This window comes from Phasianus colchicus, chromosome 9, assembly GCF_987193195.1.
Source record: "Phasianus colchicus chromosome 9, bPhaCol1.hap1.1, whole genome shotgun sequence".
NCBI classification, from domain to species: Eukaryota; Metazoa; Chordata; class Aves; order Galliformes; family Phasianidae; genus Phasianus; species Phasianus colchicus.
In genome coordinates, this window is record NC_143444.1 from 31,439,315 (window position 1) to 31,903,786 (window position 464,472).

General features: G+C 45.7%; 11 protein-coding genes and 1 pseudogene across 27 annotated transcripts; 4 read left to right on the forward strand and 8 right to left on the reverse strand.

Annotated features, from left to right (window-relative positions):
- Positions 1-5,853: 5,853 nt before the first annotated feature.
- On the reverse strand, positions 5,854-30,038 carry WLS (Wnt ligand secretion mediator). The gene is made up of 12 exons (XM_031604146.2): positions 29,855-30,038; positions 21,243-21,515; positions 15,009-15,133; positions 13,756-13,917; positions 13,184-13,320; positions 12,659-12,827; positions 12,399-12,496; positions 11,968-12,031; positions 11,442-11,585; positions 9,744-9,827; positions 8,096-8,249; positions 5,854-7,486 (listed from the first exon to the last, which is right to left on the reverse strand). Exons 1-12 carry the CDS (start codon positions 29,958-29,960, stop codon positions 7,377-7,379), a joined length of 1,626 nt encoding a protein of 541 aa, XP_031460006.1. The 5' UTR covers positions 29,961-30,038; the 3' UTR covers positions 5,854-7,376.
- A 16,956-nt stretch (positions 30,039-46,994) lies between these two features.
- On the forward strand, positions 46,995-59,931 carry LOC116235803 (uncharacterized). 3 transcript variants are annotated; one of them, XR_004168418.2, is made up of 14 exons: positions 46,996-47,622; positions 49,182-49,378; positions 50,210-50,388; positions 51,284-51,364; positions 51,778-51,956; positions 52,371-52,563; positions 53,575-53,666; positions 54,540-54,696; positions 55,443-55,565; positions 56,558-56,703; positions 57,155-57,236; positions 58,768-58,912; positions 59,159-59,348; positions 59,848-59,931. XR_004168418.2 is itself a non-coding variant. In XM_031604206.2 (12 exons), exons 1-12 carry the CDS (start codon positions 47,321-47,323, stop codon positions 58,849-58,851), a joined length of 1,815 nt encoding a protein of 604 aa, XP_031460066.1. In that variant the 5' UTR covers positions 46,996-47,320; the 3' UTR covers positions 58,852-58,972. The 3 variants fall into 3 exon arrangements, 2 of the variants coding, with proteins under 2 accessions (XP_031460077.1, XP_031460066.1); XM_031604206.2 differs by lacking the exons at positions 59,159-59,348; positions 59,848-59,931 and having other exon boundaries at positions 58,768-58,972; XM_031604217.2 differs by lacking the exons at positions 53,575-53,666; positions 54,540-54,696; positions 59,159-59,348; positions 59,848-59,931 and having other exon boundaries at positions 46,995-47,622; positions 58,768-58,972.
- RPE65 (retinoid isomerohydrolase RPE65) lies at positions 59,661-64,427 on the reverse strand. The gene is made up of 12 exons (XM_090146854.1): positions 64,365-64,427; positions 63,754-63,861; positions 63,537-63,678; positions 63,258-63,405; positions 62,727-62,808; positions 62,307-62,439; positions 62,075-62,214; positions 61,639-61,768; positions 60,997-61,111; positions 60,811-60,905; positions 60,599-60,710; positions 59,661-60,006 (listed from the first exon to the last, which is right to left on the reverse strand). Exons 2-12 carry the CDS (start codon positions 63,828-63,830, stop codon positions 59,855-59,857), a joined length of 1,326 nt encoding a protein of 441 aa, XP_090002980.1. The 5' UTR covers positions 63,831-63,861; positions 64,365-64,427; the 3' UTR covers positions 59,661-59,854.
- A 2,881-nt stretch (positions 64,428-67,308) lies between these two features.
- Positions 67,309-78,514, reverse strand: DEPDC1 (DEP domain containing 1). Of its 5 annotated transcripts, none has more exons than XM_031604183.2 (12): positions 78,403-78,514; positions 77,963-78,186; positions 77,004-77,148; positions 75,700-75,815; positions 75,137-75,267; positions 74,793-74,840; positions 74,200-74,340; positions 72,841-73,704; positions 72,046-72,218; positions 70,905-71,081; positions 70,442-70,627; positions 67,309-68,461 (listed from the first exon to the last, which is right to left on the reverse strand). In XM_031604183.2, the coding sequence occupies exons 1-12, from the start codon at positions 78,448-78,450 to the stop codon at positions 68,321-68,323; spliced, it is 2,394 nt and encodes a 797-aa protein (XP_031460043.2). In that variant the 5' UTR covers positions 78,451-78,514; the 3' UTR covers positions 67,309-68,320. The 5 variants fall into 5 exon arrangements, with proteins under 5 accessions (XP_031460043.2, XP_031460035.2, XP_031460026.2 ...); XM_031604175.2 differs by having other exon boundaries at positions 74,793-74,837; positions 77,921-78,186; XM_031604166.2 differs by having other exon boundaries at positions 77,921-78,186.
- Positions 78,515-78,560: 46 nt separating this feature from the next.
- LRRC7 (leucine rich repeat containing 7) lies at positions 78,561-277,540 on the forward strand. 8 transcript variants are annotated; one of them, XM_090146844.1, is made up of 31 exons: positions 78,561-78,681; positions 80,217-80,299; positions 81,089-82,515; positions 89,088-89,182; positions 176,915-176,986; positions 185,681-185,876; positions 198,017-198,219; positions 201,761-201,878; positions 202,710-202,788; positions 203,505-203,594; positions 206,241-206,297; positions 232,081-232,144; positions 232,746-232,820; positions 233,879-234,023; positions 235,819-235,891; positions 238,479-238,608; positions 238,988-239,103; positions 247,214-247,283; positions 248,893-248,992; positions 249,682-249,806; positions 253,967-254,167; positions 258,943-259,041; positions 260,896-261,007; positions 261,236-261,416; positions 262,401-264,081; positions 265,578-265,727; positions 269,277-269,396; positions 273,332-273,550; positions 274,699-274,791; positions 276,642-276,716; positions 277,078-277,540. In XM_090146844.1, coding segments are annotated over exons 6-31 (4,485 nt in total). In that variant the 5' UTR covers positions 78,561-78,681; positions 80,217-80,299; positions 81,089-82,515; positions 89,088-89,182; positions 176,915-176,986; positions 185,681-185,875; the 3' UTR covers positions 277,186-277,540. The 8 variants fall into 8 exon arrangements, with proteins under 8 accessions (XP_090002970.1, XP_090002971.1, XP_031460135.2 ...); XM_090146845.1 differs by lacking the exons at positions 81,089-82,515; positions 89,088-89,182 and adding an exon at positions 176,218-176,378; XM_031604275.2 differs by lacking the exons at positions 81,089-82,515; positions 89,088-89,182.
- On the reverse strand, positions 216,958-218,413 carry LOC149916924 (uncharacterized; annotated as a pseudogene).
- A 3,904-nt stretch (positions 277,541-281,444) lies between the features above and the next one.
- LRRC40 (leucine rich repeat containing 40) lies at positions 281,445-303,095 on the reverse strand. Of its 3 annotated transcripts, XR_016469399.1 has the most exons (17): positions 300,937-301,124; positions 300,385-300,566; positions 299,068-299,141; positions 298,085-298,214; positions 297,561-297,684; positions 296,598-296,740; positions 295,684-295,856; positions 295,304-295,394; positions 293,687-293,732; positions 291,213-291,321; positions 290,297-290,404; positions 288,623-288,733; positions 287,654-287,731; positions 286,874-287,059; positions 285,074-285,261; positions 283,777-283,907; positions 281,445-281,576 (listed from the first exon to the last, which is right to left on the reverse strand). XR_016469399.1 is itself a non-coding variant. In XM_090146852.1 (15 exons), exons 1-15 carry the CDS (start codon positions 302,956-302,958, stop codon positions 285,156-285,158), a joined length of 1,713 nt encoding a protein of 570 aa, XP_090002978.1. In that variant the 5' UTR covers positions 302,959-303,095; the 3' UTR covers positions 284,569-285,155. The 3 variants fall into 3 exon arrangements, 2 of the variants coding, with proteins under 2 accessions (XP_090002978.1, XP_090002979.1); XM_090146852.1 differs by lacking the exons at positions 281,445-281,576; positions 283,777-283,907; positions 300,937-301,124 and adding an exon at positions 302,907-303,095 and having other exon boundaries at positions 284,569-285,261; XM_090146853.1 differs by lacking the exons at positions 281,445-281,576; positions 283,777-283,907 and having other exon boundaries at positions 284,569-285,261; positions 300,937-301,120.
- A 341-nt stretch (positions 303,096-303,436) lies between these two features.
- On the forward strand, positions 303,437-321,284 carry SRSF11 (serine and arginine rich splicing factor 11). 2 transcript variants are annotated; one of them, XM_031604301.2, is made up of 13 exons: positions 303,437-303,530; positions 303,674-303,811; positions 308,238-308,371; positions 312,355-312,464; positions 313,318-313,410; positions 314,635-314,684; positions 315,278-315,405; positions 316,082-316,163; positions 317,149-317,280; positions 317,787-317,876; positions 318,212-318,307; positions 318,922-319,060; positions 319,168-321,284. In XM_031604301.2, the coding sequence occupies exons 2-13, from the start codon at positions 303,684-303,686 to the stop codon at positions 319,363-319,365; spliced, it is 1,380 nt and encodes a 459-aa protein (XP_031460161.2). In that variant the 5' UTR covers positions 303,437-303,530; positions 303,674-303,683; the 3' UTR covers positions 319,366-321,284. The 2 variants fall into 2 exon arrangements, with proteins under 2 accessions (XP_031460161.2, XP_031460169.1); XM_031604309.2 differs by having other exon boundaries at positions 319,171-321,284.
- Positions 321,285-323,097: 1,813 nt separating this feature from the next.
- Positions 323,098-347,226, reverse strand: ANKRD13C (ankyrin repeat domain 13C). The gene is made up of 13 exons (XM_031604322.2): positions 346,633-347,226; positions 340,632-340,673; positions 337,627-337,731; positions 337,216-337,301; positions 336,282-336,327; positions 335,089-335,155; positions 333,470-333,614; positions 332,591-332,722; positions 331,517-331,678; positions 330,737-330,816; positions 329,186-329,284; positions 328,473-328,573; positions 323,098-327,206 (listed from the first exon to the last, which is right to left on the reverse strand). The coding sequence occupies exons 1-13, from the start codon at positions 346,991-346,993 to the stop codon at positions 327,076-327,078; spliced, it is 1,557 nt and encodes a 518-aa protein (XP_031460182.2). The 5' UTR covers positions 346,994-347,226; the 3' UTR covers positions 323,098-327,075.
- Positions 347,227-351,539: 4,313 nt separating this feature from the next.
- Positions 351,540-367,325, forward strand: CTH (cystathionine gamma-lyase). The gene is made up of 12 exons (XM_031604331.2): positions 351,540-351,787; positions 354,721-354,802; positions 355,298-355,393; positions 357,344-357,453; positions 358,936-359,067; positions 360,793-360,850; positions 361,770-361,847; positions 362,515-362,667; positions 362,901-363,022; positions 364,036-364,088; positions 365,903-366,041; positions 366,607-367,325. The coding sequence occupies exons 1-12, from the start codon at positions 351,638-351,640 to the stop codon at positions 366,631-366,633; spliced, it is 1,200 nt and encodes a 399-aa protein (XP_031460191.2). The 5' UTR covers positions 351,540-351,637; the 3' UTR covers positions 366,634-367,325.
- Positions 367,326-396,712: 29,387 nt separating this feature from the next.
- Positions 396,713-407,551, reverse strand: PTGER3 (prostaglandin E receptor 3). The gene is made up of 2 exons (XM_031604342.2): positions 406,281-407,551; positions 396,713-399,831 (listed from the first exon to the last, which is right to left on the reverse strand). Exons 1-2 carry the CDS (start codon positions 407,103-407,105, stop codon positions 399,544-399,546), a joined length of 1,113 nt encoding a protein of 370 aa, XP_031460202.1. The 5' UTR covers positions 407,106-407,551; the 3' UTR covers positions 396,713-399,543.
- A 472-nt stretch (positions 407,552-408,023) lies between these two features.
- Positions 408,024-420,788, reverse strand: ZRANB2 (zinc finger RANBP2-type containing 2). Its single transcript, XM_031604351.2, has 10 exons — positions 420,633-420,788; positions 420,466-420,518; positions 420,238-420,346; positions 417,388-417,470; positions 416,140-416,216; positions 415,435-415,572; positions 414,846-415,018; positions 412,384-412,470; positions 410,361-410,525; positions 408,024-409,820 (listed from the first exon to the last, which is right to left on the reverse strand). The coding sequence occupies exons 1-10, from the start codon at positions 420,686-420,688 to the stop codon at positions 409,757-409,759; spliced, it is 1,005 nt and encodes a 334-aa protein (XP_031460211.1). The 5' UTR covers positions 420,689-420,788; the 3' UTR covers positions 408,024-409,756.
- Between the last annotated feature and the right edge of the window lie 43,684 nt (positions 420,789-464,472).

Consider the following 464,472-nt stretch of genomic DNA (forward strand, 5'->3'; position numbering starts at 1 on the left):
TGATGCAAAGTCGTTCAGTTGAGCCCTCAGTTTCTGAGCACACACTAACACTGTTTTACTGCAGGACAACACCTGCAGCGCGTGGTGGGCACGACAGCAGGGGCTGCCTGAGCACATCCACACCCTCTGCAGGAGCATCGCTTCCTGACCCCAGGCTGACAGCAGGAGCGAGCAACCATGCAGCAAAGGGGAGAGTTTATTTTCCCCTGAAAGCTGCAATTATTGGGCAGACTTGAGAAACACATCTAGGCAGATTTTTAAATGCTGCTTTTGGCGTTATTTCCAATTTTCTGACCAGTTCCCCTCTTTCCTGCATTCCGCCTTTGCCCATAGCACCCTTTGGTGGGGATTCAAGAAAAGGAAGTTGTTTTTCCCTCCCCTCTCCCCATAAAGCTGAAGACAGGGAGCGAGGAACATGGCTGGACTGTAAATCAGTGCAACGCGGGCAGCATGTTAACGCCATGCCTGGGCTGTGCCTGGGGCTCCCAAGCGCTGCCTCTACTCACAGATTTCTGGTGCTGCATTTCCTGCTGGTGTTGGGGGGAAGCCTCGCACCCGCCAGGTACAGACGTGCCCCAGCAGTGAGGTTAGCCCTACAGCTGCTCTTGGAGGATGAACATTCCCTCCTGATTTTTCTGGAGCAAAACCTGCTGTTCCAAGAGCAAAGCACTTCACAGAAAAGCTGCAGATCCGCCTGGCCTGGAGGAGCAGCCAGAAAGAATTCATCCTGTCGTTCCTATGTTACAGGTGGCATGAGCTCGTGCCAGTGTACTGCTGCTTGGGTCTGCTCCCCAGGGCCTGCTACAGCCAAGGTGCTCAGCAAAGGATGGGGGTAATGGGAGTATCACAGAATCATAGAATCGCCTGGGTTGGAAGGGACCTCAAGGATGATGAATCTCCAACCCCCTGCCACATGCAGGGCCAGCAACCTCCACATTTCACACCAGCCCAGGCTGCCCAGGGCCCCATCCAACCTGGCCTTGAACACCTCCAGGGATGGACGGGGCATCCACAGCCTCTGGGCAGCTGTTCCAGCACCTCACCGCTCTCACAGCAAACAACTTCCCCCTGGCATCCAACCTCAATCTAGCAGGTGGCTCAGGACAAAGCACACTGAGAGCAGTGACCATAGCAGTGCAGCACTGATGCCTGTAGCTTTGCCCTCCTTTCCTCATTCCTCCTGCTCTTCATTATTAGATGCAACCTCAGAAGTAAAAACATCAGAAGACGGGGTGTAGCAGTGCTAGTGCAGTGCCCAGCAATACCCATTAAGCAGGAGGTTGCTATGCTGCCACTCATTTCCATCTGTCTTCAGCATTTTCATTAGCTCCTCGCTGCTTCGGGCATGCTTTGTTGACTCGCACTACAAAGCACAGACAATGGCAGAATGCAGAGATGTGCTTTTACTCTCGGGGAGCGCTCCGAGCACCGTGCAGTGACAGACCACACATGTACAACAACACTGCTTCTTACCAGAGCTGTTTGTTACGTCAATCGGGCACCTGCTTGGCTCTGGGAAGAGGAAGTAGAACGCATCACTAACCGGGCTGCTTGTTGCTGCCATACACGTGCAGGTGGGCACTCCTGTGCTGCCCACGTTTTCCTCTTGCAGAAGGGCTGTCCAATTCTCTGCCCCATACGTACTCCTGGCATCAATCCACGGGCCAAGTCCAGATGCAGGAAGAAAGCAGCCCCAAGCCAGCAACAAATGCTGCGTGGAAATAATAAGCATCACTGGTTGAGCAGCACTCGGGCTTCTGGGTGGCAGGGAGGAAGCCACGCAGCAGCTCTAAGAGGAACACTGTCAGAATCATTTTTTTCTCCAGCATAGCAGCAGGGGAAGTCTGCAGGGCTTCTCTCTGTCCATTAAACACTTCTGATTCAACACCTCCTAATCTGAATGTTGCTTAACAGGTCCTCAGCAATTAACCACAATGCTGCTGTCAGCATTTCTGAGAATTAAAAGAACTCTAGAGTACAAAAAGGAAAAAAAAAACAAAAAAAAAACCCGGAGATTAAGAATAAGATTTGGGCTATGCTTTAAACAAGCTCGAGACGCTGAGCTACTGCTCTAAGGAAAACCCACATTAATGCTCCATTGCCCCGTGTCACCTCCAGCTCCCAGCACAGCCCAGGACTTGGGCATCACATCACACCGGTTGTTTTCCAGCACCCCTGCTGCCAGCCTGGTTTTAAAGGCAAAACCCAGAGCAGTCCACTTGCTCTGGATGGAAAGGCACCTGCTGGCTCTGCACTGCTCCCCTGGGGGAGCAGCAGCTACCAGTGCTGCTCAGTTCCACACCACCAGTTTTAGTGACCTGAAACATTCTGATACGAAGAGTGTCCCCAAGTTGCAGAACTTATAGGTGTGTGTTACACCAAGGATGGATGTAGCAGAACTGTACCATCAGTCCCCAGAACAATGGCTCTCAGCCATCCAGCTCACAGCAGCCAACACCCCCCAGCCCAGCTGAGGCTGCAGCCTTTCATAAATGCAGGCACAAAGCAGCAGATCTGTAGCGTGCAATGAAAAAAGAAATCAAGAAAATAAGTATTCAATCACTTCCTGCAGAAGTGAAGTTTATCATATGTGTCTCTTGGTAACAAGAGCCGACACAGCACAAGATGTAAGAGCTAAGTTCACTTCTGTCCTTGCATCTGTTGGAAGTGTCTGCCAGAAGTTCACTTTAAATGTGCAGCTTCCAAGCCCAGATGTTTCCTCCCAAAGCAGTGTTACCTAAACCAGCCCAACAGCAGTTTCAAGCAACACCTGGGGAACTTGGATGAAACAAAGAGGGGGGAAAGTACTCAAGGGAACTGTAGGACAACTGCCTAAGCAGCTCCAGTCTTATGCAAAGCCAGCTGACAGCGAAGAAAAGAAAGGTTCACCCTGTACTTGCTGCTCTCCGGAAGTACAAAGACAGAACTTGCTCATCTTCAGACCTCTCACAAGTGCAGCTTAAGAGTGTTTTAGAAGCGTATGGCATTACTGCAGTTCTTCAGGCTCACGTGTGAAAGGAGAAATGAACTGCCTCTTCCCACCTGCTGGCCAGGCCATGAGCAGAGCTGAGCTCATCAGGCTGCACGTCTGCTCTTCTCCCACTCAGACCTGGAGGTGCTGCAGGTGATCAGTGCTGGACTGAGGGACGGGGTGAGCAAAACAGGTATCACAGTGTGCATAGATGTGATTGCAAGGAGCAGAAAAAGCCTGATAACACACAGGCATGGCTCTAATCACTGCAGAAGTCTCAGGAGCTGCAGAGCACAGGGGAAAACTTAACCTTCTCCAGTGAAAAACAATGTGTGGGAGGCAAGCAGCTGTGCTGCCAGGAAGGTAAGCACCTGGAGCCACAGACACGGGCAGTGCTGCTCCCCCACGTTGTAGGGATCCGCTCTGCTCAGGCTCCAGAAAACAATTTCTGAGGCACTCACTTTATAGATAATGCGTGATTTCTTTCAAGCACAGCCTGGAAAAGATTAAAAAGCAGTACGTGCCCACAGAAACAGAGATAAAGGATTTTAAATGACATTTACAGGTCTGTCAGTTGCTGTCAGTCCAGCCCTGATTTCCTAAGCTGCCCCCAGACATGCCTGCATTATGCCCACTCAGCAGATGGAGGACTTCTAACTGCTCTGGCTCTCATTAGATGTGATGCTGGCTGCAGGTACCTGAGCATCATCTCACAAATCCTCTTTGCCCAAATCCCATCATTAACGGGGCTTCCAGAGATGATTTCTCAACCACCGTTCCTGGTGTTTACGAGGTACTTATTAGCCACAAGGACACACTAAGCAGCAATTCCTAGCTGACCCACTCCTTCAGCTATAGGCTGCTGCTCAGAGTGCCCTTTTCAAACAGCCCTTTCTCAGGGCAGTGTGATTTGGGGTGGCTGCTGCTCCCCATCCGATCCCAATCAGCCGGCCCTGCCTGGGCTCCCCAGCTCTCACAGCAACCACATTTTCCATTCTAAATGGAAACCAGCTGTTTGCCAGAGCTCCTACTGCAAGCAGGACACAGGGAGAGGCACTGAGCAGCGCTGCACCAGGAAACCTCCAGGAGGATCCCAGCCCTGCAGCAGAAAGCATTCCAGAGCCTCATCTGTTCTGGAGCCCCAGCGCCCACCCTTGTGTGAGCCCAGGCTGTGCGTGGAGCAAAGCCCTTCTCCTGGAAGCCCTGGGGGGCTTTGGGCACAACAAACAAGGATGGAGAGAGCAGAGGAGAATGCTGATGCCTGCTCATGGAGTTTCCTTGACTTGAGGTCATGAAATGGCTGTGGAGAAGATGGTTTTTAAACTCCTGGTGTGGGGGCTCAGGAAGGCTTGCCCTGAGCAATCCTCACAGCTGGCACAGATGGGAGGCAGGAGGAGACTGCAACTGCAGCCAAGACAGAATCTCTTACTTCTGGATGTGAAGCCTGAAGTTGCTGTTGATTTCCTATAGCACTTAGTCTCTAAATGGGGAAACTCAAGAAGCTACCACCTCCTGCAGAGGGTAACATCGGGTGATGAGTAGGAAAGCAGCCCCTGACACACTAGAGCAAAATCCTTCCAGAAGTAAATCTGTTGGCAACAGGCAGAGAAAGCAAAGTGCCCACATTCATCCTCAGGGGGTTGGCAAAGGCTGAGCACAAAGAACTGCTCCGGTGGCCCAGAGCTGGAGGAAATTCGTACAGGGAGGAGCCCTCCCTGTGCCTCCCCAGTGCTTGTGTCCCTGCCAGCAGCACAGAACGAGGCTCTGGGGGCACCTCTGAACCCGAGCAGCACTTGGAGGTAAAAAGAACTTCTACAGATACACAGATTTCCCATATTTTTAGGGCTTTCTTTTTTTTCCCCCCCTCATTAAGCCCAATTAACACAACGCTGTCAGCAGAGGGCAGCAGAGGACCCCGCTGGAGCCCAATGCCGGGAGCGAGGAGGGAGCTGCGATGTGGGAGGGTGCTGGAGGCTTTACGGTTATTTAAAATTCATGAATTTGCTCTTTTGCAATCCAGCAGGGCCTGGAAGCACTGCCCTCCCTTCAGCTCCTCCCTGAGCCTCGGAGCAGTGCTCAGCAGGGAGCTCCCCTGCAAGCTGCTGTGTTGAGGGGCAGCTCCTGCTGCAGTGGTTCTGGTTTTGAACTCAAATCTGTTCTCACCAAATTCTCCATTGTTTCCCAAGCATAACCCCTGGGAAACTTTTATTTCTTGAAGGCAGTAATCACTTAATTTAGTCAGTGCAGCATCCCTCAGTTGCTCCGTGGCCGTTCTGAACACAATTTGCCTCCTGTGGGAAGGCTGTGCTGCTTGTACCAACCACATACCTGCTGGAGGCACCTGGAGCAAGCCAAAAGGCACTGCTTTGAGCATCCACACTCAGTTGTTGCCAGAAGTGGTGGAGTTTTACCCCATGCCCTGGGGTGCAGGGAACAGTCCTGAGCAGCGGGCACTTGGAATTTGGAATACAGCAGCAATGGAGGCGAGCACACAGACCTTGAGGCAGTGGTGGAGCCTGAGGGAAAACCATACAGTGGTGCAGACATGCTCCCATCCCATCTGTGTCCTCTCCAGCCCCAGGGCTGTATCCTCTGCAGCAGGAACTCGGCAGGCCCTACAGAAACCAAGGAGAATCAGTGCTGCCAATGACTGCTCCTAAAGCAGAGAGCTGCAGGACAAAAAGCCACTGGCATCGCAGCCCAAAGTGTCTGCAAAACGATGCGAGAGAATCATTCAAGTGAGTCACAGAATCATAGAACGGTTTGGTTGGAAGGGCCAAATGTTTTCCCAGCACCACGCTGCACAGCTGCTGCCTGTAGTGAGAGACAATGCAAGGAGCAACCCCAGTGGGAAGGCTGCAGCCATTGACCAGGCCTGCAAAAACCACAATATTGTATATTTTATTTAAATTAACAAATCTACATGTTTTCCAGGTTGCTTAAAAGCATTCTGTAAAAAGTGAACTCAACCTAAACAAAAAAAGGATATACTTTAATAAGATCCAGGGACTATTTCTGAGACATACAAGTAGGGCTTAGGAAGTAAGAAATAAAAAAGGAGACACACACACACACACACACACACACACAAAGCTCACACATACACACGCCCCGTAAACAAGTTGTTAGTGTTTGACACAGAATTTGGTTTTTAAAGCTGCAATGCCCCATTTGTAAAGAGCCTTTACAAAAATGCAATGCTATACTACGCTGTAAAAGAAACCATGGACACATCTATGGGAACAACATAAATATCACATAAGAACCCAGCCTAAGAAGAACATTAAAGTTGCAAAGTCGAGCGCTCAGCCGAGGGAAATGCAGGAGCTGGGGCTGTGTGCGTACATTAACTCACTTTGTGTGCCAGATCTGCTGCCATACATCCTGCTTGCTCTGCCTAGCACTCGTTTCCTTCAGCACATGGCTCATGAGCTTCACTCTGCCACCCGTGCTGAAGGCCCCAGCACTTGCAATAGGAGTACAGGAGCACCAGCATCCCACCTCACAATAACACAAACTTAACAAAAATCGTTAGTGTTCCAGTTCAAGTATCCAAACCCATCCAAAGGGACTTCTGTAAGTAGCATTCAGCACTTCTGTGCTGCAGTGATTTCAGTCATTCAGACACAGCAGCAGATGAGTGCCTTCACATGGAGCGGGGCATCCAGCACCGCCCGCAGCTCAGATCAATGAGGACTGGGGCAGGAGCACACACTGCTCCTGCAATCTGGTTTTCACATTTCCCTGAATTTAACAAACAGCTGGAAAGCCAACTGACGGAGCATGGAGGTTCTTCTTCTAGGACTTAAACATCATAGCCTACGCTGCCCCAGCTGTGTCTCATCCAAGTGGCAGAGGATTGCTGTGGAGCTGCATGGAGAAACACAGACCTGAAACACGGTTCAGTATGACTGCAGATGGCTGAAAAAGGCAGCCTCTTTTTTTTTTTTAATGTTTTACTGGGCACGGTGGTCGATGGTTGGACCTGATGAGTTTTTCCAACCTTAACAATTCTATGAAAAATGAGGCCAGCCCGAGCCCTAGTCTGAAGTCACACACAAGGAGAAGAGCAGAAGTGCTCACCAACTCACCATCAGCACCAGCTTTGTGCTGCCCAACAAAAACTTGAGGTCAGGTCTGCCACCTCCTAACATCTGAATGTGCGACTTTGCGACATTAATGCTTTTCTAGCAGATATTTATGTGCTTGAGAGTAACACAATATACACAGCCCTCCCCCCAGAAATAACTACACCATATTAAAGTTTACAAATGTTCTGCTTGGTGTCACTGCTCTGTGGAAATACACAAGCTGTGGTGCTCAAAAGGCAAGGTACATCAGACACGGCCCCTGCAGGAGGGCATTGCGTCGTCCTGTGCCCGCCGCTGCACCCGACGTCTCGCTGTCACTCCTGAGCCTCCTTGCGAGCCAGCTTATAAACCTCTGTGGGGCCATCCACGTGGGTGATGGTGGTGGTGAGCTGGAGCTCCTCCCCGCTGCTCACCCCCAGGTCACCTGCAAAACACAGCCATGCCATCAGAAGGTCCTCGCAATGCACCACTGCGCAGTTCCAAGGCAAAAGATTTGTTTTACTCACTCTGGGCTCTCAGAAATTACCTGAGCTATGGGCTCTTCTACAAATGCTGTGTCAGGGGACTGGAACTAGGTGATCTTTAAGGCCTCTTCCAATCCCTGCCATTCTGTGCTAGTGTGAACACTGTTATCTGAGGCCATTATAATGCCAGCGTGTTGGCAGATGAAGATGTCAGTGCTACTGTAGCTCACTCAAAGGCAAACAAGAGCACTGCCACTCTCCACTTGCCCAAGTTTCTGTTCCCTTTATTTTGGAGCTATGTGGTTACAACTGGGCAACACCAAAAAGTACAAAAAACCAAGCTACAAGGTTTTAGACAGCTATGGCTGAATACTCAAACCTATCTAACCTAGTCAATAATTAAGACGTCTGCTAAAACAACAGTGCTCTGAAGAACAAGCCGTCATTTGCACAACATTTCAGTGTGCTGAACGTGCAACTCTGGCAATAAAGATGCACAAAAAGCATCACCCACTTTACATCTTTCTTCCAGTGTAACGTTTGCAAGCAGACCACTCAGAGCCACTCACCATTCGACTGATCCTCCCCGTAGTTCTTGTGCGACGGTGCATACAGGAACATGAGTGCAAAGACATAAAGGTTCCACATCCCGTAGATGCCGGTGAAGAAGGCACTGTTCACCTGTATCGTGATGTCCCCCCACTTCCAGTGGCCTTCTGTCACCTGCCCATGAGAAAGCAGTCAGCTGAGCTCTGAATTCATCCTGTTAAAATGCAGCTGTGACTGCTACAGCTCCAACTTGGAGAAAAGCAATGAGAAAAGCATCAGTTCCATGAGAGCAGGGCTCTAGAGACATAGCAGTGCGGCTAGGCTAGAATTCTCTGCCTCAGTCCCAGTCTGCAAGGAAAAAACACTGCTTACAACGGGACTGCATCAGGCTTTCTTTAGTTTATCACTCTTAAATGTGATCAAATCCCTCGTGTTCTGCAATACGTGGCTGCCACAGCTGATGTGTTCAGCAAAGGCCGCCACAAAAAGGGCAGTACCTCAGAGACAACCACTTACATCTGAGAACAGGGGACTTCTATAAATAGGCCTTCTATACAAGGGGAAGTGGCATGAATAATGCCAAGAGCTGATGGCGGGGTGCCTTCTTGCTGCCTCTCTTTTCTGAGGCCAGGCTGACTGCAGCAGCCCTCAACACACAGGGATTTGTCAGGATTTACCCAACCAACACCAGTGCTAATATTACGTGGACCGTTCACACTGAAATGCTGTCTTTCCATTAAAGAAAATGACATGTGACAGTAGCATGCCTTCTCCTGATATGAAAATGACAGGACATTCTGCTCCAAAGAGAAGCCACAGCAGCACAACCTTGCCTTCAGGGGAAGACAAAAGCTCACCTTGAAAAGAGCTGCTGGACAAGAGCCTTTGTGTTATACCTAAAGTCACTGATACTCAGCGATGAACCAAATCACCAACTGGCACTGGTAAAGACTGCTTCAGCCTAGCAGGTTTTTAAGAACAAAATCCTTTGCTACTGTGTTTTCCACTGGGACCCACCACGTACCCCACAGCATAAGCAGTGCAGTGAAAGAGAACCTACTCCTACAGGGATAATTCCGTTGTATTGGATTTGCAAGGCTGTACACCACTGTTCTCCTGAAGCTACAAGCTGCTTATGCTTAGGAACAGCCATAAATGGCAGCTTTGAAACAGATGCAATCTTAACTAAAAACTGTTACTTGAAGTAAACCATCAAAGTATATTTAAACAGCTATATAAGCTCATGCATACAGAGAGACTGCATCATAGCTCAGAATAAGTAGGTATATATCCTGCTAGAAACAACAGGGTTGTAAAGTCAGAGCCCGGAAAGACCAAATTCTGGCATGTCTTTGTGGGTATAGAAAGCCACCAGATTCTTTTAATGTGAACAGAACAATTTTGCTCTTGCTGAGTTCTCAGAAACGGCTGATATTTCAAAAAACACAGACCCTGCGAGCCAAAGGCCTCGGGGGAAGTTTCAGCTGAAGCAATTTCATGGCAGTGTTTCAAATACGTGAAAATAATTTCTTAAAAAGCGACTTATTTCCAAACGTGCCTATGGGATGCACACCTGGTCTCTCTGAGCCTCAAGTGACTCCAGCTCGTCAGCCACTGCAGAAACGGGGGGTGATATTCCCCAGTGCAGCTGGGTTTTGTCACACTCACCTGGCTCACGATGAAGAAAATGACTGTCATAGCTGCACAAGCCAGGGTGATGAGCATCAGGAACTTGAACCGAAAGATCAGCCCCTATTTGGAGAGAAATGTCACCGGTCACATTAACAGAATCCACAAAAACACGCTCTTGTTTTTAGCGTGTAAAGGACACGAGGATAAAAAAAAAAAAAGGAAGAAAGAAAGAAAAAAGAAAAAAAAGGGTCCAACCCACGAAACCCCAAACCAAAACAACCTCCACCCACTCCACTGCGCTACATTCATGACAGCCAATATTCTCCGCTCCCCACACGTCTGCATTCCTCCCCAATGCTCCGAGCGGGCTGTGCGTGTCCGGACAGCTCTTGCTTTCCATTACAGCTGCTTTTGGGACCGATTGACCAAGAGTTAACGTGGGAGAGGAGGCAGGGCAGGCTGAGCTATGGGTTCCATCCACTGGACAGCCTACCTGAGGGCTCCCAGTTTTTGTTAAGCAAAGACTGCACGGTATTCAGGTTTTAGCGAGACAACAGGACACTGAACTGCGATGGCAGGGGTGTGCATGGGCTCATTCCCACCCCAGAGCCTGCAGGAAGCTGCAGCAGTGCTGAACGCTTGCCAGAATTACAATTTACATTCTTCTGCAATGCAAAAAGTAAGATGAACTATTTAAGGCTCTCAGCTGGGAATCCTACCGTATTCTGTATTTGCTTTTGCCAGTTAAGTTTTTGCTTTAAAAAATATTCGTATTTTTTAAACAACTTCTGGAAATTTGATGGTAATGTCTGTGTGTACATAATTACTGGGCTATAGAGCAACAATAAATGACCATTAGTTTTACTTTCCCAGACCAGGCTCGTGCTTGCCAGATGGTTCTACTTACAGCACGGCCGCAACAGCTCTGTAACAAAAGCTAACATCCTCTGCCTCTTGCTAAAGGGAAAGATGGAAAAAATGCTAAATGTCTCGTGCAAATTCTTTCAAGTGCCACTTCCTATTTTTCACACGCATTCCTGATGAGTGATAACCAACCTGCTGAAAGCTGACCATACTGTACAGAATGATGCTGGTCACAGATGTTTACAGAGCCGTGAAAACAACAGGCTCTCTCAGCTCAAGCACCTGAAGTGAGCTGCTCATGCTGTGCAGCAGGTAAAGAGCTAGGACAGAAACAACATTCAGGGACTACAAAGGGGGGTAAAATGAGCTGAATACATCTGATTTTGACCCTAGTGTGACAGTTTCCCTCCTGCACTTTGGTTAGGAAAAGACAACCCCATAAACCTGAATTCATGCCATTAAGAAAACAGGGTGGTGTTGGTAATATTTTCCATTAAACATAATAATTAATGTTAGACAAGGAGAAACCAGGGAGCCCCTTCATCACTTTAAATGGGAGTATGGGCAATTTTATTCTATCCCCCAACAGAGTTCAGCAAGCTGAGAGGTAACCACCACTGAAAAACCAAGAGTTGGTTTACGTACCCTCCTGAGAGATTAAAACAATCACAGCCAGAGACCCCAAGAAAGAAAAAGATGTGATGGCAGTCAAAGGGAACAAAAAGGCAGCTGGGAGATTTGAGCAGATAAGAAAACCAATGAGGATCAAACCTCCCAGCTCAGGCCTGCAGTAACAGTGAAGGTTTCATTAGAGCCTCAGGTGAAAAGACGTTTTAGAAACAAAGGCTCCATGCAGCAAGGAGTGAGTACCTCGTAATGCAGGCGGCGGGCCTTGCTCATTGCTGGCAGGCTGGACTGCTTTCCACTGATGTTTCTGAACACTTGGAAGACCATAAAACACAGGAAGAGAAAATAGAGGCACAAGCAGATTCCTGCGACTATAATAAAGGCCATCTGAGTGGCAGAGTCAAAAGAAAATGGCATGGAATAATAGAAAAGATTATTTGGGTGATTCACTTCTTCTAACATGATCCCATTAGTCATTATTAACCTCCTGGTGGGAAGTCTGTGTTAACACCAGGACCTGGATCCCCTGTGCTGCCTCACAGATCTCCATGTCCCCAAGCACAACACCAGTCCCAGCATCTGGCACCAAACCTCCCACTACAGCTTCAATGTCCACCAATTGACCCCGCAGTCCCCAGCCCTGGCCAGCCAGGAGGAAGAAGGCCTCCTATGGCTGCAGCTATTAGGCAGCAGCATCCACAGGGCAAGCCCACCTCCCTCAGCCACCAACAATGTGTGCTGGGCCTGCCTGGACCAGGTAGAAGGATACAGCCAGCTCTGTGCCAACCTCGGTGGTCCAGATGCTGTAGAAGGGATTTTTCAGCTGCACTCCCCTGCAAAGAGAAGACAGAGCTGTCATAGAAGCCAAGAAGCTCACAGAGAACCCCACATCTGCTCTGTGGCTTGCAGAGAGCTGCCCCTGCTGCTTGTCCCTGTGGGGGAGGAGGACAGAGAGGAGGGAGGCATGTCCTTCTGGCCCTACAGGACAAGATGCACAGATGTGAGGTGCCTAAAAGCCTCAGCATCTTCACCAGAGTCTACTCCCTCCTCATGAGATAGGGCTGCACATCCATCCACGTGGGTCAAGCTCCTTGCTCCCCAAGGCACCGTAAACACATGTGCTTGAAGTCAGCCACCAGCCCCTGCCCAGTGCTCAGGGAAGGCTCCTGGGGCACGTGGCTGGAGGGCAGTGACACCTACCTCTCACACATGTCAAAGATGAAGAGGCAGAAGGAGCCAACAGCTATGGGTCCAACCTGCTTCCAGTACCCCGAGAGGCGATTCCGCTCGTTCTGATCCTAATGGAAGGATGGGGAGGAGAAGAAGTGAGAAAGAACAAGTTAGCCTGCAGTCCTCTCACCTGGAACAAGTCCCCAGAGCTCCGTTTGCAATGCCCACCTAGGGATTCTGGTATTGCTACAAGGGGGCATGGCAACCGCCTTCTGTCCTGTCATACCCACCATCATGTGCTCTCCACAGAAGATGATCCAAAACGACAGCAGCATGGCATAGAAAATGCCTTGTCGAATGTCTCCAAAGAGCAACATCCAAGTCCAGTCAAATCCGATGGAAAACCACTCCACTGGGATGTTAATGAATGTCATGGAAATTCCCAGAGCAAAGATGACCCTGCAGAGACAGAAACACCATCTCTTGCCAGTTTGCAAGGAGGGGACCCGGAGCCACAGAAGTCAGAGCTGTTCCCAGCAAGTGACAAGAAAACCACACACTGGGCAGCAGCAGCAGATTTTCAAGGAGGGACTCAGCTCCTCTGGGCAAATGCAGCTATTCCTTTTCTGGGGGGTTTATGTAACAGAAGAAAGATGCTACTGGTGGAGGGAGTGGACAGGAGGGAGAAGAGACGGTTCCTGATTCTCAGCTGTTTGCCCTGCCTGGCACACTGACTGGCACGGTCAGGACCTGCTCAGCATGGATCTCCTTTGCCTCAGGGCCACCTTTCCCAGCCCAGCAGTGCCCTCACTCACTTCTCCAGCAGAACAGGAGCGCGCGTCATCAGCGTGATCCGCCTCCAGTACCAGACCATGATGATCAAAATGCTGGGGGTGAGGAAGGTCTTCATGGCAAACCACACTTTTGTAAAGCCTCCGTTTTGGTGGATACCCTGAGGAGAAACAAGGTGCAGTGTGACACCCGTATGAGTTTTGATATCATGATATTATGCTTACAGGAGCTGGCAGGAGAGGCATGAATTTATTGTGCAAGCACACGGAGATGCAAGCACCCTTTGAAAGACGTGGTCTGGCCAAGGCAGGAAGGGAGCAGCTGCCTGCTTAGCACCCAGACCATCCGGGGAGGCCTCAGAAGTCCCGGAAACAAAAGCCAAAACCCACAGCTTCCATCATGAGGCAGAAAGCGGTCAGAGAGGCACTTCTGACACAGCGTGGAAAAAAACGGACAGAGCTGCTCTCAGACAAGTAACAAGATACTCATGGAGCTAAGTCACCACGGGTGGGAAAAGCAGAGGCCAAATTAATGCAGCTCTCCAGACACAAGTCCTCCCACCGCTGTCTGCAGCCACCACCAGCGGCCGGCTCACCACCAGGCGGATGTCCTTGATTTCCCCGATGCCCACATTAATGCCCTTCCTCTCGTTCACGGGCAGGCGGATGTTGATGAGGTAGTACTTGTGAGCCACGCTGCCGATCTCCATGAAGGGAAGGAAGTCGCAGTCGTAGTGACGGCCCTCAGACTCCAGGGTCTAAAGAAAGGGAGGTGGGAGCACAGTCAGCTGCGCCCTGCACGGCACGCGGCCACGCGAGCCCCAGCACTGAACTGAGCATCACTGGCACTGGGATCACCTGCTCATTCCCACCTTATCCTAAGGCCTGGGGAGAACCTGGGGACACAGCAGTTTGAGCACACAGGGATCTTTTTCCTTTTTGTTATTTTGGGTCATTGAGTCGACAGCATTCAAACTCAAACAGGTTCACATTTCAGGCTTCTAAACCCAGCTTCAAGTAAGTGCAGCCTTTCAAGATGAAAGATTACTTTGGGATCCAAAGTCTCTCCACCAGCAAATACAGCTTGAGCCAAAACAAATCTGCAACCTCTCCCACACGTTTAAATCTGGAGTGTCTGCAGTCCTGTTTTACCAGCAGTATTCTCCTCCACACCTTATACATATTTACTGTGCACGTATGGCTCTATGGAAGAGTAAAGGTGTTACTGGAGGTAGAGGTGATCTTCTGAGAGGGACTATGAGAACAAGGCATAGGGCTGAAAAGCATGCTGAAGACACCAGACTGATTTCAGCACAGGAATTACAGTCTGCAGCATGAAAAGAAATGCATATTCAAACAAGATGCTCTGTTCTCACTGCTCGTTGTGCTCGTAACTCATAAGCTTTGTAGCTTTTATGCATAAGCTTTGTAGCTTGAAGCATTAAGAAGTTATTTTAAGAAACTCCCACTCTGCCACATTCTGTGAGTGCTGCAGTATGTTTCTTTGCCACTCCTGGATAACAAGGTTTTGTGCATCACAGAAGCACGAGACAGAAAGGTCGAAATGCTTTAGAGCAGTGTGGGGGACACAGATCCTAAAGCCTCCGACTCTGCCTATAGCTGGATCTGTGCACTGACCTCACACCTCTCTTACCTACTTCATCTCTTATATCACCAAACAGAACCAGATTGCATGTGGAGCTCATTCTATTTTTAAAGAGCCAAGAATGGCAACAAGCTTGAAAGCTACAGGTGAACAATTCTAAGAAACACCAGAAAGAAAAGCAAGAGAACAATTCCCACTGCTTTCCCACACCTCCCCACCTCCAGCACCACCAGAACACCTTACTTTTGGGGAGCCAAAGGTGCATTTCAGCTTCCTGATCTCTATTGCATGTGCTATTTCTTCCCAGTCATTAAACATGTCATCACGATACGCTAAGGACACATCCAGGGTAATTTCTGCATTTTCTTCTGCAAGAGAGAGGAAACATGGAGATTCTTAGGAGTGGCACAGAACACCACAAAGGTAGGAGAGCCTCTGCATATTGAAAGGACCTATGAGAGGCACACAGTTACAAAGGACGGAAATTTCTGCATTCCAAATGTCCCAGTTCAAATGATCTCTACCAAAATATTTATCACTTCTACAGTAAAGAAGAAAGAACCTGATTTTTACCAGTCACGAAGCTCCGGCATCTTGCTGACATACCATGACATAGCTGTGCTATGGTTGTGGGTGAAGAGCATTACTTATTCATGCAGCATTAGGAGCAATAATCTGGAATCCAGACGGTTGCAGAGACAGACAGGCAGCCAGCCAGCCATCAGCAGCCCTCACTGCGGGCTGGCAGGGGGACAGGAGGCTGGGCTGGCACAGACTGCTGCTGCAGGTAGCACAGGGGTACACAGCAGCTCCTTCCACATCAGGACGTGCCAGACTGCATCACAGCATTTACTTCCAGTCGACACTGAAGCAGCATTTGCTTACAGAAAGCCACCAAATAAGATGAACCATACAATGGTATGTGCTGTACGTGGTTAGGTGAACTGTATAAAGGAGAAACTATGCAACTAGTGGTACACTTTGTTCATTTGGATGTGATAGCATTAGTCATCCATCAATGTAATGCTGGGTTTCTGCTGGATGCAGATCACCTGCCATAAATATCAAGGCCCAACACCTGAAATAAAAAGGCCTGGAATACACTCCTTAACACAGGAGTTTTCTGCCAGAGATCTTAAATGGAAGAATAAAAGGGTTGCAGTGACCCTCGGGTGGGGAGGGGGACATGGAGACACTGCTGGAGAGTCACAATGCACCACAGGCACAAATCACGTAAAACTGCCCATAACTGCTCTCAGAAGGTAAATCAGGGTTCTTGAAATGATACGAAAACATCACCCCAGGTACATTAAAAAAAAGAATAAGGAAAAAAGAGAAAAATTGCAACATAGCTATGTTGTTTTTGTGGGAAAAGGCTGCAACCTCAGAAGTGACTCCTACACATACCATGCAAACGAAGCCTTTCTACATCAGGATTTTGAGGTGCCCCCCACCCCAGCACTGACTGCTTTCTTCCCCCACAGAGGCACCAGCCTGCACATCAAACACACACAGAGCTGATGCATCCAGCTGCAGAACCACACAACACGTTCATACTCTCCCACACCTGGAGGGAAAACTAGAGGGGCAAATAATGAATTAGGAGGGGAGGGTTCCTGGGTTTCACGTCTCTCCTGCACCTCTTCCTAGGAAGAATATTGGGAATATGGGGCACACCTGCCTTTAAGAATGCTCTTGCTAGTGTCTTGCTGTAAGGAAGAAATAAGGCTACAAGCCTTACTGAGGGACTCCAAGCGAGCCAGCTCACGAGACTGAAAGAGTTACAGCTGAAGTCTGCCAAGCAGCAACACAAACAGCTTAAAATCCCAAGGCAAGCCTGTACCAGCTCCACCAGATGTAAAATCCTCCTCTTTACCAGGCACAGCTCCAAGGGCAAGCTCTGAAAGAGGCACGCGTTCTGCAGCATGTGTGTGCTACAACCTAGCTTCTTCCATCCATCAGCAGCCCCTCAGAGAGCTGCTGGAGCTTCACGTGCACTGCTGCTCGCTGTGCCAGGGCCCAAACGCTGCTCTTGCTGCAAGCTGCTCACGCTCTCACTGCTGCTAATTGCTCACACTCGCAGGTCCCTGGAAACATGCAGCAGCACGCCTGTGGCTCCAGGCCAGCAGCCTGTGGGTGAGCTGACACACACAGACACACACACACACACCTCCCATTGCCCCGTGCAAGGGGATGAGGAAGATGTGCAAAGCTGTGGGCACCAACCAGAGCTTCCTGAATACGAGCTGTGCACAGGAATGGCTGCAACGAAACACGAGCACTTGGTGAGCTTTGAAGTACAGCACGGAATGCTCTGCTGCTCCAAAAAAATCTGGCCATCATCATGCTGCAGGAGACCCTCTCGTGTCCACAGAGAACTGCGTGTATGGGATATGCACATCCCATATATTTGTTATCTTTTGCAGTCATCTTTGTGTGGGGACTACGTGGTGGCACACTCATCCAAAATGATGGGAAGGGCCGTGGATGGGATCGGTGGTTTCAGCTTGCTATTTATACAGCGTTTGGAGGTGGTTCTGTGAGGCCTTAATGTGGATGCAACTAGATTTTTCTGAGCTTTTTTTTTTTTGCACACATGTGATCTATACCATCTTGACTGATATCGAGCTCCTTCCCACAGGCACTGGTTAGGTTTCCATGAAACATGCATTTGCCATCTCAGATCCGCTATTTAGAAGACCAGTGAAAACAGATAAATGGGAACATAAGGTTGAACTTGGCCCAATTAAAAAGAACTGCTAACTCCATTTCAGAAGCCATGAAACCAACTGGAATGCTTGGGACTAAATCCAACAAAAGCAGCTTTCGTTATTTCATCTCTGTAATCCAAGTGTTGCTGCTGCCACTGAGGATGAAAACCAGACAGCAGAAAATATATACCAGCATATGTTTGTGAAATAATGAATTATCATCCACGCCTGAATTTCCATCATTCTCTACATCAGGGTAACATCTCCCCTCAGATTAGAATTTGGTGTGAATACCCTCCAGGGGGATCAACACAGGGTACAAACATCTCTGTAGGGGAACAACCAAGGACCACGACTGCTAGCTGAAACTGAATGAGGAAGAGTTCCTATTGCTGTACTCCACTATTCCATGGAGGTGCCCACCTCCAGGCACCTCTGGCATCTTCATCCCCATCACACAAGCCCAAATGGGACAGTTCTGGGACCAGAAAGCATGAGAGCAGCCACATCCCAAGAGATCTCTGGCCAGCGGTAAGGAGAAAGCATTACCACCTTCCCCATAGATGAACAAACAATTTGTTATTTTGCTTTAAAAGAAAAAAAAAAAAAAGAAAAAAAAAGTGAATTCAGGCTGAGAACAGACTCAGAAAAGCAGGGACAGAGTGCAGTGTTTTAATTATTCAAGGCTGAGGCACAGCAGGAGGGGAAGAACAGCAGAAGGAAGGAGGAGGACAAGCTGGCAGTCACCTACCCTCTGCCTTTTAGATGCTAAGGCATTCAAGGAAAGTCATTGCTTGGTTCCTCCATGCATGCCAAACAAGATCCTCCAGAAATTCCCAAAACAAAAGGTATGAATATGCAGACAAATCTGCCTTATCCAGCACCAGAAGCCAGAGCTGTGCACGTCAGGCCTGGTGCAGTGCAAAGCCTCAGCAATCCTGGCCAGCACAGAGCATGGAGACAGTGCCTGGGTCATCCACAGCATGGCAAACCTGCTCTGGTGTTGGAAGCAGAGTGACACTTTCATCAGCATCACAGGTTTATCTGAAAACACTTCCCAAGCTTGTCTGTGTTCATTTCATGATGTGTTTGGTTGGTCTTGCTCTCTGTGTGTTCCACAGATGACCAACCATGAGAAGATGCCATCCTGCTGGGGCTCCCAGCCCAGAGATCTGACACCCCATCACGGGACTGCTAGGAAACAGCTCTTCTCCAATGAATGCTCAGCACTGACAGCCACCCAGGTGCGAGGGGAATCACTGCCTCTGGGTGTTGCAGAGCTGTGGGGATGTGGCACTGAGGGACGTGGGGGGTGGGCTGGGCATCTTTGAGGTGTGAGTGGTTCTGTACACAGGCATGCGGCTGCTCTGCGCCTCTCGTGCTCTCAGCACTGCCAGTTTTGGTGCATTTTACTGCTGACTGTTCAGCACCCAAAACTCCTCCAGGATTCACTCTAGCACAGTACTCACTCAGGGCATCTTCCCTCCCATTACAATAGTCTAAAAATACAGAAGTCGTTTGGGAGACAGCAGTGTGCTAATCCAGCTGTCTGGGAAGAAGCTCATGAAAGCAAACAGAAGAAACTTTACAATCATTTGCATTATGCTTCCACATTTCACTAACTCAAAAATTACAAAACCTACCAAAGACCCAAAACACACAGATGTGCACAGCTGCATGCTCCTGTTCACAATTTCGTTCCAAAGCAAAGCAGCCAGAAGTCTCTCACTTATTAATATTTTAAATTCACTGGATATAAAAAGAGAGGTAAACATTTTTCTGGAGACAGAAAACTTTATACATACCGTAGTGTTCTGCCCTCTGATAAATACAGGTGTCTGTAGCTAACACCCAGCTCTGAGCAGGGCTGCTGCTCCCTGTTAAGTGCAAACAGCCCAAACCAGTGGCTGTGCAGGTCAGAAAAATGAGTCAAAAATAAATCTCCCATGTGCACAGGGGCACCATTCTGTGTCACTGGGAAAGAAGAGGTAAGGTGATCCCACCTGCTCTTCAAGCCAGTTGCAACTGTGCATTAAATGAAGCTCTTGACGCTAAGTTAGCAGCAAGATTCAGACACGTAATTATTTTAGGTTAAGAAGTTCCTTTCTTTCTTTTTAAATCTGTTACAGCACAACTTAGCAAGCAAGAAGTGTTATTCGCTTGTTTTGTAGACCTCACACTTCATTTGCATCTAACTTCAGCTTGACAAAAAGGGGAGGAAAGCAGCATTTCTAAGCTTTCTTCAGCCAATGAAAGGAAACGTTCAGGATGTGCCAGTAAGCTCACACAATGCAGAGCACTGGCATGCCTCTCTCCAAACCCTTCTCACAACCTGGGGGCACCAGCAGCTCCAACTGAGCCCCCAGCCCTGGGGAATGGGACAGCCCATCCCCAAAACTTCTACTGACCAGACACGCTGTTCTGCTTTTAATCTCAGTTCCCAGCCTTGGAGGAGTCGGTCACCCAGCTGCTTAAGTAAGAAGAGGAAGGAAAGGCTCTGAAATTGCAGGAGAAATGACTGTCAAAAAGCTCATTTAGCATTTTAAGAGCCTGCCCCAGGTGCTCGGCCAGGTGCTTATTCCAGCTCAGTGCTTCCAGCCTGAGAACAGTGATGGCTCTGTGCAGCAGCCTGGTGAAGCCTGGGAAGTGAGGAAGGCACAAAGCTTCTCTGTATGTCAGAGATGATTATAGGGTTAAGAGTATCTGCAAGCTTTAGAAAGCCCAGTTTTTAACTTCTCTTAGTGACCATAAGCTACATGGCTGCTCCAGCAAAACAGCTGCCTAGGCCCCAGTTCAGACCAGTTTGAGAGGCAAATTGTTTGCTTGCTGTCGGGCTGTAGTTGTTAACAGAGGGATTTTCCACAACTTCAGAACACACAGACACACCTACAGCTGTCTTTTGGTAAGGGGCAGAGCAGACTGCCTGTGCTGTTCCTCACTTCTCTGCAGATTTTCAGCTTCTTCCACGGTTCCCATACTGGTGTGGTTTGGTCATTTCGTTTTGACCACTGCAGCTTCAAGGTGAACTATTTTGCATCCACATTTCTCAAATCCAACCCAAGCACAAACACATCTCAGCACCTGACAGAACCTGTTTTGTGTTCATGAAACACTTAGAAGTTGTACAAAGGGCCATGGTTTAGTGGGGAAATACTGGTGGTAGGTGGATGGTTGGAGTGGATGATCTCAGAGGTATTCTCCAACCTGAGTGATGCTATGACTATATGACTGGAGGCAAAAATTGCCCTCACAGGGACTTGATCTACTGCAAACTAATGCTGGGCACTCCACAACTTGAACTACCTGGGAAAAAAAAACAAAAAAAAACGAAAACAAACAAAAAAAAAAACAAACCAAGAGTGCACACTATGAAAGCAAATTGCTGAATTTAAACCAGGGTAGGTCTTAATTTTAACAGTCTGAGAGCAATAAGGTAAGGGGGAATGGTTTTAAACTAAAAGAAGGGGGGTTGCATTAGATATTACTGGAAAGTTCTTCCCTCAGAAGGCAGTGAGGCCCCAGCACTGCTGCCCAGAGCTGTGGGTGCCCCATCCCTGGAGGTACCCAAGTCATGGATGGGGCCCTGAGCACCTGGGTTATGGAAGAGCCCACACCATAACATCTCATTGCTAGCCTCCACCTTTCTGCATCATCTCCCTGCATTTAGGCACTCAGCAATTAGCATACGGTACTGCATAAAGGGAACATGAAACTGATGCTGGAAAACCTATGCACAGTAAGTAATAAAGGGCAGGGTGCAACTTACTCAGGTCATTGTCCATCTTGAAGGCGATGTCCAGCTGCATGATGAAGAGCATGAACTGGAACCAGGGGCTCATCTCCTTGTTGGGGAGAGGGATATGCACAGCAAAGACAATGTCATTGGCCTCGATCTGCCTGCTGACCGCCTCATCAAAGTCCTTGAGCTTCTCGCAGGGGTTGGATCCCCAGGGCATCAGCCACTTGGTCTTGTGGTGGTTTTTTCTTACATCAATGCACTTCACCGACATGTAAGGAACAGCTGTAGTGGGGCTGGGAGCTGCAAGTGAAAGAATCGTGCTTTTAGAATCCTTAAGCATCTCGTGCAGTGGTTTCCCCACCAAAACAAGCAGCTCCCTTTTCAGCTATTTGAAGGCAACTCAAAACAAATGCATCAAGTGATCCTCCTTCACAGCTCCTTGATCCTGCAGTTAATTATAGTGTCTGCATACAGATCACTGACTTTGTACTGTTATCAAACCAGAATTTAGCCAAATCATTGGGAATCCTCCGAGACCACTCCTAGGGGTGCCCTGCCCCACCAGCAGGGGAGCAGGCACCCAGCCACCTCGTGTCAGGGAGATGTGGGCAATCAGCCTGCTCTGGCTTTGCACCCAGGAGGAAATGGCTGGAAATGCAGAGTGCAAACAGGGATAAAAGCAGAAGAGAAATGCATTTAGCCTTCAACCAGTCCTCCACTACTGAATGCCAGCACAAACACCTTCACATCTCCTTAAGAAAAGGCTTTTGAAGACTGAAATGTGTTTTCTAACACAGTTCTGCCCCTCAGAGCCTTTATGTGAAGGCAGTTCAGCCTTGCTTCTGTCGCCCTTTGGTAAATCAGCATTTCAGTGCTACCTGCATGCACTGCAGAACTGGTGAGCTCTGACTGCAGCCGCTGCGACTTGGAGGTGCCAGCAGTCAGAGCCCAGTGACAGTTCTCCCCCTCACAGCCCTTGGTCACAAGAAGCAGCACAAGTGTGCACAACATGCAATGCATTCTGCTGCCACCGAAACAGGGCTGTCTTGTTTTCCAAAGTATTATTCATGAAGCATCATGACATGCTCTCATTAACTTCTTCCAGGTTCACAGGCTTTGGAAAGCAGAAAGAACAGGTAAGCTCTTCTTATGCTGTTAAAGGGTTTTATTTATTTCTTTGAACTTCTGAGTCCGACCAAACCTGTTCTATTCTTTTTTAAAGGAAAACAGAGAGAAGTTAGAAAGTGGAGTGCAAATTCAATGATGTGAGAGTGCTCCAATGAAGAGTGAGGAGCACTGAAACATTTCTACACCACGAATTAAAGCAGGAGGAGCACGCAGAGCAACAGACAACTGGATGTCAACACCTGCAGGGAAGAAGGGAGCCAGGGAGGCCAGGAATGGTCTGCAATCAGCCAGCCAGCCCATGGGCTCCTACACAGCTATTTCCATGCTGTGACCATCACCCCTCTGACACACAGCCCAGGACTTCTGGGCAGATCCCAGCCCACCAAAAACACCCCCACCAGGTAACAGCACCCAATGGACCGACTCAAGCCCTTCAATGAGACAAATGGAACAAGCCAATGCACCAGCACCCTTCAGATGCCAGAATGAAGCAGTAAAAGAAAATATATTGAGCATTCAAAAAAAAAAAAAAAAAAAACTTCACTGCAAGCCCAGGGTTACAGAATGTACTCAAGGTGGACCAACAGTGCATTGAACACAAAACTCGTGGCACAATACTCTTCTACCATCACTCCATACAGAACCTGGTCGCGGTGCCTAAAAGTGCAGCTGTGAGCAAGTATGAAGAATGCTGCTGAGAAATAAGCCAGATAGTCAGGCCAAACCCTCTCAGAGCTTCTTAACCTCGTAAGATCTATGTGATTTAGAAGTAGGCATTTCTGAATTAAGAGATACAGTTACTTCTGCAGGAAAGGCTCGTGTTTCCCACTTTGATGCAGCTCATTACAGCCATAAATACACATGTTTTCATCACAGGCTGATTACGATTTTAAAGCCCTGGCATGCTAACATCAGTATCCCCCTGCCAAAGTTACAGCTTTGAGGAGCAAGAGACAATTCCTATACATTCTTCTTGTCGGGAGCCACGCACCAAACAAACGTCGGCACTTGGCTTGGGTTACTTGTCTGGCTCCATTCCCATTCAATTCAAGCAAGTGTTGAACCCAGTGGAAAAAAAAAAAAAAACGCTTCGGGAAACTGCAGCCAAGTCAACTAACAGCATTACAAAGTGCTATGCAAAACAAAGCGAGCATCAAGGGATTGCAGCCGGCAGCGGTGCCAAGCAGGCTGCCTTCGGCCGCTCCATCCGTGGGCTGCGAGGTGGGGTGGCTCTGACTGACGTATTATGTGATATATGCCTGCCCAGAAATAGTGCCGTGGCACTTTTTGCTCAACAGTAGATAAGCCCCAGCCGTGCTCCCGCTGTGCTGGCTGGGATGAGAAGTCAGGCCCTTCCCCAGCCGCGAGGCAGGAGGCAGCCTCCGCCCTCTGGGGCTGCTGGGACCCAGGGAGCCCCAAGGACATCCCTGCTCCGAGGGCTGGGGCCGTTCCGTGGGTGCTGAGGAACCCTCCAAGCCATTCTCTATGAGAAAATCTGTATGCTCGAGCTGGCGTAACTCTGTCCGCAGGACAAAGCAGCCACCAAAAAGGACACAGAAATCAGAAGCCGAATCGCTTTCAGCTTTGAATGATCCCAATCTGCTGAGCCTTGTGTTGAATCATGAGCTGTGATTCATCTGAGACTCAGAAGATGGCAAGGTTACACAAATGCTCCAAAGAAGAGGAGCTGAAGGAGGCATCTCAGCAGACTTCACATCTACTGACAGCAGTGGTCAGAGAAGCCAGAGATCCTGCGAGCTGATTCAGCACAGCGTTTCATCAGCGCTGGCCGCCATCCCATTGCCAAACACTGAGGATTTTTCTCCTCCATCTCAAGTGGAATCAAAATTCTTCCACTTCCCATAGACTACACAGAGCAGGAGGGAGCACCCATCGCACGGCTGGGACCTCTCAGCTCACCAGCCCTGCATCCAGCCCTGCCTTCTGCTTCCACCCCTGCACTGCTTGGCTGAGCTCTGCAGACATGGAGCATCCCATCCCACGCACCCAGGGGAGCAGTGACAGCCACGTCCCCAGCAGGGACAGGGGCAGGTGGGCTGCAGGTGCCTCGCATTGCTCAGCCCAGGGCAGATTCAATGAAACAAACAGGTCTTTTCCATTTGTTCTGCAGAAGTTTTAGTTCAGAGCCATCCCAGCTTGGCTGCTTAAAAAGGCGAGTGCCCATTCCCCAGCCAACACGAGCACAGTTAATTAACGACAAAATCTACCCACAATTCTCTTTTTTTTTTTTTTGTCTACAAATGTACTTACCAAAGCTTCACGTTACAGAACTGTGCTTCCTTGGCCAGCCTGCTAAAGATGAATGCAATGAATTCTTAAACAAATCTTTCCTTCCTCCCTGGCCCTGGGAACGGGGCGCTCAGCCCACGCACCACAGCAGCATCCTCCTCTCCCACGCATGTCCTTACCTTGGGATTTATATTTCGCACCTTCTCATCTAGAACACCTACAGCATTTCCAATTAACTACTGACCCTTGCTCTCACACCATAAACAAACCCTTTACAAAATCTCAATTGCATTGTGTCTACATTGATTAAAGCTTGAATCCCACTGACCTCATGCAGTGTTAACTTCTCCCATGCACCGGGAGCATTCTGCTTTTCTACTCAATTACCCCCTTCTGTGCAGAGCCATCACTACCCAATGAGCACACACAATGGCCTTCTGCTTCATTACACTAACCAACAGCAGGATAGGAATAAACAAGCTAATTTATCATCCAACAGACTGAGGTTTTCCAGCTAGAGCGGTGAGAACCTGAATAACGCTATATTTACTTATAAATACATGTTTATTACAGCACAGAAGTTTTCTGCCTCCCTCTTTGCTAACCTTACTGCTACCAATTCAGAGTGAATGACTGACCACTACAGAAATCCTTCCTTTCCTCTTGTTTAATGCTAGTTACTGTTTTTACAAGCCTACATAAAAGCCATTTTTTCTTAAGGCTGATGGCAGATTCTGCACACAGAATTGCTGTCTATTTAAATAATGGAATGGATCTCTAAAACAAAACAAAGGGAATCTCAATACTGCTGTCCCAAAATTGGGTTCTTAGTTCCCCACTGATTTACCTCGAATTCCTAATTCACTATTGCTTTACAGCATCCGTTAAGCTACCATGCTATCCAAGATGCCCCCTGCCCTTGTAAAAAGTAAATCCTTTTTGTGATATTTCATCTTTTACTCCACTTCTCCTGGAGCTGGAACTGCTGCTTCTGTCAAATGCAGTACAGGTAAGGCTCACAGTAGGAAAATCCCTTCCAGTCCTGGTCAAGAGGGAGGGGGTGTTTGCAGAAGGGCACCAGCTCTGCACATGGTTACAGTGGAGTTGCTGGGGCAGACGAGCACTGCTGGCTCTGCCTTCCCCAGCACATCTCCCACTCCTGGGCTGTAGGAATGAACCTGCACAAGCAAACACAGCCCGGCTGTGAGATTCCCAGCCCACATCTGCACGCTGCATCCAAGATTTCTGCACTTCCCTGCAGCAAGAAGCTGTGGGTGCCCCTTTGGAGCAGGAGGAGCCATGAGCTGATCGTCACAGAGCTGCAGCCGCCCAGATGCCAGGAGTGCCATCGGTGTCAGACACACAATCCCCACGGTGACACCGCAGGGCTGGAGCTGGCACAGAGGTGCCGTGCACACCCCTTCCTCCTTCCAGGGCACTCTGCAGGGCTGGCACCTCGACTTCAAAGGCCGGGGCTGTTACCTGCTGCAGAGCAGACTTCCTGCTGAGCAGTTCTCCCTGCAGGGCAGCCTGCCCACATCTGATAAAGCCAAGTGCAGGCAGCACCAAGCAGAGGTGCGGGAGCAGCTCCTGCTGCACATCAGCTGTGAGGGACAGCATTTCGTTGACGCAGCTCTCCCCAAAGAGCTCTAGTTTGAACCTGATGCAACTGTGAGAAGAGCAGGAAAAAAGAAATAAAGAAAAAAAGATTACCCCAAAGGATTTACAGCCCTGATGGCCCGCTCCTCCAAGCCCCCAGCACGGCCCTCTGCCTGGGAACTGCCAACTCCTGGCACATTTGCCCATTCTGTTACAGTTACAGCTCTTACAAAGAGGAATCGGGCAGCGATGACCTTTCACATCCGCTCTCCACCGCTCCCAGAGCTCTGCCAAGGCTGCAAAGCATTGGCATTCATGGCCATGGAGCAGCGCTGGGCCAGGGGAGCTGAAGGCTGGTGGGGAGGCTGGAGGCTGCCACAGAATCACAGAACGGCCTGGGTTGCAAAGGAGCACAGTGCTCACCCAGTTCCAACCCCCTCCTGTGTGCAGGTCCCCAACCAGCAGCCCAGGCTGCCCAGAGCCACATCCAGCCTGGCCTTGGATGCCTGCAGGGATGGGGCATCCACAGCCTCCTTGGGCAACCTGTTCCAGTGCCTCACCACCCTCTGTGTGAAAAACTTCCTCCTCATATCCAACCTAAACCTCCCCTGTCTCAGTTTAAAGCCATTCCCCTTGTCCTCTCACTATCCACCCTCACAAACAGCCGTTCCCCTCCTGTTCATACGCTCCCTACACTCCCTGCCATGGCAGGCCTGGGGTGGGCCCTGCCGCCTCCTCCCCCCACCTCAGCCCAAGGAAGGTAATGAAATCCCAGGAAAGGAAATTAAATCCTGGAAACGCACTGCTTGGGAGCCAAACCCGACATGTAGATAATGAGCCGGGATTGTTGATAGCTGCTCAGCCATTTGCACTCATGACTCATTATCTCTCTGGGCAAGACACACGAGCAGCAGTTTTATTGGCTCCAGTCAAAACAACTCCGTTTTTTTCCCCCTCAGTCTTAAAGCAAGAGAAGGAAGCAGCAGAGCCGCTCGCTCCCAAATGCACCCCTTCATCCCAGCGAGGAAATAAACGCCTTCACTTCTCCAGCCAGTTATATTTGCAGAATGTAGGGTCAGCTGCAGGACTGCTGTATCCACTACTGAGTGCTGCTACACAAAGCCAGCTCTGGAGCAGGAAAGAGGGAATCCTGTCCGTCCTGAGGCAATCTGCAGTGCTGGAGGAACCGCCTCCAAGCGTGTTACTGAGCAGCTGCCCAAGGAGGGCTTTAGGGGCAGCTTCTTCCCCGGAAAGCAGCAAAGAAACAGCCCCATAAAATCACCCCTTCCGGCACTTCTCATGCCTCAGCTTTGCTGAGCTCCCATAGATGCTGCAGAAGCTCTGCTCTGTAAGCTGTGACTCCGTATGCCTTCATCCCAAGTTTTGCCAGTGCACATGCCTAAGCAAAGACCCACGGGGATGCTGATTGAAGTTCTGCATCTGAACAAAAGTGCCAACAGAAGTATGTTTGAGTTTAATAAAGCTCGCATAAATAGTTTGTTGTTCACAAACTCCATCAAGGACCAGCACTGGCAGAAGACACATTTCCAGAGGAACGAAGCTTTCTGGCCGTATCAGGTACCAATGTGTTGCATTTGTGTATTTTCTACTTGCAAAATAATCTGTTAAAATAGAGCACTTAGTCATTGTTTTGAAACATGACCTGACTCCCTGCGAGAGGAACGGCGGAGCTCGCTTTGTAGCTGCACTCCCGTTGTGTACATATTTTGGTTTGTCTAGACCTGAACAAACTAAAATAACCGGATTCTTGTTGTCTGTTTGGCGTGCTGGATCAAACCAGACCGGGTCACTATTTCAGTGGCACCTCAGCTCTCATCCCCCCATGCACTGCAGGAGCAGCATTACTCACAGCCCTGCCCTGAGGCTGCCAGCAGCTGTCCCAGCACCATCCTGGAGGGCTCTGCACTTTGCAGAACAGCCACCGACCCACCACCCAGCCTGGGTGAGGCATTAACACAGTTTGACCTGCCCAAAGACTCGAAGCGGGGTTTTCCAGCGATGGAAGGTGTGCCCCTAACAACCCCCCAGGACCTGCCAGCAGGCAGAAGGCACCCCTGTATGATCAACACAAAGTCACCCTAGGTCTAAAGGAGGCACTGAGCCCTGAGCCACTGCCACACTGCCTGCAGCTCCCAGAGCCCGGCACTGGGCTGGGCCCTAATGCAAGAGGCATGTATGGTGCATGCATGGCAGATCCAAGCTCCGTTCGGGTTCAAAGGAATTCCGAGATGAAAGGAAGAGGTCTGTTTAGCCCATGCAATCCTAAACACAAATACATCTGTTTATCACACCTGTTCCCAGATGAAGACAGACACAGATCCTCCAATAGGTTTGCTCTGTACACACAGCTCGTGCTTTATGAACTTGGAGAGCTCTGCTGCAAAACCCTTCTAGGAACAAAGACACCCTTATGACCACGGAGCACAGCTTCTCTGCACAACATGGGCCAAGGAACCGTGTCCAATGAATCAGCATCGGATTCAGTAACCTGCATCTGAACCAGCTCCATCCAAACCAGCTCCTTCCGAAGAAACGGGCAGAAAACCCAGTCCTGGTGTTGTTCAGAGCGGGTTTGGGCCCACAGGAGCAGAGAACTCGGGTTCCAGCCCGATGTTGCCAGGGGCTGCTTTGTGATTGAGCAAGAGAAGGATGAAAGCAAAGTTTTGTGAATTACACTTAGCAGAATTTCTCCAGCTCCTACAGAGCAGCAGTTCGCAGGGATAGGAACGCAGAACAATGGACCTGCCCTCGGAACGCCGGCCGCAGCTCTTCCTTCAGCGCCTCTGAAATAAAGATCGCTGCAAGAACGTTCCAGCCGCGCTCCCCTCAACAAAAAGGGCGACGCGTCTCAGCCGCGGAGCGCACAGAGGCGGCCGGGCTGCCCGACCCCGCGGACCGCAGCGCTGGGGGGAGCCGGGCCGAGGGAACCCCGAGAGCGAGCCGCGGGGGGGCGGCGCCATCCCCGCCCGGAGCCGAGCCGCTCCATCCCATCCCATCCCCGCCGCTGTGCCCTCCAGTAGCACCGCCAGCCCCGGCTCTGCCCCCCGCCCGCCCTCCTCCATCTTTCTCCCTCCATTCCCCAGCGTTATCCGACGCCGCGCTGCGCGCTCCAGCTCCGGGTTCGGTGCTCAGCTCCGGGACAGGCGGTCCCCCCCCAGATACCCCCCCCCCCCCCCCCCTCGGCTTCCTTATGACTGCTAGCATCGCTTTACGCCTGGTGAGCGCTGCCGCAGGCAGGAAGGCTCCCTCCTCCCGCGGCCCGGAGATGGGGAGGCGGTAAGGAAAGAGGAAAAGCAGAATTAACAATTAAAAAAAAAAAAAGAAAAGAAAGAGGATGAAAAAAAAAAAAATAAAGAGGAAAAAAAAAAAAAAAAAGAAGCGATGGTACGTTCAGCTCCAGGGCCCCGCGGCACCGGTCGCCATGCTGACGGCTCCCCTGCCTTTCTTCGGCGCACGCCGCGAGCAGGCCGGGCAAACTTTTCTCTGCCCCTTCTGCAGCCCGGCACGCACAAAGGGGCCCGCGGAGCTCTGTTTGCTTAACGACAAAGCCGCGCTAATGAGCTCATGGAGGCGCGGCGCTGACACCGGAACGAGCACCGGCACCGCGGCGGGGGGAGAAAGTTCGCCCCGGCGGCACTCACCGATCAGACCTCCCACCAGAAAGGCGATCACTTGGAACACCAGCAGGATCCCGCCGACGATGCACAGCTTTCGGGTGCTCATGTTCTCGATGATGGCCCCGGCCATGGTGGCGGCGGGGCCGGGCCGGGCGCGGCACTGATTGCCGGCGGGGCCGTGCGGCCGTGATTGTGGCGGGGCGGGCGCGGCGGGCGGCTTTAAGGAGCGGGGAAGCGCATCACGTGGCGCCGCCCCCCCGCCCCTCCCCGGCCCCGCACCGCCGCCCCGCCCGGCCCGGCCCCGCGCCGCTCGTGCTGGGGGTGCGGCGGCCCCGGGGCGGCCGAGGACCGCGTGGCTTCCGGAGTGCCCCGCAGACTCGAACGGTTCCGTGACGCTCTGAAACGCGGCACCGTGCCGGGGAGCGTAACCCACACCGGCCGGACGCGGTCACCGCACCCCGCTCTGCGCTCCGGTGTCCCTCCGGTGCTGCTTTGTCCTCCTCGCACCGGCAGCCCCTCCCAGCCCCGCTGCCCTCCGAAGCTCAGCGCGGGGCCGTGGGCACGCGGGGATGTGGTGCTGCTCTGCCCCCCGGCCAGGCGCGTCCCCGTGCGCGCCCCGTAAGAACGAGCTCGTTCCACTGCCGTCATCTGCTTTGCAGCACTGGTGCCTTGCGGCTACTGATGGGGCACCGCAAGGGTCCGCGCCGTGCTGCTGTAGGATTTAGGGTGAAGAACGTCGCCTCAGACAGAGCGTTTGGATTTTAGGTGGTCCCACGTGGAGCCAGGATGGCCCTCGTGGGTCCTTTCCGAAGAGTCTTGTGGCTCTGTGTAGGACGGGTGCAATGGGGAGTGGCTGAAAACGCTCCTCGAGGACAAGTATGCCACAAAGGGATACAATGACTGACAAACAATGGACGGGAATCATAACACCATTTAGGCTGGAGAAGCTCTGAGATCCCCAACCCATCCTGCCGTGCCCACTGACCGTGTGCCTCAGTGCCACACCTACACAGCAATGAAGGACAGGTCAAATATTTAGGGGGTACAACAAATAATAACCTGAAGCAAACAGTCAATAACAAGAAAAAAAAACAAAACTGGAAGAAACACATCGGAAAAAAACCCCAAAGCAACAATCTTCACAGTTGCAGTGCTGGCAGTGCAATGCTGCTGCTTTCCACCCAACCCCGGGCTCCCAGCACCATGCCCACATGTGGAATGCAGACCTCTGGGTGCTTATCCACACTGCACAGCACCACTCTGTGCACCACAGGAGGCAGGGCACAGTGGCAGCAACCACTTCTGGTCGTAGCGTTGCATGGTAGAGAAGCAGAGTGCAAGCTCTGCCTCGAAAGGAAAGGCTGCAGCAACCCATGCCTGACCCTTGCCCAACCACTGCATGGATGCAGTGCTGGAGGCCAACCATGCAGCATTTTGGGTGATGTCATGGAATTGACACTGCCAAGCCCAAAATCCAATTGAAGAGGACAGCAGAAGCCATCCCCCATGGCTATGCTGGCTTTCCAGCACCATGGCTCTGGCTCCCAGCATTGACCTTGGACCACCAAATGCCATCATGCTACTGCTGCTCATTTCTACTTCTGCAATCTCTTCCCGATTTGCAGAGCTAACCAGTTCTTGTCCCCCTCCGTGGCGCTAATGATCCCATCAGGGTGCAGGCATTAGGAATCAGTTCAGGCATTCTGTGACAGTGGGACGGTTCAATCTTCTCAAACACCACAAGTTGAACTGTTTCAGCTTTGTTTTGGCTTTACTTTTACATTACAGTTATGACTTCACTGTTTAAAAATAGCTTTTAATGCACACGTGCTTTGTGCCCGTTATAAGGCAGTGGGATCGCTGACACAGATGTGCTTTCAGGACCAAAGGCTGTCAGTGGATATTGGCCAAGGCAATGGCCTTGCTTCTCATAACTGCTCCTGTGGGTGATGTGTTCTTGGTCTCTTACAGTGGTAGCATGAAACATTTTCTCAGTGAACGGGAAAAGGGCGTTTTGTGTTATTTCCAGTTCACGGATGGGAAGGGAAATGTTATCTTTGTAAGAAAACCCTATTCTATGGCTGGTAATGCAGCACCCATCTAAAAAGGAAGTGTTGGTAGGGAGGGCTCATACCAACGAGCTGGCAGAGATCCACGGCCTGCAACTGCCCACTGCTCAGGGATCGAGGCAAACCAACAGCTGTGCACCACTCCATCCCAAGCCCTGCCTGGGCTATAAATATCCAGCAGAATTCCCAGCCCACAGGGTAGGTCTGTGCTAAGCCTGCACCCGCTTGTAGGAACAGCAATCAGCATCTCAGGAACAGCGAGAGGTGATGGCCTCACAGTGGCAGGGAGGTCAGGCTGGATTTTGGGGGAAATTTCTTCTTGCAAAGAACACCGGCACAGAGTGACCAGGGGTGGGGGGTCAGCATCCCTGGGGGTGTTCAGAGCAGTGGGGATGTGGCACTCAGGGATGTGGGTGGTGGGCTGGGGGTGGGTTGGGGAGCTCAGAGGGCTTTTCCAACCTCAGCGATTCCATGGTTTCTCTGACCCACACCCCAGGTTTGCACAAACGGGGCAGCTGTGCCACAGCGGCTGTGCTGCACTCCCTGCTGGCAGCCCTTGTGTCAGCTGAGCAGGAGGAATGCTGCTGGTTAATTAATTCCTGTACATGAGCACCGGGCACGGGTTCCTGGTGCAGCTGCTCTGATGCCAACAGAGCAGGAAACTGAACAGAACACAACCTTAGGAAAGGAATCACCTCCCCATTGTTACAACCTGCAAGCAACCACAGCTGCTTGAGAAGAAATGCAGGGCACTGCATGGGCAGCAATGGGCGCTGGCAGCATCCCCACCACAGCTCTCACTGCTCAGCATCCCTGCCCTCCATGCCCTCACTTGCCCTCCTGTCCCCATGAGCAGCTGCACAAGCAGAGCCATGGGTGTGAACCCACTCATGGGTGTGCACCAGAACTTGGGAACTGCTCAGAAGGCAGTGTCTGAGATCACTCTCCTGATGGCCTTTCTCTGATACGCTCTCAAAGCCTTCCCTGCATCACACAGTGCCTGAAATGCACCAGGACGGAGCTCCAGTAGGGCAGTGAGGTTTCCACTCTTCAGAGAAGACAAAATGGAGCTCACCATTTGACAGAGAGCACATCTTAGCTTGTCAGGCCGAAAGTGCAGACTTGTGACATCCTGAAGGAGGGGCCAATAACAGCGTATTAAAATAATTTATATTTTATTAAAGATCGCTTAAACTGGATTTTTAAATTTTATTTATAGTCTTTACAATTACTGTGTGGTTTGAAGGCACAAGCCATCAAAAGCAAAACTGCGGAAAGCCCAAATTTTCAGCATTTTTCTGTGCCTGCCAAACCAGCTCTTTTGAGCGTTATTCCAATCAGCAGAGCTGCTGCAGCAGGACCTGTGAGCAAGGCTGGGGCAGATCCACCACTGCCTCTCCAAGTTCCTCCTTCCAAACCTCTCCCCTGACCTTGAGCTCATCTGGCAGCAAGCGTGGCTCTGCTCAAACCCTTCTATCTGCTTGAGTGATGATGCAGAGACTCCCAAAGTTTTGCTCATGCAAAGCAGCCCTAAGCTTCCCCATCTCCACACTGCCACCCTTACAGGGTTACAGAGAATCAAGCTTGCAGCAAGACTTCTGCAAACCAGATGTGCATGCTTTGCTCTCTCCCCTGCCCGCTTGGTCTACCAGTGCGCAGACCAGACAGCCCCTGTCAGATTTGGTTTATTATCTTATTGTATTGACATGTTAAGAGCTGCAGGGATGTGGTGCTGAGGGACGTGGGCAGTGAGCACGCTGTGGTGGCATGGGGTGGGCTTAGGGGCCTCGGAGAGCTTTTCCAGCCTGAATGATTCTATGTTTCTATGAAAACCAGCTGTCAGACTGCATGTTTCACCTTTCTTCACAACTACTGCAGCCTGGCACTTCCCTATGCAGGTGCCTGTGTTTTCTTTCTGCCCAGCCATGGGCATCACTGATGTATGACCAAAGAGGTGCAGGGCAGGCAGATGTCAGAAGGGCTGCAGGTGTGCTGCCAGACCAGGGGGCCTTTCCCAGGTTTGTGTCCTCCTCAAAAGCAAGCAAAGAATGTTATTTTTGTACTAGATACGGACACTTGAGTATTACAGAGTGATGCTCAGTTTGTTACTATAGGACAATAAGCTTAATGTTATCCAGTTCCTTCTACCAGCTGAACCACACAGTTGTTCGTACTCAAGTTTTCATGCTGCCATCACTTCCACCAGAACACAAAGAACAGAACACACTGCAGAGGTTTTTTCAACCTCCTCTGGCCATTAAACCCTTATGTTCCCATACATCCAACCCATTCCATTCAGCAGTGAAGACCAAATGAGCAGACACAACATAATTAAAACTGAAGCCAGCTTTCCTAGCCCCATGAGAAGTGAACAAATGTGCCCACATGGGGACGTGCTGCAGTACCTGCTTTGGAGATACAGCACCAAGGATCACACTCCGATTCAGAGTCAGTAGAAGCTGATGGCATTTGTTAATTAGCAAGATGGAATCAGGAGAAGATCTACTGGAACGAATCAAATTCTGGTTGGTAACAGCTCTGTAATGCTGACTGAAAACAGTGACAAACATGGATCAGCTTTACTGCTCTATTCCTCTGCTAAGCAAGTGATGGAGCTCGCCTGTATCAGTTATTGGGAAAACAAACATGCAGGTTCCCAGCATCTGACTGACTGCATTCTGTGCATAGAGATCTATCAGTTGATGCAACTGGAAGACATGGAAGACCTGAGAAGTTGGAAGGTTATATTAAAGCAATATATTCAGCCAGCTGTGTGCTGGTGAGGCGTTCTCAAAGCACCATCTGAAAGCAAAGACAAAGCACGGGTTGGTTCTGGAGATCTCCTAGAAAGAGACATCTGTTTTGGGAGCACCACAAAGGGCCATCGCCAGAACTATCCCGTAATAGTTATGAGCTGTAATTTGACGTTTTAGATACACATTCCTCTTGCCAAATCATCTCATATTTTTGCTCTTGGCAGAGAAAAGAAAGAGAATCATATATCCAAGATGAGTAATTTAGTACGATGTAATCAAGGCAAGCTGCTCCAGACGAGGGACGGCCTTTGAGTAAGAGAGGGTTTTTGTTCCCTTAAAATACAAGTGTGTGTCCATTTCACAGGGAAATACTTAGAAAGAAAAACGGTCCTCTTTCTAATTTCACTTTCCATGCGGTGCCAGGCGCAGGCTCTGCACGGAGATGGGCAGAGGTGGCTGCAGCAGAGCTGCTGGCTGTGCTCCTGCAGCATTGCCCCGCAGTCACACATCTCCTGCTCCACATCCCCTCCTGCTCTGCAGCCCCCCAGGGCTTGGCAGCACCTCTCACCCACTGCCCTCCATACCAGCACCCCACATTGCAGCTGGGACTGGTGGGGGAACACGGAGCCAAGGAGGGGAGCCTGGCACAGGGTACACAGCAGCCAGCAAGCCACCTGCCTTGTTGGCACAATTAACCCACATTTAATTGCCTCCGTGTCCCAGGGCACTGAACTGCCTTGTACCTGGAGCTGTAAATTGTGGTCTGCGCCATCGACTGCCCCAGCAGCATTCAGCTCAGCTAAGAAACAAAACATTTGTTGTGTCTATAGGAAAAAGGGTCATGGGAATTTGCAAGGCTGGACCTTGCTATCCTTATTTTACACAGACTCTAAAACAGGTGATGAAAGACAGAGCTGACAAGGAAAAAAATTACAGCTCTGAGTTCTCCAGTCATCATGCAGGGGTTCACATCCATACACAGCACTGTGAATTACCAGCCAGCCCAATGCCTGCTCTGCATCCTGCTCCCAGACACCAAGGCAGCAGAATGGCAGTGTTGGTGTTGGGACTGCTGCAAACCCAACAGGTCAGCTGTAGGGCACAGCTCAGGTTTGGGACTGCTGCAACCCCCCCAGGTCAGCTGTGAGGCCGCAGTGTGTTACAGTGCAGCACACAGAGCAGCCAGGGCTGTCTGTCAGCATTCCTGGAGCTCTCTGCTCCAGCTGCAAGATGTGATGACCCAGGTACTTTTTAGTATTGATCTCTCATGCACTCATTTCACCTGGAAAAAATCCATTTGGTTATATATTGTATTGCTGCCAGTGCACAATTCTGTCTGTGAGCGTTTACCCATTCAAGTGGGGGAAAAGAATGAGATGAAAGCTGAGCAAATAACTCAGTTCCTTAACTCCAGTGTTGCTCATGAGTTTAGAGAATGAATGAACTCACGGAGAGATCTCTGCTGCAGCAACAGCCATGTCAAGAATGGAAGTGCATGGAGAGAGCTGAAAGAACACATTCTGCTCCAGTCTACCTATAAAGGCAGTGTATTTTCAGGATGTCTGCAACTGAAGAATAACCCAAACCAGGTGTGATGTGTCACTCTGGGCCGTGTTTCCCCTTAAGGCAAAAGAGAAACCTGAAATCACTGCCCTGCACTGAAACCTCAGAAACGAGTTCCAGAAATATTCATGAATATTAAGGAACCTTGTTGGGGGAGCACTGTTTAGCTGTTACCTGCCATGGATGTGCTCCCCTCTAAGCTCCAGAGGTGCTGGGCACCCAGCTGGGGGTGGGGCCGGGTCTGTGGGTCCCTTCCAACACATCCATGATGGGATTCTGTGGCAGAGGAGAACGCCAAAGGCAAACGCACAGAGGGACAGCAGCTCAGTGCCACCTCTTCCCACCACTTCTCTAAGTGTGTCTCACACCACGGGGCTGCGTGCCTCGGGTCCAGCCGGGGGAGTTCCCCTGCGTGAGTCCGTGCTATTTAGGGAGGTTTAAGGCCACGGAACCTCGCAGCAACTTTGCATTAAGTGCTGGAACAAAGCGCTAAAGAGGCCGCTGTTGAAATGTTTATGCTTTTTGCAGAGACATAAATATTTGGAGAATAACAAAAAGGCACTGTTTGGAGTAGGGAGAAAGAAAGCTCTGTACCTGCCCACCTCCCCCTGTGTCCAGCCGGCGGGGCTTCGGCTCACGCGGCCCCTGAGCTCCCAGCCGTGCTCACACATCCCTGCTCCCATCGGCAGAGCACCCCGCAGCCACACCGAGACTTAAAGATCGCTGCAGAGAAAGGAAGAAATCAAAAATCGTGGGGGAGAGAAAATTGCTGCCCGGTGTGGCCCCGGGCTGTTCCGCATTCATTGGCCGGGCTGTGGCAGTGCGGCTCTCCCTTCGCCCTGTCGGTGCGCAGCTTCTCCTTCGGCTCCGCGTGGGACGGCCGAGGAGCTGATCCGGCCGCAGGCTGATCTTTGTGTCGGGATGGGGGTGTAGATGTGTTTTTGCAGCTGTTTCGCTTTCCCATCTGGTTCAGCCAGAGGCTGCGCCAATTCCTGCACGAGCGTTCTGTGGGGTGGACAGGATGAGGAATCCATCCGCGTTACAGACAAAGAAGGGGAGGACGAGCTGTGATGTTTTAGTGCTTCCAACCTAATTCGCAGCGCAACGACACAAAGCAGCCGCGAGCAAGAGCCGCAGGGCTGCCTCTCCGTCCCCGCTCCGAGGCAGCGCCCGTCCTGCGCGGCCCGGGCTGCAGAACAGCCGCACGCCAGGCCCTGCAGAGCCGCCCTTCCATCTCTGGGTGCTTTCTTAACCGGGCAGCTCCTGCAAGTCCCGCAGCTCTCCTTCCCAGGAGACGCCGCCAGCCCCGGCGCTCAGCGCTCAGCCACGGCGCTGCGTGTGATCCGCCGGGATTTGAGCCTTGGCCGCCTCGGGGGTTTCTGAGGGCTTGATGCCGGGGGAGTGGGAGGGGGATGAGAGGGGGGTGAGAGGATGGAGTGAGAATTGCTGCTCCCCTCCCAAAGCCGGTGCCAAGCGCTTTCATAGCCCGAGTTCCTCCTCTGGTGCGGCAGCAGTCATGGCGTGGAACCACAGAACCACAGATCATCCAGGTCGGAAAAGCCCTCTGAGATCGCCAAGCCCACCCCGTGCCCACTGCCCACGTCCCTCAGTGCCACATCCCCACGGTTCTGAACACCCCCAGGGATGCTGACCCCCCACCCCTGGGCACCCTGTGCGGTGCTAAGCGCTCTTTGGAGCAGAGATGTCGCCCAGCACCCAACCTGCCCCTGCCCTGCACAGCGTGAGGCCGTCACCAGTCATCCCACGGCTGTTCCAGAGCAGACCCCAACCTCTCCCCATCCTCCCGCTGCCCACCAGCCCGCTCTGTGCCCGGATCCCGCAGCGGGTTGTGCGGGCAGCAGGGGGCAGCACGGCGGGCGGACCCGGACCCGACGCCGCGTTCCGGAGCTCCGCAGCTGTTATCGCTGCGCAAGCCGCACGTTTTGTGCAACACGTACACAGGCAGTTTCCCCTGTTTTTAATCTGCTGATTTATAATTGCATAAACGCAAGTGCTCTTGGAATGAAAATTGCCTCATAAGGCAAAAGCGGAGTTAAAGGTCATTTCCTTCGAGCGAGTGAAGGACACCACTGTGCAATCTGCGGGCTGGGAGCTTCTGTGCTGCTGCTCCTCGCCGAGTTCAGTGACTTCACATCTTCTCTGTTTGGAAAGCAGATCCAGCGGGAACTTTGCAGAACGATGGGAGCACAGGACGCACTCCCATGGCACAGCACTCCGCAATGGTACCTTCACACAGATAATGACTGCCGGTCTCATGGGACATGTGTCATGATCTGAAAGTCTGCCGGTTTTGTAGGTGTGGCAGCTTATTCTGGATTCACTCCGTCTGACACAGAGCTGGGAACGTGGCAGAAATGCAGTCCTTTTGCAGAGCTGCCTCTCGTGAAAGTTGCCCTCCCATCCAGTTGTGCGCGCTTTGCTGATGCTGTGTGAGCCAGCGTGCCTGCTGTGCTGAGCTCATCAGCTCTGCTCACATCAAACTTAGCGCTCACTTTTAGCCCATCATTGTATGCCATCATTTTATGTGTGCAAAAGAAATAGGAAAATAGAAATGGGAAAGAAATAGAGGTGACCTGCTGTAGAGAACTGCTTTAGAAGGGGTTTGGGCTCAATGACCTCTTGAGGTCCCCTCCAGCCCCTGAGATTCTGTGATTTCTGACCATTTAGGGACTGAAGGCTTTCTCTTCTGAGACTGTTATCAATTCCTATCTCAGCAAAAGGCAAGGATGAAATGGAATTTTTAAAGTAGATATTCATCATCTTTAAAGCTGAGCTGCTGCTCTGAAGGAGCCCTGCCAAAATCCCTGAAATTTAATGGATGCACGACATATTTCAGTATTTAAAGGGGAGCTGGAAGAAAGAGGGGGAAAGATTCTTTAGCAGAGTCTGTGGTGCGAGAATGAGGGGAAATGGTTTCAGACTTAAAGAGGGGAGATTTAGGCTGGATACAAGGAAATATATACAGAAAGGGTGCTGAGGACATAGAGTTCCCAGAGGGGTAGTGGTGCCCCATCCCTGCAGACACCCAAAGCTTGTGGAGCTGTGGGTGTCCCTGTTCATTGCAGGGAGTGGGACCAGCTGGCCTTCAAAGGACCCTTCTGACTCTAAGGATTCTATGATTCTGCAATATTATTCATGGAACTTAAACAAGGAAATACACAGAACAAGCCAAGAGAGGGCTGTTAGGGAAGAAAGAGAATTCTCCTGGTATCAGCAGCTGAGATTCTCACCCTGCCAGCCTCTGGCTCTGGCAGCCTGTTCCCTTGTCACCAGCCAGCTGACCGACCATTCCAGTGGGGCACATGGTGGGAAGTTCAGGGTGAAGTTGTGGGAGATGTGAGCTGACCTGATGGTACCTCAAGGGGAGGAACCACTCCTTCCTCCAGCCATGTGTTCCTGGGGGTGCTGCTGCTATGTGATGGCCACAGAACGGCATGGGGCTGGGTGGGAGGTCGAGGCACACCCCAAACCCTGTGCCGGGCAGCAGCAATGCTCTGTGCAGTCAGACATGGAGGGGAAAGGAGCACAGCTCCCAGAGTTCGTGCCCGGGGTGACAGCAGGGCGACCTCACACCCCTGCAGCAAAACCCCTCCGCCTGCATCCCGCTCTGCACTTTTCTCCGTTTCTTATCAGAATAATAGTGATGAGCACAGGGAAGATCTTACAAAACAGAACAGTCTGCTACTGCCAGGGGATGGTGGCCGCTAACATTTGTTTTTCCACAATTATAGTCGGGGCTGTTGGCCTGTCCTTTCGAGACAGAGCAGATGAAGGAGCGGCGCACGCCGTCCCTGTCCCGGGATAGATCCGGGCAGGCTCCATGACTCACTTGTGACTCACTGCTCGTCCGTTCCTTCCAGACTCTTGGGGGCGTTCGCATGCATTGCCGGTCTGTACCTGCAGGAAGCCGTTATCCCCAGCTCGATGGGAGGCATCGGGTGCTGCTCTGGGTGCCACGCAGAGACCCGCGGCCGTGGCAGCCCCCGCAGGGACGGCAGGGGGAAGGAGACAAGAGGGGAGTTATTTTTTCTTCCTGGCATGAGACGTTGTCCCTGCGGATTATTTGGATCGAGGTCATTCCCACTAATTCCAAAAACCCCAATTGCTAAACTAAGATTAACCTTTTGGAGAGTTATTTCAAAGAACGAGGATAAAATAAGGCGGTATGACTCAAATCAAGGGGAGGAAAGAGTTGATCACAGTTAATCACAGTTAAGCCACATGAGTTGCTTTCCCTGTCAGAATCAGGTGTTCTGAAAACACCAGGAATGATTAACCATCATTTCTCTTTGGCAGGGCGGGTCGAGGAGCTCCAGCAGAGCCTCAGCAGTGCTCCTCCACCTCCAGCAGCACGACTGGCAGCGGAGCAGGCATCGCATCAGAAAGGAGAACAAATCACTGAAAGGAGAGGTTTTTATACCTGTGTGTATGAGAGAAGTGTATGCAGAGAATCACAGAAAAGCAAGAAAAGCCACTGAATAGCACAGGGTTCATTGCATCCAAAGGTCGGAGGCCTGAGGACACAGTGGTTCCAGCAGGAAGGCACACAGATAGGCACACGCACCTGGACCCAGCACTGCAGGGCTCTCAGCTGTGTTCTTCAGGACGCAGCCAGCCCACATCCACTCCTGGGCCATGCACTGTCCATCCCACCAGCTGCTGCACTGGTGAGCCAGCAGCAGTACAAAGGCAGAGCACCATCGAAGCAGTAAGGCTGAAAATGACCTCCAAGCCCTCCCCAGCCCACCCCCAATGCCCACTGCCCACAGTGATCATCCAGTTCCAACCCCCTGCTATGTGTAGGGTCACCAACCAGCAGACCAGGCTGCCTAGAGTCACATCCAGCCTGGCCTTGAATGCCTCCAGGGATGAGGCATCCACAACCTCCTTTTCATCACACTTCTTGGTAGCAATGTTTCCCAGCAGCCCCCTGCCTTACTGCTCCCCATGCTCACTACTGTCCATGAGATGCTGCTGCTGGCCCAGCACAGCTCTGACGTGGGCAGCACAGCAGGAGATCCCTGTGCACTGCTGTGCCTGGAACACGGAAGGATCAGAGGCAGCACTGCTGCAGAGCCCAGTCAGGAGCCATAGCAGGGAGGCTGCTGGGCATTGCCTCTTCTCCTGCCGCTCTGCATTCATTTCTGAGCACTGTTCACTGCTGGATTTCAGTAGAGCACTTTTGTGACAAATATGCCACAATAAAAATCTCCTAGCAGCATGGCTTCTACCCGGTGTCTTCTGTACGTGATGGCAGCACAGCTAGATAATAGTGGGCAAGACTGTGGGCTGGAGAAAAGAAAAAGATTAATACAAATAGTGGGATTCTATGAAGAAAGAAAAGGAAAAATCAGCTTTATCCATTGGTATTTTACCGCTATGACAATAAGTTGTAGCCAAACAATGACATCCTATAGAAAACAATTTCCCATAAAAAGCTCCTTAAGAATAGCTTTCCTGTTATGTCACGGGAACCTCATTTAGGGAATTTAAGAGCAGAAAGAGAATACCTCTGTGGTGCTGAGCAGATGGGCTGTGAACAAACCGCCCCACCTCCAGCCCCTGCGATGCTGCGCTCCAACCTTCAGAAACGCATCCATTTTAATTTGTCTTAGGGAATCTGGAAACCCCTAAAAGTAGATTGAGAACTGGAACATAGAGGTGTACTTGAATTTGGATTCCTCCTGAGTATCATCTGGCAGAAGGAAACAGCACCAGAGTTACCAAATGAGGCCAATTCATGCCCTGGAATGCGGCCGCCCAAGTAACGATGATGGATAGTGACAGCACGGCTTTCATGTGGCAAGATCCCCGCCACCAGCTGTGCCAGGGGAAGAAAGAGCGTGCTGGAATTCACAGCATTCCCCCTCGGATTAATCCCCGGCCTTCCTGCTGCGCCTGAATGAATTGTGAGAGGTATTCGTGGCTCTGCTGGGGGAGATTTGCTGATTTCTTTGGGCCTCCTGGGGGGCAGTGATATAGAGAGCAAATAACCAGCATGCAGCGCTGAAGTGATGTAATGGGCAGGGAAACTGCTCTGCTGTGCCCACGGCTGCTGTTCTGCTCTCTACACGCTATGGGCACGGGCATAAACTGCACACATTGTGCAGCTGGGCTGGTGATCTGCAAAGCACACTGCGGCTCATCCAGCTGGGAATGCTCATCAGTCCAAGTATGGGAAAATGCACAAATAATGTGCAGGCTGATCTCAGGAGCACAAAGATGAGCTGGCTGCAACCTGAACCGTAGGGTCACAGAAGTCAAAGAAGTCATTAAGGAGGTATCCACATCTGCCACAAACATTTTGTACATCAGCCGTTCCTACAGCATCAATACCGGATTTACTTCATGATTCATCTTCTTCCTCTGCATGTTGATCTAACTCCCCTGACCACATCCAGTCACTGATTACTAGCTATTACAGCCTTACAAACTGCCTTCAGGGGACAGTAAACATCCAGCATGGTCTGAGGCTTTGGTGTCACCACTCAGCAGCAAACACTCATGGCGTAATAAATCCATCAGCAATTTCCTAGAATATAGGCCCAGCAATAAACCCAGCTGCTTGGAACTGACATCTCCTCCAAACAATAAAGAGCTTTCAGATGACTTTCGAAGACTCCTGGTTCCACCACTAAAATGGGAGAAGCAGTAGACCTTCTCATAGTTGCTGTATGCTGAATCTATCAGACGGTTTTTCAGGAGCCACCCCTTAATTTTAGATGAAAGTGTTTTGCCAGCTCTGCCATTCCAACCCAAACCACGAAAGTGGCATTTGTTCTTCCTCTGCTTTGGCTGTCACACCAACCACCTGGAGCCTCGGAACAGAATCCTTTCCTCACCAGTTCGTGTTGGTGCAGCTCAGGACAAACTGTGACCTTGCAGCTGGGAATTGTACACGCTGCTAGAGATATAATTCTACTCCTTTAGTTCTCTGCATTTTATGAGGATCAGACAAATCAGTGTCTAACATCTCACAGCAACATGGCAAGTGTAGACACTCCTGGTCATTTCTATATGAGTTATGTTTTCATAATTATAATTATTATGTCATTATTCACAGTTTTGTAAGTTCTTTGTGGCAAGAGACAAACACATGATCCAACTGCTGTGGACCTGATTGCCACTGTCACATCTCCTCCTCATCCCAGGCATCTCCACCTGCAGGTCAGTTTCCCAGCACATACAGGAGGGGCAGAGACTGAGGCAGAGGAGCTTCCAGGCATGAACTGAGTTGCACAGGACTTCATTCTTTCAGGTGTTTCTCTTTTACTATACTTGCAACACATATGTAGGCCTACCTGCTGTCCTTTAGCTCGAAAGATAAATGATGAAGTCCCAAAATCTCTCATTTGCAGAGCCTTCTATCTTCCTCCTCCAACAGAGTTAACACTTTGCCACAGGACGTTCCAGTAACAGCAGATGTGGGGTTTAAAGGACCAAGAACAAGAAGCTAAATAGGATAGGAGCAGCCACATATCTACCTGATGTGTCCTGTGGAACCAGAGGGACTGGTTAGGAGACAGATGTCTCCTAACTTCTCTACCTTCAGTTCATTTAATTTGTGCTCTTGCTTCTCTTCCAGCAACCGAAGTGAGGCCTATCACATCTCCTATCAATTCCAGGCACTACGCCCAGCATACCTGCAACTTCACAGCTGTCCCACTTGTATACATACAAATACTTTGAGTGGCCAAAGAAAAAGACTTTTTGCCATATTTATTTTGAATCAACAGAACCTATTTCAGGATTATGCAAGCCCTAAAAAATGCTGTGGGACTGCCCTAAGTCTGTCGGTAGTTTTAAGTAAATAAACAAGACCCGCTTTAATTCAGACAAATTTCCAGGCCACAGCTGTCAGAACGCCACTACAAGCTTTTCGGTATTAAGAAACAAAACCTAAATAAGAAACAGAAGCTGCATCAGGAGCAGGGCCCTGTGGGAACCTTCCTGCCTTTGGTCTGACAATCTAAGAAGTGTGTTCTGGTTTCCCCCGGCATCCGGTGCACTCCAGCAAGTTTCTAAATAAAGTGGAGTAAAAACTTCACTCAGAGCTTTAGTGTTCCTTAAATGGCACGTTCCTTCCTTGGCACAGCTGCAGTTCATCTTAAAGCAGGCAACCACGCTAACATTTTTCCTAAATGCTGCTCTATATATTCTGAATTCTCAGCACTTAAAAGTCTCCAAAATAAGCGCTTAAAGTAACGACTGCAAACACTTGCACAAGGCTGCACCCATCCAGAACAGCTAATTTAACCGCCTCACTCCATTTACCTTCGGTGTCCATTAAACAAAGGATGCTCCACGTGAGGACCAAAGATAAATTAGTATCTCATTACAGGATTTGCCATCACACCAGGCTGCCTCCCACTACAATAAAAGAGTGACCGGTGCCGAATCTTCCTGATAAACTTACACTCAAACACACACCAAGGCTGAAATGCAACAAGGAGAAAGGTTTGCTTTATCAAGCAGTGTTCAGCCTGCGTGAGAATGTTCAGTTCCCTCCCATATCTGAGTAAAGCAACCCGTATTACATACAGCATCTTCTGACTGTGAACACAGATTCTGGGAAATCTGTATCACAAGATAACTCATTGCAACTGCAAAAGGCATTCTTAAAAAAAAAAAAAAAAATATATATATATATATATATATATATATATATCCCCAAATTAAAATGAAATTGCTGGCATTTCAGAGATAAGGGATCTCATGAAAGTCTAACAGCTATGGAAAATGAAATAAGAAGCAAGAAGATTATAATTGAATAGTAGTCTCTCTAATGCATTCACAGAACAGAATACTGAAAATACGCAGGGAAATTATATATGGGTCAACTCAAGAAAAAAAAGAACCCTACATCTCACATTAAATGCATATTTGAGCATTTCATCGCATTTCATCAGCACTCCTTTCTTCAGAAAGCTGAGCCCCATCACTGCCACTGCCATCCACACATCTCAGCAGCTCTGACCTCTGCTGTATTTCCTGCTTTACACACATTTCTGTCACCACTTTCTTTCCCTGTCTCCACCTGCTCCACAAAGAGCTCCAGCATTCACAGAAAGTGCCCCAGGACATACAAAGGAACCACAGAAAGCTGCCAAGTGCCTTCTGCCTCCCATCTTCAGCTCTCTACAAGTTGCTCGAATCAGTGGGAGAGGTTGCACCATAGAAGTAGAGACTGAATGAACTGGAATAATCAATTCCAGTTCCAATTCTAAACCCCAGAACAAGGAATGCCCCGTATCAGCCTGGATGGTGTAACAGGCTGCTGATGTCCTTCACGGGCTGTGCCAGGAATCCCCCTGTGGCTGCACCAGTGCTTGCAGCATACTTTCTGAGTGGGATTATTCACTCACCGGTTTCATTGGCACAGCTGCCCAGGGAGTGAGGGGGTCACTGTCCCTGGGCAGTGGCAAAGGATCAGCTTCTACATCTCTGCTTAGGTGAATGAGTGCAATAGGGAAAATTAGGGGCTGACGACATGCATGTTGATGGGAAACAGGGAATATTTCACAGAATCACAGAATCATAGGAGTTGGAAGGGGGTTGGGGGTGTTCAGAGCTGTGGGGATGTGGCACTGATGGACCTGGGCAGTGGGAACAGGGGGGTGGGCTGGGGCTGGGTTGGGGATCCTTCCTGAATGCTTCTGTGATTCCATGAGCATCAGTAACGTACACCCACTGCTAACCTCATTTTGTCTGGTCCGGAATTAATGAGAATTTTAGGAAAGTGCAAACAAGATCTGCATCCCCAGTTTAGGCACCACCTCTCCTTGCTGTGCAGTGCCCACAAGTGCCTGCAGCCCCACACAGCCTCATGCAGCCCCATGCAGCCCCATGCAGCCCCATGCAGCCCCATGCAGCCATTCCAGGCTGCAGAGGGCACCCCACCAGATGGATCCACTGGAACCTCGCCTGCTGAGCTGCAGCCCCTCAGGCCAGCAACCCCATTCTCAGCACAAAGGGAAAAGACATCAAAGGTGACCTGTTTTGTGCATAAGAGAAAAAAAAAATAGAATATTTTAAACTATTATAACGCATTGAGTCTTGATTGTTATCACCAAGATAGGGAACCTGCTTTGGCAGGGGGGTTGGACTCGATGATCTCTGGAGGTCCTTTCCAACCCCTACAACTCTGTGATTCTGTGATTTTTTAATAACATATCCAATGTATCTACCTGCAAAATCTCTCTCATGTTTATGCTGGATACTTGCGTTCGCTGCTGCGTTAGTCATTGCTTAATTACCTCTGCGGAGCCTAATTAACAAGGACGGTGGAGGAGCTCTGGCGGCAGCACATGTTAACAAGGCTGCCGATAGCAGCGAGCTGCAAGCTCCAGGTTACGGCAGGACGGCAGGACGGCAGGACGGCAGTCAGAGCGCAGGGACAGCGCGGGGCGTGGAAGGGAAGCAAATTCCTGGGGTGTTTCTGTGACACAGGGTGCTGTGCTGTGCTGTGCTGCTGCAATGAAAGGAGCTCCCGCAGTTTGACCCGGGCCTTCGTGCGGGCGTGCGGGGCCGTGAGGGGGAACACGGAGCAGGGCCGCAGGGGGCAGCGGGCCCGCAAGGGCCTTCGGGCCGCGCGAGGCCTGCGGCGGAGGCGGGCCGGGCAGAGGCCTCGGGGCGCAGAGGCGGCCGTGCGGGCAGCGGAGCCGCCCTCGGGGCGGGCCCGGAGCGGGCGGCGCGGCGTTGGCTGCCAGTAAGGCTGGTGGGGCGCTGGGTGCGGAGCGGGGGGAGGCGGGCGTGCGGGGCCCGGGCCTATCCGCGATCCGCGGCCCGCAGCGCGGCGCCGGGCCGGCCGGGCCTCGCTCGCCCCCAGGCACCCCGGTGTCCCCGGGCCCTGCGGCTGGCTGTGCGCCCCGCTGGGCGGAAGGCCCGGTGATGCCGGGTTAGAACGAAGCTTGGGGCCTCTGTCGTGTGCACGGCGTTAGGTGGGAAATTCAGACGTTTGTGTTTTCACAACGCATCGTTTAGTTTGTGCTTCTTAATTTTTGGCTTTTTTTTTTTTTTTTTTTTTTTTTTTTCTGGTGTGGGGGATCTGAGCGGTGTCCCCATGCTGGAAGTGAGCAGCCATGTGGAACAAGGTCGCCTTGCGCTCCGTCTGCAAGCACTGCCCTCAGCCAGCGTCACTGCTGCCGCCGAGACTCCCACCCCTAAGCCGTGCCTTCAGGAGGACGTGTTTGGGCCCCAGCAGCGATAGGCAGCGGGCACAGGCAGCACAGAACGGCGCAGGAGCGCTGCCCGGCTGCCTGCCCAGCAAAGCCAGACGCAGGCGCTGTGCTCAGATGTACCCGGTGCTGGATGGACGCGTCCCGCCTGCGTACCGACACGTGTTTGAGGAGAATTTCAGGAACAGTGAGGCTGTTATTAAAAGGTAACAGTAGTTTTTGTGGTGTTTTCAGTATATTGATACCTGTGAGGTGATGGGAGAGTTAGGTACTAGGGTGCTTTTAGGAGCTTTTAACCTAGATTGCGAATTGAAAGCTGAAGCTACAAACAACCTGTTGGTAGTTTTTCTCCTGCCTGCTTTGAAGCCCTGGCTGTTTTTCTTCCTGCTGCTTCCTGGGTAGTTCCTGTTGACTGCAGTGCCCAAACCTGGGTTCACGTTGTATCTCAGTATTACCCTATGACATTGTTCTGCATGTATTGCTCAGAATTAGTTTTCTGGGCCTTCATGAAACAAGTTTCACAGTTGATTTTGAATGAAAACAGAGAAATGATAACCCAATCATTTAAAGACTTGTGATTTGCTGGCAAAATGGGAAAATATGTATTCTTATGGATCCAGTGGCAGAATTCAAAGGCCTTTGTTCAGTGCTTGAGCGGGAAGCAAAGCTATGGGAAACACACTGTGCCCTCCTGCGGTGGCATTTGCAACATTGCTAAAAACCCTTACCCTTTTTTTTCTGAGGTTTTTCAACCTCTGCAGGCTGCAGGAACCCTTAGTAAGGTACTGCAGTCATACACAGAGTGGTTTGTAAGTAGTCGTGTCAGGAGGTATTTTTATTTGCAGATGATGCACCTTGGTGAAAAAGAATGTTTTGCTTAAAATAAATACACAACCTGGTTTGTTTCAGATCAAAGTGACTTGAGGTACCATGTTTGTTTCCAGTCTTATTCCATTCATTGTCTGCAATATATGCTGTTCAAGAATGACTGGTAATGAGTTTCTCTATCTGATGATCCTAGTGACACTGCAATATTCAGTGTTATTAAAGTCCATCCTCTGTGCTGCTGAGCGTTCATTAGGCCTGCCAGGTAAACTTTCAGCACTTGCTGAGGGGGAGCAGCAGAGGAAATCCTTGGCTGGATTTTGCCCTGGAGTAGTTGGAACCTGGGGTAAATGTCTGTGCTGAATTAGGACTGGCACACTGTGGTAGCTTTATTCTTATCTGCAGGCTTAGGGACTAAAGTTGCTGCTGTAAGGCAGTATCTCTCAAAGTGTGCTTTGTTGGCTGGTGTCAGCCCCTTCACTGTGCTCCGTTCATGGGTTTGCTGGTAGGGACTGAGTATGGTCATGTATATTGTGAAATACCATGTTGGAGGCATATAGGCAACTCCTGGGAGGGGTGTGGACTTAATGATGTCTACTAGGTGATCAAGCACTCCAAATAGAATATTTATATTGCTTCACTTTTTTGGGGGTGGGTTGTTGCTAGGCTTGGACAGGTGACTTCTGAAAAATGAAAGTGAAATACTTGCTTGAAATAACATCTCTCTGCTTTTTGTTATGCTTTGCAAGAAAACATATGCCTTTGAATAGTGTGGTCTGTTAGCCAGTTCTGCACTGTCGTTATCAAGAGTGTGAGTTCATCTTCGTTCCCGTGTCACTGGGATGAAATCTGTGCAATACGTTGAAGTACTGTGCAAAACCTATGGATGGTTAACGTGTAAGGGAAGGTTTCATTCACTGAAACTTTCTTTTCAAATCAGATACTCAGAGTTGCTACAGGTGGTCAGTAAAGGAGGGGGAGACAACGCCGTCCTGCGTCACACTCAGAGAAACAAGAAGCTGTTTGTTCGGGAGCGCCTGAAGCTGCTTCTCGATGAGGAGCCTTTCCTCGAGCTGTCTCCCCTCGCAGGCCTCAGTATGCCATATGGTGACGTCCCTGCTGCTGGATGCCTCACTGGTAATTGCTAGGAAATGTAATGGGGAATTCCTGAAGTTTATTTGCTTAATTGCTCGAATCTTTAAGTATGTTTTGTATTAGATCTCAAGATGTGCAAGGGTTGAGGGTATTTTGGATAAGCCCATGCTGGAGATGCAGCTTGGAAAGGAGGAAGGTTTTGAGCCAAAATAATTTGCGAGGTGATGTTCGAATGTGTTGTCAGTGGCTGTAGGCAGTGTACAATGGTTGTAGTTTGTGTGCAGGCTGAAAAATTGTCTAAGAGATTTGGAATGATGCGTCACATACACTGATGTCTGTGCCATGAAAGATGACCAAGTTAGTGCATGGCACAGCCCCTGTGGCATTTATTTTGTAGTGTTTTTCAAATTGTAGAATTTCTCAAGTTCATTGCTCTTTGAGGAGCAGTTCCAGTTTAAAAAGTGACTAGAAGAATGGATTGTGAAATCCTGTCTTTCCTTAGCCACAGGCTTATGTTCTTCAGTTTTATATCAGTAATTTTTAATTCCCTTCCCTGTTAACTCAGTCCAAGAGCTGGAAGTCAAACTGTTTTTTTTTCCTCTTATATTGTCACCAGGTGTAAGCTGTATTTTAAGTTCTGTCCTGTGTAATTTAGATGTATTTGTTTGTTTGTTGTCTGTATGTGTGTCATTATCTTTCAGCTTCTTATTCCAGAGAAGAGCTATAGATTTCTTCTACGTTTGGTATTTGCAAGTTAATTTGCAGCTTACTGAAACAGTGTTAACAAAAGAATGCCCTAGTTATAATTTGGCTTCCTTGTTTCATTTATTGTGTCTCAGAGAGTCTGATACATTTCTGTGTTGCCTCTTGTAGGAATTGGAAAGATCTGTGGGATTTGGTGTGTCTTCGTAGCAAATGATGCAACTGTAAAAGGAGGAACTATTTATCCAATAGGAGTGAAGAAACAGCTAAGAGCTCAGGAAATAGCCATGCAGAACAGGCTGGTGTCTGTGTACCTTGTTGACAGCGGGGGAGCATTCCTACCACTACAGGTAATACCACAGCCACTTTGAAAGAAATATTCTCACTTCTTGTATCAATCATACTGATTTTGTAGAAATCTCAGATTTCTGTTTGGTTTTCTTGGTGGGCTGGCTTGCACTGTGTTGAGTTTTGTCTGAAAATCTGAGTCCAGGAGGTGATTTCAAGATACATAACAGCAGTGATGGCTTTGGCTAATTTTGTATCTAGTATCAAAATGTGGCAGCTTTAATATCAGTGTTGGGACTAATTGGTACCCAAGCAGGTAGCATGGGTACTTCTCAGTGCAAAAAAATGCTGTGATGCCCTTAATGAATCAGAAACATTGCTTGAATACCTGTTTTCAACTTCAGAATCTTTAAAGTTACTGCATTTTATTATAAAGTCTGTGATAGTAATGTATAAACCTCCATAGCTTCTGAAAATAGAATTTTTAAAATTCTTGCTATAGTGGCAGACTTGAACAGGTTGCTTTCCCATGCACAGAGGCCATGTTATCACAGAGACTGGTTGTTCTCTCTCCAGACTGAAAGCAAATGGGTAGAAAAAGATTTTGTCTGAACTGAACCAAAAACTATGTAAAAAGGGAAATTCTCCTGAAGTCATTTCACACCTTAGATGTGAACATGAGGTTACCCCTCCCCATGGTTACAGTTGAAGCTTGTGTGGAATAAATTGGTTTCACAAAACACAAGAAACTTTCCTGTGCTTTTGAAACACAGTGGCCAGGGGTATTTTTGTGGAACTGCACAACATGTAAGGACAACAAATGCAGCAGAGAATGCTGTGCATGAAACTTTCAGGTGTGACCTTCTCAAAACTCTTACAATGCTTTTGTGAATGAATGGAGAGGAAGTGTTATCTTTTGTAGCTGATACTGAAACTCACTGTTCTCTCTAATGTCAGTCAGAGCTGTTCCCTGACAAGCTGCATGGTGGAAGAATTTTCTACAATGAAGCAATAATATCTGCTATGAAAATCCCTCAGGTATGGTGTCATTTTGAATGCAAGTATGTGTAGTAAAATTCTCTTTTAATACGACTAATAGGAGCAGCTCTAAAACTTGCAATACGTTTTTGAAAGCTCACCTTTTCTATTTGTGGGGCAGAGTGATGCAAATAGTATCTCATGTAATAGAAGACTTCAGCATTAAGAATCTTCTGTTTGCTTACTGACTGATTTGTATGGGAAGCATCAAATCATCAGGTGGTTTCAGGGTAAACATTGAGCTCTGTGTTGCCAAGAACAGCCATGTCCATGCTGGTGTTTGTACCTTTAGTTCATGGCTCTGCAGGCTGTGGTTTAGTCTCTTGAACATTTCTGATATAAAGGTAATGACTTGGCCTTTCCATTCTGCTCTCTTTAGCATGTTGGTTTGGTTTTGGTTCTGTATCCCTCAGGTGGCAGTGGTGTGTGGCTCCTGTGTAGCAGGAGGTGCCTATGTCCCAACCATGGCAGAAGAAACTGTGATTGTAGATAAAATTGGAACACTGTTCCTTGCTGGCCCACCTCTGGTGAGAGCTGCTACTGGAGAATATGTGTCTCCAGAGGACCTAGGAGGAGCTACACTTCACTCTAGGTATGCAAAACAATTCGTGAAAATTGTAGAGAGCTGAGCACACTTAGCTTTAAGGAAGTACCATTCTATCCTAAATTAACATGACTGAAGCTGTCTCTAGTGACTGAATGTGCTGTGGTTCTCAAGGACTTGAAAACATGCTGTGAAAAAGATGTTAGAAATGATAGGTGAATTATTACAAAAGTTAGTGATATTCAGTTGTACATGCAGGAAAGTAATTTGATTTTTGGGTTGGTTTGCACAGAAATCCCACTGACTTTAATGTTTTGAGCTCATTCATATAGGAGCAAAAATGCACAGTGTTGTCAGAGATGTCAAATATTCACGGTAGAGATGAAGGTTTTTCCTTTAGTTTGGGTTTTCTATCAGAATTCAGATTTCATTACTACTAATTAATATTGCTTTCTCTCTTAGAGTCAGTGGCTGCAGTGACCATTTTGCATCTTCAGAAAAGGAAGCCTATGAGTGTGTTCGAAATATTATCTCAACGTTGAATTATGAGCCTGTGCCAGAAGAGCTCATGGAGCATGACCATCCTCTCTATAGCTCAGATGAGCTTTTGGGGCTGGCACCACGAGATTATAGCTGTACTCTTCCTGTAAAATTGGTAAGCTGGCAGATCCTGTATTCCTTCATTCTTTTGGTCTGCTCTAGCTGTTATCTTCAGACTAATAGGCAGTAAGGTGTTCTTCCCCCATAGGGAAATCATGAAGTACCTGAGAAGTTTCATAGGGTTGCCTAATCAGTTGCTAACCAGTCTTGAGTCTGCTGCAAAACAGAATGGCACTGATTCTGTAGAGCTGTTGAAAATATTTAAACAGAAAGCCTACTAGAGACAAGATAATTACAGATCACACCAGCTGATGCCCATCTGTTTCTGTGCACTGTTAGAGATGCTTTTACATCAGTGTATCTTGTACTGTGTTGGCTGCTTTAGAACATGTATCCTTTTAGAAAGGGGCTTGTGTCCTGCTTCCTCCCATCTCCGTGCTGGTTTTGTTGTTTTTTTTAAGGGGTCTAGGCTCTATGTTGTAAATCAAATGCCTAATGAAAAATGCAAAAAGAAAGAAATTCAAACTAGCTTTGTTTGAGGTTGGGCCAGACATCTCTGCAGAGACTCAGTATTGTTACTGTGCGATTCTAGGTGAGGTTTGGTCTCTCTGAGGATGTGAGCCTCTTATCTTTACCAGTGGTAAGCTCCTGGAGTAAAGGGGATTGGTAATCAGCAGTGTAGCTTTGACTAGCAGCTTTTAAATCTGCATTCAAAAAAAAGTGTGAGCAGTGTGCTGCTGGGTGTTCTTAGGTACACAACTGTATGTGCTGCTGTTTTAATAAGGCTCTTATGCACAGGAGCAGCTGTGGTCTGTAACTTTGAAATAATTGCGGGGTTGAACTGTGTCTCAGGAGATTTGGTTGGTAATCAAACAAAAACACAGATTTGATGCTTTGTGCGTATTGAGCATTTATTGGAGCATAAGACATAAAAGAACCACTGTGATCATTTAGTTTGACTTGTGTAATAGAGGTCTCTCCACTGTTTGAACAGAGCATATCTTTCACCAGGACTAGTTTGTTTTCACCTAGATTTCTATAGGCAAGGCTCTGTATTTCTTTGCAGGTTCTGAGCCGCCTGCTGGATGGAAGCAGGTTCCAGGAGTTCAAGGCTGAGTATGGAACAACATTAGTAACAGGATTTGGCCACGTGGAAGGGTAGGGCTATAAGATTCACCATCACTATGCTTGGGTGTGTATGTCTGAATGGCTTTTGAATCACTATCAGGATCTACAATATTCCCAATTTTTAAGGAGTTCTGACTCAGTGAGGAATTGATGATAAGCATTTCCAGAAAGCCTTATTCTTTATCTTTGGGCCCCACATTCATTGTGTCTCAGGCTGATTGCAGCAGAGTGATTACAAATGAATCATTTCATGTTTATTTGGGCACTTAAGTCACTGGACAGTTGGAACTTTGAAATTTCAGCAGATTCTCTGAGAAGTAAAAAATAGCATCTGTAAGTGTTCTTTCCCAGACTGAGTCCAAAGTTATCCCAGCTCCTGCAGGATGGAGATGGAATAGTGTCTGTACTATAGAACCTAGCATAGTTGAGGGCAGGCTTAGTCTTACTAGCACACTCATAAAGCATACAACATTCCAGCCAAATCTTTAATTAAAAAAAAAAAAATAGTAAAATGTACTTTAGAGAGATTTTTGGCAAAAAATATAAACTTTTCATTTTGACTGTTGTGTTGTATGTTAGAGGAAACGGAGGGCACCCAGAATCCTGGCACCTAGTTTGCTATCTTGCAGTGTGAACTGCAGGCAGGTCACCTGTACCCTTACCTGCCTTCTGAGTGTTAATGCTTCTGTGCTTTATACATACAGAGTGATATAAAATGTCTGGTTTGTTAGGGGTAGAAGGCTCCACAAATGAAATGATGCATGTCATTGCATCCTTTTAGAGTCTGGATTTTTGCAAAAGGGCAGATCCACGCCATCCATTTATGTTTCCATCTCTCAGCAGAATGCTGCATGCTACCTTTTCTTCGTTTCTGGGGAAAACATTCATGTGTCTGTTTTGTAGGCACTTGGTGGGAGTAGTGGCTAACAATGGGGAGCTTTCTCATGATGCTGCTCTCAAAGGCAGCCATTTTGTACAGCTGTGCAGTCACCGGGGCATTCCCATCCTCTTTTTCCAAAATACTGCTCCACATGCAGCAGAGCCAACAAGCATCTCTCAGGTATGGCGTGTTAATCTGCCCTGCTTCGTTCAGGCAATACCTGGCTCTTGTTTTAACTAACATACATTTTGAAAACTATTAATTACTAGGAAAACTAATTTTTAATCCACTTTTGATGGTCAAATCAAGAAGTTTCATAATTAACTTTCTTAAATCTTCCCTTTGCATTCTCACTTGATTTTGATTTTAGGCAGGCCTGTATGCATGGCTGCAGTCCAGCTGGTAACACAGGCTGTGACATTCAGAGTTTGTAGTGCTTTTCCCTTTGAGATACAGCCTGTTGGTTCTTCTGCTACCACTGTGATCCACAGAAAGTAAATATTTCCCTTTTCTAAAGTGAAGGCATTGAAGTACAGTATGTTGTGTCCTGGGCTTTGGAAAGCCTCCTTGTAGAGCCTATGTTAAGAGACTTTTGCAGCTCCATCCCCCCAGCTGTCACCAGCACTTAAGACAAAGCCTGCTGCAATTGTGTTGTATCTGAGCTCTGCTGATGCCTGGGAGACCCCGAGTTTCTCTGTATCGCAGCTTTCTGCACACTGGTTGTAACTGTTCTGCTGATTTATACTGTAAAATAAGTAGCATCATGGGCTATGGTGATTAGTTTATTGATCCCACCTTGCTGTTTTGGAAGAAACAATCGTATAGAATTGTAAAGAAAGAATTGTTTTAAGAATAGGTTGCAAGTTTGGGGGAAGTGGAAGGAATCTAAAAAAAATGCAGAACTAAAATGTTTCTTTTCATTTCAGGCAGAGGCTCAGGCCAACAGATTGAAAGCCCAGGCCTCCATGATGGCTGCTGTCGCTTGTGCAGCTGTTCCCAAAATAACCATAGTGATTGGTGGCTGTTTTGGGAGCGAAAGCTATGCTATGGTAAGGATATCACAGAAGTCAGTGGGGCTGGTAATCCACTTAACGCTTTGCCCAGCACTCATGGCACTTTCATTTTTTCAGCATTGTTAGCTGCTGTACAGACATTGAACTTGATTTGTGATCCCAACTAATTTTAAATAAGAACTGCATCACATGGTGTGATTACAGCAGATTTGATCTGCAATGAACTTAGAGTGGGTTCTGAAAATCGGATTGTCTGAAAATGTCACTACTGAGGATTCAACACCACTGTTTGTTCAGCACACATTTGTTTTCAGTGGTCCAGGACTACATCTTTTTCAGTTGTGTTGCTATGTGTGCTATGTATGCCACTAGGAGGTGCACTGGTCTCTTTGCTCACTTGGGATTAGAGACAGTGACAAAAATACCAATATTGAATGCAGTGGGACTGTGGTGGTTACTTCTGCAGGGGATCTGGAGAAGAGAAGGCTGTGAGGTGACCTGATGGCGGCCTGCCAGTTTCTAAGGGAGAGTGACAGGAAAAAAGGGGACAAATTCTTTGGTGGGGTCTGTGATGACAGGACAAGGGGAAATGGCTTCAAGCTCTGAGAGATTAGATTTAGGTTAGATATAAGGAAAAAATCTTCTTCAGTGAGGGTGGTGAGGCACTGGAACAGGTTGCCCAGAGATGTGGTTGATGCCCCGTCCCTGGAAGACTTTCAAAGCCAGGTTGGATCAGGCCCTGGGCACCCTGACCTAGCTGTGGTGTGCCTGTGCACTGCAGGGCAGTTGGACTTGATGGCCCTCAGAGGTCCCTTCCAGCTCTAAGGATTCTAGGATTCTGTGATCTGTAGTGATAGAGAAGCTGTAGTTGTAATGGGAAAGGATCTGCATCACTATTGCTTTACAAATTTAACTGTTACATTTTGTCTCTAACTTGATAGTGGCATTGTAGGCCACTATCTTTTTTTTTTTTGTGATTAAATTCAGTGAATTTCTACGTATTTTTTTGTACTGTCTTATTTTTGCAGTGTGGGAGATCGTTCAGTCCAAACTTTCTGTTCTTATGGCCTAATGCAAGAGTTGCTCTTGTGGATTCAAGACATTTGTCCATGGTCCCACAAGCTGGAGACAGTGATTGCACAGATGAATCCGAGCTAAAACATTTGAAACAAAAGTAAGGACATCAAGCAGTAAAATCCTGCAGTTATGCTGACATTTATACCTACTTATGCTTGTATTTCAGGTCAACACATCCCAAACAACTGAAACAAACCTGAATTTGATGAAAACTATGTTAGAATTCTGTATGATTCCATGTCTACTCTTAGGATCTTCACATGGAAATGCAAAATTTTTATTTAGAAAATCTGGAAGTCACAAAACAAGTCAGTGCTGTAAATTAACCAGTAGTGATCTTCTGAATGCAGAGGATCATCTTTGAACTACAGAGGGATCGGATCTGTTATGTATTTGCTGGATCCTAGTGGATTTTAACACTAGAACAGCACATTCACTTGAAATAGAAACGTATGCCTTTTTTATCTTTAACTTTGTTTTACCAGCCTGGTGCTTTTTTTGTTAAACTTTTCTGCTTCTAAGCGTGTTTCATGTTCTCTCTTCTCCAGGCTGGAGGAAGAGAGCAGCGCGTTTTACTCTTCTGCCAGACTCTGGGATGATGGTGTAATTCTCCCCCAGAATACCAGAAAGGTGGGTGGCTTTGTTTTTTCCCAGTATATGTTCTATAATACATTTTTATCCCCAGATCTCATCTTATGATGAATGTGCGAGCCTCTGGTTCGTTCACTTGTGGTCAGCTAGCATGCTGATTCCCAGAACCAGATCTCTGAGTTCCTGTTCTGTTTTTCTTGGTATTTAGCTTTGAATCTCATCTGTTCTCTACCCTATCTGAAGACGTAGACCTATTTGGTCTATCTAAAAAGTTTCTGTTGAACTCTGGTTGCATTCTGACTACAGGATTTCCTCAGTGAACCTCAACTGACTTTCCAGTTTGGTTCAGTCTCCCACTCCTTTCTTTTTATGATCTTGCACATGACCCATGTTTGCTCTCTTAAGTTTCCTCTTCACTGCTTGCATTCTTTTCATTCTTTCGTTGTAGGATGTTTCATTTTTCTAAGCTGGTAGGCATCTTCTCCAAGACGTTCTTTCTAAAAGCCACCACGGCTGTTTTGCAGTGTTTCATTGTTTGTTAGCAGTGTGGAGGTGTTCTTTGCATTTCTGAAGGCTTTCTTTAAAAAAACAAACAAACAAACAAAAAACCTAAACGATCACAAATACATCCTGATACCAATTATTATTTCTAACTAGGGCACACATTTATGATGCAACCCATGTTAAATATTTTCTGGAGTGTATATAGGGACTTTGATAATGGAATTGCCCTGAGAAGCATTTTCTAGTGCTTGAGACCCTACCTTTCTCTAGGAACCACTTGAGTGAAGAAAACACCTGACAGTTGGACTGAATCATTGTGATTCTCTTCAGGCAGTACAGGTTTCACCAAGATGCCACAATTCATGTTCACATATCTAGTTGTTTAGTTATTTATTTAACACCGTGGTTTTGCTATTTTATCCTGGCTCTTGCTCCTAGAGGAGAGTTTCAGTTTAGCTTTGTCTGAACTGACAGCATGTGCCTGTATTTAGCATACCTTTAAAAAATAATAATTTTTTTCAGGACAATGCATGCTGCTGTGCTGGCAGTCAAATACACACAGTGAAATTGGGAAAATCCTTATCCCAACTCTTAAATTTTCAGCAAAAAGCTTTTCCAGAGAAAAGATTTTGGCAAAGCCCACTACTGCGTGTGCCAGATGATAAAAGTTAAAATGCTCTATGATTTTGTTCAAAGCCCAAAACCAGTTCTGTATATTCTTTCCCTGTTCTCACGAGGCACCAAGAAGTATCACCTATTAGAAGATGGACACTTAAGCAGAAGAGCAGAACATCTTGATATGCTATTGGAAATCTTAGGCGTGTAGCTGTGAAATAACTGAAAGAAACTTTCAGACATCTTTTTTCTTTGCATTTCCCATGACCCAGTGACACATTTCACTGATGTATGTTTCTGCTAACTGCAGGTGTACATTTTAAATGCGCTCTGTTTTGCAGAAATAAGAACAAATGCATTATTGAATAACTGCTTAACCAGTAATCTTTACTGACTTTTTGATTCAGAGGCTCATTGCTTGTGGTTGTCTTTGTTTTTGTTTTTTAATCAGGTAATTGCACAGTGCTTGCAGATTATAGAGCAGCAGAAGTACCAGGTGCTACCTCCTTACCAGTATCCTGTGATGAGAATGTAACTGCAGCCCTTCTCAAGTAATCACCCTTTGAAGATAGCACCTTATATTGGAAAGCTTTAATGTAAATGATTTTCTAATTCTTTGATACCATGAATAAAAATGTTAAACCATTGCAAACAAACAATCCTGGATTTCAAGTCAATACAAATAAGTTTGTATTTTGAAACATGGTCTGTTAGTACTACACAGTCATTTTGTGGAAAGAAAGGATTAAGTTTTTGTTCTGTAGCACTCTAACAAAGCAAATTCACCCTAAGATGTAACAATTGCTTGATTTTTTTTATTTTTTATTTTTTTTCATATTAAGAATATGCAGAACTCAAACAGCACTTTGAGCAAAGAAATGAAAAAGAGAAGACACACGACTGAAAACTAGACAAGTAATGCGTGTAAGATTTAGCAAAGCACAGAATGCTGCCTGCAAAGTCAGATTGCCAGAGCACCATGGAAGGGCTCCCCTCAGCTTGCTCTGAGGATACTGGTGCAATGAGCAGGAGGTGAGTTCAATCCAAAACACCCCCATAGGATAAAAATTACCTCTTCTCAAAGGATGCAACAGCATATTGTCTTCTACATAATGTTACCATGTGCAGAGGGACTGAGGTTACACTTTGCTATTTCATGCATCTTTCTCTCTGTTGCATCTACAAAATTTAATTTTGTAAAAGAAACTGTATGGTTTATTGTACTATACATCTTGAAATTAGGCCCTGGAGTACGTTTGAGAAATATCTGGGTAAGTATTCTGAGAAATAAGCAACAAAACTGAAATTTTCAGTCTTAATTGGGGCAGTGAGGCACCTGTAGGTACCCAAGGCAGGGGTTTGGAACTGGAAGGACTGTAATGTCCCCTCCAACCTAAACCATTCCATAGTTCTGCGAACTAAGTACTCACAAATAAATGACCTAAATTCCTTCAGTGTCACTTTCTGTGTGCTTGCAAATGGAGACTGCATCTTTTTGAAGCTGGAAGAAGCCTAACACGGTCTGTTGCAGGCAGCACTCATGCTCTTTTGAAGAGTCCATGGAAAGTCACAGGGATGTTCACCTCCACTTCAGCCCTGGCCACTTCGCTCATGTCCTTGGCGTTCAGGATCAGGAGGTAGGCAGGCTTTGGCCCTGAGCCGGGGCTGATCACAATGCTCAGCACCACCCCTGGGAGGTGACAAAAACAGGCACTCAGCACAGCCCAGGGTTCTCCTGGCTTCACGTGTTCCCGCTCAGGGATGAAGAATTCAGGGAATGAATAGATGCCCTTTAAAACTAGTGCTACCACCTTCAAAAATAGGTACAGGGCTGGCAATGTGTGAATAAATGTGTGCAGTGCTTAGCATGAACGCAGCTCTGTGTCCTCCACAGCCAAAGACTGAATTTGCCCCCCTTCTACATGGGGAGGAGGGCTTTAGAAATAAAAACATCCTTGGTTTAAGACAGGTTAAATTTCACAAAGCTTGGCCATCTGGAATTCTTTAAGTGTAGTTCCTGATGGAAAAAGGCTGGGAAATGAGCACAGATGATCTGAACCTACAGATTTTTTCCTATGGTTTCATTCAATTCTGACTTTTCCATGTTCTCAGAAACTCGCCTGCAGTGTTAGAGCAGGGCACACATATCTCACCCTGCAGGTCCCCTGGCTCCTGCATGCCCCTGGTGCACCATGGAAGTAGGTCTTAGCACCAGCACACCTGGGGCCAGTGGACACAGACTGCAAACAACTCCAATTAACAAGCCAAAAATCATTAATTACCATCATCCTCCTCCAGAGCATCTGGATGGGAAACGAAGATTGGCTCTGATGGGTACGAATCTGGCTCCTGCCACACCCAGGTCTCCTTTGTTTTAACATTCAGCTTGCAAAGCTAAGTGGAGTAAATAAAACCACATCTCAAAAATGCCCTTATATGCCCGTAAGCAAAAGCTCATCAAAAAGATGCGCCTCACCCCTTTCCCGATAGTTACCCTGTCTGGAACAAAGTGATTCAGTCCAAGCCCATATGTGTATGTATATGGCTTCCCACCATATTTCTTGTAATTGATCTGTGGAAATTCAAAGGCTACAAAAACAGATATGTGCATGAAGATTAGCAGGACACGGATAGCTGATGGGACTCATGCTGCCTCTGTGGCTCAGAGCTGTCACCTTACCATGGCGTGGCCCTGAGAAAATAACTTCTGGCTCCAGCCAGATGGTCTCATCGCTGCGCAGCGTCGCAGTGGCTGTTGTGTAGGGCAGGGTGACCAGGTTCTTGCCTGTGTCGGCCTGGGACAAAGAACAACACCCAAGACAAATGGAGAAACAAAGTTCTGAGTGTACCTGCATGGAAGCTAGCAATGTGCAGCAAAGCCTTGTGAAGCTGCAGAATAGAAACATATGCAGAAATGGTTGATTCTTTTGTTTTCTTAGTCAACTTTTAGTGTAATAAGAATGCCTATCAATCAGGCTAAATCCTGTATTTCTGCCCTCAGCATGCTTATTAGGTGAACACACATGAAACTTTTCCCTCTCGATAGGACAGTTGGAGGCCTGTTATGGGCTGCATGGTTTGCTTGAGCAGCAGTGCAGGATGGAATACAGCTCAGACTCATCCAGTGAGGAGGAGGACCACAGCAGGGGGAGCTGGAAATCGCACAGCTCTGCACCAAGCTGACTACTGCTGTAAGGATTAAACCTTTTAATGGGAAGGAAAAGTTTGAATTAAGCGTGACCAGGCAAAACAGTGGGAGTACTTGGCCACAGAGTGCAGGAGCTGTGCAGGCAGCAGTGCTGGCAGCAGGGCTGGGTGGTACCTTGTCGAAGCGGAGGGGCAGCACGTATCTGCGGGCTTCGGGCTGGGGGGCTTTCTCTGCCTGCTTCTTCACCTCATCCCAGTTTGCTCGGAGGTTGGCTAAGTAGAGGTAATTGTAAACAAACTCAAATCTGCACAGAAACGGGATCAGAGACAGCAAAGAAGTCATTGCCAGGAACGAGTTCCAAAACAGCTATTTTTTCCCCCTAGAATTCAATTAAGTGACATGAGCCCTGTTCTGCTCCACTGAAGGTCACAGGGCCAGACCAGCTCAGCTGTTTCCATCTTGATGTGGGGCCTTGATATAGAAGCATTGGCACACACTGCCCAGGGGGTGTTACAGAACTGTGGCGATGTGGTATTGTGGGCAGTGGGCATGGGGGGTCAGGCTGGGGGTCTCAGAGGAGTGATTCTATGAAGGCAGTGTTGGCACCCACCCCTTCCATGTGCAGAGGTCGACAATGAGGAAGCCGTTATCCTCGAAGGTGTTGATGTGATGGAAGAGGTTGAAGGCTGAGGTCCGGTACTTGATGTTGAGGAGCCGCCCTTTCTTTTTCTCTGCCACATGAAGCCAGACCTGAAAGGCAAGCAGCAGGCCAGTCTCACTGGTGAGTGGGCATGGTGTGGTGGGCACAGGCCCTGTGTGACCCATGGTCTCATTGGACTTGCCCCCATGGTCTCGTTGGACTCAAAGCAGTCCATGTAGTTGGCTCCCCAGAGGCTCCAGGAGGAGAGGAACTTGAGGAGGTTGATCTTCACCGGGGTTTCGACAAATACGATGTAGTTTGGGGTCAGGCCAAAGCTGTGGGAACACACACAGAGGAGGCTCTGTGCACAGAGCAGGAGCACGGGACACAGTGCAGAGCTTCATGCTACAGGGATACAGGCACCCTGACATCGGTACCAGCCCTTGCTTTAGTTGCTCATTACAAGCAAAACCAAGTCCTGCTGCCACTTCTAGAAGTGAGCTCTGTCGGGGAAGACTCATTTGCCAAAGCAGCTGGTTTGAGATGGCGAGCATGCTGCCTGCAACAAGGAGCCAGAGCTCAATGGATCTGCAGTCAGCCAGCTGAGCCTGGCAGGAGTTACCTGTGCACATAGGAGGGCTTAAATCTGTCACTGCAAGGGAACTGCACCACCACCTCTGACTTGTTCATTGGGTCCTCCTTGTCTGCAACGACAGCCACATGGTTACAGGGGAGCTTCCAGCCACGCGCTGCCTGTGTTAGCAGTGCTTGCCCTGCAAGGCCTCTGTCTCTAGCACAAAGGAAGGTTGTGAGCTAGAACATGTGCTTGCTAATTTTATGGTTTTGGTGCCTTCTTTTCTTTTAATGCTTTAATAGAAAAAAAAAAAAAATTATTTACATACATTAACTATATTATGATTTATGTGTAGCCCAACAGTTCCTCTTTGCTCAGTTTGGCCCGTGCAGGCCAAAAGGTTGGACACTCATAGTCTAGAATCATGTTAATAATTGTGTTAAAGATAACATTCCTACTGCTGAAAAAAAAGAAGGAAGGCCAAACAAAGAAATCTGATGACAAAATGCATTTGAATAATAAGAAGTAATTTACAGAACAAGATTTTCACGAGCTCATTTGGAGGCATGTTGAACTGACCTGCTTGGAGTGGAGGAATCCGTATGATGTTGTAGGCCAGTGAGAAATTTTTCCCAAAGCAATTGCCAATGTTGTAAACTGTGCCATCGTTCTCCACGTGGGGGTGAGCTGTGGCCCCATTCACAGAGACGTATTTGCAGAGATCCACCTGGGGATGGAGTGTGGGGAGGTGTGGGCTGCACGGGCAGCCCTGGGCATTGTCCATCTGTGATGAGGGTGAGCGATGTGGGAAAAGAGGTGAGGCTGCCCATGTGTTAGGAGCTGATTGCCAAAACCTACCTGCTTAATTGTCTCTAGAGTGTCTGGGTTAATTTTGGTTATAAAGTTGGTCTCCGTACAGGCGTAGTAGTCCTCGCCAACGGGGTAGACATTAACGAGGGCATTATCAGTGACCTCCACCCCTTTAAAGTAGGAGAAAAACCTGTGTGGAAGAAGGCAGCAGGGTCAGCAGAGGCCCCATGGCACGAAGCTGCAGTGCTTGGCAGAGCCCTGATACCTGGAGAAAATGTTCTTGCATGGGTCTGGGTAGGCATAGGTACCAAATTCAGTTATCACAATCCTCTTCTCTGTCATGGCTCGCACATAAGCATCTGTCCTAACAAACCTAAGGGGGTGAAGCACATTACAGGCAGTCACACTAACACAACAAGCAATGCTATTAAAATAAACACAATTAGTTTTTGTGATGAGGCTCATGAGAGCTCAGTCCAGCCCCTGGCAGTGACCGGAGTTGTGTTGCAGCATGTGAAGTGCTGGAGCCCTGCACATGGTGGGCAGCTGCAACCCCCAAGAGTACGTTGTCACTGCAGCTGCAGGCAGCCCTTGCTGCCCTCATCTTCACAGAACATTTCTGAACTGTAGAAAAGCTGCATTTTTTGCCTTGTGTGCTGTTGTTCACAGAACTGTAGAATGTCTGGGTTAGAGGGACCTTCCATCCCATCCAGTTCCAACCCAGTGCCATGGGCTGCTCAAGGTTCCATCCACCCTGGCCTCGCACCTCTCCCCACTTCTCTGCCCCAGTGCCTCACTTTGGGAGAGCTCCCTGCTGGAGCTCCCCCAATGAACACAGACCCCAGAAGAACAGCAGTCCTTGGCTGCGTCCCACACCTGCGGTGGTAGGTGACGTGTCCCTCCTTGAAGTCAAACTTGTGCAGCAGTGCCTGGCCATCGAAGAGGTGGTAGAACGGCTCTGCCCCGACCTCAAAGAGTCCAGGCCCACATCGCAGCAGGCTGCCTCTGAGCCAGGTGGGAATCCTGCCTGCAGGAGATGTAGAAGAATAGTCAAAATATTTTGTCTTCTATTTTTTTTATCCTGTGTTTATTCATATTAAAAAGTTACTATTATTTAAGGACAAGATCATGGATGCTTTTGTGGAATCACAGAATCATCCAGGTTGGAAAAGCCCTCTGAGATCCCTAAGCCCAACCACTGCCCACGTCCCTCAGTGCCACATCCCCACGGCTCTGAACACCCCCAGGGATGCTGACCCCCCACCCCTGGGCAGCTGTGCAGTGCTGACTGTTCTTTGGAGCAGAGATGTCTGCCAGCACCCAGCCTGCCGCTGCCCTGCACAGCGTGAGGCCGTCAGCTCTCATCCCATCACTGTTCCCTGGCAGCAGAAGTCGATCCCGTCTCACCCCAACCTCCTGCCAGGAGCTGTGGGGAGCAATGAGGTCTCCCTCGAGCCTTCTCTACTCCAGAAAGAAGCCTTTTATGAGCCTTTAGGACTATGATTTCTTCTTACCCTACAGAGCCATAGGACAAGGATCCTTGGAATGCCAAAGATCACTGAACTGCTCTGTCCTTCCTCTGCTCCCAGTACATCAACTCAGCCACGTCCCAAACATGTGAACTTCCTTGATCTCATTTATCCCTGTGTCCCAGGACCTGCAAGTCCCCCAGACCTGACTTCTGTGGCTCCGGTGCTCCCAAGAACAGCGTGGGGCTCACAGGGAAGGAGGTGGTGAGGGCACACAAACCTGTGACGTGGGCAGTGACGGGGGAAGACAGCTCCTCCACTGTCTCAAAGAGCTTCTTGTAGCCTCCTGCGGGATGCTCCACCCTGCAAGGGACATCAGACCTACATTGGCAGCTTCCAAGTGGTGCTGGGAGGACAAAGCTGTGGCTTGCAAAAACCAATGAGGAGAGCAGGCAGAAACAACAGGAGATCTTGGGGGTACAGAGGGGGAACCAGCAGCAGGACAGCAGACCCCTCATCCCCAACAAGTGGTATATGATTGGCACAAGGGACAAACCCAGGACATCTGATGCATCAGGAAGCAGGACACCTTTCAGTAACAAACATCCACCTTACCTCTCCCAAGTCTTGAATAATTTTTGTATTTTTAAGCAAAGTGTTTGGCAATACGCAGCTGAGAATTATTTGCTAAGCTCCAATTCCTACCTATAGCAAAGCACAGTTTGCATGGCACTTGGTCCTTGCCTCTAACACAGACCAGCACTTCAGTGCCCCAAAACCCCACACGATCCCAACCTCACCGCCCCAAGGAGCAACAACCCCCCCCAGCCCATATAGAGGAGAGCCCCGGCAGCACTCACTGGCTGTACATTGTCTCAGTGCAGGATTTGAGGCTCCTGGAGCTACATGTGGGTTTTTATGGGAGTGCAGGAAGGAGTGCTGGGAGCTGAGTGCAGCCAATGGGCTCAGTGCTGGAACAGAGGTGGCTTTCAGGCCAAAATCCTCCCAACGCCTTGCGAGGCTTTGTCTTGCTGTTCACACACAAAGCAGCTTTGAGGGTTTTTTTAGAGACCTAAATTCTTCCCGAGCAGAAGAGATTACAAAGGGAAAAAAAACCAACAACAAAGAGGAACTGGAGCTGCACTTCATCCCAGCTCTGCACTGCAGTCACTGAGCCCCCATCCTGTGCCATGCTGAGAAACCAGGTGACACCAGTGATGGCAGGGGAGAGGTGTCACTGCCCAGCATCACCAGACACTGCTGCTCCTCTCTCCTACAACCACAGAATCACTGAGGTTGGAAAAGCTCTCCAAGCTCCCCAGCCCACCCCCCCCAGTGCCCACCACGCCAGGATGGTGATCCCCACCCCAGGCAGCTGTGCAGTGCTGAGCACTCTTAGGAGAAAAAGCATCTCCAACTATCCAACCCAAGTTATCAAAGGGATCTGACCAGTGTTGGAAGTGACATTTCAGCTTAACATGTTTTTCAAGTAAATCTACTCCAAGTGAACCACAACGCTCAAACCCAATTGAGGGCTTTAAAAAAAAAACAGACTAAACATGTTTATAGGAGTTTAATTCTCGCATGAAAACAAGTTAAAAAGCCACAGTGTGCATACAGGAACACGTGGACTTTTCTAAGTGTGGAATGGAACCTGAGAAGCAGCCCTGAGCCCTTGGCTCTCACCAGCCTCCCCTCTCAGAGCAAAGGGGAACAAAGCAGAACCAAACCTTTGCTCAGCTGTGCAGCACTGAGCTCTCATTAGCAGTGCGTGTTTGTGTGTGTGCCAGTACAGCCACACCAAAGCATTTTTTCTTTCCCTGTGAATGCAAGACAGCCATGAATCCTTCCTCCTGTCCCTGTTCTTAGATCAAAGCTATACTCCAAGCAACAGATAATCCTGTTATACCACATTGATAGGTTACAGCCTGTGATTTCCTGTGCCTGGTGAGCTGCTCCCCAAATAGAATTACAGATATGCAAAAGAAAAAAAATGGTTAAAAGCTCTGTCAAGACAAAATGATAGATTTCTAATGTAAGCCTTTCTTACCTATTTCCGTCTGAGGAAATGTCCCACTGCTGGTCAGTTTCTGTTTATTATCTAAGTTTTTCAAAACCTCAGAAGGGAACATTAAATAATTAAACAACATTAAATAATGTGGATCAAGGACTGAATAATGAGGGCAAGCTGCTGAGAGGCAAGTCCTAAGAAATGTGAGCCTAGTAAGTTGCTTAATTAGAACACAACTAACTAACACGTTTATGAAACACTTAACAGCCCAAGGAGCAGAAGCAAGTTCGTGCAGGTACAGGATGCTAAAGTTGTCCACAGGCATTACAAACCATGCATGTCCATCAGCTATGTAAGCACCAGGGTACCCACAGGACATTGAAGTGGGACCAATAGTGGCTGAAATCTGGTGTTCCTTGGCTTACAAAGTGTTCACCCTTAAAGGACAAAAACCACATAGTAATGATGTACAATGTAGAAGTGACAATAAGAGAGCTTTATGAATAACACTAAAGTGTGTGTGTGTGTGTGTGTGTGTGTGTGTGTGTGTATAAATACAAATGTTAAGTTAGAGCCTTGTTTATGAAAACACTTTAAGCTGCTCTCTCACAGGAACACCAACACAGATCCACTTCTTACTTCTGGAAGCAAAATAGGGAAACAGCGCGTTAGTATTCTGTTCAATGTCCCATCACATTACCCAGTGCTGTTTGAGAAGTATATCACTACATCCAAAATAAGCATTCCAGGAAAACATCAGAGATATACAGAACGCTTTTAATATAAATAAATATTCTAAAAAGTGTTTCAAATGAGAGGAAACAAGTATTTTAAGGAGTCAGATAATTCCTTTCTGGTGAATTTCTGGCCCCCTTTGTAGAAATAACAAAAACAAGTTTTAATTTACTTCCAAACTCAACTTTGCTTTCTCAAAATGTTTGTCTTTAAACAAAACAATGCAGGCACTTATTCACACCAAGCAAACAATTAGGAGTGCACACAAACTATAATTCATGGCACCAATTCCTGAATAGACATTAAAAACATTACAATATGCATATCATTAGTTTCCCAAATTAAAACCATATATAAATTTTTGGTAATTAGTAGCTTCATCTCCACACTTATTTTGCTGAGCACAATATATTGATTAACTTGTAAACAGTTCAATAACTTCTAGGAAAACAATAAATATAAGTTCCAAAAAAACAAAGTTATTTTGGCACTTCTCTGCATAGTGTTCATGTAAACATTTCTTCCTTCCACGTGCACAGCCACTGCAGATCTCCATTCCAAGCAGGCCTTGGTCAGCCATTCACACACACAGACTCACAGGAAACGTGCAGCTGACATTAATATCTCAGGCTGCGAAATTTGGGTTTTCTTAGGCTGAGCATGGGTTGTTTAATGGTAGGTTTGTTCTCAAACAGCATGGCTTCGTTTTCTGTGGTTGGAAATCTGTTCTGGTAGATCAGAGGATATTCCTTCTGGAACTAGAAGATACACAAGAAAACATTACATCAGACTCCACAAAAAAAAAAGGCAACAAAAACACACAGCAATGACAGAAGCATGACTGACTGCATACAGACACATGTCAGCAGGAAGTGCAAGGCTATCAGTCTGTAAAGTACTTCTGCTGTGACACCTGACCAAAGCTGCAGCCCTTTGTGCTTACGAGCTCAACTGATAAACAATGAATGAAGTTCTGACACCTTCTGTTGAAGTGAGAGAAGTCATTTTATTCTCATGGTTTTCAGCTGTTGCAACCAGCACAGCCCTTCCAACAGACACCACAACTTTCCATCTCCAACCAGTGACCACCTGCCCTCATCTCCATTTGAAATGGCAGTTATTTGCAGTGATGTTGAACAACTGAATAAAAGTTAACACAGCTTATTGCTTCTGTCACCAACCATTTCATTCTGAACAGTATGACCAGTTTTTACCCTATAAGTAAGACTTGTAGTCACCATTTGAAGACATGCTGTCAACACGGGTATTTATTTTGCTTATGCTTGGACAACTGTCTTTCAAAGAAAAAAAAGAATCACAATGATGAATGTTTCACCAAAAAGAAGTTAGGATTCAGAAGATTTCTGAAGGCATTCTCTCAAGAGAGATAACTACTTCACCAGAGTTGTTGTTTTCCAGTTCCTGCAGAGACAGGGATGGACAGAAACTTCTAGCTTCAGAGATATTTTGGTTGTATCCTTTGTTTTCTTTTGAAAGGCTGATTAGGAGTCTTAAGCAGAATTCACAGCCTACTGAAAATTATCACATCATTTGTAATTTTGACGTTGATGAAAATTGGATGTAACCCCCTAGGAAGTGGCACGCATTTGGCTTTTCCTAATTCAAAGCACCAAAACTGTATAATCACTGCAAAGAGTTGAGATTTATCACACTGCTCACTATCCCAGCACAGCTAGCATGACCACAATAGAGCTATCCTACTGTTTGATACAAACCCTGCTAATACGTGGCCCATACAGTATAAGCTGCTTTTGGTGAGAGCTCACAAAAATGTAAGCATATACTTCAAGTTTTATATTAGACTATTTTAGTTTATTTCCTTCCTTCCTGCTTCACCTGCTCTATGTGCTGCCGTGCATCACTTCTTACTGCTTGCTCACTCAGAAGTTTAGGTTTAAGTCAACTGTAATTAACTACTCTTCTCTACATGCAGGAAGTTTCCATGAACTTGAACAGGCCAGGCTTCTGAAGTTTGGTCCTGGAAAAACGAAGCTCCCAGAACACACATGGAAGTCACTGTTGCAGAGGCTGGCAGTGGAAAGGGCATCAGAACAAACATGCTTGCTTTGGAAAGCTGCTTTTTCAAATTTGAGTCACAAGACTTGCTTAAGAGATTCTAGGACAAGTACAATACTATTCAATTGGTCAGAAACACTTGCCAAAAGTTTTCTTAAAAAGAAAAAAAAACTCCAGTATTAAATCCTGCCAGAATTGCTGCACTTCAGCTTTAGTATTAGGCAACATGTTAGTAGGCCATAGAAATGCCAGATAATCTTGAGCAATATACATGTTACAAAACAAAGCTAATGCCACAGAAAAGAATGCTTCAGAGTTGTGCATAGATTGAGTTCAACCTTTTAAAGGAAGAAAAAAGCCACCATTTGCGTCCTCTTAAGTTTCTGTCCATTTACATCATTTTAATGACAATCTGTGTAGTCAGTAAAACATCTTATTTAATAAAGAACATCTTAAAAAAGTTTTCTACTATTTTGAATCACTGAACATCACTGTTACTAGACAGTATCAAATGCTATTTTAGACATTGTTCTTAAGATAGAATCATCCCATACAACCCCCAAACCAAACAGCACTTAGTGCTCCTTGTAAAACAGGCATTTTCTCTATAGTCTGCTCATGCTCTGATAGCAGTGCCTCATGACTGAGCTCTTCTCACATGAAGTGTTTTCAGAATTGCTTAAAGCCAATAAGTTCCTCACCTGTTTTAACTTTTTCTTTTTCTCTTTCACAGATAAGTTCTTATCTTTGATGATGTTCTCTAGCAGCTCTGCCACAGCAGCTTGAGAAGTAGAAACCTTTTGTTCCTCAAACTCCTGAGGGGTTATTTGTTCACAGTACGAATAGGTTGGTAATATGGCACAAATCTCTTCCCCTGGATATTTGCACTGAAATAAAAATCAAAGAAAGGATTTTTCTAAAGTCAAATGATGTCCCATTTTGATAAGAAGCTACCATATTTAACATCCAAGCATATTAATTTACAGCCACATCACAAGTTGCAAGGGATTATAAAGTGGCTGATGTCTATGATTGCACCAATAGCTTAATACAAGTTTGCATTTATTATACTGTGGCTTTATTTGCAGTTCTCATCCACCCCATATAAGTAATAAATACTCTGCAGTCAGCAAAGGTACTTAAAACTTCTGTTATACCACCAACCTGAGCCATCTTCATGTATTCTATGTGATCTTGCACTGCAACCTGCAGGTAAGTTGGTACTTTAAATATTTCCTGTTGATGGTCCATTAGAAATGAAACTAATCGTGTAGAAAGCAGCTCATCAAGATCCACTTCTTCTGCACAGCACAACACACATCGAGAAAAAGTCTGTATCATCTACAAGTATTTAGCAGATCATTAGTATGTGCAATTGAGGGATTTGTCTTCCATTCCACACACTGGCACAATGAATTCTCCAATAACAGCTTTCATTGCAATCTCTCTTGCCCATGCTTACTGGTCAAGAGAGGAGGAAAACTGATTATTTCAGATGAGGAAACAAGAAACCCACAAAACATTGTTCAATACAGAAGCGTACAAGTCCTACAGTAATATTTTTAAGAAATATATTTTAAAGATGGTAATAAGTCTTCCCTCCAATAGAAAAGTGTACCTATTCTACTAGTTGTCTTGAGCCACTGGGGTGGCAGAAGGTAGGCTGACTCTAAAGGTGTTCAAAGTGTAATGCATATCAACGATCAGTTTGAAATAACTTTTAAGAACATTTTTACAGTTTTCTTATTTCCTTGCTTTCAGTAGCCTTACTTAGCATGTGCAGATAACATTCTTTAATCTTATTTGGTACAAGCATTACTAGCAACTTGAATCATTCCAGTAAAAGCTTACTTTCAGACCTAGAAACTAGCCTATAAGCTCGCTAGGCAAAGTCTTCCTTTTTCTCTAGGATGGATTATGTCATAACTTCAACTACACAAATATTTAGCCCAAGAAAGGTCATCCACAAACACTGCTGCCAACAGTTTTTAATCTGAGATGACAGTGGATTGAGAAATCAGACTGAACAATCATACCCTTTTTTTTTTTGAGGAGTTATTTCCCTTCTTCTCACAAAAACAAGCAAAAACAACATCAGTATTTACAGCATATTAGTATGGGACAAGGAAACGCTTGCCTCAAGTTAGATTTTTGTAAATGCTTTAGAAATCAAAGATCTGTCCATTAATCACCATTTAATTACAATAAGCCAGTGTCACTTAAGTCCTGATTACTTCTAGTATCCTCAGCATTCCTTTAGCAGTATTTTTAGAGCACAGATACACAGCAGTCACAATTCTCTTACCAAAGAACGTGTGCCCATGGCATCGTGCAGTCGTGGCATGTCAACGTTCTCACTGATCCGAGAGATCATTCTCATCAGGAGCTGCATCTTCCTGCGGTTTGGTGGTGGAAGCAGCAAGCAGCAGATCTGTAGTGCTTCTACAGCAATCCTTTCTAAGTGAGGCTGAAGGAGACCTACAAGTTGATTGTAGTACAGTTGTCATTAAGACTTGAACAAGCATTCCAGATTTTTATTCAGTAAAATAATTTCCTCCCTCTAATGAAGACAATCTGTTTGTTTCATGATCCACGTTTCACTTTCATGGCAATCAATCAGCTGTAACACTGTAGATCAATGTTACATGTTTTTTTTTTGTGTGGGGGGGGGGGTCCCCAAATCACTTCATTATTATGAACTGCTTGTGCAATTAGTGCCATAATACAGTTGAGATAATACCCTAATGCTATTTCTGAGAGCATTCCCAGAAAGCACGTTTCAAAGGTTCTAAAAAGATATCTCCAAAGGGCAGGTCTGTGTGAGTTCTCCTCCAGATGACGTTGAGGTCAGAAGCATCACTGCTTACCTGGACAGGAAGGTTCTGACAGATCCAATTTGAGAAGCCAAAGGTAACACTACTATTTGTTGACAGAGCTATGAAAACAGTTTTAAATGCTACAACTTCACAACTCTTTCAAACCCCCTTGTATTATGTAGATATAAAAAACCACTAGTGACCATGTCAAAGAAAGTAAGGAAGCAGAGATTAGTTAGTCAACACAATAAGCCAATACAACATGCTTTGTAAAGCCATCTTACTTTGCGTGCCAGTCAACATATAAGAGTGAGTGAAAGAGCATTCTGAAAGTTCTACGGTACTCCTGCAGAGTCTCTTACTGATGGTTATATCAGAAACCTCAGTCCTGATGCCCACTGATGTAGCCACTGAAGTATTTGGTCTTCCTTGCCCACAGCGCTGAGACCTCGGCTTTACTGTGATTTCAGCAACTGGGACATTGATGCTAGTGCAACTTCTGGAGTTCCTGCTCCCAAGTAAACTCTGAGACCTGCATATTTGCTTTGATTTAAGCTTTTCTTTAAATTGCTCTCTATCCAGAAGAATTGAGGCAGACGCTCTCTTGGAACCATCAGTTTGTTTTTGGCATGTGTTTTCAAAACCAAACTCCAACACAGACTCAGTCTTAGACACACATGGTAGCCATTGTTCCTCATTTCTTGTGCTCAAGACATTAGTTTTCCTGAGGGAATCAGATTTTCCTTTATCATGCACTCTTGAGGCAGTGTTTCCAATTCTTTCCAAAGAGTAACATCTTGTCCTAAGTTTTAGAGATTGATCTTGTTCATTCCTGAAACCTGAAAGATTCTGACAGCTTCCTCCTATGAGATTGTCAGCACGGCCTTGTTTACTTGTCAGCTTACACTGCTGCAATTTCTTTGCACGTTGTGTCTGAACAGCTAACTCTTCTGAAGAGGATTTCCAGGAAGCTTCACACTCCTCCTTTTTTTCCTTTGGCTCCTTGCAAAGTAGGCTTAGAAGAAGACATTCAGTTGACTTGAAAGAGTTCAAGTGAAGAATTTTTGAAGGCTGTGGGTCACAGGTCTCATCTCGGACTGAATGTTTTCCATTGCATATATTTGGAATTGTGATGAAGCCACACATAACTATCAGAAAATGAAATATAAATTAAGATGCAAGTGGTATGAAAGCAAACAAATTCAGAAAGAAATGTAGTCACTAACTGAACAGAAGACAAATAAGACATTAAGTAGTTAGTAAAATAAGGAAAAAAAAAAAATTGAGCTCAGTCTCCAAGCAATCGATTGCAACCAACATGCAAGAATAATGCCAACAGACTGCAAAAGCGAGGGACAAAGATGAGCATGTGTTTTTAAATTGTTACTGAGCATTTAGAAAGTTATCTCAGATGGTAATTTGCACAGAATGAGATACAATTGCATTTCAATTAATGATGCAGTACAGAATGACAGCATTGAAGACAAGCCCCAGATTCAAGCTGCCATACAGACTAATGGGGGTCATGGTTCACTCTGAGTTACAGATATAGTCTTCCCCCCAGGTGATATAAACTTTTGATATATTGATATAAACAGTTGATATATTATAGCTTGCCCTGTTATTTCTAAATTTATACATACCCAAAACATTAACAAAAAGTTCATAATATTCAAAAGTAAGCAATGGTTCAGGAAGATTGACAAAATAATCAGCAACTGTTCTGAAGACATCCCGTTCAAACCCACTGTAAGTTGGCTGGCTCATATCGTTATTTCTAGGCCCTAAAGAGAGGTGAAGAAAGGAAATTCAGTATTTATTCAAAAAAGAAAGCCACAGTGTAAATAGAATTGTGAAAGCTTTTTCCTGTAGGAATAACTGTTTCACAAGAGAAGAATCATGCCAGCAATATGCATGTAAATTGTTTAGTTCAGCACTGTATCATTTGTAAGCGGAAGTAGCGTAAAATATTTTCTGTATCCACTGAGGAGTTCTGCTCATTTTCAACAGGCTGTTCTGCCCCACTACAGTAAGGGAGAACTTATGCCCTTTATATATTCCTCATCAAAACAGTCACAAACGCTTAACATTTTCCTTCATCTCTGAACTACAATAATGCTGATCTTCCTACAGAGTTTGAAGACAAAATTCACAATTGATCTTAACATGCTGGAATATTTCACTTTTAACTCCCACAATAAGTTTCTGGAACTTAAAGAGCTCTTCCATTACTTACAGTAGGCGAGGCACTTCATAGCTGACAACACCCAGTGAGGGAGGTCTTCTAAAATAAATAAGTGCATTTGTTATACAAAATACTAAAGACTCGATGCAAACAATAACATGCAGGTTTTAAATACAGTAACCATATTAGTTTGAAATTGAGTCTACTTATAAATATTACTATGCATATGTACTTCCTTACAAATTAATGTAATACATCTACAAAAGCAAAGCAAACTTCTCATTTAGAGAAGGAAATGTAAAAGCCTCACTATGAAATATATTACCATAGTCAATTCCTACCTTTGTTGTAATTACACAGCCCAGAAACTTTAAACAAAGCTAGGAAAATCTTACCTGATTTGTTCTGCAAAATTACAACACCATGTTTGCTTGTGTGTGTCATATTGTATATGACATACTCAGGAACTATCTGTGTTGGCTGCAAAACTCCTTCCAAGGATGGGAGGCCTAAGATGGTTTGCAAACTGCAGAGAGGAAGAAAACAAATGCTGTTTAAGAAGTCTGTTATAGAAAAAAAAAACAACAAATCAATATCTTCACATCTATTCAAACAAGAGTTGTTTGGTAAGTTGATTTGCAGTTTAGTGGAATCTCTCTTACAGAAGAAGAACTTGAGGGCACGCTTGTTCTTGAGACAAGCACCAAAGAACAATGAACAGGGAGAAGAAAGAACAGCTGATGGGTTAAAATATAACTCAACACAAGCAATAAGCTTCTTAAGTACAAAGCCTAGCATTAGAAAATACATTGGAAAGCATATATAAATAATAGTAAATTGTCACCTTTATTCTTTAAAAGTTCAAAAAGAGTTTGCAAGTCAAACCCTTCATTGGGCCATTATAAAGAGAATGCATACACACAGGAAGGGAAGGGACTTTTTGCAGTTCCTTACTTACTGTATTAGAATGATATTCCTCCAAGTTTCTTGCACGTATTCTTGGCTTACTTCCTTCCTGCACTGCGCATCCTCTTCATTTTCTGTTTTATCCAGCTTTGTTTTCTCCACATTTTCCTGAAAGTGAGTGGTTTATGCATGTTATACTTAAAGAAAAGAAGCCCCTAAGAGAAATACACATTGGTCTTTGTGAAGAATTAAATTCCAAAATAGGATTCAGCAAATAACCTTAGTCATGTCAGCACTGAAATGCAAGCATATGCATTTAGAAAGCCAAAACCAACACTGTGCATAAAGACCTTGTGTGCAAGCCCTTCAGAAGACAGTAATTTAAATTTGATGTGTTTCTATCCTTTAAGTATATTAGTCAGCAAGGAGTCTGTCTTTAGGACCACAAAGTATGTGCACTAAATAACCTGAAAAAAAAAAAAAAAAAGGCCAAATACATTCAATCTTTTCTCAAAAAGCAGGCACAACAGTTAGCAAATTTGTGCCTTTTATTTGTCCTAAATGAAAAAACAAATCTAAAGTTCCATTGAGAACATACTGTGCTGCTCATTTCTAGAGCTTCGCATTCCAGCGTTCCCAATGCTTTAAAATATTATAAGCAGGGATAATTCTGCACTGAACAAGCCAAAGTGGAGAATCAATAAGAAAACAAAAAGTTTCCCATATTGATGGGATTAGATGCTTTAGTGCTTGAACATTACAAACTGAAACTCCACTTAATGCCAGATCATTCAACAACAGTTCCAAGACTGCGACTTGTGGGGTGGAGGGCAAGTCATCTTTCTTTGCATTTAGATTACGTGCCAGCATGAAGAACACTCTCCTCACATTTTCCTGCCAACAAAGCTAGTGCCATTAAGCTGGGGAAAAGACAGCTTCATGAAAGGAGTATTTTTTCTGTCAAAAGCACAATCCCATTTACTTGTATCCCGCATTTCAGAAATGCTGTGTTACAGTCATGCCTACTTTACATACCTTACATTTCTGCATGTTTTACATATAGGAATTTCACTTGAATGTTTACCGTTTAACACAATCTTTTTGTACATGCAAGAAAAAAGGCACACATAATCAAACACTGCATTACAAAACAGAACTGCATCTTTCTATCAAACCTATACCAATGTTCTATTCTGCTATCCAGAAGAACCTACACTATTCCTGCACTTACATGGGAATGAGACACAGCCGCGTGCCTAGAGGATGGCTGCTACTAACAGCGTGGGCTTCTTGTTTTGTTTTAAAAGACAAAGGAAATATGTGGTAACTAAGGTTAGGTAAGAAATGTGTTACTACCAGAGGTGTCAGCAACTCGTGTTTTTTTGGAATTCTCCTTGATAAATGTGGCAGTTTAAGAAGTCTATCTCTAGAGAAGGTTCCTAAGTTTTCATTTTGGCGACGTGAAGCTGGTAGAGGTTTAACTGGAGAGGTTGAAGGAAACCTGGAATTAATAGGAAAGATATTAACTGCATTTAGAATACATTAAAAAAATATAAGCCATCATTTACCTGAAGCCATACTTTACCCGCATGATTTCATAAGATTCTGAGAAGATTCAGGGAATTAAAATTGCTGAGTTAAAATTGAGGGGATTCTTTTTTTTTTTTCCTTAGAACATTAACATAATATGCACATATTCATAATCATATGATTATGGTTAACATAATCAGTGTACTTCGGCCTATTCTTAATTCCAAAGTCAAGTTGGAGATGGCTGAGCCACTTATCCAGCGCTAAGATCAGACTCAGAGAAGTGAGGGCCATCAGTACTGCAGCACAGAGCTACTAGAATAAATTTGCTTTGGGTTCCCTCTGAAGCCCTAACCCATGTCAAGGAAAAAAACTGGACAGACAGAAGCACGACCCAGCTTTCAGTAAGCAGGGTATATATTCAACAAGAACAGGAAATTTCTGTTAATAATTGCTTTTGACTCAACTGGTCAAAACCTGAAGTGGGGTTTGTTTGGTTTTTTTTTTTTAATAATTCTGAACATTGAATAAAATTCAATGGAGGCTTTATTTTGAATAAAATTCAAAAGGAGGCTGTGGATGCCCCATCCCTGCAGGCATTCAAGGCCAGGCTGGATGTGGCTCTGGGCAGCCTGGGCTGCTGGTTGGCGACCTGCACACAGCAGGGGGTTGGAAATAAATGAGCACTGTGCTCCTTTGCAACCCAGGCCGTTCTGTGATTCCACCGATTTTCATTTCGGTACCTGTATAGCGCACCATTGTCTTCTAGGCTTTCTGACCCCCACCTTCCTTTAATATCTTCAATTACGTGATTCTTGAGGAACTTCCTTAGCAGCTGGACGGTCTGCTGCCTGCTCACTTCAGGCCCGAAGTTGCTGTTGCTCCTCAGCGCTTCGTGCAGCCAATCCGCAGCTTCGGAGGCGGTGAAACAGCTGCCGTGCTTTCTGAAGTGCTGCCTGTGCGTCCTCAGCGGCATGGCAGCTCGGAAATACCTGGTGATCTCATTCCACTGCGCGGGAGACAAAACGACGGGGGACAGAAGGTTAAAGCCGAAAGTTGGTAACAACAAACAGCAATAAGACAGGAATGACCATAGGAGCGAATTGAGGTTAATGCGTCGCCACCAATGCTGCACGCCCCTCCCGCACAGCCGTGACAGAGGCTCACAGGCAGCCCGGAGCTCGGAGCCCAGCCGGCCGCCCCCTCCCCGTCCCGCCGCCCTCACCAGCTCAGTGGCGCGGTAGGGTCCCGGCGCTGCCGGGCGGCGCTCCATCACCGACCCGAGGGCGCCCGCCCGCCCAGACGCAGCCTAACCGTCGCAAGGTTTGAATTTGCTGCGCGGCCGCTGATTGGACGAGCGGGGCGGGCGCGTGCCGAGGGCGGGCTGCAGCGCCGCCTCAAGGCGGAGGCGGGAGCGGCACCTCCCCTCAGAGGGCGGGCGGAGGGGCTGAGGACGGAGCCGGGCGGCGATTTGCTCCTTGTTGTTCGTGGGGCGATAGTTCAGGTAGTTTCAGAATATCAGAACTCTCCCGTTCGCCCCCACACTCAGCGAGAAGCTGAAGGAAGAAAAAGTTCTGAGCCAGCAAATGCTGCAACTGCGCAGTTTTCACCGCGCGGAGCGAGCGATTACATATAGCCGCCTTTAGAGGCGCTTTTCACAGAATCACAGAATGGCCAGGGTTGGAAGGGACCTCAAGGATCACGAAATCTCCAACCCCCTGCCACATGCAGGGCCACCAACCTCCACATTTAATGCTAGACCAGGCTGCCCAGGGCCCCATCCAACCTGGCCTTGAACACTTCTAAGGATGGGGCATCCACAGCCAATCTGGGCAGCTGTTCCAGCACCTCACCACTGTCTCTGTAAAGAATTTTCCCGTGATGTCCAACCTAAATCTGCCCTCCCTCAACTTAAAACCATTTCCCCTCATCCTGCAGTTGTCTACCCTTTCAAAGAGTTGATTCCCCTTTTCACCATTTCCATGTTTTAATGACTGAACGCCTGCTTGCCTAACAAAATCACCTGATGAGCGCTGCTCAGAAAGTGGCATTGGCTTTTGCAGTGACCCGGGCTGTAAAGCTGCTCGAGCGTACAAATCAATGTATTGATCATCTGGGGGAACCTCCATGAGTAAACCTGCAGGAGGTGATGAGCGCAGCCCTTCCAATGCTGATTGCTCCCATATTCCCTCTTTTAGCTCATTTTGAAACATACCGCGCTTGACGTATTTGCGTTCAAGCTGCTGCAGTGGATGCAGTGCGTTTTGTGAAACTTAGATTGAGTTGACCTCATTGCAGCCTTTCAATACCTAAAGGGAGCCTACAAACAGGAGGGGAATCAACTCCTTGAAAGGGTAGATAACTGCAGGACGAGGGGAAATGGTTTGAAGTTAAGGGAGGGCAGATTGAGGTTGGATGTCGGGGGAAGTTCTTTGCTGTGAGAGTGGTGAGGTGCTGGAACAGCTGCCCAGAGAGGCTGTGGATGCCCCGTCCATCCCTGGAGGTGTTCAAGGCCAGGTTGGATGGGGCCCTGGGCAGCCTGGGCTACTATTTGATATGGAGGTTGGTGGCCCTGCATATGGCAGGGGGTTGGAGCTTCATCATCCTTGAGGTCCCTTCCAACCCTGGCCATTCTGTGGTTGTGATTCTGTAAAGAGACTTGGGATTCACCTCTGGAAAATACAGCGAGGGGGATGGCTGGGAAACATTGCAGTCCTTCACACCGCTGTGAGCAGTGCTGTGCTGAATTCCCTCAGAGATGAAAACTGGAGTTCTTCCTGCTTTTACAATTCAATTTCAAGCCTGCTGCTGCCTGTAGGTTTCCCTGCTTGGAGAAAAATGTCTGCACAGAGGCAGATACGCTGTGTTTCCGTCACTGCATGGTCTTAAAGTGATGAGCTTGCTGGGAAATACGAGCAGTCTTTTAGAATGACAGAACAGTACTTCTGGGTCACTAAAATTATTCTTAAAGCCAGTTTTACGAGTTCACAGTGAGATTTCCTTATGTTTCAGATGTTTTTATGTCTTTTTTCTCATTAGAGAGGTGTACAAATACCGGCCCAGCTGAGCTGGAGGAGGGCATCAGGGCAATGCTCCACACGTGAAGCTCTGCAAAACATGAGGTAAAGAAATGGGAAAAGAGAGCACTATTCCCTTTCCCCTCAGCCTCCTTCATAACTGTTTGATGTTGGTATTGTCTGCCACTGGTTACAGTAGAAAGTAAAACAGAAATGAGTGGAGTTCATTTAAAATGTCAAGGTTGTGGCTGTCCCTCTGGCTCATTTGTTACTGTGTGTTACAGCACACAAGAGGTCTGTGCTGTAAGTCTTTGTTTTACTGGTTTTAAACATAGGAATGAAGCTAATTAGAAACTCTTATTATTGATCTGCTGATGTTTAGTGGAGCTGAATTAATATCCCTGCCCGCGAGTTCAAATAGAAGGTGATTTTAAAACATGAAGGAATAGATGGTGGAGACTGCTAGTGATAAAGAAAGCTTTCAGCATTTGTCTCTAAGGAGTACAGATACGTAATACACGTGGATTGTGGGGACAAGGCAGTAAATGAATCCAATTTCAAGTTTTAATTTGCATCTCTGCCCCTCTACTAACAGCACCTTCTAACTGCAAAGGCTAGCCCCCATTTAATTGCTCTTTTGTTATCATGTGTAGAAGCAGTAGAGCCTGAAAAGCCCATAGTAGTGCCTAAACTGTCAGTGAGCTGTGTGTGTATTTACTTGATCAAGCCTATCTTTAACTGTTACTTAGAACAAAATGCTCCAGGAGAAAATATATTACCCTTGGTTTTTCCTTCCTTCCCTCAAAGCATTTGCTTTTATTCAATTTGGAAATGGATACTGGGTGCGCGTATATTTTATTTTATATAAATGCTTATATATATACACAATTTTAGGTAGAATCACAGAATTGTGTAGTTTGGAGACGACACCTTCCAAAGGTCACCCAGTCTGGACTTCTGCTCAGTGAATTGATGAGGACCTTGGCCAGTCAAGTTTTGAATATCCCGGAGATGGAGGTCCCACAGACATTCTGGGCTCCTGCTTCCGTTTGACCACCCTCCTGGGAGAGGTGTTCACACAGACTCAGAACTGGTGCTGCTTGTCCTTCCATTGTGCACTTCTGACAAGAGTTGGTTCCCATGAGATGGCTGCAGACAGCAGCACAGCAAACCCATTGTCTCAGCTTCTCATATGTCATTGTCTGGTCCTTTCACAATAGTTTTAAATTATTTGTTCCTAAAGCAAGGGATTACACAATAGAGCTATGTGGTATGGAAAAAAAGTGCATTTTCAACCTACTCAATTGAACTAAAGTCTTGTTCATGTCTTGTGAGACATGCAGAAGAGATCTGATTTCTCCAAAGCATTTGCTGCCTACCCCACTTTTGTCACTTCTGCTTTGTCATTGTAAGTCATGCAAAGTAAGCTAGACTGAACTTTTTCTCCATACAATTTTTCCCATGCCTTCATTCATTTCTATTCCTCTTTTCTACGCTCTGATCCAATGTGCTGAATGACAAAGACAATACTCAGTTATTCCAGACTAAATTGAATCACTGTTTTGGGTGAGTTTTCAGAACATGCTGAATTCCTTTGTATTATTCCTTACCCGAGTCTCTGCACGTTCAGTGCTATATTAGCTACTCTGCTATGTGCTGAGCAAAAGAGTCCTTGACGATGGATGTATCCACATAGATAGCACAGTACTAAGAATGATGAAGATCTCTCATATTATCTATGAATGTTCTTCTTTCAACTCAAGTTAAATTCTTGGGTTAAAAATAGGTGAGAAGTACAGCTTTTCAAGATCTGTCAGAATGAGCTGCTGTACGTGAGGACTCAGAAGAAGAGCAGAGCAAGGAAAGGAAGGCCTGAGGGGCTGCTCCTGCTCTGCAGGAGGCTGGGAGGGAACAGCTGGAATAACTCCTGGTTCTGGGTTCTGGGTTTTCATGCACATCTGTTCAAATTTTGAGTGTAAGGGGACAGTCTCTGTGCTTACAGTATACAAAGCAAACCTGCCTAATATTTAGTAAAATGAAACAAAAAGCATAAAGATGCTTAATGCTTGAAAGATGCATGCTCTCCGAGTTGCTCAGCTGTTCTCTGTACACGATTTGGGTCCCAGCTGCAGCATGTTCTCTGTGATAAGGGTGGGGTCACTCCCAGGTGTGTTGGTTAGCAGAAGTAAGTAATAAAGACCATAAAGCTTAGTATCTGCTCCCATTCCTGGTTCTTGCTGGTAGTTGCTGAGGTTGTTGCAGCACATAATGTCTATTAGAGGACATTAACCACCAAGGCTGTAAACCTTCTCTTTGACCAGGTAGGATAAGCATTGTTCAGTTCCTTCTCTTATCTGGGTGCTATTTCTCCTGGATGTGCTTTAAGTAACTATTCTCCCTGAATTACAAGAATACAGCTTCTACAAGAATGTAGAAGCTGTAAAGAGGAGTCATGAAGTCTTCATTAATGTTAGTTTTTATGGTTATGCAATCTCTTAGCTTGTAGGAGTTTCATTTCTCTCCTGTTATAAAGATGTAAGCTCTTCTTAGAGCTGGCTCAAATAAAGTTGTTAACAAAATGCTCTTGGTGCACTTTTGGAACTGAAACAACAATCAAGGAGCACTTCCTTATTAATATTAACTTTAATTGCTATAAAAGACAGAAAAATCTTTCAAGTGGATGGGAGAATTGTGCTTAACAGGATGTGAGCATCTGTGCCATATGTAGTCATAAAATAAATGTTATTCTTCTACAGGGTGATGTGTGCTAAGAGTCTTTGCAAGCATGTTGCACTAAATATGTGCAAACAATTAAAGAGGGTATGAAGTTGTGTGATCTCTGGATTTCCAGCTCCACTGAGCTCAGAGCTCAGCTTACTGGGGTTAGTTCCAAGCATGATTTCAAAGTCTTGTAGAAATGTTTAATCTATAATTAACAACTGGTGCTTGCAACCATCTTAGGGGAAGGCTGCAAGTTTAGTGAAAACCTATTTTATTTTTAATAGGCTTCAGAGGTACCATAAATGACATATTGCTATCTATTTCAGCTACTATGCTTGAGATGATTAAATACTGATACTGTGTGCATCTGAAGTTCTAGCTGTAAATAAAGTCTTTGCAAGTGTAGGCATGAAATGTTTTGGATTCAAGCAATTAATACAGATAGTCTAAGGCCCGAGGTATTTTTGAAGTAATCCTAAATGAGGACCCTCTTGCTTTGCCTTTCATATATCATTTATATAACCTCCTGCCAAAGGTTCTTTATAGACTGGATCATAATATATTAATAAACTCGTGTGCTTTTTCCCTAGTTGTTTGGCTGAAGACTTAATTAAATGGTGCTGCTAAGTGTAGTTCAGTGAAGGCAGTCAGCTGGGCGTGCTTCTTGTTAGCTCAGCTCCACAGGAGGAGCGCAGAGCTGCTTGCTTGCTTTGCTCTGCAGTGGGTGTGTGCTTGGTTGGGGTCCAGCCTGCCTTGCTGAAGCACAGAAGTACCTAAATGTCAGGTGCCTATTGCAGCTGTGTGCTGTCCTTCTGGAGTAACCACATGCAGCCTGTACAGGGAGCAGAAATTACAGAGAAAAGGGCTGTAAGAGAATGGTGACATCTCCAGCTGGAGCTCCCTGAGGTGCTGGTGGCTGGCTGGCTGGGGAGCGTGGTTCCTCCCCACAGGGCTCTGTGCCTCGTGCACCTGATGCCTGTGTGCAAGGCAGGCATGCACACGTTTTCCTCTTGGGCTTCTCAGCTGGGATAAGAGTAATCGTGGCCAGATGTAGTTGCAGGCACTTCAAACTAATGTGCAGACTTGTCAATTTTTCTAAACTGCAGTGTTCTCTTTTCTTTTTGCAACATTTAAATGTAAAAAAATATTTCAGTGTTGATACATCTCTTAAATGTTCTTTGGTTTATGCAATCCACAAACCAAGTTTTCCAGAAGGACTGAGATGCATGGAGGAGTTTCAAAATTCTCAGTCATCTGGGGTAGAAGAGCTGGATTTTGTGTTTTTCTTCTTGGTGTGTGTAGTGCTTATGGCTTGCTACATAGATCCCAAAAGCATTGTGGAATCTAACACTCCTGTGTGAGTATCTACTGTTTTGAAAATATGAATTAAATACACTTTTCAAGGGATAAAAGCTGTTCTACATTGTTTCATTATCAGAATTTGCTTGAGTATAGGAACTGCTGAGTCACAGCCTGAACCACTGATTGAGCACCTGGGGGAAAAGATCTGCTCAGCCTGGGAGCACAAGTGAAGCGGTTCACTGATGTGAGTGAAAGGGGTGGAGCCTGGCTGCACCTCTCCATTGAAGGGCTGATTGCCACTGGGGAAGGATTTCTAGTTGCAGATCCCTCCTTGGTAGAGTTTTCCCTGTGAACCTATGAAATCGTTAGCTGCCTGCACTGATGTGATTACTTTTCCTGTGGAGGGGCTGTGAAAGAGTTGTTAGATACTACAGCACAGGAAGACTCGGCTAGTACAAGGCATGCTAGTCCTGCCTGATGTGATTGCATGTCCAATGGACTGAGCAGTTGCTCTTCAGTTTCTCGTAGTGAGATTTGAATAGCTTGAGGCTATTGAAAATTCTCCTATGACTTGCTGAGAGCCACAGTTTCTGCACCAGCAAAATGCAAAGTGAAAACTTGGGGAGGATAAATAGGCAGAGGAAGAAGGAGAGATCTGAGCCTTGGAAGCAGGCTACCTCTGCTGTAATATGTGAAATCGATAGCTTTTCTTGTGCAAAATCATTCTTTTTCATGCTGTCAGCTGTGCTATGTGGGCTGCTGTATTACTGTGTACTGCAGCAGGTTATTAGTGAAGTAATTCTGCTGAAGTATGTTCTAAGAATAAATTATAACGTTATCTCTGTCCTGTAGAGCATTATTGCTCTGCCTACAGCTTGCTAGCAGATGTACAAAGGTAAGGTGATGTTTCTGGTTGTTGTGATGGATTTTGTATCTGAACACTTTTTTTTTTTTACTCTGAAAAGCATTTCTCAAATCGTTTATGTTACTGCTACAATAAAAATAATAAAGCCTATAAAACTTGGCTGTTTTATGGAAGTGTCAATGTATTTTGCTGTTCTTGCTTATGCTGATCTCTGAATTCTTTGAAAATTCTTTGTGAAATGAAACATGAGCAGTGCAGCAAATTAGCAATCAGCTCCCATGAAGGCTGGATGCCCTTCTGCTTTTGAAGTACCCCCTTCTGATGGAAAACCACCTAACTAGATGTTTTTCTTTTTTTTCCAGGGAGGGAATATGGATGAGCAGAGAATCATTGATATTATAAAGTGAAGGGAAGGAAACACGTGCAAGTGCTGTGCTGGAAGAGGCTGTCAGCACAGTGTGGGGCTGGGGGCTCAGTGAGCTGGGGGTCCTGGTGGGCATGGGCTGCAACCTGCCTCTATGGCAATAGGCCTGTGCTGTAGTGTGTTAATTAGCAAGAGCACCAACAACTCAAGGTGTGTGGCTAATTGCTTCTGCTTGGGACCTGGGGACAATGGCTGGGGTTCTGTACTTAGTTTTGGCCCTTGTTTGTGCGGCAATCTGCAGTGAGGAGTTACACTGTGGGATAACAACTGGTGCTGTTTCCATCCAGTAAGAGCACTTTTTGTGGTGCCTTTTTTGAACTGGTGGTATAACTTCTATTAACCCAATGTTATGTGCATTTATCTTTGGCCATTTTTGGTTTAAATGTAGCTCCAAAATGATTAAACTGCTCTTCTTGCTCTGATCTTTTTAAGAATTATCAGCAGAATAGCATTGTTTGTCAATGAATCTAAAATAAGCCATCAGTATATGCTTCCATAATGGCTCTGTGCAAGTTCTGAGACTCCTGAGTTGTGTGACATCCTGTCAAGGTAATTTTTAGAAGAGAAGGTGTAGATGATAGCTTCCTTTTGGGTAAGAGTGAAAGAAAAGTTCATCTGATAATTCATTGTTTTTACTTGGTATGCTAGGAGTTTTCTTCTGTGGTGTTCTGGACAAAAAGCAGACCTTCCTTCAATATGTCTACTACATGTCCATACAGCTTTTGCTGAACTCCTTTGATGGCCCCTGTATTGGGAAAGAAGAGTGACTATCTGAGCCTGCTGCAGACCTTTAAATAGCAGATGCTTCAGATATAGGTGCATTGCCTCCTGGTTCCCTCAGCCACCAAATAACTGAAGCAAAACCTGACAAAAACCAGACATGCAGATTTGGTGAGGTTGGTCTGAAAAACAATCCTTTATGTAGTTGCTTATTTGTTGCTTTTCATTTGTGAACTGCATTGCAGCTGTGCCCAGTTCTCTCACAAAGTAGTTCATCAGATCTATTATTCTACAAATGTGTAGCAGCTGTTGCTCAAATCCAGCCTGATTGCAGGTGCCCTCTGCAGTTTTACTCAATTGGTTTAATCCAAACATTTTGTTACTAAATCATTCATTTGCTTGTAACCATCCATACAAAGTATACATTAAAATGCTTCTTGTGCAGCACTTTAAAAGGCAGTTACTGAAAAGATCAAAGGATGGGATCGTTCGTAGGGTACGGTTCTCTTATTGTGCATATTCACGCCTCCCGGCTGTTGGTGAGAGGCGGAGGCTCGCGTCCAGAAGGGGAAATGCTCAGATCAGAGGCGGTGAAGTTACCATTTTTCATCTTGCCGTTATCTGGGAGCAGCCGGGAAGCAGTAGGCGTGGATGCTGGACCTGCTTTCAGGCATTCGTCTCAACGGGCCCTGGTGCTTCCTCGTTCTCCGCGAGCCTCTGAAGGGCAGATGTTCCTCGGGGGGGGGAGGGGGGGGTGGCAGGCATGGTAGCAGAAGGGAGATGCTGGGAGGAGCCGGGAGGGAGCGTCCTGTCACTAGAAATAACAAGATTTTCTTAGATCTTCTGTAGCATCTGCAGGACTCTCCAGCAAAGTGAGTGGCGTTTGTGTGCACGTGGTGTTACGGAGGCTGGTGCTGGTGTTAATCCTGCTGCCTTTACCGGCTGAGGCTGCACTATTTTAATTCTTAATTTGGAGTTCAGTTGTCTCTTGAACTGTTAAAGTGAATTGGAAGATCCAAGCAGCTTGAAAAAAGTGAAGAATGTATTAAGAAAACACAAAGCAGTTTTTTTTCACTGCGAGTTGTCTATAGTCTTCTCAAATGCTACAGATTTTGCAGAGATTACTAGAAAACTTGAAAATAGACTTGTGCCTGGCTGCTTGGTGGGGTGTGTCAATGCTAGCACTGACTGCTGAGCTGTTGGACTGGAGTCCAAGCCCCGAGGGTCTGTAAGTCTAAGGGTGCAGGCATACTTTCTGTATCTATAGTCTTGTGTCTATTAATGCCTGAAAAATCCAATAGGCACTGGGGGTGACTCTTCTAGAAAGTCAAAGCGCACAAGTGCTCAGAGTTCAAAGCACGATGTCCTGCGCTGCAGTGAGCAGTAGAATCAGAAGTACACCGTGAGTGCTTCTCGGTACTTCTATCAGTGAGTTCAGGAGCCTGCTCGAGGGTGTCTGATTGCTTTCGGAGGAGGTGGAGCAAGCCCTTGCTTTTCTGGATTCACGTCCTTCCTTGGCGTGATCGATTTCTGCCACATGGTGGTGGTAGTGCTTTTTTCTAACCCTAAAAAGTTGTTTTTAGGATCAGCTGCTTTATTTGTTTAATGCAACTTAATAACAGCATGTTGATTTAGTAAAGGTTTCGTGCAATTCTCATGCTGCTTTTGCAACCAGTGTGTTACAGGACTGTGTCAGCTTTATATAACAGATCTGTTGTGCTGTTGCAAGGCTGCTATTGCCAGCTTCCTCTGCACTTGATATTTTTCATTGCACTTGATCTATGACTGCTTTGTTCTGTTGGAAAAAAAGTGAGCTTTTCCTTTTCAAATAACCTGCAGACAATTTATTTTGAGTCATTAAACATGAGTTTATATAAGCTTTTTTTCTTTGTAGAAGTGTGATTTAGGTGTTGTATCATGGAAATGTATTAGTTCAAGTTTGTATTAACACAAACTGAAATCTGCAGATACCCTGCTTGTCAGCCTGGGAGCCATCTTGTTCAGGGACAGTGATTTGTGTGCTGTTGCTCAGCAGCAGAGGCAGCAGCATGTGCATGTGTGAGCTCCTGAGGTCATCTGATACTGTTCAGGTCTCCTTGACCAAGTATTTTAGTGGATCTGTAAAGATACGAAAGTCTGGGAAGCAGCTTGGTGAGATGGTGGAGAAAGGTAATTGAAAAGGTGTGCATATCCAGCAGTCCTTAGCTGGCTGTCTGCAGGCTGGGATTTGGAGCAGGAACTAAGGTAGGATTTCAGATAAGCTTGATTCTAGTCACTGAAGAAAGTATAAAAGTGCCGTGGCCCTCTTTCATTCATCCCTTGTTAGTCTTGCTCTGAACTTTCCTCGTGTGCTGTAGCTTAGTGGTAAGGACAGGTGATGCTTATCTTTCCAGTGGACACTGTGAAACTAGAACTGGTTCTCTGGTTTTGCCCTAATTGCAAGCAGAGGATTTCCTCAGACAAAAGGATGAATCCGTGGAAGCAGTAGGCTCAGAGCAAGCCTTTGCTTCTCTCCTGTCCCCTCCCTCGTTACTGAGCCTCCTGGCAAAGGGTGGGCAGGCCTGGACCACGAGGAGGGAGTCTGTGTCAGTAGCTGCCTGGGCTGGCAGTGCTGGCAAGAGCAGAGGCACAACACAAAGTTTCTATTCTGCTGCGACCAGCTTACTCCATCTTCTGTGTGATTTTTTGGATCATCTTATTTCTACAATTCTCCCTAATCTATGGGTGATGTGTATGCAGAAAACGTTTAGAAGATAGACCTTTAAGCGAGCATTTTTCTCAGAGGACTAATTCAGGGGAGAAGAAAAGGAAATTTTTCAAGTAGAAGGGAAACCACTTGAAAATCACTATGATTTGATTAGAAGCAACACTTGAAGAAAAATCCTGGATGGAAGACAGAGGAGCAAATTGGCCATGTGAAACAAGGACAGGAGGAACTGAGGAGGTGAGAGGCTTGGTAAGCATTCTCTCAGTTAACATTCAGGTACTGCTGATTCTGGTGGGATAGGGCCATTGTTGAAGTTTTTGTTGTCTTCTCTCTGTTGCACCCTAAGGAAGCCATACACTTACATTTTAATTACATATGCTATGCACGTCAGAACATCACTTGTGTGCTGGTTCCTGTAAAGATGAAATGCACTGAGCAGTTGACAGTGCTGCTTGATGTGGGTACTTCAGTCTCCTCTTTTTCATTAAGTTCAGTATAATTTGACAAAGAAGGCACATTTGTAACTGAGGTCAGGGATGTTGTTATCCTCACTTGCAGCTCTGGCAGTACAGTGCACTGACAGAACATGAAGAACATTCAGTCAACACAGCTCTTGCATACCTGCTATAGACTCATGATAATACTGCAATATGATCTGTAGTGAGTAGGATTTGAGTTGTGCAGAGTTAAATATTTTTTCAAATTTCTGTACCTAACTTGTAAGCTATGGACAAAAATGTCCGTCTCAAATATTTTTCTAGGTCACAGTGCACTATTATCAACTGGTATCCTTTATAGCAGATTACAACTATTCAATTTCTAGCCAACAGTTTTTTAAAAAACCAAATATTCTCTGACTCAGACAAGGTACTATTCTAAAATTGTTAGAGCTTGTTGTTAAAAATGACCTTCATGCAGTAGTAGGTTATTTTGTTTAAATAGAAGGCTAAAAATAAGTTTTTCATTTCAGCAGAGCAGATTTTGATAGACCAAAAGAATTGTTGGGCTCTTAACTGTGTGGAGAAACTTGAACCTGAAGAAATTCCAGAACTTCTCTAGATTTGGTGGCAGCTGTTGGAGCAATTAAGAAAGACTCGATCCTCTCTGTGGTGCTTGGTTAGAAAGAATCTTGTGAATGACTACTGAACCTAGAAAGGCTGGAAAGAGAAGGCCAGATTATGAACGAACCAATGTGATAAAGCTGGGAACTTCTAGTAGTTTTGTTTCATGTTGGACTCTGTCTGATGGTGTGTTCTAATGGACGGAAACCTTTGTGTCCAGTTCTGAAGTCTGGCTCCTCTCACCTTAGGCATGCCTCAAATTCATCTTCCCTTCAAAATCCAGCTGTTCCCATCTTTGTGCAGCCAGTCTGAGGTATTCATGCCCTAGCTTCTTTTCAGCTGCTTCTGATGAATATTTATGCGCAGTAGAGCAGTCTAACAGGAATGCCCTTCATCCTGTACAGAATAGATGGTGCCACGAGATTGTGGTAGATGGAGATTAAGACCTTGGTCCACCTTGGAGTTGTCACCTCTCTATCCCAAGAGTGCCTCAGCTCCAGTTTCAACACTGCTTTTGGAAAGTGGGTTTTCTTCCCTCTGGACTTGCATTTTAAAAACTATCAGTAATCTTTTTTTCCACCTGAACTGGGTAGAAACAGTAAGAAAATGAGTAAGTTTTTTTAATGAGTTCTGCTAAGGAAATGCAGTCTTAAGTCTTGAGCAATCTCAGTAACCGGAAACAACCAATCCCATCCACAATTAGTTCATTATTCTTTTCAGCCTGTTTTTCCCCTGATAACACATTTTCAACAACTCTAATTTTAGACTAGATACACAGGCACATTCAGCAATGCCAAAAGTGTTGTAGTAATGTGCTGATTGACTTGATTTCATGTTGAATGATGCTGATGAGAACGTGCCAGGCTACCCACGTATCTGCAGCCAAAGAGCAAACTGAAGGAGTCATGCTTTGCATTGCCAGTTACATTTTCAGCTCTCTGTGTGAGAACAACTATCTGCTTACCCACTGTTTGTTAAGCATGCATGTGGGTTAGTCACTGCACTGAGCTCTGTCTTTCACCCAAAACAGTTTCTGTTTGTCCATGAATTTTTCAGTAATGCTAATATCCTGCAAATAGTAATGTTAACATTGTGCACACAAGTTAGCAGATGTTCCTTAAGTCTGTCATCTGAATTCAGGCTGATTAGAAGCCACTCAGGGAGTGAATTGAGGTTGAACTCAAGGTGAAGGTGTGCAGTTCTTACATTCATTTCTACACTTCCAAAGTGATGGTGAAGTTTTTGCTTCACAGCTACTCTTGATTTCAGTGCAGTACTATGAATGTTTCTGTAAGTGTCAAGTTTGGGCAGTTCAGCTTCTGAAGCCTTTAGATTAGGACTCTGCTCTTGTAGATGAAGTTTCAATAAAATAGGAAACTTATTTTCTACAGAGACTTCAACCACTGAAAAGTGACAGTTCCTGGATGTTTCTACCTACAACCCTGTAAACACAGGAGAAATGATTGTGGCTTACCTTTAGAACTTGTTTGGTGATTAAAAAAAAAAAAGCAAAAAACAAAAAAACAGCTCTTCTTCTGTTTGGACCATAACTCATGGAAAATGAAATTTTTCTTGACAGATGAGCATTTTAAAGGTAGTTGAGTATGTTTTAAAATATAGATAATGGTCTCTTTTTCTTAACAGCTGTTGAGATACACAGATGTGCTCTGAGATGATCATGGCCTCATTTAGCTCTAGCTTTACTAGACTTTTCAAGCATAATTACTGTCTTGGTATTTTCAAAGGGAAGTGTGTAGGAACTGAGTGTGGGAAGACCAACATGCACCTCAGGCTGGAGAGCTTTGGTCAGGCAGCAGCCAAGCTGTGCTTGGTCCTTCTTCAAGAATGAAAGAGCTGATGTGTATTCACCTGTACATGCTTGTGAAGCTCCATGGAAATATAGCCTTTCAGGCTTCATGAAATGCCATCCTTCAATGGTAGCACAGATGAGTGCAGAGCAGATAGCTCAGACCTGGATTTGGAACACCTCAGGAGCGAAGATCTTGGTTAATTCTAGCCTTCACCGCTGCATATTTGAAAAGGGCATAGTGACAAAATCAGATCCAGATCCAAGTACAGAACTGGAATTCTACAACTTTTCATAGATGTCTCATTTGGAATCTGGAATTTGGCTCGGATCCATTTCATTTAAGACATCTCCAAACTAAAGGTTTTACCAGAAGTTTCTAATGGCATATTTTCTTAATGAAGATAAATGGCTTCAATACAACTTCCTTAAGCAGGGCTTCCTTGGGAGCTCTTGTAGGCAGTGGAGCAGGTGGACAATGGCACAGTGTGATCCCTGGCTCTCAGACCTTCCCTGTGCCACCTGTGCTCTCCTTCCCTGCTGCTGTGTGCACCGGGTGGGTTAAAACCTGTGGATCCCTTCCAGGCTGTCAGTCTGTCACCTACAGCAAAGTTCAGTTTCTCTGTATGTGATGTGCTCTCATTAAAGCCAGGAAAGAATTCTGAAAGTACTTCATAAGTTTGTGTTTAAAGTGCATATAGAAAAATTTTGAGGAGTGGTGGATCCTTGATGTAGCATTGGGGTTCAGGTTGTATCCAGACGTGGACTTAGATGGATGTTAGTTGGGGGTTTTGATCAGCCACAGGTTCAGCCATGTAACACTTTATACTCTGCTCTTATAAAATGGTAAAAACTGTAGCTAAATTTGTTGCTTGATCTCTCTTGTCTTAAGGGATATAATTTGTAGGTTATGCAAGATTTCATTGAATTAAAAAAAAAAAAAAAGCAAACCCAACTGTTCCTTCTTGTTCTGCTTGTGCTATAGACTTGTCCAACCAATCCTGGGCTGAACTCCAGCCCCCAGCTCAGCTGCAAAGGGCTGAAGCACACAAACTTCATTATCACACAATCATAGAACTGTAGGAACTGGAAGGGACCTCTGGAGAACATCCAGCCCAACCCCCTATCTCAGGTTATAATAAAGTGCTTCTATGTCTGAGTAGAGGTGTGCGGGGAGCATGCTGTCCCCACCTGCAGGCACACAGAGCAGGGCCATCAGCTGCCAGTACCAGCAGTGTCATCATTGTGCCATCCCAACAGGTTGTTGCTGTGCTTAGGTTTGGTACCTTGTCTCATCTCATTTGCACACTGTTGTTGTGTTTTGTAGCAGTAGGGATAATTCTGTGATTTGCTATCTAGCAAGCAGTTGTGATGTTGAGTAAATGCACGTGGAACACCTCAGCAGTGCCCATAAAGCAGGGCGAGTGATGCAAGAAAGGTGTGTGTCCAAAGCTTATATGGGCAGATAAAATATTTTCTCAAAGGTGATATTCATTCTGAACAATTACAGTATAGTGAATCATGCAGCACAAATTATATTTTAAAGAGTAGTCTGCAGAACTGCCCACTGTATAATAATGCTCAGAGATTTCTGGGACTTTGTCCTACAAGTTACTGAACAATTCTAATGCGAGAAATACAAAAAGTCAATTTATAACCAGCTATCTATACTTACTGTCAATAATAATGAGTAATAGTGCTTAACTAGTGTTTTGTTGACACTGTAGAACCAAGAGATTATTTAAAGAATTAGCCATACCATAAACATACAAATTAAGAGGAAAACAAACAATTTGTGAGTTTTTATTCACTCGAGAGATCTTTCTTTTCCTTAACTGAAATTCTCTCAAGATTCAGGGGTTCCCCTCTGAATTGTGGCCGTGGTAATTACATCCCATGTGTCACACAGATGCACTACCCACTGATATTGAAGTTCTCAGAAATTATAATGGACAAAGACAGATGTTGCCAGGTTTAAAAATAAAACTAAAACAACAGGAACAACGTAGTAGCTCATCAGAATTCATCAGCATCCAGGGTTTAATTCCACGGTGCTGTACTGTTATCTGTCAACCATTCATGCAATTAACAGAAAATATCTCCCAACGTTTCCATGGTGCTAAAGCACTCCAGGAGAACAGCCAGCCCACACAGGGCCTGGGAGCAATAAAATATTAATTCAGAACAAGCACATGTTCGATAATCTCAACATTTAATACAGGCGATAGTAATTCGGTCCTAGCAAATTATTCAGTTAAACAAAGCTGTGCCAGATAGTATACTACTTGGCAGTGGGTTTATTTGCAAAAAATAAAGCCTATTTATTGTGGGATTAGGACCACAGATATGGAAGCAGTGCCCTGTGAGCAAAGCAGATACTGTGGCTGCTGGCCTCGGACTGACTGGCTGCAGGGAAGGCACTGCTCTCGAGGTGTGCATCTCCAAAAGGAAGGGAGTTGGATGTGCTGCACCAAGGAGAGAATGATTCACCTGCTGCATGCTTTGGAGGTGACAAAGGGGGCTGGTTTCACGTCTGTTGCAAGAAGTTGCAAATGGAAATACAGTTTTGAGTTTTGGATGACCCTGTGTGTAGCTGGGGGTTGGACTTGATGATCCTTGTAGGTCCCTTCCAACTTGGGATGTTCTGGGAGATCCGGAGTGTATTTGGTGCTGATCTGTGCGTCCACTGTCAACACTGCTGCTCCTGCTGTCCATGCATTCCCCTGCAGCCAGCTGTGTACACCTTGCTGCTGAAGCACTTCCTGGCACTGTATGAGCTGTCTGATACAGCCAGGGTGAGGAGTAGCTGGAATGCTACATAGGCAGGGAGGCTGGATGGTCCCTTCTAAACTCAACCAGACTGTGACTCTGTGCTGCGAGCTTCACTAAAAGAATTTGGCTGTGCTAGAGTTGCCACCTTCTCTTGAAAATAAATCATGCCTGAGATGTCGGCTTTTCAAAATGCTTTCCTTAAGAAATTTCAAGAGTGGTGCAGCATCTCTACATCATGCATTTCATATCTTGATATAAGGAAAAGGGGTGGTTTATTTATGTATATTTTTAATAACAATGATATTGAGGTGCAGGCATAGGCTGCTTCCATCCCTGCAGACACTCAAAGTTAGGCTGGATGGGGCTCTGAGCACATGATGGGGCTGCGGGTATCCATGTTCACTGAGGGGAGATGAGACTAGATGGCCCTTAAAGGTCCCTTCCAGCTCAAATGATTCTATGATTGTGAGCTCCTGAAGCCCAAATCTGATCTGTGGCACCTGGGGCTCTGTGTGTTCACAGCACAGTGCTGTGTGCTCAGTGTGTGGTGCTCTGGGTAGAGGCAGGAGCTCTACTGGGGTTTTGGAGAGCTGCAGATGATGAAAGGGCCATCAGAAGCCCTTGGTTTCCTTTCATCTATTCTTCATAAGCTGATGTTTTTGTTCAGGTTGTTGCTAAAAAGGGAGAGCTGGAAAGCTGTTAGGGGAAAGACCCACAGTGAGTTCAGGATGCAACTATCCGATTAGCTGGGTAACTTGGCTTGTTACCAGTTGCCTTATAATAAAAAGGATAAGCTCACAGTTTGTCTGGTAACACTGTTTGTCAAGAGTTGGTGATGCATTTGCAACGTGAGTAATGTGCTTTGAGAATAGATATTTATAATGACAATTTGTGGAGAGTTTGCAACTTTTCTCATGTTTTTATAGCCTATAAATGCCTGGCAAATGGGGTTCTGCTGGCTCCCTTAATAAGCCAGGCCATGTCAGAAACCAGGCATTGCTGGCTGGGAAAAGGCTTTAAGGGGCTGAAAGGTGTTTTAAACTTCTTAAGTGTTTGATCTAAAAAAAAAATAAAAAAAAATCCCCCCCCCCCAAAATAAATCCCTGAAAAAATAAATGAGGATAGCTTCAGCAAGAAAGGATGTGAAAACTGCTTAAACGGGAAAGGTTGAGAGGAAAATATTGTGAATTTTTGCTTTTTTCCCTTAAAATTTTCCACTTCAGTGGCTAATTAACATTTCAGAGAAAGGAAGGTTTTGCTAAAAATCCAGTATTTCTGCTTAAGGCTTGGCTTAAAAGTATGTCCTTGGGATCTTCAAGAAATCTGTAGAAAAATAGGCTAATATTGGCATTCCTAATATTTTAAAGACAAAACAAAGAGCAAATACAGCAAAGCTATTGCAGACAGTCTTACAAGGCCATTCACAAGCAAATTCACACAAGTTGTTTTTTTTTTAAATACTTGGCAGCTCATCTTTAATGTGAGTTGCACTGCTCTTCCCATGTTTTTCTGAATAATGCATCCTGGGTATTCGGCCCCTTAAGATACTTTTAGACTTATTTCCACTTTGATGTTGAGCCAAGTTAGTATACACATTGGTTGTAGCTAAAATTAGTTCTTTTTTTTTTTTTTTTTTCTCAGTACATCAACTCTTAACAATTTTAGTTCAACCCTCTGAGCCTCATTTTTCCTGGGTCCCTCTGACAAAACCCAGCATAGGGCAATCCTGAGGTGGGAGAGCACAGGTCTCGAAGAGAAAGAGGAGGCAAGTAAATGGGGGGGGTCAGAATTGGAGCAGTCTGGGGGTTGGGAACATTTTATGACAACCTCCTATATCAGAGATTTGTCCTGCAAACTGAATTGTCAAAAAAGCTTTGTGCTTCTTGGAGCTGATTGAACAGAGTAGTTGGACAAACAGATCTAGAACCAGAACTACAATGCTTCTGAGGTCTGCATTATGTTACCTTGCATCTGTGGTTTTCACTTTGTCCAGAACAGATCAGCAATCCTGCTGCTTCTCCAGTGCACTCCACAGCATCACTCAGCACATACTGAGGTCTGTTGCCTGACTGTAGCTGCTCAGTGCTGTGGGTTGTGGCACTGCTGGTTTCTGCTAGCTGTGGTTAACTGCTGCAACCCATATTGGTGTGTGGGAGAATGCATAAAATCAGGTAAATGTTTCAGTACAGAAACAGAGCCAGTCTTTTGTTCTGCAGATTACCTTTATGCTGAATTTAGTTATAAGAAATCTTATTAGACAACTTATCCATCTTTGTCCCACTAGTGTGTTACACAAAGGAATAATTATTAATGTTAATGCATTGATGCAGCACTCCCATTTTCTCTTTTTTAGTAAGAACACTTCTTGTTAAGGTGAGAAATACAATCCGACGAAGAATTGTTTCTCCATCATGTCTTACTGCTACAACAAAACCCCAAATGCAAAAGCTTCCAAAAGATGAATGCAATATTCATTGGCATTCTCTGATGTGAGACTGACAGCACTGCAGAGAAATTGCAACCTTAAGCTTATTTATGTGAAACTTCTCAGAAGTCATTTATCACCAGTTATTTGCAGAATGTTTTTTTCTAATACAGTATTTCATCCTTAATGCTTTGTCAAACCTTCTGCTGTATGTTAATATGTCAGCTGTTTGTACACTTCTGACGTGGCACTAAATTGTGTTTGTGACAGCACAGTCATCAATAAGTGCTCTGGGTTTCCATCTTCTGGAGTTGCTCTCCTCTTCAGTGCTTTAGTTTGTGCTCTTGCTTCATTCTCCCTGGGGAAAATGGTTGCAAGAGCCCAAATTCACAGCTGTGGGCACTGCTCTGTCCCTGTAACTGTTGTAGCATTACTCGTCCTTCCTTATGCCAAAACAATATGTTTTTCCAACCTGTTGAAGAAAAAACATCCATTCTTCTGGGAGGTGGCTGTGATTGGAATATTGAGGATCTTATGCTAGATTGTTGGATGTTTCAGCTTTCTTCTAAGCACTTTCAGCCACTTTAGGCTGTATGGTTTCCTACCTACCTCCAAATCATGAGGTCTGTTGGTTTTGGACCTCCATTTCTTGCTTCCAGCTTTCTTTACGAAGACTTTTTGCCATAATTTTGCCATCTTTCTCTGAAGGGCAAACACTTTTTATTTTGGCTCCTGCTGAAGTTCAGTGCTGCTTAGCCCTCAATGCCCAGGGACGGGCCAGTGTGTGACAAGGCAGCTTCCTCCTCCTCCAGGCAGAGCTGAGAGGGTGTACAGATGAGGATTATGGCAAACACGGTTGCTGTGTGGAAGTCACTGATCCGTAAAGGACTTTAAATACAATGCTGTGTACAGTGGCTTAGCCGTGAGAACTCAGCTGTGGTCTTTGTGTTTTTGTTTTGATTTTTTCCTAACTAATCCAGTCCTAGGGCCAAGGCAAAGCCAGGAATCCTTTGGCTCTTTGTAGATTATGGCTGCGCTTCTGAAAGCAGCTCTGAGCTTGAGGATTGCTCCTCATGTGCTGCCCTCATTTAGTTGAAATACTCCGGATTTCAACTGTTCTGCCCCTCTCATGCTATATTTCTCCTTTGCTTTTGTTCCATCCGTCTCAGTTTTCTGCCTCATCGAGGAGGAACTATGGGTTGCAGCCAAATGCTTCCTGCTGTTTGTGTGCTGAAAGTTCTGTTGGGGCTTTTTGCCTCGAGTTTCTACAAAGATTTCAGTGTGGAGGCTGTGAAAACTGACCCATGTTACCTTGCTGAAGTTACCACACTTTTGGTTGAGCTCTGCAGGCCATGAAACCAAAAGAACGTCACTTGTCTTACAGCACAAGTTGCAGAGAGCAGCAGCCAGCTTTGTGTATCACTGGAAAGTGGGGCTTTTCTCCTCTTACTTACTACAGGTATCTGGGACTTAGCGTGTTTTTAGCTGGGAGTATCAGTACTACTGCACATTATTGGTGGTAATCCAGTTTTTTAGGTCCAATTCTCTCTAATGCTCATTCTAGCACCAAAGTAAGTAATGCTACTCATTGATGATATGGTGCTTAGAGCCACTGTTAGTGAGCATGGTGGGGATGGTTGGATCATAGGATGTCATGATCTTAGAGTTCTTTTCTGACCTTAATGATCATATGATCGTTTCCAGCAATGGATGCTGTGCAGGATTTTTGCAGTGCATGGGGGAGATGGCGGGGCAGCCATGTTCCAGTCCTTCCTCAGACCTTTTGCATCATACATCTCTGTGCTTGGTTCTGTCCTTACTGCTTCTGCTGTGCTGCAGCTCATCCATAAACATACCATGCTGCCTCTTAATTATGTGTATTAATTCTGTATTCATAGGTTGTTTGAGACTTGCTTGAATGCTTAAGATCACTTCATAACACTTAAAAGAATGTGAATAATGAAGATTTATTATTTGAAGGCCATGTGTTTCTCTTTCCTGCTGGACTAGGATATATTTTTGCTTGCACATGTAGGCCGTTGTTCCTCTGATTTTTATATCCTTTTCTGTATTGCTATCTGAAACATCGTATTTCAGCACTGTATATTATGGCATAAACACAACAAAGATTGTATTTTATGGGTTAAGTGAATGTGAGCCTGGCAGTCTGGAAACTTGCTGGTTTATGCGCACCCAGCCTGCCTCCTTGATTTAATTGAGGTAAATGGATTATCGGGCTCCTTTTAATTGCATTCTCACTGTAAAGACACTGAAACCTCTTCCATTGCTTTTCTTGCCCCCTTCCAGCTGGGTCTGAGCCTGCTGTGGACCTCTGTTCACCATGTGCTTGTTTGAGGTGCTTTTGCCTCCAACCTCCCTACAGCCCAGCCAGAGATCCACATTCTGTCTCTGATCTCACAAAGAATGAACTCTTAATCAGGACGTCTGCAAACCAAACCTTCTCTAGGGACTTTCAGAGAGGATGCTCCAAGCTCCAGCACAGCTGACCTCATGATACATCAGTTCTGAGCATGGCTCTTGCACCTCCTGAATGAGAGAGGACAACTGTGCAGCTCCTGTTTCCAGTGGGAATTATCCCTACTGAACTAACTGCTTTAAATGCTTGTTCAAAAAGCCCAGAAACTGTGAGAAGAGAAAACAAAGCGATGGCTGAGTTCTCACAGTTTTACTGGCAGAATGTCAACATCATATTTTATCAGTGCACATGCTGGTAAGGTACTGAGATAAGCAGGAAGTCTGAGATTTCCCTGCCTAACAGCTCTCTGATGCTCTTGATTTTGTAAATCTCTTTATTCTGTAGTATGTGATGGGAAAAGGCCACCTCAGTGATGAGAAAAGCCACTGTAGGGAATGACAATAATATGTGCTTATGTCCAGCTTTGGTTCTAAGCTCTTTTGTGCTTGGATTTGTAAAAGCTGCTTTTATTATTGTTGTTTTATCTCTTCAGCTGGTCTGGAGACAGTGTATTAGTCAGATGTGTGGGTAGCGAATTACCCATGATGTCAAACTATATGTTGTTAATTAAAAATACGTGCCTTTGACATATTAAGCATCCATTAAGAGCTCCGTTGTTTGTCTGGAATGGCACTGTGCATTGTGCTGGAGAATTGGATGAGCTGTGAGACCTGAGGGCTGGCTTCTGGAGAGTCCAACTGGGCAGATTAAATGTAAAGGACAGGTCTGTTGCTTTGGATTATACATTTGGTATTGCTTTTGCTTATCTAGCAAGGAATAAATCTCGAGGGCTTAGCTGGATGTCTGGGTGAGAACTAGCAGGTGAAGTACAGCCTTCTTTTACTGGTGGAATTGTTTTTCTGATTTGATCGGAATAGTGCAGCATGGTGCCTGTTGGTGATCGTATCCTTATAGCTGGGGGTTTTCAGGGAGATGAGAAATTGGATTTTTTGAACATTGATGTGACGCGCTGCTAATTCAAGCAATATTTATTTTCCCACAGGCAGTGTTTCCAGAGGTGTGTGCAAACAGATTTGCAGCACTATGGTATTGCCTTAAAACTGAGAGCTGGCTTTCTTTCTCTTAAGAAGCAGGCATATTAAGCATAAGGTATTAAGTGTACCTTTGTTCATGCAAAATGTGCCCAGCTGTTACTCCTCGGCACCAGATAGGCTGGCTAGCAACAGCTCTGGCCTCAGCTCAGGGCTGTGGTGTGTCCCCAGTGCCAGACATGGGTGCTGGGGCAGTGCCCCAGCCAGGGCAGATGCACCCAGTGGAGGCTTCTCTCTGCTTCTTCTCCAGGTCCGCAGCTGTGAGTTGGAGCCCTGGCAGTGGGTTGGGGTCCTGCTTCCTGCAGGCACAGCCCTGGCTGTGCTCCTGGAGGCAGCACTGAGGTGTCAGGGTGGGCATGGCTGACAGAGGCTTGAGTTTGTTTTGTCAGAGAAGAATCATGAAATAAAAGGCACTTTTTAATTAAAAAATCAGAATAATTGAATTGTAATTACCCAAGGATTGTTGTGTTGTCTTTGCTGTCAACCTGAGCACAAATTTTAATGGGCTTCACTGTTCCAAGCAGTTATTCCAAGGAAAATGGTGAAACTGCGAAAGTGTGTGTTACTGAAAGGCTGCAGCTTGGTAACAGGTGGGCTTTTCCTGGGAGTACTACGAGAAATTCAAACTTCTTTAATTTTGTAGCAATAGAAAATATCCAGTTGCTTATTAACGTGGCTAAATTTGAGTCACCTGTAACATCTGCTGTAGGACTGGTTTCATTTTAAGGGTGGCTGCTGAATCTGTAGTCATTTCCCAGCCTGTGAGGCAGTGCATGCTGATTGCCATCAGTGTGCAGCAAGGGCTGAGGTCTGCCTTGGTGACAGCCATCAAGCAGTGTGAGAGAAGAGCCTTCCCAAACAGGTGTGTGCTCTGCATTTGCCATTTGTGTTGGGAGACTGTACCTGCTGTTTCACCAAGGAGAGGGAGGCCCTACGTTATTTTGAGCTTCTCCCAATGATTCCAAACAAAACTTACTTAATTGACTTTGAATTTAAATTGATTAATTAATAAAATATGGTCTTTATGTGCGTAGCCCTCTTTTCAATTAAATCAGTTACGATTTTCCACTAAAAACATGCAATATTGTATGGCTATCAGTGTTGTTTTTTATAGTTAATGCTTGCTGTACTTGAAGTGGGGCTTCATTTGCAAAGCTGTTGCTTGAATGGATATGTATGTGGGACCTCAAAATAGGTTGCGCCTTGCTGTGTATGTGTAAGAATGAGGCAAACAGTTGCTTAAGCGTAAGGAAGGATGGTGCTACCAGAGCTGTACCAGGGCCACAGAGTGATCCCTTGTGACAGGACATGAAGAAATGGTTTCAAACTAAAAGAGGGGAGATTTAGATCAGGTATAAGGAAGAAGTTCTTTACACTAAGGGAGGTGAGGCACTGGCACGGGAATCCCAGAAAGGCAGTGGTGCCCCATCCCTGCAGACACCCAAGGTCACGGAATGGAATCTGAGCACCTATGGAGCTGTGAGTGGTCCCTGGAGTGGGACCCGATGGCTTTTAAAGGGTCCTTCCATCTCAAATGGTTCTGTGATCCTGTGCCTTCGAAGTGAGCTGCTGTGCTGCAGATGCCCAGGCTGTGAATTCTGGAGGAAACTGCTGAGCTGCATCCCAGCCCTGAGAGTGTTTTGTGATCTGTGGGCTGAGGCTGGGTGATAACTGCAGAGACCTCTGCAGAAGGGCCAGGTGGGGAAGTCTGTCTGTGCCAACACGTCACTCCTACAGAGAACTGATACTGCTACCAGAGTGATGTGACGTTTTTATTAGCATTTAAGAGAGGAAGTGGGAGCAATATTACACTTACTGATGCCTGGCATGAATAAGAGCCTGAGAGGGAAGAAGAGGGAAATTACACTTGGTGAGTGGTGTTGGGCAACACTGAGGGCTAACAGTGCTGATAAGGAGAGTGGCTCTGAAGTGCAATTCCGGACTAAGAAATTGCTTTGTGATAGCACAGAGTGTGAGGCTTGGGTGGTGTTTTCCTGACTGCTGTGTCTGAAGATACAGTCTGAGCCCCCAGAGCAGCTCCAGCCATTAATAAACTCTGTGGCAGCTCTGAATTTCAGGAGTGAGCACTGAGTGGTGACCTGTGGGGGTACAGCAGACCTCATTTCAGCCTTGGCTGTGCACAGACTGTAGAATTTGTGGAAATAAAAGTCAGAACTTATTTCTGTCCCTAATGTCAGCAGCTAGCACTGTGAATGCACATGGGGAGCTGACCTGCTGAGTCAGGTGGAGCCTTTCTGCAAAACCACTTTTGAGAGGGAAAAATGCTTTTTGATGAGATGTGAGAGTTCCGTGAAGATCCAAACCTCAGTGTGAGATTCAACTGGAAGAAAATATGCAGTAAAATGATGTATCTATATATAGATAAATGAAATATAACGGGACTCTCAGCGTGATTAGAGGCAATGTAGCAAGAGCTGGAGTGGTCTTGGATGGATTTCTGCAACAGAGGGGAGACCTGCTGCCTTACAAAGCACTGCATTAATCAACAGAAGCCCCTTTTGTATGTTATGTGAGAAATGCATGCTACTAAAAGTGTGTGTGGGTTTCATCCATTTTCCTATGGATGAATTTAGAGTGTAATGAATCAGAATCACAGAATGGCCAGGGTTGGAAGGGACCTCAAGGATCATGGATCTCCAACCCCCTGCCATATGCAGGGCCACCAACCTCCTCATTTAATGCTAGACCAGGCTGCCCAGGGCCCCATCCAACCCAGCCTTGAACACTTCCAGGGACGGGGCACCCACAGCCTCTCTGGGCAGCTGTTCCAGCACCTCACCACTCTCTCTGTAAAGAATTTCCCCCTGACATCCAACCTCAGTCTTCCCTCCCTCAACTTAAAACCATTTCCCCTCATCCTGCAGTTATCTACTTTCAAAGAGTTGATTCCCCTCCCCTCTGTAGGCTCCCTGAGTAATGAGTGAGAAGCTGATAAGGAAAGACAAAGTTTTTGAAGCTGCAGCTGTAAGGCACTCCAGACACTTGCCAAAACAATTGGCTTGGGGAGATTGCGGGTCATCTGGCTGGAAATTGGCTGTTTGTGGGTTTGATATCAAAGAAATTTTAGAACAGATTCAGGTTAAAGATGGCAAAGAGAGACAGGATGAAGGATGCCCAGATCAAATACTGCTTATGGCACTGTGGGAATGCTCTGTTCCCTGGAAGTAGCACAGCCCAGGGAATGACAGGTCTGTGCCCTCCTTGGTATGCAGGGGGCCCTGGGCTGATCTGCAACACTGTGAGCTGTTTCACATTTTGCTTTGTACCTGCAGGGTCATGTTCAGTACATGTTAATCCTTCTTGGCCTGAGTGGGCTCGACAAAATGCTGCAATGAGGAGAAAATGGGGGACCCTGAGGTGCTGGGGTGCAGCAGGCGAGCACGCAGTGCTAGGAGCTGAGTCTGTGCTGGAAGCAGGGTTGCTTAGCAATGCAGCGAGGCCGGTGTGAAGAAACAGAATAAATGAGGTTTGAATAGCAGTCACCTTAAGAATTTCCCCTCTGTGTGCTTTTGCTCCAGGTGAAGGCAGTGTGCTGCTCTTCCAGGTTGCGGAGGTTTTGCTGTGCTGGTGCTTGCAGCTGGGTTTCCGTGACTTCTCACTGAGTGCACAGAACAGCAGCACCACGAAGCCACTGCATGGGTGCTTGCACTCAATGGCATTTCCATGGGGCTCTGTAGCACCTGAAACTGGTTTGATGTGAGAATACCAACAATACTTCTGGCTGTACATCCAACCTACCATCACAGACTGCATGAGCTGTGTTTAGTAAATTGGGGCTTTGTAAACCATTCCATTTATATTTTTCAGACGTAAGTGTGGAGCTGCAAGCTTTGTTTTCTTGCATTGTAGCAGAGATCATAATGGTCCCCCGGTGTCTTCTGAACAGAAGAAATATCTAATTAAGGGAAAAATACTTTAGGCACATACAAGATTCACAGCAGAACTGCTTGATGCCTTTGAGGCTTTTCGTGGAATCACAGCATGGTGGAGTTGGAAGGGACCCTTCCAACTCAAATGGTTCAAAAAAAACCCCAAAAAAACCACCCAAAAAACAAACTTAAGTTTAAAGTTGAAGTTTAAACTCTGGGAGCTGGTTTTTGTAGCTAGTGAAGTTTAACGTAGATAAATGTAGGAGCACATAAGCATGGATTGAGGCAGGGGAGCAGTACGTCTCTTTGTATCAGTGAGCTGCTGAGCTCCAGCCAAGCTCACTGCTGGCCCCTGGGGTCTGTGTCCAGAGCAGCCCCAGGGACTGCAGTGCTTTCAGCTAAAGAATGTTCAGAAGAATTTAAGCCATGGCAAATGCTTGCCTTTAACCTATGACTTACTGTAAATGTATCTACAGGGATGTGGAGATTCCTCACCAGAGAGCCTGTTGGCACCTGCTGGTCCTGAAAGCTGCTACAGATGTGAGAGCTGTGATTTGTTCAGGGTGGCTCTTACTGTCTGGAGATGTATCGGTCTGTGTCACCCAGACCTGTAGGACCAGTTGTGCATAGGATGAAGAGCTCTTCTTAGGATGCTTGGCTGCATGCAAAAAGGACTGTTTTTCAGATTGCATATTAGGAGAAATCTCTTCTCCAAAGAGGTCAGCACCTGCACTGCCTACCCAGGGGGTGGGGGGGTGAGGGGGGGTCAGCAGCCCTGGGGGTGTTCCAGAGCTGTGGGGATGTGGCACTGAGGGACGTGGGTAGGGGTGGGCTTGCGGGGGATCCTAGAGGTCTTCCAACCTTAATGATTCAATGGTTCTGATTTTTTTCTTCTTCTTTTTTTTTTTTATAATGAAAGAATCTAGGGCTTTCAACTGCAGCTTGAGATTGAGCCTTTGTGCCCTGCGTGGCTCATTGGTAGAAGGCAGGAGGTGAGCCCACAGTCCCTGGCTCAGCTGGGGGCTGCCAGCTCAGGTTGGGTGAGAGTGAAACATGTATATAGTGGTAATTACAGGGAAATAAAGAACCTGAGGGGGCTGAGCTCTGGGATGAGCTGTGTTGCACGCGGGGTTTTGAAACAAGCTAAATCTAAGAATGAAATGTGAAGCTGAACTGGTGCTTATGTGGTGCTTTGAAGATAGCTTGGGCCTTGAGCAGTGCTGCGTCTGGAAAATGAACTCAGATGTTGTCTTTCTGTAAGCAGTCTCTGTGATTCAGTCTTTTTCTGTATAACACATCTCTTTGCTAATTCTGCTCCTTACAAGACAGCAATATTTTATAAATGAGGATTTTATTTTCCTAATTAGCCATGTAATTTTTGATTTTTTGTTTCCTGATTTTATTGATGCATTTGGAGGCATCTTACTGAAGTTTTGTTTCTGCCTCAGCTCTCTGTAATTTCCAGCATTGCAGCCAGTGGTTCACAGCTGATACCACATTTCACTGTTGAAGACTTTTTGATAAGGAGTCCAAGCCCAGCAGTGCAGCATCTGTATGGAACTGGTGGGCCAAACTGCAAGTGCTGGTATTGGGAGGGCTCTCAACAGATCTATGATACTGTCTCAGGAATATGATAATGCCTCAGGAACAGGTCAGACCATGAAGTGATCTCATCTTTAAACCTCATCATTCCTCCATTTGTGTCCTGGGGAGAGTCTCCCTCCAGGGCTCATTTGTGCTGGCAACCAATATTGTGCTGGAAAAAAAAAAAAAAAGCCTGTTAATTTATGGAAGAACCACAGACATTACAGTTACCAAGGGCTGCTTACTCCATCTATGCTTATGAGTTGACTGATCATCCTCAGGAGTCAGGTGAGCCCCATGTGTGTGTTATGCCCAGAAATGACTGGAAGTGTCCCATGCTTTCTCAGGAAAAAGCAGTGAATTGGAACCCAAAATCTTGAGCTGTGGGAAGTGCTGCTATTCATATGAAGCATCCCTGAGAAACCAGGAGATACAGCCTGCATCCTCAGACAGAATTTTCTTTTTGCCTTGAAAAAAAAATCTCATTAGAGCTTCGGTTTTGGAAATTAGCAGTGAGCTGGGCAGAGGCTACATGCAGGATAACCTGAGCAGGTTTACCTTGCTCAGCTGGTACATTGCTGGAGTTGGAGCAATTATGTTGTGAAATATGGCATTGTATGTATGCTCCTCAAATGGAGAAAATGTTGTAAAAGTCCTGAAGATCTGCTTGCAGATGGGCAGTGGTGGGGTGCTGCTTGTTCCTAACTGATGTGGACAGCCCTATGTGCTGGGACAACCATGGTATCATTAAGATTGAAAAAGCCCTCTCAGATCCCTATGCCCACTGCTTGTGTCCCTCAGTGCCACATCCCCTCGGCCCTGGAGCACATCCAGGGATGGTGGCCCCCCCCCCCCCCACCTTCTGGGCAGCCTTTGCCAGTGTCTGATTGCTCTCTTGGGGAATAAATAATTCATAATATCTTACCTCAAATGTGGGGACTCCAGGGCCGTGTGCTGGGACTGGTGCTTGGCAGCACCTTGAGGAAGAGTCTGGCATACTCAAAATAGTGTGGACTCAGAAGGACAGCAGGGTTTGAAGTGGCAAAGAAGCCAGGTGACAAGAAGGTCCATGCGATGTGTCAGCTGTTTGTTTGGTGCTTCAACCCAAACCAGCTTTGTTAGTCAAAGTGAAATACTGTGGGCGGTTAATCCTAAACCCACCAGGGATCCTGAGCAAAATGGCAGCACGAGGCAGACACAGCAGCGTGGGAGCATCTGTTGCCATGCCAACCTTTTAATTTAAATCTATAGCCGAGCAGATGCTATCACATCACAAATATAGGTTTACCTTGTAGTAATGATGCTGTTCTAGGCATTAGGTTTGCTTATGTGTAGGGATGCTTGGGACCTGAAGTATGCATAATAAATCACAGCTCTGTGATAGCAGTATTTATCTTCTGTGAAATAAGAATTAGGCTTTCTTGGACTCATTGCTTTGCATGGAAAATAGTGAGTTTCAGTTTTCTTCTACAAGACATCTTTGCACGTTTCTTGCCTGGAAGCACTGCTACCTAACATTCCCTTTGGCCATCCCACCACATACCCCATCCCCACAGCATCCTGCTCCATGCACCCCCATCTCCTCTGCCCCTCCCCTAGTGCTCAGGTCCATGGTAGCATTAATTGCGTTTACACTTTGGGAGATCTTCTGTAAGCCAAGCTTTTCTGTCAATATGCTTTTTTTGCTCTTGTGGTGAAGAGAGCAGCAGAGCAGTGCACACCTGTGTAGGCAGGGGGCTCCCCATTTTGTGCTGCTGTGTGTGTCAGGGATGGAGGTGCTGTGCTTCTTACCTGGGAGAAGGTGGGAATCTGCCTTAAATTTAGCAAGAAGAGATCAGCTATAGCATGTCTTTTCTGGGTAGGACAAAACAGAAATGCACAAATACCATACCCTGAGGCTGATGGGTGCTTAATGTTCCTGAGGTGTGGGCAAGAGGTGAAGTATTGCCAGTGCAGTGGATAGATCTGCTACAAGTCAGCTGGAAATGGTATAGCTAAGTGGACTGCCTGGCTTTCTGGGGGTTAAGGGTATATGTAGAAGTCACTGTGTGGCAAATAATGTGCCTGTTGTATCTGGAAACGATCAGGAAGTTGGATATATTCAGCTCAAAGCACTGTTTTCACCTTTACCTCAAATATGACCAAGAAACCATCGCTCAGCTCCCATATGCTTATGGCAAAGCAAGTGCAACGAGCTGCCAGAGGTGGGGCATGGAGAGAAGCTTCACCCTAAAGCTGAGGCAGCACTGCGTGCATTGACTCGCATGTGCTGCAGTTCAATGGAACAAGTGAATGCCATAAAGCTTTTGGAGTGTTAACTATTTCCCTTATGTGCTTGCATGAGAAACATATGAGCAAAAACAACTGCAGTGAAAATTCCTTCCTGTATTCCCTTTTCTGATCTCAATTTGAACAGATATGGCAAAAACTGATGTTTGGATGAGGTCCAAAAGGTCTTATTCAGAAAGAACTATTGGAACTGTGGATTTGTACCGTGTGGTACAAGAGCAGTGATATGGCTCAGGGGATGGGGCACACTGTACACTGATGCTCTGGGGAGTGCTTTGTTGCAGTCCAGTATTTCTTCATTAATAATCTGCCAACAACATGTTCTGGAAGCCCCAAGCCCCTGCAGAAACCCCATCTCACTGATGGATGCTGGAAGTCAGCAATTTCCACCGGAAACCTGCTGTTCTGTCTGTCACCATGAGATGTTCTGGGTTTTTGGGTAACTGGCATTTAAAAAAAAAACAAACTTAATGGAATGTTGAAGTACCAGAGAGTATTGTGCAAGAAATGGGAAGTTTGCTTTTTAAAATTCCAAGTTCTCTGTGGAGAGCAGCTCCTCTGCCAGCCGCAGCCACTCGCCTGTTTGATGAATCATTACAATTGGCACGGAATTAGCCACTTAGCAGGAAATTGCTGCTGCCTTTACAAACCTCGAAAACTGGTGTGTTTAAAAGAGGGGGACAAAAGGCACTCATTTTTAAGACCATATTGCATAGAAGGATGCTGGTCCCAGTGCCAGAGCAGCTCTCAGCACTTTGTCAGCTGAAACAGGTAAAAACACAAAACTATGGGACCCAAAGTGGCAAAATATGTGCATGTGCAAAAAGCCTGAAGAGGAGGGTGCAATGAAAGTAGCTGTCTTGATTTTTGACAAGGCCCAGCTCTGTGCTACCAGCCTGGATTCGCTCATAGGACCAGGTGTTTTAAACTATTTAATTCACTTTTTAATGGATTTGCTTCTGGATTGCACCTTTCTGCTGTATCTATGGAATTTTACTACTTAAACTTGTTTGGTGTTAGGAGAAAGGGGTAGAGAATGGCTGTGTCACCCTATGGCTGTTTTGCTTTGTATGGTTATTTTATGCTAGAGCAGAGGAGGCTCAGGGGAGACCTCATCACTCCTTACAGCTCCTGATGGGAGGCTGGGGGTGGGGTAGGGGAGGGAGGGTTGGCCACTGCTCCCAGGGAATGGGATTTGGATGAGAGGTGATGGCCTCGTGCTGTGCCAGGGCAGGGGCAGGCTGGGTGCTGCAGGAATTGCCTTCTCTGGAAGAGTGCCACTGGTACAGGCTGCCCAGGGAGCAGTGGGGTCACTATCCTTGGAGGTACTCCAGAACTGTGGGGATGTGGCACTGAGGGATGAGCATGAGATGGGGGTGGGGGCTGGGCTTGGAGAGCTTAGAGGTCTTTGTCAAACTCAATGATTCTGTGATTCTATTTATGCTGCTGTCTCCAGACTGACCATAGGCAGGCACCTCTGCAGGGCCATCACTCAGATGTGCTCTGGAATTTTTCTAGCACATTCAGACTTGTCCTGTAGTGAGATTGACCTCTAGTATAAACACCTAGAAAAGCTTAACACTGTTTCTCAAACTCAAAGCAGCATCTGTTCTGACCAAGGTGCACTAATGCTCTGCAGCGTGCCTTACGGCAGCACAATGGTCTATTTTATGAGCCAGTGCTTTTACCTTCCTTTAGCTCTGGTCCATCTAACATTTCTATTTTCACAGCTGCTTCCCCATTCTCATCCCCCACAAATTCCCTGCTACCCTGTTGCAGCCATTTAAAGCAATTTGTTCACTAAGTCTCTTCTAAGTAAGAGGAAATTCGTTAGCAAATAGCACGGGCTGTGTCAAGGCAACCCCACAGGGACTTTTTACCTCTTTGACTCAATGGACAGTGGCAATTTGATAGATCTCCATGCAGGCATGTCACTTGGCAGCTATTGCTCCTAGATGAAATATAATGTAGAAACAGCAAGCGAAAGACCAGAGAGAGGGGAATAACCCCCCCTTGCTCTTGTGGATGAGGCCAGGCACAATGGATACGTTCTCTTTTTAAGGCTGTCGCCATGCTACCCTTAGGTAGGGGAGAAGAGAGCGTTTAAGAATTCAGCTCATTTAGAGTGATTTTTCAATCTCTCTTCCCAATTATTTAATCACTGAAATAGCACTGAGGATGTGTCATAAATAATGCTGTGTCTCTGTTTCTTCAAGCTAGCTGCTCTCTTCTCAGCTGTGCACGCTGCAGCAAGACAGAGTTCCTTCATCTTTTATTCTGATTGATCTGAATCTTGTTACCCAGTAACATTAAAGCAATCTGGGAAGGAAACCAAAGGTAACTGTTTTCCCATGCGTTAACAAACACTACTGGTAGTCACCAGTATGTGGACAATAGTCACCTTGCACACCAGGTGTGCATGCACAGCCAGTGCCTCCAGTAGCACTGCTCACCTCCATACAGGCTGTTTGTTATAGCACTCCTGCTTTAAGCTGAGGAAGGAATCGCTTCACTGTTTGTGTAGCAGCTGCATGGGTGTGTGCTTGTGAGATGCCTTCTGCCTGCAGAGTACTTTCAGCTCCTTGTTGCTTATTGTCAATGTCCTTGGGAGATGAATGAGCCCTGGGGTTGGCCTCTTCCATAGTCAGCAAAATATGGGCATGATACTGTGCTCCTGCAGTGGGCTATGTGCCAGCACAGCCCTGGCATTGCATGGGTTGGGGTTTACTCTGTGCTCGTGCAAAAAATCCCTGCATGGAGTTCTGGAAATACATTCTTGAAAGTGCCATGGGCTGGTACTTCGCCACTCTTAAGATTGCTTCCTATCTGCTTTATTTTGCTTTTCTCATGTCCTCTGCTCACCCATGAAATTGAAGCATGCCTTGGAGTACTGCTTCCCGGGATCCTGGGCACTGTTGAGAGCTATGCCATGGCTGCTACCTCCTGTCCTGCTGGGTACAGGGACTGCAGCTCCAGGGAGCCCAACCACTGAGGGTGCAGCAGGAAAAACAAATCAAAGGAAGGAGTCATTGCAAACAGGAGATGCATGCAGGGGCTGTGCTGCATCCCACGCACAGCAGACAGCTCTTGCTTGTCATTATTCTTACCCTGAGAGCTCCTTTTGCTGCTGGCTCTCACATGTTGCAGCACCAACCAAATGTAGAAAATTGCGTTTCCACCATTGTAGTGGTGTTGCAGTGCAATCTTTGGCTCCAGGCTGGTGCCCAGCAGAGGCATTATCCAGTAGCCTGCACTTAAGGAAAAAACCATGGGCATGTCTCTGTCCCTCTGTACCTGTCCCTGAGCTCCTGGTGAGCAGCTTGAGTGAGCAGCTTCCTCCCTGCTGGCTGCTGTGCCACCCAGGTGTCTGCTTTCCAGGAATGCAATTCAGCTCAAAGAGGAGAGTGTGCCAGCTCAATGGAAAGCACCTGGCACCAGTCCAGTTTTTCTACAGTACATAATTCTCTGATAAAATGCAGCAGCCATCCCCAGTTAAGGGTGCACATTTATTTTGTCACTCCCAGCTGGATTTGTGCTGTGCTGCAGCTCCCATGCTGTAGGCCCAGCTCTGGGGAAAATTGTAGCATCACAGAATCATTAAGGTTGGAAAAGAGCTCTAGGATCATGAAGTCCAACTGCCAACCCATCCCCAGCATGCCAATCAAACCAAAAGGCACAGACTGCTGCAGGGAGCTGTCCTGCAAAACGGGGTGACTGCTTTGCTTTGTTAATCAGTTCCTCCTGAAAATCAATTAGCTGGCAGAGGCAGCCCAGCCAGTCTTGGTAACTATGGAGACAGACTGAGAAACCAGAGGGGAAAAAGCGTGGTTTATTCATGGAAACGCCCAAAATCTGTGTTCTAGTATTTTTAACCTTTTGGAGAAAGTAAGGAGCTGTTTTCATTAGGAAAGCTGATTGTCTGCTGTGCAGTGGTGCTGCTCGGATGAGGAGCTGGCCCCCTGGCAGGTCATCCAGCTGGGGAGAGCTGTGCTGGTTCCTGCTCTTGGAACCCAGCTGCTGCCATGAACCCCACAGATCCCACCCTTGGGAGGGGCTTTGGTTGCCATCGGTGCTGGTTGGGGCTGTGCTGTCCACCTGCCTCAGTGCCACTTTCAGGCTGGGATTTATGCAGAAATGTGCTGAGTACTTTCTGTTCCTATTAAAAGAACAATATTTTTGCACTGAAAACCAAATGAGAAAAGCTGATTATTTAAGCATGGAGCATGGTAATTAGTGCCAGGCTGGCAGTGTGCTTCGCATAGGTTCCTCAAGTCCTGCTCCAGCACATGGGTGTCTGCTGCTGCACTCCAAAGGGATCCAGCTGGGAATGTCTTGGGAGCTGGGGGAAGCCTAAAGATCCAGCTCCTGTCCATAAAATTCATGCCAGCACCCAACTGAGGCAGCAGCAAACAAGTGACAGCAAAGGTGACACCTCAGGGTCCTGTAATCATTCAGCCAGTGGTTTTTGTATCCAATCTGCCTGTTGTGCAAGGTAAAGCATATTTCTTCCAGCATCTTATCTCCTGCATTTTAACCTTGCTGTGAAAAATGAAGGTATCTTACTTGCCCTTATATTCACTAGCCAGTGCCATGCTAGAAGTCAGTGTCAGCTGTCTTGTGAAGGCAGGAGAGGAGCAGCATGGTGTTGGCTCTGCAGATCCCACTGCCCACGTCCCTCAGTGCCATGTCCCTGTGGCTCTGGAACAGCCCCAGGGATGGTGACCCCTCCACACCCTGGGCAGCTGTGCTGACTCTTCTTTGGAGGTGAGATTTCTCCTAACACCCCACCTGACTCTCTCCTGGCACAGTGTGAGGCCATCAACTCTCATCCTATCTCCAGTTACCAGGGCTTAAACTTGCAAGAAGCACCTTAGCACAGGGAAAAGCTTCCCTGGACATTTCCTAGAGGAAAAAGAAGTTCTTGGTTGGTATTTTTTTTTTTAAATTTTCTTTTTTAGGTGTCCTAACTTGAGTATTTTAGCTGCAGCTAAGTGCTTGTGCCCATTGCAGTAGTATTCTGGCCTATTGCCCCCCCAGGCCTTGGTGCTTCCCACTGCCAAAATCTGGGTGCTGCAGGGAAGAGAAGGGGAGAAGTTTGCTGAGCTTTGAATTGCAAAATCAAATGAATGAATAATTCTGTATAAGTAAACAAAATATTTATGATGGCTTGCAGTTGGAAGGTATGGTGGTGATTTAGATTAATGCTTTTGGCAGTCTCACGGTGCTTGTGGCCAGAAATAGTCCTGCTTTATGGGCAAGAGAGAGTGGATGAAAACAGCTTGGTACAATTTCGGAGAGAGTCCTAAAATGAATTATGTGCACCCCAGTGAAGATGACCCATTAGATGGTCGAGAGACTCCAGAAGGCAAGTAAAACATACCAGAGAGAGTTTATCAAGTCTTTATAGTTGCATTGTTTTTAGAGTTAAATATCACGCTTAACTTTTCTGAGCAACCCCATCTGGAGAACTGACCACACTGCAGCACAGCTGTGTGCTCCCTCCCTGCTGACCATGGGTTCCTCTTCCTGCTGGGTCAGAACATTTCAGCTCTGTGCAGCTGCAGTCAGGATGTGCAGGCAGTGAGACCGATGTGGTGACAGGGTGACAACACAGTGTGCCTCGGGACCTTTGGGGGCAGCAGAGGCTCAGGGGTTTTGTGCTGGGTTCGTAGGTTTGCAGCAGGGTCTGAGGATGTGTGCAGGGCTGGCGAGTGGCTGGGTCAGTAAGATATCACCTTACTTCTGCAGTGTATCAGAGGAGAACACTCTAAGTTAAGGAGTACTGCTTTAGCAGAACCACTCAAAATTTTTTCCTCCATAGCAGTCCAGAATTGGGGAATTGGTAATGTAAAAGCAATATATATGTTTTCTTCTCTTGCATTAGAAACATAGAATATCATAAGTTGGAAGGGATTCATAAGGATCACCGAGTTCAACTTGTGGCTCCACTCAACAGTGAAATGGAAATGGATCTGATAAACCAGAGATTGAAACCATGTGGAAGGAGTGAGTCCCAGTGGTGCTGGTGCTGTGCTGGGTGCAGCCTGAGTCCTGCGAGCCGGTCCCGGTGTGTGCTGGGAATGATGCTGGGAGAATCACGGAGATCCAATGTGCTCTGCTCTGTTCAGGCTGAGCCCAGGGGCAAGCTGCAGCAGAACTTCTTCCTTGTGTGTTGCATATCTTACCCAGCACTTTGGCTGTCACTGAGGTAAATTAGGAGGCCTCTTCCCAGGAGGATTTTTCAGGCTGACCATGCAGGCTTTGGGAAGCAGCAGCCAGGAGCCTGAGCTTCACTAAGTGGGTGGCATTGAGCAGGTTTTGGTCTTGTTTAAAATAATACAGTAAGATGCTGCCATGTATTGCTTTCAGGTGCAGCACTGCATTTGGGACACTCATTATATTCAGAAGAGAGACATGAACATGGCAGAGACTTCTTTCACTGCCACAAACTGAAAACCTTCACCATTGGCATTGAGGAACCCAAGAGTGACAGCAGCAGCCGTTCCCTGTGGGGACTGCAGTGCATTTCCCTGTAGAAAAATGTCTTTTTTCTCTGCTCTCTTTGCAGTGCAGCACCTGTAAAAGCTTTCAACAGCATCCCCTGATAGAGTGCTGCACAGAAAAACAAGGTCTGAGGCGCAGCCTGGTGCCTGAGGGTGTTTGGTCCCTCACCCCACACCTGTAAGGGAGCACGCAGCTATAATCAAAGCCTTTCTTTCCAAAGCTTTTTAATAAAACCTGGCAGTGGCACCAGGTTTTGTACAATGTACCTGCACGGAGGTGCAATGTTCTCCACTGTATTTTGAGTATTTTCTCCTGTGTTTTCATATAAAATGTGCCAAGTGACAAACTGTCAGTGATGCACATTTACAGAAGCACTGAGCTCAGTGCTGGGGTAGCAGAGATGTGTCCTGGGTGCTGCAACCAAGACTTCCTTTCAGCGAAGCATCTCTAGGAAGAAGTCACCTTGTTTAGTTTAACTGCAGCAACCCTGCCTCTAATTAAGAGACATTCCCGATGACATGCTAACAGGATCTGATGCCTTTGTTAATCTGAAGTGGCAAAGCAACTCTGTCTTTGCCAGTGTGTGATGTGTGACAAGGCTGGATGGTGGCTGTCCAGCTGTTGTGCCCACAGTGCTCCTTCCCCAAGTGCCTCGAACAGGGCTGGCTCCTGGTGCTCCTCTCCTTTGTACATCCTGGCAGGGAGCTGGTGTGGGTGGAGAGCTGTGTGCTAGCGGAGTGCCTCGCATTTGGATCAGCCTCTGGATGCTGGGGGAGAGATGCTGTGTCTTGCTCTCCTGTCCTGTGTCTGTTGGTCACCTCCAGACCCATCATCAAATTTTTGCTGCTGAAAGACATACCCAAAGGCAATCAGGGATCTGGGGCAATATTCTTCCAGTTCTATGGAAAGTGGTAGGCAGGGAAGAAACTTTTGACTTTTTGATGGAATTCTTCATTAGATGATTAGAAAAATATTTTGAATTGAAAGTTGTCATGTACAAGTATTAAATATTTGGAAGCTTTATGCTTTTGTTTTTCTTCACGCTCCTCTGGGCGTGCTGAAGGTTTGAGCCCTGCTATGGGTGAGGTCCTGCAGCTGAGCTGTTAAGTGACTCTATAAAGTCTTTACCTCTGTCAGGCTCAGGATTATAGAATGATAAAATCATTTGAGTTGGAAGGATCCTTTGAAAGCCATCTGGTCCCACTCCCCACAGTGACCAGGGACACCCACAGCTTCATCAGGTGCTCAGACTCCCTCCCCAACCTTGGGTGTCTGCAGGGATGGGGCACCACTGCCTCTCTGGGCACCCTGTGCCAATGCCTCTCCACCCTTATCACAAACAACTTCTTCCTTATATCCAATCTAAATCTCTCTCATGTCTCCACAGAGCTTTCTCTTCTCAGGCTGCACAGCCCCAGCTCTCAGCCTGTCGTTGTAACATCCAGCACATTGTCTCCTAGCATTTTTGGGAGCTGATAGAAACCACATCTTGCACACTGAGTACAGCTGAAGCTGATGGCTCTCAGACAATGCACTTCATTCAGAAGCTTTCTGGATGTCAAAATCACTCCCTATTCTCCAACTGCTGTCAGCATAATTATTCTTGTGTCATAACTAAATCCTGACATCTGCTTTTTGGGGGGCATTGGAAAGGATGCGGATGATAATTCCAGAAATTTATTGCCCCCTTCAGATTATGCCCACCCAGAAAGCACTCAGAGCTGCTGCCATAGCGAAGCTCCTGGGCCCTTCTTGTTCCTTAGGCCAGATGGAGGTGTTGTCTGTATTTGAGATTTCTTGCAGTTGTACAAAAACTTTTAATTCCCCTACAGGTTTATAAAATTACAAGTATATGGGTTTCTGGCTTGCTGGCAATAATTATCCATGCCCAGGACGCAGTTGCCCTTCCAGGCTGCAAGCACACACTGCTGGCTCATCTCCAGCATTTTGTTTACCAGGATCCCCAGGTCATTCTCCTTGGGTAGATCTAAAGGACTTCTCCCATTCTGTACACATAGTTGGGATTGCACAGATCCAGCTGCAACACCTTGCGCTTGGCTTTGTTGAGTTTACTTTGTTGAGCAACTTTTGAGTTTATCAAGGTTCCTCTGCATGGCATCCCTTCCTTCTCTTGTGTCAACTGCACCACTCTGCTTGGGATTGTCTGCAGACTGCTGAGGGTATGCTCCATCCTGCTGTCTGTGTTACTGATAAAGATGTTAGAGAGTCCCAGTCCCAAGGCAGGCTCCTAAGGGACGCTGCTCATCACCAGCTTCCACCTGGACATAGAGCCACTGACAGTGACCCTCTGTGTGTGCTGCATTTGCATGGAGCAGGATGGCATTGAGTCATGGGTGTGGTTATGTTAGCAGAGAAGATATCAGGCAGTATCTCCCACTCCTATAGCTGACTGTTTTGTAATTCCACTGCATCACAAATTTATAAGCAAATTGTATGTTGTTTGGGGTTTGGGAAACCCCAAGAAGAGGAGATCTGACAGTCTCCTGGGAAATGTTTTGCTAAGTCTGTGTAGTCCTGAAGCATCAGTGCTGAATGCTGTGAGGCTAGGCTCAGTATTGTAACCCAAGCAGATCTGGCTTACAACTCACAGGGATTTTACTGGTAAGCTTGAGTCTGGTAAGCTTTAAGTCTTCCCTCCTTGAGCAGGGGATATCTGCTTTGCAGTGGTCAGGTCCAGGGGCTGGCAGAGCCCCACGAGATGGAGCTGCCACCTGTGTGTCTGCTATGGAATGTCCTTTTTGTCCCTGGAGGTCTCTATCAGCTTCTGCTGCCCCAGTGAGGCTTTGCAGCCTGTTGTCATTTGACATTTGGATTTGATAATCTTAGTTGTCTTTTCCAACCTGAAGGATTCTATGATTTCGGCTGCCCTCCTACTTGGTCATGTATCAGGAAGTCCCCTGCTTTGTACCTGGAGGGAACTCTGATGGATGCACTGGTGCCTCTCACACCACACTTCCTCCAAAAACTGCTCACTACGGTCTGCTCTGGGTTATAGCAGCAGCAGGAAGAAAGCCAGCAGGAGCATTTCTGTCCTGGCTCTCAATGACTTTTTGGGGGAGATAGGGAGAAACCATTCTATTTATACACTGGTGCTCTGATGCAGGTTCTTTGGCTCTGCCACTTCCTGTCTTGTTCTTGCCTCGCTCTGAGGACGGTGCTGCTGGTCTATTAGTGCAGAAGGTGCATGTAGGTCTCTGCCTTCATGGAATCCCAGGCTGGTTTGGGTCAGAACGGATCCTAGAGATCATCTGCTTCCAACCCTGATTTCCCACTTCTGGGCCACATCTGCCCTCTGAGCACTGAATGTATGCTGTGCAAGGAGCAGCTTGGGCAGCCTGCACTGGGGAGGCTCCGAGGTGCTTGGGAAGATTAGGAGGATGATTAAAAATGGAGAGCAAACCCCAAGCTGGCAGCATTTTAGGAGGGATTTATTTGTAATTACAGAAAGAGGAAAATGAGGTCTCAGCCTGCAAAGCGGGAGTCGTGTTGTGGTCTGCATCCTGCTTCAGTTGGATTTCACCATCTGTAATTGAATATAATTTATCTGGGGAAGTGTCTGCCTGCTTATACTGCACTGGAGTATATGAGAATATGTTGTTAGCAAACCAACCTGGAGTGTCTGCGTTTCCTTATTTCTGATGACATGACAATTTTGATCTACTTGTGTTATGGTGATGCAATATCCCTGTCTCTCCATTCTGTGACTTACAGGCTGTCTGCTGTTTGTTCTGCTCATCTTCATATAAGAGTAGCATTTATTCTGGTGGGATTTGTTTTATTAATTTATTTATATATATATTTTAAGGATTCTCAAAGGAATAGTCAGGTAGCACATCCATGATTCTTCTTCCTGGTCTTTTGTCCCAAGGCACAGTCTTGTGTAAAGGAGAGCTCTGGGCACCTGACTGGGGAGGGATCGGTTGGGGAGAACACAGGTAAAGGTGAACTTGTACCCACTTTCCTCTTGCTGATATCCAGAAATCATGCAAAAGGCCTCAGAATTCCACTGACATGTACACTGTAGCTTGTCACAAGTGCTGTAGAACATCACTGAGTTGTCTGAATAGCATAAAATAACTGCAAAAAATTAGAGGCTGGACACATCTGGTATGCCTAGATGGGGAAAATGGATTAGGTTTGAAAACGTTAGCATTTCCGCAGAGTGACTCGTGACCAGTTAATGTATTTTTGAAAGTATCAAGTTGCATTTGCACTAGGAGAAAAATCATGTTTAAATTCCTATGAACAGAGGTGTTTCCAGGTGTGCCCCACTTCTCCTCATGGGGCACTGAGAAGAAATGTGAACGAGAGCATAGTGGGAAGTGCTTAAGGGGGATTCTTGGTTGCCCCCAGTGCATGCTTTGCCAACCAAGGTTAGCAGGGAGGTGTGGGCGTTCCCACCTGCATTTCTGTCCTCAAATCGTGGCAAGTACCTGTGCAGGTAGCATGGCATGGAAACAAAACTTGAGTTCTGTTATGAGAGAGAGGTTCTGCAAAGCTGATTACAGAAGTTGGCTGTTCTCAAGGCCTAGAGGAGGTTCCTGGCTGGGATTTTGCTGCCTTGCTCCATGGCTCTGGGACTCAGTGTGCACTTGGGCAGCCCCCAGTCCCTGTGTAGTTGTCTGCACAGAGAGAACCATGAGGGCTTGAGGGAAGGAGGGTTGTCCTGGCAGTGGCAAACCCACCATCTTCAGCTGAAGTCTTTTGTTTGTCTGATTTACACAAAATAGGAGAAAATCTGCAGGATGCAACAGAAAGGAGATGGCTCTTAAAAGCTCATGTTGAGCAGGCAGCTGTGTGGTAGGGGTTCACCCTCCTGAGGTGAGTGGGCGACTTGCTTGGGGCTGTACCAGGGCACCAAGTTGCCTGGTGGCTGCTGCCTGTCCCTGGGCAGCACTGGGACTTCTCTGCAGCAATGCAGACTGCTGGAGTGGGTTCCTCCCACACAAGGCTATAAATGTTGCCAGCAACCCGGCCTGCAAGAAAGACACCGACCCAGCTTGCTGCTGTCTCTCTGCAGCATGGACGCCTCTGCATCCTGCACAGGGCTGTGGCAGTGCTGCTGGCCTGTGTGGATCTCAGAGCTCTGGCATCACCACAGCCAGCTATTGACAAGCTATTTTGACAGGGATGGGCATTGGCTATGTGAGTGTTTGTTGTTCAGAGGGGACTCAGTGCAGCAGGTCCTCAGGCTGTTGAAAAATAAATAATTGTTCTTTCTTTTAGCTGAACAGACTGATCCCAAATTCTTCCTGTAAAGGATTTACTTAGAATCATAGAATTGCTCAGGTTGGAAAAGATGTTAAAAGTCATTGAGTCCAACCACAACCTAAGCATACTACCCTAACAACCCTCTGCTGAATCTTGCTACTTGACCCACTGTCTCCAGTTTTGGCAACTTACACCCCAGGGCTGTGACCTGGAGGTCACAGGCAGTACTGTGGTGTTGGGACTGGAGTGGGGGAGCACAGAGTGGAAGGTTGGGGCTGTGGGTGGGGATGAGCACTGCTGCTGGGTCGGGGTTGTCACAGCCCTGCCCAGCCTGCACCGCTGCTGGGTGCCGCACAAGGAAATGTCCGTGTGAGCCAAGGGTTTCAAACTTCTGCATGTGTCAAGTCTGTAAAATCCAATAACTATGGGTTTCATCTGCCTTTGCTGAAATACCATTTGCCTGAATTCCAGATATTTGATTAGGTTGAATTTGATTTCATTCTTCTTATACTTATCTCTCCGAGGCACTAACTTTGAAAGTCAGACTTAATGACCGTCACGAAAGGAAAACAAACACTTCTGTAAGATGAGCATTAACACATTCAGCAGACGCGGGTGAAGTCAGCGCCGTTCTCTTTTTAGCTCCTTTATCCCTCGTTCCGTGCTCTGACAGCGCTGTTCCTTCCGCTCAGCCCAGAATAGCTGAAAGCCTCCCGGGAGCAGCCTCACCACTGTGCGTCGTGGCTCTTAATAGGAAAAGTCAATGTTGCAGGAGGTTGTGCAGGGGAAAGCACCTCCAGCACACTGTCCTTGTGTGGTCCTCGCCCACCACGACTGGCTGTCTCACCTGTTCCTTTTAGGATCATAGAGTCATTTGAGTTGGAAAAGCCCTTTGGAGGCCATCTGGTCCCATTCCCTGCAATGAACAGGGACACCTACAGCTCCACCAGGTGCTCAGAGTCCCGTCCCTGACTTTGGGTGTCTGCAGAAATGGGGCATCACTGCCTCTCTGGGCACCCTGTGCCAATGCCTCGCTACCCTTAGCATAAAGAACTTTTTCTTTATACCAATCTCAATCTCCCCTCTTTTAGTTTGGAACCATTTCCCTTCTCCTATCACAGCAGACCCTGCACTGCATTGCTTGTGCAGCAGAGGTTAAACCAATCTCACAGTCTTTCTTCCCCCATCTTTACTTTGTCCCAGCTTGTGGTGATGCCATTGCAGACAACAGCGCAGGGCTGAGTGCTGCACAGCCCAGCCATGCTCCTTAGCACATAGTACCAGTACTTAGTACCAGCCATGGTGTGCCACTGGTTCTAAGTTAACATGGGTGCATGGCCATTTGCAATGGGAAACAACAGAACAGCAGCTATAAAGCCAACTTTCTGCCTCTGTGAGTATTTGTGAACCGAAGAGCAGAAAAGTCATTAATACTTTCTGCCAGTTTTTGGAGCTTAGAATTATGTCATTAAGCACTGGAGAGCTGAGCTCCCTGTATGAAAGTGAAGGTCTAAACTTGCAAATAATTGTAGAAAACAAGGTGGCCATGCTTAGTGCTTTGTAAAGTCTTTATTCACAGTACTTTTGTTTTGAAGACATCTTTTCACCCCAGCTGTTTTTCTTTTAACTTGTCCCATCCTTTGTCTTTTAGAATATCAGCTTTAGATGCAAATCTTTATGTGTTAATAGTTGCTTTTATGCCTCCAAGTGTGTCTGCTGCCTCTGAGCACTGCTGGGGCTCCTGCACCTCCCAGCATCTGTGCTGAGCTGCACCCAAAGGCACCACGTGCCCAGGTGTTGTGCATTTGTACTAGTCCTGAATCACTGTAGCTGGTGTAGTCTCCCTGTGGGTGTTGACAGAAGCCAGAAGGGACTGAAACCCAGTGGTGCAAGCAGGAAGCAGCTCAGCCTAACATGGCTGGTGCTGAGCTGTAGCATTTGGGGCAAGAAGACTGCTGGCGGGGACATCCCAATGAGTGTTCCTGCCCTTTGCAGATGGGAGTGTTGCAGGAGGGGGATTTTCCTCTGGCTTTGATCTGTCTCTAGCAGCAGCTCCACAAAGGCCCTGGGAGGTGAGGAGCAGGACACTGGAGGGGGGCCTGGGGACCTGCAGCTGCTGGCTTGCACCCGCCTTCACACTGCCTTGTTAGATCAGCAAGCACTTGACATAATTGGTTCCCAGCGCAGACCTGGAGTTTGTAGTGCTACTGCAGTGCAAATAAACATCTTCACTGCAGCTGTGGTGTTGTGAGACTGGAAAATGTGCTCAATGGGTGAGGCTGTGCACCAGCAAGGGATTTCTGCTGACACGGGGTCTGGAACCAGCCAACCTTCTGCACTGCTGATTTACGCCTTTTGTAGGTTCTCCCCCTCACCCCCATAATTCTTATCAGCAAGATGAGTCCAAGCTGGCTGGCATCAGCACAATGGCAGCGCTGTGGGGAGGAGGGCTGGCTTTGCTGCCAGTGACTGTGGCTGCCTGAAAGCTGGTGATGATGACAACACATGGCAGCCCTCAGGAGGAAGGAGGGGAGCTGGTTGGGGAGTGGTGGAGTGAAAGTGAAACACAGGAACAGTGGTTTGCCTGGAAAGACAGCGTTTCGGAGATGATGTTTTCTCTTCTTTATCTTGACACAGCTCTTTGAAGGTTACCTGGGAAGGAGATAAGTGGTTTTGCTGCAAGCAGGTTTTATTTTTTCATCGTGTCATCAAAGCATGTTATTGCAATTACCATTTCCCTAACAAACTCTTCAAATTTAATTAACACAAGTGGTGGCACTTTGGAGAGGAAAGGCTCATCCTGCTGCAAAAAAGGTTTGCACAGCTCGGACAGATTTCACCAGAGCCCTGGGCTGGCAAGCTGCTTGCTGGTCCCTCAGTGTCATTGAAATCATCATCATTAACATCATCAACGTTTTTGTTGTCATTGTCACTGTTCTGATTGCATGTGTGTGTCCGTATGCTGCTGCTGGTGCTCTATGACTAGTGGCACAAAGAAGCACCTATTGACCAGTACCCAAAAATACAAAGCATCAGCAACTGGACTGGGCAGAGGCTGTGGTGGGCTCTGGTCCCAGGGCTTTCCCATGCAGCCGCCTACCTGCAGCACGAGCAGTGCTATGAGTTTTGCAGACTCCTGCGCCCAGACGTGGCATGCTGTCTACTGGTAGAACTGTGCCAGGGGGCCAACATACAGAGTAGTTCAGTGTGTGACAAACATCCTCCACATCTGGCATATGGGAGCTGTTGAGTGTTTCTAGCTGGATTTTAAGCTTAGATTTGCAAGTTCTCAGGGCAGGATGGCCCAGCAGTGCTGCCAGCTCCAGCACCTGTGTTGTGTGGTAGGAGGAGTCTGGGAGCTCAGACTCAGCCCTTGCATTCCTGTCCTGCCCCTCACACCCAAACCCAAAAATGCATTTTTCAGCATTTTTGTCCTTGAAGTACTTTCTTCCTCAAAGTATTCCGAGGTTTACAGGAGGCTTTGCTGTGGTGGTGAAGTTTCTGTGATGCTGCATATTCAGAATAGCTGCTCTATAGCCAGCTCACTTCTTCCAAGCATTGTTATTTGCAACATTTCTCATGAGTGGATTTGAGTTGGTTAATTTTGCTAATAAAATACCACGCAGCAGAGCATATGTTGCTGCATAAGCAGCTGTGTCCCAAAGGTGCTGTGTGGCTTTGCATGCTCCTGCAGCCCTCAGTGCCATTGCAGAGCTGTTAGCTCTCCAGTGAGCAAATCTTGCTGGTTTTCTGTCAAACTGCTGTGTGGATACCACCATCCTGTGAGAGTCAGGAATTCGGTGCTGAGTGGGGCTGCAGCCCTGGCGGGTAGTTTTGAGGATGGGGGGGCTTCACTACTGTCCACAGCATTGCTGTAGCTTGGGGACAGCACTGTCCTAAATGCAGCTCAGAGCTGCTCATCCCCCTCCTTTCCCAATGGCACTGATGGCTGGACTCTTCTCTTTTGAACTGAATTACTATTGCTTGCGCCTCACCAGTCCCAATTTCTGCATCTGTTTAAGTTTCTGAATCACGTTTCCTTTCCTTAGCCTCTGTGGTGCCCTGCCCTGCCTCTTAGCTGCCAGCACACAGCAGAGCAGGAAACTGTTTCCAAACAGAAACTGGTAACAAGTGTGGCCAGAGCTGCGTGGTGAAAATGCAATTGTCTCTGCTCTGTACAGAATTAAATTCCCAGTTGAAGCGATTAGCAGTATTGCTAATAATTTACTGTGCTCAATTTCAAGATACTTGGAGGCTCCAGAAGTGCATTTGCTGAGTGAATTGACACCCAAGGGTTGGTTCTGTTGAGCTTGTGATGGTTTCAGGGCACGCCGCTGTCCCTCTGCGCCGTCTGCAGCTGTATGCACGGAAATAAGAGCAACTACTTGAAATGCTACAGATGGAAGCAGCAGGATGCTCACCCCTACAGACACCAATTTTTGATTTATTTATTTATTTATTTATTTTTACCTAGATGTTTGCCCTTCCACCATCCCTGCTGAAGGTGCCCAGAGGAGCCACCTTAAGCACAGTCACGAGCAGGCAGCAATACCCAGCTGTGATGTGCCTTACATCCAGCTTCTGGGAGCAGAGAAGCTTCGTTTTTGCCTAAAGCAGTGGCTCCCTTCAGGTTAGTGGGAACCACTTTGCATTTCACACTCCTGTTGTGATCTCAGTGGGTGGGAGTGACCTGCAGTGCAGTGCCCATTGCCCAGCTGGGGATGAGGAATTTAAGGTGTGTTGTAGTTCAGGTCATTGATATGTTTAGAGATACCTCAATGTAGTTATTAGGAATAATGCAGTTTTTAAGATGGATCTGTAATGTTTTTCACTCCAATCTCGTACATTCCATTTGATTTCAAGTAAAACCTGCAAAATTTGGTTTCCACATAATGAAGTTAGAAAGTCATACTGCAAATCAGTAAAATCATAGAACAGCCTGGGTTGAAGAGGACCACAATGCTCATCCAGTTCCAACCCCCTGCTGTGTGCAGGTCGCCAACCAGCAGCCCAGGCTGCCCAGAGCCACATGCAGCCTGGCCTTGAATGCCTGCAGGGATGGGGCATCCACAGCCTCCTTGGGCAACCTGTTCCAGTGCCTCACCACCTTCTGTGTGAAAAACTGTCTCCTAATATCCAACCTAAACCTCCCCTGTCTCAGTTTAAAACCATTCCCCCTTGTCCTATCACTATCTACCCTCATAAGCAGCTGTTCCCCCTCCTGTTTACATGCAAGTACTGGAAGACCGCAGCAAGGTCTCCCTGAAGCCTTCTCTTTTCCAAGCTAGAAGGTCCTTTTATTCTACTGTGGAGTTTATTGCGAAAAGGCAGCTGGGGTCTACCAAGCAGACTGCGGGTAATGAACCAGAACTTGCTTGCAGAGCACCTGCAGGAAAGGTAGAAGGAAGGACAGAGTGATATCCAGAAAGCTGGAAAGCAGATAGCAGAATGGACAGAAAGCATCCATCAGCTGAGGAGGGGCCGTGCCCAGGAACAGGGTGTGTGTGCTGGAGGTGCAGCAGTCCTCTCCCAGATCTTGTGCAAGCATTTAGAAATGAGGTCTGCTTTAAAATGCAATAGCTGCATTCTCCTCTTTATTTTTAGAGTGGTAGCTCAAAGTTGGTATGATTCTATTGTTCAGTGATCTTTCTGAAATCTGGCTACCAAGTCCCCAGCGTGCAGCTACATTTACAGGCTGCCAGGATCCATGGGCTTCTTCTGACTGCTTCTGTATTCAGACAGGGGAGGGAGACAGAAATATGTCTGTATAGATGTCATATAAGGCCTGCTTAATAGAATTAGCAGGATTGAGTTGGTGAAACTCCACTGAAATCAATTGAGTTGCTCCCACTTAATTGGTGAATTTGTCATCAAATACTTCATTTGTTCTATAGAGGGACAGAAATATGCTGTATACTCTGGAAGTTTTTTTTTTTTAAAGTGTTGGTTTTTCATTGTTGCTAATACAGCCCAAAGGCCTCATGTGCAGCCCTGGAGGGGGCACTCAGAAAGCGTTGGCAGTGGGTCAGGAGGTGCTGGGTGCTTTGTGTGCATACATGGCTACGTGGGATCTGCTGCTCTCTTGCTGTGCCACCAATGGGTCTTTCCAGCTCTTCCTTCCCCCTGCCTGCCCTGCACAGAGAGGCAGTGATGCTGTGGGTCGCTCTGTTGGCTGAGCCCAGCAGGGAGGCTGCAGGGAGGCACCACTAAGCACTGGCGGAGGAAATCAGGGCACCGAGTGGAGTCTTAATTAAACATTAGGAACTGGGCTCCAGAAAAGCAGATTAAGGTATTAGACAAGGCCAAAGCCACAGCAACCGCATGGCAGCACTTCATTTCCCCCCTGCAGAGGCTGAGTGCTGGCTGCTGGGCAGTGGGTTGGAGATTGCTGAGTTGGTGCAGGAGGTCTGCCAGCCTAGTGCCATCATCTCCCAGTAATTACGTTTTTACAAAATGAGACAGAATAAATATGTGCTTTTTTTTTGCAAGCATCAATATTTCCATGGGGTCAAATTGGCAGTTCCCTTGTTTTGAAGCACAGACGTCAATGTTTCTAAGGCTGATTTGTCTGCTTTCCCCTTGGCTGGATAATAATAGACTTATTGATTGTGACTCAGAAAAACAGAGTGAAGGAACTTCGCCTTTATTCTGGCAGCATGCACTCAGGCACTCCATCGCCCCAGGACCACTGGGTCTGAGAGCAGAAGGAGAGAGAACCTTGTGCTCCTCTTGTCCTCCTTTTCTCATCTCCGTGCTATGGAGCAAAAAAGATCACCATGAGCTTTTCTGGGTGCCTGTGCGTGTGGGTACAGATTTTCTAATTTTCTAAGTCATCTTAGAAATTACTTTTAGCCAGGTATAATAAGCAGAGCACGGCTTTCCTTACTTCATGAGACTGGGAGGGAGGGCATGCATTATAAAATTCCCCCCAAAGTGGATAAGCCTTTATCAAACCATGATGAACCCAGCACAACAAAGCCCTGTAATTCAGGGAAGTGGAGGGGTCACCATCCCTGGGGGTGTTCCAGAGCCATGGGGATGTAACACTGAGGGACATGGGCAGTGGGCACGGGGCGGGCTTGGGGATCTTGAAGGGCTTTTCCAGCCTGAATAGTTCTATGGTTTTATGATTCCATGAATTAGGGCAGCAGCCCGATGTTTGTTAACCATGTCCTCCAGCAGTTACTGCATCATGAATGAAAGAGATCCACACCAAATCCCCCTTTGGTTTTACTGCATCTTTGCCGTATTTCTATTTGCGGCTTTGATGCTTACACATCCTAGGCACCACTGGAGATGTGTTCCTGCAGCACGTGGGGACCTGAAGCAGCAGTCCGTGAGTTGGTGACCAAGTTCATTAAAGGGCACAGAGAAATCTGCTGTGCAGCATCTGCCATTTCTCACTTGCTTTGAACTGAATTAGCTGCAAAGACTTCCAGGCATATTTCCAGCCAGTGTGAATTGCTGCAACGTCTCTTATGTCAGTGGAGGTTTGTGATCTTATGACAACTGATAATTCGGCCTGTGGTCTTCAAAGCATTGGAGGCTTGTGTCCATGACAGGGAAAAGTCATTAGGAAGTGAAAATTGCTTGCTTCACTTTTTCTGTCTCTCCCCGTGATGGTAAACACCAGTACAGCAGAGCACTAGTGGGCCAGGAGAGTCCACTAGAAACAAATTGAAAATACTGAAAGCATGAGAACGAGGAACAACACAGCATAGTGCATAGGTGCAGAGCATCACAAGGCAGAAACAAGAGGTGTGACTCCAGCACGGACACCTGGCCTCCTGAAAGCAAGGGAAGCTGAGAGTTCAGGGCAGAGCCTGGCAGCAATGCAGGCATCGACGTCACAGCCAAAGCACTTGGACTCGACTGGGTTCAATGTCTGCCTGGCTCAGCTTAGGATTAATTGCATGTTGACTTTGCAGGCTCTGCTCAAAAGGCTCCAAGATGTTGCTTTTCGTTTATTTGGTTGGACTGGTCTGATCCTCTGTTTGCCCAGGGGTAGTTTCATGATGTTGCAAGCCGATAAGGAATGAGATCGCAATAAGTGGCTTCACTCCTGCTGCAACCTGTTTGTTGTTTCATCCCTGAGATACCAGTCAGCCCCAGCTCTGTGGTGGGAGCAGCCTTGGGCATGCAGACCCCAGCCCAGCTCCAAAATCCACTTTGGGCAGCGGAAAGAGCACGCACTGCTAACAGCTGGTGCTGGGATGGGTCAGTGATGGTGGCATAACTGGGAGTGGTGTCTCCAGGGGACTCGGTGTTGCTGAACACACATCACAGAGAGGAGGCAGAAAGAGAGGTTGCAGGCAGCTAATCCCTAGGATTTAGAATTCTCCAAGACATTCTGCATTTAGACACACAAGTGTTTCCACGAAGAATTAATATTTGGAGATAGTGTGTAAGAGACCGAGGTGGCATCGTGCTGAATTGTGCCCAGCTGAGCCCTGTGCTGTACGGGTGGCTGTGGGCAGGATGGTGGCACAGCCCCTGGGCTGCTGTGGGACTGGGGATCCAGAGCAGGAGTTTGTGCAGAAAATGTGGATCCTTTGCCCAATCTGGGCTCGTCTGTGAAACGGAAAAAGATGAGCTCAGCTGTGTTTGCTGCTTGAATTGGTTCAATTAGGCTGAGTGAGGCTTGGAGTCCTATGTTTCTTTCATGGATTGATTGTGTATGGGTTATGTATCTGATGCTAAATTTTCCTGAAACTCCGCCTGCTTTCATTAGGGGTGAATTGGTTGTGCTGTACTGCCATGCTGATTTCTGTGCTCTGATTGAATGAGCACAGTGCTTACAGGGCCTGACCCAAATCTTCTTTACTTCTCCTGCTCTTGGATTAAGACTGAGAGGAGCCTTGGAGAAATACTCCTCATTGATGTTTAACACGTTCAAGAAAATGAAGTGAGAACATGCTGGGAAGATTTAGCAACCATTGAACATTTCTGCGTCGCTTCAGAGTCCTAAATGGGAAAAAAAAAACCAAAAAACAAAAACCAAAAAAAAACAACACAAAGGAAAAGAGAAAACCCCCACTTATTTTGATGTCATCCTTACACCTATTTTACATTTTAATTAAATCTGGATAAGTAACAAGCAAAGCTCTGATTCTGTTGAGGCATCTTGGCATCCTCTATCCGATGGCACAGCACCTAAGGAGTTAATTTAAGCAGGCCATGAATAATTAGAAAAAAAAACAAAACACAAAAAAGACTTGAGAATAATTTAAAGAGATTATAATTACATAAATTTTGATAAATGCTTGCTTTAAAAAAAGTAAAGGGGGGAAATTGACTTGTGATAAAACTGTTGGCCATGTAGGTCGCAGGCTGGTAGCACAGGGGCCAGCAGCAGCTGGGTGGGCAGGAGAGATGCGTGCTGCTCTGTGTGACGGATGGAGCAGGCAGTGCTGGTGCTCCTGTGTGTGTCCTGGCGCTGGTGGTGGCCTATCAGCAGTCGTATTGGGATTGGAGAGCTGCCTTTCCATGTGCAGAATTCAGTGATTACTGCACAAAATTTCTTTTTTTCCTTAATCCTGCCGTGTGTGATTTACTCACGCTGTAACGGCACCTGCTTAGGGACCCTTTAAGGGCTCTCAGCATTGATTCTGAGACTTGTTTTCCTGCAATAACTGGTCTCTTTTGGTCTCCTGCCATTGCCCTTCGGCTGTTGTAGTGTTGTCTTTGGAATGGTCGTGCATTCTGGAATGAATGTATTGCTGTTTTATTCTTAGGCCAGTGCTGTGTAAAATAGCAACAACCAGCTCTTGTTGATGGTCCTACAATTGAAGAAGGAAAAAAGCCCAAGCTAGCACAGCTCCGAGTTCTGGTTAGAATCACAGAATCACAGTACCACTGAGGTTGGAGAAGCCCTCCAAGATCCCCAGCCCATCCCCACATCCACTGCTCACGTCCCTCAGTGCCACATCCCCACAGCTCTGAACACCCCCAGGAATGCTGACCCCCCACCCTAGGCAGATGTGCAGTGCTGGGCGTCCTCTGGGAGAGGAAAATAAATTGTTGCATGGTCTGGTGTTAACCACAATCATAGCTCACCTTAAGGGATTTCTTATTCTGTAGCATGGGTGTGGACATGGGCTCTGTCAGGTGAGCAGATGCTCAGCCAGGGTGAGCACAGGACTTCCAGAGCAGAGAGCTGAGACATCCCAGCTTTGGTGCTGGGCTGGAGCAGCTGTGCTGTGGGCAGTGTGGCTCTGTGGATGGGTTTCCAATTTGCACTTCTGTTTGCAAATTCACGAGCCCTTTCAAACTGAAAAAAAAAAAAAAAAAAAAAAATCCATCAAAGAGTGCTCCTTGGTAGTTTTTTAAATGGCAATATTTGCAGAAGGTTCAGCATTTCACATAAATTAAGGAAAATACAGCTTGGTTTGGAAATGCCATATAACATCCTAAAGATGGAGGCAGGGAAAAATACTGCCTAGTAAGTGATAATATATCAAGGTTTCTCCGCTCATTATCAGCACTGGAGACATAATATACATAAAATGTAGGTCATAGCATCCCATTTAGCCGCATTTATCCCTGGTGTGAGCGGCAGCTGTGTGACAGTGAAACAAGACCTGCTCCGGTACGGGATTTCAGAGGCAAGAGGGCTGCTTGCTTTTTGGCTCAGCACACGTGCTCTATGTGCTTTATTCCTCACAGATGCTGTTTCGCAGCATCCTTGCAAAATCCCTCCTTCTTCTCCCTCCCTACCCGGTGCAGGTGGGCAGTGCTGGGGGATGCTCCCAAGTGCAGCCATGGGGGAGCGGGGGAAGGTACAGAGCATCTCCAGGCAGCAGGGCAGCCTGGGCCAGCGATGGAAGGGGAGACAGGAGGAGAGGAGCAGCAGAAGATTGGTGGTGAAGGCTGATGTGAGAGAAATACGGTGACATTTAGGAGTCCTGGTGCTGTGCTGGGAATTGCAATTAGGTAAAAAAAAAAAAAAAAAAAAAAAGCAGTTGATAAAGTGCAGTGCAGGATGCTATAATAAAGCAAACTTTACCTTCTACAAATGCTCTCCCAAAGGATTTTCAAGCTGTTTGGTAACGTGACCTGGGAGCTGTGCCCACTGAGCTCCTCTTTGTGCAAGTGGAAAACCAGCTGGAACAGCTGCTTTGGAACTTCAGGGCAGCTACTGAATACCTGCACAGCTGTGGGCACTGCCAGCAAGATGTGAGCAGTGCCCAGTCTGTCCACTGGCATTTTGCAGGTGAACAGTGCTCTGTGTGAGAACAGGGAATTCAGCAGCAAGAGCTGCCACCACTGAACAGCTCCACAGTAATGAAGCAATACAGAGTAGTACAGTGGTGGTGAGTTGGCACAGGCCAGGTCAGCATCCCTGGGGGTGTTCAGAGCTGTGGGGATGTGGCACTGAGAGATGTGGGCAGCGGGCATAGGGGGGTGGGCTGGGAGTGGGCCTGGGGAGTTTGGAGGGCTTTTCCAACCTAAAGGGTTCAATGATTCTGTGAAGGTATGCATCAGCCTTACTTGGAATCAGTCATACAGATATAGGAATGAATTTTGAGTGGATGAAAGTTGCCTGAATCTTGGGGATGGGTGAGGCAGAGCTCAGGACTGGGACCCAGAGAAGGGCATGCAGCGAGGGGAGGGGCTATACTCATGTGGAAGGGGAGTTGGGTCACGGTAATGCTGGGAATAGCTTAAAATAATCCTGTAGCAGGCAACAAGGCTTGGGCTCGTGTAAAAGTCCCTCCAAAAATCAAAGAAAAACGAGAGGAGTAGCAAGATGGGGGTAGGAAGTCCTTAGGAATACTTGTACAAAATTAATGTATCAATGAGGTCAAGCACTCCAAACAAGCAAATATTTGCTTGTGCACAATGTGCAAGATGGGGCGGGAACAAAATCTTTCCTTTGAAAAAGCATCAGGAATGGCAGGGGTTGAGGAAAATGGTGGTGTGAAATAGAAAGCAGGGACGTGGATTGAAATGTGATGTAACAGACAGAAATAAACTGCTGTGGAAGCTGCAGAGCTGAGAGCTGTATACAGAGCTATCTATGGGTATGGAGACAGGGACGAGCTGAGGGGCCAGAGGCCACGATGTCTCCATCCCCAGGGAGCAGCAGGGACAGAGGCAGCGAGTGTTCACCATGAGCTGGGGGAGTTGGCTGAGTGTCAGGTGTGGGATGTTTGGGGAAGGGGCCGTGATGTGGGGCAGCACAGCCACACTGAGCCCCAGCTCCTCCCTTGCCCTGTGCAGAAAATAAGAAATGTTGACTGAGGTGACTAAGCCAAAATGCAGAATAGTGAATAAGGCAGAGCTAGATGTTTGCTTACTAGGTGTAAGGAATAGGTAATTGTGGAACTATGCTATTCTCAGAACGCTTTGCAGATGCTTCCTACAGCTTCAAAACCAGCTGTAAGAGTGAGACTTCAGGGTGTGCAGTGGGAGGTGAGGTGGGGAAGTCCAGTCTGACCTTAGCACTTCTGGGGTGGTGTAGCCCTGGCACTGCTGCCCAGGGCTGCGGATGCCCCATCCCTGGAGATGCCCAAGGCCATGGTTGGGCCCTGGGCAGTCTGAGCTCTGGGGGGCACCCAGCACATGGCAGGGGTTGGAACTGGGTGATCTTTAACATCCTTCCCAACCCGGCCATTCTGTGGTTCTGTGGGGCAACCACAATGCCTCTGGGCAACAGGAATGGGATCTGGGGGGATCTTAGTTCAGCCGTGTCACTCACTGCTGAATGGCATCCTGTGTTTCTGTTAGGGCAGACTAGCAGAAAAGCAAATAGATGTGCTCACATAAAAAATTAAGATTTGTTTTAATGAAATGTTTATTCATGGCGAGCTTCATATTAATGTTAAATTGATCTGTGGAATTTCTCCCTATCAAAAATTAATGTGCCACAGTCCTGGCTTTCCTGCCCTGGCAATGTCTCCCAGTTATCGAGCAGATGCACACTGTAAATCCAGCTTGCAGCACAGGCTTTCCCAGGACATTATTTTGTTTAATGTGCAACCTCTCTGTGAGTAATTAATTGTGATTTGTGGCAGGATCCAACTTCAGAGCCATCACTGGCATATCAGTTTTGTAGAGCAAGTACCAAATTTGGATTAAGAGGTGGCAAACAATGACAGTTAAGAATGCATAGGTAAGGGAGATAGTTACTGCACTTGCTACACGTATGTTAAAATCTGATGGCTGTGCAGAAGGGCAGAAGGACAGGTTGTGCTTTGCAACAGCCACCACAAACTTCGCTGAGGTCAGGCCAAAGTCACGCACGTGGGGCTGCGCTGCAGGGCATGCGGTGGCTGCTCCCTCCCGGCTGCAGCGCTCCGGTCCCGCCATGGTGGCGGCGTGGGATGGAGGAGCAGCAAGCACCTCGCTCTGCATCCAGCAAGCCCGGAGAAGCCTTGCCATGGCAACCGAGCAGCGCTGCACGCCTCCGAGCAGCGGCATCGCCAGGCAGCGGCTCCGGCGTGCTTCTTGCAGAGCTGATGCCAGCGGAGGAATGGTATGACTAAGTGTGAGGAGGAAGCAAAGCCTGCTCAGCGTGCTGGATAATCCCAGGGCTTATATTTAGGACAGTGTGAGGTGTCTGTAGCAATGCTGGCTCCTTACCCCATTCCCGTGCCTGCCTCGGGTGTCACTGCTGTGCAGAGGGGCTGAGGCCATGCTGCCCCCATGCCTTTCTGCTGCCTCTATGCCTTTCTCTTCCGTGGGACAGCAAAGTCTCACTGCTGAGCTCGGCAGCTTGGGAAGAAACACTGAGAGGCTCCTTCTTGAGGTTCCCTGCTCCATCAGCATCCTTCTGAATTTGGAGCGACACCCAAAAGTCCTGAGAAATAATGGATTGAATGTGAAAAACTTTGCCAAAATATGTCTTGTATACTTTTTGTTTTACACACATTTATTTAAATGTTCATGCACACAAAAATACCCCACTGAAATCAAGAAACCCTTTACATATTCAGCTCTGAAGATGTAAAAATGCTCTTGGAATGCGATGGGGAATGCTGTCGTGTGTGGAGGGCAGGAGGTTTCGAAGCATAATGGTGTCTCTGGCTGTGATGCTTCCCTGGAGCACTCTTGCTGCACCTTGAATCCAAGCTCGCATCTCCTGCTTTGCAGCAATGCCCAGTAAGTAGCAGCTGGGCTTTGTGGTGTTACCTTCAGCAGCTGAAGCTCTGAGTCCTGAGCGTGAGCAGCCCCTGGTTGGTGGGAGTCTCAGGGGGAGATTTGCCAAGCTTGTACATAAAAATAACAAATTAACTGTCAGTTGGGGACACTTGGAGCTTTTCAAACTTGCAGACAAGTGTAGGTGGAGGTGAGGGCAATATCCCCTGCTTGTCACATCTCTGTGCTCATAACCCTTAGGAACGCAGCACTGAGGCTGGTGTCAGCCTGTGAGGGTCCCAGCTCTGGTCCCACAGTGGTCACACTGTCCAATGCTGGGGTTGTGGGGCAGAGGGGCTCAGGTTGCTGTGTCCCTGCAGGTGAGGGGCAGGGGTTGCCAGGAGCTGGTGCTGGTGCTTGGCAGGGGGTGCCATGGGGACACAGGGACTGTGAGCCACGGGCACAAGATTTTGGCTTTGTGTATCAGCCCTTTGTGTCCACCTGTCCTCCTACTGTGGCTCTGCGTCCATCCCACACCACTTGGGTGAAGGAGATGCAATGGCTGCAGGTGCGGGGATGGAGCACAAACCCTGCATTCCTCACTACCATGCTCTGGGTACCACAGCCCCCAGCTGGGTTGGATCCCCAAGGGGAGCCCCAGCATCCGGCCCCACAGATCCAGGGCTGCTGAGGGGTCAAAATGCTGCTGGGAAGCCCCGTGGCATGGCAGAACCATCAGCTAGTGCAGGGGGAGCAGGAGCAGGACCACTGCTGGCACAAAACCACAGCAAATCCGGGAAATGCTGCAAATAAATAGCCCCACGTAGCAAACTGAGAAAGCGTTTTCCTTTGTTCTTTGTGTTTTAATGTTAATTTTAAATCAAGCATGAGCCCTATCTACTGGATTTTACCTTTCTAATGGTAATTAACAGAGACTGGAGCTCTCGGGGGTGTTGTCAGCTGCTCGTTCCTGTACGCTGGCTCATGTTAGGATCTGCCACGCGCTCCCGGCGGAAGGCAGGAGCGGCACCGGGCTTTCACAGCGCTCCCGCAGCGTTCCGGGCTGCTGCCCCGGGATGCCCGGCCGGGTGGCACCGAGGGGCTTCCGCTGAGGCTGGAGGCGAGCGGGTCTTTGCTGGCATGGGGATGCAGTGCCGCCTGCGGTAAGACAGCGATGGGGCCTCGGTGGGCACAGTTTTGCGGTGCCCTTGATGTGCTGTGGTTGTCACCCAGGTGTGTGGAGGCTGGGGATGTGAGAAGTGGGAGGAGCAGGTGGCTCCTCGCCCCGCTTTGGTAGTATGAGTGCAGAGCGTGTTTTGGGGGCTGGGACCTTCTTCTCAACTCCAAACCATCTCAAAGCTGGGAGAAAGGCTGACGGGGGGACGGGTGCCACGCCACAGTCCTGCCTGGGGTGGAAGGGCAGAAAGTGATGCAGGAGCTGTGCTGGATGGGCTTTCAGGACTTCGTTTTGGGGTTGCTTGGCAGCGTCGGGGATTCTCCCATGGTCTGAATGGTGATGATGCCGGTGCTTGGAGGTCGGCACTGCCCCTGCTGCTCCTGCAGCCCTGTGCTGTGTTGCTTCCCAGTGAATGACACGGAGCTTGTGAAAGCATCTGCCTCCCCAGAGGCTCTGAAGCAAAGCCAGAAGCAAACAGATTGAGATCTGCCTGAGCGGCGTATTTTTAAAACCTTCCTTTCTTGCTCAGAAATACAAGAAACTAGTACGAACCTAGCTTGAAAAAAGATGATGCATGGTGCTTCAGAATGCTTGCTGTGATCAAAGGGAGAGAGCAGGGAGTAACTGTGTGCTGCCCAGCACCGCCTTCCTCCAGCAGCACTTTGTGGGTTTGGTCACTCTCACACTGTTGCATCCCACATGAGATGCAAGGGAAGGGGCTGGCAGCTCCCAGAGCATCACAGAACATTACAGCTGCTCTTGGGTGCTGGTTGTGCACCACTGACAGCACGGGTATTTTGCAGTATTAGATACAGTAGATATTAATGCCATAAATACAGTCCATCACGATCTAATGTTTCATTGCCATTATCCTACCTTGGTTTCACTTCTCTGTGATGAGACCTTTCACAGTGCTGCTGCTCATCCAGGTCCCAGCAGCAGAAGGCACTTGATTAGTGCAGCTCTGTGGTGGTGTAACAAGAAAGCCCCCATTTGTCTCAGAGTGGCAGATGAAGTTTCACCTTACAGATACCAGCAAGAAAGCTATAAGGAGAAAGTGAGACAGTAGAGCAAAACACCTTGCTAGCTGTTGCACCTAGCTCATCTGAAGCCATAACAACGTGCATTAGGTCAGAGGATGCACTGGTGTGCATTGGTTGTGGCCAAGCCTTGCTGCTCGCTCTGCTTGCATGTGGGTCTTCATAGAGCCCTCAGAGTAGAATCTTGTATTGCCTTCCTGTCAAAGCACAAAGTGTGCATGATTGCCATGGGCTGGTTCTAGCCACAGGTGGCAGCCCAGCAGCAACACATCTTACTGGGATGGTCTGGTGAGGGTTTGTCCCATCAACCCTAGTGCTGCTGTGGGAGCAGAGCTGCTGGGGCTCCTGCAGGGTGCTCGTCATGGGCGAGGAGCTGGGCATGGGCACAGCTGGGGGAGAAAGAGGCTCCCCCCCATGGGCCTCCAGCTGGCACATGTGAGCTGCCCATCCCCATTGCCCGGAGCTGCAAATGTGGAACAGCTAATGCATGTGGAGGTCTCTTCTCATATTCGCTTGCTATTTTTTCCTGTAGAAAATAAATTTTTTAAGTCAAGTTTTTCACGGTGTCTGTCCTAGATCATGGATGAGAAAGGTTATCTGTGAATAATGCAGGAATGCCTCCCCCATTGAAGGGAAGGAAACTCGAGAAGTCTCATGAAGAGAAGTCCAGCAGAAATAATTAAACCAAAAAGAATGTTTTATTTTTGAGCATATTCTGAGCACTGCACTGGTGCCCATGAAGTTACTCAGAAACCAAGCACAGAATTCCTAAATAATTTGTTACCTAGAGGTGGTGAGGTGCTGGAACTGCTGCTCAGAACAGGGTGGGTGCTCCACTCCTGAAAGGGCCCATGGATGGGACCCTGGGCTATGGGAGGTGTCCCTGTGCCAAGGGTTGGGACTGAGTGGGCTTTAAGGTCCTTTCTAACCCAGCCATGCTGTGATTCTGTGACTCTGTGATGCTATGATGCCTTGGGGTTGTTGGGGTGTTGGAGCAACGTGTGGTGAGATGTCAAAACATGTCACACTCAGCTCACTCTTCTGTTGCCAGCTCTTTGGGATCTCTGCCTGACAGCAGTGTGTTTCATCACCCAGGTAAATCACAACTCTTGCAATTCCTTTAAGAAATACTGAAATTTGTTTGTCTCTAACCAGCTGATGATTTCCTCAGCCCAAAAGCTGCCTTTTAGCCCTGTGCCACACAGCATTAGGACATCCCAACAGCACAGCTCTGTTCTCCCAGGCAACTGTTGGGTTTTCCCATGGGAAGGTCCAGCAGAAGGAGCCTGTCCCTGCCTACCTGTGTCATGGCATTGTGGCAGGAGTCAGCCTCACCACTGGATTGGAAAGTAACAGACACACAGGGGAAAATGAGGAAAATCCCAACCTGCTGCTGGGCAGGGCTGGCTGCAGCTGATCCACCTGCATCATCCAGAGCTCTGGGAGCATCTCGTGCTTTGGGCTGGTTTTCAGATTCTTTCATTGCTCCATTTTCTGCTTGGATAGAAATTCCTCTGTGAGGTCTTGGTTCATTGAAAGTGTCAGTTCTTGTGCTGGGTGATATCTTCTCTTTCCTCTAACGTTGTCTGTGTCAGTGACTGCTGTGAGAAGGGTCTTGGGCATAAACCTGGTCCTTGGGACATCAAGCAACAGCATCAGCTGCCATAAATCAGGTGAGGGTTCAGGGCTTAAGCTTCATCTCTTACACATGATACTTAGTGGGAAAAGTACAGATGTTTCCCCAGTCTCTCTGGATCTTGTTTTCAGTTCCATGCATTCCCCATCTCTACTGGCACTGCCTTTGTCCTGAAGTGCTGTTCCCATGGCTGGGTTGGGAGAATGCAGAGCTCCCTGGGAGCATAAGATGCTCACTGCTGTTCAAGGATTTTAGGCAATGTTCACTTCATTCAGAAGCAGAAAATTAAGGCAGAAGAAAACAGGCAATTGGATTTGAGCAAGGACCCGCAAACCAGACTGGCCTGGAGAGTGACAGCTCTTGTCAAAGGAGGAAACCTCTGCCCTGGTGTCGTTCCTTTTCCCTGATTTCAGGCATAGCTCACTGTGTGTCCTGTCCAAGTCTGCTGCCTGTTCATCACCAGAGGTGGTGACAAAGCACAAGATAACATTCACGTGTTTTTATACGTGCTTTTGCTTACCTTTGTCTGACTGTCCTTGCCAATCTGACTTGCAAAGAGTGCACAAAGAAAAAAAAAGAGTAAGGAGGGGAAGTGAGCAGGGGGAGCTGGCAGCAGCCAGCCTGGGCTTGGTGCTGCACGTCGGTCATGGGATAGGGACCCTCCAAGTGAAGCACTGCCCAATGCTGGCACACAAGCACAGTATTCAGTGTTGTCTGAAATTCATCCCCAGGTGTGAGACCCAGCCCTGGTCTGCAGGCAGAGCAGTGAGACCAGGAGCTGCAGGGCAGGGACTGAGCTCCATCCCCTGCCTGTTCTCTCTGCCAGGCAGCTGGCTGGGACAGGCTGTGAGCACAGAGCACACAGTGGGAGATGGAAATGTTGTTGGAGACGTGGCTGAGGAGCTCAGCATTGTGCAGGTTGTCCCTGCAGCACGGCCTGGCTGCGTACATATCTTTATCACTACATACATCTTAACTTTTATATGATGATTATATTGTTGTCAATATTATATTATTGTAATTGCCATTTGACTATTATTAAATGTTACCTTTGTGACAAGGAGAGTGTAGGGAAGGGGCCTAGCACAGCTGGGGGTTGGTGTGGGATAACCATCTCACAGTGCAACCTGAATCTCCAATGCTGCAAGGAGGTACAGTCCTGGGTAATAGTTTATTGTGAAGCTGTTCACTGCACAGTTCTGCCTACCAGCCCTTGCCTGTCCTTACAGTTGCTGTTCCATACAGCTGGGCATGTTTTGCAGAGCAGACCCTCATTTTCTTCCCATCCTTTTTTTACTTGTGTTATTTGGAAATTCACCCCGATGCTTTGAATATGCTAACTCCCAAAGTGACCAGGCACAAAAATGACCTTTTTTTTATTGTTCTGCCAAGTGTAGTGGATAGAACTATGGAAAAGTATCTAGAAGTATTAGTCAGCAGCCTCTGACCACGAGCTGGTGGTGTGCCTGGGTGGGCAAATGGGCCAGTGGCATCCTGGCTGTCCCTGGAGGTGTTCAGAGCTGTGGGGATGTGGCACTGAGGGACGTGGGCAGTGGTGGGCTTGGGGATCTTGGAGGGCTTTTCCAACCTCAGTGATTCTATGACTCTACGAACATGCAGACTACAGTCAAGAACAAAGTGAGTGGCTTTTCTTCCCTTTGTGTTGCTCTCCATTAGCCCCACACCCCCTGGGCCCCATGTGTTATTGCTGCACTAACTCATATGCCATGATCCACGGGGCCAATAAGGGGCTGGTAGCAGCAGTGCAGCCACTAAGCTGTAAGCTGCACAGCTCTGTAGGGAAACATTGACTTTGAATATGTTGTGCTGTTTCAGCTCCAAATAGTAAAAATACTTAATATTTATTTCTCTTAAAACAAAAAATAAAAAATTAGTCATGGCATACTGTTTCCTGGCAATTAATGTCTTTAATATATGAAAACACAGCATTAAATTGTGCAGTTTTGACACTTAACTGAAGTAATTAGTGTATGCAGTAATGAATCTTACAAGTTTTCCCCACTGTAAGAAAATAATGTAACTGTAAACAGTTTGTTGGATCCTGGACATCTCAGTGAGCTCCCAATGCTTCCTTCAGCACTGTGGGAGCACAGCGAGCCCTGCCTGTGCCGTCACCCATCCCATCCCAATGGAGGGGTTCTGCTCCAGAGCCAGAACCTTCCTCAGCACCTCATGGAGTGCAACATCAACTCCCCTTAGCACTTATTTACAGTATGAAAGGGAAAGGGGAAAAGGCGGTTCCCCCTCAGCCTCTTTTTGGAGCAGTAGTTGGTTCCAGTCCCAGGACTGGTTGTGACACTGGGCAGCAACCAAACTGAAGAGGTGGCAGCAGACCCCTCCTGTGGCTGACTGTTTCTCAGGCATTGCCCTGGTCTCTCCCTGGGGTGGTTGAGGCATCAACCAAAGGGACATCTCACTCTTCCCCTGCTGAACCGTGTCTTGGGGCGTTGTCCAGGCTCGTCCCTTACATGGGGACACAGCGGGTGCTGCATGGTGGGGCTGCTCCTCACCTTCAGCAGCACAAAACTCCATGCTGCTACTGGCCATGGAAATGTCAGTTAAATAGAGTGAGAGCACATGGCTAAGTAGTGATACTGGGGTCTGAGTTGTGTGCTCTCCTGTTCTCTTTAGGAGCGTATTTTGAGGGGAGGTCATATTACATCCAGTGTAAATCTGGATATGGTGAATATCCTACCCTGATCTAGTGAAGTGGCAGCCCTGCTCAAAGCAGGGGCCTAGAACTGAATGGGCTTTAATGTCTCTTCCAACCCAATCATTCTGTGATTCCTGCTCCCACCTGCTATGACCCCAGAGTCTCTGCAGTAGAATCACAGACTTGTTTGAGTTGGAAGGAACCTTTGGAGGCCATCTGGTGCCACTCACCTGCAATGAACAGGGACACCCACAGCTCCAGCAGGTGCTGAGTCCCATCCCTGAACTTGGGTGTCTGCAAGGATGGGGCACCCACCACTTCCCCTTGTCCAATCGCACAGACCTGCTCAAGAGTCTGTCCCGATCATTCTTACAGCCCCTTTAGATACTGAAAGGCCACTTTCAGCTCTCCCTGGAGCCTTTTCTTTTCCAGCTGCACAGCCCCAGCTCTCAGCTTGTCTTCACAAGAGAGGTGTTCGATTCCTGGGAACGTTTCTGTCCTCTGGATGCGCTCCAGCAGCTCTATGTGTCTCCCGTACTGAGGACTCCACATCCAGACACAGTGCTCCAAGTGAGGTCTCACAGTGCAGAGCAGAGGGGCAGGATCACCTCCCTCACCCTGCTGACAACTCTGCTTCTGGTGCAGCCCAGAATACAGTTGGCTTTCTGGGCTGCGAGGGCACATAAGTGTAACATTCCACTTCTTTTTTGAAGATGTTAAGCTGTGTGGAAGGGCCTGGGAATCTGACCTGCAAAGCAAGGTGTTCAAAGCCAGAGCTAAAATAACCATCTTCTGATGGCTGCTGCCATTGTTCCATGGGGATAATGGGAACAGGGGCAGCTCGTGGTGGGGATGGTGAGCTCTGATTCATAATTTGTCAGCCCACGATGTTTACAGTACTTAGGGTGGGAAAAATACCTGTTCACAGAACTGATTCTCAGTAGGCTTTGCTTTCTACTTACTGCTATTGCTTAGTAACAGCTCTATTTTTAAATGCTAAGAGGGTATTAGACAAAAAAAAAAAAAAAAAGAAAAAAAGAATGTGCTGAAAGTTCCCTCCATCTCCAGCCTTGCTGGCGTTAAACACTGTGAGATGCAGGTGCTGAGCTGTGACTGCCCCACGGTCACACAACAGGGGCTGAGTCGGGGCAGAAATCAATAAAAAATCAGCAAAAGCTGTGCCCCCATCTCTGAGAGCTCACAGCACTATGACACAAATGGGTGGCACGGTTTTGCTTTCTTTTCTCACTTGCAACTCACTGACATCTTTAGAGGACATGAATGTGCAGGGCCAGCAAGATCCCAGGGCTGCTGAAGAGCTGGGATTTCTGCTAACAAGTCTCTAAAGACCTTTGCTATCATCACCTGTTGTTGTGGTTTTAGTAATTGCAATGTATTTGTGTATTCTCCTCATTTGTACAAGGGATGAGGCTCATGGTATTAAATATGTGCAACAAATCAATGGTTGGTTACATACCAAAGCAAGGCTGAGGGGTTTGGTAACTGCAAAGCCACTCTGCGTGTCTTTGTGAGCATCGCTGCTACTGCAGGATCGCTCCAGTAAAGCAGCATCAAAGCAGGGCAGCGTGGTTTTAATCACCAATTTGGGGTGCAAGTGTCTGGAGGGGCTGGAGGGCACGAGGCAGGGCACAAGTGACGAGTGTGTGCTGGTGCTGCAGTGCCTGCAGCATGCTCTGACACACACTGCTGCAGGAAGCAGCTGCTGCAGCACAGGAGGAGCCAGGCTCACTTCTCTGGCTCCGTGTGCTCCTATGGAGGCACAGTGGGGATGTGGCGGCCTCAGCTGTGCCCGTGGACGTGGTGTGCAGGTGGGAACCTCATGGAATGGCCGTGCTGCATTCCCTGCATTAGCAGCAGAGCTGGGAGTGACCTTCATCTGCTCCTCACATGGGTGGATTTGGCAGGGAAGGTCATACATGAATTGTGGTCAAATTGGATGAAAGGATGGATTGGAAAGTCAGCTGAAATGAGGTTTGAGGAAAATGTTTGAAGATTTTGTACTGGATCCACCTGTAGAGCTCAGCTCTCTCCAGGTGGGATTAGAGCAGGGCAGATGGGTACGGCTAGGATACCAGCACAGGCACAGGGAAGTGTGGGGAGGGGACAGCTCACATCTTGTCTCCAGCCCAGCCCCATGCATCCTACATGCAGCACAAGTTTGTTTTGTACCTTACCTATTAAAGTAATTTCTACTTTTTATTTTGTAAAATCATACAGTTGTTCGATTTGGAAGGGACATTTAAAAGTCCCTTTAGTCCAACTAGTCCAACTCTCTTATTGACCTATTTTGGTGAAATTTGACCTATTTTGGTGCAAATCAGCCCTACAGCATGGCACAGGGGTGCAGACACCCAACGTCGCTCCAGCCCAACACCCAACCAGGGCTTGGTCCCTCGGCACCCCTCACCCCTCTGTCATTTTGCCCAGTGTCATTTTCCAAGGACTAAGAGACCTCAGATGTCTCAGAGACTTTTCCTCCAAACTGTCAGAAAGCAGATAAACCCCGTCTGCCTGCTGGGTGCACTCGTGCACTGACGTGATGAGGGATGGTGGTGATGGTGGCAGTGATGGTAATGTTGGTGGTGGTGATAATGGTGATGATGGCAGTGGTGGATCAGTGGTGTTGATGATGGCAGTGGCGGTGTTGGTGGCAGTGATGGTGGCAGTGACATACTAATCTCTGGCCCAGGCAGGGCCACTTCTGCCCTGCCACACTCCCAGCTCTGTTGTTTCCCCAAGAATCCCCAGGATCTCTGCTGAGGACAGCTTCTGTGGCAGCAACTATTGGTGCTTTGTCAGAAACCACCCTCTGCCAGGTCTCTGCCACCTTGGCAGCACCACAGTCACCTCCCATAGCCCACTGGCCTCTGCCAGCCTTGCTTTGCTTCCAGGGTTACCTAAAATTCAGCCTCAATCCACACCACCATGGTATACAACTCACCTGCTCTTCTCAGTCCTAAAATTAAAACCTCTGGAAACGGAGACTGATGATTCTGGGAGCGTGGAAAAGGATGCTCAAGGGAACTTGGCACAGTCAGAGGGAAAAGTAGATTGGGAATTCTGCAGAGGAGGTTTGCAAAGCTATGCAGTGCTGTCATTTATTAAATGTAAGGAGTTGTGTCATAAGTAACTGCTGCTTCTCTATATATTTCAGGCTCTTTAGAAATGAGAAGAAATAATCTTATTTCAGTGTTATCAGTCTTAAGCCCATGGTGGTGACACTGGTGAACCCAGGTCTGCAGGATCTGCACAAGGAGCACATACACATTTCTTGTTAAATTTGCTGAAGGAATGCAATTTTAACACTTGTATTTGCCAGAATATGAATGAAAAGAAACATCAAAGGCTGCTTCTCTTCTTTGATATACTTCCATGGAAGGAATGTTTTATCCCACCTTCCTGCTCAGGGCTGGCAGCCCCAGGGTGCTGCAGGCAGGGTTCTGGCTGGTGTGCCCTCTGGCCAGCAGTGCTGGATGGGGAGATGCTAACAGTGGAGACTCCTCCCAGATCCCTGCTGAAGTCAAACCATTCCACACCCACTGCTAAAAGCAAGAGGTGCAGGCAGGCAGAGCTTTCCCAAATCAGATCTCACCGTGGTGGTTACATAGGTGTCAGGTTGTCCCCTCTGAAGGATTGTCCCCACGGCACAGACATGGGGCACTTGGTGCTGGGATGACCCCTGCGGTCCTCAACCGGCTCCTGCTGAACACAGCAAGGGAATGCGGCAGTGCTGGGAGGGCACAGAGTGAGGAGACGCTCTGCTGCCCAGGAGGGAGTCCTGCAGCACCCGCCTGACCCAGCACGGTACCAGTGGAGGTTCAGGTTGGATAATAGAGGAACTCTCTTCTTCCAAAGAGCAGCCAGCACCGCGCAGCTGCCCAGAGGGTGTTGGGGTCACTGTCCCTGGGGTGTTCAGAGCCGTGGGGATGCGGCACTGTAGGATGTGGTTAGTGAGCACGGTGGGATGGATTGGAATTGGGTTTGGGGATCTTAGAGCTCTTTTCCAACCGTGATGATTCTGTGGATCTTAGGGGATGGGGAGAGGCGGCTGGAGCGCGATGCACCAGGTGCCACCTCTGCCTGGGAAAATTCAGCACGTTTGAAGGACTGCTCGTTGGAACACCTGAGGAGCTGCAGGCAGCTCAGCGACTGATGGAGCAGCGTTCCAACCCACCCCAGCGGGCCGGCAGCGACGCGCGGCTCCGACACCCGCACGTTGTGCTGCGCTTCCGCGGGGACTCGGCTGCTCCCGGGGGCGGCGGACGCCCCGAGCCGCGGCAGGGCGCCCACGCAGGGTCTTTACATCACCCCCGCTATTTTAGCCCGTCGCGGCGCAGTCCGGCGGGGTGATGCTGAGCTACGTCGCCGCACCGCTCCGCATCCCCGCACCGTTCCGCGGGGTGGGCGCGGCCGCGCACGCCCCCGCCGCCAGAAGCCGCTCCGCCCCTTGCGCCGCCACCGCGGAGCGCAGCGCGGTCGCGCACCGGGACCCGCCCCAGCGCCGCCGCCTTTGTGCCCGGCGCCGCCCCACGGAGGAGGCGGATCCTGCGCGGCGGGGCCGGCGGGCGGCGAGCCCCGGGCGCGGGCAGCCCTCGGCGGCGCCCCCGCAGGCTCCGCGCCCCCGGACCGCGGCGTGGAACGCGCGCTCCCGGCTGCGGCTGTGAGTATCGGGGCGAGGAGCGGAGGGGATGCGGGCGGGAACGGGAGCGCGCGGCGAAGTCCCGCGGGAGGCGGTGAGCGGTGGGCGGTGGGCACGGCCCCGGCCCCGGCCCCGCCGCCTCTCGGACCCCGTCGCTTTGCGGTGCGGGTTTCGTAGCCGTCCCCCAGAGCTGCCGGCAACGAGCTTGGCACGGCTCCTGGAAAATTCCGTGCCCTTGGCAGCTGCTGCACCTCGCTCCTGAAGCGTCGGGAAGACGTGGCGAGGCGCAGCGGTGCCTCCGAGGCACCTTTCGGTACCGTTCCAGAAAGCGTTTCCCATTCCCGTGTGGCTCCGACGCGACCGTCCGTCCCCCCGCGCGATCCCGCTGTTGGTGGGAGGATGGCGGTGCTGGAAGTTCCAGCGGGGACCTCGGGACAATGGGAACGAGCTCGGAGCCGCTCCCGGCGGGTTCGGGGACCCTGCGGGCGCACAGCTGCGGGCACAGCGTGCTCCGGGGAACGCCGGGCTGGGGAAGGGTGATGGCGGTGATGGAAGCGCTGCTGGAAGTTCTCGATTGCCGGGAAATCAAGATGATGGGTGTCCGGGCATTTCAGAACGCTCTGACTCCGTCCAAGCCCCTTCGTTTTGCTTCCTGCGAAATTCCGGTTAAAACTGCGAATTTCGGCTAAACCCCAGCCACGTGCACCCTTGGTTTAACCTCGGGTGCTCTGAGTAAGGACCACGGTTAGGACTGGGTGAGATACGAAGCGTTTCGTTCCCCGGTGCCTTCGCCGTGCTCAGGGCGTGCAGGGATGCTCGCCATGGCAACCCGCGCATCGCTCCGGAGCGGGGCTGTTCGGCACGGCCTGCTGCATGGAGCGCTGCTGCTGCTTCGGTTCTGAGCTGTGCGCTCTGTGCTGGCATTTGTCTCTTCACGCAGTGCCAGTGGCCAAAGCTTTTCTCATTTTCCAGTAGTTTGTACTTTAAAAACTGCATTAATTCAGTAGTCTTGCGATGAAATATTTCAATGAGCTATGCTGGCTTGATGTCCTCATGAACCTGAACCCTTGCAGGTGATTGATGCGTCCTGCTGGTTTCAGTATTTTTTCTTTTTAGAGATGCTTTTCTGACTTTTTTTTTTTTTTTTTTTCCTCTCCAATGAATACTACAAAGAACAGTGGCTGTGTGTGCACCAGCCCCTGCAGCTCCTTTTGGCAGAGGTGTCCAAATGGCCACAGCCAGGGCTGCTGTGTGGCTGCTGTGCTGGCTATGGGTACGTGCATGGTATTGCAGGTGGATGCCAAGGAGGGATTGTGAGAGCTCCTGGGCAAAGGCCTGGACCCTCAGTCCTGTGGGAACTTAGAAATGCTCCTCAACCACTGAATTCAAAAATGGTTACCAGTGGTAGTTGCTTACCTAATGGGGTTTGAATGGAAGGTTGGCTGTTAAAGGATGAAAGTTGATGGCCTCATGCTGTGCCAGGGGTGGGTCAGCTTGGAATTATGGGGAAATCTCTTCTCCAAAGAGTGGTCAGCACTGCACAGCTGCCCAAGGATGGGGGTCACATCCCTGGGGGTGTTCAGAGCTGTGGGGATGTGGCACTGATGAGTGATGTGGGCATGGGGTGGGTTGGAATGGGCTTGGGGATCTTCGTGGGCTTTTCCATCCTCAGTGATTCCATGATTCTCTGGTTATACCTGGAGTATTTCATGCTATGTTAAAGTCACTAAGCTTCAGGTTAATGAGCGATGAGTACCCCCAAAGTATTTGCATCTGTGCAGAGCTGCACTGCTCTCAGACATACCAGCGAGGCACCATGCAGCAGAGGAGGGGACTTCCTCACAAACCCAGAGAATGGAGGATGAGGGCATTGCTGTGTGGGGCAGCCCCAGAGCTGCAGGGGTGGCAAAGCACCCAGCAATAAGGTGCAGGGCTGTGTCAGCTCCATCCGAGCATCCACACCAACAGCAGTGGAATGGGGACTGTCCCATGTGCAGCTTCATCAGTGGCCATGGGAGATGTGAGCTGAGCACCCAACTGCTGTACCAAGCCCTATTTAAGGATTTGCAAGAGCCACCATGTGTCTTTGGTTTTCATCTCAGCTCTCTCTAATTTTAGCATGGTTTCCGTAGGCTTTAATTTGCCGGCGCGGCAGATTGCATCAAATCCTAGCACAAGTCCTTCAGAACTGTGAGCTTCTTGTCAGAGCGTGCTTTTATTTATTTTATTTTTTTTCTTTTTCCCTGGGAATGCAGCAATTTGTTGATAGCAGATAAATCCTACATGTTCTGCTGTGCATCTTCATGGGCAGATACCTGCCTTGGAGCAGATCAAAAGCAATATTCAGCTGAGGGAGCTCTGGCTGAGTGGAGGGAAATGCTGTTTTCTTCCAATGTTTTGCTGGGGGAGAAGAAATGGAAATGAGAACTGGTGCAAAGAAATCCAAGAATGTGAATTTGTTGCTTGAACAGCATAGGAGATGGGGTGATGGGCAGAAAGAACCACACTGTGCGTTAGCTGGATGAGGTGCAGGTTATTCAGGTGCACTGTCTGGCTGCTCCTTCAGTGATGTGCTTGGGATGCAAAGATGTGCTCATGAAACCTTTCATACCTCCCTTATTGCTGAAGTTGGATGCTGGTGAGATACAGAATGCTCTATAAATAGAGCAGTCAATGGCAATAGGTTGCAGGTTCTTCCTCCCCTTTTCCTTCCTCCCCTTTTCACACAGGCTGCAGTATCCCTCGGGTCTCTCAGTCCCTCCTTGCTCCTCCCATGTCACTTTGTCCTCAAATATAAAAACCCCCATTCTGACGCCATCTGTTTTGTTCCCAGCACCAAGCTGCCATCTTCCCATTGCTGATCTCTGTGTGGTACCACCAGGGGCTGCCCTGTATCCCCGTGGGCTCTTGACGAGACACACAGGTACAGCCCAGCACCTTCCCCTTGGTGTCTCCGTGCCTCCAGTCTGCATGGTGACCAGCTCTTGGTGCCCTCAGCTTAGCTTTGCCTTGGCTGTGAGCTCTGCTGATCCATGGTGTGTGTGTCAGGCATCCCCACCTCCTGGCACACGGAAGCCTTAGCTGTTGTTACAATCAAAATTCTGAAATTTCGAAGCCTGAGTACTAAATTGGTAGCTTTCAGCAGTTCTCTAATTATGTGAGACATTTTTCGTGCTTAACAAATGGTTCTTATTCTTGCCAGCACTTCAACCTGGTGTTCTAGGACTTGTGGGTGTCAGGGAACAGAACATATTTCTGTGTCTGTGAATATGATCCCACACGTTGTCTTAAGTGGGAAAATGTTCACAGCCCTTATATGGTGAGGGATTTTTTTCTAAGCCCATCAATGCCTTCTCCTGCAACAGCAATGCAGTTCTGTCCTCAGTGCTGTGCAGGCTGGGTGCTGCTGGTGAACTTGAGATACCAAGTGCCCTGTCCTTCATAGAACCACAGAATGGCCTAGGTCCGACGAGGCCTTAAAGATTGTTCAGTTCCAACAAGCTGCCTTGGGCATTGGGCTGCCCAGGGCCCCATCCAGCCTGGTTTTGAACACCTCCAGGGATGGGGCAGTCCATTGGATCCCATGGTGTAACCTGCTCTGTGGTCTTGCAGCCCACACAGGATGTGTTGTTAGGGATGGTTGGTGCTTCCTGACCAACAGAGAAGGGCAGGAGGGTGCAGCACGTGTTCCCTTGGCACTGTGTGTCCCACTGTGCTCTTCCTGGTGCTGGGATGTTGGTGTGACAGCATGGTGATGCAAGTCTGGGGTGTGCCAGGGGGTCTGTTGCCTTGTGCCTATAAAATCAGTGGGCTACCCGAGTGCCATGGGATGTTCTGCATGGATGCTGCAGGCAGAATGGTGACAAACTCAAGAAAAAAAGAAGGGATGATGAGTTCTTCAGGAAGGTGGAAGAACGGAATTATCTTCAAAGGGATTTTGGGGGGAAATGCGCATCTTTGCTTTTTGCATTCCCACCGGGTGGTGAAACATCCCCCAAAATGCTTTTGAAATGAAGGGTTTGTGATGGCTGTGGCTATAGGGAGGAGCTGGCTTCAACACTGCTGGCTGCAGGGGGAGCTGGGGCTGGGTGAGAAGGAAGGGCATGGCCAACGTGGATCCATGGGGGTCTGCAGCTCCACGTCCTCACAGTGCCCTATGGACAGTCCATGGGACCACCCCTTCCAAAGGTCGGTTCTGTGGGTCTGGCTGCCGCAGACGTGCCATGGGTGATGGATGGATGGATGGAGGCATTTGTTGTCTCATGGATCAAAGCAGTTGTGATCCCGTGCACACTCGTTGCAGTACAGAGGTAGTTAGGGTCAATGTTAATAACGTTCCAAGGTTTAGCGGTTTCTTGACAGAGCTTCGTCAGAGCAAATGGCTTAGCAACACAAGCAAATGTTTTTGTGTTGAGGATGGGCTTTGTGTATCAAAATGAGTGGGTTGGGGATGCCATCAGTCTCCAGTTTCTGGTACTTTCTTGGTGTGACAGCTGGCAGGTCCACCTCCTGCCTTCTGATGGGAAGGAGCAGTGGGAATTTTGAGATGGAACTTAATGCTGATGTTTTCAAACAACTGTTTTTCCCACATGCGCTGCAATGGGCTGCCCAGGGAGGTGGTTGAGTCACCATCCCTGGATGTGTTTAAAAACTGTTTGGATGTGGTGCTCAGGGACATGATTTAGTGGAGGGCTGTTAGGGTAGGATGGTTGGGTTGTGGTTGATCCCGATGATCTTTAAGGTCTTTTCCAACCTGAGTGATTCTATGATTCTGTGATACTTTATAGAGTAACAATTTGTAGGAGAGGTGCAAGCAAATAGACACGTTGTATTTGTAGGCACATAGTGGTAGGGGTGAGCTACCTGCTGGGGTTCTGCTTTGTGAACCCAGTTCAGAACGTTTGCTCATATTCTCCTTGGAGGACAGAGTGACATTCACAACCTGCTGTGGACCTGACCCCGGGTGTGCTGCCCTGCTAAGAGCCGTGGAGCTGAGAGCAGCAAGCTCCAACGTGCAGCTCCTGTCCCCTCCCATCCCTGCTCCTCTCCAAACATGCATATATTTGCAAGAAGTTCCCTTAGTGCCTTAAAACGTGCTTTCCTTTATTCATTATTCCAGGGCTGCAGAAGCTGCTGCAGTATTTTTCAAAGTACTAGAGAATTTTTTGTCTAGGAAAGCCACATTTCAGGATTCCTGCAGAAGTGTGTGTGAAAGGCATGCTAAGAAATGAGCACTGAGATGTCTACCTGCACATCAGCTCACAAGTCCATGCACAGAAACCCATTCACAGTGGTTATTTCTGTGCACTTCACAGGGCTGACTGGTGTGAGAGCCTTCATCCTGCCTGGGAAAGGCACTCTTTGTAATGGCATGTCATTAACACTCTGCTGCTGAGTGATCATTTCCATCTATAATAGCAACGATATGTTAACTTTGACAAGTTAAGAATTAAGGCAGTAGAAGTGCCCATTGCAGCAAAGGGCTGCTGGCATTCCTCAGTCACTGCTGCTATTTTTCAGTGGGCAGACTTAGCACAAAGAGGTGCAGTGCAAAGTGTCGTGTCCCACTTAGCCCTCATCTGAGACGTCTTAGTTGTGGAGAGTCTCTCTTTGTATTTCTTGATTAATTATCCATGGAAGAATGGAAAAATGTTTGGATTTCTCCTTTGCTTCCACCCTGCTCCCTCCCCAGTCCCTCAGTTTAACTGCAAACAGCAAAGAAAAGGCTTCCAGCACAGGTGAGAGCCTGCCCTGCCTTGCAGCCTGCGCCATGCGGTAACTCAAAGCACTGCTGAATTTACGGCCAATGTGCAGCACGTGGAGCCAAATGGGATTGCACTGCTTGGAGCCAGGCTTGGCTCTGCTCCACTGCTGTCTTTAGGAACGCTGATGCCTTGTTCAGGGTATGGCAAGTTAGCATGCTCCTGGGGTTTCTTTGTTGTCTTATGTGGTGATGTTTTGGTAGGTTCTGTTGTTGTGCTGTTGTGTTTTGACCACTTCCAATACTGCAGGCTGTCTGTTACAGAAGGGCTCCTCTGTGGCCGTCCTTCCCACTGCTGCCAGCCTGGCCCTGTCTGGAGCTGCCTTACCTGGGGAATGGTGCGAGCAGGGCCTGGAGCTGTGCAGGACTCGCACCTTCTGTGTGAGCTGTGAGCCTCACCCCCGCCCTGTGGCTTTGGTAGATCTGCGCTGTGTTCCCTCCTTCTGCTGTGACCCACTTAGTTGCTCCTCACTTGGAAGTGATACTCTTGCCTGTCCTTTTAGCCCTATTTTGAGCATTTTCCTTATCTAGTATGTCGTTGCCTTTTACTTCAACGAGGGGATCATTTTTTATAACTTTAGAATAGCTCTGGGAAGCCTGAAAGAGAAATAAAGTGTGTCCTTGCTGAAATATTCTGCATATTTCTGGTCCATTAGTCTGAATGTTCCGACTTTGTCAGCATGGGGTGAGTGGCATGAAAAAAACATAGCTGGTATTAATAGAAATATCAGATTAAGGGAGTATGTTGAGTTTGTTCTTGGTAAGAAACGCACACCTGAGGTGTGGTGCCCTCTGAGAGGGAAGTTCCTAGCTGACAAGAAAGTAAAAGGAGGAACCATTGTCTTTCTAATGAGCTGATAAGTCTGAATGTTAAATCATCTCGAGGAGCCCGCTCAGCCTTCAGCCATGCCCTCCTCCCTCTGCCTTTTGTCAGGGTGCAGGAAAAATGCCTGAGCATTGAGTACAAAAGCCGTGCTTGGCCCTTGTCTCCAGCACACAGCCTGCGTGGATTTTCGTGTATAAATGCATACACGTATGCAGAATATAGAGTATATCCATAAACATTTGAATTCACCTTGACTGTAGAGATTGCTCCGCGATACCTTCCATTCCCACAACAGTACCTGGGCTCCTTTAAGCAGCAAGGAGAAGCAGAGCAGAGCAGCTGTTCTTCTTTCCAATACCTTCCAGCACGTGGCAGTGCCGGGGCTCCGTTTGCCCCTCCTCGGGGTGTCGCTTCCCTCTGACAGCATCGTGTTGAACAGACGGACCTGGGAGAGGGGCGGGCAGCTCGCAGCGAGCTGTTGGCGTGCGCTCAGCCACCTCGGGCTGCAGGCGGTGCGTGGAGTCCGTGCCACCACGAGGCGGTGCGGGACGAACAGCGCAGCAAAGGGAGCGGAGTGCTGCGCTCCTCCGGGGCGGCGGGGTGTTGGTGCTCATCGTCGCTTGTGAGAAGACATTAAGCAGCACGTGTGGGTCCTCCGGGGCTGCGTGCAGGCGTGTGTGGTTCTTTGGAAGGCTGCGTGGTGGTGATGAGTTGCTTTTTTTCTTCCCGGTTTAGTCACAATTTCTGTATTATCTGCATCATTTTTTTTAGAGGAAGTACAGCCCTGGAGGTAGGGAGGACATTTTTTCTCAGACCAGCTAGCACAAATGCATAAGCAGACCTTCTCTGGTCTTTTCCTGACCTGCTCTTTGGTTCTCTGGTCTCATGGAGAAGGTGGCACATCAGCCAAACATCAGGTCCTCGGCAGATTTTTTTCTGGATAGTAATTGCTCCTTGATAACTGTTCTCTTCTGGAGACCGCTAGGACAAAGTGGGAAGGAGCAGTTCTCTACCACTCATGTCTGCTGCTCTCCCATTTTGAAACCATGATGGCGTGGCCATCCCATCAGACTCGAGCTTTTTCCCACCCTCCTGAAAATCCAGGTGCTTTTGACTGAGATGTGTGAAAGGGTGCAGCCGGGGGGAACCCCATGGCCATGGGCAGGGGTGGGTGAGGGGCAGGCTTGGGACAGTATGGTTACAGCATGAGGGTTCCATAGGAGCACAGAGAGCACTACAGGGGTCTGGCTGGCTCAGAATATTAACATTAACACATTCTTTGAACAAGGATGAGGAAGCTGAGAGCTCTGTGCTTTTCCTTTGCTCTGGCTCCCATGCCTTCCCATGCTGTGTGTTGGTAGCTGAGAGCCAGCAGTGCCCATGCAGGTGCTGCACCCTGGTGCTGGGCACAGAGGGGCCTTTGGGGTGCAGGAGCCCGCTGTGTCCCACTGTGCTGTCCCAGGAGGGTGCTTGGAAGCCGTGTGCTGGGAAAGCTGTGGATGTTGGGGCAATTTCCCTTGTTTTCAGACGTGAACTGTGATTTAGTGTGATTACTTGTTTCCTAATAAATTGTGCGGAGCTCATCTTGGCATCAAAACACATTAAGCTTTTTGTTCTGATGTCCATTACGCAGACTAATTTAATTCATTTTAGGAAGGAGTTCATGACCAGATGCACGAGATGTGGCTCCGAGATATCATGGAGCTTGTTTTGCTCTCTGGATTTACTGAGAAGGTCAAATCCTGTTTGTTTCTTATCCTCAGTCCCCCCTGGGGGGTTGGACTCGATGAGGTTCCTTCCAACCCCGGCAATTCTGTGGTTCATCATTTAGCTGAAGGCAGCAGAGCTGCAGAGATATGAATGAAAGTAAACTCACGTGGTGTGAGAGCAATACGGGAGTGAAGGTGGGCGCACATGAGTGAACCTGGCTGACAAGGCCATCTGCCATGTGTGTCAGTCACAGAGTCACTGAGGCTGGAAAAGCCCTCCAAGATCCCCCAGCCCACCCCATGCCCACTGCCCACATCCCTCAGTGCCACATCCCCACAGCTCCGAACACCCCCAGGGATGCTGACCCCCCATCCCTGGGAAGCAGAGACCGACCCGCCCCCACCCCTCACCCCAACCTCCTGTCAGGAGCTGTAGGCAGTGATGAGGTTCCCCTGAGCCCCCTCTCCCACATGAACACTGCAGCCCCACAGCGCTGTGCTTCAGACCCCTCGCAGAGTCGCTGCCTTTCTTGCGCTCAGCCCCTTTCTGGCAGTGAGGGGCACAACCCCAACACGCTCACCTTACCAAAGCTTCCAATGTTTCTGCTGGAACAGCTGCTCGTTAGCTGATGGAAGTAGCTAAAACAGGAATTTTGAATTGAAATGGAATTAAAATACAGAGTGGTGCCTACTGACGCTGCTTAACCAGAGATAGAACAGGAATGCTTATTATTATTTAGTGAGTGAAAAAAGCCTATTAGCAGGCTTCATCATGATGCTGTTCTGGAGATGAGCGTGGTTCATTATTGAAGCTACTTTGAAAGCAAAGGTAGTCTGCAGCTAAACACAATTTAAGGTCATTTTCCCTCATTTTGTCCCTCCAGTTTTTGCTCTTCTTGCTTATTTTTCCACGCTGTGCTAGGACAAATGACAGATTTCCATGGCAACCCAGTGTTTGGTCAGCACTCACATGAGGGCCTGCATTGCTCTGCATGGGAGCCATGCTGTTCTCCTGCTGCTGCTGCCCTGTGGCAAGCCTGGCTTTATTTTGCATCTTTCTCCTTGCAGATTCCTGTGGATGTGCCATCCCTGCCCATTTAATTATTTTACAGTTATGATGACTTTACAATATCAGCAGTGATTTGTAATTGATGTCCTGGAGCAGTTTTATAACTTTGTGATATTTTAGCATCCTTTATACTTGTGATGTTGTGTTTGTCACCAAGAAGAGCAAAAGCTGTGCTTATTTGTAATCATTTTAAGAATCTGCCATGGATTGCAGGACTCAATGCAGGTTGCAAAATGCTGCGGATAGAAAGCCTGCTTCTGCTGTGGTCCATACAGCACAGCATCGATGGTATTGCATAGGGGGCTCAGTGAAGTTGCTGGAATTGCTTCTGCAGCCCCTGTATGGGCATACTGGTGAATATATCTTACTTTTATCATGCTGAGTGTTGCTGGATTCATTGCATTTAGGGCCTGCTGTCTCACTCATTTACTTTTCCCTTTCAGCAGTGTAAATCCAGTTATTTCTTGGGAGTTACTGCCTCCCTCGTGGCACATAGGGGTGCATGGAATTGCATCAGCCTGCAGGCAGCCCAGGAGTGCTGCACAGACCCTCAGAGCTGCTTGGTGGGCTCAGCAGTGTCCCAGCACACAGGGCATGGTGTGACCTACCTGGGCTGGTGCAGCTGGCAGGGTGCATGCAGAGCCCCAACAGACATTGATGCCACTGAGATAGCATGAATGGAATTCCTGAGTGGCTTTCGATGGCTGATTCCTCTGCTGTGTTTTTGCTCGCCCTGTGCAGTATGTTAATGTGAGAGAAATAATGCCTTTCATTTCATTACTGCTGTTTGTTGGGGTATGGCTTGTTTGTGCAAGTGTGTGTGATGTCTCCAATGGTGACAGTTGTGAGGGAAGTCCCAAATACCTTAATTCTCCTAAAACCACTGAGGGAAGACAGAGAATTATGAGTCCCTTCATGCTTTCAGAATCATCAACAAACAGGAACCCGATCCAAAAGTTCAGCAAGGTCACTGGCACCTGCATTGGCTTGCATGAGGTTTGCATCAGGCTGCCAGCGCTTGCTTATTTAGCACAGCTCTACCAGAAGCTGTATTCTGGGCAGAGCCAAATGCAGCTTTTCAACAAATGCAGCTTTTCAACAAAACCTATGTTTGTACGTGAGGTAGTGTTACAGTGTGATTGAAGCATAAAACAAGAGACCATTCAGAGATGCCTTTGACAGTTCCAAAAAACTATTCTGCACATAGTCATGCCTGCTTTCTCCTGATAATATTCCAGGTTTTGCTCTACGGTTTTGTTTGGAAGCATCAGTTAGGACTCAGTGCCTGTAAAACCCAGTGTTGCTTGGAACTGGTGTGTGGAGTAGGAAATAGTGTCTCCTTAACCCGTGTTCAGCTGGATTATATAGATCTTCAGCAAAAATGAGAGTAAAGGGGAGAAAAGAGCGCACTGTCTGAAGAGTTGAGGAAATCCGCCTGGAAAACAAGGCTCAGCTTAACATAGATGAATGCTGCTCATCCCTTTGGGTGACAAGTGCAGGTCCTCGGCGTGAGACAGCAGTTCTGGCTTGGTGGCTGTAAGCCTTTCTGCATAAGGTGACCTCTTTCCTCCTCGTTTCCCTTTTAACACCAATTATGAACCAGATTGCTCGCTGGCTGCTTGTGCCAGGCTCCTCCAGGCACAGTGACAGCTCGGAGGCAGCCCAGCTTCATCCTGCTCCTATTTGCAGCCTTGTTGCACTGGGACAGTGCTTGGCCCAACCCGAGCTTGGCTCCCAGGGCCTTGGGGGCCTACTGCAGAGCTGATAGATAGCTAATGGAATCATAAAATCATTCAGGTTGGAAAAGCAGGAGCCGTGAGCTCCTCTACATGGGTGTGAAGGGTGCTGTGAGATGACTCTTGGAGGCTGGTTGGTGCTGAGGATGGGGCCCTGCTCCGGGCTGGCAGCGTCTGTGATGAGCAGAGAGTGGAGAAAACAGCAATGAGGAGCTGGCCTGAGCTGCCAGCTCTCATGGCATGGAGCTGTGGTGGCTGGGTTGTCTCCTTGCCTGTGCCACTGTGCCCATTTGCCTGACTTACTCTCCCTACCTTCAGCAGCAGGAAAGCGCTTTGAGCCACGAGAAACCTAACAGTTGTGGGAAACCCTTGAAGCTCTGCCAGTACTTTTTAATAGATGATAGCTGGATCTTTTCAGTATTTTTAATGCCACGTTCATTTCTTGATGAGCAATTCAGGGCTGCATTCCGCTGTTCTGTCCTGACGCTCGGTGCACTACTTGCCTCACACTGGCACTCCTCTCCCAGTGGCAGTGCAGGGGAGCACTGAGGCTCTGCCAGCAGCGTGGTCCAGCTCTTGTGTCAGCCAGAGTGCATTCCAAGGCTCGAACACGATGACTAAATATTTTAGCAGTCTGAACCCACGTGTCTTCAGCACTAGTTTTTCTTCTTTGAATGTAAACTGCCGTCAGAAGACAGTGATATCTAAAAATATTTGGGATCCAGCAGCTGGACCCTTTGGGTTTGGTCAGAATGGCCTTTGTTGTTAGTTGAGGGTATGCTACATTGAGCTTGGTAGCTGAATGAGTGTTTTTTACATATTCTGAGCCCTTCCACCTGAAAATGACAGCTGTACCCCTGCAGCCCTGCCAGCCGTGGGGGGAGCAGCACGTGGTGCCCTGAGCCCCATGTATGGCATCAGGTGGGACAGGAGCTGGCATCCAGCTGAGCCACTGCTCTCCAGGTGCTCCCCTGGGCGGCAGCTTTGCCCTTTTCCTGCTCTCTGCCATTAAAAATAATTGTTTCTAATCTTGAAGAATTTACCCAAGGGACGTTTTACCCTGACGAGATTCTCGTGAAAGCTGAACTCAGTGCCTTTGGACTCAGTGGATGAGGGAGGGGGGAAGGGAACCAAAATTAACAGTGTGATATTTAATATTTAAGCACCTTTTAAATGTCATTTGGTGGACCAATATAATTATTATATATATATATTTAAATATAATTAATTACTATTGGAGTAAAGATACCTGCAGCGTTCTTCATAACGGACTTCTTCTGAACTTAACAATCTGTTATAGCATTTAAACAACTTTAGAAGTGATCTGCAGCCACTGTAATCGTCTCAGCAAGGCTTTATTGATTTTAACAGTTTACAATCATACTTCTAATTCAGCTGCTTTTAAAAATATTCTTCCCAGTTTTGGTGGAAGGAGACTTTCTCCTAGGAAGAGTGAAATTGCCATAAAAGCCATGTTATTAAGTCCTCTGAGTATTTAATTTCACTCATTGCACTTGTTAATTGCAGCCTTGCAAGACAATGGCACGTCCCACTCGTGTACAGGATTTGTTGTAGCTGATGGATGTCTAAGGAAGAGGCTGGAGATGTGTCAGTAATGTCTGTAGCTCTGTGAAGCTGACACACGTGGAGTTAAAAGGAGTTCCAGATAAGAGAGCATTGCTAAATGTCCTTCTGACTAACTTCTGACTTCATCCTTCCGGGCCAAAAGGAGGAAGGAGAACTCCAGTTCTGTGCTGCTCAGCCCAGGGATGGGATTCAGGATTCTTCCACTATTCCTGTTCGCTTTCCTCTCGAGCCAAATGGATGCATCTTATCTGCCATAAAGTCATGATTAATGAAAGACCTACAGCCCAGTTCAGCACATCTGAGCGTTTCTCACTGCTTTAATTGACTTACCCAGCATCCAGCGTGACATGCTGCACTTGGATGGGTTCCTTTAGTCCCCGCCCTTTGAACGGCTCTTTTTCTGCTAACATCTCACATTTGACGTTGAGTCTCTTGAAGCTTTATTAGGAAGAAATGAGCTTCCATGAGATCTGAGCCGAGCAGAATGGAGATTTGGATCTGATCCTAATTTGAGAGAGCGCTGTTGCGGCTCACGCTTGGAGACGCGGCTCTCATTAATCAACCCTGCGCAGCCTGGATCGCCAGAGCCTCCTCCTGCAGGACATCTATCAGCTGCAGGGCGTGCAGACAGAGCAGGCTGATGGCTTCATTCTGAGTTTCATCATCTATTTTTATTCCAAATGCTATAATACCCCAAACAAATGTTGCTGTCTGCTGCCCCAGAATCGTACTGCAGCACAGTGCCCAGACAGCAGCAGGGACTCCTCTCCTTTCTCTGCACCATGCAGTTCCCTCACTGCTCTTAAGTGTGCAGAGCAGTTCTGTGCAGATTGCAGCCCTTTCATGTAGCTTTATTGCCTCTGATACACACCTGAGCTGTTCTGAATGTGGCAGAGAGAGAATGCTGATCTGTCTGTGGACACTTCAGGTTCCACAGGTCTCTGGGATCACGACTTCCACCTCTAAATTCCCAGTTTCTGTAGTGTACTTCATTGCACAGTTTCAGTCTGTAACACTGGAGAGTCCTTTACCATTGATCACCTTTTCTCTGTTTTTATTGCATACAAACTTTGAGTCTCTGCAAAGATTTCTTGTTGATGAGATGAACAGCCTTTCCTACTAGAAAGTTCCTTTCTGGTGCTTGATTGGTCTCCTGTCCCTTCCCTGAACTTCATTTTTTTTTCCATGCTTTTCTTTAATTGTGGGCACGAAGCCCGGAGTTAATAGAACCTCTCTATTCCAATACAGTGTTGCCTTATTTACACTTCCAAGGGCTGCAGGAGTTCATTGCACCACATGATTGCACTGTGATTTCTGTAACCCCTGCCTGGTGAAGCTCGCTGCTTTCCATGCCAGATTCCTCTGCTGCCCTGGCTCTGCTTGCACTGCTTGTGCTTCTCGTGCACCAACAGGGCAGTGCTTGGGCACACTTTGCTTGTTCCTTCTTGTCCAACCAAGGACAGTCACCTGCTCCCCTTGTTATTTTCAGCTCAGCTATTTTTAATTCCCTTGCACATAACGATTTCATGCCTTATGTCATTGGAGCAGAGGTGAAGTAACAAAAGGCCGAAGTCTGGGGCTTGGATTCAAACCACACTCCTGTGCTGGCTCTCCATTGACAGCTGGGCTCCTGTTCTAAAGTTTTCTGTTGTCAGTTTCAAGTTCACTTGCTGTAATGTCCTGATTTTATAATGCTCCTCTTTCTCTTTCAAAGGCCCTCCGGCAGCAAATCCAGCGCTTGCTGGCTGTGTTGCATTTCCACTGGCACTGTTATTCCTGTACCTGTAATCCCAGCAGAAGAAATTTGCCTGGCTAACTCGATGCAGTGTTTTTAATTCACACGTGTACTGGCACTTAATTTGTTAAGCCTCTGTAATTCTTTATAAATAATGTTGCTCACTGCTTATTCCATCATGCCGTGCAGGATTGGTGTCAGGCTGACAGCCTGTAGCTGCTTTTTTCTCTATTACTCATTGGGTTCAGCAGCTGCTCAGTCCTAATTCTCAGCAAGGATCTGATGTATGTCGTAGGAGAGGTTATTGTAGTTTTGTCTGTAACCAGCTGGTTTGGAGCATGAGGACCAACGTCAAAGACTCCTGAAGACATTACCTTTTGAAAAGGAGTAGAAATGCACAGAGAAGGATGGCCTGTGCTTTCCTGATAGTTCTTTCTGAAATAAACCCTCAGGTTCTGGTCAATTCAGCCAATGTTGGACTGGCCTACAGAGGCAGCAATATACTCCGTGCTCCAATAAGCCATCAGTTTCTTTTACTTGTACATTAGTCCAAACAGCAGCAGTGAGCACCAGGACAGCTGTTTGGCTGAGTGCCTCGGAGCCAGCTCTGGGCAGTGAGCAGTTCTGCAGGGAGCTGCGCTGTGCCGCTGCCCCCGGCTGCTGCGTCTGCTGGGTCTGCAGAGTAAGAAAGCGCTGTTTTAAGAAAGAAAGAGAAATCCTCCCGGCTGCTCAGCGACTGAAAATACTCTGCAGTTCCTGCCGAGCTGTGCTGAGGTGTGCTTTGGTCACAGGACACCATTTTCCACGTTTCCCCAACGTTTGATGAAACTGAGAAGGAAACTAATGTGAGGCTGAAGCTCAGGGTTAGTCCACTGGAGTAACGCAGTGCTGGGCTCCTCTCCTACAGCGGCTGCTCTTGTTTGACACTGCCGTAGTGTGGGGAATGTGTTGCACAGAAATGGCTGTGAATTGCAGAGCTGTCATCTGCACACTGTCCCAAAGGAGGAGACATTGGAAACACGTTGCCCTGCGCCTGGGCTCACCACGTGTTTCTGCAGTGCTCTGAGCCTCGCCGTGCTGAGCAGAGTGAGAGCGTCATTCCAGCTGCAGAAAACTCTGCTAATTAGGAAATATGATAGAAACATAATCCCAGAGCAGTTCCAGGGAAAGGGAAATGTGTCCTTTTTAACTGAGCTGCTGAGAACAAGGGGAGTGGGAAAGAAGCTCCTTCTCAGGCATTTCGGCTGTTACTGCCACCATCCTTGCAAAAGAAAGTTCATTGCTGGCATTTCTGTGAGATAAAGAGGGCAGAGATTCCTACAGGAAGCAAAGTAAGAGAGAAAGGGAAGATTTCATTTTATCTTTTCCTGCGTCCAAAGGGAAGAGTAATCTCAGGACAATCAGTTTCCAGATCCCCAGAGATTAACTGGAATAATTAATGATAAATATTTTGGCTACATGGAATCTACATGGGTGTTTTGTCTGCGTTATTTTTATCTTTTTCTCCTTTGTCTCAAGCTTTGCTCTTCAGCTTTGTTTAAGCGTTGGTCGAGCTGTTGGTGTGAAGTCAGTTTAAAGCGGCGCTCTGGTTAACCAGCCAAGCCCAGGCTACTCCTGTCCTGCCTCCATGCCAGGCACTGCCCGTGCTGGGAGGTGGTGAGGGCCTTCCTGGAGTGCTCTGATGGGAGCCCCAAACTCTTACAAAAGTTGTTTTTCATTTGTTTGTTTTATATTAAAAAAAAAAAGGAATTGCTATATCCACGTGATAGCATTCATCTAAAAGATTAGATTTTTATTCTCAGTTTTTTAGTACCTCTGAAATTTGAGGAGAATGGGAGAAGAGGGGCAGGATTCTTCACCCCTGTCACGCCTGCATTTTGCTTTCTCTGAGTGCTGGTTCCTCCCCAGGAACAGCTCTGACTGCACCGGGTTCCTTTCTGGGTTGCAGCCTGTTTCACTTTCTGCCAGGTGGAGCATAAACCACAGACCTCAGGAGTCTCATGCCATCCTTGTCTGCGCTATACAGGTACTGGATAGCATGAGTTAGCTCACAGCGAACACATCTGTATTAAAAAAATACAATGTGGGACTGTCTGTACACAGCAGAGAGAGAGAGCCCGAAGTTGCATGGCAGCCGGGATGCTTTGCAGCTGCCTCAGGTCTGTGTGTGTGGGCAGCCCTGTGCTGGCTGCCCCAGGGCGCAGTGTTGGGCAGTGCTGGCATGGCAGTGCAGCTCCGCAGTGCCGGGCAGTGCTGGTTTGGAGGCACAGCTCTGCAGGGCCGCCTGGTGCTCTGGCACTGATGTACAGCAGCCCTGTGGCTGCGGGCAGCTCTCTAGGAACCGTGCTGGAGGCGGGCAGCCTGGCTGAGAGCTTTCCTAGAAGTCCTTCAGCCTGGCTGAGGGTGGGCAGCCCTCGGCAGGTCACCTCTCCCTTTCTCTGTCTCTTCTTCATGCCCTGTCCTCCTTACTTGCTAACAGGAGCATCCTTTACAGGTCCAGCTAGCCTTCAATTATTGCTGGCAGCCGTGAATGTTAAATAACATTAGAAAGCATCTGAGACAGCACAGAAATCCAAGTGGTGAAGTAATTCTCCTTTTGGATCTGACCCAGAACTTCTAGTCGGTGCCTTGTGATGTGTGTGAGGAGAATGTCAATCGGTTGGAGCAAATGGCTGGTGACAGATACACATGCACATCCACAGCCCCAAAGTGCTCAGAGTTATGGAGGGCTCTGAACCACTCGTGAATGGCTGCTTTTAGCCGGCCTGTGATGGAAACAAAATGGATCATTAATATTTAACGTAGAATCTGATCTTTTTTTTTTTTTTTTTTTTTTTTGACTGTGAGTTGGAATGGAAAAAAAGAGAAATGACAGGCTGGCCGGCGCTTTTGTGGGAGAGTTGAGATGTTTGCAGCTTTTCAGATTTGGGCAGTGTGGCGGGGCTGGGAGCGGAGCAGGGCAGCCCAGGAGCAGTGCTCTTGGAAGGGATGCGCTGCTGCTCTGCGCTGGCTGAGGCTGCTGAGCGGAGCAGCCGTGCAGACATGCATAGCCAAGGGCAGTTACTGATGTTTGGTGGGGGTTTTACATCAGTGGATAAAGATGGACTGTGCCAAGTGATAGAATAGTCTGTAATTTCCTTTAGAAATCTGGAGTGTGACACAGGATGCATCACATCTCTGCTGCTTGTGCTGGGGGGAGAAAATAGGAGCTGGCAGCTGAAGGGAGAGCTGGGGACGTGCTGCAGCATTGTGAGTCTGCTTATGGCTGTTGATCACGACATAGGTTTGTAATATAGTTTAAATTGATGACAAGTAAATTGCGTATTGAATTGGCTCTGTGGTGTCTCTCTGTGGTTTCCTGTGTGACAGGAAAAAGCCACGGTGGTTTACAGAAGTCCTTTGTGTGATCCATTGCAGTGCTGTTGAGCCCATCGTTCATTTTGCCTTGAGTGGGGCTGACACAGCGCAGTGCTGGGCCTCAGCACAGCCCTCAGCTGCACCCACACTGCCCCACGTACACCACTGCTGTGGGACCTCCAGCACCTGACCTCCATTGCCCTGCTTTCTGGAAATACAGGTCTCCTTCCTTCAGTGGGAGAGCTGCTCTCCTCAGGTGTCCCAGGGGCTGAAACCCACCAGCTCAGCCCAAAGGCTTGAGAGCTGCAAGGTTCCGCCTGTTCTGTAAGAGGGACCCATGTAATTCTCATTACTGTCACCTGCAGTTCTGCATAGACACAGGGAAAAAAAATCAAGAACTTGGATATTGTTAATGTCAGAATGAATATGAAGTTATTGATGTCTTTTAATTCTTAAGCAGCAGATATTGAGCACTGCTACGAAAATGATTTTTGTTTTCTCCAATGTCTCTCCAGTTACAATGGAACAAATCTTTATATAAAAATATGAATACCTTGAATACCTTGCTATTCATAACAAGAAGTAATAAATACGTACAATGTAAGTAATACATAAATATAAGTACAAACACAGAGATTTCATTCGATGGTGGGGTCACATCCCTGGGGCTGTTCTGGAGCTGTGGCAATGAGGGCAGTGGGCTGTGGGGTCTTAGAGGGCTTTTCCAACCTAAATGACTCTGTGTGATGTGGCAGTGTTCTAGCCATACTGATGGCCCTGGCTGTTAGTGAGGAGCATGCACTGAATTACAAGTCAGTTTTACTCTGTTTTTTAATTAAATGAAAGCTAAATATAAATTCTGACAATCGTTAATCAGCGGTTTGATGAAAAACTATTAACATCAGAAATCAATGTCAGGGGTAGTGGGAAGGTGTTGGGAGGTGTTTGCCAAGTGCTCCTCATTCAGCAGGAGGGGCCCTTGGGTTGGTGCTGGCAGTCCATCAGGGGTGTCTCTGGCATCTCTGGGCTCCCCGTGTTTCTGTCTCAGCACCTTGGTTGGTTTGTCAGTAATGTGGGGTTGTTCTGGGTGTCTGTGGGCACTGCTCGAGTGGTTTCAGTGAAGGAAATCCACTCCATGAAGCTGGAAACCCGCAGCGAGGCAGGCCTGCTCAGCAACCCGTGGCTGAGGCACAGCAGTGCAGCGAACCATGCTGCCCAGCAGTGCTGCTGGAGCTGATAGCCCCTGGTCCGCCAGGAGAGACGTCTGCACTCTGAGAACGTGTGGGTTGTGTCAGCCCGCTGTGTCCATCCTCTTCAGGCAGCGTGGGGAGCAGAGCAGCCCTCTGCCTGCAGGGGATGGGGCTGAGCGGGGCCACCGACAGCCCTGGTGCCATTACCAAACATGGGACAAACCAGTGTGCTTCCAAGTGCCACATACCATGCACACTTTGAAATAAATACCAGTTTAATTAATTAGTGGAAGAATTTCAATAGAGAAATTCAATCAGGGATGGAGCTGGCTGTGTGCTCACAGCTGTGTTTCCCTGATGTCAGCTAAAGGCTCCGGGATGGAAGCCCCTTGTTTTCATTTGACTCTCTGTGGTCAGACGGTCCCACAGCACAGAGCAGTACCTGCTGGTGGGGGGACCCTCTGTGAGTGATGGAGATGTGGGTGCTGGGGAGCACCTGCTGCACACTGCCATGTGCTGCAGGGCCAGGAATGGGTGCAGGTCTCCAGATCTCAGCCACGTGCCTTAGCTGTGAGGTAGCATTTCCCTCCTGCTCTGATTTAAGCTTTTCAGGCGTGCTTTGCTTCAATAAATAACCTCCTAATGTGAAAGGTTTGCTATTTTGTCAATGTGCCAGAGATGAACAGGGCACAGAGATGATTGTATACATGGAGTAAAAAAAAAAAAAAGGAAGGCTGTTGTGTGATCACAAAGTTAGGTGGCTGATTATTCTGCTAAAGATGCATTCTACTTGAGAGCCTCTGACGAAAGTGAAACTATGGACAGATTGTTTTAGTCATTCCACAGCAAAAATGTCATCTGACAGCTCTGTACTGCAAATTAGCTGTATTTTCCTGATCTGTGACCTTCTGACATGACTGTAGCAGCTGTCACAAGTCGAGCCCCCAGGGGCTGCGCTGGTCTTGGGGTGGCTGAGGGTGGGCGGCTGGAGGAAGGCCTTGTGTGAATTAGCCATACAGTGATGGCTGCTCCAACCTCTTTCCTCGTCTCCTCTGACCAGAGTGTGCTCAGATACACGTGTGCAATGCTATAAACACTGCAATCCCAGCAGCTGCGGTGGCCTTGGGATGGAGGTGCTGTGTGTGTGCACGAGGCAGTTCTGTGCGGGGTGCCCGTGGAGCCGCTGCATTTACTATTGAGTGAAGCCAGCAGGGAGGAACGCTGGCCTTTCTGGTGCAGAAAACATTGGAGTCAAAATCTAATGGGCTAAACTGGAGGAATAAATCTGTGCTTGGTTTGCTTCCAGCACAAGTTCCCACAGGGATTATCTGAATGTGTGAATATGGGTGCCTGAACGTGTCTGCTTCTGTGTCTGTTTTTGTTCTGGTTTGCTGTGTTTGAGGAGAGAAAGAGGCTGTGGTGCATCAGAAGGACAGTGGTGCTGTAAGCAGGGAGGCCCTGGCCGTGTGCTGGAGGGCTGAGCTGGCCCCTTCCTACATGAGTCCACAGGTTGTCCCCATGGTGGGGGCCTTGAGTTGCAGAGCCATGCTTGCATCTTGCTACAGACATGGCCAGTGGAATAGAAGTGCAAACACATTCCAGAGCCGTCATTAGGAAGTCACAAAAGTGCCATTTATTCATTGTTTTTCTGGGCAGCACCATACCAAATTTTGGGTTAAAATAGGACTCAAGTGATTTCATGTACCCAAAGCATGGCTGGTTTATCAGTCCTGTTCAACCTAGTTACCTTCATCTTTGGAGTACTCAAGAAAGGAAGATCTTATTAGATATCTTTTATCTTAGACTTCTCTCTATGCTTTTTAAACCTGAGCCGTTAGTTTTAGCTCGATACACGGGTGGTTTCATAAGGTTTCAATAGCACATAGGAGGGCTTGCTAGCAGAAGCAATGGAGCACTGTTAATCTCGAAGTGATATATTGCCTGTGTCAGAAGGAACATCTGCACAACGGGGGAAAAAAATGTATGCACTTTGGAAATGGGAGCTAATGAAGTGAAATTAGGAGACTAAAACATGAGCGATAGCCCAGAATTCCAGTGGGAGCCCCAGCCTTTGGCACGGGGATGAGTGCTGCCCTGCTGTGTGCTGCTTGTGGCTGCTGGCCTGGGCTGAGCATCATGGAGAGCTGCTGGCCTGGGAGCAGTGAGCAGGCTGCCCTCAGCAGAGGTGCTTTAGCTGTTAACACTTGGTTGCTTTCTAGCAAACAACAGTAGCAACAAAAGAGCAGAAAACAAGGGTAAAGGAGTAACTGTCTGGCTATGGCTTGAGCTCTGCATTTTTCTCTTTCTTTCACCTCAATGGTATTTGCCGTTATGGTTTTCTACAGACAGTACAACTGTGAAGGGTTTTTTAATGAAGGACCCCACCACAGAATAAACCCTTGAGAGCATCTGGAGGTGAAAACAAAATGTGGCATGCTGGTGGGCCAACAGAAAATACTTAAAATGCACGTACTGCAGTGACTTGGGGTTCTCATAGCACTGTAGGTACTTACTCTTTTTATTACCTCCCTGGGTGAAATAAAATCCTGCCTGGGTGGGGAACAACGAGGCCAGCTGCTCCCCTGCCCCACTGCTGCTCTCAGCTGCGTGCTGCAGGGGTTGTGCTTGGGCAGCACTCCTGAACCAGAGAGCATCCTGAGTGGAGTAAGTTCTTGGATTCCTGAGTAGAGCACGAAAGCTAAAGTCATGGCTGATGTATTCTATCTGCTGCTAAAACCTGAGAATTCCTTTGTGGCTCTGTTGTTAGTACAGTAAATATAGGAGTAGGCAGAATTCCTGCTAGTGGACTGCCAAGTGTTTATCTGTAGTTTCCCTGTATGTTACCATAAGCTTCAGAGGAACTTAATTATGGTTCCAAACCCATTTAGTCATCAGTTCCTTTCGTTCTCCTATTACTTCCTTTCCTTTATCTGTTTTTTTTTTTTTTTTTTTTTAATTAAAAAAAAGCATAGGATAAAGTGCACTCCTGTGCAATAAGTACTACCAACACAGTTACCTTCATACCTTGCTGCAGCAATCAGAACTCTAATTTATTTTACTTTAGAATTAAAGAAATGCGAAAACAACTCCCCAGATGTGCTGTTATTAATCTGAACATTGTGAAGCACAAAGCTGGAGCCAAATGCTGGGTAACAGATGTTGAAAAAGCTCAGACTGTGCCTTGTGTCAAGGCCTGGCCGTGTTCGAGTGTTGATGCTACTGATGGTGCTGATCCCTTCAGTGATCTGGGAAAATGGTGGCTAGGTGATGGAATTAGGGATTGGATTTTTGTTGTTGGAAGTGGATGTTACAATGCTTTGGGGCAGAACTTGTCAGAGTAAAACCCAAAGACTGAGGAAGATGTGTGACACGTGGAGGTGAAGCGGCGGCTCGCTGCTGTTGGTCGTGGTGGGATTTCTTCATTTAATTGGGAGTGGGTTTGGGAAGCTCTGTGGGCCTTCTGGGACGTCTCACCCGTGTCACAGTGCGGGCTGCTGACCCTCATTTCTTTAGCAGAAGTTTGGAAATGCAAGGCAGGCCGAGTGCTGCTTTATTATAGGAGCAGACATTTTTCAGGTTAACTTTGACGTACTCGCCGTTGCCACAGAAGCTTTATTTGGGGCACCTCTTACCCTTTAAAATAACCAGTCATCATTTCTTTGGTTTTACATCATCATCCTTACACATAACCCGCTGTCATGTAAAAGATTTCCACCTTATCTGCTTTTCAGGAAATATCCCAGTATAACTTTGTTTGATTTCCCACGTGTTCTAAAATTTGCCGGTGAAAGTTATGATGCCATAAAGGTGGCAAAATGGCTTTAAAAATCTTTTTGTCAATAATCATGGAATATATTTTCCTGGCTCCCATGCCCTGCCTTTAGCCACAGCTCAGATCCGCAGCCTGGATGTGCCTTTCATCCACACTTCTTTCCTTTCCTATGCCTTTCTTATCAGACTGTTAAGCACTCATCTCTCACCTAGAGAAAATGCTGACTAATTTCTCTCTATCCACTTTTCTCTCGTTCCTCTAATTTTCCATAAGCTTTCCTAGAGATACAGACAGCTTTTTCCTCATCATTTCTCCTCTACCATTTCAATGTGAATCACAGAACGGCCTGGGTTGCAAAGGAGCACAATGCTCATCAGTTCCAACCCCCTGCTGTGTGCAGGTCGCCAACCAGCAGCCCAGGCTGCCCAGAGCCACATCCAGCCTGGCCTTGGATGCCTGCAGGGATGGGGCATCCACAGCCTCCTTGGGCAACCTGTGAACAGTGCCTCACCACCCTCTGGATGAAGTGAATCAGAATAGGATAGAATCTCCTCCATCTCCACTTTTTGCACTAATTTTCCCTTACTTTAGAGTTGTGCTTAGCTGCTAATGTTTGGAGGAAGCTTTTTTTTCTTCATTTCCCTCCTGACTGCTGAAGAAAAATGCAGTGTTCCACTTTTCCTGTTTCTTGAGTCCCTTTCACTCTTTCTTCAATGTTTTCCATGAGTGATTTCCAACTCTTTTCAGGTCAAGTTGGGTCAATGGCTGCTGCCATTTCCTCCTCCCTGTGAGCTGATGGGAAGTGAAGCAGTGGAGAGCTTTGTCCAGTTTCATACAGCAGAAATCTCTGCCTGGCAGTAAAGATGTATGCATAGAGCTGGGCCTGCAGTGTCCTCTGCAAGAACTTTATTTCTCCTGGGCTGCTCTTATCTGCAGTCTCCATAATGCACTGCTCCCGGGGCAGCAGGAAGGGCTGCCTTCCCTTGTCCAAAGCAAAGAATGGAATGTGATGTAGCTTCTCTCTGCTCCCCAGGCACTGATCCATCTCTTCCTACTGTTGTTACTTTCATCTGTATGGTGGGCAGTTGTCCTGTTGTTGGTTAGCTGTTCTGTCTTTCATAGCATTGAGCTGTTCTGTCTTTCATAGCATTGTTTCTTAAGACCTTCTGTCTTTTTTTATCATCTTATGCATTTGGGAAGTATTTGCTCCCATTTCTGCTTGGATTCAGTGTCCCCTGGTCATTTGTTTTTGTCACTAGACACTTGCATGTAATCCCTACTCAAGTCTGTGCTGGCTCAGGCATGATTTTTCTTCCTTAAACTTCATTTGACCTTCTTTTGCCCCATCAGTGCTACAGACAACCTTCTAGCATAGTTCCATAACCTATTTAAATCTTCCTCTTAACATTTATTTTTCTACCCTCACTTGTAGTAATTATCTCTGTATTTTCTAATTTTTATTATTATTATTATCATTATCATTATTATTATTATTTAGCTGTAACATTTGAGGACCAAACATTATCTATGTTGTTTGTTCTTGGTTGACCTTTTTCCCTTACACGTCTCAATGATTTCATAAGCCCATTAATACTTTGGCTGCTACACCACTTTGTTACAAGGCTCTGAGGAAAAATTACTCCTCTTGATTTCTCTTTCATGCTGGCCTTGTGCACAGGGTACAATCAGGGTGTGACCCTTGTGTAGATTTTGACCAGCCATGCTGTGATTCTGCATGGGTTCTGTTCTGGGTGTTCTCTCCCTTGCACACACAGCTGCCTTCCTGCAGTGCTCTGCTCTGCCCGCAGTGCTGTGCCACGTCTCACTGCTTGGATCTGAGCTCTGTGTGCCCTTCCCCACCTTCTTAGCAGCTTGGTAGCTCCTGAATAGACAACAAAGGCCATATCTTCAAACTGGACTTTAACCTCAATCTATAAAACACACATTTACCTCTACTGAGAGACACTTTTATGTGCAAATTGGGTAATTAAAAATTTAATCACCCTTTCCCAAGTGAAAACAGTATTTTCTGCACAGAAACAGAAGGAAAGTTTAGAGGCTTCATTCCAGAGAATTATTTGCTTGCTCAATAGAGTCTGAAATGACTTGTTTGCCTTAAAAACAACAGAATGAAAAATCTTTAACAAATACACTTTCCAACAAGGAAAGGAGCCAAGCAAATCACTGACCCGCAGAGCTGACCTTGTTTTATCCACTGGCATACGGACCTGTCTAGCATTTGATGGGCATGTTCCAGCTGAGACATCTTTTATTTCTGCAGAAATTATGAGCTGCTTTTAAGCTCTCAGAATCAGAAATGGATGATTTGAATTGCTGGAAACATCACTGGTACAACCTCCCCGTTTACTGATCTGCTCATGAAAGATGTGCATGGATTTGGGGTGAAGGGGAATGATTCCAGGCCTGGGGCAATGGGCTGTGTCTCTGCTGGGGACTTGAGAGCAGCATAGCTGGACTCCAGCATCCTTTATGGGTCCCTTCCAAATCGAGATATTCTATGATTCCATGATTCTCTTGCATTTTGACAGCTCATGGCAATATGAATCAGCTGGACATACAGGTAAAACTGATCGGTGTTGAATCATCATTCATTAATTTGAAGCAATGGTATGATGAGCCTTCGAAGGTGTGAAAGTTTTGCCTGAACAGTGGCAGGACTGTTTTGTGCATAAGATTGCACGTAAAACTGAACTGACCTGACACTTGTGAAGGATCTTTCTGGATAAAGGCAGCTTCACCATATTGTCTCAAGTTGCAGAAATACATCCAGTGGATGAAGCCAGGCGTGGTGGCCTATGAAACAGCCAGTTTTCAATTATCCCACACGTTCCCTGCAGTTTCTGTGACCAACTGAGACGACAGCAGAAGCTTCATTTTCCTCTAAAATATATTTCAGCCTTGGGGTGAACAATATCTCCAATTTCTTGTGCTGTTGGCAGCATCCCCAGTCTCTGAATGTGTCACCGTGTTCACCCAACTGGTCCTAAGCTCAGCCTCCATTAAGGACAACAACTCCTACACTTGAGAAAGCCTTTATTCCTTTTTGTCACCACAGAGCTCGTTTTGGAAGCCAACTGAAAAAATGGAATGTGTATGGCTACAGGAGAAGTGTGCCCTGGAGGATTTTCCTACTGAGAAGAAAGGCTGCAAGGGCCCGTTGAGCTGGCTCTGCTGCTGATTTACAGCGTCGTGGATGACAGAATATAGCCCAGAATCTTGCATAGATCATCTGTTACATTCTTTTCTCGTCTTTTTTTATGAAACCACCTTCTATGGCTTCGGGAGATGATGGATGTTGCCATGTGCTTGTGTAATTCAGACGTGCGTGAAAATTAATTTAGAATCATGCTCTGACATTGTAGACCACCGTGCCATTACAAATGCTTGTGGTTGCTCTAACTTTGTTGGTGCCTGTGTGTGTCAGTGCACCACTGCCTGTTATTTGTCTTAATTGAGAAGGATCTCAAGTTTTATGGAATTTTACCTTTCTGGGTTGTTTTTTTTCAATAAGCACTCTTATTGCATAAGAAGATCTACCAAAAGCGTGGCACGGCAAGGGGTGTAAGAGCAGGAAAATGAGTACTGCTGTGCTTTTGTGATGCAGGAGGTGCCAGCCCAGTTCCTTCTCAAGGAGCAGAGCTCCTGGCAGCGGTGAATGGGCTGGGGAGAGGAGCTGGCTTCCTGTCCTCCATTTATGCCTGCGTTGGGCTTGTTTGCATTCGCTGACAATAAACTCATGCTGGTGTGATTCATGTGAAATATACGTGTGGATAGATTACTTGGGGTGATTCTGATTTCCCACTGCTAACTGCCATGAATTAGCCTCAGGAAGATAAGATTGTGCTGGAGGTTTCCGAGATCCGCCTCCAGTCGTGGGCTGACTGCTCTGAAGGTTCCCAGGAGGTTCCAGTCCAGCCGGCTATTGGCAGGCACTTCAGTACCTCGAGGTAAGGCCAAGTGCTCAGAAGGGCCTGCAGCCCCCAAGCTCTCTGCTGGGACCTCGGGATCACATCTGGGGACAGAAGGAAAGGAAGCTCTGCAGTGGCCTCACGGTGCCACTAAGGACAAGGGTTGCAAAGTAAAGCTATACAGGAGAGAAGCTCAAAGCAGAGTGACTGTATACGTGTCCCCATTGCAGAAAAAGCTTCTGTTGACCAACAGGACATTCAGCAAAAAGTGTGTTTCCATAGCAAAGCAGGCTTTGTTACCGCTCAGAGCCTCAATACTTATTTTCTGAATCTTAACCCATTGAAGAATGGGACAAAATGAGAAACATAGTTTCATTTGCTCATTTTACGTTTTCATTTTGTTTAGCAGCTTCTACTTGAAACCTTTTGAAAAGAATAGCTATTTTAAGACTTCTCTTTTTTTTCTTTTTTTTTCCTGTGACAATGAAAACTGTTCATCTGAAAAAAAGGGATTGGTTCTGCTCAACTGTGCAATTCCTTGATTGTTTTCAGATAAATTCCATTCTGTGTGTGATGTACTTAATTTCCAAACTCGTGTAAAAAACTGCAGGTGAACTTTCTGCTAACAGAAGGCAGCAGCTTCTGCTTTTAAGGGCTAAGCCAGATTTTTCTCTTAGGTTTGAGTCCTCATTAGGATCCTCCTTACGGATGCATCTGATTATTTTTTTTGTATTATATTAGATGGTATATTAAACAAATATTTTCTCTTGTACTCAGAAAGCAATGTTTGGTAGTGCTTCACACTGTGTTGTTTCTACGATCGTCTGAGATTGTAATGCTCTGCTTCAGTTCCTCACATTTTGATATCTGAAAGTGTGACATATTAATTTTGATAATGACTTCCCAACAGCTTGTATTTGGTTTGCTAGGAAAGCAGAGGCTAGCAGTGCTGTGCTGCTTTTCCATCCCCATTGTATTACATCACACACAGCGTTCTGTCTCCCGCTGAAAAGTGGCAATACCTAAAATAGAGCATTCATCTACTGGTGCTTACAGGAAGTGCCGTTCTCTAATGAGCTTGGCTGTCCTTGGGAAAGTTCTGTTCCTCAAACAGCAGTGAGGGAATTAAAAATGGCTTTGCTGCTTCCTAAAGCCCTATTCGAACTTTCTTACTTTCTGCAAATGTAAGACAAATAAATGGCTTTCTGCAAATGCGCTGACTGTAACGGTGCAGTGCGCTGATAAGAACAGAGGGCAGTTGTCACGAGGCTGGTTTCCCCTGCTTTGTGCCACTGCTCTGGGATTTGCCAGTTGTGAACAAACTGTGTCAAGAAGTGGCTAGAAGTCTTTCATGATCATTAGTAATCCACTTACATGTTGTAAGTAGTAGAGTATGTAAGAATGAGGCCCTGCCACATTGACAAAGCTGATCCAATTTATAATGCTCTCCAGTGGTAACCATCTATATTTATCACTTAATCCATAAGAGACGATTTATGGTATAAAACAAGTTGTCTGTGCATTGAAAACCTTTGTGCTGGCAGCAGCTGCCCTTATTGTACCCTGACTGGGAAGGGCGCAGCATCACAGGGAAATACATCTCACAGCCTGGTTCACTTTTCATTTTAAGGGCTGTAAATCAGTGCGGGGCATTAGAAAGCAAACAGTTCATCCTGGAGAAAGAATGGCTCTAAGTAGCTGCAGGGCTCGACCCTTTGGAGCAGCTTGCTGTGTGAGATACCTGTTTTTGTGAGAACCTGATTGCTGGGCACCGTGCTCCCAGGTGGAACCTGCCTCCAGGAATGGCTTGTTGTGAAGAGGAGAATAGAACACTGGGGTGATTTTCTCCATGTTCACATTTATCATATCCTGAGGACACTTCAGCTCTGCCTGAAGGTTTTGAATGAAGAGAGGCGAGGTGTCAGCCAGGGGCAGGCTCTGCTGGGCAGGAGCACTGGGAGCTGTGTGTGGGAAGGAATCCTGGTGTGTCTCAGGTACAGCTGTTGCTGGGGGTACAGATACCTGCTGAAGTATCATTGCCACTCACAGAAACGAGTTCTCAGTCATTTATCTCACTAAACCACTTCAGTAAACAGATGTATTAGACTTTTACTGTTTTCTTGTTTCCTGTTTAATCCTTTTCTTAATTAAAATTTAATGAAAAGTTAAATTTAAAAGAGAATGACTTTGTTCACTAGCTGTGTACAACGTGTTTGCTTTTTTGGGGACTGAATTTCCATGGGTAGACCTGTTGCTCTCTGGCTGATAGGCAGAACAGTATCAGTCCGTGTGAGGAAGGATGCTGAGACGTTCCCAGGTTGGCTGTGCAGTGTTAGTGGTGATGTGGGCCAGGCAGGCACTTACCTGAAACGTTCCATGCTTATTTTGTAGTCTTTTTTTTTTTGTCTCTTAATTTGTTTCATAACTATCAGAGCAGCATCTGAAGGTCAATGAGAAGTAGCTTATTTATGGCTAGATGCTGGTGGTGCTGGGTTGGTGTTGGACTTGGTGATCTCAGAGCTCTTTTCCATCCTCAGTGATTCCTAGTGGGGAAATACTGGTGGGCCACGGGCAGCTGGACTGCATGATCTCTGAGGTCTTTTCCAACCATGGTGATTCTATGATTCTATGGCTAAACATTACTATGATAGTTTAGAACATTCTGATGCTTTGGGAATCTTGTGCAGAAGGTAGAAATTTGGCAGTGACTCTGAAATGAACAATTTTCTTGCCGTGCTTAGAAAAAGCAATTAATGACTGCGTGGAGCTCCTGCACACTTGGTATCTGCAGCATGCTTCCTTACACACCGCTTTGATTGTCACAGGGCTTCTGCTTCAGGCCTAGGCCACAGTGACAATATCATACAATTAGAGACTGATCATTTTATATGCATGAAAAACAAGTGAAATTAAGGTGGTAAGGCCAACCTGTTTTAGGCATTTCTTATCTTCAAAGTATATGATTTTCCAGCTTATTTTTAAATAGTTTTTTTGCAGGGAACCTGATAGAAGGCCATTGTGCTGCACACAATGGGGAAATAACGAAGGAGGCTAGCCAAGAGCAATAGGCTGGTTTTCAAAGGCTTGCAAGTATTATTGTTACTGGGCCTATAAATATTGTTTAAAAGCCTTTTAGAAGACAGTTTTCCCCTAGGGGTGCTGTACAAAGCAACAGTGTTCTGTAGTAGAATGTCCTTAATACAAGGCTTTTAGATATTGGTACTTTCCTTAATGTCTTTATTCTAAAAATACTGAATAAGAACATTTCTGATGTGTCCTTTTCTCCCCTCTGAGATATCTTCTTGTCCTGGATCACGCCTAGCTGTGGGTGTGGGTGGCTGGTACTGGCTATCTGCGTGCCATGCAGCTGCCAAGGGATGAGATTAAATTGTGCTAGTCTGTAAATGAACAGGCTTCATTATTTAGTGAGTAGCTCCATTCATAGGGAGATTTATGTATTTTTCTCTAATTTCCACCTGCATTTACAATATCAGGTTGTCCAGACTTGGTTTGTGCTGCTTAGGACACCTTCTCCTTCCCACATGCATCCTTTTTTTCTGTGTGCTGAGCACCCTGTAACTCTCTGGGGAGCTGTGCTGGAGCCACAGCCTGCCTCGGGCATCCTCTTTACTGGAGGTTTGGTTGCCTGGAAACTGCAGCTGGGCAAATGGGGAATTTCAGTTCTGGAGGAAATTTTCTTTGGAACAAAGACTGTAGAATTTCTTCCAGAATCACTGGATTCTTTGGGTGAGAAGTGGACCTTTGAGAAGTGGTCAGTGGAGCCATTTCATTCTGATATAATCCAAATGCTTGCCTTTGAGTTTGTTAGGGGATATAGAATGTTTAAATGAGAAGTTATTTTGATATTCTATTCTAGAAAGTTTCAGTTGAATCTTCTTTAGTTTTTCAAAACACTTTTACAACTTGGAAAACAAATATCTTGTAAGAACAGGTTTGTATGACAAACATGCAGTTCCTCCTTCATGACTAGGCCAGCCCAGTGCGTTTTTAATTCTTGCCCATCATTTATCCAACTGAGCAGTATGGCTGTTTCTTTCCTCTTTCTTCAGCATCAGAAAAGTATGGAAGTGGCATCAGAAAAGTATGTCAGTGGGCATGGTGGGTGTGGGTTGCGTTGGCCTTGGGGATCTTAGAGGGCTTTTCCAAACTCTATTGAGCTCAAGGTGAATCTGGGTTAAGAGAGATTTTGTTTTTCCCTGAGCTTCTGATCTGCTTCTTTCATATCTGCTTACAGCGTTGAGTGAGGAGGAGTCACACAAAGCTTGGCAATGCTTTTGTATTCTGCTGGCACTGATATTAAATAGTGATGAAAAGTCTACTTGGAGTTTCTGAAAATTAATTTTGGAGAACTTTGCATAAGATGCAGAATGCCTCCTGGTCCCCTTACTGAGTCAGGTAGTTTCATTCTAAATTGTCTTATAGGCTCATTTGTTTATAGCAGTTTTGTTATTTTTCTATTTCTATTGCATTACTAGAAGGATGTCAATACAATTTATCTTTCAGGGTCAAATATCTATTGTAATAACTTCTATTCACTGTGATCCATGGTAAGTTTCAAGATATCAGAGCAGGCCTTGTGTAAGGACAAATTTGGTTTCACGAGATGATCAGCCTTTCATAAAAAGGCTGTGGCTGTGTGAGCTGGTCGGCAGCTGGAAGCTCCCAGTTTGGAGGCATGACTTTGCCCTTCTTCTTTTCATTTTTCAGTTACTTTCATTTCACTTCATGCATTTTGAAGTTAACTGGTTAGGCTGGGCTTATATTAAGTGTAGAAAGTGTAAATTAAAAGATAGGCAGCTTGGTGCATAAGCACTGCTGTAATGACTTCATTCAAAGCAGTGTTCTCAAAGGAAGCGCTGACCTACTTGCTTTAAACTGGGCCCTCTTTGACCATACTTAATTAAAGTTCACTCTTTCTCTTCCCATTTAAGGAATCTGCAATGTGAAAAACTGTTGTGAATCAAAATGGTCACCACCTAGAAGTCTGCAGCCACGGGTGACTGGTAAGTAGATGCTCAGTTTCTTCTCCTTGATAAATAGTAATGTTCTTGTGATCAGAGCTGTTTAATGGATGCACATGCATGGACTGATTCTGAAAGGGTGCCAAGCAGCAGTATCTAGATTTTCATCCCATTGCCTGAACAAAAAGGGGAAAAAGAGTCATTTGAATGGATTAACTGACAATATAGTGTGGAGAGAGCTAAATTGCAAGTTCTTTGACACTCCCCCATTCATTTTAAAACAAGTGTTGCTTTTAGTTATGTCAGCTGAAATCTGCTGAAACAAATGGTGCTGGTACAGATGTACACGAGTGCAGCTGAGGGCAGGTCCCAGCTCCACAGCCATCTGAGGGCCTGGATGGTGGGGCTTGCTCCTTCCACGAGACAGAAATCCAAGTGTCTTACAGTCAGAAGTGTACTGGAGCAGCTTCAAAATGTCAGTGCAATCTTACTTATCAATGAATTGTTCCCATCTTGGGAACAATGAAGTTGAACTTGAAGGTTTTGTCTCACTTAATAAGTTGTAAATCTACTTGAAAAGGTTATATTGCAATCAATTAAAATAAAAGCAAGCAATGATAGCAATATCGATGTTTCCGAAGGTTTGCTGTATTTTTGTTGTTAATGGCATTTTGAACAGAAGGAAAAGAGATTGTTTGCAAGGCAGGCACTCAAACAGAAGTGAATAAGTACAAAAGGAGGAGCGAGCAACATGCAGCACTATTGGGACAACCTCTCCATAGTCTCTATTGCTTCTTTCTACTAAGAGCAGCTTTTATATATATATATATATTACTTCTTTCTTCTAAAATGTGATCTATGCTAGGATTCTAAAATGTGATACTGCTAGGATTGTATCAGTGAAAAAGGTGATTGTATGCAAAAAAGTTAAAAGCTGTTGCAAACAAATACTTGCTCTGTGGCAGAATGAAGGGCTCCACTGTGTCGTGCTTTATCCAAATGGTGTCGTGGTATCAGTACATCTGCCAAGATGCTCTGGCTTGTAGGAGTTTTGATACAAATTATTACGTGATGTACACAGTTTGTACTATATATATTGTGTAATTGAAAACAAAACCAAATTGCAATAGCATATGTAGCAGAAATGCTAAGTCAGGGCTTGAAGCAGTGATGGAGCACCTGGTGGGAAGGCAGGGCCAGCCCAGGCAATACACCTGAATGACTGGAAGGGCTGGAGCCAGGATCCATCCCTTCCCAGCCCTCATTTAAGGGTTGGCAGTGGAGGTGAGGGTATCTCACTGGAGATCCCTGCATACCTGAGGCCTTCCAAGGGTAAGCACGTTCTTTTGTTTCTGTGTCTGCAGCTGCTGCATTTGAACATTCACTTGCTGCAACCTAGGACTTTGCTCCTATGCTGCCATTGCTGTGCTTTTCATCACGTTACAGTATATTAAATGTTTAACTATGTATCTGTGTTTACTTTTTGCATGGTTGCAGAATATATTTTGATTGGTTTCAGTTAACTCATTTAAAATTTGGAAAAGACAAATGGAAAAAAAATATATTGCGAGCTCCAAACAGCTACAGAACACCTGTCTCTGAGCCATGAGGGCTCCCTGCTACAAAATCTTTGTGTTGTAATTATGTAGAATGGGGACTGAATCTTGAGATCTTCAACTAGCTCTTACTCAGCTTTGATAATGCTGCTTAATTAGTACAAACCTTACTGAGGATGTATTTTTGTTTGCTTCTACCATGCTTCTATATCGGTTAACTTCCTACTGTTAAATTGTGGAGCCATTATCTAAAGTGAACTGAATTCCCAATAAATAAATATAGCAATGTCAATTTTGGCCAGCTGAGAGCTCAGTCTCTTTTATTGTGTAGACACCAATGGAAACAAGTGAAATTTCACCTGAATGTAGGAAAGCACTTTTACTGTGAGGCTCTAGGCTTTAAAGTTTCATTTTTGGAGTTACTCAGACAACAGGGCATGGCCTTGGAACAGAGGTCCCTCCAACCATGGCTGTTCACTGGCTCCAATGCCTGTCAGCTTTTCCCTCTTTTCATTTGGATATGAATTTAACTTTTCTGGATTAAAAATGCACAGGAAAGAAACCTGTAATGAGGAGGCATGAAACTGCTGAGGAATAAGACATTTTCTTGCAAAAGGTGCCAGTGGTAATTTAATCGGACAGCTTCTATCTGCTTGAAAGATGTTCTAAAGGTATTGCAGAGCTGATGCCATTCTTTAAGGCAGCCCTCTCCATTCACTGTATCTAACTTTCACTTCTCTGAATATCAAAAAAAAAACGGGGCAGTGTTCCTTTAAAAAATAGATCTGTGTTATTTAAGTTGCAGGCGACTAGTCAGAGATTCCATTTATATCTCTGATGTGGATTCATGTAGATTCTGTCTCCATGTTACTAATAATGCCTTTTAAATAATGGCGTTATCTGGCTAAGTGATTTTGAGATGTTTTCTGCATAAGCAACTCTCTCCCAGGAGCACTGAGCACTGTCTGCATCTCGTGCGCCACATGAGGAGGCCAACATCACAGAACTGTGCTATCTGTGCTGGAGAGCTGGAAAGTTGGTATTCATTGCTTTTCTCAAAGCTGGAGTATTTGGAATTGTTTCAGCAGTGGCTTTTAGCACTGCTAGCAGTCTGGGCAATCATTGTTGGGAAATCCGTAGTGAACGTGCCGTTATCACCAAACCATTCGTGTTGTTCATCCTCACAATGAAATAACGAGGTAAGCAGTGAGGGCAGAGGACCTCATCCTTGGGTACGTCGTGCTGAATATCTCAGTTCTGCTAAGGAGACCTGGTAGGTTCCAGCTGCTTTATTTTTGCTGTTGTAGAGACATGGGAGAGTCTTGCTAGGAGAAGGATTTGTCATCACAGAAATTAATGTGCAGATACTCAGGATTATGAAGGCTGTCAGTCAGGACTGTTTAAAAATACTCGTGTGCCTTTCTGGAATAACTGAAGTGATGTCAGTGCTCTGCCTTCAGATCAACATGCCCAAACTCCATCTCCTGAAGCATTAGTGAGAGCATTGCCACCTCATGAGAGTGAATTAATCAGACGCACTCGAGCTGCTGGCAGTTAGCGGTGCTTCCGTCCCTCCTCACCAGGGGAGCAGAGTTGTACACACGTCTTTGAGAAAATTCCTGGAGCTGTCAAAACTTGCAGTTGAACAGCTAATTCTGAAGTGCAAGGATCTCACCTAAATGATTCACAAAATGTCAGAATTTAATTAAATAATAAAAAAAAAAGCTTTGAGATGCTTTAATTTCTGCTTCAATTACTTGATTACTTGTCACTGAAAGTTCAAAATAACATTTTGATGTCATTTGAGATTATTTGACACAACATATGGATGTTTATATACACGAAAGTCAAAATATTGTCTTTGTTTCATTTTATTTTAACTTTAATCCAGTACAAATCAATACCATGCGCCTCATTTTCTTGCTCCAAATTTCTTCTGTTTGTGTTACAATGAAACATCTTGGCGGTTTAGATCAGGAAATATTGGGCACCTTGTGAGTGAATTGAGGAGCAGCTATTTTCAGTCATCTAGAAATGTTATCGCAGTCTAACACATGGGTGTTGAAAACAGCTGCTCCTCTAATTAGTTCACTGAGTATTTCATTTTTCTACATGACTGGTAATGATAAGACGTGCCACGCTGTGCACCGTTACGGCTGATACAGCAGGAAGTCACATGGAATGTACTAAGGACATCTCTGCACAAAGGTTTGGTTCTGAAGGTGGAACTCTGGAAATTCATTTTGAGACAGTGACCTCATCCAGTGCCTTCAAAGAAGTCAAACAAGACATTTCAAATGGGGATAAATCCAATGTTCTGTGCGCTGACTTTTGTGAAGCTCAGTGGCATCTGACACGTTAATTAATGCTGTCTCTGAATGTTTTGAGCACAGTGTTATGTGCATTACTTTTGTCTCTGTATGGGAATGCAGATACTTGAACGCCAGCGTTTCCTGTAATGTGCCAGACATTCTTAATACCAGTGCTGGAATTAATTTCAGACTGATTTTTTTGTTCTGTCATAGTAGTAAAAGATGAATCACATTTAACCAGAAAGCAGTGGTGGGCAGCTTTGTCTTTGACTCTTCTCCTTCTCCTATGAAAGAAACGCTTTAGGCTTTGTGCAACTTGTCACTTGTGTTTCTTTGAAGACAAGGGAGTTTCTGTGTGTCCTTACACCGGGAATTTGTGTGTCTCTTCTGCATGTTAACAGTATTATATATTTTACATGCAACCCAAGACAGTTCTACTTCACTTAACATGGCCCAGGTGAGCCAACAGGTCGGATACCCGTGATTTAAAAGTACAGTCAAAAATATATGTTTATGTACTTCTGAAGGGAAACGTTTACATGCAAAATTCAAACCTTGATTTCATCTGAGTGTTAAGAACTGAGATTTTGGTTGTGAGTCATCTTTAGTCATTGCAGAGTCTGACATTTCTGTTTGGAAAGGGCAATACTGTACACTTAGGCGGAGGAGTTTGGCTGATTTAAATGTTTCATTGACTGATGGCATGTTTTGGGAGTGGAGAAGAGGAGGAAGTGAACATCCTCTGTTTGCCTCCTCTGTTATCTTTGTTTAACATCGTGAACTTCTGGGGTGACACTCAGTGCCAGACTGGTGCATTCCTTCTAGAATCAGCTCCACTCGTAACACTGCGTGCAGATGGGCCACTTGGGAACAAATGCAGCAGCCTTAGAAGATCCCAGCACTGTGGGTTCAAATGTAGCTGCTGTCAATGTGTGTAGAATAGTTTAAATAGTAAAGTATCCCAAGCTGGAAGGGGCCCATAAGGATCAAAGAATCACGGATTCCAACTCCTGGCTCCCAGTACTGGGAGTTGTTTTCTTCATGAGAAGTTTGGGAGCCATGGCACATTCCTTATACCATATTTCAGAAGATCTCTCAACAAGCTTTTGAATTTCAGATGCATCTGTAAGCTGATGGTCCTTTTAAGGAAGATTCCCTGACAGAAAAAACGTAACTTGAGAAAATCTCAAGCAACAACTTGTTCTAAAGCAGCACGAGCTTCCTTCTCCATCAGACTGACATCTGTGATAACCATCTTCTAAATCCAGAAGACAGGTTCTTTGTCTGCTAAATAATATCTTTTTTCTGTCATAGGAAGTGACAAAATGAAACCATTTTGTTGTAGTTTGGAGTGTAAGAAATCAATGTTCACTAAAGGTGAACAAGTTCAGCACCTTCCAGCCTGGTCCCTGGAAGCTTTCAAGCTCTGCAGACCTCTCTGACGTGTGCATGCACAGGAGATCTCCTTCAGGGTGTTCCCAGCCTTCACTGACGTAGAGTCACCCATTGTTACACAGAACACGATCTACACATTGGGTTATAATACTGTTTTCATAACATTCTTTTTCTGTAAAATCCCTTTTAGTAATACAGTAAATATTAAATCAAGTGGTGCTTTTCTCACAGAATCACAGAATTGCCAGGGTTGGAAGGGACCTCAAGGATCATGAATCTCCAACCCCCTGCCACACGCAGAGCCACCAACCATCCCACCTAATGCTAGACCAGACTGCCCAGGGCCCCATCCAATCTGGCCTTGAACACCTCCAGGGATGGACAGGGCATCCACAGCCTCTCTGGGCAGCTGTTCCAGCACCTCACCACTCTCTCCATAAAGAATTTCCCCCTGACGTCCAACCTAAATCTCCCTTCCCTCAGCTTAAAACCATTTCCCCTTGTCCTGCAGTTATCTACCCTTTCAAAGAGTTGATTCCCCTCCTGTTTGTAGGCTCCCTTTATGTACTGAAAGGCTGCAATGAGGTCACCCCGCAGCCTTCTTTTCTCCAGGCTGAACAAGCCCAGCTCCCTCAGCCTGTCCTCATAGGGGAGGTGCTCCAGTCCCCTGATCATCTTTGTGGCCCTCCTCTGGACCCTCTCCAGCAGCTCCCTGTCTTTCTTGTACTGGGGGCTCCAGACTTGGACGCAGTATTCCAGATGGGGCCTCACAAGAGCAGAGCAGAGGGGAACAATCACCTCCCTGTCTCTGCTGGATAAAATTTTCTGGATAAAATTACTAAGTGGTTATTTTTCAGCCTCCCGTGCTGTTTGACTGACACCAGAACACGGATGGATACGTACTGGGCTGTAGACTTCAGCTAATGGGAGGAGATGTACCCACGTGTTACCTCGTGTCCCCAGCCCTGTCATTTGGGTTTTGTCTCTTTGCTTGCCTGGGCCATGAAATGAGGTTGCAGTGCTTCTGGGACAGGGACAGAGCTCCACAGTTCTGGACTGGCTTCATCTGTCTGAGAGCTCAGAGTGTCTCCCAGAGGGGCAGGGCAGGTGCAGTACATCCTGCAGTGTTTGAACACGGAGCCGCAGGGTGAGGAATGCCATTTCCTTGTCTCTGTTTTTATCACAAATTGAAGTCGCAGGTGCAGATGCTCTCCTGTTACTTTTGTTAGTTTTATAGATATCTCTAGCTAAAAAAAAAGACCACCTAATATTTTATGATAAAGAAATCAGCCCAGGTGTATGAACAGAAATGCCTCTCTTGTAGAATTTAGTGAACGCAGTTATACTTGCTCTTTCATTTATGCATGCCAGTTTGAAGTAACCTAAGGGACTTAATTGGAGCTGGTCCTTTGATACACTGAATGCTGAGATCTGGATGTGGTCAGTATATGAGAGAGAGAATAAGAGAGTTGCTGTTATCATTGGTCCCCTGCTTTATCACAGGACTTTCAGCCTGGGAACAGGACTAATTAGTGATCAGTGTCTGATTTGATAGGAGTGAAACAAATGGATAAATGTGTTAGAGATTACTTTGAGCAAAAAGGAGCAGGACTTTAATTAGAAGATACTGACAACTTTTCAGTTTTATTTAAATAGAGCTGACTTAATAGCTTTCATCAAAACATCTCAACTGATAAACACCAATGGTTTTGCTGAGAACAGAGCAGGAGTACATCTGAATACATTCAGGAAAGGTGAAGTAATTTAATGCTGAGGATGTCATTGAGTATTTCGGGGAGGCACAGATCTCACTTTCATATGTTCTTAATGAAACTTCTTAAACTGTAGAATATCAACCTTCTAAGTGAGTGTATTTCCTGTGTTCAGATTTTTAACATCGAGGAAGTTTTAAGTTAAAAGCAACTCTGGCTGGATTTTGGCAGCTGCCAGTAGCTAACAGTCTGAGTTCCAAAATGCTGTCATCTTACATAGTCAATAGCAGGCTGGAAGTTGTGCACAACAAAGCACAGAATTTTAGAAGTGGATGGAGGGACTAAATTTTATAGCATGGGAAGTTTTCTGGCATTGAACAGGCAACAAGCACATTTAGGAATATTGTATGTGTATTTAGTATTCTACAGGACACCACAACCACAGTGTCTTTCTAGGCCAGGTGAGCTCTCAGATCATAGAATCATAGAATTGTATGAGTTCAGATCATCTATTCCAACCCCCTGCTATAGACAAGGACACTTCCCACTAAACCAGGTTGCTCAAAGACCCATGACATATACAACTTCATTTTGGTGATAGAGAAGCCATTTCATGCATCTTTTTTTTAATAGCTGTATTTATGTTTTTATTAAGGCCAAAGAAAAATTGTTTGAATAACTGTGTTTTAGAATATTTAATTTATACCTCAGATAGACAGATATCAAAAAAAGATTCCACAAGGATGAACATTTTCAATGTCTTTATAAGCTTCTGTTGCTTCTTCTGAATGTCCTGTGTCTATTCTACCAAGTTCATAACTATAAAGAGCATTTCGGCAAAAGAATAAGTTGGCATAAACAGCCTCTGAATAATTTAAAAGCAGTTATTAACAGTAGTCTGAATCTTAGGAAAAGTTAAGCTTTTGGCGAACGCTTTGGTAGGATTTGCTAGAAGGGAGAAACCTGTTGACTGGAGATTGGGTAGAAGAGTTTGGGAGAGAAATTAAAGATGTGGTTTTAACCCAGAGCAGGTGTCACAGAGCACCAGCACAGCTCCTTCCCATCCTAGGCTCCTCAGCCTCTCTGTTTTTATTCTTTAGCAACAGTAGCATAGACTGTTAGGATGTTGTTCATCTTTTTGATACCATCTGTTTTCCTTGGTGGGAGGGAGAAATGGGATTCGTTCCAAGCTGTTCCAAATGTTTTTTTCCCTCATTCAGGCTGAGATTCAGATGTTCATGTTCAGTTTCTGATGCGGTTCAGTGGCACTTACAGCACTGTACTGTGGGCAGTCCTGATCCATATGTCATTTGACCCAGCAAAACTGTAATCACCTCTATAGAGATAGAAAGGTCTGTGGCACTTGCTATGAGATCAAAGTGCCGTGGTTTGTCAGCGGAGCTATCACTGCATCCCTCTGCAATTTACAATTTGCTCTTTCTTCTGTATTGACTCAATCCTTTCCCTCAGCCACATGCTCAGCTTTTGTTCCCCTTCCCTACAGCCATTAGCTGTTCTGCATGTCTTCTCTCTAATCATCTTGACTGCTGCTGATTGTTCATGAGTGTCCAGACGCTCTCATGTCCCACTCCAAATTCTCTTACTTTCTCTTGCATTAAAATAATGGGCACTATCTGGATCTTGCAACCATCATTGTGTCTGTCCTCATTTTCAACTCAATGTACCATTTTTTTTTTTTAACAACTAGCAACTGTCAATTGGAGCAGATTTATATTCTTGTTCCATGCTTTCTCTCTGCAGTTACGTGCCATCACATTGGTGAACCTCTCGAGAGGCTTAGAAGCTGGCGCTGAAGCTGAAGCCTGGGAAGTGCTCCTCGTTTTTTTTTGCTGGCTTGTGCAATGTCTGCTGCAGAAGAGTTTTCTGCAAGTCCCTCTCTTGCATGACAACACTGTGTGAAACTGTCATAACCAGTACAGCTGAGAGTTGGAAAACAGTGAGTATACTGAAAGACCTTGCAGCAATTACATTTAAATGCTGTTCTTCACGGGCATAGCCACTCAATCCATAAACAATACCAGCTCTGTTGGTGTTCCCCTATGTCTTGTGACAGTAGTTAAAAGATAACTTTTGCTTTCCAGTCAATAGGTAGAAACAGATACCTAGATTATTATGAAAATCATTTTGTTTCTCTAAAGCCAAGTCTCAAGAAGATGAATTTTGCCTTTTTTTTTTTTTAAGGCTATAGAGGGGATGAATATATTTTATTTTGGCACTAGGGAGTTAAATGAAAAAATGTACAAATGTACTTGATTGATCTTAGCAGATTTGCCTCTGAGTTAAAGAGTAAATTTAGTAAATTAGTGAATGTGTAATCTTCAATTTCTTTACGTGTGGTGGTGTTTGGTGATCAGCCAGCACTGAGGTCTGCGATGTGTATCATTCAGTGTACACTTCATAGAGATTTTTTTCTATGTGGGCATCCACATTCATACAGCAGCCCTTTTCCATTGCTTGCTATGAGTCACATGAAGGCAAGCCACATAGAGACTGAGAATGGGAAAGGAGTGTGCTTTAACAGTCCTACAAATAGTGGTATGAACTTCATGGCATAGCTGTTGTTCAGTCTGATGTGGGAATCTTGTTTCAGTTTTGATTGGCATTAGCAGAGTACCTGCTTCAGAGGACTTTTTGTCACGGGTTGTGGTTGTTCAGATGATTTTGATAGTTGGAGACATGCCTATTAAAATACCTTAGTGTTGCTAATTCAATTGGGGATGACAAATTCCATGTTTCACTTCTCTTTATCTTACAACGTCTTGCCTCTAGGTCATGTTTCTGCTCCTTTCTAGACTTACTGTCACCGGAGCAGATTGTACAATGGGGGCTGTGTGTCTGTTTATAAATTACTGTCAAAAGGCTATCACTTCTTATACAGCTAAGACTTACTTTGGAAAGTGGGTGGATGCCAACATTTTGCTTAGTGCTTCATCCATGTTTGTTTGTTTTTTTAACTCTTGTTTCAGGCTGTGAGAAATGTCTTTGGACTTCTAGCATTCCTTGTGCTTGCTCAGGGGAGGTATCTTAGCCCTCAAAGAACATCTGCTAACCTAACTGAGCTGAGGCAGAGACGACCTTGTGTTTTGTAAGTGAGCAGTTAGCAATTGAGCTGTGACCACCAGACAAAATAAGGGGAGAAGCTAAGTGAAAAACAAAGACGTTCATTGTTGTTGAGTGGAGAGAGTGTGCCCAAATACTTGAGTCTTCCAATGTTGATATGTTCACACCTGCAATTTCAGATGAAATCTGATGAACCCCTCCATAAAGAATCAAGCCCATGTATTTCTGAGTGGAACAACTTGGTACAGTTCTGGTTGATACTCCCAGTTTATGATGAAAGCAATAAAATTCTCTTCAGAATATTATTGCTAAGATTGCATAATTGGGTATTAAAGTTCTGATTATACTTTAACAAAGTCCTGGAGTTTGTAAAAACCTGACATTCCAATGTACCGAATTTCAGAGTTTGACAGCTCAGCTGTGAGAATTTTTTTTTAGAGAACATTTGTAGCATAAGAACAGCATGTTAATTGACTAAAAAAAAAACTGGGACAGATTAATCATGGGAGGGAGTACGATACCTAAAGGAGTGTAGTTCTAGAGCCCTCTGCTGATGGAAGCCCTTAGAAATGCAGGCTTATCCCAGTACCCTGCTTTGAACAGCCTGGGTTGTTATTCCCACGCGTTGGGGTGAAATACATTGCACACAAAGGTGGGTTCCCTCTGGCACTGCCCAGGAAGGGAGCCTGGAGGACTTGGTTGCTCCTGAGCCTGGATTTCCTCCTGGCTGAAGATGGGACAAGATGACAGCTTCTTCGTGCCAGTAGCTGTGCTTCCTGGCATAGTGCTAGCATGTGGGTTTTGCAATGATATCAAATTCAGCAGTGGCTGTGATGGCACTCTGCAAAAAAAAAAATTACCAAAAAATGGCTGAGTGCTATTGACTCATCTGTTGGAAGAGTAGAGAGAATAGACACAAGCTGGAAATTGAATGAATAGTATGTAAGCTAACAGTCTATAGCTGCCTCCAAATATTCCAGTTTGGTTTTACAGTGTTATTGTGGTTACACAGGAACCTTTCACAGCACAGCCTGCCCTACTGCCTGAAGTGAGTGTAGTGGTTGTACTACAGGAGGATGGAACAAACCAGACATCTTTGTTTTCCAGCATAACCCTAAATGCGGGATCACAGAACTGTAGAACCATTGAGTTTGGAAAAGCCCTCCAAGCCCATCCCTCCATGCCCACTGCCCACATCCCTCTGTTGCACATTCCCACGACTCTGGAACACCCCCAGGGGTGGTGGCCCCAGTGCCACTGCCTGATTGCTCTTTATGGACTGGCCTTTATCCCAGCTGTATGGCCACCCAGAATTTCCAGGTGGTCTGATGTCTAAAATAGGAATCTGAGTATTGTTGGCAGCATTTCAAGAGGGGCTGTTTTAAGCTGAGGATTCTGTTGTGCTGAGGGTCACTGCAGGGGAAGGGTCCCCCTTCTCCATAACAGGAGAGATCAGTTTGGAATGGCTGGGGGGCTTCTCTGAGCTAGGCTCAGGATGGTGGGGCAGCTGAGAGCTGCAAAACACTTAAACAACAAGCGGAGAAAACTGCAACACGTTTAAGTGTAAAAACCTGGCCTGTTGAAAGGGAGAATGTGCCACCCACCATCTTCCTTGGGGAAGTGAAAGCAAATAGTAAGTAAACACCAACAGGGAATGATTAATTCCATTTACTTGTGGTGGCCTTTCTTCAGCATTCTTTCTGTGTGCTCAATAACCTGTGAAATATCAGTAAATAAGTACGCACGTTTGCCATGGCATAATTAACTTCTTCCAGGAGCCTTTTTTGCATTGGCAGTTTTCCTTCTCCTGCAGTGCTTCTTGTTGCACCTTCCTTTAGTATCCCCACTTCTGTGTCCTTCCTGCCCAGGATTTGAATGTTGCAAGGTTCTGATGAGTGCAAGGTTGGTCAGAGTGCTATGAATCCACCTAAAGGAGCGTCCTATGAATCCACCTAAAGGAGCCATAGTTCTGTTGTTAAGTAACGCAGTCCTTCCTGAAACAAACATAGCTTTTGCTGGAGTATGAATGTATGGAGTATGAAAGTGACCGCCCTGAGTTCTGCAGGTATTTAATTGAGGATATTTTTGTTCGCTACGTCACAGCTCCAGGGTAATGCGGGGACTAATTGGCACTGAGGGGAGAGGGCACAGTGCAGATTTAATTACTCGATTCTGCCTAAAAATACACAAGAAAGAACTGTGGCAGCTATGTGCGCTGGAAACCAGAGGAGATGTAGTCAGGTGTTTGTAGGCAGTGCGGTATTTACGGAGATGAACGTCTGTGTGGATGGCACGTTGTATTCTTGTACTCAAGTAACTGATTTTCATGGGTACTTGTGAGAATTACGTTTTTAAGATTGCATTTGTGCTGTCATTTTGGCACGGCAGCTTTTGCGTTTTGGTAATCCGATTTGTGAACACACACGCAGGCATATTACAGCACAGATGTGCTGCGTTACTGATTATGGTGAGACAAATGGGGAGCAATTAAAAAAATCTGAATCCACGACTGCAAAGGATGGTAGAAGAATGGAACTCAAACTGATAGGCAGTGAAAGGTTTTATTTTCTTCGTGGCAAAACTTAACATGTGTAGAGAGAAGAGTGTAAGGAAGGGGGGAGAGCTTTTAGTTGCAATGAGCAGAGATAGAATGGTGTTTGGGAACCGATTTATGTTTGTGCAGTTAAGTTGGAGAATTGGAACACTCGTGTAGGAACTCCTAGAAAAGAGAATAACTATGCAGTAAAGAAAGTGTGATTGTTGGAAATGGTGGTTACTGTAGGGTAGAGCTTATAGAGGGATCTGGGGCACTGGGAGGAGAAGCTGGGGGGTGCAGGATGGGTTCAGAGGTCAGACCTGTGCTTGAGATTAATAGAGTAAAGGGGGATTTTTGAGGAAGAGGGAGTCGAGAACCACACTGAGATCAGAAGGGGAAAATGGGGCAGGTGAGAAGTTACAGCTGCTGGAGGAGTAGAAGACCCACGAAGGCTAAAGGTCTAAATAAGCTTGAGGAACTGATAATGTAAAATATAGAAGGTGTTTCTAGAAGAGAAGAACAGCAAGATGAGAGAAAAAGCAGCACTTATGGCACTGAGTCACTTGGAAAGTGGAGGAGGTGAACTGAGTGATGGTGAGGTGAAGTCCAAACACTGCCTGTACCAGGTGAGCGTGGTGGGGACCAACCAGCCCTGCGTGGGCTGCAGATGGCAGAAATATGGATGGTGGTGCAAAAGCAGGTTTCGTGGTGGTGCAGAGCTGGGGAATGGTCTGTGTCCTCAAGGTTACAGGCTGCAGATCAGGCCAAACCTGATGAGAATACAAGGAACGTCGGGAGCATTCCTGGGCAGTGGCTACGTAAGGAACAGAAGGTGGAGTTTTAGTGGTGGAGGAAGTTGGCAAAACTTGGAAATACATCATAACATCTATTTGTGGCGTATAGAAAATCAACGTAACCTCCTGTTTTGGGTGTGGTGGTACCTCCATGTGCTGTGGGAGGAGCAGAGGCCCCTGCCCAGCACCCCTCTGTGTGGGGTCTCAGATCAGCTTTCACAGAGCCACAGCTGTCCCTGTTAATTAAAACTTTTTTCTCTAACTGCAGTTTGGAGTTGCAGGTTATTATCTCTGGAACTTTCATTCTGCAAGCTCAGCAAAATGCGTACAGTTTTCCTGCAGTAAGCTCCTGCTAAGCAGATTAATATGTCACGAATAATGCAGACGGATTGGGATGTAAACCGCTGAGAAGTAATTGGGTATTCTGTGCGATCCCTTTCCTCTGTGAGGAAGAAAGCCAGACTTAATGAAAGTTATACAGCTCATATTTGAATAGTCATTTGTTTAGTTAATGTATTTAGCAGGTAAATTATGTTTTCTGTGCTGTTCCTTTGGATAGCAGTTCTGGCCTTCGTATGGGCAGCAAAATTTATTACTCCATAAGGCAAGAAATAAATCATAGTTCATAATAAATTTCACACCAGATCATCTTTAAACTAAAGGATTGCTTCAGATTAAAGCTGAAGCACATCAAAGATCTAAGCTTCAATGGAAATTTTCCAGATTCAAGAAAGCACGTTTTCTAAAGGCGGCTGGATCTCATCTTAGTTTGTTGGATTCTCTCCTCTGTAAAGATCTGTGCTGTGGACCATCAAGCTGATTGTAACTTCTGGCAACTAAAAGCATAATTATTTATTTTCAACACTTGCTACCAATGTGCAGTTATTGAAATTCGGTTGGTTCTTGTATAAAAACAAACAGAATAAAACCGGAGTTTTCCATAAGGCTACACAAAAACTATTTTTCAGGGGAACAGACTACAGAATAGGCTACAAAAACCAATTAACTGATCTTGCTTTCACTGAACTGTCTGTTCATGATGTTACAGACAAAGTCTTGAGAGTGGAGCTGTGCCCACAGGGATGCCCCTAACAGAGGTGAGTGGTGTATTTAAGCACTAGAAGCCAGAAGAAAAAAGCATGGCTTATGTATGCAGATATAAACTTTCTGCAGTGTTTAAGATATCTAAATTGTTCACAGTGCTGTTATTATAAATGAAAAGTTGTAGTGAAAATTAAGAGGACTCAGAGTGCTTTGAAGTTCCCTAATTATTTCAATGAACCAGATTGAGAATGGACACCATGTAAATCACCTACACAGAGCACTTAATTAAAGGAGAGGAGAGAAAATAGAAGTGGGTGTACGTTCAGTGTTAGGAGGATATTAGTATGGAAAAGGTTTTTGCCTGAAGGAAATGTGAGGGTGGGTTCTTCTTTCAATTCCAACCAATGCTCATCTTTGTTCCACTTCATAGTCCCAATAACAAATCAATTTCTGCAGAGAAACTGTCACGTGAAATCCTGAAATGAGTGGGAAATAGAATCACAGAATATCTGAAGTTGGAAGGGAGCCATAGGGATCATCGAGTCCAGTTCAACTCCAAATTCCCCAGCATTTCCCTGAGGTCAGGGGAGAAGTACATTCTGCACCTCCAACAGCTCTGAAATCACAAATTACACTGAATGCTTCTAGTTGTTCTATGGGATTTAAAGGAAAAGGGTGCTACCATCAGCTAGGTGCAGCTTAAAAAAGAATGTGAGATCAGGCAAAGAAAGAGGAGCTGAGGAGCCCAGTCTGCAGCCTGGCCATGAGATGAACTTCGAGATGGATCCTGCTGGGGAGCTGCTGGCTCTGCCTCTGCTGGGGAAGCCCAGGTGGGATGGGTGTGGGGGGGCTCTCACGGAGCTGCCCTCTGCCTCCCTCACCCCTGGGTGTGTTGGCCCTACGGGAGCTCGAAGGGGTGGTGGAGGAGTTGGTGTGTTTGTGATTTCTGAGCTTGGTATTATGGCTCGCTGCAAAGCCCCAACATATTAGCATATTAATGTTGTTGATTACGCTGATAATAAGGGAAAGAAAAGGAACAAAAAATCATCACTTATCTGGGATGTATTACAAAGAGCTCAGTGAAGCAAACTGTCTGCGGCTTTGAATATAATTAATATTTTCTGAGCCCTCTGGCAAATGTTACCATTATCGCTGATTTCAGCCTTGTAATGCTCTCATTCACACTTCTGTCCTTTATTCTCGGGGTCTCTCAGCCAATTTTTAGCACTAGCACGTTGATCGGACTGTGCAGTTTCTTGCAGAGTTTGCTGAATGAGGTGCCAGCAGTACAGGTAATCCCAGGGCTGATGCCATGTCAGAGAGCATGGGCCCTCCAGCAACATTGCCTGTTCTTTCTTTTTGGGTTTGGGCTCAGACTGGAGAGTGTGGGGCGCTGAGACCTCCCTGGGGTCAGGAATGCATCACGGGATTACAGCAAAAACTTGCTTGGTAGTCAAATTCATCATTAATCTGCATTGAGGGGGAAAAAAAAACAACTCAGAATCACAGAAACACGAGGGTTGGAAAAGACCTCCAAGATCATCCTCATGTAGTCGGGGATAATTCTGGAGTTCTTTACATTTTGGCTGCCTCTTTTTTTTCACGTGTTTTCTCAATGCTTTTGAAAACAATGACAAAAAGCTGTTGTTTGCTTCTACAAATTAAAACTATATATTCTTAATGGGGACTTCCGAAGAGCCCCTTCGTGTAGGGGAGGAGCTCTGCAGCTGCCTGCTTTGTGCAGGTGTGGGGATACAGCTTGTATCTGGAGGTTTGCAGGCCCCAGACTGGGGGAGCTGGCTTCATAATTCTAGGGAGATCTTACAAATACTGAATTTGGGGATTCTTTCTTTAAATGGACTGTCGACAAGAAATCTACTGGCTTCTGAAGGCAGTTTGAAGCTACTTTTTATAACTCCAAATTGCTTCCCCACTAAGCGAGAACTTTCTAGTTTTCATTAACATCACTAACAAAAAGTAAAACCCATTGAAGGTAACATTTTGCACCTCGTACAGTAAAACCGGTTGGGTAAAATATTCTCAGAGAGAGATGACTCTTTCTTCCCCATTTCCTGAAGTAAATTTTGACTTGCTTTCTGAGGGGCAAAAAGCCATCTGGCTCTGTGTGATGGTGCGTGCGCCCAGTGCGGTGCGCAGGGCTCCCGAGGTGAACAACAACCTGTAGGTATTTGTCTTCTGAACAAACTGCTGCCTCCGCTCTTCTTCACAGGCACCTCACATTTGTCAACTCGCATTTTCCATCTTTAAGTCAAAGCTCTGTGACCATACAGCAGTTTGCTTCTGTTTTCTGGATAGGTGAGGAAAACTCCCGTGATTATTGAGTAACAGGGATTAGTGTTTTTACTGCACAAAAGATGCATTAACTGGGAAGAGATTAGATTTTATCCCAATTAATTTAATAAAACTACTATTTTTCTTATTTTAGGGATTTGCTTTGTAAGAGAGTAAACTGTAGGTGATGATAATGGGATGTTTGCATGGAGCTGATAAGTAGCAGTTATGTTTGTGCCTCTTTCTTAAGTTTCTTTAACCTAATTCAAGAAAGGATATATATTTTTAAAAGCTTCTAGGAAGGAGGTCATAACATTTTTGAGCTTTTGTGGGGAAAGTATTCGTTTTTCATTTTATTATTCTGAACAATTGAGTAATTGTACATCACATTTTGGAGGCTGTGGATGCCCCATCCCTGCAGGCATCCAAGGCCAGGCTGGATGTGGCTCTGGGCAGCCTGGGCTGCTGGTTGGCGACCTGCACACAGCAGGGGGTTGGAACTGGATGAGCACTGTGCTCCTCTGCAACCCAGGCCGTTCTGTGATTCTATGACTGAAGTTGTTTAATTGTTAGTTACAAAGTCAAAACATTTCCTTAATCAGAATTGCAGAGAAGCTCCCAAGACCTACATTTCTTCCCAGTGCTTTTGCATGTGAAAACGGCCACGTGCTCCTGGCGCCTTGCAGAACAAACGTGTCATGGCTTCCCAGGTTGCTGTGAATTCTGTTGACTGGGTTCAGTAAGACTGAGCAGACAGCCTCATCCCTGACATTTCTTGATTTCTGAATGTCACTGGAATCTTTTATAGCACGTGGTACTCGCTGTATAGCACACAACTTGCTCTCAGCAGTGACCTCTAATACTCTGTTAAAGAGAAGCACACTTCTTTCCCTGCTTTAAATGGGAGTGGGCAGTAGGCATGGGTGCTCCTGTCAGGAAGAAGGCAGACCTTATTGCTTAGGGTGCCAAGCAATGTTCTGGAGCAGCAGTGACACTGACAGCCCCCGGCTGGCAGTCCGTCGGTCCTTCTTGCCTTCTCCCCAGCCATCTCAAGGAGCAGTCCTCACAGCAAGTGACTCTCAGAGCAAAAGGAAGGCTTTATGAGAAATACGAAGGAATAAAATGTAGGTAAGAAAAGTGTAATTACCGAAACTGGGATTAGTCCAGGGAAGGAATTAATAATACTGAAATTAATGAATGGTTTAATTACCATTAGTCCACAGGGCATGGAATTTTACTTCTTTCAATCGTATCACAGGTCCTTTAATTCCTTACTGGTGCTTTCTGAACGGATTGCAAAGAACAGTATGAACCCCAGGGGATGCGTAGCAGGCTTTTCCAGCATGATTGCTCATTCCTCTTTTAATTACAGAGGGTAAATAGAGGAGCAGACTATGGGCACATGCAAAATGCCCTCTCACTGAAATATGCTCAGCTCCGTGCTTTCCCGTGGCCGTACTGCCAGAAAGTGGAGTAAGGAGATGTAACACCGCTACAGGAACTTCACACTGATCCTCTTAGCAGCACACCTTAGTTCAGGGTCAGAAACCTTCCTCACTGCTGCATTAATTTTTTTCTTGAGTAGAGATTGCTGATCTATCCAAACAGTTTGTTTGTGTCTGAAGAGGACGGATCCAAATAATAACCAAATAATCTCAACAATTGACTTTAGTGACCATGACAACTGTATCTTATTGCTGCCTTTGGGAAAGACAGCATAATTCAATTACTTTTGTTTATCCTTCGCACTTTTCCTGTCTGATTTTTAAAACCAATCTTTTCTTGAAGAAGAAATTATGGACTGTGACAATGGAAGAACTTTAGTACAAGCAAAACCCCCTATTTTTAACCGTGCCTTTGCTGTTGTAATTGCTATTTTTAGTTCTGTTCTCTCACTGCGTCGCTGTTTGTACATTTTCTAGCTGTTCTGCTGTTATTGTTCTGGCTTTCTATTAAAATGGAATGTGAGGTTTGTTTTATGCATGTGCCTACAGTGGAGGAGAATAATGCAAAGCTAAGTGCTTTGTAATGCCTATGGGAAGGATGTTTTTCCAAGTAGTTTTTGAAGTACATGTCACTGCTCAATTGTTCATTACCTTCAAATGCCTTCAAAAGCTACAAATAATTTGATATTCCAAGGGCATCTATTTGTATTGTGTCATGCTCTGAAATATGCAGTTGCAAATGTTGCTTCCTCTGCTTGAATACAAAGAGGCAGCGCATTTTGGTAGCTGATTTCATTTTTCTTGTGAAAGGCTTATTCCATGACCCATGCTTTTACAGCCATCAGCTGTTCTGATCTTGTGCTCTCACGTGAGCTCATGGGATGGTTTCTGGGAGGAGATATAGAGACTTCATGCGACCAAATGGGCTGCCAGCATGGATTGTGGTGGGGAGTGAGAAGGTTCTGGAGGGAGCGGATCACGCAGGAGTGGGCAAAGACTCTGAGCTGCGGTAGAACTGGGACAAGGGAAAGCACAGGATTAGAAGTTACATAGAAATGGAAGATTCAGTTATAAATCAGCTTGAAAATGAATCTATTTCCATATCTCTATGTCTTCTATTCTGGTATTTTAAGAAGTTTATGTAAACTTTGTTACGAGGGTGCTTTCATTGCATTAGCTGCCTGTAATTAAGACAGCTTCAGTGTTGTATCTCCAACTTTGGCATCTGCTCAAAATTACGAGACTACTTTTATCTCTGTTTTAAGCTTACCCTTAAGTCAGAACCAGCCAATGTGCAGCTGGGGGCACTGCCACTGTGCTCCTCTCAGCATCTTGAGCCCATGAAAACCAGCGTTTGTTCTGACAGCATTTGTGTGTCTGTTTCCTTGGCGTTGCTGAGTGCCAGTAGAACGTTTGAGTCTTGTTTACCTCCCAGATAACAATGATACAAACAGCACAGAAAGTTCTGTACACAGGGCATTATCACACCAAGGAAATACTTTTTTTTTTAATGTTACATTTCACACAAATAATGCCTGCAGCATCATGAATGATCTATATTCATTCCTAGGCAGATCCTCTCAGCTCTGCACGGGGAGCTGTCTGAGAGGAAACTTGTTTCTCTTCAGTTACTGGGTTTCTTGTATTTCAGAAGCTTCTTTAAATGGGTGAGAAGACAAAGGAAAGCACAGACTGACACTGAATTCTACAGCTCATGCTATTTTTGGAAGATACTTTGCAGAACCTCACTGTCTTTCTCCACTGACATTTTGCATGAATGTATGGTTGCTTTTTCACTGTGAAAGAGGATCCTGATGTGCTTTGCTTTACTTGCTCTCATTAAGTGCATTCTTTCCATGAATGTTACAAAACTTTGTAAGTGCTTTACAAAATAGGAGGCAAAGATTTTGTTGTTGTTGGCTTTATGGTAATACATTTCAGAGCAGCCTGATTTATCTATAATCTGGTTAACATAACTTTGCAATGTCGGTATCTCTGAGATGTAGACTGCCTGACATATATCAAATCTGCTTACTGTTTGCTCATTTCGAAAGTAGTTGTTTAAATCATTCTTATTTTGCTGAAAAATATTAAAACACGCTTGTGTGAACGATTGCTCACATGAGGAGAGGTGTGTGTATGGATTGTGTATGCAAGGAAGGTCAGCAGAACCAACGTCTGGTCTAGAAGTTGGGGAACAGGCAGTGGGGAAATTTCCCAGTAGCTTATTCTGCTGCAGTAAAATTAATGGGATTTCTGCTAAGTCCTTTATCTGAGTTCCCACAGCCTGAGATAATACAAGAGAAGCTGGAATGACAGGTAAACAAACTGATGGCTTTCTGTTATTTTCTTATCAGGTGGTTTACGCGTTCTTTTCTTCGTTTGTGTGCTCAAAAAGACAATGAGTGCACCCCAGCAATAATTGTGGAAGGAAGTTTGTTGGTTCCAGGGAAATCAGATACGATGGAACCACGTGTTTGTCAGGGAGAACTGGAGTCCAAGTGGCTGTGACTGATTCACTTCACTGTCTCACAGCCCAAACCGAGCAGGGGGTGGAAGCACGGAGTGCACTTTAGCTGGAAAATGTTTTCATTTCTACCTGCAGGATTTGCATAGCTGGTTTTCATTGTTACAGAAAGCAAGAACTGAGGATGGCCTTGGCATGTTTTGTTCTGCCCCCATGTAGGGAACAGACAGTGTGTTGAGATTGCCTTTTGTGATCATTCTGGCGAGTCCCAGTTGGTTGTGCTTTGTCACAAAGCGGGTGAAAACCTGGAGAATGCAGACTACAGAAACCTGTTGGAAAAATCTACATCTTGAATGGGCTGCTATGTTTGTAATGATTCTGAAGAAATAGGCCCAAACATGCTGATAGTTTCAGAAAACTGTCTCCCATTTCTTTCAGTGCCCTGCTTGGAGATGACAACCAAAAGGAAGATTATTGGCCGCTTGGTGCCCTGCCGCTGCTTTCGCGGTGAGGAGGAGATCGTTTCAGTCCTGGATTACTCTCACTGCGGCCTACAGCAGGTGCCAAAGGAGGTCTTCAACTTCGAGCGCACATTGGAGGAGCTTTATCTGGATGCCAATCAAATCGAAGAGCTACCCAAGGTAACCTGTGTTCTTCGTGTCTTACAGTTGGCAAAGTTTTGAATGTGCACCGAAGATGTGCTGCAACTCTGAAATGTTGTTTGCTCATGGGCTGGTAAATGATTAATATGACATGGTGCTTTGAGAGACTGGGAGTACAGGGCCACATGGGGCAGGTGGTCTTGCATTTGGATCATCAGTTGCACTCCTTCAAAAAAAAACCAACAACAACAACAAAAAACCCCAAAAAAAGCCCTTGGTAGGGATGAGATGCTGATCCTTGCAGGAGAGAGGCTAGCACTGCCCAGGTGACATTTGTACAGCCTTAAATGAGGTCCTGCAACCAAGTTCTATAGCAGTGCTTCCTGTGTAAAACTTCTTTTACAGATTCTTTAGTCTTCTGCTGATTAATATTTACTGTAAGAAATTAAAAGTTAGTGTAACTTGAATGTTCTGGAAATGAAAGAGGGCAAGGTAGTGGAAAAAAACGATTAATAATAGGTACTAGCTACATAATGAAGCATGAAGTAATGTAATCCGTTCCTTAATTGAATTTTTCTCAACAATAATGAAAGATGCTTACAAGTCTTTTAATTAAACATTGTTCCACTGTAATCCATTTTTCATCATCTCCCAATATGTTCCTGACTTACACAACACAGAGGCTTCTATTTCCCAATGTAGAAAACGTACTTTTTTCATTACATGGAGTTCCCATATTCAGATATGAAGGTTCATTGCTGAAGATTACTCACTCAATCAAGAAGCTATTTACAGCTGATAAGGCAGGGTAGCTACAATCTTCAAGTGTCATGAAAAAATGATATAGAGAACTGCCTTATCTCTCCTCCTAAAAAGGACAGCAGAGAACCAGAGATTTTTTTGTCCCCATAAATATAAAGTGGTTTGGGTGTAGATCATTTCACTGTGAATGCAAGTACCTTCAGGACTGTGTCTATTTTAATAAAAATACATGGTCACATTGTATATTTAAATAATGCTACTGAAAAATCATACTGAAAAAAAAAAGTGTAGTTCTTTAATTGGCCACCAATTATCAATATATTTGTCTTTGGCCTCATGAAAGTAGGCATCATGATGGTATTTAGAGAAATGGCAGTGCTGAGTACAAGGCAAATGTATCGGGGCATAAGGTGAGGGCCGAGGGTAAAGGGTCCAAAATAATGAAACTCAAATGAAGGTGATAGTGTCAGTCAGAGTTGAGATGTGCACTGCACTGTGTTGTGGTATCATCTATCCATACATGTTATTTGTGAAATGCAACAGCAGATAAATGCATACTTTGGGGCAATTTAAATGAACAGGGCTCCATTTTTGCACCTCTTGCTTCATTTCTCTTTGTTCATAGGTAATAATTTGAAGCAAATACTATGTACTGAAAAAGTCCTTATGATGAGTCTTGAGGGTAAATGTAACATTTAACACAGTCTTGGTCTTGTGCAATTATGGGAAGAAAAATGGGAGCACTGGTTGGCTTTTTTAATACCATCTACACCTCTTTGTCTAAAGAGTTTATTAATCATTGCCATAAGTGAAACAGTCCAAATAATTTCTTTCTCAAATTTTCTGCTCCAAATAATTTTTGCCACATGTCGAACTCTGTCCTCTACTTCAATTAAGCTGTAGGTGACATAAAGTCATTTTTCCTTAAAATGGCACTGCATTTCCTCATGCTAAGCTTGTATTACATGCTGCGAACTCCTGCGAGCAGGACATCCTTTCTCTGGAAATGTGAAGTCCAATAACTGTTTCCAAAAAGAAATCTGTTTCGTCAGTGTTCTATTTTTGTTATTTACCAATATTACGTACCTCAGTGACTCAGTGGTCTATTAAAGCTTACTGTCATCAGAACACTTGCCATATTTTACAGTCTCATGAAGAAAAGCACAGGTAGAGATTCCATTACATCCTTATATACCAATGTTACCTGTTTCTCTAGAAACCAATACACTTTGTAGCCCTAAACTGATGTATCAAACTCATTTTGCCTATTGTATTTTTGAATTTTTATCTTTCTGCAACATATATATATTTTTTCTTTTAAGGATTTATGGTTTTGTTCTGCAATTCTTAGTCTCTATTTCCCCCTGACTTTAGACCAGACTTTTCTTTTCCTTGCTTTTGCTCTCGTTACCATGAGCTGCCACTGCAAATACGACCCTATGTGCATGAGTCAAGTGAATCAATGACATGAAAAAGGGAATTGATTTTGATGTAGGTGGAATCCCTGGCAATCTGTACAGAAAAACACAGTTGAGACGGAAACTCCTCCCAGTAACTGTCATCTATAAATAATTATAAAGCAAAATCTGTTTTGACTCGTACTGGGCAACATTAATAAAGATAAATCTAATGTGTTGGTAAAATAGGTATGAGGAGTTCTTAGTTATAGGCTACAACATTTCATTGTCTCATGGGGAAGCGGGGACGTGCAGAATAATGCCCGTTGTTGTCCCTCACACCTTGGCACTGTCAGCACAAGTGGGAGGGAAGCAGAAGTGGTACGTGGATGCAGTGTGATGGATAACCCTGTGAGGAGCTGTAGGGCTGCCATGAAGAGCTGTAGGCTGCCATGAGGGAGTGGTAGGGCTGCCATGGGGCCTCTCCTCTTCTCTGGGTTGAGCAAACCAGGGGACCTCAGCTGCTCCCAGCACATCTTCCCCTCCAGACCCCTCCTTTGTAGCCTTCCTTCGGACATTCCTTAATGGTTCTACATCCTTTTTATGCTGTGGTACCCAAAACTGCACACAGTGCTCAAGGTGAGGCCACACAGTGTTATCGCAGGACAGACTTGAAGCTCCATGTCTCCTTTGTCTTTTATGGTAATGCTTCAGTGCAACAGCTGGGGAAAGGCAGTGGAGTTGCATTTTGCAGCTCTAACAGCATGGTATGGTTTGGTTTGTATGCACACCAAAGCTCTGCCAGGCCTCTGTGCTTCACATTGCTATGGGCTGCAGCAACGGGGCTGGAAATCACAAAAGCAAACACTGGAGAGTGGTAGTCCACTTACTTTTCAGTCCTATCCAAAATGCTGTGCTTTAAGAAGAGGTCCTGCAAGTGAACAAATGCATTCCTTGTGAGAGGAGGTCTGCAGAGCAAAACTGCCAATACAAAGTGTTCTGAGAGGTGTTTCTCATTGAGAAGGCCTTCGGGTCTGGTGCCTGGTGGCTGCAGCTCAGGGCTCAGCATTATTTGTGTGGCTTCCTCGTGTGATCACCTCTTGGTCTTCTGAAAAGAGATTCACTTGAAGGAACAACAGGTTTCATTCTTTTTAAGGTGAGTATGCACTTTTAGCAGAGTTCCATGGTGCTTGGGCGTTTCTGCCACTCACCAGCTGCACTGATAATTCCTTCCAGCCACGTGTAAGCTGTGTCAATGTGCTGAGCAGTCTTTCAGACAGCTTCCCAAATTCTGGCTTCTCAAAATACTTTTGTACTTTTGAATTCTTCTGTAGTTCTGTAATATTTGTTGCTTCTATTTATAAAGGTGATTCCTAACTGATTTTTCCTGAAACGCCCTAAAATATCTTTTTATGTTACAGCAACTGTTCAACTGCCAGGCGCTACGCAAGCTGAGCATACCAGACAATGACCTCTCCAGTCTGCCAACCACCATTGCTAGCTTAGTTAATCTCAGAGAACTTGATATCAGTAAAAATGGTAAGAGATCAAAAGGATAAGTATCTTAAAGAATAAACGAACAGCAAGAAGGAAGCTTAAATTCTCACCAACTGTATTCTAGAAAACATACTCTTTTTTTTTTTCTACATTGTGCTCTGTTTTTTTCTTACCTGATGCTTTTAACAGGTGTGGGTGGATGTCCACCTCACTTGCTTTTCCCCCAGTGAAGTGAATGAATAAAACAGAGGCTTCTCTAGCATAATTCACCATGATAAGTTGTGACCAATAAGCATTACAAATAGAGGAGCAGGAACACGTTTTATTGCACTTATGAAGCATTCCCCTTTCCAAAGTGGCTCAGTACTTAGTGGTTGGCTCTTGTGGATCAGGTTTATTAATGTATTTAAGGATATAAGGCTACAGATCAACAGCTGCCAGGATTGATGTAGCCAGCAATGAATTTGCTGATGTGCATTTCCAAAATACATATTTACGTGCTTAAAAAACTTTGTGTATCTGAACCTGTGTATTTGTTTTGAAAATTAGGCTTAGCCTCTCTTGAAAATGTTATCAGTACAATTCTAGAGATGGGCAAAGAAGAAAAGGCTGGGCATTTGGGAAAGAAATGAAAGGCGCAAATATCAGTACAAGTTGTGTCACTCTAACTCTAGGAGATCTCAAGTATCAATGCAGAATTTGTACTGCAAGCCATATTGCCTGCTGTGGTCTATTTATTTACTGCTAAAGTACCTTCTGGACTGTAATACTGAAGTATGTATATCACTGTTATATCTAAAGAGAACTCATTTAGGATCAAAACAGGTTGAACAGTTTTCATGTGTGTATAATACTTCTTTCAATATTTTTCAGGAATTCAAGACTTTCCAGAGAATATTAAGTGCTGTAAATGTTTAACAATTATTGAAGCCAGTGTCAACCCAGTATCTAAGTGAGTATCGGGAGCCTTGTGTCTGTATTGCTGCTAGTGCAGAAAACGTATGCAAAGTTAAGTAAAGTCTGGAGGCCCAATGTCAAGTTTATTTACAGAATTAATGAAAATTGTTTTTCAGCTGTTTGAAATCCAAGATGGATGTATCTCTGCAGAGATATCTGCTCTGTGTGGAGCACGGTGTGTGTCCATGTGATAAGGAATGTGTTGGTGCAGCAGTGCGGGCGGCGCAGCCTGCAGGCTGCTAATGGATGTATTTGGGAGTAAGCTGTGCTGCATCCTCCAGTGCCATAATCTCCAGGCTGGGACTTCAGAAATCCTTACTCCTGCCAAAAACCTGCAGTCACCAAATGTCTTTGTTGTAATCCCGTGGTATATGAAATAGAGTGAAGGAAATGAAAGAATGGAACTTCAGTATCTCAGAGAGGCAGGGGGAGGAGGAATGCACCTTTGGCTTAAAAGCTTCAACTTGAAAGGGAGAAAAGGCCGATGCGACTGGGATGTGCCAAGGAGTTGAATTTCATGTGGTTATATCAATGTGGAAAAGATGAGAGCAGTCAAAAATATCCGTAAAAAGCTGCTCAGTAAATTCTTCTTGATAATTTGGGTAGAAAAAGAGGGTGAGAAAGAAAGTCATCTTTCTCTTTCTAAATATATATTGTTATTATTCCCATAGCAACTTCAGTGTGAGCATTAAGCTTTTAACTGTTTTTTAGGCTGCCAGATGGCTTCACACAACTTCTAAATTTGACCCAGCTCTATCTAAATGATGCCTTTTTGGAGTTTCTCCCAGCTAACTTTGGAAGGTAAGAATTAGTCATCAAAGCGCGTTGCTCTTTCATATGAACCCACTTCAGGTTTTAAAGGACCATTTTAAAACTGTAATCTATTTTTTTTAAACAACAACAACAGAAAGTACAGATTTTGTCTCTTCAGCCCTATTTTGATGAATTGTTACTGTTAGAGAGAATTTTATGTCAGCAAGAATTCTATGATAACGCGAAGCATTTTGCTTGTTTAGGGAAAAGGTGGCCAGGAATAAGAATTGGAGAAAAGAGGCCTGTCCTTAGTCAAATGTGTTATTATGTTGTGGCAAGTGCAGAAAATAGCAGTGTGGTGTATGCCTATCGAGGAATGAACAGAAAGAGAAACGTGGCGTGAGTCAGAAAGAAAGATAAGGAATGGCTGAGCGTGGTGGAGCAACAAAAGCAAAAATAGAAAAGCAAGAAGAGAGAAGGTTCAAAAGGCAGCAGAGCAGAAAGGAAGTAGGATGGCAGTACAAATAAATGCAGTAGAAGCTGAGCTAAAACGTGTTACGTAAGCATGAGTCAAAGGCAGAAAACCAAAATGAAGACAATTTGATGTGGCCATTGAAGAGTGCACCACAATACTTACATCTCTGCTGTGCTGCCAGCAGAAAGGTTGTGCAGCCCTTCTGCCTTCTGATTGCCCAGTGGGACAAATAGCTCAGAAGACAGAGGATTAAAGGAGGAAAAGGTGATGTTACAGAATTCATCTAGTATTAGTTTCTTTCCTGGTCCATCTAGCTACTCTTGTGTGTGTGTCACTGTTCCATTGGGAATATCACCTCAGCACTCCAAAACCAACGCTGGTGTGGCATAATTGGTGTTGGAGGTGGTGTTACTCAGGCACTGAGAAATAGAAAGTACAAGTTTGTTGGCATTTACTTGCTGAAACTGTCGCTGACCCTCAACTGAGGCTATGTGCATACTGCAGTAACTTTAAAAAATGCCCAGTTGAGAAAAGAGGAAGGGAACTTGTCATTGCTTGCAGTTGTTGAGTGTTTGGAACATCAGAATAAATCTGAAGATCGCTTTTGCAGTTCAGAATTCAGACAGCATGTACAAGAGTTAAGGAAAAACAGAGGCATGAAATACCCCTGCAGTTTATCAGATGTGTAGTTTTTCTGTCCGTGGAACAATTATATTCATTATGCTCTTCTGGAGCTCTGCTTGTACTTTGTCTACTGATCTTTGCCTCTTAAGGACATCTCCAGCATTCTACATCTCTTAGCAGAAAGCACTCAATTTTTTTTTAATCTACAAATGCAGAATTGTTATCTAGATGAAATGACATTGGTTCCAGTAGTGGTTGTTATTCTGTCATTACTATGCTGCTCCTGTCATCCCTTTGGTGTCCTGCACTTACAAATCCTTGTCATGCCTCTGAAGCTTCCAACATAAGTGCACAGAAATTGCACTGTTTTTCACTAACCACGCACAGCTCTCTAACTGGGTCTCTCTTATTGCCCTGCTCCAGATTTTAGTGCTTGCTTTGTCTCTTCTGCTACAGTAACGTTCAGTTAATCTGTTACAGTCTCATTTAGCCATCTGATCACAGTGGGGAATGGAGCCTACACCAGCATCATGTAAACATCTCTGCACTTCTCACTTAGAGGCGTTCCTTTTAGTCCTGGCTAAAGTGCAAGTGTAGGATTTACAGTGTTGTTGTTTTTTTTTTTTTTCCTTTTTTTCTTTTTTGGTAGGAAAAAGGGAAACTCATGGGTTTCTAGAATAACAAAGTACTGGAAAGTCTGAGGTTCTGTGAAACAGAAAATGGGTACTGTATTGCACAGAGAAGTATTTAGAGCTTTGCTGTATGGTTTCAGCTTTTCTCACAGACACATGCTTCCTCTTAGGGCACTAATGGGCCTTCACTATAGAGTAATATCAAGTGGAGTTCTTGAAACTCATCATAAAGTTCACCAATAAACTTTCTGAACATCTAAAAACAGAGCTATCCACCTAAAATCTTACACGGTATGGCTCTGATGTAACAGCTCTGTTTAGAAATAGCAGAGTTATGAGTGAATGATGCAGAATCACTCCATTTCACATGGCTTGAGTAATATTGCTGGTTAGAATTGGCACAGTCTTGGGGAATTGTGAAGTACTGTCGTATAGAGGTTCTAATTTGTGCCAGCACTTGAGCATATGTCCTACTTCTGCATAAAATACAGAAAATTTAATGGAGATTTGCTCTGTGATGCTAGTCTGTCGATGTGGAGCTGCAGAATATAAGGCTACAACTGGAAGAGAGAATTGCAAACTGCGTGGCTGCTTTTCATGTTTTCATAGATCCAGAAATATTTGAGAGAAATTAGCTTTTCCTTTGTTTGCTTTGTTGGAATTGTCAATAAAAGTAGTTTATCATTATTTGAGAAAACTGAGGTATGTCAGAAGTTTTCAGATGAGTTCAGATAAGGACATAAAAAGAGGATAGACTAAATACAAAGCTCTTTGGTTCTGAATGCATTTTATATGAAGTTCAGTCCCACAATTGCTGGACTTCTTGTTGTTTATATGTATATATATATATATATATACATACAAACTCACCTTACTGCAGCCTACTGAGCAGCTTCAAACCATTCCAATGGGTTTCTGAACTAATTCATAAGATGAACTAATTATTTTCTCTTGTATTCCTAGACTTGTCAAATTGAGAATATTGGAGTTAAGGGAAAATCACTTGAAAACTCTACCAAAGTAAGTGATGACTATTTATGTAATGCTCTTTGACCTGACATTTCCTGCAGTGCAAAATAATTTTACTGGTAGCATTCTGATGATGTTATTTCTGGTCAGATCTATTTTTTTTTCTCATGTTCGAAGACAACACACCAAAGATTTTTAGCAAAAAGCAAGTGTATGATGGAAGATGAGTGCTTGTAAGCTAGCTAACTACAGCTCAGTACCCCGAACCTGTAGTGTAACATTCTGAAATATGCAATGTAAACAGAATTGGGAAACAAAATATGAGGTAGCCCTGGTCATTGATTCAGTGACAGTCTGTTCTCATGAAGAACTGCTCTGAGTCATTGAAAATGTGTGCTGTGTAACCTCATTAGAACAACCTCCCAGTATGATTTGTGAGGAAGCAAAGTGCATTTGCTTGTTTACAATTTGGAAACTTGTATCATCAGAATACTGAGGAAATGTCCATCTTACTATTTCTTTGAAACAATGGTATTTATCTTGGTACTACTATCATTTGACCAACATTTAAGTGGTATTTTGAAACTGAAGCGGTAAATAAATGAAAGGTGAACATCTACACTTCCCATGCTGCATGTAGGGAGTCCCACTGCGTAAAGCAAGGAATACGCTTTTGAATTCAAACCAACATTGTGTGTTTTCTATGCAAGGATCTTTACCAATGAAAAGTTATCCACGGCTCTGGGAATCATTCCAAATGGAGGCTGTATGTCCTCGCTGTAAATGAGACTTACAGTGGTGATAGAAGACTCTACTTAGGAAACTTTATTAACACTGAATTGCATGTTATTTAGCACTCAGCTTAGCAATCTCACATTCACTAAAAGCTGATACTCAGGAATTTTCCCCATATGGGACCTGATGTTTTGGGTATTTCCCTAAAGGCCCAGAAAGACCCTTTTCAAAGAAAAGTCATGGTTTATGTTAAAGGATGTGTTTCTGAAACCAGAATAACACTTATTTTGTGTGTAAACATCCCATTTTCTCTGCTCTGAATCCGATTTGCACTTTTTGAGAAACAAAGCAGGCCCTTCAGTCCCCACTGATGTGCTGGGAGAGCAGGGCTGTGGCTTTGGGGTCGTTACTGTCTGCAGGCTGTGCGTGCACTGAGGCTTATGGCAGCAGGGCAGGAGTTGTGTCAGCCTTACTGATAAGAAGGCTCTCCTTTACTTCAGCAGCACACCGTGTCCAGTGCCATCCCTGCAGTGTCTGGAAGCCCCTCTTGGGTGAGGCACCTCTGGGTGCAGCACCACTGGTGGTGGCTGAGCTCAGTGCCTTCCTGCTGATGGCTCTGGCAGGATGGAAGCTCTGAGTGCTGTAACCAAGGGAGACGTTCCTTGTGGGCGGTCGGTCTCAGCTCTGCTGCAGCAGGAGGCTCTGCTGTGCTCTGCTGAGGCAGACTGGAAAGAAGGGCTTCTGCTTGTGCAAACGCTGCCCTTCAAAATGGTAGTAGGAGGCTCAGCTGTATTATGAAATAGAGAGAGAGGGGAGAAAGAATTGTTCTGAGTGCAGTGCTGGGCTGCGTCCAGGTGAGACATAGTGCAACACTGAGTGCTGTGCCTACAGCAGAACAACTTCAGTCAGGAAATACATACAGCCCTATAAGCCAGAGGGGTTTTACAGCCTGGTGCTGGGGCAGATGGGGCAGGTCTGCAGATGTGCACTGCAGAGCTTTCCTTCTTAACCTGCAGTTTGTTTGGTGTGCTGTGAACAGAGAAACCTAATGATGTTGGTAGTTTGTTTGGTGGTTCTGCTGTGAGAAGAAACGTGAAGAGGAAGGTGAATGCCTAATTTTAATGTTGTACTTCTGCTCTTAACGAGCCTGGAAGTGTACCATCAGACCTGTGGAAGTAGCATCTGCTCAGTGCTGTTACCATGTCAAATGCAACTTAAATCACATGGAATGAAAAATTACCCAAAAGCAGACGTCAGTCTGTCCTCTGTGCTGTCAGCTGCGTGTGCATGAAGACTCTCTAAGGGAAGCATTTAGCATCTTGGCATAAACAGCAATTAAATGTGCTTTGTGTTTACTGTAGCTCTATTTTTGCCACTCAGTCAACAAGTCAAGGTTGTTGTAAAACGTATCCATGGTAACTGAGTGCCAAGTGTTCAGATTTAGTTACAAAATCATCAGACAAAGTAAATACTAATAACTGCTGGTTGAAAGGAAGCTCCCTAACCAGAGCAGGGATCTCCAAAGTGATGTTCTTTAATCATAGAATGGCCTGGGTTGAAGAGGACCACAACGCTCATCCAGTTCCAACCCCCTGCTGTGTGCAGGTCGCCAACCAGCAGACCAGGCTGCCCAGAGCCACATCCAGCCTGGCCTTGGATGCCTGCAGGGATGGGGCATCCACAGCCTCCTTGGGCAACCTGTTCCAGTGCCTCACCACCTTCATACACCTTGCATTAAAAAACAAGAGCTCTCCATTGACTGTTGAGTTTGTCAACAATTTTTCTGCATGTAAAACAAGTCCAAACATATCAGTGCATTCCCTGATGCTTTGTGGTAGGAAATTGATGCAGTGTTGTTCATAAAACGTTTTGAAGAGTTTTCTCTGGGACAGACGTAGCAAACAGTGCAGTACTGCTGCAGTGCCGGGTGGTGGTGGGCTGGAGGAGTGTCCTGGTGTGCAGGAGCTCAGTGCAGGGCGTTCCTGTTCTCCATCAGCTGTACTTTCTCTTCAGAGGGCTTTGCTGCTGCTGTTTAAATGCTGAGAATATTTGTATGTTGACTCTACAGCTCTTCACAAAACTGCTTTCTAAAAACAATTCTTTCTTTTCTCTCTTACATGGTTATTAAACATACCTGTTTCCAAGAGCTTCAGGGCATTAAGAAATATCTGGAAATCTCTGGCCAATATTGCGAATATTTTCAAATACCTTATCAAAGCAGTAAATTTTGCAACAAAGACAGGAAACAATCTGTTGTTTTTTTTTTCTCTTCAATTCCTGTTAAAATTTCTGGAGCATTTGTGAGCTTCTGACGAGGTTCTGAGGTTTGAGCAATGTAACACCTCTGCAGGTGCTATCCATGGCTCAAAGACCCAGCCAGGATAATTCGTATTATTCTGTTTGGTAAAGGTGATCTTTTCTTGCTGTAATGACATGTAATATCACTGTGTAATGGCTCAGGGCAATGCTTAATAGAGCACAGCTCCCAGTAGCTCTGTAGCATTCTGCTCTGTAAATGCTACCCTGCTGAATATGTATGTGAAGCTGAAGGTGAGGCTTTCCAATTGCCACTGATGTTTTCAGGCATTTTGCACCCAAACTGAAGCAATTAAGCTCAGCGCAGAGATTTCTACTAGCTTCAGTGGGTTTTGAATGAGGCAATTTGTGCTTCAGTGTTTAATTATTCTGTGTTTGAGTTATTTCTCAGAGTGGAGGGCTGCAATTCCCAGCTTCTATCCTGCAGGATAGTGCTGTGCTCTAGCCTGGGTGGGAAGGCATGGGAGGGCAGGAGGCTGCCAAGGGAGGAGAGCCCCTTGGTGTGCTGCTGTTGGTGATTTGGGTCCCACAGGTCCCCCCCGCCCTCAGCCCTGCTTGTGGCAGTAATAACACCTCCTGGAAAGGCACAAATGGCTTTGTTTCTGAAAACCTCCTGTAGGTCAGCATCCTTTCCTGAGTCACTTACAAAGTCAGCAGCAGGAGCCTGGAGCTGTTGGCAGCTCCTCTTCCCACTCATAAAATTCCTGTTTCTTCCAATTTATGCATATGAAGACCCTCTCTCTTCACACAGGTGCTTATGTTAAGAACTCCCAGTGACAGACCTCCACACGTGCTTTTGGTAGACTTTACTGTCCAGATCTCTTATAGTCTTTTGATAGGCTCCAGGAGTTCCTGAGTCATCCCTTCTCATCACGGTGCTGAATTTCCCCAGCGTGTCATATTTCACGTATCCCTTCACGTTAGAAGAGCTTCTGTTAATTTGCCTGGTACGGATGGCAGTCACTGATACGTGGTCTCCTCAGTGAATCCTGGAGTGATGCAGAAGTTGTTGTGACGTTGCTAACAGGCTTCCCATCACCCAGCACTGAGGTCCCATGTGTGATGCATGCGCGCTGTCTGAGCTCGTAGCCTGAGTTCCATCTCTTCTCAGCAGTTCTGCTCTGTTCTGTTCCTTTTTTTTTTTCTGCTTTATTCTGACTTCTGCTTAAGACAAACCTCCAGCTGACTCTGTGGGTGAGCACTGCAGCATGGGAGCTGGCCCAAACTCTGAATACAAATTAATTTAGATTTTCTGCTGTGACCTTTCTTTCGGAGCATTCCTTTTATATCCTTTCCATGGACTCTGGCAGGTTTCCTGCTCCCGAGGTGCTTGAATAAAGATGTATTATTACTTTTCATGCCTTTTTTCAAACATTTCTGAAGATATTTTCTGTGCTTTTATAGATAATCATTCTGTTCTGTTTTCCTTATTTGGATGTGTGTGCACAGTGAGATGGCACGTGGCAAATGTACACCAAAGATAAATTGTCCTGAGGGCAAATTGAGAAGGTGGATGCACCAGAGTAAGGAGAGTGGATCATAGAACCAGAGAACCATTACAGCTGAAAAAGCACACTGAGCTCCCACTGCCCCCAACCCTCAGTGCCACATCCCCACATTCCCCTGGAACACCCCCAGGGACAGTGACTTCCTCCCCTTCCACCCCTGGGCAGCACCTGACTGCTCTTGTTAGGAAGAGAAATTTCTCCCAGTATCCAATCTGAACTTTCCCTTCTGCAAAGTGAATATGTCACCCCTCGTCTTAGAGATGCATCCTGGAGATGTGGAGGAGGTGGATACACACTATGAGGAAGGTGGGTGCACACAGTGAGCACCTCCACTTTTCCTTCCTGCTCCTCAGCATGCATAGTCTGCTTGTTTGTCAGCCATTCAGCACTGTAGGTTGTTTGTTCTGTGCAGCCTAAGGGATTTTCAGCAGCTGTCAATGGATGTGCCAGCAGCTCTGAGTTCAGTGTTATAAACACCTGTGAGTACATTTGCACTTTTTGTCAATTGCCTCTAGTGAAACAGAAAACACCCCACTTAATTTCTCTTAAATTTGCAAGAAATCATATATTTAAGTTACTTGCACAACTCTGTTCTATATTAGAGCATATATAGCTACATATGTACTCACATAAATGCATGCACACATGTGGATATGTGCCCATGAGTGGTTGGTGAGGGGGTACAGCCTTGTCCCTGCAGGCTGTGTCTGTGGTGGCACTGAGGTGGAGATGCTGCTGTCACCATCCTGATGTGTAGGAGCATGGAGGCTGTTGTTGGGAGGTAACAGATTGTGAAGCATAGTTTTCTGCTTTAAAATCAGTGGTGAACCAGGAGTTAACAAGCCTCCTGATTAGTGTCGTGCAGTGTGTGTGTGTGCTCCTGATGTGATGACTGTGCAATAGGTGCTCACAGTATTCTCAGCACTCCCACTTTGGTGCAGATACACAGCTTTCACACCACTCTAACCTTTTTTCCGTTTCCCACTCTTAATTGCAGCTCCAGCCTGTGTGGCTTTGTCTCACCTGTACAAATTGAAGTGCTGTTTTCCTGGATGAATGCACAATGAGGCCTTTTGTACCTAGTGGTTAATTATCAGGCCAGCGGCGTCTGTGTTGGTGTTTGGAAACCATTTACCAAATAAATGTTGTGTTGGGGTTGTGACCCTGTGCTGCATGATGGGGCTGTCGTGCACGGAGGGCTCTGAGTGCAGACACTCCAGCAGAGCCCCTCGGTGGGCTGGCAGTGACCCCCAGCTGTGGGGTTAACCCAACCCCTCCAGTGCCCAGAGTACTCAGTAATTTCCTTTGGATGTTGTGTAAATGACGTAAAGTCCTGCTATGTTTTCCCACTGTTTGATAAATGCTGAGTGCTTCTGTTTGTTAACGTGCATCGTTACACAAAGTACCTCCTCTTACCAATTAGTTGTTTCTAAGAAGTTACAGAAAATGATTTGAATGAAAATTCACAGTACTGAAGTCATGGCTGTGCTGCCTATGCTGTAGGGAACAACCTCTGTGTTGGGTGAGTCAGCCCTAAGTCGTGCAGCAGGAGCTGATCTGCACGGCTTGGAGCTGGACTGCTTCATTGCTGATGGCAGTTTGAGGCCTGGTGCCTATTTTCTGGCTGTTTAGTTTCAATAAATGTTCCATTAAGAGGGAAACCTTCCAAACACAGACTGATATTCTACCTGAAAGATTGAAAATCACGGACTTCTGTGTTCAAAATGAATGTGAATCCACAATATCGATGGTAACCAACTGCTACCAGTGGGCACCTGCTTATCCTATGATTACTTTCCCAGTTCTTTTTTTCTTGTAAGTATAAGGTAGATACATTAGACTGACTTCACAGTAGCACAGACAATATTTTTATGTGTGTTGACATTTTTTCCCAAGAGTTTGATTATTGCTTGAGTGGTGTATTATTATTAAGGGTTGTCATATATACCTTGAACCAAAGACCATTCAGTTGTGTTGGTGCTAAAGAAACCGGTACATCCAGGCCGATTAAAAACTCTCCTAAAACAGAAAAGGAAATTAGCAAAGCCTAAAATCCTCGATAATATCATTACACCAGCATGTGTAGAAAGCAGTGGTATGTAGAAGTTGTGTGCAACTGGCATTTGGTGTGTGTGTGCATGCATTTATGTTAGAGAAGGGATTGTAGTGAGACTCGAACTCAGCCGTTCATCAAGGAGCTTTATTAAATCAGACTCTGCTACAACAGCAGGGTCGGGTCACTTCTAACAAGTGTCCACAGACCCAACATACACACAGGGTATTTATACATTTTTTCAGGGGTGACTTCATAGCAAAAAGGGGGATAACAAAGTGCTGATCGTCTCTTTCAGCTCCTTCCATAACATATTGTCCTCGTTCGTCATGCCTCAGGTAATCTCAGTTCTTTTCCTTAATTCTCTGAAAGAACACGTGCACCTACTCTCATCTAATAGCCAAAATCTCTACTCAAGCATTTCAACACTGATTTCTCATCTATTCTTACCCTGACAATTCTAAGAACTTGATTTATTTGTTGATTAATTAACCTATTGACCCTACCATGGCCATGGGCAGGGCTATACAGGGGTAAATGAGCAGCTTCTGTTGCAAACTCAGTGTAAACCTTACAGTCTCTTCAATAGGTCCCCCATTTTCTATATACTACTTTCCCAAGTTAATAATGATAACCATTAGGTATCCTATTCAGCCTAGGAGCAGACGTTAGCATAAAGAGAAGTTAACAGAACTCTGTACGGACCTTCCCATCTAGGCTCCATCTTATTTTTCCTTTTAAAAACCTTCACTAACACCACATCTCCTACAGAAATGTTATGGACTTTAACATCTACTGGTAATCCTTGATACCAGTAAGCATACTGTTGGATACGGATAAAAGAATTTTGCATATATAACAAGTATTGGGTAAGGTTCTCCTCTCCTTCCAACAATGCAGTTTTTGCTGGTATATAAGATGATGGTACAGCTAAAACTCTCCCAAAAAGTACCTCAGCTGGACTAATTTTGAGTGGATTACGGGGGGTAGTTCTAATATCCCAAAGAACTAATGGCAGGGCATCTGGCCATTTGAGCCCTGTTTCTGCCGTTACCTTTGCTAATTTCTCTTTAATAATCCGATTCATTCTCTCTACTTTCCCTGACGACTGGGGTGATACGGAGTATGTAATGAGAGTGAAATGTTAAGGACTGCGAAAACACGTGCCAGAATTGCTGCAGAAAAATGAGTTCCTCTATCTGAGTCGATCTCTTCAGGCACTCCGTACCTAGGGATTAAATCCCTCAATAAAATTTTGACTACAGTCTTTGAATCATTTTTCTGTGTCGGAAACGCTTCCACCCATCCCGATAGATGATCCACAATCACAAGCATATATTTGAACCCTGCTGCTGCTGGCATATCGGCAAAGTCTATTTGTAATTTCTGAAAAGGATATTGTGAAGGGGGCCTCTTCCCTGACTCGACCTTTGGTTTTATGATTCCGTATCTTTGACAAAGCTCACATCCTGACATTATTCTCCTTGCAGCACTGAAAACTCCTGGTGCAACCCATAGTTGACTTATGCGATTAGCTACTGCTTCTGGGCCCCCATGAGATCGATCATGATGCCATCGGACCATTGTCATCAGGTGCTGTCTCGGCAATAAGGGCTTCTGATTCAGCATCCAGATCCCATCTCTTAATTCTGTTCCCATTTTCTTCCATACCTCCGTTTCCATGCTTGGAACATCCAGATACAGTTGCATAGGATCAGACAATATTGGTAAAGTTTGCATAGCCATAACAGGCACAGCAGCATTAGAGTGAACTGCAACAGTCCGTACAGCTGCATCTGCAAGGCGATTTCCCCTTGCTAGAGCATCTTGGCGTTTAGTGTGTGCTTGTATATATACTACAGCAATTTCTCTTGGTTCTTGAATTGCTAACAGTAGCTCATTTATTAATTGTCCGTGGGCAATTGTCTCCCCAGCGGAGGTCAAAAAGCCTCTTTCCTTCCATAGCGTTCCTACAGCATGACATATCCCGAAAGCGTATTTTGAATCGGTGTAAATATTAACTCACTTACCTCTGCCAAGTCGAGAAGCCTGAGTGAGAGCTATGAGCTCAGCTCCCTGAGCTCCCAGCCCTCCTGGCAATGCTTCAGCAACCAGCACGGTTGTTTCTGTTGTTACTGCATATCCAGTGTATCGTCGTCCGTCTATATAATAGCTGGAACCGTCCGTAAACAAATTAAGCTGTGGTTCAGTCAAAGGTTCATCTTTAAGATCTTGTCTAGGTCTTGAGACAGTCTGCAGAACTCGCACGCAGTCATGGTCGGGTACTTTCCCTTCTGAGTGGGGAAGTAACGTCGCTGGATTCAAAGGTTTCGATCTTTCAATCTTAATATTGTCCGCTAATAAGAGAATCAATTCATATCGTTGGGCTCGCTGGGGAGAGAGAGATTTCTCCGCAAACTGTTTCAGTAGAATTTCAACCTCATGTGGTACTTTCACAATGAGTGGATGTCCCAACACCAGTGTCCTTACTTTTTCAACCAATTCCGCAGCAGCAGCTACCGCCCTAATGCAATACGGTGTTCCCCTGATCACAGGGTCCAAAGAGAGGGAATAATATCCCACTGGTCAATCATAAGGTCCACGTTTTTGAGTCAATACTCCTTTTGCATGTCCTGACATCTCTGTGACATATAGATAGAATGGTTTTGAATAGTCCGGTAATCCTAAAGCTGGAGCGGACATGAGAGCTTGTTTCACTGAAGGAAATGCTGTTTGGAGTTCGTCAGTCCAAGGTATGGGCTCTACTGCCTGTTCTCTAGTAGTCTCTGTGAGGGGCTTAATTAGTTCACTATATCCTAGGATCCATGGTCGACAGAAGCCTGCTTGGCCTAAAAAGGCCCTCATCTGTTTCTTAGTAACTGCTCTTGCAATTGCAGCTACTCTGGATCTAACTTCCTTTCCCCTAATGACAATATGAATCCTAGATACTTAACTTCAGTCTTACAAAACTGCAATTTGGACAAGGAGACCTTATGCCCTTTTTCATGTAATTTCTGACACAAATATTGGGTATCCTTTACACATGCCTCCCGAGTTGCACTTGCAATTAATAAGTCATCTACATACTGTATTAAAGCGGATTTTTCTGGAAGTTCCACATCCTTTAAGTCATTTTTCAAAATTTGGGAAAACAGAGTAGGGGAACTAGTAAACCCCTGGGGTAATCAGGTCCAAGTCAACTGTTTTCCTTCCCAAGCAAAGGCAAATATTGCCTGACTGTTCTGAGCAATTGGAATACTAAAAAAGGCTCCAGTTAAATCCAATACTGTATACCATTGTGACCACGCAGGTATTTCCGTCAGAATTAAAGATGGATCAGGGACTACAGGATGGGGAGCTTCCACATACTCATTTATTGCTCTTAAATCCTGGACAAACCGATATTCAGGATCTCCATCTGCGTCTAGCCGATTCTTATGGGCAAGATATGGATTATTATATGGACTAACAACAAGTCTCAGTATTCCTTCATCCACAAACTTCTGAATTTGTTTTCTCAAACGTGGCAGAGCCTCTGTCAAATAGGATATTGTTTTACTGAAGGAGGGGGTCCCTCCTTAGTTTTTATCTCTACAGGCTTTGCTGACTTCAGGAATCCAATCTCCTGACTATTACGACTCCAGAATTCCTTGGGTATTTCCTTCAATTCCACAGGTATTTCCTGTTTCTGTTTGGGTTCTTTCTCAACCGCAAGAACGTTCCCCAAAAAATTTAATTTCATGGTTTTAGAGTTCAAGTCCAATTTAGTTCCCAATTCTCTTAATACATCTCTTCCCAACAGTGAAATTGGGGAAGTAGGGGAAATTACAAATTGTACCCAAGTCAAACGGTTAGATAATAGTATAGGTAAAGGTTTGGTCAAAACTTTTTCTTCCATTCCCAAAACTCCCTTAATCATCACTGTCTCCAGTGACTTCTCAGGTACATCAAAATTTAAAAGACTTAAAGTGGCCCCAGTATCTACAAGAAAGGTTCCAGGTTTTCCATTGACCTCAGCAGTTAAATGACCTTCAGGTGATAAGACCACTGCCATTTTACTGTGATTGCGATCTCCTCAGAGCAGGTGGTAAGGCTAAGTTCATTCGCTGTTGGTTCGGAAACTCGAGCGTGGGCTGACCTTGTGGGGAGAGAAAAGGTCGAGGTCTCAGTGGGCATTCTCGCTGCATGTGACCTAAATTTCCACAAAAATAACATTCTCTCTCCCTAGGTGGTATCCTATTTTGCTGATTCTGTGGGTATCCACGTCTTCTCCCCCTTATCAAACCTCTTCCTCTCACAGCCCTATGTTGATTTCCTTGCACTATCGCTGCAGCTAAAAAGGTCATATCTTCTCATTTCTCTTGTCTCTCCCTCCGCCTCTCTAGTTGTTTTTCTAATCTTTTCTTCTCTTCTTCCTTTTCCTTTTCTAGTTTTATTTTCTTCTCCTGATCTCGTCCATTATATACAAAACTAGCTACTGAAAGTATCTTCTGCAAATTTTCCCCTTGCCATCCTGGCATGTGTTTTTTAAAATACTTACTGATATCTGGAGCGGCTTGATTTACAAACACGCTGATTGCTAATGGTTCCTGAAAAGTCTGCTCTGTCATTCCTCCATACTGGATCAAGGTTGCTCGCAACCTCTGCCAGTAATCGCTCGGGTGCTCACCTAGTCTTTGCTGACACTCTTGTACTCTTGCCCAGTTAGTAACCCTCTCCTCGCATGCTCGGATGGCCTCTAACAGACCATTTGTGGCAGATTTCCAAGCCTCCATTCCATCGTGGGTATGTATTTCCCAGCTAGGGTCCTGTACTGGCCAGGTAGGTCTGCCCTGTTGATTATTAGACAATTCCCTATCTTTGGCCAAAATTCTTTCTCGCTCCTCAGTAGTAAACAATTCCTGCAATAGGGTTTGCATATCTTCCCAATTAGGTTTGTAATCTCGAATGATGCTTGACAGCATCTTCGCACATTTTTCAGCATTATCTCTCAATCTTGGGAACCTTTCTTGCCAAAGCAATAGATCCCCTGGTTTCCAAGGCTGATGAACCGATACAGCCACTAAAGGTGGCACGTCGGCTGCTGTATTAGGTCCTACCCGTGGATTGGAATGAAATTCCACAACCATTGGAAATTGCCCTGCTTCCTCACTAATACTTTAAGACTCTTCTTTAGTTATTTTCCCTTCTTCATGTTCCTTTATAATCTCGTCAAAGTATGCTAAGAGCTCTTGTTTATTTGCGACCTTTTGAATTTTTACTTTCTTCCTTTTATCTGCCCAATTAATCCATAAAAATAAATAGTCCATTTGGTAAGGATTTCTGTCTTGCAAGATTTTTCTAAGTGTAGTCAGCCTTTTTTCCTGAAACGAACCCTCTGCTGGCCATACTTCGTCAGGACCTGCCCCACGAACCCGGGTTAAGAATGGCCAGTCATCTTGACACAAAGTTACTGCGCGCTTTGGTGATAATCCTGCTGTACCTTCCAATTGTCCCCAGTTACTTAACAATTCTTCTAAGGGAGATCCCCTTGGTATCCAGGGAGTTCCTTCCATAACTATTCGCCAAGAAGATATAAAAGGTCCCAATAAGAGCAGCCTGAGGAGTATTCTTGAGGGACTCGAACCCTCTCTGTTTTCTCGGAAAGTAGGATTCGAACCTACGATCCACCACTCGTCAGTTCAGCTCTCCAGGGTACTCACCTAATCAGTGCTCCTGATGTCCCATCTGGGATGCCAAAACTGTTAGAGACGGGATTGTAGTGAGACTCGAACTCAGCTGTTCATCAAGGAGCTTTATTAAATCAGACTCTGCTACAACAGCAGGGTCGGGTCACTTCTAACAAGTGTCCACAGACCCAACATACACACAGGGTATTTATACACTTTTTCAGGGGTGACTTCATAGCAAAAAGGGGGATAACAAAGTGCTGATCGTCTCTTTCAGTTCCTTCCATAACATATTGTCCTCGTTCGTCACGCCTCAGGTAATCTCAGTTCTTTTCCTTAATTCTCTGAAAGAACACGTGCACCTACTCTTATCTAATAGCCAAAATCTCTACTCAAGCATTTCAACACTCATTTCTCATCTATTCTTACCCTAACAATTCTAAGAACTTGATTTATTTGTTGATTAATTAACCTATTGACCCTACCATGGCCATGGGCAGGGCTATACAGGGGTAAATGAGCAGCTTCTGTTGCAAACTCAGTGTAAACCTTACAGTCTCTTCAACAATTTATATAGCTATATCCACATACATATTTTATCTAAGTATGCATATATATATACATATACACTTACATATAATTTATGCTATATACACATACATGTGTGTGCTGTCTCACTTGTCATATGGCTAGCTGGGAGCTAACCTGGCAAAAACTAACCAAGAAGGAGCACTGATAGTACTGTGTTAGGAGCAGGAGAAAAAATGGTGAAAGTGCAGTGTCAGTAGGGAAGAAGGAGGTGAGGGTGGCATGAAGATTAAGGTTTAGAATCATAGAACTGCATAGGTTGGAATGAACCTTTAATGTTATCCATATTTTTCCAACCATCCTGCTATGGGCTGGTTGCCTCCCAGCAGCTCAGGCTGCCCAAAGTCACATCCAACTTGGCCTTAAATACCTACAAGGATAGGGGACCACAACTTCTTCTATTCCAGCGCTTCACCACTCTGAGTAGAAAGGTCTGAGGAGTTGCATATACCCTTAACTGATGGGTTTCCTGGTGTCCACGTGCCATGCCTGGCCTGTCCTAGGCAAACTGCACTCTCACTCCCTGCTCTTTAGAATTGGTCTAACCTAGCCTGGCTAGTCCACAGGTTGACCCAACCCCAAGTCTAAATACCTATTTTCCTTATTTATTTATTTTTTCCCCCTTCTCTTTCTGAGGGAAATGTTTAGGAGCGTGGCATGTAGCCAAACTCAGAGATGGTTCCTCTCTCCAGGGTTCATCACTCTGTTTGGTTGTATCAGGGCAGTGCAGTTATTGCACTAATTGAAGTAAAGCTCCATCCGTTCTTCAGCTGCTACCTGAATTTACAACTCAGATGGAGAGGGACATTCTGAGCACATTTCTGTAGCAATAAGAAAACATTTTAAGTTATTCAGTAGTCTGTTGAAGCTCTGTTGTAAATATTCCTTGCACTTCATAGGGACTTATGTATACCTCTCTGTCTCTCTCTTCCTCCTTTCTTGGTTTATGTTCAATGGCTAATGTTACTCAAATACATCCTAGTAGCTGGTCTCAGACAGTCCAGTGGCAGTGAGATGCAGTGAGTAATTAAGTTCTCCTCATTGATGAAGATGTTACCTCTCTTGGTTGACTCTTCCTTTGTCCAAGCGTGTTGACCAGTGGCACCAATTCACACTGCCATCCCAGTGGGAGAACAGTGATGACTCAAGTGCCACGTAGTGTAGATGTGGCATTTAGGGACTTGTTTAACGGGCATGGTGGTGGTGGGTTGATGGTTGGACTTGAGCTAGAGGATCTTTTCCAACCTTTATGATTCCTTAGCAGACATGTTACTCCTAAACTCAATGCTATGGGACATTTATATCCCTTTGGATTCCTGGGGGGAACCAAAGGTGCTTCCTGTCCTCAGAAAGAGCCTGAGACTGCATCTGTGCTGTTGCTCACACAAAGCAGCCAGGCAATCTGCCTGTATTTATTTTTTTTAAATGCCTTTGAGTAAATTGAAGTAGTTAGTGTGATCCTTGCTTTTAGAGCTGTTTGAGATGAGGAAAACACCTTTTCAGAGTTTTGTGGGTTTTCTTTCAGTAGAAATGGATGAAATTGAAAAATTGCAGAAACTGCATTTGTAAATGGTGAGTCACCAGTGTCTGAGAAACAGTAGGCGCTGGTAAGTGATGAGAAAATACTGGTGTTTCTTGTACTCCTCCGTGTGACTCACTGTTCCCACATGAAGCTGTGGCTTCTCATCTCTTTGATTTTCTTGACAGTAGGTGTTAGAGCTCTTCATTTGGGAATTATGTCTTTTTTGCAATGGCTTGCTTTTAGCAAATAATGTACAATGGAGATGTTACCCAGACGGGACCCTTAGCAGCTGGTTTGGAAAAAATGGAACTTCTCAGGAAGTTTGGAAGAATTGGAAGAACTATGGAATTCTGAATATGAGAAATTAAAACTGGATTACATTTAATAATGCAGGATGCAAGGTCATGTACTGAGGGATTAATGAGGAATTATGCTGTAAGTGAGGGGTTCTTCGGTCAGCATATTGGAGGAAAAAAACCACGAGCCTCTTGTTAGGATGTGAGATGTCTGAGTCATCCGTCTAATAGAGCCCTGACAAAGCTAGATGTTCTTTGTCAAAGTATTTCCACTAGAGATAAAGAAATGTTTGTGATATTGTATAAAAAATGAGACCTCATTCGAAAAAGTTCAAAATGAAGTAAGGCTCAGGAAGAGCTGAAGGTATAATAGAAAAATAGGAAAAAGAATGCATGCAGGACATATGCGTGCATTCCCGTATGAGAAGGCTCTAAAAATGCTGTGTTGCTTACACTAAGAAAACAGAAGTTGTTGGGGGGTGAGCACAGCTGGGATGGGCAGCTTGGAAGAGAACTCCTGCATGGATGGGGACACAGGTGTGCATGGTTGGCAGATAGGATAGGTTATTCCTATGATTCTATCACAGGAATCATTAAGGTTGGAGAAGCCCTCTCAGCTCTCACTGCCCACATCCCTCAGTGCCACATCCACACAGCTCTGAACACCCCCAGGGATGCTGACCCGCACCCCTGGGCAGCTGTGTGGTGCTGAGTGCTCTATGGAAAAGAGATTTCCCATAATACTCAACCTGATTCTCCCCTGGCATAACTTAAGGCCATCACTTCTCATCACAAACTCACTTTTCCACAAGAAAGTTATGGAAAGCTTAAATCAGATGGCGTGTGTTGCAGTCCTGATGGTTTGAACTTGGTGTGTTGCTACATGCAGTCTGTTTCCTATGTGAAGTCAATCCTGGGGATTATTCGCTGTGCTGGCTGAAATCAGCCCAAAGGGGTAAGGTTTTATCACAAGTGACCCACGTATGTTGTGAAGTTGTTCGTGTGGATCACAGTTTGATGTGCCTTTGGCAAAGTCAGTGTTCATTATTGTGTTGTTCTGAGTTAAAACAGCAACTAAAGAACATCTCTGAAAGATTTATTTTCTAAATCTCTCTGTCTCATCAGTTTTTGTGCAATCTGTGTGCACTTCATACCTATCAGCTCGAGGCAGGAATGTCACGACCAATGGACATGATGATGGTGGTAGGGTTCTTTCCTGTTGTTAAGGTGAACCTTTTTGTGCTCGTGTGATTTCAGTCTCAAAATGTAAGCTGATGTTTTTAGCCTTGATTGCACAGTTTCAGGTTCTGACTAGAATAAAACATAACTATACGGAAACACTGGTAATGTGTTTTAGACACATAGTTTTATTGGTGAGAACTGAGGCTGATGTGTTTTCTGCCAAAAATACTGTGAAACGATTCTTTGGAATTATTTCCTGTAGGCAATAATGTTGATAATCTTGTTTTGTTTTTCTTTACTAAGCATCTAAAGTTATGATTACAGTCTTTGTGTTTTGACTGCCCCTCTTTGGATTAAGCAATAATTCTGTGCATTGGTGAGCTGCAAAAGTAGTTCTTAAAAGTTCTATGAAAAATGGAAGTTTTGCATAATATTTTACTATCAGTAATTGGCATTCTTCTGTGACAAAAGCAGTGGGTATGTTTTCTTCCAGTAACTTGAAAGCTCAGGAGGTTGCTATTATCTAAAATTTTCCATGTAAGGTATTTCAAATGAAACGAGGAATGCCATCTATTAAATTTTTCGGTCTGAGTCACAAATGAAATTGTGAAGCCAATCATCCAATAGAGCATCAATAATGTAAGTCTCTGCTGTGGCTTCACAGTTAGCATTGTCCTGTTCCTGTTGTCATGACTATGAATACGTATCTATGGAAATCATTTTAAACCCATATTTATGTTGATCATATCTTAAATGCAGTGAAACTATGTATAAGGAAAGTCAAAGGATCAGGGTTTCTAAGCAGAATCTTAACAGATATACAAGAAATATGTAGTCACTTGTTTTTGAAGCAATATAAAGTCATGTAGATTAGATTCAGCTTTGGCAGAACACGTCAAAATTAACAGCAGGTATTTCACAGAAGTTAGGTTTGCAAATTGGAAGTATCTACCAATAGAGAACTAAAGATCTTATACTTTTATCTAGCTAAGACTTCATTTTGAATTGGAAAAAAAAAACAAAAAAAACACAAAAAATGTAGTTTAAACATTGTATGTATTGAATACTGGCATTCCTCTGTAAATATCATTTCAGTACAGAAAATGGCATGTATCACTAAGGAGCATCTTTGGCAATTTAAAGCATTGTTTGAAACGCTGTCAGATAAAGTCATTTTATTCTTGTTCCCTATTTCAATATTGCTCTGCTTTGCCTTTAAGATAAGTACAAACATTTGTCTTTTTTGATGTTGGAAGACTGCAGATATGGCCTCACTTGTTTCGGTGGTTTCATCTCAGCAGCGGTGAGCCAATAAAAGATTCAGAAAGATCTTCAGATATCTAAAACGTGGCAAAATCCATTCAGACTTTTCAGCTATTAAACCTTCTTTGTAAATCTGATAATTATTATTTCCATTAATCCTGAAAATGGAATTATACAAGTCATTCTTGTGACTTAAGAACGTTAGTCCCATTCATTTCAATAATATTTATAATGCTGAAATCCTTGCCACCTCCAGGCTGCTGTTTTAGGAAATCGATTTGCAAAACCACAGGTTGTGTGAAGTGTGTTGAAGTCAACGGAACTGAATTTATATCAGCTGAGAACATGTCCAGGAACATCTAAATATAGGTTTAAAAGCTTTGCTTTAGACTGCTATTTTTGAAAGGCTGTTCCACTTTTTTCCTAGTTTATTATAAAGATGTAAACTGTTTCTTGCACTTTGAGATTACAAATGTTTTCATCTTTCATGATGGCCTGTTTTCTTTAAATAGTAACTCTGGCTGAGTTTAATAAATCACATTCCAAAAGACTTAGTACTCTGGCAATACATTATTAAACCATTGCCAGTGTTTTAATAAGGCTCTACTACCGCATATCTTTGTTAGGCTGTTCTGAGCTGAAAGTACCTGCTGCTGAGGGAAGATGCGTCAAAATGCTTCGTGTGGCTTTCCTTTGTAGGAGCAGTTTGTGACCATGCCAGAAGAATGTCCCTAATTCTTATTGCCCAGAGGTAGCAGTGGCCATTTTTTGCTGTTTGTCCTGTGGGGAGGTGATACAGCCAGAACTTCTTGTAGCCCTCTGAAGGAGTGCTGGCACTTCTTCTGCCACCTGGGTAACCCTGACCACAGTTCAGCTTGGGAACCATGCTTAGTGGCTCTTTTTCAACCCATGCCGTTCTGTGATTCTATGGAAAACTTCCATTTAGCAGATCCGAATTTGATTTCTGTTTTATACCTGACTAGCAGGGTTAAATTCCAGATAGAGTCTTCACAGTGCCAAGTGATGGGTGGGGAGAGCGTTTACAACCATGAAGAATCACTCTGGTTCACCTTGCACTCATTTTGTTCTTAATTATACTGGAACCCTGAGCTCCTCCCAGAGCACTGTGGAGCTAAAGACACAGAGAGTTCTCTCTGACTGTTATTAATGAGATCTAATTAGCGTGCTCAGCTTTCTTGGGTACGGCTGTGTTACGGTACGCGAGGAAATTGCTCAGTATGCTCAGAGCACCATAAGTTGGTATTCTTTTAATTCTACTTGACTAAAAAACATCTGCAGAATGGAAACTCCTGCATACAGTCAAAACTGCAAGGGGAGTTTAGAGACATTTGTATTTGTTGCTGCATCAAGACGCAGAAGCTGTACCTGCAGATGTCTCTGCAAGGACAGCCTGAGCAGTGCCCTGCAGCACATCAGTCGTCCCCTGAAGGCCACCAGCCAAGCAGTGCCCAGCCCAAGCTCTGGTCTGTTGTGCTGAAGGTTGCCTTTGGCACCCCTTCCCTCCAGTGCTGGGAAATTCTCTGCGCCGTGAGATGTCTTATTTGTGTTACCCGAGAAATCAGAAGCGGTGGTGCAAAACTCGAAGGCTCTCAGCTGCGTATATTCTGACACTTAGGAGATATGATTGACTATTCTGAAAAACTGTGGAATACGTATGTGTGAATGGATTGCAGTGGTCTTTATTTTTATATCATAATTACTTCCATCCCTCTTCCTCAATTAGTACAAAGATCGTTCGTCAGTCACATCATTTTTCATCTTGGATTCATCCTTGCCTTTTCCTAGCTCATCTTCATTTCATTTCTGTGGCTTTACCTGCAGGAATGTTCCTGTTTTTTCTACATGTTGGTGATGTCTTTGGGCCACGTTTGAGTAGAATCAGGAATCAGACTGTCTGTGTTGAGGGCAACATCCTTTGGTTCTTGCTTTCAGGTTAGATTGTTCAGGTGATTTTACTCCTCAGGATTCATTAATGCCCATTGGACTTGGTTTATCCTGGCTGATATTGTGACCAAGTTGATATTTAGCTTGGGCCTTCTCCTTGCTATCTGGCAAATGAAAGGTTGGGGCAAAGTGGTATTTTCAGCCTTGAGTGTCAAAATGGCTCCCAGTGCCTTCGAAAGCCGTGTTGGGAAAGAAGTTGGTGTGCGATTGAGGGTCAGAGCTGTGATGATTTCACCTTTCTCTGTGATCAGCTGTGCAAACCTTGCCAGCTGCAGTGTGATTCATTGCCAGGTGCTGAGCCAAGAGGTTCATTTGGAGACCTGATCCCTTTCCACCACAAACAAAACCAGGTGGAATTTAGGTCTCTGTGCAGAAAGCCTTGCTTTAGCTCAGTGACATGTTTTTAACATCCTTACACTTAGCACACACAAGTTTTTTGCAGAATGACCTGCATGTTTTTGTTCTGACTGAGCCATGAATAGCTCTATTTCCAGTTTCTGTGTGGAGGATGTCTTTCTTGGTGGTGCTTTTTATTTTAAACCCTTGACATAGGATTAGGTAAAGTCTCCCAGTCTTCAGTGCTGTAGGACAATGGGCTGTGTTCAGACACCTTCTGCGCCAGCAGTTCCATCTTTTGGACATTGAGATTGGTTTTTCTAACCTTAGCACTGGAAGATGGAGAGTGTGCCCTCACCCATCAGCTGAGCGTGTTCAGTGGCACAAGCAGCAGTGGAGGTGAAGGCTGCAGGTCTTTGGGTGCCAGAAATGGCAGCATCAGGAGCACCAGCATGAGTTGGCTGTGTTGAGGTGGTTCTCCCAGGCTGTGCTGTGGAACCCAAACCACGCTGGTGTGCAAAGAGTAGTGCAGCCTGCCTCTCACTCCAGTAGTTTGATCCAGGTTAGCAGTGTGGCTGCATTTTGCAGTGATGTTCTGACAGCCGTGCAGGAGGTGGGCTGCCTGCTCCTGGCTGTAGTAATGATCAGGCCATAGAGAAATAGCAAAGCAACACGGAGTTAGTTTAGGCATCATCCCATGATCTTTGCTGTATCCTCTCATTTGTGGGTTGATATTTAAAGTAGCAATATATACGTTCTTAAATATAATTGAAGTTGAAATAAATGCTGTTTTGGTAGTTATTTCACGTATATGCATATGTTTCACTCCATGTATAACAATTTTTAGTATCCTCAGAATCAGTTTTTCGTTACACATATTCTGTTATTTTGAAGCCTAGGTAGGTTTGATTGTTTATGACAAATTAATTTATATGCATGGGTCTTTGCTTTCCAATATCTAGAATATATTTTACATTCTGGGCATGGGTCATGTTGTCCTGAGATTCACTGAAAGTCATCATAGAATCACAGAATGGCCTGTGTTGAAGAGGACCATGATGCTCATCCAGTTCCAACCCCCTGCTGTGTGCAGGTCACCAACCAGCAGACCAGGCTGCCCAGAGCCACATCCAGCCTGGCCTTGGATGCCTGCAGGGATGGGGCATCCACAGCCTCCTTGGGCAACCTGTTCCAGTGCCTCATCTTTGGGCAGAAGACATTCAAGACCAAGTTCACTTGAATATAAGGGAATCATAGAATGGGCTAAGTTGAAAAGGACCACGATGATCATCCAGTTTCGACCCCCTGCTATGTGCAGGGCAGCCAACCAGCAGACCAGGCTGCCCAGAGCCACATCCAGCCTGGCTCACTGCTGAGATTTCCATGTAGTCCATTAAGTGCAGCATAAGGAAACAGGTGATGCAATGTAATACTTCATCCCTGTTTAAAATTTAACTGTTCTGCAACATTTAACATAGGTGACTAACATTAAGTGCTGTTTTTACAATGCAACTCCTGAACTGATTAATTAATAAAGTTATATTGTAAGGTTTAAAGTACTAGAAATGGAAGAGTCTCCTGAATGTGATGTTTTTAATAACTTTAACAGAAAAATTACTACGTACAATAAAAGTGTGGGGAAACATTGTTTGAAATGAATACAGCAGTTAGGCCATTAGTGGGAGCACGTTTGCATTAGTTGCTTTTTATTTCTTTGGGAAATATTGGTATCTGTTTATCACAAACTCATACAAACATAACTGTAAGCTGCTGCTCAGGGAAATGCAGTGTGTAACTGTAATCGCTCTGCCAGGCCTGTCACTGGGAGAGTGGGGCACAGGAGGTGTGCATTTGTGTTTTTTTCCATGAGCTGTTAAAGCAAGGCATTTTCCTGGTGATTTAATGTATTTACAGCCTGTGGGTAAGTAACTTCTAAACAAGGTAATGAAAGCAAACATGCAAGAACATATGTTGGGCAGTGTCTGTAATCACGATGGCTTCTAACTGATACCACTGAATTTTGCAGTTTGTTACGTCTTATGTAGTGTGAATGTTATTCAAACTGGTGTGAGTAGTGCTGGTTTTTCTCCAAATATTCAACAATCTTTCTCTTTATGTTGATTCTTGCACACTTGTAGTTTCTCATGAGCTTATTACACTGCACACAGTGCCCCCCTCTGTGAGCTCTGCAATCTCCTCCATGCAACTCCTTGCCTGTGGATGGAGGAATGGATCCAAATGTGATCTGGATTAAGATTTATGTGAAAAATTTGGCTGCAAGTTTTATTATCACATTAATTAAATTACATTACGTCATTGAAGCAATGAATATTTAACTGAGCATTACTCATAACTGCACCTTCCCTGTTCCTCCGTCATAAAATGACCACGCATAAAGAAGTATAATGGATCTTTTTGGAAGAAAAATATAAGTAGTTGCATGAAAGAGACAAAAATATCGCAGAGTGGTGGGAAATGGGATGGGATGTTCATTCCTGTGGGTACCTTTGCAGTGTGCTTTGTCTTCTGGCAGAGTCCCATAGCGGATTGCTGAAATTCATTTGCCTCCATACAAATGCTGCTGTTTCTGAAACTACTTGTTTGTCTGTCATGAGAAACCGTGCCATCGTGTTTTGAAGTTGTAGTTTAAAGTTATTTTCTATAATCAATTTGCAGTGCTGTAAAACAGAGCTTTTAAAGCAAATGTTACATTCAGAGGTAGAATACAAATATGAAACACAGAAATGAGAGAGAAATACCTGTGAGTGTGCATACACCAGTGCTCTGATGGCAAAACCTTTAACGTCTGTGGGTGTAGGTAATGATGAAATTGCAGTGCTCACGTGCTGAGGTGCTCTCTCCAAAGCAGCAACCAGCCAGTGGTGGTTGAGTAATTGCAGTCGTTTGTCCTGCAAGCGCACTGCAAGGCGAAGTGTGCATTCATGGAAAGGATCCTCATAAAGTTAATGAGAATCTTAGTGGCAGTGAGGCAGTCTGTTGTCAAAAAGTGTTTGCAATCACTAGTGGAATCGCTTTCTCCATTGAGATGACTTAATTAAAAAAAAATTTGTATTCAATATTTGCATCTTGTATCTGAGCCTCAGAAATGTGAACTGGTCTAATAATAATTAAGGCACAATGGTGAAAGTTTCCAATGCGGCACGTGAGACCAGGTTGAAACATTTTCAGTGACTTAGAAGTTATTTAATGAGATATTGAGTGTAACTGATCTGACTTAAGTACGTTACAGCTTTGTTTAAAAAGTGCTTTTGTCTGGATTTGTAAAATTGCAGTCAGCTCTTGCATGATATTTCCAAAGAGAATTACAGTGGAGATAGAGGACCAGAGGGGTTAAAGACATCGTTAGCTAAAATTTTAATGGAGAGCATAATATCAAACAGAGCCCTTTGGGGAAACGAGTGGAAAATGTTCGTGTTTGCAGGTGACTTCATTATCCTTCTTCACTGTCATCATGTGCCGTGCCAGTGGGGCACTTACTGCCTTGCAATGGCTCCCAGTCTTCCAGACGCTCTTGCATACTTAAGAGATACTACTGAAAGATAAAATATTTTCATCATCTCTTTTGGTTTTATAGCAATAATATTTCAAAGTAATGAATACTATAGGAACAAAAATGCAGTAAGAAGCAGACTGGGAATTGGAGAGAATCAATCAAGAGTTATATTACTGACTTAGAAGGGGGGGTCACGGTATAGTGTATAAAAAGCCACTTTCTGTTTAATCATGTGCACTCAGTCTTGACTAATCATAGTTATATTGATAAGTATTGTTTCAGATTTAACCACTCCATGCTTTAGGCTTGAACTGCATCATCCTGGTTTGCACCTTGTCTTCCAAAAATAGGTGTTACTTTTCCACCGAAGAGGCCCAGATGTATTTTAATAACTCTTCCCTGCAGAACATTAATTTCTCTAAAGAACAGAAGCGCCTCCAGTGCTTGATCTTCCTTTGTGACCCTAACGTTCGTTCCTTGAAGTTGAGCTAAAAGATGGAGGAATGCAGGAGGTCAGTTGTGGAGGCTGTTTACTTAAAGAAAGTAATAAAATACATGATTTCTGCAGCTTAAGAGCCAAGTATTTGTTTATCTACATGATTTTTCATTTCAATAACCTATGCTTAGCAGAAAATGCCTTCTACTGAAGGATGATATTTGCATTTTTGTCAAACAATTGTTTTTTTTTTAAGTATTTTAGAAAACAAAACATGAAGTTTTCTCATAATATATATGCCTCATTGTTCTCTATCCAAGCCTATCACATCATTTTTCTGTATCTGAAATTTCAAAGCAAATCTCCATTGTTTGATCGTAGCATCCTTAACGATTGGCTTTACTTCTGATAGAGAATACAGAGAAAAAATGGTCCATAGCAGCGATCCCATCAGTAGAGACTGTAATAATTTTTGGATTAGGATCAACTCTGAGTACCTCAGAAGGCCTCTAAGTAGTAGAGTGGTTGTAGTTCATACTAAATTCTTTAATTATTTGTATCCTTTCATTTCTTTCTGTTTTTTTATCTATCACCACCGGAATGTAGTGCTGTGTTCAGAGCATGTTGGTCTACCAGCATTGAGCAAGAAGTTCTGCAGCAGCAGCGTTATGTCCGTGGAAACAAAGGCAGGATTTAGTTGATTGCATTTGAACTTTATCCGTAACAGGACAGCAGTGTTTTATGCCTTTTGGAAGGGATCAGTTTTAGGGACATGGCCAGGGGGCACGGTGGGGATGGGTTGGGCCTGGGGGTCTTGGAGCTCTTTTCCAATCTGAATGGTTCTGCGATCCCACGATCCTGGCCCAGGCTGTCCTCCAGATAATGCCAGGAAGTGCTGGCAGAGCCAAAGCTGGGTGAGGGACACTGGCTGGCACGTTGCACCACCTGCACAGCACATGCCCTGTCCCACGTGCCTTGTTTAGTGCAGCACTGGAGGAATATAAGCATTATTATTCCAGTTTTTCAAAATGATTACAATCTTTATGAAATATTTATAATGCTATTTGGTTTAAATTGAATAACCTCTTTTATAAAGTATTGACTGCTGTTCAAAATCACTTACTAACATCGAGTCACTCGTCACAAACCGTAGAGATCAATATATTCAAATGAAGATGCTATTTAAACTCAAGTGTTGTGGTAATTTTGAATGCAACTTCCCAGCCTTGGCTTTGTACAACCATAGGTTCTGACGCTGTAGTGTGTGTGAAGTGGCAGTAGTATGCATCCAGCAGGGATGTGAGCGGTGCTGTGTGCTGCACAAGAGCAGAACATCCTTCTCAGTAAGAGCAATCACACTACCTTCCATCCTTCAGCTGGTGTTACAGAGCTGCTCAGCAGTTTTCTTTCCATTTTGAATTTATCTTTGCTGTTTTGGGATTACTCCTTTGGGTCGATGCCTGTGGTATTCTGAGCGTAGTTTTTTAAACATCTGTGTGTTCTTAAAAGCTTGCCTGTATTCACACTGATGGATTCTAAGTGCTTTTCGCAGTTGGTGAGCATGGATGCCACGTGTGATTCTCACATGTGATTGAGAGAACCATTTTTTCTCACAATTTGGAGATAAACCAGGGAGATTTATCCCGTTCGCTTCCTTAAATCAAGAATCTCACCCAGTCATTTTTCACTTTTATGTCACTGTTTCAGTTACCTGTGCCCAAGCAACAAAAGTGCCTTTTTAGCCATTACATACACGGTGACCAGTTGCAGACATAAATCCAGATGATTCCTCATTTAAAGCCCTTTACTCCATAATGCACGTTTGAAATTAACTTTCTGTTTGCTTTCACATGCTGCCTTCCTATCCCACGCTCTCTGATAATGCTGGGCAGGAGGATAAGCTGCTGGGGCTGACATTGCATCGCTCCTCTCCAGCCCAGCCGTGCCCTGCAGCACAGGGCCTCGGGTCTCAAACAGATCCCTGAGTTAGAAATGAAACCTGTGTGCTGCTTTTCATCCATTTGCAACACCAGGTCAATGCTCTTCCAGCTTTGGGGAGGTAACAGCCACCCTTTGCATTTCTGCTACAAAAAGCTAGAATGCTTTTTAGAAGTTCATAAAGAAACCAATCATAAACTTGCAAATTAATTTAGTTATCACAGTTGATACAGTTTTCAGTTGCTTGCAAATGAGTCATTTTCCTTGAGAAAACATGCAGAAGCGTACCAAGATTTTGTTTATTTTTATATTTGTGTAACTGTTGCTAGTTTTCCAGTTCCAGAACTTTAGCTGATATCCAAAAGAAGTGCTTTGTTCTCATTTGCAGTTTCCACCTGATCTAACCCTTTTTACAACAGCAATATCACTTGAGCCTTATTCTTATCTAAGGAAAAGGTGATCAACTCTTTCCAAGGAAAAATTCCACCTTAGATATTTCCCTTTCTGTTGCAGGTCGATGCACAAGCTGACTCAGCTGGAGAGACTTGATTTGGGCAATAATGAATTCTCTGAACTGGTAAGAAATGCCCCTTTTCAACAGACACCCGTGGCATTTTGTGCTCTGGTTTGGCCATTGGGCTTCTGCTTGAAAGGCATTAAGGCATTGTGGCCACGTGCAGCTGTAGGAGCAGTCTGCTGCCTTTGGGAAAGTGTCTGCCTAATAAGAGGAACTGAGAAGAAAATTAAAGTTGAGGGGAGGAATTATGATCATCTATATTAACCTCAGTGAACACCGGAGGAAAAGAGAATCGTTAATCATCACAGGAACAAATAGCACAAAATGACCACTAATTAACTTAACCTGGAAATTAGAAGTTATTTTAACCATCAAAAAAGAAAAAGAAAATTCAATAGAATTAGCTCAGGCAAAATAAATTACCTTCCAATTATTGACTAATTGTTTTTTAATAGAAACACATTATGTGGCTGCACGTAGAATGGAGGGACTGAGCTGTGGGTGGGTGGGTTCCTTCCTGCCCAATGCACCGTGTGACTGGGCAACAGGAAGGGAACTTCTTATGAGAATTGCAGTATTCCAAGGAATTTAGACTACAGGAGATATTTAGACTGACACATTTGATGGAAGTGTCCATAACGTGATCTGTTCTTTTCCTCAGCCTGAGGTTCTCGAACAAATACAAAATCTGAAGGAATTATGGATGGACAATAATTCTCTGCAAATACTACCTGGGGTATGAACATTTACTTTATGTAATCTAATCTGTGGTACTGATGATGAACAGTTCACTGTGCAGTAAATGAGTGCATATGCGTTTCCTGAATAGGTGCATATTTTCAGTTAATTCTAATATCATTACCAAGAAATAAAATGCTCAAAATAGCCACGCAAATGAAGACTTTCCAAATGTTGTGCTGTTATGTGATAGTAATTAAATTGGAGTGTACCTGTTTTATCTGAGCCTTGTGCAATTTGCATTGTGAGGGAAGTTGCTTTCCACTGTCTTCTCCGCAGACCGTTGGTACATTTCAGTGTAAGGAAAGCAACAACATCAATTTTGCTGATTTTCTTGGTGAAACGTCATGTCTAGAACAAAGTGACCATCCTGGGATAATGGACCAAGAAGCAGATTGCTTCTGTTGGCTTCGAGCTCCACATGCCAACAGATTTTCAGAGAAATTTTGTCTAGTTGCTCGTTGATGTTGTAGCTGCACTGAATGTATTACGCAGTAACCTGTTGGGATTAACCTCTCATAACTGAACTATGAATATCTGAAACCTGATTTTAGACTTCACAAGATGTAGGCAGTCGATATGACACAGAAATGCACTGCTGCCATATGTCACCCCAGTGCTGCTGTGGGTGGGTGAGCTGAGTCGTGTCCCTGGGATCCAGGTCCAACCAAAGAAAGTAATAAGGCCATGTGGCACTGAGAACTCAAATTCCCCCTAGACTTAATGAATCCAGAACACCCGAATCAGTTTTGTGTTCACTGTTGATCTTGGTGCAGGTCATCTGCAGAATTATAGGCTGGTTTCATGGCAATGGGCAGCATTTTAATAGGCCTTAAATTATCACCTGGGCTCACAGAGCATCTGATTTTCAGCTCTGCCCCATGCCTTTCCTTCTGCAGCTTTCTGAAGAAATCCCAATACTGATTCAGTGAACCAAATAGAAAAGCATGCTGTGAAAACCAGTAGAAGTCTGTATTGCAGTTGTTTGTCTTTAAACTTGGAAATTGGCATGCCATGTCTGTCTGTTGAAGTAACGCTCTGTAACATGCTATTAAGTCTATAGGGAAGTTAAAACAGCTCGTGTACCTGGATATGTCAAAAAACAGGATAGAAACTGTTGATTTGGACATATCGGGATGTGAAGGACTTGAAGACCTCCTGTTGTCATCAAATATGTTGCAGCAACTGCCAGACTCCATAGGTGAGAAAAGCTCCTGTTTTTACACTAGACTTCGTGATAAAGCTGGAACGAGGGCTGCCATTAAACTCCAAAGGAATTAATTGGGCACATCTGGTATTGGGGCAGTCCATAAAGACTGCTTTGAACTTCAGAAAAAAATAAATAAATCCATGGTTAGGGGGCCTAGATTATTCTGATTTGTATTTTTCAAGAAACTAAACAAGGATACTGTTGACCTGGTCTAAATTAGGATGGAAATATAAAAGTGGTTATATTAACAGTATTAAACTCCTGAAGAAAATTAGTTACAGTAGTGCAATTCCAGTGATGGCATTAAAAGAAGAAACAGTTCAACCTATTCATTTTCTGTTTTGACTATATTGCATATGTAGAATTTCTGAATTATTTAGAACGCAGGATTTCTGGAAGGTAAGTGTCTGTAGGTACATGGCTCTGTACAACCGATCCCTTAGGTTTGTTCAGGAGCACTGCAGGTCCCTCCTCTCTTCTGTTGCTTCCAGCAGATGAGCCCCCAGGTACACATCATCGTGGAACTGTGGACCCTGCCCTGTTTTAATTAACAGAGTCAAGCCTCTAGACTGTATAGCTGCCTAATAAAACTCTACTACATGAACGTTACTGAGTGACTTTTACAGCTGTTTCCCATTTTGCTCTAATGTGATATCTCGCCATCAGCCTTGCAGTTTATTCTCAATGCAGTTTTCTGATGTGCATATGCAGATTGATTTTTCAAGGTTACATAACTCTGGTACAGGAGGATGCTGACATTGTGAATTGTGCACTCAGTGCTCATTTCCAAGTTCCTATTACTGAATCATAATAGGTGTAACTGAAGCAAAGCAGAAGGAATCATTTCAGTACTGCATTTTCAGGTGACAGCTTGCTGCAGTTCTGTGTGATAGAAATTTTTCCTCTTAAAAGGGAGTATTGTTGAAGCCTAGATGTTTGTTGGAACATGTTGGCTTTTCAACAGAAACGTAGTGTGGTAGAAGTGAGTAATGCTTCTGATATCCCTTTGAAGTGTACTTTTCATCTGCTTCAGCTTTCAGACTATGGTGCATTCCACTTAATAATTATCTCTGTGTAAGTAGTCAATTTATATTATACCCAATGCTAATTACAAATGTTTGTTTAAAAAAAAAAAAAAAGAAGCAGCTATTTTGGTGTTTTCACCAAACTCCTTCAGGGCAAAAGCAGACTTTGAAATGTCAGTAACTTCCAGAAGGTGGGAATCTTATTTTCTGACTGTATCAAGCTCAGTTTCAGCACTGTGATGCAGTGATTTTCCTATCCTTTCTGTCTTTACTGTTGTATTGATCTCCCTGTTTTAAGTGTAAAGCAGAAGTGTTGTTCCCTGGATAAATGTTACCCAGTAATGCATCTGCTGACACTTCAATATCTAGCAGTTCTCTTAACAAAAAGAATTAGCTGTGTGCACAAATGCCTTCGGGACTGATTCAGTTGTCTGTTCCTACGTATTGTGAAGCATTCTAAGTGTAGCATTTACTTTAGATAGTTTTGCTGGGGACCTTGTGGGACCTGAGCACCTTTTAATCAGGGCAACAGGATACTATTCCTTCTTATTCCTCTCCACATTCTGCACTTCAGAATACATTTAATATTGTACTCGTTGCAATTCAGCTCAACGTTTAATCTGTGCTGCATTGTAATGGGGAATATTTTCAATGGGACAAGAATGTGTTTGGTTATTGTTTAATTGAGAATACTGGAGATTACAGAAAGTAAAGATGAATGTGGAATATTTTTCTTCCCTCCTTCCTTTCCTGTTCTGCAGGGCTGCTGAAGAGGCTCACCACGTTAAAAGTTGATGACAATCAGCTCACCATTTTGCCCAATGCAATTGGAAAGTGAGTATCAAGAGAAATCTTTTCCCTTCAGCTTGCTTTTTTCCGAAATCAAAAGTAAGACAAAGAAGATGCACTGAATTACAGAATAATCCCAAAATACACAGCTTGTCACACGGACGTGTGGAGCAGCTTCTCTGGACTTCCACTGGCACAAGCGATAGGAAGGTGAAATGTACCATGTTTTTCAAGACAAAAGATGAAACGGTATTTTTGGTGTGAATCACTTGCAGTTTGGATGATTAGAGCAACAAAAGTAGAAGAAAGATAAGAACTGGGGGGGAATGGCAGTTTCCATAGCAACAGCTGGGACTGATGTTGGAAAGAAGATGGCTGTATACCGCATACGTATTAAGGTGCCTTAAAATATTGAAGGAGCATAAATGAAAAAGCCATGACAATTTCGTGGGTGTATAGATTAAAAAAATGTGCAAATAGCATAAAAGCACTGATTTGCTGAAATTTGATCAGATATTGCAGGATCTTTGGTGCAAAATTCCCTGTTGTGCTGCAGAGCTTCCTTCTGCTGCCTCGCTGTATTGCCTGCCTGAAAGCCACAGCTTACTGTAAAACTCAGAGCAGGACCAGGCCTGTCCCCAAAGCAGTACAAAGAACCAGCTGCCTTGCTTTGGAGTATGATTATTCTGCCATTCCTGGAAGCAGGTGCTTTGATTTGATTTACAGTTTCACACGACACACATCCCTTCCTAGCAGAGAATTGTACAGTGAGATCTCTAGAGTGGAAAATCTCCAGCCTCCATAGCCAGTGCTGTTCCAGTCCTGAACCCATTTTATAGGGTTTTCTCAGTGATAATTTTGTTGCTTATGTAGCATCGGAGAAAATTGTGGACACTGAAACCTGAGGTTTGGTTTCCTGTGACGTACTTCTTGCAGTGCTTTATATTGATGTGATATCAATGGTGTGCATTAAAAGTTGGCTGCATGAGTGATAAAATGGAAATCTGGTTGTGCAGCAATCGCTTGTGACAGTGAGAGCTCCTGAGTTGGGCACTGTGCAGGAAGGTTGATGCTGTGCCCATCGTTACCTTTAGCAATTTTGGGAGTCATTTTTAAAAGCTTTCTTATGGATTGAATTGTTGAGGTTGAAGGGAATTCCCTCTTTTTTTTTTTTTTTTTTTTTTTTTTTTTGCTTGATATCTGTTCAGTATTATTTGTCGAGGATCCACGGTTGTGTTGTAAGAGATGTGTACTGCTGCTCTAAAAGGTGTGACTGCAGAACAGCAGGTTAATCACCCAATATTAGCACTTTATTTTTAAACGTAGTACTTTTCCTCACTTAATGAGGACAGTGTCTCCCACATCAAAATGAACTTCCTTTCTCTGACTCACCGCTTGGATGGTTTCCTACTGGGCCTCTTTCTCCTAAATGATAGGCACGGTACCACTGCAGAGTGTATTATTCTCACACAAAGATTAGCAATGTGGAGGAGGGAATTCTCCCTCCAGGGACCAATTTCCTGATGAGCCACGGAGCATTTCAGCACTGCCTGAGTCAGCGTTGTTAGCAGTGAACTGCCACCCTCATTTTTGGCAGGCATGTTTGGAGCAGGAGTTGGACCTGCAAGATGCTCAGCAGACTCAGCTTAGTAAAACACTTAAGCGTATATTTATCTTTCCCTTGCTAGGTAGTATCAGAGGATTTACATAATGGTCTTTACGAATTGGACCTGGGGCAGGAGGCTGTATCCTCAGGACCTGATTGAGTGCTCCTGCTTCTGCTTTCTGGGTATAAAGGTTGCAGCCCATGCAACTGATTTTTGTCTGTTCTTCTGAATTCAGATCATTCTCTATAGATTTCAAGCCCAAGAAGACATTAAAGCTAATACATTAAAGCTAATGAAATTTCAGCTAAATTAGCATGATTGGAATTATAGCAGTTATTCTCAGCATAGCATTCGCCCACAAGCCATGGTGAATGGTAAATCACTTTCTGAACTAAATGCTTTGCAATGGTGGCTGCAGACACAGCACACTTTCGTGAAGACTTTGTTGATTTGTTGTGGCCATCTTCATTTGTCTACTGATGATGTCACCGGGAAGAACAGAAGCTGAGAACGTCTGTGCCAGACAATATCTTTCAAATAAAGTCAAGTCACTCTTTGCTGTCATGGGAACTTGCACCATTACAGTTCAGTAGATGAGAGCTTCCAGTTTCCATTAGAAACAGTTGTTCAAAATTAGCTTTTCAATTCTTGAGCTTTTCTGGTTGTGTTATCATCAGTAAAAGAAAGAACGTACGCATCTTTAATTGAACAAGCTTTCGAGTTGGACTTCCCTCTCTCATGCACGTATTTGGTATGAGCACCTGAGAGAAAAATCATAGCACGCATGGAGCAAAAAATAAAAAGGGCAGTGGAAGTGGGGAATGATGGTATTCTCAATGAGTCACAAAACTTTAATTGCATGATTTGAATGAGCAGCACAACATTAATGTTGTTATTGTAGACTTCTAGGGAAATCTGTAATAAATCCATCTTCAGGGCACAATGGCTGCAGAATTGGTTTTAGATGGCAAGTTTTTGTTACTTAACCCTCACACAGCATCTAACAAGTGCATTTACAATTTCAGTTTATCTTTATTAGAAGAATTTGACTGCAGCTGTAATGAGTTGGAGTCGTTACCTTCTACCATCGGTTACCTTCACAACCTGAGGACGTTGGCTGTGGATGAGAATTTCCTTCCTGAGCTGCCCAGAGAAGTGAGAAGCTGATTCTCTTTTCAAATGATATAAAAGTGTTTTGTGATAGGTCTCTGATTTCATCCCTGTTGAGTCCATAAAAGCAACTAATCTACTGCAAAAGCAGTAAAGTAGTAGAAATCAAATTAGTAATTTGATTTTTATGCAAAAGGGAGAGCATTGCTCAGAAGCAGCAGTGCAGGTAGCGTAGTGCATTTCCCTGATGTTTCTGGCAAAAGACAGTGTTTTCTGACTTTAGAGTCTGTGTTTTCTGTTCTTTGTTATTTATAGGGAAAAAAAAAAGATAATTTGGCCACCTTCTGATGTTAAGTGAGTGATAATAATGTTTTTCAAAGTGAGTATTATTATATCTTTGCTTTTTGTTTTTTCATTCTCACAGATTGGGAGTTGTAAAAATGTAACTGTGATGTCTCTGCGCTCCAACAAACTGGAATTCCTTCCAGATGAAATAGGTCAGATGCAGAAGCTGAGAGTGTTAAACCTGAGTGATAACAGGTATGGTTCAGATCACGTTCCTAACTCGCGTTGTAAGAATGTGTTTTAAAAAAATAGCTATTTCTTTTTAGGTATTTGTTAAATTATATTTATATAAGATATATAGAGGTATACAAAACATATAAAATTGTATTTATAAATACTCTAAATATTTAAGCTATAGGGATAAATATCTTGATTAATCTTCATGGTTTGGTTTTAATTCTACTGGCAACCAAAGCAAAGTTGGAATGGGGCAAGGATCTGAGTCTCAGTGCTCTATTGGAGATGAAATGCTGCTTGCTTATTTTGTCTGCTGCTGTTTCCATGTGAAAGTGAGATATTTGGCTTTAAAACTGGATACAGTTTTATAATTTAGTGTTGTGCCCTGATAAGAAAATTGTGACAAGCTGCTGTATGAGATCATTATATGCAAGCACATGAAATACCATCCCAACTCTACCGAAATCAAAAGAAAATGTTCTGCTTCCTTCAGTGGAGCAAGGGTCCTGTCAAAAACCAGCAGAACCCCACCAGGTTCTCTGTTCTCATGCACACGACTGTTCTGAGAAATGCAGTGCTTACTGTGAGACTTCCTTGGTCTCCATCCTGTGCTCCCACTGCTACCAGCAATGACTTTTCCATGGAGTTTCCAGGTACACGTGCTCCAAGAATATGTTAATAGTCAGTGTGTGAACGCTTTTCTGTTTCAACCAGTAAATATCTGGGGAAGCACTTTGTGCACCTGGTCTAATTTACTGTCAGCAATCTTGTTAAATTAAGGCTGACCAGAAAGTATAAAATCAAATAATGTTGAAATCCTTGTAATACGTCTATTCAAAATTGTTTACTTAATTCCATTAGATCATTTTCCTCACTGCAATTGTGTATCATAAAATACATTATGTACAGACCAGTAAGTAAAGCTAAACTGAACTCCAGGTTCATGGAAACTGCCTGAGTCCCAGAATCAGATCTTAGATCTTCTTGACCTTGGGTTTCAGGTCCCAGTGCTTTCCCAGGGACACGGGTGCACTGTCCCATCAGCACACTGCAGTGCTGGGGGTTTGTGCTCCTACCTGTGCTCCTGCAGCCTGAAGCTGTGTTTCAGGCACATTTTGAATTCTCTCTTTGCAGCATTCTTTCCAGCACAGCAGTCAGCTTCCCCACACTGTTCTGCATCCATCTGCCCTGTCCTGTCCTAGCTCAGTTTTGTCCAGGCAGTTGGGATTCCTGAATGCATAGGGACGCAGGTGAAAGCAACCTGTCAGAAACGTGCTGAGTTTTCAGGTGGGTGCTTCCAGTGGCAGCCCCACCTTACTCCACACAGCCAGCTGTAGGGGCACCAAGGCTGTGAGGGCACCTCAGTGTGCTCTGGAGATGCCAGGGAACTACAGCTGTAGTACCTTCCCTGGCACATCAAACCAGTCTAAGCAGGATCACTCGGGCCTTTTTTTCAGACCTGTTATTATGCCATGAATGTGCGTTGAGGAAGAAGAAAACTACTCTTTTTTTTTTTTTCCTTCTTTTCTTTGCTTCTTTCTTTCTTTTTTTTTTTTTGCTGAGTCAGCTGCAGATTTCAACCTATGACTACATCTGTAATTACTGCTTTCTGAGTGCTGTTACTGGGGTGACAGGGAGGGGGTGGCTTGCTGCTGGGAGAAGTCAGCGGAGGTGTAGGAGTATGCCAGGTTTCCTGAGCAAGCTAACCTGACAGCTGGCTGCCATGAAAGCAGCACTCCTGCCCACCTGCCTTTTTCTCTGGCTGCCCAGAGATAGGAAAGCAGTGGGATTTCCATTGTGAAGTAAACACTGAGACTAGCATCTCATGGTGTTCCTTAGGCTGGGACGTGGTGGTCACTGTCCTTCCCACTCCCCTTTCTTGCTGGCTAATAGCCCTGCATCTCCTTGTGCTTTCTCAGGGCTATTCAGAGAAGTGGCTGGGATGGCCTGACTCCCTAAAACTTCTAGAAGTGATCGATCTTGTTGTTGTGGTCACATTCTGGCTTTCCCCACATATTCAGTTTGCTCCCAGTGGCGTCTGGCAAACACCAAAGGCAGTTGAAGGTACACAGTGGCTGTGCACCAAGGCAGGAAGGAGGAGAGGGCAGGAGAAGACAGCCTTTCCTCGCTGGGGTTGGAAGTTGTTCTCTCAACTCAACCTGAAAAGCTATGCTGTGAGTTGCAGCCATCAAAGAGCTAGCTGGAGAGTGATCTAAACTAGAAGAGGTAGGAACGGTTGAATTATCTCACAGACTTCTCCTGAGGGGCCTGGGGGATTATTTTTCCTACTTTGTTGACATCAGTTCCATCTGAGGTTGATTGTTGCCCTGCTGAGACACTGTGACTATGCTGATTTCTTTTGGTTTTTTTTGTGGAACTTCCTACCTTAGTGAAACACATGTTTCAAAGTTTCAGCACCAAAGAGTTTGGACAGAGCTCAGATACAATCTTAATGCCGGATCCTTATTTATTTATTTGGTCTTCTCCATTTTCCCATTTTCATATGTATGTTAGCAGTAAGGCAGTATCCATTCCTTCTTTGAATGAGTCCACGTATACATGCTAATAAGGACTGTACTTGGGCTCTGCTTGTGTGGTTAGGAACTTTTCCGTGTTATCACAATACTTTTGCCCTTCTGCTCTTCCTTCTTCAGATATGACAGAGAAAGTAGAGAACATCAGCTCTTTCCCTTTGAGCCATCGGAAGGAGAGACACAGACGTGCAAGCAGAGCAGAAAGACAATTCTAGATCCAAGGTGCCTCTGCACTTGCTTCACACTATGGCATGGAGCTCCTGGGTCAGGGGTCAGGCTTCTCCCTGGCAGCCTGTTCTGAGACCTGCTGAGCCCTGGACTCTGCAGGCTCTGCTGCTAAGGAAGACCCATTCACACTAAATACTGCTCTGACAGAATTTTTTGCATGAGACATCTAATTTTTACCCAAACCTTCTGAGGATTGGCAGTCACTCCTTGTACTAACAATAAATGGGGATAGACTGTGCATATGATCATAGATTCTTTTAGAATTTGTCTGTCAGTGACTTTCTTTCTCCTGACACTAGAGAGGATTTCATGTCCGTTCTGTTAGGCTGCTCATGCAGCTTTGCATGTTAATTTCAGAGGGAACAGATTCTGTTGCTGAGACTGTCAGCCCATGCTGGATGTTTGAGGATTGTCACGGATATACAGTTTTACAAAGGGGATGCAATCTTTCACTGGGGGTCTGCCCACTGCAGATTCATCCTAGCGAATAGCTCAGAGCCATCTCCTCCTATCTTGTCACATGCCAAATTTTACCTACAGTGTCTACAGCAGCGGTTGAACTTGCATGTCCAGTTGCCTCTTAGCTCATTACCTTTATCCCAGTGACTTTCTCTGCTAGTAGCTGGACTACTTGAGTGTTTCTTGTGAGATGCCATTTTTCCACAAAAAGTGTTCTATCTGGATACATTCTTCATGACATGAGGAGTGCAGTCTGGCTCCAGGCATGCAGAATGCAGAGGTACTGGTGGCTTTGAACTTTCCAAAGTGCTTGGAACATTGACAGCCTGCTCTCCAAATGGTCATGCATACAAGGTATGATGGACAATTCAGCAGTGAAGTAGCACATGATGAGGAAAAAAGCTCCCCATCCTTTGCACTGCCTGGAGCTCGTCTGCTTATGAATATAAAATACCTTCACATTTCATGTGTAGGAGATTTTTCCATTAAGTTCTCATTGGATATCTTTCAGAAAAGAGGCAAACATGACAAACAATACACTTAGGCTAAAGTGAGCCTTAATTTTTTTGTGAGCTGATATATTTTGCTCAAAGGTGGATCAGTGTTTGGAGTCCCTCCCTAGCCTTTTTAATACTATGGTTTCAGCTACTACAGGTTTTCACTCTTGTTTAGTATTCTGAAGGCCCTCAGTGTTTTAAGATGGACCTTGCTCATTTTAATTGACCAGAAGCTATCTTTTAGATTCAGGATTTTCTACAGGTATTCATATTATAACTCAATTTCAACCAGATAATTACACTCCAGCTTTTCTTTCCCATGCCTTACACACTAAGACTCTATCTATCCTTCTCATCTCTGTAGCTGGGAGCCCTCTGTCCTTTTATCTTTACAGGTCCAAACCTTTTCATCCCTTTCACAGACTCTTCATCTCTGGGAAATGCAGCATTTTGTTGTTACTACACAATAAAAGGCAATGGTGGGCTGAACCCCAACTTGCTATCACATTGCTAAGGTGGAGTCTAATGAGGGTTAGTGTGCATCTGACTGAAGCATAGCTGGCTTCACCCTGAGCATTCAGGAGAGTTTTGATTCCAGTTACCTGCAGTGCAACTACCTGGGGATTCATCCTTGCCTTTGCCAGGCGTCTCTGGTGCTTCAAGAGCCAATGCAGCATCTGATAATGTAGTTGTGCAGTTACTGATGCATGAAAGATACAGAGACCTCCACCATGTAGCAAGTCCCTGGGGGGAGCTGCTTGGATTCACTCACTGCTAAGAGTGCACGTGGGATTCATTCAGAGAAAAAAAGATGTCTTACCAGTAACCGGTGTTCTTCACCATGTGTAGTCCACAGATACATTTGTCTTCCATCTGCTTCTCCTCTCTCCTCAGAGTCCTTCCAGGTATGAGTCCTGTGATTGAGAGGTAGAATTGTTAGAATGTACATTTGGGCTACACTTCTCAAAGAGCATCGGTTACTGGTAAGTAACCTTTCTTCTAGTTTTAGATTGTTCTTACAGAAGAGCTTAACCAGTCATCACCTTGCTGTATTTGCATTGTTTGTGCTTCTGTCCTGGAGTCAGAGCTTGACTGCTACTCTGAATCTCAGGAACAGAAGTTAGATGAAACCAGCATAAGATTGCAATGCGTTCCAAAATGTAGGACTGTTCCTTGGTGTATCTTTTTCTGTTCGGTTATTTGTACGACGTTGCTTATTGACAAAGAGTAATTGCTTCTGGCCATTAACATCTTCCAGTGTTTTTGTGAACAGCAAATGAAAGAGTTGATATGAATTATGTTCCTTTAAACTTTCACACTCTGAAAACCCTGTTGTTATCCATTTGCTGAGCATGACCATGGAGAGCTGTCCCTGTTTAACCAAACTGACCAGGCTACTCTGAATTACCGTGTCCTCGTTCCAGCATGCCATAACGCCCATACAGCACTTCCTTGAGGCTGGGGGTCACACGGTGCCAATAGCTTGGTGCTCAGGGCTGTCCCTTCAAAAAGTCACATTTTGCTTTAGTTTGTTTTTATTCACCTCGGGGACATCAAGGGAAAATTCTTTTTTCTCATAAGCAAATGTTATCTTTGTGAAAATTAAGCACTGTGAGAAGGACGTGTGCCTCTCGTGCTTTAGTGGCTGTTGAAGGTCGGAGTTGTTTTGCTGAAAAATCAGCTGGTGCTTCAGAGCTTAGCTTATAAGAAATATTTCTGCTAGTAACCTTTAAGCTTTAGCATGGTTTTATATGCATTTTAACCTAATATAAATACAAAAAATATCTGTAACACTGAGAGATTATTTTGTTATCACATCTAGCTCCTCCTACAATTCAGTTTAAAAGATTCCAAACTGAAGTTAATAGTGATTTAAAAATTGCAGAGAAACGAAACCTGTTTGTGGAAGAAAGTGTGTGCAGCGAGTGTTAGACCCAGTATGTGTGTTCCAAAGGGCTGGAGGTGTCTCTGCCTGCATCCCCTGGCTGCCCCCAGGCCGCCCCCAGCCCCAGCTGCTGCATGGTGGTTGCTCTGCCCCAGCAGCAGCTTCCAGCAGGGCGTTGTTTGCTCCATAGTAAGAAAAGATTCTTTTGGTACAGCGTAATTTGCTCCTTAATTGCAAGTTAATTAATTTGACCATCTTCTCAATGAATTATCTATGCACTCATTAAAGTTTAATCTAGAAATGTGGATATATTTTCTTGGATTTACAAAACTGACTGTGTGTGTAGTTTTCCATGCTATCTAGTGAGATCTTTCAGTATTTAGTACAAAAGAAAAGCTTTGTTGAGCAGCACAGTCGTAAACTTCCCATGTCTCTGTACTACTGTCTGATTGCAGCCACATGTTAGGTGCATGGAGCAAACCAATCACATTGTCTGTGCTACTGAAAGGCAGAGGAGAAAGCCAAATCTTTAACCGAGGTGGTGTGATTTGGTTCTTTGGAACCAGTGGAATTATGCTGATGCAGACCAAATAGGGTCTGGCCCACAATCTGGAAAGTAAACATAAGTAAATGTACAGTAAATGTAAAGCAGACAGAGCTACATCTGTGCATAACATTGGAGGTGCTTCGTAGCTGCGGTACGACCTCATTTTGGCTGATGAACAGTTATGTATTTACCTTTGGTGGTTAAACGAATCCAGTGTAAGCAGCAAGTACAGCAGGCCCTGTTCTGAAGTGTGTAAAATACAAAACCTCCTCTCTTGGTAATTCTGTTGTTTGTGAAAGTCAGAGAGATGCAGCCGTGTTGTTACTGCAGACGGAGGGGAAATGTTCATGAGCTTCACACAGTTCGAAAAGCAGTCATGAATTTAAATGTGGGAAAAAAAGTTGCAGTCAGAAAAAGAGGCTGGGTCTCATTTTGATGGCAGATTGTCAAAAATCAGCACTGATTTTGGGTGCCTCCATTCACTGATCTGTAATTTGACATCTTTTCTCATTAACGGCACCTGAGAATCAATCCTCTTCAGACACTTAAAGCCAGGTGTCGGGGCTTCTGGGCATCACAGACGAAGAGCTCTGGAAATGGAAAACCAGCCCGGGGACTTTCTTGCCACACATCATTTCTGCTAACCAGATGTGTTCTCCCTCTGATCCCCATCACTCAGCTGGAGTGAGCTGGGAGCAGCAGCAGTGATCTCTGCAGACACTGCATCCCGAAGGCAGAGCAATAAGGGTGTCACTTGAGAAGCCACTTCTTGTCTTTTTATATAGAAAAAAAGATCTGAGTAAAATGTCCAGGTAACCACGATTTAAGCACCGTTATGTTAACTATTAAAGCTTAATCTTGTCACTTCTGTGCATAAAGAACATCTCAGTCTGCGCTGTTCCAGAGAAGATGTATGCATTTTAAGATAACAAAAACCAAATCTCGGGAGGTTTAGAGGCTCTCATGATGTTAATTATTGGTTTAAACATGCAAGCACGTGTTAAAACACCCTGATCTACACAGGTATTTCATAGCACACTGAGTATATACATATTCATGTCAATTTATTTCACTTGTAGGTAAGTCGCCTTTAGGATAAGATATTCGTATTAAAATCACCGTCTTCATGACTGTAGGATATTTCTGGCTATTTGCTGGTAGAGGGGCAGAGGGTTCTGCTGGCGGTTACTCATCTTTGCTGGAAGTTTGTCACTCTTTCTCCCCGTGCTATCAGTTTGCCCACCTCTCAGGAAAGGGATTTTACACCTCCTTTTTGTGGTTTAATCACAAGAAATGTTTTGCAGTCCTTCCTTTGGGCAGTCTGTTTCTTTTGGCAGCCCTCTGTAACGCAGAGATGAGGAGCAGCAGTGTGTGACCAGGGCTGCTCTCTGCTTTGAGATGGGCTGCAAAGAGAAAATACCGTGTTCAGAACAAGGTGCTTCCTGTGAAAGCGTGGCTGGAGCTCCCACGACCATCTCATCACCTCTTCCCTGCTCCCACGTGCAGATTGGTTTAGGAAATGTATTCACATATATCATGAAAAGGCTTTTTTTTTTTTTTTTTTTTTTTTTTTACTGTTTTGTTTAATTTTGTCATTTAGGTTCACTGTGAATTTATCTTATTTTGATTTTATACCTGGCATTTCTGCAAAAATGAATTTCCCGTTATCCTCGAGTAATTTGTGTTCCAAAATGCAACTGGGAAGTCAGAGGGTTTATGTCACCTGAAAGCTGGTAGGACTTTGCTGTATGTCCTGCTGGGACCAAATCTTTTCTGTGTTATAGGGTACAAATATCTCTCCTAATGTGGAAGTACTTAAAGGGGAATCCCCTTAGTAAGATACTGTACTTTAATAAAATGTGAGAGAAAACAAAGATAAGAAATGATAGCACTTTTAGTCTGATCAAGCCAGTCATGCTGTGTATCGAAGGAATTATGTAGCAGTGAGGGACTCATGCTGTTCCCTTATCGTTTACAGGCTGAAGAACTTACCATTCACTTTTACTAAACTCAAAGAACTTGCAGCTCTGTGGCTTTCTGACAACCAGGTAACGGCTTCCAGTGTTCATAATTTCTTTAGTAAGGTACAGGGGCCATGAATGAGGTCTGTAGTGTCATAAGTCACTGCAGCACAGCTTTAGAAGAGGTTAGTCCCAGCCCAGCTGCTACTTTCCTACCAAGCTGTAGGCAGTCCTGGCTGACATTCATTATCTGGGTAAATTTGCCATTGCTGGGCTTATTGCTTGCTGCTAATTAGCCTTCTGTACCCCGACAAAAGTAGTAAGCAGTGATCAGAATTATCAAGAGAATATTCTGTAAACAGAAATCCGAGAGGCGAGGCTTTGTTCTCAGCCTTGCTCTTAGTTTGTCCCATTCCTTATTCTGTCTCTACCCCTCCATTTTTGTCTTCTGCCTTTTCCTGTCCGTGCTTCCCTTCCTGTATATTTCAAACTCCAGTGAAGCCAGTGGGAGTTTAAATATACTGAAGATGCACAAGAACTCTCAGTCTTGTTTTAGAGAAAATTCTCATTTAAGTTCCTCTTAATTTTAGGTATGCTTTCCTTCGTTCCAAGGAGCTCAGTTCACATGGCATTACCATATATTCCTTAGGTAACAGTTACCCAGCATCTGAGCACTAGAATAAGTCCCCATCAGTCCTTGCAGTATTGGTGGATAGGATAATTTTGCAGTTCCAGAATGTGATTAAGTGGAGACAAATTCAATTAGTAGAATGTTAGACAAAACCTGCTCGGTATATGAACTTAATAATTACAAGAAGTTCCCGTAGTGTCATCTTTCCCACCCTACAATAAAGCCCAACATCAACCATTACACCTCCCTAACTGAAGCTGAGGAGGATAATGATGCTGCTGGAAATGAGTCCCTCCCATATCTGTATGAGGCAGCCACAGGAGCCAGGGCAGTGCTGTGCTGCCTGGGGACAGACCTGCCTGCTGCTGCCTGCAGCGTGCCATCCACTGAGACAAAGCAAAGGGGCATCTGCATCAGTGCTTTGTTGCATTTCCCCTTCAATTTAGTTTTCACTTGTATGGCTAAGCAAAAGTCTTCAAGCTGAAGGGAGGGGAGACTGTCTGAGAGGGTTAATACACAGGGATGAATAAATTTGCAAGCACTAAATTAGGATTCTAACTCTTATTTCTATAAAAAATGCCCCTACCCATCCACGAAACATAGACTTCCTAATAAACAGTCAATGTTTTTTCAGCATTTTGACTTCAGTGATAAGGTTTAGATCACCTTCTAATCCATGAACTGTGATAGTGCTGGGTGCTACACTACAGCAAAGCAATAACAATAGCCAGTTGAGTAGAACTCAGTGGTGCCTCCATGCAGCTGGGCACCAGGAGCACCCTCAGAGTTACAGGACCCACTCCTTGTGGATCCTGGCTTAAAGCACACAGCCAGTATTTCTGGTGTTAGACTTCGTATGGTGATCCTGGTGGGAGTTACAGGCAGACTGAGGAATAGGAGAGGAAGAAGTGCCACCAAACACCGTTGGCTTTGTCCCATGGAGAGGGTTCTTTCCATTCAGAATTTTGGTTATTCCTGTATTTTCTGTTTGTTGCCTGCTAAAACTCCATCCTGGCTAACAGACGTGCTCAGTGACCAGCTCTTTGTTTTGCCTTTCCTACACAGTCCAAGGCTCTCATCCCCCTGCAAACTGAGGCTCACCCGGAAACGAAGCAGAGAGTTTTGACTAACTACATGTTTCCCCAGCAACCCCGCAGTGATGAAGGTAAAACACCATCAGCATTCCCCCCGGAGGCAGCAGCAGACTGTGGGGTCTGTGGGCTCAGCGTGGCTCTGTGCAGCAGAGTCTGTGCCTCCTGAAGCCAGCGGTGTGCACAGAGCAGCCCGTGTGCTGCCATGCACCAAAGGCTCCTGCTTCCAGTCCATTGCTCTCAGAGAGGAGTGGGGGCACCTCCTGGAGCCCAAGGGCATCCGACCTGCCAGCCTGCCTGTGCTGCACTGACAGAACAGGAATTGTCTTGGGCTGCTTATAAAATATCCAGTACCGTTAATGTTTATTAAAAATGATAAAAGAAGTAAAAAAGGAGCATAACAAAAGTGCAACACAGCGTAAGACGCATGTGAAGGGTCACAGGGAGCAGAGCTGTGAGCCTGACAAAAGCAGGGCTTGGCTCTGAAGCCTGTGCATCCCAGTAGAGAGCCTCCATGCTCCTCCTCCAGCTGTGCCCCAAAGCCCTCTTGCTCTCCACCGTTCTCTTTGTGATCTGAGCATTCACATTTATTTATTAATGGTGTTTTTAGTTATGACTTCCATTGCCCCCTCAACAGTTTTTGAGACAATGACCCAACGTTACAGGATCACCCAAGAGCTTCTCTTTTTGGATGATTTGCAGTCTTTTGCTGAGGGCATTAATCTCTTGTTCTGTTGCATTGCTGTTTGCAATTTAACTGTAGATTTCCAGTCAGACAGTGATAGTTTCAACCCTACTTTGTGGGAGGAGCAGAGACAGCAACGTATGACTGTTGCCTTTGAATTTGAAGAAAAAAAGGAAGAGGAGGAAAATCCAGGGAAAGTTAAGGTATGGGTTTTTTTGTTTTATTTTTGCATTCACATATTAGAGACAGAGTCCAATATACAGATGCTGAATTGAACTATTTCTCTGTTCTGAATAATGGGAAAATACTTGGCCACATTTCATAAGCATCCCTGTTCTCTCTGAGGTGCACAGAACTGGAAGCTTGTGGTTATTTTCCACACGGAATGACTGGGATGTCAGAAATCAGTCCAGACCCATAGGCTGAGTGTTGGGTACCTAATGGGGCACTCATTTCATCACTAAGACAAAATGAACACAGAACACTGGGGACTTGGGATTACTCTCCAGCCTCATAATTCTTTAGAACTGTTTAGATCCCGTGGGGATTCGGTATTCCTCTCAAGATGAAAGCTGATGAGAGCTGTTAATAATAAATATCTAATATCCCATTTAGATCTTCTTGGGAAAATTGATTTTTTGTTTAAATATTTTTCCTTATCAGGAGATTTTACTTAACCCTTGCAACCAAATATAATTGTTATATATACTACTGCTTTAGTATTTTAGCAAAAGAGAAAATGAATTAAAAAAGCAATCTGACTCACAATAAACAGATTAAACTGAAGCTTTACCCCCTATGAACTGCAGATTTATAGCTTATGTGTGGAAAGCAGAGTGTCTGGGAGTTTCACATTGTTCCACTCCTTCTTGTTATAACTTTGAGTGTGAGTAACATGTCCAGGTGTGCAAAAGTGTGAACAGAGAAATAGATAATTTCTAAGATTGTAGATGGATTTAATTGTATTACCTTTAATTTGCGAGCATTGTTTTTGGTATTGAAATGTAATATAAGAAATACATTGCGTAGCCATTTTGGTTTTAATATATTTCAGAACTCTGTGGATGACTGAAACAAATGCTTCCTTTGAGCAAGCTATTTCTGTAGACAAATGAAATCCCTCATTCAGCTTATGCTGTTCAGATAGTCGAGTTTGAGTGCTGCCATCTGCTGTATGGGAACTGGGGAGGCAAATGCCACTGAGCCCAGTGCCACATCTTGGGATGTCCCAGAAGCAGCCCTGGACACACAGCCCATCCTATGCCTAGGGCTGAGCTGAGGGCAGCCCGTCCTGTCCTGTCCTTCCTGCTGGGATGAGGGGCTTTGCCATGTGGGTGAGCCACAGCCTGCAGGGCTGCTGCTGTCCCTGATGTTTGGCTTGGCAGCTGAAGGCCAAGGCAGCATTTACCGTTTGGGTCACTGTAGGGGAAGAGCCCAACACTAAAATATATTTTCTGGAGTTCTTTCTTACCTGTTTTCACTCCCACCTGTGGAGAGAATGTAAACCAATGATCTGTGTGGGTCCTATTTCTGCACACGATTCCTCAATTTCCATATATAATCATAGAACCATAAAATTATAGAATGGTTTGGTTGGAAGGAACCTTAAAGACCACCCGAGTTCCAAGTAGGGAACATTTCCCAGCAGCTCAGGCTGCCCAGGGCCCACCCACAGCCTCGGGCACCCCCACGGATGGGGCACCCACAGCCCTGGGCAGCAGTGCTGGGGCTCCCTGCCCTCATGGGGAAGACTTTCCTCCAAATCTCCCCTCTTCCAGTTAAAAGCCATTACCCCCTGTCTTTAGCTAACATTCTCTGATGAGAGACCCCCAGCTTTCCTGCAGCCTCAGAGGCCCAGGCAGGCTGCAGTGGGGTCTCCCCGGAGCGTTCTCCTCTCAGCCCACCTCCCTCAGCCCTTCTCTGCAGGGCAGCTGCTCCAACCCAGTGCTCTCCTCCACAATGATCCTGGTATCTCTTCATCAGACCAAAACATCACGTTTTGGAGTTGACACCTTAGTTATTGCCTAAAGAAGAATTATTAAACGAAAAGCTAAGCAAGGAGTTAGGAGCTGATCAGGTATGTCCTTCCATCGGTGCATCCTGAAGAGAGCATTTCTCCTCTTTTCCATCTCTCTGTGTGTACACCAGACATCCATAACTACCAGGGACCTCTGTGGGATGAATTTGAAGGTTATCCCACATTAGCAGTGGGTGGTTACCACAAACATTGTTTGCACTTTATAAAAGCACGCGTAGTTTTCATGTTATATATTTCGTATTGAAAACTGACTTCCCATCCAAGCTATATAACACCGATCTGAAGACCTAAATTATTCAACAAATTCTTCTATAACGAATTTTGAACTTCGAAAATTCTCTGTTCGGGGTCACTCTATTTTGGTGTAGCATTAAAAGATACGAGAGTTGCATTGACAGTTTCCTCCGTAGCAATATTTCTAACTCAGCAATGAAATTATCTGCTTTCTAGTGCACAGCACCCAGCACAGCTGCCAGTATTTTTATGGTGTAATACGCCCAGCGATATCAGGCTCTTACTGAAATCCCTGTCTGACCTGCCTCTCACATGGAAGTCCTTTAGTTAATTTCTCTCTGGCTAGTGCTTACTGAGGATTTGCTCTGTGACTGCAGTTCTATGCTTGTCTGTAGCTTTTACATTGAAATCATGGCTCGGATTTTCTGAAAAAGCGATTGCCTAATTAGGCCACATCTGAATATGATTTCTTTCAACCGTAAATCAACCACAGCCTTAGTAAGGCTTTACAGACTTAATTTCTTTTTTTCTGTTGAAGTTCTTTATTAACATATGACATCATAGCCATACATTTTAACGTTTTATGTTAAAGTCATGTCAGAATCTATTATATGTAATGTTTATTCTACTGTGGCTCAGAATTATATGCTAGTATTTCATATAGCTTTATTTTCAAATCGATCGTGGTTTTGCTTCTAAAATATCCCCATTGACAGACCGTAATCATCTGAATCCAAAATTGCCCTTTTCCCACTTGTCACAGGTGTAAAATCCAATGACTGTATGGTGACCTATTAAAATCAAGCTCCCTTTGCTGACCTCATGTATGCAATTGGGTAAAACTTCTTTGCTGTAAAGGCTTCTGCTTACTTATCACACAGCAAACACGGACTAATTTCAAATTTCACAGCCTCGTAAACAGGATCAGTTATCCTGACACGCTCAGCTTGCTCTGGGTGCTGTCGCTTTCCTTCACCAAAGGAAATTCAATTCAAAGTTGTTGCGTTCCCACCCCAAGTTCAGCCCTGAGAGAGGGGCAGGTAGAACCAGCACCTGCTGCGTCCCAGGGGCTGTGCCTGGGGTCAGAGCTCCTGCCTATGGAAGGGCAGAGCAGGGGTGGGAAGCCTCCACCACGGGCAGCGTGCTGAGGTCAGGCTTTGTTTGATTCCTCAGCATTTCTCCTCGTGATGGGGCGTGACGTACAGCAGACAAAAGAGGTCTGTAACACGATGGGGAGGTGTAAGGAGAGGCCAGCATCGTGTAGGTCTCCTTTCCTGCTTGGATCACTCCTGGCCTGGTAACCTGCACCCTGTCCACTCTGAGCAGTTTGCTGACAGAGCTGTGTCGTGCCCCTCTTCTCCTGTTGCTCAACCCTGAGATTTTGCAGAGCTGTCTTCAAGCTGTGATTGATTTGGACTTGGATGACTACAATATTTCTTTACTTCTGAGTGACAAAAACAGAAAGCTCAAAGTGTTGATTGTTGTAGGAGATCTGTAGGTCTGTCAGTCAAAGTACTGTTCAGTGTGACACAGGTTGACTTTTCTGTAGTGGTTTAAGTCTGTTTTCCTGTATTTCTGTATACTTAGGAGCAGAATTCACGTACTTGAGTGTATGTATGTACATTACACATCTCAAAGAGCGAATAGATCCCAGCAGATCAGATTCTGTTCTCAGCTATTATAGATAATTCTGATTAATTCTGTACACTGAGCATAGCTAAATTAATTCTGCATTTGGCATCAGTATCATTTTGGAGAAGTGTGATATAATACGTTAGTACTCTCAGGCCAAGTGCAGAATTAAATTGCTATACTCTCCCAGGGTGAAAGATAGGCTTGCAGGGAAGCATGCCCATCCATTATTTTATGTCACTGAAATTCCATTATAGGTTGCCACAGTGTAACTGATGGCCAAGTTTGGTCCAAGACCTGAAGAATCCACGAGGGTTAGCTGTGTGTAGCAGGCTACCTCAAATAGACTAATAACAATTTGAGGAATTTGCACTTAGCCATAGTACTGTAACCATGGTTTTAGTTTGCATGCTGTTTTCATTTTGTATTTGTGCTTTAATTCTTTTTATGAATGTTCAGGTTGAAATAAATCTAAAACGTTATCCCACTCCATACCCGGAGGATTTAAAGAATATGGTAAAATCAGTTCAAAATCTGGTGGGCAAAACAAGCCATGGAGTACGGCCTGAGAACTCAGCACCAACCGCCAACACTGAACAAACTGTGAAAGAAAAGTATGAGCACAAGTGGCCCATGGCACCAAAGGAGATTTCAGTGGAGGTAATGTAAAAGGATCGTTGTTCCTCTCAAGAGTTCAAGACGGGGTTTTAGTATAACTCCCTCAAATGCTATGCTGCATCTGCTGTGAGCTTCTTGCCGAAAGTTTCTAGTTTAATTCTGCAAAGTAAGCCTAGTTTTATACTGAGTTGCTCTTTCCCCAGTACTACTAAGATTTTCAGCTGGAAGCTTTGATTTTAAATCTAGCTAGATCTGAATTTTTGTATTGATATATACCAGCTCTCTCCTAAACGTTAATGATATGGCCAACTTGCCTACTAGTGAGAAAATGGAACTGATTAAGAGTTACACCTCAGACTTAAATGTATCTCTGCAACAATATGTAAATGAAAAGTCAGTTTGTTCTGTTGACAGTGCTGTACCATAAGGTTCTGCTTCTTATAATCCCACTGCATGTAATACATAGCCAACAAGCCTTGTCAAAAGTTAATGAAGTCAACAGAAGCACCTCCTCACTGCAGGGAGCTATAGATCAGTGTGTTGCACAGTCCAGCCATGTATGTTGGCCAGAAGTGGGACGAGTTTTCTATTCTGACCTAAATATATTTAATGAAAGATAATTCCAAAATACTGCACATACTTGTGCAAAGCTGACATAAGCAGCTGCAGTTTGATCTTAGAGGACATCTGCTCATCGATGCCTTCATACAGATAGCTTACTTTATGTAGGTTCAGCTTACACATGGGGGAAATTTCTCACTCTGGCAGTATTTACTGATAGACTATAAGGTGCTTGGACAGGTCTACAAACTGTATTCTAACACAGAACACATGAACTATTTCCATCCTGTCAATGTAAATGTGCTTTTCATCTTCCTTTACTGCAATACTGGAGATGGTAGACCTTGCCTAGATGTTGGTTTCCATAATACTTTACAAGGACCAGCAGCAAAATAGCTCGTCAGCTACAGGAAAAAAGATAGTGTTCTTGTCATTCGGAGAGATAACATCACTGGGAAGCTTTCATGGCAGGAAAGCAAGATGGTGTATATGTGTTATTCTCTTTGGCATCCCGCGTAAAGATGAAGAAGAGGTGTAGAAAATGTGTGAATGATTTTTTGAATAATATTGGCATGATTTCAGTTGTAACATATTAAATAAAACATAATTAAGCTCCATTTGCTTTGCAGATAATTAGGAGACAGGATCTCAAGCCTCAAGTTAAAATACAGTTTGAAAATGCAGGTGTGTTCTGATAGATTTAGACTGAAGACAGTATCTTATAACAAGGTAATTTAATTTCAGGTGCAATGCTCACTTTTCATCCTCTGAAGCCAGATCAGCTGGTTTCTTTTCTGATCTCTCTTGGGTTTTCTTGCAATTAATTTACACGCGTGTCTTCACAAAATTGGTTCTAAATAATTAAAGGGAGCATCTGAAATGAATAACAAAGTACATTTCAATCCCCCTGCATCACCCTCCACCTTCAGTAATATTAAGCAATTTCTTAATTAATCATCACTTAAAATAAACTTGTTCATTGTCCCGTGTTTCATTGTGAAAGATGTGCCTTGTAGCCAAAAAGAAGGTTGGGATAACACCGTGTACCCCTTCCATGAGTGATAGTGAGGAATACCAAAAATTGGCAGCTAAGATCTTTACGGTTAATATTCTTGATATGAATGGACTGAGAAAATCACTGGAAAGAGTTCTGCATGACTCTCAGGTTTCTGTTTTTTTAAAAAAAAACTCTTTTCTAACCCAGCATGCAGCATTCCATCCCTTGTGTTAATTCCTAGCAGGTTTATTAGGACTGTGTAGAAAGAAGAGATGGTTTTCTTCTGGGTAATCTGCTGCAGATGCTGTGCTGGGTCTGCTGAGACTTTCATCTCACTTCAGTCAAAACAAGACCTCAATCCTTTTAACTTCCTTCTTCATTACTTGCTCAGCTTTGCGTTGTTTTAGGGGGATGGGAGTGGGAGAGAGAAGGGTGTTCTTTCTGTTTTGTTTTTAGTCAGATCTTCTAGAGAGTCTCTAAAACTCATCTTGCCTTTCCAGAAAGACTTTGCATGCTTTTATTTCCCCTGGGCTGCCTGGTTTCAGGTCATTCATTGATGTATCCGTCATGGGAGCTGTTTTCCCCTGAGATGCACAATGACAATCTCTCTTGACTGGGAGGGCAATTTATCCTGAAGGTTTTCAGTTTGTGTCTGCTTTTAGGCCGTGCCTTGATGGGCACTTTGCAACAAAATGACCTATATTTAACAAGGAGCCAGAAATAACTTCATTATTGAGTTCTGCCATATGGCTTCTCCATAGCACAGAGCATCTTTATTGAGGTTATGACCTTGGTGGCTTCCAGTCACAGAAGGAAGGTGATGGTGTTCTGTTCTGGAGGTCTGACTTGCAAGAGATGTTTCTCCAAATAGGATGTCAAATGTCTTAAAGTTAATTCTGAGTTACTTTGACTCCTGCCTGACCTTGTCTAAGAGTCTGGATGTTAGAGGCATTATTCAGGACTGTCTCCAAGGTAAAGCCTTCCTTCCAGAAATTCAGTCTGAGGCATGGGGGGACCCATCCTGCAGGAGGATTCTGGAGGAGCAGCATTGTGTCATGGCTCTCTGTGCCATCACGTGGGCCTGGTCTGTGCCTTGTGGACCATACATGGACTTCTTTCCAAGAGACTTGAGACTCTCTTTGTTGGCAGCAACCCCAGTGATATGCCTGCTGTTGGGTGCCTATCCGTGTGGACTAAGAGCTGGTTTCCTCCTGAGATGGGAGAACACAGGGAGTGCAATTCAGAGCCTGAGGTGCTGTAACTCGGGGCAGCACTGGGCCTTCTGTCCTCAGACTGAAGACCACGTACAGAACAGAACAGGACCGTGGTTTATAACTTAGGAAGATGCTACTAGGTCTGCCATCCTCTGCAGTTCATGACTAAGCACTGGCTGGATGGCACCTGCAGTTCTTCTTTCCAGAATTCCAGCCATGTCGGCAAACAGGCTCGGCCTTTTGAAGTAAAACATTTTCACAATACAAAGATCATTACAGAATTTGGTATCTTTGGCTGTAGGGAGTTCTGGTCAATGCTTGGATGCTGTACTTCTGATCACTGGAGCAGTCTGGGTGTTAGTGTGTGCATTCCTCCTGCTGCTGGCCAGTCCACGGGGCTGCAAAGCACAAACATAGAGCAGAAACAGCCCTACCTGCCCATGGTTTTTCAGGATCTGTTACGCCTCACTGCATAGTGCCCCCAAAACTCCCTGTTCCAGTCTGCTCCTCATGTACTTATGTCACCAAATCAGCAAGCTCGTGTCTTCGTATAGAGCTGTGCTGCATGGGAATGCCTGCTGGAGATGGCTGACGGTGTGCTGGCTGCTGTACCAGCTGAGATGTGTTTGAGGGTTTCTTCATTCCCCACCTTCAGATCCCAGTTCTGCATTCAATTTTCCTTCCACCAGTTCTGTCCCCTGGTGGGACTTGCATCTCATCGTTGCACTCTGCACGGGACAGCCCTCGGGTCTGTGGTCACCGAAATGGCCCTCCTGGGAGCTGCTGTTGTGGCAGGAGAGTGGCACAGATTTGGGAACGGATGGCAGAACCTCTGCTCTGCATTTCTGTGGGGTAATCCCACCTTCTGGGGAGTCTCTACGTTTCTAGATTGATGACTGCATTTTATTTTGGTCAGTCTGGTAATTGCTGTCAGCAAAATACTATGACTGGTTTTCACACACGGCTTCAGGCAGACTGTGTTTTGTGGTCTTGCCAGGAGAGGACTCGTTAGCCAGGCTTTGTAGCTCTCCACGTACAGGGCCAAGGGAGCCCAGACCTGCAGAGGGGTGACCTGGGTGAGGGGCACAGCAAGGCTTTGTCCCACCCCCACACAGCCGGGCCTGTGCCTGAGTTAGTCTCACTTCTGTTGAAGGGTATTCTGACGTCTCTCTGATTGCATTATCTGCGATCTTTATTCTTTCATTAAAACCTTAGTACAACCTGGACCAAGTAACCTTAGCCTGGATCTGGTAATTTGTTGCTGGTGTGGCATCTTTCAGATTGCCCCAGCTTTCAGCAGGTTGTTCCTCTATCCTTGTTCCTCTGGTCCAGTCCAGGCTATCGGCCCTGCGCCATGCCTCTGCCCTGTGTGTGCTGCATCTGCACCGAGACCCGGGCTGCTCTCTGCAGAGTCTTTCTGTTCTTTGCAAGCAGATGCTAAGAATGAGGTTATTTCGAAAATCACAGCTCTCTAGATTTTAACTTGATGTTTTTATGTTGTCAGCATGAATAGTTGCCAGTATTTCTCTTTCCCAATTATTTCGCTGGTTTCTGTCGTGCACTTTCTCTTGGGAAAGAGCTCGCCATATTTTTCTATCCTCTGCGTATATCCTTCTGTGTTTAGTCCTGGGGAATAAAACACAATTACGTTTATCTCCTTTCTTTGTCCTCGCAGCTGATCTATCTAATAATACCTTTTATTTTCCATTAGTGCCCTTTTTGTCCTTTTAAGCAAAGTAGTAGCAAATGGAATATGGTTGGGTTTTTCTTTTTACATCTTTCACTTCCATGGCATGTTCACAAATGCCAGACTAATTCTTTCCTAAGTGTACTGATTTTTGTTGCAACTGCCAGAGTGGAGGCTAAAATGATAGAAAAGAAAGAATATGGCATAGAAAACTTCATAAAGTCATACACCTAAAATAAAATCTGTGTTCATCGTTATGTCAAAAATGGAACTGCTGGTTCGTCCTGCCTTACAGCAAGTAGTTTTATTTTGAGCTTTTAACTTTTGAAAGTTTCATGGCACAATATTGGGATTCTAGGTGCAAGAATTCCATAAGAGTCACCTGTCTGATACAGACAACACTCATAAATCGACTCTGGACAGGAAGGAGAAAGAAGAGCATACAAAAAGCTCAGAGGTACAACAAGAAATAAGTTTGAAGCATGCGCCATGCTTCAAAAGTGAAAAATCTCACTCCCTGAATGTATGCACTTTGTTACTTTTCAAAAATCATTCTGCATGATAAGTTTGTTACACTGCAGTAGAAATGATTGTTCTGCACTGGAAAAAGGCTATTCACTATTGCTAGCTTTGAGTTGTATGTACACTGGTACTGTTACGTGAGAAATGACACGCACCACGAGGGAGCTCTGTACATCAAGGCAGTAAAATCCTGCAGTATCACAGCACATAATCAGTATGAAGCTGTATTTGCATAAACGTTAGCACTGATCGGGTTAAGTTAATGGGTTGTGAGGATGCCTTCCCTTTTCTATGTTGGTATGGTACTATCTCCAGTAGTACACCAAAAGCAGAAGGATTAACATACCTGTTTTTTAAATCTAATTACATTCATCAAGAATAAATCACTCAGCAAATGCTTCTACAAATCTTCGTTTCCACTGCTGTTACAAAAGTAGTTAATGGAGCTCAGTTTCCTCAAGGTTTTCTTATGGGTAAAATCAAGTAAAATTAAAAAAAAAAAAATACATTTTTTGTTGCATTTTTGTTTTTGGTACTCCATTTTAAATTGTTTCTCTAAATGTTACATCTCCTACCTTTATTGACTCCTCTCTAAAACTGTGTGACCTGTAATCACTGGAGTACCTTTACAGCTAAGGTCCGGGCACAGGGATCCCCATCGTGTCTCCACAAGAGAAAGCTCCCTCCCAGTTATGTTTCTTCTAACCATTTCCTTCCTCATTTTCTTTACTAATTTTTTGTTTTCTCCTGGTAGCTCTCTAAAATGTCTTCTTTCTCACTGGATATTTTCCTTCCCCAGCTTCCATCCTCTACAAAATCACGGCTCATCCTCCCACTTCCAAGACGATGCATGTTTCTCTTACTCCTTCCCACGAGGAGCCTCACTGGTGTTAGTTAGCACAGTCTTGCTATACCCATCTCCATCACTTCTCTCCCCATGACGTTCCCCTGATCCCACGCACTAACACCCAGTGTGGGTTTCCCATATTGTTTGTCTTCCTCCTTGGCGCAGGGTTACCTCTGCCATCCCTCCACTTAGCATCCTCTCCTCCCCTGTCTCCCCAGGTCACCTATCTTTGGGAATAGCACCTTTCTTACTTCTGAACTTTTCCCCAGTGCTGACATAAAAAATGCCCCCAAATTGCTTGTTTTCATCTTAATTTCCTGCTTCTGGCTATCCCATGAGCCTAATTTAAAAGCATTTGTTTAAAATACCTCCTACTAAGACCCCATCTCATTTTCTTTCCACTTTTTAACGTATGTTATTTTCACTATGTATCCTATTGCTGTCTGGAACTGTAGAACATTGTGCAGGGAAATCTTAGACAGTCAAGAACTGCTGAACTCCTGAGGAGTTTTTGAAACCCAAATTATTTAATTTAATGAAGTGTAGCGATATCATGATCTGAATCTATGGAAGGACTAGTGCCACAAATGAGTGAGGAACACTTACTCATGAAGTTAGAGGCAGATATGAATATTATTTTTTTATTTATTTCTACTGGCAGCTTGCATTTTTGTGCCTTCTGCTTCATCAAAAATGTTTACACGGCCTTGATGTATCCTACAAGTTCCATCTGTTTTGTCCACATTTTCAAAACGAATGCATCACCATAATTTTAGAAGTATTTCTGTAGGACTGATTGGAATTTTCAGCTGACAAATCATTGTGATTAGACTATTTCTGTCTGGTGGGGTGTCGGTGTGTTGTCACATTCATGAAAAGAAGGCTTTGAAATGATTGTTGACACTGTTTCCTATGTTTACTCTACATTATTGTATTCCTCAGGATGCCTTTGGACATCCTGCCAGTGAGATGAGGATAGGGGAACTTCGTCCTTCCCTGCCAGAGACTCCGTTGTACCCACCCAAACTTGTTCTTCTGGGTAAAGACAAGAAAGGTACTAACCTGACTTACAACCTTTTAGATGGGAGCGTACATAATCTGCATAGATAGAATCTAACATATTCTACACTTCACTGATTATAAAACGTATTTTGTATGTATTATGCACACAAACATAAATATATATATATATATCCATAGTATGCATTTGAAAATGTTTTTTTTTCTGGAGTTTAGCTTCCAAACATCACCTCCTGAAAATGTTTGCTGTGTTTTGTTTCAGAGTCGACAGATGAGTCTGAAGCAGATAAGATCCACTGTCTGAATAACAGCGTTTCCTCAGGCACTTACTCAGACTATTCCCCTTCCCAGGCTTCCTCAGGGTCCTCCAACGCGCATGTTAAAATGGGGTCCTTGCAGACAACGGCTAAAGAAGCAGTGAATAACTCTTTGTGGGGGAACAGGTGTGAGCCTCTTTCTTAACACAGCTTCTGATTGCCTTTTGTCTTCCCTGGTCACACACGTATGGAGTGATCGTGTGCTAGCTGTTAACACATTCAAATCAAAACAACAACACTTTACCCCAGGTTTCTTGGGGTGTACATGGCGATACGCAGCCCAGGCTGCAGAGTGTTGGCCATTCATTCCTGCTCTATAAACATCAATAATTCTGCAGCTGCTTTTCCAACCATGTACAATAGCCATGCCCTATAAACACCTAATAATTGAGCTGTAATTATTCCGCTCTGTGTGGTCCTAAGCTGCAGCTGGCTGTAGTTTAGTGTTGTTAACAGAGTGCGTGTGTCTCTCATTCATGCTGTCCTGAGCCTCACTCTGCCCTGGAACTCCAATTGCAGTGCAGCTGATTGGAAGCTGTAATCCACACTGGCCATCAGCAACTGGAAAGTGCTCTTGTTGCGTTCAAGGAACACTGTGCTCTGTCTGTCCCTGCCTCTGGTCACCCAAATGTAGCTTCATCGTATGAAATCCACAGGCCCTTTGCATTACACAGGGAGTCTGCTTACTGGAGATGTGTAGCATCTTGGTGGTGAGAAGATGCACAAACTCCATCTGGTAGTTTTGTTTTAAAAAAAAAGAAAAAGTTGCAAGCATAAAACATTTCCTCTGCACTCACAGAAGGTTATTTTTAAAGCAGGAAAATATGCTCAGCTGGATTTATGTGTGAGCTTGGCTTTGAGCCAGCCAGGAATTCTGACTTACTTCTTATTTTCTCAGTATACATACCTCCAGCATCTGTGCTCCAGAGCAACATACTGCCGCAGGCACATGCCAGATCCGTGACATAAGGCGCACATCTCACGATACGATCCCAAAGCCCGAGTACAGATGGGAGAACATTAAATCGCGTTATAAGTGCCTCTTTCTGCTGACTGCTTCTGTGCTCTAATGGAGGGCATTTTACCTTGTTTTGCTTTGTTTTATTTCAGCAGGCTGGTGCAGTCGTTTCCACAGCCCCTCGAAACAAAGCCATTACTGAGCCAACGGGAATCTGCTCCGGCAGGGAACGTGCCGCCGCGCACCGACCGGCGTCCTCTGAGTGAGACCTTCACCGACAGCTGGAATGACAGCTCACACTACGACAACACCGGCTTCGTGGCGGAGGAGAGTGTGGTGGAGAACCCCAGTGCTAACCCTCTGCTAAGCACCAAATCCAGAAGCACATCTGCGCACGGGCGCAGGCCGCTGATTAGGCAGGACAGGATAGTGGGCATTCCTCTGGAGCTGGAGCAGCCGACGCTCAGAAACACACACGAATCTGAAGTGCCTCCTCCCAACCCTTGGCAAAATTGGACCAGAACTCCTAGTCCTTTTGAAGACAGGACAGCTTTTCCTTCCAAACTGGAAAACACCCCCACCACCAGCCCTTTGCCCGAGCGGAAAGATCACGTCAAAGAGTCTCCTGAGATAACTAGCACTTTCGCTCCTGGAATAGCATGGGAATATCACGATTCAAATGCTAACAGAAGCCTCACAAATGTCTTTTCACATATCCACTGTCGCCCAGACCCTTCTAAAAGCGTTATTTCCATCAGCAAGAGTACAGAAAGGCTTTCTCCGATGATGAGGGATTTAAAAACAAACAAATTTAAGAAATCGCAAAGTATCGACGAGATAGACATCGGTACCTACAAGGTTTATAATATACCTTTAGAAAACTATGCATCTGGTAACGATACTGTAGGAGCCCACGAGAGGGTGGACAAGCTGCTGGGCCCGGAGCACGGCATGCTGAGCATGTCCCGCAGCCAGTCCGTGCCCATGCTGGACGACGAGCTGCTGACCTACGGCAGCGTCAAGGTGCAGCCGCAGCAGAAGTCGTCCGTGACGAAGAAGGTCTACCAGTTTGACCAAAGCTTCAACCCACAGGGAGCAGTGGAGGTCACGGCCGAGAAGAGGCTACCGCCGCCTTTCCAGCTCAACCCCGAGTACATTGCCCCGCAGAGCAAGAACCTGCCCCAGGAGCTGGTCAGCCCCAGGGCGTACCGCGGCTACCCGCCCGTGGAGCACATGTTCTCCTTCTCCCAGCCGTCGGTGAACGAGGATGCCATCAGCACACCCTTCACGAGCCAGGGCTCCAGGCCCGGCTTCTTGAGGAGGGCGGATTCTCTGGCCAGCTCCACCGAGATGTCCATGTTCCGCAGGGTGAGCGAGCCCCACGAGCTGCCCCCCGGCGACAGGTATGGCCGGGCTCCGTACCGCGGGGCCATGGAGCGCCAGGGCAGCATCTCGGTCTCCGAGTCCCAGTTCCTCAAGAGAAATGGCAGGTATGAAGACGAGCATCCTTCCTACCAAGAAGTGAAAGCCCAGACCGGCAGCTTTCCCGTTAAAAACCTCACCCAAAGGAGGCCCTTGTCCGCAAGAAGCTACAGTACAGAGAGTTATGGTACCTCTCAAACCAGGCCGGTCTCAGCGAGACCTACCATGGCGGCTCTGCTGGAAAAGATACCGTCAGACTATAACTTGGGTAACTATGGCGACAAGCCTTCCGATAACAGTGATATAAAGACAAGGCCCACCCCTGTGAAGGGAAATGAGAGCTGTGCTAAAATGCCTGCTGACTGGAGACAACAGCTACTTAGACATATAGAAGCTAGAAGGTTAGACAGGGTATGTTTGGCACTTCTCTGCAATTAATGCCTTTAGTCGTGTGTTTTGGTATTTCAAACTATTTGCACGTGCAGTGGTGACCGCCAGAGCTCCCAGTAATGACATCCCGCGTTGGCGTCGCGGGGGTCTTTGTGTGCAGAGCAGCAGGGAGAGCCCCCCGGGAGGAGCCCTGCTGCTGCCTGCCCAACCAAGCATCCCCTCCTCGCTGCAGGTGCGGGCGCTGCCGAAGGCCACCGCTCCCGTAATGATTCGAGAGCGCTGGGAGAGGCCGGATACATCTTTGCAGTGAAACAAAATGAGGAAAAATACCAACCAAAAAAAACAAAAAAAAACAAAAAAAAAAACCATAATAATTTTAGTTTTCACATTGCTGTTAGCAGAGGCACCTTAAAGCTCTCTCTTAGCATTGAAAAGCATTACTGGAAATACGCTGCCACTGCTGTTAACATGGAATGTGATCATTACTCCTCTTAGCAATAGGAGCTTGTGCCCATTTCTCTTCTATCCGAAACGTAACACAGTTAGGACAGTGCATGATTTCTTATAATGATGTCGACTATTTAATGGCCTACTTTATGAATCTGGGTTTACTTCATAACCTGCAGTGATTGTGAAAAGCTGCTGTGGTCTGATGCATAGGTTAGTAGCAAAATGTGTCTGCCTACGTATTTCATGCTAGATATCCACGAGTTTGGTGTGGATATGTTTATTATCCCTCCCTATTGCTCAGATGTGACAGATACTGAAATACCACTAAGGGTTAAGTGGGCAACCTTGCTGAACTGGCTCGAAGGCTGAAGCTCTTTCCTTCCTTCAGCTGGGTTCCCTGTGCTGCGTGAAACAGGTTGGAAAACACCTACCCCAGGCACAGTACAGCAGCCAGGTAGAGAAGGTTCTGGTAGCAATAAACACTTCCCAGATGCTTTAGAAGCATCTTTACTAGGAGCTTACAATGGGTATGTGCTTAAGAAATGCTCTGATTGGCGGAAAGCTGACATTGGTGATGTCACAGTTACGCCCCGCTCCCAGCGATGCTGCAGAGGCAGAGCTGGCCTCCAGCTGTCTGCAGCACCCAGCAGCTCGGGGCAGGCTGCCCGCAGGGATGCACGCCTGCAGGCTCATCCCACGGACGAGTTCCCACCGTTGTGCCAGACGTGTTTTCTGGCCCAGCTGGGGTGGTGCAGACATACCAAAATTTGGCCGTATTTTCAAAGTAGAGACTTGTGCCACGTTATATACCGCAGTTCTCAGAATATAGATAAGGACATATTTCATCTGCTGTCAGCGTTGAAGTCTTTTATGGTATCCATTTTATGTACAACTAGCAATGTATTTGCTTCCGTGTGACTCAGTGCATGCATCAAAAAGCTATTTACTTCTTGGTACTGTTTGTTTGCTTAAACTAAAACTTTGTGAAATTAACCATATATGTGTGATACTTAATTGAAGGAGCATGTGTGTTCATATCCTGTCACGTGGTTGTTTCCTCTACTCAGACCGCTGCTTACAAACACAACACAGTTAGCCTTGGCATGCTGCACTCTGGAGGGTTTTCAGCAATGCATGCCGGCAGAAGCATGACTTTAAACTTGCAGACTAAATCTAAATTTGAAAACCAAATGCTTCAAGAGCTACCTCTACCGAAAGTAAGTATGGGATAGCCAGCATATACCAGCATTACCAAATAAATTAATAATAATCCTTGCTTTCTCTTGGTTTAGCTTTTGCCTACTGTTCATGCTTATATTGTACACAATCCAAAAAGCAAAGATGATGGCAGTGGTGTTTTCCTGCTCGATGATCTTGCTTTTTGGATTAAGGAGCTCACATGGCTGTCATTACTGCTTTCTGCTCTTGTGTTAGATGATGCGATCATTATGTTTTCTAAACGACTTGATGTGTGCATAGAAATGAAGAACGTGCTTTGTTTCGTGACTGTTTAGTTCTTAAAAAGTTAATGTAAAGATGTTTGATATGCAATTGAATAGGCTCCAAGAGACAGGATTTGTAACATTTGAACATTAACGGGGCACTCTAATAGCTGATGCGTGCCATGATAAGTGGCTAGCACGCCTAACCTAACGTTTAATTGTTTTGAGTAATGCCCTTAGAAATATTTTTCATATTTTCATACTTTTCATATTTTTGCTAAGTATTTTGCAACTGTTAATGCTATATTGTTGATAAGTGCATACATACACAGCTCTACACACGCAGATGTTGGATGAGGAGAACAATGAGGGCCACTGCTGACCCGTCTCTGGGTGCCAGGGAGATGCTGAGCCCTGCTGCAGGCCATGTGTGGGGCCGTGTGGTGCCAGAAGGGGCGAGCATTGCTGCGTGCCTCACCTCGTTACAGCAGTAGCTGGTGCTGCAAACGAGCTGCATCTCTGCGAGTAATTAAGTGGTAGCAGAGCGCAGAGCCAGGCACTGGAACGCCATCATCTGCCCTGTTAATTGCTGGCCTGCCGCGGGCACGTGGCTGCAGCCAGCTGGTGCAGTGCCAGGGAGGGCAGGGTTGTGGGGTAGGGCTTACATCCAACCCCTGTGCCAGAGAACCGAGGGCAGCAGCGTGACCAGGCTGTGCTGGCCAAAGGGCTCCTAGCTAACGCCAGCACACAGCGAGGTTCTCAAGCAAAGCTGTGGTAGCCTAACAGCATGCACAGCACACACAGGTGGCTGTCAGGTTCCCCTGCTGTGACTCTCCGTACCACCACCACCATTCAGCTGTCCCAGGTTTGGGTGAGTCCCAGTGTGGGCGTGTGCCTCCTCGTTGTCCAGCTCAGGTCTCGGCTGTGGCTGTGTGTGCTGGGACATGGACAGCTGTTCGGTGTTGCTCGTGCTGTTTTTCCTGTCCAAGAGTTTGTCTGTCTGTTTGGGTGTGTGGTCCCCCTTGTCAGCAGTCCTTCACAGACACCCATCCATCCGCAGCAGCTCCGGACAGGGGGAGAGGTTTTGTACACAAAGTTCAGAGTAATATCACTTCCACAGTTTTGAGGTGTATATGAATATGGAAGTGAAAACCTGGACATCGGAGGAACTGGTCGGGGTGATGTGTTTGGGGCAGTGAATTATTCTGCTTTATATCCCACTGGCATTTCATTGCTATGTATCCATGTGACATGTGATGCTGAAAGGCATGAGGGGTGTGTTCTCTCACTGTACCATTTGGGAAAGGGGTAAGACTATTGTTGGAAAAAGAATAATTAACGTTTATTATTGTTTGATTTTGTTCCTTCATGCATTGTAAAGCATTTTGCACTTCTCAGTGAATCCAGGCCACAGCAGCTCCATCCTCTCCTCTCCTCTTCTCCTCCCTCTGTGCTGTGGCCGGATTCAGGAGAGCATAACGAGTGGGATCTGCTTGTCCAGTGGAAGATCAGGAAACCGTGTTTAGCACTTATGTATTCTGACGAGATTAATTACTGAGCCCTCTCCATGTATGAACTGCTGACCCCAGTTCTCCCTGACGTAGTGGTTAAGTGGTTTTTGCTGGTTTATGGTCTGTCCAAGCTCTGTGAATGAATAACATGCCAAGGAGGGGGATTCGTTTTGCTGCAGAAAATGGAGAGAGGAACTTTTATCATATTAGAATTTTCAGAATAGAATCTTCCTTTCTCTTCAGAAAGTACCCTCTGATTTTTGTTTTCCCTGTTGAGTGTTAACTCAGCACCGCACATCAGTTGGGCGCTTACGAGGAAGGCTGCGGTGCTGCTTTGAATGGTCAGTGCCTGCACCACGGTGCTTCTCATAGCTGTGCTTTGGGTTGCAGCAGGCGCAGCAGCCCTGCCAGCCATCAGCATATCGACTTGTGTTGCTCAGCAGGCAGAGCAGCAGCAGTGAGCTCCTGCCCGGCAGCACTGCGTCCATGGGGCCCTTTCTGCTCCATGGTTCCCTGCTGCTCCTCAGAACATGGCGTTCTGCACAGAGCACTTTTGTTGCAGAAGCAGTGTGCCGTCCGTGGTGGGGGCACAGAGGTGTGGAGGCAGAAGAGGGGCTGATCCCCATAGCAGGACCTGCATTCTGCCCGCAGGAATGGGGGAGCTCCCGGCTGTCATTTTCATGTGGGGAAATCACAGCTTTCCTGATTCTTCTGGAAGACTTCTTGAATGATGAGAGAATGGTGACAGTTTCCTTGGATTTGAAATAATTAAGGATGAATTTCCTTTACTCACCTCTGAGGAGTGCAGTTCTTAAAAGTTTAACTTTATTTATTCTTAAAGGATTTTTAAGCCTGCACTGTAGAGGAAAAGTTCCTAATTGACCACTAATCAGCTCTAATATTTCAGAGCTGCAGTCCCATGTGTTCTTCAGTCATCTGAAGAAGTGCTTTGCAATTGTTTCAAACTTAAATGGAAGATAGAATTGGTTGGGTGATGGAGAGAAACCACTGCACTGACCAAAGCTGAAGGAGGAGCTTCCCGCAGGAGGGCAGTGCTGGAGATTCTGGGGGTCTGGCACAGAGCGATGTACCCATGGCAGTGTGATTTCAGCTGTGGAAAGAAACACAGCAAGAGGAGAAAAGCTGGAGGAGGCAGGAAGGTGCGGGAAGGTGCAGGTGGCCTGAAGGGCACTGAGAACTGTGCAGTGAGGAAATGACCTGAGTCATGTCTGAAAGGAGAGAAAAGCAGAGAAAAAGTACCCCCAAAAGTGCCAGACTTATTTAGGAAATGATGCGTGTGTGATGTCTGTTCATATTCAGGAAAGCATTTACTCTGTGGTTACTGTTGTGCTTACGGTGCCTGGCTGCCTTGGAACGGAACCAGGAGAGCTGTGTGCTGAGCATCCCGTGGCTGCAGTGCCACTGCAGGGAACGTCCATCTGAGCAAAGAGAAGGGAGTCATCTGGCCTTCCTCTGCGCTCAGTGAAATGGTTTTGGTGGCCAGTAGGAAAGCTTTCATTCAAACAATCAATGCCCATTTAAATACGTGACTATGCCAAAATTTGTTGTTCTGAAAACAAGGATCAAGGGTAAACAAGTTTGCTCTTTTCTCTCATCATTCATCATGCTCGTTATTTCTCCTGTGTACTTAAGATCTCTAACTTGCAGAGTCCCACTGGCGTGTGATTGTGCGTTAACGAAATGCTGTAGCTATCTGCGAGATTTCCATTTTAGCAATAGTGTTGATTACTGAAATAAGGTTGGAGCAGAGTTGTTGCTGGTGACTAAAGGCTGCCCTACCGTTTGTGAACAGACCCCGTCGCAGCAGAGCAGTGTCCTGGACAACGGGCAGGACGAGGGGCCGGGGAGCGGCCAGTGGAACCCCTACCCGCTGGGGCGGCGGGATGTGCCCCCCGACACTGTCAGCAAGAAGGTGAGCAGCGCGGCCGGGGAGGAGGAGGGGCCTGGGGTGGGCCTGGGAGATGCTTGTTTTTATGGAACTTTGCAGTTGCTTGAGTTGGAAGGGACTTTTAAAGGTCCTCTGGTTTGGTCTCAGTGTTTTAAGCAGCGCTCACTAGGAATGAAGGGCCTTGTTTTGATGCTGCTGCCCATCTTTGTATTTATGCCAGTGCTGCAGCATATTGCAGTGTGAGAACGGGGCACTGTGCGTCCTTAGACGTATTCCTGCACATGGTGGGCACTGTAGAGGAAAAGTTCCTAATTGACCACCAATCGGCTCTAATATTTCAGAGCTGCAGTCCCATGTGTTCTTCAGTCATCTGAAGAAGTGCTTTGCAATTGTTTCAAACCTAAATGGAAGAAAGAATTGGTTGGGTGATGGAGAGAAACCACTGCACTGACCAAAGCTGAAGGAGGAGCTTCCCGCAGGAGGGCGGTGCTGGAGAGCTTTGGGCTCCTGGCCTTCAAATCCTTCACTCAAATTCCTCATTTCAATCACATCCATCGGTTTATGGCCAAAAGGAAATGTGCTGAGGTGGGGAGCAGCTCATGGGCTGCCGCTGCTGGGACACTGTGAGCCACCACCAGCTTCACAAGGGGAGCTGTGCCTGTGGCAGCAATTGCTGTCTGTGTGGAGATGGGTCCTGCTCCTGGATGAAGTTATAATGTGCCTATTGAAAACTTCAGCAGAGTAATTATCCATCAGCACTGATGAGATAAATATTCCCCGACTGGCTTCACATCTGTTTCTCCAAGACAGCAGCAACCCTTTCAAGAAGGTAGAGACAAGGAGTTTGCACTCAGGATACGAAAATAGCTTTGTATGTTAACTTACCCTTCATCCTTATCTTCACAAGCATTTTGGGATAAAACCTGCGCTGAGCCACTCAGGTGATTGGACACAAGTTTATGTCTCGCATCATCAGTGTTACTGTAGTAAGAAACTGCAGACTCTCGTTCATCCTGAATACTGGGGTGTCTCAGTGCTCCAAAGCAGTAAGCACAAATATTGCATAACTGTACTGAAATCTGCTGCACTCCGGGGAGCAGCCCTTTGTTGCACCCGCTGTGGGCTGCTTTAGTTGTGCTGTAAGCATCGGGCACTGAGCTAACAGTAATTAGCATTTGGGGTGATGCTGAATGAATACAGAATAGCAATGAGATCAGGGGAGGCGGTGGGCATGATGGAGACCTTTTTCTGAAGAACAAATAATCGCCATTTCTGAGAACAGGGTTTGTTTTCAGCTTACCCACCTCCAGCAGGAGCCACAAGGAGTGGTGATGTCATCTCTTCAAACAAAGTCTATTAACAGGAATGAGAAATGAATTCTGAAAACTGTTTACCCGTCCTCAGGAGGTGCTTTGCAGTGTGTTATGACTATGCTCATCTCATTTCCAATGTAAGTCACCTGCAGGGCCTTGGCTTCCAAAAATCTGCTATGGACAGGAAGTATGCCATAAGGAAGAATGACATGATGTAAATACAAATTGTAGTACCTGTTGTTGTTTCCCCATAGCAAAGTACCTGTAGTCACGGTGAGAAAGGGCTCCTGCAGAGCAGTCAGCCTGGGGCAGAGCTGCCCTTGGGAAATGGCTGGGAGAAAGCTGGGATGTGCTCTTTGGAGGGGAGGTGCCATCCACAGGCTGTGCTCAGGATGGTGGAGGATGTCTGTAGCCATCACAGCGCGTGCTCCTACACCAGCTGCACCCAGAGGGCTGCAGGTTGTGTCGTGATGGCACTTCTGTTCATTGGGGGTGGGAATGCTACACTGCATAACTGTATGGGATGTGAGGGCTAACTGCTGACCTCTTCACTGCTCACGCTACAGGTCAGACACCAGCTTTGTTTTAATCTAAGTATCATCATTTAAGTGATCAGCTCATAAGCTGTGGGATATTTATTTATTTATTGTACGGATAAGTTTTATGGTTAAGTTATTGTATATACAAGATATTGTATGGATAAGCTTTAAATTTACTAACCTTTAAATCAAGTCACCCACTGCCGTGTTAGAGAACTGCGGTGCCTATGCTTTTATGTCATGTCAGTTTGTTCTGAATTACCTGCTTTTCTGTAAGAAGGAAGGGGTAGAGGTGTGGGGGAGGAGAGCCCAAAGGCAGCCTGGAGTCACTGCTGATGGAAATGAGTGGCTGAAGAGTGAAAATGAAGATGAAAATGAACGGCTGCTGATTCCAGCAGCATGGGGGCTGGTTGGCTGCTGCAGCAGCTGTGGGTGGCGGTGGAACACACAACAGCTGAGGCTACATGAGCTCTTGGAGAGCCCTGCATGGGCTATCTGGGACTCAGCAGCTGTGCAAGGGGTGTTTGAGGAACTGGAGCAAGGCAGCTGCCTGGAAACAGGATGTACTAACATGGCTGAGTCTCCTCATCTTCCTCCTTCTGACTTACAGGTGTATCTGTTAGCCAGAACTGGGAAACTGGAGGTCCTTCTGTTTTATTTCCAGTGTCTGCTGCTCAGTCTGGAGCTCTTTTAGGCTGATGTGAAGATCTGAAGGTTTTCAGTTGAAGATGCACAGTGTTGTTTGCATTTGAAATAGGTGTCCTCCTTTGAGGTGGACGTTGTGCCTGATGCAGATGCTGTGGTGGATGAGCTGCATCATATCTGAGTCAAACAGTGGGATTTATGAGATTCCTCTCTTTTTGGATACTTCAGCAATGAGTGCCAAGCACATGAACACAGGACCTGCATAGCTCAGGGTGATGTGGGCACATGGCTTGATGTGCTGGGAGCTGATGAATTGCTCCAAGTCTGTGCTGGGCAATTCCCTTCTCATCTTGGAGGAACTGCAGATCTTCCTGACCCGCAAAGCAGGAAAATCAGTGCAGACTGACTTCCCCAGGCTCTTCCAGGAACAAGTTGGTCAGTGCCCATTAACACTGTCTGTCCATGTTCTCTTTAATAAGAGTTTGGGCACTAAACAGCAGGGTACAACAGTAGCAGAGTTCTGTGCCATCTCTCACTGAGACTACCCATCTCAAGTACTGAGACACAGACCTGCCAGACGTGTTCTGGCTGTGCTAGCTGGTCCTTCTGCTCAGATGCAGTCAGTAGAACACCAAGGCAGAGCAGTTTTTGCTTGCAGTCATTGTGCATCTTGCTGCATTCAGTACCTCGAGTCGCTCCAACAGCATCTAAATTAATGATGTATTCAGCAGGCAATTCTTGAAAATCCATCCCAGTGCATTTTAGCAGTGGCAGCGAGCAGTTAGTTCCAGTGCCTTGGTTGCTATCACTTGCAAGGTCAGATGAATGGCTGACAGGTACAAAACATCCTGATCTGTGGCTGTGTTAATGTTGATCATCTCTGAAATGCCATCCCCCCATTGCTGACTCTCTCAGCAGAGTCAGAAGGGCTCAGTCCTAGTGAAAATCAGAGCTTTGTAACGGGAAGGGATTGTGCCACTGTTGTTTTCACTTTGTCCACAGAAACTGGCAGATACTGAGATGTGCAGTTCTAATGCTCCTTCATGTTCACAGTCTTCAAATACAATGCTCAAATGCTTGTCCTTGGTGGGTGGCTGTAATCTGAAAACAATGCAGTGGAGTGATGGAGGATTCTCAGTGTCTTAGAGTATGCTGTGATGAATAATCCACTCCAGTTTAGTGTATTTTTTAATATATTCTGAGCTGAAGCACGTATTCATGTATCACAACACGAGGAAAAAACAACTTTCTGTTTATGAAACTGCATCTGGCTGATTTCCCTTAAACCTCTCTGGGTCGCCAAATGAGTGTATCCTCGCTGCTTTTCATCACAACTGTTCCTAACCGTGGTCAGAAGACAAACCTCTGATGGGATTTAAGAGGTTTGCTCATACTTGACTCTGTAAGTTGTAATAATTGCTTCTTTTCAGCTTTCTGGCCTAACGGGCTGCATTACCCACAGGCAGGTAGCCACATCCAGACCTTGATGGGGTCGCAAAGCCTGCAGCACCGCAGCCGTGAGCAGCAGTATGAGGGGAACATGAACAAGGTGACCATCCAGCAGTACCAGCCCCCGCTGCCCATCCAGATCCCCTCCTCGCAGAGCTCCCGGGCGCCGCAGACGGGGCGATGCCTCATCCAGACCAAGGGGCAGAGGAGTACGGACACCTACCAGGAGCAGGTGGGAGCATGTCTGCAGAAAGTAACGCTGTGAAAGATAGTCCTGTATCCCCCTCTTGCACACAGCAGTATGAGGGAGTCTGGGGCAGCGCTGCCATGTGCCTGGCAGAGCGTGGAGGTGGGTTGTGCTGCCCAGCACCAGGGAATGGCACTGATTTTCTTGGCTTGACCAGGGAATGCTGGCACTGAGGTTCCTGACCAGAGCTGACATCAGTGGTCATGCTGAACTTGTCAGCAGTTCCTCCCAGTTCGCAGCATCCTGGCTCCGTGCTGACAGTGCAGTGTTTGGCAGATCCTGCACCCTCACCTGGTGGGTGCTGGTGAGCTTCCCTGCGTGGTCCTGTCCCCGATCTATTTGGCCTTACCGATGTCAGTGACTGCTGGAGGCACCAACTCAAGGAACGAGGCTCAGATTCAACAGCAAAACTCTCTCCTGTGTGAAGTGCTGGCAGTCTGTGCGAGCAGCTGCCTGGTTTAAGTCTCTGGGCAGAGCACTGAGATTCAGAAGCCATTCCTTGTGCCTTGACGAGTGGTCATTAAGCTGCACAGATGTCATTTTTATTTTACACTAAATTAGCCAATGCCATTGAAATCCATCCTGACTGACAGATAAGATTCTGCACTATTTCTTGGAATTGTAAAACCATTGGTGCTCAGAACTACTGGGGCTGATACTGGCAAGATTCTGAAGATCTCTGAACTTCCCCTTGCTTGCAGCTGTTTGTCACCTGCACAGCACCCAGGGGTGTGACAGCTGGAGCAAAGGAAGTGCACAACATGGACTGTAGGGGCAGATTCTGTTCTTACTGACATAATTACCCGAGGTTCCAGTGAGAGGGAAAGACTGGGCTGACACTAACTGCTTTTTCACAAGTGTCTTTTATTTTTCTCCTTGAAAATAAAAATTTAAATATATGCAAAAATAGGCAGAGCTCTGTGAGTACTGTAGTATCACTGCAGCATGTTAAAACTATGAAAATCTTTCATTTTAAAACAACATTTCAACGGCTTTTACTGTGTTGTGCAATAGAGCTTTTGAGAGGGTGAATTCATCTTGTTGATGTGAGCTCAGCTGTACAAGAAGATGCCATTGTTTGGTCAGGCTTTGGTGCTGGCAGTGACTTACCTTGCTGTATCTTTTTAACCTAGTTTTGTGTGAGGATAGAGAAGAATCCTGGCCTTGGTTTTAGTATCAGTGGTGGAATAAGTGGACAAGGCAATCCATTCAAACCTTCTGATAAGGTAAGTCGTGCATTTCTCACTAAACGGGCTTTATTTTAGAGTGCCTGTAGTGGAGAGACAGACACAATAAATGAATGGCATCTTTATGAACTTCTGTTACAATAAATGGAAGAAGTTTTCCCACATGTGGCCTTGTTCTGCTATGGGAGAAATGTTTGGTTTTTGTTTGTTTGGTTAATGGAGACGAGAGACTTAAAACAGAAGTCACATGGGTGTCTGGTTTATAGTTCACACAGATAAATTGTCAGACTGTGTTGCAGAGCATCATCTCTCTCACTTTCTCCTTTTGAGAATCAGTATAGGCCCCAATTAATTTGTCACTCAGCATGATTAGAGGCACTGCTGAGGCAGGAGTAAGCATCACCAGGTAACTGAAATAGCAGTCTGTAGCAGGGGCATAAAATAAAGCAGTCCTGGTCCATGAACTGGTCTGGAGATGAGCCATAGCTTAGGAACACCAGGGCAAGCAATCTCCTGGTTTGTAATGCTAATTAAAGGCCTGGCCATTGTGGTGCATGATGGCCAAGGACAGCCAGTATTAGTTCTGGTTGTTCATGTTGGGTGTCCATTGGTATTGCAATATGGAACACTGTGTCCTCTTTTCAGTTTGATGGATGGGATTAGAATTAAGTTGTGCTTCCACTGTCTGTCACTTGTCTGAAATCCTTAAAGGAGAACCTGTGTCCCACTAGGAATGTACCTGCACGAGTTACTTACACGTGCAGTGCAGCAACAGCTGTAGATAGAATAGTACTAATGAAAACAATTCAAAATTGTGTGTAAAGGTGTGCTAGAACGGTTATATTGAAGGAAGGAACAGTTTAAAGCATTGGGGCTTTTGCAATTGCTTCCCAATGTTGTCCTCAGCAACTGCCTGTTGTCTGCAGACCTCTGAGCCAACACATGGCTCTGCTCTGCCCCTGAGATGCGAGCAGCAGCGATGGCAGGGAGCAGTGCTCTGAGCAGGGATGTGCCCCTGCCATGACACACTGATGGTGCTGGCATGAGAGGGAAGCAGTACAGAGCAGTAGTTCTGAATGGCAGATGTTTCAAACTTCAGTGGCACGTGGGGGACATGTAAGCACGATAGGTTCCATCCCTCTGCTCTGCAGGAGCTCAGGTTTCTGGAAGGGCAGCAGAAACACTGGGCAGAACCCTGCTCCAGAAGGCTGAGAAGTGCCCTGAGGGGACACAGGATTTACGTGATGGTGATGAGCAGGGAATGTCCCTGGTGTCTCAGAGCAGTGTGCCTGGTGAAATGCAGCCTGTGCTCAGCTCTGGGGCCAGTGTGAGGTGCTCCCTGCAGTGCTGTGTGAGAGCAGTGGGGAGGTGAGGCTGCAGGTGTGGAGGTCCAGGACCTCATGAGCTGTGTGGAAATATTGCACTCATCACTCAGGAGCTCCATCCCTAACTTGGGGGCTTATTAACATGTTTTACAGAAATTCTGAACACAAATCTCAAAATATTCTTCATTATTTAATTGCTCTGCAGACAGTGGATTCAGCGAGGATTCTAGAGACCATTGTTCTGCTTTAATTAATTAACTCCTGCTAATCCTGTTACTCCTGTCTGTTTCCAGAAACTCTTCCAATTGCATGTTATTTGTGAAGTGGAATCTTGCTTCAGATGACCCTGAGTTACATGGTGTCAGGAGCTAACAGGCTGCAGGTCACGAGCGCTGCTACAAGCTGCTGCCTCTGCTCGGCTCCTTGCACATTAAAACAGGGGGTTGGTGTTGAGAGCATTGCCAGAGAGCATAGATCCCCAGCCCAGCAGTTAGGGAAACACCTGTTTTTTTGGAACTAGTTCTTGGTAATAGCATCCTAACCTCTGTTACTTCTGACTTATAGGGTATCTTTGTTACTAGGGTTCAGCCTGACGGACCAGCATCCAGCCTGCTCCAGCCTGGCGACAAGATCCTCCAGGTAGGGATTTTCTGCTTTGTAACTGAGGTATAAGGCATGCCTTTGCATCTCACACTAATGTTGTTTTCAGTACAATTCTTGGCACTTCAGTGTTGATTTCTAACAGTGTTACTTGCAGTAGTCTTGAAATCTGGTCTCAGAAGGAATAAAGCTGTGTGAAACCACTAAGTGTATGTGGAAAAGAGGCCACAGAGCAGCTGTGGCAGCAGTGTTCCCTCTGAACTCCTGGTTACAGGAGATCACTGTGTGACTGCTGCTCATTTCTGGCTTTTTGTCCCTTCTGTATTATCCCTTTTCTCCCCCGAAATGAAGGTATTAAAGAGAACCTCACGTGATTTCCCTTCTTGTTTTTGCGTTGCAGGCAAACGGACACAGTTTTGTACATATGGAACACGAGAAAGCTGTATTACTACTGAAGAGTTTCCAGAACACAGTAGACCTAGTTATTCAACGTGAGCTTACTGTCTAAATATTTTTTTATAAATAGTAAATATGTCTAGCCAGATCTAATGTTCAAACAGATTTATACATAGGAAACCAATTTTTGCCAATTGCTGGACCAATGGCAAACAGTAGTGCCAAATGTATAATACTCTATGTTAGTACCAATCATCTTGAAAGAAATATATGAGCGATATAAATCTCTGGTTCCTGTGGCTATGTGTTAGTTCTAATCGTCAGCCTCCGGCTGTGCATTGGTGCGTTTTTTTAATCGAGTTACTTCTTAAAGTCAATTTCATATGATTTCAAAACACAGAAGCACATACCAATTCTTTAGGAATTCTGCTGTCCATCAGAAACACTGCCTCAAAGTTGTATATGCCTTTATAAAGATAAAATATATTAACCTGTACTTCCCATGAAATATTTCTATCATGTCACATACGAAAATATAGAGAAAAAATATTTTCATAAACACCTCAAAGAAAGTATATATTAAATTAAATTTAATAACGTTCATTTATTTTCAATGCAAAGATATTATATGCCTTATGAAAATACCTGTACATATGCAGTGTGTATAGCTGGCTCCATACTAATGAGTGAAACTGTCGCTGCACAGGGTGAGATTTGGATAGCCCCGGGATGGTGTAACCAACCGGCACGGAGACGGGCTCACGTCCTGCTGGTGGGCACTTTCAGTTGCTTCCATGTGAACGCACCAAGTGGACGAGCAGTGAGTTTAGACAGCTCTGGTTCCTAAACGGAGAGAAGTTTGTGATGGGTGGCAGTAAAACTTCTTTTGTTGCTGCTAATTTTATTATTCTATCTTTTCCATTTGAAGTGACAGGCCCTTCACCTGTGTTGCCCATTTCCCTGTGTTATGGTGTTCTGTCTTTTTGCTCTGGCCCGGGCTCGCTACGTCCATGATCAGTATGGCTCTAGCCTTTACACAACCCTTTATTTGAGTAACAGTCTCTAGAATGAATGGGGATTGATTGAGTATACATGAGAAATCGTAGAAGAGTGGCACTGACAGAGCATGGGAAGCTTTCCCACCGAAGTACCGAATCTGAAAACCCTTAAGGTAAAAATCCTCGTGCTGTTTTCAACAGAGACAGCACCAAATTCTGCCAAACTGCTGCTGCCTCAGTAATTCAGGTGTACGCCATGCTGACAGCAAGGAGGTGAGACACAAGGAACGCTCCCACGAGGTGCTGCCACTTGTGCTGCTGCCCACAGTCTGGTGCTGGGCTGCAGGCAGAGCCAGGAGCTGCTCACTGGGTGCTGCCCACAGGCACCTCCTGACTGCTAACCCTCAAACCTTTCATCTCTTCCCCTCAAGCACATGCTGACTGAAGTAATTCCAGTTAAACTGACAGGATGTCAAAAGGCAATGATGTCCCTTCTGTGTGATCTGTCTGTGCATGGGCCAGGTGCCTGCCACAGAGAAGCACCCCACAAAAAGGTAAGAGTAGGAACTGTCCCCCTGGGGTGTTATGAAGCACCAGGTCTTTAATTGTTTGCACTCTTCCTTATTTTTTTTTGGCTACTGGGAAGCACTGGAGAGGCTTGGGAGTGTGAGGCTTTTACGTTGGCATGTAAATTCTATATTCCATGGTTCTTTCCTTTTCTCTTTAAAGAACAAGAGTTATTGAGTTTATTAGTATAAATAATAATGAACCATAAATTCCTAACTGACATCAAACTAACTTTTACTTTACCCGTGCAAGTGCTCTTAGTGGAAGAGCTCCTGTGACCCCTGAGTGGCAACATGCTCCCAGATCCACTTGATATTACAAGCTGAAGCTGATCCAGGTTGGGGTTGTTCCCCTGTTTTTCAGCTTTCCATTTCTGTCACACAGATGCAATTTCAGAACATCCCCAAAACCCACACAGGCTCTGCAGAACCCATTTGAAGCTCTCCCATGAGTTGGCACATCAGAGGCCAACGTCCCCACCTTAAGTCCATTGCCCTTTAAGAGAAAATATCAACATTTATTCATCATCATGTTCAGAAAATTGTACCTCTGTAGTCTGTAGTTACGTTGAATGGAAATCAGGTATGTTAATAGGTATTTATGCACCTAAATCCTCTTTGGAGCTACTTTTTTCACACAGAAAAATCACTGTTGTGGATGTGAGCACACACAGTGTGCAGAGCACACGTGTACAGCTGCAGCTGTGCAGCCCACAGGCACCTTATGGCAGCACGGCCCCATGCTCAGAGCTTCCCTGTCATTTCTGCTGCCAGTAGGAAAGTGGAGTGCATTACTTCTGCAATTTTGCATCCTACTGTAACACTGTGCAACGTGGGCGTGCAGAACGCAGTGCACACATCCCTCCTTCCCTCAGCACTTCTGCACACAGCAGCTGCAGTGCACACAGTGCTTTGGTAGCATCAAAATGTAGCAGGGAGTTGCAGAGCTAAGGAGGCCTATTGCCAAGGTAGTGGAGATAGGTGAGAATGGGTGAACTCTGATCTTCAGAGCTTAATGCTACATTTTTTGCTTTGGTGGGTTTCTGCACGCTGAGTTTATGAGACTAAAGCACAGTGGCAGAATAAATCGAGGCTGTGTGCACAACTGTGTATCAAGATTGCTGAGAGCTTTCATCAATGGATTGTAATGAAAAGGAAATTACAACAAAATTGAATTCGTGGAGCACCACTGTACCTCAGCCACAACTCCCAGACTCCAGGAGGGATCTGGGATGAATTTGGCCTCCCAGCTGAAACGTGCAGTAGATAAGCTTTAATAGCAGCCACCACTGTCCAAATGCCCCAGCAGTTTCTTTTTAGCGTTGTTTGTATTCAAATTGATAGAAGTGGTGTTGAGATAGGAGCAACCAGTCTTCAGTGGGACTGCTCAGGGTTTCCACATTAACCCACTCAAATAACCTGCACCTTTTTCTTTCCCAGAACCTCACGTACACCACTGTGCATGGCCAGGTTTGCGAGCAGGGCAGCCAGCTACATGCAGGCTTTGCACATAAAAAGCCCATAAGTATAAATAGAGCTCTATAGCAAGAGCTGGTGGTAGAGGACAGCTCATCCAGAGGTGAGCTCCATGTGTGGTTCACTGTGTGTGTGTCAGGGAATTCTGATCAGGCAAGCGCAGGCTCAGAGCTGCAGATGGTTTCCTTTCTTTGGGCTACACAGCACTCCTGGGCACACCATATGTTCTCCCCTGTCAACTATACAGGCACTCCATACGCTGTTTTTTAAGCTCCTAGTGGAAGCATTAATCTCAACGGAACTGTGCTGGGTTCTTGTTTTTTACATTTTTCTTGCAATAAACAACAAATGATCCTCAGGGAAGGGCTGGATTGCAGAAGGAAATCTGCACTGGGGCTCTCTTACCCTCATTTTGCAGCAAGTGAGTTAAGGAACTCATGGTCAGTATTGGGGCTGATGTCCCTGCGCTGCCAGTGGCACCTGATAGGGCCGGATGTGTCCAAATCCCAGGGCCCAGCTGTTCTGCAGCCCTGTTACCAGTTGGCTATTAGGGAAAAGAAAGAAAAAAAAAAAAAAGGAAAAATTAAAGAAAAGAAAGCTGCTCACAAAATGCTTTTCTTATTTTGAGAAACATTTTTAAGAGAAGATCACAGGAAGCCTGTGGGGCCTTCTAGTCCTAACAGTTTAGTCACTGAGCATTAACAGTTTGTGTTGATCAGCTTGGATATTTACAAGCCAGTTGTTCTAAATAGCAGAATTCAGATCTGTTGCGATGCTTTCCAGAGCTAAGAGCAGGGTGAGAGCAGAGCCCTGCAGCTGCATGCAGTGCATCCACGGGACCACAAACACATTTTCCAAGCATTTATTTATTGGGAATGTTCTGCCTGAAAGACTACTGATGCTGTTACAAGGGGCCTTTTTCTGAACATGAATGAAAAGACCTTTGAAACATTGCTCTAACAGCCATATTTTTAGTTGATAGATGAATAGCTAGAAGTTAAACCACCAATGCTGTAGAACACCACTGATTTTCATGACCTGGAGGTTCAACTAAAAACTACAGGACAGAGTGTTCATGAAATTGGTTTGCTGTTGTTAGTAAGCACTTTGAATGTAAAGACTCTCCCATGGTGAATCCTCTCTTGCTTGTAATATAGCATTTAATTACCTTATGCAATGGGAAGTCTGCATATTTATAAATATGTGTATATATGTATATATCTGATAGAGATATATGCAACAGGAAATGCAAAGACAACTCTAAATGACAAACCTTTGAACCTGTTCACATGCAGGGTCTGGTCTCCAGCAAAGATGCAGGCACTGGTGCTGGGCCCAGGGTGGCACAGGGGCTGTTCCTGAGGAGCCAGCCAGCAGCAGGACATGGGCTGGAGTCTGTGCACTGCCTTGGGGGGGAGTTCAGCACATGGGGATCCGTGTTCCATCATGGTGCAACCCTTGTCCTGCACAGCCAGGCAAGCCACATCAAACAGAAATAAAATAGAACACTAATACCAATTTGCCCAAATCATAAACAAACACAGGGGATCATAAACCTCAGTGGGGTCACCACCTACCTTACCAGATTTTACATTTAGAATTTCCAATGAAGAACAAACCTTTACCTGAAGCTTGAGCTCCTTACCCACAAGCTATGGTACCGTACTCTCCATCCTGCCTCAGCCTCCCAGAGGCTTCCCAGCCTCCCCTCTTCTGCCTTCAGAATTTAATTAGTGCACAAAGATTTACAATGTTAATTTCGGCTAATCAATCAGATTTAAGGACTTATTTCATTTGTTTGTCTTGCTAGTATGAGTGGAATACAAAGTAGTGATACAACTTTCAGGCCAGTAGTTTGGATAGGATATGAATTAATTGGTGGTTTGGTTTTGTTTTGAACAAGTGTGGTTTGGGTACGCTGGAGCAGCAGCTCTGGCCACGTGTGCAGTGCAGCACAGCTGTGACAGCAGAGGCCAGGCAAGGTGATCCGTGCTCCTCCGGGGTGGGAGGAGCTGGGGGCAGCAAACGTGACTCTTCTCTGTAAAAGCCAATTTCTAAAGACACCATTTGTTTTCTCCTAGAACTTCAGTAGTTTCTCTTAGGAAAAAAAAAAAAAAAAAAAAGAGCCTTTGCAAATCCTCTTAGAGGACAATTCACACAAATATTCTAAAAGTGAATGACATCATTGCATTGCAGCCAGAATTTACACGGCCCTTGTAAGGCTTTTCCTGCAGCACCACCGACCGAGCCACAGCCCTGCAGCACAAGAGGCTTCATCTTTGTCAATTGGGGCCTTCTTTGTCTCTTTGCTAGCATATGTGGCTTTACCCTGAAACCCTGCTCAGAACAAACACTTATCGGTTAAGTTTTCTACTTGTGAGTACTGTATCCAGTTCAAAACCAACAGCTTACTTTATTAAAAATTTTACCATTTTATAAAAGACATGTTTAATTATGATGGAGATGGCTGTATTGTAATTAATATTTTGAGATAATTGTGATTTTGAGCTTAAATTATATACAGAAAATGGTCATTTTTGTATGTGTTAAAAGATTGCTATATTACAAATGACTAACTGTACTTTTCAGTTTAATTACAGTATTAATGTAAATAAAGCTGAATGAAAAAAAATATTTACTACTTTATTAACATAGATTGTGAATGTACTTAATGTTTTTTGCAGTATAAAGACTTACTGAACTTGAAAGCTGCTTCATTTTATGTGCAAAAAGGTACTTCAAAATTATATTTTAAATCTATTGATTCAGTGCAATCAATTATATTGTCAGTTAATTTGCACACGCAGGTTGTATCCTTCCAGTTTTCTTTCATGTATGACACTTACCCGTAAGGTGCATATTGTGTTTAGAATGCATTTTGCAGATGCTTCTGTACATAAAACAAATACAGGGACTAAAACAATGCTGTGCAGTGTATAGCAGAGCCATTTTTCGGCTTTGGTGTACCCAACTTTTTCAGTATTTAAAGAAGTGTTTTGAATAACATTAAAAAAAAGTCTCTTTATTGTATAAATAATAAAAATGTCACCTTATTGTAATTAACTTTTGTCATCTTTTACTATTGGAAAGGACCTGAGTTTTCCAAATCACTGTTCTATCAGTGATGGAAAACGAGATGGCTGTTCTCTCTGCATCTCTGTAACTGCTCCAGAGCTCCCCTACACCTCTAGCCTCAGTGATGTACCTTACAGCTTCAGCTGGACCTGCCAGCAAACACAGCAGTGTTTCAGGGCTGTTTCAGGGAAAGAGGCCCTTTAACTACAGGATACATCAGAGAAAGACCTGAAAACCGAGTGAGTGTACTTGTTCACACATTGCTGCTGCTGGGACACCACATATGGTCACGGAGCGACTGCATGTGGATGAAGAAGAGCCCAGCAGTGCTGCTGTTTGTGGACTTCTACAACTGCCTCACACAGGAGAAGGAACCAAACCGAGGCTCGCAGGACTGACATCAGCAGCAGTTCAGCCATCCCTGCCAGCACATGGATGCTCTCGATTTGTTCAACTCAAGAACGACTTTGGCCATGATCACCTTTTCTTCTGCACAAACATGCTCCCATGCATTTTAACAGAAATGCCACTCTCCCATTCCCTTCCCTCTGCCCCTCCTGGCACCAGTCACTCTCTCACCCTACATACCACCATTGGGTCCCCCTGGACGTGTGGGTCAGGCCTGCTTCTTTTCTACCAGGTCACAGCCCTGTGCTGCTGTGTGAGGTGCACCAGACGTCGTCACTTTTGCTGAAAGGTGCTCGTTAAGCTTGAAGACCCTGAGGATAAGGAAGAGTGGTTTTATGTTAATTCTGGGTCACACACACAACCTGTGGTGTTCAACTCTAAGCCATATTACGTTTTTCTGCATTACAGCAAGAACAGGCAGAGGAAATGAAAATGCTTTCATTGCATACATTTCACTTGATAAAAAACACACAGCAGACCTATTTGGTGTCAGCTTGCTTTCGTACACAGAATGGAAGAATGAGGTACAGTTCTGTTCCTAGATGCAAAGATGTCTTCTAGTTTAAAGCTTTTTTTTTTTTAATTTCATTTCAGATTGCAAAGTGAAGGGTTTGCAATTAGTTCTCATTCACAGAGACCCCAACTGCAGCACCTCCACAGTACCCACACAACAAAAGCACTCGGTGCAGTTTAAAAGAAGCCAAGAGACAAAAAAATCTTAGCAGTGGAAATCCGTGTGGTATCTGCTTCCATTCCTTGTCCATAGGCCTGTGAGAAGCAACGAATCATAGTCACAGAGTAACATCAAGTAACTCTTCCTTTTATATTGTTAATGTCCACCCTGCGTTACTCTTTTCATTGAGATCATTTTCATGATGTTGAAGTGCATTTAAATAAAAAAGCTGAATGTTCTGTATTGTTACTGGCTAAAAACTTCAATTACAACACAAAGATTTAGAAACGAAACACGTATCCAACAGCAAACATTTATTGTTTCAGTGCAGCCACCAACACCAGCCACGTTTTGCTCAGGTTCACACAGGACATGCACACAGTCTGCAGCACATTTCACACCGTGTTCATCACGTTTAAATGTTCAGGCATTTTCCATGTACAGACCAGCAACCAATGGTTTGAGGCAGCGGTGAAGAGAGATCAAGCACCCTACAGAAGATTATAAAACAGGTACACAAGAATCAAAAAGCTTATTTCCCCCTTTTGCTCAATTACTTTGGTGATTACAATCCTTAAAAAAAATGGCTTAACTGTAGAAAAACATTGTCTCTATTACCAAAGACAGCTTTCAGCTGCATTCTTTCTTGCAAAAAGTGTAAACGTAGATTGTGGTATTTCAAAATGCACTCCTGAGACATGCAGCCTTAAGAGGAAAATATTTTGTTGGTGAACCATTTCTTAACATGCAAACTAGGAATAGTATTATGAATGCTTTATGGCCCAGGTCAGACCAACAGCTTACAAACAACGAGGAAGGGATGTAATTGCATCAGACAGTGATGATACTCTGCTTTCCATTCAGAAGTGTACAGGGAAACATCCTATCAAGTAGGGATCCGGCTTCTGAGGTACTCCAGCACTGCAGCTGTTCCTTTTGCCAGAATGGCAGCTCGGGGAGTGCGGAATGGATTTCCTTCTAAAAGAAGTGTCCTAGAAAGACAGAGACGTGCAGTTATTTGTACGCAGGCTTTTCCTTCTTGCAGCACGTTCATACACTGCATCCAGGGGTAAGAATCTTTTGAAATTCTTAAGTCCTCTTTTGTTCTTCCAGAATACTTTTAATGTTGCTACCTTAATTCATACTAACATACTTCTTTAGAGACAGCTGAATTCTAATTTATGCTAATTGATTATTGGTGGTACACACATACCCCGCTTCTTAAGCAAGTCTTTGCCAAAATACAGAGTGAGAAAAAGAACTGCTGAAATACATAAATTGCACAGTAAGAGTGAAGAACAGTTACACTGCAGTCTCCACGTTCTAGCTTGGCTGCTAGCTCACTTTGCACTCTAAATTGCTGTGGAGGTTTTTTGCTTGTGTGTGCTCAGGGGGGGTTGTTTTATTCTGCATATTTAAAGACTAGCAAGAAACTATACTTTACAGGTGAAAACCACATCACCACATGATCTGTTATTTCTGATGAGCCAGGCCAGTTATGTTTAGCTGTCTTTGAGGTATGTCATGTAAGAATACTGACAGCCATGTCTCTTTAACAAGCATTATTATTTGCTCTTTTATAGCAGCCTCACACATGTAAGGAGCCAAACGTATTTACTGACACAGGGCTGTGGCTCACCTGGCCAGCAGGCTCTGCAGTGTGTAATACACACAGCCACCAGAATTGTCTTTGGCTTTAACATTAAACTACACCAACCAACACAACCTTCCAATTTCATTTTGCATACTTCTTTTAGAAATCCTAGCATTTTCCTTCATTCTTCTGCTTTCTCATCTATAGCCAGTAAGCAATGAGCATACAGAGCTGATGTTCCTACCTGGAGAGCTGAGTGGTCAAAGCTGCTGAGAACTCAGCAATTAGCACTAGGCATTTGATCTATTCTCCAAATGCAGACTGTCACAAGACATTACATACCATGCATCAAATTCTGCTAATAAATATGCCTGAATTTATTTTATTTTTTAAGATCCCTGATGACTTTTCGTGTCTTCATTAATGATAGCAATCTCCTCTTCAAATATTACCACTTCTGTTCTTAATTTTCTGCTGGGCCTTAAAATGGACACTTTAAGGGTAAAATCTTAAATAACTTTAGTAACTGAAGTTGCTAACCTTCTAGCAAATCAGTTTTGGCAGAGGGCAGAAAAATGCCCATGGGGGGGCAATCCTAATGCCAAGACAGCTCTTACTGCAAAGAGCAACCAGCCAACTAAGAAGCTGAGCTAGGAAACACATACCTTTCAGAAAATACAAAATTAAAGCTGGTCTCTACCAAATGTTGAGCCTTACAGTTAAATTCCACTTTCAGAAACACTGAAACGAGTTTTTGGGCATCTGGTTTTCCAGGTATGTTTCCATATTACTCTGTCATTTTAGGTTTAAATCCTGAAACAACCCCTCCAATTTTCTACAGTCCTGAGAAACGATGGAAGGAACTGCACTGTTTTACAGCTGGTAAGAGAGACCATTTTGTGCATTGAGACTTACAAGAAAATGACTGCCTTACCCTCTGACAAAACACGCTCTGAAGAAACCAGGCAGAACATGTTTTTCTAAAACAAGTCCCCACTTAAAATACGCACCTCAGAGTTTCACAGTTCCCGAGCTCTGGTGGCACCTGGAGAAGGTCATTATTCTGAAGGTCCAGTGTCCCGAGCTGCTCCATCTTCTTCAGCTGCAGAGGGTCTACAGAGCCCACCTGGTTGTTACTGAGCAGGATGGTCTCCAGTGTGAGGATGCGATAAAGGACACTGGGAAATACTTTAAATCTTCAGAAGGAAGAGATAAAAGTCAGAAATAGGGCGATCAATAAACCTTTAAAATGAGACAGTATTTTAGCATTGTTTGCTGAAAGTAAATATTTACATGTGCTGCTGTTTAAACTGATTATTTTGCACAAAGCCAAAAAGATGGAATTTGCACTGTGACAGCTCAGCACTTGTAACAGAACTGCAGCCAAGACACCCATTTTACAACTGTGAATAACAGCTCATGTCACACAGAAAGTGACTGCAGTGTGAGCAACTGCAGCACTGCTCAGGGACACCACTCCCCTGCTATTCTTCCCATCATCTGGAACTGATGTATTATGGGTGCAACAGGGCGGTCCTGCTGGCATCCACTTCTGTTACACTGCTCACAGGTCTGTTTAATCCCTTTTTAAACCAGCTTCTACTGTCTCTCTACAAAACTTGTGAGAGAAAATTCCAAAAATATACCACCCCTGTGTAAAGATGCACATTTCCTTCAACTGTTCTAAGCTCACAGTTAGCTGAAGCCCTTTCTCATTCTTACCTCACACTAAAATTACATACTAAAATAAATTCTTTTTATTATTTAAAAAAACTGAAATTGTTGCTCACCTATTAAAAGATAGATTTATTACTTGTAGTCTTGTCAGTGCCTCCATTTCCTCAGGTAAAGATGTCAAAACATTATTTCTGTGTATCAAATTAAGATAAAGAATAATGACCAACTTCTAAGAAGTTTTAGTTAAGAATACACTGAAAAAGAACACCCGTGCTTATTGGTGCTAACAAGTTCTTTCAGACCACTCATTTGCTTCATAAATGGATCAAGATGGCAAACCAAGTTTGTACCAGTAAGGAAACATGAACCCTGTTCTCTAAGGATTCCCAAACATTTCTAAGCACCTAACAATTCCAGAAACTTGCTTGGCAGTTCAGCTACTTGGGTCTCAGAGGGAAGTTTAGGAGATAGTCCCACATTGGTGCCAAGGTCAATTGCTGAGATAACTCTACATCTCTTGAAAATTCATTGAGCCTGAAATCCACTGGCTCCAACAAACTCATTTACAGCCACCGTTACTGCAGCACTTTCCACAACAGGAAGCCATTCAGAAGCTTCTTACATACAAAGAAGATGGGTTTGTAAGGACAAACGAGGTATCCCTTGAGTGTGACATAAAGAGTCATTACAGGAAAAGTATTCATTGGAAGATGCTCCAGTTCCAGGTAGAATACCAGCGTTGATACCTTCACTGTAATACTTCCCAGATTTATTCCCAGAATTGTTTTCTGCTTTGTTTCTAAATATCCTTTTAACATCTCTGAGAAGTTTTTAATGACTGACACAAGACCTTTCACCACGTCAAGTCTTAGAGCTTGCCCACTTTTCTGTGTGTTTCTCTTTAACTGATGCCTAAACCGAGGCCACTTGCTATTTCAGATCTGCCGGTCATTCAGCTGGCAGGGAGCCCTTTGGGAAATGAAACATTATTTCAGTACTGCTATTCCACTGCAACAGATGGCTGGTTTAAAGAGGCATGAAAACGAATCACTGGAAAAGGAAGTCCAACACTCATCACAAACCTGATATCCAAATGTGTCAATTTATGAAGCGTGCACAGCTCCAAGGAAACAGAAGAGATTTTATTGAAGCCAAAGTTGACATCACAAACTGAGTCTTTCAGCTCCACGATCCTGAAACCCAACATGAATATATTTTTACTATGGAAGCTCCTATGCATTCTAAGTTACTAAAAATTCTGTTTTATTCTAGAAGTCTACAGATGAAGGAGCTTCCTATGGCTCCTGACATTTCAGAAGCCATTTTGAGAGTGGAAACTTTACCTGTGAAAACTGCCTGTCCTGGAGACTTACACCTGATGTAAAAACAAAGCTCAAAATCACTTTACTAATGCTCATAGAAGGGTAAATTTTCTCTCACAGATTAGGAGAGTAAGTTTTGCTGTGAAGGCCTACTTTCTTGAGTGCAGTTAAGAAAGATTTCAGAAATTATGGCACAAATGACCATCACTGCCATCTCCTGTGAATGTCTCTTCTTCATCTTCTTCATGCAGTCAAACAGAAAGAGACTGCTTCTTTTATACCATCTTTTTTTTCTGTTCCACACTTCTGCTCTTACGAATTGCAGGAAACACAGCCTTCACTACCTCTTGTAAAAGGAATACTATATCAAGATGCTTTGATTTAAAAGCTCAAAAAATAAGTTGCTGAATCTCTGTAACAGAACCTGTGTTGTAACACTAGAAGCAAAAGGCAATTAAACAAACCAAATATCCACCTCTCCCATCTGGACTATTACTGCATTCCTTGGCACCCAGCAGTGCACACATACCTACACTTTCCTCCCTGCTGTGCAGAGGAGCCTCTAACAGAACAAGCAAGCATGGAAGGCCCAACATTCCTTCACTAAACTGTACCAACAAGAGACTTTCTTCTATCAGAGATAGCACCTCGTCAAGTTCTACGTGCTAAAGGCTAATTGTTCAGCACATTTGTGTCCAAGAATTAAAATGTCACCCGCAGAAACACAGTGGCATTTTTAAAAATGAGTGTTCATGATGTCCTTAGGGTTACAGAATGCAGTGAGCCTCCTCCCTGCACAACACCAGTATTTGTTACCATCGCTGTCAAGAGAAAGCTCTTCCTTGAGATAAGGCAACAAGTGCAAAAATGTCCACTGCTATGTGATGGGACAATACCTGTCAAGCAGAATGGCATGGAAATTGTTCAGGCTTCCTTAAAAAAAAAGAAAAGCTATCTGAAGAAAGTGAATCCTAAAAGGACCTGTTCTCTAATACAAAGCTATCATTTCATAGTTTACACATGTATTATCTTCAAATGAGAGGACCACTTTGTAGAGAAAACAATACTAGACTGCAGTTAAGTACACCACTTGATTATGATGAGAAGTCACACTGGAGTCTGCCCTTACTCATTTAGATAATGCTTAACAAAAGACAATGTACAATGAAAGCACTGCTCAATATAGCCAAGCTTCATTGTACTGAGATCTTCATGCAGATGAATGGACCCTCCTGCATGCCACTCACACTAGAAATGCCAGCATTATTCAGCATCCCTGCTATATTCTCTGAGCCTGTTTGTATACATACAGAAGAAAAGTGTAAATATCCTCAATTGGGAAAAAAAAAAAAACATACCAAAACCAACACAAGATGCCAAGGAACAAAACAGAAAAAAAGCAGCATGTAAAGAATGATCTCTCTGCAGAAGTACCTTGGAGGAATGGCAGTCAGCTGATTTTTGCTGAAGTTGACAGTGGTGACAGGATTGCTTCTGACCGCGTTGAACATGTCATCAGGGATCACAGCTGCCTGCTTCTCACTGCACAATGAAAAGCATTTAGCTAAGTAACAAGTTAATCATCTCTTTGAGAAAACGATGAATAGATACACAGGTATCTACAAACTGAAGTGCTCAAAGGCCTGTTAATGAGAAAGCTAACTCATCACTGCACCACCTGACGTCATCTTTGCAATAATGTCATTTCACCCTGCTAATCTCATCTGTTACCTGGCTTAAGAACATTCATTAAGAGCTGAATTAGGTCACTGCCTCAGCACACATGCCATATATTGGGCCAGACACTGCAGCAGATAGGTGTTTTACAGGTTTCCCCCTCAGTTCAGAAAAGGTTCCCCCCCAGTGATGTGTAGCTCATGTAAGCGCTGGATTTGGACCTTCTGAACGTTTACAGTGACTAAAGCCATCCCAACCCTTTCACTGCAGTCATGTCCTTTCTGCATTCCAGCTCTTTGCAGGACTTGCATTTTATCTGGCAGTTCTCAACAGGTATGGTTTTCTGACCCTTTCCTAACCTAACAGGTTAAATTGTTAGTTAATATCAGAACAAACTGATAATGTACCTCCTGTGAGATGCTTTGAGACTTATTGTTACTAACTAAGGAAGTGATAGGATTAAGGATTTCAGTGAATTAAAAGGAATGGTACTATGAAAAATTGTATTTAAAAAAAATCTGCTTACTCCTGAACACCCAAAGTTTAAGTGCAAAGTGCCTAAGTACATCAGAATCCGCAGACAGTCTGGTATCTATTGTTAAGTTAATTAAAAAAAAAAACCAGGAAAGCTTTCTTCCAGCTTTAGAAACAGGCAATATTTCAAACCACATACCTAAATTCCAGTAATTTGAGTGTAGTTATGGCATGCATGTTAATCCTGGACTCACTTGGGAGAGTCATGGCTGTCACAGGAGGCTCCTCGTTTGGGCTGGTTGTGTCATCTGGAAGGAACACAGAACAGTCACACACACTACAGGCTGCAGTCAGACATGCCCTGAACATCCCAGGTGGAGAGCTGCAGTGTCCCTCATTACCTGTGGTTGCTCATTTTGACTCTTCCTGCCTCCTAGATTGATTGCATATAATCAGATTAATATTATGTCAAGATCTTTCTAGCAAGGGGCTTTTGTAGTTCAGTTTCCTATTTGGATTGTTTGTGGGTTGGCTCTTTTTTGTTTCTTTGTTTTTTAATGGAGGCAGGGGGAAGAGCTGACGTGGATTGTGAAAAAAATAGGTCACACAACAACACAGCTGTCATGCTAGCTGTTATGTTAGGCAGCCACCTCCAAGGGGCAGGGAGCTAGAGACAGTGATAAACAGGTAAGACGGGCAAGAAGTGATCCAGCTCAGCTTTTCTATTCAACTATTTCCAGAACAGCTAAGCTGACCACAATTATAGTTAAATCATTAATATTTATAAAATCTTTCATAATGCCCTCCTTTGTAGAGCTCCTTCTGATTACTCACTCCAACACACATGAAAAACTCGTTGGCTGCTCTGAACAGCTCAGAAATGAAAAGCCTTGTTCTGCACACGCAGGCTGTGGCACTGCCCCTAGGAGCTCCTGAGCACTTCAGAATGGTGAAGCTTAGCCAGAAGCCCAAACATATGATAAATCTAACTGCCACTAAAAGAAGAATGCTACAAGAAATTCAGCAGCATTCATGAACTAAAGCCTACCAACTTGCACCTATGCCCAATTAGTAATTCTTTCATGAAGGCCAACAAGGTTAGAGGCACTTGTTCAATTTAAGCCTCTGCATGCATAGGTCTGTTGCTGCTCCTGGTTTAGCTCCCCCTTAAATGCTCAAAAAGGTACAATAAAACCACAAACACTAAAATCCATGCAAGACCTTAGCTTATTTTGTCATCCCCAAATATAAAACCTATCACAGGTTAGCAGATGAGCATCCAACTCATTTTTGCAAAGTTAATAATACGTCAGATTTGCATGGAATTGGGCACTTTGAAGCAATTTCACACACTGGAGTAATCCAATTAATGCTGCCATCCTCTGGCAGATGGAGAGAAAGCCCACTCACAAGGCACTCATACCATTCTCAATACAATTTTCCTATGTGCATCATCAGGACCCCCTCCAAATTAAAATGGTAAGCATTTTCTGCATTTAAATGCAGCATAATTATTTCCATGCTATATATTTAACATGTCCAGTGAACTCAGTCATCTTTCCTATTTCATGTCTTAAAATTTAAAAAAAAACAAGATTTCTAAAGGTAAAAGAAAATTCTTTTTGAAAAGATTTGCTCTCCTCCACATGCAAGTTGCTTAGACTTTGACAGTCAGTTTCTTATATAATCAAAAAATGGTGTCATCTGCAATACTTTAGAAAATATGGAATGAAGTGAAAAACAAAGAAAAAAAACACAAAAAAAACCCCACCCCAAACAACAGAAAAAGAACCAAATAACAAATTATCTCACTGAATGAGGGGACCAAGTAATGATCTGGAAAGCTGCACACCAGCAACCTCTGGACCCTTTTAGTAAAATGGATCCAGAAGTCCTGTATCAGTTAGAGAAACTGATACTCCACCAGCCAGCTGCTTTTTAAATCACCCAAGTTACATCTCAGAATCCAAAAGGGGATTCTGCAAAGATGTACAGCAGTTTGGTTCAGAGAATTAATCTTGAGATATTTCATCTGAATTTGTGCTTTGTGACTTTTTAATTATTTCCAGAGGGAATGGTGGGATCAAGACTTATACCACAGGGGGATGAACAGGCCAGGATTTGAATTCTGTTTAAAATAACCTCTTACTTTCTCACCCAAGATTTTTTATATTCTTAGTCAGCTACATGGTGGAGTTCATGGCACCACCATGGCCCTGAGGCTGCCTGTCTCGTGCTTAATTTCTGGGAACCACAGGACTGTACTGCCCATACTATAACATGAATGAATAATACATATTACCTTTGCAAAATCTCACTTCTACACTGTGACAAAGCCAACAGGCAGACAGCAAGGTGAAAATGAAGAATTTGCTGTGGAAATTTCCCATGATGTCCAAAGGAAACAAACAAACAAACAAACAACAACTTGAATTCTTCATTCAAAATACATAAAGGGACCAGGGAAAAATACTTAACATTGCTTTTCTAAGTGATGATGCCCCATAAAGAATGTTATATTATCCAAAAGAGTAAGAAAAAGAACAGCACAGAAATACAGAGCAAACTATTGAGTAAAGACACTTATCATTGCAGGGTAATTGGAGGAAACTGGCAGCATTTTAATTTCTTAGAAAGATTCTCTTTAAGATGCAACTCAGTAAAGCAACATACCTTGGATTCTGCTTCTCAGGTATTTCAGAAGTTCCTGGGTGCCTTTCTTTTAAAAAAAAAAGAAAGAACAAAAGGTCAATAAGCATTTACCAGCCAGTATTTACACAGCTGTTCTGACAATGAAGACCAACAATTTTGGTCACATAAATGGAGCTCATAGCACAGCTGGTTATAAAAACTACCCAACAATTCCAGTAGAAAAACCCTATTTGCAACAGCTTATGTCCTTGTTCTTTAGAATTTTGTGTATTTATTCCAGCTGTAAATTCCCAGCCCCATGTTACCACCTTGGGCTCCACGTTCTTAGCTGTTCATCTCAAGTTCTTTGGCCAGCTCCAAGAGCAAGGAAGAACCTTTCAAATGAACTCAGGCTTCTCTAAAAAGCTACAGCATAATTATGCTTGAAGAAGAAATTCACTATTTGACATGGAAATAGACAGTTCAGTGTTCTGGATTCTCCTAAAATTTTATTGGCAATCCTCTCACAGCAACTCCTACTGGTCAAACACAGTAACTGCATGATCTCCAAGTCATTACATATCATCTCATCCAGCCCATTTGTTTCAGGATAAAACTAGGATTTCCTTACAATACTGCATGTTTCTCTTTGATGTTTTAGAATAAGAACTGAACTAAAGCAGCAAATATGAACTTTTCTCATTCTAGCTGACATTTATACTATGTGAAGACTGATCTAAATGCAGAGGGGATGAAGAAAATGTGGAAGATGGGAGGGAAGGAACTCTCACAGGGAATCTGGTGAAACTGGACAAAAACTGAAGAAAGAAAATAGAAGATCAGCTGCAGTGCATACAGTGCTCACTTGATCAGACACACATTTTCTCCCTTATTTCCAACACATATTACAGAATTTCATTACAGTAGAGGACATTCAGTGCTATTTATTTTTAGAGAATTTGAGTGCTTTGTAAAGATTAATTTTATAGCACTGGCAAAAGAAAGAAAGAATGTATACCACCAGTGAGAAGGGCTTGCTGGGATAGAAATTAGAAAGAATTCTATAGCAGCAGTGATGCCTGTGAGCCAGCCTCCCTGCTGCCCCTGTGCTTGCTCCTCATGCGTAATTCCCACCTTCACTTCGTAGGTTATCCATTACAAAACACTGTACATGATACTGTCATTGCTCAAAACACATCTGTCAGCAAATACTCTTTGGAAACTGAATGTAAGATCTTTAATTCAGGCAAGTAGGAAATGAGAAAAAAAAATCCATGCTCATCTAGGAAAGCCTTCTCATCAAATACTTGCCTAGCACTGCAATGAGCTGTGACTTGCAGCAGGATTAGGCAGCAGACAGCTGCTCTATCCTTTCCCCAGATATCTGCTGCTTCATTTGTAATATATATTACAACATCTACAGCAAATCAGAAACAGGTTGTGTGAAGCAATGACTGCTTTATTCCACAGTTCTCATCATGTCACGCGTCGCATCAGAACCCCATGGGAACAGCAACAAAATCACACAAACAAAAGCGACGGATTGAAGCTGAAGCTACTTCAAATGGAGGTGTTTTCTAATAATGCTTTGCCTGCACCATTTGGAGAACGGATGTCTGCAACACCACCAGCTTTCATGTGCTATCTAAATGAGCTTACCTGCAGAAGGTCTCTTCGAATGGTTCTCAAAGGATTTCCTTCTAATGCCAGGAATTTCAACTGAGAAAGGTTCCCCAAGGTGTAAGGCAATCTGCAAATAGAAACAATCCATTTCAGATAAGAGCTGCTTCAGTACAATTCCTAAACATCAGCAATTGTTTGACAGAAGACCTGGTATTCTGAAGCTTGGATTCTAACAAAAAGATACATAATGCATCACATTTAAGAAAGGCACTGTAATATTTACAAAACAAAGAAACGGAGCCTTCATTTTACAGTCCAGACCTTTTTTAATGACTGAAATAAATCACCTGTAGAATCAGCCATCCATAGATGCCACAAGGAAGGCCTCATCACAGACACGTGCATTTTTTTATTACCTACTGATATCATTGTTGGCAAGGTCAAGTCTCTCCAACTTCTGGAGTAGAGTGATTTCATCAGGAACTGATTTTATCTTGTTGTCTCGAAGTTCCAACACAGACAGGGAATTCAGGTGCTTAAGATTTTCTGCATTTAGTATTTCAATCTGATTTTCACCAGCATGTAATTCCTATGGAGACAAAGATCGCTCACAGTTCCAAATGGTTCTTTAAACCAAGAAGAGACATTTGCTGCTGGATGTGCTATACAAATACAGAACCTCACATACCAGCAAGAATTGTGCTAGAAAATGCTGGAACAGCTTGGAACTTTAAGTGCAGAGTTCAGAGTTATGCTGAATTATGGTATCTGCATCCTGTGATGGATTTGGTATCGATTATATATCTGGTGACATAAACATTCAATTGGGCTAATCACATTGCTATTCAATGAGTAACACATTTGTGATGTTCTCAGACAGGCAAATTGCAATTACACAAGGAAAATTAAGGTTACAAAACATTTGAAGACTGTGATTCTTTTGAATGCATGCTTTCTCTGCAGTTACAAGAAAGAACAGGAGTGAACAAAGTAAGTGTAAATTGATTCATAAAATGTTCCCATAAAATGGAGATAAAACACAGCTGTTGCAGGCAATATCACATTTAATATTTGAGTCATTCTTCTCCTTAAATGCTTTTTTTTATCTTCCAAATCTGAATATTGCTGTTTGTCCTCCAAATGCTGTTCAGACAGATCAATGTGGGCAGCAAGACTAAATGCACGTGGATATGCATTAAAAAGAGTTCTACACACAGATTAATTAACTTCTGATCACAGCAATTCACGATAACTTGTATGTGAGCTAACAATCACTATTCTAGAAGCTCACTGCAAAGACATTTACAGCACCCAGCATTTCAAACCTTACCTTCAGTAATTTGCACGAAGGAAGTTCTGGCAAGGAACGCAGTTTATTTTTCCTCAGATACAGCTGCTCCAAAGATGCCATGCTTGCCAGTTCAGAAGGTACATTTTCCAGGTAGTTTTTCGTACAGTCCAGTTGTCTTAGGCCTACAGAATAACAAAAGAAAATAGAAATAGTTTTCTGCAGAAGTATTGATGCCCTATTTTTTTTTTTGGTTAAGGTAAGCATGAAAACATATTATCACATCCAAACTTCAGAAGAAATCAAATCAGCATCAGCACTTCTGAAAGCAACATACCTGCTTTTCATTTCTTCTTCACAAGACATTCTGGAATGTCTTCACTGACACTGCCAAACACTAGCTCTTGTTTGCAGTAAAGGACTGCAGGCAACATGCAGGTTAGGTCTAATGTCATAGGCCATCTCAGAAAGATCTGCAGATAATTTCTGTAGCACTGACAAAAGCTGGCAGTCTACGACCTGCTCCCACAGATCTGCCACAGCTATTAGAACACATGTTGGAATTGATGTGAATGTCAACATCAGCAAGCTTGGTATCACAATAACAAAATTCACTTCTATTGCTGACCAGTTCATGCTGTCCTGTCTTTACCAGTGAATCCAACTAGCTCTTATTTATGCTTTACTTTCCACTCAAAATACGCACTAAACACTCATCACAGTTTTCAGGCTAATAACTTCACAGCAGAGCAGTAATCCTGACACTTTTCTAATAGTTCCCTGGGCATTTGTCAAGTAATACGAACTACAGGAGGACGTAAGTTTGATACATGGGAGCTGCAGTAGCTTTTTTCTTTTTTTAAATAATTCTAAGCTAGTCCTCCTGAGAATACTTTAAATTCTTCAGAACCTACTTTCATAACCTGGAATATTACGTAATGTATTTCTGAACATAACTACAGAACTGGCTGTCTGACGTTTAACAATCCAGGGAAACTAACTTACTTTTCATTGCACTGATATCTGCAGGCAGGTTTCTGAGTTGATTACACGCCAAATTGAGTCGCACCAAGTTAATGAGCAAAGCAAAACTTGTTGGAATGTCTGTAAGATGATTGTTGGACAGATCCTGAAGAGTAAAAAAAAGAAAAAAAAAAAGAGAAAGAGGTTATAAATAGAGACATTTAAAATATCCCATGGGTACTGTTGTTGCAAAGTTAATTACTGGCAGAATATTCAAACTAGATTGCTGACGTCTCCAGGATTTCCCTGGTAGAAATGTGAATGGAAGAGATAAGTCTCCCATGATGGACAGATCACAAGGGACTTGATTTTTCTTAAAATATTTGGAAAATCCAAATCAAAACTTGGTTGCAAGCACATACACAAAAACACAATAGCTGATAAGCTCCATGAATTATTGAATATTCAGAAGGTTCTAAGATTTTTATGTTTTTTAATTAGCAGTAAAACACAGATAGATTGCTATTTCTGAACACATCAGTGTTTTTCAAGAAGTTGTAATTTACCAATTCTTCTAAACTGACGAGCTGCCCAAATCCATCTGGCAGGTGGCTCAGCTCGTTGTGTTGAAGAAGAAGGCTCTTCAAATGTGACAACTGCAGCAGTTCTTCTGGGATACTCGTCAGTTTGTTGTGGCTAGCATTACAGTGTGGAAAACAAAGCCAATTAACAACTGCTAAAAAGTTTTGTGACTACAACTACGTATAGAAACTTCTGCTACACACCATGCTGCCCCAACTAGGGTTACATCACACACACCATTTGAGATGCAAACTCTCCAGACCCCAGAGCAGGTAGGAAGCACACCCAGCATTAGATGCATCTGATGCTCTGTCGTTGGCACAGACCAACTGTTCATTACAGCCACGAAACATTTCCACATCACAGCCTGCATGCAGGTGTGCTGCACAGGACACCATCACCCCTAAGAAAATCTCCTTCTTACAACTATTACAGCCCTCTACAGTGGATTAGTTGCCTAAGAGAAAATAAATTTCTTTGTTAAAGAATACTTTTCAATCACATCTGAATCTACAATATTCCAGCTGCATTTAATGCTTGTTTATGGTGTAGTTCACAGACAAAAAAGAAACATACTCTCTCCTCGTGTACAAACTTACAGAACGATATGGAAGTTACAGCCTGAATGATATCTTCAGCTGTTTCCAATGTATATGATTCATGAAAAAAGCATTTTTATTCCTTTAAAACAAAACTTCTGTACTGAAGCAAATGAATGCTGATACTGCTTTTGTGTGAGTATTCAAAGCATCGGTATTCAGCTTCCAAGTAAGACTGTGACTTTTGAGTATTATTCAAAATTATCATCAGTTTTTATCTAAAACATATAATTCTCAATGCATTCATGTTCTCTATTAAAAAACAAAAACAAAACAACAGAAATTAACTTTCCTGAAAATAACATTTGTTTTACTACAATCTCCCATCCACACCTTGAAAATCAGTGCTGTAAGTTTGTAACAAGTACCTGACATCAAGTTTCTGAAGATTTTCTAATTGTCCTAAAGCAGAAGGCAGAGATGTCAGCTGATTATCATGTACCTGGAAAATAAAAGTTTTGGAATACTTACCGAGTTGCACCTTGTAGGTTTTCTTCCACCCACTCTGCAACAAACCAAGCTGAACTAATGCACAAAATGATTCTGTGCATTAGCAACACCTGAATACGTTCTTCAGTACAATTCAGTCCACTCTCAACACCTGTGTACATTGCTCTGTACCTTCCAGTCCACTACCAACACCTGTGTACGTTTGTTCCTCTGTGCAGTTTCCAACAGCAGCACTTTAACTGCTAATCTTGGAAGGTTCTACTTAATTGAGTGTAAGCACTGAGAAACCAAAATACTTGATATGAAGTGTGCAGAAGCTTATTAAAGGCGGCTGCATGCAGCAACAGCTCTTTCAGTGTTCATGATAGGACTCCTCGGACCTCTCTGCACAACATTACACCTGCCTGTGTAAAGCAATGTACCAACCGGGAGACAGGGAGCAGACCCTCGTCCTGAGAATACACCAGTGCTGCTTCTACACATCCACCACTGCAGGAATGGAAAACAAGGATCTAAAGTTGTGTCGTCCCATACAGAATCACAGAACCACAGAACTGCCAGGGTTGGGAGGGACCTCAAGGATGATGAAGCTCCAACCCCCTGCCACATGCAGGGCCACCAACCTCCTCATTTAATGCTAGACCAGGCTGCCCAGGGCCCCATCCAACCTGGCCTTGAACACCTCCAGGGATGGACTGGGCATCCACAGCCTCTCTGGGCAGCTGTTCCAGCACCTCACCACTCTCTCTGTAAAGAATTTCCCCCTGACATCCAACCTAAATCTCCCTCCCTCAACTTAAAACCATTTCCCCTCATCCTGCAGTTATCTACCCTTTCAAAGAATTGATTCCCCTCCTGTTTGTAGGCTCCTTTTAGGTACTGAAGGCTGCCATGAGGTCACCCCGCAGCCTTCTTTTCTCCAGGCTGAACAAGCCCAGCTCCCTCAGCCTGTCTTTGCAGGAAAGGTGCTCCAGTCCCCTGATCATCTTCGTGGCCCTCCTCTGGCCCCTCTCCAACAGCTCCCTGTCTTTTTTGTACTGGGGGCTCCAGACCTGGACGCAGTGCTGCAGATGGGGCCTCACAAGAGCAGAGGGGAACAATCACCTCCCTGTCCCTGCTGGCCACCCCTCTTCTGATGGAGCCCAGGATCCCATTTGCCTTCGGAGCCACAGGGGCACACTGCTGGCTCATGTTAAGTACAGCGAGACCGCGGTCTCACTGATCCCAATACGTACATCAAGAACGCTGAGCGCGGGCAGCAGCCTGACGTCCTCAGACAGGCACCGCAGCTGGTTGGAGGCCAGGATCAGCTTGGTCAGGTCCGTCTGCTCCCACCAGCGGTCCGCAGCGCCGAAGGACAGGTTGTGCTGGGCTTCCTCGGGGGTGTCCAGGTTGATCCGCCACACGTGCTGGGGCACTGCAAGCCAGAGCACAGGGCTCAGCCGAGCGCTCCGCGCACCGCTCAAACGCGCGGTGTCTCAGACACGCACACACCGCGACTTTCACAGAGACGCCTTCCCAAAGCTGGCGATTCTAAGCGCTGCTAAACAGCGGTTACGAGGTAGCGATCGGCCAGCGAGAGCAAAAAGGAAGCGGGCAGGGAATATTCATCGGTTTCTTTCTTTTTTTTTGCTGTTTATCAAGGAAGGCAGGAAGCACCGAGCCTGTGCGGCTACCGCCGAGCGCCCGCAGCCCGGCACGCAGGGCAGCCAGACACGGGCTGACCCGCGGCTCCCCAGCCCCGCCCGCAGCGCGCCGCCTCCACACGCCGGGCTCCCCGCGCTCACCCTCGCCGAGGCCGCGGCCCGCCAGGTTGAGCTGCCCGCTCTTCCGGGCGGCCCTGATCAGCCCCTGCGGCACGGCGGGGCTCTGCTCGTCCGCCGCCCGCCTGAAGCCGGCGCGAGGATCCCCCGCCCGCGCCCTCCGCGCCGCCGCCATCCCGCAGCGCCGCGCCCGGCCGCCACCGCAGCGCCGCGGGCAGAGCGGGCGGAGCTCCTCGGAGGGGCGGCGGCGCCGGCGGGGTGCTGGCGGGGCTCCGTGTGGGGCACGGCCCGCCCGCTGCCGCCATTTCCCGGCCGGAGCGGCCGCGCCGAAATGGTGTCACGGCGGCGGATGGGGAGCGGCGAGCCGGGGAGCAAAGCCGGCCTGGGGGAGCTGCAGAGCGGGAGGCTGGGGGACCTCATCGCTCTCAGAACTCCCTGAAAGGAGCGAATCCAGAAAAATCATAATATCACAGAACCATAGAATGGCTTGAGTTGGAAGGGACCTCAAGGATGATGAAGCTCCAACCCCCTGCCACACGCAGGGCCACCAACCTCCACATTTCATAACAGCCCAGGCTGCCCAGGGCCCCATCCAACCTGGCCTTGAACACCTCCAGGGATGGACGGGGCATCCACAGCCTCTCTGGGCAGCTGTTCCAGCACCTCACTGCTCTCACAGCAAACAACTTCCCCCTGGCATCCAACCTCAATCTGCCCTCATTGAGCTGAAGAGAAACATTTTAAACATATGCGTAAAGGATTCCAAATAAAAAGGCACTTTTACTTAATCTCACTATTTGTTTTTCCCTCTTCCCTTTAACCCAGAGTTTGAAAAATTTCTGTCTGCTCTCCAGCCCTGGCAGTTAGTGGAGCAGGCAGCCCAGGCAGTGCCCTCAGTCACCGAGCAGATCGCCCCTCACTGTGGATGCCCCTCACTGGAAGCACTCAAGGCCAGGCTGGATGGGGCTGTGAGCAGCCTGGGTTAGAGGAAGGTGTCCCTGCCGACAGCGGGGGATTGGAACTGGAGGATCTTAAAGGTCCCTTCCAACCCAAACCATTCTGCGATTCTCTCAGCCCGGTGCTATCAGCAGCGCCTTGAAGGAAGTGAGGACGGCCATGCTTCCTGGTCACGAAGGATGTAACCTTTAGTTCCAAGTTTTCAAACACAACCCTTTGGGGAAAAAAAAAAAAAAAAGTTTTCTCTAGTAAGTTCCATTGGACTTGTGAGCAGTGAGAATGGTGCTAAACACCAGCACGGGTCAATGAGCACACGACCTGAGAGCCCACCGCCCGTCAGGCACTCGCTTCTGATAGCAGATTTGGTCCTTTTAATTTTTAACCACTGCTCCTCAGTTCATTGGCATCCCCGGGCAATATTCCACAGGGAAGTGCTGAGCTTTCCCACCGCGTGTTTCCAAAAGCACCAAGTGTTCGAGTTATGTAGTTATGTTTATGTTTGTCCCTGTGACAGGAAGGTCTGAGGGAGCTGGGCTTGTTCAGCCTGCAGAAAAGAAGGCTGTGGGACCTCATTGCAGCCTTTCAGTACCTAAAGGGAGCCTACAGACGGGAGGGGAGTCAACTCTTTGAAAGGGTAGATAACTGCAGGACGAGGGGAAATGGTTTTAAGTTGAGGGAAGGGAGATTTAGGTTGGACATCGGGGAAATTTTTTACAGAGAGAGTGGTGAGGTGCTGGAACAGCTGCCCAGAGAGGCTGTGGATGCCCAGTCCATCCCTGGAGGTGTTCAAGGCCAGGTTGGATGGGGCCCTGGGCAGCCTGGTCTAGCATTAAATGAGGAGGTTGGTGGCCCTGCGTGTGGCAGGGGGTTGGAGATTCATGATCCTTGAGGTCCCTTCCAACCCTGGCCATTCTGTGCTTCTGTCTGTGGGCAGGAGCAAAGCTGGAGCCGACTGGCTCCGCAATCATGACAACAATTGGGAAAGGCCAAGCTCCTGAATTACTAACAATCTTTACCTACAGAGCACCTTCACGTACTTTGGGAAGTAACTGTGGGAAATACGCAACCACTCGCTGTGCAGCTGAGCATCAGACACTGCTCTCAGCACTCAGCACCCTCACGGCCGTGAGCGCACACAAAGGGCCGCCCATCCCTGCGGGACGGCGCCGATCCGCACAGCCTGCAGGCGGCCGACGGCCAGCAGCGCCGCTCCCACGGCAGCGCTCAGCGGGGGCCCCTACCGAGCTCCTTCAGCACGGCTCGCACGGGGCCCGCCCGCTCCTTCAGGGACGGAGCAGACCGCGGAGGCCGCGCGGGGCTCAGCGGCACCGCTGGAGCCTTCAGAGCCGCCGCTCCGCCCCGACACACGAACACGAGGCCGCCCGCCTCGCAGCCGCCGGCCCCGACCCCGCTCCGCGCATGCGTGGCGCGTCCCGCGCGCCCCAGAACGCCCAGCGCGCGTGCGCAGAGGCGGAGCGACGCTCTCCGCACGGCTGCGCAGGCGCCGTCCCCGCGCCTTCCCGGGCGGGGCAGGAGACGCGCGCATGCGCGGGCGCCGGCGCTCCGTGCCGTGCGGCTGCGTGGGTCGGCGGGGCGCGCGCGCTGCGCCTGCGCGGGGGCGGCGGCGGGGGATTGTGGGATACTGCGGCCCAGGCAGGCTGGTGAGGCGGCCGCGCTGCGCGGCGGAGCTTCTGCGCCAGGCCGCGGTCCGCGGGAGGCCCGCCCGGCCCGGAGGGCGCAGCCGGGGGCCGCTCGGGCCTTGACGCGCTCTTCTCCCTTCTCCCCCCCCCCGGTGTGTTTGTAGCTCCGGCGCGATGGCCTCGAGCAGCGGCACCGACGTGATCCAGGTCACCAACGTCTCCCCCAGCGCCAGCTCCGAGCAGATGCGGACGCTCTTCGGCTTCCTCGGAAAGATCGAGGAGCTGCGCCTCTTCCCCCCGGAGTGAGTCCGCCGCTCTCGCCGGCCCGCCCGCCTCCGCCCCCCTCCCTGCGCCCGCCTCCGTGGCCGCGGCCCGACGGCCGCTCCCGCCCCGCTCCGCCGCCCTCCTCGGAGCGCTGCCGGCCGCGCGGCTGCGGGGCGATGCCGTGTGTGCGGTGGGGCCGCGGTTCTGTAGGCTCCGCTCGTCGTGGGGCTGAGCTCTGGAGCTGAGTTCAGGAGGATGAGCCTGAAAGCGAGTGTTTCCCATACGGTCCTTGCTAAAAGTTCCGTGCGAGACCGGCGGCCGGTGTTGTTTAACCTTAGTGGGACAGTCTGCTGCGGAGCGGCCTCGTCTTCCATCGTTCGGTCTTCAGTCCCTGCATGCAGATCTGTCCGTCCTGCTGCACGGGTTTGGGTTGGCTGCTGGAAATTCGGTGCTGGAGGTGAAAACGTGGAAGGAAGTGCAGCGTGTAACTGAAGCAGAGGCAGCGGCGGCTGTGAGCACTGCTTTGTTAGCAGCCGGGTAGCTGTGTGCGATGCAGAGCCCCTGGTGCTCAGCACTGCCTTTAAACCGATGCGATCGCTGAGTGTGCTGCTTGGTATTTCCACGTGTTGGCTGTTTTTTCAGGAGAGGTTACTGTTGGCAGAGTCTGTTCCTGAAGCTTTGCACTGTTTTAGATACATATTAACTTCATATGTTAAAGGATCACTTCTGTTGTTCCAGAAGGGAACAAAGCTCAGTCCAGCAACTTTGTTACCATGGCTGAGGCAGTCAGCTGTGCTTGACTTGGCTCTGTTGCACAAACGTGTGAATTGCTGGCCCCGTAGGACCTTGCTCGGTGCAGCTGATGGATCTGCCCTGGATTGCATTGAAGAGAAGTCTTCCAGGCATATATCCGAGGATCGGGTTACAGGAGGGGTGAGGTTGCTTTAGAGAGCTCTGAATTGTATCCTCGTGTCTGTTTGATGCGTTGGATGCTGGAGGATAGCTAGTATGTTCAAGGCAACCTTTTGGCACATATCCTGGTGTAAGGTTATTTCTGCACGCTGAGCTCCTGCTCTTCCCAGCTCACTTCTGCCTCCTTTGTTCTGGCACTGGTATTGTGGCTCTCACAGCTGTGTCGGGGAGGGCTCTGTGCTGGTGGAGGAGGAGGCAATGTGGTGCGAATAACCTGAGATTCCAGATGTCTCGAAGCACTAAAGGTCACTGAGAACGTGTGGCCTACATTTCTTTTGTGTCTCAGATCTCTAAATGAAAGGGGATAATGCAGCATCATCCCTTAGGGTTGTTGTGAAGATCTTAGCCTTTGTGAAGAAGTTGTTACTATAGAAAAACCACTGAGGAGGTCAGTAGAGAGCAGGAAATGTAGCGTAACAAAATGGGTCTGGCACAGGAGATGCAGAAGATACTGAATAGCTGTTGGAGTGAACTGTGTTGTGTCTTAATGGAAAATTGGCTTTACTTAAAACTGTGTACGCTATTTAAATGAGCTAACGGTTGTGCAGTTGAAGTTGGAAAAGGCTTTTTTTTTCAGGCTGGGATTGCATTTTTAACTTGACGGTTATGAGGATTTTTCCTGTTGCTCCCTTTGTGCCTCTGTCGGTGCGGAGGTGCCGCGCTCTGTGCCAGGAGGTGTGGCCACACTGGGTGATGGATGGTGGGAGGGGTGTTGGGGTGTCCGGTTTCGTTTGGAGCCGAGGGCAGAGGAGTATTTGCCAACACCAGTGGGTTCTTTCCTCTGTGCTGAAGGCTTTTCTGTTCCTTCTCCTTTAAACCTGAGGTCCTGACTCTGAGATGGGCGTAAGTGAGATGGACTTCTGGGAGAGCTTACAAAATACACATGTACCATTTATAACAAAATCGTACAGGATGTATAATATCAAAAATTATATTGTATGCATCCACATAGAAATATTTTAAAAACACACACACATAGAAGATGATCTCAGCATGTCTTGTTTAACATGTGGAGACTGTCCTTCTATCAGAACGTACATTTCTGCTCTGAAATGTGGATGCAGAAACCAGTGTGGATTCTGGTCCTGTTGGTGGATGAGTGATCCAGTGCAACGAGCGGAGAAACTTATCAGGAAGAAAACGTATTTGCTGGAAGATTTAATTGACAGAGTTAAAGATTAATAAAAATAGGAGTGTATATTATGACTTTGTAAGTTGGATGTTGTGGTAATTGGCAGAATCTTTTGCCTTCTCTGTAATAATTGCAACTGACAGTTAGACAGCAACTCTCCTCAGAAGAGCAGCTTAGCTCGGTTGTCAATGCTGCGTAGTTGCTGTTCTGAGAGAAGAATGACAACTTCTGTTGCAAAGTGAGGAGCACGGGTGGGTGTTCCTGCTCTGGTTCTTCCCACCCTACTATGAATATGGTAATACTGAAAGACATCTCCTACTTGCACACTATTCATTACAGCCTGTCCTTGCTTGATGTTAGAGCAGCAGTAGTGTTGGTGTAAGCAGCAGGAATATCCCTTCAGAAATAAGATGTAATAATTTGAAATGCAGAGTGTGATATGGGGGAACTTGGAAGGAGGTATATGGGGGTTAGGAGGTGAGGGCTGGAATGCCCAGTTGTCCTGATGTGGTTCAGGATTGATACGTTGTTCAGACACAGTAAATGATTGTGTGTCTCAGCATTCCTTTGCTCGGTGGTGAAGGTTAGCAAGTTGTTGGCATTGGCTCTAGTGGAAAGAAGAAGTTGTCATTTTTATTTTATATCACTTTTCTTTCTCCTGAATTGTGATAATCCCTATTTTAAGTGATGAAAAACTTGGTCAGTTTTCCAAATAGAACAGTTTGGCAGTGGGATGCATTTTCAAAACTGTTTTGTTAATTGTTTCTGGACGCTGGTTAAGCAAAGGCAGGTCAGTGTGATGAAGACTCAGGGAGTATTCTTGAGAGCTGGCTCCTCTGGCTGATTGCTGTCTGAGAGCTGGGAGCAGCCTGGCCCAGGTTGGGAAACACAGCGTTAGGGATTTGATGCTTCCTGTGCCTGCTGTGAATCTTCTGTAGGCAGTCTTGACTCACCTGCTGTGCAGTTCTGTCTGCATAACATTTTCTTTTCCTGTCATGTAATTTGAATCACCAACTAAAGGAAAATTTGCAGTTTTCATACCGTATGGATTTCTGAAAATCTATTTTGGAACTTTAATGAGTTGATTTTGCCTTCATTCTTTCTGTTGTCGTTGTTTTCCCCCTGGGGCGCACAGCCTACCATGCTTTCTTATTCTTGTAAGAGATAGATGTTTCTAGTCTTTAAACAGACTTAAATTTTCCACATTCTCTTTTGAATTTTCCATACCTGGGGATTTTTGCACAGCCCTGTTGAGGTGCTCACTCTGAGCTGTGCATAGGCAGGGGCCTGTCTTGCCAAGAGGCTTATGGTTACAGGTTGTCTGTCCAGGAACTCTTTGCCCTTTTGTGTGATTTCAGCTGTAGCACTGCCTACGTGACAGTCCTGTATTTGGTTCTTTTCTGTTACTGTTGAATAACAGGCACGTTCTGAGCAGCGTGCCTCACTCTGAAGGGAGATGGGTGGTTCTGTGCATGTGTTTGGCCACAAGGAGAACCACAGTGAAGTTTGGGCTGTAAGCATTTATGAAACAGTGTTAAGAAGTGAAATCATATTTTAATCACAGAATCACAGAATTGCCAGGGTTGGAAGGGACCTCAAGGATCATGAATCAATCATTCATAATCATTACCTTCTTCATAGTTGACTGCAAAAATCTAATCTGGGTGCTAAAGCAGAGAGTACACAACTCCCATTTCTGAGGGCTTCTGTAGTATATGTGTAAGATAGCTCTGTTTTCCTTGAGTAAAGCGTTTCATAGAATCCTAGAATGGCCTGGGTTGAAAAGGAGCACAAAGCTCATTTATTTCCAACCCCCTGCTGTGTGCAGGTCACCAACCAGCAGCCCAGGCTGCCCAGAGCCACATCCAGCCTGGCCTTGAATGCCTGCAGGGATGGGGCATCCACAGCCTCCTTGGGCAACCTGTTCCAGTGCCTCACCACCCTCTGGCTGAAAAACTTCCTCCTGATATCCAACCTAAACCTCCCCTGTCTTAGTTTGAAACCATTCCCCCTTGTTCTATCACCATCCACCCTCACAAATGGTCGTTCTCCTCCTGTTTATACTCTCCAGAGACCTCATTGACATTTGTCTCCTTCCTTTCTTACAGATAAGTAATGAAAACTAACTTGCACTTAGGTGACTGGCCATAGATGTACCCTGCATGATGGAATTCATTTTCACTACAAACAAGGCAGTTGAATTATTTCTGTAATTTTATGAGAGAGTGTCTTCATTCCATGTAATTTCTTCTATAAACCTGCGTGACTTTCCAGTTCAGAGAAAGGCAAGAGAGGGTAGCATAATGTCTCATCACGTCCAATTTGGTTTTATCTCATTAATTTCTCTCCCTCTTTTTCAGTGACTCTCCTTTGCCCGTGTCATCCCGTGTGTGTTTTGTAAAGTTCCACGATCCCGACTCGGCGGTTGTGGCCCAGCACCTGACAAACACTGTGTTCGTTGACAGAGCGCTGATAGTCGTTCCATATGCAGAAGGTTTGTGAATTGTTTAATGGTCTATGAAGCCAGCATATGATGACATTTTATTCCAGTATAGTTCGCAAAAATGAGCGCTAGTAAAATGCCAAACGTATGACTATTAACATTTAAAAACCCTTGGTATATTGCAATTGGCTCCTGGGTTAAATACTGCTTTTATTTAGTGATGCTGAATGAAAATGGGAAGCTTGCCTCTTACTGGTTTTGTGTGTCTTAAGTTTAGAATATTAACAGTTTAGGTGGAATTACTTGCAAATTATGCTCCTTATTGATGTCAGTGAGACATTTTCCTAAATGGAGTTCTGCAAACAGGCCAACGCTTAAAGGAGATTTTGCCTTAAGTAGTGTTCACATCATTCACGTGTGCGTGAATCTCTTCATGAGAATGGTTTCTCCCTCCCCGAGAGTCCACGGGAGAGCAGGTTAACACCTCTTTGATATATGCTGCCTTGCACCCAGTGGGGAGCTTCCCTGAAAAGCCATTCATTCACTCTCATTGTGAACTCCAGTATACCAAGGGTTTCAATAGTTAGGATTTAATTTGAAAGTGAGACCTTCCAAGAGGTGCCAAATGGGCACTGGTACTAGTTTTTATTCCAAGTTTTCTTGTTCAGCCATGCTATATTTTAATAGAATTTCACTAAATAATAAACTCTTCTCTCTGTTATTTGTGTGTGTGATTTTTGTAGTGGAGAAGGCAAATGCAAAGCCCTTCCAGATGACTGAAAAACAGTGGGTCCTCTGCAGCTACAGGGGATTCTAGACATTAACTAAAGGCCAGCAAGCACTCAAGTCCCCAAGTGTTTTCCTGGTGTAACCACTTGTTAACTACATTTTCTCTTCTTCTTTTTATTTTTACATTTTAGGGTGTTACAGTAATTTGAAAGGCAATGAGCAGGGTTTTTGGAACTTAAAAACTGTGCTGAGAAGACACCTCTTCTTGCAGAAGTCTTATTAAACTCTTCTAGACTTGCTTTAGAAGTAATTGATTTCCATTGTACTGTTTTCTTGTAATGATTTACTTCTGAAATAATGGGTTTTCCCAAATGGCTTGAATGAAATACCACCTCTGCAGATTAAGTCGTACTACAGTAATTAATATGGTGTACGGTCTGGGTTCAGACCTTTTACCAAGACATTATAATGCTATAAGGATGTCTTTGGAGGTCTGGGGAACTGTCTTATCTTTGTATTCCTGCAATTTAAGAGAGATGGAAACTCAATTTCTGGAACGTAGGAATCTGCAGCGTGACCTTTGATTGAGACATGCTGCTTTGGGGAGTGCAGAGCACATTCAGAAATTGCTGTGGAGTTACTGCTTCTGCTTTCCCTACTCCAGGTATTACAGTGTAGTGGAAAGGCATCTTAATTCTCCTCTTTATATTAAAGCATGACATAGTAACAGTCCATCAGTCGGTACCAAAACGTTCTCCAAGGCCCATGCTGACAGATGTCAGTGTTTGGCTTTTCCAACAAGGATAAAAATGATATTCTTTGTCAGTCTGACTTGTCCATTGTGCTTGACGGTGGATGAAGCTGGCACATAAAAAACTCTGCCCAGTCGTTTCAGTTCAGATTGTTTAAAGATAACGAACGACTTCATTGTATTTTAATGGGCCTGTTTAAGTCACAGAGTTCCTCATGGGCTGTTTTTTATGGTATTACAGAGATTCAGAGTGTGAACGGTTCTGTCATAATGATGTGGCATATCCCCAGCGATGTGTTCAGCCAATAAAGTTCTGCCCCTCATTTTGTAACCATGTGCTTTTGTCCCTGTATGGGAGCATCGTTTTACCTCTAATTGCGTGCTGCCAGGGTCCCAATTCAACAAGTTACTTAAGCACCATACAGCAAGATTCTTAAAACCGCAGTGAAATTGCTCATGTGCTTAAAGTCAGGCAGATGCTTAACTACTGTGCTGAACTGGGCCCTCACATCTCTTATTTTCTGCTGTGATAATTCTGTTTTAATATTGCCTGTCGCTAAAGTAAATGTTTATTATCTGTCTAGTGCAATAATTATCCCATATATCACAAGCGCACTCCAGTTTTAGCACACACAGACATTTTGATGTTGGCTGTTGCTTTGTGTTATAGAGCTATACACAAAGTCTACGGTAAGGTTTAGTATTCATTGTAATTTTCACTGTGATATTCCTAGATTTGGAAGGAACTCTTAAGATTAAAGATGGCTGGGGGGGGTTTTAGGTTCTTTGGTTAATGTTTGTTTCTTTTGTCTGTTTCTTTTTCTTTCATTTCTACATATTCATACAGTATTTCATGGTTCTAACAAAGCAGCAGTAAAAAAAGCTCTTGAAGCATGAAAATTAACTGGTGAGGGGCCTCATTGCTTTTTTTAAATTGTAGTTTATTTATTTCTAAATACTTTTTTAAAAAACGAGTAGAGGATCAGATGCATGATTTTCTTTTTTTTTTAATGAATGCAGATCTTCTCTGAGGTGTCTGGAGATGAGTGAGGATTTGTGTTTAGCTGCCGGAAATGTTGTAGCTGCACTAATTTGAAATGTTTAGCTATAATTGATAAATATCCTCTGAGACATAATTTTGCATGCGAAATTACCCCATAATCTCTCTGTAGGTATGTTAATATATTTATGCGTTAATGCCCTTTATCTAAATGACCTTTTTCCCCTCCTCTCCCTCCATAACTTTTGGTATCTAAATTGATGGCAGCTCAATGACACGAGCAAGATAACAGTGCTGTGTGTTGTACATTTGTTTATATTATCGGCACTTCTCAGTATAGGTGGAAGGAACCATTACCTTTATTTAACAGTGGTTTTTCTTTTTTGTTGTTGTGTTTTACAGTTCTTTTCCCTGGTTCAGCCTGAACTATATACCAGGCCCTGCTGAAAATACCACCCAACAGTTTTCTTCTGCAGCTTATCCAGTTTCTCTTAAGTGCCCTGTACATATTGTATGTTTTATGATGAGATGCAGTTTCTTAATATGTATTACAGAAACACTACTGGTATTTGCAAATATTTAGTAAAATTGTTTTATTGAACTCTCATTTTGGGGGCTTGGGCACATTAACAAATTAATCCATCTGTATAGGGCTTTTGCTGTTGGCTAGAATATAAAACACCTACATAAGTACTTGTTTTGTGGTAGGACCCTTCAAATTATCCGTGCAGAGCAGGCAGTACAGTAAGACGCTTGTCTTAGTTGGCTGCAAGATTTGGGGCCAGAAGTTTCTTCCGTAGCAGCATTCTTGGTACAATAAGCATGGCACATAATGGAACATAAGCATTTTACTGCACAGGTAAGGAATGTGCCACGATGTACTGTACGTATGCACCCACAGACACACACACACAGCCTGTATTGGAAGATCTGCAGAGTCTGTCATTTTTATTTGACAAGTCAGCAAAAGCCCTACGCTTGATTCAGCAAAAAATATTTCCGTACCTTCTCTTTAAGTTTTACAAATTTGATATGGTAGGTGTAAAAGAAAACATAGTGAACTGTACCATATTATTAACCCCTAAATCAAACTTTTTTTGTCTTGTGTATCTTGATTTTTCTGTGTGCTTTGTAGTGAAGCAGCCGACACGAGTCGTTGTTCATAAAACAGCTTTTGAAAGTTGAGAGCACACCCCTGGAGAACCGACTGTGCTTGCTTACGTTTGGTTCATGACTTAAAAATCGAGTACAGGTGATGAAATCTTGGCAGTGTTAACAAAAAAGTAGTGTGTATTGTGCTATTTTTTTTTTGCTCTAGATACTTAACCATTTGTAGAGAAAAAGGAACAGTCAAATTTTCACGCATTGAAGTTTCATTCTGGCAAAAAAAAATTAATGATAAATATTAATAGCCATCAAGCTTTGTATTTTAGCAAACATAAGTACTTTCAACAAACTCAGGTGGTGTATCAGGGAGACATTTTCTTGGGTGTATTTGTGTATTTTCTGCTTTAGAAAAAGAATGCGTTCTAATGCCAGGCTATTTCTCTGCAGGAGTCATTCCTGATGAGACTAAGGCTTTGTCTCTCTTGGCACCAGCTAATGCTGTGGCAGGTCTGCTGCCTGGAGGTGGACTCCTGCCTACTCCCAACCCACTTTCTCAGGTAGGCTTTCTGGTTGGTTGGATGAAGGGAACCCATTGCTGGGTGCTCACTTGCTTCTTCCCGGTTGGTTGGTTTGTTTCCAGACAAACCCACTGGTGCTGATGTGGAGGCACAGTGTTGGACACCTTTATGGATAGTGTTGTTGCAGCACTCCGATACAGTTTTTGTCAGAAGGATGATGAGTTATTAGGAGTACTCCCGTTTCCCTGCTGTGCCACTGCAGGAGTCTCACGGCCTCTGTTTGCACCTCAGATCCCTTTTTTTTCCATTACACACTGACAGATCTGACAAGGAGCAGAGATCTTACGGATGGAGTTTAAATTCCTGAATTTCAAGAGAGTCATGTGCTGTGGAGAAATAACTTCCAGTAATAATACAGCTGAGGGAGGAAAAAGTTGCAGCGTGTGTTTGCTCTTTATATACACGAAAATTACGTGGAAGTTGAACAGTAAAAATATATATATATATATTACGGAATAAAAAGTTCAAAACACATCTTATTAGAGCACAGAATCAAAGTGCAGGAGGCAGATCAGTAAGAGTAAAAGGCTTCATTAGCTCTGCGTTTCTCAGATCTGCTTCTTCAGCTTGTGCTTTCTGCACTTCTGCGTGTGACTTCTCTTGTTTGTGAGTGTGAAAGATGAACTTGCACTGAGTTGTTGAGAAGCTCTAGAGCTGGGCTTTGAATCCTGGGGAAAGGTACAGAAGAATGAGGTCACTGGCTCAGAAACTTCGAGTGAATTTTCATGGTAACTCCTGACAGTTTCATTTTAGAATACTTATAGATCATGTGGAGACTTTAAGAGTTTTATCAGTTGAATGTTGCTCTGACTGATTGCTTTCTTTGTTACAGATTGGTGCTGTTCCTTTAGCTGCTCTCGGAGCTCCTGCTCTCGATCCTGCCCTTGCTGCTCTCGGGCTTCCTGGAGCAAACTTAAACTCTCAGGTGTGTCACACGTTGTGCAGTGTTCTCTTAGGTTTCACCACTGTATTAAATAACGAGCTGAAGATTTGGAATTTGGTTTTTTTGCTGCCCTCTTCTCCAATGAAAAGCAATTTTCAGTTCAGCAGCCACTGTCTGAAAATCCTATGATTGATTTTTCTGAGCACTCTTCAGAATTAATGGTATCTGTAGTACTTTTAAATTAAATGTCAGAAGAACCTACGAATAGTTTGAGACTAACAGTGAAATGCTTTGAATGCGTCATTACCATCCTATGAATCTGTCTTCTGACACATCAGCACTAAAAAATGATGGTTGGCTCCTTCATTCTGTTCTTGTAGGAAACACCAAGACTTGATTAGATTGTAGCTTTGTAAAAGTGGGGAAAAGAAAAAAAGATTTCAAGTGCTAAGAAATAGTGAGTAGAACACTGAGTTAATGTCTGAGGTATGAGAACCAGATACTGTATGGAGAGCATAATCTACAGATGAAAGAATCATTTCTTTATTGCAGTGCTAAGGAAATTCCTCATCTAGCATTCTATTTATGCAAGCCATGTGTTCTAACAAAAGCAAATAATGCTGTTATGGAAATGAAAGAAGGAAAAAATAAGCATTTTAAAATGCTTATCAGAAAAATATACGTTTGGAATGATGAATGGTTATTTCCTTTGTCCATTAAACCAGTCGGACTGCAAGACTGGGTTCTGCACATGGCTGCCTCTCTGTGCATGAGATTGCTGGAAACAAAAGGTTTTGCATTGTTAATGTACTGTTGGTTCAGGAAGTGGCCAGAGGTGGTAATATCTGCATTTACTGAAGAGCTGTAAAAAGAACTTAATGCAATTCATAGAGTGAAGAAACTTTTGTTTTTTAAGTTAACACTGAGAACTTCTGCTAGGCATGTGTCTAATTAGGACTCTGTTCTTGAAGTAACACTGAACTAATCTGTACACAGAATAAGTATGTTCATTTTCATTTGAAAGTGCTTTGATTCTGTCTGGGAAAGGCTGCTTGGCTCCTTGGGGAGGAAAAAGTGTCCTCAAAATGCAGTGGGCAGACACTCATCCCCACCCACAAGCTCTGAAACAGAGTGGTGTGTCTTTTTGTCTGTAACTTGTTGGGGGGCTGTTCGTTTACAGAGGCTGCTTTAGTCACTGCCAATGGTGCACTGACATCTTCAGCATGTGCTTCTTCCAACATGATTTTAACTTCTTCCCCCCCACAGTCTCTTGCAGCAGATCAACTACTCAAACTGATGAGCACAGTGGATCCAAAGTAAGTTTTGTTATTTACAAGTAGTTGTACTTGTGGGAAACACTCTCTTTTGGGAATGACATCTGTGATTCAGAATCCCATGTTTGTTCTACTGGATCTAATTAAGGTTGGAGAAATCTCATGTTGTGGGGGTCATTGCTGATTCTGTCTGCTCTGGTGGGAAGAAGAGGACAGGAAACTAAGATTATTCTGCCTTGAATTTATGAAATAACCATAATAATTATTGTATATATAAAATAACCAATGAATCTCTGCAATTTCATTTTGCTAGAGACAAAAAGTTTCACGTATGCAATTTTGGTCGCTCTTGTGCCTGTAATGTAATGGTGCAGCTTGCAGCCAGAGCCATTGAGAGCACTATGGCTGAGAATGAGCCAAGATGAGCAACAACTGTGTAAATGACTGCAGTAACAGTCATTATTATTATTTATAGCTTACTGAGAGCCATGTTTGCTGCTGTTTTGTATGGCTGTCTCCATCACAGACTTATTTCTCTGTTACCTGAATGATAGGCTGCAAACTGGCAGTGTGGGCTTGTGTGTTTTGGACATATAAATATACTGAATACATAAATTGCTGGTTTTATTTTCCAGGTTGAACCATGTAGCTGCAGGTCTTGTTTCACCAAGTCTGAAATCAGATACCTCCAGTAAAGAAATAGAAGAAGCTATGAAAAGAGTACGAGAAGCACAGTCGTTAATTTCTGCTGCTATAGAGCCAGGTGATTTTCAATTGTAAAATCCTTCATTCACGGTGCTGGTTTGACATAATATCTGTTTACTATTAGTTTAATGCTTTTATCTTCTAAGTGTGAACAAATTAATTGCTGTACACCGTCTGTGCTGCAGTTGTCCTGTAGATGCAGGGATACTTAACCTCAAGTTATGTTTGCTCTTGGCAATTATTTCCTTTCTTTTAACTCCTGATCTGTGGAATAATGCTTTTTTTTCCTTTTTTTTTTGTGTGTGTTTGATTTAGTTTTGCAGTTATGAATTGTAAGAGTGTTGCAGCAGTTTGTTCACAAATGTATCTAGTAAGCCTGAGAAGCAACTTGGAACAAATTGAAAGCAATCTGAGAGGTTCCTTAGCCCTCATGAACTAGCAGAAGAGATTTTAACAAAGCTTCTCATTGCTTTCCAGCTGTTATTCTCTAAGTGGCTACAATTAGAAATTTCCTGGATTTTGACTAATTCAGTTTTGCACATGAATTTGTGGATTTTTATTTCATACGTGTCTTTGTCGTCTGTTTGTTCTTTTGAGAAAAAGGAGAGCTACAGCTTAACTTCTTTGTTGTATTTATGTCTACAGTGTGAAGTCCAGCTTGGTTTTCTTTTATAAAATTTTCTTGGGTACTAAAATAAAACTAGTTTAAAGAAACTTTTCCTTTTTAACTCCAGACAAAAAAGATGAAAAAAGAAGGCATTCAAGGTCAAGATCGCGCTCAAGGAGGAGGAGGACACCTTCTTCATCTAGACACAGGTAGTTGCTGGATGTGCTTCTAAAAGCAAAACAACAGCACTGCTGGAATGATATGTTCAGAGTCACTTCTTTGGAGTGACACTTGGAGGCATGGAAGGGTTGTGAGGAAAGCTATGAGTGTGGTTTGCCTGAATGGCAGTGTGAGATGAAGACCTGCTCCTGTTTCTGTAGGAAGGGTTGGAGAGACCTTCAAAAATACTTTAAACTACAGCAGCAAGAACTTCAGGAGCAGTTGAGTAGCACATCTGCTCATATGGCTTCCTTGCCTATGTGAGTTTGGACTGGTTTTAAAAAACAGACTACTTATTTCAGAAAAGCAGCAGCTTAGCACAAGCCTTGATTTTATGTGGGTCTTACTGCTATCAACAATTTCAGTTGTTGCTTGTTCAGTCCATTTTACAATGTTTCCTTAAACTTCTCTTCTTTTTTCAATGTCTTTCCAATGTGCTTATATGGAAATGACAATTTGCCTTAAAACCAAGCACTGGGAGACTTGTGTGAGCACCAGTATTCGTGCTCAGAATCTGCTGTGCTGCTTGTTTCTTGTATGTGCAGCACATTCAGTTTGATCTGTTCACGTATCCTGATTAGGATGTTAACGCTGACCTGCCTAAGCAGAAGTATTTTTGGCTTATTTATATTGTCAGCTTGTCAACTCCCAGTTAGACAGTGTGTGCCAGCAGCCTTTGTGAAGTTGTTGTAGCTGACCTTCTCATTTGTACATCTTTGCTGTTCGCCAGTCATGTTTGTATTTGGTTTTGGTGTTTTAAACATTTCTTCAGGCTTCAGTAGTACTTGCCAGTTTTCCTTTCCAGCAGGAGCTGTTTTCCTGCAAGCAGGATGTTAAGAGAGCTGACTGAAAAACCACTCATCTTGTTTGGTTTTCTGTAGTCTTTTTTCTGTTTCCTCCATTGCAACACACAGTTAGCATGAATCTGATCAACATTTCATGTATTTAACTCTCACTGCAATGTACTTTTGGTAGACGGTCAAGAAGCAGATCAAGGAGAAGGTCCCATTCAAAATCAAGAAGCAGGAGGCGATCTAAAAGTCCAAGGCGAAGAAGATCTCATTCCAGAGAGAGAAGTAGAAGATCCAGGAGCACATCCAAAACCAGGTAATCCTTCACTAGACTATTTGCTAGTAACTGAGTAGTAAAATTCAGGTGTTTAATTTAAAAGAGGAACTCGTGGCTTTATAGTAATAGCAATCTCTTGTTATATCCTTGTAGAGCTTGCCCTACACATGTGCAGTCAGTTGTGTGAAAAATACATGCTGTGTTTTTCCTCAGAGCTGCCAGGCACTGTGGATTAGCTGAGTCCTGCATGGGCTGCCTTTGGGAAACAGGGAACGTGGGCATCTATGCTTACAGATCTTGTGCTGTTGTGTGCTATTTGCACACAATAGTTTTTATAACAAAACTGTTCTTATATTTATTAATAGATAATTGTCTTTTTGGTTTCTTTTCTATTAATATCAATGTGACTAGAAAAAAAAAGATAAAATATATGCTATCCAATGAAACTGTCATGTCTTCATTCATTTTTCTGTATAGCAGAAGTAGTGAATGCTACTTGAATAGCCTGCAAATGACTTAAGCATAAATTTCTGTTTTACTGAAAGGGATAAAAAGAAAGAAGAGAAAGAAAAGAAACGTTCTAAGACTCCCCCCAAAAGCTACAGCACAACGAGGAGATCCAGAAGCACAAGCAGGTATGGTAACTTGTGAAAAATGTGTTTGTTCTTTATTTCCAGCATACCTGGTCAACATCAATGGACATAATGTTCTTGTATTTAGTAGGATGATGGTTGCTGTTGGATATATTGGGGATGGGATATACAGGGCCAGTGATTTCTTCGTTAAGGTGGTGGTATAATAGGAAGTGGCTTATTCTGCTGATAAGCAGCTGCACAGGCTTTGCAGTACTGCTGATAGTAGATATCAACTTCCACCTATATTGTATACTTACTACATTTAGAGCTAATTCTGGAGCCACAGATGTATTTGGAGCTTAAAAAAAAAAGGCTTTAATTATTTTTTCCTGCAGAGAAAGACGGCGTAGAAGAAGCAGGAGTGGAACACGGTCACCTAAAAAACCCAGGTCACCTAAAAGGAAAATGTCACGGTCCCCATCTCCCAGAAGGTCAGTGAGCCTCTTGGCTGAAAAATGCATCCAGGGGAAAATGCCTAACATGAGCTAAAGCAAAGACCACAGTGGGGTTAGTCTGGAGTTGGTACGAATACGGCTTCTCTCTTCTCGATAGCCCATGAGCTGGTCCTTGAGAGGAGTGGATCTGCTGCTTCCTTTATCATAACTTAATCAGCTTCAGGAATGGAGCTTCTGTACAAAGCACCCAGGAGCTCCAAACCAGGGGCGTTCAGGGCTGAGGAGCAGCAGGCAGCCGGCACCTGGCACCTTTGGCTCTGTGCAGTGGTGCTCAGCTGACTTCTGGGTGGACGTTTGATCATCTTCTCTCCAGCAGCGTGGAAGTTGGGTTGTTCCTTAATAGAACACTGAGGTTTTGCCTTTGTTAACAAAAGCACAGCTGTCACTTTGTGGTGGTTGTGTTTGATCAGAGCTGAGAAAGGGGGATGTTTGGTTATTTTCTGAAAGCAAATGGCACCATTATTGCCCATAGTTTTTTCTGCCTTTGGATTTTTTATGAACTGTGGGTAACGGTCTGGATGTCATTTGGGTTCTGTTCATGGAATGGTGTGGTTGTGGTTTTCATTCTTCTACGTATTTTATCACTGTAGGCATAAAAAGGAAAAAAAGAAGGATAAAGACAAAGAGAGAAGTAGAGATGAGAGGGAACGGTCAACCAGCAAGAAAAAAAAAAGCAAAGACAAAGAGAAGGATCGGGAACGGAAATCTGAGAGTGATAAGGATGTGAAAGTATGTTTAAGGACCTGTTTATCTTCCCTGCCTTTGCTGTAGAGTTGGCCTTGTGCCCACAGGGGCTATGAAAGCAAGTTTTAATTTTTTTTTTTATCTCGGCAAAGCAGGTCACAAGGGATTATGATGAAGAGGAACAGGGATATGACAGCGAGAAGGAGAAAAAGGAAGAAAAGAAAATGTCAGATTCTTCTTCTCCTAAAGCAAAGGAGTCTGCAGCTGAGAAAGGAAGTGGAGAATCAGCAAGGGAGTCCAAAGTAAATGGGGATGATCACCACGAAGAGGATATGGATATGAGTGACTGAATTTTGCCTTTGCAGTGAACACGGCTGCAGACGTGCATCAGTGTCATTCCTGTGTGATTCTTTTATGCTGTACTTGTTAATCCTAAATCTAGATGTATACAGCTCCAAGCTATACATGGTTTGTAAGGCTCCTGATACTAACTCACATCAAAAGCTTTCTAGAAAGGTAACCATCCTTGTTATGGCCGAAAGGGATTGCGTAGCCAAGCAATTTTTACTAACTTGGTGATGCTTCAAGCAAAAGTAAAAAGCTGCATGCATCTACAGCAGGCATGGACTGTTTGTTGTATGATCTCCTGTAGTAAATCAGCTCACTTATGATAGTGTTTCTAGACTTTGATTCATTGCAGTAATAGAGCAGTTTAGGGAATGCACTGACTGCATGTTGATTGTGGCAGAAACATCCTAAATGTTCTAAAATCCTACAACATACAGTGGATCTACTTAAGGGTCTTAAGTGTGACTACACAGAAAAAAAATTGACAGTTCATCTGAAAAGAAGCATTCTGATATAGGTAGGGTTTGTTTTGTTCTAAGCCACGTGGCTGGGCTTCTGTTTTTGGGGTTTTTGTTTTGTCTTAGGTTTTTGTTCCCTTGTTTTTTTTCCCCCCGTGGGTTTTGTTTTGGCTTTGACAAAGTTAAAATGCACTGACCTTTTGGAGGGCTGACTTTCACCTGTTCCAGTCTTTCATCTGTTGGTTCACATCCACCCCAGGCAGCAAAAAGTGACGAGCAGTAAATGGTTCTGAGCTTTTGTGCTTCAGCTGTGGGAAGTGAAAATCCCTGCTTTTGATCAGTGCCCGGTGATTAAAAGTCGATAAGAATTGCAGTTCTCCCAATCAGGTTGTTCTATTTGTTCGTGAGCTGAACACGTGGGTACAAGGTAGTGCATTTTAAAATTGACCTTCGTATGCTTTTAAAAGCAAGTCTACTTGATAATGTACTTTCTACTTGATCTCAAGTTGTATAAACTAATTTGTGTTTACTGTCACTGCAGTAGTAATCTTATGCACACAGTGATTCCACGTTATATGCAAAGTAGTTAGGCAAGCAGTTTTCTTAGTTACAGAAGTTCAACAGCTTTTACTTTTGTGCAGGTAAAAAGACAAAAGTAGGCTACAGTCTGTGCCATGTTGATGTACAGTTTCTGAAATTGTTTTACAAAACTTTGATAATAAAACCCTTAAACTTATACTCCTGTTCCTATAAAACTGTACTGGTATTTATTTACACTGCTGAGCGTGTGAGACTTTACCTCGTTGTTTTCTTCACTTATCTATTTCAAAAAGTCCATAAGAGCTCCATCTTTTTCTATGATTTGTAAGAGCTGTGAGTGTAGTGACAAAGCTGCTCTGCCTGGCTGGGGGTGGGCAGAACAGGCCTGAATGGTAGGAAGGGGCAAATGCTTTTTAAAAGAAACATGGCTTTGTAAATCTTTTTGTATTTCCATTGATCTTTTATCTTTAGGATGCTAACGAAAGGCACAGCAGCAGGAAGCAGCAAGTGCTTTGTGTGAATACAGTACGTTTGGGAAGGAAACAAACTGTGAGTGGCACTTGAACTTCTTGAATCCGATGGGTCTGACCACCTGCTTTTTAATCTGTCCTTTTGCCATAGGAGAAGTGAATTTGCCATTTACAGATGCAGTGTCATTTTTTAGAATTTGTAGAAATGTAAATTTTTACCAACTGTTTTGAGTATTTTGTCAATACAGAGAGGTATATGTCACAAAACCAGTTCTAGCCTTTTATTTCTGACAGTGCAGAGAACATGATAGTTCTTGTAATAAAATACGGACACAGATGAGGTGCATGATGTCTTCATAGATGTGCCTTTTTAGTTGTCATCAGGATATTTATATGTGAAGTATAAGAACATGAAACAATTTATAGTAATAAAGTAAACCTCCTTGATCCTTAGACATTGGTGTTGTGAAAGTCATTAACGTGCCGTACATAACAAGCCAGATCTTTCGCTGAGCTGAAGGTGGGAAGTGCAGGGCTGACTTGCATTTAATTGTCTTATGGCTTCCAGCTCAGGCCAGGAGCAAAGCATCACCTCTCCACTGCATGCCTTAGGCTGCCTGAGCCCAGTGGTACCAACTGGAGAACCAAGGGGGTGCGTGCTGAGGATGTGCACATCGTTACATTTAATTGCCTCCCATGTAAGTGAGGCAGCTGCCTGCCTTTTACAGACGTGGGGCTGAGATGGGATGCCAAGTGCTGGAGGGCCAGCTTGTTGCAGTGCTGCCATCTCCTGCAGTGCTTGGGCCTCTGCTGCCCTTCTGTGCCCTGCAGCCGAGTGCCAGCCAAGTAATTTCATTTTAGTGATTTAAATGGAATAAATATCGCTGAAAATAAGATCTCCTGCCTCTAGAGATGAAGCTTTCCATGTGGTCTGATAGTCTCTGCATTACTTAATTAGTTCAACCCTTTCTGAGTAGCAGCTTCTGCTGCCCTGGCATTCCTCGAGGTGGCTTTAACTCACAGTAGGAAATTGCAGGAAATCCTTCCTTGCTTTTCTCCCATTTCTGTTTGCAGAGAAAAGCTTTATTTAGGGCAAACAATGTGCTTGGAAAACAACAGCTGGGAACCAAAGGTCAGAAGCACTGAGTAGCTGTGGTGGCTGGTTGTGGTTGCAGTTGTTAAATCCCGTGCTATATTAAATATTTAAGTAGCTATTATTGTAAGAACGCCAGTGGCAGAAATAGGTATTTTAGTACCAAAGGGGATTCATTGATGTTTGTGCAGCAGACTTACATTCGCTATTGCAGAATTTCAGCAGCCTTCTCCCATTCCTAGCGGCCTGGCTGTTCTGCTTGCATGCCATCACCAGGATGGCCTAAGGTAGGTCTGTGTTCTCTCTGACCTTGAGGAATGGGACTGACAGCTTTTTCCCTAAAATGAAACAAAGCACAAGTCATTATTTTGTTCCAATTGGGCTGTATGCTGACACTGTTATGTTACGCACTGCTATTGAGATGGAGAAAGTTTTGTCCTACTTCAGACCCCTTGTGTTTCCCTAGGCCAGACATTCTGCTTGAATATCTTCCATGCAAGGGCAGAACATGTTGCTCTGCCCTACGTTCACTGTTGCCAATTGTCTACCTGAAAGGTCAGGCCCGAGAGAACAGCGAGTGCTGCCACATCCATTTTAACCTGAGTGTACTTGGCTATAGCTGAAGTCAGGCTTGTAGGTACAACACAGCTTTTGTTGCTACAACACAACCACTAAGCCTACATGTGCACAGCTGACCAGAATCTATGATTTTACTGGGGTTCTCTAAACACGAGTTCCATTGACCTCTGATAAATGGGTGGTAGAAGTCAGCTGTCTCAGAACTGTGGGCCGCCAGGAGAGCCGTTGTCACATCTCACTGTGGATGTAGTCCTGGACTTAGGAGATAAAACTCATGTAATTACTGAACACCAATAAATGAAGTTGAAAGGTCCCCTCTCGCAGCTCCTTCACCCCCAGGAATGCTGGAAGCTTTGCTCCAGGTTCACCACCGCTGCTATTGCACTGCGCACAAGGCAGTCAGTAACATTTCAAACCTCCACAAATGGTGAAAAACAATCCTAGATGAAAAATGGAGGGTTTTATTTAAAATCTGACCGGTACGGGGCAAAATTCCTCCTCCCATCACCTCGTTGCTCTGAGCTGCCTGGCCCGCACGCACGCTGCCACGCAGGGAGAGTAAAAGGCCATGGCCACAGGTTGAGCAGTTCAGAATCAAACAGCATGTTTTGGTCTTTATTCTAACAAATGATACAACAAAAAAGTACTATTAGTGAAGGTAAGTTAAAAACATGGACCAGACAGCTAGTAAAAAGCAAAAAGAGTGACATTGTTTCCATGGTAATTACAAATTGTAAGGAAAATAAATGTGAAACTGCAGCATTACAGGAAATTTGTTAATACAGATTAAATAACGCAGTTATCCTCGCATGAATTACAAACCAAGAACAAACACGTGTAAAAAAAAATGGACAGTTGCTCTGAATATCAACCACGTGGGTTTCCAGCACAAATACATCCAGAGGGTTTTGTAACAAATCATTTCAATACATAAACCAAGAACTGCAGTAAAGTGAGTACAGTGATCTGAACAGCAGCTCCTCCAAAGGAAAAAGAAAACGCCACATTCCCTTTGCCACAAAGTAAAGCAATGTTTTGGAAGACCAGCAGAACGGTTTGGTTAAGAAACAACCCCTAGAATTCGTTTGCAACAATTTCTTGTTTCAGTTTACCAAAATCAGTGGCTGTCTTTGAAGATTTTCATAAAAACATCTCACAGCCATCATAAAAAAGCAGCGTTGAGATCAGAGAGAAGCAGGGCGAGGTGGAGCCCACAGCAGGGTGTGCAGAGCCTTCCCCTCTGCTCAGCACTCAGCAGCACGGGCTCAGCACTGCCCTGCTGAGGACCTCGGTGCAGCAGTGCTGGGGGTGCCGGGCTCTGTGCTGTGAAAGCAGCAGACCGCCTGGGATATGTATTCATCCTAAAGGGGACCACACCTTCCTTAATGCCCAACAGGGCCTTAAGGTGAAGGGAAACAAATGAAGCTCTGCTAAATCAATCCTGCTATAAAAGGTAATTTTCCAGAATTCCAAACAGGAGATGAGAAGCAGTCGCCCACAGCACAGCTGTGGACTGAGGCTCTGTGCAGACCAGAACCATTTCACCCCCAGCAGCGCCGGCCCAGCGGTGCAGAGCTCTGCAGTGCTGCTCACTGTGTCAGCACCCAGAGCCCTCCCGAGCAAAACACCAGCTTAGATAAAACGTTGGCATCAGTGTGGGTGCAGCCCCTGGTGGAGAAGTGCCCCAGCACTGCTGCACGCGCAGCACGGGGCTGTGCCTCAGTGCTGGGATGGAGCAGCATCCATAAGCCTCAGCTGTGCCCTGCAACTCACGGAGAGGAATGTCTTGGGTAGAAAACATCACCAAACGTTGGAAGGAAACGCACCGAGAAACAGTTCAGCAGTTCTTACTTAACGAGGATGACGCAGGAACCTAAAGGCAGTCACTGAGGTGGAAAAGAGAAGCGGACGGAGTCAGCTCCTTCAGCTTCAGGCTAACAAAAGCAGCCAGGTGCATTCACTGCAGTGACACAGAGGGACTTCCCTCAACAAAATCGGTGTCCAACCCACATCAGGGCAAACCCTAACACAGCCACCACTACAAACAGCTTCTGCAAACCTTAAGATATTGTATAATCACACAGGTTAAGAAACCAGAACTAGCAGATCTGCAGCCAGGGCTCAGGAAAGCACTGACACTGCCCAAAGCTCACCACGAGAAGTCAGCACTGCCTCCTCTATGCACAGAGATGTCCAGGACCTGCCTTCCCACACAAGGCTACTCTGAAAGTGTTTGTTTCTTTGTTCACATCTTGAATCCGCTGCAGCTGCTACATCACCTCAAACACCAACCCTGGGTATGAGGGCCCCTTCCTATGCCAGCAAGCTCTGCAGTACTCTGGAATAACTGGAGACACAAACTAACACAGAATACACAGTTCCTGCCCTGTGATACTGCAGAAAAAAAAAATAAGATTTTGACATTCACTTTTTATGTAGTAATATTTTTCTGCATCTGCTCAAATTTCTTAGCAACTCACGCTGCTGTGCAGCGCCCACAGCCACCCCAGCTCCACACCTGCCCCAAACCTGACCAGCAGCACCTCCCCCACAACCTGCTTGGCATTGGGTACCTGGAGGGCACAGCATAGTGTGGCCCCGCTGACACACATCCCTCCCTCCCACACAGGCTGTGGAATCGGCCCCTCCATACGTTCAGCCCGGCTCAGCAGGGTGGATCTCAGCTGAGGTGCTGTTGGTTTGTAGCACAGATGTAAAACACTGCAAGGAATTCATCATGACTTGGCAGAACAAGTCTTATCATTCCTACTGAATGTTCAACATCTACTACAAATACAGTACTGAATAACGACAATCATCCATTTCCCTTTTTCCCTCTTTTCCCTTGGATACTGAACCACTGCAGTGCCTCCGTCAGTCCGTAAGCACCACCCACCTGTCAGACCTGAAGGCTTACAGGATGCTGGATGAGGATCAGCCTCCATTCCCTATTTCCAGATGTCCCATGTGCTGCTGACAGTGCTTCACCCAGACTCCATTACAGGGCAGACTCTGCACCTCTCTGGAGCAGCCGTTGTGTTTGGACAGACAGATGCCAGCAGCTCTGAACGTCTCCTCCAGACACACCTCCACAGCCCTGACAAGTCAGCTCTTATTGCCTTGTGATGAGAGAACTCATTTATCACCTGCACGGTGAGTCAGGTCGGTACCTTTACTAAGCAGCCATGGGACTTTATGTAATAAATTTTCATACTTACCTCTATTGACTTCCAGAAAAAGTTTTAACTACAGTGCACAAAGAATATAATTTTCAAAATATTTACATTTTTGTACAATTACACCACAGCACTTTAATCTAAATCTCTTAATACAAACAAATAGCACCATTAGCCTTTTGCACAGATTCTTTCTAACAAACCAAAAGCTGGATTACTGTCAAATTAGGAGACTGGAACCACTTGGAATGAGAATAAGCTCAAGAAGGCAGAGCACTGGAACTCCCATCTATTAAAGCCACTAAGAGGAAGAAATTAATTTAGAAACATTTTAAGCATTTGCCAACAAAATCCTCCATTGAGCCCTACTCAATGTGCACCACAATTCAACTAACTCCCAGGAAAGCCTTTTCTCACACAAAGACTTGATGCTTGAGCTATTGCTCTAAGAGCTCTTCATACACATCCGTGCTTTCCAGTGGCTGCAGATGTTCGCCCGTTATGGAGCAAGTCTCCTCGGTGAGTGGGAAAGAAGGAGAAAAAACAAGGTGATACTTTCTAGCTCGTGAACTTCCAAGCATGCTAATCAACACAGCATCATGGACACGGGGAGGACTGCCAAGCCAGTTAAAGGGAACTTCTGTGCAGAGCCAACGGAAGGAAAATTAACCAACATGACAAAATTAATGCTTCGGAGAGACACGGATAGCACCAGAATGGGCTGCACTGAGGGGCTACAGGAGGTACCTCGTTCCCTGCAGAGCAAATGCTATTTCTGAAGTATATTGCAGTATGAAAATGCAATCGTTTAATGGTTACCATTTGGTTCATTCAGCTACAGAAAACGCATTCCTCCTAATTTACGCTCAACTAACATTCAAAGTACTGAACTATACAGAATGATACATAGTTTACACTTCTTGAAAACAAAGCTTGAAAGAATATAATATGGTCATCTTTAATTAGGGTGGGATGTTGGAAAGGACTAATATGCAGCTAAGACATTTCAACCTTTATGCTAATGGTCCAAGAGTGCTTTCTGTATCAACAAGAAATGTAAAAAAATTTAAAAACGAATGATAGTCCTCACAGCTGTTAAGTATCCTCAGGGCCACTGAGGTGTCAGACTACCACGCCTGCAGCACTGCATGTATAAAAGTGTGAAGGACACATCAGGAGACTTGCTGTCCATCAGGAACTAGGTTAGATGCCCATTACAGTGTCAGTAGATCAGTCATTTGATGCACGTTCCCTTTTCTTCTGGATTATTAAGTTCATCCCTTTCCCTTATCACCCACTTCTTTATCTATATCTGTGGGCTATTTGCATCCATTTGCTTTCACTGTGGTACGCTGGTATTGTTATTTTGTTATTCACCATTAACCTTCCAGTTTAATTAGAGATCAGGAAAACGGCTGGGGTCCTCCTTGTAGTCATCAGGAATAGTGAAGATGGATTCATCAAATTCATTGTAACGGAACTCCTGAAAAGTCACAGTGGCTGTGATGGTGGGAAACACAGGAATATCTGGATAGGAAGCATAACAGCACAGTAAAGATCAGAGAAATAAAGGCTTACCAATAATTACCAACAGTTATTTAATGATTTTTATGCTCAGGCCTGCTTATTATGTAGAAATCTAAGATTTTACACAGTGGCAATTCTAAGCTCCTTAAAAAAAAAAAACAAAAACACAGAGGTACTTCAGAAAAAAGTTATTTCAGAACATGCTCAAATACTCCGAGCAAGGAAACAACAGTTTTTCATTGAGTTGGGTAATGTAATCAATTCAAGGGCTTTCCTTTCACACTGCAGAATAACAACACGGAAATGAAGGTACTGCAAACACACAGACTGATCTCTTAGAATACAGGTGATGCAAGGTAAGATAACCTTGCAGTGCTGTTGTCTTTTAACCTGGCAGACAACTGAGCACAGCTGTCTGCTCACCACCACTGCAGTCAGAGGGGAGGAAGTGGAACAGAAAAGTGCAGGAACTCCTGGGTTGAGATAAGGACCGTTCAACATGAAAGTTGAGCAAACCCACACGTACAAGTGAGCATTTTAAAATGAAAAAGGCTATTTTAGAGCAAATGTTACACTGAGATTGAATATTTAAGAATTATCCTTACTAGAATGGGATTACCTTGAAACAACTTAAAGTAAAAATTCAAAGCTCAGGCTCTAAACAGAACTATGCTATTGCAATTGGATGTGGAATGTCATCTGCTCAGAATATTCAAGCTTAGACAGCTTACTGGCAGGCAAGAAGTCCTGTAACACTTACAAAATGTACTATTACTTTTTGATAGGTTATCCTAGGATAATAATAATAATCGATAGCCACAAGTAAGTTGTTTTATGTGTTTCCATTTGGCAGCAAAGGTAATGGCTTGGCTTCCATTCACCTCCAGTACATCACCAATAATATTTGAGGAAAACAAAATAATAAATGCTATCAAGTTCCTATCTCATGACTAATATAATCTTTTAATGGAAGGAAACTTCAGCTTATCTGCTCTTCTTAGAATGAAGCCCTTCCAGCATCAGGAAAACGTAAGTCACAGAGCTGGACTCCTGATAGCACTGTCCTCCTTTGAGCTTCAGATTGTCTCTTTCAAACCAAACATTCCTTGCAGGAACATAACCATGTTCCCCTGACATCTACAGCAACACGCTCTGTTATGTAAGAGTTCTTTTCCAGAACTCAGCAGGACTCCTGAGCACGCTGCATGAATAAGCACAGACATTTTCTGAAAACCAAAGCCACAAATGTTGTTAGAGCAACCTTACCTAATTTTACAGGAAAGCCTGGTGGAAGCTTCATTTGAACAAATTCTCTAAGTTTGTTAAAGTGCTTGAAGGGTGCAATTACTTCTAAAACATTCAATAATCTGAAAAGGAGAATTAACATCATAAATCATTTCACAAAATAACCCAGAGAGCAAAGTGATTAAAGAGATCTGAAAAACTACAGCATGTCTGCTGTGTGTCCCTAGAGCCCCAGTATCAGCACTGTCACTTTTAGATTGTAGTGACTCACATTGCATTGCTGTATGAGCACAAATGAACACCAAGCTATGGGTCTCTTGTCCTCATTCTACAAAAGACACTGAAGCACAAAGCCCCACAGCCTCTCCTCCAAAGATAAGGATTTTGATATGGTTGTGTATGGATTTAAAGAACATAAATTTGTGCTGAAACTTGTCAGGGGCAAGGTTTTAGTATTCTGCAGAATCAGACACATGAGTACTGTGACAAGTTAACACCACAGCTGATCACAGCTCAGGTCTCATCACATGAGACAATTACTTTGCCTTGCCAAGAGCAGGCACACGGCAGCAAGCTCTAACTGTCACAGTTAACTTCCTTAACAACACGACTTTGGTCACTATTTCCGAACTGCTGAAATCTCAGATCTGAACACTGCAGAACTCTGCAGCTCACAGGCAGGCTGCCACACTTGTTACATGAAGAAACACCCAGAGCCAACGAGTCAGACTTACGATTCGATTCCTAAGGGAAATTCCTGGCTCATCGCTATTGTTGCTTTAAAGGTTTTCTTGCTTTCTTTGCAGACCAGTTCTCTACCCAGATGAGGAGCTCTGGAAAGGGGAAGGGGGAAAGACAAAGTCAGGTTTCCCCCCCCCTCATTACAACTTCTGTTTTAAAGAAAAGAATTAAGACTCGGTTTTGAAAAACTCAGTAAAGAACCTCTACAATAAAACAGAGGCTGTGCATAGTAAACATGAGTTGGAAGCCATCTGAATTTAGATTACTGGGAGTTCTGCTAACCTTGGAGACAAGTCAGAATCAGGGAAAAGAAAATAATCTTCAAGTTACCCCATGTGAACATTTTATTAATAATCACTACAGAAAGACCTGACCATTACCTAGAAATACATAAACCAGTTGGTTTCAGGCATTAATTAAAATAGTCTATGTGTGAGCAAAGTATCAAACTGAACTAAAAAGCACAAAGTTTGTTTCACAGTTTAAGCTGGAAGCAATCTCTGAGGAAGCAGAGAAGTTACTCTTCTGTCCTCAGAGGACAATAATGGAAAACACAGAACAGAAAACAATTCTGTAACAGAATAGACAGAAGGTAACAAATCTTACTGTCCTCCAATTAAGAATATCTAGAAACCTACATTTTCCACTGAACACCCTTTTGGTAATTGATGACTAGATTTCTTTTTATTAAAACAGACACACACATCCTTCTGTGCTGTTCCAGCATACCCTACTGTTCCATACATACCCATAGTAATATGCTTGAACATTTATTCTATTTCAAATACATAAAATAGAAAACCAGTAAAAAGAATCCAAGTGCCTTTTTAGTAAGCCTGTACCGTAATGTTGTCTTCCCTGGTAACATCTGACTACAGGATAACCTATAGCATCTGTGGAGTCACAGCTCTTACCATTTTCTTCTGGGTCCTTCCACATGTAGCAAAGCTGGATAACATTCAAGTCTTGGCAGTAAACTCAACTGCTTGGATCTTTTTACAAACCAAGCTACTATAACTGAATTGAAAATATAACTGTCTGCTGCACCCCTAGAGAAGAGCACCTTGCACAAACCTGGCTAGACAAACCTGGCTAGTACAAGGAGTTCTGTATGCCACTGCATTCCAGAAGTGAGCATTTTTGCACACTGACTCTCATTAAGTCGTAAGCTTTTCTTTTAAATATGGAGAATTAGACTGTTTATTACATCATAAGAAAAGATCAGCAAATTACAGAAATGAACTTGACAGGAAATCTTTCTTAAAAACATCAGCTAAGAGGTCTGTATTTACAATAAGTCGAAATTCCAAGATGCAGGCACATGCCTACATGCATATTTTCATCTGCAGCTGATGGAATAATCTTGCTTACGTGTGCTGCTGTCAGTGTCTTCAGTCTACAGAAGAACGTTAAATATCTAGGCAATGAAAAGCAAGATCCCCCTGCTCCTTGACAGCTACAAACTAAAAAGAACTCATGAACTAGTGGACACTAAGTGTACCAATTAGCTAAGGCTGTCCATGGAAATAAAACAAACTACTTACTTTCCATTTTCAGCAGATATGTACTCTTCCCATGTAATGGTATTGGGTGATGGTGGAGTAAGGGATTGTCGTCTGACAGGCTGTTCAGAGAAACACATCTTAGCAGTTGATCTTTCCTGATGTTCTCTTACAGTTTTACTATTCAAAAGATGCACTCAGTTTGCAGCTGAAACTTCACATGGCTTTTCTCTCTCTCTTACTCCTCCCTTCCCAGACTCCATTTAGATATCAGGCCTCAAACAGTACTGTACCCAGAAGCTGGCTGGTGCAGCACACCAGCTCATCAGTTAATTCAAGTGCCTGAATGGCAAGTAATAAAGCACAAGCTCTTACAGAAATAAATCAGCCCTTCTTTAAAGGCTTGTCTGCGTGTTCCCAGATGATGTCTGGCTCATTCTGAATAGCTCTCAACTTCATGGTGATAATAACAGGCTTAATCCGTTTTAATGAAGCTAAATGAGAACGTAATTGAAAGAAGAACCAGGAAGGGCATTCAAGACAATAAATATTTGGTCTAACGAAATTAAAGTGATTTGCCACAGCTAAAAACATCTCCTGTATTAACAGACAAATTAAGACTGAAATATTCAAGAAAAGAAATGTCTCAATACAAGCACTAATCAGCACAATACACAAACAGATGAGCAGGAATACATTTACAAGTCATATTATTTTAAAATTATTACCATCAGAATGGAACAATAATATCATTTATTAATCTTGCTACATTTATTCTCTCTTGCAATGATTCACACAGTGAAAAGAATGATGTAAGTATACCTCAAAGTTTTGTTCCATCAAGTTGCCACCTTTACTCAGGCTCTCCATGATAGCTTTATTTCGAAGAATATCCTCTTCACTGAGATGTTCTCTTCTTTTTCTTGATTCTAATACAAGTCCATTAACCAGGTAGAAATCAGCCAAAAAGTTTCCTACTCTTTCCTAGAAGAAAGGAATTAGACATTGGAGAATCATAGAAGATTAAATAAAACCATTTGAATTCTTCTATATACAATTTAATTGCAGTATGGTAAGTTCAGGATTGAAATGTTTTAATGTAAATTCACACAACTAACCATATGAATTCTCATCACTCTCCCCCCAACCTACATATAGTACAGAGTAATCCCCCCAGTAACTGGTGTTTTATATCAATGGAAACTAAATGAGAGAAGAGTGCTTAAGAATCTGAGAGTGGCCAAGGGAAATCCCACTAAAAGCCCCTCCAGTACTTTGTGCTAAATGATAACTTACACACATAGTATTTTACACACTTTAGAATATAGATTTCTGATTTCACAAAAGGAAAGAGCTCTGAAAAACTAGCTCAGCAGAAAAGCTGTGGTGAATGACATTACCTGACATCCAAGTCAATACAAAGTCCTTCAGAACTATCTCAAAAAAGCAATTTCCTACATGAAAAGGCAGGTGTTTCAGTGTTTTCACACCTGAGAATTTGTGCCTCAGACTGACAACACCGGAAGGAATGTGCAAAGCAAACTGTAGCCAGAATGCTTTCATCCTTCACAGTCACAGGGACACACAGAATTCTTACGTAAATCCTGGGATGACTTTCCATTATCTACATAGTGCCATTTCCAGCAGTGTTTCTCCAGGCACACTTCAGCTGTAGTTGGCTACTTTTTTCCAAGCTACCATTCTCTTATGCAGGCAGCCCACAAGACACACAGTGTCAAACTAGTGACAACTGTGGGGACAGGGGAAGCCATTTTTCTACTCCATCCCGAACATCTGATCCTTTCACTCCTCCTTTCTTCCCAACCACATTATAACATGGCTGCCTAAACTATTTTGCCTTCAGCAATGCCAGTCTGACAACTTCCTTTGGCTTACTGTTTTGTCTTCTCGAAAAAGCCATCCCGTTTGGGCACGTGTGAAGGTGATTGATTTGGTTGATAACGTTGCTGAGTAAATATCACTGCTCATCAAAATGTCAACCTCTTCCTCTGTTTCCATCTCAGATTCCTGGAAAGAAGATTACCAAGCACAGCATAGAATTTAATGATCATGACCAATCTTTTTCTTTTTTAAAAATAATTTTAAGAAAATGAAAATCAATAAACACATTCCTTTGGCACTTTCCCCACAACTAGCACTTCTTGAGTTTCCAAACAGTTTTGTGGAAGCTCTGATGAGCTTGTTACCAAATAGCTTCAGCTTTAATGTTAATGGAAAGGACGTGGCCAAGTGTGGTTTACCCAGAGGCTCACCACCAGCCACACCCTTCATATAAACCCATCTGCTTAAGTGACTGGCAGATAGAGCTATAAACACAAGTCTGGCCAGACACAACAGGCCCACCCAGTAAGACCCTTGCACTGTTAACAACTGAACTGGCCACAGAGTGACTAAATGGGGGCAAAGCAATGGCAAGCAAGTTTGAAAATTCTACTTGAGGAGCCCTGAATTATGCCCACAGGAAATACCATAAGCAGTATGCTTCAAACTTTGAAATATATTTATCTGCCCAGAATGACACCGTATTTTCCAACAGATTTGAATTCTATTTCTCCCCGATTTCTTAGATCGCATTAAGAAGCAGTTTTTCAAAATAAAAGCTTATAAGCTTGTATCAGCTGAACAAAACTTCAGTGTGCATTTCTTTGGAGTTTGGGTCTTTCGGAGAGGTGCACCTTGTTCAGTAAATTCAGACTTCAGATGGAAAGTAAAGGGTTGAGGTGTTGCACAGCCTCTGCTCACACAGACCCTTACCTCATGATGTATTCGCTGGTAAACTTTTTGTTCATTGTCTAAAACTACAAAAGATTCAGAGGGTGCTGCATCACCATTAAAAATGAAGCTTAAATCCCCTCGTTGGCACTTCATGTCAGTAAAATCTATCAGAGTTGTGTCCAGCCTGTGAAAATGCACCAGAACATTAAAAGAAGTTACCCATAAACAGTTATACGTGTTGATTGATAAGCTCTGCTTTCAAGGAGAAGCTTTTGATTACTATTATGATTTATTTATTGGCACAAACAAGTTAAGGTTCAAGTCTTCATAGAATATTCCATTATTTAAGCCTGGATATAGAAATAAAAGTTGGGTAAGAAACACTCAATAGGTTTCACATTACGCTTACCATGAGCTGGATGGGGAGTTGGACTAGATGGCCCTCAGAGGCCTCTAAGGATTCTATGAAAATATGGCCTATTTTTATGCCAACTTCATAGAAGTGCCATCTATACCTTAATATTGTATTTTTAGCATCCGCTATATACACACAACGTTTTCTAAAGAAAAACAGCAGAAGGAAGTTACAGGAATTATGTAGCTAGTATGTGCTACACATTGAGAAACGTAACTACTCCCTGCAACAAACATCTGCAGCCCCAGAGCTGAGTAGCCCTGGTAAGATGTGATTGCAGTTGCAATGAGGACTAAGAAACAGCCTCAATCCCCATTTGAAACATCTCAGTTACTGTTGTTATTCTTTTCTCTCACCAACAGAAAAGAAATGTTCCTGCTGAGCTGGAAATGAAGAGCTGGAGCCAAGAACAAAGATCTCTCTAGCGACTAACACGTATTATTGCTAGAGTATTTCCTTCTTTGTAAAGTTGGTTAAAGAGCCTGAATTCAGAAGCCACTTCAGTTCTAAAGGGTGGTTGCTTAATACTCATCATGTATTGGCCTCTGAATTCATGAAAGAATCTGTAGTTACTTCCTTGGAGTGTCAGCCTCACAACTCCCCTCTGTACAAGCAGAAGAGAGAAATGAGAAGGAAAACAAATGGTCTCAATGGACTCAAGTCTAACCTACGTTCACCTATCTATGCTAAAAAGCTGTAGTAAGAAAACAAGATGTCTATAGTCTTCTGAATCATAACTTTATTTTCCCTCGTTAAAATTTAGGAACCAAAAGGGAAAAGACACCTGAGCCCAAAATCACAATCTAAGGCAGCTGAACAGCCAGGCTCAGCAGAAGTCCAGGAATCTGTGAATCCTTCACAGAGAGCATTTTACATAACCTGGAGCAGCAATATTTCTCCAGAAAATACTGAAAGCTCACTTATATTTGTAACACAGATTTTCAGATATGAAATTCCTGTTTTTCAATCAATCATTGCCAAACTGTGTAAAAGCCTCTATCTACCAGACAGAACTGGTTTTGCTTTATGTGAAGTGACTTGAGAATTAAAGCTAACTTCAAACTAATAGAGGAAAAGGACTGTAGATGAAAGCAGTTCCTGCCTCCAAGCACCTATGTACCACCACAATGGTGTTTCACAAGCATTTGCAAGCAATCACTTTCAGACCACAGTGAAACCAGCGTTTTCACCAACATGCAGACATTTGTGACTTAGTAAACTCAAATGGCAAATCAGTGCTTACCTGATATTTATACCTTGTTTGTGTATTTTACACGCATCAGAAGGCAGAATTCGGGAAAGTAAAGGCACTAGAAGTAGGCAGAGACATTGGACAATTAGAACAATGAAGTTTTCCTCAAAGTACCTTGCAGAGAAACTGCACCCCACCTTGAATTTCAATGTGCTGTAATATAAAAATACAGCATATCCATTTTCCATCATAATCTCAACACAACCACACTAACGTCACGCTTGTCTATTAACTAACTGCAGGACTGATACACACTTGTACACAATATCTTCAGCAAAATAAAACTTGAAGTCTCCTCATTTTAAATGAACTAAACCATTTATGAATTCTAATAACTTCTAACTGTCTGGAATTTTAATTCTGCAGTTGGATATTTTATTTGAATATTATGCCAGCTGAAAGCCCAGCTACAATTAAAGCAGAACATAGACAAGCAGAAGACAAATCCAAAGCACTAAGGTTTAAAACCTAAGGAAAGGTTAAACTACCAGAGGAACTGAGAGCCAGCTCAGTGTTACGAGCTGGATATGTGAGATATATATATTTAAAATAAGCTGTGCTTATTTTAAAAAGCACCATTTACTGCAATAAGAACAAACACAATGGCATTTCAGCTCCTTCTTCAAACAGCACCATGAAGAACTGAGACCACCTGCAGAACTGAGCTCGCTCAGAGCACCAATGATCAGCACCAACACACTGCCCAGGGCACCTTTCTCCCCTCAGGAGAGTACACAAACATGGGAATGATGCAGGCAGAGGAATGCCCTCCTGCATGGTGATACTCCTGGAGAAGACGACCACTAGGAGCTGGTGCCAAGCAATTAAATGCCACAAGTCCTGTCATTCAGCTGAACTGCTCAAAGCACTGCTCTGCAGTGACACCAAATGACCAGATTCAGGCATTATAATATTTTGTTTTTATAACCATACTCTTTAACAGCTTGTTTCCCTCCCCATCTCATATTGTGTGCCTAGATTACAGAATTAAACTAGAAAAAGTCATAAAAAAATAACTCAAAAAAAAAAAGTGTCTCTCCTTTATTTGCAACTTCAGTCTCCACAACACGATTATGAATTTTCCAAAACACAAACTGGAAACAAATCATCTCAGCTTGAGAGAACAGGTGTGTGGAGGCCTGATAATATTATCTCCCAATGAAAAGGGATATGCAGTCACTTACCCCAACTTTGAAAATCCCAGTGAAGCTCTAGATAGAAGTCACCTAGCTGAGATGAAAAGAATATATTAACATTTCGGTCAACTGAAAAATGTGCTGAAAGTTAAGCAAAGTTTGTGTTTTGCCAAAAAGATACCTTCTTCCCCCTCTGATGTAAGTAGTTGAACTTCAATTGAAATTCAACATTTCTGAAGCTTCACCAAAAGCAGAATCAGTAATGCTAAACATGTGCTTCATTTAAGCTACCAATCTTTAATGATTTTTTTTTTGGAAAAAAGTTATGAAGCAATTAAGCTGTGAACAAAAAAGAAATTGTAAATCCCAATTTTAAAAGCCTACAGAGCTCTTTGTTTGCTTTGACTGACCACACCTAACTCATTCTCTGTCTGAATCAATGGATCAGGTTTCGCCTACCAGTATCCACATACAAACTCCAATTTATACTCTAGAAATACACTCCCAATCGTCAATACTGACAATTGTTTGACTGTGCTTAAGAAAAACTGGCTGCTGCATGCAGATGGAGAACTAAATGTAAAAAAAAAAACTCCCTTTCTTTACCAAGCATTAAACAAAGAAACAAAAAATATCATTCGTGATTCGTGACAGGATGTAACAGCAACTTCTTCATCAAGCTGAGATTTAAGGAAGCCTTCTAAACCAATGAAATAAGCACAGATTGAAAACACATTCTTTGACTTTCAGGTTGAAAAGATGACAGAAAAGTCTCTCTTATCTAAAGCATTTTTCTGACTGAATTTCTAGAATTTGAGGGGGGAGCATCTTAGGAATGCGCATCGTTCTGTGAGACTTTGAAATGGACAAAAACCTTTTTTTCTTTTATCAGTTTGCTAAAGCATCCTTACTATATGAACAAAAGCTACCAGTTTCATCACAATCCATTTTTTGCCAACAAAGCTGCCTTCAATTTACCTACCTCTTTCAGGGCTTTTAATAATCGAGGTCGCTTTTCTTCAACACTTTCCCTGGACTGCTGTTTAAGCTTCCTTAGGAGTGCTGTAACTGAACAGAAGTTAAATATAAGGTAAAACTGTGCTACTTGGGTAACTGCAGCTTAGTGCTGTCATGCAACAGATTTTTAAAAAATGAGAAATAATTGCTGTTAATAAAGCATTTCATCACTTTGAAGTAATGCACTTCAAGTTACAGTAATTATAAATAACTCATGATCACAGTAGGAAGGAAATCTTCAGAAACGGCTTATAATATAAAGTATTTGATTACGTCAAGATATTTACTAATACATGTGTACATGTGTAAAAAGACACATGGGTATGCATATATATTGCTGAATGTGATATAGAAAATTCTTCAGCAATGATCTTACTCATTTGCCTGTCTCCATAGCTGATGGCTTCTGCAAGAGGGCTCCATCCCTGAGCATTTTTCACCTTTACTGGAGCATTGTGGGCTAAAAGCAAGTGGGCACATTCTGTAACAAAGCAGCAATAATTACTTTCAGTAAACATAATGGGTATTGCAATTACATAATTCATGATAGAGGAAACAGTAAAGGAAACAAGAATAAAACAACTAGTGGATATTCAATGTATTAAGCATCATCAAAACACATATCCAAATTATGAACTCAAGCTATAAATAATTTTTTAAAGCATTCTTGAAATTATTTATAGTATTTTCCTGTTAAATATGAGCACTGAAAACATCATTGGCAATCAACAACCAATAGCATTTCCACTGAAAAACATTTCCTTATGCTTTTTGTAAAGATGTACTGTTGTGTATACACACTCACTTCTCTATATAAAAAATACTTTAAAATGCTTGTTAAATCACCTCTATGTAATGTCTCTCTCTCTGAAGTGTTAGAAAACGTGCATTACATGCTGTGCAGCAAGCAAGAGTTATCCTAGGACTAACAGAGCGTATAGATAAAGCACAGCAGCACAGAGCTCCACTTGCCATGCACTACGTTGTTTGTCCATGCATCAATAAAGCATGTCTTGATGCTCTCCTGGCCTCTTGGCATGTGTGTGTTGTGCTAACAGAGCACACCAACATTCCATAAACACCACGCCAGTTCCTACCACAGTCTCAGCTCAACTTGCATTGCCTTCTCTATCTAAGGATAAAAGCTGATGATAGAATCAGGAGTAGCCCTTAGAATTCAGAAGAGAAGAAATGGTTCACTATTTCCACGTTTTGAATAAGCTGTCCTCATTTTAAATGGTCCTTCCATTTCTAACTATGGAAAGCTTCCTCACCACAACTCATTAAAATCTACCTGACCTATCTGCAGATGATACAGCAGCATGGAGCGGGAGCTGCAGGCTAAAGAAACATCTCATTATGAATAGGATGGGCAGGAACTGCAGATAGAGGGACTTCCTGATTCTTCGCCTACAGGTGTTACAGGAAACCTTACCAGTCACTCAAGATGCAAAAATCATGAGTCACTGGAAAACGTGGTGTTAGGAAAGGAAGAGATGCTTTACTGGTGAATACACTATCCTTTGTGGTAAACAAACAAAAGCCCTAAGTACTCTGTCCAGAAACATGCAGAGATATTTTCTGCAGTTGCTCAAACAGAGCCTAAAGCAATGACAACACTCACATGGAACAGGCATTTACCAGCCAGATCCCATTTCCAGTTAAACAAACAGGATGCCAGTTCACCCTGCAATTCACCAAAGTCTGGCTGCAATGCTGCTATGTGCACCCAAGCAGTCTACATGCATCATCCCCAGAAAAGCCGACCATCAGCATCAGTGAGACTGGCTAACATGGCAGCAAAGGTCCTGGGGTTCTGAGAGGATCAAAGACCAAGCAGGAGTGAAAGTCAAAACAGGAAAACCAGGTATTGTTCTTGACATCATATACCAATAGTCCTGCTCCAGCCAAGCTACATAAAGGCTTACCATAAATATCCCAAGTAATTAAGGGCTTTACACATGGGATGGCTGACAAAGAAGCCAAGAGGCAAACTACAAAGCAAGATCTCAAATACGCAGCCAAAGAAGAAAGAAGTAAAGGGAAGAACTGCTTCTCCTCTCCTTGCTATGCTATGTGCCACGATAATCAAGCAATCTGACAGCACTGAACAGTAAGGGCTTTTCATCCTAGAGCTGAAACATAAAATAACCACAGTTCAAGAGAAAAAGTATTCAAGTGTACCGAATTAAGGGCGATAAATTCTTTTCTATCACTTGGTATCAAAAGAAGCATCTTTGATCAAAATCATTTGTACTTCAGTGATATGATACCGCTGCAGTTAACAATAACCCAGCTACAGAGCCGTACCACACACCAGGTGCAGGACTCACACAGCTTGACAAAACCAAGGCATTCTTTCTCTTGTTTCAGTAGTGAAAAAGAATTCTACTGTCATGGAGACTTAATCATATTCCAAGTTGTTGTTTTTTCCCCCAGTCTTGAAATATGCCTACTTCAACGCTTTCTATTTCAAATAGAAATGTGAATCCTTTGCCTTGAAATGCTGCTGTAAAAAAAAAAAAAAAGTCCCCCAAGGATATCTGAAAGAGTGACAGCCATCAGGGATCAACAGGTAGCACAGCCTGGTAGGCTGTCCTGGATCCTGCAGAGAGCAGCCAGTCCTGGAACACAAAGAAGCAGACAGGCAGCGGGCAGAAATCTGGATCAGGTGAAGAAAGGAATGTGCAAAAGGCAGGAAAGTGATTACGTTTCCACTCGCAGAGTCACTTTATTCTAGAAAATATTTTCATTCATAATGGAGAAAAAGCCAACAGGGGTGGTTCAAGACCTCTAATGAGCAGATTGGTAACAACCACAGCAAAACTGTTAACCAGGAAAGCAACGAAGAAAAAGGGCACCATCACATGAACAGGAATAATAAGACTTCTGCTAATGGCATTAAAACAGAGATCTGCCTGGATGAAGACTCCTGCCTACCCAGACTGAATGTGTCCCACCCCTGTTTGGACACCACGAGGACACAGGCACGAATGTGCTTGCCTCCACTGCTCAAAGCTGTTTCTTGTTTCTCAATCTTCTATGATATTGCAAGTCCTTCTAACTCTGCAATAAGACAGAAGCTAGTTCTTGTTCCAGGCTCACGAAGGAGTCCAGCTGTCAGAACCCCTTCTCTGCCACTCTCTCCTTCCGACCCAGCCCTCCCCCTGCCTGGCTCCCTGATTTTGGCCTAACAGGCAGCCCTACCTTCCTGACAGACTTTTCTCTTTCACATCTGGGCAGCCTTTACTTTACTTACCTCAACTTTCAACAAGTTTCAAACACAAGATCACATTCAGAAAAATTGAACTGTATTTTTTTACTTTTGCCTCTACGTTCTCAGGACAACTTAAAAGTAACAAAACCAAAGGTTTTACCAACCTTTATGTCCCAACATCACAGCAAGATGCAAAGGAGTGTTTCCTAAAATAAAAAGGGGAAAAAAAAGAGATTAGGTCCAACGTTACAGAATTCATTGCAACTCCTTCAGGAGTCAGGACACACAGCTCCCATGCTGTGTATTAAGAAACTATACAGCCTAAGAAAGGAGCAGGTACACATACACCAGAGCAGTTTCTATGCAAGTCCAACATACAGGTTTTTGATTATACTTGTTAAAATAAATATAGCTGAAACATTCATGGATCAGCAGAGCTTCTTAATTATACCTTGAAATCTGCCAAAGTGGTACAATTATATCTTCAAGGAGGCAATAACCCAAACCTCTGTACTCATGGTCTGAGGAATATGATATTTTATAAAGAATGACATATCTAGGGTAAAAGCTACTCAAAGATATGACACTTATTAAAGTTTTAGGAGCATATTTTATTAATTTTTCAAAGACTGAGTATAAAATTTTTACTAATACAGCAATGGACATGTTGCAGAATAAAAATCATTTCCCTAAAGAAAACCCAACCATCCACCACCACCTTCTGGTTACTTCAATGCCATGTTTCCAAAGGAAGCTTCCAAGACTACTGGCAGATATTAAAAACATGAGTATTTTCCTGTCCATAGGTGACCCATTTTAGACTTCTGCTCTTAGATATGCACAGTAAGGTACAGAGAGCTGTTTTTCTGGATTATTGCTGCTAGCAGAATCCTGATACATTTTATTTTGGGGGCTCAAGGATATAGGAACCTTCCATTTAAATGTTTTCTTGCAAAGTTAAGAAATACTACTTGTAAACAAGTTTCTTTTGCAATTATATCAAACATAGTTGATTTTAGAAGTATTTTACAGCATCATGTTAGCAATAAGCACTTGCTGCACGCCAAGGATGATGCACATCTCAAAGATGCAATCCAAAGCATTCATAGATTGCTGTATGAAGCAATTACCAACACACCACAGTATCATGGAATCTCTGATCAAGATAGGCAAGCAGTCAAAGTCAGAGTTTGTGAGTGGTTTTCAATTAGCCTTCCAAAAAAAGAAACAAAAAACAATAGCAAAAGAAACCACACCTTTCAAACACTGCATAAGAAGAGCCAGACAGCTCCAATACCTACAACAGCTTGGCATATTGGGAAGAAACAACAAAATGAAAGTTAACCAAGTGTTTGGCAGCCTTCCTGAGAGATGTGGTGAACATTTCAGCTGATAAATGGGAAATGCAGTTGTGCAATATCACAGCATTTCAAAACCCCTCTGGACAAGGTTCTGAGCAACCTGAACCGACTTTGATGCTGTCTGTTTTGTGCAGGATGCTGCACTACATCACCTCCAAAATGCTCTTCCGGAACAGATTTTACTTTGATATTCAATCTTTACACCAAAAAGTATGCAACTCAAAAACTGAACAGGAAGCTTACAGACAAGGTGGGGAAGGAAAAGAAGGACGCAGAGCAACAGTCATTACAATAATTGAGAAAGCAAAGACATTAGAATCTATCAATTCCAGAATGAAAAATAAAAAGCAGTTTGTGAGGGAGATGAAAAGATGTAATATGCTTCTTGCTGGTCTTTAACCAGTGGGACTCTAACAAAGAGGAGTGTAAGGCTTTACCAACATCTCTGAGATAAAACAAGATGTTTGCTGTAGCACCAAGGGAGAGGTAAAGCCTCAGGGAAGGGAGGAGAAGGAAATTCAAGGCAAGCACAAAGGAGAGGGACATTGTGGCACCTGGAAACACTGCCATTCCTATAGCACTCTGCATCGCTCCAGCCTTTTATCACTGCCCAGGACAAGTCCTTGTCAGACACCACTGGATGCAGAACAGCCACAAAACCATGCACCTTTTCATTCCAGCACAAATCCATTGCTGCTTCACAAACAGCACTCCCATGGAGGTCAGGCACCCAAATATGTTTGTGGGCCTAGGCCTGGCAACAGAGTATTTGTCTCACTCTCAGATCCTCTCCCCAAATGGTTACCATCTCAGCAGGAACTGATAAACAAAGCCAGCTTTGGCACATTCAAAAAACAAACACAGAGCAGAATCTTCCTGTTCCATCACTAATCATCCTCCTTAACATCTGATAAATCTGTAGAGCTGCTGATGGTCTTTGAGGCAAACAAAATGACTTTTCCCAGTAGCAAAGTTAAGTCAGAGTTACCAAATAAGCCATTCAAACTATTCCAGGTTAGATGTCACAAAACAAAGAAATTATGCTGAGGAATTACTCAGTATACAGAATGCCTCTGTCCAATCTTCAGCATCTCTGCTCCAAGAGGAGGGAGGAGAAGAGCTGTCCAAAGAGAAAGGCTCCTTGTTTGTCTGACCACAGTCTTAAGTGCATTCATTCTGCATGGGAAAACTGAGGGAAGGCAAAGGTGTCAGGACAGATGTGTCCAGACTAGGCCATCCAGCCACTGTCACTCAACACCCCCAAGCAGAGGCAGCAGTGCTGATCTGGCTCAGAAGTGGGCAACAGCCAAAGTCTTCCCAGAGATCTCATCTCAGAAGCCTGGCTGGCCAGCAGGCACATTTCACTGCTCCTCCTTCAGGAAAGCTGGGGATCTAGAAGTGTATATGCGGCCCCAGCAGCTGCGAGGGCAGAGCCACACAATTACACTCCCTCTAGCACTCAAGACTCATGAATTAAGTAGCACCAGCATTTACAGGACTCAAGTGGAACCATCCCACTGGAATTCTATAATGCTACAACCTCCAGCTCCATCAACCCTAGAATATAAACCACAAATCATGTTTAGTTGCTTAAGCTTGGCGTCTGCCAGAACAAGCACGAGGGTAGGAGAGGGGAGTTCCACTTCTTACAGCTGCAAGGACAGCTGTAACAGCTCGAGGCGTTCGGTGAACTGCTGCATAATCACAACAGGAAGTGCCAGGAACACACGTGGCTCTGCAAGGGACAGCTTCTGCTAAGACAAAAGAGGGTGCAGCTTCACTGTGATATGTTTACCTGTGTGATAGAGCTGTAATTATTTACAGTACTCTTCTTATTAAGAGGCTGACGTACACTTCTGATGACTTCACTGCAATATAACAGTAACTTGATGTGATTGTTTCTAGACTTACTACAGGTGGATATCTGTAGGTACATGGATACACTTGAAAAGTTGCAACCAAATTTCTTCTCCTTTAGGTTTCTTTTTTGACAACAGCTTGATTCACCTTAGAAATAAATCTCACTTATCCCTTCCATCTACAGAAGGTTTTTTCAGTGTCCATAGCTTCAGAAACCAGCATTTACATTTCCCTGCCCAAGTTTAGGCTGAGTAGCCTACAAGGCCTTAACCTGAGATAGCAGTGATACAGCAGTGCCTGAAGTCCTGCAGGTCTCCAGCCAGGCCGTGCAACAAAAACCATCTGTACTTCCCTAATGAAAGGTTAAAAGTTATACACAGTCATGTAGACACCTGGCACACCTACGAGGCAGCTGAGTGTTTTTTGATAGTAATTCAGCAAAATTTATCTATTTCAGAAACAACTGTTTTCTTCTGAAAATATGTTTAAGCTTTTAAATGTGTGTTACAGCAAAAATAAAAGTAATCTAAAAACATAAACAAGCTCCTGCCTTTCAGAATAATGATACTGGTCTTACCAACGAGAAATACTTTTTTTGAGGTTAATTCAGAGTGCAGCCTGGCTAGCTCTCCCATTTATTAATACAGCCAGCATTTGTTTTATCAGAACACCACCAGTCTAACGTTCTATGGGACGTGGCTTTTCTACTTAACCGCTCACTAAAAATGGAAGTGAATTATAAATAGTAACTGTTACTAGAAGTTGTTCCTCTTCTCTGTCACTTCCTTATCATGCTCTAGGATTCTTCAGGCTTACTTCTGAGTGGAATTGTAAGCTGAAGTTATCTACCCCAAATAACTCACAATTCAAATATGTAAACAAGTGGCAGATGGATTCAGGCAGGAAGAAAACAATAACAAGGAAGTAGCAGTCAGGCCTTCGGTATGTCAAGGCACCAAGGGTTTGGTTTTGTTGCTGGTTTCTGGTTTTGTTTTGGATTGGTTGGCTTGGTTTTTTGTGGGTTTTTGGTTGGTTTGCCTTTTTTTTTTTTTAATTTAAGGACAAGAGAACAGTGAAAGTAGAACTTTGGAAGAAGATGGGACAGAAATCCACACTGTTCCTGTTGTAAACAGTAGTGAAAATGAAGAAAAGTTCATTAAAAAAATACATATATACTATTAAAAGTATATAAACATACATAAAAAGATGGTATCAACATTTGTGATAGACACTGAAGACTGCAGTTCAGCAAAGATGGGTCATCAGTGCCTTCAAAGTACAAACACTAAGCTACAGCAATGAGTCATTTGATAGGAACTGGAAGAGATGTAGGGAAGAAAGCAGCAGAAGGCATACAGGGAGAAGGTTTCTTTCCAAGCCTGTTGCTTTCATTCTACCAGACTTTGCTGCAACTCTTGGAATGAAGATGACAGGATAAATATATCTGTAGCTATATTTATAGCAGGCTACTTAGAAAAATGTTATGACAGTTGTAAGAAATGCTCCTTCCTATCTCAGTTGAGGAAACTGAGCCGTGAGCTACTCCAGCATTCATCAGTTTGTGGTTCAGAGTGCTTTATAATATCATGGAGATAGTTTTAAATTTCTAATTATATTATTTTTCCCATCGTATCAATCCTAAGATTGCCCTATATTACTGTTTGGTTTTCTTTTACACAGTACAATTAAGTAAAACAAAGGGAACACTTATCTCATCATCAGAAAAAGAGAGTAACTCTACCCTTTAATCACAACTTGCCCAGACACCACATGCAGGATGACTTACAGCCTCCTGCAGAAGCGTATCACCTTACTTTGGAAAAAGGCAGAAAACACACAGACAAAAGCTAACCATGAAACTTCAGCTGACTTGGCAGGCTAATTTATTTTACAACGTAAAACATCCCCCAAATTAAACATATCATTTTTAAACGCCCTATCAAGTCTTCGAATAGTTGCACATTTTAAAGTAACGCGAGGCTCATTTTTCTACCTCTGTTACTATTGCTTCTCTGTCCAAAGCAAGTAGGAAAAGCAGATTACATCTTCTGGGATTTGCTTCTTTCAAATCCCAAAGCTATATATATAAATATATATACACACACACACACATATATATAAAATTTTTGTTTAAGCTGGGGAAAACCTAAAGATAATTCCACACCAACAGTCAAAGCCACCACTCCCAAGTGTCCCCTAAGCCCCATCATCCCTAAAAGCAAACAGGTGACAGTTCACACACTTCAAAAAAGAAAAAGAAAAGGCGTTCTTGCACAAACACATCTTTGGGTCTGAAGCAAGACTTTGTAAGAGGAAGTTCTTCCAGGACAACACAAATAGCAGCATGCACTCGTTCCTATTAGTGAAATTCCAGGACACCCTGGTGATACGAGACACAGCCACACTGCTGTGCAGAAAGAGCTCATTGCAACTCCCAGCACAGCTAACCTCACTCAAACCTCAGGGAAGATAAATGCACAACAATTAAAAACAGAACCATCACGATTGGAGCCCCCCAATCCAGACCCCATGCCTACATTCCTCAGTGCCACATCCCCACGGCTCCAAACACCCCCAGGGCTGTGACCCCCACCCCCGTGCAGCGCAGCACCACAGCCTGTGCCTCACAACCTCCTGTAGCAGGAAGAGATGAGAGCTTGAGCTAAGCAGAAATGAGACAGCGAGGGCTGACGAAACTCTCCAAAAACATGACAGACGAAGGAAAAAGCAGCTCACACAAAGCAGAACGGACAACGTATGCATCAAGCGGTGCTGCTGGGCCCGGTGAGCACCGCGGGTCCGGCCCGGGCTCCTGAGGCAGTTCCACAGGGGGGCAGGCAGGCAGGAGGGCAGGCAGGCAGGAAAGCAGGCAGCACGAGGGCAGGCAGGCAGGCAGCACAGTCCACCCCCAGCAGCCCCGAGCACGGCCTCGCCCGCCGCTCACCGTGGCTGTCCTTCTGGCCGATGCCCTGCGTGCGGATGAGCGCCGACAGCCGCCTCACGTCCCCCTTGAAGACGCACTCGTGCACGGGGAAGTGCGCGGGGCTCCGCTCGGGCTCCGCGGCCGGGCCCGTCCCGCCGCCCGCCGGGCCGCCCTTCAGCGGCAGCCGCTGCTGGTGGTGGTGGTGGTTGCTGAAGATGCGGTGCCCCCCGGCCCGGCCGCCTTTGCCGCCGCTCCCGCGCCCCCCGGTGAAGACGGCTCCGGGCGCGGCGGCCGCCTCCTCCTCGCCGTGCCCCAGCAGGTCCCCGTCCTCCTTGCTGGGTTTGTGGTCCCTGCGCAGCGAGCGCAGCTTCTCGCCGGTCATCGCCGGCGGCGGCCCCGCGGGCGGGGAGGGGGGGGACCCCGCCGGGAGACTGGCCGCGGCCGGAGGGACGAGGCGCTCAGAGCCGCGGCGGCGAGTCCCGTCCCGTCGGCATCCCCCGCCTCAAACGGCCGCGGCGCTGAGGAGCTCGACGCCCGCCCACCTCCGTCTGATGCCTCCCGCCCGCGGGGGCCCGCTCAACGGCCCGGCGCCGCCGCCATCTTGGCCGGAAACTCCCGCGAGAGGCGCGGCGCGGGGCGAGACTTGGCGGCACCGCGAGACGGCGGCGGGACGCCGCCCCTGAGCGCCGTGTCAGCGCGGGCGGGCGGGCGCCCCGCAGCGGGCAGAGCTGGGCGCGGCTGCTGGCCGCCTTGGTGGGGTTACCTCACGGGTGTAGAATCATAGAGTGGTCACGGTTGGAGAAGCCCTCTGAGCTCACCAAGTCCAATCAAAGCCCACCTCACCGTGCCCACCGGCCGTGTCCCCTGGTGCCACACCAGTGCCACGGCACGGAGCCCCTCCAGGGGCGAGCAGCCCGTGCCACTCAGTGCCTGACCGCCAGCAGCGCCTGCCTGCAAACCCGCAAACCCACGTCCCAGCTGTCTGAAGTGCTGCATTTCCAAAGGAAGGAAGGCACGCGGGTTTGCTGAGGAGAAAACCACAGCCTGTAGTGCCATCGCAGCAACCCAGATTCTCAGTCCATGGCAAAAGTTTTCTCTGAAAGTAGGATCACACGATGCTTGGGTTAGAAGGAAGCCCAAAGCCCCCCATCCCACCCCTGCTCTGAGCTTTTCTCCCCCTCACCCAGCTCGGCTGCCCGCAGCCCATCCATGGCCTCTGCACCCCCAGGGATGGAGCACCCACAGCTCTGGGCAGCACTGCTGGGGCCTCACCGCCTCTGGGTGAACAACTTCCCCCTCACATCTGACCTAAATCTCCTCTTTTTCAGCTTAAAGCCATTCCCCCTTGTCCTGTCTACCCACGTACAAAGTCGTTCTCCTGTTTATCAGCTCTGCGCAAGTACCGAAGGCAGCAATGAGCTCCCTCTGGAGCCTTCTCTTCAAGCTCAGTAAGCCCAGCTCCCTCAGCTACAAACTGATTCCTTTCAGGTCCAGTTGTGAGGAGGCAAGCTGGCACAGCAATGGCTTGGTTAGAGGTTTAGTTACTCAGCTCTGGACAACAATGTCCACCCCTGCTGCATGCCAGGTGTGTACACAAACCATGCAATAAACCCAAGGAGTCCATTCACCTCCCTTGTAAAGAGCATGGGGTGACTACTGGTTACAAAAGGTCAAATGGCTTTGTTCATTCAACACCACCTCCTCAAATCACCATTCTTGCACGGTGGACAAATTGTCACCCTTAAAAGCAGAGTGATGGAAGACAGAGCAGTTGTCCTGTCCCTGTGTCAGTACTTGCAGATGCATTATTGTTTTATAAAGCAACTGCATCACAACAGATTGGTGTTTCCCAAAAGCTGCTTCTTCAGCATCAGTTCTGCAAGCACTTACAATAGTGCAATGAATCATTTAGAAAACGATGATGTGTCGAATTCCAGGAAGACTGCAATTTTTACCAGTGATTCCAGGGAAGACAATCTACAAGTTGTCAGAGAGGTTAGATCTGCAGCGATAAACAGCCTACCTTTCTGGATGCCCTCTTTCTTTACTCAGTTTGAATCATATTAAGTGACTCAGAATAATTCTAGAAGGAGATAAGAACTATGAAATGTGATTTCTGTACCTGCGTCGTCAGTGACAGCACAGCTGCTTCTGGCATGGCTATTTATAATTCTAACAAGGAATTTTACATAAGTAAACATATCACTTCATTCTATGGACCATTGTTCTTTCCTTAAGATTTGTCTGGCTTTCCTTACTCTTAGAGGAAATGAAAATCTGCTTACAGACAAGATTTGAGAGGCTGATGCTGTTGGTGCTGTTATGTGATTGCTGTTGGCAATTCTGACTTCTCTCCTCTACTCTCCAGTGCTGCACAAGGGGCTGTTTGCACATATAGTTGTTCTCGTGCTAGCTCAGCTTTTGGCTGGTGCTTCCTAAGCGTTGGAAGCTTCAGGATGCACTTCTAATTACCGAAGGCCAGCTAAGAGTAGGCAGAGGCATGAAGTCACTGTTTACCAGCTTATTATGGAGTCCCTTATTCAGTCCAGAAAAATAATGAATGCATTACTGATGGAAACTGCTCTCTGGAAAATGGAGTTGGTAGTGAATCCAGATGTCCTCCCTCACTGGGAATGTACTTAGGAACCCTTGAGAATGTTTGTTTGTTTAACAACTTGACTTTGGCTTGTTTATATCCTCTATCTTCCCAAATCACTTAATTTGCTCTCTTCCAAGCAAGCTAAATAAAAGTAGTAGGATCAGATATTGTGACTGCAGAACTGCATTTTCTACACTGTGACCTTATGGAACCTTCACTTATCCTCAAGAAGGATATAAATAACAGAGATGTAATTTCTCATGGCTGTGTCAATGTCAACTTGTGTAGTATATATAGAAACTGGTCAAAAAACAGGGAGGTGTAAAAGGCTAAGGCAACGTTTTTACAAAACCCAAAGGTAGGCAGCAAATGACAATGGCATATCGTAGGTGTCCACGTGCATTTCTTCTATCTGTAAGTCGAACAGTAACACTTGAACTTGTAAAGAGTGCTGAACAGAGTACTGAAAGCACCGAGGAGTGATCTCTCCTGGTGTTTTTTCCTTGTTTCCATGTGGCAACACAAAAATAAATGATGTCCAGGTGGGCAGCGAATGGAATTTGCCAGCTCAGTGAAATTAACCTGCTTTTCTGAGGCACTCGGAGTGACTGACTTGAGAGATGTGCTAGAGAGAAAGACATCTTTCAAAGTGACAAAGGCCACTGAATAAAACAAAACTTCACAGGAAAAAGTAGCTAAGAAACTTTAAGACATCGTAGCCTCCATGACTATCTCAGTGAAGGAGTAATTCTCTTTGCTGTTGGGCTGGTGCTGTCCTGAAGCACCTCAGAACTGCCTGCATCTTCCAGCTAAAAAGAAAGAAAAGCATGAGCACTTTTCTCATGCTTCCCAGGCTAATCTATAGGACTGATCCATCTGCAGAGGTCCTTTATGTATTTGCTCAGCAAAGTGCTTCAGCCGTCAATGGGGGATATGAGGATGAGGGTCTGTGAAAGCAAAACACCCAAGAGCTGTATGCCAGCAGCACAGCATGCTCTGACAACAGCCACAAAAGGCTCAATTTGCCTCAATTTAGATAAAAATTATTTTGAGTCCAGCTTGGAGTGTAAGAGAAGCTGTCTTTAACCAGAAGCACTGCGTTCTGGGCTGTGTGAGCTCAGCTGGGCACATCAGCCGATGCGCTGGGGCTGCACGGTGCTGCCATTCCCTGGTGGTCACTGGGCCCCTCAGCAGGGCTGTCCCTTATTACACACAGTGCTATGTGAGGAATGTGGGCAATGTTTTCATCCACATGCCTGTCATTTTCCATCCTCAGTCACAGAATGGCCCGGCTTGGAAGGACCTCAAGGATGATGAAGCTCCAACCCCCTGCCACACGCAGAGCCACCAACCTCCACATTTCATAGCAGCCCAAGACCCCATCCAACCTGGCCTTGAACACCTCCAGGGATGGACGGGGCATCCACAGCCTCTGGGCAGCTGTTCCAGCACCTCATCACTCTCATAGCAAACAACTTCCCCCTGACATCCAACCTCAATCTTCCCTCCCTCAACTTAAAACCATTTCCCCTCATCCTGCAGTTATCTCCCCTTTCAAAGAGTTGATTCCCCTCCTGCTTCAGTACCTAAATGCTCCCTTTAGGTACTGAAGGCTGCAATGAGGTCACCCCGCAGCCTTCTTTTCTCCAGGCTGAACAAGCCCAGCTCCCTCAGCCTGTCTTTGAGAAAGGAGATGCTGCAGCCCCCTGATCATCTTTGTGGCTCTCCTCTGGACCCTCTCCAACAGCTCCCTGTCTTTCTTGTACTGGGGGCTCCAGACCTGAACACAGTACTCAACATCCAAGCTGCTGTATTGGGCCCACAGAGCAGTAGTATTTTATGGTGGCACTTCTGAAACGGCTTTCTGGGTGACTTTCCTGTCACGCCGTGCACATGAGGCCGCGCAGGAGCTGGGTGCTGCTGGGTGCTGCTGGGTGCTGCTGGGTGCTGCTGGGTGCTGCTGGGTGCTGCTGGGTGCTGCTGGGTGCTGCTGGGTGCTGCTGGGTGCTGCTGGGTGCTGCTGGGTGCTGCTGGGTGCTGCTGGGTGGCCCTGCCACGTGCCCAGCGCGGCACACGGAGCGGGTCCAGCAGGGCGCTCAGGCTTCAGCTCGTTCCTCCCGGTCTGGCACAAACCGCGCTGGAAACAAAAGAGGAGCAGAGAAAACGCGCGGCTCGTTCTGCGTTTTAAGCGCACAGCCGCAGCTCGTGCCACCCGCTCCTCCCCGCCCCCCGACCCCGCGGCCAGCTCCGACCCGAGTCCGGCCCAACTCCGCCGTCCCGCCCTGCGGCGCGGGCGCTGCCCGACGGCTCGGAGCCAATGGGGGGCGGCGGCGATGCCCCTCCCGCGCCGTGCCCCCGGGCGGAGCCGCGGCCGTGAAGGTCTGGGCGGCTGCGCGGGGCCGGAGCGGCGGCAGTCGGATCGCGGCCATGGAGCGAGGTTACCTGCGGCCCTTCGCGCATTTCGGCACTCAGGCCATCCACGCCGGGCAGGAGCCCGAGCAGTGGCGTTCGGGAGCCATGGTGCCGCCGGTCTCGCTCTCCACCACGTTCAAGCAGCAGGCGCCCGGCGAGCACGCGGTGAGTGCGAGCGGGGCCGCGCGGGGTCGGAATGCGGCTCCGGGTTGATCCGCACCGCGCTCCCCTGCGGGATTCTGCGGGCGGAGAGCGCTGCGCTGGGCCCGGGGAGGGCGATTTCATCAGCCGTGCCGGGACGGACCGGCCGCCCCCTGCCGGGCTCGGCGCCGCGAGCTGCGGGGGGGGAGCCGGGAGCGGGGATCCGCTGCGCGCGGTCAGCGTGCGGCCGCCGTGCGCCCGCCTGCGGGTCCTGCGGCGTGAGGGACAGCTGGCTGAGCCCCTGTGTGTCACCGGGGGAGCCGCTGAGATAAAAGGTGCCGTGTTCTGCATCGTGCCACGTGCCTTTCGCACATCTCGGGGATGCTTTGAGCAGCTCTCTTGAACTCTGTGATATAACTTTGCCGTTAGATCCGGGCAGAGTACTTGCTCGTTTGCTCAGATTTTGTAAGAGGCCACTTCCGTTGACCTTCCAGATCAAGTAAATATTCCAGTGCATTTTATAAAGCACTGGGAGCGTTTACACTGAACGGTTGTACTTTCTGCAGTACTGTGTCCAGTTCTGGAGCCCCCAGTACAAGAAAGACAAGGAGCTGTTGGAGAGGGTCCAGAGGAGAGCCACGAAGATGATCAGGGGGCTGCAGCATCTCCTTTACAAAGACGTGCTGAGGGAGCTGGGCTTGTTCAGCTTGCAGAAAAGAAGGCTGCGGGGTGACCTCATTGCAGCCTTTCAGTACCTAAAGGGAGCCTACAGACAGGAGGGGAATCAACTCTTTGAAAGGGGAGATAACTGCAGGATGAGGGGAAATGGTTTTAAGTTGAGGGAGGGCAGATTGAGGTTGGATATCAGGGGGAAGTTGTTTGCTATGAGAGCGGTGAGGTGCTGGAACAGCTGCCCAGAGAGGCTGTGGATGCCCCGTCCATCCCTGGAGGTGTTCAAGGCCAGGTTGGATGGGGCCCTGGGCAGCCTGGGCTACTATTAGATATGGAGGTTGGTGGCCCTGCGTGTGGCAGGGGGTTGGAGCTTCATCATCCTTGAGGTCCCTTCCAACCATGACCATTCTGTGATTCTGTTGTGAGGTTTCTGATAGCCACAGTGTGTGTGTGTGGGAAGTAACACTGATGTGCAGCTCACAAAGCAGTGTTTGTTCCAGATCTCAGGTCAGGATGTCACACTTTGCTGCTTGGGCAGTTGGAATTTGCCTTGTGATCTCTGATGCTCTGTGGAATCACTCGGGCAGAGCAACACTTTGGGTAGATAAGAGTAGGTGCTGAAGGTCACGGGGAAGTCATGCAGTGCTGTGTGTTGATGCCACAGTGGTCCTGGAAGAAGCTCAGCGAGATTCCTGAATGTGATGAGATTGTCATTAAGCAGAATTCCTGTAAGCATGCAAATACCAAGATGGCCCTCCAGATTCCTGGGGCATTGCAGCACATGTGCATGTTCTAGTTGTTGATTTTTTGGTCATTATTCGTATAAAGTTGTTGTGCAGAAAGGTAAACCTTGGCATGATCACATGCCAAGGAAACATTTGAGCTTCTGAGAACTTTGTATGTGGTGCAGATAGGCACTTGTTGGTGCCCTGTTGCACACATTGTGGAGATAAGGTGTGCCACTCTGGTAGGAACCGTGTCCCAACAGGGCCTTCTCTCCAGAAGTGGCCAGAGGTGGGTATCTATGAAAAACAGGAGAACATGGATAGGCATGGGTCCTCCCTTGGTGCTCTTCTAGGAACCATCCTCAGGTGATGGATGTCCATCAGAGGCTTGGAAGACACTTTGGAGTCATTTCATTTCTGGTCTTGTGTACATAAGCACTTCTGGCAGCCGCTCAGGTGATCATGAGTTGTTGTTCCAGTGTTATTTCATGGGTATGTGATCAAGCTCAGACTACACAATTTTGGGTCTGACAGGGACGGGCTGCTTCCTGTGGAGTCACCGGAGTGGAGGGTGCTTGTCCTTGCATTGGGCTGGGCCCTAGGCATCCCAGTGCAGTTTGGGGTGAATAACTTGCTTTCAGGTTCATTAACTCAAAACAACATAATTAGCATCTGCTTGGATAATTGCTACAACAAGGCAGTTAATCAGAGAGCAGTGTTGCTGTTTAGAACAAAGGTTCTTCAAAGAATAGGGAATTTGTTCTTTACTCCTTGGGATACAGGCTGTGTTTTAGCCTATCAGCAGCGGCCTAGATTTTAATGAATTAAAGCTTTAGTTTAAGTTGTCCAATGCTTAAACGTGCTGTGGTCTCACAGCTCTGAGCTGTAAAGTGGGCTTTTTGCTCCAGGGTCACTTAGCACAAACTGTGTCAGTATCTTTTCAGTATCTCAAGGGGCTGTAAGAAGGAAGGGGACAGTCTCATGAGCAGGGTCTGTTGTGATAGGACAAGGGGCAGTGTTGCCCCACTAGAAGAGATTTAGATTGGATAGAAGGAAGAAGTTCTTTACGCTAAGGGCAATGAGGCACTGGCACAGGATGCCCAGAAAGGCAGTGGTGCCCCATCCCTGCAGACACCCGAGGTCAGGGGATGGAATCTGAGCACTTACGGAACTGTGTGTGTCCCTGTTTGTTGAGAGGGAGTGGGACCAGATGGCTTTTAAAGGATTGTTCCAACTCAAACAGTTCTGTGGTGCTGTGATTGTGTGAGAGTCTGTCTAAATTCACTGTCTAAATTCAGGTAAAGCTCAAGTAAATGTCTTGTCATGACTGTGGGGGTTTAACAGCAAGTAGAAACTCACAGGGTAGGAAGGATGGATCCCAGTGGATGTTGGGTGAACATCTTGGCCCAGCCAGAGAGGCAGCCCACTGGAAAAGGTGAGTGTGTGACCTCGGTGCCAAGAGTGACAGCCTGTTAAGAAACCCAGAAGTGCTACTGTCATCATCCAGAGCATTCTCACTGCTTCCTCTGGAGTTAAATTTGTTTCTTCCCTTCATGACAGGGTTATGATTACAGCCGGTGTGGAAACCCTACCCGAACCTGCCTGGAGAAGGCTGTGGCTGTGCTGGATGGAGCGAAATACTGTAAGCAATTCATGCTTTCCTTGAGCAGGTTGGCAGCATATGCATCTTATGATGGTGGTTGCAGCAGCTGTAACCTGGGGAGAAGAGGACAGTGGGCTGCCACCAGCAGTGGGGCAGCAAGGCTTGCACAGTGATGGCTAGCAACGGGCAGAGCTGCTCTGCACTTCTCCCCCAGGGCAGCCCAGCTCGATCTCTAGTCCTTGTACAAAGCCTTTGCTTCTTACTTTGTTTAGTGCCTAACACATCTCCTGTTATGAACTCATCCTTGTATTGCAGCACTGAATTTGGTGATGTGAGGGTGAGCTGGGCAGCAGCTGCTGCAATGCTCATGGAGGGTCACACCTTGTGTACTTCTAGTGAAGCTGCTTAGAGAGGGAGACAGCATAGGTGAGGGTGATACAACAGGTTCACTTCAGAAGTGAAGAAAGCAAAGGCAAGTTTGACAGGTTGTATCTTATTAAAATATGATCTCTCTGCCCCTCTCTTCTTTTTTAGCTTTGGCCTATGCTTCTGGCTTGGCTGCTAGTATGAATATTACTCACCTGTTAAAGGCAGGAGATACAATTATCTGTATGGATGATGTCTATGGAGGTAAGTAAGATGCAAGTGTGTTCTTGATCGTCATTCCTGATTAAATGTATCTATTGGCATTTCTCGTGAACTTTCTGGATTTAAATTACTTTTCTTCAAAACTCTTTCACTTCATGAGAAGACAGAATGCCCCTCTCCGAGTTTAGTGTTAGAAATTCAGACATTGAAAGACTGCTGCACAATGTGAATACTTCACTAGCTAGTAATGTTTGCTGTAGGGAGGGGAAAATAGTGATATCCTAGCTTTGCACAGACTTACTGGCAGTCCAGCACTGCACAGCTTTCCAGCTTGCTTTTTTATGCTGTTCCTTTCCTGGGCTTGACCCTTTACCAACCAGTGTTTGGGCTGGCCTGTTTCAGAAAACTGTACTGTTGTCTTCCCTGAACATACAGTTTGTATCTACCCTGGCTGTGTCTTCTGAATGCAGTCCAGTATTAGGCTGTGAACTTGCATAAGCTTTTTGCTCCAGGTACTTTCCCTGCTAGCTTTCCTTAATGTTGTAGCTCTAGTTTGGGCCTGAGTTTTGTAAGAATCCTTCTTGATTAGGATAGAAGTTCTGTGTGTGCTAAATCAACTGAGCTTGTAGTAATCAGGGTTGCAAGAAAAATGCTAAAAAAAAATATATCAAAGGGTTTGTGCGGTGCACTATTATTAAGAGTGTATAAGACTGCTGCAAAGCAACTTCTCTGTGGGTTGTGTTTGTGGAATTTGCAGCCTGTGTGACAATTTCCTATGTTTGAATAAGCCTCCAACAATATGAGAGAATATAGTGTATAGTTTATTGTAGAAATACAAATAGCTTATTGTAGAAATACAAGTACTTTCTGGAAAAACAAAATCACTCATGCAGTGTTTGGGTAGAATCAAATCCTGCAAATCCTGTGCTGTTGTGACAAGATGGCAGCTGCTGTCTTGTCATAAGTGAATAAATGTTAAATAACCTAGGCAGAAGACCCAGTGAATTAATTTTTAACCCAAGCAGTCAATATGTTGTATGTCTATTGTTTAATTTTCTGCCTGAGGGTGGGAATGTCATACAGAGGGATCTGGGCAGGCTGAGGGCAGAACTTGAGCTGCAACACCATCCAGTCTGCCCAGGGGGTGGAGGTGTGGGGTCAGCATCCCTGGGGTGTTCAGAGCCGTGGGGATGTGGAACTGAGGGATGTGGGCTGCTTTTCCCTGCCTTAAGCTTTCCGCGGAAGGGCTTTGAAGACAAGAAGGAGAAAACTTTGTATTCTGTTCCTTATTACATTGTTATTTAATGGAAATATGAGAAAACAGCAGCTGGCGTCTTTCCCTTGATTCTTCTCCAGTCTTTTGATTAGGCTTGTTAAATAGAAGGAAGACCTTGAAAGTGCAAGGTGGTAAAGATACTGTAACTGGGGTGGAGGAAAGGTGATATAAAGACTGGAACAGTGTGTAGCAAAGTGCTGGGAGAAAAGTGAGAAGCAGGCAAACTAAATGGGGCTGTAGGTCACAGTTATCTGCTGTATGTTTATGTGATTGAACTATGCATGCAGATCCATTGTTTGACGCAGCAGAAGAGGAGCAAAAGGCAGAAATACTGCGTACAGTGTGTCCTAGGGGAGTGAGGTTCAGTGGGAGGAGGCAGGGAGGCTCAGGGCTGACCATGGATGCACGTTTTGGGCTGCAGCCAAAGCTCTTCGTTTGTTTCATTTTCCAACTGAAAAAAAAGCAGCTGTTAAATGAAAATACTTCTTAATTTGTGTGATTCCACCTTCCACCATTATTACTTTCCTGTGATGTTTAAAAACACAGCAATCTTCAGAATTCTTAGAAGTAACAATGTACTGATCTGCCATTTGTAGTGTACAGCATGGAAGTGTGAAGTCCTGACTTCCATGGGTGCAAACAAGAAGCTGGAGATCAGTGAAGGGAACTTGATAAAGTTGTTTCACTCTGTGTCTCTGTCTTTTCCTTTTCTAAAGGTACAAACAGATACTTACGGCAAATAGTTGTGAAAATGGGTTTAAAAGTAATTTTTGTGGACTGTACAAAATTGAAATGCCTGGAAGCTGCAATTACACCTGAGACTAAGGTAGGGGAGAGAGAAATTGCTGAGCTTACCTGCTTAATGTCCTTAAATAACTTTATTGATGCTACTGCTGGATGGGGTGTATGTGGCAAGGTTTTGGTGTTGGAAAGGCTCAGGAATGATCTCTGTGGGAAGAGGTCAGGGCACAGCTGCAATGGGACCACCACAGTGCAAACCTGAGCCTGGCACTGAGGTCAGCAGTGCCTCTGAGGGCAAAGGCACTGGGGGGAGAGAGGAGGGGAAAAAGAGTAGGAAACAACAGAGGGAACACCAGGATCTGAGAAGAAGGATGGAGGAGGGGGAGCAGGTGCTCCATTGCACAAAGGAGAGAAGTTGCCCTTTGGATGGTGGGGTGGAAAGTTGTTTAATTGGTAATAACTTAAACTAGCTTTCCCGAGTTGCCCATGATAGCAGTTGGTGCTTGGTCTGCCTGTCTGTTGTGACCCACAAGCATTCTCATTTGAGCCTTGAGTGTCTGCCTGTTTCCTAGGCTGACAGTGCAGGGATTGTAACTGGCCCTAAGGTGGGCTTTTATTTACTGTATAAAATAAAACAAATGCAGTGCCTGGACTTTTACTTTCTGAAGTTTCCAGGACGCATTGAAAAATTGGACAATTTCCAAGTGCTTTAAGATTAGAAATAGGAGAACATCCCTAAGCAATTAGGGTTTGTTCAGAGAAATGTGTTGTCTTCTCCTGTTGAGGAGGAGAAAGAAGCCTTTTCTGATACCTGTATTACTGTTCAAAGTCTAGATAGCTTTTTTTCTTCTTCGGGGAGGGGGAGTAGTTAGTGACATTGTAAGCATGATATGAAAATGGATAAGCAGTGCTTTGGAACAGTAACAATTTATCTTGGGCTTAAAGGTTTTCTTCTGGTTGTGTCAGGAATTCTTCAGATGCAAAGCACTTACATTTCCAAACGGTTTGGTGCTCTTCTCATGTGTCAGTTGTCCTTGGGGAGAATGCTCTCAAGAAGTCCCACCTCTCTTAGAATCATAGAAAGGATCATCAAGATCATCAAGTCCAACCACAACCTAACCATGCTGCCCTAACTCTAACAACCCTCCACTAAATCATTAAGTCATAGAAAGGATCATCTTTAGTAATCACACCTAATTTTCACTCTGCAAACCTGCATCAGGAGCTGATACTCCACAAGATAACCTTTAAAAGCACTTACAACTTCTGAATTGCTTCTTAAAGTAAATACTTCTTAAAGTACATACTGATAGTATTTGTGATGGTGGAACTCATGGTAGTAAAATTGTCCCAAATGATACAGATGGTGATGTTAAATGATGATAACAGTACCTTGTGTTTATTTGTGAAGAGAGAAGCCTAGATATTCCTGCTTTAGTAGGTTTTTAGATGGGTAGGTACCTTTAAAAATACATAAAAGATGGGAAAGGTTTGCTTTTGGCACTGTGTAGTGCATGTCTTGTCACCAGCACTGTAGATGATGTTTTGTATTGTTGTATTACTACAGCTTGTTTGGATTGAAACACCCACAAACCCCACGCTGAAGGTCATTGATATTCAGGGCTGTGCTGATGTGGTCCATAAGCACAAAGATATTCTGCTGGCAGTAGACAACAGTTTTATGTCTGCATATTTCCAGGTAAGTGCTTGCTTTCTTTGTAGTTACTCCAGCATTTCAGTGTCTTCAAAAATGCCTTTTTGAAATGGAAACTGTGGTTTTGACATGTGTACTGTAAAATTGTCTCTAAGTACAAGCAAAGCACTACTTCTTTGTATTTAGCAGAGATGGCATGCAGAATATTTTATAACTAGCTGTATACCAGTATGACACCAACAGAAGCAACATAGCTCACAGGTTGAGTAAACGTGCTTATGCAATCGAGAAAGTAAGTTGAGCCATTGGGAGGAAGGCTTCTCTGTCATTCATATGTCTTGTGTTTTGTGGATCTAACTGATGGGAGCCCTAGTAGACCTGAAAAATGGCCTGCTTTCCATCTTTGCCTTTTTTCTACCAATTTTTTGCATATGCTGCTTGGGATCTGTTTTGAACCATTTGATATTCCAAAAAGGAAGTGGAGAGAAGAGTTAAAAGAAGAAGATTTTATCTGTGTCTTTCAGGTGTTAAAGTTAGTTTTTTCATCAATATTTTGATGAACAGATGGCTTAGGTTTGTGATTTTTTTTAATTTTTTTTTTTGCCTTGGACAACTTGTACAACTTTTCTGCTTTTATAACTAGAATACGAGAAGTAAAGGCAATTTTAAAACTCTAAAACTGCTTCTAAATACTGAAGTTCAAAATCTTGTTCATCTTAATATGGGCTAGAAGTATCCCCATGTATTTCCCTGGAGATCAAACAAATCCCTCATGTTTTAGGTCTACAGAGAACTTTTTGAGTGCAAGTAGGGACAGTGTCTTTATTTTTTATTAAGGACACTGAGATTATTATAAATTAAGAGAGTTCTACAGGAAGTGTTAATGCTTAGCTAGAGCAGGTCTTGAGTTTGTCTTGCATATACCAAAGATTTTTGTTTCTTTTCCTTTTATTTATTTTACTGTGAAAGATGTGTGTGAAAGGAGAAAAGTCAGCATCTGTGTATGTGAGCTAGTTAATGTATATTTTATTGGACTGGTCCTCAGAGAGAGTCAGTAATGATTAAGCCCAGTAAGCATAATAGGTAATGTCTTTAAACTCGCCCAGACTCCTGAGTGTACTAAGAAAATCATAATTTTAGAGTGATTTATATAGTAATATTGAGTATAAAAGGCACTGGTGTTTATGCTACTGTTCTCTTGGCTGTGCAATGGGAATGCACATTATCCATGTTCCTGCAGTAGACTTACGTGCTTAAGCTGACAGCAGCACTCTTTTATTCTAAATCTGTTTGCTTTGTCACCTTTTAATGTATTAGTACTCTCCAGTCTTTATAATCTGCTTATATTATACACATAAAGTCCTTTACTTAGGCACTAATGGAAAAAAAGAAAGTCACAACTTCTTGCCCAATGTAGTCTTGGTTTGCCTCTCGCCTGAACGAGGCTCCTGGGCAGAAAGCTGAGCACACCAGGAAAGGGAGACTTGGCAAACAACTCCTTTTGTGCTTTCCTCAGGTGTTCAGCAGTGCTTGCAGTGCAGTAGCAGCAATGTGGGTTTCTGGAGAACTGAGAAGATCTCTGCTAAGTGTGGACGCCTTCCTTTTCTAAGGAAATAGGCTTAAGGCAGCATTACTTAGCCCTGCCTCAGCTAAGCAACATAACTGATTTTTCTTTCATAAGTATGAACTTATGAACTTCATAAGTATGAACTTACGTATGAATACGTAAGGCACACTTGTTTCATTCAGGTTTGTCTCATTTCTTTTCAGCGTCCTTTGTCCCTGGGGGCTGACATCTGTATGTATTCTGCAACCAAGTACATGAACGGTGAGTGCTTGGGTTCAGCACAACTCAGGCTGTTATATAAAAGCCATTTAAAAGTTACTGGAGAGCCTTTCTGCTCTCAGCTCTTGAACCACTTCCATGTCTCATGGATGCTTTTAAACTCCCTTTTGCCATGGATAAATCCATAGGTTGTAGCTGTTGCTATTAGCACCAACAAGTGACGTTGTGCAAACGCAGTTTGCACGGTGATGGAGCCCAGATGGTTTGCTTTAATGAGAAGAACAAATCCAGAAGTTCAGAGTCTTTTTCAAATTTGGGCTCCTCCCAAGCTCAGCTGGTCTTACATTGTCCCAAATGGAACACTCTTGAGCAAGGAGAAGCCAAAAGTGGCTTTTGGAAATGCACCATGCACACGCAGTGAGCCATAAAACCCAAAGTGAGCCTTCAGTATGAGATAGCTGCTGGAAACGATACCAAAGTTCAAGGCAGGTTTCATGTGACAGTGCTGGAACCTGTTCAGAAGTACATTTGCTGTGTTATTTCCCAAACAATCCAGACTAAGAGGTAGCCCAGCTGTAACAGCTGTGCTGTGAGTACGTGTCTGCTTGTGGTGCAGATTGAAGTGGAAGTTTTCTGCTTGGCTGCTGCTCTGTGGGAGCTCACTGATGGCTGAATGAAGTCCTACTTCTTGGCAGCTCACTGCAGCACGTGGTGGGACCTGGGGTACGAGCACGGTGTGCATCAGAGCGTGTTGCTGACCCTCACTTCAGATCACGTGGAAATCTGCTTATGTTCCATGTGACAGCACAGCAATGGCAGCTGTAGCAGTGAGAAGGAATCCAGTGTATTGCCAAAATGGGACTATCTATCTTAGCACCAAGACTGAAAAAAGAGAGGGTTTGTGGAGAGCCCCAGGGTAGATAAAGTGGCTGACTTTCTTCTTCTATTCTTACATTTTTAGGGCACAGCGATGTTGTGATGGGGCTCGTTTCAGTAAATCGCGATGACCTGTATGAAAAGCTCAAATTCTTACAAGGCTGTAAGTAGTAAATATAGGAAATAACTTTAAATATATTGTATTCTGATGTACCAGCTCATGCTACAAAGCATATGGCATGCACACAAGTATGTGGCACATCCAGAAAGCATCAAATGCAGAGTAGCTCAAATGTGCAGTGCCTGCAGTTATATGGGGCATGGCTCTTTGCCAGGTCTCACTTCAGGTTAGGCTTAAGCCTATGGCAGAAAGAGCACAGGCTTTTCCTAGATTTACCTGACTTCACACACAAAAAGGTTTGCAAACCATAACATACTTAGTTAAGTTTATCTAATTCATGCTAATTGTATTTGATATTTTTAAATACTATCCTCTGATGTGAGTTTTAATGATTTTACTGCCTCTTAATTGTCATGAATAAATTTCCATGCAGTGTTCCTCTCTACAACAGAAGGAGTAAAGGTGCATTGTATCTAATAAATTCCATGCACAAGTCTTCAGTGTGTTATTTTATCTCACTAATTGGCTTCCCAAGTGTGTGGAACGAGAGTGGCAGATCACATCAGATGTCTTTCCTCATGTCTTGTTGTAACTTAAGAACTTTGGGAAATTCGGACTGTAGTTTCATTGAAAACAAATAAACAAACAAAAAACCAACAACAAAACCCCTATTTGTTTCATGTGTGGCTTTGTGTTTCAATTCCCACAGCTATTGGAGCCGTTCCATCTCCCTTTGACTGCTACCTGTGCAACCGGGGTTTGAAGACTCTGCAGCTGCGGATGAACCAACACTTCCGCAATGCTTTGGCTGTGGGTCGATTCCTTGAGTCAAATCCCCGAGTGGAGAAAGTCATTTACCCTGGTAGGTTGGCAGGGCTGCAGAGCAGGTCGTGTCCCGGAGCGAGGCAGGGTTTGGGTGCTGCACTGCTACGTGCCGCTTGTGCAGCCTTCACGTCTGATGACTCGTGGTTAGGTGTCTTAGCAATGGGCTTCACATTCCTTCCCATCAGAAGGATATTTGATGCAGTTCAGGGTGAGCTGCTGTACTCTTTGATGTGATAGTAATTAACTGACTGCAGCTCCTTCATATTTCAGGATTGCCTTCCCACCCTCAGCACGAGCTGGTCAAGCGGCAGTGCACTGGCTGTCCTGGGATGCTGTCGTTTTACATTAAAGGAAATCTCAAACATGCTACCACCTTTCTGAAGAGCATAAAGGTAAATGATGGTAAATACACTCTACCTTAAAGTGAACTGAATCTGTCCTTCTGAGCGTGATGATGGAAGCAAGGGTTTTTTCTTGGGGCAGGGAGAGTCTTCCTCTGTACTTTTAATGCTCCTAATTTATTTTGGGTGTAACCATCTCTGAATAATAGACACACATAAATTAGACACTAATGAGAGGGAAGAAAAGGATATTTCAGCTCATTTGAAGTGTCTGTTTACACAGTGTGGTGTAACATCTCCAGGTTAGCCCAGGCACCGCTTCTAACCAAGAGCTGGCCTTTTGTTATTGGCTCCAGTGTTTGAAGGCAGAGTGGCTGGTGCAATACTATTGTTATATTTCAAAGCACTTGTCAGGCTGTTTTTCAAAATGCTAAATGAACATTCAGACACAAGGAGTGAGTAGAAAAACCGGTGCAGCCCTATGGGAAGAATCTTAATTTTCATCCCTGCTCCCCACCATCAAATTTGCCACCTGGTGTTATATGTGAAAATAGATGTGTGATGCTGGTGGTGGAAGAAGAATATGTAAGGGCAGGTTATCATCACTTAAACCTTAACTGAAGTTTTTTGGATGTGTGTGGCTTTGTTGAGGCAGCCTGCTCTTTCCTTCCTTAGAACATAATGAAAGATCTTGGTGCCCAGGCAGGCTCTGTGCCCTGATGTTGTTTATTTTCTCTCCTGCTCTGCTGGCTGTGCTGTACCACAAGGGACTAATCCTGAGTTACGTTTGCTCAGCATGGGCATATTTCAGTTTTGCGTCTGCAGTTCTTCAGAGCTGTTTCAAAGTGAAGTCTGTTTCAAATCTTAATGGCTCTTAACTACTAAGAGTAATTTTCTTCTTCATTATAGCTAATACTTATTAAAATACAGAAATTACTGTCGAAAACCGTAGGGAAAAATGACAAGTACTAAAAATGGAAGCTCCTTTTACTTTCACTGTCTATTTTTAAGCATTCATAAACTTATGCTTTTTGTGTTAACTTCTGTTTACTGTTTCCCTGTAGGTGTTCACGCTGGCTGAGAGCCTGGGAGGATATGAAAGCTTAGCAGAGCTTCCGTAAGTCATTCTTCATCTTAGCAGTCCTAAAAAAGCTGTGGAGTAACAGAATTCCTGAACTATTTTTGTGGGAGTTCTAAAATGTTCTCGTATACAAAGCTAAGATAGATTGCATACAATTGTCATCCAGGAATAGCATGTTGTGTAACACAAAGAACAGTGACTTCTCCAGAAAGACTTCTGTGAAAAGAGGAAGGTAGACTCGTGTGAGCGGGGTGTGCAGACCTGTGGCTGTGCAGATATCTTCATTGCTGCAAGCACTGGGATTGAGGCCTGGAAGGTTCCTGCCCAGGCTCTGGATGTTGGTCACCCATCTGTCGGGTGCAGCTGCAGCTCTTTTCTGCTGTGAGATTCTTCCAGAATCACCTGTTACAAAAAATCTCAACAGCAAACGTGTCAGAAAGGGAAGAAAAAGTGCACGTGGTTTAAATAGTGTACATGTCTCTGTCCTGTCAAAGCTAAACTGTTCTGCACTTGTGGTCACTGCACCTATGCAAAATGGCTCTGCCTATTTGCATTCAGTAGGCTCTTCTGAATGCATTGTGGAGAGAGAAGAAGTGGGAGCAGCCCATGGAAGCTGCCCCAGGGCAGTGCTGGGGAGATGCAGTGACTGCAGAGATGGCTCCAAGTGTTGTGTTTGCATCTGTCTACTTGACTGGCTCTCCTGGCTCTAGCTGGACCTGCATTTTAAAAAAATATCCAAGCATATTCATCAACACTTGCTTTTCCATTTCCTCAGAATCACTCTAAGGTGCCACTGGCCATGGCTGGAATTTCCTACTAGCTCGTGGTTCTGCTGAGCAAATCATTCCAGGAGCACTGTGCTTTTAGCAACACCTTTACTCTGCTTTCAGCAATACTACTGCTGATACTTTCCTCATTTTGTGTTTTAGTTGGGAGACTTAGCCACCATTTGATATTATGGTAACAATTCCAAGCAGTCAGGGTGATTTAGAATAAGTAGAATTGAGTGGATTTGTCTACACTGCCATTCTAGCTGCTTACACAAGAGGGCACGTTCAGTACGCTGCACTGAATGAGCCTGTCTGCATGCCAAGCAGACTTGGAGGGGATTTTAGTAGTACGTAGGCACCACTGTCTGGGTTAAAGGGTTACTAGTAGGATTCTTCTGTAATTAGACTGTTTTCATGAAATCTGATTTGCTAGTCAAAAAAACGCATGGGAAGTTAGGACTAAAGATCTGTTAAATTATCTCAGTTTCTCATTTTAGAATAAGAGTGCATCTTTAAACACTTAAGCAGTCAAAAGGTAATTGCCAAGTAGTGGATATCAGTAGCTGAGCACATGGGAAAAGCAACTTCTTAGCTTCCTTCATAGCTGGGGAGAATATTCTTCCACTTGCATGGCACAGTGTGACAGGTTATCTGAGGAACCAGAAGTGAAAAACAAACACCAGGGGTTTCCATGCTAGAGGTAGTACATGTAAACCTTTCTCCACATGCTTAAAATAGACCTTTTAGTTACTGCTTACCAGAAATTTTAACATACGGCTGGAAGGAAGAGATAACATTTTTCTCAATTTCAGTTCCAGATTATTAAGTCTCCACTTCTTACTCACTGTTCTTTGGAAATACTGCCCTGACATCCTGGGAGATGGAAGCCATTGGCTTCACCACAGTTGACATAAAGTCAACTTATGACAAAATCTTTCGTTATCCAGCAGGTGGCATGTAAAAGGTGTAAAGTCTTCCTGGAACTACAGGGGATGCTGGCAGATGATCAATTTCCTTGATTTTTTCCAGTAAAAATAACGTGTCTTAGAAACAAATCTGCTTTTTTTCTTTTTCTTGCAGGGCTGTCATGACACATGCTTCAGTGCCTAAAGAAGATAGAGAAGCTCTTGGAATCAGTGATACATTAATTCGCCTGTCAGTTGGTTTGGAAGATGAAGAAGATTTACTGGAAGACCTGGATCAAGCTCTGAAAGCTGCAGTAAGTTGGTTGTGAACTTAGTGCCATCACTCTAAAAAGGATTTGGTCTCTAATCCTCTGCCTTTGTCACTAATCATGTGTGAACTCTTTTATCATATATCCCAAATCTCAGGAATAAGTTAATGAAGTGATGCAGCAACTGTCTCCTCATAATTCTTGTTTCACTTAACTTTTAAGTTACTCAGAAACGTACTTTATGGAGTGCATGTAAACCTTTGCAGCAGCTTGAGTCAGCCTGAATGGAGACTCATTAGTCATCAAAATGCTTGGCAGGAGTGCTTGCACTTCCAGTTTGTCATGTCATGTGCCAGAGAGCATGGTGGCACTGGGGGAGTAAAAAGTGAACGTGAGTTGTGCACCAGTTGTAGCAGATGTATAGCAGTTTGATGTACTGTACAGACAGGAAAGTATTGTTTTTCTCTAATTGGTGGTATGGAATGCCTGTAGCAATTAGCATCAGAAACTACATGTGTTTCTGTATGCCAGGAAAAAAAAAAAGAAAAGATTTACCTGGTCAATGTAGGTGCACAGCCTAATTATCTCACATTTCTTCTTCTCATTGTAGATCCCAGACCCTAAGGCTCTGAAATGACAACTGAAACCTGAAGTTGGAAGTTAGATGTTGAAACATCTAAAGAAGATGACACAGAAAATCAAATTGCTAGCATCTTTCTTTGCTATATCTTTGAGAACTGAAATCTATTCAATCAAATTCTGGATTCCTGGGGAGTTGTCACTTTGTAGTACCATGCTATTCTGGTTGTACACTGCTGTGCACTTTGATATGAATCCTGTGCTGTTCTGTGTGTCCATTTCTGCTGTGCTGTAATCCTCTGTCTTTGGAATTGGTGAGTCAGTAACTTGTGTTTGAGAGCAGCCATGAGACACACTCAGGAACAGTATTGTAATTCTCTCCAACGAGATGGATGTTTCTCATTTGCCTTACTAATGCTTTAGGGGTGTTAGCTCAGTAGGGTTTGTTTCTGCTCTTCGGGATACAAAATTATGTCCTTCTCATCTCTTCTAATCCAACAGTTTAACCTCAATTTTGCTGATAACATTTAGATTATTTTTTTTAATGAGCTTTTGAAATCTGGTTTAGTAGCTTTTCAGCTCACGAGATTGTGTGAAATACTGAAGCAAAATTCAATACCTGGTAAACAGTGGTAACTTTGTAAAGGTGATTCTCTGACTTAAAAAAAAAAAAAAAAATCCAATTGTGCTAATGATTTGGTTTTTAGAATTAGGATCGTTCTGATTAAAATACTCTTTGAATCTCTCTGATACATTGTTGTTGTGATATTTGGGTATGCTGCTTGCATTCTGGATCAGCTGATAAAGTGACCCTCGATATGTTTAAGTTCTTTTATAGGAAAATGACATCATTGATGGACACTGGAGCAGGTTGCCCAAGGAGGCTGTGGATGCCCCATCCCTGGAGGCACTCAGGGCCAGGTTGGATGTGGCTCTGGGCAGCCTGGGCTGCTGGTTGGCGACCTGCACACAGCAGGAGGTTAAACTAGATGAGCAGTGTGGTCCTTTTGTCAAGAAATAGGAATTCTGATTTGTAACAGCTTACCATGCTAACTGCAGTGTTCAGGCAAGCAAGGCTTTCCCTCGGACAGGAGAGTGACTCACAGAAGGGCACCTATTTGCAGATGAGGGCTGTGCTGCATGGAGCTGCTGCTGTGGCCTTTGGCAGCATCCATGCCAGGCTCAGGCCCGCCAGCTTTCTCAGCCAGGCCTGGGCTGTGCTTTTTCTTCTCTTTCATTTTCCTAATGGGAACTGATAGGAAATGCTGCTTGATGACTTCTCTCTCATCAGTTGTTCAAAAGCGAGAAGTTTAGATGAAACACATTCATTTGCAGCTTAGCCCTAGAAGTGTTAATTATGATTCATTCTCAGCTAACCTGTCTGGAAGGAGAGTGAGACATCACAGATAGCTGTTCATTGACTTTCGCAGGATAAACATTGCTGCTGAGCTGTCAGGATATAGTTGAACCTAAGCATAAAAGCATTATTTGACATTATGACATTAATTTCAAGGGAAGGACTTCAGCAAATAATTATTTTTATATGTAACTATGGGTACAGCTTTGTAAGTATTGATCTGCTTTGGTACCTGGAAGACAGAAGATACAGTTGTGGTGGATTATTCACTATTCCTTTTGCTCTATATTGTTGTGTTTTGGCAATGACAAGAGGAAAGCAAGCAGTCCCCTTCTTTGTTTCTTTTCATAACTTCATAACTGAAAAAGACATCAGGCTGGCTTGCACAGAAGTTGTTTTTGCTTCTTAAGAAGTGATCATGCTATGGAGACAACCGGGTTTCTTTGACTGTCTTTCATATGTATTTAATAAAGAAGTGTTGAGGTGGAGCCTGGCAGAGGGCAGCGGGTGCACTGGCTGTGCTCTGTGTGCCAATGTTCTCATGGCTGCAGTCTGCCAATGCCACTGGCCAGCCAGGGCCTTCGCCCAGCTCTCCTGCAAATGCCTCCATCATGGAATCTTTACCTCTTCTAATCTGCTTAAACTGGAGAACATAATTAGCTTCCCAACTGCCAGTTCTGAGGCCACTGAGGTGAGGACCGAGGAAACCATCACATGTATTTCACCATGGAAATTTCTGCAATGGGTTTGTCTCGGAATGAATTACTCTGTGATGTTGTAAATGACACAGAACCTGGTGCAAGTGGTGAGACCAGGTAAGTGACAAATGTGACAAAGGTGGGATGCTGTCAGCAAATGAGAATGCTTTGAAACAGGCAAAATAAGTGAGGGTGTCTAACAAATACTCCAGCAAGGCTCCCTCTGGATTTCAGCGGGTGAATCGTGGTCTGTCCAGTGTTTCACAGACATTCTCTCTGAAGGTAAAAGGGCGACTTTCATCCTCTGATTAGATTTTGGACATGTGGCTTCAGATTGCATTACACTTCAAGGGAAAGTTCTTCTTTTATGTTGGGTCCCAGGTTGCACTGCTATTGAAGAGAAATTACATTTGCTCCCCAGAAAATGATTGTATAGAGCTTGGCCCTAGGAACAAGGACAATTAGAGAAGCATCTGGGCAGAGGAGATGAGTGCTGCAGAGTGGCCTAATGGCATTAGGAACAAAGTGAGCCATAGGAGGTGAGGCAGCTCCAGGGGGACCTGTCCTGCCCTGCTGCCCGTGCTCCTGCACAGCATTCAGTGCTGGGGCAGTGAGAGGAGCCCACAGCTCCTGCACTGCTTCCCAGCCCCGGATTCCCCAAACTCGACCTCTTTTTGGTGCTTTTTGGCCGCTGTCACATTTTGCAGTGTTTTGATGGAGGGCTTTTTTGTTTTCCAGCCGCAGCGCGGCCAAGAGCTGCAGCACATTACTCAGAACAGTTCTTAGAAACTCCAAGCTTTTACTTACAGGAAAGTTGCCGTAATTGAAATCTGCTATTTGTCACAATTATGTAAACTAATATATGTAGAAAATGTCAAGTGCATACTTTCCATCTCGATGATGATGCTCAGTGAGTGCAGGCCCTGGCAGCCCCGCCGACCCCTCGCACGCAGTGCTGCCGTGCAGCATCCTCACTGCTGCCATGGGTGTTTGCTCCAGCAAGGCGACTGCAGTCCTGTGTTAGCACAGCTTGCTCACCGCTGCAGCCCTTTCTTTCAGGAACACTAGACTGAGTATGAGGCTGAGAAGCGCTTTGTAATTATTTTACCCTCTGTCATGCATGGCAGCTGACTTACCAGTGCCATTTTCACTTCTTTTTCTCAGCTCCCTTTGGGAAAACATCCTCCCGTGTCCTGCCCAAATGTTGTGCAGCATGAGATGGCAGCAGGAGGCTCCTGCTCAGCCACACCTCAGCAAACCCATAGCACAGGCATCAGCTGAGGGACCCTGAGCTCAGTGGGCTCAGGTGCTGCTCGGGGTGAGCTTGGGATTGGAGCTGTGACCCCATCCCATTGCGTGGAAGCCTGCAATGCTGTGGCAGTGCTTCAGAGTGGAAGGGATGTGTGAGGGATAGAGTACCTGATCTATCAGCAGTGAGCATTCATTTGCCTGCAGAAGTGTGGTCCTTGAGAGAGTGAATATGGATGAACTGGAACTGGAATAGGTTGCCCAAGGAGGCTGTGGATGCCCCATCCCTGCAGGCATTCAAGGCCAGGCTGGATGTGGCTCTGGGCAGCCTGGGCTGCTGGTTGGTGACCTGCACACAGCAGGGGGTTGGAACTGGATGAGCAGTGTGCTCCTCTGCAATCCAGGCCATTCTGTGAAGTGATGATCACGGATATTTACACCCTTCACAAATCAGAGAGGATTTTGCCATTTCCTCTCATTCTTTTGATAGGTTGGGCCGAGAGAAATACAGAAATGTAGGGTGAATGTGAAGCGATGAGCAAGCTGCTCTTAAAAAGTCTACAGTGGTGCATCTGCTTTGCTATCTACAATTACTGAAGAAGCAGAAGAGAAGGGTGTGGGTTGGGTTTCTCCTGGGCTGTGTCCCCGTAGCACTGTGGCTCCTTGGCTCGTGTCAGCAGTGAGCTAGTTTGTAAATTACTAGGCCTCCTGAATGAATGGAAAAATCTGCATCTTTCTCATGATTTGAGAAGACTACAGTTATTAAAACGATGGAAATTTTTTTTTAAAGTGTATTTCTGAACAATTTATTGGATCCCAAATCTGTAACTTTTTAAGGTGCACAAGAAAACGCAGATGAGAGGTTCTCTGAGACATGGGGCACCTTTGCTCCCTATGCCAGGCTGTAAATCCAGGTCAGAGCTGCGTTCTACCTGCTAAGAACTGTGATGTGCTTTTGGCAGCAGCAATATTTATTCAAGTCCCGGCACTACAACGTTCAGGCTGTCGTCTGCAGCCAGGACCGAATCCTGTCTGTCTCAGACGTGCTTTGCTGTTAACTGCTTCATGTAACTGCCCACAATCGATTTCTTTGGGTTTGCACAACCCTCACCCAGCTGCTGCAGCCTGCTCTGTGCAGCTGAGGCCTTTGTGCTGCACCAGTAAAGTCACTGCAGATTCATCTTCTGCAGAGGAGCTGGAAAGGATCCTCATGGCTCCCGTATAAGGAATAGGAACATTCCCATTGCTCACAGCCCCCTGCTCTGATTAAAAGCCTCATTTAATGAGCAGGTGAGGTCAGCCCCACCACACAACCTCAGCAGAGTTTCATCACATTGCTGTTGTTTCTGGACGTGCAATTTGTGTGTGAGAGCTTGGCGGGGTTTCCCTGTGATACGTGGGCAAAGCATCTCCTTGCAGCCCAGCCCCAAGGAATGGGAGCGCACTGGGGCTGGAGAGCTTCCCTCCTTGCTGGCTGGGAAGCTGTATAGTTAATGTTTGTGATATTTGCGTGTCTGCCCTTATTTCCAAGGCATCTGCTGAGTTCTCACCACGGCACCACGAGTGACACAGTAATTACTGCTTGAAGTTGGCTTTGAAAACTTCATACGTTTCACAAAAAGAATACTGGATTTCCAAAGAGTGGAACAAAATTCCATTTCACATGGGAGTATTTCCCAAGAGAGCATGTCACAGGCTCTGAGAATGAAGAAAATCTTTATATTTAGATTATATTAATCACTTCTCTCTTCTCCTCCTTTGAGCTTCCATGAGGACAGATGAACGTAAAAGGAATTCTTCCACTCGGATCCATGGAGAAGAGCAGAAACAGACCCGCAGAGGCACGGCAGTGCTGTCTGTTCCCAGGCTCCATGTCAGGATTTGTGTGCTTACTTCTGGAGAATGATTTCAGCCAGCAGCAAATTCACAGCTCGTCTCAGCAATGTGTCAAGATGGGAAATGGGAAGCTTAGAGATAAAATTTAGAAGGCTTGAGATATGAAAACAAACATTTGCCTGAAGTGTGAACTATCTTAGGAAGTCAAAGTGGGATGCTTCTGCTTGTAAGCAAAATAGAAAAGAGGGTGGTTATGGATGGAAGCAAGTTAGAGAATAACCTAAGGACACGCAAAAACAATCAAACATCCCAAATCTTAGAAGCTTTCCCAGATTCCCAGTATTTTGCTCACTGAACTTTAGCGTGCTGCCTTTCAGATGCGAGCTGCTCCCCTCAGACTGTGTCACCCCACAGGTTCAGGTTCTGAGGCAGCTGAGGTCTTCTGCAGGTTCAGCTCGGAGTGCTGATCTGCCCACAGCTCTCATGACACAGCAGCTGAATGATGATCAGTGCAAGGCGTTCTGCCTGGCCTGGCTCCACAGCTGCCTCTCTGCTTCCTTCTGCAGCCTCTGTGTCACCCATGTCTCACACGCTGCAACCTCACATGAAAAATGAAGCTACAGAGCTTTGTGACTTAACTCCGTTAAATCCCTTTTATTCTTTCATCTCTGAAATGCACATTGTGTTATTATTAAATGTCTGTGCTAAGCTGCTGAGCTTCCCTTATGCCAAGCACAAAGCAGCCGCATCTTTCTTTCAGCAGCAGAAGGTGCCATGCATGCTCTGTGGGTGTTCCCTCTGCTTATTGCTTCTGCTTAGCACCTTGAGCTCGCCTGTTTGCTTCCACAGAAACTCTCTCCTCTGCCCTTAAGCACTGCCTTCCCCAAAGAAATCCATTATTGTTTAAAGGGAGACAAAAGTTAACTTGGCATGCTGAAACCCGCAGGCAAAGCTGCCTCCTTTAATCTGTTCCTCCCTCCTTTCATCCAGGGCTGTCCGTACCAGGAGAACTCTGCTGCTGTCCTCCTTCACCCATGGCTGTTAGCTGATGGTGCTGCCTTTTCCAAAGGCTTGTTTTGATACAGGTTCCGTTCTTCATATCAAATCCTACATGCGGGATTCCACACCAAAAGCAATTTACTGAATTTCCTGGTGAAGTGACATCTCTGCAAGCAACAGCTGCAGCTCTCGTGAGCGGACTGCTCCCTCCACCCAGCTCCATTCTCTCCACCCAGCTCAGATTTCCCAGTGCCCACCCCTCACTGCAGCAGGAAGGCTGCAGCCTTTGGTGCTTGTTGGTGTTTTTGCCCAGGTCTGGGGGCACGGGGAGCCCACCCCCATGGCAGGCACTGCTGTCCCTGTCCCATGTCCCTGTGGCAGTGCCTCCGACGCTGCTCTCAGCAGGTGATCCATCATTTTCAGAAGGGAAAAGTCACTCCTCGTCCCTAACCCTGAAATGGTTTTTTTTTTTCTGTTTTTAATGAAAACCATTCTGAAGTCTATGTTTGGCTTTCTTTTTATCTTGGAGCATACTTCATGCCAGCTGGATATTGCCACTGGGCCCAATATAATTCGTGAAAAATCCCTGGGACTCAAACAAACAAATGCTTGCATTTGCAACAAAGGATGCATTCAATTTACTCCACATTAAATCCGTCCTTTGAGGCAAAAAAAAGCCCAAAGCCATCACAAGACTTGGAGCAGAGGAGGGCCAGTGCTGTGCAGCTCCCACATCCCACCCACAGCACAGAGGTGTGTGCCCACCCATGGCAGCAGCACAGCCCGGTCCCGCAGTGTTCGTGTGGCCGTGTCTGCTTCTTGTAAGCACAGTGTCACCACCCTGTCAGGAACACTGCCATCTGCTCCAGAGAGTGCTGTTTGCATCCATGTATGGATATGTTTGCTCTGGGATCCCGATAATGAAATATGGGGATGCAGAGGGGACGACAGGTATGGATTTTCATCAGTTGTCAGCATTGCTGTGGGCAGGCAGTCTGTTAAGTACCCAGTGAGAAGCGAGTTGCGGTGCTCCCATGTGTGAAGGGGGTGGTGTGCTCCATTGGGGGGCTGAGAAGCAGGGAATGGGGCAGCAGCTCAGTGATGGGGCAGCTGGAAGGGCCCTGGGACTGCGCCAGCCCTGCTCAGCTTTCAGAGAATTCACCGGATGTTCTGTTGGGTTTTGTTCTGAGAACAGCGTTCATAGCGCCAAGTTGTGGTAAAAGAGAAGTGGCTGCTGAGAGATGATTAGACTCCAGGAATTATAGAACCAAAGAACATCCTGACTTGGAAGGGATGCACATCAAGGCCAAACCCCAGCTCCGTGCACGACTTCCCCAAACCCAAACCCCATGGCAGAGAGCGGTGTCTCAGTGCTCCCTGAGCTCCAGCAGCTCGGGGCCATGCCTACCACCCTCACCCCCACCTGACCCTCCTCTGACACAGATCCACACTGTGCCCTCAGGCCCTGTTGCTGACACACAGAGCAGAGCCCAGCGCTGCCCTGCACTCCCTATAAGGCTGTAGGGCCGCCATGAGGAGTTGTAGGGCTGCAAAGAACTGTAGGGCTGCCACGAAGCCTCCCCTCACCATCCTCTTCTCTGGGCTGAATTATTTAATAAGCAGCTTATTAGGTCTCTGTAAAACTCATTTTGGGAATTTCCCACCTGGTGCAGCTTCCCTGCACACGACAAGCGAACATTGATGGCACAAAGAGGAATCCCATCCCTGGTGCTTTTTGCATAAAACCTCTCACCTGCGTTGGTTTAGCTATGAGCTAAGTGGGAGTGGTGAGCAGGAGATGGGCAGGAGGTGTCTTTTGTCGAATCTCACTGCCATTTTAAAACTCAGAAGTGCTATTCCTAGTCTTTGGATTTCCTTTGTACTAAATCCCAGTTAATGTTTCCTTTAAAAGGTTATGCTAAGACAAATAAAGAAACCCACAAGTCAGTTTGCAAATTTTGCTGTTGGCCCTTAATGATCTGCTAAAAATAATGTGGATGATTCATCTTCAAATCTATTGACACGGGAGTTGTTTGTTCTGGGCAGCTGTCCTTGGTCTGCAGCACTCGACACGAGACGATCGGTGTCAGCAGAGCAAGGAGCCCACAGTGATTCACTTCTGTTTCAGGGCAATGGAAATGTTCCTCAAAGTCCCGCTGGGCTCTCCAGGGCTGCAGCCCAGCTCTGTGTGCACTGCCCAGCCTGGTGGTCTGGGGATGGCTCTGGCCACGTCTAGATGTGGATGCCCCTTCCTCATAATGTCATCAGAAGCACTGAAACAGATGTATTTCAACATAGGTATTAAAACAGGTGTAGTTTTAGACAGAAATATTCAAACAGCATGTTGAAGGAGACCTTCAGTGCTTGATATTACCCAGTCTTCTACCCAGGGCTGTTGATGTCCTAATAACACAGTAAGGACTGCTGTAACAGCTGGTTTTTAACTGCCCTTGACTCATCAGTTGTGCAGGGGCTCTTCAGCTCTCCAGCCAAACCTCCTTCAGCTCCGCAGCATCCTTTGCCCAAGGAGGCTGTGGATGCCCCATCCCTGCAGGCATCCAAGGCCAGGCTGGATGTGGCTCTGGGCAGCCTGGGCTGCTGGTTGGTGACCTGCACATAGCAGGGGGTTGGAACTGGATGAGCACTGTGGGCCTTTGCAACCCAGGCCATTCTGTGATTCTATGATTCTACGATTAAAGTTTTCACATGGCTACACCTCCTCTGACCTCAGAGATGCAGTGGAAATGTGTGCAGGACTGTCCCAAGATGCAAACCCACATCTTCACCCTTATCCCAGCCACGTGCTTCACTGCTCAGTGCTAACGCTAGCTTCCCTGCTTTGTTGGAGCCGGCTGCTTTGCACACATGCGTTCATCTGTGCACATGTGCAAGCTGGAGGATTTCTTTGCCAAACAAGCATATAAAGATCTACATTAATACCTGATGGCAGTGATGTGCAAAGGTCTGAGGCTGTGACCAGAGCTGGCACAGTGCTGCTGGACAACGCCTGTTGAACTGTGAACTGGCACTTAACAGTTTGCAAGCATACATGAGGCTGAAATTTGTTTGCAAATCACTTTGCAGCTGCTGACTGAAAATAAATAGACTTTCTGAAATGTGCAGCAGTTTGTGAATATCTCCTTAATGTGGAAAAAGCCTGTTTCCTCAAGTAACCAATTTGCTGTTTGTAATTGGAGCGTGTCTGCTCATGTCGGGCTGCAGCACTTCCAGCCGGTGAGGGCAGGAGCCTGCAGCACCAGGGATGTGGAAAATGCAGAGCAAGAGTTGTCTTCTAGGTTGTCTTTTAACAAGCAGCAAGTTTTTAAAACAAAAGGTAACTGCATAAAGGGGTCTGGGATGGCACGGTGTGTTTTTGCACGTGTGTGCGATGAGCTGAGCAGGGGGATCTCACCTGCAGTGCTCCAATGAATGAAGGGAGGCGTGAAGCATGCAAACACAGCCCATCCGTCTGAAGCTGTGTTTATTTAAAACACGCTTTTTATCACCGAGCCGAGGAAGGATAAAATGTCTGTGTTTGACTGTGCAAGAAAAATATTTATGCAGCTGCACAACTTCCCCAGGTCACTGTGCCGGGTGCCAGGAGGCTCTCTGTGGGCTGAGCCCTTCTTCAGAGCCCAGCAGTGCCTGGGAGGGAGTCAGGGGCTGCATGTCACAGGGGGAGGGAAAGCAGAGCTGCCCCCCTTCTGCCTAGAAGCTGGGGAGATTTGGTAAGAAATAACAGCTATTTTAGGAGTGTGGTAGGAAATCGTTAACTGAGAGTGTTCCCAAAAGTCTGCACCGCAAATGGGCTTTATCCCTTAGACAGCTGCTGCAGTAAGGACCACAGCTCTACCCAGTAATCAGGGGTGCAACTCCTTATATAGCTCTTAATGTCTCATTGTGACAGCTGCATTTGGGAAACTTGGGATAGTTATTACCCCTGCACCTTGCTTTGCTGTCCTGAGCGCCGACAGAAGAGAACCCCACACTTCCTGCCTCGTTGATTAGCCAGCTCACAGGACTGCTCCCAGCCTTCCTGCTGGAGCAGAGGGTTGTTCAGGATGCCTGTTCAGGATTTGCACAGCAATCTGCCTTGGTTGCTTTTCCTGCTGTGTCCAATGCTCAGCCATGGGACTGGAGATGGCTGCTGGCACCTGGGAGCAGGCCGTGGGAAGATGTGCTGCATAATGGTGATCACTTGCTGAAATTTCTTTCTCCCCCATGGCTTTAAAGCACTAATGAAATAAGACTGCATGGAAATTCATTGCCCGGGGACTGGGGAGTTCAGGAACACTTTTGTTGTTAACCATACCCATTTGCCACCGACTGAAAATTGCATCCACTTTCCAAATGAGTATTAAATGCTCAGGAAATGAATTGCAAGCAGATGCAGCTTTTCTGCATCCCAGATGCTGGGTCTTCCCCGGTGCTACGTGGGCAGAACCAGTGCTGCTGGCTCTGCTGGGTTTGGGCACCCTTGAGAGTTCTCAAGGAGTCTTGTGTCTCCAAGGAGGGAAGGACACCCCAAAGCAAACCTTGTGCAGTGACAGGGTCACATTTGCATGAGTTCTCTAGACCTACTTGGGATGGATCCTCCATCACATCTCATTGCATCCCATCCCAGCACATCATGTCATCCCCTCACCTCCCATCCCATTCTATCCCCTCCCATTGCATCCCACCCCTTTCCATCCCATTCCATTCCGCCCCATCTCATCCTGTCCCAACCTACATCCCATCCCATCCCATCCCATCCTATCCCACCACACCAGGTTGTTGACATGAACATTTTGTTCCTGATTGTGTGCAAATGATGTGGTTACTACAGACTCACAGCATCACGGTACAGTTTGAGCTGGAGGAGGCCTTTCAGATCACCCAGTCCAGTGCCCTGGTTTTGTTTTCCTGTCATTTTCCAAGAAAACTCACCCAAAAGCCTGGGCAGACAGATCTTTGTGGCTCGCAGAGCATTTCCAATGTAGACAGACAGGAGCTGAGGGGCCAATGTAGCAAATATTGGGTTCACCAAGCTCCGTGTTGCAATTATGTGGTATGGATTCCTCTACTGGAAGAAAATATCATTCCTTCTTTCCAGACTTCATGATGAAAGGGAAGAAGTTCATTCCCAGCACAACTTGCAGAAAATATATTAAATATTGACAGTAATTAGATTAGCCTGGGTCGGTGCATTATTGATATTAATTTGATTAGATTGAATTGAAGAGGAAGCGATGTTTAACTTAATGCCTGTAATAAATGAGGAAGAAGGTAGCGGTGGAGCTTTCCTCCTCCATTAACAATAAACAGATCAGAAAACAACGTTAAGCTCTGCCGGTCCCTCGCCCACGGGCTGTGAGATGGAGCTGCCTCTAAGCAGGGTGAGGGCTGCTGCTGTGATCTCTGCTCACTGCACCCTCAGCATCACGGTGCAGCACATCCAGCCTGCGATGGGTGGCACATAGGAGGCACAGCCAGCAGCCATGTGCTCACGTCCATCAGCCCCACGGTGCCAGGGTGGCTGATGTACACAATGTACTCAGCAGCAGGGTAACAGCAGCACATCCAGCATGGACCTGGAGTCTAAAGGCACAACAGGGTGAGAGGTAATGGCCATACATTGTGCCAGGGCAGGGTCAGCTTGGATATCAGGAGAAATCTCTGCTCCAAAGAGTGCCCAGCATTGCACAGCTGCCCAGGGGTGGGGGGTCAGCATCCCTGGGGTGTGCAGAGCTGGGGGGATGTGGCACTGAGGGATGTGGGCAGTGGGTGTGGGGGTGGGCTGGGCTGGGATCTCAGAGAGCCTTTCCAACCTGAGTGATTCTGTGATGACTCTATGACAGCCTGTGGTTTGTGCCAAAGGCACATCGAGTTCTCCTCCCATCCTGCTCACAATGACTGATCTATTTTTATGATTTTACAGTGCTGCCAGTTCCATCTTCCAGCAGAGGTGGGCTATTTGTGGAGTTTATAAAGCCACTGGCACTTTTCAGAAGGAAACCAAGCTCTTCATTTCACATGGAAACTGGTTTGGGGTGTTTTTTTGAGATTAATTTGAGTTCTGTTGGTTGAGTAGAGAAATTTAATCCCACAAACAAACATGGATGACCACAACTAATGACTACTTCCTATTCTATGTCACCACCTCTTAATGCATCTCTTAATCCTTCTCCATGTGCAGATTTCCTATAATGGGCTGTGTCTTAACACTACTTTCCTCTCTCTGCTTCTCCAGAGCTGAATGGGAAGCTCAGCTGCCTTCCAGGAGAGGTCAGGCTGTTTATCCTGCCCTGTTGCTATGGCTGCGAGGTTTTCTCCCAGGGATGTTGGCCAGGAGGTATTCCAGCTGCAGGATGTGAGCTGTGCCCATGTCCTGCTGCCCACATCCTACAGCCCATGTCCTGCTGCCCATGTCCTACAGCCCATGTCCTGCTGCCCCTGTCCTCCTGCCCATGTCCTGCTGCCCATGTCTTACAGCCCATGTCCTACAGCCCATGTTCTGCAGCCAGTGCCCATCAGCTGGTGTCCTACAGCCAGCATCCTGCTGCCCATATGACTCTAAATTGACTTCTTACACTGTGAAGGGAGAACGATGAAACAGACAGAACAGAGAGAGAGACATTCTTCACATGCACGAGATAAATACCCTGAGCTTCAGATGTGCTGGATGCTCGCTTTTGTTAATGGCCATCCATATAATTCCAGAGACATTTATCACAGCTTTTAAGCAGTGATGTGTATTTATCTCCCTCCTGACTGACCTCACGCATTGAGTTCAGACATCTTAGTTAAATTTGGTGTGGCTTGTGCACCACAACCAGGGGAAGCACTGATGAATTCACTGCTTTTGCTGTGGCTTTGGAGCACAGCAGTTTTTCTAACATGCCTTTATATCACACGTAACTCAGGCCAAAAGGCAGATCGGAGAGCTGAGTGTTCAGCCACCAGCCTGCCCGGGTTCTGCTGGCACACACGTGGGCTTGTGGGGCTGTGCCAGGCACTGTGAGCCTGGGGCACTCTGGAAGTGGCACCCGAGGGCTCAACAGTGGGATGAGACAGCAGTGCTGGAGCAGTGCTGGGGGGCACTGATGCATTGATGAGTTTGGCTGTATTTTATGCAGTGCTCTCTCTTGCCTGAGTTGCATTCCTGATCACCACCTCCCTCTGACAGAAAAATCGTTCTTTTTTATTACAAATTCCTGTTAATTTGCACTCCTCCAAGGGGCTGTTTGTTCCCATGGCTTTAACAGAAGAGCGCTGCTGCAAAGCCACTGAAGTCTGCAGCCACAGAGAGCCCACAGCCCACCTCCAGGGACCAGTGTTTTGGGAGGAACGTCTCCATAACGTAATAGCAGAAGTACTTTCTGCTTTAAAATGTTTACTCTATCAGTCCCAAGCAGCTACTGGCTCCTCTTCAGCTGGAGCCATGGAGTAGCCTGGCTCAGCAGCCTGGCTACCCAATGCAGCCCCCCAGCTCCAGCAGGATGCGGCAGCCCTGGGCAGTGTGGCTCTGCAGCTCCATGGAGCGCTGAACAGGGCTGTTTGTCTTCTTCTCTGTTGTTTGGTTGTTTTTTTGTTTTTTGTTTGTTTTTTTCATTTCAGTGCTGGGCATCTGGACTCAGCTGTTAGAGATGTAATGCAATAACCTTCACTCGTGCTGGGAGGCAGCCGCGGTTCTGCAGGCAGGGTGTGAGCTGCCAGCTGTGGGAAGCAGGTGGGTGTGAGCCCTCCAGCTCTCAGCTCATGGCCACACACACAACATCAGTGCAATGACCATAATGGAGCTGCATGCTGGTGCCAAGTGGAGAATAAAGCACACAGCCACTCGGGGCCCATGGGCTGCGTTTTCGGGAAAGCAGGGCATGAGGCCAGGGCAAAGACTATGATATGAACCTTTTGGTAAAGCCTTTGCCCCAGGCTGTCTGCAGAGAGCTCAGAAAACTCGGGGCTGTCTGCGCTGCCCTCCATCACAGCCCTCCTCTGGCTGCTTCTGAGCTGGGTGCCTGGCTGCATGCTCCTGGTGGGCTGACTTGCTGCAGGGAGCACATACAGGACTGGGCAGATATCTGGCATGCAACTGAACCAGGAAAACTGAGCTTGTGAAAGGAGAGGATAAAAGCTATGCAGCAGCATGATGTGAGTGAGCTCAGTGCTGAGAGCTGCTGTCCCAGGCATGTAAACACTTCAGCCTGACCCGGGGGTGAGGATGTGGGATAAGGCGCATTGGTCAAATGATCCACAGTAAAGAGCTGGAACCTTATATTTGGCATTAAATAAGAGAGAAGCTCACTTCTTATGGTTTTAGTCAAGGTGCCGTTTAGAAAAATGAGTGCTTCTGAACAGCACAGCAGCACGCAGCAGCACGCCTCTGCCTCCCCTGCTGCCCTGGGAAGCCCTGAATGTGCCTCAGGGTTCCAGCCCAGCCTCGTGCTCAGCTCTCACCAGAGCTCTTCTCAAGTGCCTGAAGACATCGTCCCAAACAGCACTCTGTGCAGGCAAGGGGCTGCATGGGGAGTTGACTTTTCCAGCCTTAAGCACTGACTGGTTGCCCCACAGGTCTGAAATGGGCATCTCGCATGGACCCTCGGTTCTCAGCTCCCCAAATCCTCCTCTGACAGTACTTACACATTGCCTCTAAGGGCTCGGACTGGAAGAGAAACAGATGATTTGTTTAAAAAGTAAGAAATGTTCATAACTTTCATCCTCTCATAAAAGTCAAAGTTGTTATGAAAATTTTCTGCTATGAACACCAAATGCATCAAGTGTCACATCACCAAATTCCATCATCCTTCCTACCTGGAAAACTCATGAAATGTAATATTGGAAAACCATGTAACTGGATAAATAATTCTTGTCCAGACTGGGTAGGTGCTTTTTCCTTCGTCTTACCGGTGCTTTCTGAAGTGAGGAAATTACACGAATCTTTGCGCTCCCCTGGTGGCAGCAGAGCTGCAAGGCTGTGTGTGTGCTGCTGCAGGCAGGCAGTGGGCATGGGCAGGCGCTGCGTGTAGCTGGGCATGGGCAGCAGCTGAACAGAAGATGGGGTGCAGGCCGTGCTCACGCTATGTCTCGTGCCCATTCCTACCCACCTCCTTGCGTGACTTCTTTCTCCCCAGAAGCCTATCTTAAAAGCTTTGTAAAACTGTATTGATTGACATTAAGCATCAAACGCATACTGGCAACGCCGGCACGCCATGCTGACAGACGCACAGAAATCAATATTGGCTGGTAAAGATGGATGCGTTCGTGTACAAAATGCCCTTAAGCACATGTAAATTACCTTACAGCTATTTTCAGTCTTTGTTATTCGATTCTGAAGGCCAAATCACAGCAAAGCGGCAGAACTTGCTTGGCCTGATCTGCCCCCATGTCCACCCTCCCGCTGCTGTGCGATGCCTTCTGCTCAGGCAGGGATTGATTTTGCTTTTGCAGACCTTGAAGTTGCTCGTGGCCAGGTGCAGGAAGCTGCTGACAGCCCTCACCTCCTCCTCATTGTTTTGCATTCTGATAACTCACCAATTGGATTTGAGGCTACCAAATTGCAAACATGTAAGTAGGAATTTGTCACACTTCTGTTAGCTTGGAAAACAGCGCTGGGAGACAGCAAGTGCCAAAGTCTATATTTATTCCACACATGGCTGATTTTTAAACACTTTCACTAGAATTCTATTTAGGAGGATGTGACTTTGATCCCAGGGTGAGCACCGTGCTGCTGCCTTCCTCCTGCATGGGCGTTCCGGAGCCCCAGCACAGATCCACACCAAAGTTCTTGTTAAGGTTTATGGGGAGAAAGCACGTGCAAAGAGAGCAGGCAACTGCTTGCCTTAGACTCCTGCAGCTCCTCCTGCAAGCTGCAAGCTGAAGCTGTGGGACATGGGGGCAAATGGGGTGCTTGGGGTGCAGCCCCACACAGTTGGGCACGGCACATAGAAGCTGCAGTGCTTGTGCAAACCTTGCCCTCAGTTTGATCACTGAAGGGGAACGTTATTCTCCCTCAACACTTTTTTTTAAGCTGTTCTTTTTCTCCTCCTCTACAAAAAAAGCCCCATGCAGTTCATTGTGCCCAGCTGTCCATGCACGACACTTGGCACCCCCTGGAGATCCGAGGCCCTGCGGCTGAGCACGGCGGGGTGTTTGTAGTTTTGCTTGGCAGCTGTGGTGGGGAGGCTGGGGCTGATGAAATATGAGGGTCTGGTCCCATTGTGCAATCTCACGTGTCGCCTCTCGAAGTTTATGGTTGTTCTCAACTTGTCTCAATAGGAACAACATTTTGCTCAGATTTACTGTGTGTTTAAACAAGTGCTCATGCTGATAGTGCTCTGAAACATGTGCTGCACAGAGGGTATTGGAGATGGTTTCAGCAGAACATACCAGGGCTCAGCTGTTGGCATCTGTGTGAGGTTTCAGCAGGATGAGCGGATGAACCTCACCTGGCAGCCACCCACAGCTGCACAAATGCTGCCCCAGGGCCTGAGGCCAATTGCCAGCACCTGCTGTACCCATGCAGTAGTAGTAGTGCAGTCCTACCTCCAGTGATGTCCCATGGTGCTCCTGCTGGGCTCTCTGAGGCCAAGACTTGTCCTGCTGCTTGGCTCTCACTTCCCAGCTTATGTCAGGAGGGTCAGCATAGCTCATCTGGTGTATCTGTAGGTTTCTCTAAGCCCTGGTTAGCCCAGACTGAGCTGACCTCTGCCTGCTGCAGAAGTTGGGAGAGCAGTGAGCAAGTGGGGCTGCGGTAAGCAAGTGGAAAAATTGGCACCTTCAAAGAAAATGGGCATCTGGACTCCGGGCTGACCTCACTGAGCTTAACAGAACTATGAGGGTTTGTATGCCTTTGTTGTTTCTTTTGATATGTAAACATACCCCTTTCCTCAATGGTGAGTCCTGATTCTGAGCTCCTCTCTGCACTCCCACTGTCGTAATGAGTGTCTGATTTCAAAGTCAAAGGAAGATAGAGCAGGTTTGCACAGGAGTGTTTCTGAAACGCTGGGGTGAGTTTGGAGCAGCAGCCAATGGGGAATGTTGTGTCACCAATGGGTCTTGCTGTGTCCTTGCAGAGCCAGCATTGCCCATTCCTCCTCCACTCCAGATAAGACGAATATTTGTCTTGGGAATGGGGAATCAGCAAACTAAGAAGTGTGGGAATTTCTGACTTAGCTGTTCAATGTGCTACAACGCTGGGACAGATGCTCTGTCTGAGCTGGCTGCTGGTCCCTGGGGAGGGAGTGACCTGTGGGATGTTTGCTCTCAGCTGCCCTGCTTGTGCCATGTGTGTCTGCAGGAGCCTCAGTTTGCAGCAGCTGTTGCTGCTCTGATCCTGTTCTCCAGGGCTGCCAACCCAGCAGTGCTTGCCGTGCAGCAGCAGGACAGTCCTGCTGGAGCCCCAGCAGTGTATGCAAGGTGATGAAGCATAACCTGGGGAAACCCTGTCTGTGGACACCGGTGGTGGATGGGGGAATACCTGGAGCTCTGCTTCTTGTCTGTGAGCTGGGCAACCGCAGCAGTGTTTGCAGAGCTAAGCAAACAAACTGAAAGGACAAATGTGGCAGCAATCCCTTTGCTTTCCTCCTCAGCTGGTTGTGGTATCTGAGCTCCCCATCAGTGCTTGGAGGGCACCTGCAGGTGTGTGGGTCACCATCAAGTCCACGCAGGTGCTCTGAGTGTCTCACTAGCTCAGTGATGTGCTCAGGCTACAGCAGAACTGCAGATGGCCGTATCTCCCGAATTTCTGGAAGCTAAGACTATCATATATTGTATATCTTGGCAAGATACTTGAGAGAACATAACCTGGCTTGCTACCAGTGTGAACAACAACAAAAAAAACTTGAGATTTTTTTTAAACAAATTTCTCCACTGCTTTCCATCAGCAGTACTGTACACAGATCTTGGTGCACCAAATACTGTGCTGCTGTTTTATAACTTGATGAAAACAATCTACTAGTGCTTAAAAAAAAAAAGAGGTTGAACCTCAGCAGAGCACAGCTCTGGAGTATCTTTAAAACAATTCTTATGTCAACAGAGTCCTCACTTCCCCTCCTCCATCCTGTATCTTGTAAAATTAGAAGCAATGCTCTTCCAGTCTGGACTGAGAGGCGTGTTGACTCCCTCTGTCCAAATAAACTCTAAAGAATATCTTATGTCACTGAGTTTAAGTTAAATCATTTGTTAAAGGCTGGAGGTTAAAAGCTGTATGGAGGTCCTTCTGTGGGACACTGTTGGAGGTCAGTGCTGATGTGATCGTTCACGTGATGGTTTTTCAGTCTTCAGTAGAAAGGCAGGACAGATGTGTGCCAGCTTGCCGTTTCCATATGGCTGGGTGATCTGGAATGGCAGCCTTACATTTCCAAGCCCGCAGCTTTCCGTCCCTGAGGACTGCCTGGGCTGCACTGTGTGTGTGCTGTGCTGCACAGTGATCAGCTTCTGCTGCAAATGGAGTCAGAGCCAAAGCTGTGAGATGGCCTCAGAGGAGGTGAAATGGAGATGGCGATGGAGCTCACCTCGTGCTTGGGTTTTATTTGTTTGCTTGCTTCTTTATTTGACTTTCTGCCCATCCTCTGCATGATCCAGATGTCAGTTCAGCTCATCCAACATTCAGCTTTGACCAGAAACTGAGGAAAACGCAGACGTAGCCATCAGAAGTGCAAGATGGGCCGACTTAATCTTCACCAGATGCTGCAACTGATGTCTGTGCTGACAGATCTGAGCTCACCGTCCAAGAGAAGCATGCTGCTGTGTGTGTGTGCTGGTGAGCTGTGCATCAGCCCCCAAACCCATGTTCTGCCCTCATCCCTCCAGCTCTGTGTGTCAGTGAGGCTTTCAGGCTCCCAGCCCTGCTTTTCGGGCTGCTAGGAACGGCCTTTTTCCTGCTTTCCTCTTAACTTAAAAACAATGCAGAAGTCGCTTGAATTTCACATCCACCTCTAATTCAAATTCAAATCTTGAGTCTTTTTTTTGGTGTTTGTTTATTAACTTTAAGCTGATGGTACAGCCTATGGGAAGCTCTAAACCAGAGGGTGTAGCCACTTTGGTACCATTTGCAGCAGCCGTGTCTTAACCCAAGCACCAGCACTGTGATTTCTGGGGGTTTTGCTCTGTCTAGATGCTGTTAAGTGCTTCCAGCCCCATCCCAGCTCCTTTATCCCAGGCTGAGGGCAGCCCTGGGATGAGGCAGCACACCGAACCCTGCAGCCCAGCCCCAGTGTGGGTGCAGGTGAAAGGGGAAGTTGTAAAAAGCAAAGAGTGTCGTATAGGGAGAGACTGCGTCGTATGGGGGGAGAAACTAGAAGATGTTTTCTGAATGGAAAATTTTGAGCTGCTCTCCTCTAATTAGTATTTATGAACTATGGGGGAGAGCACTTGTTTAGTGGTGGATCGGTGGTGTTTGGTGTCATAGCAACCGGGTAACTGCCAAATAATCGATACCTCCGTGTGCAACATGGAGATGTGGGCAACGTGCTTCTGCTCGAGCTATCTTTTAAGACTTCAGTGCCTGGGTGCAAAGAGAGAAATAAAACTGCGTGAGACTCAGTATGCCTAATTAGTGTGACAGCTTGCTGTGGGCAGCAGCGTTGCCCTGGGGTGCACCAGGCCCTGCTCTGCCGGATGGGGGGATGGGTTGTCCTGTGCGGCTTCACCTCCAGCGCAGGATGTGGGTTGGGTGCCACCATGTCAGGGGGATGGGAAGCTGTCAGACAAGGTCTAAGGAAGGCTGTGGGGACGGAGAAGGGTCTGCAGGGCAGCAGGCGTGAGGAGCAGCTGAGAGCCCTCAGCTCAGAGAGGAGGCTGAGGGGAGGCCTGTTGGAGGTGATGCAACCCGTCATGGCGGCCGTGCATCTCCTCATGGTGACCCTACAGCCCCTCATGGCACTACAGCCTCTCACAGGTAGCAGAGGGGCAGTGCTGAGCTCTGATCAGTGACAGAAGGAGACAGCACTGCTCCCAGGGCAGCAGGACAGCCCTGAGCTGCTGAGCTCAGAGAGCGCTCTCAGCCATAGGGTTTAACTCTTGGGAGAGAGATCTGGAACCACAGGTGTGAAAGGAGTGGAAAAACAGGAGAGGACTGAAGTGCAATCAACCCAGTATTTACCAGTAGCAGTATTTGGATTCTTTGTTTTCCATGTGTGCTACGGTCACTCATTAACTTCAGGAGACTCGTCTGGAAGCTTTATGAGCACACGGTTGAGTTCTGCAGCAATAGCACAGGGCTGAGGCAGGCTGGGCTCTGTGGGAACAGAAATGTGCAACTATTCCCTAAAAGTCTTGTCAGGCATTCACAAAATTATCCCCGGGTTGCATTTTTTTAGTGGCAGAGCATCCCCTACCTTTGTTGATGGATGTAGTGCACTGCTCAGGCTTGGTCCCGTGCCTGAGTCTTGGTGTTCCTTAAAAAGGCAGGGTAATCCCGAGGAGACATTCCTCCATTCCTCGTGTCTCTGGAGCCCTCCATCCCATTAATCATCTCGGTGCTTATTTCCGGACCCTTTCATGTTTGTCCCATTGGAATACCATGTTAGCAGCCCAGGTCAGCATGTTCCTTGGTCTTTCGTGCAAGCAACATAAATTTTCAGTGTGTTCTCCATGTATTTCTAGCATATGGAAATAACTAAGCGCCACGTTAGCTGTCTCTTCAGAAATGCTCACTGCAGTGCCTGGTGATGCCCAGGTTCCTTTCTGCAGAGATCTCAATCTTTCTGGAGCCCTGTGCTGGGACCAGCACTGCTGCGCACATTGCTGCTGGGCCCCCAGCAATGACCCCCTCCTCCGGGCATGCTGGGCAGTGTCACTGCCATGTGTCTTCAGCACTCATTCACTGTCTATCTCCAAATCGGGGTTTTCTCATTGCCGCAAGCCTGCATTGCTCTCTCCTCCCCGAATCCCTCAATGTACTGTGGAAAGAGTGGAAAATTTGGCCAAAATCCATGTGGTGTGTGGTGCGGCCTGCGCTGGAGCCGGGGCTTTTGTCTACCCTGGTCAACTTCTTCCAACAAGGTTGGCGTGATTTTTAAGAGGTGCTTCATTTTATGTGACTCACTTAAGACACACCATGTTGTTCCAGTTATTACATGATGCCGTACCCCATCATTTTTCATTATCCTGCTCTCCAAACCACTGCTTTCACTATATTCCTCTGTTCATTCGTCAGAGGCTAATGGGCCAGATTTGCTCTCCTATTTATATCTTCATGGTGGTGAAGGGCAGCGTGCCTTTGGTCCATCGGCAAGCGTTGGTGCGCTGCATGGAGATGGATGTGCTCATTAAGGGCCACTGGCTGTCCGCCATCTCGTTACGAGTGCTGCTGCTCTGTGCACTTGTGTTTTGCTTGCACCAGGAGCATCGCTCACCCGGGATGAGGAAAGCAGAGTTATGAAATAGCTGCTGGAGCTGCGCGGCTGTGCTGCCCAGTGTTGCCTCAGAGCCACCTCCAGAGCTGCAGGAAGGGAGGATGGCATTCGCTCACACGTTTCAAGCCAGCAGGGCTGCCAGACCCCTCCTGGTGCACACTGCAAATGACAGAAGGAAAAAGTGAGCTTTGCTTTCATTTTTTGGGATGATTTTTGCACTTGCAGGGGAGATTCAGCTGCTGTGAATATCTGAAGTGCAGCGTTGTCCCAAATGACTGCACATGCTCCAATGTGATATGAGATATGAGACTGAGAGCATGCTTATAAAAATAGAAAGAGAAAAGGAATCTGGTAGTCGATCCGTTCTTGCCCTGATATTTAGACTTTATCTTTGTATATATGAAGGATGTTCCTTTCTGTTCTGCACAGGGAATGAATCAGCCCACCTCATTTCAGCTAATATTTACTGTAATGCTATATTTGAAAATGGAGATTAAAAGAAAATATTTTTTTAATCTTTCCTTGGTGCATTCAAGAGAGCTTTAATTTCAGTCTTCAAATAAACAGTAAAAGCAGCTTTTAGCTTTCTTTCTTTGGAATTACTAGTAGCTTTAAACAAGCGGGTGGGTAACTGTGTTCTCCTAAGCTGCAGAAATTGCCTGATAGAATAATAGCATTGCTGTGTTGGAATTTCCCTCTAAATGCATTTGGTCACTCAGTAAACATGCAGCTGCTCTGCTGTGAAAGCCCCCTGCAGCCCCCCTGGCTAAGGCAGTGTGAGGGGTGCTGCGAGTGGGAGGAGATGACCACGGGTGCACAGGAGGTGGGCGCTGGGCCAGCAGTAGAAGAGGTGGCTGTGGGTGCAGAGGAGGTTTGCTTGGAGATCTCTGAAGGCTTTTCCAACCTCTATGATCCCATAAAATCTCACCAAACCTTACCAGGCTTGCACATTGCTTCCATGGTAGCCCTATGGCAGGATGTTTCAGGAGTTTCCTCCGGTGCTTGCTGTCGTTCCATGTCCCTTTGGGCTCGCACAGCCCCTGGTATCTTGTGAGTCTGAGGGCTGCAGCAGCTGCCATCCCCATGCCAGAGCTGGGAGGCAGCTTGCAGCGTGGTCTTCCTGCACACAGCTCTGTGCTTTTGCAGGGGAGGGTTTGTTTCTGGCAGGTGAGCAGCAGAGATATGGAGATAACAAATTCCTTGTATGAAGCTTCCCAGAAAAGGAACAAATCATTGCTGTTGTGCTGGATTTGTGGGGCTGTCAGGCTTCTGAGATGTACCCTTCACAGCTAGTCCTGTCCTGTGCTGTGACAGCCCAGCTGCAGTGCCAAAGGGAGGAAGAAGGTGCTTGGAAGGACCATATGTTCTATGGCAGATCATTGTAGGGATAGAAAATGAAGCAGAAAACTGGGAAGAAGTCATTTCTCCTGGCTGAAATGGCTAGGATCAGGAAGGCCATAGGGACATCAGTTTATGTGGAGACTTTAGGAATGAGCAAGGAAATGAAGGTGGAAGATGCTGCCTGTTGGCATATGGTGTGGCTGTCCTATCAGACACTTGGGTCCTTTCCAAGGGTCCCACCTGGTGAGGGGCAGCTCAAGAGGTGCAGCTCATGAGGAAGAAATACATAACCACAGTGACCTCTGACAGAACAAGCAGAGCCTGCTTTAGTGCCTTCATCTTCAGTGCCTGGAGGTGACACAATTCTGCAATGGCTCTGCTGCCATATCAGCATCATTACTGTATGGTCACTGACGGGGTTGTGCATGGCCCGTGGTGTTTGCCAGCTACTAAAGTGGTTTGGGAAGCACTTACACCCTGGGAGAAGGTGGGGAGGAGCTGTGTGGTTACAAACTGATGGGGAAAAGGGGAGAGAGAAGCTGGAGCTCCGAGGTCACTGCAGTTCTGCAAAAAAACTGGCAGTCATAGCACCATAGTAGTGTTATGGTTGGAAAAGACCTTAGATCCCCAAGTCCAACCCCAACCCGCTCTGCCCACTGACCATGTCCCTCAGTGCAGCATTCCCACGGTTCTTGCCCATGTCCTTACCAAAATGCTGTGGTCATCATTACTTCATGCTGTTCTCACGCACGCAGCCTTTCTTCTGCTTTGGTTTCTGCCTCTCTGCTTCATCCCCACCACTCCCAAGGTACTGCTGATGAGGAGCTGCCGAACCCCAGCCAGAGGCTGTGTGTCTGCTCAGGGCTGTGCGCCCAAACAGCACTGCAGAGCCCACACAAGGTGGTATTGTAGTGTTGGCTGGGGGAAAGCAAATAGCCGTCCATTTCCATTTAGTGTAGCTCGGACTGGCCACACAGATTTTATTATATGCTCTGCAACAGCTCTTCAGACATTGTGAAAGATCTTTTCCTATTTATGCTTCTGTCATTGCTTTATTTTCCCTTCTACCATAAAGCACTGGTTTCTAGGAAGCAGGGATCTTCACAATGGGAAAAAATGGCATCACTGAGTCACACCTGCGGTTTTATAGCAAGGTGCCCCTTGCCTGGCTGAGCTCACTGCTCTGGGCACAGGAGCAGGGGGACATGGTGGGGACAATGCTAGGCATACAGTAGGGTCATGGTGGGGATGTGATGGAGACATGGTGAAGATGTGGTGGGGTGGTGATGGGAATGTGGTGGGGAAGCAGTGGGGACGGGCATTGTGCTGCTGGACATGGCTCATCTCACCTGGCCCCTCGGTCCTAAAGCCATGTGCTACCACTTACAGTGGAGCAGAGCTCTGCTGATCCCTCCCACAGATGTTGCATGGATGGTAATTAATAATCGCCCATCTCATTACACAACAGGCATTTGGCGGAGCTCGCCAGGCTCCGTTGTGAAATGTTTTCAGTGTTTCAGCAGAGATCCTTCTGAGCATTGCCAAAGTGACACTGTGTTCCAAAGGGAAAAGATTGCTGACAAACAAATGAAATTAGAAGCAAACCCCACCAGTGGCCAGAAGACATCAGTGGAAAATGTGCAGAGATCGTTCTTCTGACTGCAGTTTGTCTGCCCTTCCTGACCTTACAGACGCATCCAGACTTTCTCCTGTGTCACCTGTACCACCCGACCGACCTGCAAAAACAGCTTGTAGAGCATCTGAAAGTGCCCAGTGCCACTGATAAGGTTTCCAGGTGTGTTACAAGTGCACTCTGGATGCTGCGATGTGGGGCTGGTGCCAAGTGTGCTGGTGGGCTGTGCCTGGCACACAGCTGCCATCCCTCTCACACCCTTTGCCAGCACAGGGAGCTGAGCTGAGCAGCCCCTGGGCAGGGGGCTGGGGGATAGTGGGTCCTACGGCTGTGTGGTACAGTGACCATCCTGTTCTGGCAAACAGCCCTCATTCCCTGGGACATCACTTGTCAGGAAGAAGGAGGACAATGGGATGCCCCAGCGTGTCTGGGTGCTTAGCCAGCAGACAGCAGCTGGCTTCCAGGGGCTGTGCAACCACCCTGAGGCTGCTGGTGCAGGTGGGCTCTGGGCTATGACATGTCCCAGACACACCAGTGACTTTCCCCGTGCTGTTGGGCATTAGGCTGTGTGCTGGCTTGTGGGCAAAGCGACAGCAATGGCCTTTTGTTGTGCTAGGATGTTTGGGTTGGACATTAGGAAACATTTCTCCTCTAAAAGGGTGCTCAGCACTGCACAGTTGCACAGGGGTGGGGGTCACCATCCCTGGGGGTGTTCAGAGCTGTGGAGATTTGGCAGTGAGTGATGTGGGCAGTGGGCACAGGGAGGTGGGCTGGGGATCTTAGAGGGCTTTTCCAACTTCAATGGCTCTATGGTTCTGTGATTCAAAAAGCTGCCGATGTGCCTGGCTGCACAGAGCAGGGCTGCAGGAGGAACTTGTGCCTTGGTGGGCTCATCAGCAATCGTTACAAAACACCAAGGGCCTTGTGATGGCTGTGGGTCATTTCCCCTGAGCTCTTTGGCACCGGGTTGTCACAGCCATGCACGTGCTTTGCTTGCAAATAATGTCCACATAAAGCCAATCGATAGCTGCAAATGGGTCCAGTAAAATATCAGCTGAATTATTAACTTTTGCATTGTTACTGTAATCAAGCTAATTTATTGACATTGCCGCAATACTAATTCATTTCCAGGACATTAGATAAAGCTGCTGGGTCAATGAATGCACAGGATGGGGGCCAGAGCTGCCCTTGGTGCCTTTGCAGGTGGGTTTGAAAAGCATAAGAGGAGAAAAAGAGAGAAGAGGTTGTGCTCAGCCACTGGCACGGACTGCGCTGTGGGTTCTGCTGTCCCCAGACAGACAGGTGCCTGGCTGCCCAATAAGTGATGTCCCGCAGCCGGGTGGCACAGACACCCCTGCAGCCCACAGCCAGCACACGGGCACCAGGGGGCAATATTTGGGTCTGTTCCTTGAGCAATTATATGTTGACCTGGGAGATGCAGCTTGGGATTGAGCTCTTCAGACACTGGGTACAGATTCTGGGGATGGATTTGGCAGCAGCTGTGCCCATTACTGGTGGCAAAAGGACACTGCCATGGGCTGAGCCACTGAAATATATTGGTGTTATCAGACACCAAATGTGTGCTTTAATTATCCATATCAGGAAGAGATAGGGTAGGACTGTGCATTTATTCAATAAGAAAGATAATCAATAGCACTCAGTTTATTGAACTTCCTTAAGGTGACTCAGTGTTATCTCTTCTAAATTTCTGATCAGTTTATGAAGCTGTGGAATGGCTGTTTTTGAATTAGAAATACATTTTGCTGCAGAGTGAGACCTCCTTATGGATGAGGGTTCTGGTGGGTGACCACAGGATGAAGCCCCTGGGCCTGGGGAAGTGTGGCTGGAACATTCCCATCCCCTCGTGATGGGATGACACGTGTGTTAAGCTGACTGGGAATAACTTGAGTTTGGGTTGATCTTTTTCATTAACAGTTAGGAACATCTCCTTGAAGAATGCTTGAAGGAAACGTGTCCTTGCCATATGCAGTCTTTGCCTGATAGCCCCAGCCATGCCCAGCCAACCTTACGTTGCCATTCTTGTCCTACTGGGTTCCAGCACTCACAGCAGCACTCCCAGCACAGTGCCCATTGGGGGCCGTTGTGCAGAGCACCACGCAGGGCAGTGGGCAGTGCTGCTCCCAGCACAGTGACCTGTTGGGGCAGTTCAGAAGGGCAGCATGAAGGGCTGGGAAAGGATAAGCCCAATTGTTCTATGCTAAAGCTTTTGCTTCAGGAGTGTTGGCCATGGATGGTTCTTGTAAATGGCCAGCTGTGCCCCCAGCCATAGGTACCCAGCAGTAACACTCACTGAAGATAAAATCTGAAGCATTTTGGAGCTCACAAAGGGCTGTTGGAAGGAGGGCTGCCAGGGCCAGGCAAGCAAATCCAGCAGCAGAGTTTCAGCTTCCCTGGTGTGACCTGACGAGGAGCTGGGCCACAACTGGATAATGCCAAGAGATGGAGACTCCTCTGTGTCGTGTGGGTTTGTTTAAGGCTGTATTTACTGCTTCAAGCACACAGCACATTAACTGTAATCAGACACTGCCAGGCATCAGCCTTGAGCCACTGCGACTCATTGGGTTCAGCGAGGCGCCCTGCAGACAGCTGCATCTCCTCGCCTCCGTGGTACAAAAACATACAAGACACCAGGAGTTCAGAGGCTCCTTATAATGTAAAGACTTTAAATTTTGATAGTTAAAGATTTAGACTGACATCTGAGCTAAAAGATGCAGCTCTGAATGGATACACAGCCTGGCAAGCTGGAGCTGGAGCTGGAGCAGGGCAATGGGATGGAGCAGAGCAGTGGGATGGAGCAGGGCAGTGGGGTGCAGCAAGGCAGTGAGATGGAGCAGGGAATAGAATGGAGCAGAGCAGTGGGATGGAGCAGAGCAGTGGGATGGAGCAGGGAATAGGATGGAGCAGGGCAATGGGATGGAGAAGGGAATGGGATGGAGCAGGGCTATGGGATGGAGCAGAGCAGTGGGATGGAGCAGGGCAGTGGGATGGAGCAGGGCAGTGAGATGAGGCAGTATGAGCAATGACCTTCTCCTCACTTGACAGGATGGGAAAAAATGATGCCCAAAAGGGGACAAAGGGTTCCTGGGTGAGTTTTTGTCTCTGTTCTTTAAAGCCTCTTCACATCCAGAGCCAGTGAACTGCAAACACATTGGGCAAAACTCCAGCTGGCTTCAACCCGGCAGCATATAAATTGCAAAACTGCTGGGAATTGATGCTTCACACTATAAAGTCCCTCTGAGATGGGGTGTGTATTTCCTTTCATCCGCAGGGCCACGAGCCTTTATAAGCACTGGATTTATTTGTGTGTGTGGTGACTGCGGCTCCGCTCAGTGCAAACAGCGGCGTGCTGAAGGGCAGGCAAGGGCTGTGAGATGGCTGTGTTTAGAGAAAGTCATAATAACCGGGGCTCCTATCCTCTGCTACAATTTATTATCAAAACAAAGCTGCCCCAAGTATAAATACATTGTCTTTAATAAAATGCTTTTGAACATATCGAACATATTTATATTCAAAGTGGCCCTTTTATCTTCTGCAGTGGACCGAAGTGAGGGCTGAGTCCCTGTGCATCCCTGTGAGCATCGGGCTGGTGCCCAAAGAGCTGCCATGGTGCACTGGGGGCATGCAGTGGGAAGGGCTGGGAGGCTCAGAGCAAACCCAGTGGTGCACAGGGGATGCCTGCCCCTTCCAGCAGGAGCAGAAGCACCGTGTCAGTGCTGTGAGCAGCTGGGAGCAGGCCCAGCACCATGCACAGTTTTTAGACTGATGCTGTGTTGGGTGAATTTGGGCTTCCTCAGGCACCTGGCAGTGGTTTAGGCAGCCAGGAGTGGCACTGATGCAGTGCCAGAAGGCTCCGTTTGTGCTGGTGAAACCACCAAATGTGTCCAGTGGCTCATGAGGCTCCCACGCTTCCTGGGGGAGAAATGTGGTGAGGAATAAAAGCAGCATCTGTTAATTTATAACCACAGCTCTCAATGGGGCGGCAGCAGGTTGGGAATGCATGAGGAGCGTCACAAGGAGCGGGGCTGGGCTGCCCGCCTCCAGGCACGGGTCCTTGGAACATGAACCACAGAGAGCAGCTCCACAAATGCTGACCTCATAAAGCCAGCAACAACCCTCAGGGCTTTTGCAGTAAATACCTTTCTGGTGCCAGAGCTCTCCCAGCATTCTTCAGAAGAGATCCAAAGAATCTGAAGGGTTCAGATGGGGAACAGAGCAGCCTGGGGCCCTGCTGATTCCTGCTCCTTTCCAACCCAACAGTGCTGGGATTCTGTGATTCTATGGTCCCCAGAACAGCCCCAGGGATGCTGAAGTGTGGGCTGTGTGGCTCGGGGCTGCTGGCAGCTGGGGTGTGCTGATGGTGCTCGTGGGGATGGGTCTGAGGCTGCACTCACACAGGCATTTCCAAAATTTTGGGCTTTTATTGCTCTGGTGCAGTCTGCCAGCTGTCATCATCTTCACTGGTCCCCAGAGTACTTTCAAATGTTTATTCTAAATTAATATTATCTTATCTAAAAGCATCGCTCATTCAAGTGAATGGAAGAAACAGAATACAGCATTTTGGAGAAGCAGCGTCACAGACTGGAAGGGCTACAAGGACCTTCCAGCTCCGGCTGCCCGCAGCCCATCCATGGCCTCTGCACCCCTAGGGATGGAGCACCCACAGCTCTGGGCAGCACTGCTGGGGCCTCATCGCCTCTGGGTGAACAACTTCCCCCTCACATCTCACCCAAGTCTCCCCTTTTAGCTGAAAGCCATTCCCCCTTGTTCTATCGCTATCAGACCACGCCATCAGACTCTCCTTCTGTTTTTAAGTTCCCCTCAGGTACTGACAGCCACAGTGAGACAACCCCCAACCCCTCATCCTGGCCCCATAGCAGAACTGCTCTGTTCTCTGACCTCTCACTCTTGCTATTTGGGCGAGGATTCACATCTCACTGCTGATCACCACCCAGCTTCCTCCTGCCCCGTGCAGCTGCTCTCGCTGTCACTCTGTGCACAGTGCCTGTGCCTTCCTTCTGTGCTCCCTGCAGGTGGATATTCACCACTGCTCCCAGCACCCTGTGCCCCACTGCAGGGCTGCTTCCTCGGGAGGACCTCCAAATGGTGGCCAGGATGGCTGGTGGGAACAAACTATAGGGAAATGTGAGTGCTGCTGGGTGCATTATGCCTGCTAAGGGCCGCCAGGCATGCTCAGAGCCACGGTGTGGGGATCCCACATGGCAATCCCTGCGGAGTTATGGAGCATCAAAGGAAACAGGCAGGATGTTGGAAATTAGGGAAAATTGCATGTAATTAGTTGCTGTGTCTCTTCTGAAGGTTGCCTACTGCATGGCGGCCTTGTGGTGACTCACCAGAGCAGGATTTGGCTGCTGTGTGCCAGCAGGGCTTCCAACAGAGCACACGGCTTTGTGCTGCTCTCCTGCACAAAACTGCTTCAGAAACTCCAGAGGTCTGAGCTGAAGTTACAACATGTGACAAAATAAAAAGAAATAATGCAAATAACGTAGTCCTTCTATTTTAATAAGGCAACATTTACCTTATTCTGATTCTTTTCTTGGGGCAGGAAGTTGTATGGGAAGAACCCAGGGATGGTGAAGTGGCCGCACTCCAAGACAGCCCCATGGCCTCCTCTGGGCTCCAAAAGGAACCAGGCTCAGGACCAGGTATTCTACTGCACTTTTATTCTGAGAGATACAATGCACATTGAGTTGGCACACAAACAAGCTTGTTTTTAAGGCAAATGATCTCAAAATATTTTTCCCATTCACTTCTTTCCATAAAATCTGACAGAAGTACAACGTATTGAAATTGGCACTAGGAATGCTTCCATAGAGGAATTGAAATACATCACATGGAAAGGCACCTTTAAAGAAATGCAACAAAAACACACCTTCCCACTCAAAAAAAAAAAAAAAAACCTTCAATTTCTGCTCAAGCTTTTTGAATCCTTCTCCTGAAGTGTATTCCCCCACCATGCTGTGTTGTGTCCAGCATGGCTGGCAAATGGTGCTCCCACTCCTCGGCTGCAAACAAAGAAAGCAGACATCCTCTTCCATTTTCTGATACTTAAAGTAGCTTCTTCGTGTTAGCAGACACAGGGACCAAGAGAACGGCCTTAACCCACACCCAGAGGCGTCCTGCTTCACTATGGAAAGGCATGGAGCAACAGAGCTATGTTAAGGGAAAGGTGAAAACATCCAAGACTTGCTTATTCATAAGTCCACATGTATTTAACCACTGCCACACACTTTGCAGTCTATCAAAGGAAAGAACAGCATTTTCCTGTTGTGGCTGCAGAGGGGCTGATAGAGGAGGCTGTGAGTCACCCTTCTGCCAACCACGTGCAGCCCCAGCAGGCTCACACTCCGGCCCTGCAGTTCACCATTCAGCCCCATTCCTGGGGTTGTCCTGACACACTGTGCAGGCATTGGCCTCGCTGTGCACGCAGCCTGAGCAACAGCAATCCTCTGCACAGAAGATCAGGCTTGTAGATTACAACATAAATCTGAAAAATGTGTGATTGCTGTGAGGCATCTCCCAGAGCCCCAGGGCAACTCCTGCTTCCAGCTGTGCCCACTGCTATGCTCCCAGCTGCAAGGAGCATGCGAGCACCCACCAGCACTGAGCAGCACTGAGCAGCACTGAATAGCAGTGACCATCATCCTCCAGCAGCACTGAGCATCCTGCCCCCAGGGCAGCACTGCACCCAGGTGCCCAACGCAGCTGCAGGCTGACTCCTGGAGAAAAGCAGGGCTTCAGCTTCGAGCCGCAACCCAACGCCCACCCACACAAAAGCAGACTTCTGTAGATGGTGGTTGTGCCCTCAGATGAGATATTGCTGCCTGATGTGGCGATAGCAACTAGACAATATCGCAGCGGAACAGGAAAAGCGGTTTCTCTTTTGTGTACTTTTATAAGCAAAGGCAGAAAAAGCAAAAATCAAGGCTCTGCATCAGAGATTCCCAGCAGATGCAGGATTACACTTGCCATTAAGGCCCCTGTATTCAGTATTACGTGGCACATAGCACACGGTGGACGACTAGCTCATATACTGTAATTGCATGTAATTTTGCCTAAGAGGCCATTGAACAGGAGACATTATGGACCATCATCCACAACAAAGGCAAAGAAAATGGGGAGAAATGTAGTTCTTGTGGGGAGAAATGTAGTCCTTGCGACAATAAGCCTCGGTTCTAACAAAGGGTGAGGATTCAGTTTTCTAATAAAATCTGAACAATAGCTGGAGGAAAGGCGTGATAAATGCATGTTCTTCTCCCCATCTCTTCCAGTCTGCTTTATTTTTAAAAATTCCCAAAGCTGCCATATCCTTAACATTTGTCTTTATGGAGGAAAGAAGAGAGAAAGAATGAAGAGAGTTGCTCTCCTGTACCACCCTGTAGGGCATTTCAATAATGTAGAGGCTTCAGACTCGTTTGACATTCATTTTGTTCCTGGACGTGCAAATTTCCAAATAAAATCACCCATACAAAAGCTGTCTTTTTGCCTTTGTAAACCTCTGCCTCTAATCTACAGGAAGATGAACGCTTTCTGTCTCTTACAACCTGTTTATCACTCTCTCCATCTGTGCAAAGTAGTTTTATAGTGGGCTCTGCTATCAGCAACCTGTGTGACATATGGGTGCTTCACAGGCTGCTATAAAAAAGAAAGCAAAGCAGCACAGCTTCCCCACTGCTGCTGCCTGCCCAGCTCTGCACCCTGCCCTGCAGTGAGCTGACCCCAGCATCCACACGGAATGAGCATCCAGCAAGACAGTGCATGTCACCAGGTGCAGGCTTCCTTCATCTTCAAAAAGGAACGATCCACCATCACTGCTACAACTCAACCTTCTGTTCAAAGCTATGGAAATTCAAGTCAAAACTTCTAGTTTTATCTTAATGTATTGTCCGCCATTTTTTCTGCTTGTCCATCCAGAAAAACGAGGACAAAAGACTCTCTGAAGCCAATAATCTAAGCGTTAAGGTTACACATTGGAGTGGGTCTCTTCCATAATTAATCCGTTGAATCTGTTCCGAGTGTCCCCTGATGGGAAAATCACTTTTTCCGACCTTAACACAAGACCAAACAGCCCCTCCAAGCTCCACTTAGGCAGACAACAAGTTGTATTCTGCAGCTCCATTGGGAATCGCAGTAACAACAGAATTCAGCAACATCCAGGCTGGATGTGGCTCTGGGCAGCCTGGTCTGCTGGTTGTTGACCCTGCACACAGCAGGGGGTTGGAACTGGATGAGCATTGTGCTCCTTTGCAACCCAGGTCATTCAGTGATTCTATGATTCTATGAAAACCAATCCCTTTGTCTACACTGGAGAATTTTTGGCACATTGGATAAATACTTATTTGGCACCCTAAGGCTGCTCAGCCCGGCCGCTTTCCGCTGTTTACGCAGATGTGAACATGCGACAGATGCCCAATTCACAGTAAGACATAAAGCCACGTGTTGGCCAAAGCAGTCTCCATGCAAGCGGATCCGCGCTCCGTCACGCCGCCGTCCGTCGGATTTCATCTGACAGCGTGATGGATCTCTCCTTCCACTCGTTGTTGGAGCACTTGGAGACAGCGCTGGCCGCCTGGCAGAACTTCTGGAGCAGGATCTTTCGGAACAGCAGATAAACCCACGGGTCCAGGATCTGGTTCAGGGAGGCCAAGCGCACAGCTGTCAAGAAGAAATTGCACTCTTTGTAGAGTTCCGAGCTTTGGGTTTCTGCAGAGAACCCCTTGCATGATTCAAAAGATGTGCGGCTAAAGATCATCCTCAGCATCATTACCTAAGGAGAGTTGGAAGGGAAAAATGGCACCGTTAAGAGACCATCTCTGCATCACTACATGCAAATACCCCCAGGGACAAAATCCTGACAGAGTGTGGCAGAAGGGGGGGGGGGTCAGCCTCTACTCCCGGATAACAGCGATGGGATGAGAGGTGATGGCCTCATGCTGTGCAGGGCAGGGGCAGGTTGGGTGCTGGGGGACATCTCTGCTCCAAAGAACAGTCAGCACTGCACAGCTGCCCAGGGGTGGGGGGTCAGCATCCCTGGGGGTGTTCAGAGCCCTGGGGATGTGGCACTGAGGGACGTGGGCAGTGGGCATGGGGTGGGCTGGGGGTGGGCTTGGGGAGCTCGGAGGCCTTTTCCAACCAGAATGCTTCTATGGTTCTATGATTCTCTAAGGGATTTCTTCCTCGCTTGTCCAACTCAAACCATGACCACAGAAACTACGCACAAGCTCTGGGCAGGCAGCTCAGGCTGTGCATTTGTGTCCAAGGACCATGGCAGACACACTGCTGCGTTCCTGCTGCCAGGCAAACGCTTACAGGTCTTACACCAACACAAGGAAGCACGTGCTGCTTCCCTGCCCCAGATCCAGTCCTGGGCTGTAAAGGGAAAGCACTGACCTTGCAACACTGCCTTAAAGGGACTCATTTTCTCATTATCATATTATCTCAATTACAAGGAACAGCTGAATCCCGCCAGGATTCTTTCCTGTGCAACTGCTGTAGGGAACTGCTTTAGGTTGGCCATCACTGCACAAAGCCCCTCCCCTGATCCCTGCCCTTCTGATATCCATCAGCACCCATCAGATCCCTCTCAGCCTTCTCTTCTCCAGGTGAGCAGTGCTGGGGCTCCCAGTTTGTCCCCATCAGCTCTGCAGTGGGTGCTGGGATGCTCATACACCAATGTGTAACTCGGAGAAATGTGAATCATGCTTTGAAAGTTCTCAGACATATTTAATTTTCCATGGTGGTTGGTTGGTATGCCTCAAGTTTTCCCCTGACCTTTCTGTATCAACTGCAGTTGTTTTAAATACATTACTTTAGAGGCGTTTCGCTTCTCTGCAGATAAGCTACGTCACACTTTGTGCTGCAGCCTTCTCCAGGAGCCTATAAGCACGGGGATCCAAACCTGTTCTGAGCAGCCCCAGGGCTGCAGCTCGCTGCCAAATGACGCGTGTCGGCCGCGTGATGGGATGGAGCTGTGCTCCTGGCTGTGTGTGCAGCACGGCTCCTGATGCTCCAAGGTGTGATGGCAGAGGGGAAGCCAGAGCTGGGGAAAGCTCAGGGACAGCTCTCTGTGTTTGCAGGCCTGGTCCCTGCACCGTGGCAGCAAGCAGGCACCCAGCACTAGGGATGGGTGCCCAGAGGACTGGGCAGCTGAATGCGTGACCTTTCCTGGACAAGTCATTTTTTTGCATGCAAATCCTTTCCAGGCATGACTTGAAGGCCTTGGCTGTCTGGAAATTCAGTGGAACTGAATGCAGTGGGTCTGCCAATTGTGGGGTGGATGCCAGCAAGCAGTGCAGCATGTCCTTCGCACTAAGCACTGGACTAACCCTATCCAACTTCGCACTCACCCACCCATATAAGCCAAGATGCAGAAAAATTATCACCATGTGAACGTGGCTTCAAACCTCCAGGATCTGCCTGACTCTATATCCAATCCTACAGCTTTCTTGTGTCACTTCTGATCTGTTGTACGGAGGGCTCACCATGTCAGCAATGGTCAGTGGCACTGGGCACTGAGCAGCAGCCAGACCTGAGCATGCAGAAGCCGCTGGGGGTCAAGGTATGGCCACTTACTGACAGCCCTACATGAGCTCTCAGCATCAGCCTCTGGAAGGGGCCAGTGTAAGGCAGCACAGTGAGCCAAGCCAGGGCTCTGCACAGCACTGCCTTCGAGCAGCACTTCATGGCCAGCCCATGGCTGGGCTGCAGGGAATGGCTGCCCCAAGCAGGGACCAGGACTGCCTGCAGGGTGTTCTGCTTGAAGGGATCTTCTGGGTGTCAGATCAATGACCGTGGCCTTGGGAAAGGCTTGGAAGAGTGCACAGAATCACAGACTTGTAGGGGTTGGAAGGGACCTCTGGAGATCCCCCAGTCCAACCTTACAGCAGCTCCATGCAGCAGCTGCACAGGAAAGCATTCAGGTGGGTTTTGAATCTCCCTGGAGGAGACTCCCCCACCTCTCTGGGCTCTGTGCCAGGGCTCTGCCAACCTCAAAATCAACATGTTCTTCCCCACGTTCGCATGGAACTTCCACATGGCAGTCCAGACAGCAGGGCAGCTCCGACAGCAAAGTAGAATTGTTTTTGTTTCTTTAAATAGCAGCAGTTGAGGATTCCATCTGCTACATTCAACTCACTCAAAAAATGAAAAGCAACCACAGACAGGCAGAGGTTGTAGAATGTGGGTACAGATCCCAAGCGCCCCAAATGGCCGAAGGCACACTGAGCCCACACAACCCTGGCTCTGCACTCTGCCTCCCCAGCTGAGTGAGGGCCCTGGCACAATCCTGGTGCCCGCTGTGCCCACAGAGCAGCCCTGTATGTGTGCCCTCTGTGCCCCTGCTGTGGCTGGTGGGAACCAAGCCGTGCCCATCACTCCCAGCACTGCTCTCCCTCCATCAGCTCTTCTGGGCCGTCTTCTGGGAGCCCTGTGTAAGCTTTGCAGACCTCACTGTCTTGTTCTTTCACGAGTGAATCCATGGAGCTACAAAAATATTAGACTAATAAAATACGTTTCTCAAGCAGGCAACTGCTGCTTATTTTGGTCTTCATTACATAATGGAACAGTTGTTGGAGCATCAGTTGCCTCACTGGAAATTTTTTCTGATGTCCTTGGGGACTGTTTATCATGGCCTGTACTGGTCTTCTAAATTAATTAGGAGAGACTGCAAAAAGAAGAGGCACAACGTCAGGTGGAGCAAAGTCAGAAGAACCATACAATCCATGCCAACAAACCTTGGGCTGAGAATGCAGAGAGCAATATGATGGGCAAGTTAATCAATTAATTAGATAGCAGTCTATAGTTATCACTGAGTGCAGCTTTGCACAGCGCTCAACCTCCACTGCTGCAGCATTCACAGCCAACACGTGGACGTCCTGTGAAGTCTGTAGTTCACAAGAGAATTTTGGAGTAGTTCTGTGGGTTCCCAGCACACACAGTGCTGTGTTTCACATGGGCACTCCGTGCCAGGAACCAGTTTTGGATAACAGACCATCAGAAATTCTCTGCTATACAGAAGTTCCTCCTGCAGCACCTTGCAGGGCAGCACTCGTGGTTACGGTGTGTTCTTCTGTGTGCCCACAGCAGCCCATCCGCACCGCCTCTCTCCGGGGGCATTTTCTGGTCTGTGCGTGGCCACGCTGCTGCTATCCGCACTCAAAGATGGACAGCAAATGGCTGCTGTCTCAGAGGTGTGTATTTTTAGGCCACGCGAGGGCTGAGTGGCTGCTCTGGAATGTGGGGTAAGAATCAGATGTGAAATTCCTGGTCCCAAACTGCAGAATCTTCTCATGAGAGAGCTTCCAAAAATCCAAACGTGTTTTCCGCGCATCGCGAAGACGGGAAGATTTATCTGTTTACACTGCTTCTCCTCTCCCATTAGCCCTAATCTGCTGCTTCAGTAATTCTCTCCCACAAAGCAAAGAGAGCTGCAGAAGGAATACAGGACTCTCCAGATGAAATAAAGAGCGGCTGTAGTGGGCAAACCACAGCAAAGCCAGGATATGATTTTTCCTGATAGCATCTATTAATACTTACAGTCGTGTACCACCTTATCTTGAAGTCAGAATTGTCATTTTGCTCCAGTAAAGCACCTGCAGCCAGCATGCAAAGCAGAACTGCACACCTCTTATGCACTCTCCAGCCCTCAGCTCCAGTACTGCAGAGGGACCAGAAGGAAATCCTTCTGTTTCTGTGAAACGTGGCTGAAATCACCTGCAGTCCACCTGGAGACTGACAGGGAAGGCTGAGGATTTTAATGAGGTGAGCACGTTTGCAGGGGAGCAGTAACACAGGGAATCACACACTTGCAGCAAGTACGTGGTCTCACTTTTACCATCCAGATGTGCTCTTCTGTAGGACAAATATAGTGCAGCAAAATCCAGCGCCCTGGCTACAGGATGTCATAGAATCTTAGAGCCACAGAATGGCTTGGGTTGGAAGGGACCTCAAGGATGATGAAGCTCCAACCCCCTGCTGCAGGCAGGGCCACCAACCTCCACATTTCACAGCAGCCCAGGCTGCCCAGGGCCCCATCCAACCTGGCCTTGAACACCTCCAGGGATGGACGGGGCATCTACAGCCCCTCTGGGCCTTCCCTGCTGCACAGCCAGCTGCAGCACCCTGCGTGAAGGGCATGGAAGCGGGCGGCCTCCAGAGCTGCTCCATATGGGATGGGTGCCTCAGCAGTGACATCGCTGCCTCCCTTCTCTCAGTAAAGGTGCTTTCTGGAACTGTTTTGCACATTTAAAAGGAAAAGCAGCAGAATAGCTGAGTGTTTCAGCTTGAAAGTACCACGGCAGCGAGTAAGTTTGCACCCCGGAGCTGCTAAAGCATGGCTATGAGAATGAGAGTCTGGGTGCAGCTGTGCTTGTGAGCAAACAAGGAATGACGTCTCCGTCATACCAGGAGTGTCCCGCTCTGCTGCTGCTTTCCCTCAGTGGTTCCGTTCAGCTGCCAAGCACCAAAACAAGCACCAGGGCAGTGCACGCTGGAAGCCACTTACACTAAAGCAGTGCCTTATGGAAGTGGAGCACTTTTCAGGTTCTCCATGCTGAAGGCAAGGTCTTGACTGCATATCAAAAGACCTGGCGCCTGTACTATGAACACAGTTCCTCTCTTCCTCTAAACACAGCATAAATCAGAGACACGGAGGGCGGCAGAGCCCTGCACAGAGTGCAGAGAGGTGCTGGAGCACCTGCAATAGAAAACTGCTTATAGGGGTTGGACTGGGGGAGCTCCAGAGGCCCCTTCCAGCCCCCACGGTTCTGTGCTTCAGCTCTCTGAGCAATATCGCAGTTCTCTGAGCAATACTGCAGGAGGCAAAGCACCATGAGGAATCCCTGCACTGTCAGCAATTTGCTGAGCATCCACGTCCCAAAGGAGGACAACAGATACCTCCCAGCTCAGGCACCTTTGCTCTGTGCTGCAGAGCTGCTACCAGCCCACATGCAGCAGCTCTGCTGCAAACTGGGGGAGTGCAGAGCAGCGCCTGCATCCGGATGGGAAGAATATGAGAACAAGAACTGAGAGGGAAAAGCATTTCCTGCCTTTAATAACTCTCTTTTCATTTTTTTTATCCTTTTAATTACGGACGAGCATGCAGCAGCTAACTCCTGCAGCCTGAAATGCTGCTGGGGCTGCAGCACAGGGAGGGCAGCACAGCTCACTGCCAGCATTACCAGCTCTGACCCCCTGGTTTCCAGAAGTAGGATGAACTCGAGTTCTCACTCAACTTACAGCAGAGATCACATTTTACTTCTATCAGAAGCTCTTAATCGTCTCTAAACTTAATGCCTCTAAGTTCCTTTTGGGGCAGGGCTGTTTTGGAGATTCGATGGAATTTTACAAGGATAATATTCGTAAATTAATTTACTTTCTATTTTTTACCTCCACCATGTGAACTGCAGCTCTGCCAGCCTTTCCATCACAGAGCTCGAGCTCTCTGTGCACAGAAGGGAGAAAAATCCTCCCTGTGCCATCCTGCACCTATCACGGAAGTGAGCTTCTCCCCTCTCCTGCTGAAGGATTCCAAACAGTACAAACTGTTCCCAAACCACATTGCCCTCCGATGGCACAGTGAGGGGCTCTGGACTCTCGGGTGCTCCATCGTCCCATACAGCAGCAGCAGATGTGGACGCAGCCCCTTCTCCCATGGCACGGGGAGGGTCTGTGCCAGTGGGACAAAACGGGGCACGAGAGAGGGAGAGCAAGAGAAGGGCTCTTAAAAACAAGGAAAACGACACTAAATAAGGCAGAGGGAGCAACCTGCTGAGAACCAGAGGGCGCTTGCAAAGTCACACGCGGTACCTTTTCCCACAGAGCACGGAGGTCAGTTTCGCTACAGAGTGAGAGCAAATAAAAAGTACAGAACGACTCCTTCCCACCCCACGGGGCACGCAGGGAGGTTCTGCTTCCCTCATCGCTGTGCCTTCACCCCCCGCTCTGCTGCTCCTCGGCACAGCCGCCGGGCTGCACAGGGCGCTGCCCCCCCAGCTCCCCACACACCCGTCCATCTCCTGCACTGCCGAGCTCAGCACCACCTCCCAGCCCCGTCTCCTCACATTCAGCCCTTTCTTTACACCTCTCCCCCCCCAACTTCTCCTCCTCATCCTTCCCTCCTATCACAGGTTTCGCTCGTCTTTTTCCAAACTCTCTGCCCTCGGCCGCCCTCTGACCCCGCCGTCCCACCCGCACCGCCTTCCCTCGGACGGCACCTACCAGCAGCGGCGACCAGCACGCCGACAGGACGCACATGATCCCCAGCAGCTGGATCAGCGTCTCGGTGGCGATCCGTCCCCACTGCTTGCTGGAGCGAGAAGCGGCGGCCTTGCTCCGGCAGCGGGACACCAGAGCCTCGATGGTGGCCAGGTTGCACGCCACGGTCAGCAGCAGCGAGAAGAGCCCCAGCCCCGCGAAGGCGGAGGCGAAGAGTGCGCTGCCGGGGCGCTGCCCTTCGATGCTGATGAAGCACCACGTGCCGGGCCACTGCAGCGCGTAGCGGCCCAGCCCGGCCAGGGGCAGCAGGGCGAAGGCGGGCACGGCCAGCCAGATGCCCAGCAGCACGGCCTTGGTGACCCGCGTCTTCATGTGGCTGGCGTAGCAGTGCGGGGCGCGGATGGCCAGCGTCCGCTCCGCGGCCATGGCGCTGGCGATGAAGAGCGGGCAGAGGCCGAAGACGGTCATGCTGAAGCCGAAGAAGGCGCAGAGGCGGCCCGAGGGGTCGACGTTGGTCCAGGCGCGGTCGGACAGATACACGGCGATGACGATGGGGCTGGTGAGCAGCTGCCCGGTCAGGTCGGTGAGCGCCAACGAGCCGATGCACAGCAGGAAGGAGCGCTTGCGCCGGTTCTCCTTGGCGCGGTAGCTGCGGGACACCAGCAGCATGGCCAGCGCGTTGCCCACGATGCCCGTGATCATCATGGTCAGCGGGAACGCCACCGACACGGCGCCGCAGCCCTCCGCCGGCCGGCCCGTGCCGTTGCCCCGCGGCCGCATGGGCTCGGTGCCGTTGGGGCCGGGCTGGCACAGGGAGCGGCGGCTCATGGCGGCGGAGCGGAGCGGCTCCGGCCCATGGCAGCACCGAACAGCGGAGATCCGCCGCTATGAGGCTCCGCCGCTAAGAGGCGGACCGCCCCCGGGGAGGGGACAAGCGGCGCGGGGCACGGCGCGGCACCGGCACTGCACGGCACCGGCACGGCGCGGCTCCCCTCGCGGCGGAGCGGGGCCCGCAGTTCGTCCCCATGCAGCTCACGCCGGGACCCGTACCGCTCGCCGACACCGCGCTTCGCACCCCGCGCGCTCCTGGCTGAAAGCTACCGGCTGCGTGTAATAACGCACCGCTGCTGCTGAAAGCCCGCCGGCTGCACTTTTTGCTCGACGTCTCTAACGGCACTGCGCAGGTGTAGAAAAGTTTCACAAACACCTGCAGCATCGCAATGAGGCAGCAGCGCTGCGCCCGGCGCCGCACGGCCGTGCCGAACCGTCCCGCATCGCTCCGCTGCTACAGCGGGCACCGACAGGCGCTGCGAAGGATGCCGCGCCTGGCACAGAATCACAGAACGGCCGGGGGTGGAAGGGACCCCAAGGATCATCAAGTCCCAAACCCCCTCTCCTCTCCCGCTGCAGGCAGGGACACCACATTTCACATTTCACAGCAGCCCAGGCTGCCCAGGGCCCCATCCAACCTGGCCTTGAACACCTCCAGGGATGGACGGGGCATCCACAGCCTCTGTGGGCAGCTTTGCCAGCATCTTACTACAAAGCAGCCACGCAAACAGTTCAGACATTGCTTCCTCTGAAAGCCCTTCCAAAGTCAGGGAAGGTGTGCAAACTATCCTGAAGTAGTAGAAAAAGATGATTTATAAACACACTGGTGGACACACTGCCCTTCCTGCACTGCAGTAGAACAGCACCCAGTGGCTGCCAGGATGTGCCTGTGTTGGAGAGAAAGCACTCACCACGCAGATGACTCACAGCTTTTATTTACACTCGTCTACAGAATCATTTTGCCTTACATTTTATCTAAGCCAAACGAAACCATAATTTTCTTTTGTCTGTAGGCCACCACTCGCTAAATGTAAAAACTCTCATCTGGGTAAGTACAGCAACAATTGGAATACAGAGCACAAGAAAAAGAACCAAAGGTAACAACATAGCGTCTATTAGATCTGCTCTTTACACTTTAGTAGTTGGACTTGGAAGGTGCCAGAGGCACAGTTATGAGACTAACCTGCTCTTGTGTAACCTACAAACACTCAGCACGGAAATCAGATGGAAAGAAAGCATTGAAGAAGAAACTGCAGGTCGTTTTTTTCCCTGCTAAAAGATTAACAGAAATATTTCTACACCAAAACAATTTTGCTCACAGAACAGTCCGAAAGAAGCGTCTTGGAAAGGAAAACAATGTAGATTTCTGTTTTGCTCCATTTGTTTTGGTGTAGTTCATCTTAAAAATCAGCTGTGGACTATGGGTTTGAAATTGTACAGCGGAGATAACTGCAGAGATATTGCTGTTTGTTTGCTTAAAAAGACTTTTCCTCAACATACTTACCTTGCGATGGCACTGAAGACACTTAAATCTTTCTTAACCAAACGGAGCTCAAGAGAGACCAAGTTTCAATGTGATATTACTAGTGAAATAAATTCTGTACAGCATTTTAAGCCATAAATTGTATGTTTGGAGAAAAAAAAAAAGAATGATGAAGAACACACTTATGATACTAGGACTTTCTGCGGTTTATTTTGGTTTTTAAACATAAATAAAATTCAGATACCTGGAAAATTTGTCTGCCGAAAATGAATTTTACAGATGGGCTGCAGAAACTTCCCTTGATTCCAAGAAGCCATTTCCATCACTCCTCCACCTCAAGAGTAGCTCCCAAGCGATCCTTTCCAAAGAAAGGACTGCAAAGTCCAGGATCCACTCACGTGAAAATACTGCATCCAGCACCAACTGCAGAAAGTGCACTTTCTACAGCGACAGGACGGGCAGCTACAAGGCTTGAGCAATGGAGAGGGCAGTGCCCCACATCTCAGGCATCCCCACGTGCTCTCTGCAGAATCATACCGTGGGCTCCAGACTTAGCAGCATTTCTGCTCTGAGCGTAAAGAGAGAGAAGGGGGCAACCACCTACACTTCTACTTCAACACAGAAAAATAAAGAGACCCAGGAATTCACGACTTTGATCCAATGAGCAACAACAGCCCTACAGCTACACTAATCTTTGTGGTCCCACAAGAGCTACATGGAACAAGCTCCTGAGATGCAGAAAGCTCATGGGCTCCTCCGACATCCTCAGGTACCTTTTTTTGCCATTGCCACATGAGGAGCAGGGTGGTGTATGAACGTATCCAACCCACGTCTGCTCATAGGCAGGAAAGCCAGGAACTGAGTAACTGAGTCTTTAAAAAAATAAAAAAACAAAAAGCCCTCTTATTCCAAGAAAACAAAGCAAAAGACCTTCACACCTCCTCTGAGGAGTTTATGGCTTAAAATGCTATCTCACTTTTTGTTTCATGAATGAACAAAGCTGCAGTTTTCCAGAAAGCAAGGACAGACATGCACCTCTACTAGCAGATTTAGCACTTCTGACCAAGTAAGACACCAACTTCTTAAAAATGTCTCATGCACTGACTGGAAATTTCTTTTCTTTTCTTTTTTTTTTTTTTTTCCCCTACGTGTGAGCTTTAAGACATTATTTCTTTTTAGAACTTGTACGGGAACCAGAATGGGAAGATCCAGATGATGATCTGCGGCGTCTGCAAGATATAAAGGGAGAAAGCATGCAAAGAAATAAGTTGAAATCAATTTTAGCATCCACTTTGAGAAGTCTGCATCCTACAATAGCTGGAAGCCAAGTATATCTGATAGGGGCCTTATGAGAATATAAAAAACTTCAAACGACTTTAAGATAATGAATGTGGACTTTTAGAATTAAATTCACATTAAGTTTAATACTGAAAATAGAATGTAACTTCTAAATGCAGTATTTACTTATGAAAATAAATTAATAATGTACATATTAACAGTTCTGCACACTGCAGGAATGGTGACCCAAGTGTTTCTATGGAACATGCTCCTAGCAGGAGGAAACTTCATTGGAGGAGGAAAAACAACAAACAAAACCCAACAAAACAAATGAAGAGGTTTTAATAAGAATAGAATGGGGGAAGTGAGAAAACTACTTCTAATATCAGAACACAATTGCTTCCTAGTGAACCTCTGTCCTTCGAGGAGAAAAAAAATAAAAATAATCACACATTTCAATACAGCCATTCTTATTCTACATAAACCCAAACCTTTCGGGTGACCGTGATCTCGATCGTCTTTTTTTGCGATCACCAGATGAAGAAGATCTAGAGCGACTTCGCTTCTTGCTCCTCTCGGGGGACGAGGACGAACGAGAGCTGGAGTAAGATCTTTTCCTTGGGGTTGAAGACCCCCTGTAGGACCTGGAGCTGGATCTTTATCGATTAAGAAATAAATGAGATTTAATCCTGGTATAATAGAGAAAGAGCCAAGAAAGAACAAAACGAGACAGTTCTTGTCAGTACTCACTACTCTATTAAGTACATGTTTTATCAGAGGATTGGGGATCCTTAATACTTACTCTTGAGTTAACTGACAATAAAGACTGCTGTAGAAGCTCTATACATTTTGCTACATTGAGTTTCCAGATACGTAGACCACCAGTGGTTTGGAAACCTCTCTCCAGCCTTCACCAGTACTAAGTAACTGGACAAACAAGCAGTGGGACACCAGGACAGCAGGCTGCCCATATAACAACCCCCCAGTAGTTAAGTTCACAAAGCAAAGGAACTCAAAAACTACAGCTGTGATACAATTTAACAATGTTTCATTTCATAGTAAGGGATACTTTGTACTGAAACTTCAATTGTAATGTATTCTTCATCTTACTAGAACAGGAAAAACCCCTGGAGGGGTATTTGCAAAGGTCAAAATAAATCTGGGTAGATTGTAAGACCTTCTGAAACTGAAGCAATAATAACAGAAATATCACAGAATGGTCCGGGTTGGAAGGGACCTCAAGGATGATGAAGCTCCAACCCCCTGCCACACACAGGGCCACCAACCTCCACATTTCACAGCAGCCCAGGGCCCCATCCAACCTGGCCTTGAACACCTCCAGGGATGGACGGGGCATCCACAGCCTCCCTGGGCAGCTGTTCCAGCACCTCACTACTCTCATAGGAAGAACTTCCCCCTGACATCCAACCTAAATCTTCCCTTCTTCAAGTTAAAACCATTTCTCCTTGTCCTGCTGTTATCTACCCTTTCAAAGAGTTGATACAATATCTTACAGTATCAGTTACTCTGGTATTTCTTAAAAAAAAAAAATAAAATAAAAAAAGCATCCAGCTTCCCTTAAAAGCACTTAAAAATCTTGTCATCTAAAAAAAGAAATAAATGCACTTCTGGAAAGTATAGCAGCACTGGGAAGTCTTACACCATCAGTCCAGAATTATGTGAGAGCACCTAACAAGGCTTTTTTTTTTTCCAATAAGCTGAATGAAACATTTTCAAAGAAAACCACAGCGCACGTTGCTGGTAAAACGTTCTCAGGCTTCTCACTCTAAATAATAAAGCAGTTCTATCCCAAGCAAGCTACTACACCGTGGGCACTCAGCAGATGTGTGTAGCACAGGGCAATAACCTGCTCAGCTGACAAGCCCTTCAGCATCTGCTGCAGCCACACGTAGCCTTCTTGCTGCCTAAAAGCACGGCCCCATCTCACTCTGAACCTCACGTGGTCACCCACAGAATGTTACTGCCACCAAAGAGCAGTGGCACCATTTAGGATATTTCTTCTCAACGCCAGCTGTCTTTCCTTATTATTTCACAGTTTTAAGAGTCTCCACGATTTACTGCACATCAGTTTTAAGCATTCCCCACACACTATAAAGGCGATGGCAGCGCTATCTAGTGGAAATCATATTATCTCTAAACACAGAAATAGCAAAGCACACTTTCTACTGTTCTTCCACAACAAGTAGCCAAAGTGGAAACAGCAAAAAGTGCTGAAGCAAGAGAACGTGCGCTCAGATTCTTCTTCTTCCAAAGTGCAGATGTGTGGCGTCCGCTCGTCTAGCTTAGATCAGAATTAAACTCTTCAAACAAAACCTCGCATCTCAAGAAATACATCGGTAGTGGCAGCACTCTTGTGCAGAGACCCCAGGAATTCTGATTTCCAAGATAAAAATGAGTTAATGCTTTAGACCAGAATAATTTTACGGTGAAATAAACAAGTGGTTCTTCTGCCCTTTTTTCCTCTCTGCAAGGAGAGGGTGCTACCTCATTCACCTTGATTTCGACCCACGAGATCTAGAGTGTTCTCTGGAACTGGAACGAGATCTTGATCTGGAACTGGAAGAACTTCTTGAATGGGACCTGAAACAACATGGAAGATTTTTTCCAGTATTTGACTTGTACTTAGCAGAACTACTACTGTACACAGCAGAGACAAATATGCATCAAGACAACTGGGACTAGATTCACGACACGCGTGACAGCTTCCCCCTGCCTCCCACTATCAGCACATTATATTTGCCAAGAGCAACGTTAACATGCTAAGACGGTGCATTCAATAATTCACAAGTCAGCTTTTTATTACGTTTCCTGTAAGAAGGCACAGGAATTAAACAGGGTTGCAGCTGTTTTGCAAAATGAGTCAAACAACCGCACAACCATTATTTCATGAAATCAACGCCTGAGGTTTTTAATTTGTGCCTTAACTGGAAACCATTTTCTGTGAGAAGCAAATTAGGTAAGAGTATTAGGACTCAACCTCTAATTCAGCTCTCAGGCAATTTGTAAACAGTTCTCAGTTTTTGCACTAATTTCTCCATGATTTAAATATTAAGCAGTATTTTATTCTTGGCTAAAATGCAGACAGGTCTAACACTACTTGTAACTACTCAGATATCTTCTCAAGTTTGCCATGTTTATGGGGTTTCTTTGAAGCACAAATCACAAGAGATAAGCAAAAATGGCACTCGACTTGCAGTAACAGTTGTAAAAAGAAGGCACTGCAATCAAATTCTTAGCATCTTTTCAGACAGAACAAACATGCTTGTCCATCTCCCAGTTTGTACTGTTACCATGTCTTTTTCATTTTGCTTTGCCAAACAAAAGCACCATGAAAATCTGCTTTTAAACTACAGAAAATATATTTCGACTTCAAAACAACCACAACAAAAAAAAACAACCAACCCACTGCCATTGCCAATAAATTATTGGTAACTACAAATGTTGATCGACTGCTAACAAATTTTAGTTAAGTGAAACTACTTTTTACCTCACTGTAACATTTGTGAATTATGAAGATTACAGCCAAATGAAACACTTCTGCCTTCTTTGATCTTCCCATCTAAACCAAAGGACTGTGCTTGAGTGCAGCCCACACCAGCAGTGTAATGTAACTTCCCCACATAAGGGCAATACAGCCACTTCCTCAAAGAAGTGATGGGAACTTCCTACACACCTCACTTCATTTACAAAAATAGCTGACAGGCAGTCAGCTCAGTCAGTATTACTCAAAGTGCTGCTCCTTGCAGCCATATGGCAATTAGTCTCAAGAAGGCATTTGAGGGAGCCAGGAGGCTGAGACAGGTTTTTTTTTTCCTCCCCAAAACATTTCTCATAGAAGAGGCAGCACGAAAAAAAAAAGCATGATAACAACAGGGAGAAGGACAAAACAGAGAGAATGGCTCATATCTGGTTAGTATGAGGGGATGAAGAACTTGGGCAGTGATCAGAGTGGTTAGAACAGAGAGGTGCAGTTACGAAGCTACAAAGATTAAAAGAAACTTGAACTTTATGTATAAAATGTTTATATATAATTCTATGAGTTGGTAGCAATTTTAGCTCTTCAACCTATCAGTATTATCATTGTATTAATTATAAGGCAGCTGAGAAGCTAAACCAGGCTTTACATAATGTGATCACAAAACATTCATTGAATTGTTCATATGTTATTAAATTTAAAGTCAGCTCCTGAATCTAGCCAGTAGACACTGTTTCATGACTACACAATCAACATCATAAAACTGCAGAATGGCTCAGGTTGGATACAACCTTTAAAGATCCTCCAGTCCAACCTCCTGCTGGGGCAGAGCCACTTTCCAGCACAGCAGGCTGCCCAGATCCCATCCAACCCAGCACTGACTGCCTCCAGGGATGGGGCATCCTCAGCTTCTTTGGAAAACCTGCTCTACTGCCTTACCAGCTGCATCATAAAAAGAAAAAAAACCCTCTTCATAAATCTTTAGTATTATTCTGACTGCACTACCACTGTATTTAAAGTTCAAGTTTCTTGTTTTTGTTTCCAGGATAGCTTCTATTCCGTCCATCTACTGAATCTGCCTGGACTGCATCACTGCCCCCTTCTGCCTCCTTTAACAATCCCACTCTTCTATTTCTCTTTCAAAAACTCTACTCAGCATTATTAGAAAAAGCACATTCATTGAATCACTTATAGCTAATGAGTCTAAAATAAACTAAAAGATAAGCTTTTTTTCAGTAATTTATTTGAAGATCTTGATTAAAATATCAACTTAACTTAAACGAGCAGCAAGACATACAAGGCCTTCCTAATGAGAAACCACGGAAGGCCAGAACAGAACATTATCTACCTGTGCAAATTCTGTACATAAAATCGTCAACATTATTAAACTAAAACTGTAAGGCAATCAAGAAAATAAGTAAATAAAGAAGTTAGATACTGACATTTTGCCTGGCGTTACCCTTGACCTGTACCCGTTTACCTGGACCTAGACCTTGAGCTTGAGTGAGAGGATGAGCGTGATGAAGATCGTGAGTGGGAAGATCGAGACTTGGAACGACTGCGCCTATTGGGTTTCTTTTTCTTATTAGTGTCCTCTTCTTCACTGGCATCAAGATTATATTTTGAGAGGTCAGCATCATCTTCATCCTCATCCTGAAAAATGCCGATGTAAAACTCATTTTCTGCTACTTGATGATGTTCCATTTCATAGCTAAACCTGAGGTAATTCTAAAAGCCTCTAGGTTCAGGAACATTCCCTTTGGAAGGCTGTCATACTGAAAAGCTCCAATTTAAACCTCAAACTCTTGAATTCTGATCTCAGACAAACTTCAATGTTTTTTCTCATTTTAAAAAAAATCACTCATCCTTGATTGCAGCCATCAGAACAGCACAGATCTCACATGCAGATACTTCCCAGAAGCTGCAGGCAACGTTATTCTGATAGCTGCTCCTCTACACAACCTTAAGGCAGCTAAAAATATAAACCAAACTTCACCCACTACTAAACTACGCTATAGTAACCAAACAAAAAAAGAAACCCAACCAATCCACAAAATGAAACACAGTACCTCATCCAATTTGTATTTGGAAAGATCTCCATCCTCATCCTCCTCATCTTCCCCCTCAGATTCCTTATCTTCTACTTCCTTCAGGATAGATGCCGGACCAACTGGTTTTCCTCTGTATTTTTTCTTTTTGCGACCAAACTACGAAATTGCATTTCATTAGTATGTGATTTATGAAAAGTCATCCCCAGTGCTACCTTCTTCTTAAGATTTCTTTGTGAAAATAAATATGCATCCATTTAAATAAGGTATTGTTCAAACTGAGGGAGATGCACAAGGAAGTGTCAGTTAGGAGACTTCTCAGGGAGATGTTTGTCAGATAAAATTAGTGCTTTCAGACAAAATCATTGGAAACCCAAATTTAATAAAAGAATATTGTTACATTTATGTCTATGGAGTCTATTTACATAACAATGCAAAACATGTCTGAAAACATGCAGTATCTTGAAACCAATTAAGCACGTTGAAAGACACAGTTTGCACCAGTTTTATTTGAACTGATTCTAAGTTTTCAGCCCTCAAAATATAATACAGATGCATTTACTTTCAGTTCAAAGCTTTTGCACTTGAGCATCTGGCAGAGCTGCACCACAAGGTGTTTCTCAGTAGCACTTTTCCCCATCAGGGAACTAAATACAAGAAATATAGGTATCCCAAGCATAAGTCACACAGTATGTCTCTCCAAAGCAATACATTATCTCATCTTACCTCATCATACTCCCCATCTGATTCTTCACGTTCTATATATTCAACATTTTCTCGTTCATTAAATCCTCCTCCATATCCTTTAAAAAGTGGTAAAACAAAACAATCTTTTGGGATGTACCAAATTCAGCTACGTTAAGTACAAACTTTAGAACAAGCTTTCAGTTTCTAGAAGCCTTCAGTGGCAATACAAATACATGCCACGAGAACGTAGTATGATCTCAAGAAGATCACAGGTTATTCCTACACGTTTATTAAAAATAGCCCCTTAGATATCTAATTGAGAGAAGTGATTAGAACACATAAATGACACAGACAACGGAGCAGCCACATCAGGGAAGCAGTCAGTGGAAATGGCAGGGAAGGGAACGCTCCATAACTGCTCCCCAGCTGCTGTTTCTGAAACCCCTCTGCCATGTCCAGCCCCCACATGCACCAAACTCCCATTCTGGCTCCTTGGGCACAACAGTCTGCTCCCATATTGCAACTGTTCTGTGACATTAAATCGAGTACAGACCCTCAAGAAGCAAACACAAACAAGGCCATCCTGTAGCTGACTTAAGTGGCACAAGTGCCAAGAATCTTTCTATTCCTCTTCACAATGCGAGCAGAGAACTCAAACTGGATATCAGCTAACTTTGTAACTTCCTGCAGCTGTGTGCAACATGCTGTGCCCCACATGCAACTGCAAATTTACTCTGAAGGACACCAGAACTTGTAAGAAGTTCAGAAATACTCTTTTTTCTTTTTGAATAATAAGCTGTGCTCTTCTCTGCCTGCTTTTTATTTTTTAAATGAATCAGTGTTATGCCCACACTGTAAGGATATCTGCTGTTCTAGTTACAGTTGGGCTGTGTTGTTAGAGCAGAAGGAACCTAAAATCCATTACTCTGACCAAACCTTCACTGACAAATGGGCACTATATATACTATATATATATATATATATATATACTATATATATATATAATATATAAATATTAGTTTTTGGAGATCAAGAAAATGTAGCATTACTTCTTCCAAGCTTCTCAATATCAAAAATTGTGGTTTAAGCCAAACATGTGATGATTTTCCAAAGTTAACCACCACGTGCTTTACTTTCTATGCTACTGAAAATGTAAGAAGTGCAAGATCTACTCACATAAGAAAAATCAGTTATAACATAGTAGAAAAAAAAATATCAGATCATACTGCATTATAAAATGAAGTCTCTTGCAATGATTTCAATATTTTAAGACCATACACAACTCACCTGTCCGCTCCTCCAATTTAGCATACTTCGGAGTATTACACATATTACATTCTGACCTTCTGGCCCAGTTCACATTGCCACATCTTCAGAGGGGGGAAACAAAAAAAAAAGTGTAAATAAGAAACAATTTATTTCAGATTTCACAGTGTTGAGGTGACACTAAGAAGTCATAAAAGTGACAAGCTGCAGCAGTGATTTGCAGTCACTAACATGGCATAATTAAGACCAAGGCAGATGGTCACCAAGACACCAAGGAGTCTGTGAGTACACTGACAGCATGAAGATGATGGGATGTGGACCCCACTAAGCAAATCAAGGGAAAAGAAATAAGTTAACAGAAGACTGCCCAAAATGCATTAGCATACAATTAAAGTTATGTTTTACCTGAAGAAAAATTTAAGGGATATTTAAACAAAAAGATTCTGAAGCAGCTGAAGGCAAAGCAGTTGCAAGCACCCTTTATGGATACGATGATAAAGGAACCACTGCTGTTATCAGGTTCGCATTCCAGAATGCAAGGAAAAAGGGAAAACAAATACCATTGCCACTAAAAGGAAAAAGAAGGGAGAGAAGGCAAGTGCTCGTGTAGCTGCGTGGTGAGACACCACAGTCTTGGTTTACCATTTACTGAAAAATGAAATAACACAAATTTCTCATTACTATGTGGCATTCACTGTTCTGATGAGTTAATGAAGGTGATACAAGGAGAATGCTGTTGGTCAGCAAGCCTTGTCATCCTCTGCTGCACAGCTACAGTTTCCGCATTTCCTGTCCTGCTGCGTCCCAAAATGCCACTCACATTTACCCTACCCTTAAAACTGTCATCAGGGGCAGAGCAGATGATCAACAGGATCTGGTGTGGCCATGAACACACGATTGAGAGGATTCCTTCACACATATTGCTGCCTACAGGACTGAACAAAGCTGGGCCTGACCTGAGACAGCTGCTGCCTTCCCTGTTACTCTGCCTGTATGCACAGGATGCACTGTGAAGTGGTGCCTCCTAAACACTCAGCAATCCCAAAGCTGCCAAATGGACACACAGACGTTCGCCTCTCATATTTTCTCACTTTCAAAACGTCTGCTGCAACAGTATGTGTAAATACAAATGTGCTTGTTGCTGGCACTTTGTTTTACTGAGGAGGTATTTTGTTTGGGTCACAGCATATGCTAGCCAGGAAAAAGCACAGCCAGGTTTCACTTTTGATTTTAAACTTCACATTCTCAACTGATTGCCTGCAAAATCATCTATGTAGTCAACTACGTGTCCAGTCTTACTCACTAAAAACTCAGTGAATATTAAAAATAAGCTATCATACTGCAAAGAAGATGTAATTCCACTTATGTCTGTTCCAAAGTTGGAAAGCATCTTGATTTACCAAAGAAAAATCAGAGCTTTTTGTTTTGTTTTGTTTCTCCTCTGTTACATTTGTCCTGTTGTATTACTTAAGGACCTGCTGTCTGTCAAGCAGAAATGAATGTTGTCCTCACAGTAAAATATTTCTAATGGAATACCTGGGTGTTTTTTAGCACTCTTCCCATCAGTGTCAAGACACACAACCATGGAATGGCCAGAAAAGACCTTAAGAGTCACCTTGTTCCAACCCCTTGCCACAAGCAGGGTTGCCAGCCACTAGGTCAGGCTGCCCAGGGCCCACCCACAGCCTCAGCACCTCCAGCACTGGAGCACCCACAGCTGTGGCAGCAGTGCCATGGCCTCACTGCCTCCAAGTAAAGACCTTTCCCTCACCTCTGACCTACGTCTCCCATCTTTTCACTTAAAGCCATTCCCTTGTCCTTCACTACCTGCCTGTGTAACAGCTCGGCCCCCTCCTGCTCAATTGAATCATAGACTCACTCAGGTTGGAAAAGACCTTAAAGATCATTGAGTCCAACCATGACCATACCATCCTAACAACCCTCCACTAAATCATGTCCCCAAGCACCACATCCAAATGGTTTTTAAACACATCCAGGGATGGTGACTCAACCACCTCCCTGGGCAGCCCATTCCAGTGCTTAACAATCCTTTCAGTACAGAAGTTCTTCCTGATATCCAACCTAAACTTACCCTGGTGCAACTTGAGGCCATTTCCCCTCGTCCTGTCACCAGTGAGAAGAAACCAGCCCCGTTCTGCTGCAATCACCTTTCAGGTATTGGAAGAGAGCAATAAAGTCTCCCTTCAGCCTCCTCTTCCCCAGACTAAACAGCCCCAGTTCCTTCAGTCTCTCCTCATAGGCCATGTTCTCCAAGCCCTTCACAAGCCTTGTTGCCCTTCTTTGCACCTGCTCCAGCACCTCAGTGTCCTTTCTGTACTGAGGTGCCCAAAACTGAGCACAGTACTCGAGGTGAGGCCTCACCAGTGCCGAGTGCAGGGCAGGATGACTTCCCTAGTCCTGCTCACCATTCCTGATCCAAGCCTGGATGCCATTGGCCTTCTCAGCTACCTGGGCACACTGCTGGCTCATATTCAGCCCACTGTCCATCAGTACACCAAGGTCCCTTTCCATCAGGCAGCTTTCAGCCACTTCTCTCCAAGCCTGTAGGGTTGCCTGGGGTCGTTGTGACCAAAATGACCTGATTCTTGGCTCTACTGAAATCACTGAATGGCCCATCGATCCAGTCTATCCAGGTCCCTCTGCAGTGCCCTTCTCCCTCAGGCAGATCAACACTCCCTCCCAACTTGGTGTCGTCTGCAAACTTACTGAGGGTGCACTCAATGCCCTCATCAAGACGATTAATGAAGATGTTAAATAGAAGCGGCCCCAATAAGCTCCCTTTAAGCACCCTCGGATCGCATCCCCACAAGCCAGGCGCGGCCCTGCAGGCGCTGCCGTTCCGCTCCGTACGTTTTGCACTGCCAGTCGTTGGCGCTGAAGAGGCCGCGGCTCTTCTCTGCCAGGGTCTTCCCTATCTCCGTCCCTCCGGCTTTCATCATTTTGGCTTCGGTGGTTTTCTCTGGAAGCAAACACACCAACAGCTCACGTTTACGGCCGACTGCAAACTTTCAACGTTTTTCTCTTTCGGAAAAGCGCAAAAGCGCGAGGAGGGAACGGCGCCGGCCAGGCCAAGCTCACCTCTCCCACATCGGTTGCAGCTGGTCCTCCTGGCGAAGTTCACGTTCCCACACCTGCGGCAAGGACACGGACACACGGACACGCGTCAGCAGCGGCCGCCGACCGGGCCGGGCCCGCCCCGAGCCCCAGCCCAGCCCGGCCCGTGCCGCCCGCCCCCCGGCGCTCACTTCTTGTCGGGGCAGATCCAGTCCCCGTCGCTCACGCGGAAATTCTTGGTCGACATCTCGGACCCGCACAGCCCCGCCGAACGCCGCCGCCGCCGCCGCGCAGGAGGAAGAGGACCGGGGTCCTGAGCCGGCCGGGCTGCCCGCCGCGCCTGCGCCCTGCGGCCTCAGCGAGCCGTGCCCGCGCCGGGCGGGATTGCGATCAGGCAGCGCCTCGGCCGCCTCAGCCCGGCTGCGCGAGGAGGGCGCGGAGGACGGGGCGCCTCCAGCGGCGCGGAGGACTGCCTGCAGCTTCCGCCGTGCGCGCGGGGCCGCGGGTGGCGCCGTCAGCGGGAGAGCGCGATAGCCGGGTCGATAGCGCGATAGCCGGGCCGATAGCGCGATAGCCAGGCCGATAGCGCGATAGCCGCCCGGTGCCCGCGTGCGACCGCGCGGCCTCGATCGTGCCGGGAGCGGCTGTTGCTGTGAGCAGCGTAACGACGTCCCACACCGGGGACGGCTTGAGCTGCGAGTGCGTGAACGCGGTGCTAAAACTCCAAATAAAGGCTTTTTTTCCCACCGTTCTTCGTAATAAACCTTTAAGAGGCACTGCAAAGCTGCTGGCTGGGGCCGTGCGATCCCTCCGGCCGTCGCTCTGCAGTGGCACTGAGCGGCAGCCGGGTGCACGGCACAGGACGGTCCGTGGAGCATCGCCTTCCTGCACACACAGCAGGAAAAAAAACTAATCCACGTTAACCACCTTCGGTCTGAACCGCAGGCCTTCACAGCACCCGTCAGTCTGAGCTGAAAAGGAGGATCGGACTTAGTGCTGCGACGGAGGTGACAACACATCTTCTGCGGTCGCTTTGTCAGCGCGGATCCTTGAAACGAAGTAAATAAAAGTGAAGCGAAGTAAATACAAGTAAAACAAAGTAAATGAAAGTAAATGAAAGATGTGGAGAATTCGGTTACTGCCCGGAGTGCCTGGGGAGGGAGATGAGATGCACTGCCGCCATCGGATGCTGTACAGCAGGTGGCACTTCGGTAACGCGGATCGTTTTCCCAGCCACTGCTATTGAAAAAGAGAAGCCTGCTTCGTTATGGCATCGAGGGCAGAGAATTTAAATATTAATATATTGATAGAGCTCTTCCCCTCCCCTCTCCCCCCCCCCCCCCCAAAAAAAAAAAAAAAAAAAAAAAAACCAACAAAGAAACCAAAACAGCATCACTGTCACCCTGCGTGATCTGTGCTGGAAATTGAATGCAGGACTGTCTTTGCCTTGCACATGGTACAGAAGGTGAAGCTGTCAGGGTGTGCCTGGATCACACAGTGAGCCTCCATCCAGACCTGCAGGCAGGGCTCCATTCCTGACTCTGCAGGACGGGGAGAAGCCGAAAGCAGAGGCTGTGCAACGCTAATATGTTAGAAGAAAATCAGCATCCTGGCCTCGGGAAGAACTGGACAGAAGTTCAACATGCTTAGGAAAGACGCCGCTCTGGAATCCTGGTTTCCCACTGAGGTCGTTGCTCATGAGTCCATTGCAGTGCTCAGCTTTGGGGTCTCCCTGAAGGGCTGAAGGAGTGAAGGCAGAACCTGCTCAGGTTTCATCACCTCTGTGTGGCTCCCGGGCCTTGCAGGGATCAACTTCTGGCCAACAAAATTCAACATGAGCACGGAGAATACCGCTTTAACTTGAGCAGCAAAATCCTCGTGCTGTTCAGGTCATTAAAAAAGACCCCATGTGGATGACTTTAAGGACAGGAATTTGTTCCGTATCCCTGGATTTCTCCTAAGGGAAATCAAGACACGTAAATCTTGAATTTTACATCAAGAAATGAATCAGAAGAGGCACTTTCTGTTTTAAAAATAAGCATGGGCAAAATTGCAACTCACCTGGTAATAATTTGAGGCTTAAATGTTTTAAAACTTCCTAAAAAATAATGAGAAGAATATTTCAGTGGTATTTGCCTTCTTCTGAAGGAAGTTCCCCAGAGAAGCCTCTGGCCAGGCAGAGGTGGGATGCAGTCAGCCACATCCTGGAAATCAGACCTTTGCCTGAATATGCAGAGGGAATATTTCTATAACTTCTGTTTGTCCTGCCCATTTACTTCAAAGCTTGTATTAAAAACTGAAAAGCCAACTGGGGACTGAAAAAAACATGACTTATTTTTTAATCGATGAATAAATTTATTTAATTCATGAATAACTTAATTAATTTATGGAGCAAGACCCAAGTGGACCAGATCTGAAGTCCTGGAGGGCACTGTGACCAGGCAGCCAGCTCAGCTCAGTGACCATGCAGGGCACCCCCTGTTCTTAATAAACCAGTTAGCTTAAAGTTCATCTTCTTTTCCCATGTTTCTTATGCAAAGCGCCGTTAAAATACCTACTTCACATTTCAAGACACTTTGTGGACATTTGTATTGCATTCCTGTTTCTGTCATAATACATTTTGGCTTCAAGTATTCGTAAGGACTGCTAATAACGAGGTAAATGGGAAATACATCACCCTTCAATTTAACATAATGAAACTGAACAGTTGAGCATGAAAAAATGTATAGAAAACTATTTAATTGGCCTGTCCCTAAACAGCAGATTCCTACCAACAAGCACGGAATATCAGTTTTCTTGAAGAAAAGCTAAATGGTATGAAGGCCAGCTGAGATCAAAGCCAAGTAATTAAAGGAAGGTTGCCTGTGCTTCATTGCTCTTTCATTCTGTTTCTGTGGCCTCCAAGTGCAGTGTCTGCATGCCACACTTTATGAAGCAGTATGGGGCACCTAGGGTTTTAAGCATCACTTTAAAGCACTCAATACCTTATTGATGCTTTCCAAGACATAGCAGGAATAACAATTTCAAATTTATGAGTTAAATGCGAGCGATGTGCTTCCATCAGGTCAAATCCAACAACTGTGAAAATCTGTTTGTGTTGATGTAGTTGGACATACACCAAAGTGTACACAAATAGTGCTTGACTGTTTCTTTGTCAGAGAACATCATAACTTGACGGATGTTGTTTAGGCAGTGAAAATGCAGTCCCTGTGTTGAAAAGCACAACTGCTATCCTCTCTTCCAGACACTCACAGGTCTGTGATGTACAATGCAATACAAAGATCGCTGTGCTGGAAAGCAGCTTTAGGACATACCAAGCATTTGGGGAGTTTGCTTTCCAAAGTTTGTTTCAATTCTCGTGACTGATGGACATTTTGTAATAGGATTTTTCAGGCAAATGATGGGTACTGCCATGTCACTCAACTGATGTGCTGTTGGAGGAAAGATTTTCTTCAAATGTGACCTTTACTGAGGGTACAACATTGCTTGTCATTTAATAACTTAATAATTAAAGAGTATATCAAGCTCACCAGGAGTACGCAAAATCACAATATGAATGTTACAAGCAGTACTTGAGATGTTTGTTCTACTAGGGATGAAGCTGGCCAATGCTCATTCACACACACAAGGGTGTGACTACTGGGGACTTGGAGAGGTCCTTTTGCCCACTGCTGCTGCTGGGGGGTTCTGCTGATTGCAGACACTGCTCTGGCAGCTCTCAGCTCAACACACAGCCTGAGGTTCCCCAGCTGTGCCCTGTGGGCTGCCCTGCCACCCAGCCTCTCATTTGCAGCCAAGCAGCAAGTAGCAGTCACAAACGTTTCTTCGTTTTGTCTTTCCATCAGCTGATACATCCACCTCCCTGATTTCTGTTCTCTTTTACTGATGTTCTCTTGCATCTGGAAAGGAACCCTTCCTCTTTTCCATATTTAAAACAAGTATGTATTTTTAAACCTTTCCTGGTAGGCTGTGTTACTTCATTCTGTGCTTCCAGCTCCCCCACAGCAGGGTCTGCCTGTCTCATTGCTGCTGGCACCGTGCTGACACAGCTCAAATCCGTTCTGCTGTCCTGCAGTGCTCTCCATGTGCAGGTTACATGGAGGTATCTTCTTCCAGGAGAATCAGCACATCAGGAATTTGTGCTGTGTTTATGACTCAGCGTAGATCGGTGCTTTCTGCAGTGCAGTTGCTCTATGTTGTTCCAATTTAAGGCTTGCATATTTGATTTCTCCCTTTCACGTCTAATACTTCACACGTGGTCTGAGTTAAATTTCATTTTTATTAATTTGAGATCGATTCTCCAAATATGAAGGTAACTCTGAATACCTGCGTTGTCCTTCAGATTTCTTTTGGCTTGCTTTTTGATTGAAGCTGGACTGCATTTCCTTGATGGGTGCACAGGGATGTCACGCAGATGTGGTCATAGATGCTCCTCAGGTGCATGCAGATCATACCTGGGTATTTTCCTCCTGTGTGGTGGAGAAGCTGAATGGAATGAAATAAGCTTAACGTGACCATATCCACATGTTGTTAAACCTTGTATCCTCTTTGGAATTAGGTGTGTAACTATACGTGTCATTGTGACATATTGCATATTATTACATGTCATTGCTAAAGCAAAAATGGGAATATTTTGCCAAAACTGTGTGTGAAACCACCTCAGATTTAAAAGGAAAAATGTGCGTGGCCATTGCCTTGACACCTTGCATGTTGTGCCCTGGCTGCCCTGAGCCCCCACATCCACCATCAGCTTGTAATTCTGCAATAATGTGGAGTGTCAATGGACAAATGTGCAGGGATTATGAAAATGGATCGTATTTCATCATTACATTTTTGTTCAAACACAATAACAATATATTCTGTTACTGAGCTCTGGGTGGTGTTGACAACATCCTTTCCTGCACTCAGAGCTGTGATACAGATGCGTTATTTCCTCCAGCAAATTTTACCTGTCAGACAGTTGTTTTAGTTCTAGAGCTCCTTCTCAGAAATAAATAGGGACTCATGATGCACGTCACTCTTTTGACAGGAAAATCCAAACACATATTTGCCCACAATTGTGTTGACATTTGCAATACAGTTTAAGGGCTTTTTTAGAGCCACAGGAGACATAGTTGAGTTTCTAAACTTAATCTCCAAAGCAGATTTAAAATAAAGTATGATCTTACCATGTCACTTAGGAGAAGTAAGCCATCCAGCAAAGCTGCATTTCCTCCTGCGTGGAAGGGGACAGTTAAAGGTCCACGAACAGGAGCTGCACTGGTCCTGGTGCTGTATCTCCAAGCGTTGGAAGACTTTGTAGAACAGCAGCTGAATATTCTGCAGTTGGCTAGATCTGGCAAGTTGATGTCAGAACTGACATAACTGGGGATATGGAGTAGATTTTTTTTTCTTTCAGAACAACTAAGATAAATGTTCTTTAATTTAAAATTCATGCAATTTTCCCAAGTTGGTTTGTGTTTGTTTGTTTTTTGTTTGTTTGTTTGTTTGTTTTTTTAATTGGACCCAGTTTGGAAGAGCACCAGGTAGTGTTTTGGGCTAAAAGTGCAATCATAGCACGTGGTCCATTGTCATTGTCCCAGTCTATCTATTGAAACTCCACCGTTATTTCTAAACTACACACTGGTGGTGGATGCAAAGGATCTGTTGAACCAGAACGTAATATGCATATCTGCATATGTATTCAACGTATACATTTTTGGAGCAGTTCATGAGGAGATTGAAAGCCAGGATGGAGGCTGGCTATGCATTTTCAGACAGCGATCCTCACAGTTTGAACAGAACCAGCTCTCTGCTGGCTGGAGGCAAGAGCTCATCACACGAGTCAGACATCACCGGTGAGGCCTTCCTCCTCTGACAGGGGAGCTAACCAGCCCCGCTGAAAGTGTAGGTGATCTCGCTGTAGAAGCTCAGCATATTGGCAATAAAGGAAGGTCAGATGGCAGATGGCAGAGGACGTGAGCCAGGCGTGGTGCAGCAGGACGTGGCCACAGGCTGCCCTGTCAGACAACGTCAGGGAGCTCAGCAGTTCTAAGAGGGGCATTTTTAGGAGCAGGGGAAAGGAAAAGGTGCCCCTAAGAGCAAATACTATAAAGGTGAATATTAATTGCTGAAAGGTCCGGTGAAGCCAATAGATAGAGGAAATTAAATGTTGATGGGTGGAGATGAAAAGAACCTGCCATGCCCTAGCCAAGATGAGAACAGCAGTGGTGATTCCTTATTAATACATTCAGAGGTGGTAAATATAAATGAAGGATAAGGATTCTCTGAGTTAGAGGACAAATGACAGGAATCAAATAGTTATGAATTGATCATGAATACATTTTGATAGAAATTAGAAAAAGGCACCTAGCCATCCAAGAAATAAAGGCCTGTTACGATTTTTCAATTAAAATCAGGGGAAAAAGATTCTAAATAATTTAAGATGGAATTCGGGACGCTTACGGAAAGGTTGTTTTGGTTCAAGAAGGAACTTGCTGGAGAAAGGAAGCTGTGTCTGGTGCATAGTGGTGGTGAGACTGGGAAGGAGCAGGAAATGCTGCGGGGCTCAACCCCCCCCTGGGGTGCAGTGATGGGTGGTGGTCGGAGGGGTGGTGTGGGCAGGTCTGTGCCGTGTGTCCATGAAGGAACATCAGGATCCCAGCAAGAGGAGCAGAGCAAGCATCCTCAGCACCCACTGCTACGGGGAGGTGATGTTTGAGAAGCATGTACGTAAATAAGCCAATCTTTATAATGTTCAAAAGGTGTATTTGAGCATCGTGTAGGTGAGATGCAGAATAAATAACGCCCCTTATCCACATTGACAGCTATAATTACCGTGGTTCACAAAAGCTTATTTTCTATATGAGTGAGAGCATTTAATGGGCAAGTGCAGTCGGCTCAGAACGAAAGGTGAGGCACGCATAAGGAAGATCTAATACGTATTTTTTTAAAGCCAGGTTCATCCTTGAAGGAGTCACTGTCAAGCAAATAGGGTGTGATTAACCTTTCCCATGATGACCCTTCTCCACTCTGCTTGTGCTGCGTAGCATCATCACTAATTAGGGCGCCACGGAGCTCAGTGCTGCGGACGTTCAGCTGAATTTTGTTGCTTTGAAGGAGCACAGCAGTGCTTGGGGGTGCAGAGGTTTCCAGCCACTCCCAGCCATGCAGGGAATCCAGTCCATTGACACGTGTCATTTGGTGGGAACATGTCAGTGGTATATTTAAAGGGTCAGTTACAGAAGATGAAACCTCAAAGTTCTGCTACTAAGTTACAGTACTGCTGTTCTCAACTGTCCCTATATTAATGGACACTGAATTACACCAGTTTAGCGTTCTGAAAAGTCAGAATTAGGATTCCAACCCCTCCTGCAGTTTCAGAATAGCACTCTTACACTTACAGTTCATTTCTGTGGTTTTGCTTTTGCTTCTTACTGAAATGAAATACTTGGCTCCTTCTCCAGATTTTGTTTTGACAAAAGAAAACAACAAAGAATTAAACCTGGCTCAGGCCATGGTCTGAACCCCACACCCAGGGAACGGGCAGCAGCATCCTCCAGTATTTGCAGCTCATTTCTGAGAGGCACATTCACACAACCTGATCCTCACCATGCGCAAGGAGAATCACGGCTCTCCCTTTGCTATCAGAGAATTTGTGAATTCTCATACATCTCTGCTTACCAGCCAAATGCAAAAGCATTTTGGTGTCCTCATTTTTACAGTCAATTCTGGTACAGATTTGCACATTTCAGTCTCTTCAGAAGACAGTCTCCTTCCTTTTCCAGAACACTCAATTACAGTAACATCAGACACAGAAAATCATTTTGACAAGTGACCTGTTTAAAGAGAAATGAATAGCCACAAAGTAGAGGAATTCTTTTTTTTTTTTTTTTTTTCCCTTCCTTTCCTTTACTGGAGAAGAAAACTCCTGAATAAACTGCGTTTGTCCTTAAATTTCAATTACAAATAGAATAGGGAGTTAAAAAGGCATTTCCAGTTCACATCATGCTTCCAACCAACGTACCAACCAAACCAACCCAAGCCAAATGAATGCAAACTCACACCTGTGAGATGCTGGGTGTCCTGTCAGAAGCTGGGCACTTCCTTGTGCTGACTGCCAAACAAATCAATGCTCTGCACCTCTGCAAGCAAGAAGAGTTTTTTTCTTCCAAAAGCTTTCTGAGGTGTATCGATCCCACCTTCCCATCAGGTTGGGCCAGATACTGAATTCAAAGCTAACATCCTATCAGTGGGTGATGAAATGGAGCAAAGGTGTAACTCCAATGCTCCGAAATACATATATTTACGTGTACACACAAGGGGGTTCTGGAGGTGCTGTAGTGCTTTTTAGTGCTTTTGCAGATGTGGCCAAAGCTGCACTGCTGCCCAGCAGCTCCCACCCTGGCCTCATTGCTGTGCTGCCTGCAGCTCCAGCCCCAGCTTCAGCAGAAACAAAACGGGGGCTGTGCAACCCACCTGCTTCCACTTCATGCTGGTAGAAACTCACTTTGTCCTTATTGAGTTAGCACCTCTGCTTTTTTCTTAACAGTGGAGATTTTGAATGCTGTGCAAAAAGTCTGCGTTGCTATGGTTATAGCACAGCCGTTCTCAGAGTCTCCAGAAGTAGCCAGAAATGAGACGAATCCAAGGGATGGTATGAAAGTCGATCAGCATCCTCTCCAAGCAGCTCTGCCTTTCAGATGCTTCCCTGCTGTCAGCTGGGAAGTGAGGGTGGCAAACTAGGTTAATGGCATCACCTTCCTTCTGAGTAATATAAAATTCATCTGCAGCTGGAATCTTCAATTTAAATTATCTCCCAGGAGAAATCCAACCTAAAACTTTGGGACTAAGTGTGTGCAGCTCTTTTTTCCCCCACCAAGCTGAAGCTATACCTGTCTTCTCTTACCCCTCCCCTCTCCTTCATCAGCTCCTACCCTGCATGTCATAACCTCATCCGGTCCCTTCTGGGCTGTAAGCACAGAAGAAATATTTCCAGAATATCAGCCAGCAAGCCATTGGCAGAGCCCACACATGGGCTGTGAATGGCTCCAGGGTGAGGGGCTGCTCCTGGACCAGCAGGGACGCGGGGTCTTCTCCAGGCTCCCCAGGGCAGCACTCCCATAATTGCTGGTGCGAAGTAATGGTGACTGACAATTTCATCTTTAAGCTATTTATCAGTTGGTGCTCTGCATGTCAGGTGTCCCAGGAACATGACAACTCTTGTCAGTGAAACAAGAGCACCCAATGACAGGCTTTCAATTGAATTCCTTCACCCAGCACTCCCAGCATTAACTCTACGTTAAAACAACTCCATTCATTTATTCAGAAAAAGAAAAACAACAAAAAAAAAAACAACCAGTGAGATCCTGACAAAATATATAGCTTTTCTGAATCCTAAAATGCACCTGATTTTGCTTCCTCAGTGCCATCAGAATAACCTGTCTGGGTTCGTTAAGTGCCGCTTTATTTGTTGCTGGTGAACGAGCCAAGCGGGTCGTTGTGCCAACGCGTGGGAGTCACTCGTTTGCCATGAATGATTCATAACTCAGCCTGCTTTTTAATAAAAAGCCCCGGTTAAAATTCTACATAAGCTCAGAAAGGAGAAATCAAAATTCTGCTCTCTGTTTTCATTGGAATTTATAATAAATGACAACCAGAGACTTATTCTCCTGTACGCCTCTCCTTGCTGACACGCAGCCTTGTAGGCAGGCTCTGCTTGGCTGCCCGCTGTCCCTAAACCCGTTCTGTGATGTTGCTCTCGAACAAACATTTTGGAGAGACAGTTAAGCTTGACTTTCATCTCCTATTAAAATATACCGAACGAGAAGAAGAAAAAGGAAAGGCTCCAGGAGGTGGCATTGTTTGGGTGCCTCCTTTCCTAGCAATAGACCCAAGCAGCAGCCTCAGCAGTGCGTTCTCTGAGTTCCCCCCATGGAAAGAAGCCGTGCATCAGAACCAAGTCACTGTGGTTAGCAGCTTCACTGTATATTCAGGATGCTTTTTATAGCCTGGGAGCATCTGATTATTAAGCATAACACAGTGCTCTTCCAGGACCCAAGTGAAGCAGGAAAAACTACCCAAATGTACTGGGGAAAAGCTCTGTGACAAACCTAAGAAATGGAGCATTGGCAGTAGCAGCACTGAGAGGTGATGCATGACCCAGGAGTATTTGCTGCTGTGATGCTATAGATCTGCTCCCAGCCTTCAGCAGAGCTCCAGCTTTCCCCTCAGTGCGACATCCCCACAGCTCTGGAACACCCCCAGGGATGCTGACCCTCCACCCCATGGGCAGCTGTGCTGGTGCCTGACAGCCTTTTGGAGAGGAGATTTCCCCCAGCACCCAGCCTGATCCTGAGCACAACCTGAGCCAGATGGAAAGATGGAAGCTGCCCTTCCCTCTCCAGGTTCATTAGAGTTGCTGGTTGTACCTTCTTCCAGGGACCACCTTTATGCAGATTACATATTCTGCCTGGAACCAAGAGCCATAGATTATGATAGCAGTTCCCCAATGAATCCTCTGTGAAACAAAGCATACTGTGCTTGAACCTGTCCACTTAAAGTGCCAATTAACAGACTGTAACCGCTTCTCTTTCCGCAGCTGCTGCTGGTGTGGTGCAGATCCACGTGATGGCACTGAACAGCAGGGCTAAATGCACTGCAATTTGCCCTTTGATCCCAGCTCATTACAAAAAGGATTTACCAGAGAATTCACGTCCCTTTTCTCTGATATTTGTTTCTTGTAAGAATAATTTTTCTGGCAAACATTCTTCTCATGCAAACTTCAGCAGTCTGTCTTCTCCCGGATGCTGAATAGGTTTGATTTTATTGGTGACTGTTCCTAATCAGTGTTTCCTGCTAACACTCTTCTCCAGCCTTGTTGCTGGCCCCAAGGCTGTTCCAGCTGACACTCACAGACTTCTGCATTCCATCCAAATGCTTTCTTCAGGGGGTGCACTTATTTGTATGAGATGCACAGTTCTGACTTGCAGGCCTCTCTGGATGGAGAACGAGCCATCTCCTGCTCATCCGTTTCAATGTTTATTTTTTTGAAGGAGTGTGTACTGTCAGATATTTTCAAGGTACCGGACCTTTATTCTTTGTTTGCTGGATCCAAATATTTCAGAAAACCAATTTTTATTCCCAAAGATCCTGTCAATCTCTTTGGTTTCTGGAGCAGGGTGCTGTAACGTCAATAAAATAAGAATCAAGAGTACTCTTGAGATTTAATAGCCACCATAAGCAGTAGTCTAGCTTCACTGCCTTCAATAGCACCGCCAAGGAGATGCGACCCTAAAAGAAAGGTCAAGATGTTCTGGTTTGCGTGTTTAGAAGGAAGAGAACTAAATAGAATACAGGCAGATGGATGTGAGGTCATCCCAAACTCGTATCGAGTAACACAATGAAGTGAATTGGATGGAAGTTTCGTGGCAATCACGGCAAGGGAGCCGATGCCTCTCCAAGTTGCGTGGCAACACACTCAAGACAAAAATAAACCATCCATATGGCTTTGAAAGTCTTTGGATTTATTTCTGAGGTAGAATAAGATTTTTTTGTTTGTTTAAGGTTAAAGTCTTCAGAAGAAAATGAATAAGTCCACTGGCAATGGAAAAAGTTACCAAGTTCTGAATTTCTAAAGGATTCTGCTGTATGAATTGTGCATTTCCATTTCCACTTCCTCTTCCTCTGCTCTGCTCCTGACCATCTCCTTCTCCGCTTTGACATCGTGATGATTCCTTTTATAAGCTCTTTTTTCAACTTTCAACTTCTTTTTGTTCAGGAATTGTTTTAATTGCTGAAGAACAGCTCCTCAAATAATCCCTGTGAGGTGGAGAGCTCAGCACAACAGTCCCAGCTGTGTGCCAGAGCAGGGCCAGCCCACCCTGCGGCTCTGGGAGGCACGAGGAGCAGCCCCTCTGGAAGTGGGCTGATGGTGCTGCTGCAAAGAGCTCTGGTGCTGAGTTACTGTGCAGGCATACGAGCTGTGAGTCATCTTTGCTTACTGCTTGGAAGGGTCTTTGGGAAAACAAGGACAGAAGTGCAGGAGCAAGCCTTCTGCAGCTCGCTCCTCAGGCAGGAAGGCTGGGTGGCACTCAGCAGGGGCAGTGCCATGCAGGAGCCATCCCTGCCCTCCCCTTGGTGAGGGATGAGGTGTACGCTCCTATCGCTGCAGTCTGGGGGACCCCTCCTTATGGACACAGCTTCAGCAGCCTCCAAAGGGACCAAAATGTGCTGTGTGAGCACCAGAGGCTTTGAGCTACTCGTGCTCGTAGACGTCACAGGATGGATCTCCAACAGTGCCATTATTCTTTCCTTTCGTTATTCTCTTCCATTATTCTTCTCCTATTGTTTCAACGCCACTTTTTAATGACAGAAAGCCATCATCAAATTCAAAGACCGGTGGTCAACCTTGGCCCATCTGCAGGTGTCCCAGCAGCCACCATGCCAGCCAATGGCACAGCTCCAGGCCTGAGGGACCCCATCCATTCCCACTGGTGCATGGGCCCACTGGTGCATGGGGTCCTCAGCTTGGTGCAACATCCAAATTCCTGGGCTACGAGCAAAGGAATTGCTCGATACCAGGCCTGGCACCTTCATACCCATTGCATGGCACTGCTTCCAGCAGAGGCCCATTGCTGGCTGCTGCTCCCAGCAGGTGTCATGGCCATGCTGTGATGGCCCCCACCAGTGGGCCATCAGTATTCAGAGAGGCTGCACTGACATGTAAAGCAGCAGGTGCAGCAAATCTGTGGCGAGGACACGTTTAATGGGTGAAGGATTCAATGTTCTGTCTGCTGAGCAAACGACGCAAAAACTCCATCTGTAGCTTTGCATGTGTTGTTGTTTTTTCAAATTTTAAAAACACAACTTATTTAAAAAATACAGATTATCATGTTGTACACTTGCAGTAAACAATATTTATATTCATTTACATTTTACAGATCTGATGCAATCACCGGTGAAGTCAATGGATGCCTCGACTTCTCTCAGAAACTTGCATGCTGACCGGATCTTCCCCTCCTTCATTATATGATGGCTCAGATTTTATTAACAAACATGCTTTGATCAAAAGTTACTTGACAAAGCTAGTTTCATTGGCTGAAATAATGTCTGAAATAACTGTCTGAAATAATGGTATCTGTGGGGTCCCCATGGGGATGCGCTGTGCTGACCAGCCGCATGCTGGCTCAGGCTGTGCTCAGGGTCAGGCTGGGTGCTGGCGGAAATCTCTTCTCCAAAAGGCTGTCAGGCACCAGCACAGCTGCCCATGGGGTGGAGGGTCAGCATCCCTGGGGGTGTTCCAGAGCTGTGGGGATGTGGCAGTGAGGGACGTGGGCAGTAGGCATGGAGGAGGTGGGCTGGGGCTGCTTTGGGGATCTCAGATTGCTTTTCCAGCCTGAATTGTTCTATTGCCTTGAGCAGAGGAGTGCTGCAGAGCAGGTCTGTGGAAATGCTATGGCCCCTCCAGGCAGAGGAGTGTGCTGTGGGAATGGAGGCTCACCCAGCTGGGCAGCCCTCCCAGGACAGCCCCCCACCTCCCATTACTGCGGCTGTCCCTGTTTCCTTCTTTAGCCAAATGAGAAAAGGGCGAATCGATCAATCAGTCGTGCTTGTGAAGGCCCACACAAAGCAATGATACACTTGATTAAACCTTGTTATCAAACTAAAGTTAACAGAAGTTAATTAGAAAGCTTATAAAGAAAATCTTCTTGTGTCCTATCACAAGAACACTCTGGCTTGATAAGAGTGCATGGAATTGCTTAATCAGAATGAGGGTTGAGGCCACATGCCATGTCTTAGGCTTTGCCTCTGAATGTACTGCCTGTTGCACCCCAGGAGAGATGCTCCAGGAGCAGCAGTTTTGGAGGGATTCACTGATGCAGTGTGCATCAGCTGCCCCAAAGTTGTTCTCATGAATGCACCTCCTTACGGAGCTGCAGCAAGCACTGCAACAAAGTAGGGCCTTTTGTCCCATATAGATTTTGTAGGGTAAACCTGGCTTGTGGTGGGTCAGGGCAAACACAGAGCACAGCCATAGTTAATGGATGAACTCACTGTTGTTTATGTTCCCCTTCTGTTTTACGGGGAGGAAGGGGACTTGCATTCCTATTGTGTTACAGTCACTTTTTGCCAATAATGAAAATCCATTCCTCTTCTGCCCCCCAGGGAGCTCTGTGTTTTCTGGCATGTTTAAGGAAACGACGTGGACGTATCGGTAACGAAGCAATAATTGCTGCCAGCTCACTGCTGTTTGTGCAGAAGAAATGCCTCTGTTGTGTGCAGAGGTCTGTCGGGAGCGAGACACCACGTACATGGAGTGGATCACAGAGATGGTTCTGGTATGGCCGGAACAGAGCTGGGAAAATATCAGTCTCACTAAAAAGAAAATGCAGAAAGCGATACGGTGCTTTTGCAGAAGCAATAAAGATGCACCACAGCATTATCTGCAGTCGTTCCCAAAGATCATTTGATCACAGCAGCAGAGTGCTGTGAGGTGCTGCGTGGTGAAAGTGCACTGCCTTGATGTGACAGGAGCGACACAGACACATACAGCATAATGAACTATTTATATACGTACTAATGCATACTAATAATTAGTCACACTTTCAAATGGGATAATAATTAAAGCCTTGATTTAAAAGCACACACATTTCTCCATTTTCTCTGTAATCTGTGATATTTCAAACCAGGGAAATATTCCTGTCCCAGTAATTGGCTGCTGCTGCACTGCTAATCCGTTCATTACCAACCGTGGTTGGGGCAGTGGCAGCCTGGATCCTGACAAGCAGAAGATGCGAAAATCAGGTGGGCTGAACTTTGCCCATGCATCTGCATTTGCATTTGCTACTGCTAGTGTTAATGATGGAAAGCACGATATTGCTCACAGATTAATAGCAAATGAGAATAAATGTTGCTCCCAGACGTTCCTAAGAGTGGTGGGAACTGATGAATAAATGAGCTGTTTGTCTGAAAAACAGTGCAGGATGAGAAATAGCGGTGTGTGTGTGCGTGTGTGTTTGTGTGTGTTCTGTACAGAGCCATAATGCCACCTTCATATCCAAGTCTTTGTTTTTTAGGACTTAGCACGTTGGTTGTCCTCAGACCCTCCTTGCTACCGCAAACAGAATCCTCCAGCCTGCCTCCTTGAGCTGTGTGTGATACTTTAAATCCAAGCTCTCCTTCCATTGATGCACTCATGGGTATGGCTGCAGCTGAAGGCTGAGGTTTGGACCTCTGTGCCTAGCCAGGCCAGGCCAGGCACCTCTACAAGCAGCCATCACAGCCATCCGTCCTTTCCCAGGCACTGCACTGCTCTGGACTTCTGGAAAGACATCTTTAAATGTTCATTAATTTCCTTTGCTATGCATTAGATTTGTGTTGTTTTGTTTTAGCAGTACTTTTTTTTTTTTTTTTTAATTAAAATGTTAGTCATCTGCATATCCTTTGTTGCGGGATTAGCTCCTTTAGTTTGTTCTCCCAGCAGACTGATTGTTGGTTCAGCCACTGATGTGTTCCCATACAGCTGACGAGCATCTGCGGCCACGAAAAATGAATGCGTTTCAATGGAGCCCAAAGACTTCTGCTGGGGGTGGCAGTTAGCATTAGCATCATTTTCTGGAAGGTATTTGCGTGTTCTTCGCATGCAGTTTGACCAATTATTTAACTTAACGCTCATTTATCCCCAAGAAGCGGAAGGTATTATTATTATTTGTGGCTTGGTTAAAGCAAAAAATAACCCCAAACAAAACCCCAAGCCCTCTTCCCTTTGAGAAACCCTTATGTTTTAAGGTCTGTTCTCTCAGAATTCAGCTGATACTGATCTCAAAGTCGGAGACAAATAAGAAACAAAAAGTCCTCCTCAAAGACGCCATCCGTAATGCGCTGCGGAGCCCCGAGCCTGGGGAAGAGAGGGAAGGAGGAGAGTGGGAAAGGAGATTATTTTTAGTGTGTTTTGATTTTAGGAGCTTATGATTCAGTGCTCTGTATATTAAAGGCAGATACCTGGGGGTGATAGAGTCTGTGTGGATATTTCTAGAGATTAATATCCACATCAGACTAATGCAGGTAAAGAGAAGCCATTTCTTTTTACCTGGAAGAGATAGGGGTTGTATATAAATCTTGTGGGAAAGCAGCACATCACCTTTTTCTAAAGCTAAGGAAAATAAGTAGTTTTGCAGTGCAAGGTGAACGGAGTGACAAGGAGTGTTGGGGGCACGCACCTGATGGGCAGCCCATGGACCTGGTGCTGCAGCACTGCTGGGCTGGGACCACCAAGCAACCTCCTCCTGCATGGCAGCTCGTGGGCAGGTGCAATGCCCACAGAATCACAGAATCACAGAACTGCCAGGGTTGGAAGGGACCTCAAGGATGATGAATCTCCAACCCCCCTGCCACATGCAGTGCCACCAGCCATCCCACCTAATGCTAGGCCAGGCTGCCCAGGGCCCCATCCAATATGGCCTTGAACACCTCCAGGGATGGAGCAATCCCTCAGCCTGCATCTCATATGCAGATCCTACCAATGGGGCTCCAAGGAGCAGACTTGTCTCATTGCTATGGGGCCTCGCAGAACCCAACAGCACTCCTGTGTGCAGGATGGGAAGAGAAAGATGGGCTGAAGTCAGCTTTGTCCTCTTGCTCCTAGGGTAGTGCCTTCCAGCTCTGCTCGTTCCTCGTAAAGCATCATAAAGGACCCACAGTGTGACTCTGCAGCTTCGTGTTGTATTGTGCAGGCTTGAGGAGATGGAGCAGGGTCACCTGCAGCATACATTAAATGGGTTTTGGGGTTGGATGTTTGTGATTGTCCAGGGCTGCACTGCAGCACCTTCCTGTTAAACAGCAAAATGTGACAAATGTAGGACGGAACAAACGTTTTTTTGAGGGACGCTGATCTGGAATGCCCAAGATGATCCTCAGGAGATACTTCCCCAGCTGCAAACTAACTAAGATGTGAATTCATCATCCATCTCACTGCGTATTAACGTTATCAACAAAAAGCTGCTTTTGATGTTGACTAAAAGGCGTTTCTAAATGGCTGTACAGCATCGCTCAGTGTTTGCGTTACCTCTCACAGCCTGGTTCATTAACTGTCATTAGGGGCGGTTTGCAGCTTGCATTTGCATACACATGGTGAGCAATAATCTGCTCTCCATCCCCTTTGAACTTCAGCTGTTGCTTTCTACCTCTGCTCACTGTCTGACAGAACTCTCAGAACTACGTAAGGGACTATAGGGTGGTTTGGACCCCCAGGAGATGCTCCAAGGTTTGATAACGACAGTGAATCCCACATTAATGGCGTGGCAATAAGTCCCACATCTCCAACCTCTGCTCCTGCTGGCCAAGAGCTCGCTGGGAGCTCCTGCTGGTGCGCAGGAGAGGCAGAGCTGAACCTCAGTTGGAGCCAAAGACTTCTGCTCTGTCCTAAGCCACTCAGGTCACTTAGCTATCCTTAAGTCATTCCTATGTATGATACAGAGAGTGGGTCTGATTTGAAGACAGCCTCGTGCCATTTTTTTCCTTCTGTTGAGTTTTAGCTGCTCAAGACAGTGCCCAGATATTGGTGTGTTTGGCATCTTTCAGCATCCAAACCCAACCTTTCCGTGCGTTTCCTTAAATCATTGCTGAAAGCTTTTTTTACTCAGACACTGTTTTTGCACAGCATCAATCATTTTACTCTCGGACAGGAAAAAATGTTTTCTAAATCTGCCTTGCTTTACTGTTCTCCATTATATAAATGAGATGATTTATGGAGCAAGAAAATACAAGAAAGAGGCAGGAGGAAATGTCTGATCTCTTTGATATATTTTTTCGTTATCTGGGGGTTTATGCATCTTGTTTTCCCCTGGATTTGTGTTTGCACTGATGAAGCATCTTGACTTTCCAGTGATATTTGCTCCTCTTTTGCACCACGCCAGGAAGGTCAGTGCAATGTCAAGGTGCTGTGGGGCCAGGATTGGGCAGGGAAGGGAGCAGCCTGGAGCCCACAGCACTGTGCACAGCAGTGGGATGGGGGTAGGACCATCCTTCCCTTGGGGTCATCCTACCTACAGGGCTATCCTTCCTATGGGGCCATCCTTCTTACCTGTGGGGCCGTCCTACCTGTGGGGCCATCCTACTTGCAGAGCCATCTTTGCTTCAGGGCCATCCTTGCTGCAGGATTCTGCGTCTTGCCATGGAAACAAGGCACCAACACATACGTGAATACACAAGGATCAAAATTATTGGTTGCTATAGGAACAGAAGACAAATGATCCTTTTTGCAGATTCATCGATGGTGCTGCGTCGGATCATTGGGTGCCAGAGGGCTGAGGGCATTCTTCATCGGGTTCTCCTCCAGCTCTCTTCAGTTACAACTGAGTCAGTGATGCTCAGAAAACAAAACCAACCTGCAGCTTGAAACCCTGCTGATGTGAGGTGTGAGAGAACAGCCCCTCAGAGGCTGCTCTGCAGACGTGGATTGGGATGAAGGTCCCCTCCTATTCAGAGGATGGCAGCACATCCCTGTTCATGCTGGTTAGCCCAGGTGTGTGATGCCATGCCCTTGTGTCACAGCTGGCATCAGTCTGGAGCAAAGGGATCTCAGGGGAGACCTCATCACTTCCCACCACTCCTGGCAGGAAGTTGGGGTGAGGTGAGTGTCAGCCTCTGCTCCCTGGGAACAGCAAAGGGATGGGAGGTGATGGCTTTGCATTATGCTGGGGGGGATGGAGGCAGGCTGGGTGTTAGGAGAAATTCCATCTCCAAAGAGCAGTCAGCACTGGACAGCTGTCTAAGGGTGGGGGATCACCATCCTTGGGGTGGCACTGAGGGATGTGGGCAGTGGGCATGGGGGGAAGGGGTTGGCGGGGGTTGAGGATCTCAGAGGCCTTTTCCAGCCTGAATGCTTGTATGATTCTGTGACTGTCCCACCTCATCCCAGAGTCACCAAACAGGTGAGATGGGGGAGTTCTGGGGGTCATTGCTTTGATCCTGCCAATGCTGCATCTGGAGCCCAAGGGTGGCAGTAGGGTGGTGCTGCAGCTCCCTGCACTACATGTCCATTGGCACCAAGGTTTCCTCATGCTTTCTAGTGAGGAATCTTAAAACAGTGGGCACCAAAGCATCCATATCCTGCAGTCTAAACAATGTACAGAGAAACGCAGCAGTGGGTGCCTGCATGGAGCTGTGGGCTGGAGGGAAGGCTTGGATAAGAAAAGTCCAGCTTTGGGATACTGTTATCTGGGACAAGAAATACCAGGGAGCGATCATTTATCAGAGGTACACCCTTGTAATATTCAGAGGAACAATCTTTCATCTGTGCTATCTCTTGCTGCTGCTTTTATGTACTTACTATTTACCGTGAGGTTCTGTTCAAGAGAAATGAGTGTGATCCCATTACAGCAGAGTGATTGCAGTCCTAAAAGCAGCATTGTGTCATAGACTTCATTCTTTTATGAGTCCCTTCCTTGGTATTTCTAAATGGCAGCACCTTGTAGTCTTACAGAGACAATTGCATTTGCTTTTATTGAACATAAGTATATGCACATTATGAAAGAAAATGAAATCAGATAGGGGTGGGAAAGCTCAAAGATGGAGCCGTTACATCTCCAAAAGGAAACAGCAGTCTGCTGGAAGCAAACACTGCATCTTCTGACCTTTCCATCAGCATAGTTTAGAAGCAATCCTGCCGTCGGGCTGACATTATGTTTCTGTTGAAGATCTGTCCGTGTGTGCAGCACCTCACAGCCCAGCTGTCAGCACGGGGTGCCCCCAGCTCCTACCTGGCACGGCCGGGACCTGCAGTGCTTCTTGCCCACTGCAGGACAGCAGCCCTTGGCTTCCTCTGCAGGGACAAAGCAGGCTCACAAGCTGCCTGTGAGAGACAAGGGCGAAGGTGCTATTAAGGCCAGACAGAAGTCCGGAGATGAAAACACTCTGCAATCAGACACCAAATGTTTCCTTTAGAGTGAGCAGATCATCACATCCTCAAACTTCGGAATGAAAGCCTGTTGTTGTATATACTTGAACGCATGCTATGACAGTGATGTTTATTGAAACGTTCAGGTTGCAGTGTCAGGATGTGCCTCCCTGCAGGCACTGAGGTACAGGAGGCCAGAGCCAGGTGAGCGGCTGTGGGACAGATGGATGGGCAGGAGATGGGTGTAGATATTTTATACACGTTACAGCCCAGGCACGCAGAAGGTTGGGTGCTGGGTGTCACTTTGCAGGGAGCTCTGCACAGCACAGAGCCTTGCCCAAGAGCAGGCACCTGCAGGACACAGCACTGCGCTAAGCTGGCATGAGAGAGCTGGGAGCGCAGTGATGATGCAGCTGCTGCTGCCCGCTCACAGCGGTTTGTTAGGAGATGTACTGTGCTCGTGTACAAATGTAAAAAGAAAAATCCATTTCTCATCTTTGTCGAGATAGGAGAGAGAGAAAAACCTTCTCTGCAACAAACAAATGAACAAAAGACAGCAACATTCAAGGTCACAGCTAAGTATAACACAAAGAATAGGAAAGCGAGCTCAATAGGCATCAAGTGTCTGTTTAGACACAGCAGTCTGATGAGCCCAATTGTCCCTGACCTGTCCTATTAACACTCCACAAACGCAGAGCACACACCCACAGCCCTGCATTTGGAAAAACCCCATCAAAGGGACCTTGCAGCAACACCAGCCAAAGGCTGCAGGACCACCCAGAGGGTGGTGAGGCACTGGAACAGGTTGCCCAAGGAGGCTGTGGATGCCCCATCCCTGCAGGCATCCAAGGCCAGGCTGGATGTGGCTCTGGGCAGCCTGGGCTGCTGGTTGGCGACCTGCACACAGCAGGGGGTTGGAACTGGATGAGCACTGTGGTGCTTTTCAACCCAGGCCATTCTGTGATTCTATGACCAGGCACATCACCCAGAAACACCCCGACTCCTACAGAGACTCAAGTCATGGCAGAGGGGATTTCTGTGCCAGAACAGAGGCAAAGCAGTTCTAATTTGGCTTTTCTGAGCTCCTTGTTGTATGAAGGCACGAAGTAGCAGGAGCCCAAGGCTGTAACCCAGGTGCTGTGGGGCAGGAGCCATCCATTGCAGCAGGAATTGCCCATAGCCACCTGCCCTGCTTTCTGCTCCCCTCTCATGTGGCTTCAGCTGGAGGGACACAGCTGCACTGGGGATCCCTGCAGCCATCAAGGAGCTGGAACGGTACACGCTTATCTTGGAGTGATGCACAGGTTCCCACCATTTGCATTTCAGACTTGGGAGAGAAAGAACAGAGCAGCGTAAGGCAAATTTTACTGTTATCACTGAATTTCTGTGGTTTATCAGTTGCGCTCAGGATCCAGCACGTCTCTGAAAGATTGTTTTTTTTACAGCTAAAAATAGGAACCTTGGGTTGCTAAGGCAAAATGCAGTGATTAAAAAAGGGAAGAAAAAAATACATAGAGCAAAAAAGTGTATTAAAACAGTGCCCAAAATCATGTAGCAAACAAAAGTGCGCATTCTTAATGGTGAGAGGCTGAGGACCTGCCAGCCACGGGGCTGTGATGAGATGGAAGTTGTGGTGACAGCACACACTGACACCTCTCATAAAGGCTGCGGTGATACAGTGCAAAACTCCAGATTACCAACACACCAGGAGGCTGCAGAGGGGTCTTCCTTCCACCTGGGGGGCTGCCCAGTGCCATGAGCCACCTGCAGCCCCTGCTCTGCAGAAGGGAGCTTGGACTCACCTGGAACTTGGCACTTCTTGGCCAGGTTTTGTCTGCTTGGTGTGCTGGAGGGTGATATAAGAGTACTGAAAAAAATCACGTTCTTTGCAAAACAGACCCAGAAGTCAATTTTAATAAATAAGGAATTCTGTCATTCTCTCCTTATCAGCTCAATGTGGAGAAGTCACACTTGTAACAGATCCCTCTGCCCAGGAGGCTGTGGATGCCCCATCCCTGCAGACATCCAAGGCCAGGCTGGATGTGGCTCTGGGCAGCCTGGGCTGCTGGTGGGCGACCTGCACACAGCAGGGGGTTGGAACTGGATGAGCAGAGTGGGCCTTTGCAACCCAGGCCGTTCTGTGATTCCACAGGAGGGGGAAGGCACGTTTCCTCAGCTGGGAAGTGATGCCACAGCTTTTTCATCAGTCTCTTTCCTGCTGTGTGTCAGTCCATCAAACTGTAGAGCAGTAGAGGAAGAAAATACGCCTTGGAAAGGTGATGTCTGGTGTTGGGTGACAGACAGAAATCATCAGTAACTTCCACCCTGCAGCGTGCAAGGGGTATAATGATCTGCAGCCACCACCAACCATCGCCTTGTCTCTGTTGTGTTGCTAGCAGGGATTCTGGGCTACACCAGCATTACAAACAGGCGGTCATTACGGTGTCTTAAGAAACCAGTCAGCTAATAAAGACAAAGGTTTTTTTCTGCTGTTTTCATTTCTTTTTTAAATGCTTAGGAAAATAATATCTGCTCAGCTCAGGTATTGGAAAAACGAGCTTTTCTCCCAAGAAAGAGAAGATCAGAGGAAGCAGGAGGCAACAACAAATAGTTCTTTTTTGGAAGAAAGAGCACAGAGCACCGCTCACAGCTGTGAGCAGCATTTATCTGACACAGCTGTAGAAGTTGAGTGTGGGATTTGCCACTGCCTCTCACTACAGAAAAACAACAACCAACAAAGCCTGCGTTTGTTCCAGCAATCAAATGTCCAACGGGGGAAAGTCTGAGCTGCATGTGCAGGAAGGGAAGGCGTGAAGGCACGCTCTGCAGACAGACTCGTGGTTGGGGATGACCCATAGAGTCACTCTCCTGACCACAGAGTGCATCCATGGGAAGCTGCAGGAACAGCCCACTGCCTGCAGGTCAGGGACTCCTCTGGATTACCAGACACAAGAAGCAAAAAAAAAAAGCGTAAAGGTTTCTTGCAGCAAACATTCTCTATTATGCCACCCAAATATATTCCCATCACTTAACTTACTGCAGACTGAGGGATTCAAACAATGACATTTCAGCGATTCCCATCCAAAATTCTCAAAACATGGCTTGCCTCTGATCTGGTCCCTGCTGCTTGCAGGTACCCCCAGGAAGGAGATCGGATGATGTAGTTTCCTTGTAGGAAGGATGATTCTTGGAGAAGATATGGCAGTAAAAGAAAGTGTTTGAAGTGTCTGTGTGCATATTTTGCTGGTACAAGACTTAATGTAGAAATTGTTTTCTCATGATCTGAAAGGGTAGAGGTGAAAAATCTATAAAGGGACTCAAATACCTAAGTGTGTATATGGGATACTGCACTGCTGGAAGAGTATCTCAGTTAGGATGGTACTCTACAGATGCTTTAGTCAGAAAGATTATTGTGGAGAAAAAGAAAAACTGCTTACCTGTATCTGAAGAGCCAGGCTCGTGTTAGAAAACCTCAAAAAAAGAGCAATCTCCAGAAAGAGAACCTTTCCTAGTGCCTGTCAGCCCTTAAATGGGGTCTAGGAGAGGTGCAGCCAGGCTCCGTCCCCTCCAGTCACATCAGTGAACTGCCTTCCCCTGTGCTCCCGAGGCTGACCCAGTCCTTGCCTCAGGTGATCAATCTGTGGTTCAGGCAGGGACTCAACAGTTCCCATACAGATACCAAGGGAAAAAAAGGAAAAAATATTACACGGCAGTCTTTTCTCGATGGTAATCTTTCTATTTCTAAAGGCACTCTTTGCTGTGCATTAATTGAAGCATAAACTGGCCACTAAGCTTATCTTTACAAAGGAGGAACCATTAATATTCTTCATTTTTGTGCTTCCTTTTATTAGCTTTGCAGCCAAGGCACAGAAACACCAGCTGAACCAATTAGCTGCCTCAAGTTTAAGAGCTATTAAGCATGCTAAGAAATGCAATTCTTGAATGCGCGATAATGAGGTGCCTTAAAATGCAAGAGAGTGGGCAGATGCCATCAATCAAAACGAATCCACCGGTGATACTCTTTAACATTTCATTGGTAACTATAAAGTGAAAGTAGACCGGCAGTGATGAGAATAGAAACCCTTTGATTAGAATTCAATTTGTTTTCCCGTTGCGCAGTTGAGGAGCGCCGTTCATCAGGTGAGGGTGAAGGCTCCCCGGGAAAAACAAGCAGAGTTAAAGGAGGACATCAGCGACTCAGATCTGGATAAATAAGGCCTGTGCTTCTCAGTGAAGGAAGGAGCATTGCATGTTAGCTGTGCAAAAAGAGTAAAACAAATGTGACGTGTGGTGTGTTTGAGATAAACATTGTTGGTGATGCCTGAGAGTCTGTAGTTTTGGTTTTAAGTCTGGACACGAAGAGATGAATTCTTGACACCGCTGTTGTGCCAATACAGAATGGCTGAGGATGGAGGGGAAGCTCACCTGGTTCTGTTGGTGGGACTGCTGGAAGGTTTGCTGCTCAATGCTGTTCTTTTCCCCACCACGCAGCAGTAGTGCTTCATGGATTGTAGCACACAGCAGTACCAGCTGGTGCTGTGGAGGCAAGGATGCTCTGTGCACAGAGGAGCCCACGTGCTGTGGGAGGGCACTGCTGGCCTGGAGCTGCCATAGGCTGTCAGGTTTGCCTGTTATGTTATTGCTCTATCTCCAAACTTAATTGGCACAGCTCATTTTGTTCACGCCCTTGCCCTGCTCAGGTGTGCAGAGATGCAGGTGGACCAATAGGACCTCATCAGTAGGGCTGTGCCCAAACAGATGCTTTGGCAGGTGGTGTCATGGCTAATGTTTCTGAAAGGAGCTTAGTGATCATCTGTGCTAATAAGATAATGGTGTCTCATTCCTCTTTGTTTTGGTTTTTACATTTGGATATTGCTGACTTGTGTTGTCTGGGCTGCCAGTCAAATCTTTTTAGTTTAACTGCCCTTAAAGATGAAAAGAAAAAGTAAGAAGGCCATGATTGGCTTAGATGTCACCATCACTGTCATGTCGTCTGTATGCTGCATCTCACCCTTAGCTGTACTGCTGTGGGTCCCCCAGGGGGCCCTCCCGTTGAAGGAGGGCTCTCAGCCTCCCCCCACCCCAGTCCTCTGCTGGAAGCACCTGGAGAAGAGAGATTTCCTTCCTACCATTAGAGATCTGCAGAGATGTCCGTGTGGGCAATGGTTGTGCACATCACCAGATGGGCTTTCGCTCAGGCTGCACTCAAATGAGTGCCATCCAGAAATCTGGACGTGGCTCTTTTTTCCTGAATGAAGAACATTTTTTGAGATACAAATGCAAGTTTCCCCCTTTTAAAGAAGTAGCACTTAAGAACAATACAGCCAAAATGTTTTATTTGGGCAATACAAATACAATCAAATCAAAAATATCACAGATTTTCGTACATTAGTAAGAAGTTACTGTACACTTGAACAGTTGCCATTTTTACAGCTAACAAAGCTTTACCTTTATTAAAATGTATTTTCCTCTCACATAAAATATACACTTTTCACTGACGTATTTTACATCGTACACCTCTCTGGGATAAGAAACATTTCACAAACAATGCACAACAGAGGCCATCTTCTCTAACCCATACAAAATAGTACACAGAAGCGAGAAACACGGGTATGTCCTACCAGGCTGCAGCCCCCACATCCCATAGTCTGTTGCTACTGAAAACACTGTGTGTGTCACAAGATGCTGTGCAGTGCTGAAGTTTGGGCTGGTTGGAGTTGGTCGTAGTTAAACAAGGTACATTATCACGAGTGCCAAACAGCAGCATTGTGTTAATGGCACACGGGCTCTGCCTTCGTGTTCACGTGTGCCACTAAAACGCCCTCACACCACGTTCCTAGTGCCAGAGCCAACACAAATGGTGCTGCAGTGGGAGGGCATGGCTGCTCGCTGCTCTCATGGCACAGTAACATCTGAAATGTATCCCCTGATCCATTGAACCCAACCGGTGTCTCGCCAGTGCTCCAGATTTTATCCCTGTGGTGGTGTTACGTTTCCCTTACAATTAGTACAGTATCAAATGAAAAAGAAGTGAGGAAAGGTTCCAGCCGTGCCGCAGCATGGAGATCTCAGCAGTGAGCATCGCCGTCACGGCAGGTCTCCATCAGAGCTCCCCTGGGGACTGCCAGCAATGTTCCTTTATAAGCACTTTCTGATTTAATTTGGAGAACAGATGCAGGAAATAAGTGTGCTCGTCCCCCTATGGGCTGTTGCTGAGTTTTGGAAAGAGTTAGGGACTCTGTTGACCTCAGGTTAAACTCATTGAAAACAACAGAAAAAGTTGCTATATTTTAATCCTGGGAGAAGTTCACCTAACCGATGCTTAATGGAAGTGATTCCATTCCTACCCATCGTACAGAAGTGAGGTTACAAGGCAGTTACTGAGTGGCTTTGGAGAAAAGCTTTTCCATCAGTTCTGCAGAGGCTCTTTCATTCCTTGTGGGACGCACCTGGCGGTGCAGGCAGATCCCCACGTGCTGCAGCATTGCAGTGCTCCTGCTTGGCTCACGTTGCACAGTGCCCAGCCCAGAGCACAGCCCTGCGGTGCCTTCCAGCCCTGCTGCCTGGACTGTCCATCCTGCAGAGCTCTGTGGCTGCCTGTGCAGCAGGGGCTGCTCCTCCAAATCCCTCCCACCCTCACAAATAAGGCATCCGTTCAATTCAGTGGCTGCAAAGCGCTCGTTAAAAACAAAACCCCTCACCCTATCCTGCAGTATCGGAGACGCGTTACTTAGAAATGACTAAAAAAGGTTAGCATATACATACCTATGCACATCGCTTTCTAATCGTAACGCGGTGTACAATCCATAACCTGATTCTAGAGTGAGATACAATTCCTAACAGAAGGGGTCTGAGCACAGGGAGAGGTGACCCGACCCCTGGGGCTGTCTGTGGGGTCACTGCGGGGATGGCTTTATCCACGAGTGGCAGCTGGGGCTGCAGTGACCCCAGTGCACAGGGCAGGGACATCCCTGCAGCACAGGGCCTGGTGCAGGGTGGGAGTGCAGAGGTGGGTGTCGGGGGAATGCTGACCTGGCTGGGCTCCGGTCAATGTGCTCAGCTCCATCAGCCCTACAGGAGCCTTAGGAAAGTGCTCTCTGTGCAGCTGATGGATGACGCTTAAGCAGAATTTGATGCAGTCGGACTCACACTTGTGATGGGGATGTCTCTGCGGCAGTGCAGGGGGGAACAGTGCACTGTGATGAATTATTTTTCCTTGGATTCGCTCAGCTTATGCTGTTATCAGCTACAAGCAAGCTGGAAAACAAACAAATACAATATCTGATCTTTTGACACGGATGCTGTACATTGACTCACAGCACAAATTTCATCAGCAGAAGACAGATAAAGGTGTGATGGGTATCATCCATAATGTGAATCTGAGTCCGACACGGTGTGAGTGGCACTTCATACAGCAGTGTTCCCACATTGCACCCAGTGTTACTCTTTGATTCACTGTCATTTATGCAAGTTTATTTGCAGGAAAGCTGCCCGTGCACAAATAAGGCCTGGAGTTTTTTCTTTTATCGATATGACATTGTATTTGTTCTGGAATAAAGTGCAGCATCACTTACTGACATTAGCTAGCTCAATGTTTGCTGTTCTGAAATTCATTAAGAGCGTGCTGTCGTGCTGATTTTGTTTGGTCTGATCATGAATACTACCAGTACAAATTTACCCAATCTAAATCGAATCAAGTTTTGGGCACTAGGTAAAAAAATGGTGACTTCTTTTACAGCTAAGGTGTGTTTGTGGGATTGCTCCCATACATACAGTCCTACCTGTGCTTTTTAAAATCCACGACTTGTGCCTGAGCACGAGCGTGCTGTGCATGCTTCCTGTCTTTGGGTTACTAGGAAGTGCTTCAGTAAGGTCAACCGTGGGACACATTTTCTGATCGCTTTGTATTAGCTCGTCTCTTTTTCTGTGTCCCCAGATGAGATTCAAGCTCCTCTGTTCATAGGCTGATTTGGGTATTTATGGTTCACGTCACTCAAATCACGAAGGTTCCATAACCAGGACATGGCTTGTGGCTGCAGCAGGGCTGTGCCACGGGGAGGCACAGCATCCCACCCACTCCCATCATTTGTGGTTCGCAGGGAAGCCATCACATAACCAACCAGAAATAATTCCCCTCTGCTCACCCCATCTATGGAGGTGAAGTGCTGTACAAATGTTTACTCTAACTGCTCGTGGTTGACACAGAAGCTTTATGTTCTGAACGGATGAATAATGCCGGGCTTTCCCTTCAGGCTCCTTAATGCTTTTTTGACCTTATTTGCTTTTAAGTAGCTTTGCCAGCAAAAGCTGTAATTCTGCTGAGTGATTTCACAAATGCAAGAGGAATCCTGCTGTGCAGCACTTCCAGATCCTGCTGCACGCAGCCTGTACTGCTGCATGCTTCCATTTTGTAGCCCCGCCTGGTAATTAAGCAGCAAACGCCAGCGGTGTAAAGGGCAAATTCATCAAACCTGCCAGAACAAAGGCTGTACACGTGGGGCTGGGGAGATGGAAGGCCCGAATCAAGGAGTGTGAGATATCTGTTCATTAGCCTAAAAACCAAGACTTGCCATGGGAAGCAAAATCATTTGTCACGGATATACTGCACAAGAATGTATTTAAATGATGAAGCTGCTGCACATGGCTTGAAACAGGGTTTGGCTTTGTAACCTGAGTCAGTTCCCATACTGACTGCATTAATTATTTGAAAGAGAGGCACGAACAACAGGTAGGAACTTTGCTCATCAGTTTACTTGGAACTTTTGAACAGTGCCCAGAAGGGCAGTGGTGCCCCATCCCTGCAGACACCCAAGGTCAGGGATGGAGCCTGAGCACCTATGGGGCTGTGGGTGTCCCTGTTCATTGTATGGAGTGGGACCAGATGGCCTTTGAAGGTCCCTGCGCACTGGAACAGTTCTATAGTACTACAAATTTTATTCTAGAGCCATGTAACCAAGAGCTGGTGCTCCATGGCTAAGATTGGGTTATCTCTGTAAAACTTTTAAAACATTAACAGGAGGATTCTGCTTTGAATCTGTGTTTCACAACCTAATCCTTTATGCAGACAAGTTTAACATATGTGCAGCACTGTGGGCCAGGGGGGAGCACCAAGTGTTGTGCTGTGCTAGACCTGCTCTGCAGGAGACAGGAAAAAAGTGGATGATGGTAGCTGTGTTGCACCCACGGGCATCCATAATTCACTCCTCTTGTCCTAGAGATCACCTCTGGGCTGTTGTTATGGAACTCATCCTATCTGCCATCTGTTTTTCACCATTAGAAATAGTTCAGACTCCTTTTAATAATTTGTCATTCCAGTTTTTAATTGGAAAAGTCCAGGCTGGTTCTTGCTTGGCTCCTGTCTAACAGAGCCTGACCCTGCTTCACAGAGGGCAAACCAAACTGTGCAGTTGCACTGACATCGCATTTAAATCTGGTGCTGCACTGTAATTGATTTTGCACTGCGCACAGAGTCTCAATTAAATGCAGCGCAGGGGAATGAAGAGGACACATGTGAGCCCTCTGTCTGGCTCTGCCCTCGCAGGACGGAGCGGTGCTGCTGCTGGGAGGAGCTGCCTCGTGCAGACACAGCACACAGCGGAACGATGGATTACATGGGACTAAAACTGAGCAACAACTGTTTTGCAAAACCCTTTTGGCTGAGGTATAAATGTAATTTACGGTGGCAGGATTGACTCAGCCAAACGACCCCACCTGGTGGCCTCTGTGATGGCAGTGAGGGCGGGGGGCATCTTTGGTGCTACATCGTTATCCATATGTACCAAAGTAAAGGTTCAGAGTGGAGCTGCGATGTTACTTGAATTGCTGAGGTTATGAAGAAATATAAAAGTGGTAAGTGCTGACTAAATGTTAATAGACAAGATTGTCTGCTGGTGATGGTGAAAAGGGAGTACCCATTAAGAAGAAAAAAGAAATCAAAGCCCTAAGAAAGCTATTTTCCTTCTTGTCATAATGACCAATGATGTTAGCGGGATTCCTAATGGTTACTTTATATTCCTTCCTAGAAGTACGTTGCTAATAAAAGTCTTGTTCTGTTATATTTTACGTATTTATTTTCAGCATGTGAAAATGTCACAGGCATCCTATCTGCTGCACCAGGCTGGTAATTGTGCTTTAAAAGCCTGGGCAAGCTGCTTCACAAAAGACACTGATGATAATTGGCAAAACCAGCCCATCGGAGTTCAAACAATAAGTACTGACATTAGATTGAAAAGACAGCTAATTCTGAAACAAATGAGACAATGCAGGGCTGCCTGTGGCTGGCAGTGCTGCTGGCTCCCATGGCAGCGGGGCTGTGGGCAGCACTGCAGCTCAGCTCCCCGGCCCTGCATTCCAAAGCATTCCGCACATCTGAGCTGCCATTGCTCTGTATTCCCAAACTCTGTTGGTGGAGCATTCAGCTCTCAGCTTTAGGTCTTTCAAATTGCTGCTTTTTCTGACCAAGTGATATCAGAAAGATATGCAATTACAGGTGACGTACTTTGTAGGTAAAGCAGGAGTTTATAATTAAGAGTAAGCACCTTTGAAACAGTCAGAATTAATTGGTCATTAGTCATGGGATCTATGGAAATCCACCGGCAGGTTGGAACTGGCCATGTGATTTTGATTGGACATTGTGTGATTTTGGTTGTGATTTTGATTGTGACACTGACAGGACAAGGGGGAGTGGTTTTAAAGTGAGACAGGGGAGGTTTAGGTTGGATATTAGGAGGAAGTTTTTCAGCCAGAGGGTGGTGAGGCACTGGAACAGGTTGCCCAAGGAGGCTGTGGATGCCCCATCCCTGCAGGCATCCAAGGCCAGGCTGGATGTGGCTCTGGGCAGCCTGGGCTGCTGGTTGGCGACCTGCACACAGCAGGGGGTTGGAACTGGGTGAGCACTGTGGTGCTTTTCAACCCAGGCCATTCTAGGATTCTATGTTTCTATGTGTGATGATTTTTTTTTAAATATATAATACTTTGTCCCAGTCTTTATACTGTAGTCTTTATACTCACTGACAGCTCTTGGAGCTGCTGATCGCCAATGGGTCTCTGCCTAGAAGGCAGAAATCTATGTGGAAAGGAGGATGAAAAAAGAAGTCTGTTCCCTCAGCATTGAAAATATCACCCATGTCACGTGCCGGAGGGCTCTGATCAATCATTTCGTCCCCCAGTGACATCCTCACCTCTGTTCCTCACTGCTGGGATCCCCAGGCCAGGGCTGCTGCCCCAACCCAGGGTCTGCAGTTGGTGCTGGGGATGTTGTGGGGCTGGGGAGCAGCAAAGCTCTTTTCTTTATTCCAATTTCACCATTCAGCACAAAGCCAGAACTGATGGCTGGTTTCTAATGGATCACCTTTAAAACCAGCTTACGTCACTTGTTGAAAGTTGCCTTTTTAGCTCCAAAGCATGTGGAACCATTTAGATACTGTTCTCACATCATCTTTTTAATACTGAGCTTTGTGCTGCGGAACTTCTTTATTCTTTTGAGTTGCCTTCTGACACCATACTAAGCCTTTTGCTCTGGATCACTAAGGAAAATACCTTTGTGAAGAACAGGCAGCATTGAAGCAAGGCATTAATTCAGGGTGCTGCTGCTCACTGCTCTTTGCAGCCCTCCCTGTGTTAGCAGACTAATTAAAGTCTCAGCCAGATGCGCGGGGCCTGCAGCGGTTGTGCTCAAGGCATCAATACAGCATCACAGCCCTCGGCTTCCCTCCCCATGGCTGCGATGCAAAGCACAAGAGAGGAAATCTTGAATATATCAGAAAGGAGGAATCATTGATAGTTACTGGCGCTCAGATCTGAGGTGATCCCCATCATCTGGCCAGCTGTGGCCAAACCCGTTGCAAAAAGCATGCATCCTTTACAGATGAGGTCCTGATGGCTGTGCTCAATGTAGGGCTGAATTGATATTATCATGAAGACTTTTTTCATGCAGCTCGTGCCAGTGCCAGTACCAAGCGACGTGCTGCAGAAAAACACCCTTTCTTAAGCTCACATATATCAGATTATTCCAATATATTATTCATATCACTTCTTATCTTACATTTAAAAAACGTGTTTATGGAAAAGTGTTCGTGGAGTGTATTAGCATTTGACCAGAATAGAGTATTTAATTCAGCATGTGAGCATTGACAATGAAGCACATATTATCCCTCCTACACTGCATTTACTGTCATTATAGTCGCCTACATATATTAACTTATTTTGTTGATGATTATGGATGAATGCTGCCAAAGAACTTCGTGCAAAATAAAATTCTGGTTGCCCAGCATCTGAGAACGAAGGAGAAAAGGACATATACAAATGACATGGCCTGAAAATGATAAGTTCATTGTTTTGAAACTATCTCGGGAAAATTAAGGATTGCAGTAATTCAACTGTAACTTGCAGCAGTGTGGCATCAACCTGATGCCTTCGGGGTTTTCCTTTGCTTACTTTTCTGCTCCTGACTTTCTAAACGTAACAGATAGCAGGAGCTAAACAAGGCTTCAATGGGGCAAAGGGGAAAGTGACCAAGGAGGAGTGTGATGTGGTTTCCAATCTCTGTCATTTTCCTGGCCGAGGCAGTAGACCAACAGATCACACAATTTTCAGTGCTGCTGCCTTTATCAGTCAACTGATTTATTGCTGCTGTGATGCAGAGCTTCGTGGAGGATGAATTAATTCCTCACCACATGTAAACAGCATAACTGGTACTGTAGTTGTTTCTGTTCTGTGTGCCATGCAGAGTACTGTATGAATGATTCCATGCACATGCACATAACTTGTGTCATTCTGTTAGAACCAGGGCTCTCTGGTGATGTTATTGGTGGGAATGGTTGAGTCGACTCATCACCAGTCTGCTGGGCCTCTGCTCTAACTTGTTCTGCTGTGGTGCTCTACATGGTCTGTTCTCTAAATAATTGACAGGGTGAGAGTGTCTACAAACCTACATCCGTGCTACAGACTGGTCTACGTGTTTAACCCCTGTGCATGCCTTGTTTTGCAATTGCACGTTGCCAGGGTTTGCAGATTCCCTGTGGGTCTGCACTTGACACCCTCCTCTGAGACGTTTTGAGAGATGTTGGGAAGAAAAGACACAGCATCATGGTTTTCCTGGCTGGGTCTGAGCTTGGCTGCCTATCTCACTGCTGATTTTGTTCTCGATGTCGCTACCATGAGCCCTGAGCTGACTGTGAGCTTATCAGCACTGAGATGTAAGGAACAGTGCAGTGGCTGCAGGTGGTGCAGTGGGGCCTGAATGCCAAACCAAGCATGGGAGCGAGCTGCACCAAACAGACCATGGCCTGGCCATGGCTCTGCTGCATTGCTGACAGCTCCCAGGCTGCGTGGCCGTGCCTGCTGCTGGCCTCGGGTGGGGGCTGGCACAACAGGTCCATCCTGGGGGGCACAGCCCATAGCCCAGAACCCCTGCTTTGCTGGAGAGGAGGGGACGGACTCTGGAGGCCTGGGTGGTCGTCACAGGGCAGGAGAGGTTTTGCAGAGAGAGAAAAAAAGAATTTGTTTTTCCATTGCTGCGACCGATGATTAAATCATCTCGGGGTCTTGCTGTGTGATTCTTGCTTTTTAATAAAAAATGCCAGGCTGAAGTATATGTTAAGCTTTACATGGTATTAAACTCATAGATCAGGATTTCTTTGAATTCAAGCTGAGCGGCCATTTTGATCCTATCTAAAAGATATCTTATCCGACTGCCTAGAAATTAAGACAATGGCTTGATAGCCAGAAGCTCATTAGCAGAGGAGGGTTGCCTTGCTTTCCACTTTAATTGCTGCTCTGGCACTGTCTCTCCCTTCGGGCAGCTCTTATCTCCTGCCATTGCTGCAATGCATGCTCCATGCAGCTGATTGCATCAGAACAGCCCAAGGATTGCGGAGCTGTGCATGGAGAGGCGCAGCGTGCAGATGGAGTGCTGAGATCTGTGCTTGTAGTGCCCACTCCAACAGAACGCACGGAGAGATTTGCTCAGAAACACAAACAGATCTGGCGGTGTGATTGTGTTGCCATCTATAGAATAATGCTGCCTGGATACCATTCTGGCAAGCCATGAATCTCTTTGTGCTTTCTGATTACACTGTAAATCTCCTTTCTCATCTGTCATAAAGATTGATTTTTCCTTTATTGTTTTGTCAGTATATGGTTTTATCTCTCTGAGCCCCTTCTCTTCCCCTCCATCCATAATCTGACGTTTTGCTGGGAACGAGTGGTTTGCCATAGTACTGAGTGACCCTCTGAAACCGAGTACTGCAAGTTAGCAGCCATCCTAACAAATCACAGCCCACAGCTGTGCTGCACCGTGGGCTGTGCCTGGGTCCCCAGGGTGCTGCTGGGAGCCCTGCACCAGGGCGTGCTGTGGGGGTGCTGCCTCACTGCCCACCCTGCCTGCAGAGATGTGTGCCAGGTGCTGTGTGACATGGGGCAGTCATTTGGTGTTGCCACTGACAAAGGTGATGACTCCTTTCGCCATAGCAGTGGAGCAGCTTTTGTATAGATACATGAAAAGCATATTCACTTTGACTGGACAAATTGTCAATGTTCAACCAGCGTCCGTAACCTTGAGCCTGCCCGTTGTCACAGAGCTGTGTTCTTCTGTGGGAGGGCATTTGGTGATCACTGCTTGATTTCCACAGACACAAAAGGCTGTGATGATAAGATCATCCGTATCTGTGGAAGCAGGATGAACAGAGCCCAGTGTTCACGAGCCAGGGCACAGTCTCTGCTGACTGAGTTCTATTAGTTATGCAGTTTTAAGCACAACCACTCGGCTCAGCACATGGTGTAGGAGCTGGCTGCTGCTGCTGCTGGTACCTGCAGGACTTGTGGCCTTGTTTGCTATGCTCAAATCCTTGGAGAGACCTAAAAATGTGGCATACTATTGATTTAATGCAACTTCCCATTTATAGCAGTGCACGAGGGACAAAAACATTTAGAATAATAAATTCAGGTGCTTAAATAAGGCTTTAAATCTCGAGGAGCCGTGTGACAACCAGAACTATTTCACAGCCCTTGAAACTCAGGTGAAGGGAGCAAAAACACCCCAATGCCCTGTGCTGGGGCACCCACTCGGCTGGGCAAGCAGCCTGCTGAGCACTGGGCTTAGCCTGCTGGTCACTCTATGGGCAGTGAAGACCTTCCAGGGACATACAAATCCCATCCTCCCTGGCTTACTGTGCTTCCAGCCTGCTAACAAATCTGTGCCTCCTCCATAGCAGACCCAGTGTGTGCCCAGAAGGTCACAGCCGTGGACACTGGTTTTTAGGCAGCTCCTCATTTTCTTAATATGAGAGATTTCTAATGTTAATTACGAGATCTCTAGTATTAAATATGCAGGAACACTTATTTTTGAATACCTCAGGTTTAATTTAGGCTCTCTGAAATTTTAATATCTCGCTTTAATATTTAATGCTGCCCTGACGTGAGTATAGAAATTTAATGTCTATTCTTTGAGAGCAACAAGTCCTGGATTTCTATATGGACCAGGGTGAGATGAGATGAGATGAGGGAAGGGAAGGGTCTGTCCTACACGGATACAACTTTTTTCCTAATTGTGGCTGCAATAGTTCCAGATTAACTTGGTGCTGCTATAGTAATGGAGACTCAGGTATGCAAATATTGTTCTTCCCTCTGTTAATCATCAAAGAGCAAAGAGGTTCAAAAGCCAGCAGCCTCTTTGGGGTCCTCTGCTTGGCTCACCCATGTGTATGTAACCTACACACACCCCTATGTAGGCCACACATATGTGAGCCCACTTTGGGCATGGCACACATACTCGGTTCATATGTCAACTCTAATTAAAGCGTCTCTTAGTTATTAAAAGCTGGCTCGAGTCTTTAATGTGTTTTGCAGCACAGTACCTTCAAACGAGAAGCATTACTTTTTTTTCTCCTTAGGGTTGTTTTTTTTTTTCCTTCGGGTTTAGCTGCCTAATTAACAGGCACCATTAATTTGTGGGCTGCACTTAAAGGGAAACGAGTAGAACAGGCTTTGAGAAATCTCCTATGGCTTTGCATTAGAGTAAAGATGCATGAAAGTGCTTGGGAGAAAGTCACAGAGTGACTCAGTGATGCTGTGCTTGACAGACATCAGTGAGCCCACGGCTGCTGAGCTCAGCCCCGAGGAGAAGGCTGCTGGCTGGGAAGGTGCGGGCTGAGCAATGAGGGTTTTGCTGCTGTGTTATTCAGATGTGTGGGAAAAGCACCAGTTTCGGTGCCTGAACCAAGCTGCTGAATGCCAAAGAGCAGGGAAACACACGTGGCCATGCAAAATGGCAGAGGGTTCATTATCACAAAGGGAAGAGAACAAGGTGTATGGGGCTGATTTAGAAGCACTCTGTGCCTGCAATTGGGTATGAACCCACACTGGCAGTGCATCCTTCTGGCCACTCTTATGTCCTCAGGTGATCCCTGCCTGCTCGTGCTGCCAGCAGCAGTGAGGCCATGCCCACCAGTTTGCAGGAGAACAGAGTGCAGCAGTGCTCTCAGCAGCAGGACGTTGTTCTGGAACGGCTCACTATGGATGAGGGCTCATAGCTGACCTGCAAGCCTCTGTCTGTGCTGTATAATTACTTGCAATAAGTATCAGTTGCAGACCTGAGGATGCACGGTCTGCCAAAGCCGTCTGAAATCCCCACTGATGTCTGCATGTACACGGGATGCACAGAGCTCCTTGCAGCCAGTCTGCAAGCATTGCTCTCCCACCTCTGGGACGGGAAGAACATCGCAGTGCCCTGGGAGCTGACGGACCTCAAACCCAGAAAACATTGAACCCCTGACACATGAATTCCCTGCAGCTGGTGCTGAGTGCAGGTGGCCATGGGGTGGGGAGCTCTGCAGCAACAGCCATGCTGCCAAAGATGGGGTGATGCTCAGTGTGGCTTTAGAAGCATGGAAAAGGTGATGGCACAGTGAGACTGGAGCTGCCCTCTGTCCCCATGAGAGGACACCTCTCTTGGCAAGCCAAGCTGGGCGGGTAGGAAACAACGGAAGGCTTGGAGAAGTTAAAATAAATGATGACTGCCATGGTCTGATGATAGAAGTTCATTAGCTCCTGGCTGAATAAGGAACGATGATTCTTGTTAATGTAAGCGCTCTGCCAGCTTGTGGAGGAGCAGATGTGTGCTCAAGATGGATGGTTTCAAATAGTCAAAATACAGGTTTTTTTCTTTAGTGATTATCTTTTCTCATCTAAAATAAATCCAGATTGTGCATAGTCTGGAAAACAAAACAGCAATATTTGGAGAGAGGGAGTGTTTATTTAACAGGTGGCTTATTTAGTAAATGGTTCGCTCTTATAAAAATAATATTCCTGTGGTATTCTGCAGCAGTGACTCAGAACGTATGGGAGCAGTGAGGCGGTTGGGGGGTTATTACTTTAGGTGGGTTCAGGTTGTTTTAGATAAGAACATCTGCGGGAGTGCTCTGCTGAGTGCATTTGCATATCTGCTGCTGCCTTAAAGCCGGGAGCTGCGCGTGGGGAGCACCAGCCCTCCCCAGGGCACACACATCCACTGTGGAGGTGGGCAGGGGCACGGATGCCACCTGTGAGCTCAGACTGGTATTGAAGCTGCTACCTCCTGGGCAGCACACAGGGCAGGGCTGCTGCAGGAGCTGCACACAGCCTGGATTTTCTTTGAGCACGTTATCTCCCTGCCTTCAGCAAACACAGCCCGTGGTGGCTGCTCCCTACTGCCCGATTTGTGCCTCCTGCCCTCCCTGCCACACTGCATGGACCCACCTTGCTGCCTGCAAGGCACCAGGGGATCCTGCCATGGAAACCATGATTTATTGGAACATTAAGGCGCTTTTCACAAGTCACAGGTTTGCTAAGAGCGTGAGCATTAACTATAGATAAAATGCCTTCATAATCAAAATCATGAATACAATGACTTAAAGCAATTATTCAATTAATAGCCCATGACATCTAGCTATTGTGATTCATTTTAAGGCTCCATCCCGTGGCCGTTAGTATTTGCCATTAACAGCAGTGTCACGGCTTTTGGGAGGAATTGGAAATTAAGAACTTGTCTGGGGGTGGCTGCTGCTTTCTGTGCTGGAATTGGCCGAGCCCTGTGCTGCTGGCGCTCACGGGAGAGCCGTGCTAAAGCAGATTGTCTTGGATGAAGAGCCTAGCGGTAATAATTGCACATCTCGCCATATGCTAAAATAATTACTTCCCACAACCTTCCGCGAGAAGAAGAAGCGAGGAACAACCATCTCAAGATCACAGTCTGTCAGAAAAACGAACACATTTAAATGGCCAAGGATGAACACGGCGCTCTCCCTGCGCTCTCCCCGGGAGCAGTGGGACGCAGCACCCACACTGCCCTGCAGGAGCTGTGTAAGGCACTGACACAAAGGCTGAGACACCAATCTGGGCTCCCACAGCAAAAGGGACTCAGTGCTGAAGCTCAGGTGCACTTCCACCAGGGACTTCACAGCCGGGGAGGTGAAGCTGCACGCCCCCAGCGCTGGCCCTGCTCAGGAACATGGGAAACAAACCCCGACGAGATGGGATGCATGGGCAGCAGAGCAGCACATTGCTTGGTTGCACCAAAAAAGAGAGAAAGACAACAGTTGGGAAGAGCTTGCTGTCCCAGTAGCACAGTGGGCTGGACTGGGCTGGAAAGCAAAGGGGAAACACTCCCAGTTATTGTCACAGCACTGACGTTTGCAGCCCACAGAACTAAGCCATGCTTGGTTGGTAAAGATTATCTGGGAATATCTGGAGGAGGCAGGACTGGGACCATTGCTCCCTTTAACTGGGCTTGTTGTACACCTATGGCCAAAGCCCATGGCCGTGTCCTCAGCTGTTTCAGACTTACACAAATATCCCACAACAAATAGCAGCTGCCCTGGCACCCTGTGTGCCCCGCTGTGTTCTGCTGCCCACAGGCACTGGGTGAAAGGGGCCCAGCTGAAAGTAAGTGAGGAACGACTCAGAGCAGCTTAGTATCCCTAACCTCAAATCCTTTTAGTATAGGGCACAGTGGCTTTCTTGCACCAGGCTTTGTAGAAGCCCAAAGGAAGTGAGTTTGCAGTAGCTTGCTCTAAAGTTAACTCTATTTTTTTCTTATTGTAACAGATGTAAAAAGGTCAAAGTTAATGAAGAAAACAGTGAATTCAAAGTTCCGTGGAAGAGCAACCCAACACACTGAAATGGGAAAGGAAAACCAGTCTTTTTAACATCTTTAAGCTGTTGTAGCCTAATGAACTGTGCTACCTCCCAGAGCTGCTACAGAGCTGGAATTGCAGCACAGAGCTGCCTCGTTAGCACGGCGTGGGCTGCCTGGGCACTGCTGGGTGCTGCTGCACGAGGTGATGCTCCGTGAGCACAAAGCACATCCCGACCACCACACCTCTGACCTGGCTGCACTGCAGGAAGGGAAAGGGCACTTTGCATCAAGAGGAAATACTAGACAGGAACAGGGGGGAAGAAATGAGCCTCCATCTCACCATTAGAAACATACCAGAAAACAAAGCTGCTGCTGTTAAATGACATCTTTAAGGTTTATTCTCACTTGTGGTTCACATTTAAGTCGCTGTCACTGAGGTTAATGGGAGTTATGTGCTTATGACTATAATGGTTTTGATAAGTGGAAAAGCTGGTGTTATTGCACATAAATCGCATCACGTAATGTGCGAATTGTGTTTTGGTTTTGGCTGAAAAATAATAAGAGAAGGATGGATGTGTGTTAGGAGAGAAGAAATTTCACCCTCTAGATACCAAATATATATATCATCATTACAGGCATTTTGTTTCTGGCAACATAAAAAAAAGATTTCGAGGAATAATGAATACTTTCATATTTGGAAGATAGGAGGGAAATTCCTGTGTCTGCAGCACGGCACTGGCTCCTGCTCACCTCCCCTCCTCACCTGGCTCTGGCTTGCTGCACACATGCAATTTGTTCTTCTAATGGGGCTCAGGTTTACCTGGACCTCAATTAAAATGACTTTCAGCTGTGTTACTTTGCATTACTGCTTGCAGTCTGGTTCAGAGGTGCTCCCACTGGATTGCTGAGTGCCCCCAGGGAAGGTCCCTGCTGCACCTCTCCTGCCTCAGAGACAGGGGGTGGCATGGCTTGGAGCCCTGCGGGATCACTGGGCAGCCCATGGCCACCAGGACACTGGCGCAGGGCCAGCAGTCGGCACATCCCTTGGCAGCTGCTCATCACCTTACAGCCTGATGGTGAGCTGCTGACCCAGCGCCATGAGGGCTCATTGCCCAACGACCTTCAATGGCCTGATGGGTGGAGGCCCGATGGATGGAGGTCCGATGCCATGAGGTCTGATTACCCAATGGCTCCATGGCCTGATGACTTGATGGCATGGCAGCCCGATGGCCCTGTGACCTCAGTAGGAGGCAGGCCAGCACCCAGAGCCTGGCAGATCAACCCTGCAGCTTGTCCTACAGTACAGACTCAACCCCACCAGCTGACAGGAAAGCTCCGTGTTCTTTAAAAGATAGAGGGCTGGAGAACTAAGGTTATGGGATGTGAAAACATGGCCATGTGTACAATTCTTAACGTAAGGATTTTCTAATATACAGAACCTCTGAGCTCTTCAAGAATTAGGCGGAAAGCTGTAGGACCAAATGTGTGTTGGCTCAGTGAGGTCTCCCTGCCTTTGCTGAGGGACAATTTCAGAGCAGCAGTCCCTGAGAATCCGCTCCTGCTGTCCCGAGCCCCTCCTGCAGCTGTGCCCAGATGTGCGATGGGTGTCCCTGACTGCAGTGCCCAGATGTGCGATGGGTGTCCCTGACTGCAGTGCCCAGATGTGCTATGGGTGTCCCTGACTGCAGTGCCCAGATGTGCTATGGGTGTCCCTGACTGCAGTGAGCTCCCTGCCTTCGTTCCGTGCTCAGTGAGGAACACCAGGCGCAGCCAGAAATTGGAACCAACCCTACCTAAGTGTGTCCAGTGCATCAAAACAGGCAGAGTAAATTCCTCCTTCCAACTATTCATCTACTCTCTGTTAAGGCTGAACGAAGAATTTATGTTTCTCACTTATGATATTTTTTTTTTTTAAACAGATTATGGTGTTAAAGAATTTTCTGTGCTGTGGCACACATGGGGGCTATGGGTGTGCTGGTCCCCCAGCGGGGGCAAGAAAGAGGACAGGCAGTGCTGACTTGATGGCTTGGCCATGACTGGGCTGGAGACAGGATCAGGGGTGAGGACAGGGACAGGGCTGCCTCTGGCCTGGGCACAGGAACGAGGTCTCTATGGCAGTGCCTGCTGCTGGCACGACACTGCAAACAGGCTGCTCACTGCTGGAGCCAGAGATAAAGCTTTACCCCTTTCCTAAACTTCCTCACACATGTCAGATCATGCCAGAATTTTGAAATTCGTTAAGATTCTTCGAAAAGAAACTGAATTTTCCTTTTTTTTTCTTTTTCTTTTATTATTTTTTGAAGAAATGAAATCTCCCATGGCAGGTTATGAAGTATGGATTATTTACCTCCAGATTGGGCACAAATCTGGTCCAGTCTCGGAAGTAAATGCACACTGAGTCTTTAAGGCATATTGTTCATCCATGTAAATACGTATTTTGGTATACACATTCTTTATAACACACTTACGTGGAATAAGAAGAGATTTTGGTAAGCATAACATTTACCACAGTTGGTCTAGAATGCTAACTTTGAAAATGTGCAAAGAAGCAGCTTTTCCTGGTGACGGTGTTTAACACCCCTGTATCTTAAAAAACAGCACAGTTTCTAACAAAAATATATATATTGAAAAGTTTAAAAAAAGCTGTCTAGCAATGATGGATACACTTCCTGCCAAGTTATAAACCTTGAGAAATGGCATTCGTTTGAGAATTTACGAGTTTAATTCCGTAATAGAAAGATATCCTGATCAGCAGTGCTTCTCTTTGAGCATTGCTGCTGCTGCTCACGTCACCGATGCAATGGTAATTAGCAGCCCTGAGTTATCACACGAGTGGGAACTTACAGCATTACAGACCTGGGGGTTTCCCATGCAGACAGTGATCTTAATATACGTATTCAGTTATACTGCTTGGAGCTAAGCTGTTTATTTTTTACTTTTTAAAGGTGGGAATAAATAGAATACGATTTGATCAACAGAGATGAACAGTATGGGTCAACCATTCCAAGAACACAGAACGTACCGTCCGACGGCTGCCTAAAGCAAACACACCCCACGAACTGAAGGGTGACTGGGCTCTGCCCAATGCTGCAGCCATCAGCTTGCAGCAGCCTGCACAGCCCGTGCTGGAAGGACGTCCCAGCAAGTCCCAAACTGCACAATTACCTTCACCACACAGAACAGATTAACCACAGAGCTGAGGTCCTTTATGGGATCGGTGCCGCCTAGGGCTCTGATCTGCCAGAACCTGAGCTTGTTTAACTCCACGTATCATATCTTTCAAGGCAGCAGCACGAAGCCAAGCACCCGTGCCCCGTGTTGGCTGCACACCGAGGGGCAGCTCTGCTGGCACTGGGGCACACGGGGCTGTGAGGCCACGCAGCCCAAGCACACGGCTCTGCTCAGTGCTCAGACACCTCCTCTGCCTGACAAACTGCTACCGGACCCAGAAATGTTCATGGGCTCTTTTCCTTTTTGGAACTGACAACAACAACGTACCCACAAATTTAAGGGAGAATTGATGGGACTGAAAGCCTTGTCCACGTAACCCAGCGGTTCTACGTCTGCCTTCAGCCAATACTTCCTTTTCTTCAAGTTTAATTAAGCTGCCGTTCATTCCATTCTGTTGCTGGGGTTGTTTCAGATGTCAGGAATCACCACAATGAAATCATAATGGAAATGCCCAATCGGACCCAGCCCCAGCACAGCCCGTCTCACATTCACACGAGGAGCAGCAGGGGAGCTGGGTTACACACACCCCTGTGCTTTCTTTGCAAGTCTGCCCTGACGTGATGTTTTCTGCAGCACCACTGTTTCCAATGAACGGATTCTAAAATATGGCACTTTAAAGCTGCAATACAAGGGAGAGAAGAATGTAAGGGCTGCGTGTAGTAGAATTTGAGTTGGCTCTAAACCGTTTCCTTCAGCAACGAATTTGGTCATGTTATTCGAGGTTTTACAAAAATGCCAGGCTTCTGAAAACGGCCACTGCTCAGCACACAGCTGCAAACGACGTGATAGAAATGGCACAACCTGTCACTGAACACAAGCAGACCTAGGACGCTTTATTGCCGTATTTTGGAGACAACACGTTTCTCTTTGTGCATCTGGGCTCATCAGTAACTGCAACAGCTTCACTGCACGTTGTGCCTGTGCTTTAGCATGGGACAGTACACAGTGAGTCCAACCAAACTCAGAATTTGCCTTTTCAGAAACGGGGGCGTTTGGAACTGCTGCATATGCACAGCACTCATCTGGTATTGCTAACCACAAACCTTATCATTAGGAGAGGGAATGCAGTACTTATATAATGGCTTTATTATTCATGTCGTCAGCTGCTGTTTTTTTAAGCACATCAGCATCTACTGGGGGTCAATAGGAGACATTGTGTTCTAAGGCCGTTGGACACAGTCACGTCCCAGCAACTTACAAGGATGGCATTTCTGAACTCAGCTGTAAACTGCAGCAACGTTTTGCACTGATGTAATACGGGGCTGCTTAGAAAAAATAGTGATGCTAGATGCTCTTTTGAAACTTGATCCTTCATTGAGTTTAATGCGAGTCTTATCTTGATAGACTGCAGTCCTAGGAGATGGTGTATGATGTCTATAGTGCTGTGGTAAGCTATTTGTACAGTGTGTGTACATCAGGAATGAAGTCCTGTCTGTAGATGCATCATTGACGGCAGCATGCAGTACGGTTATTGGAGCAACCTCGTTTTAATATATACCTGTATTTTATATATATGTATGTATATATATAAAATTCTGCTTGATACTTTATGTATTTTCAGATATCTAATACTTAAAAGCATCCTTTATCATTGCTAAATTAGCCAAACCAGTACAAAATTAAGTGCAAGAAAAATACCAATTCACATCATATTTTTGCCAGTAATACAAAAGGGATGATTCAGCTTCTCACATTTACAACCACTTAGGAATTCTGATTTAGAATGACTACGGGAAACCTTCTTACATTCGAAAGATGTCTCAAAATAATTGGCATTCTCTTTCGTAATGGGGAAACTCGTTCTTAATGCAGA

Excerpts from the sequence above, each read along its gene's own strand:
- CTH (XM_031604331.2), top strand. The coding sequence starts at position 351,638 with ATGGAGCGAGGTTACCTGCGGCCCTTCGCGCATTTCGGCACTCAGGCC. Across the intron at positions 360,851-361,769 it reads TGCAACCAAGTACATGAACG|GGCACAGCGATGTTGTGATG; the intron begins GTGAGTGCTTGG and ends TTACATTTTTAG. Across the intron at positions 363,023-364,035 it reads CCTTTCTGAAGAGCATAAAG|GTGTTCACGCTGGCTGAGAG; the intron begins GTAAATGATGGT and ends GTTTCCCTGTAG.
- ANKRD13C (XM_031604322.2), bottom strand. The coding sequence starts at position 346,993 with ATGACCGGCGAGAAGCTGCGCTCGCTGCGCAGGGACCACAAACCCAGC. Across the intron at positions 337,302-337,626 it reads CTATGGAGACAGGCAAATGA|TTACAGCACTCCTAAGGAAG; the intron begins GTAAGATCATTG and ends ACTTCTGTTCAG. Across the intron at positions 336,328-337,215 it reads TATTAAAAGCCCTGAAAGAG|CTAGGTGACTTCTATCTAGA; the intron begins GTAGGTAAATTG and ends TTTTCATCTCAG.
- SRSF11 (XM_031604301.2), top strand. The coding sequence starts at position 303,684 with ATGGCCTCGAGCAGCGGCACCGACGTGATCCAGGTCACCAACGTCTCC. Across the intron at positions 312,465-313,317 it reads CTCCCAACCCACTTTCTCAG|ATTGGTGCTGTTCCTTTAGC; the intron begins GTAGGCTTTCTG and ends TCTTTGTTACAG. Across the intron at positions 315,406-316,081 it reads TTCTGCTGCTATAGAGCCAG|ACAAAAAAGATGAAAAAAGA; the intron begins GTGATTTTCAAT and ends TTTTAACTCCAG.
- RPE65 (XM_090146854.1), bottom strand. The coding sequence starts at position 63,830 with ATGACAGAGAAGAGGATTGTGATAACTGAATTTGGTACCTATGCCTAC. Across the intron at positions 63,406-63,536 it reads CTCTAGAGACAATTAAGCAG|GTGGATCTCTGCAAATACGT; the intron begins GTAGGTTTTGGC and ends CTCCATCCCCAG. Across the intron at positions 61,112-61,638 it reads TGCCCCTCCGCTTCGACAAG|GCCGACACAGGCAAGAACCT; the intron begins GTACCACCCAGC and ends TCTTTGTCCCAG.
- LRRC40 (XM_090146853.1), bottom strand. The coding sequence starts at position 301,087 with ATGGCGGCGGCGCGGAGGGCGCGGGCGGGGGATCCTCGCGCCGGCTTC. Across the intron at positions 287,732-288,622 it reads TTGACACATTTGGATATCAG|AAATAATGTTTTGACATCTT; the intron begins GTTTGTGATGAG and ends TTTGATACACAG. Across the intron at positions 287,060-287,653 it reads ATAAATCTATCTTTTAATAG|ATTTAAAGTATTTCCCAGTG; the intron begins GTGAGCAACAAT and ends TTCCTTCTGAAG.
- LRRC7 (XM_090146844.1), top strand. Across the intron at positions 232,821-233,878 it reads CTCTGCAAATACTACCTGGG|TCTATAGGGAAGTTAAAACA; the intron begins GTATGAACATTT and ends CATGCTATTAAG. Across the intron at positions 248,993-249,681 it reads GCAACCCCGCAGTGATGAAG|ATTTCCAGTCAGACAGTGAT; the intron begins GTAAAACACCAT and ends ATTTAACTGTAG.
- ZRANB2 (XM_031604351.2), bottom strand. The coding sequence starts at position 420,688 with ATGTCGACCAAGAATTTCCGCGTGAGCGACGGGGACTGGATCTGCCCC. Across the intron at positions 416,217-417,387 it reads TAAATTGGAGGAGCGGACAG|GATATGGAGGAGGATTTAAT; the intron begins GTGAGTTGTGTA and ends CACTTTTTAAAG. Across the intron at positions 409,821-410,360 it reads AGATCACGGTCACCCGAAAG|ACGCCGCAGATCATCATCTG; the intron begins GTTTGGGTTTAT and ends TATATCTTGCAG.
- WLS (XM_031604146.2), bottom strand. The coding sequence starts at position 29,960 with ATGGCCGGGGCCATCATCGAGAACATGAGCACCCGAAAGCTGTGCATC. Across the intron at positions 21,516-29,854 it reads TCTGGTGGGAGGTCTGATCG|CTCCCAGCCCCACTACAGCT; the intron begins GTGAGTGCCGCC and ends TTTCACTTGCAG. Across the intron at positions 12,032-12,398 it reads ATCTTTGACATGTGTGAGAG|GGGAGTGCAGCTGAAAAATC; the intron begins GTAGGTGTCACT and ends TTCTCTTTGCAG.
- LOC116235803 (XM_031604206.2), top strand. The coding sequence starts at position 47,321 with ATGTGGAACAAGGTCGCCTTGCGCTCCGTCTGCAAGCACTGCCCTCAG. Across the intron at positions 51,957-52,370 it reads GGAGCTACACTTCACTCTAG|AGTCAGTGGCTGCAGTGACC; the intron begins GTATGCAAAACA and ends TTTCTCTCTTAG. Across the intron at positions 54,697-55,442 it reads AGCCAACAAGCATCTCTCAG|GCAGAGGCTCAGGCCAACAG; the intron begins GTATGGCGTGTT and ends TTTTCATTTCAG.
- PTGER3 (XM_031604342.2), bottom strand. The coding sequence starts at position 407,105 with ATGAGCCGCCGCTCCCTGTGCCAGCCCGGCCCCAACGGCACCGAGCCC. Across the intron at positions 399,832-406,280 it reads CGTGCTGGTCGCCGCTGCTG|GTAATGATGCTGAGGATGAT; the intron begins GTAGGTGCCGTC and ends AACTCTCCTTAG.
- DEPDC1 (XM_031604166.2), bottom strand. The coding sequence starts at position 78,450 with ATGGAGCGCCGCCCGGCAGCGCCGGGACCCTACCGCGCCACTGAGCTG. Across the intron at positions 74,841-75,136 it reads AATTTTGCAGAACAAATCAG|AAGACCTCCCTCACTGGGTG; the intron begins GTAAGATTTTCC and ends TATTTATTTTAG. Across the intron at positions 71,082-72,045 it reads CCATGGGCACACGTTCTTTG|ATGATACAGACTTTTTCTCG; the intron begins GTAAGAGAATTG and ends AAATACTTGTAG.